Here is a 507,366-nt window from a genome sequence, read left to right as displayed (position 1 = left end):
CTGTCCTCATTTCCCTTTCTCCTTTCATTCCACACTAACCACAGTGCCCTTCTTGCTGTTCCCTAAACCCAGCAGATACGCTCCTGCCTCAGGGTATTTACAGTTGCTGTTCCCTCGGCTTGGAACACTGTTCCCCTAAATATCCCATAACTCACAATATTGTGAATTTTACTTATATATCTTGCCTGTTGTCTATCTCCCCCAACTAGAATGGGAGCTCCCTAAAAACAGAGATAATTTAGTCTGTTTTATCTACTGCTATATCTGTGGCATTGAAACTAGCATGCCACCCTTATAGGCACTCAATAAATACCTGTTGAATAAATGAATGAATGAAAATAGCTGGTCACTCAACCATTCACACAGCAAACAGCTGATCACCCCCACCCCACTCCAAGTGCCTGACACTGTGCTTCGGGCTGGAGTGCTGAGAAAGATAGGAACCAACCTGGGCCCAGCTGGGAGGGCGTGGTCAGAGCATAAGTAACCAGGACGCAAGGAAGACAGTGCTGAGGAGCGGCGAGTATGGGGAAAGAGTGTTGCCTCTAGCAATCAAGGAAGGCTCCATGGAGAGATGGTGCTCTAGCCTCCCTTGAAGGCCCAGAATGATTCGGGCATATGGAGAAGGGAAGGCAGTAGAGGAAACAGAGGGAGAGCCTGGATGTGGAGAGCACAGGGCATATCCTGGGAATCAGGAAGGGACCTGCATGGCAGAACCACATCGAATAAGGCTACTAAGGATGTCAGGGCCATTCATGAGGAGCCTTGAACGCCAGGATGAGGAGTTAGACTTAGTTCCAGAGGCACCAAGGAGCTATGCAAGGCTTTCAAGCAGGGAAGTTTCTGTGGTGTCCCTCTGGCAGTGTGGGGAGAACAGATCGTGGTGGGGGAGCAGGAAGACATGGAGACCAGGATGGGGGCTCTTGGGACAGTCCTAGAGAAAGACGGCAAGGCGTGTGCCAGGACAGGACAGAGCGGACCAAGAGAAGAGGGGCAGTTTGGAGGTGTTAAAGATTTATGACTGGGCTTCCCTGGTGGCGCAGTGGTTGAGAGTCCGCCTGCCGATGCAGGGGACACGGGTTCGTGCCCCAGTCTGGGAAGATCCCACATGCCGCAGAGCAGCTGGGCCCGTGAGCCATGGCCGCTGAGCCTGCGCATCCGGAGCCTGTGCTCCGCAACGGGAGAGGCCACAACAGTGAGAGGCCCGCATAACGCAAAAAAAAAGAAGATTTATGACTGGTGTTAGTGGTCAGGGGTGCGGGGGTGCGGGGATGGGGGGAGCTAGAGCCTGAATCTCAGAAGCACAGAGCCATGGAGGAGGGGGGTCTGGTCAGGGGGTCCAGAAAGAACCGCATCACTTCTGGAAGGCTGGAGCTCTGGTCGCTGGGGATCCTGCCCAGCCCAAACACGAGCCACAAAGAAGAGCAGCTTCCCAGCACTGGACGATGGACACATCCCAGCCCTGCCAGCCTTCCTGCCCTGCAGTCCCTCGCATCCCAGGGCCGGCCTAGAGAAGAGATTCTCCAGCTGGCTTTGTCAGCCAAGATGCAATGTCATTTCTAGATGAGCCATCCAGCTCTGGAGATGTGCCAGGCTATGGGGCGGGGGACAGCTGTGTCCCCGAAACACAGCCAAGGAGCTGCTTCCCAGAGCCAAGCAAGACAGTGGCAGAAGCGGAACTGGCAGGTGGTCCGCGGGCCCAGCCAATGCAGTGACAGGCCTTAAATGGGGCCTCCATCTGCCCAGGCCTCAGCCTCCCTGCAAGGTCAGGCCCATTCAGTCCCCACCAGCTGGAGATGACGGTCCCAGTCAATAAGCATTAAGGTATTTATTAGTGCCTGGTGTACACCAGCCTCTGTTTCTTTCCCATGGGGGTGACAAGGGTCAGTGCGGCATGAAGGACAGAGACTTTGGAGTCTGCGGAGCTGCGTTAGAGGTTTATCTGTCCTACTCTTTGTGTTGCTGTCTCTGGGCCTCAGTTTTCCCATCTGTCAAGTGGGGATGAGAAAAACCCTTTCCGAGGAGGGCACTGTAAGGACTAAATAAGAGCACGTGCAGAAGGGAATGTTAACAGGACTTGTCTATTCCCCAGGAACTTCAGCGGAAACTCAACCAAGGCTGACGACACTGGTGAGAAGCGCCCACACCTTAAAAGAGGCACAAGACACACCTCAGGACTCAGAGAGAGAAAGGGAACCATCCCACGTGGCCCCCCAGCTTATACAGAAGAAGGCTGGAGACCCAGGCTGGGGAGGATTTATTTGAAGAGAAAGCTGAGTGAGGGGCTTCGGGTGGCCCACCCACAGAAAGCGCAGTGCCTGTCAGGAAGGACACTGGGCTTTCTCCCTGGCTGGATGCCAAAAAAATGCACTTTCCTACACCAGGGCCACCTGGGGTGCATCTACAAAGAGCATCCTCAGGACACCCCAACACATGTCACCTGGGAACAGGAGGATGTACAAGGGCAGCAGTAGGGGCAGCTACATCCTGAGCACATCCGGGGGTCAAACAGAAACCATGGAGAGGAGACAGGCTTGAGGGTCACAAGAGGGGAGCCCCATGGGGTGCCTGCCTGGGGCGACAGGGCCCAGGAGGAAGAGCTGGAAGGGCAACCCTGGAAAGGAGCGGAGGGAAGCTGCGACAGTACACAGGTGACGATGTCTCCTGCACCAGGGAATTGGACAATGCAAATGCTGGGACCCGAGGCCCCCAGAACCCACAAAAGTGCTCCCAAGAGAGGAGTCAGCCAACATCTGGGCATCTACCACAAGGAGGGCACTGACAGTCAGCAAAACAACGCCAGACACCGATAACACCTGGCCCATTTCCGGTCATCTTTGCTGGCCTGCCCAACCCTGGAGCGGTCAGGATCCCGGGGGAGCCATGGTCTTGGGGACAAAGGACAGAGATGGAGTAAGGAGAATCCAACCAAGTAGAGCTCCCCCTCTCCCCAGTGCAATTTTCTGGACCTGGATAGAAGCTTTATTTGGAAGCAGAACAAAAGTTTTGATTTAAATGAGACTGGGCTTCATGAGTATAACTGGAAAAGCTATGGTGGGGGCTTCCCTGGTGGCGCAGTGGTTAAGAATCCGCCTTCCAATGCAGGGGACACGGGTTCAATCCCTGTTCCAGGAAGATCCCACATGCCACGGAGCAACTAAGCCTGTGCACCACAACTACTGAGCCTGTGCTCTAGGGCCCGCGAGCCACAACTGCTGAGCCCGCGTGCCACAACTACTGAAGCTCAGCAACAAGAAAAGTCACCGCAATGAGAAACCCGCCCACTGCAACGAAGAGTAGCCCCTGCTCGCTGCAACTAGAGAAAGCCCGCACGTTGCAACTAGAGAAAGCCCGCGCGCAGCAACCAAGACCCAATGCAGCCAAAGATAAATAAATAAAATTAAATGTAAAAAATTTAAAAAGAAAGAAAAGCTATGGGGTCTGGTCATGGGGGAGAGACCCACTCAAACTGGTCAGGGAACAATAAAGCTGTTATTGATTTGCTTTCTGAGTCCAGCCTGCTCTGTGAACCCCACCCACACATGCAGGGGCTTCCATGTCCACAGTGGTGGGTCCCCAGGGCCTTAGGACCAGGGAGTGGGAGTGGAGGGGTAGGAAGCTTGAACCAGTCTAGCTGGGGCTAGGCTGGCGCCATCTTCCCAGTATCAGTGGCTCCTTCCCATCAGGTGGGACAACCAGGGCCAGGGCTCTGGAGAGCCAGGGATACAGCAGCACACATATAAGTGTATGTATGGATATGGATACACCAGGACGCCTGATGAGACCCAAACATGCACGGAGCCCCAGTGAATTCTGATGTGAGCATAGAGTAGTCTGGGAAGGTTTTGGAGGAGGTGGCCTTTGAGTTGGGTCTTACAGCAGAACGACTTTAGGATGCACAGAAGAGGGGAACGGTGCCCCTGGCGGAGGGAATGGACACAAGCAAAGGCTGGGAGATGTGAGCACCTGTCACTGGTATAACCGGAGTGTGAGGCACATGAAGGGATGTGATGGGACATGGATCTGGAAGATCCGGTATCCTTAATACCGTCACCTTTAAAGCAGTGTCCGCACTGGCTATGGCCAATCTGAACCTCACTTTCGTCATCTGTAACCTGGGGAGAATTACCCTATTTCTTCTTGGACTCAAAACATGTCCTGGGAATAAAGGGGTCTCATTATCTCCAATCAAAGTATTAACCAGGAGCTCAGAGGACACACTTCAGAAAGGCTTAGGCTCAAATCCCAGTTCTGCCCCTAGCTGTGTTACTCTTGGTAAGCCTCAGTTTACTCATCTGTTAAATGGGGATAACAAAGCTCCACCCGGAAGGATAAATGTAATGTACGTGAAGACCTGGCACAGTGTAAGCCTATGTGAAACAGGAGTTCCCTACCCACCTCACCCCACTCCCACCTCCAAAGGGGCCCTCACTTACATAGGAGGCCAGGAGGGTAGTCGGGGCCAGGATGAGAGCCAGGTAGAGGCAGGGGGCTGCAGTAAGCAAGCTGGCAGCACAGATGAGGGGCTCAGCCCTTGGGTTGACTTTCTTGTATCTCCTTGAAGCCTCTGCTCCCAGGATGACCCCAACAAGGCCAGTCACAACAGTCAGTACCCCAAAAATCAGGCTGATGGAAAAGAGCAGAGAGGGATTGGTCAGCCGGTGGCATCAGGATAGGGGTCCGGCCGCCTACCCCCCAGTGCGTGCTCAGGTACCTACAGAGAGTGTGGCTGTGGGCCCCTTCCCCTCCCTCCTAACCAATGCTCGTGGGTCCTTGGGACCCTGCTCTGGGATCCACGTACTCCCCTACCCGTCCCATCCTCTTTCCTGCCTCATCTTGGGGATGCCACTGGCCATGTGGGTGATCTTCCTAGCACCCCAGCACCCCAGCTCCCAGCCTGCCTCATTGCCAGCAATCTCCTCCACTGTTTCACCACCTAAAACTGCCCCACTCAGAAATCTTAATTCTACAGTCCCACACCGGCCCCAACCTTCTCGCCTTCCAGGCCCCAATACTAATGGAATGCAGGTAAGTGAGCATTTATTTATCGAGCTCCTATGATACACCGGCATTGTACACACCCTCCCTCTCTCTCTTTTTTTTTGTTCCCCAACCAGGGGTCAAACCCATGCCCCCAGCAGTGGAAGCGCGGAGTCTTAACCACTGGGCTGCCAGTGAAGTCCCACACACCCTCCCTCCTTGAGTCCATCCTTCGACACTCTGTTTCTGAACACCTCTCAAGTAGCCCCCTCTTAACTTCACTACCTTTGCCACCTACTCCTAGACCCATTTCAACTCCACTTGGTCCCTCTTGCACCTCCCTCCTGTAGAAACCTGTCCTTCTAGGACAACCTCCATACAGGTCCCCCAGAGGATGCTTTCTAGAACACAGATCTGACTATGCCCCTGCCCACTCCCTGCCTAAAATTCTCCACCAGCTCTTAAACACCCACCAGATTTGGTTCCAGCTCATTGTGGTATACATGGTCCTTCATGATCTGACTCTGGGTGACCTCAACCACAAACCCCAATTCCATCCTCCTCAGTCCCCAGACTAGTTGCTGTCCCCACTTCATACTTTTATTCTTCCATCTGGAACACCCTTCACTGGTTTTCTCTACCTACCGAACTCCTATGCATCCTTCAAGACCCATCACAAAGGTCCCCTCTTTGAGGATGCTTTCCCTTGTCCCTCTGCTGATTTGTTCACCCCCTTCAGTTCCCATAGCATCTTCCATGTCTCTATCATCAAGGTTATTCACTAGGCTGTGAATTGCTGGAGAACAGAAACCAGGTTCGGTTTACTTTCTTGACTCTAGGCTGGGAGCATAGAGCCTGGAACAAGAGATATTAACCAAATGGCTCACTGATCTCTCCCAGAATTCCCAGGTGGACAGCTGAAACAGGTGAGGTTAAGAAAGGTTGAGGCCAGGACTTCCCTGGTGGTCCAGTGGCTATGACTCCGTGCTCCCAATGCAGGGGTCCCAGGTTCGATCCCTGGTCAAGGAACTAGATCCCATATGCCACACTAAGAGTTCGCATGCTGCAACTAAAGATCCTGCACACCACAACAAAGATCCCACACGTGGCAACGAACATTCCGCGTCTCTCAACAAAGACCCAGTGCAGCCAAATAAATAAATAAACAAAATATTTTTTAAAAAAAGAAAGAAAGAGGGCTTCCCTGGTGGCGCAGTGGTTGAGAGTCTGCCTGCCGATGCAGGGGACACGGGTTCGTGCCCCGGTCCGGGAGGATCCCACATGCCGCGGAGCGGCTGGGCCTGTGAGCCATGGCCGCTGGGCCTGTGCGTCCGGAGCCTGTGCCCCGCAATGGGAGAGGCCAAAACAGTGAGAGGCCTGTGTACCACAAAAAAAAAAAAAAAAAAAAAAAAGAAAGAAAGGTTGAGTCCAAGATTACCCAGCTACTAAGCAACAGGATGTGAATATACACCTTCATCCTCCTGGTCTAGCCCAAAGGATGGGCCCAAGCCTCCTTTTTTAATATTTATTCATTTTATTTTTGGCTGCGTCGGGTCTTAGTTGCGTCACGTGGGCTCTCTAGTTGTGGCTCAGTAGTTGTGGCATGCGGGCTTAGTTCCCCACGGCATGTGGGATCTTAGTTTCCCAACCAGGGATCGAACCCACGTCCCCTGCATTGGAAGACAGATTCTTAACCACTAGACCACCAGGGAAGTCCCCCAAGCCTCCTTTTTTTTTTTTTTCGGTACGCGGGCCTCTCACCGCTGTGGCCTCTCCCGCTGCGGAGCACAGGCTCCGGACGTGCAGGCCCAGCGGCCACGGCTCACGGGCCCAGCCGCTCCGCAGCACGCGGGATCCTCCCGGACCGGGGCACGAACCCGCGTCCCCTGCATCGGCAGGCGGACTCCCAACCACTGCGCCACCAGGGAAGCCCCCAAGCCTCCTTTTAAAGAAGCCCAAAGGGATGCTGAGACTGACTAGCGTGAACTCTTGAAAAAACGAAGGTAACTAGGACCTTTCCAGCCCCTAAGTGGCTCCCTGTTGTCCTCAGGGCAGGCTCCCAGCCAGCACTGCAGGACTGGCCCCTGCTGACCTGTGTAACCTCCCCTCTTTTCTCCTTCCCTCACTCTGCACAAATGACTGGAAATTCTCTAAACTCGCCCTACACTTTCTGGCTTCCCTGCCTTGGCCCACACTCTTCCCTCGGCCTGGAGCACCACTGCCCCCACCCACCATTCTCCACCTGGCCAGGATCCCCTCCCAGACCCAAACCTTTCCAAAAGTGCCAGGTGCCTGATATTACCTCCGTGGCTCCCACCAAGAGGTAAGAACATGACAGACGCAAGACTATGGTTACTGACAAATTGAGTGCCACGAAAAACTACGTCTCCCCTAAATAACTTCTGTGAAATGTCCGTCCCACAGGCTGAGGACTAATGGGTTTATTTCCCTGCCCCATCCCCGTGGTTTATAGGAGATTGTGTAAAGCCCAGAGAGGGCAGAGACCTGTCCGAGGCCACACAGCCCCACATTGGCAGAGCCAGGGTCTCCTGGCCCTCTGCTTCCAAACAAAGCATGTGTGTCCTTAGGCAGCTTAAAGGTGCTCACCGAACCTTCCTAGCCTTGCAAGCTGTACCAGGCTCCGGCTCAGCCCAGTCAAGTGACCCCAAATCCTGGATGAAGGCTATCTACCTCTGAGTCCCAGTCTGAGCCAGCCTTGGCAGGGTCTCGAGACCTTTCTAAGACTTAGGATTGCTTATTCAAACAGGCGGTGTAGATGGGGGACCCCCAGTGCCCCTGAGCAGAGGTGTGGCCAGAGGACACACCTACCACAAAATGTCCCCACCCCCACAAAGCCTTCCCAGAATCAGACTGAGCCAAGAGGGTCCTTAAAGCCTGCAAGTTCTATGCTGACCCTCTGTACAATGGCCCTGGCAAGCAGCTATCCAACTCCTACTTACATGCCCCCAGGGATGGGAAGCTCATTAGCCTAATGCTGCCCCTTCCATCTGGGCCCCGCTCTGTACGTTGGAAGTTCTCCCTCTGGCTGAGCTAGAATCCTGTGTCCTGCAGCTTCCTGCTCCCGCCCCACCCTCACCTGCGGGCTTATCCTAACTATGGAGGGTGTATTAACAGCTAGGGTCTGTGCAGAACCCGAACACCAGGACCCTGTGGTAGGTTGAATAATGCCCCGCAACCGAAGACATCTATCTCTGGAACCTGTGACAGTATATTCCCTTATATGGCAAAACAGACTTTGTAGATGTGATTACATTAATGTTCTTGAGGTAGGGAGATTATCCTCCAATTTTTTGGTGGGCCCTAAATGCAATTACAAACGTCCTTATAAGAGGGAAGCAGAGGGAGATCTGAGACATAGAGGACAAGGCAACGGGACCGTGGATGCTGAGCCTGGAGTGATGCGGCCACAACCAAGGACCGCCAGCAGCCACCAGAAGCTGGAAGAGGCAAGGAAGGATTCTCCCCGAGAGCCGCCAGCGAAAGTGTGGCCCTGCTGAACTTGGTTTTGGTCCAGCGAAACCATTATGGACTTCTGGCCTCCAGAACTATGGGAAAAGTTTCTGTTGTTTGAAGCTACCAAGTGTGTGGTCATTCGTTCCATCAGCCCCAGGACCCTAACACAGTTTCTCAGCCAGGTTCTGGGAATAAGCTGAGTTAGAGCAAGAAGCTGAAGCAGACAATGGGGAAATCACTGGCCCAGGAACAGACAGCCAGTCAATGCCTGAAGTGGGATGGAGACCTGGTTTTTCCCCACTTTTTCAAGCTGCAGTGGGACTTTTAGGACTCAGTCTTTGCCTCTGGGGAGATCCAAGAATCTAGCTGTAGAGCCAGGATAAACATCACAATATCCTGGGACTTCCCTGACGGTCCGGTGGTTAGGAGTTCACGCTTCCACTGCAGGAGGCATGGGTTCAATCCCTGGTCAGAGAACTAAGATCCTGCATGTTGCTTGGTGTGGCAAAAAAAAAAAAAAAAAAAAAAATCACAGTATCCTTTGATGCATTCATTCATTCATTCACTTACTGGATGCTGCTCGAGCACCCACTGTACGCCAGCTGGTGGGGAGATGTTCAAGCCAATTAACAGCACCAAGCAGTCTCCAGAGGCAACAGTACCTGGAGCTCAAGAGCAGAAGCTTTGGAGTCAGATGGGTTTGAATCCTGGCTCTGCTCCTCGAGTTGTGTGACCTTGGACAATTTGTTTAAACCTCTCTGATCTTCCGCCTCCTCGTTTGTAATACACGAATACTAGGGTTTATTATTATAAAACCTCAGAGGGTTCTTCATGTAAAGGGCTTAGAATAGGGCCTGAACTTAAAGTTAAGGCTTATAAGAAGTAATCATGAGAAAAGGGAAGGTAGCTATGGGCAAAGGGCACACCTTGGGCAAAGGCAGAGACAAGTGACGGAGCAGGGGACATTCTGGAAATGACACGAAGCTCTCCCTGGGCATCAGGGAGGGAGGCAGAGGCAAGAGAGGAGGCTGGGGAGAAGGGATGTCAATGCTGCCGGCAGAGAACTAGTGTCACTGAGGCCTCAGGGGAGAACACGGAGCCCTGAGGAACTCTGAGAAACCCATCGGGGCAGGATCAGGGAGGAGAAGGGGTCCTCCAGGAGACTGGAAAGCATCAGCAGGGAGAAGGAGGAAGCAAATAAGAGAGGATTAGACATGCCCGCTCCATCAGGAGGTCACGGAGCCCCTGGAGAACAGGGTCAGCTGGGGGGACAGGAGAACAGCAGGGTGAGAAGAGCAGCTTTCCCAGGACTGTCAGCGCCTCAAATGAGGCAGAGAACATACAAATGCATGTGTGAAATCCCTAAACCAGAGAAGTAATGAAGCATCCCAGTGCCTCAGTTTGCCATCTGTAGAATGGGACGACCTCACACTACGGGTCCCTCCGAAGGACAGGCCCCACAGAAGCCTCACCCACCTGCAAGTGCTTTCTGGACCCCCATAGCAGCCCAAGAGCAGAAAGACAGGGACTGGGGCCCGGAGAGAACAAGGGAGCTGCCTGTGGCCGCTCAGAGCAGCAGGGGCTCTGCCCAAGCTAAAGCCAGGTCTGCCACCTGCCAGCGGGCCCCCAAGTCCCAGTGTCTGCCCAGAGCTCCATGAGCCCACAGAGGCTGAATCTGGGGGCTCAGAACCTCCTGAGAACTTCCGCATCAAGAGCCCCCCTGAGCCGGGCACCCAGACACCCCTCCTCACCTGTCCTGGCTGTTGCACGGCTCCCGAAAGCAGGGAAGCTGCAGCCCGTGTACCATACGGGCCTCGAACAGAAACTTGGGGGCCCAGAAGCCCAGAGCTCCAGTCACAAAGGCCATGGCTGTCACTCCAAGGGTCGACCCCACAAAACTCCAGCTGTAAGAGAAGATGATCTGACCCGGGAGAGGGCTGGGGCTGCGGGGGCCTCCTACCGCCCCACTCCCCCCTCTCCTGGGCACTCAGGTGGCTCCAGATCCTTCCCGACACTCCCTAAGCAGCCTGCCCCTCCCACCTCCGCACCTTCCCTCCTGCTGTTCCTTCCTCCCTCCTCTCTGCCTGACCAAGTCTCCCCAGCCTGACGGACCCAAATCCAACATCACATTCTCCAGCAAGCTGTCTGTGCTGCCCCACCCTCCTCTGAGCGCCCTCCACTCGGCTCGTGGGTCTGTAACAAAGAGAGTGGGGTCCTGCCCGTGCCCCATATTTTGGTAAATCATGAGACCCGCCCATGTGGGTGACTCCTGTCTGCCTCCCCGACCATGCCTGGAACAGAGGAGGGATGCTTTCCCGTGAGGCTCAGAGAGGTGAGTGATTCACTCGGGCATCTTCCCAGTGACCCTGAGAAGCCGGCAAAGCTGGAGAACTATGTCCACTGAATAAATGAGGTAAGTGAGGCTCCAAGTCTCAGGTCACTCTGGGATAAGGCAGGGCAGAGCCAAGGCTGGAGCTCACAGTGTCTTCCTCCCTCTCTCCCAGCCCGTATTCCAACACATGGCTAGGTGGAGGGGGCCTCCGAGTGGGGGAGGGGCATCTCAGTCGGTGAGTGGGAGCTCAGAGAAGGAAGAGGGTTGTGAACACTGGGGCAGTTGGGGAGGGTTCTCTGGAGGTGTAGGGAAGGAAGTCAGTGATGCCGGGGCAGACAGAGGGGTTTTCAGTGACATGCAGGGAGGGGCAGGGACACTCACTTTCTCCCCAGGTATCTGACGTCCTCACACCAGGTGCTCCTTGGGCCCCCAATGGTCACCACCCCCTGCTTCTCAGCAGCTCCCCGGGGTGGGTCTGGAACCAGGACGATAAGCAGGATCAAGGCCACGGCTTCCAGGCAGGGCATGATCTGGGGACAGGAGGGCCCAAGAAGCTCAGGACCACACACTCCTGCAACCCAGGAGATCCTGGCAGTGACTGAACTCTGTGATCCAGGCTGGCGAGGGACTCACTTCCTGGGAGCTGGTTATACCCAGAGCGTGACAAACCACTGTTTCTGACCCCCTCACCCCTGAGAGGACAGCCTCTCTGGGGAGCAGGGTCCCCTTGGGGTTTGACTTAACACCTGTCTGTCCTATTCAGACACTACTCTATTGGGACCTGTGAGCCTGACATGGTTGAGACCTGGAGGCTTGACTACACTGACCCTGACTGTTGAGTACTTGCTGCCCCAATAACTGTCCCTTTTCCAGGCCCACACCTCCATCTGCCACACCAGCCCTGCCCTAGTGTCTTCCTATCCCTTGTCTCATTAATCCTCAAGATTCCATAAGGCAGACTTTACTCCCCCACTCTACAGATAGGCAAAGTGAGGCCCCCAAGAGGGAGGTGACTTGCAAGCTAGCAAACTGAGCAGCTGGGATTTGAACCAGGGGCACGACTTCCAGAGGCCGTGGTCCACAGGACGCCCCAAATGTCTGAGCTGCTGATGTCTGAACACCCCCCCATGGCGCCAGATACTGTGCCAAGGGGCAAAGGCCACTGGAGGCTGGAAAGTCCCTGCCGGCCCAGGGGGAAAGCGGAGGGAAGAAAAGGAAGCTGGACTCACTCGGAGGGCCCAACGCCAGTTCCCGGTCAGCTCCGTCACAGCCGACCCCAGCACGTAGCCCAGACCACTGCGACAGGGGGCAGGGGAAATGGGCAGTGAGAGAAGGGAGGCAGCCCTGAGGCCCCAAGGCCAGCCTGAGCCGGGGTGCCCCGACCCCAGCACTTAGCCCAGACCACTGCGACAGGGGGCAGGGGAAATGGGCAGTGAGGGAAGGGAGGCAGCCCTGAGGCCCCAAGGCCAGCCTGAGCCGGGGTGCCCCGACCCCAGGGAGCCGGCTCTCTGCAGCTCATTGCCTTTTTCACTGGGAAAAGTGAGCCACGTGAGGCCCAGATGTCCACTGCCCTTGGTCAAGTCACAGGTGACCTCTGGCCCCAGGCCCATCCCAAACATCCACTGTCTCTCTATCTGGGCACCACCCACCCCACCTCCCCAAGTCTCAGCCCTGCCCAAATCAGGAGATTTCAGGAAACCTGAGTCAGAGCTCAGGGGCCTGACTGCAAAACCCACTCTGTCCTACCCCACTATGGAGTGCATGGCCCAACCCTAAGACATTTGTCTGCCTCCCCTCCCAGGGCTGGCCCCTCCCTGTGCAAACCACACTGCTGCGTCGCTATTTCTCACCCCTTCCTGGAGTGTACTAGCATGTAGGGAGCGTCCTCATTACGTATCTCTAACTCCCACCATAGCCTGTCAGTTCGTGTTATTGGCCCCATTTACAGATGAGGAAACTGAGGTTCAGAGAGGTAAAGTGACACAGTGAGGAAAGGGTAGAGTTGGGATTCCAAGCCTTTCTGCTCTGATGTCTCCTCCATCCAGCCCGGCTCCTGTTCTGACTCCTTTGGGCCTCAGTTTAGCACCCAGGGAAGTGGATCCAGGGTAATACTAACCTTCCAACAGGGATACAGATGTAGAAGATGGCCAGCACTCGGGTTCGCTGGTCCCTCACGAAGAGGTCTCCCAGGACAGTGGGCGCAGTGGTGGAGTAGCTGGCAGTGCCAGTGCCCACCACCCCCCGGGACAGGAAGAAGAGCCAGGAGTACTGGGCAAACAGGCACAAGACTGCAGTGAGTTCCAGAAATCACCCTCTGGGCAAGGGGACCTGAGGATTTGTCAGAGGGACCCGAGGGCATCTGGTGACACGTGCCCCAGGGGAGGAGAGGGAGATCAGGGCCCCAGACACCTCATTATCCTCCCAGTCCAGGCTCCCCAAACCACACGGGTGCCCCCTGCTGGTGTCCACAGCCACCCCCAACCCCCTGCCCTGAGTAGCCCTCTTCCTGGGCATCATCTGTGCTAACCAGGCCAGGTCCCACAGACAGTAGCAGTTACCCTCACCCCCAGCCCCAGCACAGTCGGGCGGAAGTGAAGCCATGGGCAGCAGCGGGAGATGCCAGAGAGGAAGGCCCCTGTTAAGAAAGTCCAACAGCCTGTTCAGAAGGCCCCTCTCTCAGCCCTTAGAAGACAATCCCCGAGCCAGCCTGGAGCCTGCAATGGAGCAGAAGCAGCTCTGCTGGGGCTGGATCAGGGAGGAAGAAGGTGGGGGCGGGTCCCCCGGGGGCCTGGGAAGGGGTGAGGGTACCTACCCGGGGGGAGATGAAGGAGCCGGAAAGGCCTGCTCCTGACCAGAGCAGGATACCTAAGCTCAGCGTCACCTTGCGGCTGTGTCGGTCGCCCAGGTAGCCAAACACGGGTGCAGACAGCAGCAGGCAGCCGACGAAGACTGAAGGAGACACGCGGGGGGCAGCATGCATCCCCGGCTCAACAAAGCCGGAGGTGGGGTGGGGGCGGGAGGCAGATGGGTCCAGCAGGCCCAGAAAAGGGACCGGCTCAGACGCCACAAGCTTGGCAGTGGGTGGAGGCTGGGAGGAGGAAAAGATAAGGTGAATTCCCCAATCCAATCCCCACCACTGCCCAGAGTCAGGGGGACTGGGAGGGAAGGGTGGGGGCAGGGCCCCGACTCAAATCTCAGTTCCGCTGCTTGCTCACTGTGCAGCCTTGGGTTACTAACTCCACCTCTCTGAGCACCAGCCCAGCAGTGGAGAAGTCAACATCCCCCTCCCAGGCCGTGTAAACGTGAGACAGAAGTGAACACAGAGCCCGGCGTGGAGCCGCCAGGGCCCTGTCTCTCGGAGAACTCACAGGGACTTTGCTCTCAAGCCCCTGCTGGAGGCTGGGCGTGGAAGGCAAGAGGGGGCGGGGTGCGGGCCAGGTGCCTGCTCCGAGCTGATGAGCACGGTTTAGAAAGAGCACAATGATTATAAACCAGCGGCCCCTGGAGGCTGGAAAAGATTTGGTCTTCCTAAGTAGGTAAAACATTCCCCTGACGCTGCAGTTGTATTTATACAGTTTTTTAAAGTACTAAACGCTTATGAATTGGTGACTGGATTAGTGAATGCGTTTGCTATTCTGCGAAGACAAAGAAACTGCCACGTTTTTGCGTGACTATACCACGTGGATAACTACCTTCACTGCTTCTGTTCCTCAAATAAAATCTCCTCCACCCTCCTCCGCTGCCTCCGAGAGCCGCCAGGTGACCTGGGCAAGGTCCGACCCTCCTCCACCCCGTCCCACCACCCAAGGGCCTTAGGCTTTGGGGGGCCCCGCCCAGCGTCTGCGTCTTCATTCAGGAGCACAGGTGATTGACATTTCCTGAGCCCAATGAATGTCCAGATTCGTCCCAGCTCAGGTTCCAGCCCCTCCCACTTTGCCCTGACCCGCTCTATTACTGGGTTGAGCCGTAGGCAATTGCGGAAATTAAGCCAGTTTTGACCTACAAAAACGGCAGTTTAATATGGTTTGACCTAATCCTCCGCTGAGAAAGGTCTGGTGTGAACGGCATTTAAATATATAATAACTACTGCCAAAATAGGCCTCCAAAAAGGCTGTATCAATTTACACTTGAATAGAAGTATGTATATTGCTTCCTGACACTTGCTAGGATCAATCGACTTATTTTTGTTCATTTAATGGTTGAAACACAAATGGCGTCTCGCTGACTTTTTTTTTTTTTTTTTTTTTTTCTCGCTGACGTTTTAACCTGCATTGTTCTTTTTCCAAGTGAGGCTGAGTAGCGGCTCTGTGTTCACATCCTCTGCCTATTTTTCTATCGGGCTCTTTGTGGATAATTTTCTCCCAGTCCTTTGTATTTGTTTTAAGGATTTAAAATGCAAATTCTGCGACTGAATACCTGGGCTCACATCCTGACCCTACCACTTCCTAGTTGTGTGACTGGACAAAATCCTCAACTCTCCTGTTTTCCTTTTATCAACTACAGAGTACCATAGTAATAGTACTTCCCCCATAAGGTTATGGGGAAGATTAAATAAAATAAAGCATATAAAAGGCAGTGACGGGCTTTACGTAAATGCCCAACAAATGTCATCTATTATTATTGCTAATTGCACTTATAGTTTCAATCACCATCATACAGAAGAATTTAGCTTTGATGTAGTCAAATTTATCAATCTTCCTCTGGGGGGAGTCATTTTGTGTCTTGTTAATGCACATCTTCTTTACCTAAAGCTTATAAAATATTTCCCCAAATCTCATACTTTTATGAGATTTGGGGTAGGGGTCCTTTACAGGATATAAACACCTTAAACCTTCAGATCTCCTGGGATGGAGAAGCCTGCCCTTAAGTGGAAGGCAGGCACGCCTTCGCTCTCCAGATTAAAATCATTTCTGTGACAAGGTGGGAGTAATTAAGGAGCACAGGGTTCAGAGAAGGACTCTATAAGCAGCTACCTGGATTTGAATCCCAGCTCTGTCACTTACCAGCTGTGTGACCTTCAGCAAGCCCCATAGCCTCTCTGTGCCTCAGGTTCATCATCCGTAAAATGGGCATAATAATAATCCCTGCCTCGTGGGACTGTTGTGAGATTAAATGAGTTAATGTTATTAAGCCCTTAGACTAGCACCTGGCACACGGTAAGGTCCACATCAGTGTTCGTTTTAAATATTGTAAATCAGTTAACTAACTCCAGCAGCTTCTCTGTCCCATAGCGGTGGGGCGAGGGGTGTCTGACCACTGCTTCCCCCCACCTTCCACCCCACTCTTAGAGCTACACCGTGCCCTCTGAGTCATCGGTTTCCTCCAGTCTACCACCCTGCAGACAGACAGCAGGGTGGGTCTTAGGGCCATTGCACGGTGACCCAGAAAGGTGAAAAGACTCACCTGAGGTCACTGGGGACAAGCCTGGTCGTCAGGCCTCCAAGCCCACTGCCCTTTCCACACACCTCTTTGGGCTGCTTCTGCAGAGAAACCCCTTCCCTTCATCCAGTCTCAAACACACACACTCACACGCACACGGGCATTCCCCACTACACACTCACAAGCACGTCCCCGTGTTCACAGGCTTCCCCCCACTCTCTCTCATACACACAAACTTCTCCCTCCCCACAACTCACTTATCAGGGGCTTTGTGGTAATAATCCTGTTCACCATGGTAAGAACCAGGGAAGGGAAATATTGACTCGGATTCCATTATCTGTTTAATCTAGCAGGTTGTGGGTATTGAACCGAGACACAGTCTCCCTTTGGCTACAATAGGACTGGAAGATAAGCACCAGCTGCCGGCCTCAGCCCCAAGACAGGAGCAATTGGAAAATACGGTGGTCTAACCAGTGATCTACCTCTTTTGCTCGGTGCCTCGGTTTACAGAACTGTGTCCCCTTTTGCATGTTTTCAGCTGAGGCATTTTTATCGTAAGTTTAAATAGTTGAGAAGGATGTGATTTCCAGCATGATTGTATGTTTTAAACTATATTTTCATCCAAATCCTTAGGCTGCAGATTAAGCTCATTCAGTTTACGGGAAATGTCTACCATAAAGGCTTATGGGCAAAGCCAGTCCTCATTTGCCAAATCAGTAGGACAGATCAGACTGGTTGTCTGTAAGAAAGATATTAAGGGCTTCCCTGGTGGCGCAGTGGTTGAGAGTCTGCCTGCCGATGCAGGGGACACGGGTTCGTGTCCCGGTCCGGGAAGATCCCACATGCCGCGGAGCGGCTGGGCCCATGAGCCGTGGCCGCTGAGCCTGCGCAGCCTGTGCTCCGCAACGGGAGAGGCCACAACAGTGAGAGGCCCGCGTACCGCAAAAAAAAAAAAAAAAAAAAAAAAGAAAAGATATTAAAATGTTGGCTTCATTTTTTTAGTTGAAATAAATGTGTTGATACCCATCCCTAAGACAACCATCTCACTTCTGAATTCTCAATCGTGGATAAATAGTAGACTGTCACACACGAGCGGGACAGCTAGATAAGGCTTGGCGACTTGCCATCCCCGGGTTTGTAGCCTGGAGGAAACATCCCCAACCGGTTTCTACCGATGCTCTCTCTGACCCGTTCCAGGGCCTCATCAACAGAAGCCAAACAGCCACGAGGGGTCCCTTTGTCTAGTACCCTGGAGGTTTCTATACCTAGTAAAACTCAGAATGGGGATAGGTGTATTTTCCTGCCAAAAATGGTGGACAGGAACTTCCTCGGTGGTCCAGCAGTTAAGACTCCACGCTCCCAATGCAGGGAGCCCGGGTTCGATCCCTGGTCAGGGAACTAGATCCCACATGCCACAACTAAGACCTGGCACAGCCAAATAAATATATTTTTAAATGGTGGACAGGTGAGTAGTAAAGGGGAGGTGGGAAAAAGGAGCCAGATGCCAGATGCTTGTTCTCAGGCAGATCTATTTTAGGAAAGAAATATACGGGCTTGATCTGTACATGAATTCTCTCAAAACTGTAAAGAACACACGTGTATCCTGTGTTGTGACAGTGTGTGCATACATGTGCGTGTGCATGTGTGTGTCGCCATCCAGACACTGGGGAAAAGTTAATGTCTTGTGACCCCAACCACCCCAACCTTGGAATGGGAGGTGTGGCTGCTCCCCACTGCTGGAATGTAGGCCCCAGTGGGCCCAGACCCCACCTGAGCCCATGGGCGGGGTACGTGTCTCTGTCTACCTTTTTTAATTTTTTTTGGCTGCTCCTCGAGGCATGTGGGATCTTAGTTCCCCAACCAGGGATCGAACCCATGCCCCCTGCAATGGAAGCCCAGAGTCTTAACCACTGGACTGCCAGGGAAGCCCGCTGTCTGTCTGTCTGTGTCCTAGTGATCAGGTCCGTGAGAGGAAAGCACACGTCAGAAATTCTCAACCCCGGCTACAAAGCTGAGCTTGACAGATGTGAAGGATGAGTGAGCAACTCCACTCGGGAGCCTTTTCCAGCCCCGGCTCCCGCTGCTTCTTCCACAGCTCCTACCCTCAAACCCTAAGAGGCTGTGCAGGCACCAGATCTCAGCCTGTGCTGCCTCCTTCTCCCTCCCACCCGAATACCACCCATCCTCTGTGCCAAGGGACTCAGTGAGGCTCAGCCTGGCACCCATTTCCCAGCAGCTGGAGATGGACACAGAACAGGACCTGCTGAAAGACCCCCACCCAGCATGAGCCCAGGGCCCCAGGCTGGGGATTCCCTCCTTACCTGTCTGAAGCAAACCAGCATTGCTGTCACTGATCTGAAAAAACTTCTGTACGTCCAGCAGGACTCCTGTGGGCAGACGGACAGTGCTCAGGAAATGGGAAGTTGCCTGCCAGGCCTCTAAGGGCAGCTGCCCCTGCATTTGGGACAGGCCTGCAGCCGACCAGCACAGCACCGGCATGGCACCCGGGCCCACTGTTCTCTTCCCCTCTCTCCCACACATGCACACAAACACATACACACACACACACACACACATACAGGAGCCAGCACATCCCAAAGGCACAGATATACACACACATTCATGCACAAGCACAGACATGCAGGCACACAGACATGCAGATCCACACAGCTACATACAAACAGGCACACCCAGAGACGTATACTCCCAGAGGCACCGAGACATACACATACAGGAGCCTGCACTCACAGGCGTGTAAGCCCAGTCTCGTACACCCGGACATATGTACACTGAGATGTACACGTAAAGACACACGCACACGTGCAGGGCTGCCATTCACGTCATAGTCATAGTGACGGCAGCCATTCACTTAGACTACAGTGTAAATGAAAGTCCCTGGGATTGTGCAGCCCTGCTTGTATACAAACTCCAGACATTCATAGACATACATACACATGCATGAGCATGTACATGCAAAGGCATATGTGCCCCGGCCCGCACACATGCACACACAAGCATGTTCTTCCAGAGGCATGACCACACAAACATGGAATGCCCGTGAGAGCTTCAGAGGGTCCCACTTAGGTCCCACTCAGGTCCGACCTTGGCCCCTGAGGGTGGCAGGCTCTTGCTCTGAAGCCCCTCCAAGAGATTGCTAGGCCGAAATCCCCTCAGCCCCTTGGTGGCACTTCAGAGTTAGTCATGGTCCCAGGCACCTGCTCATCTGAGCTGTGAAGCTCTGGCCCTGTCATCACTTTGATTGAATTATGAGATGGCTGAGTGCCCTCAGTATCACTGTCCCCATTATACAGATGGAGAAACAGAGGCTCCAGCCACCTACGGCTGTACAGCTGGAATTAGAGGAGCTGGGTCTACCCTCCCACCCAGAGTGACAAATGGAGCCCTGCAGAAACACCCCCACGATGGAGAAGAAAGCCCCACATCCACACCTGTAAGACCAGCCAGTGGGTGAAAAAGATGGAAGAAACAGAGAAGCAAAGTGAGAGGGTTTTGTTCTGATATTCACTTTGTACCCAATTGCCACACGTCCAGATACCAACTTGTATGTCTTTTCTTCCCTTTTAATACTTTTACTTACACGAATTAGACATATTCATTGGCAAGAGACAACACAGGTAAACAAAGTAAATGGCTAAGTAAAACTTCTCTATATTCACACTCATTTGGGGGACTGGGACTCAGCCCCTTGTTTTGACTGCTCCTGGGCTCCCCCTAGTCCTGCGCTGCTCTGCAGGCAGGCGGGGGCCCCAGTGCGGAGCCAGCCTTGTCTTTTGTTTTTTGGTTTTTCTTTGTTTTTCTTGGCTGCGTTGGGTCTTCATTGCTGTGCGCGGCTTTCTCTTGTTGCGACGAGCTGGGGCTACTCTTCGTTGCGGTGCGTGGGCTTCTCATTGCGGAGGCTTCTCTTGTTGTGGAGCACGGGCTCTAGGCATGTGGGCTTCAGTAGTTGTGGCACTCGGGCTCAGTAGTTGTGGCTCATGGGCTCTAGAGCGCAGGCTCAGTAGTTGTGGTGCACGGGCTTAGTTGCTCCGCGGCATGTGGGATCTTCCCGGACCAGGACTGAAACCTTGTCCCCTGCATTGGCAGGTGGATTCTTGACCACTGTGCCACCAGGGAAGTCCCAGCCTTGTTTTTATCTTTCTTCTGTCCCTCTGGCCTCCCAAAGACCTGCTTCACACCACAGAATTCTTGTGGCTGACAATCACCGCTCCAACCGTCGTCCCCAGGCACTCTGTGGGGTTTCACTTCCCCTGGCCTCCCTCAGCCCAATAACCACAGCCTTGCTACTCACACAGCCAGAGGAATTCCCATCGGAGAAAGTGCCTCAGGCCGGGAGGACTCAGGGACTGACAGCCCAGCCAGCGGCCTCCCGGGAAAGCAGGGATCCCAGCCTGTGGGGCTGAAAGAGCTCCACACGCCTGGTTGCCCCCTCCTCTCCCCTTCATGCCCCCCACCCTCAGTCCAACTCATGCCTCCCCAGCTCCAGTCTAATCCTAGTGGTAGCCTCTGACTGACCTCCGCGTCTCCTCTTGCCTCCATCAGGGCCTCAACTCTGACTACAGTCTCCCCACTTGCTCCCCACGGCCTCAGCAGAAAGTGCAAGCTCCCAGCCTGGCCCCCAAGAAACCTATGATCCAGCCCCAAACACACTTTTAGAATAAGTTGCCGCTTCCCCCAGCTCCTCTCCTGATCAGAGCATGCACTTTGGCCCCATGTGCTCTGGCTCACGCCGACCCCTCTCTGAACGCCCTTGCCTGATCCCATTCCCTGCTTTACCGATTTTTTCAGCCTTCAAGACCCAAACCATATGCCCCTCCTCTGTGAATTCTGTCAGAACCCTCAGTTTTTCATCCTGGGGCTGCCCAAATGATGCTCTCCCGAGTCTGTCCTGGATTAGAGCCACTTCTACGTGTGTCCTGTATGCCTCTGAGCTCCTCGAAGACAGACACACCCACTGGGTCTGGTGCTATCTGCAACCCCAGGCCCATTCATTCCACAGCTGCGAGCTGGTAACTGCTGAATCCATACCCTGGCCTCGGAGGAGGGCCCCGCCTGCTGCAAGCACCTCCTCGGAGCTCCCCAGGCTCCTCTGTCCCTCTGCCCCATGAGGCTCATTCCTGAGTTCAGGAGCTACAAGGTTGACTTCCCCTCCCCTGGGTCCCCAAGGTGCACCAGAGGGTCCCCAAGGCCCATAGTGCTCAGTTGATCTTGAAGGAATCCGCGATCAAGAGAGAAAAGGCTGAATCTTGAATGAATGAATGGACAAATGAATAAGTGCATGAGTGAGTGACATGAGGACACAGCAGGTTGAGCCCTGGGGCCTACCTGCTGTGGAAGGAAGGAAGGCAGAATGTGCAAAGTTTGCACGCAGCCTGATGCCCCAGAAACAACCAGCCAGCTAGTTCTTGCTTGGGAGCAGGCCCAGGCCACCCTGTGCTCCACGACCTCACCCCGACATTCCACCCAGAACCACCAGGCATTTGCCGGAGTCCCAGTCCTCCCTGCTGTCCTCACCCACCCACCACCATTGTGCACCCACACCTGGGTGCATATACCGTTTGGGGCTGGATTGGGAACTCATTTGGCCCTCCCCCATTTCAGGCCGGGCTGAAACCAGGCCGGGGGTAAGAATAGCAGGGATGTGCTGCCCAGACAGAAGGCCACTGTGGATACACAGCGCTGGCTGGTGGCAGGGCAGCCAGCGGGTAGATGGGCAAGTGCCGCCCAGGATGCCCGTCCCCTTCCTCACCTGCAATGATGAACCAGTTCATGTAGTTCAGGAGGTTGATGTAGCAGAGCACGGCAGCAGCCACGTAAGCTCTCCAGCGGGGCAGGCTCCAGGGGGTGGGCGTGGATGGAGAGGGGCACGGACCTGAGCCCATGGCCCCTGAGTGCCCGCCTGGCCCCGGGGACCAGCCCTGAAGCCCCTCGGGCCCAGGTTCCCCGCACTCCGCGGACATGCCCCCAGCCTCGCAGGCCTGCAGCTCCCGTTCCGGGACGGGTGCCGGGGTAAAGACGCATCAGCTCTGCACCAAGTCACTTCCTGTGGGCTCCCAGCCTCCCAACCTCAAAGCAGCTGTCCTAACCGCTCGGTATCTTACTGCAGGTCTCTACTGAGCCCAGTGCAGCCTCGAAGGTGAGATTTCACCATCCACAGCCCCTGAGGCCTGCTGGGGGGAAGAGAGCTCCTGGCCTCACCACCCAGGGTGGCTGGTCCTTTTGACCTAGCCTGGGGCTATGGTAGCAGCTGTGAGAAAGAGAAGCTTTGCAGGACAGGAAGTGAGACAAGTCTCCCAGAGTCCCACTCGCTGTGGGAAGGTCTGGCTGCCACACATGAGATGGGCTGTGAACAAGGGACTCGAACCCGGGTCAGATCAGGAAGGCTGGGTGTTGGCCAGGAGAGCGACACTGGATTGGACCGGAAGCGGAGGCTAACCTGCTCCTACGTAATGTACTACCCGGAGAAACAAAGACAGTGAGGGGCGGCCGACAGGAAGGCAGCCTGTGGGCAAAACTCAACATTGGATGTGAAGTTTAGGTGGAGATTTTTGATGAGGGGAAAGATATTGGCATGCTCTTAAAGTGTCTCTTTACAGATTGTTTATTAGTAGCAGGTGGGGGGAAGGGTAACGATACAGGAGGAGAATCAGGCAACATCTTGACCAAAGGATTAAAATAGCATCACCAACGAGGGGCAGGATTCCCACCAGGAATGCATGACCCCAATCTAATCACGTGGAAACATCAGACAAACCCAAATGAGGGACACTATTTTTTTAATAGACTTTATTTTTTAGAGCAGTTTTAGGTTCACAGCAAAACTGAGCAAAAGGTTAGGATTTCCCATTTACCCCTCTTTACTCTTTACTCCCACTTGCCCCACACACGCATAGCCTCCCCTATTATCAGCACCCCACCCTCCCGAGTGGGACATTTGCTTCAGTTGATGACCTGGACCCATCGTTATCACTCAGAGTCCATAGTTTACATTAGGGTTCATTCTTGGTGTGGTACCTTCTATGGGTTTGGACAAACGTACCGCATGTACTCACCATTATAGTGTCACAGAATAGTTTTATTGCCCTAAAATCCTCTGTGCTCTGCCTATTCATCCCTCCCTCCCCTCATCCTCTGACGACCACTGATATTTTTACTGTCTCCATAGTTTTGCCTTTTCCAGAATGTCATATAGTTGGAATCTTACACGATGTAGCCCTTTCAGATTGGCTTCTTTCTCTTAGTCATTTGCATTGAAGTTTCCTCCATGTTGTTTCACGGCTTGAGAGCTCATTTCTTCTTTTTTTAAAAATTTATTTATTTAATTTATTTATTTTTGGCTGCGTTGGGTCTTCATTGCTGCACGCGGCTTTCTCTTGCTGTGGCGAGCGGGGGCTACTCTTCTCTGTGGTGCGCGGGCTTCTCATTGCAGTGGCTTCTCTTGTTGCGGAGCACAGGCTCTAGGCGCAGGGGCTTCAGTAGTTGTAGCGCGCGGGCTCAGTAGTTGTGGCTCACAGGCTCTAGAGCGCAGGCTCAGTCGTTGTGGCGCACGGGCTTAGTTGCTCCGCGGCATGTGGGATCTTCCCGGACCAGGGCTCGAACCGTGTCCCCTGCATTGGCAGGTGGATTCTTAACCACTGTACAGCATTTTAAATGCATTATCTCATGTGATCTCCCAACACCTCTATACGGTAAATACTGTCATTTCCTCCATTTCTGGGATGAAACTGAGACTCAGATGGGCTTAAGTGAACTGCCCACAGCCACAGCTGGTACCCACTGGAATCAGAACGGGAAACCAGATCTACCTGTCAGCAGCTCTTAGTCCAGCCCCAGCTCTCCAGCACTGCTTTATAAAGACCATGTAGGGAGACAGCTCTAGCCCCTGGCTCTCCAGCCACACAGTGTTTGAGAGAGGAGGAGGCCCTGTGTCTAAATGTTGTGCCCCTGCGTTAGAAATTATCCCATCCCCTGCACCTGCTCCGGCAGTGAGGTCACTAGGGCTCCCTGCAGCTTCGGCAGAAATAAGCCCCCTTGGTCTTCTGGCAAGTGGACCTGTCCAAAAGAACCAAGACCTTGGGGGAGAGAGGGCTCTTCCTCCCTGGCCTTCTTTCCAGAAAGTTAGGGGAAGGGAGCAGATGTTCTCTACTTCCTCATGGAGAAACAGAGGTCCAGGGAGGCAGCCCGCCACTCTGTATTGATACATGTGTGGCAGAGCTGGCGTGGTCCCAGGGCTCCTGGGCACCCCTGTGCGGACCTCTGCGGGCTCAAGTTCAGTTGGGCACCACTCCCTCATGTTTTGTGTCTTCCTTCGTGAGCGTGTGTCTTGTTCGTGGTTGTCTCTCCAGAGCCTAACCCAGGGCCTGGCACAAAGTAGGTGCTTTAATTAACTGTTGGACTAAGAAATGAATGGGTTCCTCTAAGCTTCAAGTCTGCTCATCTGTAAAATGAAGACCGAGATGCTTGCACCACGAAGAGTCAGCCAGAGCTTTCCCGGCGTGGGCATCAGCCCAAAGGGCGAGTTTCCTTTCTCCTCTAGACTCTCATCTCTGTTCTGACCTCAAGCTCAGGGAGGGACCTGGGGACGAAAGATGTCCCTGGTGTGCGCCCCAGCTCGCGGGCACCATGCCCCCAACTGCTTCCTTTTCAGATTCTGAAGAGCGCCTTGAGGCAAGGAAAGGGAGCAGGTCCTACCAGCCCAGGGCAGGGATTTGGAGCCCCAGGACCCGCGCTGACGCAGGCGAGCGGGGCGCCACCGGCTGCCCCTTTGGCAGGTTCTCATTTCTTCTTAGTACTGTATAATATTCCATTGTCTGATGGGCCGTGGTTTATCCATTCACCTCCTGAAGGGCATCTTGGATGCTTGCAAGTTTTGGCAATTATAAATAAAGCGGATAAAAAACATCCATGTGCAAGTTTTTGTGTGGCCATAAGTTTTTAACTCCTTTGGGTAAATACCAAGAAGCACAACTAGATCAGATGGTAAGAGTATAGAAGACTATTTTTTTTTAAAGGAACCGTATTATTCAAAATGTCAAGGTCACAAAAGACTAAGAAAGACTGAGGGATTGTTTCACATTAAAGGAGATGAAAGAGATATGATAATTAAATGCAACATGGGATCCTGGACTGGGTCCTAAACTGGAGGAAGAAATGCATATTATTGGATCAATGGATAAAATTGGAATGTAGATGATAGATTAGGAAGAAATAGATCAGTGTTGAATTTACTGAAGTTGATGACTGCACTATGGTTATGTAAGTGAAATCCTTGCACTGAAGCATTTAGGGGTAAAGGGCCATCCTGTAAGCAACTTACATTCGAGTGGTTCAGGAAAAAAAAAAAAAACAGATAGAGCAAGAAAGCAAATGGGGCAAAATGTTAATAATAGATGAATTTGGGTAAAGATTGCTTGGGTTTCTTTGTACTATATTGTAATTTTTCTGTAAGTCGAAAGTTATTTCTAAATAAAAAGATAAACCACAAAATGACAAACAACTCAATTAAAAATGGGCAGTGGGGCTTCCCTGGTGACGCAGTGGTTAAGAATTTGCCCACCAATTCAGGGGACAAGGGTTCGAGCCCTGGTCTGGGAAGATCCCACATGCAGTGGAGCAACTAAGCCTGTGAGCCACAACTACTGGGCCCATATGCCACAACTACTGAAGCCTGCGAGCCTAGAACCCGTGCTCCACAACAAGAGAAGCCACTGCAATGAGAAGCCTGTGCACCACAACGAAGAGTAGCCCCTGCTCACTGCAACTAGAGAAAGCCCGCGTGCAGCAACAAAGACCCAACACAGCCATAAATAAAATAAAGAAAGAAAAATTTTTTTAAATCTACAAACAATAAATGCTAGAGAGGGTGTGGAGAAAAGGGTACCCTCTTACACTGTTGGTGGGAATGTAAACTAATACAGCCACTATGGAGAACAGTATAGAGGTTCCTTAAAAAACTAAAAGTAGAACTACCATTTGACCCAGCAATCCCACTCCTGGGTATATACCCAAATAAAACCATAATTCAAAAAGATGTATGCACCCGAATATTCATTGCAGCACTATTTACAATAGCCAGAACATAGAAGCAACCTAAATGTCCATCGACAGAGGAATGGATAAAGAAGATGCGGCACATATATACAATGGAATATTACTCAGCCATAAAAAGGAACGAAATTGTGTCATTTGCAGAGACATGGATGGATCTAGAGACTGTCATACAGAGTGAAGTCAGAAAGAGAAAAACAAATATCGTATATTAACATATATATGTGGAATCTAGAAAAATGGTATAGATGATCTTATTTGCAAAGCAGAAATAGAGACACAGACATAGAGAACAAACATATGGACACCAAAGGGGAAAGGTGGGGGGTGGGATGAATTGGGAGATTGGGATTGACATATATACACTATTGATACTCTATAAAATAGATAACTAATGAGACCCTCCTGTATAGCCCAGGGAACTCTACTCAGGGCTCTGTGGTGACCTACATGGGAAGGAAATCCAAAAAAGAGGGGCTATATTTATACATATAGCTGATTCACTTTGCCATACAGCGGAAACCTACACAGCAGTGTAAAGCAACTATACTCCAATTTAAAAAAATAAGGTGAATCATAGAATGCCACATGACCCAGCAATTCTACTCCTAAGCATATGCCCAAAAGAACTGAAAATAGGGGCTCAAAGAAACACTTTCACATGAATGTTCATAGCAGTGCTATTCACACTTGCCAAAAGGTGGAAACAAATGTCCATCAACTGACAAATCAGTAAACAACATGTGGTGTATACCTGCAATGGAATATTAATCATCCATAAAGAGGAATGAGGTCCTGACCCATGTACAACGTGGCTAAGTTTCAGAAACACACTAAGTGAGAGAAGCCAGACACAAAAAGTCACACATTATATGATTCCATTTACATGAAATACCCCCAAATAGTTAAGTCTATAGAAATAGAAAGCAGATTAGTGGTTGCCAGGGGCTGAGAGGAGGGAATGCTTCATAGGTACAGGGTCTCTGTCGCTTGGGGTGATGAAAATATTTTGGGGACTTGATAGAGGTGATGGTTGCCCAGTAACAAATGCCACCGAATTGCATGCTTTAAAACGTTTAAAATTTTATGCTATGTGAATTTCACCTCAATTTTTTTTTTTAAGTTAAAGCAAACAAACAAAAAACCAGTCTGGTGACACGGCAAGGAAACGAGCTTTGCTGTCTGACGAGCCTGGATTCAAATTCCGATTTTGCTTCTTCCTAGTTGTATACCTTGGGCAAGTCCCCAGCCTCTCTGAGCCTCAATGATCTCATGTGTGATACAGAGAGAAGAATATGTGCTAGAGGGGTTAACTGTGAGGACGAACTGAGATAAGTACACGTAACATTCCCGGCAGAGACCCTGGCACGTAGGAAGCATTCGGTGATAATTACTACTGTTACGGTGACGATGATGGTGGTAGTGATTGGTCCTTGGCCTCTGCCATGCAGCCCAACCACAGACCCCATGTGGATGGTCTTTGTGAAACACAGGGAAGTTCAAAATCAGGCCTTTCAGCCTGAGCACACGCAGGCAGGCTGGCATCATGGCTAAGATCCTAACCCGGAGCCAGGCTCACTACTCACTGACCCTTTGATCTTAGGCCAATCAACCTCTCTGTGCCTCTATTATCCCATCTATAAAATGGGGATGGGACTTCCCTGGTGGCGCAGTGGTTAAGAATCCACCTCCCAACGCAGGGGACACGGGTTTCAGCCCTGGTCCGGGAAGATCCCATGTGCCGCGGAGCAGCTAAGCCTGTGCGCCACAACTACTGAGCCTGCGTGCCCTAGAACCCGTGCTCTGCAACAAGAGAAGCCACAGCAACGAGAAGCCTGCGCACCTCAATGAAGAGTAGCCCCTGCTCGCCACAACTAGAGAAAGGCCTCACGCAGCAACGAAGACCCAACACAGCCCAAAATAAGTAAATAAATAAATTTATAAAATGGGGATAATGATAGTACATACCTCATAGGGTTGTTGTGGCTTAAATGAGTTTGAAATGTGCCTAGAACTTTGCCCGGTGTTGAGGAAATGCTGTGTCAGTGTTAAATAAAATAGGGTTTTCCCCGGCACACATAGATGAGACTTTGGTCTCAGCCCTGCCCTCAGGGCCGAGGAGTGACGGGCAGAGCTACACCCTCAAGTATGAGTGCATGAGTGAGAAACCAAGCCCGCAAGCACACACACACACTCACACTCATGCAAACTACACAAGAGCACTGCAGCTAGTGAACACTGAGACAGAGCTGCCCCCCATCCAGAGGCAGCTGCCCCAGATACACTGGTCATGGTCACCCCTTTCCAGGTCCAGCCCTCACTATGCCAGCCCAGAAGGCCACCCTGCCTTGGCTTTCAGAGCAAGGGAGTAGCTCAAGGAGTCAGAACCCCCGGGATTGGTCAAATCCAGGAGACTGAGTGTTGGCCAGGAGCACAGCATCAGAATACGACTGACTGCCTTGGACTCCTCGGCTTCCAAATGTGGGTTCCTACCAGGAATTCAGGATTTGACCTCTAGAGGGGGTTTTTATGAAGAGGCTTTGCCCAAGAGGCATTTTAGGAATAAAACAGAAGAACATCATGTCCCAGGAGCAGGAGGCCGGCGGGGGGCAACACAGAGTCATGGATGACCACGTAGGAAGCCTGGGGTCCAACACTACGAGGGGCAAACAAGAGGCTTTCCCTCTCTGTGCCTCAACTACCCTATCTGAATATTGGTGGCCATGGTGGTGGAGGGATTGGATGGCCCTAGAAGGTCCACTCAGCTTTGCAGTTTGTGTGTACGTCTCTCACTCAAAGGGATGGGAAGTAGGAGGTTTCAGGGTTGGTTAACTCAGTGGCACCATGGTCTACGGCCATACCACCCTGAACACACCCGATCTCATCTGACCTCGGAAGCTAAGCAGGGTCGGGCCTGGTTAGTACTTGGATGGGAGAACTCAGTGGCACCATGATGTCATCGAACATGCCAGTGTTTTCCATATTTCCTCTCTGAAATCTTTATAGTGTTGGCCTTTGAGTACTTATTATTGCTGTATAACAACCCCCCCCCCAAATGTATGGCTTTAAGCAACAATATTTATTATCCCTCATGGCTTCAATGGGTCAGGAATTCAAGAGCAGCTTACTGGGGGTTCTGGCTCAGTCTCTAATGTGGTGCAGTGAGATGTCACCTGGAGCTGTGCTCATCTGAAGGCTTGACTGGAGCTGGAGGGTCCACTTCCAAGGACCCCCATGGTTCACCCACATGGCTGGCAAGTCGGCCCTGGCTGTTGACTCCTCTCTGCAGATCTGCCTGAGTGTCCTCACAGTGGGTTATGTGTCCTTACAGTGTGGTGGCTTGCTCCCTCCAGAGGCAGCAATCCAATAGGAACCAGGGCAGAAACTTCAATACCTTTCACAATCTAGCCCTCTAAGTCTGCATTCTGCTGTATTCTAACCGGTCACATAGGCCAGCCCTGATTCACTGCACGAGAGGACTACACAAGGGCATGGAAACCAGGAGGCAAAGCTACCTGGAGATCTTCTTGAAGGCTGGCTACCTCAGCCTTCGTCTGCAGGTTTGCCCTCTCACATATAAGGAAGATTTCTTTTCTCTTTTTTTCTTTTCTTTAAGATATTTTTGATATGGATCATTTTTTTTTTTGCGGTATGCGGGCCTCTCCCGTTGCGGAGCACAGGCTCCGGACGCACAGGCTCAGCGGCCATGGCTCACGGGCCCAGCCGCTCCACGGCATGTGGGATCTTCCCGGACCGGGGCACGAACCCGTGTCCCCTGCATCGGCAGGCAGACCCTCAACCACTGCGCCACCAGGGAAGCCCAATGTGGACCATTTTTGAAGTCTTTATTGAATTTGTTACAATACTGCTTATGTTTTGGGTTTTTTGGCCGAGAGGCATGTGGGATCTTAGCTCCCTGACCAGGGATCAAACCCGTACCTCCTACATTGGAAGGTGAAGTCTTAACCACTGGATGGTCAGGGAAGTCCCAATAAGGAAGATTTCTCCTGAAATATATTCATGTGTATTTATCAGAGAGGAAAATCTTCCCCAGAAATCCCCCAGCCAGCATCCCCTCAAGACCTTCCAGCCAGGTTTGAGCCAGTGTCTGTGACCCAGCTGCAAGAGAAGGTGGGCCCCGTGGGAGGCTGCCTCCGTTAGTAAAGAAGAAGTAGGAGAGTAGCCGTTGGGTGAGCAAACAACATCTTTCACAGAAAGCTAACCACTTCGGTGCCCTACAAGAGGGAGTGACCACACTCCCAGGATAAGGGGGTGTCATGTGACCCTTTATATTTGGAGGGTTTAAACAAGCCCCTGGTGTGGGTTCCCAAGGAGAAAAGGAAATACTGTCCTAACCTGGGGCTCCTGAAGCTAGCGGGCACACTAACTAGGGGGAAGTGTACAGGAAAGAGAGCTGCTACACACTGAGAGCCACAGGCTTGGGATCTCAAGCCTGCGAGCCCCTTGCTGAGTGTAGCCGGTTTTCAAAAGGACACAACGGCATCCTTCACCAGCAAGTCCTATGGACTGGTTGGGATCAGGCTCCAATAGTGACACCATGTGGCCATAAGAAGCAACAGCAGTCATGAACTATTCCAGGCATAGTATAAACCCCCAAAGTTCATGGATAATTCAGGGTGGTCTAAAGATCCTGGATTTCTTGCTAATGAGACACATGCAATCGTGAGTGATTAACTGGGAAAATAAGAGCTGTGATCAAACTGTATCCCACATTATGGAACCGACCTTTTTTTTTTTTTTTTTGCTGTACGCGGGCCTCTCACTGTTGTGGCCTCTCCTGTTGCGGAGCACAGGCTCCGGACGCGCAGGCTCAGCGGCCATGGCTCAGGGGCCTTAGCCATTCCGCGGCATGTGGGATCTTCCCAGACCGGGGCACGAACCCGTGTCCCCATCATCGGCAGGCGGACTCTCAACCACTGCGCCACTAGGGAAGCCCAGACCCAACCATTTTTATAAAGCATATACCCAGGGCAAAAGTATAGAAGCATATATCCCAAAGAGTTAACAGTATTTATCTCAGGCTCCTAGAATTATAGGTACTTTTTTTCCTTTCTTTTCTTTTCTTTTTTCTTTACTTGCCAATAGTAATAATAGCGAATATCAAATAGTACTCACCATGTGCTGGACCCTGCCAACTACCTGTGAATTGGGTGTGATAATTATACTTATATTTTAGAATCAGAAAGAGCCCCAAGGAGGCTAAATAACTGCCCCACCTGGTTCTGAACTCTGTGCTCCTCTCCTTTTTGCTATACTATCTTTTTCTGGCCGTGCTTATGGGATCTTAGTTCCCCAAAAAGCGATTGAACCCAGGCCCCAGTAGTGAAAGCACTGAGTCCTAACCACTGGAACGCCAGGGAATTCCCTGTACTAGCTTACTGTCTCATTTGTATATACTAAATTTTCTGCAGTATCTCACTTACATAATAATATTAAAAAACAAAAAGTAGTGGCCTGTATAGTTTTTATGATCACACCAAAAAATAATGCTATGAAACAAAACAAGATAAACATGACCGACCATGTGCTATACCTGTGGCTGAGGCAGGGTCAGGGCTGTCGGTGCTGCATGGGTGCAGCTACACCAGAAAGATCAGGATTTTGTGACTGCAAAAGCCCACTTCCCCTCTTCACCTGGGCTCCCCTGTTTTGTTTTTTTTTCTTTTTGGGCCATACCACGAGTCTTGCAGGATCTTAGATCCCCAATCAGGGATCAAAGCTGGGCCCTAACCACTAGACCTCCAGGGAATTCCCTGGGCTTTCTTGATTTGGTAGCAATTTTGAAAATTCCTCCTTTCCCTTGGAAGCTATGAATACAAGGACTAGCAGTTAATAGGGACCTAGCCCTGGTGAGTGGTGGGCCTGAACTGGGGGCAGGGTGAGGCTGAGGGAGGCTGCCAAACTAAAGGGAAAATGGGAAAAGAGAAGGAAAGGAAGAAAGGGAGAGGGAAAGAGGAAGTGGGCAGAGACAGATGAAAAAAAGGAAGGGAATTTTCTACACTTTCCCCAACCCCCGGCTCTCAGTGTTCCCTGAGCTTTCAATATCCACCCGTTGGGGTCATGATACCACCTCCTACTGGTGTTTCCAAACTCCACTCAGAGGTCACCTCCTCCAGGAAGCCTGCAGGCTTGGCTGAGTACTTATCTTTATCCTGAATCTTACTGCTCGTTATTGGGATTTTCTCTCTTTCCCATGAGTCAGTAAGCCCCTCAAAGGAAAGGCACTCGTTCTGCCTCCTTCAGAGTCTGGCCCAGGCCTTAACCAGAGCAGCAAGACAGAATGGATGTTCTGAATGAGTGAATGAAACATGCCTCTTAGGTGACCAGCTGCACCAGCCTGGGACTAATTCAGCAGAGGTATATCTTTTTTGTTGTTTTTTAAAATTTATTTATTTATTCTTATTTTTGGCTGCGCGCAGGCTTTCTCTAGTTGTGGTGAGCGGGGGCTACTCTTCATTGCAGTGCGCGGGCTTCTCATTGCGGTGGCTTCTCTTGTTGCAGAGCACGGGCTCTAGGCGTGCGGCCTTCAATAGTTGTGGCACGTGGGCTCGGTACTTGTGGCTCACAGGCTCTAGAGCGCAGGCTCAGTAGTTGTGGTGCATGGGCTTAGTTGCTCTGCGGCATGTGGGATCTTCCCAGACCAGGGCTCGAACCCATGTCCCCTGCATTGGCAGGGGGATTCTTAACCACTGAGCCACCAGGGAAGCCGCTCAGCTGAGGTATTTCTGTCGCTCCAGCCTTTACTAGCAAATAGCTAGAACTCTGTCCCCTTTTGAAAACATGACCCAACACACTTCTTTGGGGATCATGCAGAGGGTGGCGTGCTTGTGCACAGAATGTTCTCTCAAGTATAGGGCACCTAGGATAGCTCTCTGCACACAAGGACACCCCTCTGTGGGGCTTCCGGCAGCCCTGGGGAAGCAATCCCTGTGCTAGTGTTCACAGCTCCCTTCCCTTTTGGCGTGGACCAGGATCTAAGGAGTGGAGCACAGCCTAAGTGATTGCCTGAGCTGTACACGGCACCAGGGACTTCCCTGGTGGTCCAGTGGTTAGGACTCTGCGCTTCCACTGCAGGGGGCACGGGTTTGATCCCTGGTCAGAGAACTAAGGTCCCACCTGCCACGTGGCACAGCCAAAAATAAATAAAAATAAAAAGTTAAGCTGGAGGCCCTGACTCTCTTGTTATTTAGGGCAATTTACTTTCCAGGGGCCAACCTAGACCCTCATGCAAAAAGACAACGCCTTTCTTCCCCATGTATTCAAGCATAACTGAAAGCGACAGGAGGACAAGCTGCGTCGTGACTCCCAATGAAAGAATTTGGAGACCCAGGGACTTGAAGCTCGGGTTCTAGTTCCAGCTCTGCCTCTAGGTGTCCCATGTCCAGCTGTAACACTCACAGCACCAAAGAGAAGCAGGAGTTCCTGGCTCCTGGCTCCACGTGAGACTACCCCACCACCAAGCCCACTGGAGAGATGAGGCCTTCATAGCTGCCCAAGAGAACAGATACTGTAGCAAGCAACTGCCTCACTCTTGACCACATTCCCCTGGCAACTAAGGGGGCAAGGAGCCCATGGTCCCCACACCAAGCAGCTTGAACTAATTATCTGTTGCTGCTTAGTAAAGTATGCCCAAACTTTATGGCTTAAAACAATAATAATATTTTAAATTATAAGAATTATAATTCTTCCCTGGTGGCGCAGTGGTTAAGAATCCGCCTGCCAATGCAGGGGACACAGGTTCAATCCCTGTTCTGGGAAGATCCCACATGCCGCAGAGCAACTAAGCCCGTGAGCCACAACTACTGAGGCCACATGCACACAACTACTGAAGCCTGTGTGCCTAGAGCCCATGCTCCGGAACGAGAGAAGCCACCACAATGAGAAGCCCGCGCACTGCAATGAAGAGTAGCCCCCACTTGCCGCAACTAGAGAAAGCCTGTGCACAGCAACGAAGACCCAACACAGCCAGAAATAAATAAAATTTAGAAATAATAATAATTATACACCATGACCAAGCAGGATTTATCGTAGGGATGCAAGGTTGGTTTAATATCTGAAAAATCAATTAATGTAATATATCACATCAATAAACAAAAATCATATGATCTCAACGGATGCCAAAAAAAAAAGGCATTTAACAAATCCCATACCCTTGCCTGGTTAAAAGCACTCAAACTAAGAATAGAATGGAACTTCCTCATTCTGAAAAAGGACATCTGTGAAAAATCCACAACTAACATACTTAATGGTAAATGACTGGATGTTTTTTCCCCTAAGATCAGGAATAAGACCAGAATGTCTGCTCTCACCATTTCTACTTAACATTTTAGTGGAGGTTGTAGTCAGGGCAATTAGTCAAGAAAAAGAAAGAAAAGGTACCCAGATTGGAAAGGAAGAATTAAAACTATTTCTAGTCACAGATGATATGATCTTTTATATGGAAAACCCTAAGGAATCCACTAAAGGACCTTTAGAACTAATAAATGAGTTCAGCAAGTTTACATTGTATTTCTTGCATCTGCCTCCCTCCCACCCTCCGTATCCCACCCTCTAGGTGGTCACAAAGCATTGCGCTGATCTCCCTGTGCTATGCAGCTGCTTCCCACTAGCTATCTATTTTACATTTGGTAGTGGATATATGTCAGTGCCACTCTCTCACTTTGTCCCAGCTTCCCCGGTGTTTTTTTTTTTTTTTTTTTTTGATGTGGACTATTTTTTTAAGGTCTTTATTGATTTTGTTACAATATTGCTTCTGTTTTACCTTTTGGTTTTTTGGCCTCGAGGCATGTGAGATCTTAGCTCCTTGACCTGGGACTGAACCCACACCCACTGCATTGGAAGGCAAAGTATTAACCATTGGACCACCAGGAAAGTCCATGATAATTTTCTTGTTTGTTTTCTTTCTTTCCCACGGTGGGTCTTAGCAGCTGCTGCTGTCACTAGTACCTGGCACTCATGCTGGGCTCATTCACATTTTAATAAAGAAGGGAGTGGATTGCTCTGTCACTTCTGGTAGGTCAGTGCTATTCTCTGAACTTTCTCCATGAAATAAAGTTATGTGACTGGATAAGCTCTTTGCTTCTGAGGATCAATCAGCCTTTAAGGCAAATCAGAGTTATGACGGTCAGTGGCCACCAGGTGTTGCTAAAGATAACTTCTTTGCTAAGAGATCCGTGGCAGGGTAGTTCCAAGGCTGGACAGGAGGGCTAAACGGTCAGCTCACCACTATGAGGGTCTCCAAGAACACCTGGAGTCAGCACATGCCTACTAGAGGCAGGGGTCTCCAGTGACTCAGCCAGCCAGGCAAAGGCCCCGGGGCTGGGGCCTCAGTCTTCCCATCTGTCCATTGGGTGTAGACTCATTGTCCAGGTTCTAATTCAAATCCTTCCTCTGTAGCAGAATTGGGGTGGGAGGAAAGGAAGATGGAAAAGGGGAAGAGGGTACCCTTTTCCTCCTTCTTCTGCTCTCAGGGGCCCTTCTCTTGGGACAGGGACATGTCTTTCCCAGGGTGCCCTCAGGGTGCCCACACATTCAACAGGAAATCTCCTGTGACGGTGTGACTTCATTATCACCCTGTCTGCGATGAGGCAGAAACAATCGTGTTCCACAGAATTCCTCTTGTGTGAGTTGGGGAGATCCTGGAGGAGGAGGGGAAGTGTATTTTTCTAAACCAACAAATGTTAAGACCATTAGTAGTCAGGGTTCAACAAACACAGGCCACCAACCAGTTTTGCTAACAGGTCAGAGTCTGCAGACCCCTGGTTTAGAGGAAACCCTGCAAGGAGCCGCTTGGGGTCCTAGGCATCTATGAAACAGAAGAGCCTCAGGGACAGGCACTGATCTGTGCAAGGTCTGCACTTTCTTCCTTCGGATAAAACACACACACGGAATAGGTTCAACACACTGCTATGAGTGTCGAGTCCAGGGAGAGATCAGTTTGGGTTCTGGGAGAGGAAGGAGAGAGGCAACCAGAGACAAGAGGAAATGCCTGTGGCTTGGGGGTGACTCTTCAAGTCCCCAAGTTTTGGGACTTCTCTGTGGTCCAATGGTTAGGACTCTGTGCTTCCACTGCAGGGGGTATGGGTTCGGTCCCTGGTCGGGAAACTAGGATCCCCATATGCCGCGTGGTATGGGTCCCCGCACCAAAAAAGACCCCAGATCTTCAGTGAGAATGAATTTTTCTGCACACATCCAAGTGGTCAAAATGGTTAACGCGAGAGGGGTTATGCCTCTTGCCAGAACGTTCATCCTCATCCTGATTCGATCCAGCCCCCAAAGAGAAGGGGCGCATCCTTTCAGGGGTATATTCAGACCCAGGACTGATGAAAGACTTGGGAACACAGCCTCCCGCTCCTTGTCAAACACCCTTGGGCAAGAGGGGAGGAGCTGAGAAAAGGGAACCCTCTGGCACTGTTGGTGGGAATGTAAACTGATACAGCCACTATGGAGAACAGTATGGAGGTTCCTTAAAAAACTAAAAATAGAACTACCATAGACCCAGCAATCCCACTCCTGGGCATATACCCTGAGAAAACCATAATTCAAAAAGAGTCATGTACCACAATGTTCATTGCAGCTCTATTTACAATAGCCAGGACATGGAAGCAACCCAAGTGTCCATCGACAGATGTATGGATAAAGAAAATGTGGCACATATATATATAATGGAATATTACTCAGCCATAAAAAGAAACGAAGTTGAGTTATTTGTAGTGAGGTGGATGGGCCTAGAGACTGTCATACAGAGTGAAGTAAGTCAGAAAGAGAAAAACAAATACCGTATGCTAACATATATATATGGAATCCAAAAAAAAAAAAAAAGGTTCTGAAGAACCTAGGGGCGGGACAGGAATAAAGACGCAGACAACATAGAGAATGGACTTGAGGACACAGGGAGGGGGAAGGGTAAGCTGGGACGAAGTGAGAAGAGGTGCATGGACTTATACACACTACCAAATGTAAAATAGACAGCTGGTGGGAAGCAGCCACACAGCACAGGGAGAGCAGTGACTACCTAGAGGGGTGGGATAGGGAGGGTGGGAGGGAGATGCAACAGGGAGGAGATATGGGGATATATGTATATGTATAGCTGATTCACTTTGTTATGAAACAGAAACTGACACACCAGTGTAAAGCAATTGTACTCCAATAAAGATGTTAAAAAAAAAAAAAGGCAGAATACATCTATACTCCAATAAAATCTAAAAAAAAAGAAACCCACACACTTCAACTAAAGTCACAACCAAAGGGTGGGGTGGTAAGGGGGGGCAGAATAAAGCAAAGGCGAATTTACATATCTATCTATCTAATCAGCTTTATTGATATATAATTCACATACCACACATTCACCCATTAAAATTGTACAATTCAATGGTTTTTAGTCTTTTCAGAGTTACGCACCATCACCACGATCAACTTTAAAACATTTCCTCAGGGAGTTCCCTAGTGGCCTAGTGGTTAGGATTCTGGGCTTTCACTGGTGTGGCCCAGGTTCAATCCCTGGTTGGGGAACAGAGATCCTGCAAGCTGTGCAATGCAGCCAAAACATAAAAATAATAATTATAGTAATAAAACACTTCATCAGCACAAAAAGAAACCCTGTACCCATGAACAGTCACTCCCCATTTTCCCCCAGCTTCTCCCCTTTACCCCCCACCTCAGCCCTGGCAACCACCAGTCTACTTTCTGTCTCTGTGGATTTGCCTATTCTGGACATTTCATATGAATGGAATCATACATTGGCCTTTTGTGTCTGGCTTTGTTCACTGAGCATAGTGTTTTCAAGGTTCATCCATGTCATCACATGGAGCAGTACTACATTCCTTTTTATGGCTGAATAATATTCCGTTGTAGGGATCCACTATGATTTGTTTATGCATTCATCATTGATGGACATCAGGGTTGTTTCCACCTTTTGGCTATTATGAGTAATGCTGCTGTGAGAATTCATGTACAAGTTTTTGTGTGAACCTATGTTTTCAATGTATTGGGTATATACCTAGAAGTGGAATTGCTGGATCAAATGGCAGCTCCATTTTTAACAGCTTGAGGAAATGCCAGACTGTTTTCCACAGCAGCTGCACCATTCTACATCCCCACCAGCAACATGCAAGGGTTCCAATTTCCCCACATCCTTGCAAACATTTGTTGTCTGCCTTTTTGATTCTAGCCATCCTAGTGGGTGTGAAGTAGTATCTTACTTACTGAAGTTTTTTTTTTTTTTTCCTTCAAATGCTTGGCTTTTTATTTATTTATTTATTTTTGGCTGTGTTCAGTCTTCATTTCTGTGCGAGGGCTTTCTCTAGTTGTGGCAAGCGGGGGCCACTCTTCATCGCGGTGCGCGGGCCTCTCACTATCGCGGCCTCTGTTGCTGCAGAGCACGGGCTCCAGACGCGCAGGCTCAGTAGTTGTAGCTCTCGGGCTCTAGAGCACAGGCTCAGTAGTTGTGGCGCACGGGCTAGGTTGCTCCGCAGTATGTGGGATCTTCCCGGACCAGGGCTCGAACACATGTTCCCTGCATTAGCAGGCGGATTCTCAACCACTGCGCCACCAGGGAAGCCCTTACTGAAGTTTTGATTGGCACTTCCTTCATGACTAATGATGTTGAACATCTTTATGTAGTTATTGGTCATTTGCATATCTTCTTCAGAGAAAGGTCTATCCAAATCCTTTGCCAATTTTTATATTGGGTTATTTTTCTCTTTATTGTTTGTTTTGTTTGTTGGTTTGGTTTTTGGCCACATGGCTTGTGGGATCTTAGTTCCCGATCAGGGATGGAACCTGGGCCAGGGCGGTGATAGCGTGGAGTCCTAACCACTGGACCACCACCAGCGAATTCCCTTTCTATTGTTAAGTTGTAAGAGTTCTTTATTTTCTAGATACAAATCCCTCATCACTACATGATTTGCAAAATTATTTTCTCATTCTCCCATGGGTTTCTTTTTTCACGTTCTTGATATTTGCTTTATATGTTTTAAGGATATATTATTAGGTAATACAACTTGAGAATTTTTCATCTTAGCAGGTTGTTCCTGTAATCGTAATGTACATATCCTTGTTTTTCCTCATAAATATTTTTTGTCTTAAATAATAGTTTGTTTGATATTTGTAGATATACACCAGCTTTCTTTTGGTTAGTATTTTCTATTTATTTTCAACCTTCCATATCCTTGTTTTAGATGTTTTCTCTTGTAAACAGCATGAATCTGGATTCTTTTTATAATCCAATCTGACAGCCAATCTGGCCAAGTTGGAGCATTTACAATTATCGTGACTCAGGCTAAACAGAGGTGTCTGCAATCTGCCATGGGTTGGACAGGAGGAGGGAAAAGGAACTGCCATTTATCAAATGTTAGTTTTGTGCCAGCTTTGTGCCATGTGTGTCCCACAGGTGGCCTTGGTCAATGCTCACACTGTGTTGGCATAAATATCATTACTCTTTTTTTTTTTTTTTTTCAGCACCGCGTGGCTTGCAGGATCTTAGTTCCCTGACCAGGGTTTGAACCCACATCCTCTGCGGTGAAAGTGTGAGTCCTAACCACTGGACCGCCAGGGAATTCCTGAAAGTTTTTTTTTTTATTGAAATATAGTGAATTTACAACGTTGTGTTTTTATCAAGTGTACAGCAACACTTTTTCAGTTATATATGTGTGTGCATATATATATATATCCTTTTTCAGATTCTTTTCCATTATAAGTTATTACAAGATATCGAGTATACTTCCCTATGCCATATAGTAGGTCCTTGTTGTTTACCTATTTTATATATAGTAGTGTATATATGTTAACCCCAAACTCCTAATTTATCTCCCCCACCATTACTCCTATTTTATAGAGGAAGGGATCAAAGTTCTGCACAGTTAAGTCACCCAAAGCCACACAGCTAGTAAGTGGCAGAGTCAGGGCCCTGGCTGGGCTCCAGACCCTATCCCCACTACCTGCAGGGCATCCAGGAACCCTCCCAGAATGGGCAGGATCCAGCTGTGCCTTGAAGGTCAGACTGTGATAGAGAAAGCAGGAAAGGGTTTCCAGGCAAAGGGAACAGTCACAACTGTTAGGTGCCGAGGTGCATCACGGTCAGAGGGTGAGGCCCCTGTTCCACTTAACCCAGGCCACCCACAGGTATAGAAATGTCTGTTCCCCACACTCACTCCCACCCCCTGGCATTTCTCCTGCCCATGACAGGCACAATAGGTCAGGCTGAGAGCTTTCACAGGAATCTGGCAAACAAGGCAATTCTGTTCCCGTTCCAGTTGTGTTCTGGGGAAATGTTCAACCCACTGAGTGGGGAGGGGGACCTGTAGCATTTCTCAATTGCCATGGTACAAGTACTCCCATCGTGTCCAGACTTGCAACATCACTAAATACACGGCGCCTGCAAGCCCAGAAGAGCCAGCTCCAGCCCACCACCCTACCTACTCCCTCCTGGAAAACTATGCCCAAAGGTATGGCCAACTGCTACTGGAGGCTGTGCCTTTCCAGTGGGGTGCAGATGCTTCACACCCCACCCCCACTTCTCCTTCTCCAGCTGGGCTTGGCAGTCTCTGCCCTTCAGGGAGCAGTAGAGAGACACAGCTGAAAGCAAGCACTGGCCCAGCGAGCTGCTGGAGACAACGGATGCACTGTGAGCGCTCAGGGGCACCCTTGGTGCACGCACAGCTCTGTGTGTGCCCGTGTTTGGGGGCTGCTCTTGAAGTTGAACCGGAACATGCACCTGTAAGCGGTGATTTTTTAAATGTGATGTTTTAAGAGTACCTGTGGGAGACTTCCTGGGTGGTCCAGCAGTTAAGACTTTGGGCTTCCACTGCAGGGGGCGTGGGTTCAACCTCTGGTCAGGGAACTAAGATCCTGCATGCCATGTAGCCAAAAAGGAAAAAAAAAGTACCTATGTGTTAATTATGCCCACAATTGTGTCTTAAGCTGTTAACGACAAGGGGCTTCTCTCTGCCTCAGATGTTCTGAACCCCTTCCCTGCTTCCGTCCCCATGGGCACAGCAACTTCATTCAGCCTGGGTCTCACATATGGCCCAGGACAAACCTAGAAACCTGTTGCAGGGGGATGGGCTGGGCCAGGTGAAGGTTCATGGGACACAGCTGAATCCTCAGGTGAGTGGGAATCATGGTGAAGGAGGACAACAAGCTGGAGGAAGGGCAGGGGGCGGACACAGGCTGTCAGCAGGAGGCAGGCAAGGAGGGGGTGGAGCGCAAGTGGCAGAGCCAATGATTCAGGAAAGGGATGCTCAAGACCAGCGGAAGAGCCTTCAGTCATCTGCCTGCAGGCACCCTTGGTCCCACTGCGGAGGCTTGTGGGAGGCAGGGGATGGACACATGTCTAAATCAACCCAAGGGACCTGTGCCAGCCAACTACCAGCTGACTCCATCACTCAAACTGAACGGCATCTTCTTGGCTCCGAATCTGCTGGTGGGCAGAGCTCCAGGGAGAGGCTTGATTCTAGCCAGGGAGAGGCTGAGTTCCCAGAAAGGGAACTGGGGCTGCTGTGTCACCTGAGGTCCCTAAATGCAGCCTCTCCACCCACACTGCCCCCAGGACTCCCCTCCCCTCTCCTCCCTTCCCTGCTCCTCTCTTCCCCCATCTCCCTGCCCAGCTCACTACACCCATCACTGGGCTGGTCAGTGTTTTCCCAGAGGATTGTTTGTAACCTGTGTGCATGTGTGAGTGTGCGTGTGTACCTACAGTACATGTACAAATGCGTGTGTGCTTGTCCATACTGTGAACACTCAAGTGTGCCTGTGCATGCACAATACCCCCATGTATGCCTGGACATATACACATACACGCCATGTGTGCCTAGACCTTGAATTCTCTTCTTTGGGGGTAATTTTGCCAGGATTCCATATATCACCTACAATGGATGTTAAAATGGCCACCATTCACATCTAAAGTCCCTCAGGGGACTTCCCTGGTGGCGCAGTGGATAAGACTCCACTCTCCCAGTGCAGGGGACCTGGATCCCACATGCGTGCTACAACTAAGAGTTCGCATGCCACAACTAAGTAGCCTGCGTGCTGCAACTAAGGAGCCCACGTGCCGCAACGAAGACCTGGTGCAACCAATTAAATAAATAATAAATAAATAAAGTCCCTCAGAAGTCACCCAGTGCAACCCCACCAGTGCTTCTCAGAGAGTCACTATTTGTATTTGTGAAGGTTTTGGTTTTGGTTTTGGTTTTGGTTGCACTGCGCAGCTTGTGGGATCTTAGTTCCCCTACCAGGGATCAAACCCTGGCATTCAGCAGTGAAAGCTTGGAATCTAACCACTGGAGCACCAGGGAATTTCCACTATTGGTATTTCAATAGAGATAATTCTCCTTTGATGGGCCCAACTCCCAACCCACTGCATGAGTTTAGTATTCCTGGTCCCAAAACCCTAGAAGGCACAAACCGCTAGTAGCGCTCTAGAAATGCCCTCACAAGTTTCCAACCTCTCGTGGAGGTGGGACAGTAGAGACACAGGTGAGGACACCACAGGCTTTGTCAGTGGCTGGATTTTCTCCACAGAATCTCTGGAAAGTGTCTGGCCCCTGTGCTTAAACTCCCAAGAACTGCTAGCTGCCTATCTCCTGAAGCCATTCATCCCATGCACAGACAGCGCTACCTGAGAGAAGGTGCCCCATCACTAGTCCCACTTCCTCCCTTCAAGGGCCACCCAAGTGCTGACCCCCCTCACCTGGGCCTCACAGTGCTCCGAGGAGGCCGGGCCACAAACAGGTGGGCTGGATAGGGGAAGTTCCTGAAGACTCGGGAAGAAGAGAAGCCCGTCTGACCAGCAAGAAAGCTGTAGAAACAAGGTAGAGCTCTGAGCTCGGCCAGGTGGCAGCTCTCGGGCCTGAGGCTTCGAGATGCAGCAGATGCCCACAGATACTGAAAGGGCTGCCTTCTCTCCGGCCATCCTGTCTACTGCTGCTCCAGGTGGGCGAGTGTGGTAGGTGGGGAGGAGGGGTTGCTGGGAACCGAAACTAAAGCAAAACAGCTCCCCACTCGGGCCCAGGGGGCCCAGCTGGGCTAGTGTGCTGTATAGCACGAGGCGGTGAGGGCGGGGGTGGGGTGCGGGTGCCCCAGAGGGCTGGTGGTGTGTGCTGCCCATGTCTTTTGATGGACCTACGTACCCCATTCCCTTGGGTACGTGTTGGGGAGCCCAGTTGCCCAGGGACGACCTCACTGTGCCAATCGTCCCACACCCATCTGGGGCAGAACTTTTTTGCCCAGTGTAATTCCTGGAACCTTCGTTTTTTGTTTTTTTGGGGTTTTTTTGCCGAGCCACGAGGCATGCAGGATCTTAGTTCCCCGACCAGGGACCGAACCCCCTACAGTGGAAGCATGGAGCCTTAACCACTGGACCGCCAGGGAAGTCCCTAGCATTCCTGATAAAAATACTTGAGAAGACCTTCTTCTCTGGAAGTTAGATGTATTCACACAACCATCTTCCATCTGGCAAACAGGCTAATGTTGCTTACCCAGATTTTTTAAGTCCAGCTTGATGACAATTAACTAACAATTTTTTTCATATCAAATGTTTCTACCCAGAGGGAATCTTTCCACTAGGTTTTTTCAAAGTATCTCCCTTTGCAGAAGATTTGAAATAAAATTTTAACTTGAGGGGGTCAAATCAGTGTATCTTCTGCCCTCTTGTCAGCTTAACACGACTACACTTTGGACACAGCTGCTTAGAGGAGAAAACTAAGAAAAAAAATAACGTTATCAAACCAGAAACTGAGGGGGAGATTATCCTTATCCACACCCGCATATCTTCCTTCCTTCCTTCCTTCCTTCCTTCCTTCCTCTCCCTCCTTCTTTCTTTTTTTCTTTCTCCCTTTGTAAGCAGATAGGTTGTGGGGCGGGGCAGGGGGGGTGTGGTACCTGGAGAAAGAGAACCAGGAATGGCTTTCTTGACATAAGAGAATCCATTTTGGCCAAAGCCATTTTGTAATCTAAGCCTGGACGCGATGCTTGCCCTCAAACAGTTCTCAGTAATTAATGATCTTAAGGGAGGGAATTGCAGAAACAAGGGAGGCTGCCCTGAAACAGTAGTGCAGCCTTGGGGCAGGGTCCCGGTTCCTCAAGGGATATAGGTAATAACGCATCTTTGCGTTCTGCAGGAGCTAACGCCCCACCCAGGTGGAGGACAGAATGATGTTGTTGATGTTCCTGACTCCAATCAACTAAGGCTCGGACTCTGCTGCCCTTTGCCCCAATTCCATGCTGAATTCTCCTGTGCTCTAGCGCCCTCATAAATACACATGTACTCTTAGCTTAAAACTTCCCCAATTTTGCTGTTCTTGGAGACACTGCTTTGGGAGCGATCCCCCATGTTTTCCTTACTTGCTGCAAGTAATAAATCTTTCCTTCTCCCGATCTTTGGCTTGGTTGTGATACCCACCAAGAGGTGAACCCAGTTTTCAGGGACCACCTTCCCTTCTCTTCCCTCCCCTCCCCTCCCCTTCTCTACCCAGCTTTTCTCCTTTCTAGCTTTTCAGAAAGATTCCCTAAGGTTCCTGGCACTCCTGAAGCCCCAGGTAGCCTAAAGCACATCCCTCACCTCTAACCCCACTCCAACCGCGACCCTCCCCCCACCAGCAGCGCGTGGCATATAAAAAGAAGAAAAACTCAAGTATCTTAGCAGCCTCTAGCAACTGCAGGTGAGAACTTCAGGTGCCATCCAAAAGGATCCTGTGGGTCAAGGGGAAAATAAGGTTTAATTTACATAAGTCTCGTTCTGACCAGACTTTCCCCAACCTCTGTCCACCCACCCCCACCTCCACTCCCCCACCCCACCCCCTGTAGGGGTTTCCAGCCCCTCCCCTCCAGCCGTCCCTGACCCACCGTCCCGGACCCACCCTCGGGCCGGGCTCCCAGTCCCCTGCCATCGAAATCCAACCCGGTCACCCTAGCCTCTGGCTGAGCGCACACACAGGGACACAGCCCAGCAGGAAGTGTCAGGAACTGATCACCCCCACACGTTCACGCCCACTGGGGCATCGCCAGGCTCTGAGTCCCGCCCAGATCTTCATCCCAAGCCTGGGGCTCCGGCTCTCTAACCCCGGAGTTCCTGGAAGTCGGCCGAGAGGATGCACCCCACCTCCCCTCTCTTCCCTTCCCCGCTCCCTTCTTCCCCACGCCACACCCGGACTGAGTTCCGGAAAAGTCTCCGGGCCTGCCGAGTGGTCCTGCAGGCGTTCCCTCACCCATCTGCTTTCTTTATTATTCTAATCGACTGCTGGAGACACCCTTTGTCAACTGCCGAGAGCTATGCAAATGACCGCGGTTGGTATTGTTATTACTAAGAGGCGCTTGGTTTCAAAATCGCTTTGAATATTCTAGCACCAAATCTTGTCTGTTCCGGGCTTGGGGGCTTCCACCGCGTTGGCCTTTTTTCCTCTCTGCGAATTGCAGGGCGGAAGCCCACCCCTAGCCCTTCCTGCTCGGAGAGGAGGTGGTTTGACAAACTGAGTGGGGAGGGCAGATAGCTTGAACTTGGAGTTGGCCGGGCCGGAGCTCGGATTCTGCCTCTGCGCCTGCGTTACTGTCTGACCTTAGGCAAGTCACTTCGTGTCTCCGAGCCTCAGTTTTCTCACCCAGAGGGGACTGAACTCCCTCCTCAGAGGGTCGTCGTGTGGCCATGTGCCTGGCGAATGGAAGTAAAGCCCCTGGTGCCCGTGCACTAAAGGACCTGGGCCAGTGACAGGTCAGGTGGCAGTGGCTGTCTCCATCCGCTGGGGGAGGGCTGGCAGAGTTGCCAGATTTAGCAAAAAAAAAGTTTTTTAAAGAAAGTTTTTTTAAAAAATATAAATAAATATTTATGGCTGCGTTGGGTCTTTGCTGCTGCATGCGGGCTTTCTCTAGTTGCAGACGAGCAGGGGCTGCTCTTCATTGCGGTGCGCGGGCTTCTCATTGCGATGGCTTGTCTTGTCTTTGTCTGCGGAGCATGGGCTCTAGGTGCGCGGGGCTCAATAGTTGCGTCGCACAGGCTTAGTTGCTCTGCCACATGTGGGATCTTCCCCGACCAGGACTCGAACCCGTGTTCTCTGCATTGGCAGGCAGATTCTTAACCACTGCGCCACCAGGGAAGTCCCTAGATTTAGCAAATTTTTAAAAAAGGATGCCCAGTTAAAGGAGAATTTCAAATGAGTGGTTTTCTTTTTATTTTTGAAGTATATAAGTATGTCCGTCCCATACAATATTTGGGATATACTTATACTAAAAAATTTATTTATTATTTGAAATTCAAATTTATCTGCAGACCCTAAAAGAGAGACTAAGGTACTGATAATGGGTTTCTTGTTGCCACCTGAGAGTTTTCATTTGGGACTGAGAACTCTGGGACACACGGGGTGAGAGCCTGTGGAAGAAACATGGGCTGAAGTAGGAGAAGGATCTAGAACACATGCCTGAAAAGGGCAGTGGCCACCAGACCTGGTTGACCTTCTGCTCTAGCCAGCAGCCTGGATGGGGGCTGGGGTCGGTGGACCCCTGTTTCCCCCTTCCCCCCACCTCTAGTTTACCTGCTCCTCCTCCAGCTCTTGCTGGTCTGGCCACCAGCCCACTCCCCAACCCACATTCCCTGCACCAGAGGGACAGCAGGAGGCATCACAGAAGAAGCTAGACCCAGGTGGTAAATCAGGAGTAAAGCTAGCTGTGTGTTAATTGTCTTCCAGGAAACCAGACTGTATCATTGCAGAAAGCCAGCAGCAGGACACACCCCAGAGTTGGTTTAACCTGTTGTGGCCAGACTGGCTGAATTAACCATCCCTCTGTTGAACACGTGACCACTTCAGTCCTATGGCCACTGGGAGGACATTCATCCAACAAACATTTTTTCATCTCCTTTGTCCATCCCACAGGCAAGCTTCAACTCACTCCTCCTCTGCCATCCTGACTCCACCCCCATCACCATTCTGCCTCTCCCTCTTCTTCGGCACCTAGTCTGTCTGTCTGGGTCTGTCCCAGGGCCCCACTGCTTAGCTCGGGCTCATCAGTGCTCACCTTGAACTACTGCAGCCTCCTCCCCATCTACCCATATACCCCAGCTCCATTTCCAATAAAAGCAGGCCTCATCTTGCCACTTCTCTGCTGCAACTCTGTTTTGCATCAGAGGCCAAGACCCAACCCTCAGGGACAGAAAAGCCGGACAAACCAGGGTGCCTGAATAAAACATGCCTCTTCCAGTCACCGAGAAGAAACTGTTGCTCATCGCAGGTGAGGGGGCGGGGAAGATAGCTCTTGGGAGGGCTGGGGCCCAGGCTGCCCTGCCAGCTCTCATCAGCTGAGGTGAGGAAGACAGGCACGGTGACTCAGGCTGGGGTAGGGGCCAGACCCCACTCCAGTTACAAACTGTGTCTGTGTTTTTTAGATGCTCAACCTCATTCATAACATAAGAAATGTAGATTAAAACTAGAAGATACCATTGTTCACCTATCAGATGAGCAAGACAAAACAAAAAAACCAACAAAAGGGAACTCATGGGCTTCCCTGGTGGCGCAGTGGTTGAGAGTCCGCCTGCTGATGTAGGGGACACGGGTTCGTGCCCCGGTCTGGGAAGATCCCACATGCCGCGGAGCGGCTGGGCCCGTGAGCCATGGCCGTGGAGCCTGCGCGTCCGGAGCCTGTGCTCTGCAACGGGAGAGGCCACAGCAGTGAGAGGCCCGCGTACCGCAAAAAAAAAAAAAAAAAGGGAACTCATGCTGGTCAAGGTGTCTGAAAACAGGTCCCACCACACATCGTTGGTGGGAAAGTCAACTGGCACAACCTCTTTAAAAGGCCAACTCGTAATATCTATCAAAAAATTAAATATAAAAAGACAGATGTAGAGACAAACATGGACACCGAGGGGGGAAAGCGGCAGGGGGTGGTGGTGGTGGTGTGATGAATTGGGAGATTGGGATTGACATGTATACACTGATGTGTATAAAATGGATGAGTAATAAGAACCTGCTCTATAAAAAAACAAATAAAATTCAAAACAAAAACAAAAACTCTTCGTCCCAGCAATTCCATTTCAGAAATTTACCCTACAGGTATACAGGTGCCAAAAGATGTACATAATATGCACCAGGATATTCACTGGACCATAGCTTTCATAGTTAATGTTTGGAACCTAAATAGGAAGGTCGTTAATAAATTATGCTTCAGCCATACAATTAAATATTACGTACAGTTAAAAAGAATGAGGCAGCTAGGTACTAAAATTAAGTGGATTTTTTAAAAAAAATGTATTTTATTTTTGGCTGCGTTGGGTCTTCGTTGCTGCACGTGGACTTTTCTCTAGTTGCGGCGAGCGGGGGCTACTCTTTGTCATGGTGCGCAGGCTTCTCATTGTGGTGGCTTCTCTTGTTGGGAGCATGAGCTCTAGGCACGCGGCCTTCAGTAGTTGCAGCATGTGGGCTCAGTAGTTGTGGTGCACGGGCTTAGTTATTCTGGGAGACCAAGAATAGAAATGGGAAGAAGACTTATTTTTTTGGGTGCCTTATGAGTTTTTGAAATATCAAATTAACCAAAATATTATGAAATATATATTTCATATGTATATTATGTATGTGTGCATGTATAAAATAATTTTTAAAGTAGGGGACTTTCCTACCACAGTGCTCCATGAGAGAAGGTGATAAGCATATTAAACAGCTTCATGGCCCTGCCCCTTGCAGACCTCAGTCTTCCATCTATACAATGAGAGTTTGGGACGAGAAGACTGTTCCTACATTCTTTCTTTCTCTTTTTTTAATAAGTTTTAAAATTTGTTTATTTTTGGCTGTGTTAGATCTTTGTTGCTGCCCACAGCCTTTCTCTAGTTGTGGCGAGCAGTGTGCTCTTCGTTGCAGTGCGCGGGCTTCTCATTGCAGTGGCTTCTCTTGTTGCAGAGCACAGGCTCTAGGCATGTGGGCTTCGGTAGTTGTGGTGCACGGGCTTAGTTGCTCTGCGGCATGTGGGATCCTCCTGGACCAGGGATCAAACCCGTGTCCCCTGCATTGGCAGGGGGATTCTTAACCACGGTGCCACCAGGGAAGTCCCATCCTGCATTGTTTCTAAATCTTACAGCTAACCAACCAAACAAGTACCGTGCTGATGTAGTGGCCATAAGATGACATTTTATGGGCTGAGGAAGTATAAAATGGCATTAATGGGGCTTCCTGGTGGCGCAGTGTTTAAGAATCCACCTGCCAATGCAGGGGACACGGGTTCGAGCCCTGGTCCAGGAAGATCCCACATACCGCAGAGCAACTAAGCCCATGCGCCACAACTATGGAGCCTGTGCTCTAGAGCCCACGAGCCACAACTACTGAGCCCACGCACCTAGAGCCCGTGCTCCACCACAAGAGAAGCCACCGCAATGAGAAGCCCGTGCACTGTAACAGAGTAGCCCCTGTTCGCCGCAACTAGAGAAAGCCCCTGCACAGCAATGAAGACCCAACGCAGCTAAAAAATATATATATGTGTGTATATATATATATATATATTTTTTAAATGGCATTAATGAGGGACTTCCCTAGTGGTCCAGTGGTTAAGACTCTGCACTTCCACTGCAAGGGGCCCGGGTTTGATCCCTGGTCGGGGAGCTAAGATCCCACATGCTGCAGGGTGTGGCCAAAAAAATGAAAAATAAATAATAAAATGGCATTAATGAAACCAGGAGGCAGTGCCCATCCCTTGATGGACAGGGTCACTCCTCTGGCTCCGGAGCAGGTGATCATGGGAAAGCTGCATCTGCCTGCACTGGGCACCTGTCTCTCCTACAGACATCTGTTCCCCAGGGCTGGGCAGCTTCTTCCCTCCCATCACCTGTCTGCTTCTCCTCCCATCACCTCTCTGCCCACCTACCTCTACCCCTGAGGCCCTTGGCTGGCCCAGGGGAGGAACTAAAGACAGCAGTGGAACAGGTTCTGTGGGGCAGAGGGAAGGTAGGTGCCTACCTCCTCAATGACTGAGGTCCTGGCCTCCCTCTGCCTCCCTCCCTAGTGGATCAGGCTCTATCTAGTTTACCCTGCCTATGCACTCCTCCCCACCTTCCTGAGCCCTTTCAAAGGAGGCAGCTCTCATACTTGCTAGAGCTTGACCCACCCAGCTCCTTCCCCTAGCCACGCTTCCTCCTTTAACAGAAGATGTCTGTGCCTGAGGCTGGGAGACCTGAGATGCCCACTATGCTGATCCTCCCTGGGAGGTGAGAGGCGGCAATCTGAGCCTTCAGAGCGCACTCAGAGGCCCTAGTTAGCAGGAAGCCACCTCCCTCCAAAGCCTCCTGCTGGGCTCAGCACGGGCCTTTTCTCTTGATACGGGAGCCAGAGGGAAAATACATGGGAGTCCTTGGAGCTGAGGCTGGACATGTTTCCTGCTCCTCATTCTCTCTCCCTTCCTCCCTGGGTTTTCTTCCTAGATCAGCCCTGGCTCCCTGATGAATCTCTCTCCTTCTTGGGGCCTCATAAGTCAACCTGCAGGAAGAGAGGCTTGGGCCCAGAAAGTTGCCTGTTACCAGATGCCCGCAGGTGGTTCTGATGCGGGTGCTGCGTGGACAGGCTTAAAGAAGCGGCCCTTTTGTACATTTCAGAAAGGTTTTGTCTTACGTTCCTCCTGGGTGTACCTCCAGAAGCCAAGGGTCTGAAGTTAGCAAGCAGGAGGCTGGGGCTACTGGGAACAAGGCAGATGATCCTCTTGGTGGGTCTCGACCGTGAAAGCTGCTGCCATCATTGGGCTTCTACCTGAAGCCTGAGAAGGAAGCCAATGAAAAAAGGAGAGCAGAGCCAAGCAGAGAGAGAGACAGAGATCTGCCAAGGCCTAGGGACATCACTGGAGCCCTGATTTAGTAGGGAAGCCAGCCCAACTCTTTGGAGTCAGGGGACCCAATACATCCTTAGGCATTAGGGTTAAGTGTTGGGTGATTTTGGTTGTTTGCAATCAAAGAATCCTAAGGGACACACCAATTCTATTCACATTTTTAATAGGAAGGTAATGGCGATTAATATAGTAGGGAGAGGGAATTCCCTGGCAGCCAAAAAAAAAAACCCTCAGATATAATAGGGAGAATTACATGTAAATTTCTATGAAAACAACTTAGAGAAGAGACCTTCAACAAAGTAATTATCCTCTCTGAGACTCTGTTTCTTCATCAGTAAAATGGGCATGATAATACTTACTTCAAAGAATGTCAGGACTAAATCAGATGACCCAAACAATAAACACTGTGTGTGCGGGGAGTGGGATGGGGATGAAGTTGGTCAAAAGGTACAAACTTCCAGTTATTAGATGAATACGTTCTGGGGATTAATGTATAGCATGTGACTATAGTTAACAATACTGTATTGTATATTTGAAAGTGGCTAAGAGAGTAGTAAATCTTAAAATTTCTCATCACAAGAAAAAAATTTATAATTTGTGAGGTTATGGATGTTAACTAAACTTATTTTGGTAATCACTTTGCGGTATATATAAAATCATTATGTTGTATACCTTAAACAAATACAACGTTATATGTCAATTATATCTCAGTAAAACTGGGGGAAAAGTTTTAAAAGAGTACATAATAAATAATTGCTGTGATAAATGAACCTTGGCCTTTTCTTCGCACCATGTAACCAAACTAACTCAGAATGGATCACAGGCCTAAAAAATATAAGAGCTACAACTACAAAGTTGCTAATATAAATCTTATGGGAAAATAGTAATGGCCTTGGGTTTGGCAAAGATTTGTTATATATGACACAAAAAATACAAACTATAAAAAAATGGATAAATTGGACTTCATTAAAATAAATACTTTTGCTCTTCAAAAGACACTTACAAATGAAAAGCTGAGCCACAGTTTGGGAGAGAGTATTTGCAAAACATGTCTAAGAAAGGACTTGTAACTAGAATACATGAAGAACTTCTACAACTCAATAAGAAGACAACATAATTTTTTTAAATGGGCAAAAAATGTGAACAGATATTTCATCAAAGAAGATGCATAGATAGCAAATAAATATTTGAAAAAGATACTCAACATCATTAGTCATTAGGAAAACACAAAGTAAAATCACAATGATGTACTACTGGAATGGCTAGAAAGTTTTAAAAAACTGACCTTACTTGGCAAGGATGTGAAGCAAGTAGAACTTTCATACACTGCTGGTGGGAATGTAAAATAGTGAACACTTTGGAAAGCAGTCTGGCATTTTCTTTAAAAATGAAATACCTTCGATACTTACCCAAGAAAAATGAAAACACGTCCACACAAAGACTTTTTTGTGCCGCAGGGCATATGTGATCTTAGTTCCCAGACCAGGGATCGAACCTGGGCCCGCTTCAATGGAAGTGCGGAGTCCTAACCACTGGACCCAGAGAATTCCCCAACAAAGACTTTACACAAATGTTCATAGAAGCTTTACTGGTAATAACTCCAAACTGGAAACAACCCAAATAACCACCATTAGAATGGATAAACTAATTATGGTATATCCATACAATAGAATGTTACTCAGCAGTTAAAAAGAACAAACTATTGATTCACACAACATGATGAACCTCAAAATAATTATGCTGAGTGAAAGAAGGCCAAAAAGAGTATATTCTGTTTGATTTCATTTATGTAAAATTCTAGAAAGTGACAGAAAAGGAATCAGTGATTGCCTGGGGTTGGGGTGGAAGGAAAGAGGGAGAGATTACAAAAGAGCACGAAGAAACTTTTAGGTATGATGGGTAGGTTCATTGCCTAATGAAGGTGATGGACTCATGGGTGTTTGCATGTGTTGAAACTCAAATGATATACTTCAAATATGTACAGTTTATTGTATGTCCATTATCTTGTAATTTTTATTTTATTATTTATTTATTTATTTATTTATTGGCTGTGTTGGGTCTTCGTTGCGGTGCGCGGGCTTCTCATTGCGGTGGTTTCTCTTAATGTGGAGCATGGGCTCTAGGCGCATGGGTTTCAGTAGTTGTGGCTCGTGGGCTCTAGAGCGCAGGCTCAGTAGTTGTGGAGCACGGGCTTAGTTGCTCTGAGGCATGTAGAATCTTCTCGGACCAGGGATCAAATCCGTGTCCCCTGCATTGGTAGGTAGATTCTTAACCACTGTGCCACCAGGGAATTACCTATATTGTAATTTTTAAAAGGTGATTACGAACGAACACATATTGAGCATATTTAGGTACAACCAGGCACTGAAGGTACACACGGAAATCAATCCAGATGCTTTTAAGCACAAAGAACAGAAAACCCAACTTAGTTTGCCGTAAACAATAATAAAATGCATTATGTCATCTACCTAGAAGGCCAGAGGCTTCAGGTAGAGTTTGATTCCTCCCTTCCTCATACTAGACACCATATTTAGCAACATCTTGGAATCCCCATAATTGTCAGGGAACTTAGCTGCAAATAAAAGAATATACTCTGACTGGTTTAAACAGCAAAGGAATGTATTTAAGGATATAAATAGCTCACACAGTCTCTGAGCAGGATAGAGAATTGGGCTTGAAGGCTACATAGCCAGGAACAATAAGCCAATTTTACCCCAGGACTGTTATCAGCAAAGCACCTGTTTTTTGCCACCACTGGGCATTGTCATAAGGGAGAAAGGATCTCCACTCCGAGTATTCCAAATGCCCCACAAAAGGTCTGAGTTCCTGCCACTCCCTGCAGCATCCTCTTCCTCATATATCTCTCTTCTGAATCAAAGTCAGCTGCATCTCATTGGAAAAGACTGGACCACATACCTATGCCCTAACTACACAGGAGGCTGGATAGAAGAATCTATCTTTTATTGTACCTTCTATTTTCGTAATGAGAAATTGTCTTGGCTTGTGTAGGAGGGGTTTTCAAAAAGATGCTGGGTGACCACAAGATTTAAAAGGTCCACTACAGGGACTTCCCTGGCAGTCCAGTGGTTGGGACTCTGCGCTTCCGCTGCAGGGGCCATGGGTTCGATTCCTGGTCAGGGAACTAAGATCCTGCATACCGTGTGGTGTGGCCAAAAAAAGAAAATAATAATAATAATTACAATAATAATAAAAGGTCCACTGTAAGCCCTATTTGGGAGAGATTATTATTTATCACAGTATAGGGTTGAGGAAACTGAGAGTCAAAAAAGTTAAGCTCCTTATGCATGGTTACCCAGCTGGGCCTTGCCTGAGGATTCAAACACAGTTTTCCTGCGTCCATAGCTTGAGTCAGGTATTTTTGAAATCTTGTCCCCTACCCTCACTGGCCCTCTCACATGAAGACGTTGCTCTCCGTTTGACTCCTAGCCATGTCTCAGAATCCCAGAAGGAAAACACTGTAACCATTGGGGACAGGTTAGTTCACACTGCAGAAGAACCTGAGGAATCAGCCACATAAGTTACAAAAGGTAAATCACAATTCTGTTTGTCCCATGGCAGTGTAAACATCACAGTTTTGTGGTTGTGGTTGTTTTTAATCAAGATAGAAACTAGAAAACAAAGAAGAACCAGACAGATGTACCTGTTGATGGAAGTCCCTAATACCACATACAAAGGTGTCTTGGAACAAAATGGAATCCAAATCTGATCAGCTCTGTAGGTCTGATTACCACTTTACAGAAAATAGAGAAGGTTGGAGAACACGTTAAATGACAGACCATGTTGATGTGGTCAGTAAAAATTCAACTCTCAAGATATTATGTGAGAATAAACAACCAGATTTCTTCAACAAATAAATAGCAAGGAAAGACAAATAGAGATGGGGAGGGGGAACCTACAGATTAAAAAAAGACTTAAGGGGGTTTCCTTGTGGCCTAGTGGTTAGGATTCAGTGCTGTCACTGCTATGGCCTGGGTTCCCAGGGAACTGAGTTCCCACAAGCCACCCAGCCCGGCAAGAATACAAAACAAAACCAAAAAACTTGAAACATAAAACCAATCAAAAAATATGGACATTTTTTTAGATAACTGTAAACTAGTAAGTAGTCTACAGTTTTAAATAGTAATAATAATAAAAAACTAAATAGTAATAATAACAATAATGATGAGGCAGTTGGGGATATTTGAACACTGACTGAATATTTGATAATATTAGGAATTGTTAATTTTTTAGATATGATAATGATACTATGCTTATGCTTATAAAAAGAGTCCTAAGCTGGGATGAAGTGAGAGAGTGGCATGGACATATATACACTACCAAATGTAGAAGGGATAGTTAGTGGGAAGCAGCCACATAGCACAGGGATATCAGCTCGGTGCTTTGTGACCACCTAGCGGGGTGGAATAGGGATAGCTGATTCACTTTGTTATACAGCAGAAACTAACACACCATTGTAAAGCAACTATACTCCAATAAAGACGTTAAAAAAAAAAAAAGAGTCCTGATGTTTTAGAGATACTGAATATTACAGGTGAAATAATATATATGGGTTTTACTCTTTTTTTGGCCGTGGGGCTTACGGGGTTCTTAGTTCCCCAGCCAGGGTTTGAACCTGGGTCCTCCGCAGTGAAAGCATTGAGTCCTAACCACTGGACTGCCAGGGAATTCCCTCCCTACAGGCTTCACTTTAAAATAATTGGGGGTGGGGCTTCCCTGATGGCGCAGTGCTTAAGAATCCGCCTGCCAATGCAGGAGCCACGGATTCGAGCCCTGGTCTGGGAAGATCCCACATGCCGGGGAGCAACTAAGCCTGTGCACCACTACTACTGAGCCTGCACTCTAGAGCCTGTGAGCCGCAACTACTGAGCCCACATGCCACAACTACTGAAGCCCGCGCGCCTAGAGCCTGTGCTCTGCAGCAAGAGAAGCCACCGCAATGAGAAGCCCACACACCGCAACCAAGAGTAGCCCCTGCTCGCAGCAACTAGAGAAAGCCTGCGGGCAGCAACAAAGACACAACACAGCCAAAAATTAAAAAAAAAAAACATAATAAAAGATAAAAATAATAATAATTGGGGGTGGAGTGGGGAGATATTGGCTATAAGTTAGTAGTTGTCCAATCTGATGATGGATACACAGGGGTTCATTATTCTATTCTCTCTACTTTTGTGTATGTTTGAGATTTTCTGTAGTAAGAAGCTATAAACCAACAAACAATGAACTTCATGCTGTGAAGAATAGCCCCACTACCCTGCCAGGTTGTACCCACTCCTCACCAACCCCTCCTTAGATGTCACACTCTGTCTCAGCCTAAAAGAGTTAAAACTAAGTGAAAGAAGTTATAAAACATGCACTAAGTTTGCCCTGCAGTCCCCTTTCCTCCCATGAGATACATGATGAGTGAGTCAAAAGCTCTTCTGAGAGTGCTGCGAAGCTAAATTAGTTTATGGGGTAAGAGAGAGACTGCCTCTGATAATGAGTATCAGTTGGGCTTCCAAGGGCCTTTGTTCATACTTGGCAACGTTCCCCTGTCTTAGTTTGGATTTTCCCAGAAGCAGATCCTGAGACAAAGATTTGAATGCAAGAGGTTTCTTTGGCAGGTGATCCCAGGAACACCTGTAGAGGAGTGGTGACGTGAAGCAAGCAAGGGGAAGAAGCAAGTAAAAAGCACTGTTAGGGGCTTCCCTGGTGGTGCCGTGGTTAAGAATCCGCCTGCCAATGCAGGGGACACGGGTCCGAGCCCTGGTCCGGGAAGATCCCACATGCTGCGGAGCAACTAAGCCCGTGCGCCACAACTACTGAGCCTGCGCTCTAGAGCCCGCGAGCCACAACTACTGAAGCCCGCATGCCTAGAGCCATGCTCAGCAACAAGAGAAGCCACCGCAATGAGAAAACCGTGCACCACGAGGAAGAGCAGCCCCCGCTCTCTGCAACTAGAGAAAGCCCGCGTGCAGCAAGGAAGACCCAGCGCAGCCAAAAATAAATCCAAAAAAAAAAAAAAGCACTGTCGGGATGTCCCTGGTGGTCCAGTGGTTAAGACTCTGCACTCCCAATGCAGGGAGCCCAGGTTTGATCCCTAGTCAGGGAACTAGATCCCACATGCCACAACTAAAAGATCCCACATGCCGCAACTAAGACCTGGCACAACCAAATAAATAAATGTTTAAAAATAAATAAATAAAAGCACTGTCAGGTAGGTGACCTCTGTGGGCAACAGTGCCCGATTCTGCGGGGGACCTCTGGGGATCAGCGCAGAACACGCCTCTCAGAATTTTCCCACCTGAGGGGTGATGAGCTGGAGTAAATACCAACTCCCACCAGATCAGTCACCCATTGAGGACAGCTGGGGGTGAGAAGGGCATGTTAATTCTCCCACGCTTTTGGCTGCCATGCTGGCAGAGTCAACTCCAGCCAGAGAAGGAGATCCTTCCACAAGTAGATGCAGACGGTGGCATCCACGGTTCCCCACCTTGGTAATCCCAGCAGGGTCTTGTATCATTAGCTGCAGTTCCTTTGGAAGAATTACTGTTGGCGTTTTGATCATCTAATTATATCAACATACACATTGCCTAAGTATAGCTAAACAAGGTGACCAGGTGTAGTTATGCTTTTTGGGGGGGGGACGGGCGGGTGTTTCAGTACACTGTTTATGGGACTTTGTCAAAGATAAATGGGCGTGAACTTGCCCTTGTGCAAATCACCATGTGCTGTCCAGAGCCCTGGGGGACATCACCATTCAAGGTCAGCCCTGCTGAAGAACCAAAGTATAATTCCATCTCAGAATGGAAGCAGAATCTTTAAGGCACTGGTTTAAATGCTTTGACTTTCTTTGGGAATGATAAGCTCTTAAGGGTGAGATTTATGTCTGTGTGGAGGGTAGGAATTAAGTCCTGAATGATGCAAGATCACCTTTCAACTCCAGACTTTTCTCACATGCACCCACCTGCTGAATGTATGTGTGAAAAACCAGAGAACAAGCGATTGTTGGAAGGAGTGACATTCACTTTGTTATACAGCAGAATTGGTGCATATAGGTGCATTTAGGTGCATTTTTAACTGTGTCAGGAGTATAACAGGGTCATCATCTATCAGCCTCCTTTGATCCCCCTCAAGTAAACAATTTTTTAAAAATTGACCCTGTTTAAAAAAAAAAAAAATTGACCCTGTTGTTTAGAAACGTTAACTTTAGCAGTTACAGCCCTAAGTATCTGAACCACTAAGAAATCAGCTCACAGCCTCTTCCTAGTCATCAAACTATGTGTTTCCTTTGTTTATGTGTGTGTTTGTGTGTGTGTGCATGTGTACACAGAGCCACTATTTCTTTTAAAAAATATTTATTTATTTTTGGCCGCATCACGTCTTAGTTGCTGCATGCAGGATCTTTCATTGTGGCACGCAGGCTCTTGGTTGCAGTGTGAGGGCGAGAGTCCGCGGGCCACAGCTACCAGACCCAAGACAGCCAAAAATAAATAAATAAATAAATTTGTTTTTAAAAATAATAATTAAAAAAAAGAACTTTGTCTGAGCTTTCCCATGAACCTGGAAAAATGGTGCCAATAAAACACATTCTTATGAGGGAAGTTGTTTTTTCAATAACAGGAGTCTCTGGTCCATCATGTCAACCCTTTCACCAATATCCTCAACTCTCTTCCACACTTGTCTTTGCGTCATATCAGCCCTAAATCGTTCCAAATCTCCATCTTCTCTGTGTCTACATCTGGGCAAGTGAACACGGCTGAAAAAAAAATCACATATCTGGGCAGGTTGGTGCTGCTATAAATGTATTCCAACAGCAACTGGGCTCTCAAGGTTGCCTGATCATTCTTCCCTGTTTCCCTAGTCAACTCTCTACTGTTCTCCACAGTGGCTATTTGTTTTTTTTCTTTTTTTTCTTTCTGCGTTACGCGGGCCTCTCACTGCTGTGGCCTCTCCCGTTGCGGAGCACAGGCTCCGGACGCGCAGGCTCAGCGGCCATGGCTCACGGGCACAGCCGCTCCGGGGCATGCGGGATCTTCTCGGACCCGCGTCCCCTGCATCGGCAGGCGGACTCTCAACCACTGCGACACCAGGGAAGCCCTTATTATTATTTTTAAAATTTATTTTATTTGGTTGCCCCGGGTGTTAGTAGCAGCAGGCAGGCTCCTTAGTTGTGGTATGCATGTGGAATCTAGTTCTGCAACCAGAGATCGAACCCGGGCCCCCTGCATTGGGAGTGCAGAGTCCTATCCACTGCGCCTCCAGGGAAGTCCCTAGTATTCTATATTTAACTTTTTTGAGAAACTACCAGACTTTTCCACAGTGGCTGCACCATTTTACAATTCCACCAAACATGTATGAAGTTTCCAATTTCTTTATGTCCTCCCCAACACTTTTATTATCTGTCTTTTGTATTCTATCCATTCTAGTGGTTGTGAGGTAATATCTCATTGTGGTTTTGACTGCATTTTTGTGATGCCAAATGATATTGATATCTTTTCGTGTGCTTATTGGCCATTAGTATATCTTCTTTGGAGAAATGTCCATTCAGATCCTTTGCTCACTTTAAAATTGGGTTGTCTTTTTATTATTGAGTTGTAGGAGTTCTTCATACATTATGAATGGATATCCTTTATCAGATACACGATTTGTAAAACTTTTCTCCCTTTGTTTTGGTTTTCTTTTAATTTTCTCAACAATGTCCTTTAAAGCACAAAACTTCTTAATTTTTTTTTAAAAGTTCTTAATTTTGATGATGTCCAATTTATCTATTTTTTTCTTTTGTTGCATGTGCTTTTGTTGTCTTATCTAAGAAACCATTGCCTAATCCAAGGTCACAAAGATTTATGCTTATGTGTTCTTCTTTTTTTAAATTTATTTATTTAATTTATTTATTTTTGGCTGCTTTGGGTCTTCATTGCTGTGCATGGGCTTTCTCTAGTTGCAGCGAGTGGGGGCTGTTCTTCCTTGCCGTGTGTGGGCTTCTCATTGCGGTGGCTTCTCTTGTTGCAGAGCATGGGCTCTAGGTGCGCATGCTTCAGTGGTTGTGGCTCATGGCTCTAGAGTGCAGGCTCAGTAGTTGTGGCACATGGGTTTCGTTGCTCTGCGGCATGTGGAATCTTCCTGGACCAGGACTCGAACCCGTGTCCCTTGCATTAGCAGACGGATTCTTTTTTCTTTTTAATAAATTTATTTATCTATTTATTTAGGCTGTGTTGGGTCTTCATTTCTGTGTGAGGGCTTTCTCTAGTTGCAGAGAGCGGGGGCCACTCTTCAATGCGGTGCGCGGGCCTCTCACTGCCGCGGCCTCTCTTGTTGCGGAGCATAAGCTCCAGACGCGCAGGCTCAGTAGCTGTGGCTCACGTGCCCAGTTGCTCCGCGGCATGTGGGATCTTCCCAGACCAGGGCTCAAACCCGTGTCCGCTGCATTGGCAGGCAGATTCTCAACGACTGCGCCACCGGGCAAGCCCAGCAGGCGGATTCTTTTTTTTTTTTTTTATTGGGGTATAATTGCTTTACAATGGTGTGTTAGTTTCTGCTTTCAGCAGGCGGATTCTTAACCACTGTGCCACCAGGGAAGTCCCTATGTGTTCTTCTAAAAACTTCAGTTTTAGTTCTTATACTTAGAATTTGATCCATTTTGAGTTAATTTTTGTATATGGCGTGAGGGAGGGATCCAACATCATTCTCTTGTATGTGGATATCCAGTTGTCCCAGCATCATTCTTTGGGTTTATTTTGCTATTCTGTTTCTAACTTTTTACAATAAGTATTTAGCTCATGAAGTTCTCAGTCTTTCTTCTCTTCTAAAATAAGCATTTAAAGTTACACATTTTCCTTTAATTATTTTTAACTTTTTAACCTCAAAAAAATTAGTAAAATTAACAATCCTAAAGAGGTTTATTCTGAGGCTTCAAGAACACCTTGGCACACCACTCTGTACCACCCTCTGCCAGGTATACAAACCCAAATTTAATAAGTGTAGGCTCGTACTAGTCTTGAAAGACTATCTTATTATTAATTTAATAGGATTGACTCATTCATTCAACAGATATTTGTTGAGTGCCTACTGCGTAGCATCATTATATTAAGTTCTGAGAACAGAGAAGTAAAATAGAGTCCTGCCATCCCAAAGCTTACTGACAATTGAAAGGAAAAAAACCTGCAATACTGCATGATAAATGTTAGGGTAGGATATGTAATACACGTTGGAGATAGGAAACATAGGAGTAAGATTAATTTTGAGATTGTGAAAGGTTTTCTGGAGGAAATTGCTTCCTTCAAGGACCTGAAAGATGAATTGGCAGGAGCTTGCCAAGTACACAGCAGAAAAGAGTGTGCTGGGCCGTTGGAGCAGCAAGTGGAAAGATCCAGAGGTATAAAAAAACCCTTGACTTTTTAGAGGAAGGAAAGGAAGTGTGCTGTGCCAGGAGCAGAGAGTCAGGGAAAGGTACAGGATGAGCCTGGAGAGGTCTACAGACACTAGACTGTAAAGGACAATTAAACCATATTGTGGGGCTTCCCTCGTGGCGCAGTGGTTGAGAGTCCGCCTGCCGATGCAGGGGACACGGGTTCGTGCCCCGGTCCGGGAAGATCCCACGTGCCGCGGAGCGGCTGGGCCCGTGAGCCATGGCCGCTGAGCCCGAGCATACGGAGCCTGTGCTCCGCAACGGGAGAGGCCGCAGCAGTGAGAGGCCCGCGTACCTAAAAAAAAAAAAAAAAAAAATTATAAACCACCATATTGGGGAGCTTGGGCTTCATCCTGTAATAGTTGGGAGGCCACTGAAGAGTTTTAAGTAGAATTGGAACAATAGCAGATTTGCATTTTGAAAGTTTTGCTGTGGCTGCAGAAAATAGATGAAGGGAGAGAAGGTCAAGACCAGTGGCCAGGAGACCCTTCCAGAGGTTGCAGCAGTCATCAAGTCCTCGATTAAGGAGTGTCCAAGGAAATGGAAAAGAGGGAACACTTAGGTCTTGGTGATTGATCAGATGTGAGAAAGGGGGTGGGGCACCGAGGCTGACTCTCTCTTTTCTGACCTGGGTGACTAGGTACTGTCAGACGTGACAGCAGGTTGGGGGGAAGACAGTGAGGTTTTTGTTTCTATGTTTAAGGATTTTTTTTTTTTTAATTTTAACCATTAGAAAAAATTGAAGTATAGTTTATTTACAATGTGTTAGGTTTGGGCGTACAGCAAAGTGCTTCATTTATATGTATAAAAATATATCTATTTTTTTCAGATTCTTTTCCATTATAAGTTATTATAAGGTATTGAGTATAGTTCCCTATGCCATACAGTAGGTCCTTGTTGTTTCTCTATTTTATAGGTAGTAGTGTATATATGTTAATCCCATACTCCTGATTTATCTCCCCACACCCACCCTGACAGTGTGTTCTGATCACAGTAGCTTGAGGTGCTTACGGGACACTTCTTCACCTCCTGGCCTTATCTGAACCCGGCTCTCTTCTAAGGACTCAGGTTCCTCAGCCCTCTCAAGGGAAGGCTGTCTTCTCTCACATTTCATGGATCTCAGGGCCAGTAGGCTTAGCATAGTCTCCTGGTTCCTCACTGCTTCTTCCCAATCTTTCTTCTCCTTTACTTCCCCAAACCTGAGCTCTTTGAGGTTAATGCCATCTCCGCTATACCACTTATTACTCTCTCTTTTTTTCTTTTTGGCCGTGCCGCTCCGCCTATGGGATTTTAGTTCCCTGACCAGTGATCAAACCCTTGCCCCCTGCAGTGGAAGCACGGAGTCTTAACCACTGGACCGCCAGGGAAGTCCCACTTATTACTCTCTTTATTGCTATTATCTGTGGACCCATTCACCAATAACTTTGTCTCCTGGTTCACAGCCTTTCCCTTCATTCTACCCCACCTCTTGTCCTTGGGGACTTAATTACCCATGTGGAAGACCTATCCAGTACTCCTGCCTGTCACCTCCTTGACTTCCTCCCCTCCCCTCCCCTCCCCACCCGCCAGCCTCTCCTATGTTCACAGGAGACCAACTCACCACCCATGACCATACCTCAACTGAATTCTGGATTTCAAACCACGCACCCTGACCACCATTTCCTATCCTTCCAGCTAATTTGCTTTAGTGTCTATACCACACAACTCTTCAAACTCATCAAGATCCCATTATTTGTATCACTTTTTCACTATCAGCTCCCTCCCATTTTCACTTCCTTCTCTACTTAGCTTAGAGAAGAGTCCATTACTACAGGCACTCTCTTCATACAACTTCAACAAACTTGCCTGTCTCCATCTCAATCTCCAGTTACTTGACTGGATAGCCCCCAATCCTAAATGTACCCCAGCTATCAGAGTTTTTCATGCCTACACCTGAGCAACTGAAAATTGCCAGAAAAAAAAAAAATTACCGGGCTGGACCTACTGGTTCCTTTTGCAGTTCATGACCACAAACCTCAAATAAGCACACGACACTGAGATCTCTATTTTTCCATCTTGCATTTAGCCTTCAACCCACTTTGCTCTGCCTGCTGTCAACATTGCTCCATCAAAATCCTTCTATCAAGGTCAAAAACAGCTTCTCGGTTTCAAAATTCAGTGCGTGGTGGGGGAGGGGGAGTGTGAAAGGAATCAAAATGTACAAACTTCCAGTTATAAAACAAGTCACGGGGATGTAATGTGTATCATGGAGACTATAGTTAATAATACTGTGTTGAATAGTTGAAAGTTGCTAAGAGAGTACATCTTAAAAGTCTCATTGTAAGAAAAAATTTTTTTGTTAATTATGTATGGTGATGGATGGTAACTAGACTTATGGTGGTGATCTCAGTGTATACAAACATGGAATCATTATGCTGTACACCTGAAACTAATATGTCAGTTATACCTCAAGAAAAAAAATTCCAAATGCAGAATACATTATATAAAGATTTCTCTGAATAGAATAGTGTTAATACTGAGACCACCTGCAGGTTAATGCTGGAAATTTCTTCATTGAACATTTTCCTAAAAGATTTGGAAGACAAAGTGCACAGACATCCGGGTGTGAAGTGTTACTAAATTCTTTCAGGTAGTGAAATGTGAAACAGGTAGTATGGTCATGCCTGGGTGAGTTGTTAAAGTAACTTAATATATTAAGGAGACAGAATGCAGCCTCTTATACCTGCTGTTGCAGGAGGCTGTACAGTACAGTGGGTAATAGCTCAGGTTTTGGCAACAGACAGTTGGGGTTTCAATCCCAATTCCACCATTTATGATGTTTTAAGAGGATTTGACATCTGAGAAGGCCGCTGAATCTAAGCCTCAGTTTCCTCATCTGTAGAATGGAAATAATAGGGTTAATGTATGTAATCTGTGAGGTAATGCATCAAAGTGGTTATTCAGTTACTTTGTACATAGTGAATGTCCAATAAACGCCAGTTGTCTTAATTAAGAAAAAAATTCAGTGCATCCTTCTCAGTCTTCATCTTTCTCTACCTCTCAATAGCCTGTTGCAGTTGACCATTCCTTCCTCCTCGGAACATTTGCTCCTGTCTTGGCTTTTGTAACACCCCACACTGGTTTTTCTCCTTTGTGTTCATCCCTGGTTGGGGAACTAAGATCCTGCAAGCCACGTGGTACAGCCAAAAATAAAAATAAAAAAAATTTCAGTTCACTCTCTCCCTAGGAAATCTGATCTCTCCAAATTTGTATCTATAGATCTATAACCTGTAGCCTTGGCCTCTCCTCTGAGCTCGTCTTATGTATGTATATGCTAATTTGACATCTCTGCTTGGATGTCTAATAAAGAGCTAAAATATAACTCATCCAAAATAGATCTCTTTATATCACCCACTTGAACTTGTTGTTCCCGTCTTCCTTTTTGAAATAAAGCCAGTTCTTCCAGGGGTCAGAAACCTAGGAGTCGTCTTTCCCCTTCACCCACATTCAATCCATCAGCATGCCCTTCCTATGTTACTTCCAAAATTTATCTCAAATCCATTCCCAATCTCCCCTCCCCACACCTACTTTACCATCCTTGCCCCCATTCTGGTTCAAGTTACCACCATCTTTTACCTCATCCTCTGCAATACCCTTCTTACTGATCTTCCAGTAAAGTCCTCTCTTTTGTGTAAGTGCCAAAGGGAGTTTTAAACAATGTAAAAAATCACCAGTCTCAAGCTTTCCACTGTAACTAAACTAAAATCCAGACTGTTTCCTGTGGTCAACAAGGCCTCCTTTGTAAGATGACCCCTGTCTGCCTCTCCAACCTGCTCTTAGCACCCTTTTCATCAGGTTCCAGTAGGGCCGCCACACCCATGCTGACCCCCTTTCTAGTCTTTGGACAAGCCGAGCTCTTTCTCCTTTTTTTAAAAAATAAATTTATTTATTCATTTCTAAATTGATATTCAGGGTTTACTTTTTTTCAGGGTTTACATTCTTTTTCTTTTAAGCTTTTTTTGGATTTATTTATTTTATTTTATTTATTTTTGTCTGTGTTGGGTCTTCATTGCTGTGCGTGGGCTTTCTCTAGTTGTGGCGAGCAGGGGCTACTCTTCGTTGTGGTGCGCAGGCTTCTCATTGCGGTGGCTTCTCTTGTTGTGGAACGTGGGCTCTAGGCGTGTGGGCTTTGGTAGTTGTGGCTTGCGGGCTCAGTAGTTGTGGCTCGCAGGCTCTAGAGCTCAGGCTCAGTAGTTGTGGCGCACGGGCTTGGTTGCTCCGCGGCATGTGGGTTCTTCCCGGACCACGGCTCGAACCCATGTTCCCTGCATTGGTAGGCAGATTCTTAACCACTGTGTCACCAGGGAAGTCCCAAGCCGAGATCTTTCTTACCATAGGGTCTTAGAAGTAGCTTTTCCTCTCCTGGAATGCTCTTCCCCAGAATCCTCAAATGGCATCTCCTACTTGTAATTCAGAACTCAGCTCAAATATAATCTCTTGAGAGAGGATTTCCCTGGCTACCTTATCTAAACTTTACTCTTTTCCTTTTTTACTTCTATCATATCACTTGTTATAATGATGACTTGTTTAATATTTGTTTACCTTTTTAACTGATTGTCCTCTCTCACTGGATGTCTGTGCCATGTGGGTAGGAACTTGGTCTGTCTAGTTTACTCCCCGACCCTAGGTCTTAGAATCACCTCTAGCTCACAGTAGGTGTTCAATGAACATTTGTTAGGTCAATGAACACAGAGTTAGACAGTTAGATGCGCTGACATGAACTAATGAAAGATCTGGGCTGGAGATAAAGATTTGGGGATTATTTTAAAAATAAATCTTAGGGCTTCCCTGGTAGCGCAGTGGTTAAGAATCTGCCTGCCAATGCAGGGGACACAGGTTTGAACCCTGGTCTGGGAAGTTCCCACATGCCACGGAGCAATGAAGCCCATGTGCCACAACTACTGAGCCTGCGCTCTAGAGCCCACGAGCCACAACTACAGAAGCCCGCATGCCTAGAGCCCGTGCTCCGCAACAAGAGAAGCCACCACAATGAGAAGCCTGCGCACCGCAATGAAGAGTAGCCCCTGCTCGCCACAACCAGAGAAAGCCCGCATGCAGCAACGAAAACCCAACGCAGCCAAAAATAAATAAATTAAAAAAAATCTTAATAAGCAAGGAATAGAAGGGAACTTCATTAGCTTGTTAAAGTGATCTACAAAAAAATCTACAGCATGAAAGAAATAATGAAACATCAAAATAACCCTTTAAGAATGGAAAAAAATAAGGGTGCCCACCACTACTTCTACGCAACTCTGCTGGAGGTCCTAGCCAGCACAGTGAGGCAAAAAGAGAAACAATGTATCAAAAGAAAGAAATAGAAACACCTTTATTTAGACTTACATTATTTACATAGAAAATAAAAATAATCTATAAATTGTTAATTTAGAGTTTAGTGAGGTTGCAGGATCAAAATACAAAAATCAACTGCTTTTATTATTATTATTATTATTTTATTATTATTTGCGGTACGCGGGCCTCTCACTGTTGCGGAGCACAGGCTCCGGACACACAGGCTCAGTGGCCATGGCTCACGGGCCCAGCCGCTCCGTGGCATGTGGGATCTTCCCGGACCGGGGCACGAACCCGTGTCCCCTGCATCGGCAGGTGGACTCTCAACCACTGCGCCACCAGGGAAGCCCCTCAACTGCTTTTTTTTTCAACTGCTTTTTAAAATAATTTTTTATATACCAGAAAAATGCAGACTATCTCATTATTCTAAGCTTATTTCTGTATGTAAATGGAAACAACCATTCTGTCACTACAAAACTCACTGTGAACCCAGTGAATTAAAAAAAGAAAACATCCTATAGAAAACCAAAGCATATTATCATGATAGTTTAAAATACAAAAAAAGGACTTTCCTGGTACCACAGTGGTTAAGAATCCACCTGCCAATGCAGGGCGCACGGGTTCAAGCCCTAGTCCGGGAAGATCCCACATGCAGTGGAGCAACTAAGCCCATGAGCCACAACTACTGAAGCCCATGCTCCACAACAAGAAAAGCCACTGCAATGAGAAGCTCACCCACCGCAAGGAAGTGTAGCCCCCGCTCGCTGCAACTAGACAAAGCCTGCGTGCAGCAACAAAGACCCAACACAGTCAGAAAAAAAATCCTAAGGCTATCCAGAGAAGAAAAAAAAGTAGGTCACTGAGGTCACTGACAATGGAATAAGAATCAACAGCAACACTGGATGCTAAAAGACAATGGACCAATGCTTCCACATTTTTGAAGAAAAAATATTTGATTTTAAACATAAAATTCTGTACCCAGCTAAACTGGCACTTAATTATAGATGTTTAAAATAATGGCATTTTCAGCTGTTATTATAAGGACTTGGAAAATTTGCCTCATCTATACTCATCAGAAGTTATCTGATAATATGCTCCAGCAAAAGAAGGGAGTCACAAAAAGTAATTAGACTTGATCTAGGATGCAGTAGACTCAGCCCAGGAGAGCAGCCAAGGGGAGTCCTAAGAAGACTTCTGTGTAGGAAGCATAGCCCAAAGCAACCAGCCCAGGTTAGAGGGTAACATAGAGACTTCTAGAAAGGAGAGTTTCAAGGAAAAGGGCTTGATAGGATAAGTGGTACGATAGCACTAGGTGGGATAGGGAAGGGAAGGATATTCATTATAATCAAGATACTGCAAGAAAAAAAAAGTATAATTAGAAACACTAGGCCTCCAAAAAAAAAATCTGTGTAAGGAATGAATACAATCCATTATAGTATTTGACTCTCTTATTCAACATTTACAAAGACACAATTGTGTAAAAACCATTTATTGCTATAACTAAATATGATAATTTAATAATTTAGGAGAATAAAAGATGGAAAGCAGCATGACAGTTAAATCCTTATCAGTTACAATAAGAATAAATCTATAAGGTCTAAAGTGGATAAGGCAAGAAAAAGCATTATATCATTTAGAATAAATGGAGGTAACTACGAGGAGAAACTGCTAAAAGAGTTAAAAGGGATTGCGTTTGGTAAGCAGGATTTAGGAATGGTGAAGGGCACATGTGAGAAATACGTTTGTTTTTCTCTATAATCCTTAATACACTGGTTATGAACTATGTGTATTTACTACTTTGATAAAACTAAAAATTTACTTAAATAGAAAGAGTTTTGGTCCGGAAAGGAGGGATGGTGTCAGAAACGGATTTTTTTCTGGTAAAGCTAAGGAAGCTTTAGAGCTCCCCTGAAGGCTGGAATTTGTTTTAGGTGAGAGAGGAAACCATGTTGCAATCAAGCAGAATTTCTGATAACCTGCCTCAAGAGCTCTCAGAGAAAGGGAACAATTTTCCAAGCATACAGTTATTTGTGGTTTATTTTCTCATTCTAAATAGACAATCATATTCAAACGCAATTAAAAAATTTTTTTCCCTAAAGAGAGTCCTTCAAACGGAGTAAATTTTAGGCTTCACAAAACCTGGGTTAGCTCCAGGGAGTTGTTTCCCAAAGGAGTCCAGATTCACCTTTTTTTTTAATGGTAGATTTATGTTTTTATGCAGATTCACTCTTTTTTTTTTTTTTTTTCTGCACGTTGGCTTTCTCTAGTTGCGGCGAGGGGGGCTACTCTGTTGTGGTGCATGGGCTTCTCATCGTGGTGGCTTCTCTTCTTGCAGAGCACCAGCTCTAGGCGCATGGGCTTCAGTAGTTGTGGCACGCGGGCTCAGTAGCTGCGGCTCCCGGGCTCTAGAGCACAGGCTCAGTCGTTGTGTCGCACGGGCTTAGTTGCTCTGCGGTATGTGGGATCTTCCTGGACCAAGGCTCAGAACTGTGTCCCCTGCATTGGCAGGTGGATTCTTAACCACTGCGCTACCAGGGAAGCGCTGCTGATTCACTCTTAATGTTTATTTGTTCCTTTTAAGTCTTGTTTTAGAGGGAGAGTGAGGACAACTTTTTCAGTAATTTTTGGAATCAAGAAACTGTATTAGAACCTGGTCCTCCTCTGGCTACCCTACCTGGAGCTCACGGAGACTGTAAGACCTTTGAGGATAGGAACAGAGCTGTGTTCTCTGTGTCTTCTACAGTTCAGGTACAAAGTTAATGCAGGTTCAGTAAATATATATATATATATATATATATTGCAGAGCACAGGCTCCGGGCACGCAGGCTCAGCGGCCATGGCTCACGGGCCCAGCCGCTCCGCGGCATGTGGGATCTTCCCGGAACGGGGCAAGAACCTGTGTCCGCTGCATCGGCAGGCGGACTCCCCACCGCTGCGCCACCAGGGAAGCCCAGGTTCAGTAAATATTTTTGAAGGAACAGATACATTTGAGTGCCATTAGGTATCATTTTTCCTTCTGTTCCATCTCTTTATTAAGACTCTGTTATGCAAGGCAGAAAGCTGTGGGAATGAGGATGAGAAGAGATAGAGCGGGGTAAGGTTGCTTTTTCCAAACCCTAGATCCCGCACTTAGACTTTACATAGTAGATGGCTTTCTGCATATTTTGTACCGTGTATATCAGATTTTGCTAATCTCAACTCACTTTACACATAGAGATTATTAACGGTGTTTAAACATTTTGTGCTATGAGATGCAGAACATTTTACTTATTTCAAGAATCTTTTCGTGCAACTTTCTGTAAAGTGAATTACCAGCATATCTGAAGTCTATTTTGGAGGTGTGCTTAAAATGGGGCACACCGTGTATACTAAGTTCGCCTTTAACAATGACTAATTCGCACACCATATGTGGAGTGTTAGATAGCTGTTGGGCGCTCGCCAACAACTAGGCATCTACCACTTCTTTTGGCCCCTTCACTCTCAGACCACCTGCTTCGACCCGGAGGTGCTGTCTTGACCCTCCGCGACCTCTTTGTCATGGCGTCTGTGGGGCGTCTCCCGCCGAGGCCCCGGCACCAGGCCAGGCGGCGACCTTCCCAAGATGGCGGCGTCAGGGGCCACTGCGCGGAGGGGGCGGGGTTCCGCCTCCGGAGGCGGGGCAGGGAGCCAGAGGGGTCGGCCTAGCGGGAGGGCAGCTTCCGAAGTAGGCAGCCCCAGCGCGCCTGCGTGGAGCGACCCTGCGCGCAGTGAGGCAGTGGCGGGGGAAGGCACCGGTGGGGCCGACTGGCGGGTTGAAGGAGGGAAGCGGGCGAGCGAAGTCCCAGTGCGCGCCGCGGCGGCACGGGTACCCTCCCCTTCCGGGCGTGAGGCGCTGTGAGGAAAGCTGAAGCGAGCTGACTCGCACCGGCAGCGAGACGCCGCTACCGCCGCCCCAGCCCAGCGTCCGTCGGCTTCGGCGCTCCCGTCGTGGGGGCCCGGGTTCCTCAGCACACCCAGCTCGAGCAGCCCCAGAGCCTGTCCCCAGTTCTTCAGAAGCCCCGGCGCCAGCCCGGGCCCTTGGCGGGGAGGATGACGGAGCTGCAGTCGGCACTGCTACTGCGAAGACAGCTGGCAGGTGAGCGGGCGGGTGGAGGGGCGCCGGCCCGGGCCGCGATCACGGCGAGCAGCTGCCTGCTCCTCCTCTCCTCCTCCTGGGCGCTCCCGGGCGGGCGGCCGGAGCGGCAAGGGGAAGCGGCAGCCCCCGGCGAGGCCGGGAGCGGGCCTGCGAGGTTGGGGAACCAGGACGCCAGTTCCAGCCGGGCCCATCACTTCTTTCCCTGCTTTCTTAGGGCATTAGGGGCGGGGACGCGCCCCAGCCCCGGCCCCAGGACCGGGCCTGCCGCCCCGGGGGAAGGAGGGGAGGTTGCCCCCTCCCCCACTGTTCGGTGGGACGTTGCGGGGGAGGGGCTGTAGGTCCACAGCCCCGGCGGACCCTCCCTGGAGGGGCGGGTCCGGGCTCAGGTGCGGCAGAGGCCGCCGGACCCCCGAGGCAGGAAGAGCCTCTGGGCCGGGCCGGCTGCGCGTCCGGGGCTCGGCTGTCGGAGCCGCGGGCGGACAGCCGGGGGCAGGGTGGGCGAAAGGAACTGGCCTCCGGGTGAGGCGCGCCAAACTTCTGCTCAGGCAGCGTCGGGTCCGCGGAGTTGTGGCGGACAACAAAAGCCCCGGCCTCCGCGGCCTCGTCGCGGGCGCGCGGGGTCTGAGAACCCTGCGGGGCGCGGGACGCCGCCTCGCCTGCCTCCGCCTGGCACGGGCTCCGGCTGCGCCGCCCGGCTGGGGGAGGGTAGGAGCGGGCCGAGCCGAGAGCCGCTCGCTGGTCGGCTCGGGGCTTTGTGCTCCGAGCGACTCCGGCTCCTGTGCAGGCCTGCGGGTCCCCGGGGCTGAGGCCCGCGGGCTCTGGCTTGGGGCGGTGGCCAGTCTGCCTCCCCAGAGGTGCCTGCGTCCCCCCTCCCCCATTGTCCCGGCCTCCGGCCGTTTGCGGCTTCCAGGTTGACTTTTTAGGGGGTTGGCTCCGACTCTGCTAGGACTGTGTGAGTGGAGCATGCGCAGTGGGGACGGGGACGTACGTGTGCGGAGTGGAAGGGGGGAGGCGGGTCGGTGGCTTCACAATGCCGCCCCACGTGCTGCCAGATTTAAAGAGAAATGAACCAGCAGTTAAGCACTGCTGCCCAACGCCCAGCCTGTGTCCTCCTCAGTTCTGACGGATCTTCACCTCCCCACTCCACAGCCCGCGGCCCTGAGCCCTCGGCAGAACCCAGAGGCTGAAATGAAGACATCTATTTTTGAAATAGGTTTACTAAGACTTAGGTTGAGGTGTTAGTTAAATCACCTTTATGGCTTCTTAAGGAAAAGGTTGTCAGGGGCTGTTACAGGTTGTATAATTAGGTTTATTATTAGAGCATGAGCAAGCAGGTTTGGACAAGTACTAAAGTTCTAAATGCTCAGGGAGAGTGACGGAGTGAATGGAGAATTTCTAGTGATACCTGTGTCCATCGCAAATGTATTGGGCAAGCAGTGAAAGAATAACTTTATTGCATCTTATATTTGCAAACACACGTTACTCTTCTGTGTATTTTTCTGGTTTGTTTGGTTTTGGAGGAAGGAATTAAGATGTTCTTTTTTCTCCCTAAGAATACTTTAAATCAGAATAAGTTTTAATTATGTGGTGGACTGTTAAACAGTATTAAAATACTAAATCAGTATTAAGACAGTACTCAACTCTTTCATAATGGGAAAGATACATATTTTAAAGGTGTAAAAGAAGTTAAGCAGTTACTAAGATAGTAAAGTATGACTAATAACAGTGTTATCAGTAGCAGTGTTTCAAAATTCTTTCCAACCTATTTGTGAACAGGCTGTAAATTTTGATAGCCACTTGGTTCAGTTTTGCGCTCTTTTACAAGATTAATCCCACATATTGATAAGACATTTCCCAAAGCTCTTTCTTAATGGTTGACTTTTTGATAAGGCACACCAAGATATGCTTTAAGTTTGGAGGACAGAATGATTTAGTTTGTAATTTTTCATGCCTCATTATAAAGTTACTTAGCTGCTGATTAATTTTCTTGTCTTTTTGATCAGACACAATGGACTGTTGTTAATATTTTCTTAAATTTTTGAAGGTTAACATGCTCAAAATGTATAAAACAGACCAAGGCCAGTGTATTAAGGAAAATGTGAAAATATCAAGTTTATTGGGAAGACGTGATAAAACTACATACTGAAATAAAGGCCCTGTTGTATTTTAGTCGTTAGTAGTACATTGTTTGAGCTTTTTGGTTTTTCAGATATCATTTGAAAACAGGAAAGAATGGTAAACTGTAGTCTCTTGAAATAATTTAGAGTGAACTTTTGGAAGGCTTAATAATAAATGCTTTGAAAATCTTGAAATGTATTGAACTGAGTAGACACACAAACCTAAGCCATTCTAGCTGCTAGAATTTCAGAAACTTAACAACAACAGTGGCTAACAATAGTTACATTTATTGAGACCCTAGTCTGCCAGTCCTGAAAGATTTTACTTCATTATTTGAGGGGAGAATTTATTGTGTGTGTGTTGTGTTTTGTTGGTAACTGTAATGAAGAACATGGTGACTTTCTGAGTGAAGCAGAATGGTTCCTTGGGTTGCAGAGTTTCTCAGCCTCAGCACCACTGATATTTTGGGCTGATTATTGTTGTAAAGGCCTATACTATGCATAATAGAATGTTTAGCAGCATTCTTGGCCCCTACCCACCAGATGCCAGTAGTACACCTCCTCAGTTGTGACAACCAAAAATGTCTCTGTTGCCAGATGTCCCCTGAGGGACATAGTCATCTGAGGGTGAAAACTCTGGTTTAAGGTGTTTTAGTTAAGACCATAATGGCCATTGTGAAGCAAGTAAGAACACCTAACAGATTCATGAAACCAGATAGGTTGTGTATTTCTTTGTGGGTATTATTAGACTATGACTTACTTCTTTGCGAATTCAGCAGTCACAGTTCAGTTTTTGCAGTGCATAATGCTAAACACTAAGAAATCCCACAGTACAGGAGATAATTTAATTTTTTTTTTTTTTGAAAAGGTGTTGTAAGCAGTGGTTAAAAATACAAAGAGTATAAAAAAGGTTTAGTCTTTCCATCCCAACCCAGGCTGCTTTTCTTGGAAGCAGCCATCATCAATAATTTCTTGTGTGGCTTCTTATACTGTATATGTTTATATAGCTATGTATGTTTATATATATGTTTATACGGGCTAACGTTTACTGAGGACTAGCATAGCATCTACCAAGCATTTCGCTGAGAGCTTTACATATATTATCTCATTTAATCCTCCTAATAAGGAAATTGAGGCTAAGAGAGTATCAATAACTTGCCCAAGGTCACACAGGTAGTAAGTGGTGCTGCTAGATTCATATTCAGGACCTTCTTATTAGAGACTTCGTTGTTTTTAATTGGCTATATTGTCTTCCAGGGAGCAACAGTTTAACACAATTGTGAAATATGGTTTTATAAATTTAAATATTTGAGCTTAATTTATCCAGTAACTACCAAAATGATTGGGGAAATGTTCTCATCTTAATAAAATTTTATGTACGAAATAATGCACATTAAAATCTAAGTGATATTCTTAAGGTAATAATAGAAAGATGTTTTAGCCATTGTCACTTTACGACCAACGTTCTGCAGAATGTCGTAGATTGAAAGTAGCGCTAAGCTTTTCTGTGTTAGCAGTTAACTGTGAGAAAATAAGTTGGACTAATTGGACTTATTCCCTACTCTAACCATACTAACTTTTACTTTATGATAAACATTTATAAAGAATAAGAGGATTTTTTTTTTTAAGATCACTTGAGTTTTTTTTAACATTGACAGCACAGTTGCTTTCTCATAGGTACCTGTCATCCCCGAACTAGCAAGAAGAATCTCTTAAGCAGTAACAATAAAATAATTGAACTCCTTTTACTGTAGAAATTTTGATTGCATATTTTAAAGTAATCTGCAACATTCCCAAATCTTTGTCTCCTTGTCTACACACGTAAGTAGGTTGTGATGAGTTAGTTATGTGTGTTTCTCGGATTTATGTGCAGTAAAATCACTTGGGAGTATGTTAAAAATACAGATTCCTGGCCTCACTTCAGAGTATTAGTCTACATGTCCAGATGGGGCCAAAGAAAGCCCAATTTTTAATATTTCTCATTGGCCTTTCTAGAATGTATTGGCATTCTGACATAAAATTTCATTAATAATCTTAAAGTAGCAGAAATAGAATAATTGATTATTGACAGGGATACCCTAGTGGTAGAAGATTCTAGGTGATGAGCAGAATATTAATATTTGTATACTAATAGTTGTTTACCCACATATTTAGAAATGGAAGAAAATTATAAAAGTAAGTTTACATTTCATCAAGCTACTAATTGTTTAATAGAGTTTGGGAATTTTTATATCCAGAAATCATTACACTGTTATAGAAATAATGCAGCTACTATATGCTGTCAGAAAAAAAGTATAAATGAAACAGACATTGTGGTTGAGGGAGGGGTGTTGGATGATTTGTAATCCCTGTAGTGGAGGGAGCATCAAGGAATTATGCATCTGATGTTATGTTTCAGAATCTTATTTCAAAATATGTACATATATTGAATCGTGTATACCTTAAACACACGCAGTGTTATATGTCAATTTTATCTCAGTAAAGCTGGGAAAAAAGTCTAGTTTTTTAGTGAGTAAGTGAATTTTCTTAACATTAGGGAGTAAATGTTTTAAGTTATAATTTGTGTTACTCTGAATATTTTTGATATATAATGAAATTTAGTTGTTTATACAAAAGTAAACTACCATTACTTATAAAGTCAGAATGAAACGTACTTGTCTTTTGTAATGGAAGACCTCACTTTCTCAAGTACTGCTTAATATATTAAAATACTGAAGTAAACTCTAATTTGTACATATTAGTATATTAGTATAATCTGTACTTACTATAAAGTAGTGCCAAAGTATATGGTTTTATCATATAGTTTGAGTTAATACACATTATATTTGGTGATATGTGTGCATATAAATGTACATTAGATGCCTTCATTATTGATAGAGTGATATCGAGTGAGGAAAATCTGAAAATCCATTCACTACTACTATATTATTGTTGCTTTTTGACTTTTCAGGTGAAGAGTGTTTGTATATATCAAGAAGACTTTCAATCCTTGGGTTATTTGATCTTGTTTACCTTAGTGCAAGTTTCTTTGAGGAGGTCATGCTAATTTATTGTAAATTGTAGTGTGGATGTGCTCTTGCTTCAAGCACGTAAAATGCTAAGCATTCTTTTATTTTAATGGACTCACTTCAATTTAGGATGAAGGATTTTTTTTGTTTTGTGGTACGCGGGCCTCTCACTGTTGTGGCCTCTCCCGTTGCGGAGCACAGGCTCCGGACGTGCAGGCTCAGCGGCCATGGCTCACGGGCCCAGCCGCTCCGCGGCATGTGGGATCTTCCCGGACCGGGGCACGAACCAGTGTCCCCTGCATCGGCAGGCGGACTCTCAACCACTGCGCCTCCAGGGAAGCCCAGGATGAAGGATTTTTGCATTTCTAAATTATTGAGAAATATTTTTGTTAGAATTTAAAACACTAGATGACCTGCAAAAGTCTGTTTAATGCCATCCTTGACTGGTTTATAGGAAATAACTTTTCAGAGAGGAAAGCATAGTATATGCTTATGGAACCAGTCTGGCCAGGTAAACATAGTATAGTTATATTTGGTTGAAGGCATTTCAGCCACAGAAAAGTACAAATAAAAAAAAGCAAATATTTTGCAAATTTTGGTAATGAACATGAATTATTGGTATGAACAGATAAACGAGGGAATAAGAATAAAATGCGTCTTCAGGAAATAAGAGATATACATGTTAAAATAGAGAATTAAAAATTTTTTTACCTAGTGCAAGATAATATTAGGCTAATTCAAGTAAATCAGAATTTTTTTTTTTGGCTGTGCCACGTGGCTTGCGGGATCTTACTTCCCTGACCAGGGATTGGACCTGTGCCCTCGCAGTGAAAGTGTGGATGCTAACCACTGGACAGCCAGGGAATTCCCTAAATCAGAAATTTTTATCAGTGCTGCTCCATTGATAGATTCTGGCCCTCAAAGAAACAGCTAGGAAAAAATTCTGTAGTTTATTGCAGTTGCTAGAGATGTGTACTTTTCTTTATGATGTTAAGTTCTAGAATATTTTTGAAAAGTTAATTTTTGTAAGTGGAAATGTTTACCTTTTATTGATGTTCTATATTAATGTCTAATAACTTAGAAAAACTGCTACTCTTCCTTCTCTGCTTTTCTTCGCCTTTCTTGTCCATTGGTTAGGGATCTGTTAAAAGTATAAACAACAAAACCTAAAAATGCCCTTTATATTAGAAGACACTTTTGATTTGCTTTTGAATGTACTTACACTTTAATTATATTAATTTCTTATATAAGGTGTATTTTAATTACAGTTTATATTTTAAGACAAAGTAATTCTAGGCAAAGTAGACATGGCGCCAAAAGAATGATCTATAAAAGGAAATATTGGTAAACTGGACATCATCAAAAAAAAAAAAACTTTTGTGAAAGGCAAATGAAAAGACAAGCTGCAAACTGGAAGAACAAAATTGCAAACAACCTGACAAAAGACTGATCTAGGAAATACAAAGAACTCTTCAAAACTCAACAGTAAAAGAAAACAGCCTGCTTAGAAAATGAGCAAAAGACATTTCAGATGGCAAATAAGCAAATAAAAAGTTGTTCAACACCATTAAACACCAGCGAAATGAAAGTTGAAACCGCAGTAAGATATCACCACATACCTATATAGAATAGTTAAATTAAAAGAAATTAACACCAGATGCTGGTCAGGGGAGGCAGAAAAACTTCATCTCTCATACATTGCTGGTAGGAATGTAAGATGGTACAGTCAGTGTGGAAGCAGTTTGCAGTTTCTTGTTTAAATATACACTTACCATACAACCCATCAAGTACACATTTGGACATTTATTTTAGAGAAATGAAAACTTATATCCTCATAAAAACTTACATGCAAATGTTCATAGTAGCTTTATTAGTAATAACTGCAAACTGGAAACAACCCAGATGTCCTTCAATGGATGAGTAAACTGTGGTACATCCATACCATGGAATATACTACTCAGCAATAAAAAGAAATATACCATTGATACACAAAACAACTTAGATGATATCAAAAGAATTATGCTGAATGAAAAGTTAATCTCAAAATGTTGCATATTCTATGATTCCATTTATATAAAATTGTTTTTTCTGTGTGGTAAAAAACATAAAATTGACCATCTTAACCATTTTTAAGTGTATGGTTCAGTAGCGTTAAGTATATTCACATTGTTGTGAAACAAATCTCCAGCTCTCTCATCTTGAAAAACTGAAACTCTATACCCATTAAACAACTCTCCCTTTCCCCCTTGACCTAGCTGCTGCTAACAACTGTTTTACTGTTTCTCTGCTTTTCATTCATATAAGTAAATTCATACAGTATTTTGTCTTTTTGTGACTGGCTCATTAGTGTAATGTATGTTGTAGCATATGACAGGATTTCCTTCCTTTTAAGGCTGAATAATACTCCATTGTCTGTATATACCACATTTTGTTATTCCATTCATCTGTAGATGCATTTGGGTTGCTTTCACCTGTTAGCTATTGTGATTATTGCTGCTATGAACATGGATGTGCAGATATCTCTTCAAAATCCTGCTTTCAATTCTTTTGAATATATACCCAGAAGTGGGATTGCTGGGTCATATGGTAGTTCTGTTTTTTAAAAAAAAACCCTTATTTTTAGAGCCGTTTTATTTTTCTTTATTTTTTTCTGTTTTATTTTATTATTTTATTTTATTTTTTGGCCACGCGGCATGGCTTGTGGGATCTTAGTTCCCTGACCAGGGATTGAACCTGGGCCCCAGTAGTGAAAGCGCCAAGTCCTAACCATTGGACCACCTGGGAATTCTCTTTACAACAGTTTTAAATTCACAACAAAATTGAGTAAGATACAGAGATTTCCCATAGTACCCCCTGCCCCCACACAAGCTTAGCTTCCCCCAATATCAACATCCTCCACCAGAGTAGTGCATCTGTATTGAGAAGTTTTATTTTTAATGCTTTTGAGCGACCTCCATACTGTTTTCCAAAGCAGTAGCACTATTTTACAATCCCACCAACAGTGTACAGGGCTCCAGTTTCTCCACTTGTTCTCCAACACTTGTTTTTTAATTGTAGCCATCCTGATTGATGTGAGGTGATATGGTTTTGATTTGCATTTCTCTGATTATTACTGACATTAAGCAACTTTTCCCATCTTCGTTGGCCTTGGTAGATCACCTTTGGCAAAGTGTTGATTCAGGTCCTTTACCTGTTTTTAAAATCAGGTTATTTGATTTTTTGTTGTTAAGTTGTATATATTCTTTATTACTATGAATATTAACCTTTTATCTGACACATAATTTGCAAATATTTTCTCCCTTTCCATAGGTTGCCTTTTAACTCTGATTATGTCCTTTGCATAAAAGTTTTTAAGTTTGATGTAGTTCCAGGTGTCTATTTTTGCTTTTGTTTCCTGTGCTTTTGGTGTCACATCCAAGAAATCAGTGCTAAGTCCAATATCACAAACCTTCTCTAGTAGTTTTATAGTTTAGGTCTCACGTTAGGTCTTTAATCCATTGTGGGTAAATTTTTGTATGTCATATAAGATGAGGGTTCAACTTCATTCTTTTCTGTATGAATATCCAGTTTTCCCAACACCATTTGTTGAAGAGACTTCCCTTTCCCCATTGAATGGTCTTAACACCCTTATAAAATTCTTGAAATGACAAAATTGTAGAGATGGAGAATAGATTAGTGGTTTTTAGGGATTAAGGATGGTAATAGTGTGTTGCTATAAGGCGGCTACGTAAATGATCTTTGTGGTTATGGAACTGTTTCTGTCTTATAGTGGTTACATAAATCTGCAAATGTGATAAAATTGCATAGAGCTATACACACACACAAATAAGAGTGATACAATAGGAATAAAGTGTGTGGATTGTACCAATGCCAATTTCTTGGGTTCGCTATTATACGATAGTGATGCAGGATGTTAGCATTGAGAGAAACTGGGTAAAGGGTATAGGAGATCTTTCTGATCTGTTTTTTCCATTGCCCTATAAATCTGTGTATTAAAATAAAAAATTTTAAAGAGTCACTTGTAACCAGAGCATTTTTTTTTTTTTTTTTTTTTTTTTTTGCGGTACTCGGGCCTCTCACTGTTGTGGCCTCTCCCGTTGCAGAGCACAGGCTCCGGACGCGCAGGCTCAGCGGCCATGGCTCACGGGCCTAACCGCTCCGCGGCATGTGGGATCTTCCCGGACCGGGGCACGAACCCGTGTCCCCTGCATGGGCAGGCAGACTCTCAACCACTGCGCCACCAGGGAAGCCCTAACCAGAGCATTTTTATCAGTCTTTTTTCATGTAGAGAACTCCTTTTTAAACTTACTATTCATAGTTACAAACATAGCAACATAATTGCCATAACAACACTTTCAAGGAATAGGAAGTTGGAATTGAGAAATCTGTAGTTTGAGGTAGAAATTCCATCTTAATTTTAAATAATCCTCCTTTAAACTTCTTGTGTTGTCGTTTGGAAAATGGAAGAGAGGATCAGTATAAAAGCTCATTTATTGGGCTTCCCTGGTGGCGCAGTGGTTGAGAGTCCGCCTGCTGATGCAGGGGACACGGGTTCGTGCCCCGGTCCGGGAAGACCCCACATGCCGCGGAGCGGCTGGGCCTGTGAGCCACGGCCGCTGAGCCTACGCGTCCGGAGCCTGTGCTCCGCAACGGGAGAGGCCACAACAGTGAGAGGCCCGCGTACCGCAAAAAAAAAAAAAAAAGCTCATTTATTGAGCTCTTGAGTTGCGTTGAGAAATGCTGGGGGAATGCAAAGATAATTGATATGGTATTCCTGCCTTGAGGTGCTACATTTTGTAGGCGTTGATGGACATGTAAACAAAGTTATAATGCAACATAAGTACATATTGCAGTATAAGTATAATGCAGTATAAGTATAAAACATACATGTGGAAGCAGAAGGTAGCACTGAGGAAGGAGTGATTAATTATGGGAGAGTACAGTGAAGTCAGGGAAAGCTTTATAGGAAAAGGACTATATTTTAGATACAGCAGGATCAAGATGTCAGTTCTTTTAAGAGCATTAAGCTATATATTAAAAAACAACCTTTGCATTTAGCAGTGTAGAAAAAACAGTAATTAGAATTACTTAGCATTACAGAAGTCTAAAGTTGACAGATTTAAAACAAATAGATATTTATGAAAGACAAATAACCCTGTTGAAGATTTCCAAGAAAGTGGTCTGGGCACAACTTTCAAGGGATGGCAGTAATTTGTAATTAAAAAAATTTTGTAAAGAACTTAAGTCTGCTTACTTCACTAACATATAAAAGAGGGAAGAGGGCAGGAAGGAAACAGGTTACTCTTCATGATCCTAGACTTTCCATATGTGGTCACATTCAGTTCTTACAGCAAATGTTTGGAGTAAATATTATCACCTTTTTGAGATAAGGAAATTAAGGTTTATATTATATCTGGTATTTCACCAAGGTAACCCTGATGGAGCTGGCTGGCAGAAATATATCTGTCTGCCGATGAAACCCAAGTCCTTTCCATATCAGTAGTTTCTTTAACATTTGGGGGCTTCTTAGACTCCTTTGAGAATTTAGTAAGCATTAACGACCTTCTCCTGAGAAAAATGCATACAATTTTGGGTATAATTTTGGAGGTTTTTCTGATCTCTTGAGTGAAGCTCATTTATGCACATATAATACTGTCTCTTACATCATTCAGCAAATTTGATGCCTGTTTTGTATAGTCTATAGGGATGCCAGATGAATAAGTTATTCTTGTATTCTAGGAACTCTGTAGTCTGTAGAAAATCCTCAGAGGGCTGCTTTAAAATACTGTATCAGAGAAAGTCAGGGAAAGCTTGCTTCTTCTACCTGGAGGGCTTTTGAGGAGTTGGTGGCATTTGTGCTTGACTTTTAAAGGATATGTAAAATTTGATCACATAAAATAGGAAAGTATTTAAGGCTGAGGGAAAAGAACGAGCAAGACAGAAAGCTTGTTCTGAAAACAATTCAGTGTGGTTGGAGTATATGATAAACTGAACTAGTGGGAAAATAATATTTGGAAAGGTTGGTTTTATTTGTGGAATACCATAAAGATACTGAAGAATAGAGTCACTGAGGAGGGGGGAAGTGATGTGATCCGAAGTATGTGGGACCCGTGCTTCTCATTATCTGTGGTGAAAGACCAATTAAAAAAAATTTTCCAGGGACTTCCCTGGTGGTCCAATGGCTAAGACTCCATGCTTCCAATGTAGGGGGCCCAGGTTCGATTCCCTGGTTGGGGAACTGGATCCCACATGCCATAACTAAGAGTTTGAATGCCGCAACTGAAAGATCCCATGTGCGGCAACGAAGACCCGATGCAGCCAAATAAATAAATAAATATTAAAAAAAAAAGTTCAATTCATTATATAATATTTTAAAAAGCAATAAAAAATGAATTATTAGAAAAATGAAATAAAGACAGATTTGAGCCCATATTTATAATATTAGGTTCATCATATAAAATGACTATCAAATTGCTATCTGAGTTTCAAAATGCTTCCTTTGGCTGGTGGTCAGGGACCATTAACAGTTTGGTGGATTGGCACCAGTTAAGGGACCACACTTCAGCATTGCTTTGGGCAGAGTGGAGAATGATATTAGACTACGGTCTCTCCATAAGGACAGAGATTTTTGGTTTTGTTTATTAACTGACATATCACAGATGCCTAGAAGGGTGACAGAAACAGCAAGCAACCAGTAAATACTTATTGAATGGATTAAAATTACCATTCTGGATCTCCCCCCCACACACAGGATTTAAGCACATGTGAACTGAACCTTTTAAGGTAGAAAGTGAAACAATTAGAATACTTCCGTTCAGTAAACATTTAATTCCTTCTATATGCCAGGCCCCGGGGATACAAAGATTCATGATACAATTCCTGGCTTCCCCTTCTAGTGGGGAGCGTAGACTTTTATAAATAAATATTGGTTGATAATTAGAATATATATACTTCACCACAGTAGTGTAGACATTCTTGCCCTTATACCACACCCCCTCCCCCCTTCACTTATTTACAGTATAGCTGACCAAATGATACTTGTTGGGCACCCTCAGTGTCTCAGCAAGGTCCTTATTTTTCTCTCAAAGCAGTTTCTCTAATGGACTACTTTACTATGACTAGTTTTTCTAACTCTTTATAAATTACCTCAAAAATTAAAGGTTTTCTCCCCCCACCTTTTAAAGCTTTTTTTACTTTTTAAAAAAAAAAAAATAAATTTATTTATGTTTGGCTGCATCGGGTCTTCATTGCTGCGCGTGGGCTTTTTTCTAGTTGTAGTGAGCGGGGGCTACTCTTCGTTGTGGTACCCGGGCTTCTCATTGCGGCGGCTTCTCTTGTTCCGGAGCATGGGCTCTAGGCGCGTGGGCTTCAGTAGTTGTGGCACATGGGCTCAGTAGTGTGGCTGACGGGCTCTAGAGCGCAGGTTCAGTAGTTGTGGCGCACGGGCTTAGTTGCTCCACGGCATGTGGGATCTTTCCGGACCAGGGCTCGAACCCGTGTCCCCTGCATTGGCAGGCAGATTCTTAACCACTGTGCCACCAGGGAAGTCCCTTTTTCTACTTTTTTTTCTTTCTTTCTTTTTTTTTTTAATGTCTTCAAAGTTTCTTTCCGGTCCTCAACCTTAGCTATCTTAGGTTTCCTACCAAGGTGGTTAACCACATTTTTCAGAGGAGGAAACTCAGTTTGGCTTATTCACAATAGCAGAACCAAGACAGCTAGATTTCATTACTCGCTGAGCCTGTTCTTTAACAGTATTTATATTAGGTCTATATAGAGACTGTAAAAATGTGTTAATCCAATTATTCCTTTCCTACTTGGGTCCTGGGGTGTCTGGGGGGTCATATGTTCTTTGATTTTCTTATGTTTGTTGTTTTTTTTTGATTTTCTTATGTTTTTGCGGGTGAGTTAAATGTTCTTAAAACAGATGTCAGGTAACCCTAAATCGGTATTCTAAAGGAAAGTGGAATGTGTATGTTTTAAAATACAACTTTCCTAATTACAAATGAACATGTCTATTGTAGATTTGGAAAAGATAAAACATGATACAAACATCAGCCATCCCTTTGTAGCTTCTTAACATTTGATTATTTTTTCATTGCATTTTGCCTTTTTTGTAAATTGAAATTCTGAAAGGAAGAACCCTTTTTTTTTCCTGATGCGGACCACTTTTAAAGTCTTTATTGAATTTATTACAATATATTTTTTTAAGCTTTTAAAAATTATTTTTTTGGCTGCGTTGGGTCTTTGTTGCTGTGTGCAGGCTTTCTCTAGTTGCGGCGAGCCGGGGCTATGCTTTGTTGTGGTGCGCGGGCTTCTCACTGCGGTGGCTTCTTGTTGCGGAGCACAGGCTGTAGGCGTGTGGGCTCAGTAGTTGTGGCTCGCGAGCTCTAGAGCACAGGCTCAATAGTTGTGACGCACAGGCTTAGTTGCTCCGCGGCATGTGGGATCTTCCCGGACCAAGGCTCGAACCCGTATCCCTTGCGTTGGCAGGCGGATTCTTAACCAACTGTGCCACCAGGGAAGCCCTTAAACTTGATTTTAAACTCAGGTCATCTTATTACCAAAACTACTGCTTTTTATACAATAGTACACTGTTAAATTCTGAAAACTTTGTGACTTTTGGAAGGGTAACTACTATTGCTTGTGGCCTCATCTGATATTTTGAGTTTGTCTGTTGCTCATCTTCTACGCTGTAGGATTCTAAAACTAAAATATGTCTATTTCAAGGCTTATGTAGAGAAGGGTGTTACTCTGAGACCTCCTTTTAATACTTTTTTACCTCGTAGGATAATATTTATTTTTTGTATTTAGTAGTGCATAGGGTGGTTTATATTGTCATCATTAGCAGTCTAGGAGTTTGGACTGTGCTTTATTCAAACTCTTGTGGACCTCTGTGGTGTGGTAATTCCCCAGGGAAATACTGTATCTTCAAAGTCTCTTCTGGTTGTTTTTACATCTCTCCCTTAGGATTATACCTTTGCTGCAACTTCTGCCCTTAGCATTTGCCTGGTGGGAAAAGAACAAAACTGTAATTAACCAGTTTGGTTTATATTTAACTCTTGCAGGTGCAGCAGTGGCACAGTGAGGGTGCTGTGCTTCCTGCTGCCCTCTTCAGGTTCTAAGGCATATGGTATGGCTGTTGGGGGAAGCAGTGCCACTGTGCTAGGCCTTTTTTTCTTTAAATAAACTTTTAATTTTAGAAAAGTTTTAGATTTACAGAAAAATTCTGAAGATAGTAGAATTCCTATATTCCCCGCACCCAGTTTCCCCATTATTGTACTAACATGTTACATTAGTATGGCTCATTTGTCACAATTAATGAATCAGTATATATATATTTTTAACTTATTATTTTTGGCTGCATTGGGCCTTCTTTGTTGCTGTGCGTGGGCTTTCTCTAGTTGCGGCAAGTGGGAGCTACTCTTCATTGCAGTGCGCGGGCTTCTCATTGCGGTGGCTTCTCTTGTTGTGGAGCACAGGCTGTAACACACAGGCTTCAGTAGTTGCAGCACTCGGGCTCAGTAGTTGTGGCACACAGGCTTAGTTGCTTTGCGGCATATGGGATCTTCCTGGACCAGTGCTTGAACCCGTGTCCCCTGCATTGGTAGGCGGATTCTTAACCACTGTGCCACCAGGGAAGTCCCGATAGATTATTATTAACTGAAGTCCATACTTTATTCAGATTTCCATATTTATTTATTTATTTATTGGCTGTGCCGCATGGCACGTGGAATCTTAGTTCCCCGACCAGGGATCGAACCTACACCCCTTGCAGTGGAAGCTCGGAGTCTTAACCACTGGACCGCCAAGGAAATCCCAGATTTCCATAGTTTTTACCTAATGTCCATTTTTCTGTTCCAGGTGCCCATCTGGGATATCACATTGCATTTAGTTGTCCTAAGTCTTGTCTGTTCTTGGAGAATTTCTCAAGAGTTTCCTTGTTTTTTGTGTCTTACAATTTTGGGGAATACCTCTCAGGTATTTTGTAGGATGTCTCTCAAATTGGGGTTGTCTAATGTTTTTCTCTTGATTAGACTGGGGTTTTCAGAAAGGATACCACAGAGGTGAAATGCCCTTCTTATCACATGCCATGCCAGTCGATAACCACACAACAACACTGGTGATGTGAACCATGATCCCTTGGTTAAGGCAGTGGTGATCAGGTTTCTCCACTGTAAAGTTACTGTTTTTCTCTTCTACCCTTATCTTTGTAAGCTACTCACTTAACGAAGTCCAGCCCATACTCATGTGGGAAGGAGGGACTAGGCCCCACCTACTGAAGGGGACACTACCTACATCATTTGGAATTCATCTGTAAGGAAGACTTGTCACTTCTCCCATTTATTTGTTAATTCAATAATTTACTCAGTATGGGCTTACATATTTTATATTTTGGGGGTTAAAATCTGTATTTGGCAGGGTTCTGCAGAGAAACAGAACCAATAGGATGGATATACAGGTATATCTATATGTCATGTGATTGTAGGGCATGGCTAGTCCAAGTTTTGCAGGGTAGCCTGGCACCCTAGAGACTAGTCAGTGTTGTAGTACAATTCCTAAGGCAGTGTGCTGGCAGAATTTCCTCTTGGGGGAGGTCAGTCTTTTTAAAAATTAAGGCCTTCAACTGATTGAATGAGGCCCACTCACATTATGGAGGGTGATCTGCTTTACTAAAAGTCTGCTGATTTAAATTGTAATCTCATTTTAAAAATATCCCTTCACAGAAACATCTGGAGTAATGTTTGACAACATATCTGGGTACTGTGGCCCAGCAAAGTAGACATAAATTAATCATCATATATTTATTTTGTTCCTTATGTCATTCATTTTGTCCCTAAATTGTTCCAGCTTTGGTCATTGAGAGTTCTTTCAACTTGGCTCTGATGTTGCTTTGACATGCAGTCAACCTTTTAGTTTTTAAGCACTTCCTTATTTTCTGATGACTACAGGATGTGTCAGACCTATCTTGTATTTTCTCTGTCTCAGCCCTGGAGTCAGCTGTTTCTCCCAGAATAGTATCTAGAAACCAAGATCTGAGCATTGAAAGTGCTCGTTGCTACTGGAGTGTCATTACCTTATAGGACAGCAGTAGGCAATATGTGTATTTTAACTTAGGTATATACATATCTATAATGTTTCTGTATATCCATCTGTATATGTATTAAGCTACCCCTAGGTTCATACTGATGTTTCTGACTCTAATCAAGTAGCAGAATGTTCATTCTAGTCTTCCCTTCTTGTTTCCTTGTAACTTCCCTCTCTGACAGTGAGAAACCTGGCCCCTACCAGTTGTTTAAAAGCAGTTTTAGAATTTTTAACTCATACCCTTGTGGGAAACAAGTTTATAACTAGAATACAGTGTTTATATACAGTTCTTTGTCCTTTTCAGTTTACAAATATTGATTTCCAACCTTACTTAAGTCAGCCTCCCACCCCCCCCAACCCCTTCAGTGAGGTTATGTCATACATTTGTAATACAGTTAGATTCATTTGTCATAGTCTTCATTCCATCCTTGTCGATTTTTAATTCCCCCGTGTGTCCCCCTTGCAGTTGACCACTCCCTTCTCCACCAGTCCCTGCAACCACTGATCTATTTTCTGTCTCTGCAGTTTTGCCTTCTCCCTGAATTTGTCATATGTAGCTTTTAGGTAGGGTCTGGCGTCTTTCACTTAGAAATATGCATTTAAAATTCATCTACATTTGTTACATGAATCAGTAACCTGTTCCTTTTTATCACTGAACAGTATTCCACTATATACTTTCTAGTGTATACATTCCGTTGTACCACGGTTTACTTATCTGTTCCTATGTTAAAGGATATCTTGGTTGTTTCCTATTTTTAGTGATTATGAGTAAAGCTGCTGTAAACATTTGTATACAGGCTTTTGTGTGAAAGTAAAGTTTTCAGTTACCTTGAATAAATACCTAGGAGTATGATTGCTGATTGTATGGTAAGACTGTGTTTAACTTGATAAGAAACTGCCAAATTGTCTTCCACGGTGGCTGTACCACACATTTTATTGTAAACATAGTACCATCCTAATGCATTGTTCTGCATCTCGATTTTTCACTTAATATAGTGTAGGCATCTTTATGTATTGGTATGTAGAAACTTATTTTGTTCTTTTCAAACACAGTATTCCATTGTATGGCTAAAACAAAATTCAATTTTTATTAAAACACTTCTTTAAATTATAAAAATATTGCATATTCATGGCAAATATATAAATTCTACCAAAGAGAATAAAATGAAAAGTAAGTCTCCCATCCACTCACCCCCTTCCTTTTCCATCTCCAGAGGGAATTTATAGTTCATGCTCATGGTTACCACTATAGTTTATATGATAGCTCTTAATTCATGACTTTAACTTCTCACTGTGAAAGATGAAGACTTTTATAACACTAATTCCCTTTCCTGATTTTTGTTATATATTTGTAGCTCTTCTGATGGTTGGCTTAATTATTAAAATGATTTATCAACCTTACATAGGAGTTTTTGCCATGAAAGGTAAAAAAATTAGATCACTTACTGTTCAGTGATTTCCCCCCCCATGCAGCTTTTGTTAATTGTTTTTATATTATCAGGGTTTATAACATTTATATTCTTTTTTATAACTGAAATAATGTTTTGTCTTGTCTCAAAAAAGAGCCAGAAAACAGCATTTATATAATTATGTTAATGTAGTCATTGTAATACCAAATAACAATTTTGTACCTAAATAGGCCCTGTAGTTCTCATCACTGAAACTGTGTCTATTGAAGGAGAGTCTTTAAGTATCAAACAAAGTCTTACTTCCTTCACCTTCACTTAGTTATTCTGGCTCATATGCAGCTATTTTCTCATAACCCATATTGTCCTATTTCTAGTATTTCTTAAATTTTATAAAGAGTGTGTGGGTGGTAAATTTTGAGTCCTTGCATATTGAAAAATGCCTTTATTTTGTCCTCACATTTGATTGTTAGCTTTCCTGAGAATTGAATTCTGGGTTGAAAATCTTTTCCGCATGAAACTTTGATGTCATTGTTTCATTGTCTGTAGTGTCCAGAATTCCTTATGAGAAGACAGTGAAGGAGAATTACTCATGTCAGTCTAATTTTACTTCCTGTGTAGATACATTTTTGAAGTTCTAAAGGATATTCTTCATACTCAGAGTTATAAAATTTTACCCATATGTGTCTCTTAAGTGTAAACTTTTTTTATTCGTTGTTTTAGACTCTCAATGGGCTCTTTTAGGCTGAAGGCTTAGGTTTGTCTTTAGCTCAGAAATTTCCTTCTTTTATTATTTTGTCGTCATCTTCATTCCCCTACATTGTGTTTGGAACTTCTACTAGTCATGTATTTGATCACTTTTCTTTCTCCTTATTTCCGTTGTCCATTTTCTGTCTTTTGTTACTATATTGTGGAGATTCCCTACACATTTTTTTTCCGTATTAGTGACTTGGTCTTCAGCCATGCCTGTTTTTTTTTCTTTGTTTGTTTAGACTGGCCATTTTAGTTTTCATTTTGGCAATTTTTAAAATTTGTTTTTTGAAGAAACGCTATGATGATTTTTAAAATTAATTAATTTATTTTTGGCCGTGTTGGGTCTTCGTTGCTGTGCACAGGCTTTCTCTAGTTGTGGCGAGTGGGGGCTACTCTTTGTTGTGGTGCACGGGCTTCTCATTGCGGTGGCTTCTCTTGTTGTGGAGCACAGGCCTTAGGCATTCGGGCTTCAGTAGTTGTGGCACACGGGCTCAGTAGTTGTGGCTCACAGGCTTAGTTGCTTCGTGGCATGTGGGATCTTCCCAGACCAGGGCTCGAACCCGTGTCCCCTGCATTGACAGGGGGATTCTTAACCACTGCGCCACCAGGGAAGTCCCAGCAATTTTATTTCTAATTTCCAAGGACTTAGTCTCTGCTTTTCCTCCCCCCCACATGTGAAAGTATATTTTTTATGGCAGATTTATTGAGGCTTAATTTGTATATCATAAAACCTACTTACTCATTTTAGGTGTACAGTCAGTATGTTTAGAGTTGTGCAGCCATCATTGTAGTGTAATTTTCTTTTTTTAATAATTTAAAAAATTTGTTTATTTGGTTGTGCTGGGTCTTAGTGGCAGCAGGTGGGCTTTTTAGTTGCAGCTTGCCGGCTCTTTAGTTGTGGCATGTGAATTCTTTTTTTTTTTTTTTTTTTTTTTTTGCGGTATGTGGGCCTCTCACTAATGTGGCCTCTCCCTCTGCGGAGCACAGGCTCAGCGGCCATGGTTCATGGGCCAGCCACTCCGCAGCACGTGGGATCCTCCCAGACCGAGGCACGAACCCGTGTCCCCTGCATCGGCAGGCGGACTCTCAGCCACTGCGCCACCAGGGAAGCCCGGCATGTGAACTCTTAATTGTGCATGCATGTGGGATCTAGATCCCTGACCAGGGATCAAATCCCATACCTCTGCATTGGGAGTGCGGAGTCTTATCCACTGTGCCACCAGGGAAGTCCCCCATAGTATAATTTTAGAACATTTCCATCACCTCAGCAAGAAATCTTGTACCCATTAGGAGACACTCCCCTTTCCCAGCCCCACACCCAGGCAACTACTAATCTACTTTCTGTCCCTATGAACTTGCCTTTTCTGGACATTTCATGAAAATGAGATAATACAATATGTGTTCTTTTGTTATGGCTTTTTTCACTTGACATAATGTTTTTAAGAGTGATCTGGGTTGGGCTTCCTTGGTGGTGCAGTGGTTAAGAATCCGCCTGCCAACGCAGGGGACATGGGTTCGAGCTCTGGTCCGGGAAGATCCCATATGCTGTGGAGCAACTAAGCCCATGAGCCACAACTACTGAAGCCTGAGTGCCTAGAGCCCTTGCTCCATGACAAGAGAAGCCACCGCAATGAGAAGCCCTCACACCGCAACAAAGAGTAGCCCCCACTCGCCGCAACTAGAGAAAGCCTGCGTGCAGCAATGAAGACCCAACACAGCCAAAAATAAATTTAAAAAAAAGGTTGATCTGGGTTGTAGCATATTGTTCCAGCATCATTTGTTGAAGACACTAAACTTTTTCTACTGAATTACCTTGGAACTTCTGTTGAAAATCTGTTGACCAACCTATTGTAGGTGTCTTTGAGGACTCTGTATTGTTACATTGATCTATATGTCTACCTTATGCTGATATCACAGTTTGATTATTGCTGTATAGTAAGTCCTAAAATCATGCAGTGTAAGTCTTCTAACTTTGCTTTTCTTTTAAAAATTGTGTAGGCTTTTTGAGGTCTTTTCAAGTCATTTTGACACAGTTTCTACAAAAAAGCCTACTGTGATTTTGAGTGGAATTACAGTGAATATGTAGATTAATTTGAGGAGAAATGACATCTTAACAATACTGAGTCTTCCATTAATATGGTATATTTCTCTAAGTCTTTTAATTTTATTTATTTATTAAAAAATATTTACGTATTTATTTATTTGGCTGCGCTGGGTCTTAGTTGCAGAATTTGGGATCTTTACTTGTGACATGCGGGATCTTTTAGTTGTGGCATGTGAACTCTTAGTTGTGACATGTGGTATCTAGTTCCCTGACCGGGGATCGAACATGGCCCCCTGCATTGGGAGCATGGAGTCTTAGCCACTGGACCACCAGGGAAGTCCCTATTTAGGTCTTTTAAAATTTTAGCAAGTTTGTAGTTTTTGCTGTATAGATTTTGTATCTGCTTTGTTAAGTGTATCCCGAAGTATTTCATGCAGAAATACAATTGATTTTTTTTTCTTTTCTTTCTTTTAAATTTTTATTGGGATGTAGTTGATTTACAATGTTGTGTTTCAAGTGTACAGCAAAGTGAATCAGTTATACATATATCCATTCTTTTAGATTCTTTTCCCATATAGGTCATTACAGAGTAGTGAGTAGAGTAGCCTGTGCTATACAGTAGGTCATTATTAGTTATCTATTTTATATATAGTAGTGTGTGTATATATATAGTCAATCCCAGTCTCCCAATTCCCACCCACCCCCCTTCCCCCGGCAACCAAAAGTTTGTTTTCTACATGTGTGACTATTTCTCGTTTGTAAGTAAGTTCATTTGTACCATTTTTTCTTTTTAGATTCCACATATAAGCGATATCATATATTTGTCTTTGTCTGACTTACTTCACTTAGTATGACAATCTCTAGGTCCATCCATGTTGCTGCAAATGGCATTATTTTGTTCTTTTTTATGTCTGAGTAATATTTCACTGTATATATGTACCACATCTTCTTTATCCATTCCTCTGTTGATGGACATTTAACAATTGATGATTTTGGTATTTTGACCTTGTACTGTGCAGCCTTGCTGAATTACTAGATCTAGTAGCCTTTTAATATTTTCCTTAGTATTTTTTACATACACAGCTATAGTCTGCAAATAAACACAGTTTTATTTCTTTAATCTATATGCTTTTGAATTAATTTTCCTACTACACTTGCCATGATTTGCCATACAGTGTCGCACAGAAGTGATGTAGTGATTTCTCCTTGATTTCATGTTCTGAATATGGATCACTGTTGCCGTACTCTTCTTGAACTTTTGGCTCCAGGGTTGCTGGTAGATCAGTTCTGTATCTCTCTGGTTGTCATACTGGAAGTTCTTTCCCTAACTCATTCTTTTAGCCACTTGAATAACTTTGTAAGCACCTAATTTCTCATTAAATTCCTTCTCTTTAAAATACTGAATGTATTTTCTGTTTTCGGCACCCTGAACCTTGACTGATGACACTTCCATTTACCATATGGCTCGTTCTTAGGGTCCTTGGAGACTATTTCTTTATGGGTCAGGTAATAATTAACATTGGAGTAAAAATATTAATGTCTGGCTAGTCTCCTTTTTAATGGTTCCTTCATGATCTGATTCCACTTCTCAATGAGCTACATAGAAACCTTTTCTTTATAGAGATTTGTAAGGCAATATTATCTTGAAGATGATATGGTTATATTATCTAAGAGTGGTTTAAATAAATAACAGTGGCCCTACCATTTAATTATATAAGTTGATTCTTTCAGTCCCTGGGTGCACATTTTTACAAATAGTTTAATTTGGGGAGTACAGCCAGAAGTACTGCTCAAAACCAGACATTCTGTAAATGCTTTGTTATATTCATTTTGAAGTGTTCAAGGTGGTGCCTTGACAGTGTTCTTAGCTAATTAGCTGAGCCATACTATATGGGATAGAAATTTGCTCATTTGTGTATAAGAAAGGAGATCGAAAAACTTCTAAGGCTAATTTGCTTTTCATCAGAGGTAGTCTTGTCCTTCAGGTAAACATTTAAATGCTGACTTTAAATATTACTGGGTTTAGAGACACTGGAGAAATTGCTTCTGAAAGGAAGTACATTTTAAATTTTTGGCTGTGTTGGGTCTTTGTTGCTGTGCATGGGCTTTCTCTAGTTGTGGCGAGCAGGGCTACTCTTTGTTGCAGTGCACGGGCTTATCATTGTGGTGGCTCCTCTTGTTGCAGATCACAGGCTCTAGGCACGCGGGCTTCAGTAGTTGTGGCTCACAGGCTCTAGAGGGCAGGCTCAGTAGTTGTGGCGCACGGGCTCTAGAGCGCAGGCTCAGTAGTTGCGGCGCACGGGCTTAGTTGCTCCGTGGCATGTAGGATCTTCCTGGACCAGGGCTCGAACTCGTGTCCCCTGCATTGGCAGGCGGATTCTTAACTACTGCGCCACCAGGGAAGCCCAGTACATTTGTTTAGCAGGGAAGACAGTCAGTTAAATTTGTAATTGCCATAAGATATGAGGTTCATATAGTAGGAAGAGTTGGTGAGAGCATCATTTAGGAAGTGATATCTAAGCTAAGACTAAAGGATAATTATAGGAACTAGCCAGATGTTTGAAAAGGCCAGGACATTTGGGGAAACTGAGAGATCCAGAAGGGCTAGGGGTGGTGGTTGCATGAGTCAGTGAAGAGTATTAAGCCATTTTAAGTATCCATTGGAATAGTGCTCTCTTCAGTAGTAAGACCTCATTAAGGCTTTCTGGAAGATGTGTGCTCTGCACTAGGTGTTTGTTCTCTGTTGGCTACGTAGAGTATATGTGTCTGCACTGTAGGTAACTGGTCAGTGAGTACAGTCTGATATTTGCTGCTACCATATTCAGTTAAGATTACCAAGATTAAATTATATTTTTTGAGAATTGACTAAAGATTCTGGGGTCAATCTCTTCCTCTCGGGTTCTTAAATGGATATAGTAGTCTGGAATCCTCTGAAATTTTCTATTCAAAATTGTCTGTGCATTTAGTGGAGGGAGAGGAAGAGCTGTCTCAATTTATATTCTGAGTTTTGAAACCACCTGCCTGCTGATCTCCCTTTATTCCCTCTCCCCCTCAACAAATTAAATATCATTGTTATGGATACCCTTAAATGCTTCCTCAGACTCTGCAGAGCGCTGTGCACCTACCTACCCTGCCGCACACCACCCTCCACAGAGGTGTCTTTACTGAATTGGGCTTTGGGTGAAATTACTGCTGTCTCCACCTGTGGAGATAATGCTGTCAGCAGCAGCCTTGTGAAATTCATTGTGGGTGTTGTGAAGATACTATGTAACAGTGTCCTTTTTAAGGAGACCTTCAAGGAGTAAGTTCATTCTTTTTGTTAGCAATGCAAATAATTCTTTTTAATCCGAAAAATATTTTTTTCAACTTTAGTGGTACTTAGTCGTGAGGCTTTCTGATCATAGTTCTTTTTTCATATCAGCTGCTAGAAATCTTGAGCTAATTGAGCTAGTCATTCATCAAAAAGAGACAGTAGCCTTAATGACTACTACATTATGTTAGTAGCACATAAAACAGTACTTTGCTTGACATGTAGTAGGCATTCAGTAAATATATGTTGAATGGATGGCATTGTTCAAGTAGCTGCTAAGTTTAAATCTCTGGAAGGGATGTTAGAAAAGAAGTTGCTGGAAGATTATAGAAGAACTAAGCAGTCTTTTTCTTGGATTTCGACAGTTGTATTACTTCCTCTTTAGTATCTTTTTCTGAAGCATATTTCTTCTTTTCTCTGTTCCTCCTTTCTAGACTCCTGTGGAAAGTATAGGTTACATAGATGAGACTGCAGTATCTTACCTACTTCGAAGGACCATAAAAACTGAGTTCATTGGCTATGTAATCTGTATATTTAGGATTATTTCAGTTAAGGTCTGGATACAATGTTCATACTTACTTTCAAAATTTTATTTATTTTTGGCTACACCAGGTCTTAGCTATGGCTAGTGGGATCTTTGTTGCAGCATGCGGATTTCTTAGTTGCTGCATATGGACTTCTTAGTTGTGGCATGTGAACTCTTAGTTGCAGCACGCATGCGGGATCTAGTTCCCCAAACAGGGATCGAACCCCGTGCCCCCTGCATTGGGATCATGGACTCTTACCCACTGGACCACTGGGGAAGTCCCTATACTTACTGTTGACTTGCATTGATATTCAATATTTATTGGATTAGTATAAAGAATGATCTACATGTAAAGACTTCTTTCAGTAGGTAAAAAATACACCTAAGATGAGAATTAAAATTGGTCTTCATATTAATGGCAGTAAATGATATTTGTATTTTAAGGATAGTCATTTTTATAAAGAGAAGTTGTAAGTTGTGTAGCAGTTCTGAATACTGTACTGTTGAAACATCAATAGCAGATATGACCATCCTATTAGTAATTGTAATGTGAAAATAGTTTGAAAAGTGCAGTCGTGAATTATTCAACACTTCTATTTCATATTATGGGAAATACCTATTTTATGATTTTGAATAGAACCATAGGTTGTTTACTTTAAAAAGGATGGCTGTGTTCTTCCTCTCCCTTCTCAGTTTGAGTCTCTGGAATCTGTTCTATTTTTACTTGTGGATCTACATACTGAAGCTGTCTCTGATTTCATGCTCTGAAGATCAACAAGAGATCTTCTCTTGTAAGATGAGAGTTGTATAATAGGTGACTATTAGAAGAGTAAACAAGTCTTAGTAAGTCAATAAACATTTATTGAGGGTTTTTTTTCAGTCAAAGCAATGCTGTACCAAATGTCTCCTGGTACTATGACTAAAGATAATTCAATAATTCAGTGGCTGGCTTTATGCCTGATAAATAATTGCTAGAAGTAATTTTTTTTGTAGTATTGTTGAAGCTTTATTTTCTTTATGCTTAATTTTTAAACTCTTTTTGAGTGATCAGTGAAAGTAATACATATGAAATATTTAAAATTGTTGTAAATTAGCCAGGATTATTGAATTTGAAAAAAGTCTGGCAAATCAAATTTAATCTTCATTTTTATTATAAACTGAAAGTGAAGCAGTACTGTTTAAAATTCAAATTGAGCAGCATTATACTTTTCAAGGCATTAGAATCTGCTTAGGGCTTGGTTTGAAAAGATTTTGGGGGAGGGGGCTATGCTGTGTGGCTTGCAGGATCTTAGTTCCCCCACCAGGGACTGAACCCTGGCCCTGGCAGTGACAGCGTTGAGTCCTAACCACTGGACTGTCAGGGAATTCCCTGAAAAGATTTTTGATTCTTAGAAGATTACCTTTGCTAAACACTGCAGAGAAGACCAATGACAGCCCTCCCTCCCTGCAAAAAGTAATAAACATTAGGTTGTTGTTATGAGGCTGGGGCCTGTGTTTCTAGCTGCCCATTTGGTGCTATCGTTCTTCTGGTTCTTTCTGGATCTCTGGACTAACATGGCATCGTATCAGACTTTAATTATGCATCAATTTATTTTGCAAAGCTGATTTAAAGTTTTCAGATAATTATGTTTTCAAGTTGGATCTTTTATTTCTTTGGCACATGAATACATATAATAAGCAAAACTTGTTTGAATTGTAGAAAATTTCTAAAGACGGGAAATATGTAGTTTTTTCCCACCCTTAACTCTCATCACTTTTAATTCTGGTGTTGTTTGTATATTCATGGTTTGTTCTTTGAAATTGGTGTGTTCCATTCTTTATTTTTACGTAAAGTTTTTTTTTAAGGTTATGGCATCCTTCTCCCTACCCCCCCGCCCCCCGAATTTTGCCTGCTCCTCACCCATCTTTTATTTCCCCTTAATCTGTGGCAGGGTAGACCTAGGGGCAGATAGCCATATGGAACTTGTCTATTAGTTAAATAGACAGTTGGGCATACTTTATGTAAAAAAAAGAATTTTATTTATTTATTTTATTTATGTGGCTGCATTGGGTCTGTTGCTGCACGCACGCTTTCTCTAGTTGCGGCGAGCGGTGGCTACTCTTTTGTTGCAGTGCGCAGACTTCTCATTGTGGTGGCTTCTCTTGTGGTGGAGCACGGGTTCTAGGCGTGCAGGCTTCAGTAGTTGTGGCTCGCGGGCTCTAGAGTGCAGGCTCAGTAGTTGTGGTGCATGGACTTAGTTCGTCTGCAGCATGTGGGATCTTCCTGGACCAGGGCTCGAACCTGTGTCCCCTGCATTGGCAGGTGGATTTTTAACCACTGCGCCACCAGGGAAGCCCCTAGCTGTGAAATTTTCTTGCAAAAAATTCGCATCTGAATCTGATCAAGCCTCTGGATCTACCAATTTATAGGAAACACAGGGTACAGAAAACATGTTCAAAGACACCACAGGAGGATACAATCAGTAAAATCTAGAAGGAAATTCTATAGAACAAGTGTCTTGTTTTTTTTTTCAACAAATAAGTGACAGGAAAAGAAAAAGGCTCAGGAAACCTATAAATTATTAACTAAATACAGTGTAGGGATCTTGTTTGGATGGACCCTGATTCTAACCAACTAACTGTAAAAATAGTCTTTACGGAGAAAGAGTGAAAATTTGAGCACTGGGTATCTGATGCTAACAAATTGTTCATTTTTCTTAGGCTGTGATAATAATATTGTGGTTATGTTTTAGAACTTAATTTTAGTATGACAGCTGGAATTTAAAATCCAGCTTGAGGGGGTATGGGTAGGAAAATAGATAAACAAGATGGGCCATGTATTGATAATTGAACCTGGATCATGGGTACATGGTAAACCATTTTACTATTCTACTCTGCTGATAATTTGGTAAGTTTATAAAGGGCCATATATGCTTATGCTTTGGTCTTATCTGAATTGCATGAAATCCAGTTTTTATATATGAGGCAAATGAGTTTTCTCAATTGTTAAATTTTTTTCTTGAGTTGTCTTCTCAGACTAAGACCAGTAGAACTTTTGGGGGATAGTATTTATCATTTGAGTTATCTGTGAGACTTAAATTCATGCCTCATGTTTTGTGTGTTTCATGGTTGGGCTAAGGATTTTTTTTTTTTTTTTTTTAAAGAAATAGGATTAAAATAACTTCTGAGACCCATTCCTTTTGACATTTGCTTCAGTACTAGGGCAAGCTGTATAGAGAACCTTTTCTCATATTATTGATTGGGCTTCTTATTTGGAGATCCTTTGAAGTACATGAAGTATGTTGTGTGCTCTAGTGTTAATAGCAATAATTAGCTATTCTTTGGTTGCTTGTTTTCTTGTTATGCTGTTTATTCCTCATTAACTTGATTTACTGTTGAGGATAACTTTGGCTCTGCCTTCAAAAAATGAAGGACATAGTGCTGTTTTAGAAACCTGCTGGAGCACCAGTGTATTTGTTTACCTTAATTTTTTCTTTTGGCTAATAGTCATTGCTGTTTTTTTCCAGAGACATCCCTAGAGCTTTAGTCTCCAGAGTTTACCTCTGTTGCAACCAAAGAGAAATTTACCAATAATATGTATTTTTCACCTTCTCGAAAAAAGGTTTGAAAAAGAGTATAGTGAAATCTCTCACCCTCTTATATAGGAAAAGAGGACTTGACCTTGTTTTAAAGCTTTATAGCTTTTAAGTGATTGGATCATGTAAAAACTGTCTCACATAGCACTTTCAACTCAAAGTGCTGACATATCAAATTTAATCTCTAAATTAATTCTATAATCGTTTAGCAAATATTGAGTGCCTACTTTTATAAGCATTATAGTACTTTAAAGAACAGAATATAAGAGTCTTGCTAGCCCAGAATTTACATTTAGTGTGGGAAGACAGATAATAAACTAGATAATTAAGTTAAAATGTGATGTGTTAGTGATAAGTTCCCTGAAGGGAAAATAAAGTGGGGAAAGAGGATGGAAAGTTGAGGGTGGAGCATTGGTGTCTGGGGGCCAAGCTTCCCAGGCAGTGAGGCTCTGAGTTGGGAGGAGGGGCCTGGTCGTCAGCAGACAGCAAGGTGAGGGTTGATAGTGTGGTCTTTATAGGGAAGAACCTTTGGCTTTTATACTGAGGCAAACCATTAGGTTTTCAGCATAGGAGTTGACATGATTTGATTTACATTTTAACAGGATCACGCTTGACTTGTGATGCTGAGTATATAGACTGCAGGGAGAGAAGGGCAGAAACAAATAGACTATGAAGCTTTAGCAGTAAGCCAGAAGAGATATGACATTGGCCTGGACCAGAATGGTGGCAGTGGAGATGATAAATGGTTGAAGTTTTGGTTATATTTGCTAAATCGAGTGGTTAGGATTTACTGATGAGCCAGATTTTGGGGCGGGAGGAGTGTGTGTGTGTGTGTGTGTGTGTGTGTGTGTGTGTGTGTGTGTGTGTTTGTGTAGAGAGAGACAGAGAGAGAGAGGGAGAGAATGTGTCCAGGATGCTTTCAAGGTTTTTGGCCTGAGCAACTGAAAGGAGGGAGTAGGCATTAACTGCGATGGTGGCCTCTCCTGTTGCGGAGCACAGGCTCTGGACGCGCAGGCTCAGCGGCCATGGCTCACGGGCCCAGCCGCTCCGCGGCATGTGGGATCTTCCCGGACCGGGGCACGAACCCGTGTCCCCTGCATCGGCAGGCGGACTCTCAACCACTGCACCACCAGGGAAGCCCTGAATACACTGATTTTGAACAGCCTATTAGACGTTGAAGTAGAAAAGCCTTATAGTCAGTTTATCATATATGATCAGGAAATCAGTGAAAAGGTATGGCTTAGAGACATAAACTAGGGAATTGTTAGTGTATAGATTGTAAATAAACCATGAGACTGGTTGGGGTCAGTAAGAGAAGAGGATTAAGGACCAAATCTTGGGGCACACCAGCATTAAGAAGTCAGAGAAATTATCGGAAACTACGGAAGGAGTGTGAGGGGGCATGGTCAGGGAGGTAAGTGGAAAACCAAAATATGGTGGGTGGCCTGTAAGCCAAGTGAAGAAATTTCAGGGAGGGAGGGAGATCAGCTGTGTCAAATAAGAGGTCAGGTAAGACAAGGACAGATAAATGGTTACTTGAGGTGAGTGGAGACTTTGAAAAGGACAGTTTAAGTGCCACTGGTGGGGGCAAAAGCCAGGTTGGTGTGAGCTTAGGTGAATAGAAGGAGAGGCACTGGAGACGGGGAATGCAGGTGACTCCTAGAAGTTGTGCTCTTAAAGTAGGGCAGCAGAGAAATGGCTCAGTAACTGGAGCAAGTGTGGGCTTCAATTTTGTGTTTGTAAAGGTTGGAAAATGATAGCATGTATGTTGATGGGATTGAATTCAGTAGAGAGGGAAGAATTGATGACACAGGAGAGGGTAGGAATTTCTGGAGCAATGTCTGAGTGAAGGAAATTAGATGGGATCTAATTACTGCCCAGTTTGGAAGCCTTAGCTAGGAGCATGGGCAGCTAGCTCATCTAGAGTAACACGTGAGAAGGTGGAGTAATGAGTCTATGGGCAGAGATTCAGGGAAGGCATTGAATTTGTATACAGTGTGGAAAATTTTAGTACTTACCTCATAGGATTTTTGTGAGTATTAAATAGGTTAATACTTGTAAAGGGATGATTATAGAACATAGCAAAGCACTCAGTAAGTGTTGACTATTATCATTACTTGTAGAGGTAACTGTAAACAATTTGGTGTATGAAATTGTTAAGGTGGTGATATTTGTTTATAAACTCACAATGTTATTTACATGACCAGATAAATCTTGTGTGTGTGTAATTCTCTGGAAATACTGGGGTTTCACTTTACTGAATTGATCCACCTGGCTCAAATTCAGTAATTTCTGGTTATGCTATCGTTTCTTTGCAAAGATGCTGGTGGCCACTAGAGGTGCTACTCACACAGAATATTAATTTAAAGCATATCACAGAAAGACAAGATATTCATAGATCTAATCAGAAACATTGTAATTTTATGTTATGGCTTTGAAGGTGGTCCATTTTCTTTAATATGTGGGTAAAAGTCTCTTTACCAAAATTGTAGCATAGCCTAATGGAAAATAGAATTCTTTTTATACTTTGCTTAGGATAGAAGTAGCAGAGAAATAATATATATTTATATAAACTGTAATTGCAATTTTAGGACCAGTTTTAAAGCTGGGGCTGTTAATACAGGAGTATTAGAGGGAGAGTTGGAACCTGGAGATGCTTGGGAAATCTGCTCAGACTCTCACCTGGCTTTAGGTATACTCATATTTTGAAAATGAGATGGAGAATATTTAAAATTGTTAAGTACATCAGTGTCACTTTAGGGTGATATGGGGGGGGTGAAAGCTGAAAGAGAGAAATGTGGAGAAGTCGGATCAGAGAACCCAGAGCTTCTGTCAGAGGCAGGGTTTCTCTGATGGAGAATCAGATCTTGGCATACAGAATCCCAGGTTCTGACTGGGTTGTTGTGTAAAAAGTAATAGGACTAAGGTATATAGATTTGGTAAGACAAGACCTAGGATGTAAAAACCTTTAGGAGGCTTTTAAATGATCTGGGAAAGTTGGAAACTAGAGAGAGGAAGGTTAAAGAGGAGTTGATTTGAATCAAGGGCCAATAATTGATAAGAATTTAAAATTTACTGGTTGAAATACCTTTGGACCTAAATTATTTTTATATTTATAAAATTATAAAGCATAAAAACGTTTATAAAATTATGTTTTCGAGCACCCATCATTTGCTAACTGAATGTTCAACACTGGACAATATTCTGAGATATAAAATAAATATTTAGACATGGATTCTGTAGTCGACGAAACCATATCAAACTAAGGGAAGTAATATAACATAAGAAAGATAAAAGTTATGGTGCTGTAGGTTTTTATAAGAGGTGGAGACTACCTTCAGTTAAAAAGGGTTCATGGAGGAAGCAACATTGTGGGATGGTCCTTGAAAATGGAAGATAGAAATGTTTGTGAGGATATTTTAGACAACAGCACGCATTACAAGGTAGGAAAGAGTAGTGCTATAAATAGTTCAGGTTAAAATTAAATCCAAATAAATGTCTCAGAGCAGGGATTTTTTTCCCCCCCTTCCTTTCCTTTCTTTTTGTCCACCAGTGAATCCTTTGGAAGATTGTGGGTGAGGTGGGTAGGAAGTGGAAAAGGGTGAGAGGGTGAAGTAGAAAGTTATGGTAACCAACCATGTAAAGAAATTACTTTTTTTAATTATGAAAGAGAATATGCTTAAAAAGCATAGGAATATAGAAGTGAAGAAAAAGCTGTTAAGCAGAAAAATACTGTGAACAATTTATGTTCTTAGTTTTAATTTATTTTTAAATTTAAAAATATTTATTTTTTGGCTGCGTTGGGTCTTTGTTGCTGCGTGCAGGCTAAGCGGCAGGTGGGGGCTACTCTTTGTTTTGGTGCCTGGGCTTCTCATTGGGTGGCTTCTCGTTGCAGAGCACAGGCTCTAGGCGCACGGGCTTCACTAGGTATGGCACTTGGGCTCAGTAGTTGTGGCTTGCGGGCTCTGGAGTGCAGTCTCAGTAGTTGTGCCACATGGGCTTAGTTGCTCCACGGCATGTGGGATCTTCCCGGAGCAGGGCTCTAACCTGTGTCCTCTGCCTTGGCAGGCAGATTCTTAACCACTGTGCCACCAGGGAAGCCCTGTTCTTAGTTTTTAAAATTAAAATTAATTTTGTTAAGAATTACCAGACAGGTAAAGTCAAATTATCTTGAAATAAAATCTTAAAATCAATTTCTTAAAAATAAATGAGCACAAGGACCCACTAGAAAAAAAGGACAAGGGCATGAACAGTCTATTTATGGAAAATTAGAGATGACTTTGAAAAATATTGAAGGTGCTAGACTTCATAGAAGCACAAATTAAAGCTACACTGAGATACTCTTTTTCACCCAGACACAAGCCAGAGCATCTTACATTACACGAAGCTATCAATCCTTACCTCCTACCCACGTGCTCAGTTTCCAGTCCCCCTGTTCATTTTAGTCGTCTACTCTTAAATATGGACAGTCAAGTTTTATCAGATAAGTAAAATAATGTTTCCTCATATGAAAGAAGTCAGTGGAGGTAGAAAACAACTAGGAGGAAATACACCTCAGACATGGAGAAGGAAACATTTAAAAAAGTTAATAATGAAGATTAAGTTTGTAAGTAGCAGAATTCTGTAAAGAAGGAAAGGAGCTCTTAGAAGATAAAATTGAAGAAATCTTCCAGAAAGTACAACAAATAGGAAGTTATAAAAGAGCAAATATTTTTGAGAGGCTAATACTGTAAAAGTATTTGTGAATTCTGTGTGTGAATATGACTGATAAGAAAATTTTTTTAACTTTAAAAGTATGATGCATTAGGAGAAATTAAGTGATAATTTTCTCAATGGTGCCAGTTTTTCTGTAGAACAAATTCCTAAAAATGGAATTTAAATGAAAGGGTGAAAAGTAAAGTTTAACAATACCAAATTGCTTTCTATAAAAATTAAATCGTGACATTTCTCCCTACTGCTTATTGGCTCATATCTCAGCCAATTCTGGTTAAAACTGAGACTCACTTTCCAATCTTAAGATATAAGTGATATTTACAATTTTGAAATAGGTTAAACAGTTGTTCATGTATTTATTGGACATTTGTATTTACTCCCCTGTGCACTTGTTGGATCTCATCTTATTTTTTTGTCAGTGCCCTGTACTTATGTAGGGATTACCTCTGTCATGTGTGCAAATGTTTGCTTCTTAGTTTGTCTTAACGGATTCCTCCTCTTCTCCCTCTTAAACCTTTCAGAAGTTTAAAGTTTTTGTATTGTATTTAAAGTTTTCATTTGTGGCTTCTGTATCTGATTTAAGACTTTCTGTTTAAATTTTTTTGATATGGACCATTTTTAAAGTCTTTATTGAATTTGTTATAATATTTCTTCTGTTTTATGTTTTGGTGTTTTGGCCACGAGGTGTGTGGGATCCGAGCTCCCCAACCAGGGATTGAACCTGCACCCTCTGTGTTGGAAGGCAAAGTCCCAACCACTGGATCACCAGGGAAGTCCCTAAGAATTTTAAATTAATTAATTAATTGGTTTTTGGTTGCATCGCGTCTTTGTTGCTGCCTGTGGGCTTTCTCTAGTTGTGGCAAGCGGGGGCTACTCTTCAGTAGTTGTGGAGTGTGGGCTCAGTAGTTGTGGCGAGCAGGCTCTAGAGCACAGGCTCAGTAGTTGTGGTGCACAGGCTTAGTTGCTCCATGGCATGTGGGATCTTCCCGAACCAGGGATTGAACCCATGTCCCCTGCACTGGCAGGCGGATTCTTAACCACTGTGCCACCAGGAAAGTCCCCCTAAGACTTTTTCTAAACCAGGATTTAAAAAATGTTGCTCATTCTCCCATATTTTCTTTTTGTACTTTAATGGTTTTATTTTCTACATTAATTTTTTTATCCATCTTGACTTTTTTGTTGTAAGGAATTCAGTAGAGATTGACTTTTTTTTCCTTAATGAATCAGTTGTCCTAACACACCATTTTTGATTTATTCATTTTCCTCTCTCCTGATTTGAACTGCTATCAAATTTATCATATACCAAATTTCCGTGTGTATTTTGGTTCATTTCTGGACACTTCTCTAAGTCTGTTCTTAGTCCAGATTATACTATGTTAGTTATTGTAATTTTAGAAAGATTTTCATTTATACATCATCTTATTTTTATCAGTTATAAACAAATAGAATTTTAAAAATCAGTTGTAAAGAGATTATAACAAACAGCTGCCTGTGTCTCTGCTCATTTGGAAAGTTCAAGACTAATGTTGAAGTTTTGATTAGAAAAAAAAAGTCAACTGTTTTTCTGTCTGGAAGCTGTTAGGATTTGGTGTTCTGAAATTTTATTTTGCTCTTAGTGTGAGCCTCTCTGTTAATGTTTTGTGAATTTTGAGGGCCCTAATATAAATTTTATGTCTTGCAGTTCTGGGAAAATTGTGTGTATGTATGTATGTATCCATCCCTCTTTCTGTTTTCTGTTATCTCTTTTTGGAACTTCTGTTAATGGGATGCTAGACTCGTTTATGTGGGAAGATTAAGGTGAGCAGTGGGAAGAGAAGTAGGAGATGGGGTCAGACAGCTAAAGGGAAAGATGTGTGCCAGGTCCTGTTGGGCGTCGTGGGCCATTACGAGGACGTGGGCTTTCGCTCTTAAGTGAGGTGGAGAGCCGACACGTGTTTTCAGCAGAGGAGAGAGATGATTTGACCCTTATTTTAGTAGGCTCACTCTTTGAGACAAAAACTGCAGCTCTCAGCCTTTCTGAATAAGAGATGGGATTATTCAAAGTTGTAGTTAGAATAGTTTTAGCACCTATAAAAATTTGTCCCTGAATATTTACAATTCAGATGAAACTTTAGCTGTATTTTTTTAGCTCAATCTTGAAATATTTTTCTTTCTGTATTTTAAGTAAATTTTAATGTAATGTTTTAGTTTTGAATAGCTTAGTTTTATCAGTTAATATTGGATTGTATGTTTAACATTTATTTTAATGAGTTTACATTTTCTTGATATTTCACAATTAACTTTTTTGCATTGAGATGATTATTTTTACAAATTGTTAAAAATTCTTAGCACTTTAATTAAAATGCAAATATTAATGCTGTTATTTTGATAATACTGGCATCTTTTTGCTCCAGAGTTGCATGCAGTAGAATCACTTTGTCAAGTTTTACTCACAGCTATCCCTCACCCTGCCCCCCAATACTTTGCAGTTTTGATCAAGTGCATTGCATTGAATTTATAGATTGATTAAGGGTGATCTGACATCTTTACAGTGTTGTCGTCTTTTCCAAGAACGAAATCTGGCTTCCTATGAATTCCTGGCTTTCAGTGGGCATTTTAATTATTTATGTTTAAAACAGGCTTTGCATTTTTCTGTTAGACTTGAATTGCTTCTGGGTACAGCATTATTTTTCCACTTTTTTTTTTTTGATTAGCTGGTATTTATGTATACGAAAGCTGTTAATTTGTTTAATTTTGTAATTGCCCGCTTTGTTGAGTTTTTCATTTGGTTTTGTTAGATTTCCTAGCTATGCAATAATCATATACATATCTCCTCTTTAAATATTTTTTTAAACCGGAGTACATTGCTTAATTTTTCTAAAACATTGTTAAATGTTTTACTATTATTTATTATTATTAATAGTTTTTTTAAACTATTAGTGTTATATGCTTTCAGTTTTCTTTCCTCAAAGAACATTAGTTTTATGATTGCTCATCTTCATTTCCTTTCTTTCATAATGGTTGTCATGGAGGGAATCCTTGTTTTGTTTTGTTACCTGACTTCAATGGGAATACTTCTAGTTTTTGCCTTACTGGCTTAACGTATTATTTGTGTACATAAAATCTTTAATGGATATACACAGTATACAGCTGCATGTGTATTATATGGTATGTCTTTCTTAAAAATATTGGTGCTATATCCACCTCTATTTTATTAGGATTCTCTTTCCTTTTAATATCGGGAATGTATATTGCTGTTTTTTTTAATACCTACATTTCTTTTAGCTTTTTATTTTTAAAAGTTTTTTGGCCTCACTGTGCGGCATGTGGGATTTTAGTACCCTGACCAGGGATCGAACCCACACCCCCTGCAGTGGAAGCATGGAGTCTTAACCACCAGACAGCCAGGGGAGTCCCTATATTGCCATTTTATGAAAGGTTTTCAACAGTAAAAACAAACGCCTTTTCTCATTTGATCTTAATATGATGTTAGCTCAAAAGATTGAGCCTCTCTTAAATTTGTGGAAGATTCCTACCTTTTAAATTTACTGTTGGATTATATTTACTAGTATTTTTTATTTTAGAAAGGCGGTATAGCTTAGAGTTTAAGTGCCCTAGCCTCTTTGTTATCTAACTTTTCTGTTTCTGTTTCCTCAGCTGTAAAGTGGTGATAACAGATAGTTCTCAGCTCCTAAGCAGGTAGTGGTAATCAGTCAGTAGGCACCAGCACTAATGTGATGTACAGGTTGTTAAACTACTTTCTCCCTTCCTTGACTGTTACCCTTCCTCCTTGTGATCTAGCCACTAAAGGGGTATTGTGTGGCAAAAAAGAGGGCCTCTGGGGTGGTGTTCCAGCATAGCCTAGTTCTGGCATGCTTCTGATGGGTTGGTGACTGTTCTGTACCTGCTGTTAAATATTTTGGTTCTCCAGCTTGTTGGATTGTTTTGAGAGTAAATGAGTTGATGTTACATACATTGCCTATCCAGACCAGTGTCTGGAATATAGTAAATACTATATATTACTGTTTGCTGTTATTTAGAATTTTTGTCAAAGAGTATCCTCTGTGCTGTCTGTGCACGATTGGCTCCATGAAATGTAGAAAACTTTTGTTTCTGGATATACTTTAATAAAGGAACTACCTTTTGAATTTACTATGAACATGTTCAGGACTGGTGTTTGGAGTGGCTGGAGAGATAACTCTTTGGCAGCTTAGTTCTTTGGAGTTATTGAGGTGTTTGTTTTCTAATTCTACTTGATTCCACTTGACAATTTGTATTTTCCTAGAAAACCATTTATTTTATCTACATTTAAAAATTTAGTAACTTAAAATTTACTGGAAACTTATTTTGGTTTCCTCTGTACCATCTTACTGCTTCTTTTTCAGTTCTAATTTTATATATTGTTTTTTTAGTCTAGCTGATGGTTTATCTGTTAGAGTTTTTCCCCTTCCCTTCAAAATGCAGCTCCTAGGTTTTAGAATTAAATCTACTAGCTTCTGATTTCTAATTGAGCAACTTATGAATTTCTTTAATTCCTTTATTCTGCTTTTTAAAATTGAAGTATAGTTGATTTACAGTATTAATTTCTGCTGTACAGCAGTGACTGAGTTACACACACACACACACACACACACACACATTTTTGTTTATATTCTTTTCCATTATGGTTTATCCCAGGACCCATTGAATATAGTTCCCTGTGCTATACAGTAGGACCTTTTTGTCCATCCATTCTATATGTTATTGGTTGCATCTGCTAACCCCAAACTTCCAGTCCATACCCCCCACCCCCATTCTGCTTGTTGTTTTAGTTCTATTTATTTTCTAACCTTGAGTTGAATGCTTAATATTTAATTTTAATTCTTGATCAGTTGATACTATTTAGGCTGTAGATCTTCCTCTGAGTATAGCTTTATTTATGTATCAAAGGTTTTTTTATATAGGTAGTTTTTATAATTGTTATTTATTAATCTGTATTAATTTTGATTTCCATCTTTGAATGGAGTAGTTTAGGGAGAGATCGTACATAAATGGTCAGGTCTCTTCCACTAAGGGGAGTAACTTGTTTCATTTTCAGATGGTGGTCTCTATTATTTCTGCTTTCTTAAATTTTTAGGTGTTATGGCCTAAATAGACAATCAGTTTTTATAAACTGTTCCATAGGGATTTTATCTCATCCCATTATATGTTGTTCAGCCATTTTATCTGTTTTTTCTTTAAGGACTGAAATGGTGATTGCCTTCTACTTTTATTTCTGCCCAGTTTTCTTGTATTTCTTTAAAGTTTGGGCTCCAAATATATATATGGCGAGAGGGAGAAGGTTTTGGTGTACATAGTTTTATATACATTATATCTTCTTTATGGATTGTAATCTTGAGCATTCTGAAAAGTGACCCTTTTTGCCACCTTTAATGTTCTTCTACTTTGAATTCAACTGATAAGAGTGTTTATACTTGCTTGCTTATACTTATGTCTAACCTTTTATTGTTAACCTCTCAAAGTCTTTGTTTTAGGTTTGTCTCATGTAGACCCCATGTAGTTGGATAAAGAAAGGTTAGTCTTTTTGGACCCAATCTGAGATGCTTTTAATCATTTACATTAATATTGTATGTTTGGTTTTGCTTCTGTAATACTGTTCTTTTCATTGCCTGTCTTTTTGTTTGGTTTTCTTTTTTCTGTGTTAAACTACATGGTTTATTGCCTTTATTTTCTCTCCCGTCTCTCATTTTGGAAGTTTATACTGTATTTCATTATGTCTAAAGTACCATTGATTGTAAGATTGTACGACAACCACTAACATGCTTAAGTTCTGTCAAAGAAACTATGACATGCCATTGATTGTAACATGCATGCTGATTTCAGATATACTAAAATGTGAAAAAAAGTGCATCTTAGAATAGATGAAATATGGTAGTTTATAGTTCTGTGGCTATTATTATAAAGGTATAGCTTTAATATTCTTAAATCTATTATGTTTATCAAATAGATTTTTCTATTTGAGGAGTGGTTGTTTGAATGCTCTATTCTCAGGAGTCTAGTATGTTTAAAAATGTTGGAGGATTTCACAAGTGAAGTTATATTTTGGCTGGTTATAGAATTTTTGAGCTATGTTGCCTTCCCCTTAATACCCAGTAGACATTTCTCCATTATCTTCTGGCATCTAGGGTTACTCTAGAGAAGTCTGGGGCCAGCCTGACTTTTTTTTTCCCTTTGTAGGTGACCTACTTCTGCCTGGGTATTGGTAGAATTCTTTCTTTATCCTTGAAGTTCAGTAACTTCATCAGGATATATCTCGGTCTTGGTGTGATTCTCTATTACATTTTCCTGTTACATGGTAAGCCGTTTCAATCTGCGATTCAGGAATATTTTCTTATATATCTTGTAATATGCTTTCATTTTTATTTTTCCTCAAAAGACATCAGTTTTATGATTGTTCATCTTCATTTCCTGTCTTCATTTTATTTTTCTAAATGCTTCCTTTGTTCTCTTCTGCTGTGTTCTAGGTAATTTTCTTGAGGTTCTCTTTCATTTCATAATTTTTTTTTCATCAACATCAGGTCTGCTACTTCCTTTATGCTGTGTAGTTTTCATTGTGCCAGTGGCTTGAGTACTTCATTCAATTTTATTTATTTATGTCTGTGAGCTGCCCTTTCAGCTTGTCTCGTTTATTTCCCTCTTTAAAAAAGCCTTTACTTCTTGTGGTAAAAACAGGTAAAACCACATTGTTTTTTGAGAAGATGGGTGGGTAGAACCAGTTGCAAAGTAGCTAATATCAAAATTTATTCTCCAAGAACACAAAAAACAAGTGATTAGTGAAACTTTTTTTTGTCAAGTCATGCTGTTAAGTGTGCTTTATTAATGGCACGAAATATGGAAAAACTGTTATTCATTTACAGGCTTAAAGACATTTCTTTTTGCGGTTGGATAAGCTTCTTTTGTTTTTGCGGTATGCGGGCCTCTCACTGTCGTGGCCTCTCCCGTTGCGGAGCACAGGCTCCGGACGTGCAGGCTCAGCGGCCATGGCTCACGGGCCTAGCCGCTCCATGGCACGTGGGATCTTCCCGGACCGGGGCACGAACCCGTGTCCCCTGCATCGGCAGGCGGACTCTCAACCACTGCGCCACCAGGGAAGCCCTAAGCTTCTTCTTTTTAACTCAGTAGAAATCTGTTTTGCCATGTGTGCTTCTGTGTGTATGAGGGAGAAGTGTTCAAGGATTTTTCTTATTAATCATTGAAAATCTGTTGAAGATTTCTTTTTTTCATCCAATGAGTTGTAATGTAGACTAGAAAAAAATGCATTGAAAAAGAAAATCATGACTGACAAGAGGCTCTGTCATCCGTATGTGCCACAGTAAAAGACCTGCTATGTGAATTTCACAGGAATGCTAACTTGCTCTTTGTTTTATTCTGAAGAAATGAAGGTGATCAACAGCGTGCCCCTTGATCTCCATTCGGGGTTGGAGGAAATAGTGAAAATTGTGAATGTGTGCAAATTGTGGTTACTGAGCATGAGACTTTCACTGTGACATATTTAAAAAGGTATAAGACTTCTGTACTTTAAAGTATCTTAGCTCTTTAGGGGATAGGTTCTCCCATTTTTTAAAATGGTGGCAGAAATACCAGCATTTAAAATTTTACTTTTGATATTAAGATAGGTTGTTTTAATTATTTCAACGGGCTTGCACATTCATAATGGCCCAGTATGCCAGCAACATACTCAGTATTGTGAATAACCTGAATTTACCACACCGGAGTCTAAGTCATAGCTTATCCTTAAAATTGAAATTACCAGAATTTCTTAAAGGTTCCAAACTGTTGTGCTTGATTGCCAATAATCTGGCAATTCCTAAGATGATATATATGTTTTATCTAATCTGTTAATTCAACAGATACTTACAGAGGGCCTGCTACATGCCAGGGACTGTAACAGGTGCTGTACTACATCAGCAAACAAACAAAAATCCATATTCTTTTAGAGCTTGCATTCTAATGGGGGTAGGGGAGATAAACAAAATTAATAGAAAGTTGTATGCTGTGGGCGAAGTATCCATAAAACGGAATAAAATAGGGACTATGAAGAGTAATAAGGAGTAAGGATAAAATAGGGAGTAGAGTGTAAGAGTGTGAGGTTTATGATTTAAAATAGGATGACATTTAAATAATTGAATTAGCTGAGGAAGGGAATCATGCAGAGGGTACAGCAAACACAAAGGCCCTGAAGTGGAGATAGTCTTGAATGTCAGAGGAAGATGAGGGAGAGCAGTTAGCTGAAGCCAAGTGTACAAGGTAGCAAGTAGAAGGTTGAAAAGATACTGGTTGATTCTAAAGGACCTTTTAGGCAATTAAGCAGGCTGTTCATTACTGTGAGGCAGAACTCAAAGCCATTGGAGTAGTAACATGATCTGAATCCACAGCTTGATAGGATTGTTCTGGGTGCTGGGTTGAGAATAGACACAGGACAAAGAGATGTTTCATAGTACCCCCAGTACACACATTTAAGTAAACATTTATAAGTGAAACGAAAGCTTCACCAACAATATCTCTTTTATTTTTCCTTTTATTAGGAAAAAGAAATGCTGTTTATATCCCACTAGATCTGTTTCATGACTGCATAACTTATAGTTGAAAAACACTGCTAAATGAGGTCCATACAGCCTCTGCCTTGGTGGGAAGGAAGTAGAATGTAGGATGTTGTGTATTAAAAGGAAAATGAACAAAGTATAAAATAAAAAAGGATGAAAACTTAAAATCAATATTATGCACACACTTAGCTTAAAAAAATCAAGTAATCAAATATCATTGATACAAAAGGCCTAATAATGAAGATCCCCACTCTCCACAGTCAACTACTTTGAAAAAAACCTTTTTGGTTCAGATTTTCTGGGGCTTAACTCCATGTTCTGAATAATATGCTTATAGTGTTTATTTTTTGGTTTATCAACTTTAGACATTCTCTGTTGACTTCTTGCTATGACAGATGTTTTCAGTCCCACTTCTCACTACGACGGTCACTGAACTGGCGCCTCTCTGGGGTTCTGCCCAGAAGATTAGCCTTCCTCGCCCGCTGCACCCCCTCTGTGAGTATTCTGCTCTTCTCCCTCCACTGTGCCTAATCAATTCACATTCCTCCGTCCGTTTTCCATCTTTTCAGAACCATGGGCAATCTACCTAGGCTTTTTAAAACATATTTTTAATTAAAAAGTTACTTTAAAATTTCTTTAGAAAAGCTTATTTAATAAAGTTATTAGGAAGGAGAAGAGATAAACACATGTGCTCATGCTGGCACCTTGAACTGGACGATAGAGGTTTAGGCCAAATTTTTTGGTTTCACTTTTTAAAAATACATGTAGTGTATGTGTTTTTAAGAGTTAGATATATTTACAATATTTTATCTTTTAAAAACAAATTGTAAATACTTTTCCATGTCATTAAATACTCTCAAAGTATTTTACATTGATACATAGCATTCTTTCATATGCAGATATTGATACCATAGGATTCCTGCAATTTTTGACTTCAGGTTGTTTTTATATTACAAATTATTTAAATTATAGCTAATGCTTCTGTGGATTTTCCTATGAAAAATATTTACGTATAATCTTTTATTATTTCTCTTAGGATAAATCTCTAGGAATGGTTATTGCTGAATCAAAGAAGATAAAACATTTTTTGAGGTTCTTTTTTTTTCTTTCAGTTTTATTGAGATGTAACTGATATACAGGACTAAGTTTAAGGTATACAGTATAATGACTTACATATATTGTGAAATGCTTACTACAATAAAAATAGTTAACAGTCATCGTGTTATATAGTTACTCCAAAAAAAGAAAAATAAAGACTTTTTTCCCATGTGATGAGAACTTTTAGGATCTGCTCTCTTAGCAACTTTCAAGTATACCATACAGTAGTCTTAGCTATAGTCATCATGTTGTACATTACACCCCCCAGTACTTATGTATCTTATAACCGGAAGTTTGTACCCTTTTGAACTTCCTAACAAATATCACCAGTTACCTGCTAGGAAGGTTATAGTCCCACTATCACTGTATTAAAATTCCAGTTTTTATTACGTGCTTACTATCGGGGACTTCTAAAAATGTTTGATTCTGCAAGGTAAAAAGAAATGATTTTAGGGACTTCCTTGGTGGTCCAGTGGTTAGACTCCGCGCTGCCAGTGCAGGGGGCCCTGGTTCCATCCCTGGTCAGGAACTAGATCCTGCACGCCACAACTAAAGATCCCATATGCCACAAGGAAGATCCTGCATGCCACAACTAAGTGCCGGTGCAGCCAAATAAATGAATAAATAAATATTAAAAAGACAGATATAATTTTATTTTTAAAATTCCCAATAAAATTGAGCACTTCTTGACAGTTTTGAATTGTGTGGGTTGTGGGGTGGGGGGCTTGTTTTAAAGGTTTGTAGGAGTAGTTGTTTGCCTTTTAATTTTTGTTTGGCTGCACCGAGCAGCTTGTGGGATTCCCTGACCAGGGATTGAACCCGGGCCTGGGCAGTGAAAGCACCAAGTCCTAACCATTGGACCACCAGGGAATTCCCAATGCCTTTTAATTTTGTATGGTGATTTTTGACATGGAAAATTTTTTTTCAGTTATCCAATTACTTAGGCTTTGCTGTGTTTTCTTTCTTTTTTAAAAAATTTATTTTATTTATTTGTTTTTTGCTGTGTTGGGTCTTCGCTGCTGTGTGCAGGCTTTCTCTAGTTGTGGCGAGCGGGGGCTACTCTTCATTGCAGTGCGTGGGCTTCTCATTGTGGTGGCTTCTGTTGTTGCTGAACATGGGCTCTAGGCGCGTGGGCTTCAGTAGTTGTGGCACGTGGGCTCAGTAGTTGTGGCTTGCAGGCTCTAGAGCACAGGCTCAGTAGCTGTGGCGCACGGGCTTAGTTGCTCCATGGCATGTGGGATCTTCCTGGACCAGGGCTCGAACCCGTGTCCCCTGCACTGACAGATTCTTAACCACTGCGACACCAAGGAAGCCCCTGATGTGTTTTCTTTAACAGAATATTTCCTATTCCTAAGGTCAGATAAGACTGTGGAAAATTTGCAGATAGCTTTGAAACGCGTGGTGGGGAGAGAAACTTTTGACAACAGTTGATTTAGAAACACTTGGCCTTTGGCTTGTATTGAGAAGAATCTATCATGATAATTTAGATTCTGGATTGTTGTTGCTGCTTCTAAATATGATCAATTGCCTTGTGTTAGAGTGTTAAATTATTAAACACTTCCATCAAAGTACAATGTACAAGGTTTTTTTTTTTTAAAGGTATATGAGATGTTATTAGTACTAGTAACTTTGTGCTTGGGTAATCTGGCTAAACTAGTCTTTCCACCCAAAGGGCATGATACTTAATCTTTCTTTTAATGAATCATGGAATGTCACCAGGGAATTTGTCACTATTTGGCATAATTCCATTAGGAAATTCTACTGGTGATAGTTTAGTATTTTTGGGGAAAAATTAACTTCATTTTAGACTAAGAGAACTTCACTGAAATTTTAAGCTACTTATAAGTAGCAGCATTTTATAAAAATGTTTTTAAAAATACCTTTAAAAAAGCCTAAATGGCAAGGAACCAGGCTTCATAGTAAAAGTTATACTGGGAAGAGAAAGGTTGGTTTATGAATTGGCTGCAAAAGATAGGTCAATGTTATTTTGAAGGGATCCCTATTTTTTGGGGTTATTGAAATCCTTAACTATTATAAAAATGTCTTGAATTTTCAATGTATTAAAGTCTTTAAGCTATAGAAATAAATTCCTATTCGTGAACCGTGGATTAATTGGACAGAGAGAGAGAGAAACAGAGAGAGAGATCTCAGTCTCATGTCACCGGAAAGCAGTTACTTATGGTTTTGGTGTATTTTTTTCTTTCGAGCTTTTTACTGTATTTTGTAATCATATGTGTTACTCACCAAGTGGCAGTCATGTAATTTTTTGTTCAGACTCTTTTTTTTGAAAAAGTTTAGTTAAATTCCAATTTTCCGTGTAGGTGCTTAGGTTTCCTTTATAAGTTTGAGTAAATGTATACGTGATTTCAGGATTGTCTCATGGATTCTAGCGGGGAGGGGAGGAACTGATGTAGAGGAATGAAAATGGAAGCAAAGAAGCAAAGTACAACAGCATCCTTTTATTTTGTTTCACCATTTCCCCCCCTCCCCGCCCCCCAGTAGTCTGGGTGCAAGGCAGTGAATTTGGACCAAAATCTTAAGCTTTACTGTGTCTCTTGTTAGCTAAAATATTTGTGAATTCACTTGACGTTTATTATGCCCATCAGAGCTGGTATTCGTAAGGTACTAAAGTGCTTTTGCAAAAAAAAAGAAAATCAGTATGTCAGTATTTTGAAGAACATAAAATAATTGCAGCTTGTACATTTTTTAATTAATTAATTTATTTTTAAATTTTATTTATTTATCTGTTTATTTTTGGCTGCGTTGGGTCTTCGTTGCTGCGCGCAGGCTTTCTCTAGTTGCAGCGAGTGGGGCTACTCTTCGTTGCGGTGAGCGGGCTTCTCATTGCGGTGGCTTCTCTTGTTGCAGAGCACAGGCTCTAGGCGTGCAGGCTTCAGTAGTGGTGGCACGCGGGCTCAGTAGTTGTGGCGCACGGGCTTAGTTGCTCCACGGCATGTGGGATCTTCCCAGACCAGGGCTCGAACCCGTATCCCCTGCATTGGCAGGTGGATTCTTAACCACTGCGCCACCAGGGAAGTCCCCAGCTTGTACATTTACTTAAATAATTAATTTGTGAAAAGTATTGCTAGCTGTGTGTGTTTTGTTTTTTTAAATCAAGACTAATTTATCTTCATGTTCTGGTTCTCAGCTGGGAGAACCAGACTAGCCATTCTTTTTCTAGTCCAGGCTTTGAGTTCCCACTCCATAAAAATGATGACTGGCAACTTGGTGGAATTTGATATCCCTCACAAACCTAAGAAGTCTGTTAGGTGGTCCATTTGGAGTTGTTTTTTATATACATGTCGATAACAATGAGAATGAGAGTTTTGGCTTACTTGAACCTCACACAGGCTAAAATGGCCCTTTCATTTAGGAGAAGCTCCACAGAAAACAAGGGAGAAAGGGTTCCCACATAGGAAGAGAAGGGCAGATTTGTTTTCAAAGGTCACATATTAAGCTAAGGGTAGCAAGTGTCTCATCATGTGTTTGTTTGGCTGGAGTGGCTCCTGAGTACTACATTGAGAAATTTTGAGCTCCATGATTGTTTTTTTTTTAATTATTTATTTGGCTCCACAGGGTCTCAGTTGTGACCTGGGAGATTTTTTAGTTGTGGCATGCATGCGGGATCTAGTTCCCTGACCAGGGCTCAAACCCGGGCCCCCTGCATTGGGAGTACAGAGTCTTAGCCACTCACTGGACCACCAGGAAGTCCCCCATGATTGAATATTAATGGTGCCTTCCTTGAGTGTGGACCACATCAAAAGTGTGAGAGTGATTAAGAGCAATGATATCCTCAATCTATACTTCAGGATCTGTCACACAAAGCAGTAGGAAGATGACTGGCTTCTATGTGAGGTGCTCCACATTTATCTAATTTGTATGTTTGGACTGTTTTTTGTTACGATAAAATACACATAACATAAAATTGATCATTTTAACCTTTTTTTAAAAACCATTTTTAAGTGTATAGTTCAGTGGCATTAAGTACATTCACACTGTTTTGTAACCATTACCACTATTTCCAAAACTTTTTCATCATCTCAAATTGAAAAACTCTGTACCCACTAAACAATTTAACCCATTCTTGGCCTTTCACTGGCCCCTAATAACCACCATTCTACTTTCTGTCTCTATGAGTTTGACTACTCTAGAGACCTCATATAAGAATCACAAAGTATTTGTCCTTTTGTGTCTGGCTTGTTTCACTTACCATAATGTTTTCAATTTTCATCCATGTTGTAGCATGTTTTCATGCTACAGTGTATGTATGTTGTTTACCCATTCATCTACCAATGAACACTTGGTTGTTTCCACATTGTTTGGCTATTGCAAATAATGCGGTGCTTAACGTGGGTATACAAGTATCTGTTTGAGTCCCTGCTTTTAAGTTCTTTTGGGTATATACCCAAAAATAGAGCTGCTGGATCATATGATAATTCAATTTTTAATTTTTTGAGGAAATGCTATACTGTCTTCTACAGTGGCTGCACTACTAAACATTCCCACCAGCAGTGCACAAGGCCTCCAGTTTCTCTGTGTCCTTGTTAACACTTGCCATTTTCATTTGTTTTGATTTTTTTTTTGTTTTTGATTTTTTTAAAAAGAAGAGCCAACCTAATAGTTATGAAGTGGTAGTTTTTTATTTTCGTTTTTCTTTTTTTTTGTGGTACGCCGGCCTCTTACCGCTGCGGCCTCTCCCGTTGTGGAGCACAGGCTCCGGACACGCAGGCTCAGCGGCCATGGCTCACGGGCCCAGCCGCTCCGCGGCATGCGGGATCCTCCCGGACCGGGGCACGAACCCGTGTCCCCTGCATTGGCAGGCAGACTCTCAACCACTACGCCACCAGGGAAGCCCTATCTTGTAGTTTTGATTCATTTGATTTCTCTGATGAATAGTGATACTGAGCATCTTTTCATGTTCCTTTTTTTTTTTTAATTTATCTTGGCTGCATTGGGTCTTCTTTGCTGTGCGCAGGCTTTTCTCTAGTTGCAGAGAGCGGGGGCCACCCTTTGTTGGGTGCGCGGGCTTCCCACTATGGTGGCTTCGCTTGTTGCGGAATACGGGCTCTAGAGCGCAGGCTCAGTAGTTGTGGTTCATGGGCTTAGTTGCTCCGTGGCATGTGGGATCTTCGCGTACCAGGGCTTCAACCTGTGTTCCCAGCATTGGCAGGTGGATTCTCAACCACTGTGCCACCAGGAAGCCTCATCTTATGTTCTTATTGGCCAACTGTATGTCTTCCTTGGGAAAATGTCTACTCAAGTCCTTAAATTTATGAGGTTTGTATATTCTGAATATTCATCCCATGTCAAGATATGTGATTTGCACACTTCTCCCATTCTTTGGGTTGCCTTTGATGCACAAGTTTTAAATTTTGATAAGCCTAATTTATCTATTGTTTTATGTTGCCTGTTCTTTTGGTTTTCATATCCAAGTAATTGTTGCCAAATCTAATGTCATGAAGATTTCCCCCTATGTTTTCTTCTAAGAATTTTGGAGTTTTAGTTTTAACATTTAGGTCTTTGATTCATTTTGATTACATCTGATGTGTGGAAAGAGTCCAACTTCATTCTTTTGCATGTGGATATCCAGTTTCCCCAACACCATTTGTTGAAAAGATTGTCCTTTCCGCATTGAATGGTCTTGGCACCCTTGGCAAAAATCATGTGATGATGTATGCCAGGGTTTTTTCCTGGGCTATTATTTTATTCTGTTGTTCTATGTTTGTTTTTATGCCAGTACTACACTGTTTTGATTCTTGCAGCTTCGTAGTAAGTTTTGAAATTAGAAAATGTGAGTCCTCCAACTTCGTTCGTTTTTAAGATTGTTTGAGGAAAAGATTCAGTTGTTTAAAGGTTTCTCTCTCTCTGAAATTTTAAAATTACTTCTCAGTCTGTTTTACTCTTATGCTGTATAGTCATATCTACAGAACAGTGTATGTGTGTATGATGTATGCAATATAAAACATGTGCAATTTAAAGAGTTGTTATAAAGCAAGGTATAGCTACTACCCAGGTGAAGAAATAGTTGTGCGAAGTTTTTTTTTTTTTCTTTTATTAACTGATTTATTTTTGGCTGCGTTGGGTCTTCGTTGCGGCGAGCGGGGGCTATTCTTTGTTGCGGTGCGCGGCCTTCCCATTGCAGTGGCTTCTCTTGTTGAGAAGCGCGGGCTCTAGGTGCGTGGGCTTCTGTAGTTGTGGCTCGTGGACTCTAGAGCGCAGGCTCAGTAGTTGTGCTCACGGGCTTAGTTGCTCCGCGGCATGTGGTACCTTCCCGGACCAGGGGTCGAACCTGTGTCCCCTGCGTTGGCAGGCAGATTCTCAACCACTGCGCCACCAGGGCGGTCCTGTGTAAAGTTTTAAAACCACTGAACTAGAGCATGGACAATCAAGTGATTCTGTCAGATGAAGTAAGAAAACAGAACCAGTTTCTCAGGCTGCACTGGGAAGAATACTATATTGTGGATGTGTTATTAGTTAGGGGATTGGAACCCTGGGGACACAGGAGGACAGGATTTCCTAGAGCCTGGTGGTATAGCTAGAGTAGGGAACCTTTTCTAAACTTGAAAATACTTTGCTCTGGAGACGAGTCAGTTAGCAACTAAGTTTGTAGTCTGTTTTGGCCAGGATTAAGAGGGAGTGGGTTAAGAGTAATGTAGCTAGAAAGCAGTGCCTATTAAAGCTGAGTCATAATGTAATAAGAATTGAAGCTATTTTGAAACCCAAAGTAAGTTGATCTCATTGTTCCTAATCACTACTGTCAAAACCCCAAGCTCTTTACATAATTATAGTCAAGTGTGATTGTGTATCCAGTTGGATTGCCTAGATTTAAATGTCATTTTGGCAAAATATAATGGTAGGTACTTAATAATTATTAAATATGTTTAGCATGGTTCTTATATAAAACTAAAGGGTTTATACTTAGTGTTCATATGTTATTATCAGTCAGGTGAGTTTTTGTATCTTCCCTCCCCCAAATAAATGGCTCCCTTTGAGCCTCTTAAAATATAGTTGAGTTATAAGGACAGACATAATTCATACAGCTAGAATGTGGTAAATTCACTAATACAAAATACCAGGGAGCACAGATGAAAAGGTTAATTTACATTACTGATTTGGGAAGGTTTATAGGAGGATATGACATTTGAACCAGCCCGTTAAGGTTTGGTAGACTTTCGGGAGCTCCCTGGCAGTCCAGTGGTTAGGACTTGGTGCTTTCACTGCTGTGGCCCAGGTTCAGTCCCTCGTGGGGGAACTAAGGTCCTGCAAGCCTTGCGGTGCGGCCAAAAAAAAAAAAAAGTTTGGTAGAAGTATGAATTACTGTTTAAGCGTAGGGGATTGGCATTAGTGAAAAGAGGGAGGGGATATGATTTAGGAGTATGAGTATGATGGTGTGTATATTCAAAGGAGGGGAAGATGTAAAGTAAGAGATAAAGACGGAAAGCTTTCTTTTGAGGTCAGATCATAGAGGAACATGAATGCTGGGTTAATGACCAAACTTTTGTCCAATAAAGATCCATCTGACAGTTTGTAGGTCAGATTATTGGGGAAGGTATTGGAAGTTAGGGTCATTTAGTAGGCTAGTTGGATGTAATGGGTGAAGAAGAGGGAGGAATAGGGAATGATTGCCAGGTTTCAAAGTTGGATGACTAAGGGGAAATAATGAAAGTCAGGTGGATTAACAGGTTTGGCGGGGAGGATGAGCTTAGGTTGAGGTCCTGTTGGGAAGTAGATTCTGAAGCTCATGAGAGGTAAATTTGGAGGTAACACCCCACACAAGGTAGTACTTGAAGCCTTTGGTGTGTGCAAGTACCTAAGAGTAGATTGTTGAACAAATAGAAAAGGGCAAATGATGGGTTACTCTTGGAAGGCTGTGTTTGGGGGGCAGGTGGAGGAAAAGGAGCCATTAAAATGCTGAGAAGTGGTGTTCAGAGCGGGAGGAGAAAACTGGGAAAGAAAGAGGGGAGTCCTCAAAGCCTGAGGGAGGAAAGTCTGAGGGGAAGTGGGAGTGTAAATCACAGCCTCAGGTTGTATTTGGAGTGTCAGTGATTCAGGGAAGTAGAGAATGAGAAAGGATTGAGATGGAGCTAAATTTTAGAGGGAGAGTTTGTCTAAGAAATTTGGTTATATACCATGAGAGTGAGAGGATCAGAAAGCCTTTTTAAAAATTGTGGTAAAATATATATAACATAAAACTTACCAGGCTTCCCTGGTGGCGCAGTGGTTGAGAGTCCGCCTGCCGATGCAGGGGACACGGGTTCGTGCCCCGGTCCGGGAAGATCCCACATGCCGCGGAGCGGCTGGGCCCGTGAGCCATGGCCGCTGAGCCTGCGCGTCCGGAGCCTGTGCTCCGCAACGGGAGAGGCCACAACAGTGAGAGGCCTGCCGTACCGCAAACAAAAAACAAAACTTACCATTTTGACCATTTTGAAGTGTATGGTTTAGAGGCACCAAGTACATTGATGTTGTTGTACAGTGTTAAGAGTAGGGAAAATGATGAGGTAAAACGTTGCTTAAATATTTTTCGGTTAGATAAGTTGTCAGACTATTGTCTTTCCCATCTTGCTCAAAAAGTAGTTTACAGAGGCTTATCACCATTTGATATACTATAGTTTATCTTTCCCCATCAGCATGAAAGATCCTTGAGACCCTTTTGTCTCAAGAGCAAAGAGAACAGGAACTGTTTTGTTCATTGTTATATCCCCAACGCCTAGCACATACTTAAATATAAATATTTGAATGAATGAATAAATTCCAACAAGTTGACATCAATTTGAAGTGAGAGTGAAAGGAAAACAATGGATACAGGCATAAAGTATTCATTAGAATTAGCTTTACTAAAAATACATATGAAATAATTCTTTGTACTTATCGCTGGTGTAAACTGGCTCTTAAGTTTCTCATAGCCAAAGTGTAAAGGCAGATATGATCAGTTATGCAATTCATGGTATAGATAAGATAAAAATAAAGCACACACTCTGAAGGGGCCTAAGTATTACTGAGATCAGAAAATTATTTCTCCTGAATTCCTTTTCTCATAAGAAAGGAATATAATATAATATACAACATCCTCAAAAAACATCCTTACCGTTAATACAGAAAAAAAAATCTTCAATATGGGTGGAAAACAGTTGATAATTTTAATCATATTTTAAGATTAAACCTAGACTTGATGTTGACAGTAGCAATGCTAAAAGTAGATGGTCACTAGAGACATTTAAGAAACGTCAGGGATGAAGAATAGATGGAGTAAATGAAAAGAGTAGGGCATGGTTGAACGTAAGTCTGGAACCTGCACAGTTGAGTCAGAAAATGGGGAAGTTGAGAACGAAAGAATGTATAAGATGAAAATAAACTCAGTGCTCCTCCTGCCTTGGAAATAGCTTTATTTTCTGATTACAAAAAGATTGTATGCGGGAATTCCCTGGTGGTCTAGTGGTTAGGACTCCGTGCTTCCACTGATCAGGGAACTAAGATCCCACAAGCTGAGCTGCATTCCCCGCGCCCCCCCTCCCCCCATAAAAGTATGCTTTACAAAAAGTGCCCCCCTCCAGACTTTTTCAGAAAATACTAAAAAAGTACATAGAAAAAAACATTCCAGTGCTTCCCTGTTGGCACAGCGGTTGAGAGTCCGCCTGCCGGTGCGGGGAACACGGGTTCGTGCTCCGGTCCAGGAAGATCCCACATGCCACGGAGCGGCTGGGCCCGTGAGCCATGGCCACTGAGCCTGCGCGTCTGGAGCCTGTGCTCCGCAACGGGAGAGGCCACAACAGTGAGAGGCCCACGTACTGCAAAAAAAAAAAGAAAAAAAATCCACATTTTAGGTGTTGTATTTTCAGAGTATACCAACAAAGAATTTAGGTTAACATCCCCTTCAGTTTTTCTTTATAAAAGCAATGTTCGTCTGACAAATTTTTCTGGTTTTATGAAATGAAAGTATAAGATGGCTTTCATTTCCCAAAAAAGATCTGTTTTCATTGAGATTACAAATTTGCTCTTCAGCACTACTGTATTTATTAATAGCTTTCCACAATTCACTGGGGGAAATTTTTTGTAGCCTTGCTATCAGAAACTGTTTTACCAATGATATTTAAATTTGTGTATTCTTGCACTGTTCTTAAACCTCTGAAACAATTAAGGACTTGCTTTGCAATGTAATAACTCTTCTACCGAATTCTCTTCTTCCTCCACTTTTACCTTCTTCATAATTTTGAAGATTCAAAATCCTACTGCTATATCCACATAGTGCTTAGTGGCATACATGCCGATTATGGTTACAAATCTATGGTACAAAGTATTTCTCGGCTTTTCAGAAAAGCGCCATGCCCAAGTCAATGTTACCTTCATTTTTCTTTCTCTTGCATAGAAATAAGCACTGTCTTTTATATGGTGGAGGGGGGATGTGGTCATAGTCAAGCTCTTGTGTTATGGTTTTCTTCCCTTAATAAGCTTTATCACTTCCAACTTTTTTGTTTGACTGTATGTCCTTTTCTAGGCCTCTTATGCTCACCTGTATTTTTTACAGGGCATCCCATTTTCTAGAAGCCATTTTTACTCAATGTGGAGAAAATCACTATTCACAGTATGCCTTTCAGTAAAGGTATATTGCATGTACTCCATTTCTCATCAGGCAGCAGGGTTCTCTCCTTTTGCTAATGTGATTATACATACAAATAAAGTAAATAAATTGTGATTAGAATTAGAGAAACATATCAAGTAGTACCAACTTAAGGAAAGGTTTGAGGAGGAGTTTAAGGCATGATGGTGAGATATACCAGAAAGTGAATTAATAGGAATATATCACTGCTGTTTTCACATAGTCACATGTGTTACTCTCCTCTCTGGAAGAAATCTTGTATTGGAACTGGAATGGCCTTCTGCTTAGATTTATTTTTTTCTCCCTATGGCACGAGGGGGATTGGGCCTACTTAGAGGAAATAGTAGAAGAACCAGAAATCACATTGTTTTAATATGCATTTGAGTTAGAACATCTTACATTTATATTACCCATTCCAGTTTTTACTTTGTGCATTGCCTTTTTTGTTTTTGTAATAGGAATCCACTTATGTGCACTAAGAGAAGATTAATGCTTGGTCATATGTTAGTAATTTACCCCTGTCATTCAAGTGGTTACATTTCTATGTAGACAAAGCTGTCATTCTGATTTATGGACCCTCCCCCCATTTCTTTTTTTTTGGCTGCACTGTGTGGCAGGCGAGTTCCCTGACCAGGGATGGAACCCGTGCCCCCTGCAGTGGAAACTCAAGAGTCTTAACCACTGGACCGCCAGGAAAGTCACCTGAGTTAAGACTTTTGTGATTCATGTCTTGCTTAGTCCAGCCAAAAAAAAAAAAAAATTTTAACTAAGTTATTTTGGTAAAATGTATATTATATACAAATGTGACATAAGTTTTGGATTTATTCCCCTCTTCCCCAATGGACAATTCTATAAATTCCCAAAGAGCCTGCTTTTGTCTAGCATGTTCCAATAATGTGTTTATTCTGGTTCCCACTTTATTTTAATTATGCTATTGTAAAAATTGTAAAGCTTCCTGTTTCATTTTGAGTCTGAGTCCAATATCAACATCTGACAGAGCACACAGAAACCCTCTGAACGAATCCCAGTTACAGATAACAGTGTCTTCAGTAAAATCTTAGCAAGTTGAAGTCAACAAAATAGATCGATAAATGACTAATGGGATTCTACTTAGGATTGCTAAGAAAATCTTTTCCTGTTACTACTGGTACTATATATTAATACATTAATGAAGAAACAGTCCCATGATTGTGATCAGTAATAATATAAACATATGTTGAAAAGGCATTTGAAAAAATCTGGCTTCCATTCTTTACCTTAAAAAACAAAGCACGGGGGACTTCCCTGGCGGTCCAGTGGCTAAGATTCCACACTCCCAATGCAGGGGGCCTGGGTACGATCCCTGGTCAGGGAACTAAGTCCCACACATCGCAACTCAAGATTCTGCATGCTGCTACGAAGATCCTGCATGTGGCAACGAAGATCCTAGGTGGCAACTAAGACCCGGCGCAGCCAAATAAGTAAATAAAAACCAAAAACAAATAAACCAGGATTTCCCTGGTGGTCCAGTGGTTAAGACTCCCCACTTCCAGTGCAGGGGACATGGGTTTGATCCCTGGTTGGGGAAGTAAGATCCTACGTGCCATGGGCGGTGAGGCCAAAAAAAAATTTTTTTAAATAAAAAGGAACCAAAGCACCCCCCCCAAACAGACAAACAAAAACAAAAAAAACCCAAAAAACAACCCCAAAGCAAAAAAATAACTTAGGACCTGCTTTAATGTATAAATAATAGTTGTTGGAAATTAGCAGTAATTACATGTATTTTAAAAGTGAGGAATAATAAAAAGATGTATATAACTGCTGTTGTTCATATTTTTTGGTACTGTTCTAGCCCTTGTAGGAAAACAAGACAAAAGCAAAATACAAATAATGGAAACAAAGATACCAAATATGTTGCCGAATGATGAATCTCCTTTAAAAATCCAGGAGAATCAACTGAAAGTTAGAAACAAGAGCAAAGGTAGATGTCTGAATATAATATTTAAAATTGATAATTTTATTTAATAAAAGAATTAAGAAAAAGATGAAAATCTAAAAAAAAACCAGATAAACGACAAGAATAGCATGGCATTTCATTGTAATTAGCATATAAAATAAAACTCACCCCATGAGTAAAGTAAGTTACATTCTTGCCTACCAGATTAGAATACAAAATACTATTTGTAGCTGTAGTAAATTTAAAACAACTATAAATAGGGAATTTACTAATTAAAATTTAGCGCATATCCACAGTGAAATATTTTAAACTCTGGTATATATTTTACTTTATTTTTTAAATTAATATTTATTGGAGTATAGTTGCTTTACAATGTTGTTAGTTTCTGCTGTACAGCAGCAAAGTGAATCAGCTGTACGTATACACAATATCCCCTCTTTTTTAGACTTCCTTCCCATTGAGGTCACCACAGAGCATTGAGTAGAGTTCCCTGTGCTATACAGTAGGTTCTCATTAGTTAATCTGTTTTATACATAGTAGCATATATATGTCAATCCCGTGGGATATATTTAAATTTATATAAACAATTAAAAAATATGTGCTTACCTGTTCTTCATTTATGAGGAAGACTATGAAAGGACTTTCTGCTTGGAGTGCAAGTAAGCACAGGATGGATATGAATTTTCATAATTAAAAACTAAATTTGACTAAGCTGTCATTCAGATTGATAATGCACTAACACGTAGCTTTTCTTTTTTTCTTTTTTTTTTTTTTAATATGAAAGAGTTAAGGACACAGCAAGAGAATTTTGACTTTTTCCTGCTAGTATATAAGTCAGATTTGTATAATGAATCATTGGCTGCTGTCTTAAGTAAATGATGAGAGTTTGGATGTTGTAAATATCAGGTGCATTTGGCCCTAAATATGACAAAGTCTTGTAACTTTGTGTTTAGAGTTTATCAAGGAAATGAGATTGGAAGGGGACCTCTCGTGGTTCAATCAGTGTGTTATCCTAACCTTCATCTGATGGCATATGTTACTGCATCTCATTTCTTTATGAAATTGTTTTCTTTCATTCTTTTAAAGCCAGTGGAATGCAGTTAAGCCAAACTACTAGTTAGCATAGGAAACATTTTCTGTTGGCTTTGAAGCCAACTCCTTCCTTAGATTGCCTTAAGAACTACATAAACTTTCCATCTAGATGGTCAGTGACCATCTGCCTCTAGCTTCAGTGCTGCTTTTATCATTTTCTGGGTTTAAGTCCAGTTTTCTCATGTATTGTTTTAGGAATCTGTCCTTCCCTTCAGTTGGAAATAGTCTAATGTTTTTGACTGTCTATCAGTCATTTTATCTGGGCTATATGTAATTTTTGTTTTAAGTTTCTGTCATAGCTATAGATACACTGTAAAGCTACTGGAGACTTTGAAATACTTGTGTGTGTGTACAGGCAAAATCAACTTTTATTAAAAAAAGACTCACTGTCAGTAAGCTCATCTTTCTTTTCTCTTTACCTAAAACAAGCATTTCCCAGTCATAAAAACAAGGCTGTGTTGTTTGGCTGCATTGGTCTTTGTTGCTGTGCATAGGCTTTCTCTAGTTGCGGCAAGCGGGGGCTACTCTTCGTTGCGGTGTGTGGGCTTCTCATTGCGGTGGCTTCTCTTGTTGTGGAGCGTGGGCTGTAGGTGCACGGGCTTCAGTAGTTGTGGCACGTGGGTTCAGTAGTTGTGGCTCGCGGGTTCTAGAGCACAGGCTCAGTAGTTGTGGTGCACGGGCTTAGTTGCCCTGCAGCATGTGGGATCTTCCTGGACCAGGGCTCGAACCCGTGTCCCCTGCATTGGCAGGAGGGTTCTTAACCTCTGCGCCACCAGGGAGGTCCCTAGGGAGTTTAATTTTTAATTATTTAGGATGCTTTCTTTCTAGGTGTTCTGTATCCAATTTAGAAATTTATATATGTGTACAACAAGTGAGAGAATGGGATTACCAGTTTGAGTTATTTTCTTTTCTTGGTAGATTTTAAGGTAAGTCAAACATTTTAAAAGGAGATGCTGTTATAGGCAAATATGAAACCAAAGCCAGAATTCAGTGCCATAGTGGAAAGAAGCAGTGAATTTACAGTTCAGTGACCTTCAAGTCCAGGATCTACCAATGGCTGGCTTTCAACTCTTGGGGAAAAGGTGGATTATTTAATAAAATGCCTTGGAACAACTGGCTTATCATACTGGCGATAGGTGGAGGGGAGCTAGATTTATGTCTATGTTTACATAAATTATGAAAGGATTGTGATAGTTATTGATTGCTTACAATGTGCCAGCTGCTGGGTTAGACACTCTAGGTGCATGAATGTGTTCTTCAAACAGACCTTATGAAATAGACACTGTTATCCTCACTTTACAGATGGAGGGCCCTGCCCATGGTCAACAATTAGCCAATGGTTAAGATAAAACAAAAGATAAGATCATTAAAATAAAAGAAAGTAATCAAGAATGTTTTAGTCTGGGCTTGAGGGAGAGAGGTTTTTTCTATGCAGACAAACCAAAGAGCTGTGAAAAAAGATTGACTTTTTTAAAAAACGTATACTCCTTGAACTTCTCTGTTTAGGAAAAAATTAAAAATAACACAAATCAAGAACGTTTTAAAACAAAAATGGCAGTTATAAAGAGCCATACAGCTTATAAAGCTCACCCAAATCAATAAGAAAAGGCTGAATCACTTAAGGTAAAAAAGGGCAAAAAATACAAATAGGTAATGCATGTAGGAAGTATAAATTATCAGTTGTCAGTGGGAAAAGGATAACACCCAAGGCTGTAGAGAAATAGATACCTACAGTGTTTCTGGGACTACAAATTGAATTGAGCTTTTGGTAGATGATATACATGTTCCTTTGACTCACAATTCAACTTACACATTCTAGGTATGCTTCCACAGGTGTACAGGACAGCACAAAAAATTTTATGGCAGTATTATAAACGAATGAATAGGGGGAGAAAGTATCTAATGTTCATACCATACTTAAGTGACTACGGTATAAAATGATATGATCTTACTTTCTGTACTATGTGGTAATATACTTAAAATCTGAAAGAATATAGAGCTAATTATTATTATTATTTTTTTAAATAAATTTATTTATTTGTTTGGTTGGTTTTATTTTTGGTTGTATTGCGTCGTCATTGCTGCACGTGGGCTCAGTAGTTGTGGCTCACGGGCTCTAGAGCGCAGGCTCAGTAGTTGTGGCGCACGGGCTCAGTTGCTCCGCGGCATGTGGGATCTTCCCAGACCAGGGCTCGAACTCGTGTCCCCTGCATTGGCAGGCAGATTCTTAACCACTGCGCCACCAGGGAAGCCCCTAGAGCTAATTATTAATAATGGTTATTTTTGAAAGATGAGAAGGTAGAGTGACTGCTTACAATTTATTTTCCTGTGTTATTTTAGAATAAATGGCTTTTTTCATAATTTAAAGAAAAAGTTAAAAAGAAACCAAGCACTTAGTAATAACCATCACCTACATTTGATGAACATCATTCCAGATATTTTTAATGCATATATAATGAATGTAGAAATAGGGAGTTATAATATGCATGCCGTTTATAAATTTTTAATTAAATTGGTTGCATTTGACTGAAAAAAAGAAACTAAGATACTATTACAAACATGATTGATGTTTGTTACTCCAAACAGATGTTTGTTACTACAAGAAGGGATGAATTCCTAAAATAGTCCTAAAGCCGAGAGAAGAAAATTATAAAAACCTCTAAATAGTTTTGAGTCTCTTTTAGTACAACCCATTGACTTATTGATAAACCAGGATAAGGGAATAAACACATGCATATATTCTTCCTTCCCTTTCTTCCTTTCTCCTGACTACCTACCTACCTATTTTTATTTTATTTTATGTTATTTATTTTTTGCTTAGACCTATTTAAACATTATCAGGATTTATAATACGTTTTTAAAAGCTTATAACCATTCATGGTTGTTTAGTTTTAGTCATGTATTTAAACGGTCAGTAAGTACATTGGTCTTTTCACCTTGGTTTTTCTATTACAGCATTCTTTAGTTTCCCAGCAGTTATTTCAAGAAGTGATTTAACTTAAGTCCTTAAGTTCACAATACTTGTGAGAGCTTAATGCCATGCTGTTTCTATCCCTTCTTTATGTTTCACATTTTTTGTATCACACTTTTCCTCAGAATTCTGTGATTATTCATTCAGTATTCCTGAATTCCCTGTTGTGGAAGAATCTGAGGCCAACCAGATTCTACCTGCCCACCTACATTTGAGTTGATTTTTTTCTGTCTGGATGCTCATGATACTGTTTTGCTTTAAAACTCAGTACCTCTCATTTGACAGATGTTTTGGTGGTGTTTATTTTGTACCAGTTTTTTTTGTGGGTTGTAGAGTATGTTTTCAGCCTGCGTATTTAGTTATTTATTACAGGAGAGTTTCATATATTTATTTATGACATTTATATTATAATCTCTTAAAGAGTATCAATTTAACTTAAAGTATATCTGCTTAATCTATTATCTTTACTCTGTTCAACATGTAATTGTTTACCTTTTCATTTAAGGTGTATTTCTTTTTTGGGGTGGGTGAGATGCTGCTGCCCTCCCAGGGACTATGGTGGGTGGGGGTGGAGCAGCAGGTGTGCCTCATCTTTGTTTCTGGGAACACCCTCAGTTCTGGCTTCTGACACTGGGATCCTTATAGGCAGCAGCTTTAAAAAAATTTATTTTTAAAGATTTATTATTTGTTTATTTCATTTATTTTTTGGATGCATTGGGTCTTAGTTGCAGCACGCGGGATTTTGGCGGCGCGCAGGCTTTTTGTTGTGGTGCGTGGGTTTTCTCTTCTCTAGCTGTGACGCACAGGCTCTAGAGCGCAAGCTCATTAGTTGTGGCGCACGGGCTTAGTTGCCCCGCAGCATGTGGGATCTTAGTTCCCTGACCAGGGTTCGAACCTGAGTCCCCTGCATTGTAAGGTGGATTCTTTACCACGGGACCACCAGGGAAGTCCCATTTAAGGTATATTTCTTAAAGTTATGACCATGATTTGTTTTGTATCTCCCCCCCCCAGCCCCCCCCTCCCCAATTTTTAAATTTCTAAAATGACTGTAATCCCTGTCTTTGTTCTTTTGTAAACTCTTAAACTTTGCCTTTCAGGTCTCTGTTCCTTTATAATATCTTCTTTCATATTTCTGTAATTTCTTTGAGACTGTTTTTCTGAAGTCTTCCTGGGTTTTTATATATAGTATTAGGTGGTTGAAGAGAGCTCCAAGTGAGTTGGAATGGACATTCGAGAACCTCATCATCGTGTTAGGGGAATTTTGATTGTGATGCTGTTTATGCAAATGAGTATAACAAGGGATGGTAAGGAGATGTAGACTTCACTTTGAGGTTGCTGAAACCTGGAGAAATACAAAAGGAAGCACATTCCAGGGACTTCCCTGGTGGTCCAGTGGTTAGGACTCAGGCGCTTTCACTGCCATGACCAGGGTTCAGTCCCTGGTCAGAGAACTAAGATCCTGCAACCTGTGTGACATGGGGCACCAGCCCCCCCCCCCCCCCCCCCCCCCCGGCAAAAAGAAGAAAGAAAAAAAAGCACATTCCATGTACTGATAACATGAAGCAGTGCAACTTACCTAGTTTTGTACAAAACAGATAAGGAGATAAGAGCTATTAGAAATATTAATTTAATTTGAGTAGTACTTAAGAAAATCAGCATGGAGTGAAGTGGTTAATGATTCTCACCCTCAGCAGTTGGTGGCAGAGTGAATAGATTACCCCATTCATCTGCCTTTGGGGGTGATCATACTCTGCCAGCCCTGCTGAGAACCAATTGTAACCCCTGTGTAATGTGGCTGAGGGTAAAGGAAAGCTAGGAGCCACTGCTATACAGTATTTGAGGGGAAACTGACTAGAGACCACCTGGGACGAAAGCTTAAAAATACGACTCTTTGAATGGAGAAAAGCGTACTCTTAGTTGGAAGCGGCAGGAATTGAACTAAAGTTTAGATAAAAAAGGAAAAATGACCCTTAACCAAATTTATGGAAGAGGGCAGGTACCAGGTTTCAGGAACTAGAATTCTGTTAGGACCTCTCTTGTTGCTTACTTTTGTGTATTTGACTTCATTTTGGCTTCATTTTCACATATCTGTTTTCTCTTTGAGATTTGAGCTGTGGCTATTGGCAGCTCTCAGGCTCCCCCATGGATTGGGGCTCCCTTTGTTTAATTCTGATTTTAAAATTCCTCAGCGGGATCTCATTCTTTTGGCTTGTCAGGTATTCATTCACTTATTTTTATGGCCCTGGGGTATGGGGTACAGAATAAACTGGTGCAGAATAAACAACACCAAAACAAGCAGTTCAGTGTGATGTTCAGGGGTGGGTAGTAGTTCCAAAAAGAAGTATTTAAGGTATGGCTTGTTCTTGAGATTCTAAAGAACATTGTATTCATTTTATTTTATTTATTTTTTAATTAATTTATTTTTGGCTGCATTGGGTCTTCATTGCTGCATGCAGGCTTCCTCTAGTTGCGGCATGCTGGGGCCAATCTTCATTGCGGTGCGCAGGCTTCTCATTGCCGTGGCTTCTCTTGTCGCAGAGCGCGGGGCTCTAGGCATGTGGGCTTCAGTAGTTGTGGCGTGCGGACTCAGTAGTTGTGGCTCTCGGGCTCTAGAGCGCAGGCTCAGTAGTTGTGGTGCACGGGCTCAGTTGCTCCGCAGCATGTGGGATCCTCCCCGACCAGGGCTGAAATCCTGGTCCCCTGCACTGGCAGGTGGATTCCCAACCACTGTGCCACCAGGGAAGTCCCTGTATTCATTTTATAGCCTGTAGTCTAATGAGCAATTTCAAAGGAGGAAAATGGACAATTATTGTACTCTAAGATGGACAGTGTTTTGCATATTAGTTTTGCTCATCTGTCCTGCAACACTGCCATGAGTACTTTTTACTGTGCTTTACAGATGAGGAAAGTGACACTCAAAAAGAGAAATGACTTGTTTAAGGTGCTAAGGGTAGTGAGAGAGGTTGGCATTCAAACCCAGGTTTGACTGACATAATACCATACTCTGTGCCAAACTATGGCCCATATTTTCTCTTGTGAGATGAAATTCACAAGTGTTGTGTTCGCCCCCTTCCCCCCCGCCCCCCTGCGCATCGTGTCTTTATCAAATTATTTCTAAAAAATAAGTGAGAAGTTTATATAAAACCGTAGACTATAGTGTCAAGGTGTAACATTTTATGTACTGTGGGGAATTCCTGCCACAGCACATCTTGTCAGAGATATGAGCTGCTGCTGCTGTATTTAAGCACAAACAACAACATACTCAGGACTTACTGTTGAAGAGCCCTTAGGTAATAAGTGTTTGAAGCGGATGTAAGCAAGGTGAAACATTACAGGCAGCAGAACTTCCTTAAGTGCTATTTTAGGAATGTGGTCTGGCATTCTGCCAAGCAAATCCTTTCAAAAGCATATTGGCGAAATCTTTGCAAGATACTATCTCTGACCCCTTCTGCTTGTCTGTTCCATATGCCTTACGTTTTTGAAGCACAGTGCAAGAAATTCATCTAGGTTGAAAATGTTTTGGGTTAGGAAATCAGTTAGCCCTGGTTTATGACATAGTGTAAAGAAAAAAATTCTGATTTTAAGCAAACTTTTAAAGTTTACCAGAAATCTATAAAGGTGATTTAATTGATGCATTTAAAAAACCTTTAGAGGAAATATGAACAAAGCTTTGGTTGTTTGCTGATAACATTACTTTTTTGGATATTGATTAGTTAATGGACGTTTGCAAGACAGGAATATTTTCCCAGTTAATTTTGGTGACTTGGTTTCTGGCGATGTGTGTTTTAAAGTAATATGGCAATTCATTCCTCTGATAATAAGGTCAAAATTATTTTGACAAACCATCTCAATACATAGGAAGGTTAATTAGATAGTGTCTGGATAAAAGGTTCTATCTGAGATTTCAGCAGTTCAAAATGAAGCCGGCATAAAAATAGTCATTTTACAGAAATGTACCTTACAGCCAGCTGTGTGATACATAAATAAACTTGACAGGAATGCACATTCCCCAGAGCAGGAGACTACAACCATTGAGACATAAAGGAACATCATTTCTAGACTATAAATAACCGTTTGTATTTAGCTTTGTAGCTGTTAGACTTAGTCAACTCTTGGTCTTGGCAAAGGGTATTTACAGTTAAAGTAGCTTATTTTCTTAATAGGCAAGTATAAAATGACATACTTGGGTCTTTGAATGTCGTTATTTTGAGACACCTTGTATTTTTGCCAAGGCTCAGTGAAGGTTTATTTTCACATGATCAACAAAATATTGTAAACCATTATTTTAGACTACATTAAAACTGGTTTTTTTTTTGCATTTAAAAAAACTTTCATGGAGAAAAAAATTTAAACATATAATAATACCAAAGTAGACTGACTGTACAGCGAACCTCCATGTGCTCACCTAGCCTCAACAGTTATTAGGGCACAACCACTCTTGATTGATCTGTCTCTGCACCCCCCCATCTCTTGTGATTTTGAAGCACATCCTCAAACATCATTGTTTGTCTGTAAATATTTCAGTAACTCTAAAGATTCATGTATCTCTAAAAAAAAAAAGGGAGTAAAAAACCAACACATTATCATTACCACACTTGAAAAAATTAACAATAATTTAATATTGTTAGATCTAGTCAGCCTCTAAATTTGTGCACGTGTCATACATTATTTAAAAGTTTGAATTCAGTCCGCTCTGTTGTTTCCTGTTTCAGTATATTTATTGAGGATTCTAGGCCTTGCTTTTTAGAATTTTCCGAAGTATAGATTTTGCTAATTGTGTCTCGGGAATGTTCTTAAACGTATTTCTCTGTATTTTCTATAAATTGGCAATTGTGTCTAGGGGTTCTGGTGAGATCAGGTGAGATCACTTCGTAAGTGGTGGTTTATTTATCAGGAGATGTTAATGTCTGGTTGTCCTTTCTGAAATGCCTAGGTTAAAATGAAAAAATGGCAATGTTTCAATAATTTTTCTGTTTTTTAAAAATATCTTTATTGGAGTATAATTGCTTTACAATGTTGTGTTAGTTTCTGATGTATAACAAAGTGAATCAACTATATGTATACATATATCCCCATATCCCCTCCCTCTTGAGCCTCCCTCCCATAAATTTTCATTTTTTAACTGCACCATTTCTATAGAGAGATAACTCATTTGATCAAATAGTAGTTACTGTTTGATTTCCTGACAATAACATTTGTATAGAAAAGGAAGAATAAATCTTGATTCCTTCGCCTTTTTTTAAAAAATTCGTTTTCAAAATAACAAAATGGTTTATTAGCATCCTGTAATGGGACCAATTAGTTTGTTGTTTTTTAAGTCACTATTTTTCAACTCATGGGTTAAAACATATGTTTCAATCCTTTGTGGTTATTAACTGTTGATACTCAAATTGTCCCATATTGAGCCAGTGGGAATCTCTTCAAGTTGGCTGAGTACTTTTAACAAGACCATAGTATTATTTGATAGCTTCCTTTTTATCTGGTATGAGATGATCCTAGAACATTTCCTACCCCAGACCGGGAATCAGCCATTTTTCTGAAGAGCCCTGCTCCCTTTAAGTATGACTCATATTTGGAGACCATATTCTGGGCACTAGGGATGCTCATTGCTACAGAGTTGGTCATTTTTCTCGACCTTTTTAATGGACAGAGCTCAGCATTTTTTTTTTTTTTTTTTTTTTTTTTTTTTTTTTTTAAAATCTGGGAGTAAATTCCCTCAGATTCTTTAGCTTTTTTTTTTTTTTTTTTTTTTTTTTATAAATTTATTTATTCATTTATTTATTTTTGGCTGTGTTGGGTCTTCGTTTCTATGCGAGGGCTTTCTCTAGTTGTGGCAAGCGGGGGCCACTCTTCATCGCGGTGCGCGGGCCTCTCACTGTCGCGGCCTCTCTTGCTGCGGAGCACAGACTCCAGACGCGCAGAGCTCAGTATTTGTAGCTCACGGGCCCAGCTGCTCCGTGGCACGTGGGATCTTCCCAGACCAGGGCTTGAACCCGTGTCCCCTGCATTGGCAGGCAGACTCTCAACCACTGCGCCACCAGGGAAGCCCAGAGCTCAGCATTTTTAAAGCTATATTGTGAATTCACATCGATACTTCTGATTCAGGTTCAGGACTGTGGAGTTTTTACTTTTCATATGTGCTCCCCATTCTCTTTTAGTCTTATTCTTAAATAATGACTCTATCATAGCAAGCCTTCTCATGCATTATTTTCCATTACTTATACCTATCTAAATCATTATTCTCAAGGACATTACCTTGCCCTTGATTTCTTTTTTAATTCATGGTTTGTAGACCATTTTGGCCCACAGTGATTTCCAGATTCACAGCATGCATACATAACTTTCATTTAACAATCACTGGCGCTTCGGGATTTACTGAGTTTTAAAAATTGAAGTATTATATACACAAAGAAAAATGCATAAATATTATGTACATCATGCCATTACTAGCATCCCAGAAGTCTCTTTCATTCTTCATCCCATATACCACCCTCATTCACCACTCTGAAAGAAAAAGAAGAAAAGATTATATCGTTCTGATTTCTAATATTATTGATTAGTTTTGTGTGCTTTAGAACTTTATAATTTTGTTTTAGCGTTCATGATATGAGGGAAAGAGAGCTCTTTCTAGCTCTTTCCAACTCTACTTGTGTCCAGGTAGCATTCAGAAAAAAATGTATCTTTATCTTTGCCACATTCAGAACTTCTCTGTAATACCTTAGGAATCTAAGAAGAAACCCAAGCATGGGCACTTCTTGGTTTAAATATTTATCTTAAGTAGGCTAGATTTTTGTGTTTGTTAGCAATTTCCATTTTCCCCCATTATGTTTGTACCCTTTGCATGTTTACTCTTTCTTTTGATTTACAGTAACTCTATTTGTATTAGGGATATTAGACTTTTACCTATTGTGCTGCAAATATTCTCTCCCAGTCTCTCATTTGTATTTAAGCTTTATTGCTATAGTGGATTTAAAATATGCTGTGTAGTATAATCTGTTGAGTTTTGTGTTCTGCTTAGGAAGGCCACCTCCACCCAAGAGTATGTTAAAAAATAAATCTGCATTTTTTTTCCAGCTAAATTTTATTGTTTGTTTATATTTGGATTCAGATATAGTATGAGGTATCTCTGTTAACATTTAAATGTGATAGGATGTTTAAACATCTTTCGTTCGCCTTTCCCATTAAAAAAAACCTGCTCGAATTTCATCTGCTTATGGCCACTATAGTTTTCCATCACAAACTTCTAGAAAAAGTTTCCACCTGTATTTTTCTGCTTCACCTTCTTTTTGCCAATTCAGTGTTTCCGGCATGGCCTGTCTCTGCCTTACCATTGCACTGAAACTAAATACTTAGGCCTAGGGCAGCCTTGCCCTTCTTTTAACTGAACTCAGTAGACTGAATTTAGACCCCCTCTTTCCTGAGCAGCATGTAATTGTCATTGTTGGTAACTTTCTCCTTGGAATACATCTCCTTTGGCTTCTTTTTTTTTTTTTGGCGGTACATGGGCCTCTCACTGTTGTGGCCTCTCCCGTTGAGGAGCACAGGCTCCAGACGCGCAGGCTCAGCGGCCATGGCTCACGGGCCCAGCCGCTCCGCGGCATGTGGGATCTTCCCGGACTGGGGCACGAACACGTGTCCCCTGCATCGGCAGGCGGACTCTCAACCACTGCGCCACCAGGGAAGCCCTCCTTTGGCTTCTTTGATCTAGCTTTTTCCTGGTTTTCTTCCTACTTCTGTCACTTTTGTAGCCACTTCTTTTTTTTAATCCCCCCAATATTGGTATTCTCTAGAATTCCTTTAGTTAGATTCTCTACAGTTCACACTTCAGGCTCTTCCTTGGGTGATGCCATTAACCACTCTTATGGCTTCAGTTATCAGCAATATTCTGATAACCCCAAGTCTCTAGCTCAAATTTCTTTTTTAGGGCTTCCTTGGTGGCGCAGTGGTTGAGAGTCCGCCTGCCGATGCAGGGGACACGGGTTCGTGCCCCGGTCCGGGAAGATCCCACATGCAGCAGAGTGGCTGGGCCCGTGAGCCATGGCCGCTGAGCCTGCGTGTCCGGAGCCTGTGCTCCGCAATGGGAGAGGCTACAACAGTGAGAGGCCCGCGTACCGCAAAAAAAAAAAAAAAAAAAAAAAAATTTCTTTTTTAAACAATGTATTTAACGGTACTGATGAACCTAGTGGCAGGGCAGGAATAAAGATGCAGATGTAGAGAACAGACTTGAGGGCACGTGGGGGGGGCCGGGAAGCTGGGACGAAGTGAAAGAGTGGCACTGATATATACACTGCCAAATGTAAAATAGATAGCTAGTGAGAAGCTGCCACATAGCACAGGGAGATCAGCTCGGTGCTTTGTGAGGACCTTAGAGGGGTGGGATAGGGACGGTGGGAGGGAGGCACAAGAGGGAGGGGATATGGGGACACGTGTATGCATATGGCTGATTTGCTTTGTTGTGCAACAGAAACTAACACAACATTGTAAAGCAATTATACTCCAGTAAAGATATGAAAAAACAAACAAAACAATGTGTTGTTTATGCCCCATAGGTACTTAAAACCAAACCTATCATTATTTCTTTCCCTCACCCCTAAAATCAGCACATCTTTATTATAATTCCCATTTCAGAGAAAAAAACAGACTCCTACCCAGTTGCCCTATGTAGAAACCTATTTATCATTTTAAAAAATTGAGTTGAAATTCAGATAACACGAAACTAACCATTTTTAAAAAAAACTAGCCACGTTAAAGTGTACAGTTCAGTGGTATTCAGTGTATTCACAGTGTTGTGCAACCACCATCTCTTTTCAGTTTCGAAACATTTTCATCACTCCACCAAAGCCTCCCGTACTCGTTTATCATACTCTATCTCCGTCCCATCCCACCCCCCCACCCTCACCCCCCATTTTGCTTTCTGTCTCCGGATTTGTGGATATAAAAGGAGTCATACAATATGTCACCTTATGTGCTGGTTTCTTTCACTTAGCCTGATGTTTTTGAGGTTCATCTAAGTTGTAGCATGTATCAGCACTTAAATTCCTTTTTTAATGGCTGAATAATATTCCATTGTATGTATATATCATAATTTGTTCATTCATTGATGGACATTTGGGTTGTTTCCACTTTTTGACTGTTACGGATAATGCTGCAGTATAAACATTTGGGTACAAATTCCTATATGGGTAGATGTTTTCATTTCTCTTGGGTATATACCTAGGAGTGTAATTACTGGGCTATATGGTAACTCAATGTTTATAAACTTTTTGAGGAAATGTGTGTCAATTTTGGCTTATTATCTAAAACCCCCCACATCACCAAGCTTGGCTGATGGATTCTCTCTCCTGTGTATCCCTGTTTATTATTCCCACTACCATATACTAAAGGTACACTTTTCAGGATTACTTTAATAGCTTCCTTTCTGGTCTCTTCGTCATCACATGGCCTTACTCTTTCACATACTTTTTTTCCACATATCTTTCATATACTGAGAGATTGGTTTTTGAAAAAGTAAATCTCATGAGGTCACCTCATTGTTTTAAAAACAAAACAAAACAAAAACAAACTCTTCAAAGGCTCGTCATTTCTCTCTGGATAAAGGCTAAACTAACATGGCTTCTAAAGGCTCTTTGCAGTCCTTCCGACATGCTATCTAGCTTCAGCTGTATGACTTCCCCCCCCACCCCCCATATGCTGATCTCCATATTTCAAGTTTTTGTATATGTTCCTCTGTGTAAGCCTTGCACCTTCTCCACCAAAATCCTTTGTCTTATTTCAGATGTCTCTTCTCTTTTTAGACGCCTTTCTGTCTCTTCATGATTATAATGTGCCCTTCTTTGTGCCCCTCCAAATTCTTGTACGAATGTTGGAGCATTTAATTGCCTGTTTACTTCTGTGGGAATCAGGAGCTGATAGTTAAGTGCCGGGTGATGCAGTACAGACTAAAAGTATGATTAATAGGAATTTAGCAGAAGTCAAAAGAAGATTATTTGGTAAGTTATTTAGGGAAGGCCCCTTGGAGGAATTGGACCTTGAAGGAATCATGAAGGTAGGTAACTATCTGCCACTAATAGGTAGATTAAGCCTGTTAAATACCCATGGATCTAGGCTATGAGGATCCACGCTAGGGGCAAAAGCCATGACAAAACTGAGATAGATGGACATCTTGCAGCATTACTTTTGCATTACTTAATGAAACAAGGAATGGACACAATCACTCCTGTAGAAGAAAAGTGTGGAAAGAATGTGCAAAAGATTTTTAAAGAACTTATGGTGTATTGACAAAAGTGAGAAGGAATAATTTACTTTATGGAAAGTGTAAGGAAATTTTCAAGGGTAATTTTGACCATGTATGCTAATTTAAGAATTTACCCACCTACATTTATAAAATTCCACTGGACTTCTGATGTAAAATGCAACAATTAGGTGATTTCTAGATAAATTATAGAATCTTCCATAAGACTCTTGCATATAGTGTTGGAGAAAATAGTCTAAGTAATATACCAGTGTTTGTCTAGAGAAAGGTTAGAAATGAGATAACTCAGTGTAGAATTTACCTGCCCAGATTGTAATGGTCTATGCTCCACTCTGTCCCTCAGACAGTAAAAGTGGGACTTTCAGATCTTTCCCAGTATGTCTACAGCATATTGGCACTCAGTAAATGTTTGCATTGATAAACAAAATAACAAGATTGAAATACAATTTCTTTGCATTTTCAGTATTTAAAAAATGTCTTAGAATAGCTGTTTAAAAGTAAAAATGCATTTCTTGTGTTTCAAAACACAGTACTGATTTAAAACTATTTATAAAAATCTGTTTTGCCAGTTAGGCAAAAATACTAGACTTATGAATTAAAAAAAAAAAAATCTCCCCTCAAATTTTGAGAAAAGAAGCCATTCACGTTTAAATATAAATAAACTTTCGCTTTTGGCACTCTCTGTGTTTCACTGGCATGTTGGAGTGTTAAATCTGTTGAAATAACCACCTCTGATTCCTCAAAAAATTAATATTTTCTTCTCAGTTACTAACACACTTTGTTCAGTCTTTATAGCACTCTGAGTTGTATTATACTTACTTATCATGAGACTGAGCTCCTTGAGGATGATGGCAGGAATTATATGAGAATTACAAACCTGTTCAGCCTCCCAGCAAACCCTCTCTCAGTCGCTCTCCTGTGTGCTTTGTCCCACTTCTCAATTTGAGCCAACCAGTGCCGCTTGTTGGTGATTCATATATTTATACGCACACACAATCGTGACTGTGGTGATGACTTCACAGCTATATACATATATCAATATGTAAAAAAAAAATGTAATTTAAATATGCGCAACTTACCGAATGTCAATTATATCTCATTAAAGCTGTTTAAAAAATCCTGACATGACGCTCACCATGGATTGGTCATTACTTTATTAAGCTCTGTGTCTCTAGGAACTGTTTCTCACCTGTCTCCTCTAAGGTGCCCTCATGGCCTGTGTCCCCGCCACCTCACTAGTTCTTTGCCTCTGTTCTCGTCCCCAACCCCCGTCATTCCCCATCCGTGCTAGAGCACTCTCTCTGGAAGAGGAAAATCTCACGTTGCTACTGCTGTTCCTGTAGGTTCCAGCTATTATTCTTTTTTTTCGTGCATTTTTATTTTTACATTTTTATTGGAGTATAATTGCTTTACAATAGTGTGTTAGTTTCTGCTTTGTAACAAAGTGAATCAGTTATACATATGTTCCCATATCTCTTCCTTCTTGCATCTCCCTCCCTCCCACCTTTCTTATCCCACCTTTCTTATCCCACCCCTCTAGGTGATCACAAAGCACCGAGCTGATCTCCCTGTGCTATGCGGCTGCTTCCCACTAGCTATCTATTTTAAGTTTGGTAGTGTATATATGTCCATGCCACTCTCTCACTTTGTCACAGCTTACCCTTCCCCCTCCCCATATCCTCAAGTCCATTCTCTAGTAGGTCTGTGTCTTTATTCCCCTCTTACCCCTAGGCTCTTCATGACATTTTTTCCCCTTAGATTCCATATATATGTGTTAGCATACGGTATTTGTCTTTCTCTTTCTGACTTACTTCACTCTGTATGACAGACTCTAGGTCCATCCACCTCACTACAAATAACTCAATTTCGTTTCTTTTTATGGCTGAGCAATATTCCATTGTATATATGTGCCACATCTTCTTTATCCATTCATCCGATGATGGACACTTAGGTTGCTTCCATCTCCTGGCTATCCAGCTATTATTCTTAAGCTACTCCTGGGTGCTGGAAACTCTGGTCAGCAAGGGGGTCAACACACATAGGCAGGATGGATGGAGCCTCTGCTCTCTCTGTGCTCAGAGTCTGATGGGCCGCACATGAACGCCAACTGTAGTCGTATATCCCCAAGAATACAGAGGACTTACTCATGTAGACATATAGTTATTAGTATAAATGAAGGTTGCTTAAGCAGCAAATTCCAATGAAAAGGTATCAGGCACTCTTGGTGTTTCTGAATATGTATCCTAAAGACCACAGCATAAGAATTACCAGAAATATTGGTTTGATTTCCCTCTGAACCAGAATCTCTAGGGGATGGGCCTGACACCTGCATTTTATTTTATTTATTTTTTATTTTAAAAATATGTTTATTTATTTATTTGGCTGTTCTGGGTCTTAGTTGTGACATGTGGGATCTAGTTCGCTGACCAGGGATCAAACCCGGGCCCTCTGCATTGGGAGTGTGGAGTCTTAACCACTGGACCACCAGGGAAGTCCTGACACCTGCATTTTAATAAGCTCTCTGTATGGCTATACCTATATACCACTAGGGAGCTACTAGAATGGTGAGAACCTAGCTGGAAACCAGGGTAGAAGTAAAAGGGCACAGTAGAAGTTGATCTTCTGGATACTTTGCTTTACCCATTGCTTCTTTGTGTTATAGAAATGGAAATGTTTTGGACATCAGGTAGCATTTTGCTAATGGATCCAGGTGTGTTCATTGAACAGGTTAGAATTTATAACGTATATTCAAGTTCTGTAATGAATGTTGGGTGAAGATTATTTACTTAAAATTTTTGATTAACATTTTCTTTTTCCACAGAACTCAACAAAAACCCAGTGGAAGGCTTTTCAGCAGGTTTAATAGATGACAATGATCTCTACCGATGGGAAGTCCTTATTATTGGTCCTCCAGATACACTTTAGTAAGTATAATGGAACTAACATCCAAGTGGAGCTCTTTTAGCAATTGAAATATAAACTATTTTGACAAACTGAAGTTTCCCAGTTTATAAAAGTGATAAAGTTAATCAGTTTTAATTAATCTCTATTAACTGATGTAAAGATACACAACAGAATGTGGTGTAATCAAAGAGCAATAGAAAAAGATGGAATTTCTTAAATATGTAATACATTTTTAGATTCAAAGACCACAGTCTGATTTTCTGTTCTGTGTGTTTGCAGACCAACTTAAACTTACTAATATTTAATGTTCTGTAAGATGGATCTTGACTATCTGATGTTAGTGACTAGTACAAGTCTCACACTTTTATTTTTTTTTTGCGGTACGCTGGCCTCTCACTGTTGTGGCCTCTCCCGTTGCGGAGCACAGGCTCCGGACGCACAGGCTCAGCGGCCATGGCTCACGGGCCCAGCCGCTCCGCGGCATGTGGGATCCTCCCGGACCAGGGCTCGGACCCGTGTCCCCTGCATCGGCAGGCGGACTCTCAACCACTGCACCACCAGGGAAGCCCTCACACTTTTTATAGAAGTTGAGGTATTGAAAAAAAAATGCAGCAACCTTCTCAAAGATATACAACTGAAGGACAGCAGGGACCTTCTTGGGGAGTATACTTGGTCACTCTACTGTGGTCCTTGATGGTACTAACCAGCAAGGATTTGGATACATCAAACATTTTTTTGATGGTGAAATAGTTTTATTTTAGATGTTCTGAGATGGTAACTCCCTTGTCTCCCCTTCGCCAACACCTGATGTAAGAGAAAATTCAGAGCTAGTTCTATACCAGAGCAAACTGGTATATGACATACAGAGTTGAGCTGTAGTATTGATTTGGGGGTTTTCTGAGGTCTGAAAAAAAATGATTTATGTTTTGTCACAACTATTCCCAGTCAGAATTTTTGCTGATTCCCCAGCGGTATGTTTGCATTGGTAATTGTTTTTTTTTAATGGTATTATTTATTTATTTAAAAATATTTATTTATTTGGTTGCACCAGGTCTTAGTTGCGGCTTGCAGGCTCATTAGTTGTGACATATGAACTCTTAGTTGTGGCATGCATGTGGGTTCCAGTTCCCTGACCAGGATTGAACCTGGGCCCCCTGCGTTGGGAGCTCGGAGTCTTATGCACTGTGCCACCAGGGAAGTCCCTGCATTGGTAATTGTTGCAAACTAAAATAACTCAGTTTAGTCATTCTACAATGTTAGTTTGGTAAATAACAGTAGCCAATGAAAGCCATCCTAGAGGTATTCCTCCACAACCTTAATATTATTTATTTGAAAGCAAATTTCTTACCAAATTTTGCACACAAAAATCATACATACAGCCTGGCCTATGAGCCTGATGAGGTTCTGGTCTTCTAGGATTTTAAATCAAAACATATTGCGTGAAGGTTTACTCAAGGGAGATACAGCAACATTCCAGTGACAGAATCTTGTTAATCTTAAAGTTGATATGTGATAACAAGAAAAATTCTTCTAAACTAATGTCTGTGTAGAAGATTACCTAGGCATCCAGGTTTGACCTCAATCTCTAAGGACCTTGCAAAATTTGTACACTTTTTTCGTGTGATGGTGGCAAGCATCTCTAAATATTATCAGCTGGTCCATATATATGTTGTGTCCCTTCAGCTTCACCAAAGAGAGACACTTTAATACTCATTGCACTAATTAGGCCATTCTTGCCGCCAATAAAAATATTTCTGGCCTTTCGTATACATTTAAAAACTGCTGGCTGTTGATCTGAGGTGTGGACAGCAGACGCATTTGTGGCAGCTCCTCTGGAGTTGCTAACGAGACAACTGGCTGCCACTTCTGCACTGTCCCTTCCTGATGAGAGCACTGGCTGCACCTGGGCTGCAGTTTAACCTCAGTGCCACACGTACTTTGAACATCCTGTGAGTAATGAAGCCTTAATGCAATTGACAGACCTTATAATAATCATCCAAAATTACTTTGGTATGATTGCTTTTTATTAATGACCTCTTCTAAAATTCATGTGCTGATAGTTATAAAATTGTTTTTAAAGCCCTCAAAAAAGAGGTTTATGATTTATTGAGTTCAGGCCATCCCTTTTAGCGACTTCCTACATAGAATGGTTGCAAAAATAAAGCAGTATACTGGCATTTACATTACTCATTCATTTAGTTTCCAAAAGTTTTTTCAGCACTCTTATGCTAGATGCTAGGGACATGATCTTGAATTAGCTAATAGTCACTGTTCCCAAAGAGGTTACAGTTTAGTCGGCAAGACAGCTCATTGCATAGTTATTTAATACACTTTGAGGACAGCCATGATGGAGGGCAGCCATGATGGAGGGAGGCATTAGGTGTTGTGAGAACTCGTTGGTAGCATGGCAGGTTATGAGTGTGTCAGGGAATTTTTCCCAGAGGAAGAGATGTCTAAAGTGGGAACTGAAGAGTTAGTAACTGTAATAGTTAGTAGGCTTTTGGCTACAAGCAACAGAAATTGGATTTTAGCTGGCTTAGAAAATAAGGAATTTTTTTTTAAAAATAAAATTATTTATTTATTTTTGGCTGCATTGGGTCTTCGTTGCTGCATGCTGGCTTTCTCTAGTTGCAGCAAGCGGGGGCTCCTCTTCCTTGCGGTGCGCGGGCCTCTCATTGTGGTGCCTTCTCTTGTTTTGGAGCACGGGCTCTTGGTGCGCCAGCTTCAGTAGTTGTGGCACACGGGCTCAGTAGTTGTGGCTCGTGGGCTCTAGAGCGCAGGCTCAATAGTTGTGGTGCACGGGCTTAGTTGCTTTGTGGCGTGTGGGATCTTCTCGGACCAGGGCTTGCACCCGTGTCCCCTTCATTGGCAGGCAGATTCCTAACTGCTGTGCCACCAGTGAAGCCCCCTCTTGAGGCTTTCTTTCTGTGAAAAACATTCTGAAACTGGTGTGACATGCCTGCTATTTTCAGACTAATGATTATCAAGTAGTGTGGCTAGCTGCCCATATCCTCGGCAAGAAAAATGTCAGGTAGGATGGCAGTAGGTTTTTACAGAAACTTTAGGAGACATGGGTAGCACCACGTAATCATAAATCTTATAAATTTGTATGAGGGAATGGTGAATGTGTACCTTTCCTGTATCTCTTATTCTTTTTTTCATCACTAATGGCTAGTGTGCTCAAGAAGTATGCTTTATTTTGTTTCCTACCTCTGCCAATGATGTGAAGAATTTGGAGAATCTTAAGATTATATGTATTTTGTAGTATTATTGCCTTACCTGGAGTGGGTATAGAAAATGAAGAGGTGGCTAACTAAACTCTCTGATTAATATTCTTTTACACTAACAAAATTCTTCCACAGTTCTGTTTAAAACTTAGAGGCGCAAGCCATATATTCTGTAATGAAATTTTGGAGGGAATGAACCTGCCTGCATGGCTTAGAAATTGATTGATCAATGGCAGTGCCGTGCCACTTATCATTTAGTGCTTAAGAACATGAGTTTTGGAGACTGTCTTTGTTTAGCTCCCTGAGGCTACCACTGTTATCTGTGTGACTTTAAACAGTTATTTAAACTTTGTCTTGTTTCGTTTCTAGGGTAAAACCCAATGCCTAGAAAGAGTTCAGAATGTTCAACATTCTGTTGTTTGTAATAGCAAAAGAAATCAGAAGCAAACATTTTGATTGTAATAGAAAAATTGTGGCAGGTAAAAATGAATAAACAGGAGACAGATATTATCAGGAATATATAAAAGAACAGTGTTGAGCAAAATTTCAGATGGCAGCATATGGTTTATCATTTAAATAAGTAAATATGGCAGAATGATAGGAGCTGACAAAGTAGAATGATAGGATCTGATACTTGTAAGATTTTTATCATTTTAATAACAAAAACAGTAAGGGAAGTCTAATAGAAGAAACTTGAACTAGGCCTAGATTTCTCAACCTTTTCAAATGTGAAACTATTGGTTTCATACCTCTTTTTAACATCACACTAGTAATTACACTATTAATACCTGTGAAGAGAATATATAATGGGAGGGAAGGTATTTTTAATTCATTGATGCTTTTCATAAACTTTCATTTTGTTCATCATAGTAGATCTTTATATATTTGAAAAATAGTGAATATGTGACATTTTAATATTTAGTTTACTATGTTTTGTATTCTTTGAGTGTTCTGAGTTTTTTGCTAACTTGGCTGTTCACTGTTCACTAGAAGTTTGTGCCCACAAGTTGGGACTACTGAACTAGGCTTTTAAAAATAACAAGTAGGATTTTCACAGGTATTAGAGAAGTTAGAGATTCCACCTGTAGCAGAAAAACTGTAAGGAACTGCATGATTAGTTTAGAATGGGTGAGGACATTGCAGACAGAGTTAAAATTGTGTACTTTAAACTTTTAAGGATAGTCCTATTAAAATTTAAAGATTGAAAATAATTCAATAGACTAAGGCAATTTTTCATGATAGGGGTTCCAATCAGCTAATATAAAGCTTTTTTAAAAAAAATGATTTTACTTATTTATTTTTGGCTGTGTTAGGTCTTTGTTATGCAGGCTTTCTCTAGTTGCAGCGAGTGGAGGTTACTCTTCGTTGTGGTGCGCGGGCTTCTCATTGCAGTGGCTTCTCTTGTGGAGCACGGGTTCTAGGCACGCAGGCTTCAGTAGTTGTGGTGCACGGACTCAGTAGTTGTGGCTCGCGGGCTCTAGAAGGCAGGCTCAGTAGTTGTGACACACAGGCTTAGTTGTTCTGCACGTGGGATCTTCCCGGAGCAGGGCTCAAACCCATGTCCCCTGCATTGGCAGGTGGATTCTTAACCACTGCGCCACCAGGGAAGCCCCTAATATAAAGCTTTTAAGTAGATCTGATATCAGTTAGAACTCAGGAAAGCTAACTTAGTATCAGGGAATAGTCTTACCAGTGGGATAAAGTACATGGGCTTTGTGGTAGCTGTTTTGATGTTGTTTTACATAGATTCTTGGCTATTTTCTGTATTTGTGGCTTTCAAAGTGTTTTTGTTTTTCTTTTTGTTTTTGTTTTTGCGGTATGCGGGCCTCTCACTGTTGCGGCCTCTCCCGTTGCGGAGCACAGGCTCCGGACGCACAGGCTCAGTGGCCATGGCTCACGGCCCAGCCGCTCTGCGGCATGTGGGATCTTCCCGGACCAGGGCACGAACCTGCGTCCCCTGCATTGGCAGGCGGACTCTCAACCACTGCGCCACCAGGGAAGCCCTTTTTATTCTATTTTTATTGGTTTATAAAGAAAACTCGTTAGTGACTCACTTACTTAGCTTTGCAGCCCCAGTTTGAAAAAGTAGTTCATAGAATTAATATTTCCTAAGGCCAGTTTTGGCACTAATTTATCCAGTTGGGCTAACAAACATAGTCCGAGAAGGTAGACTTATCTCTTAACAGTGTAATGCGCTCTTTACAACTGCTGTTCTAGTCTCCATTCCGTCAAGTCTTCATGTTTTTTCCCTTCAATAGATAGTCTCATAAATTATGAAAATTAAGACCATAAGGCAGGCATAAAATTTGTCAGCTTTCTTCCTTTTTACCCCTGGATATCTGTACTACATTCAGTCTGTTTTCTTCCTGTGCAAAAGGAAAGGATATTCTTTCTTTTTCGTGGTAAGCCCTTTACTACCCTTATTTTCTTTCTTCTAATTTCTCAGTTACTCTGTTTCGAGGTTTTTAAAGTCAAGGTTACTTTTTATACTTGGAATCCAGTGGCCTTTCCTAAGTATTCAGAAGTGTTTGGTGTTAATGATCTACCTTTCTTTGTTTAACTCCCCTCATCTTGCTTTTATGATTAGAAAAAGGCAATAAGAATTAATACTTGCTTGTGGTTAAAAATTCATGGTATATCAAAATGTACAAAGCAGAAAGTAAAAAAATCTCATAATCTTGTGCTTCAGAGTTAATTAACCATTATTATTATATATTGGTGTCATGTTTCCAGACATTTTTCTATTTGTATATAAACATACCCTCACTTTTTCTTCGTAAAGGCAAATGGGCTTATTCTATAGATTAAAAAAAAAATTAACAATAGATTGCTCATATCATTCCAGTATTTATTACCAGTATTTTTCTTGATATTTTCCTCTGACTCTAGAATGGTAAGTGCCATAAATCAGTGATCTCTAATGTTTTGGTCCCTGTTGTATTCTTCTACATACAACAGTGCCTCCCATAGGTAGATAATCATTATCTATTTGTTTAATGAATGAAAACCATTTAATGAGCTGAGGATTCCATTTCTCGATGATCTGAAACACAGTCAGATGACCCTGCTCTGATGGGGTGTACATCTTACAATAAGAGAATCAGAGGTATGAATTGCTTTTGCAATAAAGAAATGAAAAGAGGTCCATGTGATAGAGGGACACAGTGGCTAGTTAAGATTGGGTAGTCAAGTAAAATCATTCTCAAGAGGTAACATTTAAGCTGAGTTCTGAATATGACAAAGGGAGAACAGTGTTTCAAACAGAGGAAACAGCTAGTACCAAGGACACAAGTCCGGGGCTTTGTCATTTTTGCCCCATAAGGCTGACTTTTTTTCATTGGTTTTCTTTAACAATGACTTATGTTGTTTTGACAGTTGTTCAGGAACAGTTCCTAAGCGAATGACAGTGCTCTGCAGTGCCTTAACACAACAGTCACAGCCACATGTGCCTATTAGAATTAAACAAGATTAAAAATTCTGTTCCTCAGTTGTACTAGCCATATATATATATATATATATTTTTTTTTTTTTTTTTTTTGTGGTACGCGGGCCTCTCACTGTTGTGACCTCTCCCGTTGCAGAGCACAGGCTCCGGACGCGCAGGCTCAGCGGCCATGGCTCACGGGCCCAGCCGCTCCGCGGCATGTGGGATCTTCCCAGACCGGGGCACGAACCCGTGTCCCCTGCATTGGCAGGCGGACTCTCAACCACTGCGCCACCAGGGAAGCCCTCGCCATATTATTGATACAAGTGGTTGGTGGCTAACATATTGGCCAGCATAACTATAAACCATCTCTAGTGTGTGAAAGTTCTGTTGCACAGCCCTACTTTGGAAAGTCACCAATTATAAACTCCTTGAGAGACTTTATGCTTTGTTCACTGCTGTACTCCCAGTGTCTGACACGTAAAGACTGAATAAATATTTGTTAAATGATAAGATGAATACATGGATGGATGGATTGAAGGTCAGCACAGCTGTTCCCAGAGAGGGAATAAGAAAATGCATAAGCTCTCAGATGAGAAAAAGCTTGTTGTGTTTGAAGAACAGAAAGAAGACTGGCTGGAACAAGAGAGAAGAGTGGAAGATTGAGATCAACGTAGAGAAATTGGCAACTTGACCCTGATAGGCAATGTTAAACTTAACTTTTAAATTTTGTTTTAAGTGCAGTGGGAAGAGATTAAAAGGTTTGTAGCACAGCAGTCGTGTAATCTGATCTGGACGCCTTTTTTAAAAGCTGTTTCTTTCATTTTACTATTTTTTGAGAGTTTAATAAGGTGGTAGGTATGACGGTTTATTAAGCTGGATATCTGAGTAAAGTAAACTGCTTGAAATCCAGATTACTTATTTTGTTTATAATGTTAGCACTAGCATCCTTGTTTTATGTTTGTTTTAATAATTTTCTTATTTATAAGCAGGAGCTTATAGGCAAGAACTTGTTTTTGTTTTTGTATTTCCAGTGAAGGTGGTGTTTTTAAGGCTCATCTCACTTTCCCAAAAGATTATCCCCTTCGGCCTCCTAAAATGAAATTCATTACAGAAATCTGGCACCCAAATGGTAAGTTTATCTAGTTTTACTTTTACATTTGCAAGTATGATGGCCTGTCCCTGAAGTTTTCAAGGTCAATAAGGAAGATGTACTTCTCAATGAAATTGCGTTGGAATTTTTGTACTAAGTTTGTTGTGTTTGTTATGCACATGGGCTTGGATTTAGATTCCTTAGAAGAGAAGAATTGACAGAGATCACATGGGAAAAAAACTCCATTTATTTATTTATTTATTTATTTACTTACTTACTTACTTAGTTTTCAGCTCATTTTGAGACTCATGATGTTCCTAACTAGAGGCAGGGTTGGTGGGTGATACTCAGCATTAATAGAGCTCTTATAATTGAGGAGATAATTTCCAAGGTATTAGGTGACTCATTGGCTATTACAAAGAGCTTAGAAGTAATTAAACCTGGATTTTTAATTTCTGTTTTCTCACCTTAGCTCCTAGACTATGGACAACGCTTAACTTTTTTTTTTTTTTTTTTTAACGCTTAACTTTTAATGTATATTCTTAGCTGTCAAAAAGGAATGTCTTACCTACATCATAAGGTGATTGATAGGATCAAATGAGATACACTGTGTGTTTAAACCTTCAAAAGTATCCAGTACTGCCGTGCATAAAATGGTGTCATTGACTTTTTTACCTAAAGATGTACTACCATTTAAAATTCACTTTGTGAGCCAAAGGTTAGGCTAGATAAACTATGTGTATACACAGTCTCCCTGAACTTTTGGCCTTGTTTTTTATGATAGAGCTTGCAAGAATTTCTTTCCTAAGCATTTTGACTATCAGTATTTTGTAATCAAAGTTGTCTTTTTAGACAATTACACTGATCTTCATTCTACTTCTCATAGTCCAGACTTTCAGTTGCAAGGAAGAGAAACCCTTATATATTAGTTTAAGCAAAAATCAGTGAGGGTAACAGATGCATGAATAAACCAAGGCTTTGTTTCAAGGAAGTGTAATAGCACCCAGTGACTTGAAAAACAGATGAGTCTTACTTAGGAGAGACTAGACTGGCAAATGGAAAACTATTGGGAACCAAGGAAGCCACCATATTTCATCACATCTAAGATAGCAGTGATGACAAAAGACATAGTTAATTTTTGCACCAGGAAGAAGGGAGAAAAATAATTTCTTTCTGGTAGAACACATTAGCGATAGTCCTACAAGATATATGGAGGCACGAATTGACCACATCTGCCTTGGACGTTTCTTTGATTTCTTCCTAGCCTTTTGGCAGTTTCTCCTGCCTTCTCTTGAATTATTTGATGTGTAATAGTCAATTTTTTTCCACCTATTTCAAAGGAAAATGTAACGAAGTTTCTGAATGTTGTCTCTACCACAAATTAGCTATATTACTGTAGGTAAAAGCCTCTTGAACCTTAGTTTCTCTGTCTGTGAGAGTTACATGAGAGAATATATGTAAGCAGTACATGGAACCTCTGTTAAGAGGAACAATAGCAATGGCCTCCGTAGTTTAAGAGGGCAACTGAAATGAGTGTTTATTTTCTTTGTTTTTTAAGGTTGAAGGGATTGTTGGTTTGCAGACCATAAGGGAGAAGGCATTAGAGAGTGAAGTAATTAAGACGGGATTTGAGTGAAGGGATGCTTTGTGAAGAAAGGATACCCGAGGAGGCAATGGGCCAGGGACGGCAGGTTCAGAAGGAGCTAGACTTAGAAAGGGGAGTGAGAGTGGTCTGCAATGGGAATGAGGGGAAAAACCAGCATTTGAGTTTCTGCTAGGTGCTGGAGATACAAAGATGATCGAGTTATGGTCTTTCTGTAAGGATATTATGGTATGTGTAAGGGAAAGACGGACATAAATTTAATGGTGAAACAGAGACAACAGTGATGTTGTTATAAAGGTGTTTGGTAGCATAGAAGAGGGAGTCAGGGAATGATGGAGAATGTGATTCTTAAATAGAATTTTGAATATGTATCTTTAGTCGTGGGGACTCAATAGTTTTAAAGCTGTATAGTAGGTTCATCATGACTATATTTATGTCTAGAAAGTTTATACTCACGGGGGAAGGTTTGGAAGGGAAAACCAGACAAAATAGCTAGGAGATAGAGGATTTTATCAATTGCTAATGGGTACGGCATTTCTTTCTGTGGTGATGAATATATTGTAAAATTGATTGTGGTGATGGTTATACAACTCTTAAAACATACTAGAAACCATTAAATTATATACTTCAAATACATGAATTATATCTCAAAAGCTGTTTTATTAAAAATTATTATATGGTAAAGTCATACAAGTCATTTGTATGACTTAGATGCATTCAATTTGAGACTTGTTTTTCTGGAGGTGCAGTTGCCACAACCACTTAGGTAATTAAAGAAAACTAGTCAAGGCTCAGCAGTGAGCTTAGGGCCTTGGAAGTTACCGACATCGAGATGACAGGTAACGTATATCAAATCATCATGTGGTATACCTTAAACTCACACAACGTTTTCTGTCAATTATATCTTAATAAAGCTGGCGGGGGGGAGATGGTGGGTAACACTGTGATACAATGAATAGTTTAATTTACTTAGGGAAAAGATGATTAATTTTGGAGATTAGGATAACATCAAAAGTCAGACCAAGGAAAAGGAAAAGAAGAAAGTGATTGAGAGAATGGCTTCAAGAACCAGGGAAAGGAAGTGTGCCACGGAAGTAAGAGAGGAAAATGTGTCCAGGAAGGTGTCTTCAACAGTATCAGTTGTTTTGGACCCAGAAGGGTTGACTTTAAAAATACCCAGGAGAATATGTTCTCCCAGTCACTTTGTGAGAATAGTCATAGCATCCTGTTTGGAAGCAGAAGACAGTTTCCCATAAGGCAAAAAAGAGAGTACCCAAGTGTAAATAGAGAAGACGAGGGGAAATCAGATTTTCCTGATTTTAGAGCACAGCTTCAAGAGAAGGGAGATAGCTTGAAGGGTATGCATGGTTCAGGTAGTTTAGTTTCAAGATGGAAGAAGAGCTGTGTTTTCTTTTCAGTCATTGATGCTGAGTCTGTTGGCTAGCTACTTATGGGGAAATTGATTTAGAAATTTTCTTCACACCAAACAGTAAAGTGAATTAAAACTCTAAATGGAATAAAAAGTTTCGAGTGGTTTTTAAAAATAGTGAATATTATTTTCTGGGTGTTAGGAACAAGGATTTTCTAGTTTCAAAAGCAATAAATATTGGAAGACTATAAAGAGGAAAGAGAAATGGTAACTAAATTCAGTATGGGATTCTTAAATGAATCTTGTGTCAGATAATAAGGCCAGCCATTAAAAAACATTATTGGGGTATTGAAATGAAAGAAAAAAAATAACAGGCAAAAATTAAACAAGGAAAATTAAGAAGCAGTTTGGCAAGAAGAAAACTAAACATTGAGTACATAAATGGGTAAAGGACATGAACAGACATTTGACTAAAGAGGAAATACATAAAGTTTCTGTACATGGAAAAATTTAGCCCCTAAAAGTATTTTAAACTAGATTTCAGTTGTGAAATTTAAAAATTTTTCAATAAAGAAAAATCTTAGTTTTATTGCCTTGTCACTCAGAATTATCAGCTCATATCTTGCATTTTTAAAGTGTAATTTGGTAATAGGCATTAAGCATAAAAACCTCTTTCTAAGAAACTAAACTCTGTTTAAAATGAAATGACACAAGGTTAAAAAACTTTAAAGGTGCTAAATTACGATAATTTTTATAAAAGGAAAATGGGTCTCAAATAGATTCTCTCTGATAGAATTCTATACAAACATTTGATGTTAAATGTTCTCAAAGAAAATGACTTCCAAAGAAAAAATTTTAAGTGTAAGTGAGGAAAATATCTTAATACTGTGTAAGCATTTTCTGTTCAACTTTATAGTGCTGTCACAAGTTTTGCTGTTGTTATTCTTTTTTTTTTTGCGGTACGCGGGCCTCTCACTGTTGTGGCCTCTCCCGTTGCCGAGCGCAGGCTCAGTGGCCATGGCTTACGGGCCTAGCCGCTCTGCGGCATGTGGGGTCTTCCCGGACCGGGGCACGAACCTGTGTCCCCTGCACCGGCAGGCGGACTCTCAACCACTGCGCCACCAGGGAAGCCCTGCTGTTGTTATTCTTGATCTAGTTAGTTATTTCATTTTAGTTAAGAGATTTTACTAGGAGGTGTAGGTGAGTTGGGAAAAGGAACCTTAATTGCAGAACAGCTCGTATACAAGACATTGAAGGCATGAGTCTTGAATGTTGCATTCACTGCTGAACTCCATGTCAGGTGGTGGGTGCCTGGCACACGGCACGCGTTCAAGAAGTATTTATCGTAGAGCCACAGTGCACACGAACTTTGACTCTGGTTACCCAGAGTTTATAATAGCAGGGGAGCGCTTGAGTTAGGAGGTGAAAAGTAGGCTTTAACATTATACCTATCATAAATTTGTTGGACTTTATGTAGGAAGTCAGGGATGAAATATACATAAATAGTGTCGTTGGTTGTTTATAGGATTTGGAAATTTTGTTAAAAAGTTTTTCACCAAAATTTTATACTTTTCTGTCTTTTCTAACATTTCTCCAATAAGTATGCTTTTTGCAATAGGGAAAATTTCACTGTAGAAGATTAATGAATGTTATGATTTTGATAGTTCCCTAATAGGGAATATTTGTGTGATGTAAATGTGGGTTAGGACTCCTCTACCCCTTTTGATCAACAATTAATTTGTGGCTTGGATTTTAAAACCGTTTTATAGAATTTTCACTAGCAATATAACATGTTCCTTTTGTGGATTTGAGTATACTTTTTCCCTGAAAATATAATTTTGCCTTTATGTGATTTTAAAAGTATATTATCATGTTACCTTTTATTTTTTTCTTAGGAAAGTCTCTAGACCTTTGACTATTAACAATTTCAATCAATAAGTTAGTGGGGAAACTAGGAATTCATTATCCAGAAACTCAATTCTGGTGTTTGGATCATATACTTTCTACAAATGAAGAACAGATTCAACAGATGCCATTTCTTCATTTCATTGTATTTATTACATGTAAATGCTAGGCACCATCTACATACTATGTGTCTTGAAATTTTGCACAAATGAAAAAGGTAGCTTACCTTCCTTTTGGGTTTGTCAGGTGGATCCTACTTGGTAAAATCTTTGGTCTTCCTAAAAGGTTAACAGGTTCCATTTTGGAAATTAACTTCTGTATCTTTTCAATGGTACAGTGGTATTGAATTTTATACAGATGCCGTGGGAATTGGGAGCATGTTTATTATAATATGTATTTTATGTATAGCCAAATTATTTTAAATATTTAAAACAGTAATCTTATTCTTTAATTTTGCAGTTGATAAAAATGGTGATGTATGCATTTCTATTCTTCACGAGCCCGGGGAAGATAAATATGGTTATGAAAAGCCCGAGGAACGCTGGCTGCCTATTCACACCGTGGAAACCATCATGATTAGTGTCATTTCTATGCTGGCAGACCCTAATGGAGACTCACCTGCTAATGTTGACGCTGCGGTAAGGTGGTCACATGCACACATCTCCCCTCCCGTTTAATTAAACTTGATTAGAACTATAGTAGCTTTATAAGTATATATGTGTGGGTGTGTATGATATATGTTTTTATTCATTTAATTTTTTCATGAATCTGTACAAAGATAAGTAAGACGTAACTAAGCTTTACCCCTAAATATTTGTACCTGCATCTTTTAAGAATAAGGACACTAGGGGATTCCCTGTTGGTGCAGTGGTTAAGAATCCTCCTGCCAGTGCAGGGGACATGGGTTCGATCCCTGGTCCAGGAAGATCCTACATGCTGTGGACCAGCTAAGCCCATGTGCCACAACTACTGGGCCTGTGCTCTACAGCCCATGAGCCACAACTGCTGAAGCCTGCATGGCCTAGAGCCCATGCTCCACAACAAGAGAAGCCACCTCAGTGAGAAGCCCACGCACCACAACGAAGAGTAGCCCATGCTCGTTGCAACTAGAGAAAGCCTACAAGCAGCAACAAAGACCCAACGCAGCACCCCCCAAAAAAATAAATAAAAAAAAAAAAGGAATAAGGACACTATCAAAACAGCTGTCATACCTATGAGAACTTATTATCAGGTCCCTAGTAGGTCCATATTATTACTCCCAAGCTTTTATTTTTAAAACTTTCAGACCTACAAAGTGTTGCATTAGTTATAAACACCTTAAACACCCCTACACATATAGGTTCACAAATGTGGACATTTTACAACGTGGTTATTATCATTATTATTATTTGCTAAACTGAGAATACTTTACAGATCTTTATGTTTAAGTATATACTTAAATACTTCAGCATGTATCTCCTAAGAATGAAATGGGTGGGGCGGCAGAATCCAGAATTTTAGGAACCCACATTGCTTTTGAAAAATTAATTAATTTTGGCTGTGTTGGGTCTTCGTTGCTCCACGAGGGCTTTCTCTAGTTGTGTTGAGTGGGGGCTGTTCTTCATTGTAGTGCTTGGGCTTCTCATTGCAGTGGCATCTCTTGTTGTGGAGCACAGGCTCTAGGCGTGTGGGCGTCAGTAGTTGTGGCACTCGGGCTTAGCAGTTGTGGCACATGGGCTTAGTTGCTCTACGGCATGTGGGATCTTCTGGACCAGGGCTCGAACCCATGTCCCCTGCATTGGCAGGTGGTTTCTTAACCAGTGCGTCACCAGGGAAGTCCTCACGTTACATTTTGTATTCGTTTTATTTATTTATTTTTTACTTATTTATTTATTTTTTATTTTGTAAAGGTTGGTATTTCTTACCATTTTACTGTAGGTTTCTCATTTTTACATTATTGTTTTTATTTTCATTTTTTTTTGGTCTTCTCTTCCTTCTCCTTTTCTTTTTTTTAAAAGTTATTTTATTTATTTGTTAATTTTTTTTGGCTGCACTGCACTCCACGGCATGTGGGATCTTAGTTCCCTGACCAGGGATCGAACCCATGCCCCCTGCAGTGGAAGCGTGCAGTCTTAACCACTGGACCTCCACAGAAGTCCTGTATTCATGTTTTATTAGTCTCCTTTAATCTAGAATAGTCCTAGTTCCTCAGCCGTCTATCCTTTAACAATCCTTTTGTTCTAATTATTCTTGGAAACTTTGTTAGTATATGTGAAAGCTGGGAGGTTAAATTCACCTTTTTTCCTTGTTATTTCAAACCTACATAAAAACTTGGGTGAAATCTTACATGTAGAAAAACACTACATATAATAACCCCCTTTCAAATCTCTGGCTTTGAATTTTTGAATTTAGTAACTGAATTGAAGTAAACACTCTCAGAAAACCATTCTAACTTCTAATAAGTCAAGTATCAGTCCAAACAACATAAGGGGCGCATGTGTGCAGAATCGGTTTCACTCAAGAGAGTGTGAGTAATAAGCCAGATGTTAAACTAAGAGTGAAAAAAAAAATAAACTAAGAATGAGTTGGAGGAAGAGGGGTACCATTTAAATGCCAAAGTGAAGAAGTAATTACTTTCAGTACCAATACCCACACTAGCAGCTCTAATTCTAGTGGTCTTCAGTATATTTATATAAAATCTATATATCATCATTATTATTTTAGGAAGGTATTAATTTTGGGTGTAGGTAGGAGGAAAGGCCAAGCTATTGAGTCATACAGACTTTCTGTCAATCTCTTTTCAGCCCCACTTCATTTATTTGTTTGTTTGGCTGCTCCGGGTCTTAGTTGCGGTATGTGAGATCTTAAGTTTCAGCATGCAGGATCTTTAGTTGTGGCATGCGGGCTCTTAGTTGCAGCATGCAGGATCTAGTTTCATGACCAGGGATCTAACCTGAGCCCCCTGCATTGAGAGCGTGAAGTCTTAACCACTGGACCACCAGGGAAGTCCCTCAGCCCCACATCTTTTTTTTTTTTTTTTTTTAAATATTTATTTATTTGGCTGTCCTGGGTCTTCTTTAGCTGTGGCATGCACCTCACCCCCACTTCTTACTGACTTCTCAGAGCTGTCATTTCCAAACTTTAACTTCAGAGTTCTGTTCAATAGGTCCTTTTCCCTCCTTTGCTGGGGTTCCATTGAGACTCCTGTAGGCTACTACTTTCTCTCCTCTAATGTGCGTTTCATTGTTCTTCCATCTACTTTTGGTCTTCCAGAAAAAATTTCTCCCCATTATTAGATGATTTTAATGCCATTTTCTTTGGTAGTGAGGATTTATACCTTAAAAAAATAATTCCGGTATGATCATTTTAATAGGATCTTAGGAGAGCTAAGAGATAAACATATGTGCTTTTTGGTCTATTGATTCCATAGGTTCTTCACATGTAAAATGAGATGATAACACCACCCATCTGGTCATCCACAGTGTGTGGCTTAGTGGATTCAACAAATGGCGACTCTGTTATTAGCTAGCTCCTGCTTTGAACCATCATCTACCAATCTATCTTCTACCTAGAAGTCATCCTTGCCCAGTCTTGTGTGTCACCAGAGAATGTCAGTCAAATTATATATCTAAATTCCTTTCCACCCCTCTGCCATTGACTTGAGTCCTTTTAACTTCTTACCTACATTATTGTAATAGCTTTCTATCTCATCTCCTTGCTCTCAGTCTTACTTCTCTCTGCTAAGTGCTCTTTTTAGGTGATTTTTTTTTTTCTTCCTTTTCTTGAGATTGACCTTCCTTCTTTTCTGGAATTGACCCTTTCTCCTTAAAATTTCTTAAATATAATAATGAGGTAATTACAGACAATAACATTTTATCCATAAATATTTCATCAAACATCTCCAAGTCTCTGTAGATGTTAGCATTATAGTTTATCTCATAATTTATTATAATGATTGGCTTTCTGGGGTGCCTTGTTTTGAGGGCAAAAATTGTTGTTCAAATCTCTTCCTCTGCACAGGCAAGTATTGAAGATTTCTGTAGCCTTTGCTGTCCCTAAATGGATGATATAGCGGGGGGAAAAAAGGGCTGGGCATTTTTGTGAGAATTTCCTGGTATTTACATGCTAAGTAAAATCAGCTCTATTCTCCTGTGAAACTATGCTGGTGCTGTTTTGTGTTCCATTTTTATGGGCCAGGCAGTGATAGTGATATTGTCACTGTCATGTGTCCCACCCCCTCATCTCCCCACCCCCACTAGAAATAGTACTCAGTATCATCTCAGTATGATGCATTTCACCCATATCCTTGATATTGGAGGCACTGTTATGTCTACTTTATTTTCTGGTTGCTACCCAGTAGGGAGAGTTGGTGCTCCTTCAGATAGCCTGGATATCTTATTTGTAAGTCGTAGCTTTCTTTTTAGCATAATACAAAACTGCTAATGATCTTCAGGGCCTTTTCCTTTTTTAAAGAGACTTTTGCCTGTAGAGGTCATTTGCATGTATCTTAGCAGAGTGCCTTGCAAAAGTGTTTCTTGACTACTTTTCTACCTTGTCAACTTTTTAACATTTTAAAAGTATTCACATTACCAAAGCATTACATTCAGAATTAAAGTTAGTATCTGAGATTGTAAGGGGAGTTTACATAAAATCAGTTGCTGTTACTTTTGTACTTACAGAAAGAATGGAGGGAAGACAGAAATGGAGAATTCAAAAGGAAAGTTGCCCGCTGTGTAAGAAAAAGCCAAGAGACTGCTTTTGAGTGACATTTATTCAACAGCTGTAACTTCACTTATTTCAGGGTAAGTTCATTTAAAAAGTCATCCTATTCTTGTGCATTTTTATACACGTCATAAATGTTTTTAGAAATTGAGTGATTTGGGTATTTGAATTGCTTGTTTTCATTGGCCTCATTTTTTAGTGGTAGTATCCAGTAGTCTCCTATTTCTCAGCAGAAATAGTGTCATCCCCTTGCTTTTTCCTTCAGTAAATACAGCTGTTTTTTACTAGATATTCTGTGTTAAACTGGTTGTTAGTATGGTAACAGTCTATTTCTTTTCACTGATGGTAAAATTTCTCATTATAAAGTTCTGTTCTGCTTTTTTTTAAAGCTAAGTTTCCTCTGTTTTACCTTTTGGGTTACCATCTTTGACTAAGCTAGGCATTGAAGTTTCTTGTATCTTCTCATACTGTGCTATATGAATAAAGAATGACTTAAATTTTTGTTTCCCAGTTTTTTTAAAGAAGGATCATATTTTGTATTAAACATCTACCTTTCTTATTTTAATTGGTCTTTATCTCCTTGTTTATTACTTATAGGGCCAGTAGGAAAATTTTCCCTTTTATTGTATACCATCTGTCCACAAGTCTGTTTTAAGTGTAGCAAGGAGCCAAAGATAGCAGCCACCCATCTGGCTTAGAAGAGGACATGGTGTAGATGAATTGACCAAATGTGTGATATTTAAGTTATTTGGTTTCCCTTTTTAAAATCAAATATCGAGGTGATAAAACCTGTGTACGAAACGTAGCATCTAAAAAATCAGAATACATGATACATCCCTGTACCTGGCCACCTATTTTAAGCAAAAGAACTTTAGGAATTCCCAGGTGGTCCAGTTAGTGGTTAGGACTCCGTGTTCTCACTGCCGAGGGCCCAGATTCAATCCCTGGTGGGGAAATAAGATCCCACAAGCTGTGTAGTGTGGCCAATCAATCTATCAATCAATATTAAAAAAGAAAAAGAACTTTATTACTACTTGTTACATCTCCTATATTCCCCTCCTGCCCCATCCTTTTTTCATATTCCGAATTCTTTGTTTACCATTGCTTTTCTTCATAATTTCATCAAGTTTGTATTCCTAAACAACATATTCCACGTTTTTGAACTGAATACATGTGAAATTATAATGTATGCATTCTTTTGTGACTTTTAGCTCATCATTATATTCTTGAAATTGGTCTTTGTTATGTGCAGTTATATTTCTTCGGTTTTCACTGTTTAGTATTTCATTAGATAAATTACTCTTGATTCTCATTGCATTATTTCTCTATTTTGGGAGGGGTTCTTTTGTTTGTTTTGCTTTTTTTATTGTTTTGTTTTTGCTTGGTGTTTTTGTTTGTTTGTTTTTTGTTCTTTTGGGTTTTTTTGGCCATGCCTCCTGGCTTGCAGGATCTTAGTTCCCCAATCAGGGATTGAACCTGGGCCCAGGGCAGTGAAAGCACAGAGTCCTAACCACTGGACCACCAGGGAATTCCCCTATTTTGCTCTGTTTTTGCTATTACAGAGAATGTGGTCCTTGTTTCTTGTTGCAGAAATACTACAAAAGTTTCTTGGGGGCTTCCCTGGTGGCGCAGTGGTTGAGAGTCCACCTGCCGGTGCAGGGGACACGGGTTCGTGGCCTGGTCCGGGAAGGTCCCACATGCCGCGGAGCGGCTGGGCCCGTGAGTCATGGCCTCTGAGCTTGCGCATCCGGAGCCTGTGCTTGGCAACGGGAGAGGCCACAACAGTGAGAGGCCTGCATACGGCAAAAAATAAAAATTAAAAAAAAAGTTCTTGGGTGTATACCTAGGGGTGGCATTAAGTTAAAGGTATATGCACATCACTTTGAGTAGATAATGCCAAATTGTCTTCCAAAATGTTGCATCTATTTGTACTCCTTTTGGCAAGGACAAGGATTCCATTTGTTCCATATTCTCTTTAACATTTGATATTATCAGACTTCTTCAAAGTTTGTTTTCCCAAAGTTTTTGATCTGGTGTAAAATGTTATGTCATTATGGACTTAATGTGTGTTGCCTTAGTTACCAGTGCAATTGCGTATTGTGACATGTGTTTGACCATTGACGCTTCCTCTGTGAAATGCTTATTCTGGTCTTTCCTGTTTTTCAGTTATGTTATTGATTTGTATCCTTGTCAGTTCACTTTTTCCATGGTGTCTTTGGATGAACAATGTGCTTAATTTTAATGCAGTTTAATTTTTTAGTTCTTTCCTGTATGCATTTTACTTTCTGTGTCTTAGTTTCTTCCCTGCCATCAGAAAGCTACTATTGTATACTGTCTTCTAAAAGTTATTATGGTTTTGCCTTTCACAAATGTGTTGAATTCACTGAAATTGGTTGATGGTGTGAGTTGAAGTTCAACTTTACCCTTTAATTCCCCCTAATATATAACTGTTGACTGCATCATTTATTGACAAGTCCATCCTTTCACCACTGATATGCAGTGTTGGTTATGCTGTAAAACTACATTCCAGGTATGTGTTGATCTGTTTCTGACCTTTCTAGGTTTCCTTGGTTGGCTTGTCTATCCTTGAACCGGTATCACACTGTCTTAATTTTTATTTATGATTTTTGATTAAACGTATCAAATGCAAAGGTAAACCAGAAGTTAAGCTAAAGTCTACCCACTTTTCATTCTGTTTTCATGTTTGATTATCTCTAAGTTTCTGAAAAGACTCATATCTACTTTTAGATCTTGTTATAATAACCTAAAATGCTGAAAATTAACTTTACTTCTCTTTGTTCCCAACAGATATAGCAATAACCTTGCAGTCTTCAAATTATTTCTGTTTTTCACTATCTTATTTATATCTGTTTTGTTTATTTTTGCTAACAGTCCTATCCTGATTTCATTATCATTACATCTAATACCTCCCACACGTCTAGTCAGTGATCCTCATCTTTTCTTTGACTCTTGCTTTCCACCACCTTAGGTCAAGTTCTTGTTACTAGTTGAACATCTTTTGTGTCGGCCTGCACTTCATCCTAGATATTTGTCCTGGATACAGCTGCCATGTTAGTCTTCACGAAGCTCAGCTCATTTTTTGCATTGGTTCTTGTATGGGTCGGACAATATCTTAGGAACAACAAGCACTTCAGGGCTTGTTTTCCTCACCCATACTACTTTCCAGTCAGAAAAGAGCTTGGCGACAACAACGAATTGAGAGGAAGGAAATAATAGGTTGAAGCCTAAGCTTATGTGTGATTTTACCTTATAAACAGCACTTTATAAATTTAGGAAATAATCAAGAGGTTTTTTTACCTTGATAGTATATTGCAAATAAAATAAATAAGTACGAATGAAGTGTCACAAACTAATTTTGTAAGGGATTATATATTCTTTGTTGGTGGGATTAGAGTTAATTTATACTTGATCATAACATACACGTCTTTAAAGTATACTTATCAAGATTAAGGTTCATGTAAAAAGAAGACGGAGGCAAATAATAATGTTCAATCAAAATGCCTCCTTGCATAGAATAGGTTAATTGAAAAACAGTATAATGTACTGTTAATGATGAAACTAAACTGAGAACTTACAATTAAAGGTGTAGGAAGCAATAACTGGAAATCTTGGCAAACAGGTCAGCACTGCTTACACATCCTTCTTTAAAGTTGCAAGTCCTACATATAAATTCATTCATGCATTGTAATGGCTGTGCACTGTTGTAGAAGGGTGTGTGTGGCAGCTGGACATTAGATAGGACAGAATTTTGAATTAAATTAATGCACTAATATTTTAATGGTTAATTTTAGTTCCTATTCCTAACTTATTGTGTTACTATTAAGCTCAGGCTTCTGTGTAAAAAATTATAGTCTTTGAACTGTGTGTTTTTCATCGGTAAGAACTGAGTAAACGATTTTGCATTTTGTTTTCAGTCTGAAGCTCATCCTCATCACGAGGATCCTTTGGCCCACCCATGGCCAAAGACAAACATTCTTTGGGAAACATTGATTAATAAGTAATTAAGGGAAGTTTCCCCGTAGTATAGTGGTTAAGATTTCACTGCCGTGGCACAGGTTCAGTTCCTGGTTGGGGAACTGAGATCCCACAAGCTGTGTGGTGCTGCCAAAAAAACAAACAAACAAAAAAGTAATTAAAGCAGACGTACTTAACTAGCATTCAGGGACCCAATCTTGTCTATTGTATGTTGATTAACAATTACTAGTAGCTTCCCTCTTATGCTCATATAGTCCCCCTCTTTCTGAAATGTATCTCGTCATTCATTCAACTCAAATACTCGACCCATTTCCCGTGCCAAGGGTCTGGAATGTGTGTTCTGTTTCTTTTGCCACTTGAGATGAGGTCCATTTCAAATTCCCCTTCTTTCATGAAGTTATTGCTCTTCATCCCCAAGCAAATTCTTCCCTTTCTGAAGTACTGTAGCACCTAGAGTCTTAACTTTTAGCCATTTATGAATTTGTCTTACTGCTCTTGTTACGTATGATATGATGCAGTTGGGAAATAATGCCTCAGTAATACCCAATTCCAGTCATCTGTTTGGATTGCACTAAAAGTGAAATCATTTGAAAATTAAATTAAGAAATCACATCAGACTCCATGACTTAACTAATACCTTCTATAAAAGGGCCTATGTTTTACTCATCTACCTAATGCACAGAACAAGGTAAGCTGTAGGGTTGAGGTGCCCACATAATCTTTATTTTTTTATTATTATTTATAGAGTTATTTATTTTTGGCTGCATTGGGTCTTCGTTGTTGCGCGTGGGCTTTCTCTAGTTTCAGCAAGTGGGGGCTACTCTTTGTTGTGTGCGGTCTTCTCATTGTGGTGGCTTCTCTTGTTGCGGAGCACGGGCTCTAGGCATGCGGGCTTCAGTAGTTGTGGCATGCGGGCTCAGTAGTTTTGGCGCACAGGCTTAGTTGCTCCACAGCATGTGGGATCTTCCCGGATCAGGGCTCGAACCTGTGGCCCCTGTGTTGGCAGGTGGATTCTTAACCACTGCGCCACCAGGGAAGCCCCACATAATCTAAATGTCTCTGTCATTACATGATTTTTATGCCCATGGCTATACTGTAGAAACCTGTTGCTTTGTGGCAGATTTAGCGAGCTCTAGTCTATCACTCAAACTCTTTTTTTTTTTTTTTTTTTGCGGTACGCGGGCCTCTCACTGCTGCGGCCTCTCCTGTTGCGGAGCACAGGCTCCAGACGTGCAGGCCCAGTGGCCATGGCCCACGGGCCCAGCCGCTCTGTGGCATGTGGGATCCTCCCGGACTGGGGCACGAACCTGTGTCCCCTGCATCGGCAGGCGGATTCCCAACCACTGCGCCACCAGGGAAGCCCTCAAACTCTTCTTAAAGACTTGCTTTTTTCATGCACTTTCTGAATATCCTCAGTCTCTGTAGTCTTGTGATAGGATGATGTGAAATAAAACCCACAATAAGCCCTTGAAAAATGTACATTCTATTTGGGTTGAATGAAAAGTAAATTTAATTTAGTATTTTTTAATGATGTAATTTTTTACATCAAAATCCATAACTTATGTAATTTTTTTTTAACTGGAAGCATTAGTGTTGATGTACTTGATCCAGATTTTCTTTATTTTACTTTTATTGTGGTAAACACACAACCTAAATCTACCCTCTTAACAATTTTTTTTTTTTTTTTGCGGTACGCGGACCTCTCACTGTTGTGGCCTCTCCCGTTGCGGAGCACAGGCTCTGGACCCGCAGGCTCAGCGGCCATGGTTCATGGGCCTAGCCGCTCCGCGGCATGTGGGATCTTCCCGGACCGGGGCACGAACCCGCGTCCCCTGCATCGGCAGGCGGACTCTCAACCACTGCGCCACCAGGGAAGCCCCCTCTCTTAACAATTTTTATGTGTACAGTATTGTTAACTACATGCCCATTGTTGTACAGTATATCTCTAGAGCTTTTTCATTTTGCACGACTGAAACTTCTCTACCCCTTGAACAACAACTCTCCATTCCCCCTCTCCTTAGGCCTTGGCAACCACCACTTTATGTTTCTATCAGTGTGACTACTTTAGATACCTCATATAAGTGTAATCATGTAGTATTTGTGTTTCCTGTATAAAGATTATTAATAATTAATAACCATATCCTTTTTCTAATTCAGGTGTGGGATGGGATGAAGAGAGAGGAAAAAGGGAGAAACAAATCCTCCCTTTCCCATAGATCAGCAGCATGGCCACATTCTATACCACTAGACAAAAGGACTTTGGTCTTTTGGTTCTGTATCAAGGCTAGAGGGATTGTATTAATTCTCTGTCGCTGTGTTACAAATTACCTAAAATTCAGTGACTTAAAACAGCATTTCTTTTTTAAGTGTCATTTTATTTTATTTATTTTTTTAATTAATTTATGCTGTGTTGGGTTTCTGTGCGAGGGCTTTCTCTAGTTGTGGCCAGCGGGGGCCACTCTTCATCATGGTGCGCGGGCCTCTCACTATCGCGGCCTTTCTTGTTGCAGAGCACAGGCTCCAGACGCGCAGGCTCAGTAGTTGTGGCGCACGGGCCTAGTTGCTCCGCGGCATGTGGGGTCCTCCCAGACCAGGGCTCGAACCCGTGTCCCCTGCATTATCAGGCAGATTCTCAACCACTGCGCCACCAGGGAAGCCCTAAAACAGCATTTCTTATCTCATGGTTACCATAGGCCAGTTCCATGTATGACTTGGTTGACTCTCCTGGCTCTGGGCTCCTTATAATGCTGCAGTCAAGGTGTTGGTTGGCACTGCAGCCATCTCAGGGCTCAGCTGTGGGTGGATCTGCTTCCAAGTTCAGTCAACTGGTTTTTGTCAGGTTTCTATTCCTTACAGGCCATTGACTGAGTCCTAAGTTTTTTGTCACATGGGCCTCTTCATAGGTCAACTCACAACTTGCTGGTTGGCTTCATCAGGGAATAAGTAAGATGATAAGAGAAGATAAGCTATGGGTGTAGTGGATGTTACTGTCTCCTGTCCAGAGGGAAATAATCTTATCCCAGCCTGCTGGGCATGTTGCCTACTGATAACTCATAGCTGAGTTGCTTTCTAGGAGTGTTGCCCTTAACTAAAAGAGATCACTTGCCCAAGTTAGTCCCCTTCCCTAGAGGCCACTTGCATCCAAGGACTAGTTGGTTTGGGTAAGGGATGGGTTGATACAAAGGCTTGGACTTCTTTCTCAATTTGGGAATTATCTGAAGGGCCATTCCAGTGTGGGATTGACTGAAGCCTTTATTTCAACTGCCCCCCTCAGTTCATCATCTTCTTCTGCTTAGACCTATTTCCCTCACTCTTGTTTTTGGAAGCACTTCCCAGTAAACGTTTTACAAATACCTGTCTGAGAATCTGTTTCATAGATAACCTCACCCAGGATAGTAGGCATTGTGTAACCCAGCACAGTAAGATAGAAGATTTTCTGCCTTACCTCGTTGCATATGTGTACGCATGAATCTAGAGTCATTTCTCACAAATAGAAGTATATGTGGCTCCATGTATACGGCTTCTGTTCCTCCTAGGCGGCCATATTTTCTTCATGGCTTATTTGAGACCGCATTTGGAGTATGTGATTATCACAATAGGACCACATCCTTGATGGGTTTCATATTCAGATCATTTAAGGATTAGCCTCCACATCTCACCCGTATCTCCTTAAAATTAGGGCTCCTTAAACGTTGAGGCTTTCTGATCTCTTGTGTTACAGTAAGATTATGAAGAAAAGTGCAGACTCTACTGAACCTGCTTCAAGGATGCATCCACCTCACTCCCACTAATACAGGTGATCTATAGTGATCTTGTTGACTGAGGTAAGGAGGAGACTAAGTTATCTCCAGTAAATTTTAAAACATAAGACAGATACGAAAAACAAATATCAGAACAAAATACAGGAGAATATCAAGGTAGAGAAGGATTTATTAGGCACCAGTAACACCCATAAAAGGAAAAAATTTGATAAATTTGGCTGTATCAAAACCAAAAACTTAAATATTATGACAAGACAAAGTAAACAAAAATAAGCGGCAAACTGGGAAAAATTTTCTGTAAATCTAATATTCAGGATTTCTATCTAGAATCTACAGACTTTTGCAAAGCAATAAGAAAAATATCAGCACAAAGGACAATGATATGAATAGATAATAAATAGAAGCAAAAAGAAAGATGATTGTTGTTATACATGCAAAAATTAATTCAGCTGTATTTGTAAGCAGAAATACGAAGCTACAGGGGATGACATCAAATCCATCAGGTTGTCAAAAACCAAAATGTCCAAGAAACCCAAGTGTTGGTGAGGATTTCGGGAAGTGGTGTACCTGAAATACTGGTATGAGTGAAGTTGTTCTGTCAACATTGGAGAGCAATTTGGTAATATCTAGTCAATTTGAAAACACGTATCCTGCGATTTAGGTGTATAGGTTAGAGAAACTCCAGCACATGTGTACAGAGAGACATGATACAAGGATATTGCTTGCAGTATTGTGTGTAATTTTTAAAAGGCCTATCAGAATTGATCAGTTACTATTAATATCAGTTACAATATTCTATTGTATCAGCTAAAATACCTAATGTAGACTTAGTAATATATAATCACATGGTTAAATCTCAACACAAATCTTGAGTAGGAAAAGCAATTTGCAAAAAAAAGTATGATATCATTTATGTAAATTATAAAGTAAAACCAACTATATTTTCTATCATAGTTATCCGATAGAATAAAAGTTTTTTTAAAAAGAAAGGACTAGGGCTTCCCTGGTGGCGCAGTGGTTGAGAGTCCGCCTGCCGATGCAGGGGACACGGGTTCATGCCCCGGTCCGGGAAGATCCCACATGCCGCGGAGCGGCTGCGCCCGTGAGCCATGGCCGCTGAGCCTGCGCGTCCAGAGCCTGTGCTCAGCAACGGGAGAGGCCACAACAGTGAGAGGCCCGCATACCGAAAAAAAAAAAAAAAAAAAAAAAAAAAAAAAAAAAAAAAAAAAAAGGACTAGAAGAAATATATAAAATTCTTAAAATTTGTAGTACTACTTAACTTTAGGGAGGAAGAGAGGGACCTGGGAAACAAAGGGGCTTTGCCTTGTTTTTTTTTTTAAACTGTCAATCTTCCAGCACATTTGCCTCACCTTCTTCCCTCTCCACAGAAAACTAAAGTAATAAGGAAACCAGGGGCTGCCTGTTTGCCACATCCAAAGGCTTAATTTTAGTTTAGTGGGTTTCTTTGGCTGCACCATGAGGTGTGTGTGATCTTAGTTCGCCCGACCAGGGATCGAACCTGTGCCCCCTGCAGTGGAAGTGGGGAGTGTTAACCACTGGATCGCCAGGGAAGTCCCTTAGTTTTGATTTTTAATCTCTGTAGCAATTGAATTGAATTGACTATTGATCTCCCTTCTAGAAACATCTTCTCTAACCCATAAATATAATGGCTCTATTTTGGTTCCTTCTGAATCTGACTGCTACCTTTATAGTTGCAGCTATATATACAAGGGAAAGTAAATCTCTTTTCCATCTCAGCTCCCCAGTTCTGCTATCAGAAGTAAACACTGTTTAATCTTTCAGAAATCTTACTCTCCCCCTAACACACATGTACACACAAGTGTGATTTTTGTGTCTGTGTTTATAACATAAATGTATACATAGCATACACTCTGTACTTTCCATTTAACATTGTCTTGATATTTTACTAGCTCAATAATGTATATCTGCTTCCCTTTTAACAGTTGCATGTTATTAAGGATTAAGATTTATATCTTGAAATGAGAGGTAACACCAAGAACAGCTGACCCTGAGCTCATTTCATTTCTTGTTAATGAATATTTACAAAGGCACTGTTTTCTTGGGAAAGAAGGGGCTCTGTAGGAGTACCATAGACATTATCCAGGCCATTAGAGAGCTGTTCACCGAGCCAGTTAGACCAGGCATAAAAAAGGTTAAACCACTCGCAGAGCTCTAGTGGGAGTAGAAACACGGTGCGGCTTTGAGAAAGTATGACTGATACTGAATGGTTAGGACAGAGGTTAGACATAGGGCTGCGGGTGAGATTAGAAGTCTCTAGAGTAGAGATGACCATTCATTTGGTATAGAGAGCAGTACATACTAGGGCCAAAGACAGCATCTTGCACAATTTCCACATTTAGGGGACAGAAACATGTGGGCTGCCTGGTCACAAGGAGGAGAGCTAGGAGAGTGAGGTATTACCGACCTCAGAAAGGAAGTGTGTGGATGGTCACCAGTGCATGACATAAGGAAAAGAAAAAGAATAGTTCAGTTTGGGGGAAAAATGGATGGATTGGTGATAGGGGGAGAGTTGTTGTTTAGTAAGTAGTATATTTGGTGGCAGTGTAGAATGAATTGGAACTTATGGAATCATCTGTGTGAAAGATAATGGGGAAAACTTCCTTGATACTAAGCTATTTAACTCATGGACTGCTTTCACTTAAGAATGGTTGAGCTTATTGGGACACTTACCCTTGAATGACGAATTACTTTCAATATTGTCTTTAACATCAAAAAGTGTTAAAAAAAAGTGGGTTTTTTTTTTTTTTGGAAATCACGCTTGTCTGCTTTTTATTTTTTTAGGCCTTTTAGAAAGATTAAATTGTGTAGCCACATGGAAAACTAATGATTTGATTCTAGTTTTAGAAATAAATGGAACAAGACACTTTCCAACTAAACCATCTCCAGATTTGTAGGTTAGAAATCAAGAATAATGAAGTGTAAGTTTGAGGCAAAAAATAGATACTTAAGTTACTTTGTAAAGACATACAGTTGATATAATTTCCATTAATATAAAAATGGTGTGATTTTTTAACAAAGTCACACAACAGAAGATTTATTTTAAGCCAGAAATGGGATATGCTTACAAATTGTAAATGACTGTTTTAGGTCAGCACCGTTTATTTGAGTGTTATGCAGGTAATTCAGTTTCACATTTTTCTTTCTAGAGAAAAGAACAACAAACTTGCTTTTTCTGTACCAAGGCCTTTTTTCTGTTTAGAATATATTTTATTTAAAGGCGGGGCGGGGGGAATAGATTTTTCTTTTCCTGCTGAAGAAGAAGCTAAAGCTATTTAAAGCTGGGTCCTAACTACTAAAAGGCTCAAATACCTGATTTTAGGTAGTTAGTGACTTTCTATAGTCAGTCCTCTCTGGAGTATTTTTCTTTAAAACCTCACATGGAAACAGGTTTTAAATGGTTCTTTTGTGGCCCTGAAATTTCTTGTTCATATCATAAGGGAATGATTACTGAATGCCCGAGCTCTATACCCAGTTCTTTTTCAGCCCTGAGAGGTTAACTGGGCAGGGGTAAATTTGGGTGTGATATGTAGTCTTTGGAAAAACACTTAAGTAACATAACCTAAAAGTTACAGTCCTATTCATAATGATTTCTCTTGAGTATCAGTCTATGTCTTTAGATTTTCTAATAAAACGTGTGCACATATGTGTATCTGTGTGCAAACAATAGAACCTGATTGCTGGTGAAGGTGGTATATTCATATTTGGTGGATTCAGTGCTTTGCTGGGGACCATTTACATTGATTGGTATGAGCCCTTTGGAGAGAAATTTAGCAGTCATTCTACTTCTCAGGAGCTGTCTTAGGGAGGTAGTCTAAATTCAGGAAATAGGCACATGTTCGGCCATAGATAAGCCCACAGCTTTCTTCTTGCCCACATCAGACCTCTGGTATGGTTGAATTCGGGTGATTGTAATATTGATAAATTCATTCGGGGATTTAGAAGACACACTGAACTTTTCACACGTCTGGTGTGAGTTAAATATTTGCCATGGCTCTAAGTACATTTGGCTTCATTGTTAGGAGTTTAAAATTATATCCCTTGGATTCCCAGTCATCTTCTATTAGACTTCTTTGTGACCAGCATTGGCTTGGCAGGTGATACAGACTTCTGTGTTTCTGGAGTACTTGATCCGATGTAATAGTAATAGGTATTCTCCTCCCCTGCCCCCTTCTCCTGCTCCCGCTACATACTCAAAGGACACATTCATATAATAAAAGCTCTGAAAAGTCCAATCATTTAATTAGACTTTTTTTGTTTAATTGAAACTAGTGTTTTTTTCTAACCTTTTGAACAGGAGACTCTGCCACTTATTAATTAGCTCTGTGACCTTGTCTCTCTTTTCTCTGTAAAATGGGGGAAACCCCTTCATATGGTGATTATGAGCATTACATGAGATAAGTTTGTATAGTACTTTGTATACTGCTTGGCACATAATAAGCACTCGATAAGGTGGTAGTTTTTATTTAGCTGTGGTTCTTCTAGTCTAATTGAACACATGAGATTAGCAGATACAAAACAATAGGGAACTCTAATTGGGAGAGAAGGTCAGTTGTCAGAGGCTTCACGGATAATATAGGTTTGGACTGAACCTAGAGAAATCTAAGTTAAAGCTTAGTAATAGAACTTTCTTCACCGATGGAAATAATCTATATTTGCAGTGTCCAACGTGGTAGTCAGTAGACATACTGAGCACTCGATATGTGGGTAGTGTGACTGAGGAACTAAATTTAAAATTTTATTAACAATTATTTGAATTTAAAATGAAATGGTTGTATGTGGCTATCATATTGGAAAAGCACAAAGGTGAGCTTAAAGTGAAATGAAAAATTTGTTTCCCAAGAAATGGAATACAAATAAAAATTTCTAATCAATTAATTCTTTTGTAATTTATAAAATCATTATATAATGCTGTTTGCTTTCTTGTAGGTCTCCAATTGAGAAACATGGCACTGTTTTTCCTGCACTCTACCCACCTATTGCTGGACTTCTGTTGTAACAAGTTGGCAAACACTGGCTGGAACTGGGCTGCAATAAAACATGCCAGTATCAATGCTGACAAGAGCCTAACAAGTGCCAACTTACAGATGATTACGCATTTTGAATTCTAATGAACTGTTTTAACCTTCAGGAAGAATTGTAAAGACCTGTACATAGCACAACATGATCCGGATAATATATATACTGTTCATGTACATCCACAAACACACCTTGTACCAAATAATGCTTTCTTGTAGTAGAATAAGAATCGTGTAAATTCTAAAAGATTTTAGCAGGTTTTCTTTCCCTATTCATTGTTTCTTATCAGTTTTAAAAGACTCCTTAAAGCATGTCAGATAAAAAGCAATTAGGATTAAAAGTTTCCATTTAATTTCCTTTAAACCATTGAGGCTTCATTAAACTCTTTTCACATACTAAACTTTGTATCTTCTTTGTTTTGACACACTCCCCTTTGCTTTTATCTCTTCTGTCTGCCAGGATCATTTAGTTCAAATACTGAAACACTCAATAAGCAACTACTTGATTTTTAATGATGACTTCAGAGGAATGGTCATCACTAGGTGCTTCATCCCTTTTGTATTATACTTGCACCCATCTCTTGGATTGGATATAGCAATAACATTTTTTTCATTGTTGAGAGCTCTTGAATTCATTCATTATCCCCAAGAACTAAAGAGTTGGTTCTGAATTCAATTCAGATTTAAAATTATTGAAATTTACCCCAAACAATACAAAATTCTGATTTGGTTTTATTTTTGCCCTCAGTTACCTAATGTGAAGGTTGGATGAATAAAGCATGCACAGCTGCAGGCTTTCTACTTAACTTCTGGGTTTGCTATTAAAAATGCTATTTACCCACACACCCTTCTCCTTAGCTCTTCATATTTCTTTGCCTCTATTTCTCTATACTGCAGATTTTCCTCACCTATTGTACAAAGAAATTGCGATGTATATTTTCATGTAATTTGATTTTGGAATCCTGTCACCTTATGTAGTGAGTTCTTCCAAAATACAATTTTTTTCCAATAATTGTCAAGTTGTTGGCTTTTATTGTATTGAATGAAGGTTATAATACTGAGTGCCAGAGAAGTGCAGTTTAGAAAAATCTCAGGTTGTTTCCTTATGCAAACAAATTTAGTACTTGAAAATCACATGGCCGTGGCAGTATATGTATTGGGTTCTGTATAGATTCTTATGTGAATCCCAAAGCATTACAGGGATGTAAAGCTTTGTCATTTGACATATACAGATTTTGCCGCTGACATACTGCACTTGGATTTTTATTACTGTTTGAGCATAAGTATATTTCATATCATAAGTTTTCAAAAATAATTTCACGAAATGTAAAATGAGCATGTGCAGTGTTAAAGGTGTGCCCAGGTTCCTCTGTGTTTGGTGTGAGGCTGGGACTTGGAGGTAGTCTTTGGCATATAAGGGATAGAACTTGAGACAGTACCTGATGGGACATGGTGATTAATTGTGAGAATCAGTGAGAATTGGTGCATCTCTGCTCTGGGAGGTTCGGAGAAATGCTTGGGCAGAAGAATGAAAGGATTCCTGCAAGGAGCCAGTCCTTTATGAACTTGCGTGTCTTTTTTAAAGCAGAAGTAAAATAATTGAGGATGTAGTCACAGTAGAGAGTGATTTTTCTAAATTTCAGTCTCTTCTTCACTCTGAAGCATTAAAAAGCCCATAAATGTGTAATGGCTGAATGTGAAATTGATTCATTGCAGCCCAATTTTCTTCAAGAACTTGGCGTGTGACTTTACTTTGTCAAAGACTCTGTAAACACTGTTGCCCCAAAGTGCCAGTACTGCATGCCTACCTGGGACTTTGAATGCAATCCCTTTTTATTCTTAATCAGAAATTGTTCACATGGTGCTTGCTTGTGGCAAGATGAAGTCTGAATTTTGTTCTCCTATTGCTGTAATTCTGCTAGCAATCTCTTGAGTTAAAACCTGGGATTTGACTCTTCAGAGGGGAGCAAATGACCTAGTAACTCAGGGACAACTATTCTTGAACTTTAAGTGCCACATTAATGCAGTTACTTTGGTGTAACCATGTGTTCTTTAGGGCTAGATCTTGGGGGGTAGAAGGAGAGCCAGGAATGAGTGCACGTCTCATGACACCCCTTTCCATCTGGTGCCCTGAGTGTGCTACATATGGAAACACAGGCCTCGAGAGATGTTCTGGCTTCTTTTCCTCTGTCAGAGGTGTCATCTGTGCCTTTCCCAGTGTTCATCTGACTGTGAATCTAAATGCCTCTACATTTGATGTTAAACCACACTCAGGTGACACTGATCCAGGTGGCTTTTGTCCCAGCAGTGCCTCATCATTAGTGTGAGTCTTGTCTGCTTTAGGAAAAGGATTTTTCTCCCTGACCTCATGCCAACCATCAGCAACACCTGCATAGTCTTATGGATTGTAGAACTGTTGCCTGTTTCCTAAATTTATTCCAAGTTCTTGTAAAGGCTTATCGATTTCAGTCTGTGCTCATAATAGGATGGATGATCTCAGTGGCTTTCTGGCCTCTTGTGAGTTTAAAATCCAAATGAGGTTGGTTTTCTTGTCATTACAAGGTAATATTTTTGTGAGGTTACTCCACTAGTTCTGTGATTACTTGGGTGTCATAGTGTCTTTAATGGCCTTCATTCTTGGTTGTGAAATTTTATTTTATATGCTCATTCACCCTCTACAAATCTCCCCGTTTGGGGTTGTGGTGCCTGTGTATCTTTGCCTGTCTGGTCCCCAGTTGGTGGAATTACCTTTTGTGTACTGCCACTTCTCAGCATCTTTGAAATTTGACATAATGTTGCTTCATTCCAGTTTTTTGTTTGTTTGTTTTTTTTTAGTTCTGTAATTTGTTGATTGTATTTAACTATGTGAGTTCTGTTGTGATGTTTACTGTATTGTAAAGCACCTCGATCATGTGATGGGTGCTCTATAAATCAATAAATGATGACTTAGAGGCTGTATCATGAGCTATTTTGGTTTCAGGATGCAGGTCTCCAAAGCAAGTTATGGGATTCTTTCTATATAAACAGCACATGATAGCAAAGGGTCCACAGGGGAATCTAGATAAAAAAATTTTAAAACCTTATTTAAAGAAGGAACCAGAGGGTAGGAAGCTCACTTTACTTCCAACCTGATATAATGGTCTTAAAATTTCCAGTACGCGGCCAACCACCATTCTTAATCAGAATTTTGTGCATGCTGATTTAGAACGTTATATAAAATAAAATGAGCACATGTTAGAGCATTATTTGGGATTTTGTCTTTGGCCTAGACTGGTTCTGCCATGAAGATAAGCCAAAAGGTGAAGAACCCAGTCTCAAACGACAACTGGAAGAGAACACAGGCACCATCTCAATCCCCACCTTCCCTCCTCTAAACAGATGGGCAAACTTGGCCCCAATACCTGCCCAGTACCACTCAGTAAGTTAGTGGCAAATGCAGCAGGAACTGAGTACTTTTTTCCCCCTTAACAATTTTTTTCCTTTTTCTGGAGGACTGCAAACTACAACAGGATTCAGGATGTGAATATTCAGCTTTTCACCCTGCATCCTTATATATAGTTTATATGGATTTACAGTGTTAGGTGTTGAAAGCTTGTCTGTCTTGATAGAAGTTGCCAGTGGTTTTAAGGCCTCTTCCTTACAAACTCTGAGAAAAGAACATGGAGCCTGATTTCTTAATCACAAGAAGAAAATCCTCCTTGAGAGCAGTTTGGGGAAAATGGGGGCTCATTTTTCAGGGTTTAATTTTTCTGAAAAATATATTTGAAATAAAACTATTATAGAAAGGTCTAGATGATGTCCCTAAACTTTAAATATCAGTTGTAAGCATAATCATCTACTCGAGGTATATAGCAAAAAAGTTTTATTCCCATGCTGTCCAATGCAAATGAACAGCTTTTGACTTTTGTCTACTGTGTGCAAGGCCGTAGGCTTTGAGGAAGGATCAGTTGGTTTTCTCCCTCCTTCTTGTAAAAGTTGGTAACACCTCACCAAATTAAAATTGTTCATTTTCTGGAGGACTGCAAACCCCAATGGGATTCAGGTATTTTTGATTGCTCAGTTTCAGATGGTGTAACCTGGCTGTCTCGGTAGGACTAGTCTTCTTTGTCTCTTGGAGTCTGCACACCCCACTGGGCTGCAGTGAAGGAGAAGGGAAGGGCTTTCAAAAAAGGCAGCCAGACACATCTTAGACATAGCTGCACAGAAAGTCATATATAAGGTACTTGGTTTTCCCTTGCCAGCAGTCTCCCTTAAGAACAAGTGCAGTATAATAGTACTGTGTGTGTGAGCACTGTGACCTCTCCTTTAACCCTCATAAGCACCAGTAATCAAGTTCCTATTTATTGAGCCTCCACTTTGTGGCAGGCTTGTGCTAGATGTGTTTCGTGAAGGATCTAGTCAAATTCTTACAAGGATCCTCATGCAGAATCAGGTTCAGATTAATTTCTCAAGACTGTACAGCAAGTAGGTTTCATGGCTGGGATTCAGTTTCATGACTTCCCTTACATACCGTGTGCCATTATTTCTTACCTCCGGGATATATTTTCCCAGGTCACGTAGAGACTGAGGTGTGTTGAGGCTTGTACTTGAACCCAATTCATTGGACTACCAGTCTAGTGATTCCCTCCCTATCCCCTTCCATCGTGATATGACACTACCTCCCCAGAAAGAGTCTGTTCCCCTATGCTCTTAAGGCAGGCAGCATTTTTCCCTTCATGTCCGGGACAACTTCATACAAAGTTCCTCTAAATCAGACAACAAAACATGAATTAGGTCTAAAATGAATCCTGTTTCGGTGCTCAGATTTCTCAGGTCATATCTAATATTGTAGCTCCGTCCAACCCTGTTGGGTACTGTAATTCACTGAGTACTGTAGATCCTTTATTTTACAGGGTGTATTAAGTAGTCCTATAGCTCAGGGATTTCAAGCCAGTAAGAGTCTACTCAGAAGACAAGGGCCCAGAGATAGGGTTATATTACAGACAGTGCTAAGAAGAGTGCTTTCACCCCTGCTAGAGGGCTTCTTGTGATGAGGAGGTAGTGAAGCTCTTGAGTTGATTAAATCCCTTAAGATGAGTTCTTGTTTCACTGTGGGCATCTAGGCCAAGCAAACTGAAAGGGCACATTTATTTACTGCTACATGTGTGCTGCTCTAAGGGAGAGGGTCCCTGGTTTTCATCAGATTCTCCAAGGTCATGATCCCCCAAGTTATTAAGAGCCATGGATTCTAGTCCAACTCCCTCTTGAAACCGATGGAGAATCTGAGATGGTAGCATAGATCGTGCAGGGACTTGACCATGATCGACACAACAAATCAGTTGCAGAGGCAAATCTGAACCCAGTTCCCCTGACTCCCGGTATAGCTCACAGCAACAGCTCATCAGACATTTTGAGGGCTTACCTGGTGGCGCAGAGGTTAAGAACCCACCTGCCAATGCAGGGGCCACGGATTCGAGCCCTGGTCTGGGGAGATCCCACATGTCATGGAGCAACTAAGTCTGTGCACCACAACTACTGAGCCTGTGCTCTGGAGCCTGCGAGCCACAACTATTGAGCCCGCGTGCCACAACTACTGAAGCCCGCGTGCCACAACTACTGAAGCCCGCGCACCTAGAGCCCGTGCTCCACAATAAGAGAAGTCACCACAGTGAGAAGCCCGTGCACCGCAACGAAGAGTAGCCCCTGCTCACCGCAACTGAGAAAGCGCGCGCACAGCAACGAAGACCCAATGCAACTAAAAATGAATAATAATTAATTTAAAAAGAATGTATTAAAAAGAAAAACATTTTGAGCACCTGCTGTATGCCAGACACTAGGCTGGTGCTGGTGAAGAGGCAAAGATAAGTCATATGATGCAAAAACAGACATCAGCTATGACAGGACTTCTTGATCACATTTATGTTATGACCCAGGAAATACTTGTAGGGCACTCTGAGATAAAACAGATGAGGCTGCCTGTGGCCAGAGGAGACTGTCTTGCCTGGCTACCCTCGTGGCCCCAAGGGCTCACCATTTAGCACACCTATAAACCATTCTTGACAGGGAAGCTTTGAGCCATGACACCTCCATTGAGCCTGGCAAATGCTCTCCTGCCCTCTAAGCTCTGCTTGCTCGATGCAGCTGCTGTACGCACCTCCCTGCCCACACCGCTTCCACATCTTTAGTCTCTTGCCACAACTGGAATGCTATTTCCCTGAGCACACCACCATTCTTAAACATTTCAATACCCTCTCCCCTTTCATCTCCCAGGTGTCCCTCCCTCAGAATTCCTCCTCCTTCCTCAACATTTTAACCCCATGATTATGTTTACCATGATCTAAACTCCAAATTCCTTCTCCACTCCACCTCACTACCCACTAAATGGTTAACCTTGGCAGCACCTAAAATTTCTCCACTTTCAAATCCTCCCCCTTTTCTGTTCTGACACCCTCATCCTGTTCTCAGATCCTTCCTTCAACCTGTCATCTCTCATTCTTGGCTCTTCTCCAGGGCCACCACTTCCCCCTCAGTCCTTAACTGTGGATGCTTCTAGGAATGGGTGCAATCCACATTCTTTTGATTGTCCTTTGAGTAAAAATCTGTTTTGACAGGTTTCACACTATTCGGTTATATTACTCGTTAGCCTTCCTTTTTGCTATTAGTCATCCCCACATTGACTAAAGATTTTAGCACCTGGTTTATGGTCTCCTACCTTCTCTACCTCTGAATTCCAATATCTGATTTTTCTAGCTTCTCACCTCCACTTCAGCTACCATATTCCATGACTCTGTCCTGGAGTTTATTGTCTCCTAGTACTGTTTAACTTATGAACTTCAGTTTGCCACCCTAACACAGGGCTCTCACAACCTTGTTCACACTGCATTGGTCTTCAATATTATAGAGACCTGCAGTTTTATGACTCGTACATCAGCCTCTACCCAGCCTGCACCAGAGTTATATTCTCACAGCACTCTCAATTTCTTTCTGGCAATGAATCCCAAGCCCTGCGCAAATGCTACAATCCATATTCTCTGCTTCTGCAGCCAGGTGGCTGAGTTCTGCTAGAAAAAAGTGACCCATCCACACACTCAGAAGACACGTGCAACCAGGCCTTCCAAATTCAGATTCCTCTCCCAAATTTTCTTCACTCTTTTGGTCCCCTTGCCTATGAACTTCAACCATAAAAATGATGTCACCAAGCAATCTCTCTGATATCTCTTACCTCCACATCCATCTGCATGCACGTTCTTGTTTCCTAATGTTTTAGTAGAAAACAAGTGACTTGCCTGTAGTCTACAGTTAATCCCTTCCCCTAAATTTCCTTCTGCATTCGCCTGCAGGGCATCCCGCCTCCCCAGGCTAGTGAACCTTCATTAGCCTTTCTCTCGCCTTTGGCGCTTTTCTTTCAGCCTCTCACATCTTTACAAACAAACCTAGAAACCACGAAAACCCCTTTCTCGACCCTCTCGTGGCCACATTTTCCCAAAGAGTAGTCAATGCTCGCTGCGTCCATCCTTTTCAGTCCCCTGCCTAGGGCGTGTAATATGATAGAGCCCAGTCAGTGCTTGATAAGTCCAGAGCCTCGAAAGTATAGGTGAAGAGAGCTAGGCTCTCTGTTCCTCCCGCGTCCAGCTACTCACACTTTCATTCACTGCTCTTACCTAGTCTCGATCCCTCCCTCTCGGTGGCCCCCATGACTCTCGCGAGACTTGGGCACCTTCGTTACGCACCGCCCAAGCTGAGCGGCGCACTTCTCGCGAGGCTGAGGCAGGGCTGGGCCCGACATGGCGGAAGGTAAGGTTTCTGTGGAGCAGCGCGGGAAGGCGCGGAGCTGTGGGGGCGCTGCTGGCTGGGCGAAGCCGCTCTGTGAGGGAACGGCCGGGTGTGTTCGCTTGGGGCACAGCGGGTCTCGCGAGCCTTCCTCTCTCGCCTCTGCCGCGCGCCTCGGGCCGGGGTACTGAGCGCTATTCCTATGGCAACGCCCCTCCCGGCGTCCCCGACCCCGCGGGACCTTGGCAGGGTGCCGGGCCGGTCGTGAGGTCCCGTACCAGCACTGAGTGCAGCCTCGGGGATCCCGAGGGCCGCCGGGGAGGCTCCTTTGATTACCGGCGGTGCTGGGACGGCGGGGGACGTAACCCTTCTCCTTAGGAAATCGAAACTGCTGTCCTGGCAGGTCCCGCATCCGGAAGGGGTACATCCCTCCCCTGCGAAAGAGCTTAGGACTCTTCCCAGGGTGAGGGGTGGGGGTGAGCCAGGGCTGTCACGGGCCAACGAGCCAAACAGGAGGGGGCTATAGGCTCTGGGCTCCCCAGCAGCCTCGGGATTCGGAGCGGCTGGGATTCTTTCCCCAGATTGAGAGATTTGGACGGGAGGAGAGGGTTTGCTTGGTAGGGGAGTTGGCCAAGGTCACGCTGCTCTTAAGAGATGTGCTAAACCAGACCTCGACTCCTTTGCCTCTCAGTCCTGTCTTTACCCGCTTTTCTGGCGCTTTCTTTGTGCCCCTGCAGGTGAAGGCAATTTGGCCTCTCGGATTGAGCCGCCCTTAACGTAGCAATATTAGAAGCCTTCATTGTCAGAGCCTTGTTGTACAGGTGGCGGGAAAGGAGACCCAGAGATGGGAGTTACCTGCCAGGGACCCTAGAGTGAAGCTGTCGGACCTGACTAGTGTGCTTCTCCTGTTTACCCCATTACTGGAGGAAAATACTGCTTATTTGACTTAATGTTTATTGAGTGACTGCACTGTGCTGGTCCTCCACCTGTCCGATTGGTTTTGAGCTAAGCTTTGTCTGAACCTATCTTTGCTTGGATCTTACTTTTGGGCAGCACCTGACAGTTTGCAGGCTTTTCTCATTTGGATTAGACTTGGCAACAACCTTGTGAAGGAGGTCCGGCATGGGTGTTACTTGCACTTTATAGATAAAGGAATTGAGGCCGAGTTCTAGAGATATCCGGGGCAGGCACCCACTTTTTGTCTGCTCTTTCTACCATGTTAGACAATTCCCTGAGGGGGAAACATCAGATAAATATTGTATGAAAGCAGAGGAGGATCAAAAGGAACCGAAGAAAGCTGAGGTATCCCCTGAAGCTAGTTTTTGGATGAGTCACAGAATGTTGATTAAGATTTTTTAACACAGTGGGTAGCCAGTGAAAATGGAGCTTGTTGCCCAGAGCAGTGAGTTGGGGTGGAAAGGTTCAGGAAGGCTTTATGTGAGGTGACGGGTACTCCAGCGCTTTGACACCAGTTAGGGAAGTTAAGGAATGTTTGGGGAGTACATTACCAAGATTGAAATTGTAGAAGGCAGTTGGTTTTTCATTCAGCAGTTTTACTGAGCACCTGCTCTGCCTCGCAGTTGGGTTCCAGCCTGAAGAGCTCCTACTGGCTGAAAATGCTGATTGTTATCCTGCAAGTGCCTTGAGATTTGTGTTAGGATAACCTTGAGAGACATGCAGCTGGTGGAGAACACACCTTAAAACATCCTTTCAGGGTTAAATTGGCAAGGGAGTACAGACAGGTAAGCACAGTCAGGAGGTTCTGACTCGACAGTTTTTATTTTACTTTTTTTGTGTGTGTTCCAGTTTCCTAGCCTGTGTTCTGACTTAAGCTTTTTGGAAACAGTGTCACAGACTTTGGGAAGAATTGAGTGGAGCATCCTAGTCCAGTTACCTCGTTAAACTGAAACTGCTTGTTATGCCCAGGAAGGCAAGGTTATCTAAACAGTGTTTTGCGGGGGTGTTACGCGACATGTACTTTAAAAAGAATTTATGGGAGCTGGCTATGCTTGTTCAGAAATACTCATTTAAATATAAACAAATAGCAAAACTCTGTGTCATATAACAATTGGATGATCTGTAAGCACGCTCTGTGGGAATTTCCCTGATAATGGTCTTCGTTAGGTGGTGTGAGTGTGAGAATGTGGGAAATTGCGCTTAGGAATAGTAAATAGAACCTGCAGGGACTGAGTTATACAGTAACTTCTTAATGCGACTCGTTTAGAAACCAAGCTTCTTTCTTTCCTTGCATCCATGGGTATTGGTTTGACCATATATATTTAGCTAAAGTCTTTCCTAAAATTAGTTGCCATTTCCACTCTACATCTCTGTAGCTGTCCTTCATCTCAGCCTCCTTCATCACTCGAACAAGTCCCTCCAACTTGGTCTTTCTGCTTTTACTTTTTCTCCTTGATTTTGCTTCCCCACAGCCTGTTTTTACAGTTTCCAGTGTTCCTTTTAAAGCATAAATCAGATCATGTCTCTCCCACTCTTTGCAATACACCTACCCTTCCACACGCTCTCCCCATTCCCCGTGGCTCTCCATGATTTTATATATATTTTATATCTTATATGCATTTGGAATATATTTTTCCGAAGCCTTCCAGTGATCTTTACAGGCCAACAGGATCTGGCTGCTGGTTAACAGTGATACTTTATTTCTTCTCCTTCACAAAGCTCTTGCACACTAACTTCCTTGCTGTTCTTTGTATTGTACATTCCCAACACACTCCTACCTCTATATCTTTGTCTTGCAGTTTCCTTGGCCTGGAACAGTCTTCCTCAGTTTCTCCACACAGCTAATCAACTTCTATTCACTCAGGTGTCTGTTCAGTTCTTACCTCTTTAGAGATCGTCCCTAGGTTTTGTTTTTTAATTCCCTTACTGGAATATAACCCCCATGAGGGCAGAGACTTTTCCTGTTTTGTTCACTGCTGTATCTTCCAACTTAGAATCGTGCCTGTGGTTGAAGGAGTGGATGAATTATTGAGCATCATTTACCAGACATCAAGAAAAGTTGCCAGGAATTGCCTGGCGGTCCAGTGGTTAGGACTCCTCGCTTTCACTGCTGAGGGCACAGGTTCAGTCCCTGGTTGGGGAACTAAGATCCTGCAAGCGGTGTGGCCAAAATAAATAAAAAAATAAATAAAATTAAAAAAAAAAAAAGAAAGTTGCCTGGATACATCCTTGGTCTCTTGTCAAGTACGCTGGCTGGTCCAGCTTTTAAGAAAGAAAGTTGCCTGGATACATCCTTAGTCTCTTGTCAAGTAAGCTGGCTGGTCCAACTTTTAATGTGCTCTGAATAACATCAGCCTGCTGGGAACTGCCTAACCTACTTTTCATCCAGCCCAGTTTAGTCTTAGCAATTTAAGCATGCTTAAGAGCTCAGTCTCTGCAGGCAGACATGGGTTTGAATCCTAGTTTTACTAAGCTGTGATCACAGGCAAGCCAATTAATTGCTCTCAGTCTCCTCAACTTTTAAAGGGGGATAATCACTATCTCAAAAGAAATAGTGTATCATACAGTGTACCTACCATGCAGTCTGTCTCTTAGTCTCATCTTTTTTTAAAAAAGATATTTATTATTTATTTATTTGGCTGCGCCAGGTCTTAGTTGCGGCATGCGGGATTTTTTTAAGTTTATTTTATTTTATTTTATTTTGGCTGCATTGGGTCTTCGTTGCTGTGTGGGCTTTCTCTAGTTGCGGTGAGTGGGGGCTACTCTTCCTTGTGGTGCACGGGCTTCTCATTGTGGTGGCTTCTCTTGTTGCAGAGCATGGGCTCTAGGGTGTAGGCTCAGTAGTTGTGGCACATGGGCTCAGTACTTGTGGCTCACCGGCTCTAGAGCGCAGGTTTGGTAGTTGTGGCACACGGGCTTAGTTGTCCCGTGGCATGTGGGATCTTCCTGGACCAGGGCTCAAACCCGTGTTCCCTGCGTTGGCAGGCGGATTCTTAACCACTGCAGCACCAGAGAAGCCCCATGTGGGATTTTTTAGCTGCGGCATGTGGAATCTATTTCCCTGACCAGGGATCGAACCCGGGCTCCCTGCATTGGGAACGTGGAGTATTAGCCACTGGACCACCACGGAAGTCCCCCTCTCTTAGTCTCCTCTTAAACCACTCTCCCCTCAATAAAATAAAAGTGAAAATTGGGAAAAAATGTGACTTGTTAAACAGAAAAATGATCATGGACTTTTATAAGCTTACTGGAATTTGGTCAGGAAAATACTTTTGACAACAATTCAAGTAACAAGGTGAAGACATTCTGTATTCTGGACAATCCCTGGCCACTACAGTAGCCATTAGCTACATATGGCTTCTTAAATTTAATTAAAATTAAATAAAATTTAAAATTCAGTTCCTTAGTCATGCTAGCCTCATTCCAGGTGTTCAATAACCGTGTGGTTAGCGGCTCCCATATTAGCAGACAGCACAGATGAATAGAACACTTGCATCATTCCAGAAGGTGCTGTTGGACAGCAGTGTTCCAGAAAATGCTTGGTATAGGCTGGTAGAAACAGGGAAAGGAGAAATTTTGCTCCTTCCAGTTTGAAAGTTTATCTCTTCATTTATTATTTTATTCACTCATCAGATGTCCCAGTCTGTTCATAATTATGTATTGTCTGGTGACCCCTCAAGCAGTATCTCTCTATATACCATTCCTTTCTTTTCTCTATCTTCCATTCTTTCATTTCTGTCACCAGCAGAGGCTGTTAGCTTTCTCCTTGAGGATATATATATATTTTTTTAAAACAAAGAAACAAAGTTTATCCAGTCACTGCAGTGACTGTGGATGTGCCAGAGTAGAGCTACTGAATCATGCTAGGATATGTGGGCTTCAGTCACCGGCAAGGTGAGTTGCTGTAGTTGGGACATTATCATGATTTACAGACATGCCCAACAAAATGAGAAACTGTGTCCTCAGGCTCTCTTGTTAAATCTGAGTAGGCCAGGGACCTACAGTATTTATTGAACTCCACCTACTAATGCACTGTAGGGTGGAGGATGGGATGAGCATGGAGTGGGGGTGGAGGGAGAGGTAGTCAGTGGTTAAAAAAAGAAGAGCCAGACCTAGAGCCTCTTCACAGAGAACACTGCAGTCCAGGAGGGGAGACGAAAGCATGTGTGTTAGAAACTGCGTTGTAGGGACTTCCCTGGTGGCACAGTGGTTAAGAATCTGCCTGCCATTGCAGGGGACACGGGTTTGAGCCCTGGTCCGGGAAGATCCTACATACCGTGGAGCAACTAGGCCCGTGCTCCACAACTACTGAGCCTGCGCTCTAGAGCCCATGAACCACGACTGCTGAGCCCACGTGCCACAACTACTGAAGCCCACATGCCTAGAGCCCGTGCTCCGCAACAAGAGAAGCCACCGCAATGAGAAGCCCGCGCACCGCAACGAAGAGTAGCCCCTGCTCACCACAACTAGAGAAAGACCGCGCACAACGACGAAGACCCAATGCAGCCAAAAATAAATAAATTAATTTAGAAAAAAAGAAAAAGAAACTGCATTGTAGGGTGGAAGGTGAAAAATGCTTAGGAGTTACTTTGAAAATTCAGAGATGTTTTAGGGAAGTGGGGAGTATGTTTTGGGTGTCAGGGGAGGCCTTTGCTGCAGGAGTTAAGCTGGGCTTATCTGGGCTGGACTTTGGAAAAATAGGCCGCTTTTGGACATGGGGAGATGTGGGTGGGAGGAGGTCAGTATTCTCAGAAGAAATATCAATAGCAGGATGTGAGGTTGGAAAAGTATGTTAAGGGCTAGATTATGAAGGGATTGGTTAAACATTTGCATTTTGCTCTGTGGACCGTGGGGTGAGGCTACTGAAAGGTATCGGCCAAGGTAGTGACGTGACTAGAATTGTCTGAGGCCTGTTGAAAAGGCTATATAATGTAGAGGATGGATTTGGGAGAGAACGAGGGAGGGAGGCTGGAGTGGGTGCCGTAGCAATTGAAGGTGAGTCCTTGGGTAAGGGGCATTGGGGTTGGTGAGGACTGCTGTGAGAGATACTCACTATAGACAGCATAAAAGACAGGACTCTGGAAACCTGTTTGCATGTTGACAAGAGGGCGATATCAAAGATGACCCAAGGGTTCTAGGCCTGGGTGACTCAGATAATGGCTGGGCTGTTGACAGGAAGAAGAGGAACAGATTTGAGAACAAATATCTTGACCTCAGGTGTGGACAGATTTTGCCATGACCAATATACCTTTAGGTGGTTATGTCTTAGCAGGCAGTTGGAAGCATTTCCAGTCAGACTGGCATTTGTGTGAAAATTAGCTAGTGAGCTAATATTTGTTGAGTATCTCCTGTGAAGCCAGCCCTATCTGTGATCAGTGCTACACAGAGTGAGGTTTTTTCTTTTTTTTTAATACTGTGCTTTTTAAAAAAAATAGTATTTAGGCTGCACCAGGTCTTAGTTGCAGCATGTGGACTTTAGTTGCAGCATGTGGACTTCTTCGTTGTGGCATGTGAACTTATAGTTGCGGCCTTCATGCAGGATCTAGTTCCCTGGCCAGGGATCAAACCCGGGCCCCCTGCATTGGGAGTGCGCAGGCTTACCCACTGGACCACCAAGGGAAGTCCCCAGAGTGAGGTCTTGAAAAACATATTAAGTCACGCCACTGACTTGCAGACAAGTCTTAACAGAGTTGAATCACAATCAGGAAAAATGTATTTCATTTCTATTAAGTACAAGCAACTATTGCTAGGGATGACAAAGTGAGCAACACACAGTTGCAGCCTTGATGGAAGTGGAACCGAGAGGGGAAGGCAAAGTTTCTCATAATAACATGCATATTGTGCTTTATAGTTTAGTAACTTTTCTCTTTTGCATTGATGCTTAGTGGCACTACCGTCCAGCCGAACTCAAGTCCATAACCTAGTAATCATCCCTGACTTCCCCCTAAGTCTGTAGTCAGTCACCAAATCCTGTGACTCTTACAAAGCTCTCACATACGTTCTTTCCTTTCTGCTGTCATTCTGGTAGTTCATGCTAGTGGCTCTCAACCTGGAGAACCCGGCATATTAGAATCACCTGGGGAGTTTTTAAAAACTCAGATTTTTGCATCACTCAGCTTCAGTGAAGATCAGTATATCCCCCAAAACATTTTTTTCAAACTGAGCCAGTATTGAATAAAAGAGGGTTTTACTGAATCTTTTTTTTTTTTTTGCGGTACGCGGACCTCTCACTGTTGCGGCCTCTCCCGTTGCGGAGCACAGGCTCCGGACGTGCGGGCTCAGCGGCCATGGCTCACGGGCCCAGCCGCTCCGTGGCATGTGGGATCCTCCCGGACCGGGGCACGAACCCGTATCCCCTGCATCGGCAGGCTGACTCTCAACCACTGCGCCACCAGGGAAGCCCTACTGAATCATTTTTTAAACAAATATAACACACATATACATAAATAAAATAAGGTCATCTTTCCTAAGAAGTCCTGAGTACTTGGTTTTATTTGTAAACTGGGGTAAAAGGATTTTTTTAAAGCAAACTTCTGTTAAATAATGGCTTTTGGATGTTGTCAATGCATTTGAGTTATGACAGAATTGCAAGACTTTTTAACGTGTGAAAAGTCAAAATGTGAAATGTCTCTTAGCACCATTATGTTTTCAGTAATATCCAAACTTTGTGTGAACTGGGAGGTTACAGACTGGCAGGGGTATCTTAGTGTTCCTTTGTAATCTCCTCCCGATGGTATTGCTGTCTTCTTTCCCCTTCACTTCCTCTTTTTTTTTTTTTTTTTGGTCTAGCTGTGCAGCTTGCGGGATCTCAGTTCCCTGACCAGGGATTGAACCTTTGCCACGGCAGTGAAAGCCCGGAATCCTAACCACTAGGCTGCCAGGAATTCCTTCCCTTCCTTTTTTCATTAGGGTATTTTGTGAACTTGAATTCTGAACAGTAAATGTATCCACTTATTTCTTATTCTCCATTACACAATTTTCCCATAGTTAGCACTCTTGGTTAGTGAATATTCAGTAATCCCAGTGAAAGAAAAATGACATCTTTAGTGTGACAGGTTTAGGAAAGTAGTAGTGGTAGTAATTCATCACCTGTGAGGAGCTTATCTTTTCTGGTGCCAACAAAGAAGATAGTATTTTCTGGGACTTTGATACATGCTTTAATGAAATATTGTTAGTGGAAGACTCTAATATATGTCTGAAACAAAAATTATTCTTGTAGTTCTCAAAATGAAATGTTATCACAGCTTTTTTTTTTTTTTTTTTTTTTGCGGTACGCGGTCCTCTCACTGTTGTGGCCTCTCCCATTGTGGAGCACAGGCTCCGGACGCGCAGGCTCAGTGGCCATGGCTCATGGGCCCAGCCGCTCTGCGGCATGTGGGATCATCCCAGACCGGGGCACGAACCCGTGTCCCCTGCATTGGCAGGCGGACTCTCAACCACTGCGCCACAAGGGAAGCCCTTTATCACAGCTTTTACGATCATTTTTTTTTTATCTAATGGACATAGTTGAAGCAGAGTAGGGAGAAAGTCGGTAATTAAAGGATTATACAAAAGAACACTAATTCACTGCTAAAATTGGGACTAGAAAGTACGAACTACAGAAGTGTAGAGAAAGGAAATATCAGGGTTTTGTTAATCTAAAAAGGTTTAATGAATACAGTGTGGGTTAGTATTGGAGTAGGCAGAGGGGAGTAGAAATCACATTTAAGGTAGGGAATGGAAACAACATTTAATTTCTAAATCAGTGAATTAATAATAAATACGTGTTTGATGTCCTGACATTAGAGCTGAAAATAGGTAGCATGGTACAGTGGAATGAGCATGGGCTTTGGCTTAAGATCTTAAATCATGATCTAGAACATTTTTATAATCTTAAAAAATTTCCTTGAACTCCTTTGCATTCATTCAATCCCATTCCCTTGACCTCTGGCAACCACTGATCTGCTTTCTACCACAAAGCCTAAACTATTTACTATCTGGCCCCTCACAGAAAAAGTTTGCCGACTCCTGACCTAGAAGGAAGAGTCTTATAAGGATCATTGTGGCTTCCTTTTCTGACTGTCCCATGACTTGCTGATTAAAAAAAATATATATATATATATATATATATATATATATATATATATATATATATTGCATTTGATGTTGGTCTCTTCTTTAGGCTATTAATAGTGAATGTAGATTTTTTTTGTCTCAGGCATCTTTGGTTAGGTCAAGAGTGATGAATTATAGAGAGCTCATCAAAATGTCTCACCTCCAACTGCTTGGTGAAGAGCAAATGGGTATTTGTTTGGAAAGAAACATGATTGAATTATAATGCAAGTGCTGACATTCTTCACCGATACTTAGCATAGCTCTTTCGGCAAAACTGTCGGTTTATCTATTATTTAAATTTCTAGGCTTATTTTTCAAAAGGAAAGTTGGAGGAAGAGAAAGAAGAAGCCACAGCTGAAAACTAGTCACTTGATAAAGAAGTGGTAGTAAACCTTTAAACTAGACACTGTTCTAAATAATTTAATCTATCTTAACTCAATTACTCCTCGATAGCACTCTGAGACACCATTATTATTGCCACTTTCCACCTGTGAAAATCGAAGCACAGAGAAGAGTAAGTGACTTGCCAAGGTCACACAGCTAGTAATGGGCAGGCCAGGGTTTCAGGCCAGTCAACTGAGGCTCCAGAGTACACTCTTTTTTTTTTTTTTTTGGCCGCTCAGCATGTGGGATCTTAGTTCACCGACCAGGGATTGAACCCATGTCCCCTGCAGTGGAAGCACGGATTCTTTTTTTTTTTTTTTTTTGCGGTACGCGGGCCTCTCACTGCTGTGGCCTCTCCCGTTGAGGAACACAGGCTCCAGACGCGCAGGCTCAGCGGCCAAGGCTCACGGGCCCAGCCGCTCCGCGGCATGTGTGATCTTCACGGACTGGGGCACGAACCCATGTCCCCTGCATCGGCAGGCAGACTCTCAACCACTGCGCCACCAGGGAAGTCCCAGAGTACACTCTCTTAAGGACTGTATCGTGTTGCCTTTCTAAGAATTGTAATAATTAACATTTATTGACCACTTACTGCAAGGCAGATAATCTTCTAAGGTCTTTGTATGTATTAGAATGTTTAATGTTTACAACATACTTAACATATGAGGAGAAGGAGGCCTTTGCCTGAAGTGTCACAACTAGGAAGTGCTGGGCCTGGGATCTGATCCCAGTCAGTCTACCTCCAGAGCCTGTGCTCCTCACCACTGTACTGTGCTGTAGATTCTCTCTCCATTATTGCTCAGGATGGTAATTGTATACTTTTTCCTATAAGAACTCTACAGCTTGGTGGTACTTCAAGGACACATTTGTATTGCTATTTGCAAGCAGACGCATTGCTCACAGAATAATATCTCAGCCTTGGGTGCTCTCTCCATTATACGGTGAAATGGTGTGGCAGTTGCAATACCACTGTTAGGTGCACCTGGGATCAGGGTTTCCTCCTACAAAAGATGCTAGGCGGGGAGCATCTCTGATTTCATGAATGAGAGCCCTATATCCTAAAGCCCTCCTTTCATCTTGCCTCTTCTCTTTGTAATTTATATAACCCTTGTAATTTATGTCTTGTGTTGTTAGGGAACTGTTGACTGAAACAACAATGTCAGGGTCGAGGTTGCAGGTAGAAATTTGTGTCAGTAATTCTGGAGAGAGACTAGGGTTATTGCTGTAGATTTTGGATTTACGTGTGTATAACTGATAGCCAAAGAAATTTACAAGGATTCCTTGAGAAGGTGTTTGAAACAGAACTTTTATGATCTTTTCTTTAAGGGTTAAAGGAGTTAGTAACTTTCTACTCTTGAAGGCAAATGTCCTCATAATTCCCCCACATGAATCAGTATCCAGATTCTTTGTGACTGTTAGCTTTGTTCTTTTCCCTCCTGTTTGTGAGTTCCTGTAGATACTACTTTGATTCTATATTTGGTACTCCTTTGGTGCTATCAATACATTATTTGTTTGGAAGAGGTGCAAATTAGACTGCCCTTTTAAAAAACTCTCAGAGAGGCAACTGCTGATCTACTATAATGCTTAGTTCATAGCAGGTGCTTCATAAATACTCGCAGAATGATAGTTTAAGTGAAATGGAAATGCAGAGTATTTACAGATGCTATAGTCTTGATGGATTGGAGCTCTTGAGCAAAAGGTTGGCTAGAATATGGTGTGATTGAAACCAGGGTTAAAGGATTCAGTTTGCTTCAGGGAAGAAAAATCTGCAGTCGACAGCCACAGGCTATACCCTGTGAAAACTTGGAAGCTATCTCTTGGGCAAGTGGGATGTGACTGTAGCCACTAGTTTGAACTAGCAAGATAAGGTGTCCTCTGGCCATCCATTTAGTTGACTTAGGGAGAGGCAGGTGAGTGGTGCCAGTGACTTTTATGGAGGACAAGACTAGGTCTTGCCTTCTAATTATTTATATTTCTCCTAGAGCCTAGTATTATGCCTGTTGCACAAACCCGTTGACTGATACTAGTTTAAAAGGAAAATCTGACCAAGAAAACAAAACACTGAAGCCTTTTCCTTACATTTTCTGGACCCAGTATGCTACAAGCAGAGGCTTTATTTAAATCTTTTGGAGTAAAACATCACTTGTCTGGAGTGTCTTTCCTTGCGCTGGCTTTAGCCAGGTGGTCTTGCTCCATGCGCAGTTTGCATCCCCTGTCAGAGTGCTGTCAGGTTTTATCGATTTGTCTTGTTTAATTGCCCATCTTCTCTATTACCTTGTGACTTTGTAAAAAAACATGTGCCAAGATGGTTTTCTTTACTTTGACACTGGCACTGCATAGGTGCTTAATAAATTTTTAATGAATGACTAGGTTATACAGCTGTCTTCCTAGGAGATGAAAACCTTTGAACAAGTCAATGAATGAACAGAAAAATTGCAGTTCAGTTGGTCTATCTAAACAGTAGTATTCCCAGAGCAGTCTTTGTGTGACTTGGGGAGGTACGCGCTGGGGGCTGAACTTTTTCCCCCAGGCTAGTCATCCCCATACCTGGGGTAGTCTTAAAAGTACTATGTATTTCCTGTGGCCCCGCTCCCGATCTACTGAATTTGGGCGCGCTCTCTCTCTTTAGTTCAAACTGCCTAAGTGATTCTTACGCAGCCAGTTTGGGAGTAATGTCATCAAACACAGTCTGAGGCAAGAGGTGGGTAGGCTGCTGGTTGTGGGCCTGTCCCCTTTCTGCTCCTTGGTTCACTCTCTGGGAATTGAGCCAAAAGAGATGATCTTTAGGCTCCTTCCCTTCCTAAAGTTTTGTGATATATAAAAACCCTTACACTTGGGTATTAGAAAATTATTTATTTTTCCTCATACTTGTAATTGTTTTCCATAATCTTTAAAATTTGTATAAAATAGTATATTTGCTTTGTAAGTGCACATAGATTTAAAATTCAAATACTATTACAAGACTTACAACAAAAAATAAATTTGCTACCCCTCAGACCCACTCCGCAGACCACTTTCCACTCTTCTCTGTTTACCTCTAAGTGATAATACTGCCATTTCTAGATTGATCAATTATAGACATTGACTGACTTTTTCCTAGGGTAGATTAGGAGTTGCCTCTTTGAGAGCTTTTTTTAAGGTACAGCCTAACTTACACCTCTTTCAAATGAATAGTAGTGATGATTTTTTAAAGCATGTTAGGCTTTACTTTTTGGTTCGGGAATTGTCACTGCAGACTTGCTATACGAGGTGATGCAGTATTTAAAGTAGCTCGTTCAGTAGTTAGCGGTGTTTCCATTTCTGTTTTTACTTTTGTTCATCACCTCATCCTTCTGATAATGTCCTGTTGATTTGCCATGATTTTAGTTGATCAATCTTAATTCCTAAGTCAATAAAACATTTGAAACTCATTCTGCTTTTCATGACTCAAAAAAATGTGTAAACAGTTATAATAGTTTAAACTATTTATCCAATAATTATGTAATTGTGAAATGCAAAGAGGAGGGTGGAGGTAATGCTGACAGTTTTGAGTGCATGTGCAAATTACAGTAGTTTCATTGAATTTTTACTACAGCACTGAGTAGTAGATTCCTGCCCGCCCCCCATCTTACATATAAAGAAACTAAAGCTCAGAGAAATGAATTGCCCCTGGTCCCCATCGCTAGTTATTAAAAGGATTTAGATCCCCATTGCTTGCACTCCAGAATCCACTACAGGTGTATATGAATTTTTAAAAACTGTTTAATTGAAGCATAAGATACATGCAAAGAGCAAAGCATTAGTATAGAGCTCAGTGAATTACCAAAATAAAACAGGAATGTAACCATTACTAAGTTAAAAAACAACAAAAAAGGATGTTACCAGCATCCCAGAGGGCACCCCTCATGTGCCCTCCCAATGACCACTCTCCGCCCATTCCTCCAAAGATAACCGTTATCGTGACACCATAGATTGATTTTGCTACGAGTGTTAGCAGGTTTTGGACATAATTTGAAGCTACTCCTAATTCATATGTCCTTTTACATTTTCTGTTACCACATGTAGAAAATGAGTGCCAGTTTTTCTTTAAAGAGACCCATCAACTCCATTTCTTTCTCTACAGGAAGAAAAAAAGTATAAATTTTGTACAGTCACATGAATTTATTGCTTTGTGTTAAATGTGTCCCAGTTTTAGGTAAATAATTGCAATTTCATGGCTCTTTAGTCCGAGTAACTATGAAGAACTCTTTAAAACCAGTGATTGGTCACACCAGAATAGAAGTGTAGACCTGAGTCCTACTGAAGGGGTTTTAATGCTAAGATTTGAAAAAATATTGCAATAGGATCATTGTAAGTACTGTTTTCCTTTAGCCAGTGTTTTTTAAAACAATATTTGGTTTAACGGTTAGTAGGCCAAATAATTGCAGTATTTTGAAAAAAATTAATTTTAGGAATTCTCATCTGATACGTAACTCATGAGCACAGCGATCATTTTAGCAGTTGTAAGCAAATTTTCATCTTGCAAGTGCCTTCTTTATTTTCCTAAGAATACTGATTTATACCTGAGATAGCCAGGTTTTTGACTCCAGGCATTTATTTAATGTGGATTCTCTAGATGAAGGGGAAAAATTCCCTACTGTATGTATGCAGAAGATAGGCTATTAGTATTTAAGTATTTAAACACATTTCTCTTTAAATGTTTTTTTATAATTATGAAAAGAGAACACATTTGTTGTAGAATACCTGAAATGTGCAGGAAAGTGCAAAGAAGAGAAAAATCTGATATTTTGTGGCATTTGTCTTTTTATTCCTCATATATGTGAATGTTTTTAATAAAATTAGACTTATAAAATATGTTTCTCAGCCTCCTTTTTTCTGTTAATAATATTTATAATTTGAAAATGCATGTTTAGTATCACATATTTCTTTGAAAACATTAATAGTTGCATAATAACTTCAAACTCTTGTCACTTTATTTAACCATTCCTTTGTTTTTTAAGTGGGAAGGTCAGTTTTTGAGTTGGGGTAGGGTTAGAGTCATGTGAGTGAACAGGAGACATCCAGGATTCCTCCCACATTTCTTCTTCAGGTAACTAGGATAGATGCTGGTGTCATTTATTAATATAGGGGCCATACAAAGGAAGAGCAAATTTGCTCGAAGCTTTGTTTTGGGGATAGAGAATTTGACGTGCCTGTGGGCCGCTAGGGAGAAATGTCTGTCGGGCAGATGGATAGTTGCAGCTAAGAAGAGAGATCTGCACTAGAGAGATGGATCTACGGATCACTGGCGCTAGATTTTGGCATCAACGACAGACCAAAGATCTGCTGCCTTAGGAGATCACACGGTGGAGAAGAGGGCCAAGGATAGACCCCCTGGGGAGTGTCAGTGGTCAAGTGTTCGGAGGGATGCAGAGAAGCATGTGAAAGAGACAGAGCACCAGAACTGGAGAGAAGGTGGCATTGTGGTTGCTGAAAGAAGAGAAGAAAAGAGGGATGGACAGTAGTGTCCTGAGTCATGTTACAGAGGTGTGGGAGGAGACCCACTGGCAAGTGTCTATTGGGTTTGGCAATTAGAAGGTCATCAGTGAGAGGAGTTTCAAGGGAGTGGTGGGGACAGAAGGAGGGAGTGGCAGGGGAATAGTGGGTGAGGAAATGTGTGTGGTAGATAGAGCTGGAAGGGCAGAGGTGGGTCGGATGTGTGGAAGGAGAGTTGTTTTTACTAGGTATAGACCTGGACAGCTTTATGTGCTGAAAGAGATTGAAGTTGCTGGAGGAGGGGGGGTTGATCAAGCAGAGGACCAGAGGAGAGTGATGGGTTTGGAGCAGAGGTGGAGGGATTAAGCTTGGATAGGAGGGAGATGGTTTCACTGAGAAAGCATGGGGTAGATGGGAGTAGTTGCTGGCACGGTGGGGGTCGGTGGCAATAGCTCAGTTTTCTCAAGACATTGGCCAAGAATGAGGCAGATTGGGTGGGAGATGGGCTTGAGGGCGGTGTCGAGATTTGGAATATCTGTGGTGGGGAGTAGAGGGTGGATGGACCGAAGCCCAGAGAATGACCATAGCAGCACTGTGGTTCCCTAGATACGATGATTTATGCATGGTTGCACGAATCCCCACCAAAGTTCCAGGGAAAGGAAGAGAGAAGTCTCTTGACTGCTTGCATCCTCAGGGGAGTCTTCCCTGATGTCCGAAGTTAAATTTCTTTATTATAGGTTCTCATAGCTCTGTTCTTTTCTTCTAGTACTCATTAGAGTTGTAGTTTTGCATTTGGTTGTTGCAATTGTTATTTTAATTATAAAAATTTACTTTCCCCGGTTACTAAAAGCTCTGAGGAAAGAAATGTCGATTTTGCTTACCACTGTAGTGTCTGGCACCTCGTAGCTACTTGGTAAATGTTTGTTGAATTTAATGAATCAAATACAGTGGTTCTCGGGCTTCCTTGGTGGCGCAGTGGTTGAGAATCTGCCTGCTAATGCAGGGGACACGGGTTCGAGCCCTGGTCTGGGAGGATCCCACATGCCACGGAGCAACTAGGCCCATGAGCCACGACTACTGAGCCTGCGCTTCTGGAGCCTGTGCTCTGCAACAAGAGAGGCCGCGATAGAGGCCCGCGCACCGCAATGAAGAGTGGCCCCCACTTGCCACAACTAGAGAAAGCCCTGGCACAGAAACGAAGACTCAACACAGCAAAAATAAATTAATTAAAAAAAAATACAATGGTTCTCAACCTTTTAAATCTGCCCCAGCACACCTGTGGAATATTACTTGCTTCCATCTGAACCGTTATTGACTGCCCTGAGGCTTCCTGAGGGAGGGCAGGTGTCAGGTAGTGTGGGGTAGTGGTTAATAGATCACAGGCCCCGGAATGAGAATGCCTGGGCTCATATCCCAGCCCCACCTCTCACCAGCTTCGTGACCTTGGGCAAATTCTTAATCTGTGGTCCAGTGTCCTCATCTGAAAAGTGTGGCTAGTAATAGTACCTACCCCATGGGGTTGTCATGAATCTTGCATGAGAGTTCACGGAAAGCTTGTAGAACAGCATGTGATATGTAGAAGTTACTTATTACTGCTAGTGGTTTGAAAAAGCCTCCCAAATAATTTTTATAATCATTCCTGAGACTCCATATGTTAAATATTGATCTTCAGGGAAACTGGGAAAACATCCCTGGACTGTGATGGCACCCTCAAACAAAACCATTCTTGGTCTTGTGGGAGTATCAATAAGAAAGAGTAGGAATGTCATGTGACTACAGTTGACCCTTGAACAACTCCAGGGGCTAGGAACACCTACGTTCCGGCTCGGTGGAAAATAAATCTTCGTGTAATTTGTAGCCCTCCGTGACCTTGATTCCTCCATATCTTCAGATTCAGCCAACTGCGGATGGTGTAGTACTGTATATATTTACTAATGAAACATATCTGTGTGTAAGTAGACCCACGCAGTTCAACCCCGTGTTCAAGGGTCAGCTGTAGTCATTTTGGTAGCCATCCTGGCTGCAGGATGAGGGATGAGTGGATGCTGTCTGCTTTTACACCTGCTGTGGTAAACTTGATTTTTTATCTCCTTTGCAGAGGAGGTGGCCAAGTTGGAGAAGCACTTGATGCTTCTCCGACAGGAGTATGTCAAGCTGCAGAAGAAATTGGCAGAGACAGAGAAGAGATGCACCCTTTTGGCTGCGCAAGCAAACAAGGAAAGCAGCAAAGAGTCCTTCATCAGCCGCCTGCTGACGATTGTGGCCGACCTGTACGAGCAGGAGCAGTATAGGTGAGCTCCTGGCACTGGGCCAGTTTGGGGAAGCAAGCCCTTTTGCTTTATTCACAGGCTACATTGCCGCTTCTCCTCTTATTGACTTTCTTCCCAAGTTTATTTCCCTCTACTAGTTGACCAGCCTTTAGTCTCTGGAATGTAGGCCCCTTGAGGCAAGATTTTGTCTCTTTTGTTTGCTGCTTATATTCAGTACAGAGTATAGGAGTGATGGTGATAGCATCGCTGGTATAGATAGGAATTAGCTTACAGGTCCAGGGATTCAGAGGGGAGAGGTCACTTTCTCTTGAGCTGGTCAAAATGGGCATCTTGGAACTAGTGGGTAGTGTAGCATGATGGTTGAGGGTGGACTTGGAGCCACACAGCCTGTGTTAGAAGCTCAGCTGGCCACTTACTGGCTATGTGACCTGGAGCTATATGACATGCCTCAGCCTCCTAATCTGTAAAATGGGGATAATAATACGACTGTTTACCTTAGGGTTGTTGTGAGGATTAAATTAATAAAATACTCTTTAAGCACTTAGAACAACAGTCTAGCACATAGTAAGTGCTCAATTTTTAATTGTTATTAAAACAGTATTGTTATTAAATGAGTTTTGAGGTAAAGGTTAAAGGCTGAGTAGGATTTAATAGATAAAGACAGTGATATTACTAGTAGAGGGAGTGGCTGAGAATAGGCTCAAACATGGGAACATGTGGAGGATTTAGAGGACAGTGAGGGGCCCATTCTAGGGTACATGTCCATATAGGGGAGCACTGGGAGAGGTGGGTAAGGTAGGGTGGATTGGGGATGCCAAGGTGAGGAATTTGGACTTGATCCTCTAGGAAGTGTGGAACAGTGTTTTTGAGTTATAGGACTATCATAATCAAAGTGGTGTTTTAGGCAGATTAGTCTGGTAACATAGTATAGATGAAATTATAAAAAGACAAGAGCAGCCATGATGTTGTCGTAAATAGTCCAGACCGGAAGTGATGAAGGACTGAGCTGGGATGTGGATGTGGAAAAGAAACATGGACATGAATGTGTGTGGAAGGAAGGATTTGCCTACTAGGGAGAAGGATGATTGGATTAGATGATTAAGTAAAATTTTGAAATTATGACATTTAAAATAGATCAAAATCCAGGATTGCCATCTACCATCTTAATCATTTCTAAAAGAAAAGAAAAAAATTTAATACCAAAAAAATAGGAAGTACATACTCTGAGTAAAGGACAGGGCTTTCTTTAAATCTAATGGATGTATCTACTTGTAAAATATAGTTCATTGTCTTTTTTCTTTTTGCCCTCCTCTTTTTCCCATGGACAAGTGAAAACTTTGTTTCCATTGGCCCCAGGAAGCCTGGCATTTCTATTACAGACACAGCTCTCCCACTGTCCAAGGCTCTTACCCGTTAGAATTCCCATAATTTACTTTCTGTAATACATAACAGTTGATTGCATTCCTTTTTAAAAAAACTTTAATTAATTAATTTTATTTAATTAATTTTTGGCTGCACTGGGTCTTTGTTGCTGTGCGCAGGCTTTCTCTAGTTGCAGACTGCGAGAGGGGGCTGCTCTTCATTGGGGTGCGTGGGCTTCTCCTTGCAGTGGCTTCTCTTGTGGAGCACGGGCTCTAGGTGCGCAGGCTCAGTAGTTGTGGCTCGTGGACTCTAGAGCGCAGGCTCAGTAGTTGTGGCGCACAGGCTTAGTTGCTCCACGGCATGTGGGATCTTCCCAGACCAGGGCTTGAACCTGTGTCCCCTGCATTGCCAGGCGGATTCTTAACCACTGCACCGCCAGGGGAAGTCCCTGATTGCATTCTTATACTGTAGTCCTTCTAGGAGACTGGGAATGAGACTGGGCAGTTTCCTCTTCTGGCCACTTTTTACCTGGTCGGCTATGGTATGATCCCATGGCTCTGGTGGGTCTCCCTTCCTCTTCTAAAACCTGTCCTTTATCAAAAGAAGGCTGAATACCTTTGTTATCTACAATTGATAATCAGATGAGGAATGGAGACTTCAAAGAGGACTTACCTTTTGAGATGGGATAAATGAAACTGGAATATCAATTTCTGAAGCAGATCCTCTTTTACCAAGATAGGGGGGGAAAAATACTTTGTCCCATGAACATGCATTTTGTTGAATTTAAATAGTGTTTTTATGTGTATTTCAGTAATTGGAATAACTGAAGAGTCAGTGTTAAAATTTTTAAATTGAGCAATGTGGAAGAAATTGGTGCATTTCTTTTATTCTTAAGTTCAGGAGGAGGCTTTGGTCCCATAAGACAGTTAAAAATGATGGTTATATGTAGTTATTTACTACCATTCTTTTAGCAAACAAGCTTATAATTTTTTCTATTAAAGTGTTTGATTGAGACACTCTAGCAAGAAGCTCTTTATTTATGTTTCCTCTCCAGTTGTTACATCCTAGCATCCATATTTTAAAAGGAAATGCCTTTAGTTGACTAGGATGAAATTTTTTAAAAATTGCTAGCCTCCTAATTGTTTCTGCATAGAGTCCTCATAGCCTTGACCTGTCCAATTTTACATTTTGAATCATATTTTTTTAAATTATTATTATTAGAGATTAGTGAAATCCTTATATTTATTTCCTTTTGAGATGTTAAGACTACAGAAGAAAAGTTTTGACTTGACATTCATGAATAATAGTAGGAATTTTATAGAAACATTCATTTTTATAATTTTGTGGCTAAAGTCAGGTTTGTGGCAGAAACAGTAAACAGTGACTGTTCATTTACATTATTAGAATTTAATACTTTACAAATAAATTTAGATGTAAAAATTATTTGTGCTTTGTTTTCATTATAATTTTTAAACCTTATCATAGGATATGATATGAGACAGTTTTATCTTCCATTTAAAATAGAATATCAGTTGTATTTCTTCTTTATTGATAGTGTTTTGTGTTAACAGTATTTTCTAATAGTTTGAAATAATAAGTACCCTATTACTCTTTTGCTCTAACATAATTAGTTGCAACTTGGTTAGTTCTTTAATAGAAGTAGAATTGATATGCTTACATAATTATAAAGTATGTTCTAGACAGTGCTTTTGTGGGGTAAAATGTGTTTGCATCAAGCGTTATACAGAAGCAGTATTCTGTTTGCATCTCCTTTTAAGTGGATGAGTCAATTCATGTAATAGTTTTTTCTTTCTTTCTCTCTTTCTCTCTCTCCTCCCTCCCTCCCTCCCTTTCTCTCTCTTCCTTCCTTCTTTTCTTTCTTTCCTTCCTTTCTTTCTTTCTCTCTCTCTCACCCCCATTCCTCTCTCCCTCTCTCCCTCTCTCTCTCTCCCTCTCTCTGAATTTAGTTTCTGAAACCTTTCCAGCCTAACAAATTATTTTCAACGGGAATATAAAAATAAAAAGACATGCAGATACAAGCAGGGTGATGCTGATTCGTGCCTGTGGATTGCTGCCAGCGCTGCCATCTGGCACATGCTTGTGTCAGCCCAGTAGGTCACCCTTGGGTTTTTGTTAACTGCCCAGATGCTTTCCCACCTTGACATTTGACATTTCAAAGTTAAAAATAAATATTTGGAAAGCTCTTTTCATGTAGTGGTAAGTCATACATATGGAAACATGTTTGAAAAAAAGATATCTCTCATCCCATTTCTTTATAAATGGTTGAGTAAAAAATGGCCAATAATAGGTCTGAATGTTTCTGGTGAGAACAGGAGTGTAGATATTGGGTTTCATATTCTTGACTGCTTTGTCAAAGCTAATTTGTTCATGGTTTTTGGTTTAACCTTGCTTGAGCATTAATATAGTGTGGAGCACTGCAGCCCTGTAGTCTCAGAGCTGTCATCACAATCTTTAATCTTTCTATCTCTCTCTCCTCACGATTAATCTTGATTTTTTTTCCTTCGTAAAACCTCTTCTACTCTTTATATGAATATTAATAATCCTATGTATTGATAACTTGTAGGTTCACCATCTTGTGGGTGACATTAGGGAATGTCTTTGAAAGCAGAACATCCCACGTGAACTAAAGCTAGAAGTTAGAAATAGAAAACGTGTCTAGCAACATATTGTAAATATGAGCCATCAGAATTCAGTGGTAGCATAGAGAAATAATTCTGCTGTGATTTTTTTTTCTTTTGCAGACGCATGTTGATCGGTCAATACTCATGTATTTATCAGCTGTGAATTCTAGCTATACCTAGTTATAATGACATTTTATATCTGTGGGTATTTTTCTTCATCAGTGATCTGAAGATAAAGGTTGGGGGCAGGCACATCAATGCTCACAAGTTTGTCCTGGCGGCCCGCAGTGACAGCTGGAGTCTGGCCAGTTTGTCTTCCACCGAGGAGCTGGACCTGTCAGGTGAGCCTCTGACGGGCTGGGGACTCAAAACTCCCAGCACAAGAGCACTTGGCAGAAGGTTATGGTGTGTAATTTTGAAATATTTGTGGTTTAATGAACGTAGAATACTTTTCTTATAAATTGATGGTGGCCATAAACTAGTTAAATAATTAGTGAACCAGTAGGTTGTACTTTGTGGACACTTCTGTTTAATGTCTGGCTAATAAATCATAAATATTTGAGGATTCACAGTATTCTTAGAATTTATAAAATACGAATATTTATCCAGAAACTCTTCATATAGTAGTATGTTATAAATATGGGAGCATGTGTAGAGAAAAATTTTTCTTCCACTCTAAGAAAAAGTCCTGCTGCCGTTCAGTTGCTTAAAATTTAATCATAGCTGCCAAAGGTACTTTTCCTGGTCTATAAGAACTGAATTCAGAAGTAACATTTATTCCAAAGAATAAGAATATTCTTTCTTTAACATCAAAGGATGACCATCAGTCTTTAGGATTTGAATAAGTGCATTGAGCTGTTTAATGTTATTATTTAATTGTCTTATGCCACAGTATGTTGTATAGAATTTGGGTAAATATGGTGGTTAAGTAAACTTAAAAACATCGTTTTCAAAAGTTGATTTCAAAATTGCATTTTCACTTAGTACTTGCCTAACAGCTGCTTAAAAAAAATAAAAAGAGCAAATTTTGAATTTAATTCTGATATTAATAATCAAGAGAATTATAATGTGGTAAGGAACATACCCAGGCATTAAGATATGAGTTACTTGCAGAAGTGATGGACTGTGTGGAAAGTCTGATTTGTCTTTGTTCAAAAGGTTTGCCAATTCAGAAGGTACTGTTTTCCATGTGTAGTGTTAGGAACACTGAGATGACTATAACACCATCCTTGCCATACAGAGCTCATACTCTGTTGGAGGAAATGGGCTGATAACAAATCATTTAAGGCCAGGGCTGTATATACAGTAGTATAATGGCTTTATGTCTAAGGTACAGAAGAGACTAACTTGGGCTGATAAGGAACGTGTCAGAGGTGGCTAACACCTAAGCAGTGTTGCACAGGTTAAATAAGCATTTATCTCAAGAATTTAGGGGGTAAATTGTCTGATGCTTCTCCACTGTGAGTGAACTCTGTCTCATGATCATTTTTAGGATTTAACCTGAGGTCCGTAATTCATAGCTGTAAACACACAAATATTCATACATGCATATACATGAGCATATGCATTCATGCCTATAACTAAAACATCTACTTGGGAAACGGTCTTTACTGGAAGGACACCAGTCCACATGATTGAAATCTGAACAGTTTTTCTTTTTTAAAAGTAAAATCTTTTGAAGCCTTATATCTTTGACCCCATATAACACAATTATGGGTAACTTTTAAAACCCATTGGATCATGAGGTGTTCTTCACAGTGCATGATAGGATCTTGATTACATGAACAGGTAGTTTTCAGAGACTAGTAGAGATAATAAAATACTGAAAATATTCAACTTTGTTAGAAAAAAGTTTAGAATAAATTACCACCTTTTGATACCTACAGTATCAAAAATTGATGATCCCGGGCTTCCCTGGGGGTGCAGTGGTTGAGAGCCCGCCTGCCAATGCAGGGGACACAGGTTCGTGCCCCGGTCTGGGAAGATCCCACATGCCGTGGAGTGGCTGGGCCCATGAGCCATGGCCGCTGGGCCTGCGCGTCCGGAGCCTGTGCCCCGCAATGGGAAAGGCCACAACAGTGAGAGGCCCGCGTACCACAAAAAAAAAAAAAAAATTGATGATCCCAGTAGTTGTGAGGCTCATGAAATTGGTATTCTTGCACATTGCCAGTCACATTATAAATGGGTATGAAGGGTTTAGAAAGCAGTTAGACAGCTGAGCTATAAAATAGTCATACTTTTTTTTTTTTTTTACCTCATCATTTGACTTCTGTCAGATGGATTCTGTGATAGGTAATTCAGACAGTGTAAATGTTTATCATGGTAAATGTAACTGTGAAATATTGCATACAACCAAAATGAATGAGTGGGAAAAATAAAATATGACTGCTCCCCAGAACAAACAAAATTACGTAAGAACACAGAAAATTGCATTAATGTATGAAAAGCTTAAACATTGCACTTAAAATTTTACTTTTACTTTTTTAGTACATTAGAACATTTAAGAGCTGCTTTAACACTATCTGTGACTATCTGACCACAAGATTGGATCACTGAGAAGCAGGAGATTTTCTAGAGTTTAGGAAGGTATAATGTTAATGCCTTTAAATGTCCCTGACCATGCCTCCTGCTGTAAATAATCAGCATGGTTTGATCCGGGCTACAAGGTTTGCTTTCAGGAGTGAGCGGCTGCAGAGTCAATGTTTCTGGTGGCTTTGGTAAATCAGGCATCTACTAAGATAGCTGTAGTGGAGCTTATGGTATCTTTTCTTTTTTTTTTTTAAGCGTTTTTAAATTTTATTTATTTACTTTTGGCTGCGTTGGGTCTTCCTTGCTGCGCGTGGGCTTTCTCTAGTTGAGGTGAGCGGGGGCTACTCTTCGTTGTGGTGCGCGGGCTTCTCGTTGTGGTGGCTTCTCTTGCTGCAGAGCACAGGCTCTAGGCGCCCGGGCTCTAGGTGCCCGGGCTTCAGGAGTTGTGGCTCTCGGGCTCTGGAGCACAGGCTCAGTAGTTGTAGTGCATGGGCTTAGTTGCTCTGTGGCATGTGGGATCTTGCCGGACCAGGGCTCAAACCCGTGTTCCCTGCATTGGCAGGCGGATTCTTAACCACTGCGCCACCAGGGAAGCCCATCTTTACTTTTCTTTATAAAGTTTATCTTTGAAGCATATCTTTGAAGGGTTCCAAGGAGGTGGTTGCATTTGTGCACCTGTTCATGTTTGTGTGTCTTGTGCAAAGTCCTGCTGAGTTGCCTGGGTGGGTATGGGTGTGATTACCTAAATCTGGGCTTGCAGCAACTGAAAACTGCCTGAGAAGCCTGTGTGTTATACGATACCTGGAAGCACTACTGCCCACGGCTGCCTCGCGCCTGAGGGAGATTGGAAATAGGCTCTTGTAAACAAGTGTATAAATAGCGTAAAAGCTGTGTTTTAAATGGTTGAACCTTTTCCACACTCATGAACTTAATAAAATCATTTTATGAATTTATTGGTATTTTGTTTCTTCAGAATTAGTCCATTAATATCACAAATGTTGAGTGGCAGGCACTTTTCAAGGTACTAGGTTTATAGCAGTGAACAAAATTAAATTCGTATTTGTATGGAACTTACATTCTTAGAGAGTGACATCCTAAGTCTCACATTTTCTTTGGAGGTTCTTGTGTAACTGACATTTCTTTAAATTCAAAATAAGCACAACTTTAATTCTATTAATTGTTATAAGAATTTTAGCACATGTTGATGAAGATACAGTAGGCATTATATACCAAGTGTTTAAAATGTATTTGGGTACATGAAAGTTTTCTTAAATCATACCTTGTTCAAAAAAGTAAAATATTGGGCTTCCCTGGTGGCGCAGTGGTTGAGAGTCCGCCTGCCGATGCAGGGGACACGGGTTCGTGCCCCGGTCCGGGAGGATCCCGCGTGCCGCGGAGCGGCTGGGCCCGTGAGCCGTGGCCGCTGAGCCTGTGCGTACGGAGCCTGTGCTCCGCAACGGGAGAGGCCACAGCAGTGAGAGGCCCGCGTACCGCAAAAAAAAAAAAAAAGTAAAATATTTTGTGCTTGATATGATGCAGTGACAAAGGCACAATCACTTCTGTAGGATTCTTGCCATAAATGCATGACCTCAATCTAATTATGGGAAAGCATCAAACTAACCCAAATTGAGGAACGTCCCACAGAATAACTGACCAGTATTACTCAAATATGTTAAGGTCATGAAAGACAAGATAAGATTAAGGAACTGTTAGAGATTGGAGGAGACTAAGGAGACATGATAATGAAATGCAGTGTGGTACCTCAATTGGATTCTGGCCCATAAAAAGGACATTACTGGGATAATTGGCAAAGTTTGTAATTAGTTAATAGTATTGTATCGGTCCTAGTCACCTGGTTTTAATAATTGTGCTATGGTTATGTAAGATGCTAATATTAGGGGAAGATGGGTAGAGGGTATACGGGAACTCTACAACTGTTTTGTTAAGTCTGAAATTGTCTCAAAATATAAAGGTCAAAAGTATAAATTTGCTTTTTATTTATTGGTTATTTTATGTATAAAGATGTTTATAAAGATACTGACTGATCAGCTGGGAAGAGAAAGAATATAACTGTTAGCTCAACACAGTACAACAAATCTTGATGCACGATATTTAACTTCTTTATGAAGTAAAGCAGTTTGCTTCAGGCTAAGTGGTTTGTTTATAGCCTCTCTATAGCACTTCAGTAATAGCAGCTGACACTGAGCAGTTCCAATGCTGTAGAATGGCTGTTTTGAAGCTAGAATTTCTTGCATGCTTCCTTCAGCAAAGATCTTATGGTTCCCTGGCATGAGAGTTTATGGTGAGTCATTCAGCTTTCCTGGAATGTGTCCTGCGTCTTGTCAAGCCATTCCAAAAGCAGAAAGCATCCTCCTTCCCTCCTTTTCAGTCCAGTTAGGAAAACTACGCAGCAAAGCACAGACCTGGGAGGTTGCACTGTGCAGTGGAAGGAGCATAGGGTCCCAGACTCTGTGCTCAGGCACACTGAGGTGCTCCAGCAATCTCACAGGGACAATGGCATCTGTTAGATACCATGTGAACTACTAGTCCTAGGTTGTTCAGTTTCAGTATTTTGAAGATATCTATGGTGGTTTAAAATATGTCGATAAATTATTTGTTATTCCTCCCTTCAAAGGAGGATCCTGATTCCATTCCTCTTAAGTATAGGCTGACTGAGCTTGTAATTGATAACGTGCTACTGCAGAGATACGTTCTTTGAAGGCATTGTGACTTCTTCCTTGCTCTGTCCTTTGGATTGCTCACTTTGGAAGAAGTTAGCTGCTGTGTCATGAGGACACTCAAACAGCCTTGTGGCCTCCTGCTAACAGCTGAGACCCCCTCCCAGAGATTCTCTTAGAGCTTCAGATAATCTGTGTTATGTCCCCTTACTCAACCCTAACATGGCTTTTGTGTTTTTCTCTCTAATCTCTGTTTATGCTAAATTTGTCTGTGTGTTGGTTTAAAATAGTCTGTTTTAATAATAATCATAGGAAGTTTTTGTATAGCAATTAACATGTGGTGGTAGTTTACAGGTATTAACTCATTTATCTTTAGAATAACACTTTGAGGTAAGTACTATTGTTTATTCCCTCTTATAGATGAGGAATATATGCTTCCATCTATTGGCTAGTGTAAATAATGTTGCAGTGAATATTGGTGTACAAATCTCTCTTCAGGAGCCTGCTTTCAGTTCTCTTGGGTACCTACCCAGAAGTGGAATTGCTGGATCATATAGTAGTTTTATTTTAAATTTTCGAGGAACAGTTTTCTATACGGTCTGCACCATTTTACATTTCCCCCAACAGTGCACAAGGGTTCCAGTTTCTCCACATCCTCACCGATACTTGTGGTTTACTGTGTTTTGTTTTGTTTTGATAGAGGCTGTTCTACCGGATGTGAAGTGGTAAAGACTTGTTCGTTATGTTTAGTTTGCAGTAGTTTGCTGATGATATATCTAGATATGATTTTCTTCTTGTTTAGGGTACTCTGATCTTGAATCTAAAAATTTAGGTCTGTCACCAAATTAGGAAAGGACCATCATTTCTTCATTATTTTTCTTCCTTGATCTCTTTCTTTCTGAGACTCCAGTGACACATATACTAGACCCTTTGTTACTATCCAACAGGTCTCTTTGAGGCTCTTTTTCTTTTCTCCCAACCTTTTTTTTTTCTGTTCTTCAGATAGGATAAATTCTACTGATCTATCTTCAAGTTTACTGACTTTTTGCACTGCTGTTTTCATTCTGCTCTTGAGCCCACTGAGTATGTTTTTATTATACATATTTTTCATTTCTATAATTTCTATTTCTTATAGTTTATATGCTGAAAATTTTTCTTTTAATTTCAAGTGTGTTTCCCTTTACCTTCTGGAGCATAGTTATACTAGATGTCTTCAAGTCTTTCATAAGTTCAGTATCTGGGTCATCTTGATGTTACCATCTGTTGGTTATCTTTTCCCTTGAAAAACGGTCATATTTTCCAAATGTTTTTCTTTATCAAATGATTTTGAATTGTATCCTGGACATTGCCATTATGTTGTGTAGACTTTGGTCCTGTGTCATCCTCTGGAAAATGCTAAGGCTCCTTAGGTGCAAACTGCAGCTTCTGTTTCACCTTCTGTGGGTGGTGGTTCAAATATCACTTCAGTTCTTAAAGCTGGGCTAGGACTGTTCCGTGCATCAGTGGCTTAGAGGTGAGCCTGAGGCCTGTGTGGCTTGTACACAGAATTAGGAGATCCCCTTCTCTGGTTCTCTTCACTCTGGGACTCTCCCCTGACCCTTCAGTGCCCTGGGAGCTCCTTTTCCTGGTTCATCTGACCAGAAAGGTGGAGTTTTTATTGGAATTTTAGGCATCCTCGTGGTCACTACGGCAGTGTTCCTCCTAGACAGGTCTACCCTCAGGACAAAGCCATAAAGGGAAAAAAAAACAATGGAGAAGCTTGTCCAGTGCAATTGCTTCTTCAAGGTTTGCCTCCCCCTACAATTCAGATGCTTTTGTTTACTTTCAGAATCCTCTGGTAGCTGTTTTTGGTACGCTGTCTACAGTTTTTAGCTATAATCAGTTACAATAGCATGGGTTGTCACACTGCCATAACAGAACTAGACCCTCTATACTTTTATTCCTTTTTGACACTGGGATTATTTAGAAGTACGATATGGGGTTTATTTTTATTTCCAAGAAGTTATATTTAAGGGTACATCCTTAAACTGACTAAAGAGGATGTTTATACTGATAAAAGATGCAGTCTATGGGAATTCCCTGGTGGTCCAGTGGTTAGGACTCGGTGCTTTCACTGCTGGGGCCCGGGTTCAATCCCTGGTTGGGGAACTAAGATCCTGCAAGTCCTGCGGTGTGGCAAAAAAAAAAAAAGATACAGTCTATCATGATTTTTAAATTTTATGAGCTAAAACCTTTTTGTAAAGTGGATGAAGAAAAAAATAGTTGGAAACTCAAAGACAAACCAGAGTCACAGTAGGAGATTCAAAACACCTTTCTCAGATTTGACAGATTGAATGGAGGATTTAAGTAACAAAATTAATTTCCTCAGTATGCTTCATTTAATGGCTACTTGCGTACAGATAAGTTTATTCCCATTCTTTCCAAATGTCTTATAAAACATTTATCTGAAATCAGACCCAAAAAAAAAAAAAAAACCCCAACTAGGTCACATAGAAAATTTCAAGTTTTCCAGAGCGTGACTATATGCATCGTGGACTACAGTGAAGTCGGAAGGTTAGGTGTTACCTTCTTTTCATCCTTGCAGTCACAGATTTTTACCAGCTTCTGCACTGAGCCTGATGAGGGGGTGACGGCTTCTAGCAGCAGATATATCAGGCAAGTCACGGATGCCAACTGGTTTCACTTCTCAGAGTCTAATCTTTTTAAAGGTAATTTCTGGTTTATGGGGTCATCTGACTTTTATAGCCACTGCTTACATAGATTGGAAGCAGATAGACTGAATCGCTTGCCTAAAAGTACACAGTTGGAAGCACATGCCCTTCTGGTTCATTGTTCTCTGCCCACCTTATACCACGGGCTGCTTAGCCTGAGTCTCAAAATGGATCTGTTCTCAGTTTATTTTGGAGACTAAGGGAAGAGTCAAGGCAGGAGTGGGAAAGTTTGGCGATCACTTGGATCTTATTTTATTTGAAATTTTGAGGGCTTCCAGGACGTCCCTGCTGATGTGGTTTTTAAGAAAACTAGATTTTGGTTTATCAGCCGTACAGGTCAAATTTATTTGGACAATTGGGGTAAGAGTTATTAAAGGAAACCAGCCAAATTTTAAAACAAAATTAATTAAACTACCACAGAGAAGATATTTGAGGGTTGTGGTGTTGGGGATGCTCTCATCATTAGGAATAAGCTATCTTTCCAAGATAAGGCTTTATGAGCCAAGTAGTGGTATACGGGCAGACCTCGGAGATATTGCAGGTTCAGTCCCAGACCACTGCCATCAAGAGCAAAAACTGTAACAAAGTGAGTCACATGAATTTTTTGTTTTCCCAGTGCATGTAAATGTTACGTTTACACATAACCTATTAAGTGTGCATTGCCATTATGTCTAAAAAAACAATGTACATACCTTAATTTAAAAATAGCTTATGGCTAAAAATTTCTAACCATCATCTGATAACACAGGGTTACCATAAACCTTCAATTTGTGAAAAAACACTATCTGCAAAGTGTGATAAAGTGAAGTGTAATAAAATGAGGTCTGCCTGTACACAGTTTTGGCATTTTTGGTGACTCTGGACAAATTGCATGGCCTACATATTTTTTCTTTTCATTAAGAGACTACTGTAAACCCAGTTTACAAAGCTAGCTTAGAATTTCACTGTTTCAAGATCTACTTTGTATATCTTAGACAGCTTAGTTGAAGTACTTCTTCAAGTAAATTGTTTAAAGAAATCAAATTAGATTTTCTTCTGATTTTAAAATGTTTTTCTCTCTCTTAAGACATTTACAAAAGTATTATTACTACATCGGCAGGTAAGAGAAAAGAAAAAAAAAATAGACCTTAACCTAATCACTGTTAGCATTTTGATGCATTATTTTTCACTGTTTTTTTCCCCGCCAATTACACCTTTTTTTTTTCTCCTTTTACTATCTGGCTACTTAAGGGGGTGATGGTGAATTAATGTGGTTGCAAGTTAATCAGGGGCCTTCAGTTTCACTCACTTGACATTACTGTCTTCACCCCTCTCCTCCCCACTAGAGTTGGAAGAGAGGGGTTAGTAAGAACCATTCAGTTGTTGCCTAATTACTAAGTTAATGGGATGTTCCTGTTGCATGTTCCACCTTTCCTAGGTAATCAAGAATTGAGTATAGTTTCTTAAACCTTAGCAAGCATCAAAGTCACATGAAGGACTTCTTAAAACACAAATGCTGGGCCTCACTCTTATAGTTTCTGACTCAGTAGATCAGGGTGGGCCTGATAATAAGACTTTCTCACACTTTCCCAGATGATGCTGATTCTGTTAGCCCAGGCCCACAGTTGAGAACTATTGGTGTGTAGACCATGATTTTTTGAGTGATCCTCTGACCATCACTGACCTCCTTCTGATTAACCAAGAGTTGATTTTAGTAGAAATCATAATTTAGATATTTTACATTATGATTTTCATCTCAAGCATTTCCCCGAGTTGCTGTAAAGCATTTTAACTTAAAAAACTACACAAGTAATACATGTTCATTAAATAAAAATCAGGGAGAAAAGAAGCTAAAAGAAAAATTAGTTACAAATTCCTCCAGGTCAATACTTTTAGTGTATATCTTTACAGTCTCTCAATAGATAGACAGACAGACAGATGGACAGTCTTTCTGTGGTCATACCACCCAGAATGTCTTCGATTTTGTCTGATCTTGGAAGTTAAGTAGGGTTGGACTTGGTTAGTACTTGGATGGAAGACAGACACAAAACTATGTATGTGTGTGTGTGCGTGTGTGCATGTGTATACACACATATATATACACAGACAAATATATCTAGCAAAAAGTAAGATCAGTTAATACATGTATTTTTAGTTATGTAGTTTTTTTACTTGCTATGTAGTGAATATCTTTATGTTGAATATAGATCTAAATAATTTTAATTGATGCAACATTTTCCAGTTTATACTCTAATTTATTTAATTAGTTCTCTTAAGAGTTTTGCTCCAGTTTTTCATTATTAAAAATAATACTGCATTGACTATCTTATGTTTCTCTGTATTTGCTTAGTTATTTTCTTAGGATAATAATCTACGTGTATGATTGCTGTGTCAAAGGTTATGCACTTCCCTGGCAGTCCAGTGGTTAAGACTCTGCTCTTCCACTGCAGCACAGCCAAAGGGGAAAAAAAATGTTATGCACTTCTAAGAATCTTTGCTAGTCTGAGAAACAAAAAAAGTATTCTAGTTTAAGTTTATATTTAATTATCAGTAAGGTTTATTGGCCATTTTATTTCTTTGTGAATTACCTATTTATATCCATTGCTGATATTTCCATTGAGTGTCCATCTTCTCATTTTTATTTGTAAGATATTTTTATTAGAATGTAAACTCTTTGCCATATGTTTAAAGTAGTTTCCTCCAGTTTATTTGACTTATATCTTTTTTTTTTGCGGTACGCAGGCCTCTCACCGCTGTGGCCTCTCCCGTCGCGGAGCACAGGCTCCGGACGCACAGGCCCAGCGGCCATGGCTCATGGGCCCAGCCGTTCCGCGGCACGTGGGATCTTCCCGGACAGGGGCACGAACCCGCGTCCCCTGCATCAGCAGGCGGACTCTCAATCACTGCGCCACCAGGGAAGCCCTGACTTATATCTTTAATAGGTTCATTTCCCCCACCTGCTGCCCCGTGCAGAATTTTTAACACTTTTCTGGAGTCAGATGGTACCCAAAATGCTTAATTACCATTTTTAATGGCTGTGTGATATTTCTTTGAGTGGGGTCTACCAGAATTTAGTTTATTATCCTCAACTTTTAGGGGTCCTCGAGAAGGCCTGAGTATGTCATCTGTGCTTTGTTTTCAAAGTTTTTCTACTTCCTTTCTTTAACCAGATGCTAACCCTGAGGTGACCATGACAATGCTTCGCTGGATCTATACGGATGAGTTGGAGTTCAGAGAAGATGATGTGTTCCTGACTGAGCTGATGAAACTAGCTAATCGGTTTCAGCTACAGCTCCTTAGGGAGAGGCAAGTCACAGCAGATATATTCAAGCACCTCAGATGGTGGTGGCTGAGCTTTAATTATGCCAAGCTCTGGGAAAACAGCTGCTTCTGCTAATGTAAATAACTTTTGCAAGGTGTTCTTTTAAACGCAATAGTGGGGAGAGAATTTTATCTCCCTTGCTTTGTGTTATCTTGTAAGCTAAATTTTGCCAAAGCTTTTAGGTATTCTGTGTTCTTTCACTGGTTTATTACCTGAGATTACATAGCTGTGTGAACTGATGAACTGAATATGAAATAATATAATCCAATGTCCAGCGCCTCAACTTTCCCTCCTATACCATTTCCTTTTGACATTTTATTCTACTTTCTGATATATCTACTTAGAAGGAGTTCTTGGTCATATTCTCTTGTTAGAAACACATTAATGACTAAATTAGTACATGAGAATCTGCTTCAGTAAGTTTCATAGTGTTTCTGAGGTCTCACTTCATTTGTTAACTGCTTTTTAGGTTCCAAGGAGATAGCCTCCTATGTTTTTTATATTGCATTTTCTCTGTTGCTCTCCCGAGTTGGCCTTTATAACAACAGAAAACAAAACGTTCACCAGACGATATCAAGCAAAATGCCCTTTAGTTTTTGTTGGAGATATGGCCCTTGGTAGTCAGCTTGGTAGATGGAGCGTCTTTTTATGTCACTTAGTAATCTTTTGTATTCTGCATGCGTGAAGGAATGGCTTTTTTCCTGGGTGGGTGGAGAGGTAGTTTCAGCTATCAAGAGGGATTCCACTTGTTGTGTTGCCCTCAGTGAGTCAAGAGAGACCTTGCTACTAGAGCTGCTTGTTCTGTTTTCTTTATGAGGCTGATGTTTCCCCTGAGATGGCCCACTGGGCCCCACATGAGACAAGTACACAGGTTACTCTTGACTGTCTGTGATTGATGTGGGCTTGAGTGCATGTTAATACCTAAATCCAATAAGTAAAAAAAAAAATCAAACAAGCAGGTCTAAGGTTTGTAGGGTACATACAGTATTAGGTTAGCAAAGATAACTTTACTGTCAGGGCCTTTCTTTGGGTGAGTTTTTGAATCATCTGAGAGTGAAATGAGAATAATTTTAATTAGACTGAGTGTGATTTATATCTACTTTTCCCCCCCCAGATTTCCTGAGCTTTCTCCCATTGACCTTGTCAAACTTGCTTGTAAATTAAATTGCTTTGATAAAAGTTCCCTGCAGTTTGGAGTAGTTTAGATAATTGTAATCTGTGTACCATTACACAGTTGTTTATTGACTGATTAGGCTTCATAACTGTCAACCTGACCAGGTGCTCAATGTTGTATTGTTGGATGTAGGCATTAAGTTTATCTGTCATGGCTTTGTTGAGGGCTGGGATGGAAGAGACCCAGGAGCGGGTTCAATTGTTGGCTTTTGAAAGGTCACAGAGCGCCCACTGCTGTCTGCAGGAGAAATTACACATTTGGAATAGGAAGTGAAAGGGCCCCAACACAAATGGGTGCAGTTAAATGAGAAGCCGGTGTTGATCATTTTTGTAATGTAGGGTCTTGGTGGTTTGGGAATGCTATCACCAGTTTGATGAAAAGGAAGTTTTGGGCATAAGCATTATCAGGAAAATACTCTTAAAAAAGGAGGGAATTAATGGTGTGTGCTAACAACTGACAGTTTATATAATTTTTTCCTGATTATTAACTACGTATTCAGTTCATGGTATTTAGAAAGTATAGAATGATATAAAGAAAAAAAGTAAATCGTCTGTAATTCAACCACTGTTAACCTTTTGTTGTTCATTCTTTCAGTAATTTTTCTGCCTTATGTTCATACACGGGATTGATAAAAAACTAGACAGGAGTTTGTGGGATGCTTGAGTATATGCTTGACTTTGTACTTTAAAAATTAGGTTTATCATTTTTGTGCATCTGTGTCCTTTTTGTACTCTAAAATTAAAAACATATATTAACAGCAACAAAATCCCTTTAGAGGAAAGTTAGTCTGCCTTGCTACTTTTCAAAGAGAAGATATGAACTGAAAATCTGAGTTTTTAGATATAATTACATGTTCTTCAATTGTGTAAATCATGTCAGTTACTATTTATAGGCTATCCAAATAGTGAATGGCACTCTGGGGATCCCAGAATTTAGTGAAAATGAAGTGTCTGCCAGTTGTAACAAAACATCTGTCTTCATGAAACATAGTTGAGTATCTTGATACAGTGTATTTTGGCAGTAGTAAGGAGGGGAATAGAATTTTCAGACTCTCAGCATTTGTCTGTAAAAATGCTTTGTAAAGTCAGTACTCTCTGAGATCACACCATGTTTTAGGATATTAGGATATTTGTCATTGTAAAAGTGGTAAAAGTTTCACATACCTGAAAAGAGGACTTTTCTCCTGGAATGCTCTGATTTCATAGCCTGGGTCAGAATAACTTCAAACATTGCTGTCAGTCTGCTAATAGTTTGCGGAAACTAGTGGGACAGACAGCAGAGGCTCAGAAATAGAACATTGTTATTCATTATTATAGTAACTTATCTAGATATTGTGACAATTTGATTTAAAAGTGCCCTGGGGGAGATGCTTCTTCACACCAAGCTGTGTAGCTTAAAAACAAAGCACTTAAGCACAGGTCTTGGAATAAAATGGGTGCCTGCATTTACTGCCAGATGGAGAAATGACTCCACGATTATTCTTGCTCCTAGCCTAAGGTCTCATTTGTGAGGTTTAGAAAGTTTGTTCCCCCTTCTTCCCATGTCTTTCTCATGACTTTCCTCCTCTCCTCCCTCATCTCCCACTCTCCACTTGGTATCCAAACCTCACCTGTTAGAATTGGGAGTTATCCGCTAGCCAATCAGTTATTCTTATTTATAGTAGTACTGAAACCCGTTCTTATTAGTTATTAAATTATGCAGCTTCCTTGAGAAGGACCTCAGCTTCCAAGCAAGCATACCTCCTATGTACCTCAGACTGTGCAAGGCTTTCATAGTTTTCCTTTATCTTGGAAAACGCACAGAGATCCCCTAAACCTCTGAGATAGAGTAATGTCTCACAGGGGGGGAGGTGGGGTCACAGGGAGCTTGTGTAGTTTGGCCCCTCAAATTCCGTAGGCCTCAACTCGGGTCTTTCCCACCTCACGGTTCACTTTGCGTTCAGCACTGTGTGCTGCCCTTTGATCAGAACTGGTTTTTGTGGAGCTGAGGACGGAAGCAGCGGTGGGGGTCAGGGAGCACCTGACGCCACATTAGGCCTCTCGACTGCCCTCGGAGGTGAGCCTGATTTGTAGGGAGATGTTCAGGCAAAGGAGATGGGAGGGCCGTGTTACCTGCCTCCTTCCCCCGGGCCCTGTGCCGTGGAGACCCACCAAGGTTTCCAGGAATTCTGGGGCAGTGGAAGTGTGGGCCTTCCCAGTGCTACATCTTCTAGGCTAGGACATGCGTGTGCCTGCTTTGTGCTGCCAGAGGCCCGCGTGCAGCCCTCTCTTCCCTGTCGTAGTTGGGGCTCTCTTAGTGATTGTGAGAGTCTTGTTATTGTTGCTGTTGTTGTTGTCATGTTGTTACCAGGCTCTATGGGACATCCGTTGTAGCCAGTTCTTCTCTGTCTGGTGTACTGTAGTTTGACTCTTAACTCAGTTGTTTCTCTACATGATAGATTTTTAAAGTGGGCTTTCTAAAATCAGCTTTATTGAGTTACAATTCCCATACCATATAGATCACCATTTGGGGAAGACTTTTAAGGAGGTGTTCATTTATTGAGGCATAGAGCCTCATATTTGAAGTGATTTCTAAGCCACACTGGTTGCGTGACAGAGTTATGCTTGTGGGAACTGCAAACGTGTCCCATACAATTAAACATCAGAGGACTGAATTTGATGCATTGCGTGTTTGATATTACAATTGCCTGTGTGGTATGATTACTGAGTTTCACGTGATTACTTTCAAGGCAGTTGGGGAGTTAAGCTTAACATATTTATTTACAGATTATTTTGGTTCTGACCAGAATGAGCAATATAATAATGAAATTCTAGGACTTATAAAATACAGTGGGCTTCCCTGGTGGCGCAGTGGTTGAGAGTCCGCCTGCCGATGCAGGGGACATGGGTTCGTGCCCCGGTCCGGGAGGATTCCACATGCTGCGGAGCGGCTGGGCCCGTGAGCCATGGCCGCTGAGCCTGCGTGTCCGGAGCCTGTGCTCCTCAACGGGAGAGGCCACAAAAGTGAGAGGCCCGCATACCGCAAAAAAAAAAAAAAAAATATATATATATATATATATATATATATATATATAGTAACTCAGCTACAGTTCATTCGTAGCTGCTTTGCTTAAACCTTAGACTTTAGTGCTATTGGACATGGCCAAGCAGTACACAGATTATTGCTTTGGTTTGTTTGTTTATGAATAAATTGGTCCTAATAATACTGTTGATCATTAAAATTGTCTCGTAGATGTGAGAAGGGTGTGATGTCCCTGGTGAATGTCAGGAACTGTATCCGCTTCTATCAGACCGCGGAGGAGCTGAATGCCAGCACGCTGATGAACTACTGTGCAGAAATTATTGCAAGTCATTGGGTGAGTGTGAGACTGAGAGGTGTGGAGAAGCGCCTTCACTGGAAGTCAGAAGACTGGGGCTTGGGACCTGCTTCCATAGAAAGATACCTCTCTGGCCCCTCACTTCCTCTTACAACAAAATTGAAGGCTAAGTAGTCGCGCTAGATGATCTGTGAGATTCCTTTGGGCTCTAAAAGCCTCATAGTTCTGATTTCGGAGTAGAGGAGCAGAAGATAGCTCAGGTCAAGAAGCAGGCTTGGAACGGAGGGACACAGGCCTGCTTTACCCTCCATCTGCAGGAGTGGCAGCTGAGCCCCGGGAGCGGGTGCTGCTGTAGGGCCAGCAGGCCTGCCGTGCTGGTGCTCGGCAGCACCCCTTCCGGGCTTTCCCTGCCTGCTAGTCGTGTGGAGGGCGTTGTTAAATTTACATATGCCCTTCTTAGGTAGCTTTCATCATAAAGACAGGTCTTGCATTTCTTTGTTGTAGTCTGTTTTGCGTTTTTCAGAAAATCATGGCTAGGGCTATGTTTATAACCTAGTTTCTGCAAATTGATCGGTACTCAACAGCATTATGAGAAAAAGTGTCTTAAAGAACTGGATTTTAAAGAATTGAAACAGGAACGGTAACCTTTCTGCTAAAGTAGGCAGAAACTTAGAGATCTGCCACAGTAGAGAGCGATGGTGACTCAGTGGACTGAGTTGTTTGTGGAAGTTCTGACTAATTCTGTACCTGTCTCCTGTGTGGGGTTGAAGGGGAGGACTCTGTTCTCACGGGGAGGGCTCCTTGTGACTTCGTCCTTGTGGAGTGTCCGTGTTGCCTGTGCTTTACCGTCTCACCCAGAGGCAGGGCAGTGCTGTGGTGAAGAGTCCTCGCTTGGCAGGTGGGCCTCTGGGCTCCAGATCCCGGATTGGCCGTTCACTCATTGTGCGACCTGGGCACACTAATTAGCCTCTTTATGCTTTACACTCTTCATCTGTGAATGGGGATAATAATAGTACCTACCTCATAGGGTTTTCGTGAGATTTAAATGAGTTGGGAAATGTTAAGCCCTTTAAAATAGGGCCAGACACATTCCAAGGACTTCTTAAGAAATGTCAGTTGTCATTATTGTTGATATGTTGAATCTGTTCTGCTTTTCACTGTCTTTTTAATCCTTAGGATGACTTACGAAAGGAGGACTTCAGCAGCATGAGTGCTCAGTTGTTATACAAAATGATCAAGTCCAAGACTGAGTACCCATTACATAAAGCTATCAAAGTGGAGAGAGAAGATGTGGTCTTCCTTTATCTAATTGAAATGGATTCACAGGTACTGTACCTTTTCCCCAAACTATACTTCTCTTGTTCTTCTCTACAGTGCTCCTCACTTTCTCTGAGCCATTGCTGGCACAGTCTTTTTTTTTTTTTTTTTTGTGGTACGCAGGCCTCTCACTGTTGTGGCCTCTCCCGTTGCGGAGTACAGCCTCCGGACGCGCAGGCTCAGCGGCCATGGCTCACGGGCCCAGCCGCTCCGCGGCACGTGGGATCTTCCCGGACCGGGGCACGAACCCGTGTCCCCTGCATCGGCAGGCGGACTCTCAACCACTGCGCCACCAGGGAAGCCCATCTGGCACAGTCTTTAATGTACATATTTCTACTAGTAGTTTGTCCAAGGCAGTCTGAGCTTATCCTATCATGCTTCTCAGTATTCTTCCAGCCTCTGCCCATTGCCCACTTCCAAAGACACATCCACATTTTTAGATAGTTGTTACAGCAGTACTTAACTTCCAGGTACCAAAATCTGCTTTAGTTTTTCTTTTGCTACTGTAAGAAATTACCACAAACCTAGTGGCTTAAAACAACACAAATTTATTATCTTATAGTTTTGTAGCTTGGAAGTCCAGTACAGGCATCACCCATCTAGAAGTCAAGGTGTTGGCAGGCTGTGTTCCTTTCTGGAGGCTCTAGGGAAGCCTGCTTGTTTGGGTTGTTGGCAGAATTCAGTTCCTTGTGATTATAGGACCAACATCCCCATTTTCTTCTGGCTATCAGCTGAGTCAGGGCCATTCTCAGCTTCTAGAGGCCACCACATTTCCTTAGCCTGTGGCCCCCTTCCTCTGTCTTCAAAGCCAGTAGTGGCAAATCAAGTCTTTCTCGTGTCACAACTGTCTGACCTACTCTTCTGCTTCCCTCTTTCACTTTTAAGGACTCATGGGATTAGATAGATTGGGCCCTCCTGGATAGTCCAGGGACACTCTCCCCATCTCAGGGTCCTCAACCGTAATCACATCTGCCAAGTGCCTTTCATTGTGTGAGGTGACATAGTCACAGGTTCGGGGGGTTAGGACGTGGACATCTTTGGGGCTGTCGTTCTGCTTACTGCACCGCCTTAGAAGAAATGTAGCTGCTCTTGACGGATGACTGTGTCGTGTGTTTTATCCTGGGTGTCCAGGGTGTGGGGGAGGCATTAAACTGCTAGGAGGAATTAGATAGTTAAGCCACAGTCTTTTGTGAAAATGTGAGCTGTTTCCCATCCGGCTCTCTGAACCTCTGTCCTGACACTTGTGTTCCTACAGCATTGTCTGCATTTCCCCCTTGTACTGTCTTCCATGGTGTTTGCACCTGCTCTGTGATCCCCGTTAGTCCTGGGCTCCCTGAAAGGCATGAGTCCTGAGGAGGCCTGAGAGAAGTTTGTGAATTCAGTTGAATTTGGAGAGTAAGATATAGTAAGTTATAGGACTAAAATTTGACATTTGTGTGAGATGATTTTTAAGAGTCAAGGTGTGAGAGATTTAGTTGTATTCTCTACTGGATGGGTGCTGATTTACAAATTTCTCTGTGCAGCTCCCTGGGAAGCTGAATGAGTTGGATCATAACGGAGATCTTGCTTTAGATCTAGCCCTTTCACGACGACTAGAGAGTATCGCCACCACTCTGGTTAGTCACAAAGCTGACGTGGACATGGTGGACAAGAATGGCTGGAGCTTGTTACATAAAGGCATCCAAAGAGGTAGGAAGAAAGCGTATTTTATATTTTCTGCAGTGGGCAATTTTACCTTTATCCAGGTAACTTTTGAAGACTCTCTGACCCTGTTCCTGTTCCACAGATTCTCAAAGGCTTCTTGAGTCTGTACTTGCAGGCTACGTGATTTAGAATTTGTGATCAGTGGGTCAGAAGAGAGATGGAAGAGCTATTGCCTTATGCCTTGTTGGTTAGACTCTTCAGAGTGTCAGCAGGAGCCCCAGAAGAAGGCTAGAAAGATGGTACTTATAGAAAAAGTACCTTTTACTTGTAAGCAATTGATGTGTTATTTGCTTATTCAATACATCACTTTCTCCAGAAATTGTGCTAGGAAGACTTTACTTGTATCAGTTACTGTAAGAGAGGGAAAGTATCAAGAACACGAATATTTAAACATATTCTTGGATTCAGAGTTTTCACTTTTACAGAATAGACTTCTCATAGATCATGACAAAGTGATAAAGTTTCATTTTGTTCTTGGGAAGTTATTTGAAATTGTAGCTGTGTTTGAGTACATTGTCATTAGTAGTGGGAAGCTAGGTAAGTGATAGAATTACGATCAAAGCATTTTCACCTTATTGAATTAAAGGGAAACAAGTACTAGTCTTTTGCTTTTCCCATGGCCTTAATAATTCTTAAGTCCCAAATGGATCCTGCCTGACTCTACTTTGTAGTAGTTATTTTTTGGACAGAGTGAAAAGCTATATAGGGGTAGAGTTCCAGTATGGAAAGAAACCTTTCAAATGTCTCAAAGCCTTCATTTTTTAGGGGGATAGATGACTTGATTGAAGTACTTGGCTGTGGCCACTTTTTTGTTTACATGTGGACTTCAAAAACAGAATACGTGTAATGGTTTCCCCATATCTTAATCATGTATGTTTAACCTTCCAGTTGTGCATTATTATACTGTTATTGTCTCTGCCATATTTTTCCTATTCACAAGTTGCTCCTAGTTGGTGGAATGTAGTTACTTCAAATAAGGTCCTGTTGCAGCTGTGGCTTTGCCCTTTTTGGGCATAGGCTTTAATATAAATATCCCTCTAAGTCATGCATTAGAGTGTTAAGCATGCTGGCTGATGGAGAGGAAAATTTTGTTCATCATTGGGAAGGAAATCCTTAGAGTATGTCAGTGTCAAGAGCAGATGCATTTTTCCCAAGCACCCCTCCACACTGTGCAAAGCCATTGGGTGCTGAGCACTGGGTGTGTGTTCAGTGAGGAAAGTTTCCACCACATCAGGAACTATTCTTTCCCATACTGTTTAGTGTCTGAAATGTTTATTTTGGAAACAAATAAACTTGTTACTAAAAAAAAAATCTCAGAATTATGTCTCTTTCCTCTTAAGGACTTAAATTCTTATGTATGATGAAAAAACATCTTTGATGAGTTATTAAATATTTTGATGATTGCTTAGTTACAAGAATTGCCAAGAATTGGTGGTGCATTTATGGTGCTTATTTGCAGATGATTTAATCTTCTGCTCTGAATTTATTAGTTGCTTGCAAGCATGTGGGCTGCAGTGTGGGCATGGTAAACTTGATTGTTGAACGTGGCAGTGTGGCCTGGTGTGGAGCACGGAGTATTGGCATTGGAGCCTGGATGTACCAAGCTGGGAATCCTGGCTCATCCACTTACTCTGTGGCCTTGGACAAGTCACTTAACCATTCTTGAGTCTCCTTTTCCTCACCTGTAAGGTGAGGAACCTGCTTTACTGGTTGTTGAGAGACAGGTTAGTAGCACACCTAGCCCAGTGACTACCATGTGGTAGGGTCAGCCTGCAGCTCTTACCTTGCCCCTGTGTTGCAGTGCCACGACCAGCTTCAATTTCTGTAGGAATTTTTTTCACCTTTTCCTTCTTCACCTTGAGCTGTCAGTCCCGTTGACCTGCCCACATGATTAAATTGAGTAATATACCTGAAATTTAACTGTTAACCTTACTTTAAGTTCATTGTAATATGAGTGAAGATCCTTAATATATGAGGTTTAGGTCTGGTTGTGGACACACATTAGAATCTCTAACCAGAAGACTCACTAATCATCCTAATAAGCAAGTGTACCCGTCAGTTTGTATCGAGAGCGTCTGTGAGTGAGTCCACAGGAGATGTACATGTGGCCAGAGGGATGCCATCTCCTCTGATTAGCTGGATCTGGGCAAGAAGATGAATCCTTGCTTTTTAAAACAATCTTCTTGTGCTTATTTTCCTTGATGACCAACATCAATCAGTGGGTCTCTTAAACAGCATGCTCCTGTCTAATTGTTTGTAGGAGGTTTGCAGATGATGCCACCAACTGGAGCAGCATGAGTTACAGCTTTTGTTAATTAAATAATGAAAGTTACTGCCTGGTCCCTGAATGAAACCGGTCAGGGAGGTTTGTTGAAAGAAAAATTGTGTGTGGATTTTTTTTAAACGTTAACTACATTGTTAGGAATATTTTTATGTGGACAAGTCATTATACATTTACTTGGCAGTTTCAGGGAGTGAAGTGATGAAGTAATTGGAACTGTTAAGCACCAAACAGTTTTTGTTTTAACGGTTTTTGATGGAAATCGTTCTAAAATGTATTAGAAGTTTTCTTATTGACAGAAACTTTATAAATGGTGTTTTTGGCATTTTCTGTTCCCTCCCTTTGTTCTGCTTTTTCGATGTCAGTTGTCTGTTTCATCTAGGCTGTATATCCATGGGCTGACTTTCTGTTAATGTAAAACATCATCAATTTTCAGTTGCCAATAATTCCTAAATAACTTTTTGTGTAGGGTGCCTATACTGTATGTATGTATATATGTGTAAGTTAAAAAAAAAAACACTTCGGTGCTTATGAATAAAGTAAATCTAATCTAAAAGCTATGATACTTTTTTTTTTTTTTTTTGCGGTACGCAGGCCTCTCACTGTTTTGGCCTCTCCCATTGTGGAGCACAGGCTCCAGACGCGCAGGCTCAGCGGCCATGGCTCACGGGCCCAGCCGCTCCGCGGCATGTGGGATCTTCCCGGACCGGGGCACGAACCCGTGTCCCCTGCATCGGCAGGCGGACTCATCCACTGCGCCATCAGGGAAGCCCTATGATTCTTTTCAAGAGGGCTTAAGATATAATAAGTTTTTTTATTATGCCATCCATCTGAATCCAACCGTTGATCTGTACCCTTATTTATGTGTGCAGTATTGCCCAGTTTATCTTCTGTGTGTATAGTGTATTATAAGTTTTTTATTGACATATTTTAGCTTTACTATCTGTTTACTACTTAGTTTGGAATATATGCCAAGCTTAAAGATAATGAAACCACATTTCACCTCTCCCCCAGTATGTTATTTATCAGATTTGTCATTTTAAGGCTCTCTGTCCTCATAATTCTAAATTTTCTTTCCACTTCCAGAATGTAAGTGACTTTCTCTAGGATATTTTATTCTATTGCTAATGTATTGTTTTTACATATTCTCTCCTAGACTGAATCTCTGTGGGGTTTGTTCATATTACACATTAGGGCCCTACTGAGAACCCTAGTATGTCTTTGTACATATGGACAGCAAAGGCCTGACCCAGACTAATCCCTGATATGCATGTTACCTGCTGCTTTCAGAGATCTACCGACATCTTTTTGTAAAGAAATCTAAGCTTTGGTCCTTTGCACACGATGCTGGTAAAGATTGTATCTTCCCCTACCCCCCAAGAAAAAAATTGGGGACAGAAGAATGAAAAGATTTCAGAAGCGTCTGGTTAGAGGATTCTTAAGTTACCCAAAATCATAATTGATTGGAATTAGAGCCATTCTGTTAAAGTGGAACCTTATAACTTCAACCAGTCAATCCATTTTCTTCCCAAACATTTCCCTGGTGCCTGTTTTGGATAAGACAGTGGTAGATACAAAAATAAATCAGACATGGACCAATCAGGATATGAGGGGCTGTGGTGGCCTAGCCCCGTCAGTGCCAGAGCTCACACTCTCCAGCAAGATGGTCCCTTGGAAGAAAGAATAGAGCAGATGGGAAATATCGAAAACCAGTTGATTTTGAAATTCCATGTCTACTGAAGATTAGATGAAACTCATTATTCAGATGAATAATACAGGAATACAGCTAACAGACTTGAGAGCTTTGCCACTCCTGAAATCCTAAGCCCCGTTCTCGATATTCAGATAGCAGAAGTATGGTTGAAGAAGATGAAACGGTATTGCAAGATATAAAGGAAAACTTCTCATAAGTGCCTTTGCAAGAGCCACTGCAAGTATAGCGGGTTAGAGGTAAGTATTGCTTAGGTATAGACCGTGGTCAAGAATGAGAGAGGGAGATAAATTGTGTTGTGGAGGAATCTTGGAACCCTTTATGAGAGTTAATGACCTTTGAAGGATAGAAGCCTGGTATGCTTAAAATTGTGGAGTGATATTGAAGCGAGGGGTCAGGACAGATGACAAGAGGTCATCAGAAGTTCAATTTGAGTATGTAAGTCCATGATCTCAATGATGAAATCTTCTTTGTCTACGGTTACTGACTGGTACCTTTTTGAGGAAGCATTGGTCAGAAAAGCTTGCCCTGAGTGTTGTCGTGTGTGACCATTTCTTCTATTGTTTCCTTTCAAGGAGATCTCTTTGCTGCCACTTTCCTCATTAAGAATGGGGCCCTTGTCAATGCTGCTACGTTGGGTGCCCAGGAGACACCGTTGCACCTTGTAGCATCGTACAGTTCAAAAAAACACTCAGCAGATGTGATGTCCGAGATGGCACAGATTGCAGAGGCCCTCCTGCAGGCTGGCGCCAACCCCAACATGCAGGACAGCAAGGGCAGGTAAGTCGGAGAGCAGATCACCTGCTCTGAGCACAGTTCCCAGAATGTTATTTTATGGTGGCACATAACTGGCAGGCAGGGACTTCATGTTTTTTAGTTCAGCATTATTCACTCTGAATTTTATGGAAGTTACAAACATTGATTCGTTTTGCAAATGAGAGAGATGACTAAGGCCAGAGGCATTTGGGGAAACCATTTCCATCCTGGGTAACTGAGGTCCTTGGATCTTTAAGCAGTTTCTGTCATCTCCACAAAACTCCATTTCCACCTTCGTGTAAGTACCTCTGCTTTAGACAGCTCTGTCCACACAGCTTGCCATCTTCCACAGCATACTGATAGTAGTTGTCATATTCCTTTTGCCCCTTCCCAGAAATATTTGGTTGAGGATTCCTTGTGGTTTAGAGTCTGAGAACGGGCTGCTTATCTCTGGGACAGCAGTGTGTGAGGCATTGAAGGGACTTAAGCCACCTGAATCACCGGCACTAGGGGGACCCACTTCTTACCATAGCAGCTCGGTCTTTTATACCTTTAAAAAACCCTGTCAAAAAATAACTGTGAGGTCGTCAGAGTAGGAAAATAGATTTGTGTGATGAGTAAGGTACTTAAATAAGGTGGATCTCCATGAACTCAGTATAATGTCATAATTACCTTATTTCCCAAAATAATTGGATTCCTTTTTTTCTTGTGATTCCTTAATCTTTTTCCCCCAAGTGTAATAAATTCTGGCATTCTGTACTTCTGAGATAGATACCAGCCTGGGAGTCCCTGTGCTCTGTGGTGGCCATCTTCCTCAGGGCACATGAGAGCTAAATAAAAGCAGTGAAGAGTGGTTAATAATTCCTATCGTTGCCACTCATAATGTGTTTGAGTATAACAGAGAATTATGGGAAGAAAAAAATTTCTTTTCAGAATTGTGGAGGATATGTAGGGAAAAGTAGGCATACCTATGGCAGAAACTACTGTTTTATTTGTTTTAAAAACATGAGTACGTATACATTCAATGAGGGTCAGTATTTAATTGAAGAGTATTTTATATCTCTTCCTTTTATTGATTCTTGTTCTTTTGGCTACTTGAATAAATTGTAACATATAATCAAATCCATTTTCATCCTTTGATACTTGGTCATGGTTTTGGAAAACTGTTTGTCAGGATAGAAAAAGAAACTCTGGCAGAAATGGGGAATTACTTGTGGATTCTAGTTGCCTCCTGCTGTGAGTAGTCCTGAACTGGGCCTGTCCTGAATTGACACCTCTTCTTCATCCTGTAGGTCTCCCTTACACTTGTCCATCATGGCCAGGAATGAATACGTGTTCAACCAGTTGCTGCAGTGTAAACAGTACGTAGGGAGACATGGAGAAATGAAAAAGCAGTTGTGAGGGTGGGATTGTGAGTGAAAAATGATTCTCATAAAATGTCTTTTAGCATTATCCATTTTAATAAGTAAAAGTAAAATAAAAAATTGTCATTCATAAAGTACAAAGAGAAAGAATGAGGCTGTTGACAGTACAGAGTGTCAGAAGACAATTTTACTTGCTATTCACATTGCTTCCTCATTCCAGATTAGATTTGGAGCTGAAAGACCATGAGGGCAGCACAGCTCTGTGGCTTGCCGTGCAGTACATCACTGTGTCTTCCGACCAGTCCGTAAATCCCTTTGAAGACCTCCCTGTGGTAAATGGGACTTCATTTGATGAAAATAGCTTTGCAGCCAGACTCATTCAGCGTGGCAGCAACACCAATGCACCCGATGCAATAACAGGTAAAACACAGACCCCGAAGAGCTGATGCTCAAGTCTGGAGACCCCATGAAATATTGTCAGTGTTTTTACCAAAAATTTAAAAACTGAATGGCATGCTATTATGAGAATTATTTTGTACGTAATTTTAACCATAGTAAAAAGCCTGATCTTGTGCTTCCAAAAATCTAGCCAGACTCGATAAGTCCGTTAAGCTGAAACACTTCTATTTATTTAATGCAGTGAATTTCAGTCTTTTTGGACTCAGAACTCTTTTCACCCTCTTAAAAATTATATCCCAAAGAGCTTTTGTTTAAGTGGATATCTTTGGTATTTACCATGTTAGAAATTAAAACTGAGAAATTTTTAAAAGATGTATTAATTATAATAACAACAAACAATTTTATGTTGACATATAACTTTTTTATGAAGAATAACTTTCAGAACAAAATTTAGTTGGAAGAGTGACTGGTTTCTAGTATCTGCATCTGTGTTCAGTCTTTTGAGATACGTTGTTTTGGTTAAAGAAAATACCCTCACACGGTGATGTAGTTGGAAAACGAGGCATATTTTAAGAGACTTTTCAGATAATTGTGGATATATTTCTTTGATACTACAGCGAGAAGAATTTATCAAGGGGTAATTTTTTTAAGGTTAGTTGCAATATGGAATCTGAAACTATATCGGTGAACTTTTTGTACTCTGTTATATAAAATCCATGGTCTGTGTGTGCTTTGAATGGATTTCTTCATGTGTGATTTTGTAACATCATGCCTTAGTCTTTTGGAAAATCTTGTTTCACTGAGTTATGCAGATCTTCAAAATGTTCATTTATTTTAGAATCACATTTATTAGTATCACCACTGATCTCACTGGAAAAGTCTTTCAGTATTGAGAAGCTGTTAAACTTACAGTTGCAGACAAAAGTTTTCCAAAATTCGAATTCCACTTGGAAGATCAAATTTTGTCATTTGGTGGAAGTATTGCCAGTTGTTTTTCTTACAGAGACAGGCTTACTTTTTAAGAAATTGTCTGTCAAATGCTCAGGTTTGAATAACCATAGTTTGTTAATCAGTCATTCTTTCAAGTAAAAATCGTGTTCCATGAAAAAACTGTTAGTTCAGCTTGCAGTGAAACAGTGACACAAGTGCTTTCCTTTGAGACAACTTGTGTAATTTGTTACACAACAGATGTAACATACTTTATATACTTTATGCATACTTCTTATTTTGTCACACAGAATTTTAAAGACATGTACTCAATGTTGAGATTTATTAAAGTTAGTAATTTTTACTGCTTTATCAAGGGCCACCGTAAGTGAAACTGGTTATGTTTTTGACCGAGTGCATGGCCGTGAGGAGTACAGCGATTACCACTAGTACATTTTGGGGCCCCTGCCTTGATTTGTGTTAAGGCTCCCCAGTTTGATCCACCATTGCTTTTGTGCCCTCAGTGCAAATGTCAGCACAGGTAGAAAAAGCAGATAACATCAAGTATTATTATTATGAAAATAGTTTTGACCTCCTGGACCCCCTGAAAGACTCTGAGGAACCCCTACGAATCCAAAGACCATACATTGAGAACCACTGTTTTAATGTGAATATGTCCTTGATCTGACTAAATAAAACATGGGGATATTTTAAGGAGCGGGATTCCATATGGTTCAGTATTGAGTGCTAGCAGTGTATAATAGCATGGGTAAGTGCCACTAATGAGGGGAACTGGCCAAAAAAAAAAAAAAAAAAAAAGATAGATATTAAATATCCCTTCCCCTAAAAGAAGTTACTAATTAACTTTAAATAAAGGTCAGATGAAATCACCCTTTGGGTGACATAAAAGCTAAAGGCAGCAGTACTACAGGATGGGGAGTACAGGTAGAACTGTGTTTTAGACTAAAGATTCTCTGGAAATGAGATAGTTACTAAATAGCTTTTAATTTATAAATGTTTGTTGGTTATTGACCATACTTCCACTGATTTCTGATTTAACTGCATTGTAGAAGAGTGTGGCATATAAGAGATCGGTTCTTTAGTGTTTCGGACTTGAATGTTAGACTCTTAGAGATACAGTTTTTATGAAAGTCTGACATGTACTTGAAAAGAATTGCATTCTTTAATTGTAGGATGCATGTAGCATTCTCTGTTTACGTCCATTAAATCAAGCTTGTTCATTGTGCTGTTTAGATCTTACTCATTAGCTTACTAACTTTTGGACTCCTTGATCTGTCAGTTTCTGGGAGGTATATTAGAAATGGTCACTGCGATTATGGATTTGTCCATTTTTCTTGCTAGTTCTGTCAATTTTACATTATATACTTTGAGTTTTCATAGACATATCAGTAATGTTTTAGCAGTTGCAGGTTATCTTTGTTCTGTAGGGAGGTATATGATTTAGTTATTGTGTACACTGGCATGACTACAGAAGTGAAAATGGGACTCTTATTAGGAGTTTCTCAATTAGAAAGACTCTCAGCTAGGCGTGGAATCACTTTCTCTGAGGGAAAAGATAAAAATGGCATGGAAACAAAGCAGTCCTTTGTCCCGTTGCTTTTCCTTGGTTTTAGTCCTGGTATTTAATTTATTTTGAGTTTTCAAATAGCATAGCTGTAGAACGTGAGACTTGTGTTTATCCAAAAAGGAAATGGATTTTAATAGAGAAAACACTGTTCTAGGACTAAAACCATTTCAAGAGGAAAAGAAGAAAAAAAAATTTTTTTTTTTATTGAGTATAATTGCTTTACAATGTTTTAGTTTCTGCTGTACAAGGAAGTGAATCAACTCTATGTATACCTATGTCCCCTCCCTCTTGGACCTCCCTCCCACCCCCACCCCCACCCCCACCCCACCCATCTAGGTCGTCACAGAGCACCAAGCGGAGCTTCCTGTGCTTTATAGCATGTTCCTGCTAACTGTCTGTTTTATGCATTGTAGTGTATATATGTCAATCCTAATCTCCCAATTCGTCCCACCCTCCCCTTCCCACTTTGTGTCCACATGTCCGTTCTCTACGTCTACGTCTCTATTCCTGCCCTGCAGATAGGTTCATCTGTACCATTTTTCTAGGTTCCACATATATGTGTTAATATACGATGTTTGTTTTTCTCTTTCTGGCTTACTTCACTCTGTATGACAGACTCTAGGTCCATCCACATCTCTATAAAAGACCCAATTTCATTCCATTTTATGGCCAAGTAATATTCCATTGTATATATGTACCACATCTTCTTTATCCATTCATCTGTTGTTGGACATTTAGGTTGTTTCCATGTCCTGGCTATTGTAAATAGTGCTGCAGTGGACATTGGGATACATGTGTCCTTTTGAATTATGGTTTTTCTCAGGGTATATGCCCAGTAGTGGGATTGCTGGGTTATATGGTAGTTCTATTTTTAGTTTTTTAAGGAACCTCCATACTGTTCTCCACAGTGGCTGTCAGTTTACATTCCCACAAACAGTGCAAAAGGGTTCCCTTTTCTCCACACCCTCTCCAGCATTTATTGTTTGTAGATTTTTTGTTTGTAGATTTTTTTTTTTTTTTTGCGGTACGCGGGCCTCTCACTGTTGTGGCCTCTCCCATTGCGGAGCACAGGCTCCGGACGCGCAGGCTCAGCGGCCATGGATCACGGGCCCAGCCGCTCCGCGGCATGTGGGATCTTCCTGGACCGGGGCACGAACCCGTGTCCCCTGCATCGGCAGGCGGACTCTCAACCACTGCGCCACCAGGGAAGCCCTGTTTGTAGATTTTTTGATGATGGCCATTCTGTTAGGTGTGAGGTGATACCTCATTGTAGTTTTGATTTGCATTTCTCTAATAATTAGTGATGTTGAGCATCTTTTCATGTGCCTCTTGGCCATCTGTATGTCTTCTTTGGTGAAATGTCTATTTAGGTCTTCCGCTCATTTTAATTGGGTTGTTTGTTTTTTTGATATTGAGCTCCATGAGCTGTTTGTATGTTTCGGAGATTAATCCTTTGTCTGTTGCTTCCTTTGCAAATATTTTCTCCCATCCTGAGGGTTGTATTTTCATCTGGTTTATGGTTTCCTTTGCTATGCAAAAGCTTTTAAGTTTAATTAGGTCCCATTTGTTTATTTTTGTTTTTATTTTCATTACCCTAGGATGTGGGTCAATAAAGATCTTGCTGTGGTTTATGTCAAAGACAGTTTTTCCTATTGTTTTTTTCTTTCTAAGATTTTTATTTAGAAGAGTGATAGTGTGAAGTAAAACATTTCTAAGCCAAGAACAAACATATTTAAGGCCATAGGAGTAAAACTAAAGTATTTAAGGAGCATTTTCTGGTAGAACTTCAGCTCACAGTGTCTCCAAAATGGTCATCTACCCCAGATGTTCTTAGAGATGACTTCCCAAGCCTCACCCCCCAAGGGACGTTTGGTAACATCTGTAGACAGTCTTGATTGTCACAATAAGGTTGAAGGTCGTGGTGCAGTGGTTAAGAATCCACTTGCCAATGCAGGGGACACGGGTTCGAGCCCTGATCTGGGAAGATCCCACATGCTGCAGAGCAACTAAGCCCGTGTGCCACAACTACTGAGCCCAAGTGCTGCAACTACTGAATCCCACGTGCCTAGAGCCCATGCTCCGCAACAAGAGAAGCCACCACAGTGAGAAGCCCGTGCACCGCAACGAAGAGTAGACCCCGCTCACCACAACTAGAGAAAGCCCGCGCACAGCGACTAAGACCCAACGCAGCCAAAAATAAATAAATTAATTAATTAATTTAAAAAAATTAAGGTTGAGAGTGTTACTGGCATCTGTTGGGCAGAAGCCAGGGATACTGCTAAATATCGCACTGTGTACAGGTCAGACTCCTCACAGCAAAGAATTATCTGGCCCAAAATGTCAGTAGCACTGCTGTTGAGAAATTGTGTTCTAACCAACCCTGGTAAGGAGACATAGCTTCCCCCTGGTCCTAGGAGGTGGCTAGTGGGAAATCCAGGGAGGAATGAATGTCTTTTGACTTCCAGACCAAGTGTTTTCTCCCCACACAGGCTCATTTGAGTCTCTGTGTCCACACACAGGGTGCCTGTGTAGACTTAAATTTCACCTACGTCTGGTGTGGGCTTGTTTTTCAAGTTGTGAAAGGTGGTAGGGAAGGGCAGGGTGTGGTGCAGTGTGGAACTTGACCTCATTTTTATGCAAATGGAAGAATGAATATGCGCATTTTCTCCTAGGAAATTGCTTACTACAGCGGGCAGCTGAAGCAGGAAATGAGGCAGCAGCTCTTTTCCTGGCAACCAGTGGTGCCCACGTCAACCACAGAAACAAGTGGGTAAGTGTGACAGGGCAGCCAGGTGAAGTGGCTTTGGTCTGTGGAAGAAATGGCAGTGGTGGATGGGTAGGAAAAAACAGAATAGATTCTCTTCAATTTTTGTCCAAAAAAAAAAAAAATACATGGATGTTGTTAAAAAACCAGAGTCTCATAGATGCTTTTATCCTCAAATATTGTTGATCGATTCATTCAGCAACCACTTCTTAAGCATTTGTGGTATGTCAGGTCCTAAACAATACACTGTGGACTTCATGGTCTACTAGAGATTAGCAAACATGGACACAAAAACCTACCATATTAGCATCTTAATTTTTTGTAACATTTTACATTTGCTAAAGTTTTCCTATGTGAGTGTTTATTTAGTCGTATCTCAAGCTAAGGCAGATGGTGCAGTGTTAAAGGGGGGCCTTTCGGGTTGGACATTCCTGGATTTACTAGGTTTTCCATTTCCCATCCTGCTGTATGTGGTCTTAGGCAAGTTGCTTAACGTTTCTGAGCTTCAGTTCTCCTCGGTAAAGTGGGGTTAATATTGATTTCATAAGGTGTGGTTAAGATAAAAATAAACGATAAATTTAAGTGCTTATTAGCATAACATCTGGGACATTAGAAACTAAATAATAGTTATTTTTACTTTATAATTTTCAGACAGGGAGGATGTGTTTATCTTTAAGATCACATTTATTCTACAGCTACTTTGTGCTAGGAGCTTTAAGGTTATCCCTTTCAGTTCTCACAGTGGTTCTAGAAGCAGCATGTGTTGAAGAGACATTATCAACATCTGTAAATCCCTCATTTCAAGGTAAAGAACCTTGAGGTTCTGAGAGGTTAAGTGACTCGTAAATAACGGAGCCAGTATTAAGACTCAGGCACTACAACATACAGTTGCATTTTCTCTCAACAGCGCTGGGCAGAGCAGTAAACAGTAAGCTTGGCGTATGAGACAAATCAGTGTGTCGTGGAAGCACAGGGGGGAGGGTAGCGCCATGTTTTCCCACCATTAAATCTACTAATCTGTCTGCACCTAAACCTGCACCCGGCCTGCTCTCCAGCTAGAATGATGGCATGGCCCTGTATGCACCAGCGGCTGGTTTCTTGGCTTTGCTCCTGCCATTATGTGTGTCTGCCTCTGTCTGTGTCTCTCCTGTATCATCAGTGTTGCCCACTGTTCATTTCTAATAGCATACAGACATGCTCTACTGTCTCTCAACTTTAGAAGAAATTCTCCCTTGAGCCCACATTGTCTACCCTATTCCTTCTCTGATACCCTTCAGAGCAAAACTGGGTGAAACCTTAAGATGTAGAGGCACAGAGGAGACTCGACTTGAAAGCAAGTGAGAATGACACTGGAGACAGGTCTGGAATGCTGGTTTAAGGTCTTTGGACTTTATCCTGTGGGAAGAGAAAATCCACAGAAGTAGACAAGCAGTATGATCATTTTCAGGTTGAGAAAGCTTCCTGGGGTAGCTGGTGGGGTGGATGTACCATTGAGATCCAGGCTGGAGCCAGATGGGAATCATCTAGACAAGCAATGGCTTGTCCTGACCTCTGATACTAGATTTGGACCCAATGGGATGGGTTTCAGAGGAATTGCAGAATGATAGTCCATGGGACCTACCTCTGTGGCTCTCAGAAGCAAGGGCTGGAGAGGTGTCAAGACGGTTGTGTTGGATCCAAGAAGAGAAGCAGGGGACTGGCCAGGGGGAAGAACTGCTGTGGGGAGAGTGAATTCCATTTTGTGATTGTTGAACTCCTTTTTAAACATTCAGGCAGGGATATCCTGCAGGCAGTGGGAAAATTGGATATACAGATAAGGCTGGAGATCCTGGTTTGAGAGTCCCCTGCTTGTATTCCCTGGTAGAAGTCATGGGCGTAGATAAGCGTACCCAGGGAGGCTGTGTGGGGGGAAGGGCTGGAGCAGAAGACAGCCGGAGGAGGAGGCTGTAGGGAGAGGGTGGGGTGGGAAGGGGTCCACCGGGGGAAAGAAATGAAAGAGCCAAATCCTTATCACCCGGTGAGATCACAGTGGCAAGACCCACAGGGGATCCCACACCGGGGAAGGTCAAGAGGTGGCAATAAAAACATGTTAGCTAGAAATGAGGAAATTACAAAACCCGCTCAAAGCATTCAAAGTGGTTCCCTCTGGGAAGGGAGAATTTTTTTTAGGGGAAACAAGGTGAGATCTTGCTATTTTTCACAGCAGGCCTTGTAGGTGAAGTTCTTGGACTCTAACAGTGAGGATGTGTAGCTTCTGTAGGAGCCGGTGCAGAGCAGTATGTTCAGTTTGTTTGGGTGAAAAGATCCTGTGTGTGTGTGTGTGTGTGTGTGTGTGTGTGTGTGTGTACAGGTGTACACGTATATGTATTCACTCATATATACACATGTGTATATGTCTTTGTGTGAATATTCCGTCACTGGAGAGAAACATGAAACTGGTAATGGTTCCTTCAGGGGAGGATAATTGGGTAGGTGGGGGGGAAGGCATGAGGGGAAACTTCTTTTCATTGTATACTCTTGCACCTTTTGAATATTGAATCAGGTACCGCTAATACCAATTAAAATTTTTTTAATTTTAAAAAATGGGGGAAAGAGGTGTTTCTTGATCAGAATTCAAGATGAGGTTGGTACAAGCTGGTGAAAGAATCAGGGCATCAGTGTGCTGGAGGGGGTTGAAAAAGCTGTGACGGTCGACTGACAGCACCGCTTATCTGTGGGGCTGTGGATGTGAGGCTTTTCTGATTTCTACAGTGTTTATTTTAGTGATGCTCGGAGGTCGTCTGTTTAATAATAGTAATAATGTATTATTTTTATAATTAGCAACATAATTCTAAAAACTAAGTGAAGGGTGGAAATGCAGAAGATGAGGACCCAGGGTGTTTGGAGGGTGCTTGGGAGGACATTGGAGGAACTAAGGATGGTGGCACAGGAGAAAGGGAAGGAGAGGAGACCTGAGGAGTGGGACATACCTAATGGAGCTGGTGACAGGATGAGCCAGGGGCTGTGCCTGGCACTGGGGACCCGAGTTGCAGCACGTAGGCTGTCTTTGTCCCTTTGTGAAGGGGCCTCCTAGGCTGAAGTGCTCTGACTGGGACTATTCATTTCTGTTCAGGGAGAAACCCCGTTGCACACGGCCTGTCGGCATGGCCTGGCCAACCTCACTGCAGAGCTTCTGCAGCAGGGAGCCAACCCAAACCTACAGACGGAGGAGGCCCTGCCTTCACCAAAGCAGCCTGCATCCTTGCCCAGCTCAGCGGACAGCAGCGTCTACCTGCAGACACCACTGCACATGGCGATTGCCTATAATCATCCAGATGTGGTGTCTGTCATCCTGGAGCAAAAAGGTAGGTAGTTAGGGATTACTGCCCATCACCGTGACCTTTGCACAGTGGTTTTGAGTAGTTAATGACAGAGTTGATGTTTCTTTTATTGGTGAGTTTTCTTACCTCAAAAATCCTTTGCGGTCAAACCAGATAAGCATATGTTCTGGCTCCGGCTACTGTTTTTCTCTGTGTACGTTTTCAGGATGGGGCCTGCCCACTTCACCCGCGGGGTTTAGGTTTAGAGTCTCTGGCTGCTCCTCTGGTGTTTTGGGGTGTGGCCCCAGGCCACTTCAGTGCGGGTCAAGCAGAGTTCTGCCTTGGTGTGAGCACTGTCTCTGGAAACTCTGCCGCCGCCGGTCTTCCACGAGCTGGTCAGCTCTCTTGCCCACCTCTGAGCCTCCCTGGCAGGTGAACCATGAGAGAGGAGCCAGAAAGAGGGGCCGAGGGAAGCCCCTGCCACGAGGGAGGCCCGTTTCCCTCAGAAAGTCATCTTCCAATTTTTCTCTTTCCTGCCTTGAAATTTGTTTTACTCTTTCCTGTGTCCTTGTTAAGGCCGGCATCTTTTAGCACTGAGCTCATGGAAGGAAGTGGGGTGTTAGATAGGCCATGCCTTTTTCTTAGCCCACACAGGAGGTATACGATGGTAGGACTTATGTGTTAGGGAAATGTCACCAGGGCATTGTTTTGATCCTCTTTTCAGTAATCAAGTAATTAATGTGTGTTTCCATAGTGGACGCTGTTTTCCTTTTGTGAAGATTCAGTATTTTAACCTTTAAAACCATTCATTTTTCCTCATAAACTTTGCTTCAAAATATCAAATGTCTTGGCTTCCACTTCCCACAACAAGATTTATCAGTTCTCTGTATAGAAATGATCAGTCAGTCAGTTTGAAATTGAGCTGGTAGTCTCTTGAATACTTTAAATGGGATCCATGGGATGGTGAAATCAAGTGTTCTTTTTCTTTTAAAAAATTTAGCTAATGCTCTTCATGCCACCAACAACCTGCAAATTATTCCAGACTTCAGCCTCAAGGATTCCCGAGACCAGACTGTGCTGGGCCTGGCATTATGGACTGGTAAGGTGGTGCCAGGGGCTGCAGACAGACATAGGCCAGACAGTGGGCGCTAGAGGAGGGGAGGTGGAAGGGTTGGAGCTAATCATTTGTTGTAGGACAGCCTTTCTGTTTGGGTTCAGCCCGTAATATCCAGTGGAGAACTGCTGGCTTTGCAAAGTTGAGAGGGTGTTTGTTGTAGTAAGAGGTTGATGAAGTGGGAGAAGCTGAGCCCACGTTAATCGGGGCTTGTCTCTTTCCCAGGCATGCACACGATCGCAGCCCAGCTGCTGGGCTCCGGGGCTTGCATCAACGACACCATGTCCGACGGGCAGACCTTGCTGCACATGGCCATGCAGCGGCAGGACAGCAAGAGCGCGCTCTTTCTCCTGGAGCACCAGGCGGACATAAACGTCAGGTGGGCTGGAACAGCACTCCGCCACAGCACCAGGCCACGTTTAGTTGAGACGGTTCATAGTCTTGCTTGTAGAAAAGAGTTTTGTTCCCTGTTAAAGGGAGAGAAACAGTGACTCTGAAAAAGTACCAATACAGTGTTGTAATTAAATGTAATCATAGACTCAGAAGGAGAATTGTGTGCTTTGCTCTTATTTGAACCTTTCGAGACCAGGGCACAATATTGCACAAATCTCATTAAAAAGGACAGTCCAAGATCAATTGTTTAAGTAGGAATTTTCAGTTATAATGAAGAACATTCCAACAGATGAGCTATCAAAAGGCTTGAGGGGCGAAAATACACAGTTAAATTTTTATTATTTTTGCTTTTTCAAAGGAATTTATCTTTATCTCCAATGTCACCTGACCCAGAATGACTGAGTGGGTGAAAGTGTTTTGTCAAGTGGGTAGTTGGGGTGACATTCTATTCAGATGCTGTTGAAAGCAGCTGTATGTCTGTAAGATTTCAGCATGCTGGGATGTTTGGCAGTTATCTTCTCTGTGCAATAGGATAGCCTGGCTGTATTTTTTAAAAAGACAGGAGGGACAGATGCTATTGACAGGTTAACTTTCTCTGAAAGAATATTAATGAATGTGGGTGAAGTGTGTTTAAGGGATACAGTGGACTCTGGCCTCTAGGATGCCCAGAAGGGCACGCTTTATCATTTGGCCCCAGATACAAACATTGGTTTTGGTGTCCATGTCCCAGCAGGACTCAGGATGGGGAGACAGCTCTTCAGCTGGCCATCAGAAATCAGCTTCCCCTTGTCGTGGATGCCATATGCACCCGAGGAGCTGACATGTCTGTGCCAGATGAGAAGGGGAACCCCCCACTGTGGCTTGCGCTGGCAAATAATCTGGAGGACATCGCATCCACTCTGGTGAGACAAGCTCAACTTCAGCTCCTTTTACACATGGGGATATTTTGTGTCAGAGATGGATTTGGGACCTCCGTAGCAATCATAAGGAGCATGAGATCTACCAAGTAACAGATTGGGTCAAGGACGAGCAGTCAAAAGTCATGTTAAAGAAGCTTGCGGTTCAACGTAGCCTTGGCCAACACCTTTTCGTAGGGTGTCTTTATCAAGAAAACTACCAAGAAGCAAGAGAGCTGAGGCATTTCCTCAGGGGTCTGCTCCGGTGGTGGCTTAACTGGCTGTGGGATGTCCTCACTGTCACCACAGTGATAAGTTCTCAAATCTCAGGTTTGTCCCCCTTATTCAGAAGACAGGCTCCAAAAGTGGAGGTAGCCCCAGAAGCTCAGTTAGTTTTCTGAAGGGCCTGAAATGTGACATAAAGGCGTTTTAAACCTGGGGGTTTTATCCAACTGTTCTTGAAATTACCTGCTGTTTACAGGTGTGTGTTACTGGGGGCTCGTGTGTGTGTATGCGGGCATTTGTGTGTGTTTTCTGTCCCTTCTAGGACACAGCTCTAGAGGGTACTAATCAAACATATCTTCCTTTTATTTCTCAAACCCCTCCCGCAGTACCTAGTGCAAAAACTTGCACCGAGCAGATTTTAATCAGTGTTTGTAAAACTAATGAACGGTACAGATTAAACTAAATCTCAGTTAACTATCTACTGTATCTCGCCTGAAAACTGGGTCTGATGATGTGCGTAGGACTCACAGATGGTAATAAACGTGTTTACCTTTGCTTGGCAGTGCTTGTGAGTGACCTGTGTTTTCCTGCAGGTCAGACATGGCTGTGATGCCACGTGCTGGGGACCAGGGCCTAGTGGGTGCCTTCAGACCCTGCTGCACAGAGCCATTGATGGAAACGACGAGTCTACCGCCTGCTTTCTTATTCGCAGGTCTGAGAGGCCTGAGTATCCCTCCAGATCTTATTCAGTGTATTGCAAACTGGCCCTTTTCTCATTTACTCCAACTATAGTCTTGACCTGCCCATAGCTAGCTTGACCTTTGTAATGAAGGCTAGAGTGGGTCATTGTTCTGTCAGATCAAGTCAGCCAGGGAGAGGGCCTTATGTGCCCAGATCAAAGAATCTAAAAGCTAAGCCAACTTCCTGCTTTGGGAGCCATATAGGTCCCTGTAGTCACATCAGACCAGTTCACACAGTGAGACCGGGAGGCTGGGGTGGAGGAGACCGAATGGCCTCCGCAGGACTCCACCAAGATGCCCGAGTCATGCCAGCCTGCACGGCCTCAGAGTGCAGGAGGTGTGGGAGGCGAGGTTATTCAGGAAAGCTTTAGAGCAGTAATTCTCAAACTTTTAAGTGCATGCAGGTCCCCTGGGGGAGTTTTTAAGAGTTCTGATACCCACGTTGCCCCCAGGAGCAATTGCCAAAGAATCTATGGGAGCAAGGCAATTAATTCCCTAGCAGTCCAGTGGTTAGGACTCTGTGCTTCCAGTGCAGGGGCCCGGGTTCCATCCCTCGTCAGGGAACTAAGATCCTGCAAGACACGTGGCGTGGCCGAAAATAAAAGAAAAAAATCTGTGGGAGCAGGACACATGCACCAGTATTTGAGGCCAAGAACCAAGGACTGCAGTCCCTAGTAGTGGCAGCCTTTCTGTTGGGTTGGATAAGGCTGCTGCTTTACACCTGTTAGCATGCCTTCCGGCTCGGTGGAAGCATGCATTCCTTTTACTTCCCCTTCCTTTCAGTGGCTGCGATGTGAATAGTCCCAGACAACCTGGTGCTAATGGAGAAGGAGAGGAAGAGGCCAGAGATGGGCAGACCCCCTTGCATTTGGCAGCCTCTTGGGGGCTGGAAGAGACGATACAGTGTCTTCTGGAGTTTGGAGCCAATGTAAATGCACAGGTAAGGAGAGTGTCTCTTTTCCAGGAAGATGGATGGTAACCCCAGAATCAGGGAAATCACCTCTTATGGCCAGGGACCTTGCAGAGTCTCTGGTCTCGGGCCTCTGCTTTTCCATGAATGGGCCTAAGGGACGGACACATGAAGTGACTGTCTCTTGGGTCATGTAGCCTGTCTAGTAGTTTTAATGATTTCAGGTTAAGACTTTTCGTCTCTTTGCCTTTGTCCTTTCTACAAAGTGAGGAAGATTCGTTCAATCAACTTTTCTTTGCCTCCTGTCCACATTAGTTACAGATTTCCATTGAGAATTTGTTCCTATCCCAAGCTGAGTACTGTGTTTAGGAAAATGTTCTAGTAGCTCAATAGGGGATCCCTGAGTTACGTTCCTTGATGCTTTTCAACGTTCTAGCCTGTAAAGATTTGTGTGCAGCGGGCTTCCCTGGTAGTCCAGTGGTTAAGGTTCTTCTAATACAGGGGACGGGTTCGATCCCTGGTTGGGGAACTAAGATCCCACGTGCCGTATGGTGCGGCCAAAAACAGAAAAGATTTATCTGGCCCTGCAGCCAGATAAGTAGTGGTTTAACTTAGAGGTGAGGGTGACTGCAGCTTTTTTTTATATATATAAATTTATTTATTTTATTTATTTATATTTGGTTGCGTTAGGTCTTCGTTGCTGCAACATGGGCTTTCTCTAGTTGCGGCGAGCGGGGGCTACTCTTCGTTGAGGTGCGCGGGCTTCTCGTGGTGGCTTCTCTTGTTGCAGAGCACGGGCTCCAGGTGCATGGGCTTCAGTAGTTGTGGCTCGCGGGCTCTAGAGCGCAGGCTCAGTAGTTGTAGCACACGGGCTTAGTTGCTCTGCGGCATGTGGGATCTTCCCGGACCAGGGCTCGAACCTGTGTGTCCTGCATTGGCAGGCGGATTCCCAACCACTTCACCACCAGGAAAGCCCATATCACAGCTTTTCTAAACCAAATGTGTTTGTGCCCCTGGTCACTGGAGCGTGGAGGTAACGGAGAGTGGCTGTCAGTCATCTCTGTGTTTGGCCTCTTGAAAAGCTGATTTCAAATACAGAGTGGCAGTATTGATTCTCAGAACTGAATTCTGTTTACAGGTTATTCCCCTTCATATTTTTCCTGGGTTTTATCTTTGCTTGGACATTGAAATCTGTGCCTTGTCCCCACAGGATGCAGAAGGAAGAACGCCTGTCCATGTGGCCATCAGCAACCAACACGGCGTCATCATTCAGCTGCTGATTTCCCACCCTGACATCCACCTGAATGTCCGAGACAGGCAGGGCCTGACCCCCTTTGCCTGTGCCATGACCTACAAGAACAACAAGGCGGCCGAGGCCATCCTGAAACGAGAGTCCGGGGCTGCTGAGCAGGTGAGTGACCGGCACCCAACATTCTCCATGGCGCCCCAAGCACTAAACATGTGTCACCAACTAAGCAGGTCTCTTCTCGTTAAAGACATTTGTACTCCCCTTAAAATTTTGGCCATTCAGATGTCCTGTCAGTGCTGGATGGAATGTGCCTGCTCTGCCCTGCATGCCAGCCACCTGCTGGTGCCATGTGTAGAAGGGAGCTGGCGGAGGCTGGGCCCAGTGACAGGAATTCTGTGCTTGTACAACTGAGGGCATTCTTTGCTTTTGCTGGGTGGTTTACTTGCCCTAGTAATGAATGTCTTAAAAGGGTTAAATTGAACTTGAGCTTTTGGTGTCATGTTGGGTTTTAGAGGAGCTGTCAGCATTCAGCTTAGCAGGCTCAGTTGTCCTTGTTGTGGATGGTGAGCTGTTGACCTGCAGCATCAGACTGGGTGGGAAAGGACAGAGGCAACTGATTTAAGGCGGGAGCTGGGATGGGTTTGTGAAGTCAGTTCTCAGACACTTGAATCTCCATCCAGCACTTTATTTGTCTATTTACGCCAAGATTTACAAGTAGCCATTTATGAAGGTAAATTGGAAACTTGGGACCTGAACAAAAGTACTAACACAGGTGGAGACTTTTGCTTTGTATTTCAGGCTTCTGTACATCCCTTTTCTTCAGCATTTGCCTCAGTGTGACTGATCGAGTAGGTGTTGACCTCACCCTTGCTCACATGGGGTAAAATGTTCATGAATGGAGATAGTCATTTCACATTTCCTCCCCATCTAGCATGAAACTGGTGCTGTTGATCGAAGTCCTTTGCAGATATGTTGCTGTGTGTGTGTAGCATATGTGTCTCCCTCACTTCCTCCTGAGCCCTCACACTGATATGGCAGCTCTGGTAGCTGTAGTGTCCTGTGTGGTTTGATGAGAGTGAGCTTCTGTCTGCTTTACATCAGTGGTGCAAAGTCTATGACATACCGTTGGCGGCCTCCCCCAACATGTATTATTATCCTGTAGCTCAGTGAAAGAGGAGACTTTCTGGAAATTTCTGAAGGTTTGTTTGGCTGCTCAAGGGTCAGGCTGGCATTGCAGCTGTGGTTTTTAGAATTCTGGGTGCTTGTTTTAGCCAAAGCAGGAAACGCCCAAAGCCGATGTCCACCATTGCCTTCCCCCATGCATCCCAGTATTCTGGTGCTTTCCTTTCCCTGTCCTTCAGGTTGTCTCTTTCTTGGCCTTCCAAGTCCACTCCTGCTTCAGGAGGATGCTGGGGCAACTTGGGTTAGCTCCCTTTTCCTGACCATGCACATGTGGTCACACGCATAAATACGCCGTGTGGGTCTATGGCGGGGTGTGGGGTGTAGCGCAACATTGAGTGTTGGTTCTTGGGAGGGAGCCTCTGGAGCTGAGGGAGGACTACACCGTGGCCCCTCCAGTGGTCAGTGCAGCTCGCGGGTGCTCAGGAGGCCCTCTTGCAGGGGGAGCCCACAATATTTTGGTTCCCACTTGTTGCCTTAGGTGGATAACAAGGGCCGGAATTTTCTTCACGTGGCAGTTCAGAACTCTGATATCGAAAGTGTGCTCTTCCTGATCAGCGTCCAGGCTAACGTGAATTCCAGAGTCCAGGATGCTTCCAAGTTGACCCCTTTGCACCTTGCTGTCCAAGCAGGCTCAGAGATTATTGTCCGCAATTTGGTAAGTGTCGCTGAAACATTATCGCGTGAAACGTGTGGACAAAGCATGTTGTAGAGTGTGTGCAGACTCTCATCACAGGTGTTTGGCCAGGTATTGTGAAAGGCCAGCAGGTATTTGGGGAGGTAGCCGGTAAACTAAGGAAAGCAGGTGTGTCTGTGGGCAGCGTGTCCTGAGTGCCCAGTGGGCAGGCAGATACTGGAGTGAGGCCGCGAGGGAAGGTGGCGTGTGGGTGGCGGTGGCAGGGTGGGAGCATCAAGGGAAGGGAGGTCACTTCCGTTGACTGCCAGCTCTGTGTCAGGCGCTCAGCTGGTGCTTTCCAGCGAGTGTGTGCGTGCTCTCCCTCTCCCTCCCCTCCCTCCCTCTCCCTCCCCTCCCTCCCTCTCCCCACCCCTCCCTCCCCCTCCCCCCTACCCCCCCCCACTCTCTTGTTTTCATGAGTTTTTAAGTCTTTTTTGGGGGTATAATTGACAAACAACATTAAGTTAGCGTCAGGTATACAACATTGATTTGGTATTTGTATATTTTGCAAAATGATCAACACGAGTCTCGTTAACATCTGTCACCATATGTAGTTACAACAAGTTTTTTTCCTGTGATGAGGAGTTTTAAATTTACTCTCTTAGCAACTCTCAGATATACACCACAGTTTTTTCACTGTAGTCACCATGCTGTGTATCACACCCCAGTGACTTACTTATTTTGTAACTGGAAGTTTGTGCCTTTTGACCCCCCTTACCCATGTTGCCCAGCCCTCACCCCTGCCTCTGGCAACCACTAGTCTACTCTCTGAATCTGTGAGCTTGGGGGTTTTTTGTTGTCTGTTTTGTAAACTCCACATGTGAGGTCATACGGTATTTGTCTTTCTCTTTCTGACTTATTTCACTTAACATAATGCCCTCAAGGTCCAGCCATGTTGCTGCAAAAGATTCCGTTCCTTTTTACGGCTGAATAGTACTCACTATATATACATAACAGCTCTTTACCCATCCCTCCTCACAGATACTTAGGTCGCTTCCATATCTTGGCTGCTGCAAATAATGCTGCAATTAAGCATGGGTGCGTATATCTTTTTGAATTAGTGGGGGTTTTTTTGGGAAAAATACCCAGAAGTGGAATTATTAGATCGTGTGGTAGATGTATGTTGAATTTTTTGAGGAACCTTCTTACTTTTTTCCTTAGTGGCTACACCAATTTACATTCCCACCAGCAATGCACGGGGCTTCCCTTTTCTCCACATCCTTGCCAACACTTGTTACTGATAATAACCATTCTAACAGGTGTGAGGTGATATCTCATGGGCTTTTAAAAAATGTTTATTTATTATTTATTTATTTGTTTATTTTGGCTGCATCGGGTCTTAGTTGCAGCATGTGGGATCTTTTGTTTTTGGTTGCAGCATGTGGACTTCTTAGTTGCAGCATGCATGCGGGATCTAGTTCCCAGACCAGGGATCGAACCCAGGCCCCCTGCATTGGGAGCTCGGAGTCTTACCCACTGGACCACCAGGGAAGTCCCTCTCATTGTGGTTTTGATTTACATTTCCCTGATGATTAGTAACGTAGAGCATCTTTTCATGTACCTGTTGGCTATCTGTATGTCTTCTGTGGAAAAATATGTATTCAGATCCTGTGCCCATTTTTAATTAGATTGTTTTTCCTTTGCTGTGCAGAAGCTTTTTAGTTTGTAGTCCCGGTTTTTTATTTTTGCTTTTGTTGCATTTGCTTTTGGTGTCAGATCTAAAAAACTATCACCAGTACTGATGTCAGGGAGCTTACTGCATCTTAATTCTCAAAACTACTCAGAAGGATGTAGGAAATGTCTTACATTTTACAAAGGAGAAAATTTAATCTCAAAGAATTTTCTTCCCTCAAGAATATCAGTGGACTTCCCCGGTGGCGCAGTGGTCAAGAATCCGCCTGCCATTGCAGGGGGACATGGGTTCGATCCCTGGTCCGGGAAGATCCCACATGCTGCGGAGCAACTAAGCCCGTGTGTCACAACTACTGAGCCTGTGCTCTAGAGCCCGCGAGCCACAACTACTGAAGCCCGTGTGCTACAGTTACTGAAGCCCGCGTGCCTAGAGCCCGTGCTCCGCAACAAGAGAAGTCACTGCAATGAGAAGCCCCCACTTGCCACAACTAGAGAAAGCCCACATGCAGCAATGGATGAATGAATGAATAGACAGATAGATAGATAAATAAGAAAGAAAGAAGGGAGGGAGGGAGGGAAGGAAGGAGGGAAGGAGGGAGGGAGGGAGGGAGGAAGGAAGGACCAAAGGAAGGAAGGAAGGGAGGGAGGAAGGGAAGGAGGGAGGGAGGGAGGGAGGAAGGAAGGACCAAAGGAAGGAAGGAAGGAAGGAAGGGAGGGAGGGAGGGAGGGAGGGAGGGAGGGAGGGAGGACCAAAGGAAGGAAGGAAGGGAGGGAGGGAGGGAGGACCAAAGGAAGGAAGGAAAATCAACTAGTTAGTAGTATAGCTGGGAATTTGGCCATTTCTGTTTGACCCCAAAGCCTGTCTTTTCCAGGACAACTTAATGCCACCCAGGCAGGGGAAGGGCCTGAGCAAAGATGTGGAGACTGGAAAGTGCATGTGGTTTTTCAAGTGGCAAAGTTTGGTTGAAATTTGAGCAGAGAGTGGAAGGAGATGTGGTTGGAGAGAGAGGTAGAAACCAGGTCATGGGGTCTCATATTTCAAACCAAGAACTGTGAGCGGCCTTCGTCCTTTCAGTAGTAGAGTGTTTGAGCTGAGAGCGTGGTCCAGAGCCAAGACCAGGCCTCCACGTCACCTGGCTGGCTTACAGAGCCGCCACTTGCCGCTGCCTCCCATCGGAACTGACCGCTCGAGCACTTGCCCGGCCTTTGGTGCCCTGCCAGTTTTGTTTTTGAAGAATTCTTTTTAGGAAAATCTTTATGACTTGACATGTGTTGGAGCTGAGAGAGCCTCTGCCTTGGGGGTGGGGTGTGAGGGTGTGGGGGCAGTGTCAGCAGAGAAGAGGCCTAGGGGAGGCAACCGCAGGGAAGGATGGACTGGAGAGTGATGAGGAGGTGGGTCTGACAGATGCCGGGTGCAGACTGGATGTGGGGAGCAGCGAAGGAGGCAGACGTGAATAGGGAGTTGCACCCCGTGTGTGTCAGTCTGCCTGCCACCCTGAGAACCTAGGCGTTTTGAGGGTCAGGGCCCCTTCCTCAAGGTCATGCCTCTGTCTTACTAAGGCTTGATCTTGCAGGTGATTGGAGTCCCTAGAAACAGCTGATCTTCCAAACAATGGCCATGTAGTCCTTTGTCTGTGAATCGGTGTAGCTTAATGTTGGAACCTGTTCACACTGAAACAGTGCCTTTCTCCACTGAGAAAGGTTAGGGTTAGCGATGACCCTAGCACAGCACTCACGACCATGAATACCCCTCTATGGCATGTCCTGTTTGGACCTATGAGTGATTTGACCAGGCACCCAGAGGTGTGGGGGGCTGGGACTTGGAAGTCAGGATCAGAACCAGAGAAGCTGATCACTGCCTAGATTTTCCCAGAGACAGAGTGCCTGCACACACAAAGGAACTAAAGATGGCTGCAGACCTCAGGAGAGGCAAATTGGGCTTCGACTGCAAAGTAGAGGTTCTGTTCTGTTAACAGCAGCTGTCTTTGAAACTTTGTTAGGGAGTGGATGATGAATGAACTTCAGATACTAAATGAATATATAAGACACTATTTAAAGGACCTTCCTGCCTTTGATTCTGTAATTCTTTGTGTTGCTTTCTTTCTTTTAAAAAAATAATTTTAAAAAGTACATTTTTATTGTGGATTTATTTATATCCCTTAAAGCATGTAAGGATATAAAGCAGTTAGTAACTCCCTTTCACTCCTGACTCTTCCCTGAGTTTGGCGTGTATGCTTTTAAACACCTTCACAGTTTGTGTATGTTTGTGTGTGTATATATAGTTCTCTTATCTCTGTCTCACCAAGTGGAATCATACTATCTTCCTGTCTTCTAACGTGCCTTTTTAAATTTAATTTTTATTTATTTATTATTTATTTATTTATTTATTTATTTATTTATTTATTTATTTATGGTAAGCGCAGGCCTCTCACTGTTGTGGCCTCTCCCGTTGCGGAGCACAGGCTCCGGACGCGCAGGCTCAGCCGCCGTGGCTCACGGGCCCAGCTGCTCCGCGGCACGTGGGATCTTCCCGGACCGGGGCACGAACCCGTGTTCCCTGCATCAGCAGGCGTACTCTCAACCACTGCGCCACCAGGGAAGCCCTATTTTTTATTTTTTGTTTTTTTGATAGGTAAGTAGTGGATTTATTTAGAGAGAAACACACTCCACAGAGTGTGGGCCATCTCAGAAAGCAAGAGAGGCCTAACTTGCCTTTTTTTTAAACTTACTATAGCATAGATATCCTTTCATGTTAAACCATGAATTTTTAACATCTTGGTGGCTACCAGTGCTATTGTTTGTATATATTATAATTTCTATAACTAAATCTTTTCTGCAGTCTGGTTTTACTGTTACATGCAGTGGACATCCCTATATAGTGCACTGCAGTCCTGTGTAGTTTAATATACTGAAGTCTTAGAATTTCTGTGTCCTAGGGAATGGCTTTTTAAACATCTTGATAATTGCCAGTTTGCCCTTGGGATAGGTTTTGCTGGCCTGTGCCTCACCAGGAATTTGCTCCCAGCTTTGCCAGCATGGCAGACTCTGTGGATGCCAGGAGATAGGCAGGCTTGGTCCCTTACACAGGACCTTGGTTGGTTGTGGTAGAACAGCTGATCATGTAATCAACTTCAATAGCTTCTTGCAGGAGCCAAAGTGAATGAATTAACCAAGCACCGCCAGACCGCCCTCCATCTTGCTGCCCAGCAGGACCTGCCCACCATTTGCTCAGTCCTCTTGGAGAATGGAGTGGACTTCGCTGCTGTGGATGAGAATGGAAACAATGGTAACTTCCAGTCATTCCCCATGTGCAGTGCTGAGTGCCTCGAGCAGTCCCTCCCTTCTAGGGTTGGAGGGGCACTGCCCCCTTGGGTCTGCTCCCCTTCCCAGAGGTTGGCTCTTACAGGGGCAGTGCTGTGACAGGAAATGCTCTGAGCCAGGCATGCACCCTGGCTCAGAGCATGCAACTACCACCCTGACCAGGGCCTGAGCAACCTCCTGATGTGAGTGGTAACCCTGGAAGCCTAAATGGCTTCTTGTGAAACCATTGAATCTCATCTTTGGATAACGGCAGAGGCAGAAAGTGGATCTTAGGAGGTTGCATTTAGGACTCATTCTTGGGGATGGTGAAGCATGGAAAGGATGGTTCTGTGAGTGGACAGTGGCTGCTCTGGCCGAGTCCCATTTAGAGGGAGGTTTGTGAGGGTGAGGAAGAGTCGAGATTTTCTCTCTGCGCTTCTGGGCTTGCACTGTAAGAGAGTTTCCTCCCCAGCTCTTCATCTCGCTGTCATGCATGGCCGGCTCAACAACATCCGGGTCCTCCTGACAGAGTGCACCGTGGATGCTGAAGCCTTTAATCTACGGTGAGTGTGTGTGGTTCAGAGCAGAGGCCAGAGCTCCACGTCCCCTGGCCTGCCCCTCCGAGCTGGTGGTCACGGGCATCTTGTATTAGCACCAGGGGCATGCTGCAGAACTGTCCACTAGGGCCCTTGACCAGCCTTTAGCACCCCGGAATTTTTCTTTCTGAAAATACTTTTTAGGAAAACTTTTATGATTATTGTGTCCTTTAGATTTATCCAGCATCACAGAGTTCTGAAAATCCCATTTCTCTTGTGCATGATGGCTGTGGCAGATATATCCCTAACTTTTCCAACTTGTTTTATCAGAGGCCAGTCGCCACTGCACATTTTGGGACAATATGGCAAGGAGAACGCAGCAGCCATCTTTGATCTCTTCTTAGAGTGCATGCCTGAGTATCCTCTGGATAAACCAGATGCAGAAGGAAACACAGGTATGTAATAAGGTTTTTGTCTGTCCTGTCTCACTGGTGTTCCTTGCTTCCTAGAAAAAATAAGAGCCCATGCCGAAAAACAGGACACCCATGCCGTTACTTAAGGACATTCAGCCCAGTGGGCTGGGCTCTGTGAGAACCTGTCACCGATTCCTGACTTGGAATTTGGCAGTGTCTGATTTTAGGCACAAGCACATGTGAAGTGGGCTAGTGCTCCAAAGCCATATCCACGTCCAGACAGGCCTGCCTACCTGTTTTTATTGCCCTCATCTACCTCGTATCCAGTCAACTAGATCCCTACCCAAGCTTCCAGATCCCAAGAGATAGAGGAAATATAGCCACCTCACAGGTGCTTCAGAAGGAGGAAATGTGCTACAGTGCGTATTTATGTGTTTTGAAAAAGTGGCATGTTATATACAGATGAGGGCTGATGTCTAATTGAGGGGTTTAGTAAACAGGCCTCTGTCATGGTAGTGCTCTAGCCACCCACAATCACTATGTTAATTTGTATAGCTTTCATAGTGTTTTTGATGGACTTTTGCATTCGTTTTCTTGTTGAATACTCGCAACAACCTTATAAGGTAAGCAGTGCGTATAGTGTGTCCCCATTTTTCAAGTAAGGAAACAAAGATGAAACCCAAATCTCTCCCTAGCCCAGGGCTCTCTGAGCTCTTTGCTGCTGCTGTATTCCCATTCATTCGCCATCATTGCCAGACAGAACCTCATGGCCTTTGGCAGCAATGCAGTCACCAAAGGGTGTCCCAAACCTTAGCATGGGACCAAATATTTTGTCATCAGTTCTTGGCCTTGGGAAGAGTTCTTGGCCTTGATTCATAAACATGTTTTTTAAGCCAGCAGTGGTGAGCCTGAGCTTCAGAGGAGTCAGCCCTGGGCGTGAGCTGCTTTAGCCAGAGCCTACTGCAGTGAGCACCGTTGTCCAGGAGCAGGTGAACAGGCAGGCAGGTGCTTCCTGCCCCAGTAGGGAGGGCCAGCAGGGTGGCCTGGCCAGAGCCCGGGCGCCCACCAGGCCTGCTCCTGCAGAGGAGAGAGGCTCCACGGGGTAGAAGAACTTCCTGGTGCAGGTTTACCGCACTAATCTATTGTTTTCTCCGTGTGTACACACCTCACGAGTCTTCAGAGTTAGGTACATCGTGTGAAAAGAGCTTTGTCCCCCACCCCCCAGTGTTTTATGCCAGAGGAAGGCAGCTGAAACAATGGTATATTTTCCCTTCAGTGTGTGACCCCTCCTCAGTGCTCTTGTGGCCAGAGCTCTGAATGGGCAGGAGTGTGTCTCTGGAGCTGGAGCTGCTCTGGACCCCCTGGCTCGTGGCTGGGTCCTTGGCTGCAAGATGCTGCAGATCCTCTGCGGAGCTGTCACGAGAGCCCCAGGGCCCTTGTGTGTCAGTGGGGACTTTGCCAACACGTGTCCTGCCAGGGTTCTGTCCTGCCCTCGGCAGTGGGAAGTAGCCCTGCCTGTGGTTTTGTTTCCCAGTGCTGCTCTTGGCGTACATGAAAGGGAACGCCAACTTGTGCCGTGCCGTCGTCCGCTCGGGTGCTCGCCTGGGGGTGAACAACAACCAAGGGGTCAACATCTTCAACTACCAGGTCGCCACCAAGCAGCTGCTGTTTAGACTCTTAGGTGAGTGGCCCGCTTTCTGCTCTTCCAGTGCAAGCACAGTGACGGTGTTGATTATCTGGATGTATTGGTGACCTTGAAATCTCGTAATGACTTGCTTCATGATCTGAACCAGCAGTTTTCCAGGCACCATATGGTTTAGGACTTTGTGAATGCCATGCAGGGCCTTTGAGCAGCAGTGGGAGGGTCACTTTTGGAAATCTGGTTTATTGGGTGTCCTGCTTTGGGGCTCCCGTCAGTTTCCCACGTCCCCAGATCCCACCAGAAACCTGTCAGCTCCAGGCATTCCCCCTTCCCACGGTTCCCGACTGCGTGTCTGCACACCCTTTGTCCTTCAGCCGATGCCGCTTCTCTGCGTCCTTTAGAATTGCCTTCTGGTTCAGCCCCACTGACTTCCTCCTCTGTGTCCCTTTTGTGGCGAGGAGAGCTTCACGCTTGATGATGTCATATTGCAAGTCTTTACTTGTCCCCATTGAAGTAGCAGAAAGACTCAGAATGCCTCAAGTGCCACTGTGCTGTCATCACCCACAGTGCAGGTGGAACGGGGTTCTTAGCCCCACGGTATGTGTAGAGAAACGAGCTCAGACATACTTAGTAGCTGTGTGATCTTGATGTAGGTGACTTGCCCAAGGTCACAAAGCTGGTTTGTAGCAGAGCCAGCACCAAAGTGCGGTGTTGCTATAGCTAGTCTACTCTCTGCCGTGCTCTTGGTCAACCTTTTAGGAGCTCAGATCAGGAGCCCACACCATCTGCAGTGCTGGCATGTGGAAGGTGCTTGGTGACGATTGATTCCTCCCCGTGAGCTCAGTCTCCTTCTGTGCATGGAGCACTCAAAGCAGTGCTGGCATGTGGTTAGAGAAATGCTAGTGGTTGCTGCTGTCACCTACACTGGTAACTTCCAACCGAATGCCCCACAGCTTCCACAGACTCAAAACTGAACTCCTCTGCTGCTCTGCTTCTCTCTGATGTCTCTTCCCTGCCAGTGGTCTCACCTCAGACTCAGTCACTCTGTCCAGAAACCTGGGAATCACCTTCGTCTCCTTCCTGCTCCCTGCCTCCCTCTCACCCCCGACTTGTGTTCAGTCACCAGACCTGACGGATTCTGCCCCCTTCATTGCTCTTGTCTGGTCCCTCCATCCCTGTTCCCCTTACCATGGGGCCCCTGCCAGTCTTTCCAGCTGTTGGTTTGCCCTCTCCCTGCCATACCATCCCTGACTGCATGTGTTTCCCCCACAGACACTGTGCTGTTTCACTGCCTTAAGACTGTTTCCTTCCTACCCCCGTCTGCCTGGCAGACACTGGTTCTCCATATTTTCCTGTGTGCCACTTTCCCTGACCTACTTAGAATATAGACAGACCTCGGTCAGTTCCTGACCACCACAATAAAGTGAATATTGCAATAAACTAAGGCACACAAATTTTTTTGGCTTCCCAGCGCATATAAAAGTTCTGTTTACATTGTACTGTAGTTTATTGCCTATGCAGTGGCACTGTCTAGAAGTCAGCGTATATACCTCAATTGAAAAATACTTCATTGTTAAAAAATGCCAAAATAAAATAGTAACATCAAAGCTCACCGATCACAGATCATCATAACAAATATAATAATAATGAAAAAGTTTGAAATTTTTGAGAATTACCAAAGTGTGACAGAGACATGAAGTAAGAAAATGCTCTTGGGAAAATGGCACCGCTAGACTTGCTCAATGCAGGGTTGCCACAGACCTTCAATTTGTAAAAAGTACGATATCTGCAAAGCACAATAAAAGGAAGCGTGCCTATATGTTGCTTTCTTATCCTTCACGTCCCTCTGCGACGTGTTGCTTTATTTACTGGGCCATTTCCCTGCTACTTCTGAGCCCCAGGTCTGGCTGAGCACAGTCGGTATCTGACAGGAACTAGTCTTGTGCTGTGTTGCAGATATGCTGTCCAAGGAGCCTCCGTGGTGTGACGGCTCCAATTGCTATGAGTGTACTGCCAAGTTTGGAGTCACAACTCGCAAACATCACTGGTAAGACTGTCCCCGCCCACCCCCCACCAATCACTTGCCAGAGGAATAAGGGGATTTCTGCTATACCATTGCTGCTGCCTTTTCCCATGGTAAACTATGAACTTGCCAGGGCCCTGTACTCTCCTGGGCAAAACTTGACCACACAGAGCAATGAGGTGACGGGACCCTGCACACTTCTAGTGATGTACAGAGGCCAGCGGGCACTCAGACTGATGGCTTTCCTGCTGAATGCTGGGGTTCACAGTGCTAGGTGGCCTGTCAGGCCTCCTGTCATCTTAGCCAGGCTTCCTGCTTGCAGTGAAGCTGAGTTGATCGCTGTGCTCCCAGGACGTGTGCTTCCCAGCCTGAGCACAGGCCACTGTCCTGAGAACTGAGGAGCTGTTTCCATTACAGGGAGACGCTTCTTTGGCTCTTGCTGAGCCTTTCTTGAGCTTTAAAGAAAGAGGCTTCTCCAGGATCACTTTAACGTAATTATTGGCTAGAATTTTGTTGTCATGGACTATAAATTATACATGCGTTGGTATGATTTAGCTGGCGAGGGGCAGAGCTGGCCTCAGAGTGCCAGGCGTGGGCTTGCTTGTCCGATGGGGCACTGCCGTGCTGTGCTCGTGTGCCGGGCGGCAGTCTGCTCTCGAGAACCCCTCTCACACTTCCTTTCTTTGCTTCCCACAGTCGTCACTGCGGACGTCTTCTTTGCCATAAATGCTCGACCAAGGAGATTCCTATTATAAAGTTTGATCTGAACAAGCCTGTGCGAGTTTGCAACATTTGCTTTGATGTACTGACTTTGGGTGGGGTCTCTTAGGAGCCCCCGGGAAGGTCCAGGCCACATCCTCGGTTGCCTCCCCAGCAGCTGCTCTGCTCACCAGCCTGACCCCCCCACCTCCCACCCCCCAGAGCAGGAGCTGGCAGTTGTGTTCTTGCGGCAATAGACGGGAACAATTAAGGACCGTGGTGTGACAGATCCCATCTCAAACAATTCTGTGTGATTGTCAGTTTATCAGACTATGATCAAGGTCACTAGACGTTTCACTAATTGGACCAGATCTTTTAGCCTAAGTGGTAAATGTGATAGGAATTAGACCCCATTCTGCTAGCAATGTACAAGGATGCTTCGAAAACCATTTTCCCTTCCAGTAGCTTAGTGTCCATCTCAGAGCATTCATGAAGTCTTCCTGACTGGGTGGACTTCCTAGGCAGAGCCTAACCGTAGGAAGCTGGCATCTGGCTGCACGACAAGAGCTGGCTTTACTCTAGGGTAAGTGGCTGTGGACTTTTCTGCACAGTGTTTTCATAAAGGTAATAGGATCCTCTTGCCCTGAAATCTCGCTCTCTCTTTTTTTTTTTTTTTTTTGGGAAAAGCTAAGCTGTATTTTTAGTGAACTACCCCTTTAAAAAAGGTGAAATATTTCTAAGCAGGGTTCAAAGATGAGAGCTGAAAAATTGTGGCCTTAACAACTGAAAGCTTTACCAGTATTCATGCTACTCGGGTGTCAGGGTTGCGGTGTGGCAGCTTGACACCTCCTAGCAGCCGTCTTGTTCTCTCATCTTACTGTGTCCTGTCTATGGAGTCCTCAGTCACCTGCCACTAGGCAGTGGTGGAGAAAATGCACTTTATTGTGCTACACTTTTTATATAGCTGCATTATTGGTGATTCCAATTTAAAAATCCATCTTCAAAAATACCCTCACACATCCACGCATCAGTGATTCTAATGATTGGCTTCGACTGGACCTCAGCTCACACTAAGTCTTAAAGGGAAAACTCCTGCGGAGTGTCATTTGGAGCAGGAGAGTGACATGGGCCAAGTGAGGGGAAGGGGAATCTCCAGCCTCAGGCTGGCAGGTCCCATCTCCTTGACATGAGTGCTTCTTGCTGAAACCTTTGCCGTTATGTTGTGAGTGCTGTCTGTCCCAGGTCCCAGGTCCTTGCCCCATAAGAGCCAACAGCCAAAGGCCCTGGCCAAGTGTGTGTGACCCCATCTTGGAAGGCTCGCTCATGTGCTGAATGAGGCCCCCAGAGGCTACCAGGCCTTAGTCGCTGCTAGTACTGCATTAATCCGGAAGTGTTAAACTTCTTTTCTTCTGAAGGTTTGGCCAGTCTTTTTAAAAATGCACATTTAAAGAGAAACTTCTACCACTGCTTTAAAAACAAAACAAAACTCTGAGATGAACAATATGTGTTGTACAGCTATACTCAGAGATTAACAATCTCAATCATACATACTGTTTTTTTCAGACATTTAACCACTACATTTTTTTGTATTAATGAAGTATGAATATATGTGTAAAAGGGACTAAATATTTTTTTTGCAGCAGCCTGTCGTTTTGTTTGGATAATGGTATGTCCTCCATGTTGCTGTAGATTTATACATCCTACTGCCTAAATATGTGTGTAAAATGAGCTGATAAACCAGAGTGCTACGTTTTTTTTTAACATTTCTGTGGATTTATAAGATATATATGCATTCTATGTTAATATGAGCTTGTGCACAATGTTTCAAAGAAAAAATTAATTCGAGGAGTTCTCTTGTCCCCAAAAGTCTGTGACATATTTCATACAGAATTTTTATAGGAAAACAGCTAGTCTTGGCAAACACCTGACCACGTGAAGCATGTGGTCAGTTTCCATTTTCTGTTGCCTGAACAGGGCCTGAGGAAGTAGGCCTTAGTTAGGTGGCGTGATTCTTTAATTGGAAAGTAAGATAATTATGCTTCAGATATGAATTGAGGTAGTCGGTACTTTTATACCTGTTCTTTTAACGTTCATGGTAGAGAGAGCAGGACGGGAATTCAATCAGGGATGAGGTTGATTGTCCTGCCCCTGCCCTACTATACCACTTTCAATAACACTCTAATTTCACTTCAGAATCTTGAAATCATGTTTGAAATTGTTGAGTCAAGCTTCTTTTTCTTCACAGAGTCCAGGGATAGCAATGGTACTTAGCTGCCACAAGTTGGGGGAACATTTTGTGAGTTCTGCATTGGCTTCAGGTAGATCTGTAGATCTAGAAAAAGCACCTTTCCACAGTCTTAGGCTCTCCCTGCTGTGCCGATGCTTGCAGGGCTGTGTCTCAGGTTCCTTGAGTGGTGGCTGACCTGGGGGTACTTGACGTGCTCTCAGTCCCCTTTGTGCTCTCCAAGCCGTCAGACTTGACTCTAGAACTGCCTGGCTGTTCTTGTTACATTTTAATCCATAGCTTACATACTAATAGAAAAAACTCAATTTTATTCATTCAGAAAGTTGCCAACTGTAAATGAGTAGAGCAGGAAGAATAAACTTTATTGAAATATAATTTGCTGAATCAGTCGACATTGTTACGCTAAATTAGCTTTTTAACTGCCTCATGCTCACCAGATATGTGATACAGTGTGTTCTTAACAGTCCTTTCTTTTTTTTAAAGATGAAGGTACAAACCGTGTGCTAGATATATAAATGGAATGGCTAAAACTAACTTGCTGTGATCCTCGAACACAGGAATTTCCCACAAACTTAAGTGCCTACACTTAGGACTTATTAATTTTCAGTTATCTTTTAGTGGTGTCTCACTGAATGATGTATTAGAATCTGTGTTCTGTTTGGAGTTTGTTGCCTGTGCATTGTCAACCCCAGTTACCAACTTAGTCGAGGCTGGATTAGATTGTTCGGTTCACCTGCCATATTCTCTCCAGGAGTGGGGTCCACGTGACCACTAGTCCTCTACCTCAGAGCCCTGAGTTATTTGTGACCGCCCTGTTCAGCTTTCCTCTCTCCTCTCCCTGAATGGGGTCCCTGCATGGAACTCAGCGTGCTTGTGGGTTCACCACCACTCCCGGTTCATGTCTCCCACTTGTTGTATTGAACGGTATTGTGCTAATCTTATCTGTAGGCATGAAGTGGAGGAAAAGCCTTGGGACAGGGGAAAACCTTGATATCCATCTAGGTTTCTTTTTAATCTGGAGAAAAAACCCTATTGAACTATGTAATGCTTAGATCCGAAAGGCAAACTAACTCCCCAGGTGACAGTAGCATGAGCAAGTAAGTGTAACGCTTCCACGACGGCCCCGCGTGGAGCTTGCAGGTTGAGACTGAGAGAGCGCTCCTGAGACAAGCTTTCTTCCAGGACCTGGGGCTGCTTCCCTCGGGCCCAGGCCCAGGAGAACTGGGCATGGGGCTGGCAAGACCAGCCCCTCCTAATCTGAAGCACCAAAGCTCCCCAGCCCCGCCGGGGAGAAGAGGAAGCCGAGGACAAATAACTTTCTAAAGCGTTTGGAAGCCACACTCTCATTTTGTGGGAGTAATTTAGTGAAGAGCTGATTATGTGACTAAGCACTTATTAAATTTCCAGAAGTCATCATAGATGCCTTAGAGATTTTCTTTGGAAGATCATTGCCTGTACTGTTACTTTCTTGTGCGGCATAAATAATATATTAACCTGTTAACACCGACAACATTGGTTTTCTGTAGCTAGGGAGTCTTGAGTTGGCAGCCTGTTCAGCTTAATGACTTAATGTCCTTTTTGGGCAGATGTGTGGAGTTGGCTGTTACCATGACACACCTGTGTGCTATACCCAGGGGGAGGGCTGGGCCAAAACTGCAGGCACACATTTGGGTTGATCACCTAGGCTTCCAAGCCATTCCGGATGGTGCTCAGTGTGGGGCGAGAGCATCATAGAGGACCATGGCGCTTAGCAGCATTGTTTCTTTGGAGTCCGTGTAATGGAATGTATTTTTCAAATATTGATATTTGCATTTTCTGTAATATTTCCATATAAATAAAATGAGGTAAAATTGTACATTTAAAGTGGAAACCTTAATAACACATTTGTAGTTCCTTTTTTTTTAATTTATTTATTTATTTTTGGCTGGGTTGGGTCTTCATTGCTGCGCACAGGCTTTCTCTAGTTGTGGAGAGCAGGGGCTACTCTTCGTTGCGGTGCGGGCTTCTCATTGCTGTGGCTTCTCGTTGCGGAGCACAGGCCTTAGGCACGCAGGCTTCAGTAGTTGCAGCACATGGTCTCAGTAGTTGTGGCTCACAGGCTCTAGAGCACAGGCTCAGCAGTTGTGGCGCACGGGCTTAGTTGCTCCGCGGCATGTGGGATCTTCCCAGACCAGGGCTCGAACCCGGGTCCCCTGCATTGGCAGGCGGATTCTTAACCACTGTGCCACCAGGGAAGCCCTGTAAGCATTAAAAACAAACACAAAAATTTTAACACTCCTGACATGTGAATACATTTCTTTAACAGCTACCCTCTAGGAAAATCTGAATTTCCAACACTTTTCAGAAACACATGGTTGACAGCAGTGAGAAAGTAGCTGTTTTAGGCATAATGACCAGCTGCCTGGATGTCCTGTGCTCTTGGCCCAGACTTCAGCTCATGGTGACGTCTGTGACCACAGCTGCCCAGGCTCAGCCACCTGACCCCACTGCAGCTCTCCCGTGGACCCTGGAAATTCCCTCCCTGACTCCATTGTTTAGGAGCAACTCGAGAAGATCCCCCCATGGTGAGGTTTCTGCTGGCCTTGGTCTGAAAGGAGGACTGGTGCTGTGGGTTTCAGAGAAGACTAAGGAAAGTTTAGGGGTTTGCAAGTTAAAATCTAGTGATCCATAATTCCCCCATACAAACTGCATGAATCTAGTAGCTCACCTCACCATCACACTTTCTTGAACTGGTGTTCTCCTTTCCCTTACCTGTTTTCCATTTTGCTCACTCCTGGTTCGGACCAGCTATGGTGATTGATAAATCGCATTCTCTGGTGGCTTTACTCAGAGTTAATAGGCACTGTTGGGGGCTTCCACGTAACAATCCCAAGTAATCCTAATAGCCGTCCCTGAGGAGAACACTGGTCATATTTTGTCATAATATGTGAGTACAAACCGGCATGTTTCATAATTTCTGTGCCTTAATTTTTATGTCTGTAAAACAGAAGTGAGCACGGTTCGTCCTAGCTCACAGGGTTGCCCTGAGGAAGGTGATCAGTATTAGGTCATTATGTCCTTCCTCTCAAGCAAGTACACGAATTCTGGTGTGCACAGCGAGGGTCCCCTCCAGTGTGGACTGATGGGAGCAACGTCTGCTGCCTATTTGCAGGAATCTGGGGGCCCAGGGAATAGGAAGTGCTTTCGAGGATGGAAATTCAGATTTCCACAGATTTCTGAACAGATATCCCTAACCTGTCCGTAGGGTCTATCTTTCAGATCACAGTTTGTCCTGGAGCTGAGCAAGCTAGGGATGGCGGCAATGGTCTGATACGGGTCCCTTTGCAAGTTAAAGGGACTGAGCTGTGGCCAAAAAATTCTGGGCTCTTCCCTCTTAGTTCTGTGTTTCTGGAAAAACTGGAATCTCAGGATTAAGAGGCAGACGTTACAATTTCCTCCAGCATGTTGGAAGGCAGCTGCCCAGCCCTTGCTTTAACACTGCTCATGGTGTGGCAGAGAGAGCAGACCTGGGTAAGAAGCTTAGCTCTATTCACTTTGTTACAAAGCAGAAACTAACACACCATTGTAAAGCAATTATACTCCAATAAAGATGTAAAACAAACAAAAAAACACAAAAAACTCAGCCCTGCCGAGCAATGACTGTTGTAACCATTAGATGTGGGGGTGGGAGAATTTATGCCCCTTTTCTGGACCATAAAAAGACCCTCTCGGGCTTCCCTGGTGGCGCAGTGGTTGAGAGTCTGCCTGCCGATGCAGGGGACGTGGGTTCGTGCCCCGGTCCGGGAAGATCCCACATGCCGCGGAGCCTGCGCTCCACAACGGGAGAGGCCACGACAGTGAGAGGCCCGCGTACCGCAAAAAAAAAAAAAAAAAAAAAAAAAAAACAAAAAAAAAAAAGACCCTCTCAAGGCTGGCATCGAGGTTCAGTGAGAACAGATAAAGCTCCCTCCCTGCTCAGCATGTTTGCCCAACATGTATTAGTTTCCTTCTCCACTTCCCTCTGTCAGCAGGTCTTAACTGCCCGAGCTGAACTTTCTGTGGCTTCCATCACGGAGGGACTACCTTCCTCCTCCATAGTCTTGCCCAGGAGAGAGGAAGGAGAGGCATTTCTCCAGTAACCACTAGCTTCTCATGGCTGAGCCTTTTGGATCATTAACATGACAACCTACTCTTGGCGAATCCTTTGAAGACTCATCCACTGCCCTGGTGTGAGGAGGCTGTTTCCTATAAAGTAAGTGGTCGGCATCGAAAAGGAAACGAGTGCTCATTGAGCAAGGAAGTGAGCAGCCCGCAGAGGCTGGATGAGTGTGTCCTGAAATGTGGGCTCAGGGGTCTTGCATCAGCCAGAGTTCAGGTCTGTACTTGGCTGGGATGACTCTTAAGTGCCTTGTTTTGCTTTTTCCTTATCAGTTTGTTTTGGAAGGATCTAAACATCTCTGGACCTGGCCTCCATGCTATCCCTGCATTCCTACCCCAGGAGTGGCCTCTGGCCGCTCTAACCAGGGCTTTACTTGGCCATACTACAAGCTCCTTGAGGTCAGGAGCCTCACTTCCCCCCCAGCCCAACCCCATGGCACACAGATGCTTGGTAAATATCTGTCGAATAACTAAGGACTAAGGAGAGCAGTGGCAGTGACTAGTTCTCAGTTAGCCTGGGGTTGAGTCAGCAGGGGTGCCTCAGGCACTGAGCTCAAGGGCTGTGTGGAACTCAGAATAAGGTCCTCACTTAAGTTCGCCTCCTTACTGTTTGCTCCTGCTCCAGGGAGGGCGGAGACATACCAAGCCGTGGAGGCACGAAGATAGCACTGAGTCAGGACAAGAACCTTGAGTTCTAGGCTCAGCTTCATTGCTATGTGCCTTTATTAAGTTCTTTGGGCCTCGGTTGCCTCATCTGCAAGAGAGCTAATTCTGCACACGTCTCGTGTCCTAAGTATGGTGGATGTGGGGGTACAAAGCCAAGTGATCCTTGGTCCCTGTCTCAAAGAGAGTCTGCAGTCCAACGCGAGAGGCTGATAGGAAATTCATAGTTACGGGACACTGTGACATTTGTTATTTTAGAAGTGAACACAGAATTATTTTCCTAGAGGAAAGTGCGTCTAAATCCACTGGTGGGCCAGTGGTTCATGAAGCCTCCCAGTTGATTGAGCTAAGTTATTAAGGGATAAGAGGTAGAAAAATTGAGAAGACGACATGTCATTCCAGGCAGAAGGGACAGCCGGGGTGAAGGTGTTGCAGGCATAAAGCAGCGAGGTGAAGGCTGGAGGGATCAGTGCACGTGGGAGGTGGTGGCAGAGATACAGAGGCTAAGAGGAGACGGACCCTAGAAGGGCCTTGTGTGCCGCTGAAGAGTTAGCACCTACCTGATCCTTACAGATAAGGGAGCCACTGAAGACGTTTAAACGGAGAATGCCCTGAACATCACGGGGATGGCTTGGCAGCGTGGAGGATGGGTTGGAGGGAGTGCAGTTAGATCAGGTGAGAAAGGAAGGCCTCAACCAGAGGAGGAGTACTGAACAGGTAAGGGGTGGGATTGCCAGGACCTGGAGACTGGTCAGGAGGAGGGGCTCAGGAGGGAAGGGGCTGGGGAGGATGGCCAGGATTCTTACTTGGTGTGACTGGGTGCTTTGAGATGGCGATGGTGGAACCATCCAGGGACACTGGAAGAATCACCAGGGAGAAGATGAAGACTAAATGCCAGAACTGTGGAGTCTTTGGTGCCTGCAGAAATGGTCAGGGAAGCCGCCTGGACTAGATGGCAGACTTGGCAGCTGACGCAGGAGCGACAGGAGCTGGTGGGAAGGCGTGTGGAGGAGAGGCTTTCCAGGAGGCTGGAAGGGACCCCCGAGGGAGATAAGGGAAATGGGGAGAAAGCCAAGGGAGGCTTTCACGAGGGCCCTCAAGTGGGACAGGTCCAGGTAGGTAATAATTGAATGTGGCCGTGGGTTTGCCAGTACAGAATTTATCCTGCTGTGGCGCAGGAAAGGGCTAAGCTGGGCGACTGTGTTGCAGGCAGACGGGGGCTGAGGAGCAAAGCCTGAGTACATGCATCATTCTCCGTAGCTTCGCTGGGGCGGGAAGTAGGGACAGGAAGGAGTTACGGGGCCTCAGAAGAATGGGGCAGGAGGGAAGGGAAGTGAGCTGTTGAATGCAGACTTCGAGGGAAGAGCCGGGAGGCAGGAAGAGGTTAAAGGTGCCGGAAAGGCCGGTGAGGAAGATCCTGGATGGCAAAAGGAGCCAAGAGCAGGATTCAGGCGTGAAGAGCAGCTGTGGCCGAAGGGCAGTGAGCCACACCACTTAGGGCAGGCAGCCTCCGTTTTCCAGTCCGTGAATCTGGAAAGCTATTAAGTGAGATTAATGATAAAGGAGAGGAAAAAAGACCAAGAAAGGGAGGACAGAGAATGTTTAGATAAACAGCTGAGGGGACTGGGAGAAGTTGAGGTGAAGGCACAGATGGGGAGACCATGAACCTGTAATCGCTTCAGATTCGTTTCCTAACCTGTAAGGTAGGAACTCTGCCCCCATGAGCTTAACTAGAATCGAGGAGGTCACGGGTATGAACTTGGTCCAGTGTGGGAGATTACAGATGACCTTGGACACACCACCCACTCTTGAGGCTGTTTGTATGGGCATTTGTAGCCTTGCCCAAACTCTGATGTTGCGCTAGCCAGTGTCCGCGTTAGAGCTGTGAAACTACCTTTTGCTCAAAATGCAGACTTCTCCCTTTGAAAACACACCACCCCTAATTTTAAGTGTTTAAAAGAGAAACAATATCTTTGCTTTAAATTGTTGCTTTGTTCAGAGTTATCTGGATTTGCTGCATCCCTATAAGCAAAAACTTTTCCATTTCCAGAACTAGCCTATCCTGTTTTATTGTCACCTCACTATATTGGTCCAGCTCGAATTAACTCAGTGTGGCTTTTGGCTGTACTGATAAATTCAAGTTTGCCTAAGGGCAGAGGTCTTACTTTTAAGAAAGGTCAGGGCTCACATTAGCAAGTGGGGAACCGGAACAGGGTTGTGTTGACACTGTTAGTTCGTATGTCTTTTCTGGATGTGTCTGCTTGTTTCTGAGTTGTAAGGGAATGACGTAGCCCCCGATGTCCTGGTCAGGATGAGAGTTACAAGCAGGGCCCAGGCCGGCAGCTGATCTGGGCAGCCTGGGAGTCCGTGGAAAGGAAGCTGTTGGAGCTCAGAGCCCTTCTGCGTGTCTGTCCAGTTAGCTCCGAGTTGGTCAAATTTGTGCCCGTTAATACCTGCGAACTCCAAAGGATGATGGTGAGGAGATCTAGCGGAATAGTGGCAAAAACAGGCCGACCAGTACTAGGCAGGTTGCCAAGCACTGGCCTCAGTCACCAAAATGGTGAGCCCATAGGGAAGGGCGTGAGTCCTGTCTGCAGAGCATGGCCCAGTCCTTCCAGGCCCTCTTGTTTCATGTAGGAGCCCTCCTAGGGCACAGGAGTCAAGGGCCCATTAGGGAAAGGCAGGTGAGGGTTCCCTGTGGGTTATGGACATACAGGGTACCGGCTCAGAGGGGGACATAGCATGTGACGGCTAGGGGTGGGCAGCCTGTGTATTCCTCCAAGTTGGGGTGGTCCAAGTCCCCACGATTTCTGTGCGTAGGGTTGTCCGGCGTCTGGTCACTAGGGGGGCCAGTTGTTCTCACACACACGCAGTGGGGCTCCTTGGCACCTGGCTTAAACAGCTTCCTGGGGACGCCAATCCAGTCTCTGCTCACACCTCCACTAAGGAGAGAAGGAAAGAGGGCTGCTTAAAGCATGAAGTCGTGAGTTTCTCTGGGAAGGGAGGAGAGGGAGCAGTGAACCAGGCCTTGTGAAAAGTAGAAGCCATTTCACTTGCCGCCTTGGTGTTTTCCCAAGGCAGTGGTCTGCAGTGTTCACCCGAACCTTCTTGCTCTCCCCCGAGGTCCTCCAGCTTCCCCTCTGAGGGCACAGCCCGTCATCCTTTCACTGCTGCTCCGGCCCTTGCCCTCTGCCTTCCTAGGAGGCGGCGCCACTTCCCTGCACTGGTGGCAACACCTGTGAAAGGCTTTTCCCCACTGGCCTCTGAGCGTCTCAAAAGCAGCGTCTGGCTTGAGAATCGCTATCCCAGAGCACATGTATTTTGACAAAGTTCCCCTGGGTTAACAGTCAATTTATGGCCTCACTGAACAGCACAGATGTGGTGACCTAGAAGATGGATTTGGGGGAGAGGCGAGAGGAACAGAAGGGAAGCCCGTTTACCTCCTCTGGGAGCACCAGAACCGGCTGCCCCGGGTTGAACTCCACTCAGCATTGCATGGTGGAAACTTCTGCTTCTCTTTCAGTTCCTGTTTATTTGCCTCCAAGCCTTTGGTGATCATGGCTTCTGCCTGGGTCAGTTCTGGAGTAGGTAGCCCATCCTCTCCGTAGAACCTTCCTGTCACCCTCCCTGTGGTGACAGGAAAGCTGACATCAGAGTAGCCGTGGGAGGGGGGGCAGGAACAGAGGCTTAGCTCCTGCAGAAGTCCTGGTAAAGCCGAGTCCCCAGGGCTTCCGCCTTCCACAGTAGCCTGCTGGCTGCTGATTTATTAAGAACTGGTTGGAGGGACTTGTGTTGCCTTCTATCCCGATGTCTCTCAACATCTTATACGACTCTGGATAGACGCCTCCCTGTTCTAGATGTAGAGTCCTCCAGCACGGAAATTATAAAATCTTTCCCCACATGTCACTCATTTTTCAATGTTCCACAGTGCTTGAGGTACACAGTAGGTGTTCAAGAAATGCTTGATGAATGAATGGCTTATTGCATAACATTTTTGTGGCTCATTTCTTCTCCACATTGAATTATTTTGTCTTATATGGATATAAATAAGTCATTCATTGAGTGTTCACTCAGCATCAGGAGCTGTGCTAGCACTTTACCAGTATTTTGTAATCCTCCTAACACCCGTTTGAGAGAGAAATCAGTGCTCCCGTGGTCCTAGGAGAGAGACTGGGAGACTGAATAGCTGGGAAGTCCCTGAAGCTAGTTAAGTGGGTCTGGCCCTGAGCTCATGCTCTCCCCTCCACCATTCTTTTCCGGCTCAGTCCTTCAGTGGACAAGCTGAGTGGAAACTGGTTTTAGTTTGAAATCCCCGTCAGAATTTGTAAGGTCTGAGCTATGGCAGTGGCCAGCAAGTGGTTGGCGAGCCTGTAGGCCAGAGCCAAGAAGAGATCAGTTCTTAGATGCAGGGACTTGCATCTCCAAGTCCTGAAGTGCAGGTGGATTTCACAGCAGCCCCTGGCACAGGGCAAGAGAAGCAGCAGAAAGCACTTCTAGAAGGTTTGCCCAAGTAGGAGGAGGTATCTGTACATACCTGCTCCTGCTGTGTCTGTCCAATCTTCTCAGTCCCCGAGAACTGAGATTCCAGGGTACGTTCGTGTACCCAAGATTCAGTTCATCTTCTCAAGTCCAACACCCTATCCTGACCTTTCCAATTCTATTCTTATCACTTTGTTTTTTCGGCCACTCCGTGTGGCTTGCGGGATCTTAGTTCCCCAACCAGGGGTTGAACCCAGGCCCCCTGCAGTGGAAGCGCAGAGTCCTAACCAGGGGACCGCCAGGGAGGTCCCTATTCTTATCACTTCTGCCTGGGTTCCCTGGCTTAGGAGCCTTGGATCTCTGACTCCTCCTTCACATCTAAATGTACACTTCCCTTCGTTCATGTCCAAACCATGGGTGAATCGTGTCGGTCCAACCTTTAAAAAACACCCTGATTCTGCCCATTCCTTTCCATTTCCACTGCTACCACCCTAATCCAGACGATGGATTACGACAGTGGCCTCCCAGTGGTCTCTGCTTCAGCTCATTCCTTCCCACAGTTCTTTCTCTACAGAGTAGCTGGGGTGACCTTTTAAAAACGTAAATCACACCTCCATGTCTGGTTTATACCCTCCTAATGCTTCCTAAAACATATGGATAAAACACAAACTTCTTATCAAAGGCCTCCAAGACAACCATCTGACCTGTGTTTGCTTCTTCAGCCTCCTCTTAAGTGGTCCCCTCCCTCACTGTAGGCTCCCTGACCATGCTTTGCTGCTCCTCACCTCGCACACTCTGTTCCCTCAGCCTGAAATACTCTCTTCTCAGATCTCAGGATGGCTGGCTCCTTCTCACCTTCCAGGTCTCAGCTTAATTTTCATTTCCTCCAAGAGGCTACCCTGACCGTCCGCTCTAAAGGTGTCACGCACACGCCCAAACATGCATCACATTAGTTTTAGCTTATTCACAGTCCTATCTGGAATTGTCTAGTCAGTTTACTAGTTTATGATACTGCTCTCCCCACCAGTGAGGCCCCAGCACTCAAAGCAGCTTAGTTCAGAGCATTCATTTTGAACGCTTGTTAGAATAAATGAAGGGAGCAGGGCCCAAGTCCCAGGGCTTCAGTCTGAGTTGGCCTGGCACCGCACTTTCTCCTATAGAGGGTCTCTGTATGCATGGTGACAAGCCTGTCCTGGTGGGTTTTAGACATGAGACCCAAAGAGAGGACAGCAGTAGTAGAGACAACAGAGAAAGAGGCAGAAGCTGTGTCATGAGAATGGCGGTCACCATTGGCTGGGTCTCCAGAACACAAAAATGGCATCTCGTTTCCCCTCGAGGCCTGGCCATGTGGCTGCCAAGATGGCTTCCTGCTGTCGTCCTTCAGTGTGCACCTGTGTAATAAACCTTCATCTTCTGACGCTCTGTCCTGAGGGTTTCTGGTGCCCTGAAAGAACCTCACACTGCCCTCCCCCTACAGAATGAGCTAACAGAGGACAGGAACTGCATTCAGCTCATCTGTGGTCCCCATGAGGACCAGAACCACAGCATATCCATAGCAGATACTCGAATACATCCTGACTTTAACTACAGTCCTTCAGAGGCATTTCTGACCATGTGCCCCTCACTCCCCTGCACGTTAACGCTGTTCAGACAAGACGAGTTCTCTCATCTCACCAAACACATCAGTTTGCTCCTCGACATCAGTGTGATGTGTTTGGTCTGGCATCCTTTGCTGACACACAGGACTCCACTTTTATTCTTCTGTGTTGGGTTTTTTCCTTATTAACACAGTCATGTTTCAGCTTTCGTTTGGCAACTTTATGGGGAAAAGGGAGAACCAAGCCTTCTGAAGGCCAGACGGATAGAGGTCAGTTCCTTCAGTGGCAAACATAATTGTGATCTGAGGAGTGGCCTGGTGCAGACTGGGTGAAAACAAAGATAGGGGGTGCTGCAGGTTGGGGTGACAGGGGCCAACAGTGGTGGGTGTGGAAGAGGGGGCACTGGAAACAGAACTTCAGATTCATGAAAAAAGCCTTGGCTAGTTGGACGTGGACGGAGCAGAGGAGTCAGTGAAAATGCCAGTGAAAGGTTCTCAGCAAAGGTAACCCAGGGAGTAATGACAGAAGCAGACATGCAGGGGCATTAGGGGCAGAGAAAGAACTTCCAGTTTAGACCTGTTCCAGGGTGAAGTGACACTGACGTTCCTCAGGAAATTAGCCGTGTCTTAAGTGGGCTCCAGTGAGAGGTCAGGGCAGCAGTAGATGGAGAACAGGGGCCCAACCATCCCAGTTGTCAGTGTTTGTGAAGCAATCTACTGTTTAGCGTCTAACATTTCTTTAGGACACCGTTAGGTATCGTCTCATTTAGGCAGCAGGTGCGGCGCTCCACAAAGCTGGCTTGAACAAGTGTTTGATGAGCATGACTTCCACCTGGGAGGCAGTTCGTTGAGGATGGGCACAGGTTGATGTCTGTCTCCTTCGGGGACGAAGTAAAAGGATATTTGTCAAAACCATTTGCAAACAGGCTTTGAGCCTCCCTGACTGTGTCTGAAGCCAGACGCCTGGAACACGGCGAGATGGGGAAGCTGCCCTCCTGGGCGGGTCACTCAAGAGTGGCGCAGGCTGTGGGGCAGCAGAGGCCAAAGCCAGTGGTCGGGCAGTCCTCTCCCAGGAGTGAGAGCAAGGGAAACAGGGACCTCCCCGGTGGGCCCGTGGTTAGGACTCTGCGCTTTCACTGCCGAGGGCCTGGTCGGATCCCTGGTCAGGGAACTGAGATCCCACAAGCCACGGCACGGCCCCAAAAAAAGGTGATGGAAGCAAGCGCCCCAGCCATTTCCTTCCGGGACATATCGCCACACTGACAGCCAGAATTTAAGGTGAAAAATCCATGGGCATTTTTCAGATTTTAACCTTGAGTCCAATCCCCAAAGAATTCTAGCCCCTTAAAAAAACTGCAAGACAAACAAAACAAAAACAAGAAAACAACTGCAAGACAACTAAATGAAATCTATGGAAATGACCTGTGGAATACTTACCGATGAATTCATAATTCTTCTCATAGAATGAAAGCCAACTTTGGAGTGTCAGCATCTCAGAAAATGACAGGTCAGATACATCATCCACAAGGCCTCCTTCAGAGTAGTCCCCGGTCACAAACGCTCTGGATGCGTCTCGGCCTGCAGGGGAGATGTTTCCAGTAGATTAACTTATAAATCAACAACACTGTAGCAACTCAAGAATCTGTTTTCTGAGAAACATCTCCCAAAAACCCTCACTCCCCAGCCCCCAGCAAAGCTGATCCCTCCTCCCCCTCGGTGACAGACGCTCCTGGATCTTAGACATACTTTCTGGCATGCATCCTGTTCTTTCATTGACTTTCAGCAACATTTCACATGGTGGACCATGTCCCTTGGCTTCTGTGACACTATACTCTTGGTTTTCCTCCTACCCTTCTAGCTCATTTTCTACCAGCCTCAGACATCAGTTCTTGTTCACCTCCTTTGCTCCATCCACACCCTCCACTTGACAGTCTCATCCACTCCGTGGTTTCAAGTACCACCTCTCTGCCAAAGATGCCAAATTTGTATGTTTAGCTCAGACTTCTCTTGAGCTCCAGACCTGTATATCCAGTTGTCTGCTCAACGTGCCTTAGATGACTTTCAGACATCACGAGTTAAAAATGTCCATACTGCAGCCCCAGCCCCTGGAAACCTGCCTCTATTCTCGTACTCCCTGTCTCGGTTAATAACCAGTTGCTCAGTCCAGAAATGTAGTCCTTGACGACTCCTTCATCCCTCACATCCCATCAGTCCCCAAGTCCTATAATTTCTTCCTAAATATCAGTCTGCCTGGCCCCATCTACTACTCAGCAAGCCTGGGCTGCCGTCGTCTCTCATCTGAGCTACTAGAGTAACTGCTAGGTCTCCCTGCATTCATTTGGCCCCCTGCTCATCTATTTTCCATACAACACTTAGACTGATATTTTAATTAAATCGATCATACCATTCTCTTGCTTCAGAATCCTCAGGGGCTTCCTTTTGCCCTATGACAAGGTACATATTCCTTAGCAGGCCATTCAAGGCTCTGCACCAGCCACCGCCAACCTCACCTTGCCACTGTACTCCCTTTCTCGCTCTCCTCCTCCCCCACTAGGCTAAGGCCTCTAGTAACACCAGTATGTTCTTTTAACACTCATCACAAAGAAATAACTGATTAATTGCTTATGTGATAACTATTTAACGTCTGTCATTTCTACTAGTCCGCAAGTTTTATCAGGGAAAAGAACACACCAAACTTAAGAATCAGTTCCCCAGTGTCTGGTGGTGCCTGATCTTTAGTAAATTCTCAATAAATACACGACTAAATGAAACCCATACATTTATAGTTAACTGGTTTTCAATAAGGGTGCCAATTCAATGAGGGAAAGAATAGTCTTTACAACAAATGGTGCTGGGACAACTGAATAGCGACATGCAAAAGAATGAAATTGGACCCCTACCATATATAAAATTGACTCAATAAATCAATGACCTGAATTATGAGCTAAAAATATAAAACTCTTAGGAGAAAACATAGGTGTAAATCTTTGTGACCTAGGATTAGGCAATGGTTTCTTAGCTAGGACACCAAAAGCACAAACCACCAGAGGGAAAATAATTAGGATTTGGTCAGAAATTTTAAATTTTGTGCATTATAGGACACTATCAAGAAAGTGAAGCCCTGAAACCATAAAACACCCAAGAGAAAACAGGCAGCATGCTCTTTTTTTTTGGCCGTGCTGTTTGTGGGATCTTAGTTCCCCAACCAGGGATCGAGCCTGGGCCCTCGGCAGTGAAACTGCAGAGTTCTAACTACTGGACTGCCAGGGAATTCCCGGCAGTATGCTCTTTGACATTGGTCTTGGCAATATTTTTGGGAATGTCTCCTCAGGCAAGGAAAACAAAAGCAAAAGTAAACAAATGAAACTACATCAAACGTAAAAGCTTTTGCACAGCAAAGGAAACTATCAACAAAAGGAAAAGGCAAGGGAATTCCCTGGTGGTCCAGTGGTTAGGACTCCGTGCTTCCACTGCAGGGGGCCAAGGTTTGATCTCTGGTGGGGAACTAAGATCCTGCAAGCTTCAAGGCGCAGCCAAAACAAACAGAAAACCCGAAAAGGCAGCCTACTGAATGGGAGAAGATATTTTTAAATGATATGTCTCATAAAGGGTTACCATCTAAAATATACAAAGAACTCATACAACTCAGCATCAACAGAACAAAATAAAACAGGGACTTCCCTGGTGGCATAGTGGTTAAGAGTCTGCCTGCTAATGCGGGGGACACGGGTTCGAGCCCTGGTCCGGGAAGATCTCACATGCCGTGGAGTAACTAAGCCCGTGTGCCACAACTACTGAAGCCCATGTGCCTAGAGCCTATGCTCCACAACAAGAGAAGCCACCGCAATGAGAAGCCCGCGCACCGCAACGAAGAGTAGCCCTTGCTCTCTGCAACTAGAGAAAGCCTGCGCACAGCAACGAAGACCCAACGCAGCCAAAAATTTAAAATAAATTAATTAATTAAAAAACAAAACAAAAAAACCCCAAGCAACCTGATTAAAAAATGGCAGAGGACCTGAATAGACATTTTTCCCAAAGACGCTATACAAATGGCCAACAGACAGGTGAAAGATGCTCAGCATCACTAATCATTAGAGGAATGCAAATCAAAACCACAATGAGATATCACCTCACACCTGTAGGAATGGATATTATCTAAAAGACAACAAATAACAAGTGTTGGCGAGGATGTGGAGAAAAAGGAACCTTGTACACTGTTGGTGGGAATGCAAATTGGGGAGCTACTATGGAAAACCCTTTGGAGGTTCCTCAAAAAAATTTAAAATAGAACTACCATATGATACAGCAATTCCACTCCTGGGTATTTATCCAAAGAAAACAAAACACAAATTCAAAAAGAAATATGCACCCCTATGTTCACTGCAGCATTATTTACAGTAGCCAATATATGGAAGCAACCTAAGTGTCCATAGATGGATAAATGGATATACACGTATACAGTGGAATATTAGCCATAAAAGCGAATGAAATCTTAGCATTTGCGACAACATGGATGGACCTATAGGGTATTATGCTAAGTGAAGAAAGTCAGAGAAAGACAAATACCGTATTATTTCACTTATATGTGGAATCAAAAAAAACAAACATAACAAAACAGAAAGAGACTCAGAGATACAGAGAACAAACTTGTGGTTGCCCACAGGGAAGGAGGAAGGAGGCTGAATGAAATAGGTGAGGGAGATTACGAGGTACAACCTTCCAGTTATAAATAAGTATGGGGATACAGCATAGGGCATAGAGCCAATAATACTGTAATAACTTTGTACGGTGACAGATGGTCACTAGACCTATGGTGGTGATCATTTTGTAATATATAAAAATATCAAATCACTGTGGTGTACACCTGAAACTAACATAATATTGTGAGTCATTTATACTTCAAAAAAAAGTGAAAAGAACCTGCAGAATGGGAGGAAATATTTGCAAATTATATATCTGATAAGGGTCTAAGTGTCCAGAATATATGAAGAATTCACATATACAACTCAACAATAAAAAGACAACTCAATTTAAAAATGGACAAAGGATTTGAATAGACATTTCTCCAAGGAAGATATACAAATGGTCAACAAGCACATGAAAATATGCTCAACTAGTTATCAGTGTGATGCAAATAACCAAAACCACAATGAAATACCACTTCAAGCCCATTAAAATGGCTATAATCAAAAAGAAAAAAAAAGACAGTAACAAGTTTGCTGAGAATGTGAAGAAACTGGAACTCTAAATACATCAATGATGGGCATGTAGGTTGGTGCAGCCACTTTAGGAAACAACGGGCAGTTTCTCAGAAAGTTAAACATAAGTTACCATATGACCCAGCAATTCCACTCCTAGGTATATACACAAGAGAACTGAAAATGCATGTCCACAACAAAACTTGTACATAATGTTCATAGCATTATTCATAATAAGCAAAAAGTGGAAACAACCCAAATATCCAAGAAATGATGAATAGATCAACAAAATGTGGTATATCTATACGATGGAATATTATTTGGCCATAAAAAGGCATGGAGTCTTGACATGCCGATACATCATGAATGAACTTTGAAAACATTATGCTAAGTGAATGAAGCCAGACACAAAAGGCCACATGCATGACTCCATTTACATGAAATGCCCAGAAGAGGCAAATCTTTTGAGACAGAAAGTAGATACTGGTTGCCAGGGGCTAAGTAGTCGGAGGGGTTGGGGAATGACTCCTAATAGATACGGGGTTTCTTTTGGGGGTGATAAAAATGCTCTGGAATGAGATAATGGTGATACTTGCACAACTTTCTATGTTCAAAACCACTTGTACTCTTTAAAAGGGTGGATTTTATACCATCTGAATATCTTTAAAAAAAAATATATTGACTGAGCGAATAAGTGAACATACCTGCTTCTCTACTAGAGTGCATAGGTGTTGGGGAGCAATGTTATAATCTCTGATTCCTCAGCATGTGGTACAGGGCCAGCTACATGGCAGGGGTCAGTAAATGGATGGTGAATAAATATTGGGCACAGAGGAACTCAGTCAACAGTAGAGCACATTGCAAAAGAAAAATCACTCCAGAAATGGAGCGTTTTCTGCTCACACTTGTGCATACAGCCATGACGGCTGCATCAGAGTGCGGCAGGAGAGTGCACCAAAGTGTCCTCACCTGGCAGGTAAGTAAAACACTTGATTCCAGTTCCAGCTCTGCTTCTAACTCACTGTGTAGCCCTGGGTAAGTCCCTTCCCCTTCTGGACTGTTCGAGGAGCTCAGCAACACCAACTGAACTTAATTCCTTCTCTGGCAATGTTTCTGTTTCTTAAAAGTTCTCCCTAAAGACAGGGAAGTGACTTGTATTTAAGTACCAGAGGCAGCTACCCAGTTCTCCTGAAATAATGACAAGTGGGAAATGCTTATTTCCTATCAGCTTAGTCACTGGCCGTAGGCTTGCTCGTCATCTTTTTCTTTTCTAATCTAGGAGATGGTCATTCTTCTGGGCTGGTAAGACGACATCTCTAAAAGTAGTAGGCTGGTGTTCCTAGTTCAAGTCCTGTCAGGACTTAGTTGTGAGGGCTTTAGGCAAATCACATCCTCCAATCCCCCAAGATATAAAATAGGGAGGACAGAATAATCCTCATTTGACAAATGTTCTTTGAGGCCTAACGTGCCAGCTTTGTTCTAAGTACTGAAGGACTGTAAATGAGGCCAGACTCCTTCCCTGTGCTCTAACCTGATAAACTTTTTTAAGGAAGGCAGACAAATGCATTTGTACTAGAAGCAAGAACGACTCAAACCAAATGTACTACTTTTAGGGGAAACCTGGAGTAGGGGGAAAGGAAGATCGCTTCCGATTGGGGCACATTGAAGAAATGGTTGGAATCATTTCCAACCATTTGGGGTACTCTTGAGGCCGGGGCAGGGCGTCACTCATCTCTGGGCCCTGAGAGCCACGCAGTGTGGCACAAAGCAGGTACTGGGGGCTTCCGCTGGCGGGTAAAAGGTAACTCGTAAGAGGCAAGAGATGTGTTTCTACAGCCTAACTCAAGAAGAGCGGTGGGGAAAGACAGGGAAAGCAAAGGCTGGCAACAGTTGCCCATAGTCCTGCCCGAGTCAAAACAGACCAGAAGGATGATGCAGGTGAGCCCGGTTCCCACGCTGGTCTGACGAATGTGGGGAGGAAAAGAGGAAATGAATGAATGAATAAGTGAATGAATGAAGCGCGGCGTGAACCGCCCCGCTAATACCTGCGAAGCCGCTATAGTGGGCCCCAGGCTCGTAGTGCCTCCGGCCAGAGGACACATCGTAGACGCGTCCGAGCAAGGCCAAGTAGAGGCCCGGGTCCCCAGGGCGGCCGCGATAGCGGGCCAGCTCCTCGGGTATGAAAAGGCGAAAGTCAGCGCGGGGACTCCAACAGCCCATCAACCGTGCGGCCATCGCCGCCGCTGCCGCCGCCGCGGCCAGGCCCAGCCAGAGCCCACGCCTGCCGAGGTTCTGCATTTCGACAGCCGCACCGCCTCGGCTCCTCCGAGATTGCTGCCTCTCTGTCCACAACTAAGATGGCGGAGAACCGGCCGCGACGTCACCGGCGCGACGCGCGCTCTCCTGTGTCCGCCTGTCACCAAGGGGACAACGGAGGACTGAAAGGGGAAAGTCTGGCGAAAAGTTCACCCCCTGGCTCCAACTCTTTCTCGTACTTTTCTAGCATAGCTAGCGACTGTGGAGGGATACCGAGAAAGTGAGTAGCGGAACGCCTTCCTGCCCGGCAGATTACCTGCCCCCAACAAAGATGGTGGCAAAGGAGGCCGCGGGATGACGTAGACGTAATGACAGACGCGCCGTCTTGGAAATCAGGACGCCCTAGCTAGCTGTCTCACGACAGCTGGTGGAGTCCACTTGACGGCGCCTTTGCGACATCAGTCCTCGCTTGTCGGCGAGGAAGCCGGAAGCCGCAGCCGCCGCCGTTCCTTCCCCGTCCCCGCCCTCCGGGTGCCGTCTGAGGTTGACAGGTCGTGGCGGGGAGGCGGCGGCGGCGGCAGAGCCGGGCGCCCGAGACGGAGACCTCATGGGGAACGCTCCGAGTCACAGCAGTGAAGACGAGGCGGCAGCCGCCGGGGGCGAGGGCTGGGGTCCGCACCAGGACTGGGCCAAGGACTCGGGGACGACCCCCGGCCCGGGCCCCGCGGCCCCGGCGCTACCTCCCGCCGCAGCGCTACTGGAGCCGGCCCGACTGCGAGAGGCGGCGGCTGCGCTGCGGCCCGCGCCGCCCTGCGAGTCTCTGGTGTCTAGGCACCACGGCGCGCTGTTGCGTTGGCTGGAAGAGCGGCTGGGCCGCGGCGAAGAGTCCGTCACCCTGGAGCAGTTCGGGGAGCTGCTGGAGGCTCGTGGCGCCGGCTTCTCGGGCGAGCGGTTCGAGGAGGTCAGCGCTGACTGGCGACTGTGGGGCGGGGGCAGGGCGGTCGCCCCCAAGGGCGTGAAGAGGTGGGCGGTGGCTTTGGAGAGGCTGGGCAGGAACCCATAGGGTGTGCAGTTTCCCAGAATAGGAGCCTGAGTGTGCCGGGACTCACAGTGGGCGCTTCCAGCCTGTTCACTTCGGGAGACGACTGTGAATCTCTTTAACCTTTATTAGAGGTGTGGAAATCCTGGACTAGGCCGTTCTTGCTCGGAAGTACTGGACAAGTGTAGATGTCTTTGCATGTTGCTGTGGTATAGACCTTTGTGCTGTTGCCTGACGCTGCATCAACTGCCCTCTGGAGCTTCCTTATCATGCTCCAGAATGGTTTAAGGGAGATGTGCTCTAGGGATCAAGGGAGTGGCCATGAAAACCATTCTGTTTTATTGGCCAGTGGGTTTTTGCAGGGCCCCTTTTGAATCCAGTGTGTGGGCCTGACGAATGTGGGAGGAGAATAACACATATTGGAAATTTTCACATTCTGAAAGCCATTCTCATCACCCAGAAACTAGCTTTTCCAAAACACACATTTGTTTTAGAACTTTGAAAAGTCGTATTTTCGACTCATTTAAACCTACCTAGAACCTAAAACTGACAGGCAAATACCAAGTTTCCTGTCACTACTTGTAATTGTATATAATAGTTTTGAGCATAGTCACCAACATTGTTTCTGTTAAGTGATTAACTGCAAATTGATATGGCAACAAAATATTTCCCTTGAAAGGGATCTTAGAAATTATCTGTACCGCATTCTTCATTTTAGAGTTAAGGAAAGAACTGATCCAGGATCACCCTGTGAATCATTGGCAAAACTGAGACTGTCACTCAGATCTCTTGGTTTTTTGTTTTTCTTACGTCACACTACCTCCTTGGGGCCCTATTTCTTTAACTCCACAATGTTATAACAAAAAGGTGCTTAATTTGTGAAAATGGGTAAACCATGTAGTATATTCAGTGTCAGTGAAGGGTGAGTGCATAAAGCAGTAAACTGACAGGTACTTGTAATGCCATTAAAAAGTGATGTACACTTTAAAACCAGAGGCTTTTAAAATATTTTAAGGATGTTTTCCTCTACATGGCCAGAATTCAGATAATGTGGTTTCTTATATTTTCCTTTTAAAAATACCTGTAAAGAATCCCGATTTTTGAAAATGTTGGTCATATAACTTAGTGAAGTGTCTCCATTTTTTTTTTTAATTCCAGGAGGATTCATGATAATTTCCACTCTTTTTGTTTTGTTCTGGTTTGTTTTTTGGCTGCGTGGCTTGTGGGATCTTATTTCCCTGACCAGGGATCAAACCTGGGCCCCCTGCAGTGGAAGAGTGGAGTCCTAGTTACTGGACTGCCGGGGAATTCCCAATACTTTCCACTCTAGTCCTAGGTGTGTAAAGAGAAAATGAAGCAGTGTCAGAAAGAGCTGTGCAGATCTCTTGAAGGAGTTAGCACATTTCAAAATTGTCCAAAAGAGAATGGAGGGAAACAGTGTTTACATTGTGAGAGTGTCTGACAGGAATAGAGCTACAGGAGTCCCGTAATGTGAAGCCAGAAGTCCTCGAGGTGTGGCCCAGAATTCACTCAAGGGCTATGACGTTATCCATTCATTCACTGAGCAAATAAATATTTGTTGGGCATAAACTGAGTACTCAGCACTTGGATGACAGTGGACAAAGCAGATAACTTGTTCTTAAAGAGTATCTAGTACTGAAAGTGATGCACGTTAACCCAGCAATTATAGGTGTGGTGAGTATTATCCAAGGGAAAGCATAGTGAAAAAATAGTATTTAAGCTCATCCAGGGTGTCAAGGAAGACTTACCTGAGAAAGTTAACTTTTCAGCTCTGATTTGAAGGCTGAAAGCAGACAAGGAGCAGAGGTGTTAGCAGTATTTCAGGCAGAGGGAGTCAAATACACAAGTCCCAAGTCCAGAGAATAGAGAATCAGAAAGAATGGTAGGATGTGTTATGGTTACAAAACTGCTTCAAGACAGAAAATCCAGTGCATCAGTGCTTTAAATGATAAAGAAGCTTTTTATGTAAAAGTCCACTTAGGCAGTCCAGGATTGATATGGCAGTTTCACAGTTATCAGGGACCTGACTCTGTCCATCTTCTTGTGCTGTCCTCCTCCACAGTCACCTTCCACTTAATGACCCAAATGACTCTGTTGCTGTTGCTTTGCATAACCAGCAGGAAAGGGAAAAGGAAGGAGAGGGCCACAAACCCATTTGGCCAAACCCAGTCACATGGCTACACTTAACTGCAAGGGAGGCTGGGAAAGATCCTTATTCCATGGCCATATATTCAGCTAAAAATCAGGATTTAATTACTGAGGAAGAGGAAAACAGATATTGGGTTACAATTTCATAGACTGCAGCAGGAGGCGAGCAAGGCTAGGAAGCAGGCAGGGACCAGATTGTAGAGCAGGTTCTCATCGGTGTATAGTATTTACTAGTGTAATGGTAAGAGTTTCCAAGTTGTACACGTTGGTTCTTCCGGCTCCTGTTGCCATCCGTGTGTACCCAGCTGTCTTGCCTTCACATACCTGTGACCTCAGTTGCTTGAGGTGTTGTCCTAAAAAAATTCTTGAACTTGTACCAAAGACCAAAGTCTGAAACGTTGTCATTTTATAGTACAACACACCTTTTCTCTTGGTGGGTGTGGTCCATGGAGAAGGACTCTTTGATTTGCTCACAGGGAGCAATATTTAATTTAATTGACTCCTATGTAGAAGAGGAATTAGAGTTAAAATTAAATTCTTATTTGACATCAGAGATTAGAGATTAGATATTGTGCTCTTAATATGATAAGCTTCCAGAAAATCATGTAGACTTTGGAGCAGGAAAAAAGTGCTGAACATAGGATGATAGCAGATGCCTTGAATGTGGGAATTTAGTACGAATAGGTCTTATTATTATTATTTTTTTTTTTTTGCGGTACGCGGGCCTCTCACTCTTGTGGCCTCTCCCGTTGCGGAGCACAGGCTCCGGACGTGCAGGCTCAGCGGCCATGGCTCACGGGCCCAGCCGCTCTGTGGCATGTGGGATCTTCCCGGACCGGGGCACGAACCCATGTCCCCTGCATCGGCAGGCGGACTCTCAACCACTGCGCCACCAGGGAAGCCCTAGGTCTTATTTTATTAATTTTCTGAATTAGCTTTGGTGCCTACTTTGTGAAATTCGTTGGGTTGTAAAGTCAGAAGGAAGGACCATTTTCTTTTTTGAATTTTATTTTATTTATTTTTTTATGCAGCAGGTTCTTACTAGTTATCTGTGTTATACACATCAGTGTGTACATGTCAATCCCAATCTCCCAATTCACCCCACCACCACCCCACCCCGCCCCACCCCCCACCACTTTCCCCCCTTGGAGTCCATACATTTGTTCTCTACATCTGTGTCTCTGTTTCTGCCCTGCAAACTGATTCATCTGTACCATTTTTCTAGGTTCCACATATATGCATTAATATACGATATTTGTTTTTCTCTTTCTGACTTACTTCACTCTGTATGCCAGTCTCTAGATCCATCCATGTCTCTACAAATGACCCAATTCCCAATTTCGTTCCTTCTTATGGCTGAGTAATATTCCATTGTATATATGTACCACGTCTTTTTTTTAAATAGATTTTTAAATTTAATTTTATTTATTTATTTTTGGCTGCGTTGGGTCTTCGTTGCTGAGCACTGGCTTTCTCAGGTTGCGGCGAGCGGGGGTCCCTCTTTGTTGTGGTGCGTGTGTTTCTCATTGCGGTGGCTTCTCTTGTTGTGGAGCACAGGCTCTAGGCATGTGGGCTTCAGAAGTTGTGGCGCACAGGCTTAGTTGCTCCGCAGCAAGTAGGATCTTCCCTGACCAGGGCTCGAACCTGTGTCCCCTGCATTGGCAGGCAGATTCTTAATCACTGCACCACCAGGGAAGTCCCCACATCTTTATCCATTCGTCTGTCAGTGGGTATTTAGGTTTCTTTCATGACCTGGCTATTGTAAATTGTGCTGCAGTGAACATTGGGGTGCATGTGTCTTTTTTTTTAATTAATTAATTTATTTTTGGCTGCATTGGGTCTTCGTTGTTGGTTCTTCATTGCTGCGCACAGGCTTTCTCAAGTTGCGGCGAGCGGGGGCTACTCTTCGTTGTGGTGCGTGGGCTTCTCATTGCAGTGGCTTCTCTTGTTGCAGAGCTCGGGCTTTAGGCGCGTGGGCTTCAGTAGTTGTGACACTCAGGCTCAGTAGTTGTGGCTCGCGGGCTCTAGAGCACAGGCTCAGTAGTTGTGGCGTACGGGCTTAGTTGGTCCGCGGCATGTGGGATCTTCCTGGACCAGGGCTTGAACCCATGTCCCCTGCATTGGCAGGCGGATTCTCAACCACTACGCCACCAGGGAAGTCCTGCATGTGTCATTTTGAATTATGGTTTTCTCAGGGTATATGCCCAGTAGTGGGATTGCTGGATCATATGGTAATTCTATTTTTAGTTTTTTAAGGAACCTCCATACTGTTCTCCATAGTGGCTTTATCAATTTACACTCCCACGAACACTGCAAGAGGGTTCCCTTTTCTCCACACCCTCTCCAGCATTTGTTGTTTGTAGATTTTCTGATGATGCCCATTCTAACTGGTGTGAGGTGATACCTCATTGTAGTTTTGATTTCCATTTCTCTAATAATTAGTGATGTTGAGCAGCTTTTCATATGTTTCGTGGCCATCTGTATGTCTTCTTTGGAGAAATGTCTATTTAGGTCTTCTGCCCATTTTTGGATTGGGTTGTTTGTTTTTTTTAATATTGAGCTGCTTGAGCTGTTTATATATTTTGGAGATAAATCCTTTGTCTGTTGATTCGTTTGCAAATATTTTCTCCCATTCTGAGGGTTGTCTTTTTGTCTTGTTTGTAGTTTCCTTTGCTTTGCAAAAGTTTTTAAGTTTCATTAGGTCCCATTTGTTTATTTTTATTTCCATTACTCTAGGAAGTGGATCAAAAAAGATCTTGCTGTGATTTATGTCAAAGAGTGTTCTTCCTGTGTTTTCCTCTAAGAGTTTTATAGTGTCCGGTCTTACATTTAGGTCTCTAATCCATTTTGTATGGTGTTAGGGAGTGTTCTAATTTCATTCTTTTACATGTAGCTGTCCAATTTTCCCAGCGCCACTTATTGAAAAGGCTGTCTCTTGTCCATTGTATATTCTTGCCTCCTTTGTCAAAGAAAAGGTGACCATAGGTGTGTGGGTTTATCTCTGGGCTTTCTATCCTGCTCCATTGATCTATATTTCTGTGTTTGTGCCAGTACCATATTGTCTTGATTAGTGTAGCTTTGTGGTATAGTCTGAAGTTAGGGAGTCTGATTCTTCCAGCTCTGGTTTTTTCCCTCAAGACTGCTTTGGCTATTCAGGGGGTCTTTTGTGTCTCCATACGAATTTTAAGATTTTTTGTTCTAGTTCTGTAAAAAATGCCACTGGTAATTTGCTGGGATTGCACTGAATCTGTAGATTGCTTTGGGTAGTATAGTCATTTTCACAATATTGATTCTTCCAATCCAAGAATATGGTATATCTCTCCATCTGTTTGTGTCATCTTTGATTTCTTTCATCAGTGTCTTACAGTTTTCTGAGTACAGGTCTTTTACCTCCTTAGGTAGGTTTATTCCTAGGTATTTTATTCCTTTTGTTGCAGTGGTGAATGGGATTGTTTCCTTAATTTCTCTTTCTGATCTTTCGTTGTTAGTGTATAGGAATGCAAGAGATTTCTGTGCATTATTTTTGTATCCTGCAACTTTACCAAACTCATTGATTAGCTCTAGTAGTTTTCTGGTGGCATCTTTAGGATTTTCTATGTATAGTATCATGTCAGCTGGAAACAGTGACCGTTTTACTTCTTCTGTTCCAATTTGTATTCCTTTTATTTATTTTTCTTCTCTGATTGCTGTGGCTAGGACTTCCAAAACTGTGTTGAATAGTAGTGGCGAGAGTGGACATCCTTGTCTTGTTTCTGATCTTAGAGGAAATGCTTTCAGTTTTTCACCATTGAGAATGATGTTTGCTGTGGATTTGTCATATATGGCCTTTATTATGTTGAGGTTGGTTCCCTCTGTGCCCACTCTCTGGAGAGTTTTTATCATAAATGGGTATTGAATTTTGTCAAAAGCTTTTTCTGCATCTATTGAGATGATCATATGGGTTTTATTCTTCAGTTTGTTAATATGGTGTATCACATTGATTGATCTGCATATACTGAAGAATCCTTGCATCCCTGGGGTAAATCCCACTTGATCATGGTGTATGATCCTTTTAATGTGTTGTTGGATTCTGTTTGCTAGTATTTTGTCGAGGATTTTTGCATCTATATTCATCAGTGATAGTGGTCTGTAATTTTCTTTTTTTGTAGTATCTTTGTCTGGTTTTGGTATCAGGGTGATGGTGGCCTTATAGAATGAGTTTGGGAGTGTTCCTTCCTCTGCAGTTTTTTGGAAGAGTTTGAGAAGGATGGGTGTTAGCTCTTCTCCAAATGTTTGATAGAATTCACCTGTGAAGCCATCTAGTCCTGGACTTTTGTTTGTTGGAAGATTTTTTTTTTTTTTTTTTTTGCGGTACGCGGGCCTCTCACTGCTGTGGCCTCTCCCATTGCGGAACACAGGCTCCGGACGCGCAGGCTCAGCAGCCGTGGCTCATGGGCGTAGCCGCTCTGCGGCATGTGGGATCTTCCCGGACTGGGGCACGAACTCATGTCCCCTGCATCTGCAGGCGGACTCTCAACCACTGCGCCGCCAGGGAAGCCCTAGTTTGTTGGAAGATTTTTAATCACAGTTTCAATTTCATTACTTGTGATTGGTCTGTTCATATTTTCTGTTTCTTCCTGGTTCAGTCTTGGAAAGTTATACCTTTCTAAGAGTTTGTCCATTTAAGGAAGGACCATTTTTATTCATTTATTTACTGTCTTAGCACAGTCCCAGCTCATAGCCAGTGCTCAGTAGGTATTTTCCCCATGGAGCCCTCAGTTTGGTTTGACAGATTGAATATGGTACAGTCCTCATTCTCCAACCTCATATTTTATGTTCAATCTGTAACCTTTTAATAAGATTTTTCTTCTCTTTTCTTTTTTTTTGCCACACCACACGGTTTGTGGGATTTTAGTTTCCTGACCAGGGATTGAACCTGGGCCCTCAGCAGTGAGAACGCAGAGTCCTAACCACTAGACCACCAGGGAATCCCCAAGAAGTTATTTCTTGACATTGGAGGAAACAGTTAAATACAGTTTTAGTGAAGACTTAAAAAGGTTCTTAGTCACTGTTGGGTTTAGAGGAAATTTGGAGAAGAATACCATCTTGGCATTATCATGTCATAGTATTGATCAATTAATTTAGAATGGCTCTGAGCCCAAGAACTATGCAAATAGAATTATACAGATGTAATTCTGTACCCTGTCAAGACACAGCGTGAGAGACGTGTGAATGTACCGTAACGCGGAAGCAGGCTACAAGCATTGCTTACCCTCAGCTCAGAGCCTGTAGAGGCTCCCCACTGCTTGAGGGATCAAGTACATATTCCTCTGAATGAGTCGGAGCCCACAGGCAGCCTGTCTCCCTGTCTGACCTTATCTACCTCTGTCCCCTGTGGGACACCTGCCTTGTCCTGTGTGTGGACCTTGCTTCTATGAGTTCTTCAAGATTCCCTGCCTTGGCACCATCACCTGGTCAGGACCAAGCCTTTCCCGTGGCATGATTCAGATGGCTTCTGTATAATCATATTTTCAGTCCTACCCGTGAGGCTCTTGTTTCCTGTTCAGTACAGGTCTTCTGGCACTTAGAGCACACTGTGCAGCCTTGCTCTGCCATGGGGCTCTGAGGCACCGCCTGCACTTCTCCAGCACACAGGAAGCCTTCAGTAAGCGTTGACCATTGATAGTGATGAGGCAGTGCAGAAGAGGAAGATCCTGGGGGAATTGGAGGTTATTCTGGCTCTTTGTGCTTTGCTTTGGGGGGAGTGATGGTATTGGCTTTCTTTTGGAGAACTTCACAATCCACGAGAGCTATGGAGGAAAGGTCACAGATCTGTTTTGCCTTTCCCTGATTTCCAGAATACCACTTCGTTATGGACTCTCTTGCTTTAGAAACTTCATTGGCTTCCCATTGCCTTCAGAATCAAATGTTAGTCTTAACATTTAGGTCTTTATACCCTTCCACTCTTACCTCCCAGTGCTATTTAGCCAGCCGGGTCCATTTACTGTTACCCATATATGAGGGGAATTTTGTCCTTTGCTCCCTTTCTCTCACTTCAGCCCTTTGCTCCCTGCTAAGCCCTTTCCACTTTCAAGGACCACATAGAAGCATTTAACAGTAGCATGGGAGTTTGGGAAAGGCTTCACCAAACCAGAGGTTGAGAAGCTGAAAGAATTTGCCAGGCAAAGAAAGAAAGGGATATTCCATTTGAAAGGCACAGCATGTGGAAATATATTGAGGTGAGAGAAAGCAAAACTTGGGGAATGATGTTTCTTTGGGACCTGGTCTAGAGTCTGAGTTGGATGGGACCTTTGTAGCCATTGCAGGCAGCCTGTCCCCCACCTGCCCCGGGATCACTTCTGTAACATCTTGGACAGTTAGCCTGTTAAAGGTATTAGCGAGTTTCTGATTTATTTACTTATTTAATTTTTACATTTTTTAAAATAAATTTATTTATTTATTTAATTTATTTTTGACTGCATTGGGTCTTTGTTGCTGTGCGCGGGCTTTCTCTCGTTGCGGCGAGTGGAGGCCACTCTTCGTTGCGCTGCACGGGCTTCTCATTGTGGTGGCTTCTCTTGTGGAGCCTGGACTCTAGGCACACGGGCCTCAGAGCTGTGGTATGTCGGCTCAGTAGTTGTGGCTCATGGGCTCTAGAGCTCAGGCTCAGTAGTTGTGGCGCACGGGCTTAGTTGCGGCATGTGGGATACTTTCTGGACCAGGGCTCGAACCCGTGTCCCCTGCATTGGCAGACTGACTCTTAACCACTGCGCCACCAGGGAAGTTCCGAGTTTGCCGATTTGTAAGTCTGCCTGTTCCACTGTTCTTTTTTAGACTGAGCGTGAGAATTGGGCCCTGGACTCAGCCTGCTTGTGGGCAATTCCTAGTTCCACCATCCTCAAGCCATGTGACCTTGATTGACTTACATGACCGCTCTGGGTCTCAGTTGCCTTAGCTATAAAATGAGCATAATAATAGTATCTACCTTATATAGTCAGTGTGAGGATTAAATGAATTCATGTAAATCCCTTAGAACAGTGTCTGGCACATGCTTAATGCTCAGTAAATGTTGCTGTTAGTGGTGTTATTCTCTATTGTTCTGTCTCTGCTCTAGGATTGTTTACTCCATCTTCTGTAACAGCCCTTCAGTACTTCACTAGACATGGAATGTGAAACAGCCTTACAGATGAGTTAACTAAGGCCTTAAATGGATAAGTGACTCTTTCAGCCAACAGGTGGCAGAACTAGGACCAGACCTAGATCTTTTGACTTCTGATGGAGTGTGCTTCTCCAAGTTGAACCAGTGCGCAGCCTTTATATGTAAGCCTGGTGCATTGCATTCTGCTTGTCTGAACCCACAGTTCTGGTCTGCGATGATTTTGGCTCATTCTCTATGTGTACTGTGGTCTCGATTCCAGTAGTGGTTAAGAAGGTTAGACAGGAATGGTCTGAGCCCGGCCCCATGCTGCCCTCGGGCCAAGGCGAAGGGATGGAAATCTGTAGTCAGCCAGCCCACTTTTCTGTCTCTTGTCTGTGAGTTGTATCAATTATGGCCTCTAATTAGAATGTATTAATAGTTCTTTGCAGTTTACTAGGCATAGACTTGTTCATGAAACCTTTGGACCCCCACAACAAGCTATGAAGGAAGGTTGGGTGGGAAGAGGAGTTGAGACTTAGAGAGGCCAAGAGTCTTGTCCCAGGTCTCACAGAAAGTAAGAGGTCCATGTGACACTGATCTCTTACCCACATTTCCCCTTAGTCTGTGTTATACTCTTTATCTCCCACATGATCCCTAGCATAATGCCTGCACTTGGGAGCTGCCTGCATAGTTGTCATGTGGACGGCAGAGCACGTAGCGGGTGTGACAGGAAGAGACCTGGAGCAGGAGAGGAGGAGGAATACAGCAGATCAGTCCAGGTTGCTGTCTATGTGGAGACTCCATGGAAATTGGGGGTCTTGCTCTGTATGCAGAGAGGTGAAAGTAGACTTGCTTTACTTTGCACCATAAGGTTAGACCCAGTGTATCCAGTTGGGTCTGGGGCCCCATGTTCCAGGGCAGTGAGTTTCAGACTGTCCCTTCAGTGGGTTGGAAACCTATTTAGTCAGTGTTAACCTGCAAGTTAAAAAAAAAAGAAAGAGTAGAATGGAATAGAAAAGATCAGGGTACATTATATCTGATAAGAAAAAGTACATTGTTTCACCAAACTTTTATACCAATTACATGTAAACTGGCTCATGATATAAAATGTATGTCTTATAGTGGATCAGCCGATAAAAGTTGAGAGGCGCTGCTCTGAGGTTTATTGTCAAATTGGAGGGATCTTGGAGGGGGCAGCCAGGATGGGAATGAGACCAAAAGCCATACCACATAGAGAACTGGCTGAAGGATAGAGGGTTTGAAGAAACTCGGAGGACCTGATCAGTGTTTCTAGTGATCTGCAGGCTGTGTTGGGGTAGAAGGAACAGATGTGTTCTGAAGGGCCCCACAGGGTGGTAACATCAGGGATGGAGATTTCCATTTCTTATATAGAGAAGAGCATTGTTGCTGTCAACTGGCCACAAGACATGAGCTTCCTGTCACCAATGTATGTCACAGAGACACTGGAGAAGGGGTTCAGCAGTATAAAGGAACATATTTTAAGAGATTTGTAGGTCCATTCCAATATGGGAGCCTTTATAGATCTGGGAGGCTCGGCCCCCTCCACCCTTAGTCTTCTCCAGCAGCCTCATGGTACCCTTGCTGCGAGATCTGAGCTCTGTAGCCTGGTTGGCCAGGTTCTCTCTCTTCTGACCTCTGTGTGTCTCTTCATCCCCCGCCCCCGCCTCCTTTCCACACCACAGGTAGGTTATAGTTCTCACGATCTGTGGTGCACTCTGTGTCTGTTCTCACACTCTGTCCCCTCTACCCAGGATGGCCTCCCTGTCTTCATATCCTTGCAAATTCCTAGTTATTCATTAAGGCTCAATTCAAGGGTCATTTTTCTGAGGGCCATTTCCCCCAAACGCCCCTACCCCTCCTGGGCTTCTGGCTTCTGGAGTGCTTCTGTTAGCTCATGGCATAGTGGTCGACAGTGTGGAGTCCCAGATCAAACCAGGATTGGAATCCAAGCTCCATCATTTACCAGTACTAACCATGTGACCTTGAACAAAATGCTTAACTTCTCTTTCCCTCTCTAGTAAAGCGATAGTACCGACCTTAGGGTTGTGGAAAATATGAGTTGATGCAGGTGAGGTACTTAGAACTCTGTCTGGTGCCTAGTAAATGCTTACTTAATAGTAAGTATCAGCTATTATAGTTATTTATGCTGTTACTTCTATATTATAATTATCACACCTATCACATTGCTGCTCTCGGTTTACGTATCTGTCTTCTTCTAGGCTGTAAGGATTTTGGAGAGCAAGGACTATGCCCTGAATCCCAATATGCACATACCCAACCATGGGTCAAGTATATATGGCTGCCTGTCGGATGGTGTTGAATAACTGCTAAGTAAATTGGCTTCTGTGAAACAAACTAGATGTTATGTGTTAGATTTTACAACTTGTGCATTTCTTTAAGGACGATTCCTTTTTTAAAATTTTTTAATTATTTTTGGCCGTGTTGGGTCTTTGTTGCTGCGTGCAGGCTTTCTCTAGTTGCGTTGAGCGGGGGCTATTCTTTGTTGTGGTGTGTGGGCTTCTCATTGTGGTGGTTTCTCTTGTTGCTGAGTACGGCTCTAGGCACCAGCTTCAGTAGTTGTGGCTCGTGGGCTCTAGAGCGCAGGCTCAGTAGTTGTGGTGCACGGGCTTAGTTGCTCCGCGGTATGTGGGATCTTCCTGGACCAGGGCTCAAACCCGTGTCCACTGCATTGTCAGGAGGATTCTTAACCACTGCACCACCAGGGAAGCCCCTCTTTAAGGACAATTTCTGACTGTTAGGAAATCACGTATTTGTTTGGTGAAGCTGTTAGCAACGCTCTTCTGATATTTTTTCTCACCCGAACTGTCTTTATTTTGTTTGTTTGAAAATTCTCTTTATCATATCCATTAACTATTGACAGATCAACAGAGTCTGTTAAAAATAGCATAATGTCACCGTTTGTATAGCCTTGCTTATATAGGATTTTTATCAGCCATAAACGGCAGGAGTTGTGTGGGAATTTGGGAACAAACAGCACTTGAGATGCAGATGGCACTCGAAGTGCAGAAGTTCTGGTAGGAGTAGGACTTGAGTACTATTTGAAATTTAGAGAGTGAGTCTCAGTTTTAAGGTTGATACTGAGTTAACATGGGCACAAGGTGCTGAGAGCAAATTTTACAGATGCAGGAAAGAGATGGATAAGAGAGGCGTTTTGAGCACTTGGTCTCCGGACCGCAAGGAACGCCAGGTGTTATCTGGTCAAAGGAAGGAGAATGGTGAAGAACATGAGCTCTGGGGGCTTTGTAGTCGAATACTAGCTGTGTGACCTTGGGCAAGTTCTCCAACCTCTCTGTACAACTATAAAATGGGGAGGTTAAATAGTAAGGTCTTTTGCTGTTATAAGGAATAAATGATATGTACACTGCTTAAAATTTAGCCAGTGCTCAAATTCAGTGCTATTAATTCAGAGCTTCCCAAACCATCTGTCAGTCCCAATTTAATGGGTTACAGCTGTACTAATCCCCTCAGACGCTGAGTCATGCAAATACTATTTTCTCACTATGCTGTAATGTGAAGGAGTTGGGAGGTAGCTGTTATCGGTACTGCGTATTCACATCCTGGGACCTCAGGGCAGACAGAGGTGTGCTTCTGCGCTACCTCCCTCCATATCCATTGGCTCTACTTTTTATATTGGGGTGGGCTTAAAATTTCTTAATATTTATAATTTCCTCTTTATTATTATAAAAGCAACATATGTAGATTGCTATATTACCACTATTAACATCTTGATGTTTATTCTTTCAGATATATCTATGTATCTATCTATATATATTTGGTACCAAAGTGGGAAGTGCATATTTGCTTTTTGTTCAAACTAACAGGAGATCATTCTCTAATATTCTTCTGTAGCCTAGTGTTTTCAGTTAGTGGTCTTCACTGTTCCATTAATTTCTGTTTAATTAATACCCAGCCCCCCCCAAAATGTATCCAGTTGTCCCACAAATCTCCCTTTATGGCTGATATATCCAGTGTACATACAGTTTTATTTAGAGAGGTACTATTCATCCATCTGCTTCCCAGCTTCCAAAATTTTGTTGCTATTGTAACATCTCCTGTTCTCTTTGTCCTTATGGTTAAAACAAAAAATCCCTTTATAATATTGTCTTAGTGGGATTTCATGAGGGAGCGGAGGTAAATGCATTTGTTTAGTATGACTTCTTTGAACACTCCTATTGGCTGGTTGTCTAGCTGTTGCTCTGAAGCCTTGAGGGATGAGGTGGGCATTCCTTCTAGAGCTTCCTAATCCATCTTTATACCCCACTAACAGCAGACACATCCATCTTTTTTTATTTTGATGAAGCATAAGTATTTTACTAATTTTATAAAATATTGATCTCATTTTATTTATTTATTGAATTTTATTTGTTTTTATACAGCAGGTTATTTACTTATTTAATTGGAGTACAGTTGCTTTAAAATGTTGTGTTAGTTTCTGCTGCACAGTGAAGTGAATCAGCCATATGCATACGCACGTCCCCTGCCTCTTGCACCTCCGTTCCCCGCCCTGCCTCCATCCCACCCAACTAGGCCATCACATAGCACCAAGCTGAGCTCCCTGTTACACAGCAGTTTCCCACTAGCTATCTGTTTTACACATGGTAGTGTATTTATGTCAAACCTAATCTCCCAATTCATCCCACCCTCCCCTTCCCCACCATGTCCAAACGTCCGTTCTCTACGTCTGCATCTCTGCTCCTGCCCTGCAAGTAGGTTCATCTGTACCATTTTTCTAGATTCCACACATATGCATTAATATACGATATTTGTTTTTCTTTCTGACTTCACTCTGTATGACAGACTCTAGGTCCATCCGCATCTCTACGAATGACCCAATTTCATTTCTTTTTATGGCTGAGTAATATTCCATTATATATGTACCACATCTTCTTTATCCATTCATCCAGACACGTCCATCTTTATGATGAGCTTTTCCCTCTAGCTTCTATCTAATGACCTTAACTGCTCCTTCCTGTTACAACCCATCAGGTATTTGAAGAGGAGTCTATTAACTCCCAGTCATCTTTCCCCCTCACTGAAGATTCCATGGTCCTTCAGCTCTTCTCACAGGGCAATTTCTAGTCTTCTCTTCATCAGGATCTCTTTCCTCTGATCTCTTCTGTTTCATTTACTTTGGGTGTGTGACTTCCCAGCTAAGCTTAGCTTTCCTGATTGGGTCTAATCAGAAAAGAACAGGATGGTATCTTCCCTCCTTCTGAGCATTATGCCTTCATTAGTGTAGCCTTTGATAACTTTTTGGATTAATGTAGCCTGTTAACTCTTTGGATAATCCCCCAAAAGAAGTAGAGGCAAAAAGAATGGTATAATGTCTCTCTTTTTTTTAAACAAATTTATTTATTTTATTTATTTGTATTTTTGGCTGCACTGGGTCTTCATTGCTGTGCACGGGCTACCTCTAGTTGCAGAGAGCGGGGGCCACTCTTTGCCACGGTGCGTGGGCTTCTCACTGTGGTTGCTTCTCTTGTTGCAGAGCACAGGCTCTAGGCACGTGGGCTTCAGTAGTTGTGGCACGCAGGCTTTGGTAGCTGTGGCTCACGGGCTCTAGAGCGCAGCCTCAGTAGTTGTGGTGCACGGGCTTAGTTGCTTCACGGCATGTGGGATCTTCCTGGACCAGGACTCGAACCCGTGTCCCCTGCATTGGCAGGTGGATTCTTAACCACTGCGCCACCAGGGAAGCCCCAATCTTTTTTTTTTTTATTGGAGTATAATTGTTTTACAATGTTGCGTTAGTTTCTGCTGTAGAACAAAGTGAATCAGCTATATGTATACACATATCCCCTCCCTCTCGAGCCTCCCTCCCACCCGCCTCCCCAAGAATGCTGTAATCTTTCTCCCACATTCTACCTCTAAACTCTGTCCCCCTTCCTGCATTTATGTCCATGGTTTTTGGACCCAAACACAGGAATTTGCATATGTTCCTATTAAACACTGCATTGTTCAGAGGTCTGTGATGGAAATAGGGGTATTTGTGTCAGTCATGAATCATCAGTGGGACATTTCCATTTTTCTTGGAGCGGGGAAGTAGGGAAAGAGGGCAGGAGTTTTAAGAAGAGAGGATTACTTAGAAAGGAGGTAGAAGACTCCTAAAGTATTTCATGGTGAGGGATGTTTGTGAGTGAGTGTATCTGCAGGAAGAAAGAAGCCCCTGATGAAGGAGGGCTTGAGATCTGGGGAGAGGGGCAGCTGCTGGGTGAGGAAAGTCTTCAGGATGTGAGAGAGGGTCAGGGACACAAGAGGAGGTAACAGTGCAGATTAGAAAGGAGAAGAGGACCACTTTGCACTGCTCCTGTGCTTTCACTATACTGGGCTCTGTGCCAATGTTACTTAATCCAGGCAGCAGTCTGTGAGTTTGGTAATATTTGCTCCATTGTTCAGATCAAGAAGCTGAGGCTTACGGAGGCAAAGAAATGTGTGTAAAGTCACATGGACAGTTAGTGACAGAGCAGGATTCAAGCCAAATCCCATTCTGTACCCGGTTCCCCAGATGACCCAACATGAACAGGGAGCAAATTAGATTATGGTTAAAGGTTAGTGAAAACAGGGCTATGAAATAGATAAACCAAGTTAGCTCTCGTGTCCAAAGAGTGTTTAAAAGAAAAAGCCCAGATAAACCTGAGGTGCTACCCTAAGCCAATGCTTTGTTTTTGGCACTTTGTAACCAGTTGAACATTTTTGCAGTAGTTGCTTTCTTCTGAAATTATTTGGGGGAAGGGGGCTTACTCTCTTGAAGGATGAGATGATGAAATTGTGCGTACATGTAGCAGTACTTATACACACGTTCTGCAGAGCATAGTGAGTTACTATCCTGAATGTATTTGTTCTTTGAATGATGTATAGGAACTCTTTCCACAACAACAATAACAACCAAAATCACTGGCCTTGGGAAGTGTCAAAAAAATTATTCAGGATTTGGAACAGACCTGATTTTTTTGCATCTCTTCTTTTAGGCCTTTGCCCAGTTTGACGCCGAGGGTGATGGTACTGTTGATGCTGAGAACATGTTGGAGGCTCTCAAGAATTCCAGTGGAGCTAATCTTCAAGGGGAGCTGAGCCATATCATCAGACAGCTGCAAGCCTGTTCTCTTGTTCCAGGTAAGGCTGTCATCTGAGCGCTGAATGCTGAGGAACGCTCTCTTAAAGCCCAAATGAACTTTGCTATAATGTGGGTTGTAATTAGGCAGACTTGTGGGCACCATGAAATAAATGTGCTTCTCTGATAGTCGATATTAAGCTCGTGGTCTGAATTAGTGTTCAGTATAATCATTTCCCTTGCTTCCCAGTACAGTGTTGGTTGAGCAGTTCTACCATGTTTTTATGAACTTTTGTCATGAGACTGCCTTCCTTAGTGAATCTCTTTATTTCAGTCTCTCAAGAAGCCTTCCTTGGCCTTCCTTGGCCCCAACTGTATGTTCTCTTAGCATCCTGCATTTGCTTTTTGCGACATATTACTGTTGTAATTAATTAATTATTACTCACTTATTTGTATATGTCTGTCTTCACTCTTATCCTGTGAGCTCCACGAGGGCAGGGAGCCTTCTCTTTTATTTCTGTTGTGTCCTCACATTTAGTACAATTTTTGGGACATGGTAGGCACCCAGTGTTTTTTTTAGAAAGCTATCACTCAGAAATTTAAGTAAGAATAAAAATAGCTTAAAATTAAGCAATACTTCTACATTATACCTATGAAAAAATTTTGTCTATGTTTTTGATGGTTTCTTTGGGGGACTCAGAAACAGAATCAAAATAATATTACTTTTTTTTTTTTCTAGTGAGAAAACAATTGAGTTTGAAAGGGAAAAAAAAACTTGGCATATCATCTTTTTGGTTCAGTTTATCTTATCCAAGAGCTTTTCCTGCTCTGTGTACTTAGAGTCATAATACTTAGTATAGAGCCTGAGCTCCAGCAGCAAGGAGGCAGATAGACTTGTTGGATACATGAATGTAACTGATGGTCCTTGACCTCTCTGACTTCCTGCTGAGGATCTATTGAGCTAGGGAAGGATGGTTTCTGTATCTCAATGAAGAATGCCTATTTCCACTCTTCCTCAAATTGTCTTTAATTGCGTAATTTTTATAGAGCATTATAGGTAACCTGTACATGTTAAATTTCTCCTATTCTCATGGCAGTTAAAATTATGCTTTGAATTATGCATAACTAACTTACATCTTGGCATTTACGTGTTACTCCCACCTCTGTGTTACCAGCATGTGGATAGCAGCAGGAGTTTATTTGAACACTTCAAAGAGATGTTTTGGGAGGAGAGGAGAGGAGTGGAGACCAGGGGATCCACCAATAGTTAGTGCACCATTGCTCTGGGAGGCCTTGAGGAGAGGGGGAGATTAGGTTAGAAAAGTTGGGGGTCCAGATCCCAAGGTTCTTACCTTATTAGCAGGGTTGTGAGTTAGGACTTTCTTTCTTTCTTTCTTTTGTTTAATTACAACACTGAAGGTAGCGCTACTTTATTTTTAAAAATTATTTATTATTTCATTTATTTATTTTGGCTGCACCGGGTTTTAGTTGCGGCATGCGGACTCTTCGTTGTGGCATGCATGCGGGATCTAGTTCCCCAACCAGGGATGGAACCCAGGCCCCCTGCATTAGGAGCTCAGAGTCTTACCCACTGGATCACCAGGGAAATCCCAATGAGTTAGGACTTTCTACTCAAAATTTTTATCAACAGCCAACTTAAAACACAGTCCTAGGCTGAACCTTGGTGAGCTGACCTCACCTCTTTGGTGGGATCCTAGTTCCCTGGTCCCTCTGCCTAACCCAGACTGACACTTATTCCTTTTGTTTCTCATTGTATGGGTGCTGAATGTTTAAAAGAGAGACAGTCCCTTTACTGGGACTGTTTCAGCCTATGACAAAAGTTTTCCCATTACAAGCATCACATGGATTCTGAGATCAGAGCAGCATCAGCAGCGTCATCATGTGAGGTTTGGGTATTACTGTGGGCCTCTGCTTAGGAAAGAACTGTAAGAGGAGAGGCAAGGGGTGGCATCAACTTCTGCGGCTTGGGAAATCAAACCAGTGTCTATGGGTTTTGTGTAGGGGGCAGAATCAAATGGGCTGCTTCAAGGGCACAGTTTGTCTGCAATCTTACGTTTATCTTTAAAAATCAATGCAGGGCTTCCCTGGTGGCACAGTGGTTGAGAGTCTGCCTGCCGATGCAGGGGACACAGGTTCGTGCCCCGGTCTGGGAAGATCCCACATGCTGTGGAGCGGCTGGGCCCATGAGCCATGGCCACTGAGCCTGCGCGTCCGGAGCCTGTGCTCCGCAATGGGAGAGGCCACAACAGTGAGAGGCCCGCATACCGCAAAAAGAAAAAAAAATCAAAGCAAAGTTTCCTTCTGCTCTCATATAATGTTTCTGTTTCACACTTAAAAGTAGTTTCTCCTGCAGACTTCTGGAGTCCTGCTCTAGGTGCTGCTTACGTGGGTGTGTTCAGTTTGTGACAGTTTATCAAATGATACAATTATAATATACTTTTGTTTTAATTAGAAAACAAAATGAAAAGAAAAACAAATCCTCCCCAAATCTACAAGCATATCTGAGCTCCAGGAAAAGCTGCCATGTTTATTCTCTCTTCACTTAACCGCCTGGGTTATGTGCACCTCAGTTCAAAGCATATTATTGTAGGTTATGAGGAACCATGAAAGGATTTTGAAGAGGGTAGACATGGCCTGTTTTGTGTTTTTGTAAGATTACTCAAGTTAATGTCAGACAAAATGCAGCCAGGGGAGCCGCTTAGGATATCTGGGGAGGTGTATGAGTGGTGGTGTTGAGGCCAGAGCCTGGGCAGTGGCCAGAGGGATGGACAGATGGGGGAGACTCCAGAGGAGCCACACTGGAGAGAAAAAACTGGAATGATGGAAGGAGCACTTGGAGGCAGTGCGAGGAGCTACTTCCGGTCCTACCCCTTTTTTGTTGTCTTGGTCTGTCACCTGAGCCTTGCTTTCCTCAGTTGTAAGAGGAGGATACCAGTACCTTCGGTGCCTTCTCTCCCCCACCCTCCACCCCCCCACCTTATTGTGGGGACCAAAAGAGGTGCTGTGTGTGGAAGGACCTTAAAAACTATAAGATGCCATCGGGAATTGTGGTCAGGGCAGTGGTTATATTTTCATTATTGTGGTTTTTTGTAGCTTAGTATAAAAGCAGTTATGCCTTTACTCTCTAACGTGATAAACTTTATTCCTAGCCCACATTCTATATGCAAAACTTCTTTAAAAATTTCAAGTTAGTATTTAGGTTTATAAATTAAACTTATAAAAATTTGAAGCTTGGAATGAAACAAATAATCACTATTCTGAGTCTTCTAAAGTTTCTGTTAAACTACAATGAAGTTAAATTTTATTTTATTTTATTTTATTTTTTTTTTGAAGTTAATTTTTAAATTGAGGTTACCACTGATTCACTTCTTAAAAGCCTTTTTAGATTTTTCAGTGATTAAAGCTGAAACTATCAGTGAGGATTCTTACCGGCTGCTTTTAATTCAGCTAATTCAGAGAGGCCTCCAGGCAGGGGATGTGGAAACTACTGTGGTGGGTTCCCCAAAACACCAAAGATGGATTTTGTCTGTTTAGGTTTCATAGACATATTTTCAGAGTCCAAGGAGGGCCTGGATGTTCACTCGTCAATGATCCTGCGCTTCCTGCATCGCAACCGGCTCTCTAGCACCGTCATCCCCTACCCGATGTTGGACCACTGCAATAACATGAGCACCATGAGGGCTTCTGTTCTGAAGGACTCTCTGGATCAACTGGTACAAAAAGAAAAGGGTACGTGTGCAGGGGTGGGGGTGTTCTTGAGAAGGCGTGATCATCGTTTCTTCCAAGTGTGGTATTTATTGATAGTACGAGTCAACACTTCTCCCTGCTTTTATTTCTGAAAATGTAATAGTGACCAGTTTGTAGCACAAGAATGAAGACCTGCTCTGCCTTTCCCCTCCCCCTCTCCTTCCCCTCCCCCTCCCCCTCTTCATAACCCCAAGTCTCTGCTCAGATGTGACTTCAGGAAGGCCTTTTCTCATTACTCTTATCTAACTAATGCCCCCACCCCTGACACTCCCCACCTTTTGGTTACTATCCCCTTTGCAGGTTTAATAGTCTAAATGGCACTTATCATCATCTGAGGTTGTAGCATTAGTACTTGGCGTTTTTGTCTGTCTGTTCGCTTCATTATCCTTGGCACCTGGAACTATGCCTGCCGCGTAGTAGGTACTCTGTGAATAGTTGTTAAGTAAATGAGGGAAGCCACTACAGACTAACTTAGTGACCACAACAAAAGTTGATACTGTGAATTGGCAGGTCCGTGGAACATAATAAGAGTCCAGAAATAGACCCAAATACATGTGGGAATATAGTACCAGATATAGTTAGCATTACATGTCAGGTTGGAAAGGTGAATTAGCAAACAAGTTGGGTTAGGGAACTGGTTAGCCATTTGCAGAAAAAAATAAAACAAGATTCTTAACCCACTGTATTCACGAAAATAAATTGCAGATGGATTAAAAAGTCCAACCAAAAAGAAAGCTGTAAGAGCTAAAAACCCTGACATGGGAAAACCTTTCTGAGCAGGACATGAAACTCAAAAACTACAAAAGAAAAGATTAATAAGTTAGACTATATGCAAATTTAAATTTCTGTACAGCAAAAAATATAAGCAGAGTCAAAAGACAAATGACATTTTAGGGAACAAAAGTATATTTTGTAACATTGTGACAGACTCAATTTTTTTTTTTACTAACTCTCACCTTGGGCAATTACTTAATTACCTTAGTTTCCTCATTTCTAAAATGAATTAATACATAAAAGTGTGTAGAAAAGTGCCTGGTTCACAGTAAACAGTCAGTAAATATTACTTACTATGTATGTGTATATATACATTACATAATGTACATAAAATATATTAATTGATAAGAAGACTTGTGACCCAGTAACAAAAATAGATGAAGGCAGGACCAGGCCATACTCAGAAACACAAGTGGCTTACAAACAAGTGGCTTAAAAAAATCTCACTCATAATTAAAGAAATGTAAATTCAAACTATAAGACATCATATTCATCTCTTGGGTGGTTTTGCAGATATATCAGTGGATTTGTGTTGTACTACAGTCAGCTCATGGAGCAGTCCTTCTGCTTTACACGTGTTCTCCAATTTGGAAGGAGATTTTATTTTTCTAGGGCCAAAGTGCCAAGCATATTTCTGCTAGATATTTTAAATGATCTTTTTAAAGATTCATTGTGAAAGAGATGTTATGATAATATCTGGTTTTTCTTGCAGAGAGCCCTGGAGATCTAACCAGAAGTCCAGAGATGGACAAACTCAAGTCAGTAGCAAAGTGCTACGCTTATATAGAAACATCCTCCAACCCTGCAGACATTGACAAGATGACAAATGGAGAAACGTCATCATACTGGCAGTCAGATGGCAGTGCCCGCTCACACTGGATTCGGTGGGTGCTGTAATACCAATTCTTGAGAGAAAGTCCAAGAAAATTACCCACTTTCTCTCTCTTATCCCAACAATGTGTTAAAAAATTATTTTTTAAAATTTTAGAATATTTTCTACTTAACTGGCTAGTGTTTTTCTTCTTGTGACTATCTGGAAAGATGCTTTAAGAATCAAGTTAGGGCTTCCCTGATGGCGCAGTGGTTAAGAATCCACCTGCCAATGCAGGGGACACGGGTTCGAGCCCTGGTCCGGGAAGATCCCACCTGCCACGGAGCAACTAGGCCTGTGCGCCACAACTACTGAGGCTGCGCTCTAGAGCCCGCGAGCCACAACTACTGAGCCCACGTGCCACAACTACTGAAGCCTGCACACCTAGAGCTCATGCTCCATAACAAGAGAAGCCACTGCAATGAGAAGCCTGCGCACCACAACAAAGAGTAGCCCCTGCTCGCTGCAACTAGAAGCCGCTGCAACTAGAAGCCCCTGCAACCAGAAAGCCCGCACGCAGCAATGAAGACCCAATGCAGCCAAAAATAAATAAATAAATAAAAATAAATCTATGAAAAAAATTATTAAAAAAGAAAAGAATCAAGTTAAAGGAACCATGTAAAATTTTCTAACCTGCTTCATATATTCATAAATATGGATAATTACTTGGTATTTTAAGGGAGAAAATTAGCATTTGACTAACATTTTATGTTACGGATTTCATATCTTTTTCACTAGGTTTTCAGGAAGATTAATATCACAAGGGACAAGTACTTTTCTTGTATCTGATGTGATTTTACTTCTCAAGATTTTTTCTGCACATTTAAAAAATTTGTGTACAACTAAGTTGGCCAGTTTAGTAGAGGAAGAGGGAACGGGGGTGGTCAGGAATCCTGGAGTGGAATTTTTTTTCCCCCACCCCCACACAGCACGTGGGGGGATCTTAGTTCCCTGACCAGGGATCGAGCCTGTACCCCCTGCAATGGAAGCACGGAGTCCTAACCACTGAACCGCCAGGGAACTCCCCCACTGGAGTGGAATAGATGACAGTAAACTATGATGAAGCTGCTATCTAAAATTTCACCTGTCCCTTCAGAAAATGGGCTGATTTCAGCTGGTGGAAGTAGAAATAATTACCTTGTTTTCGCATAGAGGATAAATATGCTCTTTAGCCATCTATACATGAGGGACTATACCCAGTTCTTTGCATGCAGTTTAGAAATTTGCTTCTTGCCAGGTAAAGGGATTTTGTTAGACTGTTCATATTGTACTTTACTGCTTGTGTTAGTAGCTTAAAAAGAAATAGAAGATTGATCTTGAACTGAAAGGAATTTTAGAAACTTGGGAAAGTCATAGGGACTTTGAAACTAACAGCCAGCATTTCAAGTTAGTTGCTTTTAGGGGAATCAGTCTTGGGGTGTATCACACGTAAGATCTTAAGAGATGGGACTTGTGGGCCCTGCCAGTTCTCAACCTGTATAAACACTTGTAGTTTCTGCTCTCCGTGTTTTCCAGTTTAAAAATGAAGCCAGATGTTGTGCTTAGGCACCTGTCCATTGCAGTGGCTGCCACTGACCAGAGCTACATGCCGCAGCAGGTGACTGTAGCTGTGGGGAGGAATGCCAGCGATCTTCAGGAAGTCCGCGACGTGCACATTCCCAGCAATGTCACTGGCTATGTGACACTGCTGGAAAATGCCAACATCAGTCAGCTCTGTGAGTCAACCAAGATACGTCTTGCCCTTCTAACTAAGGGGATTGGGAGGGGAGGAAGAAGTCATGTTTTTTGGCGGGAAGACCTCTGAAGTAGAAAAGCTGTTTGCTTTTCTCTGGAGATCTGATTTGCTTCTCATCATATACATGAAAGTGGTCATTATTTCACCTATTCAGTGTTTTTAAAAGTTATAGAAAAGCAGTAAAGCCTATTTTAATTAAAAATATTTTATTTTTGTTTTCTTATTAGAAAATTAGAAATATTTAGATAAAAATTATTCAAAATCCCACTACCCAGGGATTGTCGCTGTGAATCCGTTGGTATGGATCCTTCCAGACCTTTTCTTATATTTCTGTGTGTGTGTGTATGTCTGTGTATATAAATACACACACACACGCACATATATATATACACATTTTAAAAAATAAAAGGTTTGCATATATATATATTTACATATATCTATACATGTCTTTTTACAAAAAATAGTGATATTTTGTACACGCTCTTTTGTAACTTTTTAATGTGTTGTCTTATCATATATTCACGCACACCTTTATTTAGTGTTGTAAGAATATGCCTTAATTTTAACAAGCCTTTTATTCTTGGACATTTAGGTTGTTTCCATTTTTATACTATTATAACCTTGCTTCACACATAGCATTTTGGAAATAATCACAATTCTGTGATTTCTTTCCAGGCTTATTTCATTCAGGGAGCCGGAATGCTTCATGTTTTGTCTCATTTCTTCTAATGCTTTCCTGGGCCAAAAGAAGTATTCTTACTTTGCTCAAAGGAACTGAGGCCTGGGGAGGTAGAGTCTTTGTGTCTCACCCCGGGCAAAGACGTAGTTAAGCTTGTGGAGTAGAAGCTTCCTGTCTTATACTGTGGTGGTCTTTTCTCTAAATTGTGTCCTTTTAAACTTCTCACCTCCTTTCCAACCCAAATAAGATATTATGACAGCTCTTAAAAGTGAGTCATACCTATGCCATTTATCTGGACTTGATAATTAAAAAGAAATTCTCACAACTGCTATGAGCCAGCTGCTGTTTCATAACAACATCCAAATTTCGGAACTCTAGGAAAAGTTTTTAGACATTTTCTTACCGTGTATTTAATCAGGATTTTAAAAATGCACTTTGTGTTAATTATCAGAACTCATAAATGCCTATGAAGCTTTGTGATATATAGATTTAAGCCACCCTTAGTTTTACACATGATTCTTTTGACTCCTTAGATTGGTCAATGCTTTTTTTTTTTTTTTTTTTTTTTTTTTGCGGTACGCAGGCCTCTCACTGTTGTGGCCTCTCCCGTTGCGGAGCACAGGCTCTGGACGCACAGGCTCAGCGGCCATGGCTCACAGGCCCAGCCGCTCTGCGGCATGTGGGATCTTCCCAGACCTGGGCACGAACCCATGTCCCCTGCATCGGCAGGCGGACTATCGGCCACTGTGCCACCAGGGAAGCCTGGTCAATGCTTTTTTGACAAATTTATTATGTATACTAGCTCCATTGCACACATCATTTATTTCTGGCAGCAAAGTATATCTTCAGAATTTTCTTTTCGAAATGTGAATTACTATCTTGCTTTTAGTTGGAAGCCTAGAATTTGCTGAACTGAAGAAGTTAATCCAATACTGAATTTGTTGTTTGCGCTTGACAGATGTCCAGATTAACATAAAGCGTTGTCTTAGTGATGGATGTGACACTAGAATTCATGGTCTGAGGGCTGTTGGCTTTCAGAGAGTCAAGAAGTCTGGGGTCTCAGTCTCAGATGCTTCTGCAATATGGTATTGGTCTCTGCTGACATCTCTGGTGACGGCTTCCATGGAGACAAATCCCGCCTTTGTCCAAACAGTGCTACGCAACACTCAGTAAGTCGCTCTGCTTTCCAGGCTTGTCACGGGGCGCTCATTCTCTAACCCTTTAGGGCAAGTCACTGAGCAGCCTTTGATCATCGAGACTCAGTCAGCAGCTGGGCCCCAGGTGCCCTGTTGTTTCCTGTTTGTGCCTTCAGCTCCTATCTTGTGAGGGGGTCCCACATGCCATTCCTCTTCCTTATCCACTGGGGAACAATTGTTCATATTACATAGCAATTTATATGGGATAAAACACCTTCAGATGCTATATATTATTTACCTACTTATGTCGTAAAATGTATCTGTAAAAATTATCCCTGTTTTATAGACAAGGATACGGTGACCTTCCCTGAGGTGTATGACCAGGCAGTGATGGATCAGTTTGAATCTAGGTCTTTGGACCTAGGCCCTAGGTTGAAAGCTCTTTTCACTAAAGAGTCAAATCTTTTCAAGGACACCAAATTAATTTATTTTTAAATGTAGAGTACCTTTGAAAATTTTCTTCTAAAAACTGTTAGGGCAAAAAGACTCAGTTGTAATATATAAGGCAAAGCAACTAGCTTCAGTAGCAATGAAGTATTAGTATTATATGTAAGTTTAATAACTGATAATAGGCACTCTTAGTGCAGGCTATCAAAATATCAGATAAAAGAGATAGCTAATATTTTGTTCTGTAGATGTCTTTTGAGATTTGTTATTGCTATTAAATAAAACTCTTCAGCAAATAATACTGCTGGCAGTGCTAGATCTGAAGGGTAGTATTTGGCCAGACTCCTTTCTTCCTGCCTGTTTTAAAATTTAAAAAATAAAAAAAATTTCAAACTTAGAGAAATATTGCAAATTTGATGCAAAAAGAAAAAGTAGCTTCTTCCCGAGCCAGTTGAGAGTAATTTGCTAACCTGATGCCCCATGGCTCCTGAATGTTTTATTTAGTATGTATTTCCTGCAAATGAGAACATGCTGTTACAACCATCAAAATCAGGAAATTAACATTGATATACATTACTACCATCTAATTCTCAGATCCCGTTCAAGTTTTGCTAGTTGTCTCGGTAATGTCCTTTATAGCAAAAGGATCCAGTCCAGAATCATACTTGGTATTTCATTGTCATGTCTCTGTAGTTTCCTTCAATAAGGAACAATTCCTCTGTCTTTCCTTGACTTTTAAGACTTTGACACTTTTGAAAATTATAGGTCAGTTATTTTGAAGAGCGTCGTTCAGTTTTGGTTTATCTGAAGTTTCATCATGATTAAGATTAGATTTTGCATCTTTGGCAGGAATATCATAGAAGTGATGATGGGTTCTCATTGCATCCCATCAGTGACACACAGCTTCAGATTGTCCTATTACTAGTTTGGTGATGTTAACTTCGACCCTTTGATGAAAGTGGTGTCTGCCAGACTTTTCCAGTGTAAAAGAATTCTTTTCCTTTTGTAATTAATAAATATTTTGTGAGGAGGTACTTTGAGACTATGTAAATATCCCATTCCTCATCAAACTTTATATTGGTATGACTCAAGATTCCTGTTTTATTCCCTGAGTTATAATCCATCACAGTTTTGACGGTCAGATTGGCCCAGATTTGGCCGATGGGAACCCCTTCAGTCTGGTTCATATGTCCTTTTGATATGTCCTCATCTACTTGGAACACTTCCTTACAACAAGATATTCCAGGCTTATCTTGAATGTTCCCAGCCATAGTCCTAGAATCAGCTGTTTTGCTCAGGAGTCATGGTCACTCTTAGTGTAGAGTTGTGTTTAGAAACTAAACAAACTAAACTCATTGCTGTTGGAGTGTTGCTTCTTTCAGTGTACACAGCTGGGAAATGCATGTTTGTGTGTAAGTAATAGACACGTGTATGCACAGACACATTGACACCTATATTTATTTCTGTATCTGTAACACTGAAAACTCTTGAGTTTATACTTCTAATAAACTCTGATAACTTCTAATTCTAATCCAGCACTACTGTTCATTCTAGTTTTCTCCCTTTCTCTGTTTGTAATTCCCTTCTGTGATTGTGAGAAACCTGGCTCCCATCATCCCTGAAATATTTAGTTATTTAAACAATCCCGCTCTATATAACCAGTCTCCCACCTCCCTGGCCCTTGCCTGGACACCCTCCTCACCCTCTTAGTGCTTGCATTCCATGCCAGGCTGTCCCTTTGCTCAGTACCCCACTCTAATACCTCGCTCTGGGCCACCATGCGCCCCACCCATGCACCCACCCAAGGACACATGATTGCCTACCTTGCACAGCCCTACTTTATGGACTGAATTTTCAGGAAGGGGAAGAGGAAAAGTTTTCTGCTTTATTTTTGTGAAGCTATGCCACGTTGTTGAAGAATGGATATATCCCTAAAGAGTTGTAATAGTTAATCGGCAATGGTATCTTCACTCCTAACTTTTAAATATCAGTGATCTTAAAACTATTCTAAAATTTAAAAATTATTTTAAAAAATCGATGAGGAAAAATAAGTAAGAAAAAAATGTTATGAAACAAAAGTGGAAATAAATTCTGTCAATCCTTGCATGCCACTTAGGTGCATTAGACCTTGTTGATCAACTGTATGTTAGTGTAGCTGCCCTACTGATGTGGCTCATATAGAGGGGACAAGAAACAAGAGCAGAGTGGAAGCTGACACAGTGTTACTAGCCTTGCTGTTTTGTCTCTGTTGTGAAATGTAGAAATAAAATAGTTTCAGGAATTCCCACTACTGTTATCATAAAATGACTATCAAGTGTAGAATTTTGAGTGACTTTTTCTGTACCTTCACATTGTTCATGGTACACTCATTGCCTAGCACAGTTGCTGGCACAAGTAGGACTCAGTAATATTTTGTTGCAGAAATTTATTAGATGACTGCTGGTCCAGAAGAGGTAAAGCTATTGTAAAAGGAGATGAGAAAAGAGAAACATTAAAGCAGACTCTGAGGTAGAAAGGCCAAGAAACACAGGCAGGCAGGAATAGAGAAGATGACAGGTGCTGATATGTTTAGGATAAAATAAACATATCATGATGCATCTTTAGATACAAGAGATCTGAAGATGAATTTTTTTTGTGTGTCACAAACAGCTCTGCCCCTGGGGCCAAGTTTTCTAAGAACTCAGGGTTTTTCTGTAGACATATGTCTTTTGCTGATACTACTTAAAATGAACACTTGCTTCCAGAGGGTTGAATGAGCTTTTATAGAGGGAAATGGAACTCTTAAAGAAAAAAGAAAAGGAAAGAAAGAAACCCCATTAAACTGTTTAGCACCAGGACCCCTGCAGGAAAAAGGCTGATCTGTGTTATGTACCAGGTTCTCTGTAGGAACACTGTCTGTTTCTTGATAAGGGATTAATCCAAACAAGCTTCCAACAATTTTTTTTGTCTAAAATTGTATTATTAAGTTTATTGTTTGCCAGGGATTGTTCTGATTGCACATTTTACACTCCTAGGAAGGCACTGCAGCACATGCCTCCACTTTCCCTCTCACCAGGATCTACAGATTTCTCAACTTTCCTGTCTCCCAACGTTCTGGAAGAAGTGGACAGCTTCCTCATAAGGATAACTAGGTAAAATTAAGGTTGATAAGGGCTGGTGGGGGATAGAGGGCATATGTGTTTGATAAGTCCTTTTTGTTTTTTTTTAATTTTAAAATCTTTTAAAGATTTTTTTTTTTAAAGAATCATTTGTAGTGACTGAAGAGAAAGTGAAATAATGGTGTACCTGTGTAAACTCCGTGATCTAGCAGTACACCTGCCCTCAGGAATTGGGGGTGAGTGCGGAGTAATCTTCAGATTCAGCTAGAGCAGGGGTCTCAAAGTCCAGAATGCAAAGCCTTTCAGTTCCCTCACATCCCCAGCCCAGCACCTGCTGTCTCCATGAACAGGTCTAACAAGCCTAATTGTCCATAGACCTGGGAAAAGACACCCTGCTAGCTGTTTGAGGGGTCGCGTAGTGTGGGGACACTCAGCTCTGTCACAGTGAGCCCTGTTAGAGTACAAACCAGGCCCTGAGCCATCTAGACAGGGTTTGGTTTTTTTTTTCCTCATTTTGGCCATACCACATGGCATGTGGGGATCTTCGTTCCCCAACCAGGGATCAGACCCATGCCACCGGCAGTGGAAGCACGGGGTCCTAACCACTGGACCACCAGGGAAGTCCCCATCTAGACAGGTTTAAAAGTTTCAGTGTAATATGTTTAAAAAAGCAGATGTGATGTGGAATAGATCTAAAATATGTTATTGATGTTTGAAGGAATAAGCCCTTAACACTCTGGCCAAGCCAAATTATTACCCGAGGCTTCTTCATAGCAGGGGCTTATTGCAACAGCCTGTTTATTTTTGGTTTATAAAGTTTGCCTTATTAAAGTTGATAGCATTATTTAATACTTATAGGTGAAGGTTACAGAAGTGAGGATTTAATTTCCTGGTCCTCTGGGTTGATTTAGTTTTTCTTTAGGCTGTCTTAAGGATTTTGAAAAAGTATTTCTGGTAAACAGAGAAAGCATATGGCAGGTTGATGTTGCTTATGTAATCAGTTACACAGAGTTTGAGCTACCTGGATTTTCTCATAGTTTTAAGAAGTGAAGTGTTTTTTGTTCTTTGTTTATAGCTGCTCTTCTACTCCAGAGGTGGAGCTGACTCTTCTGGCTTTTGCACTAGCAAGAGGGAGTGTTGCCAAAGTGCTGAGCTCTCTGTGTACTGTCACTGACCACCTGGACACACACTATGATGCCTCGTCCCTCATCTCATCCATGGCGTCAGTCAGGCAGAACCTGCTCCTTAAATATGGTAAATGACCTCGGCATGATGCACATGTCATAAAACCATCACCAGCGTGGGGTTTCCTGGCATCTTCTTATCTTTTTGTGTAGTTTGTGGGCTTGGTCGTTGTAGTTATACAATGATTTCTGGAAGAGTGTATCTTCTTTGGGGTTGGTAGGGAGAAGGAAGATGTTGGTTCATTTATGGATGCATTAGCAGGAGAGGATCTGAGTGTTCACTATGCTGTACTCCCAGGATTTACTGGCCTAATCACTTAGGCGTTGTGGCCATTTGAACACAGCCATCTTTGATAAAGTATGGGAGTGTCTCATTGTGTAGGTCAAGAGGTTGGGAAGTTGGAGTACCTCTCATTGGAGGAGGGAGGAAACTACCCCAGACCCAGAGCAAAGGATCCTTGTCTTGGAATTCATCCCTCTGCATCCTCGTGATAGTTTATAGCTGATTGGGACAACATACATGGTCACACATACATGCCTGCCATCACTTTCCCCTCCTGGGCCCAACGGCAGTCCATCTTAGCACTTTTCTACTGACCCAGGGTGGGGCCTCCTAATCCTTCTCAACACAGGAGTCCATACAGCTACTCTCAGATGACTGCAGTGGACATGTGCTGTCCTGGCCTCTAGTGCTAAAGTTTCTGTCCACAAGTACAGTATTGGATCCCGTCCTCTTCAGTAATAGAGGCAATACTGTGATATTTCCTCATGATATTTGTACCTTTGCCTAAATATCACTTTATAATAATGTATTTTATGTTTAATTTTTTAAGTCTGACAATCGATGTCTTGTAAATCCAGTCCCTCCCCAATTTTGGAAAGGTCATTTTTTTGGAGGGGTAGGGGCCCGTAGAAGGCACAGCCAAATGGGAGGGATACGTAGTGTCTGGAAGATATTCTCCAGAAAGGTTGTTGATTCAGTTTAGCAGTTATTTGAGCAGGGAGCACGGGATGGAGGAGGAATGCATAGGGGGACTGTTCATTATTGATAATGTTCTAGTTCTGGGTTGGGTTATAGGTTAATAGGGTTATAAGGTTTTCATTATATTATTAAAAAGAAAAGTTTTCAGATCATTATAGCAAAAGTTGATTTTTATAATTTTGAAAACTTTCAAAATTTGCCTGGAGACGTTTTAAAGAAACAAGACCCAGAACGCTAAGACATGATTTATATATTTAAATGCAATTACAATAAAATTAATTATTGGCTCCAAAACAGTGTCTTAGGAATTCCTCTCTTCCCCCCACTCAGCACACAAATACGTTGCGCCTGTGCTGTTAATCTGTGTCTTACAGTGTGCTTCGTTTCCAGCTAGTGCTTATTCTAGAATGATTCTCCTCAGAATTACTTAGGGATATAAGCTGTACTTTGTTTCTTTCAGGAAAGCAGAAAAGGATGGTGTCAACTTTTGTCTAATATTACTTCCTATTTTAGCTTTTAAATGGGTAGATTTTTACTGAGCAGTCTGGGTGTCCACAGGCTCTCCATTTGCACTGATGAGTTCTAGTTTCCATTTTTTCGTAGCGCTACCTTCAGGCTGTCTCTTTCTCTCTCTTTCTTTTCTTTGATCAGGTAAACCTCTGCAGTTGACTCTTCAGGCCTGTGATGTCAAGGGAAAAGAAGAGAAGTCAGGACCTGAAAACCTCCTTGTTGAGCCGTGGACAAGGGACGGTGAGTGGTGGACCTGTCGGGTTTTAGTGAGTCGAAAGGGCCATGGTGCTCACTAGAGGCTGTGTGAAACCGCACTGTGGTCTTCGAAACTTTCAAGATATGCAGTCTTCGCTGCGATGTCCTTCAGTTGGCTTCAGTGGTTCCTGAACCATTTGCGTGATTTCTTTACTACAGTGTTGCCACCTGCTAGGTGTCAGTCACCTGTAACAACTTAAAAGTACTTGAGAGCCTTCAGTTTTGAAAAGCAAAGACTTCTCCTTAAAAAGTTACCATTTTTAAGTTCAGACTCTTTCTGTTGTGTTATCTCAAAGTATTGAGACACTCAGTGGATCAGCAGCACTTAGTGCTAAAAACGTAGCTTAAGATGAGGGTATTTCTCCATATGGCTGCTCTGGCATTTGAAGTGTCTGGAAGGAAGCCTCACTCCTTCCCTGGCATCAGCATGGTGATTGCTGATGTGCTTCTCAGCGCTGTGGCTCTTTTCCTCATCCAGGGAGTGTTTGTGAGTCTCTTCCTCATCCGTCTTGTTGGCCAGCTGGTTAGTCTCCTGCACATGTCCCCTTCTACTCACTATACTGCTTTGAATATGCCAGTTCAGAAAAGGACGTGGAATATTCTGGCAGTTATCAAACATTGAAGGGAACTGACCTTACCACTTTGGACTCGGTTTCACCTTGGCTTGCCTCACAGCACAACAGACCTTGTGCATTCTCAGTAGTCGCCTCCTCTCTGTTCTGTTTCCTGTGGTCATTAGCACCAGTGAAGTGAAGACGCCTGGGAAAACGTGCCTCACCAGTCCCACCTCCTCCTGGTGGTCTTCTTAAGCCATGACTACCGCATGAGACAGGCTTCCTGCAGTCCTCGCTGAGCAGCTCAGCCTCTGCAGAAACATTTCCTCCCCCACATTCATCTCCTGCCACCCTGAAGGCCACCTCAGACCGCCCAGTCACCTGCCGTCCAAAGTGGGGTTGGGAGGAGGTGGTGGCAGCTCTTTGCCCGTTTCCCCCTCCCCACACTCAGGAAAGCAAGACCACTCTACCAAAGGCCCTCTGCAGTTTTCCTTTGCTCTCTGAAGAATTGGGATTTTTGTCTCTGGAATATGTTAAGGCAGAATCTTCTTAAAACCAGTGTATGGGTTTTTTTTTCATACTCTCATCATCATCTACTGAAAGGCCTCTCTTATTTTATCTTACTCTTTTAAACTTTTATAACAATTTCAGATTGCCTCTATCTAGTCTTTCTTTTTAAAGACTGTATTTTCTTTTTTTAAGAGCAGTTTTGGGTTTACGACAAAACTGGAAGGAGGTACAGAGATTTCCCATATGCCCCCTGCCCCACATATGCAGAGCCTCCTCCATTATCCACATCACTCACCAGAGTGGTACATTTTTACGAAGGGTGAACCTACATTGACACGTCGTAATCGCCCGAAGTCCATAGCTTACTTTAGGCTTCACTCTTGATGTCGTCCATTCTGTGGATTTGAACAAATGTATAATGACCTATATCCATCATTATAATACCATACAGGGTGTTTTCATTGTCCTTAAAATCAGCCTGGATTTTTAACACCATTCTAAGTCTGAAAGCACCACGGGTTTTTCTGTAGCTATTGAAATGCATTTGCCAGCTCTTCTGCCTGGGCTGATTTGAATAGTTTGTTACATCCCCCTCTCCTCCCTGCCTTCCACCTAACCTTGCATGGATAAGTTGCATAAACTAGTTGTAGTGTGTGGATTTGTTACTTTTGTTGTGTTTCTGATGAGCACCCAGGTGGGATGTGACTGGGCGTGGGGAGGAGCCTTGGTTTCCCCTGGTTTCTCCCTCCACAGCCATCACTGTCTGTTTCTTGTAACTCAGGTTAGGATTCCGTCCTCTACAAAAAAATGAACCTGACGAGACAGGGAGGACAGAGGAAAGTCCTCACAGCCGGAACGGTGGGGTTTTGAGGAGTGATTTGTTTCTTCCCCTTACGGGGGCCAAAGCTCTTTTTCACTGCTACCTTTCAAGTTCCCCAGCTTCTGGGAAACACTGGACGTTCCCCCTTGCTGCACAGAGTGCCCGGAGAACCCGAGCGTGGACACTCCGAGGGCTGACCTCCCATGAGTCACAGCCACGGGTCTGGCATTTTAAAGGAGTGCAGCCTGCTGCCAATAGAACTGAAGGAGTAGGGTTATTGATTTCTTTACGTTTGAGATTGGTTATTTTCTTCCTGTCATTTTAAGAGAATAAATTGGGCAGGAGGGGCATGGTGTCCAAACAGTTGTAGCTTTAAAATATTATAGTTAGACTTATGAGCTGGTTTTTTACCAAGAAAAGGAAGCACAGAGGTTTTATTTATTTACTTTTTAAGCTTTATTTGTTTAACGTATGTATTTGGGCCTTAAAAAAATTGATGGCAACGTTATTTTAAAAGAATCTGATTCTTTTGACTTAAATTATTGCTTCAGCTACGTTGAGACTAATGAAAACTGGCAGCTACTCCCAGGCAGCATTTCGGCCTTTACAATAGATTTGATTAGTTAGAGGCATCCAGACCTCCTAGGAAAGGTGACAGTTCAATAAGTGGGATAGTTTTTAGTATTACTGTTAGTAGAATTGTGTGAATTTCTGGCCGTATGGCTTCTTAAAATTGTCTGTAGAATTAGTATTTGATAACATTAGATCAATAATAGCTTCTCCCTGTGATTTAGTAAAGGTTCCTTTGGATTTAATTTTCTTGGTTTTGGTGACAATGCATATTATTTAAATCTCTTACGGAGATTTAACTTCACAAATTTTTGTTTTATTGAACTCAGTGTAATGAAATAAGCATGAAATTGGTTTTAGTCTTTTCATCTTGATAAGGCAGAGTGGTTGAAAGCAGTTCGTGGTTTCAGGAAGAATGCGTGGTCAGGCTGATTTGAGTAAATGTGTAAGTTTATATAATTTACAGAGGTTGGAAAGAGAAAAGCAGCTTTGGATTTAACAGACCTTTTTGTAAATTTTTAAAGGATAATTAACAACAGCATAAAAGGTGAACCACAACTCTCATACAAATATAAAGTGAAGACGTCAATCTTTTTATTTATCCCATTAATTACTGAGGGAACCAGTAAGATGTTACAAGCAGGTCAAAGGAGAACTCATTAATACACATAGACCAGTAAGAATGCTGACACGAATCTACAGATGGTTGCAAATTGGTCAGTCTTCATAAGGAATAATCAGCTATGTTCCTATAGACACAATTTTTATTTGTGTGGACAAGAATCTTTTGCATTACTGTTATTATTCTACAATTTACAGAGTTGTAAAATAGTTCAGAGACAAAGAAAGGTGGAGATGACCCAAAGAGTGCACTAAACAAACACCCAGCATTCTTTTCTTGCCCATTTCAAAGACTTTTACAGTCTTTCCTGACAGAGTATTCAAGAAGCTATCTAATTCCTCTCTCAGCCTTTAAGCCTGCTTACTTCTAACAGCCCAGCCAAACGTCAGTCATGGTTTCAGGAATGGTTTAGAAAGGTGATTGATTGTCCAGTCTTTTGTCTCTTTGAATTAAAGTCACAGTCTTTATCATCTTTCTATTTCTTTATCGTTACCTCAGAGCTGAGCGACCTGTATAGTTGAAAAGATTTTGCTCTGACCAAGTTATACCTGGACCATGATCTGTTACCTCGGTGTCTATGGTGGGGCGGGGAGGGGGGGGGGGTTGCTTCCGCCCAGAGGGGAATTCTTTTTCTAGTTTTCTTCTTTCTTTTTCTAATTTTTATGAGAGAACCAGATAGACTAGATGCCCTCTGCCTCAAAGGATATGCTTTGGTTTTTTTGGTCTTAGTTCTTAGGGTTATTACAGATGCCTCAGTCATCCTAACTTTAGTTTTTCTTTTTTGTAGGTTTTCTTACAGAGACTGGAAAAACCAGAGCAAGTACTATTTTTTCTACAGGAACTGAATCTGCCTTTCAAGTTACTCAGATCAGAATTATGGTAATTCTTATGCTGCCTTCTTTAGGAAATGTTACTACTGTTTTTAAAAATACGATTGTACTTCGGAGGTCCATGTCACTGGTTTTTCATTGAACATTTAGTGATTATTTATTCTGTGTCAGGCCTGTAGCAGAGGGCAAGGGCACAAAGATGAATAGATTGTTAAGTCTGTAGATGGTGTGCGTATAAGGATCAAGAAAAGTAAGGAATCATTTCTTGGGAAGCAGCTTTCTTACTTTTCCAGGACTTAATGTATTTTAAATCTCATTTTGTTGGTTTGATTTTTGCGTTAAGCTATTTGAATTTGACCATATTATTTGGGAACAAAATGGCCACAGAACTTTGGTCCCTTTGATGTATTTTATTTAGATCTCTATTTCCAGGTTCGACGTGGTGGCATTGGTGCCCAGTGTGGGTTGGTGTTTGCCTATAATTCATCTTCTGATAAATTTCATGCAGAAGAACACTTCAAAAGGTTTGAAAAATATGACAAATGGAAGCTTCAGGAATTCAGGCAATTTGTAAAAAGCAGGTAAGGAACAGAATAAAAATCTTTATAGTTAATAAGATTGTATACATTCTCTTATTGGTGAAATACGTTTTCTTTATAGAAAAGTTGCCACTAACCCATCTTCAGTGGCCATGAGCATTCATTGCTTTCTGGCAGCACATGTGAAGACATATATTTTAATTTGTTCATAGTCTCTTACTCGGTCCCTTCTGTGACCAGATGTACACATCTTCAAAATGGTTGGGTAATAATACATGCCTGAATTGTGGGCAGCCTGAGGTCTCTAGTCTTATCTAGCCACTGGAAATTTTACCCAGGCCCCAGCTTCCCTCCTCCTATTTTTGTGTTTTTACTGAAAATATTTATTAAGCACCTACGATGTGCTAGGCCTGATTCTAGGTACTGAAGGTACCGTAATGAGCAGATTGGCCTGTTCCCTGCTCTATAGAGCCTACTGTTTAGCTCAGGAGACAGATGATAAAGCCTACAGTGTCACAGTACTATAAATGCGAGGTGGGTAGGAGGGATAAGGTGCTCTGGGAGCATATGGCAGAGCACCTGACCTGATCAGGGAAGGCTTCCTGGAGGAAGTGTTGAATATGGATGAGCTAAAGCTAATTAACTACTTGAAGAAGTGGAAGGAGAGTGTCCTGAGCAAAGAGCAGAGCACAGTTGAGAACTCAGGTGGGGTCTGGCGTACACAAGGGACTGACGAGCCCCGCGTTGCTGAGGTGCGCCATGAGTTAGAGAGTGGGGAGAGGTGAAGCTGGAGAGCTAGGAGAGGGTCAGGTCGTTGAAGGCCCTTTTGTCTCTGTTTCAGGGCTTAGACTTTATCTTGAAAGCCATGGGGGCAGGGGAAGGGAGCAGGGTGGAGTGTGTTGCTGAGGAGCTTCACGAAGAACGAGGAGAGATCGCATTCGTGGTTTGGAAGTGCTGCTCTGGAGCCTGCTGTGTGAGGTGGGCTGGAGGAGAGCGAGTGGGGAGGCCAGATGAAATGGGGGGAGGCTGTCACGGTCACCTGGGAAGCCAGAGTGTGGGTAACCTCAACTAGAGCAGCAACAGGAGCCATGGAGAGATGTGGACGATTGAAGAGAAGCTAGAAAGTAGAAGCGGCAGGACCTGCTGAGTGATTGATGTACAGCAGGAGAGAGAAGGAGGCTTAGGCATCAGTGAGTCCTGGATTCTTGGCTCGCCAGAGGGGACATTGGTAGCGCCTTTTTCTGAGACAGAAAATACCTCGGGGAAAACAGGTTTGTGGGAAGATGATGAGCTCAGTTTTGGTCCTGTTAGATTTGAGGTTCTAGGAAGCCTCTGAGATATCCCACAGCTAGTTGGATAAACAGGTCAGGAAGCTGGAAGAGATGTTGGCCTGAAGGCAGAGATATGAGAGACATTTCGGTGATAGGTTTTTGTTTGGTTGTTTGTTTTTTGCGGTACGTGGGCCTCTCACTGCTGTGGCCTCTCCTGTTGTGGGCCTCTCACTGCCGTGGCCTCTCCCGTTGCGGAGCACAGGCTCCGGACGCGCAGGCTCAGCGGCCGTGGCTCGGGCCCAGCCACTCCGCGGCACGTGGGATCTTCCCGGGCCGGGGCATGAACCCGTGTCCCCTGCATCAGCAGGTGAACTCTCAACCACTGCACCACCAGGGAAGCCCTCGTTGATAGTTTAAAATGAATTAGAAGAGATCATTCTGGCGGAGTGTGTGGGCTGGGAAGAAAGAACAGAGACCTTAGGTCAACATGCTGAGAGGCACTAGCATTTATGGGGCAGCAGAGAAAGGGAGGCTGAGCAAAACAGCCAGAGAAGCAGCAGGGAAGCCAGGGAAGTGTCCTCATGAAGCCAGGGGAAAATCGTGGTTAAAGAGGTAGGGAGTGGGCAACGGTGTTGGATGTTACCCCGGAGCCAGTGAGGTTGGATTTAGCCACAGACGTCGTTGGTGACCTCTTGGACAGTGTTACCTCCCTTATTACTAGTAGCAAGTTAAAACTCATGCAGCTGAGCCCGAGACTTGCCCTTTTTGCTCCTGTATTTCACAGGTCGTGGGGTGCTGGAGCTTTTACTATCACTGAGTACTGTACTACTAGGCTTTCATGTACGTATGAACCACCAATGATTGTGTGAAAATGCGGATTCTGAATCAGTGGTTCTACCTGGGGCCTGAGACCTTCATTTCTAACAAGCTCCCCGGCGACTCTGATGCTCTCCGACCACGGATCACACGTGGAATAGCAAGGATCTAGAATAACTTCCTCTCTCTGCTGGACTTCCTTTGGTGGCATCCCTGACAAAGGGTCACTCAGCCTCCCCAGAATACCCTTAATGATGGAGAACTCACTTCAGTAACATATTCTATGTTTATTGAAATCTGCACTTGTAATTTCAACTCTGTGGTCTTAATTTCAGCCCTCTAAATGAACTGAAACGAATCTCTCTCCCATCATGCATACATGCTTTTTTAAAAGATGCTTTTCTTTTTAAACAATAACTAGAGATACACTTGTTTTTAAGTAGCTGTGTCTCACTCCTGGGACATATTAATATAGGGTTTTTTTTTTTCCCTAAACCTGCTGTCAAACAAGATCTTTCACATCTTATATAGGATGATTTTTTTTTGAACCTAAATGCAGGCTTATTTGCTAGTCCCTTGTTGATTTTAGCTCCTGGTTCCAGCCTGAACTACTCTGAAATCCTGATTTGCTTGGGCTACATGTTATCAGTCCCTCTCCAGTTTGGAGGTCAAAATGGTAATAGACATGTGTCTGTCTTCTTGCCTTTTTTTTTTTTTTTTTTTTTGTCTGCCCTCTGGTCAGACATTGGTCGGTCAGCACACTCTGGGACCAGCTGTTTGGTTGCTGTACATATTTAAGAGGACTGATACTTAGCTCTGTTTTCTCCACCCTGCCTGTGAGTTGGTGTAGTGAGCAAGGTTGCTTCTCCCCACTCTGTGACGTCCTGCCAGCTCTCTGTATCTCAAGGATTTCCTTGATGACTCCCAAAGGGTGAATTGAAAAATCCTCAAACACACCATATTGATGAAAGTCATTGGCATGGTTTTGGGCTAAGACGGAATGCCACCTGTCCCATTGGTTTTAGGGTTAACTATATCATGAAAGGTTTATGCTAAGAAAGACTTAACGGTAAGAAGAGAACGTTTTTTTCTCTCTGTTACAAAACCTACCCTGGATCCTTTGTCTTTTTCTTCTTGCTGTTTTCTTCTTGTAAATCCCTGTGTTTGCTTATCTTATCCATACAGAATAGCCATGTGTTGGCTAGCTTGTTAGCTGTATCATAGACTAAATAGTTTAAAGTTTTAGGAATGTTACTTGGAAAGACTGCCATTTTCTCCTTCTCAGTTATTTAATTCCTAAAAAGGAAGTACCATTCAAGTATCCAATTTTAAAAAGAAACATGGGCTTCCCTGGTGGCGCAGTGGTTAAGAATCTGCCTGCTAACACAGGGGACACGGGTTCGAGCCCTGGTCCGGGAAGATCCTACCTGCCACGGAGCAACTAAGCCCGTGCGCCACAACTACTGAGCCTGCACTCTAAAGCCCGCGAGCCACAACTGCTGAGCCCACGTGCCACAACTGCTGAAGCCCGTGTGCCTAGAGTCTGTGCTCCGCAACAGGAGAAGCCAATGCAATGAGAAGCCCGCACACCACAACAAACAGTAGCCCCCACTTGCCTCAACTAGAGAAAACCCGTGCGCAGCAACGAAGACCCAACGTAGCCAAAAATAAATAAATAAAATAAATAAAAAAAAAAAGAAATGGCACACAGTTGTACTTCTTCAGCCTTTGGGTTGAAATGCTTCCCTGGAAGGACTTCTTAAGTAATAGGGAAAAATCCTGAGGCCTGTGAAGGCTGAAGTTTTCCTTCATTGGAGCTCCAGGATCTGAAAGCTCCTCAGCTTTCACCCTTCAGTTGTTGCAATTGTGCATCTCAGGCCAGTCGTACCTATGTTAGCCAGACCTAGGGAGAGAAAACTGAACCTGCCTCTCCTTTGTGTCTTTCCAGAAGCACACACCAGCTGTTGCATTGTACCTTATTCCTGAGTAGCTTCATCTCAGATGCCTTGACTTCAGGTCTCATTCTTCAGATAAGCCAGTTATCTAGAGAAGCAGACTTTCTCCTTAGTTCCCAGGTTATATTTGGGACTAATAATAGTTCCCATTGCACAGATGAGGAGGCTGAGAAGTGGGGAGGATGTTACCGCCAGCTCCCTCGTATGCTCAGAGAGGCACCACGTGCCACACCCCGTCCTCGACTGTTAACCGACAGGCCATGTAAACAAGTTAAATGCCATTTAGGTGGTGCCTTATTCGTTAGACCCTTGAGAAGTTTAGGAATAGGAGAACGTTCTGTGATTACCTTTGTGTTTACAGGATTGGTTGCCCGTCTGATAACCTTGGCGAGGATGATCCTATTGGCTGGTTTGAGCTGGAGGAAGAGTGGGATGAAGCAGATGTTAAGTTGCAACAGTGCAGGGTTGCCAAGGTAAGTGTCAGTGAGGTGTGGCCTTCGCACACCTGCCCACTCCCCTCCTTTTGTACTGTAAGTGTTTATCAGGCGGTTATTGTGTGCCAGCCCTGTGCCAGCACTGGAACCCTGGAGGTGAATCAGACGTGATCATGACCCTCACAGGGCTCCAAGTCTAGTGGGAGACACAGATGTATGAGACAGTGTGATATGGGCTGATAAAGAGACACACAGGGGGCTGTTGCAGCCCGGAGGAACAATATTTACCCAGCCTGGAATTCACTAGGGAAGGCTTCCCAGGAAAGTTGGTGCGATGCCAAGTGTTGGAAGTTGATTAAGCAGTCATCTTTAGCCAGGCTGAGAGGTGTGGAGAACGGCCTCTCAGGCTGAGGGAGCAGTAAGTCCACAGGCCTAAATGCAAGAGAGATGTCTTTCCATAGCTATGAAAGAAACAGTGATTATCTGGCTACTTAATTTTTTTAACCTCCGTTGTGAATCTTAGTAAGAAGCTTAAATAAGAGAAACAAGAACTATCTTTAGGGCTTGTACATAGTAGGTACTCAGTAAATATTTATGCAGCTGAGTAGTGGATTCTGAAAGGCCCTCAACAAAGGAGCTTTCACTATAATAAGCAGAGAGTGTGCATAGAAGTTGGGCTTTGCAAATGGCTTTAGCTTTGAGCAGACAAGGCTGTGTCCTGGGCTCCCAGCACATGGATTACAGGTAATTGGGGGCTTGGAGATGATCCCTTAGGGCAGTCATTGACACTCTTCACCATATAGCTGTTGTCTGCTTCAAAATGACTGCCACAGAGCAGACGTCCTTTTCTTATTCATCCTGTCTTATCCTGTTTTTCCTTGAAGCAGGAATAGTGCCGTTTCTCTTATTGTGATCTTTCCCCAAACATGACTTCAGCATTTGTACTGTCTCTTCCCTGTTTGTTGTAGATGCTGGGCTTATACTTTGTGTCTCCAGTGCTAGGCATAGTGGTACCTCATTAATTATTAAAGTCACAGGAAGATCTGCCCAGAAAGGCCTTTATCTCCCTTTCATCAGTACCTGGAGCTTCTAAGTCCTTCTCCTCACCTCTGTCTTGTCCTTTTCCAGTATTTGATGGTGAAGTTCCTCTGCACCCGCCAGGAGTCGGCAGAGCGCCTGGGAGTACAAGGCTTGAGCATCAGTGGGTACCTCCGGCCCGCTAGGGCAGAAGCAGAGCAGAGCATCGTCCGTACTCACTGCAGAAAGGGCATGGAGGAGAGCGTCTGTGGGGCCACACTGCTCCTCAGGACCCTTCAGTTCATCCAGCAGCTCGCCCACGACCTGGTAGTGTTTCCTCAGTTGTTAGACCTCATTCCTTTGGGAAGAGTAATGACAGTGTTTGGGGAAAGGAACACCAACGAGTGAAACCTGGCCCTGCTGAAGCCATGCAGTACGAATGAGGACGGCAGGCATCGTGCTGCTGTGGTGACGTTGGGAGGCCAAGGGGAGTGAGGCGTTGGGCATTAATGGCATCAGTCAGTGGAAGACGAAGTGGCATGTGGCCACCATCGTGAGGTTTCCTGGGATGCACCTACATGCAGATCTTAAAGAGCCCCAGCTTTGGTTGCCAGGGAGACAAAGCACATTTATGGGATTTATGTCTTCTTTAAGTCCTAGAATTATTCCTGAAGTGTAGGTGAATTCTGTTTGTTTACTAAAAGTACCAAAAATAATAACAGGATTTTTTAAAATTGATACATAGTTGACTTACAGTATTAGTTTCAGGTATACAACATAGTAATCCGATATTTTTATAGATTACATTCCATGCAAAGTTATTATAAAATATTGACTATATTCCCTGTATTGTACATTATATCCTTGTAACTTAAATTTTATTTTATACCTAGTAGTTTGTACCTCTTAATCTTCACCTATTTTTGCCTTTCCCCACACTCCACTCCCCTCTGGCAACCACTAGTTTGTTCTCTGCAACTGTGAGTCTGTTTCTGCTTTGCTATATTTGTTTGTTTATTTCATTTTTTAGATTCCACATATAAGTGAAAACTTAAAGTATTTGTCTTTCTCTGTCTGACTTATTTCATTAGGTATAATACCCTCCAAGTCCATCCATGTTGTCACAAATGGCAAAATTTCGTTCTATTTATGGCTGAGTAATATTCCATCGTATACATATACCGTATCTTCTTTATCCATTCTTTTTTTTTTTTTTTTTTTTTGCGGTACGCGGGCCTCTCACTGTTGTGGCCTCTCCCGTTGCAGAGCAACAGGCTCCAGACGCGCAGGCTCAGCGGCCATGGCTCACTGGCCCAGCCGCTCCGCGGCATGTGGGATCTTCCCGGACCGGGGCACGAACCCACATCCCCTGCATCGGCAGGCGGACTCTCAACCACTGCGCCACCAGGGAAGCCCTATCCATTCATTTTTTGATGGACACTTAGGTTGCTTCCATATCTTGGCTACTGTAAACAATGCTGCTGTGAACATTGTGTTTTTGATACTGACTTCTACAGTCACTAATAAAAACACAGTGACAGTCTACTCAAAGAAAGGTTCTTGGGGCTTCCTTGGTGGCACAGTGGTTGACAATCCGCCTGCCGATGCAGGGGATGCAGGTTCGTGCCCCGGTCCGGGAAGATCCCACATGCCACGGAGCGGCTGGGCCCGTGAGCCATGGCCGCTGAGCCTGCTCGTCTGGAGCCTGTGCTCCGCAATGGGAGAGGCCACAGCAGTGAGAGGTCCGCCTACCACAAACAAACAAACAAACAAAAAAAAGAAAGGTTCTTTCAGCCATCTCTGTAGAGAACGTGGCTTATCACTCAGGAACCCGGTGGAGCCCTCTCACGTGTGCTATGCAACAGTGTCTACTCTTGACCTGCATTCTGCTTCAGGGCATATTCAGAGGCTGGTGACTCAATTTGTATATGGATTGTTTGGTCTTTGTTACTGGAGCTCTCCTATCACAGCAGAAAATAGCAAATGAGAGGGAGATGCTTAGGGTAGCAGAAGCGATTACAGTAGGATTGATCTTTCAGCCTACATGCAGGGAAGGGTCAAAACATGCTGCAGGATGATCCTGGACAATAATCATCACCAAGTAGAGATTCACTTACGTTCCAGGTATAGCATCTGTGAAGTCAAGGAGCTTTCATAGGGTTGTGTGTATATATGTTATGTGTATATATACATTCACATATGTACACACACACACATATTTTAGAAAGTTTCACACCAAAAACAGTTGTTCACGGACTTTTTAGTTTAAGAGTAAGCATCAGTTATGTTGGAATTTTACACATGCGGAGCCACCTTATCCCTTAACAGTGAGAAGTAAATGAGCCACTACAATATTTCTCTAAATACATGTTTCAATTTTATTTTTTCTGGTCTTTATTATTTTTTAGGTACAGCAGAAGGAAAGTGGCTTAAAATACAGATCTTTTCTGGACTTTGCGGGTCTTGATTTGCAGATCTTCTGGGATTTTTACAGTAAATTAAAGCAAAAGTAAGTCAGAATTTGTTACAAGGTGATAATCAGATATTGATAAGCACAACTGAAAACACTGAGTTTTGCTGTTCTAAATGGACAATTTTTTTCTTCCAAGATTTTTTACTTCCTACTAGTTTATATTGCTCTGATTTGAAAGATTTGGTTATTGTTGAAAATAAACACCTTACATTTCTACAAAGTGCTTTATTAGGGCAGTGTTTTTGCAAGCATTTTGTCATTTATATTACAACCTTATAATGATAAGCAGGTCAAGTATTATAGTATTCTCATTATACTACTGAAGAAACAGAATCAGAGGTGTGTTTCTTTGCCCAGAGTGGGCACAGTCAGACAGGATCTGTGTTTTCAGACACTACCCAGTCCATTGTTCTTTCCTTTCCACCTTTCTGCCTCTGACTGGCATTCTTTTTACTGAGCCTGATGCCTAGCGGGGAGAGCCCTTTGTAGATAGTTGTTTGGCTTGGAGGGTAAAAGCAACTTGCATTTTTGCTCTCTGATGTTCTTTGTCTTTCTGTAGCCCAAGGGAAGAATGCATCTGTGCCCAAACCCTGCTTCTGCAGCTCCTCCAGAGCTGTTTCTCCGTGCTGCAAGGAGACGTGTCGGCCACCTCTGAGGACGCCAAGGCTCCAAGCATGAGCCGTAGGAGGGTAGAGGCCGCCAAGGAGCTCTACACACACCTGTGTGATGGTAGGGATTGGGGTTCTTCTTTACTGTGACCCTGAGCTCGTAGCCTGCAGGGCCTTTGCCATGCAAACCCAGGAAAGGGTTTACATCTTTGGAAAATGAGTTTCCATGATCCTCTTTTGAATCATTATTTGGAGTTCAGGATTTAGTCCCTCTTCAACAACTTCCTCCTGGTTTCTGATATACAGTTGTGTTATATTGAGAGTAATTGCTATCACACTCCAGTCTTTACTTCAGCTGAGACACAGGGATGAGGCTGATAGATTGAGGTGGGGGAGATGATAATATTAATTGAGAATAAAACACATGATCATCTGAAGTTATTTTTAAGGCTTCACCAAGTTGTGTCTCAAAAGGACAGAAATAATGTAAAAACTGGTACATAGAGTCTTTATTTTTGTTAAATGTAAACAAATAAAAAGATAATTTCTTTACATTGCCTAGCCTATACAGAAGTATTTCTTTGCTCTGGTAGCGAGTGTATGGGCTAAAGCCAGTACATATATTGTAAGTGAATAGGTGGGATATATTAAAGCTGATTATTCATTTTTATCAGTGGTGGATAGGGTGGATGGAGACTCTGCACCCATGGAAATACTGAAACAAGAAGTCAGGAATACCCTTCTTAATGGGGCTGCCGTCTTCTTTCCTGATCGACAGACCCGGCGGGACCATCTCTTCACCATGATGGTAATTATTTACGTTAAAAGTACGGATTCCATTCCAGAACTCTGTTCGGGTGAAACTTATTAGTCTTTGTTTTCTCTGAATATCTTCTCAGTTTCAGTTTCCCAAATGTGTATTTAATACTGTGTGCAAAGTTTTGTGTGGGACATAAGTATCTAAGGACATAGCGCTGTACTCAGGGTGGGGATGAGAGATAATCCTGACCTCTGTTTTAGAACCTGTTGAATCACAAAGGGAGCGTTCAGTCTCCTTCAGCTTTATGACATGCCTACAACCAAGTGTTCTTTTTAACATTTTAACCTTTTATTTAATGTTTATTTTTATTTATGTATTTATTTTGGGTCTTAGTTGTGGCACTTGGGATCTTTCATTGTGGCGCGTGGGCTGTTCGTGGTGGTGCGCGGGCTTCTCTCTAGTTGTGGTGCACAGGCTTCTCTCTGGTAGCACATGGGCTCCAGAGTGTGTGGGCTCTGTAGCTGCGGCATGAGGGCTCTCTCTAGTTGTGGCACATGGGCTTAGTTGCTTGCAGCATGTGGGATCTTAGTTCCCCGACCAGGGATCAAACCTTAGTCCCCTGCATTGGCAGGCGGATTCTTAACCACTGGACCATCAGGGAAGTTCCAACATTTTAACTTTTTTTTTTTTAAATAAATTTATTTATTTATTTGTGGCTGCATTAGGTCTTCATTGCTGCACACGGGCTTTCTTTAGTTGCGTTGAGTGGGGGCTACTCTTCCTTCTGGTGTGCGGGCTTCTCATTATGGTGGCTTCTCTTGTTATGGAGCACAGGCTCTAGGCATGCGGGCTTCAGTAGTTTCAGCACGTGGGCTCAGTAGTTGTGGCGCTCGGGCTTAGTTGCTCCGTGGCATGTGGGATCTTCCGAGATCAGGGCTCAAACCCGAGTCCCCTGCATTGACAGGCAGATTCTTAACCACTGATCCACCAGGGAAGCCCCCATTTTAACTTTTTATTATGGGAAAATTAAACACAAAACTCGATTAAATAATACATATAATGAATCCCTCCAACCCCCCAAGTGTACTCATCACCTAGATTCAATAATTATAAACTTAGGCTAATCTTGTTTCATCTGTAATATACTTCACCCACTCCCGCCCCCCATTATTATTTCAGAGTAAATCCCTGACTTATTTTATTCATAAATATTTCAGTTTATATCTGTAAAGAAAATACAACCAAGTTTTAATCTTCCCACTCAAAATTATGATTTATCCTAGGAATGCGAGGATGGTTTAACATTAGAAAATCAGTCAATGAAATCAGAGAGGAAAAAAATCATATTGATAAATGCAGAAAAAATTTTAATAAGATTAACTTCTGATGATGGTTCAAACAACAAAACCCTTAGCAAACTTGATATAAAAGGGAAATTCCTTAATCTCTTGGAGGGCATGTATCCAAAACCTACAATAAACGATGTACTGGTCTTTGGGACACTGACTCATCCTTCCAAAGTGAGGTATAAAACAAGGATGCTTACTGTCACTGCTTCTCTTTGATATTATATTAGAAGGCCTAGCCAGTGCTGTAGGACACGGAAAAGAAATTTTAAAAATAACAATCAGAAAGAATAAAACAAATAATCATTATTTGTCTGTTTAGACAAACAACTATTAGAAGTACTGAGAAGACTTTGATGAAGAAAACGAGATGCAGCATTTAAAAGGGCATTTCTGTATGTAACAACTAATTAGTAAATGCAATAAAAGTGCCCTGTCGGATGCATAAAGCCCCATAGAAACAAAAAAGGGAATAAAAGAAGCATAAAATGTGATGCCAAATGACTGCAGTCTATTTGGGGGCACTGCCACAAGGAAAAACTGACCCTATACGCAATAGGTGTTTAGAGGAGAATCTTGTTCAGGTTAAGTGATGGAGGATTTCCAAGAGGAGGGAGGATCTTTGATTGTTTTCAGCTCTCTGCAAAATTTGCCTATCAGCTTGTAGGATCCGGTTTTTTTCTTCTAGTTTTATTGAGATATATTGACATACAGCACTGTATAAGTTTAAGGTGCACAGCATAATAATTTGACTTACATACATCATGAAATGATTATCACAATAAATTGGATGAACATCCATCATCTCATATAAATTAAAGAAATCTCAAAATTAAAGAAATAGAAAAAAAATTTTTCTCCTTGTGATGAGAACTCTTAGGATTTACTCTCTTGACCTCTTTCATATATAACACGCAGCAGTGTTAATCACATTTATCACGTTGTACGTTACATCGCGAGTATTTAGCTTATAACTAGAAGTTTGTACCTTTTGACTGCCTCCATCCAGTTCCTCCGACCCCTGCCTCTTATCTCTTTTTCTACGAGTTTGTTTGTTTTTGAATTATGATTGACTTGCAGCGCTACATTATTTCCTGTTATGCAGCATATAGTGGTTCAGTATTTCTGTACATTTCAAAGTGATCACCACGACAAGTCTATTTCATGATACGTCACCATATGAAGATATTACATAGTTATTGACTATATTCCCCACACTGTACATTTCATACCTGCGACTCATTTAATCTGCCTCTGGAAGTTTGTACCTCTTAATTTCCCTCATCTATTTCTTCCCTCCTTCCTCCCCTCTCCCCTCTGGGAACCACCTGTTTGTTCTTTGTATCTATGACTTTGTTCCTGTTTCGTTATGTTTGTTCATTTATTTTGTTTTTTAAATTCTACATATAAATGAAATCATACAATATTTGTCTTTCTCTGTGTGACTTACTTTCACTTAGCATAATACCCTCTAGGTCCATCCATGTTGTCACAAGTGGTGAGATTTTATGGCTAATATTCATTCGTCGTGTGTGTGGTGTGTGTGTGTGTGTGTGTGTGTGTGTGTGTGTATCACATCTTCTTTATCCGTTCATCTGTTGATGGGCACTTAGGTTGCTTCCATATCTTGGCTATTGTAAATAATGCTGCAATGAATATAAGGGTGCATATATCTTTTCTAATTAGTGTTTTTGTTTTCTCTGGATAAACATCCAGGAGTGGAATTTGCTGGATCATATGGTAGTTCTGTTTTTAATTTTTTGAGCACCCTCAAAAGCCATTACTGTTTTCTATAAAGGCTGCACCAATTACATTCCCACCAACAGTGCATGAGGGGTTCCCTTTGGATCAGTTTTTACTTCGTGAGTTTTAACCTTTGACAGTAGCAGCTGACTCTGAATTGTGGACGAATCTCTGTCCCACTTGTTTGCTGGAAGCATTTATCAGGCAGCTGAGCAAATGGTTTTTTTGTTAGCTCGTGTCCCACACGGAAAAATAGAGGACATGCGACCTCTTGAATGACATTGCTGTGTGTTAGTAAAGCAGCTCATTAACTTTTCCTTTGCCCATCTATCTGACAGCAGTGGTAAGGTCTATATTTTTTTCCCTTCTCGTGCAGATGAATTGAACTGCTGTCATTTGTGACCATATCTTATCTCTCCCAGCCTCTTGTGCCAGGCAGGGCCCCGGGTCTTAAATCCTCTGGAAATCTCCCCCAGTGCCTTGCATAGCCATAGGTGTTCAACACATTTATTGAATTAAGAAAAAAAAAAAGTGCCCCCAGAGTAACCCATAGCCTCATCAGGGGGTGTGATTCCTTTAACTGTCACCGTAGGCTGTTCGGACTTATACAGAGAAAGCTTAGATCCTGTTTAAAAAAACAAACAGAAAGCTCACAAGAAAGGCACTCTGTCTCTGTCCCCTTCTCTTGGGATGGCTTGCCCAGGGATGAAAATAGACATCTTTCGGAAGTCACCTTCCTAAACATTTGCATGAAGCTTTCCTGCAGGAAGGCTTGAAAATGTCAGCTTCAGCAATGAACAGAAGCAAACCTGCCGTCTCTTGGTTCTGCTCCCTCTTTGCGCTAGGCCAGGTCTAAGTTGGGCCCGTGAGGTGGTCTGCTGACCCCGGCTTTCCCCATGTTTGGGATCAGTGGGCCGTGGCATTTTGTGCTGCTCTAGGGCTCTAGAATGTTGTGGAATAGATTTCCTGAATCCGCAGTGTCTTGTTTTCTAGAAGAATGTCACTGAGCAGGAACACAAGCAGTCCCTGCAGCTCACTTTCCGCTCACTCTGCACGTATTTTAGGTAAGTTTACAGTTCTTTTCAGTTGTCCAGTATTTCAGATCTTTGCAACGCTGTTTTCTTGAGCTCTCCCTTCCTTTCATGTGCTTTTGGAGTAACCAAGTACTTCCCTCACTCAGCCAGGTTTCTAGAGTGAGGTATCACTAGACTCAGAAGTGACCAAAATAGTGGTAGAATAATAGTCTTGTCAAGAGTTTGCTCCAAGTCCCAGTCACTGTAAGACACTTTAGAGTTGAACCCATGGGGAATCTCCTTGAATGCTTCAGTCTCTACATGATTTTTGAAGACAAAAAAGAAGCTGAAGGAGTTTGGGGTTCAGTCCTCAAGTCTAAAAACCCAGATACATTAAAGCCCAAGCCCAGCTGCAGAGGCACAGAGTGGTAGTTTAGCAAAAATTGTGCCGGGAGGGGTGACATGGAGACCATTACCTGCTTTGACTCCCAAAGAAGCTCATGGGCCTGTAGGTTGCATTATTAGAGGTATAGACTCTTGAAGGAGGGAGGGGACTAAAAGCCTGAGCAGCCGTCTGCAGGTGAGACTATACCTGGTACAGAGGCCAGATTTAGAGGACTGTATAAAATGTCTTCAGAATCGAGTATCGAGGATGATGAAAGAGGCTGGGGCTCATGTGAAGAACCTTTGAAGACACGGAATGTTTAGCCTGGATTGTCAGATTAGCAGTCATGAGATTAGGTGTATTTACTGTTGGTGGCCAACGTGATTTATTCATCATATTTATTCCCTGGAATCTTTTCTAAGGACTTGAAGATTTATGGGCCTGTGCTTACATAAGTACATGTGGACAGACAGTGGCACAGACCCAGCTGGGACCCTGGCCTTTTCCTGACCCAAACTCCTCACATCCCATAGAACTGACAGTGAAATCTTGCTAGGTTCTCTTTTGGAACCTTTTGAGATAGACAGCGTGAAAATCCCCTTCCTGAAACAAGGTGTCATGACTAATTTGTGTCCTTTCAGTGATAAGGATCCAGGCGGCCTTCTGCTGTTACCTGAGAAAGGCGACCTGGCCGACACGGACATCAGTGAAGTGCTGGCCGTCGTGAGCACTCTGCTCTCTGTTGCTGCTCGAGAGGTAACTGATGCCGCTCTGTTTCCTTTGCCTCTTGCCTTTAGGAGACGGGGTAGGGCAGTCGTGGCTCCTTCCCCTTTAGCCCTCATTTACAGCATGATTGTAACTTTGCCTACGACTGTCACACACGAGCACAGAGGTTTCCCCGCCTGCCTTTGCTTCTAGTTAGCAGCTCCTGCAAAATGAGTGAGAGGTTGCTTCCCTGCCCCTTGGTAGTCAGCCAGCAATAAATGCCTGAAAGTGCTCATTAAGACTCCCTTTGAAAAGAAGGAATGGGTATTTACTGAGTGCCCTTGTGGTGTCAGTCAGTGAGCCCAGCGCATAGTCATATACTTGTGGTGTGAATTCTGTGGAAAAAGCCTTTAACTTTTTTTAAAATTTAAGATTACTTAGCAAACCCACAGGCTAATCAAATCTGAAAAGATGGTCTCTTTTTTTCCGTGCTAATGATATTTTAAAGTTTTTTCTTTCTTTTTTTTTTTTTAACATGAAGGATTTTGTTTCTTAAAATGTAGTCCATTTGTCACCTGGATCAGAGTCGCCTGGTACATTGTGGCAAACATTTGGATTTCTCGGTCCCACCCCAAGCTACTGATTTAGAATCTCTGGGGGTGGGGCTTAAAACTCTGCATTATGTCAAGCACCCCCAGAGATTCTGAAGTAGCAAAGCCCTGTAGTAGGGGACCAAGCACTACCTCTCTGGATAAAATACAGGAACCAGGGAGTTAGAGGAGATGTGGGGAGAGTGCACACCACACCCTTGATGTGTTTAATGACATGGCTGAACTTGGTGTCTTTAAATCTCTTATGTTTTTGTTAGTGCTTTGCTGTTTTCAGGTTGCTTCTGGAGCCATGATTTCGTTCATTCCCAGCTGCCTGCGGTGATAGGCCACTCAGCACTTACCCCCCCACCGCCCCGCCCCGCCATTTGCTCACAGGGACCTTAGAGAGCTTTCAGTGTGCTGGGTTGTCATTTGTAGTGTGCTAGGTCACACTGGACTGGCCACTATTTAGACCTAATATTAGTTTAAATTCAGGGTTATTTTTATTTTACTGTGATGCCTGTGTTCTTTAAGGTAATGTATTGACTTCATAAGCCTTAATTGTTTTTAATCAATGCTCTATTTTCTGCTGTCACATTAATGTTCTCTTTGGTTATTTTCTCCTTTCTGTCTTCTTTCCAGACTCATCTCTTGAGTCTCCCTTAAAAATCTTACTCCAGCCTACTGCCCATCAGTTTTTGCTCTGCCTTGGTTAGCTGTGTCTCATTCTCATCTGTTTTTATTTCTGCCATTTCCCACACTTTCCCTTTCGCCTGGAGCTCATCTAAATTCTATGTTTCCCAGACTGCTGATTTAAGTTCTATGTTCCCATCATCAGTGCCCCTGGGCAGAAGACTCCAGTGTTCTCACTGGTTTTTGGGTGTTAATTCTGCCTCCTGTGTGAGTTGGTATGTGCTGGAGCCAGGACTAAAACCCAGGCTGTTCGACTCTTAGTCTTGTCCCCTTTCCACTCGGTCAGGTGTGCTGTGAGTTGTACGTAGAGAAGTGAGATAGCATTTGTCCAAGAGAATTCCTCATAATCTTCACTATTTGGAGATCACGTGATTGTCTTTTCTTCCCTGTCACTTTCCTGTGATACAAAGGAAGTTAGAAACTTCACCGAACCTCCCAGGCCAGGGATCACTGCAGCCATTGAGATATTTCCTTGAATTATCTTTTTGAATAAGAAACATTTATGGTTGTACTAAAGAAGAAGAGTTAGATTTAAAAAAACTTTTTTTCAAGGTGGTCAGAAATGTACCTAGTCTGAAAAATTTCTCGCAAGTCTGTTAATTCAGTAGAGGTCCACTAGAAGCCTGCTGCGTGCCGGGCCCTGTGCTAGGCACGGGGGTACAGTGCCAAAAGAGCATGGTCTTGAGGAGCAGGCAAACATGTGATCAGTCATAATACAGTAAGGGCCTAAAAGCGTAGGTCTTGTGGGTACAGAAGAGCACACCTGACCCTATCTGGTGGAAGAAGGCAGTAGAGCTTGGGAAGGGCTTTTTGGAGGAGGTGGTGCTGGAGCTCCTTGTGAGCCCACAAACGGAGTCTGATCAGGCATAGAGGAAGGGGTGTTCTTAATAGAACAGCATATGTAAAGGGCCAGTGACAAGATGAGGAGGAGCAGGTATTTGAAGAGGAGAGTGCTAACGGCTAGGCTTCGAACATGTTGGGTTTATGGTTCTGGGAGGACTTCAGGTGACAGTGTCTGGTTGGACCCTCAGGAGCTGAGTCAGTGCTGGAAATGGAGATTTGCAGTCATTCACCAGCAGGTGATAGTTGAAGCCATGAATGTCAGTGTTCTCTTATTGCCTGTGGGCATCTGTGTAGAAAGGGCAGCCAGGAGAGTACAAAGGAGAGGCAGGAAGAAAGTCAGGGGCCACAGAAGCTGAGGGAGGAGAGAGCTTCAAGTAGGACCGTGGCTGGCACAGCTCCCAGGGCTGAGGTTAAGTGGGGAGGCTTTGCTCTCTAGGTGGCAACTAATGCCTTTGAGGAATGGCTTCAACGAGTGGTGGGTGCAGGAGGGGTAGAATGGCAGGGAGGGGAAAGGCAAGCACAGCAGGTGCGGGCAGCTTTTTCAAATGGAACACATGTACACAAACATATATATTGATGCACACTTTAAAGAAACAACTATCCATTTTAAGAACTGAAACATTACCAATATTTTTGCAGTCTGCCCCTCCCTGCCCAGTGCCCTTCCATGGCTCACCTTCCTCCTTCCTCATAAGAGGTAACCACCATTCTGAAATTTATATTCATCATTTCCTTGTGTTTCTTTCTACTTATCCCTACATAGCAGGCTTGTTTTCCCTGGTTTTGGTCTTTAATGGAATCATGTGGCATGTAGTCTTCTGGGACAAGTTTTTTTCACCCAACAGCATTTTTGAGATTCATGCATGTTGATGTATGTGCTGCAGCTCTCCCCCCCCACCCCCAACCCACTGGTACCCAATATTCCCCTTATGAATCTGCCATAATTTATTTATCCATTTTACTTTGGAGGGGAGGGATAGTTGGGTTGTTTCCAGTTCGGGGCACTTACATGGAAGTAATATCTTGTGGTTTGTAGGTGCAAGAATTTATCCCTAGAGGTCATTTGACTCTTCAGAGAAACTGGAGAATAAAGATGATGGTTAGAGAGCCGTAGTGGGATAAAGAATTGTCTTTTAAAATGGGAGAGATTTGATTGAAGGCTCAGGGGAAGGAGCCAGAGAGAAAAGGAATTATTGAAGATGTGTGTGTGTGTGTGTGTGTGTGTGTGTGTGTGTGTGTGTGAGAGAGAGAGAGAGAGAGAGAGAGAGAGAGAGAGAGAGAGAGAGAGAGAGAGAGAGATACTGTGGGGTAAGGTTCCGAAGGGGTGGAAGGGGGAACGTGGAGTCAAACATCTATAAAGGCTCTGAACAGCTGGAGGGCAAGAGAGGAGTTTTCATAATACTGTCTTTCTTGGTCACTTTTGGGTTGAAGCTCTGTCATAAATATTCCCCACTTCCCTAGAATCTCTTTGTGTCTGACAGCTGCTCTCTTACAGAATGCCCCTGGCTGTGTTCTGTGAATGGCCTGTTGTAAACACTTTCCATTTCTCTCCTCCCTTGTAGTGTGAACTGTTGATGGTCGATGGGGCCCAAGGGGAGGTGGGCTCTGTGCTCTTCTCCCTGTTCTGGTCTGTCCAAGGCAGCCTGCTGTCCTGGTGCTACCTGCAGCTGAAGAGCACGGACTCTGGAGCCAAAGATCTTGCCGCTGACCTTATTGAAAAATGTGAGTTTCAGTACAAAATCCATGAAAACCGATAGGTGTTTGGGTTTGACTCTGTGTGTGCTCTCTTCTTAGTACCTCATGCATAGAACAGAGTGTTTGTTGTTTTCATTTCATTATTACAAATCAGATCTGTCTTCGGGTTGTTTTTTTCTTCTTAAAATGGAATTCTGTAGCATGTCTTTTTGCTCAGTTTCCTGTCTGAATGAAGTATTATGCCTAAGTGTTTTTATTGTACGGTTGGGTCATTTCATGGCCTAAACATTGCCTCTGCGGTCATACACCACTCTTAGATGATACTATATTGTTCAGTAGAGTCTGTCTTCCCTGTTTTAATCAAATTATCCAAAAAAGAAAGTCTTGAACTTCAAAAATCTAAGGTACATGTGAGCACTTCTGTGATCTTTGCTGGTACTGAAAATATTCATGTCCCATAAACCCACAGAAAATATTCATGTCCCATAAACCCACAGAAAATTATATGAAACCCAACGGGTTCTGAGAACTTGTATGTACTTCAAAAATCTAAGGTACATGTGAGCACTTCTGTGATCTTTGCTGGTACTGAAAATATTCATGTCCCATAAACCCACAGAAAATATTCATGTCCCATAAACCCACAGAAAATTATATGAAACCCAACGGGTTCTGAGAACTTGTATGTAGAAAAATCAGTTCCATCAAACTTGGTCTCAGCAGCCATGTCAAAAATGCTTACAGTATTGAGTCTTGGCTCTTCAAGTTTGGCCTGTCACATGGCGTACCTAGAGGCGGGCCCTTTGTAAACAAAGGGAGAGGCAGACCAGCAACTGGGTTGGTCAGCCATGTACCTTCACTTATAAAAGGGATATCTCCACCCCATTGAAAAGTAGCAAAGACAAAAAAAGAAAAAATCACTCACTTTAAAAGTAAACTTTTACTGAGATTCACAGTGCTTTTCCCTCCCAGAGGAAAACGTTTGTATGACACTGAAATGGTCTCATGGTCTTCTCTGACGGGGAATTCCCTCTACAGCTTCTGTGACCCTCTCCAGCTTTGTCCTTGATGATGACCAAGCAAGTGATGTTTCTACCATATAAAATATTAATTATTTTCTTTATGTTTTGGCAGATGTGGGACAGTTTCTGGCACGCATGAGAGTGATTTTGGAATCCCTTTTGTCACAGTATAGCGGGAAAACTGTAGTAGAAAAATTATGTAATTCGGTGTTTTCAATGGCAGCTCGTCAACTGGTAAGACAGAGTGGCAGCCATTTGTAAGGGGTGGGAGGGGGCAGAGTCTGAGGTGGACGCTAAGTGCTTCGTTCATCTTCCTGTAGGTGATCTTTCTGCTGGACTTTTGCACGTTAGATATTTCACACTGCACGCTCTTGAGAGAGTTCAGTGCCCTGACAGAGCTGTTGAAGGAGCTCTGCAGTGACCCTGATGGAGGACTGAACAAGGTACCTCGAGCTGGCGTTTGAACCTGCTTTGTATCCCCTCTTAGGAACTCTGTGACCATACGTAATGAGACATACCACTCAGTTACGGGTCTACACGAATAAGTTACCTCTAGAAGAGCCCCCTCTGTTTTATCAGTACTTTATCAGTGTCTATCAATTTTATCAGCGTTGGTTTTGACAGCCAGAATAAATGCCATTCTGAGTTGATTTGGTACGGTCAGCATTAGACAGGAGACACAGAGGAAGCTGTACATAGATTAATTTAATTGTTCTACAGCACATGAAATTATATCAAAACCATGTGAATGATTAACCAAATTGGAGTCCAGAAGAGAAAATCTGGGTTGGGTATTTAAAAGCATTTTCTCCCTTACTCAGCCTTACAGGACAAAATGTTTTTTCACTGTCGTTTGGATCACACAACTCTGTGGGAGTAGAAAGGGCATATATTTAAAAGCCTATTTTAAAGACTGAAAAAGGGAGGGAGAAGACAAGATGGGCTCGGGTTTGCCAAGGTCCCAAATAGGAGTGTAAGGTCTTTCATGCTAGTACTGGAACTTCATGCTAGTACTGGTTTGTAAGAAATAGTTCTTACAGATAGTCATAGTTAGAAAAATAAAAGCTAATCAGAGTTACTATAACGCAATAGAAACCCCGTGTCTTCTCTGCTGAATAAATGTATGTTGATCGATATGTATAGATGGGAACATCAGGTATATTTTTAGCCTGTGTGATGATTTGTATAGGGATGTCAAAGGCTACTGTCTGGGGCACTGATGCATAGCAGTTTCCTGTGTATGGCTGGATGTAGAGTGATGAAAACCCTTCTTTCTTAACTCGTTTGTCTACATAGCTGGATGTGGAGACTTGGCAACAGGAACGTCCTGTGGTGTTACATACGTGGACCAAGGAGTCTGCTCACAACTATGAAAATAACTGCCATGAGGTGTCTGTCTTTGTTAGCCCAGGGGCAACCTATTTTGAGGTGGAATTTGATGAGAGATGTGAAACTGAGAAAAGGTACAACTCACCTGTTCTTTTTCCCCAAGCAATAATGGATCAGAAATGAGAGACGGAAAGTGATAAAGATTATGCTTTCACAGGTATGATTATCTGGAATTTACCGACGCTAGAGGTGGGAAAACACGCTATGACACAAAAGTCGGCACTGATAAATGGCCCAAGGTGAGTGATGTTCCCAGAGAGCCATGCGGTACTTGCTTCTGTGTCAATTCTTCTCCTTTTGTCAGCCTCAGGCGGTAATAGAGATGTGGCCTTTGAAGGGAAGCACTTATATTACACTTTCGTAAAAGGAAGTGCTTATAGCAGAGTTCAATACCTGTTTTGTAAATAAAGTTTTTTGGGGATACAGCCGCGCCCATTTGTTTGTTTCATCTGTAGCTGCGTTGGCACTTTAGTGGTGGAGTTGAGTCATCGCAACAGAGGCTGTATGGCGCAGAAAGTCTAATGATTTACTCTCTGATTCTTCATAGGAACAGTTTGCCACCCCTGGTTTATATCACATTGTCAGAGTAAATGGGGAGTTGTAATCCTTAGCAAGAAAGGGCCAGTGAGTCCAGCAGGGCCCTGACCATGGTGATGAAAGCCAGGATCTCCCTCACAGTTAGGGCTGCATGGTCTCTGGGGCTGGGAAGTTAAGTCCTGCTTCACTGTTGACCTTCTCTCTGCTGTCAGCGGTCTTGGGAGCAGAGGAGCGGGCAGCATGCTCTCTGGCTGCGTAGGTGGTGGGCAGATGGGCATCTGAGGTTTAGAAAACCGACCAGCAGTTTTCAACTTTGCTTCTTCATAAGATGCAGTTGTGAATTTTCTGTTTCAGTCACTCCGTTATACATTTCTCCTTTAGTAGTTTTGGTGGGGGTGATAAGGTATAATGGTGAGAATATAGACCAATTTTTTTTTTTTTTTTTGGCCACGTGGCATGCGGGATCTTAGTTCCCTGACCAGGGACCAAACCCATGCCCCTTGCAGTGGAGGCACGGGGTCTTAACCACTGGACCTCCAGGGACCAGTTTTATATTTAGACCAATCTTATATTTAGATTTTTTTGAGTCGCGAAGAACATGCTTATTACTGAAATGCTACCTTCTCTAATCAGTTTGACCACATGACTTTTTTGTTTGTCTCTAGAAAGTGACCTTTAAGGCTGGTCCCCGGCTGCAGTTTCTCTTTCACTCTGACAGCAGCAACAATGAGTGGGGCTACAAATTCACCGTCACTGCCTATGGCCTGCCTGATGTCGCCGTGTCTTGGGGCTTGGATTTACAGCTCCTTGTTTCCCGGCTGATGGGACGCCTCGCTTCCCAGTGCATGGCACTCAAATCCGTGCATCGTAAGTCCACAGGCCATCCCTTCCCTTCTTGCTAACAGCCACATTGAAGAGCAAGGTGGTACCCCTTTTGTGCAAGTTGTCTCCACATAGCAGCAGAGCAAAGGGGATTGATAAAATTCCCTTTCAGTTTCCTTTAAACTAAACCAGAATAAGATGTCTACTTGACACCATTTTCATCAAGTTGCTTGACTCAGACACTGGAGCACATTGCCAAGGAAGGACATGGTGGATTCCCTGTCTGTGGAGGACAAGTGGGGAGGGAGCTGAGTTTTGGCAGCATTGTCATCGTTTTTTTGTGGGTCAATTTTGGTATACTCCAACAAGAAGGCAGAAATATGGAATAAATTAATGGTATATTCTCTAATTATCTGAATATTTGTGTGAATATGTATAAATATGTGAACATGGATTTAGCCTTAAAGTGATTTCTTCAACTTATTTGTTAAATTCATCCAAGGACGAGTGAAACAAGAAATAGAATGAAACTTTCTAGTGTATTTTATTTCTATATCATGTCTTGAGTTTTTCCTCACTTTAAAAGTAAAACATCATACAAAAATTGTGTAACGGAAAAAAGCCAAGGGGAAAAGCCAGTTTTAATCCTGATACCCAGAGATAACTATTATTAACATTTTAATCTGTTTCTATCTAGTCTTTTTTCTTTGTTTATTCATAAACACATACATGTGGGTATTTAATTATTGCTGCTATTTTTTTTTTACAAACTTAAGTTTACGAATTGTGAACATGTCCTCATAATGAAACGTTTCCTGTTATACCCTAGAGGTAGTTCCCATTCTGTTTTCAACTTACTACACGGGTTAAGTCATTTCAGAGGCACCTGTAACTGAAGCTGTCGTAGAGAATGGTAGCATTTCAGGACTGCCTGATGGCTTGGGTTCATTGGGGTATTTGTTTATGAAGTATCACAGTTACATTCTGCTAAATGTGTGTGAATTCCCTCCAAGTCTTAATGCCCAAGTTTTTTAAAAACCTTTTCTTCACCAGTTCAAAAATTCTCAGTATATTAAGGAAAAAATAGAACTCTCATCAGCCTTCTTTTTCTCTTTCCAGAGTTAGGAAGTAACATGGCAATACCTCAGGCAAAAATGGCATTAGTCCTAAACTCCCCCTTGTGGAAACCTGTCTTCAGGCACCAAATATGTCCAGAGTTGGGATTAGAAGCAAGCTGGCCCACTCACCCACCCCAGGATAATAAGGAGGTATTTATTCTTCTCTTGTCTTTGTATTTGGAATGGGAAATGTTTGCTAATATTTATTACTTTAAATTATAAACGTCTGTGTTTGTATCTTATCACCCCCACTGAGCTGTTAGCTCCTCGAGGGCAGAAACTATCCCTTGTTCACTTGGGGTCCCCACTGTGCACCACAGGGGCCAGTGTAACGGGTCTTCAGAAGTATTGACTGACTGACTCTTCAGTGATATACAGTAGGTGCTCAGTAAATCTCTCTTGATGGAGTTATTAAACAAACAAGTCGAGTCTATTTCCGGTGCCCGCTGAGTCAAACTTCAGAATAAATGATTTATGCTGTACTTATTTGTACTCCATGGAACAGTAACACATTATTTAGGCTTATAATAATTAAAAACGAAACAAGTTTGCCCACTGTCTCTTCTTCATCTCTCCACCCCTCTCTCTCTGCTCTACTACTTTTCCTCCCTTCTTCCTGCCTCCCCCTACCCCAGTTCTTCAGTAGTTAATTGCTGAATCCAGGGGTTCTTGCTTAGCTTCTCTTCTCCTTTGCCTCTCTGCTCCTTCTCTTATTCCATGGCAGCCCACTGTCTTCTCTTAATCTCACCACTCCATCTACCTCCTTTATTGATCTCTCTTCTTCCTCCTTCTCTGAAGAGTAGGCTTCATTTGGGCTTTCTCCCCTTTCCTGCACCCCACCAAGACTTGATGCTGTCTCCTCTCTTCTGTTGTCATATCTGTGTGAAAAATACCTTAATGTCAGTTTCCAGCCCTGGTTCTTCTCTCAGGCTCCAGTTGTGTATCCCCATCTTCCTGTCAGGTATTTCCATTTAAGTGTTCTGATTCCCTTTAACTCAGAGGTGTAAAACCAGGACGTCTCCCTGGACTTCTCGCTCCTGTTACTGTCATTATTGTTTCCCAGGCATTGAACCACTGCTCCCTGGCATCACCTTTATCCCTACCTTGTTCTCACCTTTCCTGTCCAGTCAGCTGCAAGCCCTGTGGCTTCTTCCTTGAGATGTTCACCACTGTCTGTTTCCTCTGTCTCCATCTTTATTCAGACCCTCATCTTGCACTTGCATTGTTACATTGGTACCTACCAAGTTTTTTTTAATCACTGCATTATCTTGTCATTCCACTGCCAAGCACCATTAATGGCTCCCCGTTGCCCACAGGGTGAAGTCTAAACTCCTCAGTGTGACAGTCAAGGCTCTCTACAGTCTCCTTTCACCTTACCTATCTGACTCTAGTTCCCACCACTCCCCAGCTGAGACTTCAGGCCAGGTCAGTCTCCCCACTGACTCTTAACTTTTGCTCATGGTTGTGTTCCTCAGGGCCAAACCTGCCTAGTCTTCAGGGTCCAGTCCAAAGCCCGTCCCCTCCAGGAGGCTTTTCTTAGTTACTTTAACCTGCCAGGAGCTCCCTCCTATGAATTCTCAGCACTGGGTGTCCCTTCTAGGCATTTGGCACTTGATAATCTTATGCTTTACAGTAGTGGTAGTTTTAATGCTTTTAATGTTTTATTTATGTTTACCTTTTTTTTTAACCCATGTATCTGTCTGATCTCCCCCAAGTAGATTGAAACTTCCTGAGAGTAAGCACCGTGTTTTATACTTCTGCTTTGGCCTAGTAGGTGTTCAGTAAACTTTATTTTTTGAATGAATGCATTAAACATGATGGTTTTTCTTGTTGTTGTTCCCAGGTTAAGAACATCCCTGATGATCCCTGCCACCAATTTCTTCTTGACTTTGCACAGTCAGATCCTGCCCAGAACTTCTGTGGGCCATATTCAGAACTTTTCAAAGGATTCATACAGGCATGTAGAAAACAGGCCCCAAAGACAGATATAGTTGCTGGTTCCACTATTGATCAAGCTGTGAACGCCACCTTTGCCGCTCTGGTGTATCGCACTCCAGATTTATATGAGAAGCTGCAAAAATATGGTAACTTATATTACAGGGAATGTTTTTGATCTGAAGGCCAATTGCTAAGTTTTAAGAAAGCTTATCTTAAGTGAAAGTTGTAAAATATTTTGGAACATAAACATACTTCTACAACTATAGACTTCATCTTGTCAGTCCTGCTTTGCCAGTCAAAAGATTTGTGACCAATTTATAGTTAGCAGATTGCAGTATATAGCAAGTAGCCTTGAGTTTCCTAATTAGCAGGTAATTTGTCTTTATCCAGAATTCTCATGGAAAACTGCCGAGAAGTTTAATGGAAAGAAACCTTAACTTGGGTTGTACTCCCAGCTCACAAACTAGAAGTTGTGCAGCTTCAGGTTAATCAGATAACCTTTCTGCACCTGAGTATCCTTATCCGTAAAGTTTAGAGTTGATTAGCTCTAACATGCTAAGAAATTCCAATTTAAACCTGAGATGTTTAGGTAATTGAATGTGCTGATAACCAAGGAGGAAATGCAGGTATTAACTCCACCTTTAGACCTGCAGCTTCTTTGTAGCATCATCCCTGCTTGGTTTCCTTTGTTGATAGCCTGCTCCTTGCCATTTCTTTTCCTCATGTCCCCCAGGGATACCATCTCTGTGTATTTACTCTAAGTGTAGACTGCAGCCTAACAGGACCCACAGAGAGGGAGGGTCTCTCCCTACGCATAATCTTTCAGGGGAAAAACATTTCAAACCCAGCGTAAAGACAAGTTATGGGCTGTCCCAAGCACTTTGGCAGGTTATGTGTTCTTTCCATGGTGCTGATGAAAGAAGCAGGAGCAAATGCTTCCTTTCTTAGAGTAGGTAATTGCTTATTGCCCTAATTATTATTATTATTGATATTATTAGCGCTGCTACCTTTATTGCTTAGTCCTGTGTGTCCCACATTGCAGAGTTTATTTCCTGATGTCCAAATCATCTCAATTACTCCTTCAAATCTTAATATTTCCTTTAAGAAGCTGCTCAAGTAAATAAAACTATACTGAAGCATGAGTGGTTTAGGTAAACAACTGTCACATGGGAGAGTATATTTCTGCTGGGGATGAGGGGCCTGCTGACCTGTATGGTTTTGAAAAAAAAAAATTCGGTACATGTTTCCATAATCAAATTGTAGTAAGACAACTGGACAGCCTTTGTTGCCTGTGGGAACTTTCAGTGGAAGGATAAAAGCCTTGTGAGTTAAAAGCTGAGAGATAGAACTCTCCCCCAGCTCTTTTTCAAATCATGTTCAGCTATCACATACCTATTTGCAGTTAAGAAACACACAATCAAATGTAGAAGCTAGAAATATTTTACCGAATACAAGTTGTTTCTAGAATACCTACCACTGTTGCTTTGAAAGAGGTAAAGTTGGTTCCCAGTTCTTTCTGTCCCTGCCTCTAAGGGGCTATTCATGGGTTCTTCAAGACTGAACTACTTTGAGAGTGGTCCTTGTCTAGCTAATTTGCTCATCTTTGTATAAAAATTTGTCACCCTTTTGGGTTAGAAATGTACGGGAGGAGTTTTTCAACTAGACTGTAAGCTGCTTGAGGCCAGGAACCATGTTTGTTTTTTTCAGCATAGTGTTTCCCAGTGCCTGGCATAGAGCCTGGCAATTCTAGGTATTCACAAAATACATTGCATTTACATTGGCTCAACAGAGAGCGTCACTGTGTTCTAGTAGTTTATCCTTTGGTTTTTAGATGAAAAGGGGCAGGCCTCATGGGTCTTTCTTTAAAAAAAAAAAAAGACAAAAAGAACTTTTTTGTTATTTTTCTAATTATAAAAATAATACCTATTCATGTAGAAACTTACAAAGTACAGAAAAGCTTAATTATCAACTATAATCTCACCACTTCAAGAACATTTTTCTGTTATCATTTTTCTATATATCTACCTGGCCTTTTATTTAGGTATATTTATATGTGTACATATGTATATATACACACCATGTTTTTACTATGTATACTCTTTTTAAATAAGATAATTTTGTACATACTGTTTCATAATCAGCCTTTTTTACTTACTATATACCATGAACTTTTTTCCTTGTTTTTTTTTTTAACATCTTTATTGGAGTATAATTGCTTTACATCGTTGTGTTAGTTGCTGCTGTATAACAAAGTGAATCAGCTATACATATACATATATCCCCATATCCCCTCCCTCTTGCATCTCCCTCCCACCCTCCCTATCCCACCCCTCTAGGTGGTCACAAAGCACCGAGCTGATCTCCCTGTGCTACACGGCTGCTTCCCACTAGCTACCTATTTTACATTTGGTAGTGTATATAGGTCCATGCCACTCTCTCACTTCGTCTCAGCTTACCCTTCCCCCTCCCCATGTCCTCAAATCCATTCTCTACGTCTGCATCTTTATTCCTGTCCGGCCCCTAGGTTCTTCAGAACCTTTTTTTTTTTTTTTAGATTCCATATATATGTGTTAGCATATGATATTTGTTTTTCTCTTTCTGACTTACTTCACTGTGTATGACAGTCTCTAGGTCCATCCACCTCACTACAAATAACTCAATTTTGTTTCATTTTATGGCTGAGTAGTATTCCACTGTATATATGTGCCACATCTTCTTTATCCATTCATCTGTCGATGGACACTTAGGTTGCTTCCATGTCCTGGCTGTTGTAAATAGTGCTGCAGTGAACAATGTGGTATATGACTCTTTTTGAATTATGGTTTTCTCAGGGTATATGCCCAGTAGTGGGGTTGCTGGGTCATATGGTAGTTCTATTTTTAGTTTTTTAAGGAACCTCCATACTGTTCTCCACAGTGGCTGTATCAATTTACATTCCCACCAACAGTGCAAGAGGGTTCCCTTTTCTCCACACCCTCTCCAGCATTTATTGTTTGTAGATTTTCCATGTCAATAATTATTTTTTACTCACTTTTAATATTTTTTATTTTGCTTTTAATTTTTTTATATTTTACTTTTATATTTTTACTTTTAATATTTTACTTTAACAGTATATCCATTTCAGATGCTGTTTGAATAAAGTTAGTTTGAAGTAACACAGAGAACCCATTACAGGTGTTTGTGGTTTAATTGATAGTTTTTTCCCCTAGTCCTCTCTTAGGAGCCCCCATGTGCAAGTGTCAGGGGAAGAGTTTTCCTTTGTGGAGATTGGGAGGTGACTTTGGGCTTCATGTTGCAGGAGTGAATTGTGTTAACTGAATGTAACCTCTCCTTTCCCCAGTAAACAGTGGGGGCAAGACAGCCCTGAGTGAGGAGTTCGCACAGGTGTATTCCTTGGCAGATGGGATTCGAATATGGATGGTAAGGTTTTCCTTTGCATGTGATTTTTATATATTTTGAGTTTTCCCACCATGATATCATTGAATTAAGGTAAGTAGCTCTCTTCTCAAGAATTTAACTTTAGGAATGTTTTTCAAAACTAAAGTTCAGTGATGTGAATGGATAAAAAATAATTTAGAACACTTGAAATCATAATTTGGTGAATGTTGAGATTGTCAGAGTAAATAGGGCTCAATTGAGCCCCCCCTTACCTCCTTCTGTAACCCAAAGGCTGCTCGGTGGAACCTAACCTTTTAGACTAGGGGGAAGAGCATTGTGTTAGATGACAGTTTTAGGCAGAGGAGAGCACTCTTTCAAAGGAGAGGGCTTTCTGCATTTTAGAAAAGTAGTTCTGCAGCATTGTTCGTGACAGCATTAAACTGGAAGAACAAAATGTCCCGTTTATAGAACAGACAAAAAGATTATATATTGTATTACTGTGTAATACTATATTACAGTGAAAGTGAATGAAGTAGAGCTGCCTGTATCAGCATGGGTGGTGCTCACAAATGTGATGATGAGCAAAAAATAGCAAGTTGTAGAAGAATGCGTAGGTATGATATTCCTCATATAAAGCTTAAACATAAACTAGATCTCTCTGTTATGTACATAAATATGTAGTAAAATTACACAAATGCATGGAAATGATAACAAATTCAGGAGAATTGTTTTTATTTCTTAGGTGTGGAGATGAGTATATATTAGTATTATTTATATATATATTTACAACCACCTTAAATATTGTATAGTAATTGAGAAAGCAATCTTAAAATAAATGAGTAGAGGCTGGTAATAAGAGTGAAAGCAAGAGACTAGTTGTGGTAATTAGATGAGAATGGCTTCTGCTACTTGGGAGATAAGATAATTAGACTGTGTGATTGACCTGAGTGGTGAACAGGCAAATGGAATTTAGGACTGTTTCCGTGTTCCTGGTTTGGGTGACTTGGTGGGTGGGTAGAAGCGTTGACCAGAATAGGAAGAATGGTCTTGGATCTGGGAGAGGGGTGCTAAGTTCAGCTTGAGGCCTGTTATATATGAGGACATCTAGGTTATTTAAGACACCTAGCTGGAGAATTTAGTAAATGTGAAAGAATATAAATGTCAAGGCAGAGATAAGGACAACTTCAAATCATTGGTAATAGTTTTTTTTTAAATGTATGAGTTTATCCAGGAACAGACAGCCTTGGACGAAATCCACAATGATTAGAACATAGTTGGTGCTCAATGTAGACGAGATAGATAGATGGAGACCCAAATGAACAGGGACTCTCAAAAGAAACTAAAAGGTATCATCATCAGAATGGTGGCGGGTGGATCAGAAGAGTGTGTTGACAAAGGAACCAAGGCAGTAATAGCAATTTAAGAAAGAGTATCCGATAAAGTCAGCGGCCACACACAGTTCAAGTAAAAAGGATTTGGCAATTGTGACAAAGCACATTGTAGATTATGCTTCTGGTTTAGCATATGACAGACTGCCAATGACTGGACAAGATACCAGCCTTCTCTCTAAGACCTTGGTCTACATACATCACACATGGTCTTCTGTCTGGGCTGTCAGCACCATGGCCCAAACTGTGACCATTGCCTGTGCTGGTACTAGAAGCACCATTCTCTGCCTGGCAGCCTCAGCATCACTTAGAGGTGTCCCCTCCTTCGGAGGAGAAGAGAGGTCAACTTGTGGTTCAACCTCTGCTGCAAACCAGGTGTGTGATTTCTGGCCACACCACGCGGCTTGCAGGATCTTAGTTCCCCGACCAGGGATTGAACCCATGCCCCTTTCAGTGGAAGCACAGAGTCCTAACCACTGTACCGCCAGGGAAGTCCTGAGACCTCACTTCTTTATCTGTACTAGGTCAGCTTTAGGTAAGGGCCCCTCCAACTCCAGGGTTCTAGAATTTTTTAAAGAATAGGGTCATGGTTACAAATCCCTCCCAAATAACACATAGTTGAAAAGGAGGTAGTCTTGCAGATAGACCTTTAGCCAGCTTCAAATCCTGAATTATTTCTAGGACAAACAAAAACAGCTCAGTCCTGTGCACAGGACTGTAAAGTTCTCCAGGATCTCAACACTGTGTGCTTTTGAAGTAGTTTGCTGTGGCTGCCCTTGCTGCCCTGTCTGGACAGCGTAATTATGTGGCTCAAATCCTTCCCCAGTTAGAGATGAAGCAGAAGTCCCTGATGAGCCTGGGGAATGAGGCAGAAGAACAACGCGGGCCAGAAGCTGCTGAGGTGAACCCCGAGAGCCTGGGTGAGTGCCATCTCCGGCTGTCATCACTGGGCCTTCTGTTTCCATTTTGTAGAAAACCAGTGACCCACCTTCTAGATAAGTTTAGTTGAAGCTGTGTTGACCTAGGGAAGGTAACACAGGCACTAAATGTATTTTCCAAGGATGTTCACAAATAGAGAAGTGCCAGTTGTTAATTGTTTATTAACATGATCCAGATGGAGCATCTTTCTAATTACTTTCCTTAGGAGGCACGAAGTGCTTTTTGAGCTACATCTTGTTATGTTTTTAAAGTGTATTCACACTAAATATTTAATGAAATTAAGGAATTACTGTTAATTTTTAAAATTTCATAGTTATGTTATTATTTAAAACTTTTTTTTAGTGAAATATACTGAAGATTTTACAGATGAAATAATGTGATGCCTGGGATCTGCATGGAAGTAATCCAGGGAGTGGGAGTGGGTGAAAAAAGACTGGCCTTGGATTGATGGCTGTTAAATCTGGGCAAGGGGAAGGGTCCTTATGCTATTCTCTCTCTATGTATATTTGAAAATGCCCACAATAAAACTTTAAGTATGCTGATGGTAGTGCTAGGGAGATTTTGATCTATATAATGAGAGAAAATTTGATTCTGTCCTGTCAGTAGATGTGTGTATCACTGTGTTAATGGAGGTATTTCTTGTCCTAAACTGTAGAGTTTAAGTAGATTATTTTCAATGCAAAAGTAGGCAACAAGTTTAATTTCGACTTTTTTTCATTATCTTTCTTGCATTTTGCATTTAGCGAAAGAGTGTTTTCAGAAGAGTCTTCTACTACTGAAATTTTTGCCCATGGGTGTAAGTTCAAAAGAAGGCTGTGACAAGTTAGTGGCTGTAGATGACACAGATCATCTGCGGCCACTGGACAAGCACCAGAGGACAAGCTCTGTGGTGGAAGAACATTTCCAAGCCTCTGCATCTCCCACCAAAGCAGCGCCCCCTGCTGTGGAAGATAGGAGTCCTCGCTTGGATGTCCAGCCCACGCTGCCGCCCAGCAGTGGTGCTCCTGCCACGGAAGTGTCCTCTGCCACAGCTGAAGAGCCCTCGTCACCTTCCACTCCCACCCGGCGGCCTCCCTTCACCCGGGGGCGGCTCCGGCTGCTCTCCTTCCGCTCAGTAGAGGAGGCCAGACCGTTGCCCACAGTGAAAGAAAAGTACCCTGTGCTGAAGGATGCCATGGACTTCATTAAAGATCAGTCACTCTCCCACGAGAGGTGAGCACCTTCTCTTTTCAAGCAGCAGGTACCCAGTCTTGTCAAAGACTTGAAGTTCATGTTAAAAACGAGCAAATAGGGCTTCCCTGGTGGTGCAGTGGTTGAGAGTCTGCCTGCCGATGCAGGGGACACGGGTTCGTGCCCCGGTCCGGGGAAGATCCCACATGCCGCGGAGCGGCTGGGCCCATGAGCCATGGCCGCTGAGCCTGCGCATCCGGAGCCTGTGCTCTGCAATGGGAGAGGCCACAACAGTGAGAGGCCCGCGTACCACAAAAAAAAAAACCAACCAAAAAAACGAGCAAATAATACTTGGAGGATAGATCAAGATTTGTCTTAGAATGTTCAAGAAAAAAGTTTTGATTTTGTTTTTCTTTTAAAGAAGTATTTTTTTCACTTGAGATTTGTACATTATGCTATATATACATTATATCAATAATGTACCATTTGGATAAGAAAAGAAACATTTCTCTTCGTAGCTGCCAAAATAAATTTGTCTCATTTTAACGCTGGGAGAAATTTAGGATTTGACATTTCCTGGCAAAATTACTTGTCAGTGGACCTATACCTCTGGAAGTATTGCATATTTTAATTTCCTGTCCTAAGTTTGTCCCTGGTTTACCACAGAGACAGAGTTCCTTTTTAATCAATTAATTGTTCAGCGTGAGTTGTTGGGCTTCTGGACAGTGAACTGATTTGTAGTGCTGCCAAGTAATGACTAAAAGTAGCAAACAGGTCTTGCTGTCCTTCCTGAATGGTACCTCACAATAGTGTTTCCTTTTTATTAATATGGCATCAGAACTTGGGTAGGGGTCTGTTTTCTTTCTGCCCCAGCTCAAGAGTTTTCTGGGTGTTCCTGACTTGAGTTCTGTCTCCAGTGTTGTAAAGGTTCTTTCCTTGAGGAAGGCCCAAGCCCAGAGCATCCTCGAGGTCCTGAGGATCATTCAGTGTTGTACAGAGTCCCTTGGGCAGCCTCACTGCTTCCACCCGCCTTTCATACTTTTCCTGTTGGAACTTCTGACCTGCCAGAAAGAGTTTACCAAGTAAGTCCAAAGTATGAGCCTGCGAGGAAGACAAGCCGGGGTCGTTTTAAAGAAATCCTGATTGTCTTGTCTAAGTAAGAGCTCTATCATTTCCATGTAGGATACAAATTCATGTTTTTGAACAATTCATTCTCTCATTCTAAGGAAAAATGGGTTCTATCCTTTTAGTAAGTAAATACCAGAACATGTTTATTCCTCTTGATGCGTCTATGAGCTTTATTTTACCAATGAGGGTTGTATTGCCTGTGCACCCATACTCATCATTTGGCTCCTGGAGGCTGTGGGCCACATTTAATGCTCATTTACCGTAACAACATAAATCTAAGTACCTCACAAGGTTGTTTCAGCAGCCACTTGGTAAATACCTCCCGAGTGTTGTCTCTACCAGCCACTGTTCTAGGTGTTGTATATAGCAGTGGGCAAGGCAGACAAGATCCTTGTTCTAGTGGAGCTTGTATTCTGTTTAGGAGAGATAGACAAAACAAAACAAACACAAACAAATGAAAAATATAATCTATAATCTGGCTATGTGGTGATTTCATACAGAGTGACCTAATTTGTGTAGTTGGGTTAGGCAGGCTGAGGAGGACATGGAACCAAGGCATGACTTGACCAGCTGAGATCCGGGAGAAGAGCACTAAAGGCAGAAGGACCACCACACAGACCCTAGGGTGGGGGATTAGCCCAAGGAGCAGAAAGAAAGCCAGTGTGCCTGAGCGAGAGAAATAGGAGGAGGTGAGGTCAGAAAATTAGGGTCCATATTACGTAAAGCTTTGTAGGATATGGTTTAAGGTGTTTGGATTTTACCCAGAGTTGTAGATGGGAAGTCCCTGGAGAAATTTAAGCCCAAGGGGAACACACTGTGACACATATTTATGAAAGATACTTCTGGCTACTACATGAAAAAGAGTAGAAGGAAGAAAAGCAGTGGAGAGACTGCTGCAGTAGCCCAGGCAAGAGGTGGAGGTGGTTTGGACCAGGAGATAGTACTGGAGAAGGAGAGAAAAGGATGAGATTCAAGATACACCGTGGAGGTGGAATTGTAAGGACTTGTTGATGGATTAGACGTAGAGGGTGAATGAAGAGAGTCATGGGGAAAGAAACCTCTAGGATTTTGGCTTGAGCAGCTGGGTGGATGGTGATACATTTTACTGAGGGGAAGAGTATGGAAGGAACAGATTGGAGTGATAATCAAAAGTTTTGTTTTGGCCATGTTAAGTTTGAACTGCTTCTTTCATACCCAAGTAAATATGAGAAAATAGAGATAAGAGTCTAAAGTTCTCAAAAGAAACCAAGAGTAGGGATAGAATTTGGATGTTGTCCGTATATAGATGGTACGTAAAGCCGTGAGACCAGATGAGACCTTCTAGAAAGAGTGCAGAGAGATGGACAAGAGGGGGCTCTGGACTGAGCATTAGGGGCCCTTTATTTAGATGAAGTCAAGCAGAGGAAGAGGAGTCATGAGGAGACCAGGGAGTGACCACCAAGAGCAAAAACCAGGGGATGGTGGTGCCGTCGAAGCTGACAGAGGAATGTATCTCCAAAGATAGAAATGGGGCTTCCCTGGTGGTGCAGTGGTTAAGAGTCCACCTGCCAATGCAGGGCACACGGGTTCAATCCCTGGTCCGGGCAGATCCCGCATGCTGCGGAGCAACTAAGCCTGTGCGCCACAACTACTGCACCCGCGCGCCACAACGATTGAGCCTGCACACCACAGCTACTGAAGCCCACGCACCTAGAGCCCGTGCTCTGCAACAGGGAAGCCACTGCAATGAGAAGCCCGTGCACCGCAACGAAGAGTAGCCCCCCTCTTGCCACAACTAGAGAAAGCTGGTGCACAGCAACGAAGACCCAACACAGCCAAAAGAAAAAAAATAGATAGGAATGGTCCATTGTGTCATATGCTGATGTGAGAGGTTGAGCGAGATAAGAACACACTAGATTTGACAGCAGTTTTACTGGAGCCATGAGGCCACAAGCTCTGTTGGACTGGGTTGAGAAGAGAATGGGGGTGATGAAATGGAGAGGGAGACTAGACAATTATTTCAGGGAATTTGGCCTTAAAGGGGAGCAGGGAATTAGGATAGTAATTGCAGGGGATGTAGCATCAGCTGAGGGTTTTGAAGAGATAGCAGAGTATACTGTACACTGGCGGGAGTGGGTCAGTAGTGAGGAAAGCTCGATGCAGGAAGGAGGGCTTAATTGCAGTAGCAGTGGTTAAGTGTAGTGGTCGGCCTTCGAGAGCCAGGGAGACTATCCCCCTGGCAGCAGGAGGAAACACACTGGGGTAGAGATGCAAGTTGGTTGGTAGGTTTGGTGGTACGAAGATGGGGGAGTTCCTGTGGGGTCATTTCTGTTTTCAAAATATAAAATTTGAAGGTAGATATCAGCTCTAAATGATGGCTTAGGAGGAGGCAGTGGAAGTTTAAGGAGAAGCAGGTTTGAAATAGTAGTGAAAATTGAGACAGCCAGTCTGATTGCCTGACAGTTTGGAGAGATTATTTGAGAATTATGGTTGTGAACGTAAAGTGCCACTAGTCAGCTTGGTTGTGTGGTGTTTCCTCCAGCAACAATTAGCTATTTTGATGTTGGCATATAATTTCTCAGGCAAGTATGTGGAGGGAGAAGGCAGCAAATGACTTGGTGATTGCTAAGGTATGATTATGGTGACGGGCCATGGAATTGAAGCTGAGTACGGGGCAAAGAGAAAGCCTGGCGGCAGTGGTGGATAGTCAACGTGAGGGAGCGTCATGGCTTGGGGCTCCCTGGGATTGGTGGGAGTCGCAGTGTAGGTGAGCAGGGTGAGAGGTCAGTCAGAGCAGGATGCTCTGAAGTCAGGATTTCAGAGGTAACGCCGTTACTGTGGTGACAAGGTCAAGGAAATGACCATCAGACGGGGATGGCAAAGGGGCTGGAGGAGAAGATCGCTGGAGGTGAAGATGGCAGAGGATCCAGAGACGGCAGAACTGGGGCATCATTCCCATGGGTGTTGGAGTCTCCAAGGTGACAAGGATCAAGGTCGGAAAGACACTGAGCTTGGCACTGAAGTCGTCACTGAAGGGAGGCAGAGGGGTGGGCGTGACTGTGTGGAGAGGATTAAGTTTGGTAATTTGTGACGAATACTTAACACAGTACCGGGGCGCTCAGGTAGTGGTGGGAAGGGTGGTTTTTATAATAACAAAGAAAGGTTAATAATTGTCATCTCCATACTCCTGGTGGGCAACCTTCTTGATCCAAGCAGATGAGTCACTTGCTGTTTTGTCTGTTACTTTCTGAAGTTATGTTTTTATTAAGTTTCTGTGCCGCTTTCTTAGCAATTAAGTGATTAATGTTCTGGCAATTAAGTGACGTAATTTCTTCTGTTTCTAGTTATTTTGGACACCTGGAGGGCTGTGGTGCAGATCTACACAAAGAAATTCGAGACACTTACTATCAGTTTGTTCTGTTTTTGGTCAAAGCAGTTAAAGAATTTAGTAATATAAACGACAGGTATGGGATAATTTTATGATTTCTAGAGAAAAAATTATTTCTGTTTTTTCTGATTTTTTAAAGAAATACATGTCCACTGTTACAGAAAAGCACACAGAGTAAAATAAAAATAACCCCTAATCTTACCGTCTAGAGCTAATTGCTAATGTTAACTTATCAGTATATTTTCTCCCAGCCTTTTTTCTATACGGTGTGTACAGTTTTTTTAAATGGATGGGTTTTGGTTCATCTGAAAATTTGTAACCTGTTATTTTCAGTTTTAGAAACTTGAATAGACACTTTGCTGTATACCTGAAACTAACACAACATTGTAAATCAGTTATATCCCAATAAAAATTAAAAACAAACAAAACTTGAATAGAAAGCCATTCCCTGGTCTCCTCCATAGTAAGTGGTTTAGACATAAACCTTAAATCAAATGGTTCTTCTCTACATCTGAGCTGTATAACCTAGGCTAATTGGGCCTGGCCCTGACCTTTCTGTTTATCAGAGGTGAGTTTTACTACTCAGTCCTTTACCGTAAAGTGTCCCCTGTGGTAGTCCTAGCAGGGTGGAGACCTTTCTCTTTATGCTTTCAGAACTCTTTTGCTTAATCTGTTGTTTGAAGAAGGTTTGTATGGAGTCTGAGAAATTTGAAGAGAGATTATAAGGAACCCAAACCAGCAATCTGGCGTTCCCTTCTGTTTTCCACTGACAAGCACACCAGGTCTCTGATTCACATTGTTTCTGTTGTCTCCGTGGATGATGGGCAGCTTTAGTAACTTTCACCTTCGTGGTCTCTTCAGGTCCTTGCTGCCTGCCTTGTCCTGTGTCCAGACGGCCCTGCTTCATCTTTTGGATATGGGCTGGGAACCCAGTGATCTCACCTTCTTTGTTGACATTCAGTTACCAGATCTCCTCATGAAAATGTCACAAGAAAATATAAGTGTCCATGACAGTGTGATCAGGTAAGGACACAGTCCTGCACTCTGCAGTTCCTACAGTAGCTAATCAAGTACAGGGATCATAGCACATTCAGAGCTCGGGCCTGGAGCTAGACTTTCTGGGGAGTATCCTGGCTTTGCCACATACTAGCTGGATGACCTCGGGCAACTTTTTAAACTCCTTTGTGCCTCAGTTTCCTCATCTTTAGAGCTGGAGGTAATAACAGTACCTACCTCAGGATTGCTGCGAAGAATGAATGAGTTCCGTTTCTCAGTGTTTAGCAGGTATCTGGTGCATGGTGTTGTATATAAACTGGTGGTGGTGGTATTGTGAACACAGCATGAGTTTTCTTCTCATTTTTGGAGATCCTCATATAGCTTGTTGAATTGGAGAATCCTTTTCTGTTGTTGGTGGTGGTGGTGTGTGTGTGATTTTTAGCCACTATAACCTCTTGCACATTACAAGGACTTAAGGTATGAGGGGAAAAAATAGTACGCAAAGTTTTCTTTTTTTTTTCTTTGCACTTCTCATTCCTCTTACCCATTAATCACTCATGTCTGTAGAAAAGAAAGAAGAGAAAGGGGGAAGAAGAGCAAGAGGAGATAATTAGGAGGAAATCAGTGAATGAATCAACATCAATTTTCACTCTCTCAGAAGAGATATCCTGGGAAAAGGGCATAGAATTTAAGCGGTCTCCTTGTTTACAAACCACAGCCATTGCCCTGCTGTCAGAGGGAACTCTTGGTGGAGGGCTGGGACACAGCAAGGAGGAGGAATGGGTGGGGCATCAGCTTTCTGGCTCTTCAGCCATCAGTCTGCTTCTTGTTTCAAGCTTCGCCTACTCCTACGTGACCCAGTCCTTGGGAGTAGGGACCGCACCTTCCTCACCACTCCCCGTAGCACCCGGAGCAGGCTCAGTTTGAGTAGGCCTGAAGTCAATTTGTTGGAACATGTGAATGAACAAATGTGTATTTGTTGGTTGGTAGATATTTTGCATTTGCTGTCGAGCAAATAGTTGTGTATTTAAAATTCCAGTTGCTGAAACAAACTGTAAACTGAAATTATGGAAATCTGTAATTTTGCACCTAAAAGGACTCCCTGAGATTATCTATTAGAAATGAGGAAACTGAGGACCAGGGCTGAGTGCTGTGTCCAGGTCTTACAGCAGCCAGCGGGAGAGCTGAGGCCCCAGGGTCTCCTGACTCCCTTCTCATGCTGCTACCACTAGGGTGTGCTGAGCATGTCCAAATCGGACTTTTTTTTTTTTTGCTTTATTTGGCTCCAGTGCCTGGCACATAGTAGGTTCACCACAAATGGTTGTTGAGTGGGATTATGCCATGTAGGTACAACCTTTCAAGCTCTAATTCCTCACCCATTGTAGTCTACTCTGGAAGGGGCTTCTCCCTTTTTATTGGTCTATATCTATCAAACATCTGGCAAATCCTGGGGCTTTGAAAACCAAATTGAACTCTTCCCTTCAGAAGTTTAAAAGTGCCTCGTGTATTAGACCCATAGGACACAGAGTCTGCTAACAAGCACTTTCCTTGATTATTGGGAGAGGCATGCTTTTCTCTCTTTATGTCCTTCTTTCAGCCAATGGAGTGAAGAAGATGAGCTTGCTGATGCCAAGCAGAATTCAGAATGGATGGATGAGTGTCAGGATGGCATGTTTGAGGCCTGGTATGAAAAAATAGCCCAGGAAGATCCAGAGAAGCAGAGGAAAGTAAGACCTCTCAACTAGAGTAACCTGAAGTGACTTGCTAGGAGTTTGGAGAGGAGAGTCTGTGTGGGGGAGTGCCAGCAGGCTGTCCCCTGAGAGGGCTCCAGGTGGCAGTCAGTACCTTAGTGAGTGGCCATCACCCAGCCTAGTCTTTAACCTGAGGGGCCCTGAATCCTGACTTGACCACAGTCAGGTGGTGGTTCCCTCCCGCAGAACTAGATTCACAGGAAATAGGCTCATGGGGCTGAAGTAAAATATTAGGTGCCAGTTTATTAATTTATAGTGAGAAATAGAATTGCTGAAGGCCCTGGATTCTGGTGTCCGTGGTACATTCTTTTCCCGTAGGCAAGCAACTTGGGAAGTCATGTTTCAATCAGAAGGTTGCCTGGTGAGCGTGGAAGCAGCCATGTGTGCCCAGAATCAGTTACCTGATTCATGTGTGTAGAGGCATCAGGCTCACATAGCCTGCCATGTCCATCTCCACATTCGGGGTTTATCTGTCACCACCACATTATGCCAGGCATCTGCTGCTTCAGATGCCTTCATTTTCTTCGTTTGTGTGCCTACTATGTGCCAGTTACTTTGCTCATTTGGCATCTCTGTGGTGCTTGGATGGAGCACACCAACTTGGCCTTTGCGATTTTTCTCTCTTGTATGTTAATACCTTATTGGGAGCCATTCTGAGGTGGCTTGGCATATTTGCTATGCTATACTACTGTATGGTGACTTAGTGGTTTATTTCCCTTATTTCTAGGCCGTAAAGATAAAGCATACTGTAGCCTCCAGGGACTTCGCAGTAAAACAGTTTGTTTTGCTCATAAAATGGTGCCCTTACTCTTTCCCCAGAAAGTTTTTCTTCTTAAGTGCCAGCAAACAGTGCTGCTTTTGCAGTGTTTCCTGTGTCTGTGAGCACTACCCTTGTCCCGCCAAGTACCCAGGCCAGAAATCTGGATGTTGTTCTTGACCCTTCCCTTTCGCAGGCCCCTGTAACCAGTCTGCCCCCAAGGTTCCTCACCTCTGCTTTCTACTACCTCTCAGCTCTCCCACCTTCCACCATCTCACTTTTGGCCCAGTCCAGCCCTTATCACCTGTTGGGGGGGGTGCTTTAACAGCTGCTGTCAGGGTCAGTCTCCCTGTCTCCAGTCTTGCCCTCTCTGATCCGTTCTCACTTAGTAACCAGAGGAGCTTTCAGAATGCTCAGTTACTCTTCTGTTTAAAACGTCCGTGACTCCTTAGACTAGCATCCCAGGCACTTGTGGTTTAACCTTTCTAACTTTATCTGGTTCCCCCCCTCCACACTGTATTCTACATACGGAATTATTGCCAAGTTCATGAGCCCTTGCCTTGATCCTTTTGTGCCTCCTGTAGAACTTGCTATTGCTTTTATCCGGCGTGCCCACCACCCTTACCCCCACCCAGCTAATGCCTGTTTGCCCCTCAGGTCTCACCTGAGGAATTAGCACCTTTGAAAAACCTCCACGTGCCCTGTAAGCCTCCTGAAATTGTCTATCCAAGCCCCTGTCATACTGTATGCTGTCATCTGTTTGCTTCAGGGGATTCCCAACTAGGCGCTAAGCTCCTACATCCCCTAATCCTAGCACCTAGTACACTGCCTGGAATATTTTAAGTACATACTGAAGGATGGATTGATTACTGAATAGTGGCCACATTAAAAGTCTGTTGGTTAATTGTGTTTTATTTCATCTTATAGATGCACATGTTTATTGCTCGCTACTGTGACCTGTTAAACGTGGACATCTCTTGTGATGGGTGTGATGAAATTGCCCCCTGGCATCGCTACCGGTGTCTGCAGTGCAGCGACATGGATCTCTGCAAGACTTGCTTCCTAGGTAAATTTCACGGCCTCAGTGTGCCATACCCAAAAGGAATAAGCATTTCTATTTTCTGTGATCTTGTCATTTTTTTAACTCCCACTGTACAGTAACAATACTGCCCCAGCAGTGTTCTCTGACTTGTTGGCGAATATGACCCTTATCTCCCCAACTGAATGATAAACTCCAGAGCTCTGTTATGTGATGTGCTGTCATCTTCTATCTTGCTGGGTATAGGCACTTGATAAACACTCAGCACCAATGAATGTACATTCAGTTGAGTTTTCAGGAAATGATTTTGCCTTCTGAATCATGCAGTGTTTATAAGAAGTAAAATACACACAAGCAAACTTCAGAAAGTCTTGAATCCTCTTGACTTGTAGGTGCTGAGATAAAGCAGGTTGTCAGTAGTAAGCATTTGAATGCTCTTTGTGTGCATCACCCAGTCGAATAAGATACAGCCCCTGCTCTGGAAGCATTTATAGTCTTAGCAGGAGACTGGACCTGCTCACAAAATGTATATTCCAGGACAAGAGTGTACATGCTGAGTTACAGATGAGCAGTACAGATTGTTCTGGAAAAGTTCAGAAGTAGGGAAGGCTACCATTGCAGGAAGGCGTGTGGAGGAGATGGGATATGAACTCGTCTTTGAAGAGAGTTAGAACCGGGTGATGAAGGGAGCATGGAGAGTGCGTCATCATCCAAAGCTGAGCAGGTCCAGGGACAGAGGAGTGAGCATATGTAGTGTGTTTAGACAGACTCTCCAGTGTCTGCCGCTGAGTGATAGATTGAGACAGGTTGGGTCCAGACTGTAGGACCCAGAGATACCAGGCTCAGGAATTTGAATGAGTCTACAGACAGTGGGGAAGGTTTTTCAAGAAAGGTGTTAACATGACCAGAGCTGTGCTAGAGAAAGGGGGTTCTGTCCATGTAAGAGTTTCCTTTAGGAAATCAATCACAATAGTGACAAGGGGATTAGTGCCTGGACTGGGTTTCTGGCAGTGGGAACTGAAGTGGGTCAGAGGTAAGGAGCATTGAGCAGGGTGTATGACGGGGCTCAGAGACCCATTGGACTCAGAGTAAGAAGGAGACCAGAGCTGTCAGTCTCTTCTGTGACTAACATTCTTTCTCACTCAGTGGGTCTGTGGTTATGGAGTCTGTTTTCATCTATGATTCGGGAATGAAAAAGTAAGAGCAAATACCTGATAACTTCTCAGTGCCTGTTAAGAATACAACAATATTTGTTAGAGGAGAGGTCACGGGAGACAGCCCACAGATTGGTGTGTGGACTTGTGCTGCCAAATGGAGGTCATGATGGGATTGGTGACCTGTTTGATCAGACTCCGTATTGCTCTGGAAAAGCAAGGTCCATGCACGGTACCATTGCTAAGATGTTCCATGCCAAGAACATCGTGCATATGCTAAGAGCCACCTGGGGAACCCTTGGTCTCCAGAAGATTCCTGTGGCCTATGACGCCCAGAACAATCTGTTGGGAACAACCCTGCTTCTGGGGTTGGTTTGGGTTTGGAAACTAGCCCTTCTAAGAGCCCTTTGCCCAATTCACCTCACGCTGCTGTTTTTCCCCCAGGTGGGGTGAAGCCTGAGGGCCACGGAGATGACCACGAAATGGTCAACATGGAGTTTACGTGTGACCACTGCCAGGGTTTGATCATAGGCCGGAGGATGAATTGCAATGTGTGCGATGACTTTGACCTTTGCTATGGATGCTATGCGGCCAAGAAATATTCCTATGGGTATGTCTCAGATGACCTCTAGCCTGGTAAACTTTTCTTCATGTATTCCTTTGCCTTTTTTTAATAATTAAAAAAAACTTGCATTATAAAAAATTTCAAACATACCCACAAGTAAAGAGAGTAGTACAATGAATCTTCATGTAACAATGACCCAGACTCAACAATTAGGAAGATTTTGCTATGTGTGCTTAGCTTATTCTTTTTTTTAATTTTCCTTTGTTAAAGTATTTTAAAGCAAATTCCAGACCTTAAATCATTTCCTTCCTGCATACTTCATATCTGTCTCTAAAGATTATGGTCATTTTCTCATGTTACCAAAATGCTATAACCACACCCTGCGAAACTTCACAATAAGGAATTCTTACTTCACCTGGTTTCCATAGACAGTCTTCTGGGGATTGTGAAATCCCAAAATGGAATGTGCAGTGTTTGTTCACTTTTCTGAAGAGAGGGCCCATACCCATCTTTAAAATTTTTTTAATATAATTTTATTTATTTATTTTTGGCTGCGTTGGGTCTTCGTTGCTATGCGCGGGCTTTCTCTAGTTGTGGCGAGCAGGGGCTACTCTTTCGTTGCGGTGCGCGGGTTTCTCATTGCGGTGACTTCTCTTGTTGCGGAGCACAGGCTATAGGCGCGTGGGCTTCAGTAGTTGTGGCTCGCAGGCTCTAGAGCGCAGGCTCAGCCGTTGTGGCGCACGGGCTTAGTTGCTCCATGGCATGTGGGATCTTCCCAGACTAGGGCTTGAACCTGTGTCCCCTGCATTGGCAGGCGGATTCTTAACCATTGCGCCACCAGGGAAGCCCTGTCTTTAAATTTTAAATAACCAGTCTTAGAGCTACCTGATGCCCAGTTGTGACCGTGCATGTGGTCCCGAGGCCCAATTCTCCCTTTTGGGGGGCTCACAAAGGCCTGTAGGCCTTAAAGATGTCTTGCCTTTGCAGCCACTTGCCTACCCACAGTATCACTGCCCACCCGATGGTGACCATCCGGATCAGCGACCGGCAGAGGCTCATCCAGCCCTACATCCACAACTACTCCTGGCTGCTCTTCGCCGCCCTGGCTCTCTATAGCACCCACCTGGCCAGTGCCGAGGACGTGGATGGCGAAAAGCTGGATCCCCAGGCCCGCAGCAGTGCTGCCACCCTGCGGAGCCAGTGCATGCAGCTCGTCGGGGACTGTCTGATGAAGGCTCACCAGGGAAAAGGTAATTGTTCCTCATGCATGGAAACCAGACCACCCCTCAGCTGCTTGTGAAGCAACAGCCCCAGTGGAAGTGAAATGCAGTGCTCAGTTCAGAAGCAGTAAAACCCAGTTTTCCACAAGAGGTGCTCACCCTGGAGTGGAACCTAATTTTAAATCCCCAGATGCAGGACTTCCCTGGTGGTCCAGTGGGTGAGAATGCATGTTCCCAATGCAGGGGGCCCGGCTTCGATCCCTGGTAGGGGAACTAGATCCCACATGCTGCAACTAAGACCCAGTGCAGCCAAATAAATACTTAAAAAAAATCCCCAGATTCATTTGAGAGAAATGTCAGCATTAAAGTAGCATTTAGTTTCTCTAAAATATTTCATGAAGATGTAAAAAAAATTAATAATTAAAACTCTTGATGTCCGGGGATGAAGTATTTAGTATTTGAATCCACCAGACTTAACTTTGCCAAAGGAATGCAGCCTTTTTTTAACCTGGAGTGCAAATCTACTTCCACACAACTGTGTTCTAGATGAGAGCTATTTATAACTAAAATAGTTTGATTAGGGACTTCCCTGGTGGTCCAGCGGTTAAGACTCTGCACTCCCAAAGCAGGGGGCCCAGGTTCGATCCCTGGTCAGGGAACTAGGTCCCACATGCCACAACTAAGAGCCCGCATGCCACAACTAAAGATCCTGCACACCGCAACGAAGATCCTGCATGCCGCAACTAAGGCCCGGCACAGCCAAATAAATATTTTTAAAATATTTATGTTATAAATATTTTATATAATAAATATTTTTAAAGAAATAAATATTTTAAAATATATATTTTAAATATAATAATATTTTAAACTTATTTTAATTAATAAATATTTTATTTATTTAAATATTTTAAATAAATAAATGTTTTTAAATAAATATTTTAAAAATATTTATAATATTTTAAATAAATATTTTTTTTAAAAAAGTTTGACTAATAAAATATCTAGATGACTTTGAATCTACTGAGGGGTACCAAGGAGAAAAATAATGTGAATGTTCAACTTCTGAGAAATTTAAATTCCTTTCAGAATAAGGGACTAACTCCCCATTCTAATAAGCATTAGGGAAATCAGACTTGGATGAAGTAGCAGGTGGGTAATACCAGTACTTCAGAGCTATTTTGTTATCTATTTGCCAGTGGAAATTTAGAAGTCTGGCTGTTTGGGGTTACTACAAAATTTTAATGTTTATGATTTTCTAAACAGACAATCCTATTGTATCTTTTGTCCTCTGTTGTTAATAAAGTACAAGTATCCCCCACTATCGAAACTTCTGGTGTCTGAAATCAGGAGCTGAGTAGATTTGGACAGCCATGGCGAGGGGGGTGGGAGGGTGGAAGGTTGGATGGAGTACTCTTTGGTTCAGTTCGTGGAGAACTCAGCCATGTATTTTCATATAGTAGCAAAGTGATTTATGGCATTTGCAGAGAATAATCCTTATTATAAAACTTGCAACCATTCTCTTATTTGCTTCCCATGTAGGTCTTAAAGCTCTAGCTCTTCTTGGTATACTGCCAGACGGTGACTCTACTTCAGAAAAGCAGGCCCCACCAGTCGCTGTGCCCACCCAAACATCAGAGGAGCAGCCAGAGAAAAAAGCCATCCAGGCTGCTGTGGAGCCAGCCGATGCAGGCCCATTTGTGCACCGCAGTGTAAGTAACAGTCCTTCCCTGGGCAGAATCACAGGTGAGCTCAGAGCTTTCACACGAGGGACTGGAACACAGAGGTTAACGGTATAGGCTCGTGACCCAGATTACCTGGGTGCAGATCCTCTGTCAAACCTTGGGCACGTCACCCGAATCTCTTCACTGTGGTTTTCTCGTCGGTAAAAATGGAAGGATAATAATGATAATACCTATTCCTTAGGATTGTTGTGAGGATTTACATGCATTACATACATTGAATTAATGTCTATAAAGTGCTTAAAACAGTGTTCAGGAACTTCCCTGATGGTCCAGTGGTTAAGACTCCATGCTCCCAGTGCAGGGGGCCTGGGTTCGATCCCTGGTTGGGGAGCTAGATCCCGCATGCCGCAACTAAGATCCTGCATGCCACAACTAAGATCCCGCATGCTGCAGCGAAGATCCCACATGCCGCAACTAAGATCCTGCATGCCGCAACTAAGATCCCACATGCCACAGCTGAAGAGCCTGCATGCCACAGTGAAAAGCCTGCACGCTGGAACAAAGATTTCCTCACGGAGCAACGAAGATCCTACATGCTGCAACTGAGACCCGACACAACCAAATAAATAAATAGATAAATAAGTAAACATTTTTTTAAGAAAAGCAGTGTTCATAGTAAGTTCCCTGTCAGTGTTAATTACTCCTGTTTCCTGCCTCCTGTGGTTTTTATAAGAATTGAACAAGATTATGCACCTAAAGAGATTGGTTCCTGACCTATGGTGAACACTGTATATGTGAAACTATTTTTATATTCAGCCAACAAATAGGTGATACTAATTGCTTACTACTTACCAAGTAGTTTACATATGTAGTTTAGAGTAGTTTGCATATGCTTGTGTAAGTAGAAGAAAAGCCTTCCTGGATCCAGGTGGAACCTGTGACCGTGACATTAAGATTGTTCTGTGGAAGAGTAAGCAGAGCTTCCATGATGCTGCCTCCAAAGCTTGAGTTGGTGCTGTAAATGTCCCTGGCTTTGCCTCAAGAGCTGCTGCTGTTTCTGTCTTCTGTCTCTGTTGTGGAGAATCCCCATTTGGTGGTTATAGCTCACTGGGATCCTGTTGTCATTTAGAGGAAGGCAAAAGCAAAGGTAGCTGGCAAAAACTTGAAAATTCTATTAGCTTCATTCCGCCAGAGAGCCAGCACAGGACAAGTGACATAATAACCTTCAAGCCTATTTTGACCACAAAACCCCTTCTCCAGGCAGCATCGTACCCACCCACAGATTATGGTGGGGCAGAAAGAACGTTATCAGCAGAGACAGGATAAATCAGCAGTCTTGTCTTCACCTTTGAGCCTGGGAATAATTGTATCTTCTTGTGAGCTCCCAGCATCTTATGCTACCCATCAGCACAGCGCTCCCCATGTATCTACTTATTCATTTATTTATATGAAAATGGACTCGGTGAATTTTTTTTATTCAATGAATTAAAATCTTTTACTTTTTATTACTTATTTTGTTGCTCATATTGTCCCGTGTTTGGCCAATGGAAACTTCCAGCTGGCTTTTGTGTCCTTTTGATATGTCTCCATTATTATTTGAGCACTTTCTTAATTTTTGATACAAAAGATGTTTCAGGCTTATCTTAGGCTTTCCCTGCCTAGGGACTGGAATCAGCCTTTTTCTAAGGATCTCCCAGGGTATTATTTTTATTCCTGAGGTGTCCCTACCTTTTGGGTCTTCTTCCCATCAGCAGCTGGGTATACCCAGGGTACCCTGCCTCTGCCTCTGGCTCTTAGTCTTCTCTCTAGCAAATTGCAGTTTCCAACACTGTGCCCACAACAGAACCCAAACGTCCCCACTACAATGGCCCTAAGAACCATATCCTATTTGAGCCCTGAGTACAAATCACTTGTTTTTGAACTTCTGCACATTTCTAGCCAATCCTAGGCTGTATTAAGGGTATTGTCCCTCCTTCCCTCTAATGTCTAGAGATACTTTTTGTTTTAAACAACTGAGAAAGCAGTCTCAGCCAGAGACATCATCTGTCTACAACGGCCTCTGGCCAGTAATGAGACCCTCTTGAGTGCCATGTGGTGCAACTGCAGTGGCTCTTTGGAGTCCTGTGATAACAGGAAAGAAGATCAAGACTAACATTATTAGCCAGAACTTTGGAATTATATTGTTTCCACAAAGGGCCACATAGTACAGAGAGTATAGTGTTGGAGATCTTTTCAGAGGGTACATTTTTAACAAGGCAGGTAGCTCTCCCAGTCTCGGTCCCCTTTTTGGACAATCTTTTTTTTTTTCTATTAAATAACTGTATTTAAACTTACATAGAGATTGAGAAATCCAAGATCAAGAAACAAGTCAGGAACAGAGCTGGGAAAAAAGGTCAGGTCTATGGATCTCAGCTTCATAGGAGAGAGAGAAGGTACGGGACACGGTGGAAAGTAAAGGCACATTTGTCTTCATGTGGGTGAAGCTGTTAATGTGTTGATTCATGATGTAGATGTGTTATCTTCCAAATGCAGAAAGCAGTTAGCTGACTTAACACAGGGAAAAACCGACAGTGACATGAGGACGGGGGAGGAGTCGCTAATTCGTGTCATGGGGGCAGGTATCTGTGTCACTGACTTTAATGATATTTTTGACTTGAACAGCCATTTTCTTTTTTTTTCTTTGAAAACCTCATAGTCTTCAGGGCTCAGATCATGGCCTTTGGCAAGTGCCATCGTCAGGGAAGTCATGAAGCCGTCCTCACTTATGTTGACTAGAAAAATAATACATACCTTCCTGCAATCAGGAAGTGTGTATAAATAGTCCTTTCATGAGTAGAGCATGCTGAACCAGATAGCCACGGGTTTTTTTTGCAAGGAGGCTGAAGCTTTGACATGTACAATTAACCCTTCGATAAAAGGTGACTCCAATGTCACCCTTGGATGACTCGTTAATAAGCAGAAGTTCATCCTTAGTGGTCCATTTTCACTTACCATGTTTTCATTGTTGGCAGCCAAGTAAATGGTACTCCAGTTTCCAGTCCACTCTTCAAGCACCCACATTTTCTCTTCCATTTCCATTTCTTCTTCTGTATCTTGGGCAATACAGAGAATGCCTTAATTTAAAAAGTATATTGTTGTTATAAAGCAGAAACTAACACACCATTGTAAAGCAATTATACCCCAATAAAGATGTTAAAAAAAAAAATTCCAATACATTAAAAAAAAAAAAAAGTATATTGTTGTAAAAATGTCGCTGATGGACTTGCTCGATGCAGGGTTACCACAAACCTCAGAAAGCTCCAGTCATCCTGTGGTCAAACAGAACTGGTGCTGTGATCAGTTTCAAGCTTAGATTCAAGTTCCATTCTGTGTCTTGGTTCCGTGGTGTGCTTCGGGCAAATCTCCTGGACAATCTTATAGCCACTTTCTTCTTGGGGTGTTGAGGGTAGGATTGATGTTGAGGTTACAGTATCTGGAGAAGGGAGGATAAGTCAGCTGCCGCTGGGAGATGTCAGGATCTTCTCATGAGTGTTTAGTGTTGGACAACGCTCCATCTTTGGCTCCAAAGTGTCCTGCCTTCGCAGACTCCTTGGAGCTAGGGTGCCTCCACCATGCACAGAAGACTTCCTGCCTGGCCTGGTTTCCACATATAAGCCTGTGTGACAGCAAGGAAAAGTACCCTGAGGGCCCAGGGAGTGCAGGTGATTCTTGGGGTGACTCTGAGTGACTCCTAAGGAAATTCAGGTCAAGGACTGTCACCCTGCCAGTGTGGGCAGCTCACTGCCAGACTTCTGAGCCCAGAAAACCCTCCCAGCTCCAATGAGGGCCCCCTTTATAAGTCTCTCTGCCAAAATGGAATTCTCAAAGGTGTAAAGTCAGCTTACTGTGCTAGAAGGAAATCCACACCTTTGTTTTCTTTTTCCCCAAGAGAAGAACTGTCCATACCTGGCTTCTGGAAGATAAATAGAATGTGTTAGAGGTTTGTACCAGAGCCATTGCTTATGTGACTGCAGGCTCTGACAAGAGTGGCATTTGGAAAGTGTTGGGGGGATGTGATGCAGTGATTACTGTCTTAATTAGAGTGCAGATTTATCATCAGAAACGAGGGGCATTCTCTAATTCAAAAGTATTTTTGTTTGTGAAGACTGATTGGCTAGTGATTTTAAAAGTTGTATTAGATTAACAAGTAAACTTTTTTAAGAAAGAAACCTTAATTCTTTTACACTCACCGTTTTGCTTTTAGGGGAAGAGGGATGCCCCTAAGGAAGTCAGACCTTTAGACTGCAAGCAGAGGAGCAAGGCAGGGGGAGCTGCATCATTACTGAAGGGTCCTTCCTGCCAGACGCAGATTTCAGACTCACCTGCGGATGCCTGTGCACCTACAGCGCTTTCAGGTGAAGACTCTTTGACAGTACCTTGATCTCTTTCATCTTAAAGTGCATGCATACCCGTCCCTGACTTATTCCTCGCACACAATTTAAAATTGGCTAGCACCCAAGGCTGCATGGTTTCTCAGTTCTGCATCAGATGGTACTGATAACACTTTGAAAGTCACCTTTTCTTCATCTTGCCTGCTTTCCTACCTTGTTTATTCCCTAATTTACTGAGTGCCTTCTATGTGCCAAGCACTGTGCTAGGCCCTGGGGTTGAAACAGGGACCAAGTCAGACAGATAGACACATAGCTCCTGCCCTCACAGTGCTGACAGTCTGGGAGGGTTTAAGACAAAGGTGTGTGTAACTGATTTGAGCTGGGATGTGATTCTGTCCAGGAGGGAGGCCCAAATGGGTGTTAGCGGTGATGGGTGTGTAGCTGGAACAGGTTGTGTCAGTGTAAAGCCCTTGTAAATAAGGCCTGCACGGGACCTTCAATGTGCTGAGATCTACTGGGGGGAAGGGCATTCAGGGCAGAAAGAACTACACTAGCAAAGAAAGGCCCCAGAGTGGGAACCCCCAGAGAATCCAGGCAGTCCCTTGGGGGGCAGGTGTGTAGGGAGGGAGTGGAGCACTGGAAGGTGGAAGTGGAGAGGGGCTGTGCACTCTGCTGTGGAGGCCCTCGGACACCTGCTGGGGATGGCAGCGCAAGGTCAGGGCTGTTTCAGGGCAACTGAGGAGCCAGGAGTGGGAGTGCTGTGGGCAGAAGGAGCGCGGCAGCGATGTCAGCCCAGTCCAGGACGGCTCGGGGAGGCGGGATCCTCCCCACACGGCCGCTCTGTGACAGGCAGGGGTGAGCGCCGGCATCCTGCACCGTCCGTGGGGCCAGCTCTCAGATGGGGCTGACGCTTATCTCTGCAGGGCCTATAATTCTAAGGTCCAGAAAACAGTTTGACTCCATGTCAATCCAGGTCATCAAAATCCACTCTGGTCTGATTCCATCTGAGGAGCAGCATCCTGGTTCACATACAGTTTATTCATCCATCGAGTATTTATTGAATAGCTGCTGTGCTCCAGAAACATTTCTAGGTGTTTGTGATACATCATTGAAAAAAACAAAAATCTAGAAGGGAAGCCAGAGGGTGAACAATCAATATCAAATAATGTGGTGTGTTAAAAGGTAATTAAATGCCATGAGCGCAAAAGAGCAGGGGAATGGAGAGCGCAGAGGGGTTGGGAGAGATCGGAGGGCAGGCTCAACCTTAAACCAGGGTGATCAGGACAGACCTCCTTGAGTAAGACGTGTTCAGCAATAGGTTTTTAAAGTCCCAGCTTGATTCTGTAGTGGCACAGGAACAGTGCAGTGGTTTACTTGCCTCTTCATACACATATAGAACCTGGCAAAATCTGAAAGCTTGGTGTTTTACAACTCAGATGCTGAAAATTCAGAAGCATCATCTCAGAAGCCCATCGAGGAAAAGGCAGTTACTCCAAGCCCTGAGCAGGTGTTCGCTGAGTGTTCCCAGAAGAGGATTTTGGGATTATTAGCAGCCATGTTACCTCCCTTAAACTCGGTAAGAGACAAATTGGCATTTAAAAAAAGGGGGGGTGGGGTGGGTAGTGTTATGCATAGAAAAAATTTTTGGAAAGCCATATACTGAAATTAACTGTTAATTGCAGTCATCTGTGTATCCCTGGGGTAGGATTATAAATTACAAGTAGGATTGTAAGATGATACCTGAGAATGTTTATTTCACAGTCGATTGTCCCTAAGCCATTTGTGAAAGACACTGCATAATTCCTTTGGCACCAGGCCAGTTATAAATAATATATGAAGGAGATGGAGTGTTTAGTTGGTGTGGTTACATAGATTTTTGTATTGAACACATTCTTCTCCTCTCTCGACAGGATCCCACAGTCCCCCTGATAGACCTGGAGCACGTGCTCCCACTCATGTTCCAGGTCGTCATCTCAAATGCAGGCCACCTGAATGAAACGTATCACCTCACCCTGGGTCTTCTCGGCCAGTTAATCATCCGCCTTTCACCAGTGGAGGTAGATGCCGCAGTGACCAAGGTCCTCTCAGCGAAACACAACCTGTTTGCAGCAGGGGACAGTTCCATTGTGCCAGATGGCTGGAAGACCACCCACCTGCTCTTTAGCCTGGGAGCTGTGTGTCTGGACAGGTAGCCACCCTCACTGTGCCCCACCTTGGTGTTCATTTACTTAGGTCAGTGATCTGGCTGTTGATTAATTTCAGCGTGCTTCCCTGCTCTTGTCTAGGGATCTTTTGTGAGAGTGGAATTTGTTTTATTAGCAACACTGTCAACCGACATTAAAACTGCGCTTAAAACCCACATTAAGACAGCTGTGCAGTCTGGGCACTCTCTGGTGATATATATTCTGGTTGGTTCTTTCCTGAGAGTAATAAGTGTAGGCTTTGGGGTTGAAGAAAATAGATCTATTTTCATTATATAAAAGTAACATAATCACAATACCAAATTTGGAAAACCGAAATGAGGGGGAAAAATCACCTTGCCTTGTACCACATCAATGCATCTGGTGCTGTTTTATTCTCCCCACTGCCACCACACTGCTTGCAGGATCTCAGCTCCCTGACCAGGGACTGAACCCGGGCCATGGCAGTGAAAGCCCAGGATCCTAACCACTAGGCCACCAGGGAACTCCCTGGTGCTATTTTAGCATATATTTCCTGTGCGTTTTTTTCTGTACGTGAATGTGAGTGTGCACAAGTGCACATGGTGCGTGACCTTTTATAGAGATTTTTAAAAGCATAGCTGTAGACTTGAGTATGTAAGTAACAAATCTTGATATCCCCCCCACACACACTTACATTATATGAAAAGCATCATTCTGGTAGTTTTTTTGTTTTTTTTTTTTGACTACATTTATTCCAGGAAATCAAGGAGGGTTTACAGTTTTAAAATCACTACATTAACAACAACCAAAATGGGAGTGAGGGAGTACAATGTGATCATATCAACCAGTGAAGACAAATCATTTCATAAAGCACAACAATGTGTTCATGATTTAAAGAAAAAAAGAATAGAGGAGTAGGCTCCTGATGAGATAAAGAGTTGTCTAACATTCTGGTAGTTTCTAAATTAATATCATGAATGGCTCATTGGCATGCTTCTGGGTCTGCCTTTGAGTGTGGCGACCTGATGAGTTGAATTTGGAGCCTCTGCGCTGCCATCTAATGGAGCTCTTGCCTTCTAGCCGCGTGGGCTTGGACTGGGCCTGCTCCATGGCGGAGATCCTGCGGTCACTCAACAGCGCCCCCCTGTGGCGTGACGTCATTGCCACCTTCACAGACCACTGCATCAAGCAGCTGCCCTTCCAGCTGAAGCACACCAACATCTTCACGCTGCTGGTGCTGGTCGGCTTCCCCCAGGTACGCCACTGAAGGCCTGGCCTCCTCTTCATCACGTGCACGGCGTATATCTTTGGAAGTTTTTTTCTTTAGTTGTATAATTTGCCTTTACAGTATGGGTATATTTTCAAGATTATGGGATGGTTTGTTCAACTTGCATTTTTAACAGTTTTAGCCATTTGATTCATTTTCTTGGCTTTGAATAATGGGTAACTGTAATATGTTAAATTACAGAGAACTTCAAAGTACACTTGTTCACTTTGGCATTCATCTTGATCTCATTTCTACTCTTCACGTCTCTCAACTGGTTGGGACGAAGGGGACTGTGAAAACATGGCTTTATCCAGCAAGCACTTAAACCAATTCTGTGCCAGGCCCTGGACTTAGAGATGGGAAGAACCCTGTCCTTGAGTGCTTGTTGAAGTCAGCGGCACAAGCAAAAGGCACTGTGCTCTATATGCTGCTGAGTTGCCTTTTCTCTCTGTGTCATGTTTAGGTCCTCTGCGCAGGGACCCGCTGTGTTTATATGGATAATGCCAACGAACCACATAATGTGATCATCTTGAAGCACTTTACTGAGAAGAACAGGGCTGTGATCGTCAACGTCAAAACCCGGAAGAGGAAAACAGGTCCCAAGCATAATTATTTTTTCTAAGAATGAGAGACAATTGTCCAATCTCTGTATACCCTAAAATCAGTTAAGATATCTTGGTTCTTCCCCTGCATGTGAATTTTTAAAAAAACAAGTTATAGCTCCGCGAACTTCTTTTTGCTTGTCTCTGAAGTGATGTGGTTGAATTGGAATCACTTTGAAGGCCCTTTCCACACTGTTATTTTGTGTACATGGCTCTGTGTTTTTGAGTTGGCTAGATGTTCAGGTTCTGAACATTAACTCTTTTCATTTGCCAGTGTCATGTTTTCTAATGGGTAATTTAAATATATGATGGAGTCAGGTGGCTACAGGACTGTAAAATAACTTCACATAATTGTATTGGCATTCATGTCACTTTCCATTTTGTTTCATCAATAGAACAGTGAAGGTACATCATTATGTGCCCAGGTCTGCTCTTGAAATAATCTGCTTTATCATTCAGCTTCAGCACTAGGCACTGTCTATGCTATTTTTGTGTACTGTGCAATGTAAAGGTCAAGGCTTATTTATTTATTTGTTTGTTTCTTTGCATGTGACTGTCCCATTGTTCTACGACCATTTGTTGAACAGACTGTTCTTTCTTCATTGAATTATCTTGGCAACTTTGTGAAAATTAATTGACCCATGTATGTTTGTGTCTATTTGTGGATTCTGTTATGTTCCATTAATCTATATATCTGTCCTTACCCAAATACCACATTGTCTTGACTGTTGTAGATTTCTCCTGAGTATTGAAATCAGGTTCTCCAACTTTGTTATTCTTCAGAATTGTTGGCTAGTCTAGTTCCTTTGTCTTTCTGTATAATTTTAGAATCAGCTTGTCAGTTTCTATTAAAGAACCTGTTGGACTTTTTTTTTTATTAATACTTATTTGTTTATTTTTATTTTGGCTGCACCGAGTCTTAGTTGTGGCATTCGGTTCTTTCATTGTGGCATTCGGGATCATTAGTTGTGACAAGCAGAGTCCTTTCAGCTGGGACATGTGAACTCTGAATTGTGGCATGCATGTGGGATCTAGTTCCCTGACCAGGGATCGAATCCGAGCCCCCTGCATTGAGAGCACAAAGGCTTAGCCACTGGACCACCAGGGAAGTCCCCCTGCTGGACTTTTGATTGGCATTGTATTGAATCTATAGATCCATTTGGGGAGAATTGACATCTTACCAATACTGAGTCTTTTGACTTGGGAGCATGGTATATCTCTCCATTCACTTATGGGATAAATTTGGGTCTTATAAAATGTAGATCTTTAATTTCTCTGAATTTCACACGGGGTATCAGATGCCTCTTCTCATCCCTGGTTTTGGTAATTTGTATCTTTTCTTTTTTGTTTCATAGGCTAGCCAGAGATTTATCAATTTATTGGATCTTTGCCAAGGACCAGCTTTTGGTTTTCAATTTATTGGATCTTTGCCAAGGATCAGCTTTTGGTTTCATTGATTTTTCTCTATCTGTTTTCTCTTTTATTGATTTCTATCTTTCCATTATTAATTTCCTTATTTCTTCTTACTTTGAGTTTAATTTGCTCTTTTTTCTTTTTCTGGTTTCTTAAAGTGGAAGTCTAAGTCACTGATTTGAGACCTTTCTTTTTTTGTCGATAGAAGCATTTTAATGCTGTGAATTTCCTGTTAGGTGTGGCTTTATCCACATCCATAATTTTTGATATGTTGTGTTATCATTTTCATTCAGGTCAGAGTATTTTCTATTCATCTTGTGATTTTTTTCTTTCTTCTGTGATTATTTAAAATTTTGTTGTTTAATTTCCAAATATTTGGGGGTATTCCAGATACCTTTCTGTTATTGATTGCAAGTTGTGGTCAGAGAACATAGTATGAATGATTTCAGTCCTATTAGATTACTGCAATTTGTTTTATGGTCAAAAATTTAGTCTGTTTCAAATAAGATTCCATGTGCACTTGAAAAAAAATGCATATACTGTGTTGTTGGTAGAGTGTCCTATAGATATCATTGAGATCAAGTCATTTGACAGTGCTGTTCAAGTCTTCTATACTCTTACTGATTTTTTGTCTATTTGTTCTAACAATTACTGAGAAAGGAATGTTGAGGTATCCAGCTATAATTGCGTGTATGGTCTGTTTCTCATTTCATTATGAAACGTTCCTTTATAACCCTAATAATATTCCGTGTTCTGAAATCTACTTTAATATTTAGGTAGCCTCTCTAGCTTTTTTGTTGTTGTTGTTACTAACATTTGCATGATGCATCTTTTTCTATTCTTTTGCTTTAACCTCCCTGTGTCTTTACATTTCAAGTGTAGATAGCACATAGTGGAGTCTTCATTTTTAATCCAGTCTGACAATACCTGCCCTTTTTTTTGTTGTTTTTCTTATGGAAGTATAGTTGATTTAGAATGTCATGCTAGTTTCAGGTTTACAGCACAGTGATTCAATATATATATTCTTTTTTCAGATTCTTTTCCTTTATAGGTTATTACAAAATATTGAGTATAGTTTCCTGTGCTATACAGTAGGTCCTTGTTGGTTATCTGTTTTATATGTAGTAGTGTATGTCTGTTAATCTCAAACTCCTAATTTATCCCTCCCCAATACCTGCCTTTTTTTTTTAATTATTTATTTTTGCTGTGTTGGGTCTTCATTTCTATGCGTGGGCTTTCTCTAGTTGTGGCGAGCGGGGGCTACTCTTTGTTGCAGTGTGCGAGCTTCTCATTGTCGTGGCTTCTCTTGTTGCAGAGCATGGGCTCTAGGTGCATGAGGTTCAGTAGCACGCAGGCTCTAGAATGCAGGCTCAGTAGTTGTGGCACACGGGCTTAGTTGCCCCGCGGCATGTCGGATCTTCCCGGGCCAGGGATCGAACCCATGTCCCCTGCATTGGCAGGTGGATTCTTAACCACTGTGCCACCAGGGAAGCCCCTCTACTATATTCTTGCTTGTTTTTTGTTTGTCACATCTGTTCTTTGTTCTTTTTTCCTTCTAACTTCTTTTGGATTGAGTTGTTTTTGTTTTTTTTTTAATGATTCCATGTTATCTCCACTATTAGCTTTAAAGTATATCTTATTTTTTTAGTGGTTGCTTTAGGGTTTACAGTAGTTTACCTTCAAATAATTTCTTACTGGTTGCATTAGGGTTTATAATATACACCTTTAACTCATCGTGGTCTATCTTCAAACAGTCTACCACTTCACATATAGTGAAGAAACATAGGTTTTGTATTCCATCATCTTTTGTACTGTTGTTGTCACACATTTTACTTTTACATGATATAAACCTTACAATACATTATTTATTTTGCTTTAAACGTCACATACTTTAAAAGGGATCTTAAAGTGAGAAAACAATAGCTTTAATATTTAGCCACATATTTACCATTTCAGGTGCTCTTCATTCCTTTGTATAAGTTCAGGTTTGTACCTGGTATCATTTTTTTTTTTCCTGAAAAACTTCCCTTAATATCTCTTGTAGTGCAGGTCTGCTGCTACAAAATCATTATTTTGGTTCGTCCTGCCAAACCAAAGAAATATTTACTTTGACTTCATCTGTGAGATGAATTTTTCTAGGTAAAAAATTGTAGGCTGAGAGTTTTTTCTTTGCACACCTTAAAGATATTGATCTTTTTTCTTTTGGTTTGCATAGTTTCTGCCATGAAGTCAGCTGTCATTCTCTGTTACTCTTCAAAATGTGTCTCTTTTCTCTGCCTGCTTTTAAGATTTTTCTCTTAATCACTGCTTTTTAGCATTTTGATTATGATGTGCCTTGGCATGCTTTTCATTATGTTTCTTCTGCTTGATGGTTTAAAGAGCTCCTGGATCGACAGATTTATAGTTTTCATCAAATTTGGGATTTTTTTGATCATTATGTCTTCAAATAGTTTTATGCCCCCGAACTAGGACACTTTCACTCTCACTGGTCGGAAGACAGAATATTATCAGAGTTCTTTGTGAGCTCCAAGAATTGTTCTGCCTACTGCTTTTTGACAGTTCTTTCCTAGAACTAGGTAGTTTCCTATCTAGTTTCCTCTCACATTTGTGTAGATCAGTATTCAGCCAAATACTCATGAGGAACCCTCTGTAGATATCTAGAGAGGTCTCCCACACACCCCTCTCTCTGTGCATCTCTCTTCTCTGTGACATTGTGTCCCATAAGTTCTAGCTGCCTTGACTTCCCTGAACTCTGACCTCTGTCTCCTCAGTTCATTAAAACTGGACTTGGATTTCCACTCCATGCTGTGCAGGCTGGAAATTGTCTCCAGATAGCCAGGGCTATTGGAAGGCTCACCTGGTTTATGTCCCTTCTTTCAGGGGTCATCGTCCTGTACTACCTATTGTCCAATGTCTGCAAACCATCGTTTCATGTATTTTTCCAGGGTTCTGGTTGTTTAATGTAAGAGAGTAAATCCGATCCCTTTTACTCAGGCTTGTTCTGAGATGGAAGTCTCTCATGTGTTCTGTGTTTATGAACTTCCTTTAACACCTTTGGAGACAACCTGTTTGTGTGAGTAGTAGGAATGTGAATTGCATCTCTTGGTGGCTTGGTGGGTAGGTGGCCCAGTACCACTTTTGTGCTCAGCTGCAAGCTGGCCTTAAATATAATGGCTAAGTTTGAAGCCAGAGAGATTTGTGTTTTGGGGTCTGCAGTTCTTGCTTCAGTAAGGCACATTACTGGGGAAGAAACTTATCTGCAGGAAGTATTAACTGTGCTTTTTGTGCCTTCTTTTCCTGCCTGACATCACCCTTCAGTGAAGGACTACCAGCTGGTCCAGAAAGGAGGAGGACCGGAATGCAGCAACTCTCAGGCCCAGCTGAGCCAATACTCCCAGCACTTTGCCTTTATTGCCAGTCACCTTCTGCAAACCAGCATGGACAGCCATTGTCCCGAGGCAGTGGAAGCAACTTGGGTCCTGTCCCTGGCCCTCAAAGGATTATACAAAACACTAAAGGTGGTGGTGAGCTTCTTCCATTTGCTAATGAATCTGACTGTGATTTAACACCTGCAGGGTATTAACTAGGAGGACATACCATCTGATTTCAATGGATGGTTAATCATAGGTTCTTGATTATTTTTAGAAATAATTGGCACCTTGCACAAGGATAACTTTAAGGAAGAAACAGAGTTTTCCCAATAGTTGGTTCTCTGTAATTTTTCAGTCCTGCCTCATGGATCCAGGTACCACTACCTAATGGGCCCATAACCTTGGAAGATGAGAAGAAAAATTGACTGAACAGTTTCTCACTTGCCTCTGAACCACAGTCCCTTCTGGTTCATCCTAGGAAGAATAAAGGGGGCTAATATCTTACGGGATCTTGGAGCAATAGGTTTAGCATTTGGTGTAAGAGAAGACAGACAAGTTAAAGAGCTGGGCGATAATTGACATGGAGATGGGAAGCCTTGACTTGTGGGGAGCATGATTCTTCTACCATCTGAGGGGCATCGATAGGGAGGATCTTTCCAACAGAACTAGCCATGAGAGAAGGATCTCATTTGGAAAGTTTATGCGTTCCCTGACTTTGGCAACACTGGCGAGGAGGCTGTGGAACGACTCAAGCACCACAAGGAGCTTGGACTAGATGGCATTTCAGCTCTGGCCCAGCCCTGAGAGTTTATATTTTTATGCTTGAGACCACACATCTGCTGTTTGTTGATTTCATGGCATTTATCACAGTCTACTATTGTTTTAGTTGTTTACATTACAGTAGGAAAGAGAAAATAAACTCCCTGAGGGCAGAGACCATTTCTGTCTTTGAATCCTTCATTCTGTAAATATATGTCTATTTGTTGAGCACCAGGGGCTAGATGGAGCTGAGTAGTAGTGTTGAACTAGAAAGAATGTCCCTGCTGTCATGGAGCTTTCAGCCTAAACTGCAAGGGAGACAACAAAGAGCCTGCAAGGAAATCCACCATGAGTCAGAAAGAGCCTTTCTGAGGAGGTGAAATCTGAGGTGATAGATAAGGAGTCTGGGTAGAGCATTACATCCTGGGAGAGGTCAAACTCCAGGCCTGGTTGTCAGGGAGCAGAAGGAACTACCTTAGGGCTTCAGGAAAGTGCCGAGGAGGAGATGAGACCACAGAGACAGGCAGGGAGCCTGCGGGACCTTGTCAGCTATGAATAGGGACTCGGATTTCAGTCTGCAGGGCAGTGGGAAGCTTTTGGAAGGTAGAGAGCAGGAGAGGGACATAAAACCTCTGTTCTTAACACAGGACTCAGCACGTAGAATGTACGAAGCTTCAGAAATACTTGTTGAGTGAATGAATTAGAGAGCGAACACACTTAGGTTATGGCTCAGGTTCAGAGTTTCATCCTCCCCGTTGACTCTGGAATTTTCACCAGAAGGTGAACTTGGGCCACTAGCTGAGACTGGGCTGTGACAGAGGCCTGCTTCTCCCCGAGTGACCCTCACCTTCTTCACTCTGAGGCAGTTGCAGATCATTCTTTTTCTGTTTGACAGGCTCATGGTTTTGAAGAGACCCATGCTACCTTCCTTCGGACTGATTTGCTGAAGCTGCTGGTGAAAAAGTGCAGCAAAGGGACCGGCTTCAGTAAAACGTGGCTCCTCCGGGACCTGGAAGTAAGGGACCAGGGTGATTCCTGCTGCTGCTTCCTGATGCAGATTTACTGGCCTGGGAGTTAGAACCACCAGTCAGTGACAGCTGGTTCTGCCCTGTGCACACGCTCATCTGGTGCAGTTGTTAAACAGTGTCTTGTATTTGTCTTCCTTTTTGGAAATAGAGATTATGACACCTGTCCTCCCTTGTCAGGGAAAATGAATTTGATGTTTGTTCAAAGAATATTGGAAGAGAAGTATTTTGTGGAAACACACGGTTGACCAATTCTATCATGGTGGTAAATCTGCCCTTGAATTATTATTTCCCTTTAAACTTCCTTTGAGCTAAAATCAGTTCCTAAATTTGTCCTCACTTATGTTTATTTTATGTAGGATTTTAGTTGATAATTTTCATTTTATTCCTTTTCGCCATAGGCCTTAGATTTTTCTTAGTGGAATTACTGTGGTTCCCTGGGGCGTTTCTGTGCCAAGCGTCAGCTTCAGGTCAGAAAAGGCTGCTGCTGTATGGGGCTGCTCAGCTGGCCATTCTCAGTCACACAGAGGCCTGAGCTCCAGGAAGCAGCTCTCAGTTGCCACAGGAGGATTTGGTTAGGTTTTAGGAAAATATGCTGAAACATATTAATGGATAACCTGGTGAGCATTTGAGCTCTTGTTCTTTAGGAAATATTTTAAAGTAAATTTTTTTTACATTCAAAAACTTACATTTTTTATATTCAGAAAGTTTGAAAAGTAGAAAAGAAAGAAAAACCCCAAATTTCATCCACCCCAAACACAGCTACCGTTAGTATTATGTGTATTTCCTTTTTCTAATTATTTTCCTTCTGTGTTTATATTACATACATAGGTTTAGATTGTACAATGAAGCACTCTGTTGAAATAAATTGAGGTCATGTGATGGCCACTTTTCTAAGTTGCTAGGTAGTTTTCATAACGACCATCTTTAATGGCTGCAGATGATCCATAAAGATGGATTTCAGTTTTCTGCCATTATTAAATGCTTCATTGACCATATCAAGAGTATAGCTTTTTACACATTTTACATTATTCCTAGAAGATGAGTTACCAGGTCAAAAGTTATGAACATTTGTGTAGCTCTTTACATTTCACCAAAATGCCTTCTAAAAGGATGATAACAACTTACACCATCAGTGGCAAAGTTCAACACGAAGGTCCCGTGTAGCTTTTATTTTTTGTTTTTTTAATTTTTTTTCAGTGTTCTTAAAGTCTTTTATTCTATGCACATATTTTTACAAAATAGGGTAATGCTATATAACATGGCTTTTCTCTAAATATCATCAAACAAACACTTTTCAAAACCAATAGAAATTTGTCATTATTTGTAAGGAATGTTCCTTTGTGTGAGATGTGCGCTAATCAAACTCCTACTGTTGGAAATTTAGCTTGTTCCCAGTTTTTTTTTTTGTTTGTTTTTTTGTTTTGTTTGTTTTTTTACATCTTTACTGGAGTATAATTGCTTTACAACGGTGTGTTAGTTTCTGCTTTATAACAAAGTGAATGAGTTATACATATGCATATGTTCCTGTATCTCTTCCCTCTTGTGTCTCCCTCCCTCCCTCCCACCCTCCCTATCCCACCCCTCCAGGCGGTCACAGTCCCTTGTAGTTTTTAGTCAGCATTTCTTTGATTATAAGTATGGTTGAACATGTTTTCATATTTCTTTACTAATTTTACATTCTTTTTGTGAATTCTGATGTCTTTTAAAAGGTTCAGTCAGATATTTTCTACCCTTTGAGGGTTAAAGATCTCACCCACTAAACACTCATGTTCCTGCCCTGCCTGATTTTCTTTCTGTATAGATTTTGTCCATCATGCTGTACTCCTCAAAAAAGGAGATCAGCACTTTGGCTGAGCATGGAGAGCTGGAGCTGGATGAGCGAGGAGACCAGGAGGAAGAGGTGGAACGGTCAGTCAGCAGCCCGGGTGAGCCAGAGCAGAAAAAGCTGGACCCTCTCGAAAGCCTGGATGAGCCCACCAGGATATGTTTCTTGGTACGTTCTCGGGTCACGGTGTGGACTGAGGAAGGGACTCTAAGGAATGGATTCTCTTTGGCTTGGGCTGTGTTTTAGCCTCCATGTGAAAATGCTTCAGACTGATGTCCTGAGAATGCACTTCCTGAAGACTCAGTCGGTATTGTGCAGAATTCATCCAGAGGGATGGAAAAGCCCTATTACAACAGTAGTTCTTAATGTTTGGGGAGTCATGGACCCAAAAGCTTTAGATCGTTTCTCCCATAAACTATACTTGCAAATAACTTTTGTAAAATTTTGCGTGTAATTACAGGCCTGTCCATAAATCCCCAGGTGACAGTCTGTCCTCACAGTTTCTCAGACACACTCCTACTTTCCCTGGATAATCCACTCTTCCTCAGAATGATGTGAAAATGGGCAAGGGCTTGGACTTCAAAGGGTCTAACTGTGTGAAGAGTAAACAGAGAGTATGGGGTGGATATAAGAAAAGCAAGTACAGTTTTTAAAAACATCAAAAGAAAGTCCAGTACTTAGATTTATGTGCCACTTAAACTTGAGTGCAAGGCAGCTGCTACAGAGAAGCTAGCAATGAATACGATTTGGTGGGTAATTATTGATTATTAACAGTACATTTGTTTGCATGACTTTTTTTTTTTGGTGTTTCCATGTTTTATATCTTCCTTTGAATTTATAACAGTAATGCAGATTTTACAGTCCATGTTTTAGGGCTTATAATCTTTTTTTACTTATTTTTTATTTTTTTGCGGTACGCAGGCGTCTCACTGCTATGGCCTCTCCCGTTGCGGAGCACAGGCTCCGGACACGCAGGCTCAGCGGCCATGGCTCACGGGCCCAGCCGCTCCACGGAATGTGGGATCCTCCCCGACCAGGGCATGAACCCGTGTCCCCTGCATCGGCAGGCAGACTCTCAACCACTGTGCCACCAGGGAGGCCCAGGGCTTATAATCTTATATACATGAAGTGCCCATGTGATGTTTTTAAATTATAACTTGTGGTAACTTTAGGAAATAATTGTTTTATCACTTTTGAGGTCAGATCATCAATAATGTGTTAAAGCAGTTTAAATTGTCTCTCTTCTACTTCCTCCTTGTGGCCTTCAGATGGCTCACGACGCCCTCAATGCCCCTCTGCACATTCTCCGGGCCATATACGAACTGCAGATGAAGAGGACCGACTCTTTCTTCCTGGAGGTTCAGAAGAGGTAAGGGACATTTAGATGCAGCCAAAGTGTAGTGAGTGAGGCAACAAGTAAGGGTGGGACTCTGTTTACCTTCTGCCAACTAGATCTGGATAAAAACTCCTGACGGGCCAAAGAGCAGTTGGTTTTCAGTTCTTCATAAAGCGACATGAAAGCTGGTTATGCCACACCACATGGGTCATCTTTGAGTTGTGTTGTGTGCTTCTTTAGGAAGAGCTTTATATTCGCAGTCTGCCTCTTAGAGTAAACTCGTTGTGGGGGCAGAGTTTTGACACAGACACCAAGGTTTCTCTCCCACGTCAGCCCAGGGAGCAAACAGTGCAGAGCAGGACCTTCTGGTACATTCTGGTCAAAAGTGTCCTTTCGTTTGTTTGTTTTTTCACTTCTGTACATTATTTTCGTGTTTTTTCTTCAAGGATTATTATAAAATTAACAATATACCCTTCCGCTTGGCCAGGAAGTTCAGAGCTAGTTCTCGGGCCCAGCTCTTAAATTTGTGGAGAACTTTATGTTTCTGCAACTAATCTCCTCCTCCATCCCCCACATCCTAGTTTTGACTTCCTATTCTGATTATATCCAATTCCAATTTAATTTTCTTTTATTTCATATTTCTGTTTTCCCGTATGTATTTCTTATCTACTGCCTCAAATCCTTTGTGAGATGAGGCAGGGTTGCATCAGTTAGGACACAGAAGTATCATGGTCAAGGAAGATGGAATTTGTTTTCCCTCTCACGGCACAGTCCAGAGGTAGGCAGTAGCCTATGGTGGGTGGGCGGTCTGCTTCACAAGGGACCCCGCACCCCCAAGGGTGCTGTCCTCATCTGTGTCGTCAGAGCTGGCTCCCCGACACCAGCTCTTTGTTCCAGCCCAGGGGAAAGGGGGAAGGTGGGGAAAGGAGCTCATCCTTAACCCAGTTGTTTGAGGGCAAGCTGCGGAAATGGCACACGTTACCTCACTGGCCTCCCGTTGGCGTGACCCTAGTTGCATTGCTGCTAGGAAGACTGGGAACTGTGTCTCCAGCTGGGTGATTGTGTATCTTGCTAAAACTTCAGGGAACTTTATTTCTAAATGAAAGGAAGAATGGATCCTAAGGGATGGCTTGCATCTCTGCTTTGGGCACATGGGCACGCGTGCACGTTTGCGTGCACGAATAGATGAACACTGGGAATCTAGTGTGCGAAATGTGGAACGTAATAACGTAATTGCGAAATAACAGGAAAATAACTCGGATCGGCATTTCTGCAAGTTTCACTGCAGGTTAAACTCTTGCCTTTCTGTAACTAGGGTGCCCAGCTTTGTGTTTCTTCCTTCTCTTCAGATTCGACGGGGATGAGCTCACCACTGATGAAAGGATACGGACCCTGGCTCAGAGGTGGCAGCCCAGCAGGAGTCTGAGACTGGACGAGCAGAGCGCCAAAGCTGTGGATACAGACATGATTATCTTACCATGCTTGGTATGTTGCCCCACCTGGGAAGCAAGGTGTCTGCCCTGCCCCCACCCCAGTCGTGAGAAGGCCAGGCCTCTGTGACGGTGGTCTTTGGGTTGCAGTCCCGGCCCGCACGCTGTGACCAGGCCACCATGGAGTCAAACCCTGTGACCCAGAAGCTGATCTCCAGCACGGAGAGTGAACTGCAGCAGAGCTACGCCAAGCAGCGGCGCAGCAAGAGCGCCGCCCTCCTGCACAAAGAGCTCAACTGCAAGAGCAAGAGGGCTGTGCGCGACTACCTCTTCCGCGTGAACGAGGCCACAGCAGTCCTGTACGCCCGCCACGTGCTGGCATCCTTGCTTGCTGAGTGGCCAGGGCACGTGCCGGTGAGCGAGGACATCCTGGAGCTGAGCGGCCCTGCCCACATGACCTACATTCTGGATATGTTCATGCAGCTGGAAGAAAAGCACCAGTGGGAGAAGGTAATTAGGCAGCCGGGCTGGGCGCTTACCCCACTTGCTCCTCCTCTGTGTCCCTCCCAGCCCCCCGCTGGGGGGTTTGAATAGGCTTCCTCTAGGGAGTGCCTTCCTGGAGTGAGGTTACCTGTGTGGCTGTACAGCCCCTCTGACAGGTGTGAACGCAACGAAGGCAGGGTCAGGTCGCTGTTAAACTCTCCCAAGTACTGGCCTGGAGCCGAGCTCATGGCCTAGGCAGACTTGGTGCTCAGGGAGTGTCTGATGTAACAATCCACGAAACCTACCCTTGCAGTTTTCCTTTTTTTGTTTTCAGACTTATGAGTCTAACTCTCCGTGATAGCCTGTCTCTTCTCATGTTCCCTAGGGTCTCACAGAGTGTGAAGTCTGCGAGACAGGGTTAATTATGATTCTGACAGCCTGTTCCCGTAATACAGGAAGCCTTCCAGGAAGGTTTACGTCGTCTGTTTTAAACTATGGTTTCTAGAATGTCTACCTCAGGTCAGACACTGCCAGCACTTACACCTGTGTTATGTTGTGACCCAGGGAGTTTTATTGGTGAAGAAATCAAGCCCGGGAGACTTGTCCAAGGCTCCCAGCTTCTGGGTGGCAGACGTGGGATCTTACCAGAGTCTGTGTATTCTCTTAAGTCCAGTGCTCTAATTTTTTTTTTTCTTTGGCCACACCTTGCGGCATGTGGGATCTTAGTTCCCTGACTAGGGATCAGACCCGTGCCCCCTACAGTGGAAGCACGGAGTCCTAACCACTGGACCGCCAGGGGAGTCTCCAGTGCTCTAATTTTAAGTTTCAACTTGACAAGTGGTGACCATCTTTTGTTTTGTTTTTAAATCACATCTTCGACTTGGTCTTTTGAAGTAGTGCTGGGTTACCAAACTTTCACAGGACTGGAAGCATCTCTTCCACTTCCTTCTGTGTAGAACCAGGGGACCCACATAGCAGAACTCAGGAGCCCTGGGCACAGTCTCTAGCTGAACTACAAAGTTTTGTCACCATCTTCCCATGTTTCCTGCCTGTGTCCCACCAGATACTGCAGAAGGTGCTCCAGGGCTGCCGAGAGAGCATGCTAGGCACCATGGCCCTGGCTGCCTGCCAGTTCATGGAGGAGCCAGGAATGGAGGTGCAAGTGAGGGAGTCGAAACACCCGTATAACAACAACACCAACTTTGAGGTACGATCCAGGGTCGGCCAGACTCGCCCAGCCTCAGGGTACGCAGCTGGCAGGACCTGCAAGCGTTGCTGAGTAGCATGAATTTCATCAACTCCCACTGTGGCTCTTTCTGCCTGGACAGACGTGGCCTAGAAAGTGCTCCCGTGGTCTCAGCAGCAGTCTGCCTCCCTGAAGCCAGTCCCGGGAATCTATACAAACAAGTCGTTTCTTCTCCTGACCTTGTTTTAATAGAAAGCAAGGGGCCACCCGGCCCTGGAGGAGAGATTCCTCTTCCTGTAGCAGGCTCCTTAGAGTGAGGCCTTGGTGTCTCTGGCAGAGACTTTGAGTGTGGGTCTGGGTTCAGCCCTCACTCTGTCCATCTCCTGATGACCTGGCCACACCTTGGAGTCTCCCACCCCTTTGTTTAATTACCCAGAACTGAAAAGCCGCATCTCTTCCTTCCTTAACTCTGTACGTGGACAGAGAGATGTAGGAGTTTGGATGAGGCAGGAGGGGGGCGGCCTCAGTTATCCTCATTGACTTAATGCTGCTTGCATTTCTTCATCTCTTTTCAAAATGTTGGAGCTGTCGTTCTGAGTAGGTGACGGCCTGTGGCCACAGTGGTGGGCGATAGAGAAACTAATCCAGGATATGGTTGTTGCCAGCTGAGGTTTCGTTTTGCAGACGTATAAACCTCCTCACTCTCTACCTTCTAAGCCTCTTTTCTTCCCCGGCTCCTAGGCTCTGTCGCCACTCCCCCAGCCCCACGTAGACACACCTAGTGAGCTACCGAGTTCTACCTCAGAGCCCTCAGAGTGATCACCTTACCTTCTCCGCTGCCCTGACTCCTCCCCTTCCCTGGGTCCCTCCCTCTGCTCCTCTCTGATCCCCCACTGCTGGCCTGCCCTGGCCCTGGCCTTGCTACACACCAGCTGTCACAGTGATCCTGGTACAGCACAAACCTAACCTAGGCTTTCTCCTGCTTACAACCTTTCCAGGGCTCCCCCTGCTGTCCAGACAAGTCTCAATGCTTCATTTTAGCACACAAAGCCTTCTGCATCTGTCCCTGCCAGCCTCTCCAGGGTCATGACACCCCTGTCTCCGTCTCCCAAGCATACGTGCACACAAAGCTCACCCTGTACCTCAGACACATCAGGCTCCTGTTACTCCCTGAACACGTCAGGCTTTCCAGTCAGTGCTCTTTCCTTTGCCTGGAATGTACCCGCCAGGTGCTCATCTCGCTCACCTGCCTCCTGCCATTCCTTCCTCCTGGACAGGCTGCTCCTGTGCCCTCAGTCTCCACAGCAACCCAAACATCCCTTCACTGGGACTCTTCTGCCCTCGCTTCCCCTCCCCTCCCCCCACTCCTTCGAGCTGGGCCCCAGGCTGCACAGTGTGCTTCCTGCCGTGCTTGCAGCCGTGTGTGTTCTCCCCGACCCAGCTGGGCTGAGAGCTCCTGGAAGGCAGGGGCTGGGACTCACCCCTTCTTACGTGCCCAGTTTTAACTGCAGGATTGGCACAAGGAAGCCTTCAGTCACTGTCCAGTGGCCAGCGATGACAGGAATGTCCTTGTTTCCCCTCCTAGGATAAAGTTCACATTCCTGGTGCAATCTACCTCTCAATCAAATTCGATCCTCAGTGCAATACAGAGGAAGGCTGTGACGAGCTAGCCATGTCCAGCAGCAGTGACTTTCAGCAGGATCGACACAACTTCAGTGGGTCTCAACAGAAATGGAAAGATTTTGAGCTTCCAGGTAGTAAATAAATACTGAGTTATACAGACTCTTAACGTTAAGTACCTAGAAGGGAAATTGTTGAAGGATTTAAAACTGTGTTGAATCTGTCTCAGTGGAAAGCGCTCACTTGCCTTTCCCTGTTGCTGCAGTGTCCTGACTTGTTTTCTGATTCTTGTGTGCCCCAGGAGATACTCTGTATTACCGCTTCACCTCTGACATGAGCAACACCGAGTGGGGCTACAAATTCACTGTGACGGCTGGTCACCTGGGGCGATTCCAGACAGGTGTGTGCTCTGGTCTTTCTGTTTGCATGATCTCCCGGCCCGGGACACTCTGGGGGTCGGTGCCATTATGTCACTGATCTTTGTTAAAATCAAAGCAAGTACTTTTCTCTGAAACTTCAATGAATATGTCCACAAGGCCCACGCACGTCCCTCGTGAATGTGCTGGAGTTGGCAGGTTGTTAACTTCTAAAGAGCCATCTGTCAAGACCTAGGAAAGATGCTTGTTCTCTTAGAATTTGCGAGGGCATTCTGCAAAAAGGAAGAACTGAAAGTGTTCCTATGTTGCTTTTACATAAGGCATAATTTCAGGTGAAATGTAAATGATCACAGTGGTTTCCTCCTATTCATTAAAACTTGAGCAGTTTACATTTTTCAAATGTCTCTGTGTTGTGGGGGTTGCCAGGATTCGAGATTTTGAAGCAGATGCTGTCAGAGGAAAGAGTTGTGCCGCACCTCCCGTTGGCCAAAATTTGGGAATGGCTGGTGGGCGTGGCCTGTCGCCAGACTGGTCATCAGCGGTTAAAAGCCATCCACCTACTCCTGAGGATCGTGCGATGCTGCACCCACAGGTAAGCTGCCTTCTGGATACGAGTCCCTTGCTGGGTATTTGTATTGTGAATATCTCCCCCCACTTCGGGGCTTGCCATTCACTCTGTTAGTGGTGTCTTTGATGAGAAGTTTCTAATTTTAATGTCTTCCAAGTTCATCACTCATTTCCTTTATGATAGAGCTTTCATTGTCCTATTTAGGAAATTTTTGCCTTATTTGACCTTGGGGTCATGAAGATAAAGCTTAATTATTTTTTCTTCCATATTTAGGTCTACAGTCCACATGGAATGAATTTTAGTGCATGATTTGAAGGGTAGGGTCAAACTTTGCTTTTTCTCACATGGATCTCCACTTAACTCAAAAGCCCACCTTTCCCCTCACCACACTCCAGTGCCATCTTTGTCACAGAGAAGGTGTCCATATACACATGGATCCATCGCTGGTTGCTTTTGTTCCATTGGTCTTTTTGGTTATCTTTGTGCCAGTACCACACTTAGATATTGTAGCTTTATAGCAAGTTTACGTTATCTAGCAGTATAAATCCTTCAACTGGTTCTTCATCTTCAAGATTGTCTTGGCTATTTTTACCCTACATGTCCATGTAAATTTTAGAATTAGTTTATTTCTTCCCCCCCCCACCAGCTTTACTGAGGTGTAATTGACAAATGAAATTGTAATGTATTTAAAGTATAGAAGGTAATGATTTGATACATAATACATTATACATTGTGAAAGGATTCCCACAATCGAGTTAACTAACACATCCATCACCTCATATGTTTACCTTTTTTTGTGGTATGTGACAACACTTAAATTTCACCCTCTTGCTGAAATTTGCTTTTCAGCAAATTTCTGTTATGTGTTATAGTATTGTACGCTATTATCAACTATAGTCACCATGTTGTATAATAGATCCTCAGACCTTATTCATCTTGTAACTGAAAGTTTATACCCTTTTACCAGCCTTTCCCCATTTCCCCCACTTCCCAGCCACTGGCAACTGCCATTCTAACTCCCCGTTTCTATAGGATTGACTTTTTTTTGGATTCCACATAAAAGTGATACCGTGCAGTATTTGTCTTTCTTTATCTAGCTTATTTCACTTAGCATAATGCCCTCCAGGTTCATCTATGTTGTCGGAAATGGCAGGATTTCCTTTTTTCTCATAACTGAATAATATTTCATTGTGTATATATACACCACATTTTCTTTATCCATTCGTCCATTGACAGGCATTATTTCCAGACATTGGCTATTAGGAATAATACTGCAATGAACATAGGAGTACTGATAATCTCTTTGAGATTATGATTTCATTTCTTTTGGATATACCCAGAGGTGGGATCGCTGGATCATTTGGTAGTTCTAGCTTTAATTTCTTGAGGAACCTCCGTACTGTTGTGCATCGTGGCTGTACCAGTTTATGTTCCCACCAACAGTGTACAAGCGTTCTCTCTTTTCTCGACATCCTTGCCAGCGTTTGTTTTCTCTTATCTTTTTGATGAAAGCTATCCTAACACAGGTGAGGTGATATCTTATTGTGGTTTTGATTTGCATTTCCCTGATGATTAGTAATAATTGAATACCTTTTTATGTTCCTGTTGGCCATTTGTATGCCTTCTTTGGAAAGATGTCTCTTTAGGTCATTTGCCTATTTTTTTTATTTTTTTTTATTATTCTTTTTTTTTTGCGGTACGCGGGCCTCTCACTGTTGCGGCCTCTCCCGTTGCGGAGCACAGGCTCCGTACGCACAGGCTCAGCGGCCACGGCTCACGGGCCCAGCCGCTCCGCGGCATGTGCGATCTTCCCGGACCGGGGCACAAACCCGTGTCCCCTGCATCGCCAGGCGGACTCTCAACCACTGCGCCACCAGGGAAGCCCTGATAACATTTTTGATATGTTTATTTACTATTGTTTTTAATATGGTCACACAATACTACATATACAGTTTTTAAATGTTTACATTTTACATTGCGTATCTTGCTCTTTTCCACTTAACGTTTATCTTGAGATTTTTTTCCGCTGTCACTGGAAGTTTTTAACAACCATTTTTAAAGATGTGCAGTTGATTTACGTGAATGTGCTCGAGGATATCCTTTTCCCCGGAGTTCTGGTTTGAAGTTGAGATGCTGCCCGTTTTTTTATTTGCCATTGGTGAATGTTTTGGGGGGTGTGAGGTGACTGGAACTGTCTTGTCCTGCCTTTACTGGATGGGGAGGCGGGGAGTGTTGGAGCTGCAGTGCCCAGCAGCTACTCTCTGTCTGCCTGACATCTGATGGGCATGATCCCAGCAAACCATACCCCTCTCCCACAGCGACCTCTGTGACCTCATGCTGTTGAAGCCCCTGTGGCAGCTCTTCACCCAGATGGAGTACAGCCTGTTTGAGGACGTGACACAGCCTGGCATCCTGCTGCCCCTGCATCGCGCCCTTACCGAGCTCTTCTTTGTCACTGAGAACCGCGCCCAGGTGAGGGCCTGTCCTGCCTCCCCACCAGGTTCCGGGCCTCTGCTTCGTCTGCTGCCTGGGGCCAGCACTGGGCCTCAGGTCACAGCCCTCTGAGAGCGCAGGGTGTCGTGGGGGCTTGGCAAACCTGCACAGGGAGACAAGCGTGGCTTGGGGCCCGGGGTTCCCCTCTCTCCTGCCCCAGGGAGCCAGGCCCTCCCCGAGATTGCTTGTTTGCTCAGGCCTGATGCCAAAGGGGGAAGGAAACTGCCCTGGATCGACCCTTGACAGCAGTGAGTTTGGGAAAATGAACCAACAGGTTCTTTCCTCTTCCTCTTTTCCCTCCCCTCAGCACAATAGACTCACTGACTGTGAGAGATGAAAGGGCCTTTCAGAACTCTTTAGCTTAAGCCCTCATTTTATCGTGAGGAGACTGTGGTGAGTCAGGACACCTGGTTCCCCACCGTCCTGCTCCTTCCATGGCTCCCAAGGAAAACAGGCAGTGAGATGTCTGGCAGAGTGGGCAGCAGTGTCCCACCCGAGTCTTCTGGGGCCTTGGGTCGTGGGTCGTGGGTCGTGGGTGGGTGTCCGCTAGCAGGTGGCCTCTGACAGCTGCCCTCCGCTCTTTCCGCAGGAGCTCGGCCTGCTGCAGGATTACCTGCTGGCCTTAACCACCGACGACCACCTTGTGCGCTGCGCGGCGCAGGTACGCCCTCCCCGGGCGGCCGAACTTCCCCCGGCACCCGTGCAGACACGGAGCTCTGTTCCGAGTCAGCCACTTCCTACTGGTGTCACAGAGAGCAGCGGAGCCCCATTTATCAGTGTCGTTCGTATTAAACTGTGGGGTCAGTAGACACTAGCAAGAATTTGTGGCTTTTAAACCAGAACAACCAGTGCCTTAAATTTATAGTTTGGCTGATCCCTGAAGTTTCCATAGAGGATTTCAGATATTTTTGGATGTAACTGTCTTCCCTGGTAGGAGAACTCCTCTTTGACAGCTTATTGGGTCTCAGGGCCCCTTTGTGCTTTTAAATTACTGAGGATCCCCAAAAGCTTTTGTTTATGTGCGTTATATATATTGATACATACTGTTAGAAATTAAATTAGATTTGAAATTTAGAAATTAAGTTAGAAATTAAATGCTAAACACTTATCAATTTGTTTTTTAAAATAATCTCATTCTATTTAATACTACAGTTGTGAAAAACAACGGTATTTTTCAAAACAAAATAATTTTTGAGAAGGGTAGCATTGTGTTCCATTTTTGCAGATCTCTTTAATGTCTTCCTTAACAGAAGACAGCTGGATTCGCAGATCTGTTTCTGCTTTCAGTTGTTCTATTATCACACAGCAGCCTCTGGAAAACTCCACTGTATACTCGTGAGAGTATGACAGTGAAAAAAGAGAAATAATGTCTTGGTATTATTATGAAAATTGTTTCCACGACACGGAGCCCCTGAAAGGGTCTGGGGAACCCGCAGGCTCCAGACTACATTTTGAGAACCTTAGGCTCACAGACTCCTTGAACATCGTAGAGCGTGTGGTCTGCGTCCACAGTGGACAGATGGGGACACGGAGGCTCAGAGAAGGGAAAGATTTGCCTGCAGTCTCACTTGAGGGGCATCCAGCTGGGACTCCCGGCCAGCGCCCTGCACTCTGTTCCTGGCAAGTTTCCTCAGTGAACTTGAACTTTCTCAGGTCCTCCTACAAAAAAGGGTCAGAGTGCCTGCTTAGAAGCGGGCTTCCCCATCCACTACAGAGGGGTTTGTGTGAATCGCCCTGAGACCGAAGGCAGAGTGAAAACTCCCTCCCCTCCCAACGGATGCCTGCCAGCCCTGCCATCACCACCCGTGGTGTCCCAAGGTTTCACACAGTGAAATCTGGACATTTGACCGTTTTGACACCGGAAGCTTTGACACCACATCACATATTGCTGTGGCTCCTCCCTCACCTGCCGCTGTGTCCAGTCTCCTAATCCTCATTCTGACCCTCCCTACAGCCTGCCCACTTTGCTGGACCGGCGCTCTACCTCTTCTCCCTGCTTCCGCCTCTTCCTTCCCCAGCCCCCGTCCCCGGCTCCTGCTGCCTTGGCTTGGAGACCAGCCTTGGCCTGGCTCCAGGGCGTCTGCCTTCCCAGCATTGCTTCCCGGGGGAGGGGGGGGGGGCCACTGGCTGTTTGTTTCTTCCCTTCTGCACTTTTGTATTGCTGTCCCCATTCCCTAAACAGCTTTCGCAGACCCCCCCGCAGATGTGCCCTCTGAGCCCCCAGAACTGCACCTGCTCCTCTCTCTGGACAGTGATGATTCTGCCTACATTTGGAGTTTCCATGTGGACTTTCTTGATAGCTTTGTCTTTCACTCTAGACTGTGGTCCCCCTGGTGAGGGGAACCACATCTGGCTCGCGTCTGCCTCTCCCCTGCCCTCCTCAGGTGCTCACCTGAGGGTCTTGTTCTGTCAGCAGTTAGTGACCCAGCAGGTGACCGGTTCTTGACATTGGTGATGACTCTTTCTCCCTCCACAGGCTCTGCAGAACATTGCTGCTATCAGCCTGGCCATCAACTACCCAAACAAGGCCACCCGCCTCTGGAATGTTGAGTGTTAGCCCTTGGTATGGTGTGCATGGAACTAGCTAATCTGTCCACAAGGATCTTAGAGCAGATGCCTAAACTCATTCGGGAAGATTCCTGTGGCGTCGGTGCCTGGCTCTCCTTGAGCTCCCCCTTCCACCCCAACTAGAATGCCAAGCCGCCATATCTCCGAGAACTTCCCGTGTCACAGGCCAGGCACCCGCACGTACCATAGCATGTGAGAATAAGCAGACCAGTGCAAAATTATTCAGAAAGGGCAGGCAGCAGGCCCTTGAGAAGGTTGTTCAGAGGCCAGCCTCCTCCAGGGTCTGTCCCTGCAGAAGCCACAGCCCCAAGAAGACCTGGCTGCAGCCGTTCTGGAAAGGAATCTGTCTCCGTTGAGCTGGAACTGCCTGCACTTGACCTTCAGGGGAAGACAGGGTCTGCCCTGGGCCACCTTTCTCAGCAGGACCTCCAGCAGCAGCCTGGGAGCTCCTCCTTTGCTTTTGCTTCTTGAGACTGGGTCATCCAAACCAAAACCAGTGAGAGCCCCTCGGGGCTGCCACCTGGTCCCCACCATTCAGTACGGAACCCACTGCCGCACTGGCCCCCTGCATAGCCCCGGCCGTCCCGGAGAAATCCTTGGTGAGAACAAGTGCCCTTGGGAACAGCCAGCAGGCCGCCGTGCACGTCCACCCGTGCCCTGCTCCCAGCACAGCTGCGTTGTTTTAGTTGTCGTTTTAACATATTTCGGTTCCCACCTCATGTTCTTAGAAAGAACCACACCAACTCCCTTGAGAGAAGCTCGGGGGCCTGACCAGTGGATCGGTCATTCAGGGGGACAAACTGGTTTGTATGAAAGTAGCAGAACTTGAAGAATACTCTTGAGCTTCTGTACCTAAAGATTTGAAATGTAATCACAGGATATCTTACCTTAGAAGTAAAAACAAACAAAACCACATGATTGTATTTCTGCTCCACGGTCGTGGTAATCCATCACGTCCACCTCTAGGACTCTCCGTGGTTATTTGGCTGTCACTTGTCTGGCAATAACTACATTAGTTCTAATGAATGCTGTTTTCCGCATTTTTTTTAAATGGTTGTAGTCTTGCCCTGAAGTGCTGATTACTATTCTCTTTCCAAAGCCACGCTTTGGAGTGTGAGGCTGGGTTGGCACCTGTGCCATGGATAAGCCTCAGTGGGACTCGCCATTTGAAGAATGTTTGAGCCAGCTGCCGTTTAAGGGCGGGGGTCTGGGCCCGAGCATGTCCCCACGCACAGGGCCAAACCCAAGGAAGGCTCATCATAGCCAGGGCCAAGTTGAGCAGATCAGCACTGCCATGGCCTCGGAAGCCTCCTCTGCAGGGCCCAAGACTCCTGGTCCCAGGAGCATCTCACCACAAGAGCACTTTTGCCTTCTGGGTCAGGAGGCCAAGGTGCAGCGACCTTCTGCAGCCCTAGAATTGGATTCTCAGCCCAGCCCCAAGCTGCATGTGGAGCCATCATGGAGGGAAGAATTCAAAGGAGACAGAAACAAACAGGACAGGTCCTGAAGCTCGGTGACCTGAAGCCCATCACCCTGGTGTCGGCAAGGCCCGGGCATGGCCTGGTGTCCCACGGTGTTGAGGTGTGAGGCGCTGCTGGCTTGGTAGAAGCTGCTTTCTCATCTTTTGCTCTGCCTGCATCCCCAGAGAAGGGCCTGCACTCCGTACCGCCCAGACCCGGGTAGGTCTCGCAGTGAGGAGGGAAATCACAGAGAAGCGCCGTGCTTGGGAGGAGAGGTCCCTACTGCGGCTTGGGCTCACTGAGGGGCTCCACGGAAGGTCAGCATGGAGATGGTGCACTCACTGCTTACCCTCGCCATTCCCCCCACCTCCCTGATACCCCTCCGTGCCTCAAACTGACAGCAGCCACCAGCTTTGCTCCCCATGCTCCCTCCTGGAAGATAAACTGTAAATAAACGCTGGACTCCTCATAGCTTCTCTGTGTACACCACCCTTGCTATTCTGGTCTCTCTGTGTTCAGTTTGCACAGAATAAGCCTCGGTTTCCCCTTCACACACAACTGCTGCTCTCTCCTGGGAGGGCCCTGCCTGGCCCAGCTCCCCTGCATCCCACCCGCCTCTGCTTCCAGCCACTGGGTGGCGCCGCTGAGCCAGGCCCCGCTCCCCTGGTCCCCAGCTGGGCCAACAGCACCCGAAAGCGCGATTTCCATCAAGACCAACGTCCCTCTGATCCTTCTTAGGCAGGACTGCCTGGAATGAGATAAAACTGGCAGGAATGAAGGTGTTGTGGAAACATGTGCCTAATCTATAAAGAAATCTGTTCCAAACCATGTATATTGTACAGACAGACGCTGTTCCTAACGAGGAGTGACTTATTTTCATCATCGTTTTTAATTTGTTTTCTTACAGGTTTACGATTTTGAATTTTTCTTATTTGGTTGAAGGAAAGAATTTTGATTATATCAGCTGAGTAAGTTCAGCCTGTATAAAGGATGTTAAGTTGTGGGTAAAATATGCAAATGAAGAGAAATATATTGTACAAATTCTATATAAAAAGGTACACTTGTGTGTGGGCTTTTCTTTTTTTCCTTCTGCCTCTCTTATGAAGATGGTACCTGGAGTTTCTATCAGGTCCATCCTGATGAATTTCTAGAATCCCACAGCTTCAGGATAGAAAGGAATCAGAACGGTTCTTAGCTCCGATACCCCTCCCAGCTGCACCTCCTGCCTTGACTAAGCCGTGCAGGAGATGCCTCTCCCCTCGGGCTTATGGTCTGGGGGCTTATGCTCAGCCTCTGCTCCCTGGGCCTGTCCGTCTGCACAGCTACTCAGAAGTTTGTGCACATACACGCTCTCTCCCCGGTCAGCTCCTCTCCAGCCACACACCCCAGCTGCATCCCAGGCACCCCTCACCTCTTGTGGCTCACAGGACCTGTGTGCAGCCAGCCGAGGGGAGGAAGGCAGGGGTCTCACGGGGCTGCTACCTTTCCAGGGCCCGGTCTCCTCCTTGCCTGCCTCTGGACCTGCTTCTGCCAAAACACGAGGCCGACGTCTGCCCATCCTGGGGTCTTGCGCTTCCTCCCTCACATCGCTGGTTTGCCACTTACTGCTCTGCCCCCTTCTCAGCCACTTTCCTAGTGCTGAGGGCTGTCTCATGAATTAGAGAAGAGAGACTTTGGTGGGAGCTGGATGTAACCAACCTTCGAGGCCCGTCTGTTCCGGCCTGAAAGTATCTTGACACATCCCCCCTAAAGCCCCCAGACTGCCTTCTGAGGAATCCGGGGCCAGGACCCAGGACCCAGACTCGGCCCTCGTCATCCTTGAGGCCGGAGAGAAAACTGGATCAGCGTGGGGCTCAGCAGAACTGGGTGCTCCCAAGGCCTGTGCAGCCACTGAGTCTCCCTCTAGAGCCTGTTGGTGATGCTTTCACCCTCTCCTGTCTCACAGTGTTACCTAAGCAACATTGATTTCTTGGACCTTTACTCCAAAAAGTCTGCCTGGAGAGGCTGGCTGTGTTGTCCTCTGTCCGTCGGAGCCCCGTGCTGCTGCTCTGACACTGCTTTTGCTTGGCTGGAAAGGCTGCCTGCTGAGATTAACCCACGAGTAAACAATAGAAGGTCACAGAGGTCAAAAGCAATCTGAACTCAAGCCTTTTAGAAAGGAAGGGAGACACAGTTTAACCAGCCAAGCCTCCTCATTTGAGAAAGAACTAGAAGCTGTGAGAGGTCAGCTTGAAATCGCACAGGAAGTGGTGGCAGAGCAGAGACCAGCTCAGTTCTTCTGACACACCAGCCCCAAACCTGTCACCGTGGTAGGCACGCGTTCATTCATTCAACAAATTTACTCAACCAATCAGCAGTAAGCCACCCAGTTAAAAACCCAGGCTCTGGCTTTAAATTCTGATGTTTTCAAGGATTTTAAGCCCCCAGTGTTTCCTCTTAATATACTAAGTTCTCCAGTCTGCATTTTAATTAAAATGGTAATTTCTATTAAAAACAAAAACAAAACCAGCCTCCGATTGAGGCCAAATGTAAACATGGCTCTGTGTGCCTTATATGGTGGACCCTGTCACTTACTCACTACCCTTTCCCACCCACTCCCCTTCCCTGCTAACAGAATCCAATTTTTTTGCAGGTGGCGACTGGAGATACTTTAATCTCAAGAAAGATAGGACCTTGCACTAGCTCCTGAGGAAAGTCACGATTGGTTTAAATCTGTCTCGGTAATCTCATTTCTATTTGCTGAAGTTCACTTTTCCAGCCCCTCCCACAGTCAGGGTACCTATGTGACCCAGTTCTGGCTAAAGAGAATTCAGCGTAAGCCTGTTGGGAGGCCTTGGGGAAGGGATTTTGCCCCGGCCCCCACTTGTTCCTCTTGACTGTGGTGAGAGAGCACCATGCTTGGCACTCCTGCAGCAGTCTTGCTGCCACGGGGCAACCTCCAGAAGTGCGTGCGTGCGTGCGTGTGTGTGTGTGTGTGTGTGTGTGTGTGTGTGTGTGAGAGAGAGAGAGAGAGAGAGGGAGAGGGAGAGGATGAGAGAATATGTTTGTTGTGCGGTCTCTTACAGCTGAAAGCAATTCTGACCCAAGTTTATGCAACAGTTTGGCTCCAATAGTTCGAAAAAATGTCGTAGTTCTGTCTCATCACGTCGATACGAAAGGTATATGGAAAGCAGATATGTAAAAATTCCTGAAATAAAATCAGAGACTTCTGACAGTGTCCAGGCAAGCCACAGATGACATTAAGCTGCAGCCATTGCCAAGTTATTCTTCTCCTTTCTAGGGATTGGTACGGAGCTTTGCCCATGCTCAGTGAAGTTCCAGACTAACTTTGGAGGCGCTGCCCTGGATTTACTGGGATTTCTTCAGTTGCAAGTTAAACCCACTCTAAACTAACTTAATTTAAAAGAGAATTTATTGACTTACAAAACTGAAAAAGCCCAAGTTGCATCTGGCTCCAGGCAAAGCTAGATTCCAGGTCAGTCTGTCTGTCTCTCCTCCTCCCTCCCCTGCTCTGCTTCTCTCTTGGGTTTTCACAAAGGTGAAGGTGAAGAACCAGGTGACGGTTCTCCTCTCCTTTCCAACCTGACCACTGCCCACCACTGACTCTCCGGTGGCGACAGCCTCTCACTGCCTCTTCATGTGATGCTTCCCTAAGTTGTTAACTGATGTTTTCTAGCCATGATTTAAGTTCATGTTTACAAAGCTACTCGGGAGACCCATGAGTTTGCAGGTTGTCAGCCCAGAATGCCGAGCAGCACAGCATCCATGACAACTGGGCAGGAGATGTGCTGGGAGAGCCCCACAGAGGTGTGCTGTGGGTCACACCCGCACACCTGCTCAACCACTCAGCTACCCTGCTGGGCAAGATGCCCGTCATCCATTAGTGGTATAGACGTTTCCCATACAGAAGTGGAGAAAAACATCCAAAAACAACCGATCTAAAAACAAAAAGGTTACATGGAAAAGAATGAGCATGGGTATACCAAGCAGATGAGACCAGAAAATCAGGGTCATTTAGTATTAGGCAATGCAATTCAAGACAAAAAAAATTAAACTGGACCAAATGTCATTTTATGGATCAATATTTTCTGCGGATAAAGAGTGTAATTTGTGGGACTTCCCTGGTGGTCCAGTGGTTAAGACTCTACGCTCCTGATGCAGGGGGCCTGGGTTCGATCCCTGGTCAGGGAACTAGATCCCACATGCCACAGCTAAGAGCCTGCATGCTGCAACTAAGACCTGGTGCAGTCAAATATATATGTTGGTTTTTTTTAAAGAGTGTAATTTGCAGTTAAAACAGTTTTCTGTACCAAATCCCACCAGAAATTACATAAGGCAAACACTGCTAGAAATGTGTGGAGAATTGAGCAATTTTAACGGAAGGTGGGTGACATCCTTCTCATTTACCAGCAGGTTATTTGAAAAAAAAAATGAACAGCAGAGTTGTAAGGAAGCTTTCATGACAAAGCCCCCCTTCGCTGAGACTGCCCATGGAGAGAGAACCTCCTGAGAAGGAGGGCAGTTGACCCTCCCAGGCCTTGACTCTCCTAGGCCTGCCTCCCATCCCTGAGGGTCCCCTTCCAGGTGGACCATGTCATGCTGCCTGGGGGCCTTGTGCTCCCTTTGCCCTGCAGGCTGGGTATGGACATAGGCCTTCCTCTTACTCCACATGACACAACCAGGGCTGGGCTGGGCAGCTCATCAAGGCTTGTCAGATGGTCAAGGCAGAGCAGGCAGGAGCCACAGCACAGCCAAATCTACCACAGGTGACTGGCTAGCTCTGGTCATCAGTCAAAGGATGGGAGGAAGTGCCCTTCAGGATTCAGAAAGGACAGGAGCTACCTTTTCCTCTCTCTAAAGCACCTTATACTGGGATGGATTGGGAGTTTAAGGTTAGCAGATGCAAACTATTATATGTAGAATGGATAAACAACAAGGTCCTGCTATATAGCACAGGGAACTATATTCAGTGCCCTGTGATAAACCATAATGGAAAAGAATATGAAAAAGAATGTGTGTGTGTATATACATATATATATATGTATACACACACACATATGTGTATGTATATATATACACATATATATGTATAAATAACAGAATCACTTTGCTGTACAGTAGAAATTAACACAACATTGTAAATCAGCTATACTTCAATGAAATAAATTTTAAAATAAATAAAGCCCATTACACCAGCCCCTGCTCCAAGTCCTCACTTTCTCTCCCAGGTCCAATTCTTCCCAGGCTGATGGGCAGTGGGAATGTCTAGTTCCTACAGGGACACCTCCACTCAACTTCCCATCATGCTACTAACAGGCTGGCTAGACCACAACACAATCCCCACCGTCTCTCTGTTCAAGAGTCTTACAGCAGTTAATAGCGCTGCTCTGTTCTGAAGTAAGTGTGGGTGCGTACCTGTGCTTGTGTGTGTACATGCAGATCGTGCCCATAGAGGAGGCCTTCTTTTCAAGTGCTCATGGATAATTCCTAAAAATGGATCCTATTTCAGACCATTGTATTAGATATGCTGGACATCACATCTCTTCCCATATAATCTTTCTAAGGGAACCTGACCCCATTCCTAGCCCAGCTTGGGGGGGGCGGGGGTAGTGAGCAAGTAACCATCCATTATGGCCACAGGTGATTGGATCAGGAGTAAACACCTGACCCAACTTAAAACAATCAGACCCTTTAGGAAATAAGGATTTTAGGACACAAAAAACTGTGGCAAACTGTGGATCTAAAGAGTTACGTAAAATTGGGGTTGGTGGTCATGTTGAGCCATGTTCAAGTGAATGAAACTAATCTACAGAGTAGGTATTGGAGTAGATGAAAAGAAAGAGGTTCAATAAGAGATTCCCAGCCCTAGAGTAGCTTCCTGGTTCTTTCTTTTTCCTCTGAAGTCCAGCTATTGTTCCTCTACTTCATTTCTGTGAGAGTGTTCCCCTTTTTACTTAATGTGAGTGGGTTTCTCAATAAATATTTTAAAAACAGAAATTGGGTGATGAAAATACTCTGAAATTAGATCATGGAGATGGTTGCACAACATGGTAAATACACTAAAACTACTAAATTGTGTTTGACTTTTAAATGGTAAATTTTATCTTCTATGAATTATATCTCAATGAAAAAGCAGAAATTATATGCCATAAGACCAGATGTTATTAACAAAAGGTTTAGAAATCTAGCCACCAGAACAATGAAACGGAAGGGAAGGGAACTATCATAGGTCATTCTTTGGTGAAAAAGAGAATCCACACTGCAATTACTATTTTGAAGTTAATGACAGTGAAAAAATATAAAAATTGTGCATGTGGAGGGTGGTCAAAGCTTTATTCAAGGAAAATCATAACCATAAGTGAATTTTTACTAACATAAAGAAAGCAAAATTAAATGAACTAAGTGTCCATGTCAAGAAGTTAGAAATCAAAAAGCAAAATAAGCGTAGGCAAGATAACAGGAGTGAATGAAAACTAAAAATAAAATAATAAGATTTTATTTATTTATGTATTTTGGCCACGCTGCGTGGCATGTGAGATCTTGGTTCCCTGACCAGGGATCGAACCCGTGCCCCCTACAGTGGAAGCACAGAGTCTTAACCACTCGACTGCCAGGGAAGTCCCCAAATAATAAAATTTTAAAAAGAAAAAGCAGAGAGGATAAACGTGGGTCCTAGACATGTCAGTCACAAAGCTTACAGGTCCACCATCCTTCTTAGAGACAGCCATCCCTTTCCTGCCTCTCTGCTAAGGGAGGGGGCCCTGGGCTGCTCCTTAAACAAGAGAAGCTTCTGACAAGAACTCCAGTGAGTCCCTGAGCAACGGAGGCCCAGGATAGCCAGGCATAAAGAGCTCTGTCCAACAGAGGCAGTGTCAAACAGCATGACATCAAAGATGGGAGCCATAAAGGAGAGATGGACAACTTTGACTATACAAAAGTTAGAACTATTGCAAAGGAGAGGAAAGCTTGAAAGCATGCTGGGTCAGATGTGGAAAACAAAATAAAGTTTGATTCCTACCTCACACCTTACATCAATATAAATTCCAGAGAAAGAAATACAACTGGCCAAAGAACATATGAAAAAGAATGTGCAATCTCATTTATAATTGAAATGTAATTCAAACAGTTGTTTTATCCATGAGGTTCACAAAAACTAGAAAATTCTACCTTACCCAGATCTCTCACACATTGCTGGTGGGTGTGCAAACTGATGCAGCGTTCCTGCAAGATCTAAGTAAATGCTGAATATATTTACCCTTAACCCAGCAATTTCACACCCAGGAACGTATCCCGCAGAAACCTTAGAACATGTTCACAAGCGTGTGTGTGTGTCTCTCTCTTTTTTTTTTTTTGTACCGCACCGCATGCAGGATCTTAGTTCTCCGACCAGGGATTGAACCTGTGCCCCCTGCAGTGGAAGCGCAGAGTCGTAACCGCTGGACCACGAGGGAAGTCCCACAAATGAGTCTCTTTGTTATTCTGTTGAAAGAAATTTGGGAAGCTCACAAATATATGAAAATTAAATAACATAGTCCTAAATAACCAATGAGTCAAAGAAGAAACCGAAAGGAAAATTAGAAAATGAAGTGAATTAAAATGAAGACACAAAACACCAAAGAGCAGCTAAACATGCTTAGAGGAAATCTTAAGCCGTAACTACCTGCATTAAAAAAAGAATGATTTTAAATCCGTAACGTAACTTCTACCTCAAGACAATGGTAAAGTAAGAGCAAACTAAGCCTAAAGAAAGCAGAATGAAGACTGGAGTGGAAATAAATGAAATAGAGTTAGAAGAACAGAGAGAAAAATCAATGAAATCAAATCCTGGGTCTTCGAAAAGATAACCATATTGACAAACTTCAGCTGAATTGACCCAAGAAAATAAAAAAGAATACTCAAATTACTAGAATCAGAAATGAAAGAAGGAATATTACTACCAACCTTACAGAAATAAAGTGGATTATAAAGGAAGGCTGTGAACAATTGTATGCCAATAAATTAGATAACTTGGATGAAACGAATAGATTCCTGTAAAGATAACAAGCTACCTTCAGGAACCCGGGCCCCTGGCAGTGAGAGCGCCAAGTCCTAACCACTGGACCACCAGGGAGTTCCCAGAAATAGAAAATCTTTAACAAAATATTGAATTAGTAATCAAAACACTACTTACAAAGAAAAGCCCAGGACGAGATGGCTTCACTGCAGAATTCTACCAAAATTTAAAGAAGAATTCATACCAAAGAAGTCTTCACAAACTATTCCAAAAGTGGAAGAGGAAGGAATGCTTCCCAACTCATTCTATGAGGCCAGTATTACCCTGACACCAAAATAGTGAAGATAGCACCAGAAAAGAAAGCTATAGGCCATTATCTCTTGCGAGATTGGATTCAGAAGTCCTAAACAAAATACTCGCACAAATCCACATCACAGAAAAAAATTATACACCATGAGCAAATGGAATCTATCACAGGAACGCAAGGTTGGTTTAACATCTGAAAATCAATTAATGCTCTACACCATATCAATGGAATAAAAACAAAAACCACAGGATCATCAAAATACACAGAAAAGGGCTTCCCTGGTGGCGCAGTGGTTGGGGGTCTGCCTGCCGATGCGGGGAGCGTGGGTTCGTGCCCTGGTCCGGGAGGGTCCCGCGTGCCATGGAGAGGCTGGGCCCGTGGGCCGTGGCTGCTGGGCCTGCGCGTCCGGAGCCTGTGCTCCACGGCAGGAGTGGCCACAGTGGTTAGGGGCCCGTGTACCGCAAAAAAAAAAAAAAAAAAAACACAGAAAAAGCATTTGACAAAATCCAACACCCTTTCATTAAAACAACAAACTAGGAGTAGAAGAGATCTTCTATAAAGGGCGTCTATGAAAAACCCACTAACATCCTACTTACTGGTGAAAGACTGGATGCTTTCCTCTTGATATCAGGAGCAACACAAGGATGTCCACTCTCACCACTTCTACTCAGCATTGTACTGGAGGTTCTAGCCAGGGCAATTAGGCAAGAAAAAGAAATAAAAGGATTCTGTATTGGACAGGAAGAAATAAAATTATCTCTATTTGCAGATGACATGATCTTGTATATGGAAAATCCTAAACAATTCACTAAAAAACTACTAGAACTAACAAATTCAGGAAGGTTGCAGAATACAAAATCAATATATATTAAAAAATCAATTATATTTCTACATATTTGCAATGAAAAATCCGAAAATAAAATTAAGAAAACAATTCCAAAAAAAATAAAAAACAGCATCAAGAATAATAAAATACTTAGGAGTAAATTTAACAAAAGGAGTGCAAAATTTATCGGTGGAAACCAGGAAACATCGTTGAAAGCAATTAAAGATCTAAATAGGTTTTAAAACATTCCATATACATAGATCAGAAGACTTATTGCTATTAAGATGGCAGTAGTCCCCAAACTGATCTATAGATTCGGCGCCATCCCTTGTCAGATTCCCAACTCACTTCTTTGAAGAACTGGCAAACTGATTCTAAAATTCACATGGAATGACAAGGGACCCTGCATAGCCAAAACAATCCTGAAAAAAGAAAAATGGGGAACTCACACTCAAAATTTACTGCAAAGCAACAGAATTTCAAGATAATGTGATGCTGGCATAAAGATAGACGTATTACTAAATAAAAAGACAAGATATCAATAATGTCAACAATCCCATTTATATAAGAAAAAATATTTTTTCCCATAAGGAAAAGTCTCACATTAACATTGCGTGAGTAACAGTGCTCATGCAAATAAGGGTAAAATTAAATACACAGGCTTGAGGCCTGGCATGTGGGGCTCAGCAGTAAGGGTGGTGTGGTGACCCAGGTCCAGGGGCTGCCCCAGAGTCAGGGCTTCATGAGAAACAGGCAGCTAGCTCCTGTTTGTTCCAAACTCCCAGTGCCTCTCAGGCAACCTGGAAAAACACAATTCCCCAAGCAGGAAACCCGCCACATATTCCAGCCTGGAGCTCAGAAAGCCAAACCCTGTGACAAATTTAAAAACAAAACTTGAAAAAGCAAACTCTCACAATAGAATGTTAAAAAAAACAAAAACCAAAAAACCAACTTTTATTTTCCATTCTTATTAATAAGTACCACACGTTTATTGCAAAAAAATTTTTTTTCAAAATACAGATAAGCAAAAAGAATATTTCCCATAATCTCGCTGCCAATGATGACCAATGTTAATATTTTACTGCAAATGTTGTGAGATTTTCACTATAGGTCAAAAAATTGTAGACACTATAACTTATTTTTTCATTTAGTAATACGCTGTGAACGTTTTTACATGTCAGTAAATATACATGTATATTATTACATAAAGCACCTGTTCTTGCCATTTTCCCTTCTCTCGCAGAAGTTTTTCTCTCTGGGGCTAACCCAGCAGGATGCCCGCTCCTGGCCCAGACTCAGGCCTGGCCAATCAGAGTCTTCTGTTCCCCTGCTACAGTGATTCATCCAGGGGTGGGCACGTGACCCAAGTCATTCCAATGAAACTCTGTCCCAGGACCTTTGCCGCAACTGTGGAGAAAGAGAAGTTCTCTCTCTACGGGGGTTGCTGGGACACAGGAACATCAGCATGGCCCTTCTGTGCTCCTGTCAGGAGCATAAGAATGAGGATGCTTCATCCCTTGATACAGCCGTCCTGACACCAGCTACCCTGAACTCGTCAGTCACAGGAGCCGAGAGTTCCCCATTTTTGCACACCCACTCTGAGATCAGCTTCTGTTACCTGCAAACAAAAGAGGCCTAATTCAGTGAGCTAGGAGCCAGGTGCTGTGCCAGGCTCGGACGTGGCGGTGACAGACCCAGTAAGGTCCAGGCTTCCTCCTGGTGGCTGACCTTGTCTGTGGTCTCCCCACCAGCCTGCCCAGCAAGGCAGCCCTCTGGGTCCTTCCATCCACAGAGCCCTGCAGATTTTGTAAACTCTCCTGTACAAGTCCCTCGTTGGCAGGAGAGCAAGAAGTTGAACGCACATTCCCCCCACACGCTTGACTTCACGTTCCACATTTCTTAAAGTCTCCCACGGTAGCTAGAATTTTGTGTAAATTCTGCATTCTCTACTGTTATGTCTTAACATTTAAAGAATGTGTTCTCCAAAAAATCTTGGAGTAAAAGTAAGGTACACCCTGCTTACCCTGTGTCTTTTTAAACTAGACTTTTATCTAGATAAAAGTAAAGATAGGGGCTTCCCTGGTGGCGCAGTGGTTGAGAATCCGCCTGCCAATGCAGGGGACACGGGTTCGAGCCCTGGTCTGGGAAGATCCCACATGCCACGGAGCAACTGGGCCCGTGAGCCACAACTACTGAGCCTGCGCGTCTGGAGCCTGTGCTCCGCAACAAGAGAGGCCGCGACAGTGAGAGGCCCGCGCACCGCGATGAAGAGTGGCCCCCGCTCACCGCAACTACAGAAAGCCCTTGCACAGAAACAAAGACCCAACACAGCCAAAAAATAAAAATAAATTTAAAAAAAAAAAGTAAAGATAAAGGTATATGACTTGTAAATATTTTCTCCCATTCTATGGGTTGTCCTTTTACTCTCTTAATAGTTCCTTTGATGCATTAAAATTTTTAATTTTTTAAATTGACATACAGTTAATTTACAATGTGTTAGTTTCAGGTGCATAGCAAAGTGATTCATATATATAAATATACACACACACACATATATATATATATATACACATATATACATATATATTCTTTTTCAGATTCTTTTCCATTGTAGGTTATTACAAGGTATTGAATATAGTTCCCTGTTCTATGCAGTAGGTCCTTGTTGTTTATCTATTTTATATATAGTAATGTGTACCTGTTAATCCCAAACTCCTAATTTATCCATCCCTTCCCCTTTCCCCTTTGGTAACCATAAGTTTGTTTTCTATGTCTGTGAGTCTGTTTCTGTTTTGTAAATAAGTTCATTTGTAACTTCTTTTAGATTTCACATATAAGTGATATCATATGATATTTGTCTTTCTCTGTCTGACTGCACTTAGTATGATAATCTCTAGGTCTATCCATGTTGCTGCAAATGGCATTATTTCATTCCTTTTTATGGCTGAGTAATATTCCATTCTTTATTTTTGAATTTTATTTTATTTTATTATACAGCAGGTTCTTATTAGTCATCCTTTTTTTTTTTTTTTTTTTTTTGCGGTATATGGGCCTCTCACTGTTGTGGCTTCTCCCGTTGCGGAGCACAGGCTCCGGATGCGCAGGCTCAGCGGCCATGGCTCACGGGCCCAGCCACTCCATGGCATGTGGGATCTTCCCAGACTGGGGCACGAACCCGCGTCCCCTGCATCGGCAGGTGGACTCTCAACCACTGCACCACCAGGGAAGCCCCAGTCATCCATTTTATACACATCAGTGTATACATGTCAATCCCAATCTCCCAGTTCATCACACCATCACACCACCCCCTGCCACTTTCCCCTCTTGGAGTCCATACATTAGTTCTCTACATCTGTGTCTCGATTTATACCCTGCAAACCAGTTCATCTGTACCATTTTTCTAGGTTCCACGTATATGTGTTAATATACAATATTTGTTTTTCTCTTTCTGACTTCACTCTGCATGACAGTCTCCAGATCCATCCACGTCTCTACAAATGACCCAGTTTTGTTCCTTCTTATGGCTGAGTAATTTTCGTTGTATATATGTACCACATCTTTATCCATTCATCTGTTGATGGACATTTAGGTTGCTTCCATGACCTGGCTACCGTAAATAGTGCTGCAATGAACATTGAGGTGCATGTGTCTTTTTGAATTATGGTTTTCTCTGAGTATATGCCCAGTAGTGGGATTGCTGGGTCATATGGTAATTCTATTTTTAGTTTTTTAGGGAACCTCCATACTGTTCTCCATAGTGGCTGTATCAATTTACATTCCCACCAGCAGTGCAAGAGGGTTCCCTTTTCTCCACACCCTCTCCAGCATTTGTTGTTTGTAGATTTTCTGATGATGCCCATTCTAACTGGTGTGAGGTGATACCCCATTGTAGTTTTGATTTGCATTTCTCTAATAATTAGTGATGTTGAGCAGCTTTTCATGTGCTTCTTGGCCATCTGTATGTCTTCTTCGGAGAAATGTCTATTTAGGTCTTCTGCCCATTTTTGGATTGGGTTGTTTGTTTCTTTAATATTGAGCTGCATGAGCTGTTTATATATTTTGGAGATTAATCCTTTGTCCGTTGATTCATTTTCAGATATTTTCTCCCATTCTGAGGGTTGTCTTTTCTTCTTGTTTGTAGTTTCCTTTGCTGTGCAAAAGCTTTTAAGTTTCATTAGGTCCCATTTGCTTATTTTATTTCCAGTACTCTAGAATGTGGATCAAAAAAGATCTTGCTGTGATTTATGTCAAAGAGTGTTCTTCCTATGTTTTCCTCTAAGAGTTTTATAGTGTCCAGTCTTACATTTAGGTCTGTAATCCATTTTGAGTTTATTTTTGTGTATGGTGTTAGGGAGTGTTCTAATTTCATTCTTTTACATGTAGATGTCCAGTTTTCCCAGCACCACTTATTGAAGAGACTGTCTTTTCTCCATTGTATATCCTTGCCTCCTTTGTCGTAGATTAGTTGACCATAGGTGTGTGGGTTTATCTCTGAACTTTCTATCTTGTTCCATTGATCTATGTTTCTGTGTTTGTGCCAGTACCATATTGTCTTGATTACTGTAGCTTTGTAGTATACTCTGAAGTCAGGGAGTCTGATTCCTCCAGCTCCGTTTTTTTCCCTCAAGACTGCTTTTGTTATTCGGGGTCTTTTGTGTCTCCATACAAATTTTAAGATTTTTTGTTCTAGTTCTGCAAAAAATGCCATTGGTAGTTTGATAGGGATTGCGCTGAATCTGTAGATTGCTTTGGGTAGTATAGTCATTTTCACAATGTTGATTCTTCCAATCCAAGAACATGGTATATCTCTCCATCTGTTTGTAGCATTTTTAATTTCTTTCATCAGTGTCTTATAGTTTTCTGCATACAGACCTTTTGTCTCCTTAGGTAGGTTTATTCCTAGGTATTTTATTCTTTTTGTTGCAGCAGTAAATGGGAGTGTTTCCTTAATTTCTCTTTCAGATTTTTCATCATTAGTGTATAGGAATGCAAGAGATTTCTGTGCATTAATTTTGTATCCTGCAACTTTACCCAATTTATTGATTAGCTCTAGTAGTCTTGTGGTGGCATCTTTAGGATTCTCTATGTATAGTATCATGTCGTCTGCAAACAGTGACAGTTTTACTTCTTCTGTTCCAATTTGTATTCCTTTTATTTATTTTTCTTCTCTGATTGCCATGGCTAGGACTTCCAAAACTATGTTGAATAATAGTGATGAGAGTGGACATGCTTGTCTTGTTCCTGATCTTAGAGGAAATGGTTTCAATTTTTCACCATTGAGAACGATGTTTGCTGTGGGTTTGTCATATATGGCCTTTATTATGTTGAGGTAGGTTCCCTCTATGCCCACTTTCTGGAGAGTTTTTATCATAAATGGGTGTTGAATTTTGTCAAAAGCTTTCTCTGCATCTACTGAGATGATCATATTGTTTTTATTCTTCAATTTGTTAATATGGTGTATCACATTGATTGATTTGCATATATTGAAGAACCCTTGCATCCCTGGGATAAATCTCACTTGATCATGGTGTATGATCCTTTTAATGTGTTGTTGGATTCTGTTTGCTAGTATTTTGTTGAGGATGTTTACATCTATATTCATCAGTGATACTGGTCTGTAATTTTCTTTTTTTGTAGTATCTTTGTCTGGTTTTGGTATCAGGGTGATGGTGGCCTCATAGAATGAGTTTGGGAGTGTTCCTTCCTCTGCAATTTTTTGAAAGAGTTGGAGAAGCATAGGTGTTAACTCTTCTCTAAATGTTTGATAGAATATCACCTGTGAAGCCATCTGGTCCTGGACTTTTGTTTGTTGGGAGATTTTTAATCACAGTTTCAATTTCATTACTGTGATTGGTCTGTTCATATTTTCTATTTCTTCCTGGTTCAGTCTTGGGAGTTTATACCTTTCTAAGAATTTGTCCATTTCTTCTAGGTTGTCCATTTTATTGGCATAGAGTTGCTTGTAGTAGTCTCTTAGGATGCTTTGTATTTCTGCGGTGTCTGTTGTAACTTTTTTTTCATTTCTAATTTTATTGATTTGAGTCCTCTCCCTCTTTTTCTTGATGAGTCTGGCTACTGGTTTATCAATTTTGTTTATCTTCTCAAAGAACCAGCTCTTAGTTTTATTGATCTTTGCTATTGTTTTTTGTTTGTTTTTTTTTTTTTGTGGTACACGGGCCTCTCACTGTTGTGGCCTCTCCCATTGCGGAGCACAGGCTGCAGACACACAGGCTTAGCGGCCATGGCTCATGAGCCCAGCCGCTCCGCGGCATGTGGGATCTTCCCAGACCAGGGCACGAACCCGTGTCCCTTGCATCAGCAGGCGGACTCCCAGCCACTGCACCACCAGGGAAGCCCTTTGCTATTGTTTTTTTTTGTTTCTATTTCATTTAGTTCTGCTGTGATCTTTATGATTTCTTTCCTTCTGCTAACTTTGGGTTTTGTTCATTCTTCTTTTTCTAGTTCCTTTAGGTGTAAGGTTAGATTGTTTATTTTTGATTTTTCTTGTTTCTTGAGGTAGGCTTGTATAGCTATAAACTTCCCTCTTAGAACGGCTTTTGCTGCATCCCATAGGTTTTGGATCGTCGTGTTTTCATTGTCATTTGTCTCTACGTATTTTTTGATTTCCTCTTTGATTTCTTCAGTGATTACTTGGTTATTCAGTAACGTATTGTTTAGCCTCCTTGTGTTTGTGTTTTTTACATTTTTTTCCCTGTAATTAATTGACCTCTAATCTCATAGCGTTGTGGTCAGAAAAGATGCTTGATATGATTTCAATTTTCTTAAATTTACTGAGGCTTGATTTGTGACCCAAGATGTGATCTATCCTGGAGAACGTTCCGTGCGCACTTGAGAAGAAAGTGTAATCTGCTGTTTTTGGATGGAATGTCCTATAAATATCAATTAAATCTATCTGGTCTAGTGTCATTTAAAGCTTCTGTTTCCTTATTTATTTTCATTTTGGATGATCTGTCCATTGGTGTAAGTGAGGTGTTAAAGTCTCCCACTATTATTGTGTCACTGTCGATTTCCTCTTTTACAGCTGTTAGCAGTTGCCTTATGTATTGAAGTGCTCCGATGTTGGGGGCATATATATTTATAATTGTTATATCTTCTTCTTGGATTGATCCCTTGATCAGTATTTAGTGTCCTTCCTTGTCTCTTGTAACATTCTTTATTTTAAAGTCTATTTTATCTGATATGAGTATTGCTACTCCAGCTTTCTTTTGATTTCCATTTGCATGGAATATCTTTTTCCATCCCCTCACTTTCAGTCTGTATGTGTCCCTAGGTCTGAAGTGGGTCTCTTGTAGACAGCAGATATATGGGTCTTGTTTTTGTATCCATTCAGCAAGCCTGTGTCTTTGGTTGGAGCATTTAATCCATTCATGTTTAAGATAATTATCGATATGTATGTTCCTATTACCATTTTCTTAAGTGTTTTGGGTTTGTTTTTGTAGGTCCTTTTCTTCTCTTGTGTTTCCCACTTAGAGAAGTTCCTTTAGCATTTGTTGTAGAGCTGGTTTGCTGGTGCTGAATTCTCTGAGCTTTTGCTTGTCTGTAAAGCTTTTGATTTCTCCATCGAATCTGAATGAGATCCTTGCTAGGTAGAGTAATCTTGGTTGTAGGTTCTTCCCTTGCATCGCTTTAAGTATATCATGCCACTCCCTTCTGGCTTGTAGAGTTTCTGCTGAGAAATCAGCTGCTAATCTTATGGTAGTTCTCTTGTATGTTATATGTCATTTTTCCCTTGCTGCTTTCAATAATTTTTCTTTGTCTTTAGTTTTTGCCAATTTGATTACTATGTGTCTCGGCATGTTTCTCCTTAGGTTTATCCTATATGGGACTCTCTGCGCTTCCTGGACTTGGGCGGCTATTTCCTTTCCCATGTTAGGGAAGTTTTAGACTAAAATCTCTTCAAATATTTTCTCTGGTCCTTTCTCTCTCTCTTCTTCTTCTGGGACCCCTATAATGCAAATGTTGTTGCGTTTAATGTTGTCCCAGAGGTCTCTTAGGCTGTCTTCATTTCTTTTCATTCTATTTTCTTTATCCTGTTCCGCAGCAGTGAATTACACCATTCTGTCTTCCAGGTCATTTATCCGTTCTTCTGCCTCAGTTATTCTGCTATTGATTCCTTCTAGTGTAGTTTTCATTTCAGTTATTGTATTGTTCATCTCTGTTTGTTTGTTCTTTAATTCTTCTAGGTCTTTGTTAAACGTTTCTTGCATCTTCTCGATCTTTGCCTCCATTCTTTTTCCGAGGTCCTGAATCATCTTCACTATCGTTATTCTGAATTCTTTTTCTGGGAGGTTGCCTATCTCCACTTCATTTAATTGCTTTTCTTAGGTTTTATCTTGTTTCTTCATCTGGTACATAGCCCTCTGCCTTTTCATCTTGTCTATCTTTCCGTGAACGTAGTTTTTGTTCCACAGGCTGCAGGATTGTAGTTCTTCTTGCTTCTGCTGTCTGCCCTCTGGTGGATGAGGCTATCTAAGAGGCTTGTGCAAGTTTCCTGATGGGAGGGACTGTCCATTCTTCTTCATACATTCATAAACGTATACCACACTTTCTTTATACATTCATCTGTTGATAGATACTTAGGTTGCTTCCGTGTCTTGGCTATTGTAAATAGTGTTGCTGTGAACATTGCGGTGCATCTGTCTTTTCAAATTAGAGTTTTCTTCTTTTCTGGATATATGCCCAGCAGTGGGATTGCTGGATCATATGGCAACTCTATTTTTAACTTTTTTAAGGAACCTCCATACCGTTTTCCATAGTGGCTGCACCAATTTACTTTCCCACCAACAGTGTAGGAGGGCTCCCTTTCTCCACACCCTCTCCAGCATTTATTTGTAGGCTTTTTTTTTTGTTTGGCCTCATTGTGCGGTTTGTGGGATCTTAGTTCCCTGACCAGGGATTGAACCTGGGCCCTTGGCAGTGAAAGCACCAAGTGCTAATCACTGGACCACCAGGGAATTCCCATTTGTAGACTTTTTTTTTTTTTTTTTTTGCGGTACGCAGGCCTCTCACTGTTGTGGCCTCTCCCATTGCGGAGCACAGGCTCCGGACTCGCAGGCTCAGCGGCCATGGCTCACAGGCCCAACCGCTCCGCGGCATGTGGGATCTTCCCGGACCAGGGCACGAACCTGTGTCCCCTTCATCGGCAGGCGGACTCTCAACCACTGCGCCACCAGGGAAGCCCTGTAGACCTTTTGATGATGGCCATTCTTACTGGTGTGAGATGATACCTCATTTTATTGGGTTGGCCAAAAAATTCTTTAGGTTTTTAAGTAAAAATAAAAGACACATTTTTCATTTTCACCAAGAACTTTATTGAACAACGTATTCACCGTTTTGTTCCACTACCTTCTGCCATATTTCAGGCAACTTCATAATTCCATCTTCCCAAAGCTTTTTATCTTTTTGAGCAAAGAACTGTTCAGGTGCCTTTTGTAGTCTTCAGTCTACAGGGAATTGAAATTTTTTCCATTAAGAGAATTTTGTAAAGACCGAAATAAATGGAAATCAGAAGGTGCAATGTCTGGTGAATACAGTGGGTGAATCAGAACTTCCCAGCCAAGCTGTAGCAGTTTTTGCCTGGTCATCAAAGAAACATGTGGTCTTGTGTTATCCTGATGGAAGATTATGCGTTTTCTGTTTAATTCTGGACACTTTTCATCGAGTGCTGCCTTCAGTCAGTCTAATTGGGAGCAGTACTTGTTGGAATTAATCGTTTGGTTTTCCGGAAGGAGCTCATAATAGAGGACTCATTTCCAATCCCACCATATACACAGCATCACGGCCTTTGGTGGGGTTAATGGTGGTTCATTTCGCTTGCCCCACAATCTCTCCCATTCCACATTGTTGTATAATATCCACTCTTCATCGCCCGTCACAATTTATTTTAAAAATGGAATATTTTTGTTACATTTAAGTAGAGAATCACATACAGAAATACATCAAGAAGGTTCTTTTTGCTTAACTTATGTGGAACCCAAACATCAAAGCGATTCACATAACCAGACTGGTGCAAATGACTTTCAGCGCTTGATTTGGATATTCTGAGTATGTCAGCTATGTCCCGTGTGGCATAACGTCGATTGTTCTCAATTAATGTCTCAATTTGATCGCTATCAGCTTCAACTGGTCTACCTGACCGTGGAGCATCTCCAGCACAAAACTTCGCAAACCACTTTTGACATGTTTGATCAGTCACAGCACCTTCTCCATACAGTGCACAAACCTTTTTGTGTGTTTCAGTTGCATTTTTACCTTCCTTGAAATAATAAAGCATAATATGCCAAAAATGTTACTTTTTTCTTCCATCCTCAATATTAAAATGGTTACACAAAAACTCACCAATTTTGATAAGTTTTTTTAAAATGCACACTGATATGACAGTTGTCACAATACAATCTAACAAAGTTGTTTCGAATGAAGTGAAAGACAACTAAGGGCTACTAGAGCCATCATACAGAAAAAAACCAAACGAGCTTTTTGGCCAACCCATAGTTTTGATTTGCATTTCTCTAATAATTAATGATGTTGAGCATCTTTTCATGTGCCTGTTGGCCATCTGTATGTCTTCTTTGGAGAAATGTCTATTTAGGTCTTCTGCCCATTTTTTTGATTGGGTTGTTTGTTTGTTTTTGATATTGAGCTGCATCAGCGGTTTGTATATTTTGGAAATTAAGCCTTTGTCAGTCACATCATTTGCAAATATTTTCTCCCATTCCATAGGTTATCTTTTTGTTTATGGCTTCCTTTGCTGTACAAAAGGTTATAGGTTTGATTAGGTCCCATTTGTTTATTTTTGCTTTTATTTCTTTTGCCTTGGGAGCCTAACCTAAGAAAATATTGCTATGATTTCTGTCAGAGAATGTTTTGCCTATATTCTCTTCTAGGAGTTTTGTGGTGTCAAGTCTTATATTTAAGTCTAAGCCGTTTTGAGTTTATCTTTGCGCGTGGTGTGAGGATGTGTTCTAACTTCATTGTTTCACATGCAGCTGTCCAGCTTTCCCAGTGCCACTTGCTGAAGAGACCGTCTTTTCTCCATTGTATATTCTTGCCTCCTTTGTAAAAGTTTTTAATTTTGATGAAGTCCAATTTATCTATTTGTCTTTTGTTGCTCGTGCTTTTAGTGTCATATCTAAGAAACCATTATAAATTTCAAGCTTATGAAGATTTACCCCTATGTTTTCTTCTAAGAATTTTATAGTTTTAACTGTTTGATTCATTTTGAGTTAACTTTTGTATATGGTGTGAGGTAAGGGCCCAACTTCAGTCTGTTGCATGTGAATATCCAGTTGTCCCAGCCGCACAGACCCCTGGGCTGGGTGTCTCCCAGGCCCTCTGAGAACCTTGAAGAGAGGACACACTCACACCATTTCGGAAAGGACAGGTGTACTAAATGCCGGACCCAGCTCAGGCCAGGATGGTTTGGGTCTCGGAAGATGAAGATAGACTAGGAGAAAGGAATATGAGTAAAGACAGGACAAGAAGACAAAGCAAGTGGGGAAATAAGCTGGAGAAGTGGGAGGACACTGAAATGAGGGGACCGGAGGCAGGCTGGCTGGGAGGGAAGGGGAGCCCACCAGTGACCAGAGGGCCCAGAGTCTGGGGTTGGGGTAAGGCTGAGGCAGGAGACAGAAGGCCTGGAGCTGAGGGCTCCTCAGCCACCCTGCCTCGATGGCCCTGAGGATAAGGATCCTTAGAGGATGCCAGGCTTAGAGTGCCTGCTGGACTGTTCTAAGCTCCTGGAAAAATAACAGGTCCCACCCCGCACCTCAAAACAATAGATGTCAGCGTTTCCAGGCAACGTCGCCCAGAGATCAGCCTCCTGAACTTCAGGGGCCTGTTAGAGTTCAGCTCCTGAACCTAACATAAACAAGTATGTGCCCTTGGGCAAGTCACTTAGCCTCTCTGAGCCCAGATAAACCATCAAAGGAGGAAAACCTCAGTGGGGATAAAGGGAGTAAAGTCAGGCAAAGTGCTCAGATTACACCTAGCACGTACTGCATGCCAAGTGTCAGTTACTGTCTTATGCCGGGGACCCAAGAGGTTTAAGGACACTTGTTTTCCAATTATTTCTATATTTAGTTGTTTACAATGATGGTATATACACTTAGGACCACAAAACCCAGTGACGCTTAGGATTTGTGTCTTGGCATTTTCACCCGGGGCCTGCTCCTGGCTGGGGACCGGAGGCCGGGGCGAAAGCCATACTATTGGTTTGACCTGAGCATAGCCAGGCAGTGCTTGGCTTGGAGCCAGCTGCGGCAGGAAGCATTTGCTGCCCAGAGTCTCCGACCCTTCGTGCCTGGGGATGCCGGGCAGGGGCTGCCTCTGAGAGGAGCTAAGGCAGACCCTTTGTCGTTGGTGGGCTCTTGGAGCCTCACAGAGGCCCCCAGGCTGGCACATGACCTATTTTACAGCCTGGGAGTCATCTCAGAGGGCAGGCGACCTGCTGTAGGTTTCACGCATGTTTCTGGGGATGGAACCCCAATCTGACCCGGGCTCTCTGCACCCCTCTCAGAAGGCTGAGGTCTAGGCCCAGGGGCCATGGGAGTCTGAGACGCACGCCCACCCCCCACCGCCGGGCTGGAGAGTCACATCCGCTGTTTGGCTGTGGGCGTGGGCTCTGCAGCACCTCCTCCGGGGGAAGCTGGCATTGTGTCCTCAATGGCCTGTTGTGGAAAAATCACAGAGAGCAGAGTAAACAGGACCGAGGCTGCCGCCATGGGAACCGCCGGGTGGAGGTGGCAGTGGAAGGCAGAGGAGGGAGGCTGTGGCTTGGCCCAGGCTCACCTTGGAGCCAGGAATCTGCCAGCACAGATCCAGAGGGCCTACCGGGTGGCTCGAGGAGGTCTGAAGCTCAAGGAGTTCCCCGAGGTCACCCAGCGAGCCAGGGCCAGGGCCAAGGGCAGCGCCCTGGCCTCTCGGCTTTAGCTGCTCTGCTTGCTCCCTGCTCTCCGAGCCAGAAAGACTGGCAGAGGCACAGCAGGAATTTCTTCCAGAACTGTTACTTCCAGGAGACTCTGGGGACAGCCCTTATCCTTTATGGTCCAGACTCTGGCCTTGACTGATGCTCAGAGCAAGGAGCCGTCAATACCCAGGTAAAACTGAGTGTAGTCCCGAGTACTAACTTGTGCTGTTTAATGGATGAACATTATGAATGGATGAACAGGATGAAGCTAGTACCTGGAAGACACTGGCACACAGAGTGTGTGAGCTCACGGGAGATAATTAGCACATGGAGGTATAAGCACATGGTGGTATTAACACATGGAGGTAATTCGCACATGGCAGTATTAGCACATGAGAATCAGTCACACTTGAAAGGTATTAGAGTCAGAAAGATTCAGTGGGATGGATCAAGTTTATGACACGCCACCCGTGCTCCCTTACTAAGGGCCTGATCAAGGGGTACCTTTATTTAAGGGGATGATGATTCACTTTGAGGCTAGAAGAGGAATGAGAGGCAAGATGTGGACCTATTAGTTATGCTTCCTCGTGTGACCTGTAACCGCATGCTTTTGGAAGTGGCTGGACCCCTGATGGCTCGGGGCCTGGGGATGAGGTCAGTTTGCTCTCAGGAAGCTATCACTTCCTGTTTCTAAGAATAAGGATCAGATGGCATTTCCCTCGAGAGTCTCCCAGCCTCCCAGGAGAGAGACTTGTCCACCAAAGGCCACGGGCCCTCCTCAGCCCTCCATCATCCATGAGGCTTCGTCTCTGGGCTGCTCTGCACTCAGCACTCACCCTATGCCCTTACGCCTCCTCCCTGAAGACTGTGCCACTGCTGGGGCTCCTTGGAGCCTGGGGCTGGACAGGAGCCTCCTCCCTTCCCCCTGGGACCATCACAGAAGCTCACCCAGAGCTGGCCCCTCTTAGTGCCCGTGGAGGAGGTCCCTGACCTGGCATGCTCCCACAGTGGTGGTGGCCTTTCATGTTCCTGCCTGCTCAGCACCCCTTCCTCCAGGTTCAGTGCCTTGACTGTCCTTTGAGGAACCCCCTTCAGCCCTTGTGTTGACCTCTTCCCTCTCCCTCCTCACCACCCCCCATCTCCCGGGTTTAGAGCATGTGACTCCATATAGCCAACTGGAGCATGACAAGGATTTGTTCAGGAAGGGGCACAGGACCCACATCCCATGGGGGCACAGGATATGAGACTCAAATCAGGGGCTTTTCATGAAACTGTTGGCAGAGAGAATCTCCTTCTTCTAGGGTGACCGTGCAAGTGAGATGTTAGGTGGAGCTCCTGGCGGCCATTTTACCACCATGAGGAGAGAACCCTCTTGGAAATGGACTCACCACAGAAGAAACATCCCAGAGGCAGAGAGAGACAAATTCCCCAATTCATAATTTGAGAACCCTTGATGCAGCCGTTTCTGAAGCCATCGCCGTCCCCTGGACTTTGAACAGAAATGAGCCAATAATTTCCCATTTGTGCTTCAGCCTATTTAAATTGGGCTTGTATCCCCTGCAACTGAAAAGAGACCAGATTTGTCCTCCACATCCAGTTCAGACTCTGCTGGACCCGTGGGGACCTTCCGGGCGCCCCTTTCCTTTTCTCTGGAAGATCCCAGGCACGTGACTGGTTTCCTGCTGGCCTGCATCACTCACTCCTTGCTTAGACTGAGGGGACCCAGGAGGCCCAATCAGAGTGGAGGAGGCAAGCCAGGAGAGACCCCAGTGGGCGAGGGTTGGTGGAGGTGTGGGGGCTGGGGCAGGGCAGGGGCCTGGTCTCAAGGCATGAGAAGGCCCAAGGTGCATCTGGAGAGGTTTCTCGAGGCTGTGAAGTGAGGGACATTCAAAGGGCTGGTGAGACCATCCTGTCCAGCCCCCGCTGTGCCAGCAGGGTGACTGAGGCCAGAGGGGCAGGGACTGCCCAGGACCCAGCAGCTGGGCAGGGCTCTGTCCACTCAGGGGTTGTAGCAGAGCAAGTGAGGCTCCACCCCATCCCACCCCCAGCCCCTCCCCAATGCCTGCTACTGACACTCTGTGGAAGGTTTCCTCTGAGCAAACGTTTCTGCCTAAAACAGTGTAAAACGTCACAGACCTGGAACTGGAGGGGGAGAGCCTTGGAGACCACCTGATCCCTCCTATACATCCCCATCCCCCACCCACTGTGCAAGAGGGGAAACTGAGGTCAAAAGAGGGGCTGGGGTCTGCCAGAATTTGCACAGCAGGTGTGGTCCCAGGTGCAGAGTGGAATGGGGATCTCCCAGCTCCCAGGCCAGGCACATCCACTCTCTAAGCCTGGGGGGGAAGGGCAGGCAGTGGGGGATGTGAGGGTGGGGGCCAGGATGACTGTCTGACCACATGTCTGTGCGTCTGTCCCTGAGTTGGGCAGAGGCATGAACATTCTGTAGCAGGTGCCCTTAGTTCCCTTGGAGACGGGGATACCTCAAAAAATCCCGGGGACGGGTTTTCCCTCCACTGTGGGCTTGGTCCAGCGGGTGCCAGGTCCCAGCATTGCCATCCGTGAGCAAGAGCGAGTGGCTGCTGCCACCAGCATCGCTGTCCCAGGTGGTTCCCGTCCTGTGGCTGTTCTGCGTCTCCCATTCTGTGGCTGTTCTCTTGACATTTATGGTAGAAAATGTCATCACACAAACGTGTATCATTTTCATCTGTCCTCATTTATCTTCTTGCTGACAACATTCCCCGTTTCTTCAGGACTCTGACCCCTTTCCCCTCTACATGGCCTTGCTGTTTCTCCTTGGGACAGTCCCTGGCCTATCCGGGCTTCGAGTCCAACCTGCGCAAGGAGAGAAAACAGGAGAAGATGACTCAGGGGTCTTTCCAGGTCAGATGCCCTGGGTTCCACTATTTTGTCATTTTTAAGGTGAGGGACAGAGCCATAGCACCTCATCAGGCACTGGGTCCCTTAACCGCTTCTTGGTCTGTGCTCCGAATGCCTTTCTCTGCCTGGTGGTGGAGCGACACCACAAAGGCTGTCCTTTGGGGCAGGCCCCGTGCTCAGAGCCACGTGGCAACGGATGAAGTGGGTTCTAGCATTATTCCCGTTTCTCAGACAGCGAAACAGAGAGCAGAACCTGCGCTCTTAACCTCCACTTAACCACATTGCCTCCTGTTAAAAAAAAAAAAGGCAACCAAAAAAACCCAATTCAGAATATTTACAACCCAGGAAGTTAACCACTTGAAAGTTTTGGGGACCGAGACCCCAAATGGGCTTCAGCTTGGTTGGGCGCCCCCCTTTATCACAAATCCCAGACCCTCCCTGTCTTCATTGGCACTTAATGTAAAATGCCATTGAAGATGAGATGTCAAGTTGTTCACCCCAGAGCCTGTGCTAACACTGGGCTAAGACCTGCGCGAGGTCACAGGCAGCCTGTTGTAGGGAACAACCTTGGTTCATGAATTCAGACTAATTAATCACTTAGGTTCTAAATGAGCTATGTTTCTCCCTTTTCCTCCCTTTGTTCTCCCTGGGCAACCTCTGGTGGGGGGTCAGCCCCTTGTCTGCTGGTTTCCCTCCACCTGTTCCATCCAGTGGGGTAATGGGCACCTCCGGCAGTTCTGATTCAAATGCATGGACGGCCCAGGTGCATAAGGCAAAAACTGAGGATGAGTAAAATTACCCTTGAAACCCTCCAGGAAGGGGTGGGGAGCCAGATGCCATCACCTGTCGGTGGTTTCCAGCCAGACATGGGGCAGCCTTGGTTTCTCCAGTGGAGCCCACACCCAAGGCTACCTTTGCACCTTGAGGTCCTGAGAGATACTTGGGCCCAGCAGATTCACAGCTCCATCCCACTTACACACTGAGTGGAAAGGCAAGTGGAGTGACCCACACCATTTATCTTTTACATAACTCATCTCCCACTTGCTTTGAATAAAGACTTTTAAGATCATCTTTCAGAACAAGAAGTCTGGATGTGGGCGATCTCAGGCTGTTCTGCAGCTCAGCAATGCCTCCCCACATAGCCATCCTCAGGGTAGGTTTCTCATCCTTAAGCTGGATGCCTCATGGCCACAAAATGGCTGCTGCAGCTCCAGGCATCAAAACTCTTCATAGGGAGGAAGCAGGGAAAGCAAAGCCTTCATCCTCTTTATTTTATTCAGGAAGCCCTCAGCAGCCTTCCCCTTATACCTCACTGGCTATAAGTGGGTCACATGGCCATCCTCAGCAGCCAGGAAACTGAGAAAAACAGTATCTGGCAAAGAGGATTTTGGCCTGCGATTGGCTTAAATCACTCATGATTCATGCACTGGGCTGGGGCAAAGTCTTTGCTACCTGGAGTGAAGTCAGGGCTCTGTTAGCAAAAAGGGGGCACCTATGTTGGGTATCCAGCTATCAATGCCATATGTTTTCTCAGTTAACCTCACAGCAGTCCACTGAGGTGGGTCTTGTTATCACTCCCATTTTACAAATGATGAAACTGAGACTCATTTAGTAACTTGTCCAAGATCACATGCCTGGTAACTAGTAGCAGTTTAATCCCAGGTCTGTCTCCTGAGAGCATACTCTTAACTACTACACACGCTTAAGTACCTGCTACTTGGGTATGTACCAGCCAGGCTGTGACCCTCTTGAGGGAAGGGACAACATCTTTCTCTTCTTGGTATTTTGGCAATGTCTGAAAATTGACAGAAGCCCAGTTGAGTTGATTTAAACACAAAATCATTTGGTTTTGATACTTGCTGCTTTGTAATATGTTTTATAACCAAGAGTGCAAGCTTGCCAACACTACCTTTAAAAAAATACACCTATCTCTTTTTTTGTATTGTTTTCCACTTGCCCATGCTGGGTTCCTGAAGTCCTGGGAAGAATTCCAATGTAAATATCACCAGTGATGGAAATCTGAGGGAAGGAGAGGAGGATGAAAGACTAATTGAGGCCCAGAAGAGTGTCAGTTCCTCATTAACTGCGGAGCCATGGAAAATTCTTTGTTCCTGCCTGTTGGCGTCTTGCCTCCAGGATCTGGGTGGGTATTGCCTTTGGCCAGCTTCCTGGTCAGGTCACAGACAGTTTGACCAGAGGGGGAGTGTCCTGGGGAAGACAGGGCAGAACCGGGCTGGGTCCTTGGAAGTGGACACAAGTAAAAGATGGGTTCTGAAGATCTACGGCCCAGTAGGCCCATGCTGGCCACTGCAGATACACCAGCTCACTTAGCACTCAGAATGACCTGTGGGTTTAGGTCTACTATGTTGCCCATTTTACAGATGAGAAAACTGGGGCTCAGAGAGGTGAAGTCACTTGTCCCAGGTCACGCAGCAGAGCTGAGATTAAAAACTAAAGTCTATGGTCTTCTCAGGTGGGGTTCTTTCCCCAGTCAAGGGTGACTGCCATCTCAGGGACCTGGAGTGGATGCTGACGGCATGTTGGGGACCCTGGCCCCTCCTCAGAGCTTTCACCAGGCTGTATAACTCAGTGGTCATGAGCAGGGGCTTTGAGTCAGAGCCAGGTTAGGAAACTAGCCCTGCATTGCCTAGGGACCCAGCACAAGCAGAATAGCACAGTGGTTAAAAGCCTGGGCTCTGAGGCCAGATGGCCCGGGTTCAAAGCTTTGCTCTCCTATGTATCAACTGTGTGGCTCTTACCTCATTGGGCAGCTCTATAAAGCAGGGGTGTAAGAACCTGCTCTAAAGCGTAAGGGGTGTAAGGGGTATAAGTGTAAGGGGTGTAAGAACCTGCTGATAAAGATTAAATAATGCACTCAGCACGGTGCCTGGCTGTTGTTACTTTATACCCTCAGAGCAGATAATGCTGTGAGGTGTCCAAGGCAGATCCCATGCCCAGGTCCCATCCTTCCCTCCACCCCAGCAGCTGGTTGTGAATGACCCACCCAGGAGGGCCTGGGCTGATTTGAATACACAAATGAGGGGGTGTGTGACTCCAGGGAATGAAAGGCAAATGGAACCCAGTTTGCAAATCTGGGCATTTTCATGGAGCCCGGTTACTGGAGGCCAGGGCCTGGGCTGGGTTGGCCGTAAGTCATGGCCTCAGGGAGGGAGCTCAGAGAAGTAGAGGACATGCCAAGGTCACCCAGAGAGTGGGCAATGGGGCAGGGAGACCTGCCGGTGCATCTGCCCAGAGGCTGGCCATGGCCCAGGCGTCAGGTGTCTTGGGCACCATGCCCGGTCTGCCACGCTGGGGATCTGGGTGCCTTTGCCAACTTCCCTAACCTCTCTGGGCTCCTGGGCCCCACCTGGGGACCTGGAAGGGACCCAGAGGACTGGAGCTGACCTGGCAAGAGGCAGTGCCTAGGCTCTGGGCCACAATGACAGGATATCCCCAGGGAGCTGGGCTGGCCGCCACACAGGGAACACCGGGGCGGAGACCTGGCACCGCTGGTGAGAGACCCAAAAGAGCACTGAGGAGGGAAAGTCAGGATAGCTGGGCCCTGAGAGGGTAAAGGACAGGCCAGGAGTGACATGGAGCCTGTGACTATAGGCAGCAAGGGGACCACAAATAGAGACCTGAGTTTTTCCCTCTGCCCCCAGCCTTTGAGCCAAGGACAGACCTGGGTCTCCTGCCACTTTGTCCTGATTTTGCTCCTGGGTGGACCCTGTAAGCAAGTTCCTACCATGGATCCTGTGAACTCCAGACACTGTTCTGTCCCACTCCCACTGCACAGATACCCTGGGTCCGGAGGGGAGGGGGCTTTCTCAGACTCCCATGGCCAGGGTTGTGCCCAGAAGGAGCCAGCCTCGCTTGAGGACTTGACCAGCCCCACTAATCCAGCCCCAGGCCTGTGGGTATGTGCTGGGTAAGGCTGAACCAGCAGCCCCTGCTTTCTGCACACAGGAGGCAGGGATGGTTCTCCAGGCTGAGGGTCTAACCAAGAAAAGCCTTGCCCTCAGGTATCCCCAGGTCAAAGGCCTTTCTCTATACCAGGGAGCAAGTCCCAGGTCTCACATTCCTTTTCAAGTTGTGCCTCAGTCTTACAAGCCTGGTCAGGTGTAACCATTTACAAGGTAAATAGGGGTTTTGTGTTTTAATGTCTTACAACCCACTACCAGCTGATCCTATAAGCAGACTGGTCAGGCATGGCCTGGAACTTGGAATGAAACCTCCTCCCTGCCAAGCAGGGCTTCTCACCTCACTGGCCAAGGTGCTGATAGGCACAGCCCAAGACTAGCCGAGGCACTATGTGCTTGTGCCAGACACTGTGGCAGAAAAAGTAACAGAGCTAGGAGGTAACCCAACCCTCTGTGTGACCTCCAGCAAATTCCAGCCTCTCTCTGGGCCTTAAACCCCTGTCCATACAATGGGAGTGCTAACTCTGATATATCCATGGTGAGACTGTCACAGCTCCTGGATGTGATTATACTTACTCAGTCTTTCACTTTCCAGTATTTGTATCCCATTTCCTTTTCTTCTCTTATTGCATTGGCTAAGAGCGTGTTCATTTAACCAGTATCTTTGAGAGTCTAGTAAGTGCCAGACCAGATGCCAGGCACTGAGAGGCAATGATGAGTGTTACAGACACATTTTCAGCCTCAGGAGATCCGCAGCCTAGAGGGCAACTTTATAATGACCTTCATGCCCTGGGCCGCCCTGCAGAGGCCTCGCGATGATTCAGCTGCAGCTCCTGTCCTGGAGGGATGCACAGCTTGGATGCTGCTGCTGAAAATTCAGGCCAATAGGGCGGAGCACAGAGAAGCTGGGCCACTCAGGAGGCACACGGTCACTGGCTCTTCAGGGGTCAAAGAGGACTTTTCGGAGAAGGTAGCATTTGAGCCTGGCTTTGAAGAGTAAGGAGGGTTTAGACAGGTAAAGATGAGAAGAACTAGTTTCCTACTACAAGTAATAGCATGGGCGGAGGCAGGGAAGGAGAAGACAGGTCAAAGTGACTAAAGTCCAAGGGGCTGAGGAGTTGATGTTAATTGGGGAGACCATGGGGAGCAGGAGAGTAGCAGCATGGCTGCTTAGGAAGAGGGCTCTAGTAGCAGCACCAGGAGAAGGCAGGTCTGCAAGAAGCAGGCGCACCCTCACGTGGCATGCTCCCCCCTGCCTGAGGTCCAGGAGGGTGTCTCTGTCCACCACTGGGAGGGAGAGGACAACTTCCTCTCTTCAGCCTGGCCAGGGAGATAAGGGGACACGACAGGAAGTTGCCTCAAGGAGCTAAAGAGTGAGTAGCCTGACCCAAGGCCCCGGCCCCCATGCTGTGCAGGGCGGTCCCACAGAGGTGGATGCAGGGAAAGGAGGCCAGCCTCCTCTGGCCAAAATGCAATGGTCCGGGTGTCCAGGACCGAAGGCCCCTGGGTACCTGTTCTGTCCCACTTGCTGACAAAGCCCCACTTCCCCAGGTCTCTGAAGGCCAGGTGTGCCCCCTTCCCAGGAAGAGGCTCCGGAGTTTTCCTGCCTTAACTCAGTCATTCAGACACCCTCCCTGACACCTCCTGAGAACTGAGGTGAGTCTGCCTTCAAGGGTGACTACAGACGGGGGTGCAGGGCAGACAGTGAACACCAGGGTGCGGGGAGCTTGATGGGGTCATACGGGCGATGGGAGTCTTATTGGCCTCAGGGATGAGCCATGGCTTCTGGGACTTAAGGTCTAATAGGAACGAGCCCCAGAGGATGGCAGAGGGAACAGAGCAAGCAAATATCTAGAGACAAGAAACTTCTTACTGTGTACAGGGAGCTCGATGTGGTCCCAGTGGGACAGCACGGGCACCTGCAAGTGATGAGGGTGAGTGTGGGCCAGGGAGGCTGGATATCCCTGAGGGGCAGGGCTGAGGGGAGGTCAGAGGGTGGGGGTCCCCACCTAGGGCACGGGAAGACGGGAGGGTGGCTCCAGGTTAGTAGGGGTCCTAGGCCCAAGAGGACTGGGGTTGGGGTGCATCTAGAACTTGCCCAGGGGTCCCCAAGACTGAAATAAAAGAACTTGCAGTTAGGGGGGTGGCCGACAGGAGGGTCTCCCACTCTGTACGGCTGGGGGCCAGTCTTCCCTGCCCCTGCTTCACAGGGTCTGTCCAAGTGGGCAGGGTGGGGCTAAGACAGTGGACTCGAAAGGGAGGGAGGAACGGAGGGAGGGAGAGAGGGAATCAGGGAGCGGGGGAAGCTGGGACAACAGCAGGGTGGGAGCCCAGTCCTCCTGTCTCTGGCCCAGCGCCTGTCCCCTGAACTATCGCTCAAGACCCTCCCCCAGATTCAGGTTGGAGCCCCCATTGGCCAGGCTGTCCTAAGCTCACTCCCTGGCCTCGGAGGAGACCTCCCCAGCCTGGCCCAGCAGAGGTATCCCAGCAGCTGAACACCAAGGAAAGCCATCAGCAGAGGAGGAACAGGACACTTGGCCTGGGAGTTCCAGCTGAAGCTCTGCCTTGGCCTCCCTGGCTCCATGACCCTGTTTGAGTCCCATCCTCTCTCTGGGCCTCAGTTTCCCCTTGTGTGCAATGGGGAGATAGACCTTGACCTGTGGGGCCTCATTCAAAGTCAGTCAGAAGCGTGCAGGGAAGAGCATGAACACACAGGGTTGGGGTAGCCAAGGAACTGAGTTTCATGGGGAGACATTTTAGGGGGAGGAGCTGGGAGAGCACTTGAGGCCAGGGGAACAGCCTGGACAAAGGGCTGAAGCTAGAATGTGCAAGGCCTGTTGGGAGAATTTTGAGCAGACCGGTTTGCTTGGATATGAGTAGGAGCCGACTGGTAAAGAAAGGGCTGTGACTGCTGGGTTGAAGAGTCTGGACTTTATCCTGCCGATAATGGGGAGCTAAGGAAGGGTCTTGAGCAGAGGGATGAAGTAATGAAATCACCAGCTCAGGCAGGCAATCTTGATATACAGAGGTAAGTCTGGAGGCAGGGAGGCCAGGGAGGAGGCTGTTGGAGAGCTTGAGAGAGAAGGTGGGGCCTGAGCGGGGGCAGTGACGATAGGCGATAAGGTAGGGCAGGGAGAGGGGAGCTGCAAGAGAAACCCTCTTCCGCCTCCACGTGGAGTCCTCCAGGCCCCTCCCACTCCACTTGGCCCCACATGCCCTCCCACCTCAACCCGCTCCTCCCCCACCTCAGGGCTGAACCCCTCACCCACCAGAAACACGGGAGTCAGCTGTCACTCCTCACTTGCTCTCATCCCTGAACCTAATCCGCAACCAGGTCCCTCTGCCTTGGTCTACACCTCCTCATTTTTTACCACTGTGGGGTCCTTTCAGCGTCTCCTCTCCTCTTGGATGCCGTCCCCCACCAGCTTCCAGGGGGAAACTATTCTAGAAAGCAAATGTGACCTCGCATCTTCATTGCTTAAAAGGCCAGGCCATTAAATGTTCGATCAGGGCTCTCAGCGTCCTAGCCCTGCCTCTCTGGTCTACCCTCCTGATCCCGAGCTCATGCTCCTTCTGGTGCAGCCATGCTGAGGGGCTGAGGCACCGTCTCTGGCACACGGCTGAGGTTTCCCACCTTCAACTTAGGTTGTTTTTTCTGCCTGTGACACCCTCTTCTTCATGTGTCCAAATCCTTCCGGCAAAGACCTACCTTTCCCCCATGCTCCGCTCTGCCCCCCCCCCCCAGGTGAGGTTGGCAGGTATGCCTCTTGCCAAAGAGGTGGTAAGTTCTGCCATCATTTGTCCTGTGGGGGATTTAGAAAGAGCTGGGACCGGGTGCCAGGTCTAGAGCTCTCAGTACCTGGCAGCTGGGAGGTGGGGAGGATAGACCAGCCCTTTGGACAGCGTACCTGTGACCATGTCCCCCTGGCTACAAGCTGTATGTCTAGGTGCAGATAGAGGGTATAATGGGTGGGGGGGCACACAGCAACTGGGCAAGTAGTTGGAGTGTGAAATGACTGTGGAAGCTTGGAGCAATGCCCAGAAGCTGTCATGGGGGCAGCCAAGCAGGTGGGCATGCTGACAGGTGTGTGAACCTGCCAGGTGGGGGCCATAGTTGCTGGCAGCTGCTGGCCCTGCTTGTGGTGGTTTGGAAGCAGGGTGGGGTGCGGTGGGTGGGCTGGAGAGAGGGAAGATAGGCCAGGCTGCCAGAGCAAACAGGCAGGCCTTCTGGCTCTGCCTTCGAGCAAATGCCAACTGACAGCTGAGGGTGGGGTGGAGTGGGAGAGTCTTAGTGTTAAGGTCCCTGGGGCTGACAAATGGGAGTCGTACCCCAGGATGTGTAAGTGGGGGAGGGGGAGGGATTTCCAGTTGCTTTGTGACTAGGGCTTCATGTCTCTGGGAGAGAGGTCTCTAGTGGAAAGCTGTAGGGTTCTGTCCCCGCCTAGCCCTAGCTAACATTTTTCCTGGCAACTTAGAGATGCAGGTAGGGCTGTCTTTGTGCACTACAGTGGTGGGGGAAGAAAGGGAGAGGGTGGAAACACAGGGAATATTGGACTTGAGATCTAAAATGTCGGGCTGCACGAAGCCACAGCCAGAAAACCAGCATTACCCTAGGCTGAGCCCCAGCTGACGTCCCTGGATTCAGTCTGGGTGACCTCTCAAAAGCAGCAAAGCACTGGACCATTCCGCCAGCTAGTCCTCACTCAATCTCTCTATATTCAAGGAGTAATGGCAAAGGGGAGAGAGAGGAGCAGGACCATGGCCCCATCCTGGGAGGAAGAGATCAGGAACTGGGGGGACACTGGGTAGGGGTCAGCAGGGGGGGTGCCAGGCTGGAAGCTGGGGCTTGTGTGTGTGCAGTTGCAGTCTCCCGGAAGGCTTTCTGTTTGCAGAGGTACTATAGGGTTTGGGGTTTGAACAGCCGGCTGAGTGGGCTCAGTCCTGGAATCTCTGACCTTGTGCCACCAAGGTGGATCCCAGAGCTCTGGGCAGCAGAGGCCACCGGTAGGGGTATGATGGTGGGTGGGGTGAGACTGGCTGGGTCTCTCAAGCTGGAGGGGCGCAAGCAGATTGCTCTTTTTTGCTCTTCCCTTTGGCGCGGTGAGTGGTTTCTGCCTTCCCACAGTTTGCTTCCCTGACCTGCAGCCCTCCTCCTGGTACCCCTGGACAAACTGGAGCTCAGGGAGCACCGGAGTAGGGGTTTCTCTTCCCTCCCCTGCCCTGGGCCAGGGTCACTCTCCCTGGGGGCCTGGTCAGAGGCCTCCCCCCAACACCCTCAGACTTCTCCAGGGAACCCTCATCCCACCTGGCAGTTACATTTCCTGCTGGGGCGAAGGTGTGAGTCTAAGGTAGCAAGACTGGTTTACTTTCTTATATACTGGGTCATTGTTAGAGGTTCTGATTGTGTGAGGAATTACCACTCATCGCTGGACTTTAGGAAAACAATAAAGCAAGCATAAACATCAAAAGAAGAAAACATCAAGTAATCTCCAGAGGAGTCTTGCTTATTCACAGGCTTTTGGGTTCCCTCTAGACCCAGGGTCATACTTTGCAGAATTCGAGTAGGGGGTAGGAAGCCCCTCTATGGACATCCCCGTTTTGCAACCTCCCAGGACCCAAGAGGGCTCAAAAGAAGGCATCTCGGAGACACGTGCTCAGCAGCCCTCCCCAGTTCTCTGACCTGCCTCCCCCTTCCAGCTCTGTGGACAGTGGTCGAGGCCCTTCCGGACCACGCTCCCTCGGCCCCCGCAAGCTCAGCGCGTTCCGCGTGGGCGGCCTCAGTTCCCGCTTCTGCAGAATGGCCGGGCAGCTAAGCCTCCGCGCCTCGGGGTCCTGCGGGGGCGGGGCGGAGGGCTCCGAGGGCTGCCGGAAGGGGTGTGAGTGCGGGGGCGGGCCCCAGGCCGCCCCGCCCCTGGGAGGGAGCCCGGGGCGCAGCATTCTGGCGCGGGCCGCGGCCGCCGCCGCCACTGCCGTCGGGGAAGGTCCCAGCGCGGTCCTGGCCTCGCGCGGCGCCCGTCGGGGCCCGAGCCCCCCGCGCCCCGCGCAGTAACCCTGCAGAGAGGCGGCCCCGACTGTGCCGACGGCGCAGACTGCCGTGGGGGCGGCATGGAGGAGGCGGAGGCGCACCTGCTCCCGGCCGCCGACGTGCTGCGCCGCTTCTCGGTGACTGCCGAGGGCGGCCTGAGCCCGGAGCAGGTGACCGGCGCACGGGAGCGCTACGGCCCTAACGGTGAGAGCGCGGGCCACGCGGGGGCAGCCGGGGCCGCGTGCGCCGCGGTCTCCGTATCGCCCCCGGCACCGCGGCTGCGGAGAGGTCCACTCCCCTCCCAGCCATCGGCCCCCTCGGGCGGGCGAGCAGGCAGGAAGCGAGGGCTCAGGAAACCTCTGCAGATGCCCTTGGGGCTCCCGGCGGGGCTGCGCGGTACCTTCGCAGGGGAAGTGGGGGTGCGGGTTCCGGGTTCGGAGACCGGACGCCTGGCTCCCCTGCCCCGCTCTCCTCCCTCCGGGCCCAGGGACCCGTGCGGCCCTTCCGGGCTTCCCACCTCCACCCGCGTCCCAGTCCACTCCTGCAGGCCCTCGCCCACCCCCATCGGCGCTCAGCGCTGCATCCCCGCGCCGCCGCAGTGCGCCGGAGTCGTGCAGGTGCACACACCGGGGTCGGCCGGCGAGGGACCAGCCGGGGACTCTGAGGCCCAGCCTCCTAGCTGGCCCCGAGGGTCTCCCCCGAGGGCTCAGTAAAACGCCCAGAAGGTGCAGCTTGTCAGCTGGCAGGCTTGGTGGCCCCACCCCCAGGTCTTCCTCTTTCTGCAACCCCAGGCGGATGTGGCTGGCGGAGTCGGTGGGGGCTTTGAACTGCTGAGGCGGGAGACCCACCTCCTTGGGGGTGGCAGGTTCAAGGCCTCACTCAGGGAGTTGCCTGGGGAGGCCCTTCCTTCCTGGGTGACCTGGAGCCACGCCTGCCCATCTCTGGGCAAGGAGGGAGCCTTCATGCTGTTGCTGTTTGGGAGGGAAAGATATCGTTCTTCCTCATGTCCAAAGGAATGTGGGATTCTCCACCTGACAAAAAGCACGGCAAGTGCCAGTACTGTCCAGATATGACCCAGAGATGGTAGAAGATGTAGAGGTCCCTCCCCAGGTTGCTTGCAGGCAGGATTTGCCACCCCTTTGGTCCACCCCCAGGGCACGGGGCAGAGTGTTAGGGGTCCAGAGAGAAATGTCGCCTCCATCCCCAGAGTGCAGCCTGGACCCACGCCCTTTCAGAACTTGGGGCCTCACCCTTTCAGGGTTCCCCGCCAGCCAGAAGGAAGGTTCTCTGGCCTGTGTGTCTCACTGCTCAGGGCTGGCTTGAAAATTACGAAGAGCTGTCAGAAAGGGAGCTTTGGGTTTTGTATTGGTTTATGACAACCACCTCTTGTATAAATATTATCTTTCTGCAGCAGAAATCCTTTTTCAAAAAAATTAGTTGCTATATTTAGTTGAGCTGTGGGCGGAACTAGGGAGATAAATATTATTTAATATCCCCTACTAGTGACTTGGCAGGGAGGGTGTCCTCGCTGCAGGAGCGCAGGGCATCAGGGCTGGTCCCCCAGCCCATGGGTGGGGCTGGGGGTCGGGGCAGCAGGTCTGGGGTTCCACCGCCTCCTCTGTGCTGCTGAGGCCTCCAGCTTGGGAGTCCTGATTCCCAAGGGAAGCTGGAGATCCAGCCCTTGGTTCTGCCTCCAGAATCACACAGATGTTGCCCTGCGTTACTCTGGCCAACACCCTTCTCCTTTCTGGCCCCCGTGTCTTCATGAGGAGGGGAAGCTGGCTGGGAAGGAGGGAGCCTCTAGTTCCCCCCATGTTGTTTTGTCTAGGTGAGAGGATTTGGGGGTGCCCTGGTGGCTGAGCATCTGTGGGGTGATGAATAAGGATGTTGGTGCAGTGCGTAGGTACAGAGAGGTGGATGTGCATTTTGGGGAGGGTGGTAGGAAAAGTTAGGGGGCTATTCCTGGGCTCCTCTGGTTCCTCTGTGCTTCGATGGTAGTAAAAATGAAAGCTCATGTTCGCTGACTACCTATTGATACTACGTGCCAGGCATTGGTCTTATAGCACTTTTCATCTCGTCTCATTCCTTCCCCAAAACAACTCTAGAAAATAACTGTTGTCATCCCCATTTTACAGAGGAGGTAACTGAGGCACCAGGAGGTTAGACAGCTTACCCAAGGTCACACAGTAAGTGGTAGAGCTGGTACTGGGTGCCTGCCCCTCTCTGGGCCTCGGTTCCCCTGTCTGTTCAAGGGGGTCATCGGTTCTGCAGACTCTGGGACCCTGGTGTTGGGACCTGTGCTAGGAGCTGGGGTCAGCTAGACAGGAGCTAGTACAGCCTTGCCCCCGGCCCCCGCGGGGCCCCCAAGGGTTTTTTTCCTCGGGAAGCATTCCAGAGCTCTGGAAGTCATCAGGTGAGGAGAAGGGAGTCGGCTGCCCCTTCCTGCCTCATGCTCCCCCAGCAGAGCCCCGGCCTGAGGAGGCGTGGGTGTCCTGTGGTCTCTACCCACGCAGCCTCTGGGGTGAGGCTGACAGGGTTTTGAGCCCTAGCTCTGCCCTTTCATAGCTGTGCAATCCTGGATAAACTGCTTTGCCTCTCAGTGCCTCTATTTGCTCATCATAAGTGAGGCTACAATAGGACCCATGCCAGACATTTGTGAGTGTTTGCGTACACCAAGCCATCCCTTCTTGTGGCAGAAGGAGCTGGGCCTGGCTCTGGGCCAGAAATGGGGTGGAGGGGGCGGGACCTGCAGGTGGAGGGAATACCCCAGGGACTAGTGTCCTCCCCCACCCCAGGAGTCTATGCACCTGCAAGGTCGTTAGGCTGGAAACCACAAGGAAGTCATTTGCTTAAGTCTTGAAGTTCACAATTTCTGCCAGCACAGGAAGAGGGGAAGCAGGGGCCGGGGATCCTCCCTCCCTGCTCCTCATAGCTGGGGGAGGGGCCTCAGTCAGTGAGTGTACTGGGAGTCGCACCTCCCTCCCCCGCATCTGTCCCAACCCCAGCAAGTAGCCATGTCCTCTGAGGCCCCAACAGGGCAGAAACTGGGAGGCTCCTGGCCTCTTGTGAGCCGCCTTTCTCTGCAGACCCCAGCGGTGCCCAGGACTCAGCTTTCTCGGAGGGGCCTTTCTACATCCCTTCAACTTATTTTTTTGAATAAAAATGTGCACACAGTACCACATTCAAAATGTACAAAAGGTATATAGTAAATTCTCCCCAGCCCTGTCCCCAGTCACCCATTCCCAGCCACCCCAGTGTCTCCTTCCCAAGACATTCTGTGCACACACACTTCTGGGTCTGTGATCGATGATCTTTTTTACATGAAAGGAAGTGGATTTTGAGGGCTGTTTTGCCCCTGATTTCCACGTGACCGAGTCACTCTTGCAGGTGGTTCCACGTGGAGCATCCTTGGGCTTCCTAGCGACCACTCAGAGTTTCATCATGTGGGTGTTCCAGCACTTCTTCACCCGAGCTTTTGATGGGCTCTGGGGTTGTTTGAAGCCTCTGTTATCACACACACGTTATAAGGCACATCCTTGTCCCCATGTCATTTCACACACTGTGACTATCTCCAAAGGATAAGTTCCTAGAGGGGGAATTGCTGGGTCAAAGGGCATGTGTATTTTAAATTTTGACCGCTGTTGCTAAATTGTTCTCCATAAAGTTGACCTGCCCATTTCCCTACCACCTCACCAGCACAGTGTGTTGTTGGACACCAATCTCATAGAAGAGTGGCCTCTCATAGTCTTACTTTGCATTTCTCTGTTTGCCAGTCATGTTGGGCATTTTTTCATATATGCAGGAGCCATCTGATCTCCTCATGTCCGTGGATGGGCTGCCTATCACCCCTGCTGGACGTGAGCCTAGGCAGGAGGCAGGACTGGGTTGGGGGTGTCCCCCCAAACGGGTGGGCCAACACCTAAGCCACCCCCACCCCAGAGCCCACTGATGTGGGAGTCACGCGAGGTCCCAGGAAGTCTCTGCGGGGGAGGGGCAGTGTCTCTGTTTAGGGGAGCTGGGGGAGGGGCTGTGACAGGGGCTGGAGCCTGCCTTCCTGGGCCTCAGCCTGCCCATCTGTACAGTGGGTACCAGAGCTCTGGGGTGCCAGGTGGGAGGGATAGTCTGGATTTAGATTCCTGCCGGTGGGGTCTCTGCTGTGATCTTATCTCCTGCCCTCAGCCCAGGTACCCGCTTCCTTGGCCCCAGTGTTGTCAGTAGGGCAGAGACAGGCCCCTGAGATCCACCAAGGGCCTTGCAGATGTGAACTGCCTCGGATCTGAGGCGGGTATTTCAGGCTTCATCCCAGTTCTCACACCCTTGTTGGGCAGCCTTAGTACCCCCTCTCAGGAATAGCACCAGCCCTGCCCCTGCAGAACCCCAAGCCCTTGCACCAGGAGCTCCCTGAGGCGGGGCTGGGTCTGCTCACAGCACCGAGGACGCCCAGCAAACACTTCGCCTCCGGGCCTGGTCAGCCAGTAAGGCTGCACCAGGGCAGAGGTTATCCACTCCAGGTGGGGCCTGGAGACCATGGCAGGCCAGGTGGGCGGGGTGGCGTCTGCCAGCCAAGGTCTCTCCCTGACTTTGTGAGTGAGGATTTAATTGCTCTGTAAACTTACCTTTGAGGAAGACCTTGGTGAGCACTCGCCTCTCCCAACTTGAACCAACACTTAGAAGCCGAAATACCAGTTTCCATTGTTGTGAGAAGGAAGGAGTCAAGGGGGGATTAGGGGAGCAGGTGGTGTGTGGAGCCTGGGGGCAGCCCTGGCCCCGCATCCCCCTTCTCCTGGGCTCTGGGCTGTGAACCCAGGGTCCAGGGCTGAACCATGGGGCAACCGAATAAACAATTCAGTGAGGCTCTGTGTGAACCCAGGGATGACTCAGCCCCTGCTTGCCCTGGGGGTGCTCCGGGGCTGGAAGCAGGAGGCAACATTGATGACCCTTGAGAGCAGAGCTTTTCTGGGAAGCCTTCCTGGAGATTCAGATGAGGAAATGGGGAGGTACCCTGCACAGAAAAAATGGCGAAACAAAATCTTGGAGGGGGGAAAGCTTTAGCAAAACCAGGGGACGTGGTAGCAATCCTGAGGCATCTCACTTGGCTGACAGAGGGAGGGACAGATGTCTAAGATATGAGAGTGATTCTGGAAGGGTGGGTTGGGGCAAATCCAGGAAGACCTTGAAGGCCCTGTTAAGGTTGGTCCTGTAGGTCCAGGAGAGCCACTGAAGGTCTGTGAGCAGGGCAGGGTCATTCATTCATTCACAGAGTTTTATTGAGCACCTACTGTGTGCCAGGCGCTGTCCCAGGTGCTAGGGACACTGGAGCTTCCATCCTCTTAACTGTTGTTATGGCTGATGTTTACTGAGCATTCACCATATGCTATGCATTAGTCTAAGTTCTTCATACGTATTACATCATTTCATCTTCACAGCAACCTTATGAGGTAGTTACTATTATTATCCCCATTTTCCAGATGCAGAAACTGAAGCACAGCCAGGGTTAAAGTGACTTGCCTGTGGCCACAGAACTACCAAGATATAGGATTTGAACCCCAGCCCTCTGGACCAGGCTCTCTGCTCTAAGCTGCAGAGTTTCTCTAATCACATCCCAGGCCCTTCCAGGCCAGCTCCACATCAGGCATCTGTGGACATGGGCTGGTTCAGTCTGGCAACAGTGACACAGAGCAGGGTTCGGCCAGGAGAAGCCACCATGTGAGAGGTCCAGACAAGAATAGTGGGGGCTCATATGCCCCCAGGCTGGCCCAGCTGGGGTCTGGGAGGGGCAGCACCTCCTGTTACTGACTTGGCCCGTGCAGCCTGGCAGATGGCACCAAGAGGTGGGCAGGGCCAGGGCATTCTCCTCACTTAACAAATGGGGCATCTGGTGCTGCTGAGGGCCCAATGCCATCATTTCAAGGGGAACTGGCTCAGCCCCACCAAATGCAGCCTGGAGACGGCAAGGGGGAACCAGCATCTTCCAGGGATGCCTAGGAAGGGGAGGAGGTGCTCTCCTAGCCCCTGGATCCCCCACCGTGGCCCTGGAACTAATTCATGTGAGGGGAGAACTGGGTTGTTCAGAGTCTTGGCAGGATTGGAGTTTTAAGCAGATCAGGCCTGAGCAGATACGGTCTAGTAACCCCCAAAACACCATCTGTTTTGTGAGGAAGAGTCTTTGGGCCAGGATGATTGGGCTGATGGCTCTAGGGTCACAATAGAAGGATGAACCGATTGATGGGATGAGGGCATCCAGCCCAACAATCAGGACATGGGATATTACGTTCTTTCAGGTGACCTTGGCTGGGGGGAGACAGGGGGACCACTGGGGTGGGAAGGCAGGACAGCCTAGGCATGAGTGCAGGAGGTCCAGAGTAGGTATTTGAGCTCAAAACGCTTCCCTGCCACTTCCCAGCTGTGTGACCATGAACTAGTCACTCAACCTCTCTGCACTTCTACTCTGTAAAATGGGAATGATAATTGTATCCTCCTTCCCAGGTTATTTGAGAATCACAAGAGAGTAATGCACATGAGGAAGTGATTATTCTGTCTGTGGAGCACCTTCTCACGTGCTGGGCACACAATGCCCTCCCGTTTATCTCCGGAGGTGAAGTAGGTAAAGCACCTGGCACACTGCTCGGTATATAGTAGGTGCTCAATAAATGTGACTTATTAATATTAATGATACTAATGCTGATCCTCACAGCAGCCCTTCGGGGTGGGGGTGGGTACTCCGTCTTCCAAATGAGGCTCAGGGCCCCACGGGGAGCCAGCTACTCAGACATGACTGGAAGCATGTGCATTACATGAGCAGGGATGGCCCTCATTCAGGGATGGGCAGGGCATCTGTGGTGACCTCATGGCTGGCTGAGCCTCCCGCAGGGGCAGCGGATGGGGGTGAAAGGGGAGCCTTGCGGTAGAGGCTAGGTCTGGGGAGAAGGGGGCATCGGTCAGGATCGGCTAGGTTATGTTGCAGTAACAACCCTCAGATCTCAGTGGCTTGAAACAATCCAGGTCATTTCTTGCTCACACTGTATATATGTACCTCAGTGCAGCCCATCTGGGGGCTCGGTGTCTCCCGACTCTGTGACTCAGGTTCACAAAGCAGATACCGTTGCACAGGTGCTGGTTGCTGTAGCAGAGGGTCAAAGAACTCCAGACTGTGCTGTCCAATAGGGCAGCCACTAACCTTGTGTGGCTGATTGAGTTTAAATGAATAAAAATTAAGTATAATTTAAAATGTAGGGAATTCCCTGGTGGTCCAGTGGTTAGAACTCCGTGCTTCTGCTGCTGGGGGCCTGGGTTCAATCCCTGGTCAGAGAACTAAGATCCTGCAAGCCTCAAGGTGTGGCAAAAATAAATAAAATGTAGCTACTTAGTCACACTAGCTACATTCCCAGTGCTCAGTTGCTACATGTGGCTGGTGGCTACCGTATCAGACAGTGTGGCTATAGGACTCTTCCATCATCACAGAAATTTCCATCGGACAGCGCCCTTCTCCAGCAGTTCAACATTCCAGCCCGAATATACATCCTTCTTTTTGCAACTCACACAGGAAGCTGGGACGTGCAGTCCTACTGTGTGCCCACAAGGTGGGGAGAATGAGAAGTATTTGGGGAACAGCATGATGACCACCACCAAGAGTGGACCCTGGATCGAGCTGTGGGTCAGCAGAAGGGGAGATCCAGGTGGAAGGGGAGAGAAAGGAGAACTGGTGAGACCTGCAGGCAGAGGGCAGCTTGCAGGGGGGCTAGAGCTGGTATGTGTGTCCAATAACATGATTCCCAACCCCGGCCTCACTCTTACCCAGAAAAAAAGCCCTGAGGAATATGGTGGTCAAGGGGCTACATGCCAGATAGAGGGAGGGGTCAGGGAGACAGCAGGAGGGATTCAGGTGAGACTTAACGGATACCCTCTCCCTTAGGTCAGGAACCCTGAAGACACCTGCAGAGGTGAGGGGTTGAGGAATCTCCTGGGTCAAGCATGGCAGAAGCAGACTGATGTGTGCCATGAGGCTGGGGCATGGCTGAGATGACCTCTAAAGGACGCTGCTCCATTGGAGAACTGGCCCAGAAACCAGGCCTGGCCCTCCCCCCGCCTTTCCTGTTCGCCTCAGCTAAATAGATCAGAAGGAAAAAGTCTGTTTGATTTTAATCTCAACGCAGGACACTGGAGATTACATTTTCCACGGAAAATGTCAGCCATTGCCTAAAATAGGACTTTGGAGAAAATGCTAGAAAGTGTATTTTTAGGTTACGTGTTTTCCTCCTGGATTCCTGCAACCCAGTGGGCTGCTCATTACTCCCCATGGTTCAGCTGCCAGGTGCAGACCCCAGACCTTTGAAACAGATGGTCAGGGGAGAGGTGCCCATGGGAAGAAATGCTGGCAGGTGCTCGAGCTGAAAGCAGGTGGACAGAGGCAAGGAAGGACCCATGTCGGGGAGGAAGAGAGAGAGGGAGAACCAGCCTGGGGTGGGGCTCGGATTCTGCATGCTAACAAGCTCCCAAGAGACCCGGGGTGGGGCTGGGGGTGTAGACGAGAGGAGGCAAGGCTCAGTTAGGCTTGATCTGGGAGGGGCCTCAGACAGCTGTGGGCAGGTCCCGAGCTCGGCAGGAGGAGGGAGAAGCCCGTCCAGGGCCCCTTTCCACAGACCCACAGATACCCTTGCTGGCTGTGTGACCTTGTTCAAGCCACGAATCCACTCTGGACCTCACTCTTGCACCTGCGAAACGGGGTCGGAATTCCCACCTGCCTCCCCTTTAGGCTGTTGGGAAGATTCCAAGACTTCAGGTACTGGGGCAGCCAGCTCCACCGGTAACATAGGTGCTTCGGGAAACAGGAGATAAAAGTGGAGCCCGTAAAGTGACAGCAGGTCCTGGTGGTGTTTGGAAACATGGTTCTTCAGAATGTTCTGTGGTCTGGGCCTGGGCATGCTGGCTGGGTCCTCACTGAGCTTGCCTGGAGTGGAGGGCCTGGGAGGGGACAAGCTGAGACTCAGCCTCTAGGAACTGAACTGCGGTGGGTTTCTCAGTGCCCGGGATGCTGGCTGCTGGGGTCGTGCTCAGGGGGAGCCTGGGATGGGGTGGGGCTCAGAGGGACAGCAGTGCTGTGGGCCTTGTCCCTGTGGTCCTGGAGAAGCAGGTGTGTCAGAGGTGGCCTGAGCCGATGTTCTCAATTTGAGGGAAGGGCTACCCTGCCATGGGTGGGGGACATTGAACGGGACCAGGTGGGCATCTGAGAAAGAGCAGAGTGCAGGGAGCTGTGAGAACTACCAACTCCCTATGTGACCTCAGGGGTCCCGTCTCTTCTTCAGGCCTCAGTTACCCCTCTGTGCAATGGGGGAGTGTCTAGGAGGCCGCTCCTGGCTCCCGTCTTGTCCCAGGGTGAGCCAGGCCACACCAGACCTTCCTCAACCAGAGTGAGGTGAGGGTTGGGGGTGGAAGCATCTGGGCTCAAACCATCTGTTCTGTGATCTCAGAGAACTGGGGTGATGTGTCCTGCCCATCGTGGAGGTCCCGGTGGGCACATGGGGAGGGGCTGCTCAGACTCCACTCTATAACCCAGTCATTTCTTGTCTCCCCATGGCTCCTGTGGCTGCCTGGATCCTGCAGAGCTCCCGACCGAGGAAGGTGAGCCTTGAGCCAGGGCGGCCTATGAGGTCACCAGACACCATCGTGGGCCATTCACTGTCAGGCCGTGTCCTCCCCCCACCCCCCCACCCCACCCCCCGCCATTGCCCATCTGTGCCTCTCAGGGCCTCTGGGCTCTCCCTTTTCAAATGGTAGGGAGGGAGTGGGCCAGGTGGTCCTGAGGCCGCCCCAGCTCTGCATGGAAGCAGGTCAGTCGGTCAGGGGCCCAGGCCTCATGCGGCACTCCTGTCCCCAGGGAAGTCCCTGTGGGAGCTGGTGCTGGAGCAGTTTGAGGACCTCCTGGTGCGCATCCTGCTGCTGGCGGCCCTGGTCTCCTTCGTAAGTAGGGCCCCCATTTCATGGCATCGGGCAACCCGGGAGGGAGACCAGGTCAGGGCAGTGCTCAGAGGCCCAGGCTCTGGGCCACAGGGCTGTCCTCTCAGCTGTGGGCATCCCTGGGCCCCTACCTGGCCCCTGCCCTTGCCCAAACCCTCGCAGCCCCCCGCACTGGACTCGCGGCTCCCATCTGTCCCCTGGCTGGCAGAGTGAGCTTGCAGAAGCCCAGGTCTGACCCCGCCGCTCCTTGCCTTAGCACAGGGTTTCTCAGCATCAGCCCTGCTGACTTCTTGGACCGGATCATTCTTTGTGGTGGGAGCTGTCTTGTGCACTTTAGAATTTTTAGCAGCATCCCTGGCCCCTGCCCACCAGGTGCCAGTAGCACTCCCTACTTGTAACAATCAAGCCTACAGATGTTGCCAGATGTTCCTGGGGGGCGAAATCCCCCCGGCTGTGAGCCCATTCTGTGACTTGCAGAGCTCCTCAGACAGACTTCAGGCCTTAACCTCCTGCAGCCTCCTCGTGGATGCTGCTCCTTGTGGCTGTCCCCCATCCGCCCTGCCCAGGCTCCTTCTGCACCTGCAGGGCCACGGGGCCAGAGTGGAGCAGTGGGGAAGGGGACCAGTGGCTGAGCAGCAGAGACCCAACGGTCATGCAGGGAATGGAGCCCCGGGGGTGCATGTGACTCCTGCCCCAGGCCCCTCCAGCCAGGAGGGGCCCAGCCAGCTGTGTCTGACCCCCCCTGGCCACTCACTGTTCCTTGGAAACGGAGGACTCTTAAAAAAGTCTGTCCAGGCAGGTGCCCAAAACAGCTGAGCCAAAAGGGTTCTGGTACCCTCTCCACGGAACAGATGGACACACTGAGGCCTGGAGAGGATGACAAGTGCCCACCTGGGCCAAGAGGTGGGAACGGACTTGAAGCAGGTCTCGCGCCTCCAGGCCTGGGCTCTGGCTGGAATCATGGTCCTCTGGTCTGTGAACCGTGAACTTGAGCCTGCAGCAGGATCACCAGGGCTGCTTAAAACCCAGACTGCTGGGCCCCACCCCAGAGTTCCTGACTTGGGAGGTCTGGGATGGACACCAAGGATTTGCATTTCTAACAAGTTCCCAGGTGATGCTGCCGCCACTCCTGGTCTGGGCACACCACACCTGCTCCGAGAACCACCGCCAGGCAGGTGGCGATGCCTCCTACTGGCCGTCACACAACGGCCCCACGTCCCTGAAAGTGGGCAGGGTGGGATGTGGGCTCTGGTGGTCACTACCTGCAGGGGCTGGACTTCGTAAGCCAAGGCCTTCTGAGAGCAGACCTCTCTAGGTCTGGTGCTCCTCAGGGATATTTCCCCCAAAACGGGAGCAGACAGAGACCCCGCATACAAAGGAAATGGCAAGCAGACCCTGGCCCACGGCTTAGCCTAAACTCACCAGCTTTGATCCCAGCAGGTCCTGGCCTGGTTCGAGGAAGGTGAGGAGACCACAACTGCCTTCGTGGAGCCCCTGGTCATCATGCTGATCCTTGTGGCCAATGCGATCGTGGGCGTGTGGCAGGTGGGAGGCTCGGTGGTGGGACTGGGCCCTGGGGTCTCCCAGCTGCTAGATGTGACCTCCATTTGGTCCGGAAATCCTGCAGGTCCTTCTGCTTCCAGATCCATCCCAAGCCCTAAGGGTGTCACTCCAAGGGGGTGGCCTGCTGGGGCCAGCAGGGACAGACAGCCTTCCTGCCTCTGCAGGAACGCAACGCTGAGAGTGCCATTGAGGCCCTGAAGGAGTATGAGCCTGAGATGGGCAAGGTGATCCGCTCGGACCGCAAGGGCGTGCAGCGGATCCGCGCCCGGGACATCGTCCCCGGAGACATCGTGGAGGTGGCAGGTGCGTTGGGGGCCTCCTCCTTTCATTATGTGACGCGGATGAGCCCGTCCTTCTCTTTCTGACTATATATGCAGAGGGGGTAGCTATTGGACTCCTCTAAAGCTCTTTGGCCAAAACCCCATCGGACAGATGAGGGGACTGTAGTAGGCCAGGGGACAGCTCAGGCCTCTGCCTCCCAGCCCCAGCCTTGGTTTCTGGGAGCCCTCCTGGCTTTCCCAGGAGGTGGCATCCAAAGCCACCCTCAGCCAAGCTATTCTCCCTCTACAGTGGGAGACAAAGTGCCTGCCGACCTCCGTCTCATCGAGATCAATTCCACCACACTGAGAGTGGACCAATCCATCCTGACTGGTGAGGCCTGGATGCCGGAACCAGGGGCGGCTAGGCCAGGGGACAGAGGTGCCTTCACGTGGGGCTTCTCATTTCTGATTCCGCATCCAGGTGAATCTGTGTCTGTGACCAAGCACACGGATGCCATCCCAGACCCCAGAGCTGTGAACCAGGACAAGAAGAACATGCTGTTTTCTGTACGTGCTTGCGATGCCTGGGGCCTTTGCCTGGACGGTGATGATAAAGAGAATAACATTTAGGTTAATCGGCTGAAGCCCTGTGGGAAAGAACCTCATCTGTTATTAAGAATACGTACAAACTTACAGTAATGATAATAGCTGTGTTTACCTAAGGCTGTGTGCTTGGCCCTGTTCTAAGCCCTTTACCTGTATTAATTTATTTAATCCTCACAGCGCCTTTGAAATAAGTACTCTTGTCTGCATTTTCCAGCAAGGAAGCAGGCACAGAGAGGTTAAGTAAGTTGCCCAAAGTCACACAGCCAGCGAGTGACAGAGCTGGGATGTGGACTCAGACTCCGGATTCCAGAGCTTTTCCTCCTACCTGCTAGGCTTATTCTGCCTTAAACTGGAGAGAGGCAGAGCCTCTCTTGCCTCAACAGAATCCTCTAGAGGGAGAAACATTGCCAAAATGGTGAAGGATATCAAGAACAGTCCATTTCTCAGATAGGAAAACTGATCCCCAAGGCAAGATTCCAAGCCGCCCAGCTCTTCTCAGGGAGAGTGATGGGTTCTTCTCTGGTGGGAGGGATCAGCCCCTGTGGCCTTAGAGGGACTTAACCAGTGATGCTCACAGGCTGCCCACGGAGGCCACAAGGAGGGGTCAGGCCAATTGGCAGTGGCCCTGGGCACTAAGTTATTAAAGTCTCCCCAGAAGTGAACAGAAATGGAGAAAGTGATATACACCCACAGCTCTTCTTGAGGAGAGCACCCTGCCTAGGTGCCTGGAAGCTTTGGACAAGCTGCCTTGGGTGGGGAGGGGACACCAAGGGGCATGTTCAGGCATTAGAAGCTGTCACTAGAAGCTTTCTAAGGAGGGTGCCCTGGCTAACTGCAGGCCATTTCCTTAGCGGAGGGGCCTGTAGGGGGGGCAGGAGCTGCATGGCTCAGAGCAGAAGGGACGCTGAGGCTGCCAGAGCCCACCTTCTCTCCAGCCTCAGCATAGGGCACCTGTCTGAAGGGGACCGAGTTATGAGCCTCCTCAGAGCAGCTGTGTCTCGGGCCTCTGTTGGACCGTTTTACAGCAGAGGACACAGAGGCTCAAGGCTGGCCGGCACTTGCACCGGGGCTTGGGGATCTTACTGGGGCCTTGGGAATGGATGGACTTCAGCTCAAATTTTCTGGATTCTTCAGTAAATATTTATCGACTGTTTACCTGAGGTCACGGTTAGCCACACTCCTGTGTGGCTGTCTTGGTCGTTTACGAGCTGAATTTTGATGGGTTGGTGCTGTGCTGTGCTGGTGGATCATACTGTCAGTATCAGCTGGTGCTTCCTCTGCGCCAGGCCCCCCACACTAGGCACTGGGGATGTGGCACTGAACCAAGTCCCTGCTTTCATAGAGCTGACACTATCATGGCGATGACAGTAATGACGCGAGACTACATAGTGGCATACCTCTGAGAGCACTAAGTGTGGAGAAAAAGAAAGCCAAGAAGGGGAATAAGAGCCCTGACCCCAGCCTGAAGGGATCAGTTGGGGTGCTAACCAGCCCTTTCCTTATCCCTCCCTCGGCCAGGGCACCAACATCGCATCGGGCAAGGCGATGGGTGTGGCAGTGGCCACGGGCTTGCACACGGAGCTGGGTAAGATCCGGAGTCAGATGGCGGCCATGGCACCAGAGCGGACGCCCCTGCAGCAGAAGCTGGATGAGTTTGGGCAGCAGCTGTCCCGCGCCGTCTCCGTGATCTGCGTGGCCGTGTGGGTCATTAACATTGGTCACTTTGCTGATCCGGCCCACGGCGGCTCTTGGCTCCGAGGTGCTGTCTACTACTTCAAGATTGCCGTGGCCCTGGCAGTGGCCGCCATCCCTGAGGGCCTCCCGGCTGTCATCACTACATGCTTGGCACTGGGCACACGGCGTATGGCCCGCAAGAACGCCATCGTGCGGAGTCTGCCCTCCGTGGAGACCCTGGGTTGCACCTCGGTCATCTGCTCTGATAAGACGGGCACACTCACCACCAATCAGATGTCGGTCTGCCGGGTGAGTGGCTGCAGCCAGGTTGGGTATTGCTGTGTGATGTTTGGCAGGCTAGGCTCCCTCTCTGGGCCACTCCCTGACTCCTTTTTGGCCAGAGGTGGAGGAGAGAACCTGTGTGCTGCCCCATGGTGGGGAGCAGATCCAGGTTCTCATGGGGCAGAGCAGCAAAGCCTGGCTGGACATGCATCGTTAGGACCCATGGGTCACTCTGTAGGGTCCTGGCAGGCCACTGCCCATCTGTGAACCTTAGTTTCCCCATCTGAAGTTTGGGTGTGCAAGCCCTGCCAGGTAACCATAAAGGACACAGGGGAGGGTCAAGTACAGCCTGGGCATCTGATCCAAGCTGGGCCTAGACCCAGGTTCATTTTTTTCTTCTTTTTCTTTTTTTTTTAGAAATTTATTTATTTATTTATTTTTGGCTGCGTTGGGTCTTCGTTGCTGCACGCGGGCTTTCTCTAGTTGTGGCGAGCGGGGTCTACTCTTCGCTGTGGTCCATGGGCTTCTCATTGCTGTGGCTTCTGTTGTTGCAGAGCATGGGCTAGAGGCGCGTGGGCTCAGTAGTTGTGGCACGAGGGCTCAGTAATTGTGGCTTGCAGGCTCTAGAGCACAGGCTCAGTAGTTGTGGCACACAGGCTTAGTTGCTCTGCGGCATGTGGGATCTTCTGGACCAGGGACTGGACCCAGGTTCTAACCTTCACCACCGTGACTCTCTGTGGTCAACGCCTATCACCAGATACGCCAGCTCCAGTGACCTGGGAAGGGCCCAGGCAGGAATTATTCATTCCCTGGCACTTGATCCCAGATCCTGGGCTGCTGCCCACATGCATCAGGGAGTCTGGCTGAGACTCCAGCAGGCCCCTGGGGTAGAGGAGTGGGTGGCATGACGGTGAAGCTTTCGGATTTCCCACTCCCTAGGTCCCCCAATCATTCCTCTCCCACCCCTGCTCCTGTAATCTGCCCACTGGGCCTGGGAAACCCAGGCTCTATATCTGAGACCTTAGTCCCCCACAGAAGCCCATCAGGGGCTGCCATGGGGTTGGGGGCACCAGCACGCTTTACTGCCCTGCAGCCCCTGACCCGCTAGAATCCCTAGTAGGACTTCATTTGAACAGTCCTACTAGGGGTTCTGAAATAAAGATTTGAAAAACACAGTATAGGGAAGTCGTAGGGGCCTTACATACTGGATGATGGGCTAAGAAACTTGACTTCTCAGGGGCTCTGCTGGCTGGAGGGCTGTCCCCAGGGGCAGGGAGGAAAGTGCAATGGAAGGGATGTTTATTGAGCACCTGCTGTGTGCTGGGCTGGCCATTAGCTTGGGAATGTGCAGTGAGGCAGTTTCCAGGAAGCAAGCATTATCTCCCTGGCAGAGCTGGCTGACAGATGAGGACATGGGCTGCCCTGGGAGAAGTGAGCCGCCTGTCCCTCAGGGGCACAGGTAGGGGCTGGGCCCTGCGGGCAGGAGCTCACTCTCTGGGGACAGGCGTCTGTGCCTCAGGGTGCTATGTAGGTTTCCTCCCTTGGAGGTCAGGAACTCATTCCCTTGAAGGGCACGGAGGGGCAGCTGCACTCTGATCCCACTTTCTCCCCGTTTCTCTCAGTGGAGAAACTGAGGCTTAGGTGCTCCGCCAGGGGTCACATAGTGAGATGGGCAAGGACCCAGGCTTCCTGTCCCAGCTCAGGGCTCTGTCGAGCTGGCAGCTGCCCCAGAACATTGAAGAATCTGCCGTAAATCTCTCGTGGGTCTAGAGCAAAGGACAAGCCTGAACTGGACACAGCTGGGCAGGGCAGAGAGGCCCGGCCTCAGCCTGGACGCAGTACTCTTACACTTCACCTCCAAGATCCTGGGGGAGGGAAGGCCGGTACCTCCTCTGGAGACCCACAGGACACCACCCTGGGGTCAGGCTTGAGTCAGACTGGCTGCCCAGGGAGGAGGGCCTGCCTGAGCACGCCCCTGCGCTCCGCAGATGTTCGTGGTAGCCGAGGCCGAAGCGGGTACCTGCAGTTTGCACGAGTTCACCATCTCGGGCACCACGTATGCCCCGGAGGGCGAAGTGTGAGTGCTCGGCGAGGGGGCTCAGGTGGGCGGGGTTTCCTGGTGGGCGGAGCTATGTAGGACAGCTCTGAGAGCTGTCATTGGTGAGGCCTCTTGGGGGCCAAGAGGCTGGGCATTGCCCAGGGGCTGGGACAAGGGCACCGTGCTGACAGCTCTGGCTCCACAGGCGGCTGGGGGGGTGGCCTGTGTGCTGCGGGCAGTTTGACGCGCTGGCGGAGCTGGCGACCATCTGCGCCCTGTGCAATGACTCAGCGCTGGACTACAACGAGGTGGGCCCCCGCTCCCCTTCGTGACCTCCCTGGTATCCAGGCGCTCAGAACAGACCTTTTTCCCAGAGTATCAAAGCTCGCAGGATTGGAGGTCCTGCCCCGTTGGAGTGCCATACCCCAGGAGCACTGCCATCCTTTGTCCACTCCACACTGCCAACCCTCCTTCCTCAGACTGGCTCTGGAACCCTGCTCGGGGCTCTTGGGCTGTGGGGGGACTGTAATGTAAAGGGCAGAAGGGCCAGGGGTGCCTGGGGGAAGAGGTTTGGGGGACAAGACTAAGAAGTGTTTAAAGCAGAAGGCACAGCCCAGAAACGGGCATTGAATGCTCTTCCCTGTGGCTGGAGCATGTGGGAGGCCGCTCCTGCCTGTTGGGGCGGGGGCGCTTGGCCAAGTCAGTCTGATGCCCAGATGAGGGCAGTAGACAGACATCAAAGGGTTTGGAGCAGGAGAGTGATATGGTCAGATCTGCATTCACAGAAGATCACCCAGGCTTCTGTGTGGAGGACAGAACAGACTGGGCAAGACCGGAGCCGAGGAGCCCCTTGTGGTCATCCAGGCCGGAGAGGTGCCAGCTGAGTCCTGGCTGGCGCTTCAGGGGGAGTGGGGGAGGCATGGGTTGGAGAGAGAGTTTGGAGCCCAGATCCTGGGACTTGGTGACTGGTTAGGTGAGAGAGGGAGGAGGTCAGGGTAGCTTGTAGTTGCTGTCCTGGCTGGGACTGTCATGGGAGTGGCAAAATAGGGAGGGGAGAGGTAGCCTGAGGGTCCCCAGGGAACAAAGTCCAACAGGCAGCAGCTGTACGTGTGGGCTTGGAGCTCAGGAGAGAGGTTGCAGTGGGCTGGGTGGGCACTGGCTGTCATGAGCCCATGAAGAATGGGAGAGGCCAGGGGCATATGAGGCCTCAGGGAGAGGGGGGTGGACGGAAGGAGCAGGGCCCAGACAGCAGGTTTAGAAAGAGGAATCTGGTGAAGGAAGCTGAGAAGTGTGAGCAGAGAGCGATTCAGAGCACAGGAAAGGTGCATGGCCATTGATGTCAGGGGAGGAGGGAAGGGAGGAGGGAGGGTCAGGTCAGCTGGGCTGGGAAGGGCCCACAGGCCTGGCGCAAAGGACGTTACAGGTGACTCTGGCAAAGGGAGCTCCAGAGGGCAGGGAGCAAGTGGGACGTGAGGCTGGGGGCTGCCCTGCCCCTCACTTCCTGTACCTGGCCCCCGCTAGGCGAAGGGCGTGTATGAGAAGGTGGGAGAGGCCACAGAGACGGCCCTGACTTGCCTCGTAGAGAAGATGAATGTTTTTGACACGGACCTGCAGGCCCTCTCCCGGGTGGAGCGAGCTGGGGCCTGCAACGCGGTGAGCAGCTTGAGGGTTCGGCCACAGGCCGCGTGGCTGGGGCTTCTGGGGCATCTGGAGAAGGGAGGGAAGGGAATGAAGTGGTGGGAGGCTTCTGAGAGGAGGAGGGCCCTCAGACCCCTAGTGAGACTGGTCTAGGGGGAAAAGAGAGGAAAAGCTGAGTGTGGGCAAGGACTCAGAGTCGGGAATTACACAGCATGGTCAGGAAATGGCAACTTTGGGGCATTTCTGGGGCTGGAGAGGGGGAGAGAGGCCTTGAATGCCAGGGTCAGAAGAGGGTAGACAGCATCGTGCAGGGAGCGAGAGGCTCTTCATGGGGCTGAGCAGCTGGCGAGGAAGCAGCCAGAGTTGCTGGCTGTGCACCTCACGCCCTGACCCACCTGGGCCCTGCAGGTCATCAAGCAGCTGATGCGGAAGGAGTTCACCCTGGAGTTCTCCCGAGACCGGAAGTCCATGTCGGTGTACTGCACGCCCACCCACCCTGGCCTAGCGGCCCAGGGCAGCAAGATGTTTGTGAAGGTGGGCCTGCCTGACCAGCCTGCAACGGTGGGAGACTGGGGGAGGTGTGAGGCCCTCTGTCAAAGCGACGACTCCATAACAGGGGTGGTCAGCCTGCCATGGGGAACTGAGAGTGGGATCCACATGTGGGGCAGATAAAGCCAGGGCCAGATGCTGAGGCCTGCCCCGCCCTGTGGTCCCAGCTGTGGGCTGAGAGGCACTGCCTTGCCACATGACCTTGCGGTCACCGTACCCCCATGTGGGCCTTGGGCTCCCCATCTGAACAGCAGGTCAGGCTGGTAGGTCTTGGAACCCCTTTTGCTTCTGATGGGGAGTGTTGAGGTGGTTGGTATGCAACTCTGGTGCTTTGTGTTTTGGAAACCGAGACCCATGTTCCCATCCAGACCCCCGTTCACGTCTTCACGCGCAGTGGAGGGTTTTAACCTCTTTGGAAATGACCAGCTTCTGTACTGGGAGCTTGGGCTGCCGAAAAAACCTAGCATTTGGAGTGCCCTTTGAGGAGGGGGAGGAGGCACTGATGGAGGATTCAGAGGTTCTTCCCAGGCCTCGGGCGAGATCTGGGTTGAGACCCCAAGGCCGCTGAGTAGCCCGGCACCCCCAAGACCACCTTCCCAGAGCCACACCGCACACACCCTCAGCAGGGCTCTGTTCCTGGTCCCGCTGCCGAGCACCCCACAGAACTGGGACCCCGGTAGCAGCAGGCTGGCAGGGAGGCAGGGCCTGCAGGAGGGCTGCCATTCCCACCCCATCCCCCAAAATGCTGCAGCAGGCCTTCTCAGCTGCAGGTTGGTGAGGGGAATGGGCTTCACATGGTGTCACACCCTGTGTGAGCCCCCTTCCCTCTGGGCTTTCTCACAGTGGGGCCTAATTGGTTCCCTCTCCGAGCTTCCAAAGAATGGATTCTGGTGTGTGCCTTGCTGTGTGTCCCCTTGGGTGACCTTTCCCCGTACCTGGGCCTCACTTTCCTCTGCTAGGCAGGAGGGAGGGAAGGGGTCCTGACTGACGGGCTTGCCTCCCCCCTACCCCACGCGGCAGGGGGCACCTGAGAGTGTGATCGAGCGCTGCAGCTCAGTCCGCGTGGGCAGCCGCACGGTATCCCTGAGCACCACCTCCAGGGAGCAGATTCTGGCCAAGATCCGGGACTGGGGCTCCGGCTCGGACGCACTGCGGTGCCTGGCCCTGGCCACCCGGGATGCGCCCCCGAGGAAGGAGGACATGCAGCTAGACGACTGCAGCAAGTTTGTGCAGTACGAGGTGGGCGCCGGGCCCCAGGGCTGGGGGCCATGTGTCCGCCTGCGGCGCTGGGCAGGTGGCGGGCTGAGGATGGGCCCAGGCCCCACTCGCATCTGCCCTCTCCCTGCAGACGGACCTGACTCTCGTGGGCTGCGTGGGCATGCTGGACCCTCCGAGGCCCGAGGTGGCTGCCTGCATCTCACGCTGCCACCAGGCGGGCATCCGTGTGGTCATGATCACGGGGGACAACAAAGGCACGGCTGTGGCCATCTGCCGCCGGCTTGGCATCCTCAAGGACACAGAGGACGTGGCGGGCAAGGCCTACACGGGCCGAGAATTCGATGACCTCAGCCCCGAGCAGCAGCGCCGCGCCTGCCGCACGGCCTGCTGCTTCGCTCGGGTGGAGCCCGCGCACAAGTCCCGCATCGTGGAGAACCTGCAGTCCTTCAATGAGATCACCGCCATGGTGAGGCCACGAGACGGGAGCCTGGGGAAGGTGGCGAGGGTGGGGGTGAAGCACTTGCCATAAGCCTTGGGAGGAGCAACCCAGGCAACGGCTGCTTCTGCTTCATTCTTATTTTTCCCAACATTTTATTACAAAAAATTTCAAACACGAAGAGAAGTCAAAATGATTTTTATAGTGAATGCCTCTAAATATCCACTATCTAGATTCTATGAATAACATAGTTATATTGGCTTTATCACGTACCTATCCATCTACCCATCCTTCATCCATCTTTTCTTAAATGTGTTTCAAAGTTGCAGACATCAGTACACTTTTCCCCCACACGCGCTAGGGAACATTACCGTCAACCCGTGAAGTTCCCTTATGCTCCTTCCCATTTTTTTGCATCATAGATTAGTTTTGCCTCTCCTGGATTTTCATGTGAGTGGGATCATACAGCATGTGCTTTTTTGTGTCTGACTTCTTTCCTTTGAGGTTTACCCATGTTGTTGCAGGTATCAGTTACACGATAGCTTTTTTACTGTTCAGTGGCGTTCCATGGTGTGAATATACCAGAGTCTCTTTTAAAGATTTATTTATTTATAATTTGCTTGTTTGTTTGGTTGCGCCAGGTCTTAGTTGCGGCAGGCGGGCTCCCTAGTTGGGGCTCACAGGCTCCTCCTTAGTTGCGGCTCCAGGGTTCCTTAGTTGTGGCATGCGAACTCTTAGTTGCGGCATGCATGTGGGATCCAGTTCCCTGACCAGGGATCAAACCCAGGCCCCCTGCATTGGGAGTGCAGAGTCTTATCCAATGCACCACCAGGGAAGTCCCATCCACAGTCTCTTTATCCATTCACCTCTGGATGGACATTTGGTTTGGACCCAGTTTTTGTTCTGTCTCATTCTTGATTGTTGACCTCTTCATCAACACTGAACTGATTCTCAGTCTCAGCGTCAACCCAGACTTGGCCTCAGTTTATAATCTTGACTTCCAGCCTAACCCAGTCCTTTGCCTTGATCTTAATCCTGACCTGTGGCCCAGCCTAGACCTGGATAATGAGCTGAGCGCCATCCTCGACTACAGCTGTAACCTTGTTCTTGACCTTATTTTGATCTTCACACTGACTGTGTCCCTGACCTTGACCTTGACCATCTTAAACTGATTCTTTAGTCTGAGCTCAACCCTGATATGGGTTCCAGTCTTGACCTGGACCCTGATCTGATCCCTGACATTGATCCCCCCCCCCCAGTCCAATACTTTATGTTGACCTCAACTTTTTTCTGGCCTTCAGTCTTGACCTCAACTCCAACTTCTACCATGACATCGTTCCTGATATGGACCATAGCCTTGACTTGACCTCTACCTTAATCTAATTTTTTTATCTTGAAAGGAGTCCATTCTTGACCCTGCTCTTCACTTTGGCTCCAGCCTTCCCCTTGACTACAACACCTAACCGACCCTTGACCTGGGCCATGACCTTCACCTCATTCCTGACTTGAGCTTACCTTTGTCCTTAATCTCAATTTCATCTTCTACCCCACATCCCACCTGAATTTCACCCCTGCTCTCGGCGTTGACTCACCCTCATCCCTGTCCCCACCTCATCATCCTCTCTGATCTTTGACTTGATCTCCTCAATTTTGTCCTTATCTGCACTCCTTGCCTTCCCCTTAGCCTCATCCCCAGATCAGTTTCTAGGCTCATGACCTCACCATTTGTTCTGTCCAGCTGTCTGCTTCTTCGGGGACATCCCCTAAACTTGGCGATAGGCTGAGTTGACGGGAGTCAGGGAGGTAGAAGGGAAGTTTCTCAGGCATGAACCTACCTAACCTGGCCCTCAGACTGGAGACGGGGTGAATGATGCCCCAGCCCTGAAGAAAGCGGAGATCGGCATCGCCATGGGCTCCGGCACAGCCGTGGCCAAGTCAGCGGCAGAGATGGTACTGTCAGATGACAACTTTGCCTCCATCGTGGCTGCAGTGGAGGAGGGCCGGGCCATCTACAGCAACATGAAGCAATTCATCCGCTATCTCATCTCCTCCAATGTTGGCGAGGTCGTCTGGTGAGGCCCTGTGTTCCCTCCTCCCAGCCCTCTGGACCAGCTCTGCATCCCTAAGACTGGGGAAATGCCTGTTCCTGGGATGGGGCTGCAGGGATGGAGGGACCCGTGCCCTGCCCTGGAAGTCTGGGGCCTTCCAGAGTCCCACCTCAGGGTGGGGAGGGATGGGGACACCTCATCATTCTCCAGAGGCCCTGATGCACCTCAGCCCCTGAGGTGGTGCCTGAAAAGTCCCCTGTCATCCCTCCAGCCGTGACCTTCTTCCCACTTTCAGAGTCCTGCAAGATGGGAGAACTTGCTTCACCTTTGGGCAGTAATGTGTTCGTGCATGTGTGTGTGTGTGTGTGTGTGTGCGCACACATAGTGAGAGGTGTGTGTACGTGTGTGCATGTGAGTCCTTGTTCATCTTCTCGCATGAGGATTTGTGCTAGTGTGTAATTGTGTACACAGTTAGGTTCACATGTGAATGATGCCTGTGGAGAACAGTGAACACGTTTGCCTGGCTATGTAAGAATTCTGCATCTCTGCACGTCGGGGCAAGCATGTAGGTGTTTGCTTGTGTTTGTGGGATTGTGTAACCTGTGCTAGGTTGTTGTACACATCTGTGAACAAATGTGTATATGGTTCAGGCATGCACTGTCGACATGTGTGTGTGTGTGTGTGTGTGTGTGTGCCCCCTAAAGAGGACTTGTGTCCTCAAGAGGAGAGGCCTAAAAGGCAGGTCTGTCCAGGCGCCAGAGCTGGGACTGGGGGGGCAGGGGTGGCCCAGTGTGAGGCGGGGCTGCTGTGGAGACAGTGCAGGAGCTCCTGGGCCTGGGGTAAGAGTAGGAGCTGTACCCTCCATTTGCTGGGGCTAGAGCCCATAACTCTGGTTCCAGCATCTTCGTCACAGCAATTCTGGGCCTGCCCGAAGCCCTGATCCCTGTGCAGCTGCTCTGGGTGAACCTGGTGACGGATGGCCTACCTGCCACGGCCCTGGGCTTCAACCCACCAGACCTGGATATTATGGAGAAGCGGCCCCGGAACCCTCGGGAGGCCCTCATCAGTGGCTGGCTCTTCTTCCGATATCTGGCTATTGGAGGTGAGTGGGGCCCCAGTCTTCACTGCGGTTCCTGGAGCTTCCTAAGACCCTTGTATCAGTTACACTTGCAAACTACAGACCAGTATGACTCAGCCTGGCTTACGCCAAGAGAAACTGTGTGGGCTCATGTAACTGAAGAGATTAGATCATGCCTCAGACATGGCTGGACCCAGCCCTCAGGCAGTATCATTGGCATATTTTGGCTCTGCCTCAGCTCCATTCTCATGCAGGTGCTCCTTGGGGTGGCAGGATGGCTGCCGTAGCTCCAGCCCTCGTACTTGCCCCGCTACAACCTCAAATAAAGCAGAAGAAAGAGCGTTTTGTCCTATTACTCCTGCAGTAGTGTGCAAACCACATGGCTCAGAAAAGGAGAGAGTGGTTCCAGCGAATTATTAGGAAGGGGAAACGGATGCCAGAAAACCAGAGGTGTCCACTATAGCCAGTTTTCTCCTGCCCTCCCCACAGTGTACGTTGGCCTGGCCACAGTGGCTGCTGCCACCTGGTGGTTCCTGTATGATGCCGAGGGACCTCAGGTCACCTTCTACCAGCTGGTGAGCAAGGGATGGCCAGGGAGCCTGTTGGGGGCATCTGGGAGGTAGAACTCACAGCCCAAGTTGTTGTTGGAGTTCCAGGGGAAAGGAGTCCAGAACCCCACGGGTGCCAGTGGCTGTCCCGCCCCACCCCACCCCCCACTCCCCACATATAGACATCCACCACCTAAAGAGACAAGCTCAGAAGCCACAGGAAGCCTAGAGACGGCAGCACAGCCCCCGAGCCAGAGAGGAGGCTACTTCCTCCCCCAATCATTTAGTTACAGGGGGACCAGAAGTGTCTTACCTTTCCTGGGAAACTGCCCAAACAATTGAGGGCTCAGAGGTAGGAGGCCCTAAATGGTGGAACTTCAGGCAGAGGGTCAAACTGGAGCAATTGACAGTGGAGGGAAGGAATCTGCCGGGCTCCCCACTTTCATAACCAACGTGTTTCTCGGGGAAGGGACCTGCTGACCTCTGGAAGTCACCTGGCTGGCGGGTGCACACCACGGGCCGGGCTTAGCTCAGCAAAGCTCTGGAAGCAGGCAGGGAGCCCCACCTCAGCTGCCGTCTGTCAGCCTGTCCTCTCTGAGCAGCCAGTGCGTCTCCTTTGCTTGAAAGAACCTTCGCGGCAATTCCGGCAAAGCCAGTTGTGGGTTTCTCATTTAAAGGGGAGAGCGGCGGGGATGTGGAATTTCCTTCCTCTGACTGTGCCTGACTTTGCTACTTTCCTGTAGGTAGAAGAGCTCAAGAGAGGGACCCTGACTTCCTGCCACTCTTGGGAGTGTCAGGGGAGTACAGTCTTCCCCACCCTGAGGGCAGCGTGAGGGCTCTTTCAGGGGTTCACACCTAGGTAGAGGCAGCCTGGGGATGCTTTCCTCCATCCACCAGCCCTCAAGCACATGGGGCTCTTCCTCCTGGCAGCAGTGAAGAGCATGGGCCCAGACCCTTGTCCCAAAGGCTGGTGGCCCCGCAGCCCTTGGCAGATGGCTCAGGCCAGCCTCGGGCACCTGCTCCTGTAGCTCCTGTGGGGGCAGCAGCTGGAGAGTGGGGATGTGCCCGCCATCCCGCTGCTGCCTCCTTCCTGCCCTGCCTGTGTTACCATCCTTTGTGCTGTGGATCCCCTGGGGTCATGACCCCTGGGGTCATGCTAGACACACATCCCATGCCCACTACCAGTCAGTCCCCAGTCCCCTTGGTGCCACCTTCCCAGCTGTCCTCAGGTCATTCCATTCCTCATTTATCCACCTGGTTAAGAAACAGCTATTAGGCACTGACGCTGTGCCAGGCACAAATTGTTAGGACGATGACAGTGACCGAGCCGGCAAAGGCTCTGCAAAGAGCATGCAGTCCGGTGGGGGAGAGAGCCATGGAAATGGGCAGTCACATTTCACAGTGAGAGAAAAGGCAGGTGGCTGTGGAACTCAGAGATGGTCAAGAGTTAGACCTAAGATAGAACTTTCAGCTCCAGGTGCTGGAATTTCAGGAGAAGTGCCCAGAGCCCCCTTTGATTCCTGGAGGAACACTGAGTAAAAGCAGCAGAGTGGATCCTGGATCCTGGCTGCCCAGGTTCCCACCCTGGTTCCATCACACACTAGCTGTGTGATTTTGGACAGGCTACTTAACCTCTCTGTTGGTTTCTTCATCCATATAAAATGGATAATAGACCCTGCCTCATAGGGCTAAGATGATTCAATACTTACAACGTGCTTAGGCCAACACCTGGCACATAGTAAGAGCTATGTAAGTGTTAAGTTAATGAAACCCAGAGGGGGCCTTGCAGGTGAAGGTGAATAGGAAATAGCCAGGGAGGCAAAGGGAAGGAGTAGGCAGAACAGTGGCTTCCCCCAAAGAAGCAGCCTCCCCACCCCTCGGGGGCTGCTCACCATGAATCTGTGAGGCAGAAGTTCCAGCCCTGAGCGCCTTCTAATAAACAATGTAGGAGGCCACATTGTGACCCACGACCTGGGCACAATGCGTGTGTGGCAGGTGCTCACGGCTGAAACCCAGGAGGTCTGAACTGGGCAGGGTGTTTGTCTATTGAAACACCTCCATGTTTCAATCCTGTTTGTATTTTCTTCCTGTGCACGGGCATAGGGATGCAAGCACACACATGCCCGAGTGGGAGGTGTGTGCACTGCGTTTGTGGGCACATGCATGTGCAAGGTCCTTACCATTAAGGTCTGGAGGTGGGGCCTGACGGTGGTGACACAACTCGCAAGAGCATTTGGTCCTCTTGATCAGTGGGTGGGTTCAAAGTTTAGGACATTTTCTCTGGCCTGTGATCAGTGCCAAATAAAAACATGCACTTGTCCCAAATACTGGAGCTTGGTTTTTGGAGAAACTCCCACTGTTCGTTTAAATAAGACTCCATCTCTTTGTTAAAATAAGAAATCTAGCCAAGCCATAGTCTTTTATAATTGTGCATTCTGCACGAGAGAGGAGAGTGCCAGCAGCCCCTTCTGGCTGACAGAGGCGCCTGACCCGCATTTTTGCCCTGGGGGGAAATGAGGTATGGATTTCCTGGACAGGAGGTCAGACAGCTGGTCACTTTACAGATTTCTCTTTGAGGGTTATTTTCACAGCACGTGTCCCCCCACCATTTCTGAACTTTTAGCTTAAAGGATCACTGTGTTCAGATGAGACTCCAGAGGCCAGATTTGTATTGTTGGAGAACAGAGCTGTTTAACGGTTATGAACGTTCATGCTTATCCCCGTGGTGCGGAAGAGAACAAGACGGAAGTTCTCACGAGTGTCCTCAGTTCAGCATGTTATTACAGCAGATTCTGTGAGCCAGGTTTATGGGCAGGAAGAAAACTCCCCTGGGGCTGCAGGGGCAAGGGCCACTTCCCTTATTGAGCCCCGAGAGCTCCCTGTTAATTATGAAGAAGCCGTGCAGCAAGCCTGCACCTGGCCATGAGTTAGGCCACGTCATAAGCAAAGGGCAGGTCTGGTAGACCTCGATTTCAGCAGCAGAAGTGGAGGGAGGTGTGAATGGAATCTTATTTAATAATCATGACTAGGGCCCCAGTAACCTTCCTCTTTACCCACCAAGGGTGAATTCTGTTCAAGTATAATTTTACTGATCAGTTTTCATATGCGTTTACTCATGTTACTCTGTGGCCTCAGTTAATCACCGCCCGCACTCCTGTACCTCGGATACTCAGGCCCCCACCCCCTGATTCCAGGGCCCCCTGCCGTCCATCCCCAGCCTAATGCCAGCTGCTCCCCCTCCGTCCCACCACCCCCCTGCCCCAGAACGGTCTGCCCTTCTCCCTGGCCCAGTGCAGCTCCTCTGTCCCCATCCTGGGAGATCGAGCACCCTCCCTGGACCCTCCCCGCGGCAGTGCTGGCTGTATTGAGTCCTCAGATGTGAGCCGAGGGTGAGGACGGAGTGAGGCTTCCCTCTTCCCATGCCCCGGCCCCGCCCCTGACTGCTGTTCTCCCTGCCACCACCCCACCCCACCCCACCTGGGGGCCCTCAGAGGAACTTCCTGAAGTGCTCAGAGGACAACCCGCTCTTTGCCGGCACTGAATGCGAGGTCTTTGAGTCACGCTTCCCCACGACCATGGCCTTGTCTGTGCTGGTGACCATTGAGATGTGCAACGCCCTTAACAGGTGGGCTGGGCAGAGGGACCTGGAGAGGGTGTTGAGGGATGGGGGCTGAGGGTCAGTGGGGCCCAGAATTGGGGTCAGAGGTGTCCAGGAGTGCGGTCTGAGGTTTCGGGGGTCCAGGATTGGGGTCGGGGGGTCAGAGGGTCCAGAAGAGGGTTCTGAGGACCCATGGGGGCCCAAATTGGTGGACCTGCTGATGGAGGTCTGAGGAAACAGAGGGGCCAGGATTGGGTCTGAGGGGTAGAGAAAGGGCATCCAAGCCCCAGCATAGGCCCCTGGGGGCTGAGAGGGCAGCAGTGACATCCACCTTCCGGCGGCACTGGCCTCCCAGAAGCTCTCCCGTCCTTAAAGGGCAGTGCCGAGGCCCAGACCACCTGCTGCATCTCACATGGGGGGCGGGTGGGTGACCACGGCGGGGCCTGCCCGCATCCTGGCCTGAGGTGAGCGCCCTGTGCCCTTGGCAGCGTCTCAGAGAACCAGTCACTGTTGCGGATGCCGCCCTGGCTGAACCCCTGGCTGCTGGTGGCTGTGGCCATGTCCATGGCCCTGCACTTCCTCATCCTGCTTGTGCCGCCCCTGCCTGTGAGTCTCCATCCAGCCCTGCTCATCTTCTCGGGCTCCTGGGGTCACAGGGTCCTAATTCTCCTCTGATGCTAGGCCTTTCTGGGCCTGTTCGTGATGGAAACTGCCTGGGGGGTGTGTTGGGGGGGTCTGATGGTGCTCTGTGACTGCAGCCTATGTTGGGACCCTGGCCAGCCACTGTCCTCCAGATGTGTCCCCCACTTTGGGACCCTCCCCCCAGACTTGGGGAACAGAAGAGGTGGGGAACCTTCCCAGGCTGGGGCAGGAGGAAACCCGATGCCCTTTCCCAGTGCAGAATCCCTCCCACTTCCCAACAGAACAGAAGGATTTGGTCCTCTGGGTGAGAGCAGGGGAGAGCACCTCAGGCAGAGGAAACAGGGGGGACACATCTGGAGGTGGGACCTTGAGAGGCATCTCAGACGTGCTCGTGAAGAGTCCACTGTAGTCCGGGTGTATGAAGCAGTGGATTTGGGGGGCTCTGGGCACTCCTCCCTTTAACCAGAACTACCCCGCCGCAGCTCATCTTCCAGGTGACCCCACTGAGTGGGCACCAGTGGGTGGTGGTGCTCCAGATATCTCTGCCTGTCATCCTGCTCGATGAGGCCTTCAAATACCTGTCGCGGAAGCACGTGGATGGTGAGTGAGAGGCCCCAGACCCTCCCCACCCTGCTCGCCTCCAGCCCGCCTCCCTGCCCACCCCTGCTTCCAGGCTGCAGTGAGCGTCCGCAGGGTCTTGCGCTGCAGGGGTTGGGGCCCTGGGCTCACTGGGCCGCCAGCGGGAGCACTGCTCAGAGCCACGCGGCTTCGCTGTCTTCACTTGCCACCAGCCCTGCACAGCCAGGCCTGCTGTGCCCTCCTCTGGGCCTTGCTTGGCCTCTGACTTCCCTGAACCGGGCCTGATTTTATGTAGGCATTCTCAGCACAGTCTCCCAGGCGGTTCTCTGTTTCTGAGTTCACAGCTCTGGGTCTGCCTGAACCCGGGAATGGAGGACAGAATGGCAGGGTTGGCGTGGGGGGCGGTGAGTGGAGGAGCAGGCTGGGGCACGGTGTCCACCTGCCTGCCTCTGCCAGGGGCTCAGAGCGTGGGTGATTCTGACCCTCCCCGAGCTGCCCAGAGAGGGAGGAGGCAGGGGTGAGAAAGTCCCTGTTCCTGGGAGTTTGAGCCAAGGCTGTAGGTCTGTGGCCAGGCTGCTGTTGAGGGCCCCGGGTTAGGCCCAGAGATGGCTGAGGCCTGCTCTGGAGCAGCTGGGTCCTTGAGGGCCACCTCTGGCAGGAATGTATCCCGGGCCCAGGGGAGGGTGCCAAGGCGGGGTGGGGGTGGGGCATAAACAGATCCCGTGCCTGTCATTCCGCAGGGGCCAGGGCGGCCGATCAGCCCCCATCTCCCATGCTGGCCAGCCCTCCCAGGCACTGCAAATATTTTATGTTATTAAAAAGGCTAAAACAAGTTGGCCTCCTCTCTCTGGAGAAGCTGGCCCACCACAGGTCTGTCCAGAGGGTGACCACACACATGGCAGGGCGAAGGGAGCTCAGCCGAGGGTAGAGGTGGGTGCTTGGTCAAAGCAAGGTCTGTTGGAGCCCACAGGTCGGGGGGTGGGGAAGGGGGAGCCAAGCCAGACAAGGCATTCTGCCCCTGCATGGTTCCTTAGGGCCCACCCTCAGGGCGCTTCTGGGGGGGTGAAGACAGGGAAATGGCTCTGTCACCTGGAACTCCCGTCTGCAGCAGCCCCAGCTCTGGCTGGAGCACAGGGCTGGGCCACCAGGAAGGCTGCTGGCCAACCTTGACCACACTAACTCACCTGCAAAGTCCCCCACATCCTCCGGGGGATGTGGGCACCTTCGTCTTTAAGAGCTTTCCCTAGCCAAGAGGTTCCGCGTCTTCTCGAGAAAGCTGAAAAGTGAGAACGTTTCTCAGCCAATGGGAGAAGCCTATGTCTTGGGCACTGTTCCAGTGCTGGCTACTGGATGATGGAGGATTTGGCTTGGGTGGGGGAGGGGAGCGGGCCCCTAGCAGGACCGGGTAGGTTGGAAGGACTGGGGAGGGAGCAGCCCCTACTGGGCCAGGGTTGGGGGTGGTTTCTAGAAGAGGTGGGGTTTGGGCAGAGGCTTGAAAGGGGAGGATTGAACTTGGTGGAGAAGAGGCTGGGCTCGAAAGGCTTGGCCTCTTTAGTGGAGCTGGGGCTTGGAGTGCAGGGTAGAGGGCTGAGGCCAGAGTGTGGCAGGGGCCTCGGATACCAAGGTAAGGACCCTGGACGTTATCCTCAGGTCAGAGGGAGCCACAGAAGGGAGGAAGCATGGGAGGGACTGGGGTGACCATGGAGGGTAGATGGGAGCGAGACTAAGGGCAGGGAGGCTGGTGGGCCTTGTTAAGCTGGTTTGGGAGGGAGGCACTGAGGCCCAGCCCAGGGTAAGCTGGTCCCGGAAGATGCCTCCACCTCCACCATTAACCTGAGATGTTGACTGTGGTCCTGGTGAAGCTCGGCTTGTGAGGGTGGTGCTCTGCTCTCAGGAGTGGCCATGGGACCCCCAGGATGGACACAGGCTGGGTATCTGTGGCCACATCTGAGAGGTGGGGTGGAGTGTGCCCGCTGGCAGCCCAGGCAGCTATGCCCTGTGCAGCAGCAGTCCCTCGGGCCTCCTAAAGGCAGACAGGGCAGGGGTGAGACAGGGGACTCTGTTACGTTCCCAAGCCAGCCTGGTGGCCTTTTAGGGAAGTTTTGCTGAGGCCTGATGCTCGTGGCTTCCCCATGATTTACGAGAGATGTGTCCTGGGAAGAACTGTGGATGCTGGGTCAGTCCCAGAGGGTCAGGGGCAGGGGCCTCTTACCCCACCTCAATTGTCAGGCGGAGGCCTGTGGGCCAGGCTGAAGGGAGGGGAGGCCTGGAGAGACTGAGTGGGGACCGATCTGGGAGGGTTCAGGATATGGGGCAGGTTTGGAGTTTATTCTGATGGCAGTTGGAGAGCCACTGAAGGGAGTGGTGGGCTAGGTCTGTAGTGCGATGCCAGGGACAGGAGGTTGTTGGTGAGAGGCCTTGAGTCCTGGTGGGGGCAGTGGAGGAAGAGAGATGAAGATGGTGAAATAGCAGGCCTGGTATGTGGGATGGGCAAGGAGTAAAGGATGGCCAGGGTTTCTGGACCTCATGATGGTAGGTAGTGGTTCCCCAAACTGGAAACCAAGAGGAGAATGTGCATCAGATGCTCTGAGGGAGTTGATGGAATATGTGGGGTGAAGGAAGCTCCAGGAACATCCAGGGGGTGTAGCGGGGCTGGGGGCCGACCGAGAGATACCATGGGAGAGTGGGGCTGTCCCAGGGAAAGAGGAGGACAGAAGGAACCAGTGTGGATGTGTGCTCTCATACGTACATCTTAACACGCTCTTGGGTTTTCTTCCAGAAGAGAGTGCCGGGAGCAGAGTGGAGTTTCCAGTGTGTACCTCAGAGTGATGGTGCCCAAGCCTTCGTCCCCTGAACCCCCCCTGCCTGCACGCTCACCTGCTTGCTCACTGGGCCCTGCTGAGGTCGGGGTGGCCACCTCCAGGCCCATCCCGGGGTCTCTGTCCCTCTCCCATCTCCCTGGGGGCTCTGTAATTCAGGTCTCTAGGGCTCTCCTGGGCAGTTCATCCCTGAAGCTGTGGCCCAGGAGCTACAACCCGGGCAGGGCCTGCCCAGAAGCCCGCAGCAGAGCCCTCCTCCCCAGATCCACAAGTGCGCTCAGGAGTCCGCTTCCCCTTCCTTGGAGGCAGGGCATTTCCTTGGTGACCTGCGTCTCTGCATAGACAGAGCTCTCCTGGGAGCCACTCTGGCCTCTCCCTCAGTGCCTGGGCTGGGGCCTGGTTGGTCCGGGGTGAAGCGGGGACAGCCAGGCCCAGCTGTGCACAGCGAGGGCGGACGGCCCCCTGCACTCTGCTTCCACGGAGTCAGCTCCCGAGGGCTTGCGCCTGTTTGTGTTTATGTGTGCAGGGGGTGGAAGGCTCAGAGAGAGGGACGCGGGAGCGGGGGAGGGGGGCGGAGCAAGGACCCCCTTTCCTGGGAGATGGCCAGCCTGCCTGCCTCAGCTCGGCGCACCCCCAGACTCAGGTTTCTCTGTTCCAAGCCGACAAAGCACGCGCCGTCTTGGTGCTGCCTGCTCTGCCAAGCGGAGGACGATTTGCCTTCTGTGTCCCTGGTGCCTGAGACCCGAGCCGTCCTCGGGTCCCTGACCACTGCGCCTTGACACCCTGACCCAGCGCCTGGCCGCGTCAAGGTCTGCATGGCTGCGTGATCCTGAGTCCCCACACCCATGGGCCGAAAGGACGTCCTGAAGAATGGTTAGCTACCCAAGGGCACGTCCACTCCCTCCCTTCCGATGATGAGAAAAGAGCGTTTGCGGGACACAAGTGTTCTCTTCACTCAGCTTTTGCCCCTCCAGCGAAAATTAGCTAAGAGCAGAAGAAGCAGTGAGTAAATGGCCGTGCGTCCTCGCCCCTCCTAGAGAGTGTACAAAGCGATTATTTTATGTGTAAATCAAGACCCGCATCCCTGTCCTGGTCCCCAGAATCAAAAGGCCCCCTGGGCCCACCTTGCAGACAAATGGGCTCCACGTTCAGTAGCCCCTCCGCCCACACTTCCGCCCTCCCCTCGCTTGAAAGTGAGAGAATCAGAGTTGGGTGGGACTTTCCTGGAGCCCCCAGAGATTCTCTGCATCTTTCCTGCTGGGGGAACGGAGGTCTCGGAAGGGGGAAGGGCCCTGTACCCACCTGCTGACGTGCAGTCTGGTAGAGAAATAAAGGTTGAGTGTCTGGGGCAACAAGGGCCATCAGCGTGTTTCCTGGAGAGCGGTCCCCCCTCTGCCCCCTCGGTGTCTCCCTGGGGGCTCCCACCACCTGTGCCCCCTCCGCCAGGAGCAGTGAGTGAAGGTCTGGGGCTCCGATGCCAGCCGGAGGGAGATCTCATCCTCAGACAGGGGGCGGGGAGCCACGCCCCCATAGCAGAGGCCTGACTGCCTTCTCCTCACGTGTAAGGCACTTGAAAGTTTGTGCATGTGATCAAAGCCCTTTACACACGATTCACAGGGAGATGAGGCTGGGAGGGGCCCGTGACTCCCAGGGGCAGGGCTGGGTCTGAAGCCTGAATATCAAGGGTCACTTGCTCCCCACAGAGGGGCCCCCGGCCCTGGCTGTTCCAGGGGTCCTGCGTCTCCCTGAGGTACCACCCGCCTCTTGTCCTTCCCAGCCCAGCTCAAATGCACCTCCCCGGGGCTTCCTGAGGCTCACACTGTCCCGGGGCCTCGTGAGGCTGCTTGACTTTAACTCCTGACTCGCCCAGGTGGCCGTGCCCTCCAAAAGTGGGAGCTCTGGGAAGGGAAGAGCCGTGTTCCCCTGCCTCCCTCATTTCCTCCTCTGAAAGGAGGACTCACTGCCCTCCGAAGGGGACTCAGGCCCTGCCCACAGGACCAGAGGCAGGAACAACTGTATAGTTTGTGGGGCTCAGTGCAAAATGAAAATGGGGAGCCTCTTGTTCAAAAATTAAGAATTTCTTAACAGTGGCAGCAGAGCAATACACCAAGTGCGGGGCCCTTCTGAGCACAGGGCCCCGTGTAATGCAAGGATGGCACGTCCAGGAAGCAGGCCGTGACCAGAGGAGACAGGCAGGACCCACCCTTCGGAGCTCCCAGGCTTTATTTAGGAGACAGGATTTGACACACAGAACACAGCAGAAGCCGGGGATGGGCAGAAGGATTCCCTCTTGTACAAAATCCGTCTCAGATCACAAAGCCTTTTTATATACCTTGTCTCCGGGTCCTCAACCAGCTCCATGAGATGGGCCCGGCAGGGCGTAGGGCTCCGTCTTACAGATAAAGAGCCTGCGGCCCTCTGAAAGTCTGACCATCAAGCTGGCCCTCATCCTGACGGACAGGCAGCGAGCGGCGCTAAGATGGGCCTGGGGTGCTTACATAGGAGGCAGGCGGGCTCCAGTGCTCCTGGCAGCCTCTGGGGCACGTGGCCAGGCCTGCTTTGCCTCCATCCCCACCCAGCCCTGCCCAAGTCCGGCCTTGTCCAGCCCACAGGACATGGAGCCCGATGGGCCAAGGTAAACAGAGGTTTCCTACCTCACGGCCACTGACCCAGGAGGGAATTCCGGGGAAAGCCCCGGCACACTTCGCACTGGCTCGGGGATGGCAGTGACCAAAATGCCCATGGCCTCCCCCACCCCCTCCAGAGGCCAGGATTTTGTGGTCCTACGGACCCCCACACTGCACCCCTCCCAGGAGGGATGGATGCCCATTGGGGCTGCACTGGGAGAAGTGGAAGGGCAAAAACAGGAAATGAAGATGTGTCCACGCAAAGACCTGAACCTAAGTGTCCACAGCAGCTTTATTCATTGTAGCCCCAAACTGAAAACAGCCCAAATGGCCATCAACAGGGGCAGGATAAACAAACTGGCATGTCCATACAGCAGAATACCCATATATGCAACAGAATGCACGATGCTTAAAACCTTGGTGTGAGGAAAGGAAGCCAGAACCAAAAAGAGCCCATACTGAGCGATTCCACCTCCATGAAGTTCTAGAAAAGGCAAAACAAAGCTGTAGCAACAAAGCAGATCTGTGATTGCCGGGGGCTGGGGGTTGGGGAAGACCAACAGCAAAGGGGCAGGAGGGAACGTTCAACGGTGAGGGATTGGGGAGGGGAGGGGAGTTCCATGCATTTGTTGAGACTCATCAAACTGTGTGCCTAAAATGGGTACAATTTTTTGCATGTAAATTATACCTTAGTGCAGTTTGATTTAGAAGAAAGAGAAAAGAGGTGGGAGCCAGAGGAAGTGGCGGTCACGCGGCTGCTGTTAGGTGTAGCGGCTTCAGCGTCGGCAGGGGGCGGGCCTCCAGGTGTGTGCGCAGTGTTTGTGGGGCAGTGGCCCAGGCCAGCCCCAAAGAGTCCCCACATTCCAGGGGAAGAGAGAGGCTGAGAACCAAGGGGAGATGGCCCAAAAGCATGGAGGAGAACCAGGGGGTCGTGATGCCTCAGACACTCGGGCAGAGGGGCTCCAGCTGGATGGAGGCCCTTAGTAGGGGATGGAAGAGGCCAGAGAAGCCATGCAAGATCTGGGCAGTGAGGAGAAGCCAGCCTGGGGACCCCCGTAGTGGCCTCCCCGTGGATGCCTGCCCTCCCCTGGACAGTCCAGTTAGGCCAGCCCAGGGCCCTGTTCCACAGCGTCTGAGAGGCTGTGTGAACACTGAGGCTGGACCAGCTGGTGTGGGAGCTTGGACCGAGCTCCTCTCCGGGCAGAGGCGTGGCCCCTGCAACCTTGGGACCCTGAGTGGCCAAGGAGACCCACTGGAGCCTGTGCCGACCTCCTTGAGGGCCCGGGCTGGCCTCCAGGGTAGGCACACAGGCCCCCTCCACCCTCACAGAGTGGCTAAATTTAGCCAGCCAGGGGAGGTCATCTTGGGGCCAAGCTTGGCAGCACTGCCTTGCCTCCCTACAAGGCCCGGCCCAGTACCCGCTCAGGCCATCCGGCCTTTGGGCTTATAAGGCAGGTCTGGCGGCTCTGAAGGGCTGGAGTCTTAGGGTGGGCTCTGGGCCAAGATCTCAGACTTTGGGGAGCTTCCTTCCCGGCCACCAGCAGATACGGGAGCTAATCGTTGTGTGACCTTGGGCAAGGCCCTTAACTTCCAGATCCTCAGTGTCTTTATCTGCAAAGTGACAATTCTTGAGCCTCCATCACGGGGCTGCTGTAAACAAAAGCCTGCAGAATTCTAGGTTTCCTTCACTTCCCAAAATGCCTGGAACAAACACGGATATCTGCCCCTGGGGATGCTGAAGTGGGGGCCAAGGGCGGGAAAGCACAGGCCTCAATGGAAAGATGCACTTTAGAACCAGTGAGAGGGACATCGACCCTATCAGCTGCCTGTCTTACTCTCGCAGAGTGATTCACGAGAAAAGGAATTTGGGGAAAGAAATGTAATTGCTTTTATTTTTTTTTGTTTTGGGCACATTTTTGGTTATGATAACATCCCCAGATGAGACTGTCTTCCGGGGCATCCTGTTTTCTGAGTGTCAGGGTCAGAACCGAGGCTGTAACAGGAGCACGTGTGTGTGCTCCAAGCAAGTCTGTCTGTCCATTGGTCCATCTGTCTGTCAGCAAGCCTAGCTCCTTGGAGGAGGAAGAGGAGGAGGAGGCGGGGGAGAAGGAGGAGAACATGGTGACGGAGTGAAGGGCACAGACACAGACTGGAGAAGGACTGCCTGGCTTCCCTCCTCCCTCCCTCCCTCCCTCCCTCCCTCCCTCCCTCCTTCCCTTCCTCCTCCCTTCCTTTCCCCCTCCCCTTCCCCCCCACCCCAATTTAGTGCCTGCCGTCCTCCCAAGTGTGGTGTGCTGTCCTGAGAAGTGTGGATGGAGTGGGAACACAGAGATGGCCCAGACACGGTGTCAGCATCCACCTCACCCCCACTGCAAACAGTTCATGTCCAGCGCCTGCTATTCCAAGGGCCATGAGGTCAGCTGGGAAGAGGACAGGCCCGTTTGTCTGAGGTCAAGACCAGGCCAAGGGGATGTGGCTACCTCCGCTCTGCCTCCCAGCATCTCTGGATTTTCCTTAGAAAAGCCAGGGCGTGGTACTCACCAGCCCCTCTTGAAGGCAGCATACCCGGACAGACCCTTGAGCCTGAGATTAGCGGGAACTCTGTGTTGGGTGAGGCTGATCTGTTTGATGGGGGGTTTGAGCTAGGGTGCTGGAGGGGCCCTCTGTGGGGACCCCTTGCTGTCTAGAAGGCAGCTCTACTCAGACAGGAGGCTGGGATTCCCAGCCCCGGGGCCTGGCTCCTTGCCCAGAGTGATTTCCCAGCTAAAGGCCTGCCAGGAAGAAGACTCCCATCAGCCTTCAGGGTGGGGCAGCCTGGACGGGGCGAGCAGGTTGTGGGGGAGCCCCGAGGACACCCAGCCTAGGTGGAGGGAGGGCCAGGGAGACCTTCCTGCTTCAAGCGGGGGCTTCCTGTACCGTGCAGGGTGAGCTTGGGCAATTCATTTCTCCTCTCTGAGCTCTAGTTTCCTTACCTGCAAAATGAGAGGGAGGTTGGGAGTTAGCCTCCAGCTCTGATGCTCGGAGAGTTAACACAGGACCTGCCCCAGCCCAGCCCCCAGGGCCCCTGCTTTCAGGGCCTGGGTTGGGGTTGAGGGCAGGGGCTGCAGGAGTGGCCTCAATTTCTCTGTCCTCAGTGTTGTCAGGACCCATCCCCTGGCCTCTACCTATGAGGAAAGTCCCGTTATTGCCCCATTTCACGGATGAGGAAGCAGGCTCAGGGAGGTGAGGCAAGGTACCCAGGCCCCCACAGCAAGCAGCACAGCCAGGGGTGTTCACTGAGGCGGTCTGATGTCAGGCTTCCCCTGCTGGGCTCTGGGAGCCCCACAGTGATGTGTGACAGACGCGGCCCTCGCCTTGCCTGGGTTCCTGCGCCCTGTGCTGGTTTCAGGGTAGTGGAGGTGCGGCCAGGACAAGAGAGGTGGGGGGATGGAGATGCCAGCCCGACCCTGAGGTTGATTGGGCACGGGCCAGGCTCAGACCCAAAGGGATGGGTGGATGGAAGGTGGTCTATAAGGGCGGGGTGGGGGTCCTGCCACAGGTTCAGGAAGTGTCAGGCAGCTGGGCTGGAAGCAGCCCTCCTTCCTCTCTGCCCTCCTGGCTGTAGGCTCCCAGGGACTGAGCTTTCCACCTGGGGGCCAAGGTAGGGTGGGGAGGATGTTTGGATACAAGATGGGTCCCTGGTTTGGGGAGGGCTCCAGCCTGAGGCTACTCCACCCAGGCCCTGGCCTGAGCCCCCAGCTCTGTTCTACCAAGCTCGTGGGGGGCAGACAGCTTTATCTTTGCCTTGTGACGGGTGGCCCACGGTTTCCTGCCAGCAGCTCCCGTTTCCGGAGGCCCAGCAGGGCTCAGGCGGAGCCAGGAGGGGCAGTGGGGCCGGGCCTGGGTGGCCCCCCTGGCCCCGCCCCCGCCTATCTTTGGGAATTTATTTGTCCACAGGCACAGCTGGTCCACAGTCCATTGCCTGCCAGGGGCCAAGAGCGGCTCTGACCACCCAAGGACTCTCCCTCCCAACTCAAGTGCTGACAACTGACCTCTGACTCCTGACCTCTGGCCTCACCTTTCCCACCCTACTCTTCCTAAGGGGCTGGAAACCTCTAGAAACTTCGCTGTAGACTTGGGTGTTGACGCCTGGCTCACCCCAGGAGCCAAGGCCGTGCAGGGGGCTCGGTCTCAGCCCCCAGCTGGGCCACCATGGCGCGGCGGCTCCAGGACGAGCTGGCCGCCTTCTTCTTTGAGTATGACACTCCCCGAATGGTGCTTGTGCGCAACAAGAAGGTGGGCGTCATCTTCCGCCTGATCCAGCTCGTGGTTCTGGTCTACGTCATTGGGTGAGTCTGGACGCCCTCCCTGCTGCCCTCCTGCACCAACCCCCAACCCAGGCCTGTCCTCCAGGCTCTGTGATGCTTCCCATGACCCCAAAGAGCCCCTCTTTCTCTCCATGGCCTGTCATGCTTCCTGACAAACCTTTCTGGTGCCATTCAGAAGGAAGGGAAGCCTGCTAACCCGCTGCCTAGATGGGGACACTGGGATGGGGGGCAGCCCTGCCTCCGGTCATGTGGTGAACAAGAGGCAAAGCCTCTGGGCTCTGAGGAACTGACCCACTGCTAATGGTTCCCTCAAGGGGTGGGGGGCGTCAGAGACCAGGGTCCCAGCCAGCCCCAGCCAGAGCCCTTCCACTTCTGACCTCCCAGCCAAGCCACGCAGCTCCTGAGAGATGGAGGCCGCACCCCACTCTACAGGCCAGAGTGGGACGGGCCCTGCTCTCACCTGCCCTGACTAAAGTAAAGGCATCCTGGTCTATTCCAGAACCTGAGCAGAGAAACCTGCAAATTCAGAACACCTGGTGCCTTAATGGTGGCATGTCACGCAGAGGTGGGAGGTCCGTTCTGGTCCCGGGGAAGACAGCTCCTTTCTGGGCATCGTGGGGCCTGTCCCACCGCCCCAGGGGTGCAGGGGCAGAAGTAGGTGGGACTCCCCTGTGGGCTGCTGCTCTGGGAGCCACGCACAGGCCATCTTCCTGAAGCCGGTCTGGCTGTCGGGCAGGTGCTTATGTGGTCACACGTGTGTGTGGTGTGTGGATGCGTGTACGTCGTGCCCGGGGCTCTGTGTGGGGTGCACGTGCCCTCGTGTGTCTGGGCACGAGCCTATCGGGTGTGGCTGCTGGGGGTGCCCCTGGGGCTGGGCGCCCCTGTGTCAGGGACACTATGTCCACTTACAGTGACTCCACAGAGGGCTCCTGGAGGCCTCAAGGCCACTGAAGGGGGTTCAGCCCCCGCTGGGGGGTCTGGGGTACCCAGAAGCCCTGCCCCTGTGGTCTCCGTGTCCCCGTTTTTGCTGTGAGACCAAACTAGGGCGGGCTGGCCAGGAGGCCAGTGACCACCTGGTCCCCCCAGGGCCTCTGACATCCAAAACAACCTTCCCTCTGCCCCCCACCCCCCACCCCGAGGCCCCAGAGCTGGTTGGGTGGAGCCAGGGCCACGACCCAGCCCTCCGATACCTTTCGGACTCTGCCTCCTTACTGTTCACAAACCAGTTTGATATGTGCGGTGTCATTGAGCTTGTGAGGGAAAGAGACCCAGAGGGGAGCAGTGGGGTTTCCAGGTCACACAGCAAGTCAGCGTCCAGGCCCAGTTAGAACTGGGGCCTCCTGATCCCCAGCCTTAACTCTGCCTTCTCTTCCCCTCCTCACAAGGGCTCTGAGAACCCTTCTAATGGGACCCCGTTGTGTTTCCACCATTAGCCACACTCCTGACCCTCCAGCGGGGCGAGAGCTTGCCCACAGGCCCAGCGCATCGCTCCCACCAAGAGGCTGGGAGAACGTTGTACTCACCGTGGCCCCCATGGTTCCACATCTCTGCTTTCGGGTCAGCACTGCCAGACCTCCTTTTGTGTGTTGGTGACAGACTGTCAGAGGGAAAGGCACAGTCCTCCCACCCCACCCCCAGCTGCAGCAGATGCCCCAAGCCACCATCCAGTCCTGAACACATGCCTCCAGTGACGGGGACCTCACTACCTGCCTCCTTCCCTTCCTCTCTCCCAAGACAGTGCGCTCAGTTTCCAAATGGATGTGGCCTCCTCAGTGTCGGTGAGACTCAGAGACACTGAATGATTTAGCCTGGTTCTCACAGCTAGGAAAAGGCTGAACCAGGATTTGAATCCAGCTGTGTGACTCCAAAGTTGGTCTTGATATCCTGGAAAGGAAACATGCTCAGAGAGGGGCACTGACCTGCCCCAGTCACAGAGCAGAGGAAGGCAGGCAGAGTCCCTGGAAACACCCACCAACCCCCAGACTCCAGCTGGGGCTGCCACTCCTGCTGTCTCTGGTGCCGCCACTCCTGCTGTCTCTGGTGCCCTCGTCTGGCCACTGCCCACTGCTGCACTGACCGCTCAGCTAGGCACCCGCAACTGCTGACCAAACCCAGCCTGCACTTGGTCTTACAGTTTCAGACCTCAGTTTCCCAGCTGTTCCACGGAACAGGGGTTAGGGGACCCCCTCCAAAGACATTGTCTGCAGGCTCAATAATTTGCCCTTTTCTGAGGAGGGATGGCCTTCCTTTAATTGCCCCCCCTTCCCAAGGGCCCTGTCTGTCAGACTCTCTGGTCCTGTGGGCATTGCAGGGGCACAGAGGGGAGCATAGAAGAGCCAGACACCTCAACCCCAGAGACAGAGAGATAGTCCAGATGGGGGGTGGGCAGACACAGAGACAGAACTGGACAGAGGGACAGACATTGGAGCACAACACTCAGATGAAGAGAGAGGCCCTGAGGCTCAGATATGGAGAGGGAATTATTGAGACAGAGACAGAGAGGCTGAGATGCTGAGAACTCGAACAGGCTCCGAGGAGGGAAACTGAGGCTGTTTTCTCTGTCAGTCACAATCCTCCGGGAAGTTGAGGGCAAGTGGAGGGAGTGGACCTGAGGCCCTGGCGGCCTGAGCTAAGATGTCACTCTTTTTATCTCAAATTGGGATGGTTTAATTTGCCGTTAGAGCTGTCTCCTGGGAGGTGATGAGCTCTCTGTAACTGGAGGCGTGCAGGCAGTGGGCTGTCATCCATGACCTCGCAGGCCCATACAAGAGGTGTGTTGGGATATGTCCCTGTCTGGGGGGCTCTGGCTGCACACACAGGAGGGTCTCAAGGGGATTTATGAATGCCGCTTGGGGAGGGGAGCCTGGGAAGACTTCCTGGAGGAGGTGGCACAGTGGTGGAACCAGCCTTGAGCAAAGGCCTGGAGACTCTAGTCCAGGCAGACCTGCTCTTGGCTTTCCCTCAGGCCTCCTGTGCGCCCCTACACAGAGCTCATGAAATCACATGCCTCTGATCTTGGAGTGCACCAATCAGAGATAAGGAGAGATACAAATTATTGCTGGGAGAGACACATCCAGGGACACTTCCATAGCATCTTCTCTGTGCCTAGGCCTGTGTCAGGTTCCCTGGGACAGAGGTGGGGTACAGGGTGGGCAGGGGGAGAGAGAGAAGCTGAGGATGAATTAGCTGGAACTTCTTGGTTCCTAGGGACTGAAACCCAATCAAAATGGATTAACAAGGGAGGATGAGGGTATTAACTGGTTTGTGTAACTGAAAAATCAGTGTGGGCTTCAGGCCTGGCTGGATCCTCCCTGATGAGGGTGCAGGAGCACATTCTATGGGAAGATGAGGAATTCAGGTTGGTCCCATTGGGTTCTCCAAGGAAGCTAGCCAGGATCTTCTCAGCTCCGCTTTCCTCTGTGGAGGCCTCATTCTCAGGCAGGCTCTCTGCCCTCAGAGTGGAAAAATGGCCACCAGCAGCCCTGGGGCACAAAAGCGTCTTCTCCTCCAGAGTTCCAGCAAAAGTCCCAGGTCCAGCTCTTATCAGCTGCGGTTGGGTCATGTGCCCAGCCCAGAACCAGTTGTTGTGGCCAAGGAAAGGGAATGTCCTGACTGGTGGAGCCTGGTTGGGTACCCACCTCGCTCCAGGCACTTCTGCTGGAAAGCAGAGTGTGATCGAAGGTCCTGGGGCAGGGAAGGAACACCCAAAGAGTCACTAGGGCTAGGCTGAGGGAGCATGAATAGAGACTGGGAGAGGAAGTGGAGGAGTGAGCAGGGCCACTGGCTCAGGCCTCTCAATGCTGAGTTGAGGGACGTGGGCTTTCTCCTGCAGGTGGTGGGGAGCCATGGAAGGCTGTCTAACAGGGGAAGGCCCAGGGCCGGCAGGTGCTGGGGTAGGGGGTGGAGGCCAGAGGCAGGACAGCTGTGAAGAGGCAGCAGTGATAAGAGGTGAGGGTGAGGCCAAGGCAGAAGCAGCGAGCATGGAAGACAGGTCATCATCCCAGTGGGCCCCGCCCTGGGGGTGGCCACAGCTCAGCTTCTACCCACCATTGCTGCATCAGGACATGTGCCCAGCATGGCCAGAGTTCCTGACTTCTCAAGAGCAGTGGGAAATTGGAAATTATGGGTGAAAGGAACATCTCTTGGTTTTTCGAGGTTGGTGATTCAGTCAAAACACTTAAAGACATAAATCATCAGCCTGACTTGTCTGCAGACTGCATGTTGATGAACCTCTGAGCCCCGGTGTGGGCCCCAGCTCTGAACTCAGTCCCTCCTGGGCCCGGAGCCTGGTCTTGCCTCTCTCCAAGGATGCTCTGCCCAATAGCACGTGGCCCAAGGCTATACCCTGTATCACCAGCCACATGACCTGTCCTCCCTGCCACAGGCCAGAGCTGCCCCGGCATCTGCCCCAGCTCCTCTTGTGTCTCAGCCTCCCCACAAGAAGCCCTCTGGGTTCTTTGATGAAAGCCAAGGGGAGATGGGAAGGATGGAGGGATGCAAAGAATGGGGGCATGAGAGGGAGGGTGCCATGTCCAGGCTGTGAGCCTGGGAGTTGGGGCAAGTATGGCGCCGTCCTTCAGGATGAGGGCACCAGAGAAGCGAGTTCTGTGGGAAGATGAGGCATTCAGTTTGGTCCGGTTGAATTTTTGTTTTGAGATAGATTTCACAAGTCATAACATTCACCCTTTTAAAGTACACAAGTTGGTGGATTTTAGTGTAATCACAAAGTTGTGCCACCATCACCACTAATTCCAGAACGTTTGCACTATTCCAAAAGGAGCCTCGCACCCCTTAGCAGCCACTCCCCGTTGCGCCTCCCTACCCCTTGCTCTGCCTATATTGGACGTTTCATAAAAATCAAATCGTACAATATGTGGCCTTTTTGTGTCTGACTTCTGTCACTTAGCACCATGTTTGCAAGGTTCGTCCACGTTGGTTGTAACATGTTTCAGTTTTCAGTCCTTTTAATGGCTGAATAATATTCCACTGTATGGAAATTCCACACTTAGCTGGGCATTTGGGTTGTTTCCACTTTTTGCTTGTGAATACTGTTGTGAACATTTGTGTATAAGTTTCTGTGTGGACATGTTTTCCGTTCTCTTGGGTATTCGGTTCTAGGAGTGGAGTCGCTGGGTCAAATGGTAATTCCATGTTTAACTTTCTGAGGAGCTTCCAGACTGTTTTCCAAAGGGTCAAGTTAAGTTGGAGGTACCTATGAGATGTCTAGGAGGGTAGGCAGGGCAGGGGGGAGGAATCTGTGTCACCAAACAGTTGGAGATTCAACATTTGCGTAAGTTCTTTTTTTTTTAAATGTTTATTTATTTGGCTGCACTGCGTCTTAGTTGCGGCATGCAGGATCTTCGCTGGCATGTGGGATCTAGTTCCCTGACCAGGGATCAAACCTGGGCCCCCTGCATTGGGAGCATGGAGCCTTAACCACTGGACCACTAGGGAAGCCCCTATATAAGTTCTTTGAGTGCAGAATTTTGGTTTGTTTTTCCTTGGCACATAATAGGGGTCCGATAAATAAATATCTGTTGAATGACTGAATGTGTGGAACTGAATCTCAGAGGAGAGCGCAGAAGTGGAGATAAAAAATCAGGGACAAAGTGTGCCCGCGACAGCACACGCAAGGTTCTGCCTGGGCTGAGAATGGAAGCCAGAGGATGGGGACAGATCGACATTTAAGGAGGGATTGGTGAAGGAGGACCAGAGACCGTAAATAAATAGGATTATTTTATCATGTGCTTGCTGTATGCCAAGCACTGTGTTAATTTCCTTAAAAAGAACTCATGGGGACGTCCTCCACACCATCACCTAGACTCTTTTTCTTCCTGGAGCCCAGCCCACGGCTCAGTGAGGGGTAGAGCCTTGCTTGTAAATATCTGTGGAACGATCAGCATCTTTGAGGTAGGTGCCTTCACCTCCTTTTACTGAGACAGCTAGTGCTCAGAGAGGTTTAGTCTTTAGCCTGAAGCCACACAGCTGGTGAGTGGCGGTGCTGGTGTGTGAACCTTGGCCTCTGTGACTCCAGAGGCCACACTCTCAGCCACTCCACCATGTGGCCTCTTCCACAAGGGGCTGTTGAAGAAGAGAGACTACTGAGGACGAGGAGGAGAGAATGGAAAAGAGAATTTCTGGAAGGGGAGGGGCTTCTGAAGATGCCACTGTCTTGGGCATCAGACCCCCTTGGTGGCCTTCCTGGGGTGTTGACCACAAGACCGGATCAAGGAGAGCATGGCTTTGGAGGGGCAGGCCTGGCGCCATGGTCACTCTGGTATTATCAGAACCGAGGTCATTGATGTCAGATTTGGGCCACAGGACTGACAGCCCCTGGGAACGGACACAGCCTGGAATGGCTACATCAGCCCCAGGGCACAGCCTCCGTGTGGCTCCTGGCAGACACATTGATGCCAGACTGCTCAGTGGAGGGGCCAGGGTCCTGGGCTGGGGAGCCTCGAGCCTGGGTCTGCCTCTGACTCGGGAGGGACACTCCCTCAGCCCTCAGTTTTTCTATCTATACGGTGAGGGGTTGGTTTTGAGCAAAGAGAGGAATGCTGCTACTAGGATGTCAGGGATGGGGGTGGGGGGGCCAGGAGGCAGGCCGGTGACCTCTCTCTCCTGCAGCGTGTTCAGAATGCAGAGCAGCTCCCCAACATCCCCCTCAGTAGCAGCTTCACACTTGGACATGGAGCCAGAGGCCTTCCTGGAGGAAGGAACCTAAGGAGACTGGGGGAATAGGTGATGCCCCACCCCCCTGACGGGGCTGGAGGCAAGCAGACAGGCTCAGGCTTTGTCATGCCTCACCTGCTGCCCTCTGAGACCTGCAGGGGGCAGCAGTGACCACGCTTAAGCTTGGAGGGGTTGTCTGGGCTCCAGCCCCAGGCTTTGGGGGTCGAGGGGGCTTGGAGAAGGAGAGGAGTAGACTATAGGAGGGGAGAGGACGACATTGGTGGGCTGCCTTCCTGGAGCCTGGAGCAGGGAGACAGCCCCCAGAGAGCTAGTGGTGACTGGGAATAGGAGGCCTGGAGAACTCTGTCATGGGTCCTGAGCTCTGGGGGACAGAAGAAGGGCTCTGAGCTCTGCTTTGGACGGGTGGGCTAAAGGTAGGGTGAGGGGTGACAGGGGCAGAAACACACCTCCCCACAGTCAGCCACAGCCACAAGTGTGCTCACAGATTTGCCCTGGAGATACACAGCTACACACTCTGATGGATACCATGGACACACACACACACACACACACACACACACACACACACACACACACAGAGTTACAATGAATCGCCAAGATTCTTTCCTGAAGGAAGGGGACCACACCCTGGAGAGAAGTATTATCCACAACTCTCACTTGTAGGCTACGGAAACCAAACCCAAATTGGCTTAAATAAAGGAAAAGAATTTATTAACTTGTATAACTGAAAAGTCCAGAAGTGACTTTTCAACATGCTTCAGGTGTGGCAGGATCCAGGTGCTCACGCAACATTGTCAGGAGTCTGCCCCTCTCCATCTACTGGCCTGGCTTTTCTCTAAGCTGGCTTCATTCTCAGGCTTGCTGTCTCCATGAGGTAACACAGATGACTAACCATACCTTGCTTAGCCACCCAACGGAGAGGATGTTTCTTTCCCAGTAATTCCCAGGAAAATTCTGGCTGCATTGCTGAAACTCCTCAGGGTTGTGTGCCCATCCTTAGACCCATTGCTGTTGCTAGGGCAATGGAACATTGATTGGCAAACCCTGGTCATGTGCCCCCCACTGTGGGGCTAGGAGGGAGGTTGACCCCACTAAACCTCCCAGATTGGAAGTGGAGAACCCAGAGGAGCAGGGGTTCTTGATGCTGGGAGGGGAAGGCCAGAATTTCCTGAGAAAGCTGGGAGACCTCCAGCCTGACCCACACCCACAAGGGCCTCATCTGGGGCCAGATGCTGTGAGCCCTTCAAAGGGCCACTTGCCCCTCTGGTTTCCCTTCCAGTCAGTCCCCCTCCCCAAGAGCTCCCAGCGTGGCTGAGATAATAGTAGCTAATGTCTATACAGTGTTTAGCCCATGCCCGTTTCCATTCCAAGTGCTTTCACAGGCATTAACTCACAACATAAGTAGTATTGGTACCATTATTGTTTACGTTTTACAAGGAAGCTGAAACAGAGAGGGATTTGCCCTAAACAGAGACTAGTTTACCCCAGCTCATACAGCCTGTGAGATTCAAGCCCAGACTCTCGGGCACCAAAAGCCAGGCTCTCGGCCATCGTCATACTCTGCTGTTTCTCAGTGGGAAGAGCTCAGGAAGGAAGGAGATAGGGATGAAGCCTGGAGTCCAAGCAGCTTGGCCTCCAACAAATGCTACTCTTGGAAAAGGCTCTGAAAAAGACCTTCAGGGGCTCTGCTCCCTGGCCAACCAGTAAGAGTATTTTCATAGTGAAAAGAATGGTAGAACCCCAGGCACAGGCCAGCAGGGGGAGCAGGTGAGGATTTCCAGCCTCCAGTCCAAGATGTAGCTTGAGGAACGGAGAGTGGCTCAGAGACGCGTCTGGGGAGGGGAAGGGAAAGGACTTGACACGTCCAGCTGGTGCCGGAAGGGGCGGTGGCCCACAGCCTCATGCCATCCTTGAATGACTCTGGCCCACTCTGGCCCCTCTGCCCCCCAATCCCCCTGCAGGTGGGTGTTTATCTATGAGAAGGGCTACCAGACCTCGAGTGGCCTGATCAGCAGCGTGTCTGTGAAACTCAAGGGTTTGGCTGTGACGAAGCTCCCAAGCCTGGGCCCCCAGGTCTGGGATGTGGCTGACTACGTCTTCCCAGCCCAGGTGAGCAGACTCGGGGGTGCACCTTCCACCCACAGGGCTTGCTGGCTCAGAGCTGGGTTATTAGGCTCCGTCCCACCTCCCTGTGGGACCAGCCTAGCTCCTCTCTGTCTCTGGGCCTCAGATTCCCTGTGAGTGAGGGGCGGAAGCAGCCTCATAACATCACCCCAGTCTGATGTCGTGGGTTATGGAGGCTGCTGGGTGTCCTGTGGGTTCTGGGGGCTTGCTAGGGCAGTGCTTGGGTTCTTGGGGCTCTTCTCCCAGCTCAGAGCCCTGCCCTCCCCTCCCCCTGCCTCTCACTTCCAGGGGGACAGCTCCTTTGTGGTCATGACCAATTTTATCGTCACCCCCTGGCAGGCCCAAGGCCACTGTGCAGAGGTGAGGACTGTTGCCCATCCCCCCTTCTTGGACCCACAGGGGAAAATAACATAGAAGAGGAGGCCCCCTTGGGCATTGGAGGGGAAGCCAGGTAGGCTTCCTGCGGCACCACAGTGGTGGAATCTCAGGCATAAGTTCACATACAGGAATGGCCCACCACTGGCGGTTGCTGAGGCTTCCCTCCCAGCTGTGTGCCAAGCAGGATGCCTCAGTGCCTGCCCAACCCCCAAGCCCCAACCTCCCCTACCCCTGCTGTGACATCAGCACTAGGGCAGCTGGGCATGAGCCCAGAGGGTCCTGGGAGGGGACTGGGGGAAGGAGGCTGTGATTAAGGGTCACTCCAAAGGGGTCTGAGACTCTGCCCCACACCCTAGGGCCATGCGGGGGGTGGGGGGATCTTCTTAGGACCCTACCCAGGGGACCTGGGGCCAGCAGCTCTCCCCTTCCCCAGAACCCAGAAGGGGGCACGTGCACGAATAATAGTGGCTGCACCCCGGGAAAGGCAGAAAGGAAGGCCCAAGGTAAGGTCGGCCTCCTCCTGTCCCCCTCCACAGCCTGTCAGCTCCAGGCTTCCTCCACCAGGATGTCCTTCCTGCTCTCTCTCCTCCCGCCACCTTGACCTTGGCCTCCCCTGTCCCAGAACCAGCCAGGCTTCTGCTCTTGGGCGCCCCATCAATGGGGGCTCCTAGGAGTGGGGCCTGGGGGTTCTCCTCTGCACCCCCAGCTTGGGGTGGGCACCCAGGGGTTCCACCCTTGCTCCAGGCATCCGCACAGGCAAGTGTGTGGCCTTCGACGACATCGTGCATACGTGTGAGATCTTTGGCTGGTGCCCCGTGGAGGTGGATGACAACATCCCATGGTAATGCCCTGTCCTTCCAGGGAGCTGGGAGCAGGGTCCCCAGCCCAGACTAGAGGAGCATCTGGATCTGTGCTCGGTCCCCCCTTCTTCCAACCCCACCCTCACCCCATCTGTGCAGCTCCCGCCAAAGATGCCCCAGCCTCTGCTCAAGGGGCCTGAGAGTCCACATTACAGCATGCCCACCCCTCCAATGGCTCAGGAAGATCCCATAGGCTCTCACAGCCCCACACGCCAAGCCCAGCTCTGGTAGGCACACGAAGGACTCCTGGGGAGGGGGCAGTGAGTGAGTGCCGTCTCCTCCAGCCCTGCCCTTCTCCGAGAGGCCGAGAACTTCACTCTCTTCATCAAGAACAGCATCAGCTTTCCACGCTTCAAGGTCACCAGGTTTGTGGGAAAAGCGGGCAGAAATGCAGGCGGCTCTCGGAGGCTGCTCCAGCCGGTCTTAACCTGTCACCTCTGTCACCCTGCACTCATGCTGAGTTCCTTCTGGAGGCAGAAGCTTGGGCTGGGCCCCTGGGGTGGGCTGCCTTCAGTCTCCAAGGGCTAGGGAAGGGGCGTCTCTAGGGCCCGGGAGGGGTCCCCAGAGCTCCCGGGCATGGTGGGTGCCCTCCCAGCTGGCATGCTGCCACCACCAATGCCGTCTGCCCCTGTAGGCGCAACCTGGTGGAGGAGGTGGATGCCGCTTACATGAAGACCTGCCTCTATCACAAGACCTTGCACCCACTGTGCCCAGTTTTCAAGCTCGGCTATATGGTACAAGAGTCAGGCCAGAATTTTAGCACCTTGGCCGAGAAGGTATGGTGCCAGCCGAGTGGGGAGGGCTGGGCCCCCAGATCATCAGGCCAAAAAAGACTTTTCAGGCCCAGTTAAGCCCCGCACCGCACCCAGTCCCTAGCGTGGGCTGAGCATATATATAGATCTATCCCCTAATACTGGGGGCCCCTGTGGTTCAGGCCTGTGTCCTCAGCAGGGCCTGACATGGACCTGGCACAGAGGAGGTGCCCAGAATGAATGGCCATAGGCAGATGTCACTTGGGTGTCTTCCGAGGGCCCAGTGTTTTTTAAATATTAGATACAAGCAGCTTAAATCCCATGGCCCATGGCCCTGAGAAATCCTGTGCCTGCCCAGGTTTCCTGGGAATTCTGGAGGCTGAGATGCACACAGTCACATGGGATTCCCAGAGAAACGGTACCTTATAAGGAGCACAGACCTGTCTGACTGGGCTCAGATCCTGGCTCAGACAAGTCTCTTACCTTCAGTGAGTCTGCGCTTTTGCACCTGTAAAGTGGGAGCAGTAATAGTGCAAGTCTCTCGGGATTGCCTTGAGGGCACGGGACAGCACTTCAGGGTGTCCTGGCCCAAGGCATCCTATAGGTACATGCTCCCTCGTGATCCTTATCATCCGCTCCTGTGGGATCCAGGGATGGAAATCAGCCCCTCTCTGTGACATCACCCACCAAAACAACTCACCCACAGTGCCTTTATGGAGAACACGGGTCAGCGAACTTTTTCTTTAAGGAGCCAGAGAATAAGTATGGGCCACAGGTCACATGGTCTCTGTTCTAGCCACCCAGGTCAGCTGCTATAGGGCAAAGGCAGCCACAGGCAATGTGTAAACAGATTCGGCCCTGAGGCCTCAGTTTGCCAACCCCTGGAGGGGGTTTACACAGCAGCAACACACAGGACCAGAAAGCTGAATGTTAGTTTCCCCTGTTCCTAAAAATCTCCCTGCCACCCCCAGTAGGAACTTCTCACCCATCACCATTGTCTGTAGGCATCTAGCCTCCCGCCTAGCTGCCCAGCTCCACACGCAGCTCTCCTCTTGCTCAGCCCACCTGTCTCTGATCCTTGCCTCGCCCAGAGGGGCTTCACTTTCTCAGGTTTTCTCTTCCCAGCCCATGTCTTTACAGACTCCCTCTTTACTTCAACAGCTATTTACTTGCCTCCAGTGCTGTGACTCAGGAGTCAGTGCAAATGAGACAGACAGCTCCACCCTTGTGGAGTTTACAGTCTTGGAAGAGATGCGTTAATAATCACACAAAATAAATGTGTGGTTACAAAGTGACACATGTTCTAGAAGAAAACACAGAGGGAATCACAAGGGCATATTTTAGACTGGGGGTGGTGGTCAGGGAAGGCTTCCCAGGAGAAGTGACCAAAGGATGAGAAAGAACCAGCCTTGTGGGGAATGGTGGTGGGCGGGGGGGGGGGGGGGGTGGAGAGTGACTGCTTGTGCAAAGGCCCTGAGGTAGGAAGAACCTGGTGTATTCTAGAAACTGTCAGAAAGCTGGAATGTGATGGGTGGGAGGCGGGACCAGAGAGGGTGACGGGACCTCAACCCTGAAGCAGCTTCTCAGTGTCTCTTCTCAAACAAACAGAAAACAGCTGCACCAGCTGTAGGGCAGGAGTTCTTGATCCTAAACCCCGGATCTTGAGGGCCTGTGTCCCTGGTAGGGTGGGGTGGTAGGCATCACCATCGACTGGCACTGTGACCTGGACTGGCATGTGCGACACTGCAAACCCGTCTATGAGTTCCACGGGCTGTATGAAGAGAAAAAACTGTCTCAAGGCTTCAACTTCAGGTGCCTGCTGGGCCCCCACCAGTGCATCCTTCCTTGGCGTCCTGCGGGCTTTTCTACTCCCAGAACCCCTTAAGGCCAAGCAAGTGTCCCTGGGAGGGGAGCAGCGGATCCTAGGAAACTCCCATTCTCCCGGAATTGGCCAAGCAGGGAGCACGAGCCCGGAGGCCTGAGCCCTGCCGCTGGCTCTCGGCTCCCTTGAGGCCCACCTGGCCGGGACTGGCTGGGGAATTGCCCACATCAGGAGTTAGGGCAGCGGTCGAGTACAGCATTCCTGGAATGAGGCCTGCAATTCCCCCTCTATATAATGTTGGGGGGCACGGGGCTGTCCTCACGGACCTCTAAGGGCTCCTGTATCCCTGATGCTCTGGAAACTCTGGACCCAAGACAGTTCTCCATCACCCACCCTCTCCTGCAACCTCTCCCCTTCCCCAAGGTTTGCCAGGCACTTCGTGGAGAATGGGACCAACTACCGGCACCTCTACAAGGTGTTTGGGATTCGCTTTGACATCCTCGTGGACGGCAAGGTGAGTGTCCAGTGTGAGGGGTAGCCAGAGACACACTCTCGGTTCCTTCCGGTGCTTGTTGGGTGTCTGTGGTTAGAGGCGACAGGAAGTTGGATGGGCCTCATTCAGCACTTCTATATCTGATAACAGAGGGACCCAGATGCTGTTGAGGGCAGGGCTTTCCAGCCTGTGACCACACCTCCCTCACTGTCTCCCTGTGTCCAGTGAGGGCAGAGTCAAGGTCAAAACCCAGGGCTCCCAACCACCAGCTGAGTCTCCATGCAGACACAGAGCCGTGGGCAGCAGGCTGTGGGACCAGCTACCAGTGGAGGGTGGGGAAGGCCCCTTGCTCCCGGCCCGGTCCCAGCGCTCCTGAGGAAGGCCTTTTCCACCAGACCCTCCTGGCTGTTAACCCTTCTTTCCCCTGGGCCCTGCCACCAGGCTGGCAAGTTTGACATCATCCCCACCATGACCACCATTGGCTCTGGGATTGGCATCTTTGGGGTGGTAAGTGCTGAGGTCATGGGCTCACTGCGCCGGGGTCAGGCCCTCCCCTTCCACACCTCAGCAACAAGTTTCCCATCCCAGACCTGACCGAAATTGTTCCCTATTACTGAGCCCACCCCACCTCCCTAGACCCGCACACAGTATGTCTGAGGAAACTGGGGCCCAGAGCTGGGGCAGGACAGAGGTGGGGAGTGGAGGGTCCTGTCCCCACCCCCAGGTTCCCGTGCGACGCCCCTCAGGCCACGGTTCTCTGCGATCTGCTGCTGCTCCACATCCTGCCCAGGAGGCAGTACTACAAGCAGAAGAAGTTCAAGTACGCGGAGGACACGGGGCCAGGGCCGGTAAGAGAGCTCCCGGAGCCAGCCCTGCAGAGGCCCCAGGCCTGCGTGTCTGTGCCGGGGAGCCAGCTGCTTCCCCCGGGATGACTTTCATCCCCCCAATGTTTACACAGGGGGCGCACGACCCCGCGGCCACCAGCTCCACCCTGGTTCTGCAGGAGAACGTGAAGACATCCTGACCTCTGTCCCCCCCTCCTACTGGACACAGCAGGCGAGGAGCCTGGTGGGGTCTCAGCCAGGGTGGAGGGGTCTCCCCAGGAGCGCTCCCACCCTCTCGGCCAGGCAGACACCAGGTTGCCGGAAGCTCAGGGTAGACTCTGGGAGAGAGCTGCACAATTCTGGGCTCCGGCTCCAGCTCTGCAGCCCCCAAGGGAGCCTCACACCAGCCTCAGCCACTGCTGGCCCCAGGTTTTATGCCTCTCCCTCTGGGCCCTTGTCCATCCATCCTACTCCCTCATGTCTCCAGACCTCTGCTGTCCCATATGGCAGCCACTAGCCATTGGTGACTATTTAAATTAATTAAGATTGAATAAAATTAAAACTTCAGTTCCTCAAATAGCTACATGACAACTGCTGAATACACACATATGGCTGTAGTTGCCCTATTGAACCACATGGAACGTTTCCAGCATCGCAGGAAGTTCTGTTGGACAGCTCTGCTTGAACCCTTTTTCTTACTGACCCCAGATTTCCCTGGGATGCTTATCAACAGTGCTGGCACCTGGGGATTCCCTGGCAGTCGTCCAGTGTTTAGGACTTTGCGCTTTCATCGCCAAGGGGCCTGGGTTCGATCCCTGGTCAGGGAACTAGGATCCCACAAGCTGTGGGGCCAAAGGAAAAAAAAAAGAAAAGCAGTACCAGCAACTGCGTGCACCCCAGACCTCCGGAACCAGAAACTCCACGTCTGGTCACATGATCTGCAAGCATAGCAAACTCTTCAGGTCATTTTCAGGACCTAAGTTTTAGAACCGCTCCTGATCAGGTATCAGACTTAGCTGGGGCCGGCATCCCCTGGCAGGTGCGGGCCTGGAGCAGGTGTGTGGTGTGTCTCATGCACTCCTCCCCCTCGTGCACACTCTCACCCGCACGCACAGCCCCCCTCCCTTCCACACTGTGTGTTTGAACAGCTTGGGCCCTGCAAACACAACCATCTGAACACACCTACACCCCCAGGCACAGACTCATGGTCCATGCCACCCCGCCTCTGTGGGGATGTGCTTCTCCTCAAGTGTGTCAGGCCAGGACAGTCTCTTCTAGTGATGAATCCTTACTCAGCTACCTCTGGTCAGCGTGGGAGCCTCAGCCGAATCCTGGGCTCTCTCTCTGCCTGTGAGCCAGCCCCAGCTCCCGCGGCCTGCCCGGCTCTGTGTGAACACAAGGTCTGGGAAATCAAGGGCTGGAGTATAATAAGAGGATTGGTGAACGAGTTCAAACCTCTGCCTTCCGCCCTTTCTTCCCAGCCCTCTCTGAAACCCAGTGTCCGCAGCTGTGAAACACGGGGCTGAGCAGAGCGATCTCTGAGATCCTTCTGGGTCTCTCCGTGGGAGGTGGTGAGCTGACCCTGATGCAGAGGCAGTGCTGGGCATCAGCTCACCTCTATCCAGGGGCCGCTGTCCTGGCACGGCCCCAGTCATTGGAGATCTTCCCAACCCTCCACACGCCCCTCCCCCGGCTTTGAAAGGCCCGGCACTGGGACAAGCAGAGACCCCAGGAGTGGCCTCATGAAAGCAGGGGTGAGGAAGGGGCTGGCTGTCCCAGGAGGGAGATCGGATGGAATCCCAAAGAGGGGAGGAAGGTCTTGACTGGAGACAGTGTGGAAGGATCCTCCAGGGACCCTGCTGTGGGCATGACCCTCCGGCCAAGCAGGGTCTCTGGGCACCCCCATCACCATGCTCTGTCTAGACCAGTGTTGTCCAACACCAGTGATGGAACATTCTCTATCTGTGCTGTCCAATGTAGTATTCACATTGTGGACGTTAAGTATTTAAAATGTGGCTCATGCAACCAAGGAACTCAATTTTTTATTTTATTCATTTGAATTTAACTCGCCACGTGTGGCTAGTGGCTACCGTATTGAACATCACAGGCTAGCCCCTCCCCTCTCCCTGAGGCCCTTGGCCTCCTGCTGTCTTCCCTGGCCAAGAGCCATCCCTTGGATTTTACAAGACAGGCACTCCCTCTTCTTCCCTCCCTTCCTTCTCCAGATCTACCTGCTTGTGCACCTCCAGTCCCCTTCCCTCCCGAGTGAGCAGAGGATTCCTCCCTGGAAATCATGCCTCACCCAGCCTGGAGGCCGCCTCTCCTCTCTCCCGCTCCTCTCCTGCCTCCTCGCAGCCCACATTTCCCTGCTGCTCTGCCTGCTCTCTGTTCACTGCCACCACCATTCCAGAAAGACCTGTCTACAATTCCCTCTGGGCCCCACCCTCTACAATTGGCCTCCATCCCCTACCCCCACTTCTAGATGCCCTTGCCAAGTTTACCAGCGGCGTCCTTGTTGCCAGATGCAAGCAGACACTTCAGCCCATATCCTGCTCAGCCTGTCAGCCTCTGACACTGTTGGCTGAGCCCTCCTTTGTTGAAAGATTTCCTTCCAGCAGCTCCTAGGACCCACCCTCTCCAGATTTTCCAGTCAGCCTGGAGTGTAGGGATAAGATAGTTTTCAATTGCAACTCTGTCGCTGTGTGTCCTTGGGCAAGTTGCTTAACTCTCCAAGCCTCCTCTGTGAGTCAGGGATAATAATAGCCTCTACTCAGGTTGGGGTAAGATAAGATGCATAAAGTACCTAGCACAGAGCCTGGCACACAGTAGTGCTCTGCCCCTGCCTCTATCCTCTCTTTCAATGGCAGAGTCAGCTAGCTGTCCCCAGGTTCTTGGCTGGGTATGTGGCTGCCTAGAATGGAAGCTGCATTTCCCAGCCTCTTCTTGCAGCTGGGTCTGGTCATGTGACTGTTATAGCTAATTGGATGTATGTGGAAGTGTCATGTGACGCCTTCTGGGAACTTTCCTTAAAAGAGAGCTGGTGCAGATCCTTTGCCTTCTTCTTCTTCATCCTTGTCTCCATCCGACTGCCTGGAATGTGTGCGTGATGGTTGGAGCTCTAGCCACCATCCTGAATCACGAGGACAAGAGTCAAATCCAGAAGTGGCTGGAGTAGTGAGTGGAAAGGGCCACATCTGGGAGGTCTTTGTGGAGCACAGCTGACATACTGTTACCCCAAAACTGTATTCACCTTCTGGTGGGTGTTGAGCCAAAAGACACAACCAAGCCAAAGAGTGGGAGAAGGAGGCGCTTACTACCTGAGGCAAGTAAGGAGAACACTGGGGATCTTTCCCAAAGCAGTGTCTCCCCGAATGGCAAAATTGTGGAAGTGTTAAGCTACGGGTACCTGCGTATTCGTGAAGAGGCTTGGGCAGTGTACGCGTCATAGAATTGGGGCAAAGGTTGACAGAAGCGTCAGAAAAGATCAACATCATCCCTCAGGTTCTAGTTGATCTGGTGGTTGAAGGGGGTTTAAATTCTGCAAAACAGCTCTTTTAAGAAAGTACTTCAGGCTAATCTAAAGTACTCAAACAGAACTGGGGGTCTTTACAACTGCTCTATTATCTTTGCCATTGTTATTTCTCCACCTGATAACAGCTGTTTTTTCCTGCATTCTTTTGTTCCCTTATGATCATTAATTACTGAGACCTGTTCAAGGACAAGCATTGTGGCCAGGGTTAGATTACAAAAACGGCTTAGGCCAAAAATGGCTTCTCTTATGTCAGAATGCTACATCTGGTTCTTTTCCTCGGGGAGCCCCTACCCCATCTGCTTACAATACCAGCCCAGGACTGTCTTCCCTGAGGCTCTTACATGGAATTTCTGTTATCTAAGTCAAAACTGATCCTACCTGGTACAGAAATTTTTCCCCCTAAAAGCAAGTGTTCTGTCCTCAGCCCCTGTTTATTTGCCCTGAAGTTATCTCAGCCTTTCCCATGGCCCTACTATGGGTCCCTTTGGACAACTCCCAAAACTGTCTCAATGGCCCAGCCCTCTTTCCTGAACTCCAACCACACACATCCAACCCCCTAATCGCCATATCAATTAATTATTCATTCATTCGACAAACATCTTTTAAGCAACGTGTCAGGCTTTGTGCTGGATGAATCAGGCATGGTCCTTGCCCTCAAGGAGCTCCCAGTCCAGAGGAGGAACAGGCAGGTAAACAGATGCTCACTTCAAGGAAGTCCCTAAGAGGACTCGCTAACCCACTCTGGGCAGTGAGCTCATAGGGAAGTGTGTCTGGCAGAAGGGGCATTGAACCAAGTTCTGAAAGGAGTGAGGCAGGTGATTAGGACTGAGGTCATGGAGGGCCTGATTAGATCTATTCTCAGGGTACTGGTGAGCCATGGAAGATTCCGAAGCAGGAGCTGACCAGTTGGACTTGTGTTTCTAAAATATTACTCTGGCCACCAGGTGGAGAAATGCAAGTGGGTGGGGGCCGTGCGGGAGGGCAGTGAGGCTGCACGGAGCTGGGAGGCCAATGAGGAGGCTGCTGTAGCAATTCAGGTGCAAGAAGATAGTGACCTGAGCCAAGGGAGGGGCAGAGAAGCAGAAAAAAGTGGGTGGATTCCAGGGATATTTAAGAAGCAGCATGGGCAGGACTTGGTGATCTACTGGTTGGAACAGGTGAGCGGTAGGCTATGATGACTCCCAGGTGTCTGGCTCCAGACTTAGACAGGGACATAAGAGGCCAGGTTTGGGGGAGTGATATGGGGCTCTGTCTTGGACAAGCGGTGGGGTGAGGTGCCAGAGGATAGATACACCAGTGTAGAATGTAATGGAACCAAAAGGTTGATGAGCTCGCCAGGGGAGAGGTGGGCTACCACGAAGGTCAAGACGTCCTGCCGCAGCTCGCCATTCCTGCTGCCTGCTCACAGAGCCCTTCCCCAAATGAGAATCCGACTATGACCCCAGCACTCTGTTAAAACCGCTTCCCGTTTCCCCTACCCTCCACGCAGCAGAAGGCTAAACTCCTGAGTCTACCATTCAAGGCCTTCCTCCCTGGCCCTCGGCCCGGGCCCCATCCCTTTGCCGATCTCGCTTCGCCCCTCCTCTAGTACTCACTGCGCCTCATCCCCGCCCCCCACTCCGGGGGCAGGGGGTGCGCTCTTGCCCCTCCCAGGCCGAGATGTTTGGGGGACAAAGGGTTTTATGGGGGAAGCAACCGTACCCTCCAGGTCCAGCTAAGGGGCCCAGGCCGCGGCCTGGAGGGATTTCGGGGGACCCCAGATAGCCTGCCGCGAGTCGATGGGGGCGTGACGAGGCCGGTCCAGCCGCAGGGGGAGGTACCCCTACAGAGCCACCGCCCGCCGCGGCCCCTCCCTTCCAGGAGCCGGACGGGAGTCCTGGGCTCTGATTGGGCGGTGCCGGAGGGGGGCCGCGCGGCCAGGCCAATGAGCGCGCGCCGAGCGCGGCGGCTGGCTGGGGAGCGAGCGCCGCTTGGAGCCCAGGGGCCGGCGGTCTGAGCTCCGTGATCTCGGCCCTGGATAGGCGGGCGGGGCGGGATGCGCGCCGCGGGAGCGAGCCTGGCCGTCCTCAGGGCCGCGGAGAATCTCGCTGGGCACCGAGGTAGGGGTCGGCTGGGAGGGGGCCGGGGAGCGGGAGGGGACGAACGCCTGAACGTCTGCTCGAAGCCTGCAGGCGAGAAGGATGGTCTGCGAGGACAGCCGAGAACTAGTCCATGCGGGGATCCTCCCCCTTCGGTCTGCGGGGCCCAGTCTATTAGGTGCCTCCCGGAGCCTGCTTCTGTCTGCGCCGGCATCCGGGACCGCATCTATGAGGGCGCCCCGCCGTCCGCGTCCCTCTCCCAGCTCTGGTCTGCGGGACCGCGTCCATACCTGGCGTACTACCCCAGCCCCAGCTCGTGGTGGGAGGCCGTGTCTATGCGGAGTGGGCCCAGACAGGTGAACCCACGTGTGGATCTGCGCGGAGCGCTCCTGCCACACTGCCCACCTCCGAGTCTTCGTGCTGGAGCTGGGGCGGGGGGATGAATGGGACAGATGCGACGCGAGTGGCTTTAGCTGCGCAGTCCTCCCTGGTTGGGGCGGGGGTGGAGGGGGGCGGCGGAGGTGGATGCTGCGGTTTCGGTGGCCCGACAGGCACAGAACTGGTGGCTCGGAGGGTGCACACGTGCACAGGGACCTGTGTGTGGTGTTTGGAGGCGGGTGTGCGTGTGTCACGTGGGCACAGGAGTGTGCCTGTGTGCATTACAGGATGGAGTGGTGTGTGCGGGCGGGTCACGCGGATATCGGCGTGCGCCTGCTCCGGGAGTGGGGTGTGTGTGTGTGTGTGTGTGTGTGTATCTTGAGGGTGCAGGGGTGTATAGAGAAGGCTGTGTCCCAGGTCACAGGACTGTACCTCGGTGGGCTCGTATGGGGCTGTGTATCTGTCAAGTGGGCCGGGAAGTGGGAGGAGCACACAGCTTGCGTCCTTGAGGGTGCACCGACTGCCCTCACAGCCCCCACTCCTTCCTTCAGTGCATACAGACTGAGCACCCACCGTGTGCCAGACCGTGTCCTAGGCCCACAGACTCTGGGGACTCCTGCCCCTTCCTTGGCCTCTTACCCTCAGTCCCCACAGAAGGCAGAGGGATGATTTTTTAAAACCTCATCCAAATCGAGTCACTCCCCTACTCAAAACCTTCCTCTGGCTTTCGAGGCCTCCTGGTCTCTGTCCAAAAAGACCCCCAAAGCCAAGCCCTGAGCCCCAGCCAGGAAGTGGCTCTCTGTCATGCACAGTGTGAACTTCTATCCTCTCCTCTGAAACCCGTACTCAGCAATCATGAAAGAGCTTAAATGCCACCTCCTCCAGGAAGCCATCTGTGAGGCCAGGCACAGTGAATGACTGGGCCTTGTCATCCAGGTGTAACTCTGCTTGCCATCAGGTACCTCTCACACGTGGATACCCCACTCTGGTGACATCGGCCTCCTTGCTGTTCCTCAGACAGTGCAAGCACCGTCTCACCTCACAGCCTTTGCGGTTGCTGTGCCTAAAATGCCCTCCCCAGATATCCACACTGTTCGCTCCCTCACTTCCTTCAGATTCCGCTCACATCCTGCATCAGAAAGGCCTTTCCTGATGGCCCTGTATAAATAGCATCCCCCAGTGCCTCACTCTTGACTCCTCTGACATGATTGTATTTCTTCTCCATAGCATGTACTGTTTGACATACCATCTATTAATTCCTGGCTTTCTTGTTTGTTGCTTCTTGCCCCACTAGAAATTAAACTTCATCAGAGCAGGGACTTTGTCTTTTTGGTCTGCTGCTTTATTTCCTGGGACCTAGCACAGTGCCTGGGCATATACAGCAGGTGCTCAATGAGTTTTTCTTGCATGAATGAATGACCCTGGGTGTGCGTCCCAGAGGTCTGTCCCTGGCTGCTCCCTAGCCTGTGAGCCCCAGTCTGAGTCTAGGTCTCCTGCTCTTCTGTCCTCCAGATTCCAAGACCCTGGAAGGCCAGGTCTGGAAGAACTGAGACCAAATTTGCATGTTAGGAATATTCCCTCTAGCAACTGGTCTGGAGGATGGGGTGTGGTGGGGTTGGGGTGTGAGCCTGGAGGCGGATGACCTGTGTGGCGGAAACAGGGGGGAAGGAAAGTGGAGGTCTGCGTCTGGACTTTTTAAGGAGTTGGGTTCAGTGACCTCATCCAGCACAGCAGTGGGGAGATCAGGAAGGAGATGTCTGAACTGCCCTCCAGCAGCAAAGGAGAGGGGGGTGTGTTCTGGCAGAAGGCACAGCTTGGACAAAGGCCTGGCAGCAGAACAGAGTCTGCAGTTTGGGACTTGCAGCCAGAGTGGAGAGTGTGGGGTTAGGGGGGATAAGGATGGGCAAAAGGGAAAAGATGGCTGATAAGGAGGGCTCCTGGGTTTCTGGGCTGGGAGAACTGCGGCGGGGGGCGGGGGGGGGGCACTCGTCTCAGCAATGGGGACAGAGGAGGAAGAGCAGACTCAGGGAAATGCTGAGTTGAACTGGAGCCTCTTGGAACCGAGCTGCCAGGGAACACGGAGGGGAGGAGGCGCAGACCTGTTACGGAGGATGCGGGGGCAGAGGGAGAGGGGGAGGCCTGGAGACTATCAGCCAAGGGCGCTCAGGATGTGCTGAGGGCTGCCGTGCTGAAGCAGGCACAGAGCCCATCTCGGTGCCTGGGGCCTCCCTGGGAATGGGGGGGCGGGGGCGCGTCCTCACAGCAGGCATCCTCGAGCATGACAGACGCCTGGGCCTCCCTCAAGGGGACTGAGTCATCCTGGGTGGGGGCGGGAGCCACAGAGGCCACCCATTGCCAGGGCCATCCAGACACTTGTCAGGAGCATAAACATGGCTCCTGTGAGGCAGCCCATTGATGTCAAGGCCACTTTCTGTGTCTGGCCCGGGTGACTGGACCACCTCCTTACAGCTTTCCCTTCTGGCCTGCCCTCTGCCAGCCAGGGCCACAGCTTGTCTTGCCTAGATGATAGCTGGACCCCTGCTCAACCTTGCCCTGAGGTTCCCAGCAGCCTTCCAGAACTCAGGGTGAGGCCTGACTAGTACTGAAGTCATCCCAGGAGAGGCTGCTTGAACCAGCGTGGATGAGAGCAGGATACCCCTGCTCTGTCCTGCGCTGGGCCTCCTCCGAGGGACCCAGGTGATGAGGCACATCCTGAGGGGGAGGCCTGGCCAAGCAGGGTCTGGAGCCAGGGTCTGCCTCCCTTGGGAATAGCCAGACACCTGTGGATGAGGGACGTAGCCTGGGAGGAGAAACCTGAGGGGGTAACGTGCCAGGCCACCTGGGAGCGGGAGGCAGATATGGGGCTGCGCTTTGTACGTACATCAGGGCTCGCTCTCGGTGGCTGTGCCACAGACTCATCCCAGCTCCACGTCGCTCAGGCACAACCCTCTTCAACGTTCACAGTCTCGTCCATTTCCTCCCATAGCCCTGGGAGGCGGCATGATGGTGCCTATCTGTGCACTTCACAGAGGAGCAAGCTGAGGCCCCCAGGAGTTCAGTGATTCGTCCAGGCAGCACAGCCACAGGCTGGGAGGACAGACCGGGGCAGCATTTTTCAGTGCGTGAGGGCCTGAGCCTGGCCATTCTCGGCTGCAGGACCAGGCTGGTCCCTGGGAGGCTCCCCACGCCCATAGGAGTCCTTGCTCTGCCCTGGGCCTGGGTGCCAGCCTGTCTGTCCTTCTATTTGCCCATGTGGCTCCTAGCCAACTGCTGAGTCAGTTTATACGTAGTGCACGGAGGCCTCAGCTTAGAGAGGGCCTTGAGAGACCCCCTGGGTGAGCCTCCAGAGAGGGGTGGGTCCTGCCCAAGACACAGCCCAGCCCATCAGGCAGCCCCAGGCTGGTAGACTGTTGACCATGTGGGAAGTTCAGACTTGACGCTGTGGGATCAGATTGCTATGGCCCCCAGGGGCGCAGGCCCCACCCCGCATCCTGGGACACACATACACAAAGACCTAAAGGCACGCAATGCACATGAACACACTTGTCCGCGAGTATAGACCACACCCAGAGTTTTGTTTCCGTGCAGATCCCCTCCTGTGTTGTTCCACTGCCCCCGCCCCCCCCCCCACACACACTGTCACCCCGAGCCTACAGCCCTGCTTACGCGTACTCTCTCACGCGGACACACGGCCCTGTCTCCTGGACACGAGGCAGGAACCTGGGGCCTCCCCAGGGCGCCTCCTGCACAGACGTGCTTAGTCACCTGAATTTGATCCAGGCGGGAGGGAGGGCGGAGGGCCTGACGTCAGCCCTCACAGCTGCCTTGTGCCTCCGCGCATCCATCTGGGCCACCGCGTGTCCCAGGCAGTCACAACAACGGCAGCACAACTCCATTTTACGGGGCTTCGTCAGCGGCAGGCCTGGTTCGGAGCCCGGGAAGGGTGTTCACTCCTTTTCGCAGCCCCGCGGGCGGGTGATACTGCTGTTAACCTCATTCCGCAGATGGGGAAAACCCAGGCACAGAGTGCAGTCACCTGCCCATGGGCACCTGGCCAGGAAGGAGCGTAGCCTGGCAGCCTGGCTTCAGAGCCTGGGTCCTCAACCAGGTAACAGGGCCCCAAACTGGAGCGGGAAGGCTCTGCCCTGACCTGCTGTGTGACCTCAGACCCATCCCTGCCCCTTGCTGGGCCCTACTTTCCCAATCTGAGAAAAGAGGGAAAGAGAGTTGAAGGAGGATGGCCTGTGGCTGGGGTAACAGCCTCAGGGAAATCCTATGCAGATTTGATGGGCTAGGGCAGCCTGTGGCCTCTGCCTGTGGTGACTCTCAGTCCCCTCGGTCACTGCTGTGGACCGAGGAGTTCCGCACACTGCCATTTGTTCCCTGCCATGGGCTTGGCTTAGGCTCCTTGGGGTCTCCTTCCCCCTCTCCGCTTTTCCATCTGTCTAATGGGGCCAGGACTGTAATGATCACTATGGCAACTACTCTTTCATTCAAAAAATATTTACTGTTTCTCTGTGCCAGGCACTGCTGCTGATGCCAGTAACCTTATAGAGACGAGGCAGACAAGAGCCCTAACCTGTGGAGTTTATATTCTGGTGGGAGAAAAAGGGCCTACAGAGTGAGGGGGAGGGGTGGCAGGGTGAGCTACCTACAGGGTGGGCCAAGCTTGTAGGGCTCCCTTTAGCCTTGGCTTCTTCCTTCCTGCAACCGTCTGGTTCCCAAAGCCTCCCTGATGCTCTAATTCCATTCCACTTCCTCCAAGGAGGCCTCCATGATGCTCCAGCCCTACTCCCTTCCTCACCTACTTCAGAGAGTCCTCCCCAATGTTCTACTCCTACTTGCCACTCTCACCTCCTCCAGGGAGGCCTCCCTGATGCTCTAGCCTCACCAACCCCCACTCCCCTCACTCCTTTAGGTCCAGTGTCCATGTCTTTTCCTGTTGCCAGTCTAAATTCCCTTCTCCCTTCCTTTCTGCATGCCAACATCAGCTCCACCAGGCTTCTACTCATACAACACACTGTGTGCCAGGCACAGGGGGTCTGGACCACACCCTTACCCACAATCCATATCCAAGTTTTGCTGTGGCCTTAGGAATCTGGGAAGGTCCTGCATCTGTGGTACAGATGGGGAGACTGAGGCTCAGAGTCAGGAAGGAGCTGCCCAGGGCCCACAGCAGGTTGGCCGGCAGGACTGGAACCCAGCCCGGGCTCCTCTGTGGCCAGTGGACTCCAGTGAACCCCGCCTCCTTGACATCTGTCAAAGCAAGGTGATGGGGGAATAAGGGGTGTAACGGAGACCACGTTCTCAAAATTGTTGTGTGGTGACAGCACAAGTTACCACCAGACAGGAAGGGCAGAGGGTCAGGAGTCCATTTACTTCCTTTTCCTGAGAAGATGCTGAGTCTGGTCCAGGAAAGGGGAGGGGCATCGAGTGGGGTGGGGCCAGTGCTCAGCCTGGGGCAGAAATGGAGTCCCAGCCTGAGTATCAGGGTTCAGCCCTGGGTCAGGGTTCAGCCCAGAGCTGTAGTTGAGTGTGAGGTCTGGGGCTGGAGGTTGGAGGTTGGTTCGGGGTTCAAGCTGGAGTTAGTCCTTGGCCTGGAGCCTAGATGGAGGCTCAGACTGCAATAGGGCCAGTGTGGATATAAGGCCAGGCCAGGGGGAGCATCTCAGCCTGAACAGATGTGGGGAACATTTTAGCCACATGAATAAACTGGAAGGAAAAACCAGGAGAAATAAGTGCAGTGAAGTCTCTCTTCACAGTCACCAAAGTAGCAGCCTCCTCCTCTAATGGACCCTGTCCTGGGTTGCCGGCTCTGCTAGGGCAGGGAAGAAAGGAATGGGAGACTTGCCCTGTGGCCCTGGAGGGTCTCCTGGAGGAAGTGAGATGGGTGGGAGAGGCTGGAGACCCAGGGAAGTCTTCCTGGAAGCAGTGAGGGGTGGAGGGGGGGCCTGGATCAGCTTCCAGGCGGCCACAGCAGCAGCATTGGAATGCTCTGTTGTCAGGGGGTGGGGCTGTGAGTCACTGCGCTGTCTGCTGGATGGGGGCCTGAGCTGACCTGGGGCTCTGTTTCTCCCAGTACTGCTGGGCCTCCAGTGTTCCGCCCATGTCTGTCTGTCCTGACTCCAGAATATCAGATTCTCCCTGCTTCCCTGTGAAGCCAGGAAGGCTGATGTGACTGTGCCTGTTTTACAGATGCGGACACTGAGGTCTAGAGGGCTGGTGTGCAGAAGAGCCAGATGAGTTCCTGGAATTCCTTTAGTTAGTAGGGAGACTTGAGTTTGGATGCTGGCAACCCAGGCAGAGGGAACAGGCCAGGTAAAGACATGGAGGTGGGACTCACAGTTTGTGGCTACGATGGGAGAAGGGCCTGGAAATCTGACCTCCTTGCTCTGTGGCCGGGATTGACGGCTTCTCTGCCCCCTCTTCTCAGGTTCCCAATAAGGCTGCACAGAGGAACCCGCTGACTGTGGCAATGGAGGGGGGCCCAGCGATCTGCTGCCAGGACCCTCGGGCAGAGTTGGTGGAGCGAGTGGCAGCCATGGATGTGGCCCACTTGGAGGAGACGGATGGCAGCCCAGAGCCCACCAGGAACTGTGTGGACCCTTCACCACGGGCCAGAGCTGCCTCCGTGATCCCCGGCGGTACTTCAAGATGCCCCGCCACCCGGCCCGGCCTCTCGGCTAGGAAGTTCTCCCTGCAGGAGCGGCCAGCGGGGAGCTGCCTGGAGGCCCAGGCTGCGCCTTACGCCACAGGGCCTGCCAGCCACATCTCCCCACGGACATGGCGCAGGCCCACCATCGAGTCCCACCATGTGGCCATCTCGGACGCAGAGGTTGGTGGGGCAGAGCTAGGGGGTGCCCACGAGCTTTTCAGTAGTCCTCAGTGAAGACCCTTGGCTGTTCCTATCCCTGCCACACAGCTGTCTAGCCTTTGGTTTGCATACCCCCAGAGCTGAGGAGCTCACTACCTCACTACACGGTCTCTTCCCACCCGGGGGAGCTTCATCTGAGCCAGTTGCTGCCTCCTGTAAGTCTCACCATTCCCACCCCCAGTCCAGGCCTAGGAAATAGGTCCCTGCCTTATTCCCCCAAGAAGTCCTCTTAGAGATCTGAAGGTAGTGTGTCCTCCTGTCCCCCAAGTCTTCCCCAGCTTGAGCCTTCCACCTCTAATCCTGCCTCTTAGAGTTTGCTCTGACTCAGGAGCTGCCAGCAGGCTTCCAGCCTCTGGGCTCCGTCCTTGCCACTTGGATCTGAAAGGGAACCCAAGTACTGAGCAATCTACAGGCTTCAGAAGCTGAGCTTTTCACGCCTGAGCCAGGGCTCTGGTCTCCTGTCCCCAAGGCTCTCCTCATCTTTCTTGTCCATGCAGTCTCCTCATTCAGCTGCTTCTGGAAACACTTGCTCATGGGTTTCTCCCATCAGGGTCTCCCAGTCCCCAGCATCCAGGTAGGAATCAGTGCATTTTTCCACCACTTCCTAGGGAGCAAGCGTAGGTATGCTTCACCATTCATGTTTTCAAACATTGTCCAAGTCTTGTCACTTTCGGCCTCACTTTCAGCTTCACTTTTGGCATTGGCACTACCTCACTTGCCTATGTAAACTTGCAAGGTTGGTGAGACCCAGGGTCTGGGAGCAAGGGGCCTGGGGCCAGGATGGGGCCCTGGACGTGCTCCTGGAGTGGGAGCAGTGCTGCTTCTGGATCAAGCTTTACCTGATATCCTCTCTCTTTCCCCCACCAGGACTGTGTACAGCTGAACCAGTACAAGCTGCAGAGTGAGATTGGCAAGGTGGGCCCGGGGGCAGGCCAGGAGCAGTGAGAACTTGTCTGGGGGATTTGCAGAGGCAGCCTGTCCAGATCCTCTGCTTGGCAAAATCCCCTCTCCTCCTCTGGGAATGTGAGGCTGGGCCAAGAAGGTCCCAGCCTGGAAGTGAGGAAAGTTTTGTCCTCTTTAGGAAACACCTGGGGTGGGGGGTGGGAGTTGACTCCTGATTCCCAACTCCCCAGAGGTTTTTTTTTTTAATATAAATTTATTTATTTGTTTGTTTTTGGCTGTGTTGGGTCTTCGTTGCTGTGCGCGGGCTTTCTCTAGTTGCGGTGAGCGGGGGCTGCTCTTCGTCGTGGTGCGCGGGCTTCTCATTGCGGTGGTTTCTCTAAATGTGGAACACGGGCTCTAGAGCACAGGCTCAGTAGTGGTGGCACACGGGCTTAGTTGCTCCGTGGCACGTGGGATCTTCCCAGACCAGCGCTCGAACCTGTGTCCCCTGCATTGGCAGGTGGATTCTTAACCACTGCGCCCCCAGGGAAGTCCCCTCCCCAGAGTTTTTGATGGAAGGGGCTGGGGAAGGCATACAGCTGTGTTGAGCCCGGCAGGGGCAGTGACCAGGGCATAGGAACCCTCTCCCTGCCCGCCTGAAATTTATGCCCACTGGTGGCAGGGGTGGAGATGGGAAGCGGGGGCAGGGGGCTGGAGCTGTTCAGGCTCCCCTTCTCCTGGGCTAGTCCTGGGAGAGGCTGTCCTGTCCAGCGGGGGCTGACCTGTGCCTATCTGCAGGGTGCCTACGGCGTGGTGAGGCTGGCCTACAACGAAAGTGAAGACAGGCACTATGTGAGTCTGGGGATAGACTCACTACGTGAGTCTAGGGCCCCTCCAAGCTGGGCCCTAGGAGGCTGGGGGGGTGGGCAGAGGCTGTGCTAAGACAGAGGACAAGGCTGCCTGTGAACGGAGTGAGCTCCCTCTAGTTGCAGCATGCAGGCTCTTTAGTTGTGGAGCGTGGGCTTCATTGCCCCGCGGCATGTGGGATCTTAGTTCTCTGACCAGGGATCGAACCCACGTCCCCTGCATCGGAAGGCAGATTCTTAACCACTGGACCACCAGGGAATTCTCAGGAATGAGCTTCTTGACCCTGGGAATATGCAAGCAGAGGCTGGATGCCTCTAAGGGGAGAGCTCTAGAAAGGCTTGTTGGGGGGAATACGGGTGAGGCCTAGGTTCAGATATGGCTCCCTCCTAACCCAGCATAACTGCAGCCAGTCCATATCCTCAGTGCCAGTGACAGATGCTCATGTGCCTTTCTGGACCTCAGTCCACATGTAACCAGCCTGTTCTAACCCCTGGTGGCTTCACACAAGTGACATGTCTGCCCCTCCCTCCTCAGGCAATGAAAGTTCTTTCCAAGAAGAAGTTACTGAAGCAGTATGGCTTTCCACGTACGTATCTGTCTGGTCCTGGGCTTGGGAGCTCCTGGCCTGGGGGCAGAGGAGGAGGAGACCTCGGAGGCTAGTTTTTGTTAGGACTGGGGGTAGACAGGGAGAAAGTGAGCAAAGGCCTGGTGGTGGGACTGTGCTTGGGGGGTTGAGGCCAAGGCCATGGTCTTGCAAGATTCTTGCTTGAGGCTGGTCGCAGGGCCGTGGTGAGGCCCAGCCTTCTGCAACTGGCTGGACTCCCCTTCCTGGTCACAGGTCGCCCTCCCCCTAGAGGGTCCCGGGCTGCCCAGGCAGGACCAGCCAAGCAGCTGCTGCCCCTGGAGCGGGTGTACCAGGAGATCGCCATCCTGAAGAAGCTGGACCACGTGAATGTGGTCAAGCTGATCGAGGTAGGCGGTGAGCCAGTGAGGCCTGTGGAGTAGCCTCTGGTGCAGGGGGGACTTGGCACGGACCCAGCGATCCCGCTGAGGGAAATATGCCAAGGGCAGGGCCAGAATTGGGGTGGGGACTGCCGGGAGGCTTCTGGGGTCAGCTCAGGCTGGTCTGGGATGTTCTCAAGTTCTCATGAAGGGGGACGAGCTGCCTCAGAGGCAAGAAGTGAGCCCCCATCATGGCACGAGGGGAAGAGGGGCTGGGTGCCATGTGGTGAACCCAGGTCGGGGCCAGTGATTTCTGAGGCCTCATCTGCCTGGTGCCTGCAGAGTTCCTGCTGCATCGTCCAGGGTGGCTGTGGAGCACACTAGGGGTCCTAGGGCTGGTGAGGACGAGACAGCCTGGGATGCCCACCCCATAACTCCCCAAGACTCACCCTCATGTGTGCTCCCTCTCACCAGGTCCTGGATGACCCAGCTGAGGACAATCTCTATTTGGGTGAGTGACCCAGCTCATCCCCAAAGCAGCTTACCCCGGTGGGTCTGAGTGCTCCCCGGAGACACACTTGACGTCTAGATGGGCTGTGTGCAACGCACTGACCCCCTGGGGGCAGGGAGGAAACACATGTTCTCAAGGCCCAGATTCTCTTGCCCAGCCCTGCTGAGCCAGGCTCAGAATATCCAGTTAGATTCAACAAATATTCCCAAGCCCCCACTCCACTGATCGGAGAGATAGTAACTCTGTGCCTCAGTTTCCTCACCTGTAAAATGGGGATAATAATGGTATCTACCTCATAGTGTTGATGTAAGAAGAAAACGAGTTATTATATACAAGACACATTCGCTATTATTAGTAATAGTATGCTGTTGTTATTACTTAAGTCCTTGGTGCCTGATTCAGGGCTGGGCTTAGCAGCTCTCAGGGAATGGCCAGAAGGAACACTGGCTTAGGAATCAGAGGCCAAGTCTTTAGCCTCCACTCCCTCTCCTACCTGCCTATCTGCTATGACCTGTAGGAAAATTCCTGCCCCTTCTCTGAGGTTCAGTTTCCCCCCCATAAAAGGGATCTATGTTGATGGTCCTCACTCAGCACCTGAGAATCTAGTGAGGCAGGTCCATAGTCGACTCACGCTCATTTACTTCCTCTGATACCCTGGGACCCCTGTCCTATCCCTCCCTCAAGTATGCCTGGATGCCTGCCCCCTCTCCCACCCTCCAGAATAGGGAGGAACCTTGGCATCGGCTGTTTTTTCAGCCTGGCTGCACCTTACCTACTCTTCTTTTCTTCTCTTTTCTTTCAGTGTTTGACCTCCTGAGAAAGGGGTGAGTTCCCCATCCCGATCAGGCAGGTCAAGTCTTCCTTTCCTTCCCTGTATCCCTAGTCCTGGGGTCAGCTACTCTAGCAAAAAAAAGAGGTCCAACCTCTGTCCTTAGGGAGCTGTGGTCTGGGTTGGGGAGTGGGGGCAGAACGAGAGACCAAGAGGATGATTCTTTGAAGGCCGGTGGGGTCAGTGAGACTGGAATAGCGACGGAGGCCTCAGGAAGAGGGGGTGGGTTTTGAGCCAGGCCTTGAAGAACTGGAAAGAAGATTTTGATGGAGAAGAGAGAGAAGAAAGGAATATTTCTCCAGCAAAAGTATAGATATGGAACTCAACTCTCATCTGTATTCAAATCACAAAGAGTTCTTTCAGTTTTACAAGTTTGTGAGTTGGGTGGCTGGGATGCCATTCACTCCCATTTACAAGAAGGGAAGCTGAGGTTCAGAGAGGGTAAGTGGCTTGCCCAAAGTCACACAGCAAGTCACTGATGAAATCTAGGGTTGTAACTCATGTTCGCCTTGTCTGACCTTCTCAGGGTATGTGAAGAACAGCAGACATGCAGTAAAGGGCACAGGGCTGGGTGGACTGGGGTCCCTAACTGCCAAGGCCTGAATACAGGCTGTGACTTGTCTCTCTGCCTGGGAGGCTACCTAAAGACCAATTTGGGGAAGGGGCAGGGAGTGATGTCCTTTTAAGACTCAGGGGCTTTCAGCATTTTTGACCTCCATTCAAAGTAAGAAATACAAGTTTTACATTGCCATCCATATCTGTAATTGAAACCAAAGTTTTATAAAACAGTGTATTACATGTGATATACTCTGATATATTCTACTTCATTAGGAAAAAAAAAAAAAAAAAAAAGCAGTAGGCATCCACTAAATTGATTTCATGACCTTCTTGGTCCTGGACCTACAGTTTGAAAACACTGCCCTAAATGGCATCTTCACAACTGTTTGATTATAGATAATTAAGTACTTAGAAGAAGGAATACCAAGCCAATCAGAAATTAAGATAAAGCTAATTTGAAATTGTAGTGATTGAATAGGGATATTTGCGTCTATGCGTGTTTTCAAATTTTCATTGTATGGGAGAAGAAGCTGCTCTCTGGGGCTTTAGGGACCCGTTCGAGCATAGAGGGCTCCCAAAAGGTCCTGAGGGGTCTGTACGGCCCAGTCCCTGTTCCCCCTCCACCTGACATCTGCCTTTACTAATCCTGATTCCGGCGAAACATCCCTCCTCCCCGCCCTCCCCATAGGCCGGTCATGGAAGTGCCCTGTGACAAGCCCTTCCCCGAGGAGCAAGCTCGTCTCTACCTGAGGGACATCATCCTGGGTCTTGAGTACTGTGAGTAAGGGGCTGCCTGCCCCCCTGAGGCTGGAGACCCGGGGGGAGTGGAGGGGACACAAGAGGAGACGGAGCCCAGGCTGAGCAGACTCTGAGCAGTTCCTGTCAGTCAGTGCTGATCTACCAATCATCTCTAGTTGGGGGTGGGGAAATGGGCATGTGGGCGGGGCCGAAACTTCCTGAACAGGTAGGGTGGCGGCAGACTTCACTGGGCATGCGCCAGGTCCTTCTCGGCGCCTGGTCGTCACCGCGTCGGCCAGCGCCTCGGACGTTCAGCGTGTATCTCACCTCTGCTGAGTTCTTAGCCAAGCTTAGCCTCTCCACTGGGCCTCAAGGGCTGTGGGAAGGGATTTATGTCCAGCGGCTCGAGGAGGAGTCTGTCCTGGTGTGGGGCCAGTGGGTGGTAGCAGAGTCCGTTTGCAGTGAGGGGCCCTAAGGTGATGAGAGCTCAGAAGGGAGAATGTTCGTTTAGCCTCTATCTGTGGAATTCATTTATTCGTTCATTTATCCATTTACGAGTACCTACTAAGTGTCAGCTGGGGGCGTGTAGATGCCAAAGACCCGGAAGTGATATCAAGGATCTCGCAGCCTAGTGGGAGGGACGGGAACCTAAGCAGTGCCTGCCAAGGCTGGGGAGGCACAGGGGCTGTCAGAGCACTAAGGGACCAGGGGTGGCTTCCTGGAGGAGGCCACTTATGAGTAGGGTCCTGAAAGATGAGTAGGAGTTCGTTGGCTAGTTTGAGGCATGGTGGGAGGGAGTACACCAGGCGGAGAGAACTGCCTGACAGCGGCACGGAGGGGAGTACTATTTGAGACTGGGGAGAAGTTCAGTTTGGTTACGTCCAACCTGGGAGCCAGGGATAGGGAAAGAGGATGCTGTAAACACTGTCCAGGCTGCACCGCGAGGGCTGGGAATGCCTCCACAGAGGACTTTCATGGAGGACAAGAGGCTACCAGCTGGTCAGGGAGGAGGCTGGTTCTACAGCCCAACTGACAGATGGTGAGGCCTGGATTAGGGCAGCGGCAGCGGGGAGCAAATGTGAACGAGGTGAGGTGGGCAGCAGTGGGTGACTAACTGGCCATGGGGAGAAGAGGGCCCGCAGGCACCTAGGGTTCTGGCCTGGTTTGGGGAGTGGGGCACAGCCCATCCCTCTGAAATCTCAGCTTGGTTTATCAGAAGAATATTCTCTCCCTAGGGGAACAGGTGAGGACCAGCTGAGGTTTGACCTGCAGTGAATGTCTTTATCTCATCTGAGCCACTCCAGTGCCTTCATTTTAATGATGTCTTTGTACCTATGGGGAAACAGGCACAGAGAGGGAAGGGCTTTGCAGAAAGTCCCTAACAAAGGCCTAGAGGTGTGAGAAGGGGGCACTTCACCCTGGTGTGGTCGGCAGCAGACACGACCCCGTACCAGCTTGGCTTCCACCCACTTCTTGTCCCGGACCTGTTGTCTCCCATCCTCTCTCCTTGCAAAAAAACCCCCCCAAAAACCCAGAAAAAACAAGCTAATCCCATCTGGCTCTTGGGTAAAGCCTCATCAAGACCCAGCTAACCATGATGAAGGGCTTTCTGGAGTGAACTGGTCAGCAGCAGGGACTGGACAGGCAGACAGATGGTGGCACCCGGTGCTGAAGACCCGCCTTGTGATTCTGGCCCCCAGAAGGGAGAGCTGAGGCTGCCCGGGGAAGGCCCTGTGGTCGGGGAGGCTCAGGCCTGATTCTTACAGACAGGGCAAGTGCAGCCATGCAGGTAGGAGAAGCAGTCGCGTCTGGAATATATCTCAGAGGTCCCGTCCATAGAACTTGCTGATGAATTGGGTGTGGGGTCTGAAGGAGAGAGGAGCTGAGGTTTTTGGCCTGAGCAGCTGATAATATGGACATTAACTAAATGGGAAAGACTAGAAGAGGAGCAGAGCTTTTCTGTTCTGTTTGTTTGGTGGTGCCGTGTGTGTGTGTGTGTGTGTGTGTGTGTGTGTGTGTTTAGACGGGGCAGGGGTTGCAGACAAGAGAAATCAAGTTCTCAATTAAATATGTGATTGACAAATACTGAAGTATATGTTGAGGTGTCTGTGGGATATCCTTGTGGATAAAGAGCTGGGAGTTCAAGGGCGATGCCAGAGTTTGAGATAAGAATCTGAGCCCACTTTCCATGGTCAAATACACAGCCTCCTGAGCGTCTGTGTTCTGATGGATGTGTGTCAAATGCTTTGTGTGTACCTGGCACATAGGAGGCAATCGCTATAGGGCCATGGGTCCTGTTGTTATTCTTATTAATATATGATGTTCACTCCCTCTGCCCCCAGCCTTCCTCTCCTTCTCCTTCCCCCTCCCCTTCCCTCCTTCCCATTCCATTCCCTCCTCTCCAACACCCTGGGGTCTGTTGGTCCAGGGGAACGTATTTGTTGAGCAGGGAGCCTGTAAGTGGATGGCTGTGGGATCAGTCAGTGCCTTTTCTCTGCTGGGACATTGCTGGTCATCTCGGCCTGACCTGCCCATCTCTTCCCGGCAGTGCTGGACCCAGGAAGCAGGGTGGGCGCTCAGCCTACTAGAGAGGGCCGACCCTTACCCCGGCCACGTTCATCCCGGCAGTCCCAAGGCCTGGAGTGCCCTCCCTCTCCAAAACCTCATCAGCCCAGAGTCCCTAGGGCTGAGGTGATACCTCTGCAGGATACCCCACAATCCCACCCTCAGTCCGAGGAACAGGGACAGCTGTGACAGGCTGGGTGTGGGGGATGGAACTGGGGAAAGATTTTGATGGGCTTCAAGCCTGTAGACAACACTCACATGGGAGGGCCAGGGATGGCCTACGGAGGACCCCTTCCCCCAGTTTCCTCTACGTCCACCCTCAGTGGCAGATGCCTTGATTGCCATGGAGAGAGCACTGGTCTTGGGGTCCAGAGATTCCTAAGAGTCCAGTCCCGGCTCTGTTACTAACAGTCTAGGTTAGTGCCTTCACTGCATAGCTGAGCAGGGGGCCCTAGGTCCTCGAGAGATGAATGTGTGCAGGGGACAGGAAGTCCCAGCTCCTTCTCTCCTGGAGTTTGAGGCAGCCTCCACGGCCAGGCAAGAGCAGGTGCGGGGTCTGGGCAGCAGGGCCCCAGGCCAGCGCTCGAGCTGCCTCTCTCTGCAGTGCACTACCAGAAGATCATCCACAGGGACATCAAGCCATCCAACCTGCTCCTGGGGGACGACGGGCACGTGAAGATCGCCGACTTTGGCGTCAGCAACCAGTTTGAGGGGAACGACGCTCGGCTGTCCAGCACGGCCGGGACCCCAGCGTTCATGGCCCCCGAGGCCATTTCTGAGTCCGGCCAGAGCTTCAGTGGGAAGGTGGCTTCCAGGGCCCGGGCTGGGTTGGGGTTCAGGTGGAGGGGTGGGGGTACGTGCCACGGGGTCCCATTTCCAACCTGAGGGTGCCAGGGTCCTCATGTCTCAGGAGGGACTGAACATGGTCCCCTCCGTCATGTTTGCCTCCTTCTGGAGTCCGACAAACTCGCCGAACTTGGGCCTCCTCTCGTCCTCCGGCAAAACGGCCCCAAGTCTTCCCTGCAGACACTTCCCGCCAGTTGCTCTGTGCTGAGTTCTGGGCTGGGCTGTGGAACACACGGAGGCTGGACGGCCCAGCTCCCTGCCCTTCTGGTCATGGTGCAAGGGCAGGAGAGCTCGTGTCTGGGGGGACATCAGAGCTTCCCCTGACTTCTTGGATATGGCAGCCTTTGAACTAGGCCTTGAATAATGGGGAGAATTTGAGCAGGAGGTGGGGCCCAGAGAACATACAAGGGAACTGAGGGGCACAGCGGGTCTTAGAGTTTAAAGGATCGGGAAGTCCTAAGGGTCTGGGCTTTGTCCTAAGTGACAGAGGCAGTGGCAAAGGTTTCTGAGCAGGGACTGTGGTTCTGTGTGTCCCCGGGCACATCCTGCTCTACCCTGTGAAGTACTGGCTGCCCCACTGTGGTTCTGCCATGGAGGAAATGGTCGAGAGGCACTTGGACACGTGTGTGAGTGTGGAGCTCGGGAGACGGCTGTAGATAGAGATTATTTTTTTAACTTTTAATTTTGATATCATTCCAAATTTACAGAAAAATTGCAAGAATAATACAAAAAACTCCCCTATATCTTTTATTCAGATTCACCAATTATTGACATTTTGTCCCATTTACCTTTTCACTGTCTCTCCGTCTATTTATAGAAGTTGGAGACATTATGCCCCTTTATCACTAAATACTTCTGGAGGTATTTTCTGAGAACAAGGACATTCTCTTACATAACCTCAGCACAGTTATCAAAGTTAGGACATTTATCATTGATAAAAGACTGTTATCTAATCGACCTTGTTCAGATTTCATCAGTTGTCCCCATACTGTCCTTTAATGCCTTTTCTTTTTCTGGTCCGGGATCTGATTCAGGGTCAGTCACTGCATTCACTTGTCACATCTCTTTGGGGTCCTTTAATCTGGAAAAGTGGCTTGACCTTGACATTTTTGAAGAGAACAGGCCTGTTATTTTGTAGAATGATGTCAGTTTGCATTTGTCTGGTGTTCCCTGATCGGATTCAGATGAGGCATCTGTGGCAGGAATACGTAGGCAGAGATTTGAGAATCATTCACATAAGAGAGAAAGTGGATACCAGGAGAGGAGGTGGGGTTCCAGAGGAGGAACTTGTAGAGAGAGGGCACATTCAAGGGTGCAGGGAAGCCCCAAGGGGCTGTGGAGGTAGCTGAGGGCCAGGGGCTGTTCTGGTGTCAGAAAGAAGGTGGATGGTGGCTTTTCCAGTGGATCATCAGGAAGAGGGATGACTTCTCGAAGCCTGAGCTGGTTTAGCGAGTACAAGTTCAACATATACTGTCGTTTCTGGGGTGCGTCTGTGTCGTGCGTACAGCAAATGCGACCCTGTAGATGAAGGGGATTTTGTACCTGTTGAGTTGGAAACATGTCTGGTTTGGGCCCATTCCAAGGAGACTTGGAAACCCTTGACAGCAAGGGCCCTGGTCTGGCTGTCCCTGTGTCCGCAGTGCTCAGCACAGGGTCCAGCATGGAACAGAAGCCTGGGAGTGTTTGTTGAGTGAATACATGACTGAGGAAGGAGGTTCCCCACTTGCCCTCTCCCATGGCCCACTGAAGCTGGGTGACCAAGGGGTGTCAGTTCCTTTTGGGGGACTGATATGAGCTGTTTCTTTCTAGGCCTTGGACGTGTGGGCCACAGGGATCACGCTGTACTGCTTTGTCTACGGGAAGGTGAGTGCTGGGTGGGCTGGCAGAGGTGGGGCAGCCCTGGCACCATGGGCTGGGCACCATGGGTCAGGATGCATGACAGATGCAGGCCCTGCCTTTGTGTCCTTAAGTAAAGTGACTTTTGAAAGAGCCTACCCAGCTCAGAGAAGATGGAAGGAAAAGGGACTTTTCTGTTCTCCTCTTGTGCCCTTGGGGGGATGGATTCATGTGCAGGAGTCCTGGGACAGCAGACATCCCAAGGGAGGTGTAGATGGTGCCATTCATTCACTCACATATTCACTCATTCATTCATTCAACAAATTGTCCTTGACCTCTGCTCTGGGTCAGGCCGGACACCCATCCTTGACGTGCCGAGATCCCCGTCCGCACGCGCTCCCACTCCAGGGACCGTGCTGAGGTACAGGCGGGAATCTCAGGGAACATGTTCCCAAACTTCAGGCCCTGGCAGTGCAGGCCTTGCTGCGAGTGGCTGTCATGCACTCATTCGTTCAGTCCACATTTGTTGAGCATCTCCTGTGGGCTAGGACCTGCACAAGTTAGACGAGGTTCCCCCCCAGCGAGCTGAGGTGCTGGGCGCCGCAACCTTTGTCTCTCCCCGCCTCAGTGCCCATTCATCGATGATTTCATCCTGGCCCTGCACCGCAAGATCAAGAATGAGGCCATCGTGTTCCCGGAGGAGTGAGTTGTCCACCACGGGCCCCGCCCACCCCCAGGGAGGCGTGTCTGGGTTTTAGCAGAGCGTTTGTCCTTTCCGGGCCCCACCCCAGCCTGCAGATCTGGAGGTTGGGGTGCTGCTCCCTGGGAGCAAATGGAGGGACGTGTGAGCGGGGTCTCAGACATCTGGGTTGGATCTCATTGAACAGATGGGAACTCTGAGGCTGGGAGTGGGGCAGGGATGACCCCAGGTCACACATTCATCCTGCTTCTTCACTGAAGGCCTCCAGGAGGTCAGTGGCATCAACCCCATGCAGACCCTGCACCTGCGGGGAACCTCTACCTTCTCCACACGGGGTGGGGGGGGGGCTTCACGATACCGGTGCACTCCCCCATTTCACAGATGGAAAAGTGGAGGCTCAGTGGGTCTGGGATTTGAAGCCACTCCCTCCCCCTTGCCCCTTCCTTTGTGACTGAGGTCTCTGAGCCCAGAAGGACTGTTTGGAGAGGACTCCCCACCCATGCACGGTTCTCCCGATTATGCTGCCAGCTACCGTGGCAGCCAGCCTGAGTCCCCTAGCGCCGCACTTTTCAGGGCCCTTTTACCATCTGCGCAGAGTGCCCAGGTCAGAAACCAACCTGGGAGTTGTCCTCGGGGTCCCTGCCCCTCGCACCCACTTCCTGTATGGCCCCAAGCCGTGCTCAGTCCACCTCTTACATCTCTCGGTTCCGTTGCCAATGGCACCCCCTGCCTAGTTCAGGCCTCTGCCTTGTCCAGCTACTGCAGTCAGGCCAGAGTGACCCTGATGAAGCGCAACAGATCTCACCACGCCGCCTGCTGAAAGTTTTTCCAAGGCTTCCCAAAGCCCACAGGAAGAGGCACGCCCTGGCCCAGGCATTCAAGGACCCCTGGGTCCCCCCACCTATTCACCTGCTGCCGGCTCCCTGCTCCCTGCCGCCATCCCCACGGCAGGGGCTTCCTCCCCTTTCCCGTGACTGCCTGTCTTCCAGCCTTTCCCCCACCACCCCCGCGGTATATCCTTCTCCCCAGCCCAGGAGTTTGAAAAGGGATTAAGTATCTAGGACAGCAGAGGGAGCCAAGGTCATAGCCCTGAGAGTAGGTTCCTTCTCCCAAGAATTTAAGTAGCAACAAAGCCTGAAGTTTAAGCAGAGACAGTCGAAGCTGATGCGGGGCTGAGTCCTGCTCTCCTGCCCCTGAGTCTTACCCCTACCCTCCCTTTTCTGGGTGGTGGTGAGCCTCGGTTTCCTCCTCTGTCAAATGGGTATCTTCCCTGACCGCCTCCCAGGCGGAGGAGAAGATAAGATGGTGAGTGGGGGCGAAGGCCTCTTGGGGGTCCCATAAAGCACCTCTTCTCGCATTATCCTTGCCACCTCTGCCTCCCAGGGGGTGTCCAGCACCCATGGGACCCCGTTTGTGTCTGTGACCTCTGCTCCCTGAGGGAGACTGCTTTACTTCGTACTCAGGGGAGAAGGATATCCATACGCTTGTTCTGGAGCTCTCTCCTTCCACCCTGGTGCCTTTGGGGGTGTCCCTCCTGCTCTCTGAGAAGGGGGGTCGGCGGTGTCTCTGCCCTGGTGTGCACTGATCAGGGAAGCCTGGAGCAGGGTGGGATGCAGAGGTGGGAAGCAAAGGACCATCAGCTGTCTCTCCCTCGTCTCCTTCCTTCCCCTTCTTTAGGCCAAAGGTCAGCGAAGAGCTCAAGGACTTAATCCTGAAGATGCTAGACAAGAACCCTGAAACAAGAATTGGGGTGCCAGACATCAAGGTTGGGGAACCAGAGGTGCTGGGCTGGGCTGGGCCACAGAAAAAAGGCCTCAGTTTCCCCTTCTGGGGAGCCTTACACCGGGGACATCTGTGTATTGGGTTGGGGTTTGGGGTTTTTGGGCTTTGGACCCTCAAGGCGACTGCTGGTGGGATGCCTGGGTCCCTCGCTCACCGATGTCTGTCGCCTGTGGCCCTGACCCTCCCTGCCCTCTGCTCTGCAGTCGCATCCCTGGGTGACCAAGAATGGGGAGGAGCCCCTTCCCTCGGAGGAGGAGCACTGCACTGTGGTAGAGGTGACGGAGGAGGAGGTGAAGAACTCAGTCAGGCTCATCCCCAGCTGGACCACAGTGGTAAGAGGATGGGGGAGGGGTGGGGTGGGGAGGCAGCGACTCCTGGGAGGGCCTGGGGGTTGGGCGTGGCTGCTGCCTGAGACTAGCTCTGTGCTGGGCCCTGTGGGGGGCAGAGGGCTTCCTGGTTGGCCAGCCCCGATGCTGGGCCCCTGAGGCCACTGTTCCGCTAGAGGCCCACAGGAACAAGGTTACATTATTCAGCCTCGTGGTGGGGAGACCAGGAGGTGTGGTGAGGAGAGCGAATGGTTTAAATATACTGCCCTCAAAAAAATAAAATAAAATAAATAAAATAAATATACTGCCCTCACTGAGCGTCCACATTCACCACGACCGGAGAAGCATTTCCTTCCTTCCTTCCTCCCTCCTTCCCTCCCTCCCTTTCTTCCTTCCTAAGATTTATTGAACTTCTGCTATTTTCCAGGCACTGGACTAGGTGCCAAGGACGTGAGAGGGAAAAGGCCTAGCGTGCCTTTGATTTGGAGACGTGGTCCCGGGGCCCCCGCGTGTCAGGCAGACACCACCCGTGTGTTCCCTCCGCTTTCCTCTCATGTTTCAGCTTTTCGCATCCTCCTCTGGACAGCTTCCACGTTAACAGTTGGGAGTTATTAACGTAGCCCCTGATGGCCATCTGTTTTTTTTTGTGGGGGGACGCTGAGAGCCATGGCTTGCCCTGCGCTGAGGTTTCACAGTGAGTCGGGGTGAGCACAAGGCCGGGAGAGCGAGCTGGGGCCTGTGCCTGGCATGGGGTCTGGCCTGTGCACTTCATGCCTCCCTACTGGGTCCAGTAGGGCCAGCGGGCTAGAGTCCTATGCTCTACAGAGCTCCAGGGCTGTATGGGGTCTCTGGAATTGTCAGCTCCCGCAGGGTCCCTACTGCCACTTCCCTGGTCTTAACCGCCATACTCTCTTTTCTAAACCACTGGAATCGCCTCCAGCATTTACGAAGTGCTGACTGGGTTGTCCCCCTGCCCTTCCTCCACCCTGGCCCCCACCACAGTTAACACTCAACTCAGGAGCCAGGGTGGTCCAGGGACCTGGTCATGTCCCTTCTCAGCTCAGACCCTGCTCACTCAGTCTCCCGTATTGCTCAAAGTAAGAGCCACGCACCTGACTGCCTGCCAGACCCTGCATGGCCTGCCTGCCCCCCTTTCCCCTGCCCACCTCCTCTCCTCCCTCCGTTCACTCCGACCACATGACACGGAAACTGCCGCCCCAGTGCCTTTGAACATCCCTTCCCTCCGCCTGGGGTCCTCTGGCCCAGACGTCCACAGGGCCGCTTCCTCATCCCTCCAGGTCTTCACTCCACAGTCACCTTCTCAGTGAGAAGTGAGTGAACCTTCCCGGCCCCTTATTGAAAATTCCAACCTCCTCTTTGTCATACCTTATCCCCCTTCCTTGTTTTATTTTTTCCTCCTGAGCCCTTACCACTAACTAACATATATTCTACTGATCTGTCTTATTGATTGCCTGTCCCCGCAACTAGAATATAAACTCTATGAGGGCAAGAATTTTTGTCTCGTTATGGTCCCTGTGCCTCGAATAGTGTCTGGCATATGTAGGCGCTCAATAGATACTTTCTGTTGGAAGGAAGAAGGAAGGAGGGAAGAAGTAAAGGCGCCCCTGATGCTATGCTGGTGTGCGAGAATTTGTGTGCGTGTGGGCAGGAGGATGGAGCTGTCCTTGTAGCGGGAGGAGGGACAGTCAGAGAGCTAGGACACAGCAGCCTGTCCCCTCCTGGCATCCCCCCAGGCCACTGCGCAGCTCCTCTCTGGCCCCTGGGACAGCCTCTTCTCGACTCCATCCTTCCTGTGTAGCCAGAAGGCATTTCCTAATTGCACTCCCCATGCCCTCGGCCTCGCATTCCAGACCCTTCCTGGTCTGCTCCTGGCCTCTGTGCCCGCCACGCACCAGATGCACCGGGCTCCTCGCTGTTCCCAGAATTCACCCTCAACCAGCTCCCCTCCGTGCTCTTGCCATTTCTTCTGCTTGGGATGCGCTTCCTTGCTCTGCCCAAGGAAAGGGAACTTCAGCAGGGCCCACCCAGCAGCCTCCCCATCCGGGAGTCAGGGTGGAGGCTGCCTGTGCATCTGGGAACCCGGGGGCCTGTGTTCCTCACGCTGGTGTGTCTTCCCCAGATCCTGGTTAAGTCCATGCTGAGAAAGCGTTCCTTTGGGAACCCGTTTGAGCCCCAGGCGCGGAGGGAAGAGCGCTCCATGTCTGCCCCGGGAAGCTTATTGTCGTAAGTACTGGTGGGCTGAGGCCTGCAGGGTGCTCCCTGCGGTGGGGTGAGGGCTGGGGCCCCTCCCCTCACTCTCAGCATCGCCAGGCTGTGCAGGCTGAGCCCGGAGCCTGGGGACTCGACCAGGCCTCAGAGCAGGGCCCTGTCTGCACCTCTGTTCTCAGCCCACGGCAGCCTAGTCGAGGTTTGCAGGCAGACCTCTTTGTAGAAGGTTGGTTTGTGTGTGGAGGGAGGGACACTTCTGCTGACTCTTCCTGGTCCGGGGGTGGGGTGGGTCAGCTGCCTTCCTGAGTGGCCTGTGCTATACATCCGGTCATTGCCGAGGCCGTGCACCCAGTCAGCACTTCGTAAATGCTTGTTCAGCGAGTAAGGACAGGCAGACTGGTGACGACGATGCTGGGCCAGGGAAGAGGAACCCCCAGTGCTGCCGGCTCCCGCCTCAGAGCCCGGCAGGTACATTCGCCACCTCCTGGGGGAGGGCAGAAAAGCAGTTCCCCAGACCTCCGTGAGCCTTGCCCTCAGCGTTTCCACCTCCTGCCACTGAAATAAAAGTTTGGGATGCTGACAAGGCCTGCTGGAGTTTGCGCACAGACCTGCAGAGAGAAAACAGTAAGGGGGTCCCGGACCAGAATGTGGTCCTGGGACTTGGGTCGCCTTCCTCTAGCCTGCGAAGGGAGCTGCGGGACAGAGGGGCTGTGCCAGCCAGCCCGCTCTGCGGAGGAGATGTGCTCCCCTGGGAGGTGAGTGGCGGCTGCCGTCCAGGTACGTCGGCCTCTGGGGAAGGAGCAGTTTCACTTGTGCTGTCCGGGGGCCCAGATGTGGGTTTCGTCTGTGTGAGACCACCCTCTTCAGACGTACGGGGTCCCATCATAGTGGACAAGCTGGTGTCTGCTCCCTGCCAGAGGTTGCTTGCACCCAGGGAGGTCCACGTACCAACCTCTTGCCCTCTTCTTGACAGACTCCCTGGCCTAAGTGGGGTGAGCTCTGGGGCCTGGGAGAGGCCTCGACTGTCCAAAGCTTACTTCCTGTTCCCTGTCTCTTCTGTGAGGTGGCCAGTCCTAGGGAAGGGGTTCCCTGGGCTCTTTTAGATCTGCAGGCTGCGATGCTGGAATTGGGCATAGTGTAGGGGACCACATATTCTGCGTCCAAATGGAGCCACTCTTGAGAGCGAAAGAGGAAGCTATTACTAACTATGCCGGGGACAACAGGCAGAACTAGGACCATGAGGTGCAAACCCGGACGTCTGGTCTCCAGCTCAGTGTCTGTGACTAGGCGCCCCCTAGTGGTAGTTCGGGGCAGTCACAGGCCAGGGACGCATCTACGCAGGGCACAGGGCTGGGCATGAAGAGTACACCTGAACAAGGCAATCGTTGTCCTTTCATGGACGTGTTAATGGGGAGACAGGTCAGTTCCTTCATCTGGACTGTGAAGGGATTGGGCTTAACACTTCCCAGCTATAACATTCTATAGTTCTGTGACTCAAGTTTAATTTTGAAAAGCAGGTTTTACCTCGTCAGAGTCCCAACATTTGTCCTTGATTGTCTCTGTTTTTTATGCTTTGGGATAATTGTTGAAACTCTACAGTAGATTTAAATGAGATTGATCCTTTTTAAAGGTATCAAAATCCACTCATTGATCATGTTTTAAAAAAAAGGTCTTAGGGGAAAAAAGCAGATACAGGAATCTACTGAATATGTGACAGAATCCTGAGACCGATAGGTAGAATCTGTCCTGTGAACAAAGAAAAGAAAATGCAAAACCAAAGCCCTTCGACCCAGGACCATGGGGGCTGATCTAGGCCAACCTAGAAGGCCTGTGACCCGGCTGGTCCTTGAGGGTGCAGGGAAGTCAGCTCAGGAAGGTCAGATCTGGAGAGGCTCCGGAAGCCTGGCTGGGAAATCTAGATTTGGTCTCCAGGCAGTAGGCAGCCACGGAGGGTTGTGGGCTGAGACTAGGGGTGAGGAAACCAGCAAGGGACCACAATGCAGGAGAGTGAGACTGAGATGAGCTTAGAAAGGAGGCGAGGGGGGATTTGAGAGATGTGGATATAAATGCCTATGAGTGTGTGTGAGGGTCCTCGTGCATGCAATGTTCTGACCCCTGAGGTCCCTCTGCCTCTGGTGTCCCCTGAACAGGAAGGATGGGTGTGGTGAAGGAGGCAAAAGTCCGGAGCTCCCCGGCGTCCAGGAAGATGAGGCTGCGTCCTGAGCCCCTGCATGCGCCCAGGGCCGCCCGGCAGCACGCTCGTCCCGCGGCTCCAAAGGCCCCCTGCCCTCATGCCAACAGCCGCCCCTGCGGGCAGGGGGCTGGGGACTGTGGCCCCTCCCCCGGCCCTCCTCCCCTGTCGTGCTGCATGAGCTCCACAAGTGCGTGTCCAGGGACAGGGTCGGAATGTGTGTCACCTGGGGTTTGGGGGGAGGGGAGGGCTCCCACAAAGCCTTTTGTTTCGTCCTGGCTCTCCCTGGCGGGACCCATTCTTTGGGGAAGCTGGGTGCCCACGGTGCCTTAGAAACCTTACCGGCTGGTTGGCAAGGCAGGAGGCAGGAAACCAAGATGACAGGTGGAAGCCTCGTTTTGCTACCACTGCAGAGGCCGGGTGGGCGTGGCTCAGCCGCCACCTGCACAAGGAGGGGTGTACCCTGCCCTCCTCAGAGGGGCGCTGCCAGAGCTCTTGTCTACTGAGAACACTGACGTGGAGGCTCTGGGCCCTTGATGGGTATTCCTGGGCCTCACTGGGGCGGGGGCCAGTATTGGAGAATCCAGGTTCCTCTTTCGTTATCTTTTTTTTGGTAACTTGATGGGGGAGGTAGGTGCAAAGCTCTGCCTGGGGACACGTGTCGAGCTTTCCTCCAGCTTTGGGTGGTTCCCAGCATACCCACCAGCACTTGGCAGCCAAGTGGATTGGACTGGCCTTCCCGGATTGTGTTTCACACTCTGGAGGATGGGCTGAGTGAGGCTTTGAGCAGAGGCCCGAACCAGGAACACCACCCTTCCCTGCCCACCTCCCTCCCTCCCCCCGTGGCTCCCCAGAGCCCTGGCTGCCAGAGGTACCAGGGCTGACATCGACCGAGGGCCCTGGACCCACAGGGCTGTGACCTTGCAGATGCTGAAGTAACTGAAATCCAGCCTGCGATCCAGCACCGGCCTCCCCATCTGGTCCTGGAAACTGCCCTCGCGTTCCAATGATGAAGGACCAAGTGCCCAGGTTGGAGGCCTTGCTAGAGCTGGAACCCTGGTGGGGTGTGCACGCTGGCAGGTGGCCACGGAGAGGTGGGCCTTCTGTCGCTGGCTCACCCCAGAACAGTTGTCATCCCACCTGCTCAGAGCTGGAGCCGACTTCTCTCTGGGATCAGTGCCTGGCTTGCTGGCTTGGCCTTGACTGACCAAATGCTGGAGAGACTGACCCCCAAAGGAAAATAAAGCAGGACTCGAATACCTGCCCTGAAGGCACGGGCCAGACAAGGGATTTCAGTCACCCTCACGGGGCTCCTGTTGCAGGAGAACTCTGTTCGGAAGGGAAGGGGGTGGGGCTGGAGGAAGGCTGCATCCCGCGTGTGTCTGTGCCTGTGGGTGTACATCGCCTCTCCATGCACGCACGCCCGTGCGTGCCCATCTGCTGCACCAGCACGTGCATCTGTAATAGAGTGTCTATGTTTATTTAAGGCTCTGAGCAGAACGCGGCCAGTTGTCGCCGGGTCCACATTTCTCCCTGCTCCTCTGCACTAAGGCATTGTAACCCAGGGCTTAAACAATAATTCGGTACTGTTCTTAAGAACACTTTTTAGAGTTCATGGGGGGCCATTCACGGATCAGCAGATTTTCCCTGCGCATCTCTGTGCTGGGGCCTTGGAGGGTAAGGGTTTCAGGGACGCGCTCCCCCCTCGCAGAGCTCAAAGGTGGGCCCGGCTTCATCGCCCATGCTCACCCCATCACTGAGGGTTTGGATTGGCATCATTGTTTCTGAATGTAGCACAAGGGATGGCCAGACTCCATAAGAGTGTTTTAAAAATTAACTTCCTAGGAAGTGAGTTAAAAATAATAAAAGCCCTTTCCTGAGTTAAAACAAAACAACCCCCCAAAGCTTGGTATATGTACCTTTTCTGCAACTGGGTGTGGCTTTGCTAGCTTTTCTGCAGGGGTCTGAGTAGGGCAATAGTGGAGGAGCTCTGGGGGTGGGGGAGGGAGGGAGGGAGGGTTGATTTGGAGGGGGAGGGGCTACAGTCCAGGATGTGGCTCAGTCTCCTGGGTAGGTCCTGTGGCCCCTCCTTGGGAAGAACAGGGTGTTTGGGAGCCAGTGGGTGGCCCATCAGGGCATCCTGCCTGTTTTGCAGAGGCCCAGGGAGGCCAAGGTCTGGTCCTTGGGAGCCACTCCTACT

General features: G+C 45.9%; 8 protein-coding genes, 1 non-coding gene and 2 pseudogenes across 9 annotated transcripts in view; 9 read left to right on the top strand and 2 right to left on the bottom strand.

Moving 5' to 3' along the window:
- SPNS3 (SPNS lysolipid transporter 3, sphingosine-1-phosphate (putative)) overlaps positions 1 to 41,371 on the bottom strand; it is a 66,416-nt gene extending 25,045 nt beyond the window's left edge. Inside the window, exons 1-10 of the mRNA XM_065898048.1 lie at positions 41,271 to 41,371; positions 40,713 to 40,854; positions 21,933 to 22,161; positions 18,487 to 18,552; positions 13,599 to 13,735; positions 12,903 to 13,054; positions 12,016 to 12,082; positions 11,168 to 11,316; positions 10,206 to 10,358; positions 4,437 to 4,626 (exon numbers count right to left, since the gene is read on the bottom strand). Of these exons, the coding sequence (XP_065754120.1) occupies positions 4,437 to 4,626; positions 10,206 to 10,358; positions 11,168 to 11,316; positions 12,016 to 12,082; positions 12,903 to 13,054; positions 13,599 to 13,735; positions 18,487 to 18,552; positions 21,933 to 22,161; positions 40,713 to 40,854; positions 41,271 to 41,371 (1,386 nt within the window). The remainder of the gene's footprint in view (positions 1 to 4,436; positions 4,627 to 10,205; positions 10,359 to 11,167; positions 11,317 to 12,015; positions 12,083 to 12,902; positions 13,055 to 13,598; positions 13,736 to 18,486; positions 18,553 to 21,932; positions 22,162 to 40,712; positions 40,855 to 41,270) is intronic.
- LOC136139526 (5S ribosomal RNA) lies at positions 29,078 to 29,195 on the top strand (annotated as a pseudogene).
- A 29,093-nt stretch (positions 41,372 to 70,464) lies between the features above and the next one.
- UBE2G1 (ubiquitin conjugating enzyme E2 G1) lies at positions 70,465 to 173,971 on the top strand. The gene is made up of 6 exons (XM_065897131.1): positions 70,465 to 70,878; positions 142,741 to 142,843; positions 150,509 to 150,606; positions 155,904 to 156,082; positions 160,103 to 160,225; positions 172,871 to 173,971. The coding sequence occupies exons 1-5, from the start codon at positions 70,833 to 70,835 to the stop codon at positions 160,187 to 160,189; spliced, it is 513 nt and encodes a 170-aa protein (XP_065753203.1). The 5' UTR covers positions 70,465 to 70,832; the 3' UTR covers positions 160,190 to 160,225; positions 172,871 to 173,971.
- Positions 173,972 to 185,525: 11,554 nt separating this feature from the next.
- ANKFY1 (ankyrin repeat and FYVE domain containing 1) lies at positions 185,526 to 253,447 on the top strand. The gene is made up of 25 exons (XM_065898047.1): positions 185,526 to 185,559; positions 197,696 to 197,888; positions 202,094 to 202,212; positions 212,939 to 213,074; positions 217,496 to 217,619; positions 218,757 to 218,906; positions 220,421 to 220,586; positions 225,169 to 225,373; positions 226,642 to 226,710; positions 226,934 to 227,133; positions 232,300 to 232,397; positions 235,504 to 235,735; positions 236,691 to 236,789; positions 237,030 to 237,183; positions 237,931 to 238,099; positions 238,912 to 239,030; positions 239,842 to 239,998; positions 241,179 to 241,379; positions 242,878 to 243,054; positions 247,843 to 247,990; positions 248,477 to 248,567; positions 248,871 to 248,995; positions 250,488 to 250,634; positions 252,552 to 252,642; positions 253,315 to 253,447. Exons 1-25 carry the CDS (start codon positions 185,526 to 185,528, stop codon positions 253,445 to 253,447), a joined length of 3,537 nt encoding a protein of 1,178 aa, XP_065754119.1.
- Positions 253,448 to 263,049: 9,602 nt separating this feature from the next.
- CYB5D2 (cytochrome b5 domain containing 2) lies at positions 263,050 to 274,234 on the bottom strand. The gene is made up of 4 exons (XM_065897809.1): positions 273,682 to 274,234; positions 267,876 to 268,016; positions 263,803 to 263,989; positions 263,050 to 263,304 (listed from the first exon to the last, which is right to left on the bottom strand). The coding sequence occupies exons 1-4, from the start codon at positions 273,932 to 273,934 to the stop codon at positions 263,088 to 263,090; spliced, it is 798 nt and encodes a 265-aa protein (XP_065753881.1). The 5' UTR covers positions 273,935 to 274,234; the 3' UTR covers positions 263,050 to 263,087.
- Positions 274,235 to 274,499: 265 nt separating this feature from the next.
- Positions 274,500 to 386,657, top strand: ZZEF1 (zinc finger ZZ-type and EF-hand domain containing 1). Its single transcript, XM_065896625.1, has 55 exons — positions 274,500 to 274,853; positions 291,225 to 291,369; positions 294,863 to 295,057; positions 296,562 to 296,733; positions 298,236 to 298,435; positions 300,093 to 300,303; positions 303,732 to 303,848; positions 304,891 to 305,069; positions 306,633 to 306,731; positions 310,610 to 310,701; positions 311,085 to 311,233; positions 315,595 to 315,706; positions 316,796 to 317,011; positions 319,093 to 319,193; positions 319,717 to 319,886; positions 320,440 to 320,573; positions 324,611 to 324,678; positions 325,654 to 325,768; positions 329,406 to 329,565; positions 330,673 to 330,794; positions 330,881 to 331,003; positions 331,857 to 332,023; positions 332,107 to 332,188; positions 333,152 to 333,353; positions 334,428 to 334,576; positions 336,270 to 336,510; positions 339,705 to 339,784; positions 341,957 to 342,050; positions 342,813 to 343,281; positions 344,157 to 344,321; positions 347,691 to 347,810; positions 348,596 to 348,757; positions 350,328 to 350,457; positions 352,166 to 352,304; positions 353,876 to 354,041; positions 354,984 to 355,246; positions 356,756 to 356,913; positions 361,142 to 361,292; positions 362,705 to 362,844; positions 363,179 to 363,456; positions 364,511 to 364,685; positions 365,161 to 365,293; positions 370,031 to 370,230; positions 371,738 to 371,857; positions 373,672 to 373,863; positions 374,964 to 375,064; positions 376,381 to 376,516; positions 376,612 to 376,971; positions 378,008 to 378,151; positions 379,716 to 379,884; positions 380,052 to 380,150; positions 380,554 to 380,719; positions 383,014 to 383,167; positions 383,778 to 383,849; positions 385,665 to 386,657. The coding sequence occupies exons 1-55, from the start codon at positions 274,500 to 274,502 to the stop codon at positions 385,743 to 385,745; spliced, it is 8,892 nt and encodes a 2,963-aa protein (XP_065752697.1). The 3' UTR covers positions 385,746 to 386,657.
- LOC136138345 (etoposide-induced protein 2.4 homolog pseudogene) lies at positions 307,114 to 308,837 on the top strand (annotated as a pseudogene).
- A 4,677-nt stretch (positions 386,658 to 391,334) lies between the features above and the next one.
- Positions 391,335 to 391,407, top strand: TRNAR-CCU (transfer RNA arginine (anticodon CCU)). The gene has a single exon. It is a non-coding gene; the product is annotated as a tRNA-Arg (tRNA).
- Positions 391,408 to 422,172: 30,765 nt separating this feature from the next.
- ATP2A3 (ATPase sarcoplasmic/endoplasmic reticulum Ca2+ transporting 3) lies at positions 422,173 to 458,382 on the top strand. Its single transcript, XM_065898046.1, has 23 exons — positions 422,173 to 422,296; positions 431,693 to 431,710; positions 431,967 to 432,049; positions 433,487 to 433,591; positions 433,774 to 433,912; positions 434,180 to 434,260; positions 434,351 to 434,436; positions 435,994 to 436,458; positions 438,420 to 438,508; positions 438,675 to 438,777; positions 439,991 to 440,122; positions 440,516 to 440,641; positions 441,677 to 441,895; positions 442,005 to 442,340; positions 444,162 to 444,382; positions 445,258 to 445,460; positions 445,926 to 446,011; positions 449,476 to 449,609; positions 450,071 to 450,188; positions 450,707 to 450,824; positions 455,069 to 455,073; positions 456,022 to 456,257; positions 458,310 to 458,382. The coding sequence occupies exons 1-23, from the start codon at positions 422,173 to 422,175 to the stop codon at positions 458,380 to 458,382; spliced, it is 3,300 nt and encodes a 1,099-aa protein (XP_065754118.1).
- Positions 458,383 to 460,201: 1,819 nt separating this feature from the next.
- P2RX1 (purinergic receptor P2X 1) lies at positions 460,202 to 475,071 on the top strand. The gene is made up of 12 exons (XM_065896434.1): positions 460,202 to 460,577; positions 469,211 to 469,358; positions 469,662 to 469,733; positions 470,185 to 470,254; positions 470,496 to 470,592; positions 470,896 to 470,976; positions 471,246 to 471,387; positions 473,048 to 473,175; positions 473,609 to 473,699; positions 474,120 to 474,185; positions 474,425 to 474,526; positions 474,637 to 475,071. The coding sequence occupies exons 1-12, from the start codon at positions 460,441 to 460,443 to the stop codon at positions 474,700 to 474,702; spliced, it is 1,200 nt and encodes a 399-aa protein (XP_065752506.1). The 5' UTR covers positions 460,202 to 460,440; the 3' UTR covers positions 474,703 to 475,071.
- A 4,988-nt stretch (positions 475,072 to 480,059) lies between these two features.
- On the top strand, positions 480,060 to 505,600 carry CAMKK1 (calcium/calmodulin dependent protein kinase kinase 1). The gene is made up of 16 exons (XM_065896432.1): positions 480,060 to 480,133; positions 486,924 to 487,325; positions 488,232 to 488,279; positions 489,045 to 489,098; positions 489,648 to 489,699; positions 489,952 to 490,085; positions 490,530 to 490,566; positions 491,369 to 491,390; positions 492,642 to 492,730; positions 495,861 to 496,060; positions 497,912 to 497,965; positions 498,567 to 498,640; positions 500,316 to 500,403; positions 500,624 to 500,752; positions 502,887 to 502,990; positions 505,126 to 505,600. The coding sequence occupies exons 2-16, from the start codon at positions 486,966 to 486,968 to the stop codon at positions 505,196 to 505,198; spliced, it is 1,518 nt and encodes a 505-aa protein (XP_065752504.1). The 5' UTR covers positions 480,060 to 480,133; positions 486,924 to 486,965; the 3' UTR covers positions 505,199 to 505,600.
- Positions 505,601 to 507,366: the final 1,766 nt, after the last annotated feature.

Source organism: Phocoena phocoena, chromosome 19 (genome assembly GCF_963924675.1).
Source record: "Phocoena phocoena chromosome 19, mPhoPho1.1, whole genome shotgun sequence".
In the NCBI taxonomy this organism is placed as follows: Eukaryota; Metazoa; Chordata; class Mammalia; order Artiodactyla; family Phocoenidae; genus Phocoena; species Phocoena phocoena.
This window is presented reverse-complemented; position numbering and strand designations above follow the sequence as displayed.

What these genes read in the sequence shown, in the direction of transcription:
- CAMKK1 (XM_065896432.1), top strand. Translation starts at nt 486,966, where the DNA reads ATGGAGGGGGGCCCAGCGATCTGCTGCCAGGACCCTCGGGCAGAGTTG. An exon ending in TGAGGACAATCTCTATTTGG is followed by an intron (nt 490,567 to 491,368) that starts GTGAGTGACCCA and finishes CTTTTCTTTCAG; the next exon opens with TGTTTGACCTCCTGAGAAAG. An exon ending in GCCAGAGCTTCAGTGGGAAG is followed by an intron (nt 496,061 to 497,911) that starts GTGGCTTCCAGG and finishes GTTTCTTTCTAG; the next exon opens with GCCTTGGACGTGTGGGCCAC.
- ATP2A3 (XM_065898046.1), top strand. Translation starts at nt 422,173, where the DNA reads ATGGAGGAGGCGGAGGCGCACCTGCTCCCGGCCGCCGACGTGCTGCGC. An exon ending in GAGCTGGGGCCTGCAACGCG is followed by an intron (nt 440,123 to 440,515) that starts GTGAGCAGCTTG and finishes TGGGCCCTGCAG; the next exon opens with GTCATCAAGCAGCTGATGCG. An exon ending in AATGTTGGCGAGGTCGTCTG is followed by an intron (nt 444,383 to 445,257) that starts GTGAGGCCCTGT and finishes CTCTGGTTCCAG; the next exon opens with CATCTTCGTCACAGCAATTC.
- P2RX1 (XM_065896434.1), top strand. Translation starts at nt 460,441, where the DNA reads ATGGCGCGGCGGCTCCAGGACGAGCTGGCCGCCTTCTTCTTTGAGTAT. An exon ending in ACTACGTCTTCCCAGCCCAG is followed by an intron (nt 469,359 to 469,661) that starts GTGAGCAGACTC and finishes TCTCACTTCCAG; the next exon opens with GGGGACAGCTCCTTTGTGGT. An exon ending in TTAGCACCTTGGCCGAGAAG is followed by an intron (nt 471,388 to 473,047) that starts GTATGGTGCCAG and finishes TGTCCCTGGTAG; the next exon opens with GGTGGGGTGGTAGGCATCAC.
- UBE2G1 (XM_065897131.1), top strand. Translation starts at nt 70,833, where the DNA reads ATGACGGAGCTGCAGTCGGCACTGCTACTGCGAAGACAGCTGGCAG. An exon ending in ACTGCGAAGACAGCTGGCAG is followed by an intron (nt 70,879 to 142,740) that starts GTGAGCGGGCGG and finishes CTTTTTCCACAG; the next exon opens with AACTCAACAAAAACCCAGTG. An exon ending in GGTCCTCCAGATACACTTTA is followed by an intron (nt 142,844 to 150,508) that starts GTAAGTATAATG and finishes TTGTATTTCCAG; the next exon opens with TGAAGGTGGTGTTTTTAAGG.
- ZZEF1 (XM_065896625.1), top strand. Translation starts at nt 274,500, where the DNA reads ATGGGGAACGCTCCGAGTCACAGCAGTGAAGACGAGGCGGCAGCCGCC. An exon ending in AGCCTGTTCTCTTGTTCCAG is followed by an intron (nt 291,370 to 294,862) that starts GTAAGGCTGTCA and finishes TTGTCTGTTTAG; the next exon opens with GTTTCATAGACATATTTTCA. An exon ending in GTGCGATGCTGCACCCACAG is followed by an intron (nt 380,720 to 383,013) that starts GTAAGCTGCCTT and finishes CCTCTCCCACAG; the next exon opens with CGACCTCTGTGACCTCATGC.
- ANKFY1 (XM_065898047.1), top strand. Translation starts at nt 185,526, where the DNA reads ATGCTAGGATATGTGGGCTTCAGTCACCGGCAAG. An exon ending in TGCACCCGATGCAATAACAG is followed by an intron (nt 227,134 to 232,299) that starts GTAAAACACAGA and finishes ATTTTCTCCTAG; the next exon opens with GAAATTGCTTACTACAGCGG. An exon ending in GGATGAGAATGGAAACAATG is followed by an intron (nt 247,991 to 248,476) that starts GTAACTTCCAGT and finishes TTTCCTCCCCAG; the next exon opens with CTCTTCATCTCGCTGTCATG.
- CYB5D2 (XM_065897809.1), bottom strand. Translation starts at nt 273,934, where the DNA reads ATGCAGAACCTCGGCAGGCGTGGGCTCTGGCTGGGCCTGGCCGCGGCG. An exon ending in CCACTATAGCGGCTTCGCAG is followed by an intron (nt 268,017 to 273,681) that starts GTATTAGCGGGG and finishes TCTCCCCTGCAG; the next exon opens with GCCGAGACGCATCCAGAGCG. An exon ending in GAAGAATTATGAATTCATCG is followed by an intron (nt 263,990 to 267,875) that starts GTAAGTATTCCA and finishes CTGTCACCACAG; the next exon opens with GGAGGGTGACAGGAAGGTTC.